Raw genomic sequence first — 576,716 nt, forward strand, 5'->3', positions numbered from 1 at the left:
CCGCCCTTCCCTAATCCGATGAGACCGATGACCTCACTGTCTGGTCTCCTCACCCAAACAACCCAACCGCATTGAAACTTAACAATTCTTGCAACACGAAGAGTGTTTAAAAAGTAAGCAGAAATTTATAATTTTGTGTGTTGTGTTAGTCCGATTTGCACTACTTCATCACTGTCTTCGTAAACATGTCTCAAAGCATGTGTACAATGTTATGCATATTGGGTATTTACTCTGTTGTCAGCTGTCAAAAAGGTTACATGTGTTGTGGTAGCATAAAATGGCTCTGAGAGCTATGGGACTTAACATCTTAGGTCATCAGTCCCCTAGAACTTAGAACTGCCTAAACCTAACTAACCTAAGGACATCACACACATCCATGCCTGAGGCAGGATTCGAACCTGTGACCGTAGCAGTCCCGCGGTTCCGGACTGCAGCGCCTATAACCGCACGACCACCGCGGCTGGCGTGGTAGCATCAACGAATATTTGTTTTGTATAAAAATAGATTAGAGAACCTGCATTAAATTTTGTTACAAGAATGGAATAAAGTGTATGAAATTTTTAGAAATGTTAAATATTGCTTTTGGTAAACCTGTTATGAGTAAACCAAGGGCATAAAAGTGTTACAAACATTTCAAAGCAGTCCTTAAAGGCCAGCGGTTTTACAGACATGGATGAGATTAAAAATGCACAGTTAAGAGACCTATAAACTATCCCGAAGAAACAGTTCGTAAAGTGTTTCAGGAATTGGGAAAAAGCACTGGCATAAGTGTACAGTATGTAATGAGGAATATTTTGATGAGGATAACATTGCTGTAGATTAACAAATAAAGTTATTACCAAAAAATAAAAATAAAAATGTGAATGCACCTCGTAGGTCAAGCTTTTTGCTTAGAAATCCAGAATCAGTGTACATGTTTTGAAGAAAATCTCAGCAGTGTTTGGAATACCTATCGGGCACATGTTTTAAGCAATTTGTCTTAGAATCAGGTGAATAGTGACCAAGACAGAGATTTAGTGTTCCATAAGCATCAAAGGCTTTACATGATTTTGAAACTGTGTGTAATAATGGTTTTCTCCCAAAATTATTAGTTTTATTTCGTGGCGATTCCAGTAAACCATGCGGCTTATTTTCACATTCTTTCCTTAAGCATCCTGTTACGCGATGCTGACGTTAGCATAAATTGCCGCCCATTGATTGGGACTGCTAATATTATTATAGTTATAGTTCTTTTTGGGTCGCCTCTTTAATACACGCTGTAATAAAATTACTACTCTGCAAATACCTCCTCTTCTTCGTATTGTACACATTTTCTTGCAATGCTAGATGATTATCCATCAACTTCGGTTATCGAAGCATATCAGTAAGTATACAAAGTTAACTGACTGACACTGGCAACTAAGATCCCATGAACAGAAACGACGTATATCGTCGCACGCTCATCTACACGGCTAGACAGGTAACAGGCAACAGATTTTGGGTGCCCCTGTAGGCCGGTGGCAGCGTTCTTCTGGGAAAGGCCACTTTCCCCACCAAAAGCATTGCTCACTCTTCAGTTTAAAGACAGACTAATAGTATGGTTCCGTGATTTTGAGCTGCTGGTTTGAAGGGAAAAAAAGAAGATGATATATTTTTAATGCCAAATTTCGTTAAGGAGTAAATACATGTGGAAGAAGTAGTTACCGTATTTACTCGAATCTAAGCCGCACTTTTTTTCCGATTTTTGTAATCCAAAAAACCGCCTGCGGCTTAGAATCTAGTGCAAAGCAAGCGGAATTCCTGAAAAATTTTGGTAGGTGCCGCTACAACTATAACTTCTGCTGTCGAATATATGTAGCGCTACACAGGTATGCTTTGTAGGCACAAAGATAAATACTTTCGCCAAAACCTCTGCGTCAGTAAATAAATTAAAAAAAAAAAAAAGGTGGAAGACGAGCTTTTTTTTTCTCCGCCCCGAGTTTCGACCACTGCATTTTCATACACTATCCAACGAAGTAAATACAAATTCCGTATTGTTCATCTTCGAATGTAGCAGAATTTCAACGTACTACGAAAATCCGACTGGCAAGACTGTTTAGGATGTTTGTCAATATGGCCAACTCTACGTTCTGAATTTTTTCCTACCAGTGAGAAGAGTTGGTTGCCAATAGGAACCTGATGAAATGTGAATCACATGCAGTATTCTCTTCACCATAAGAATAATCGAATATAAACATTTTGCCATGTATTCTTTCGCGTTTGCTGCTATCTCATTTAAATCCTGCCTAATAAACTACGAAACTAGAGTGAGACAACAGCAAACGCGGAAGAATATACGTATCGTGTCATGTTTATATTCGTATTATTCTTATGCCTAATGTGATACAGTCAGAAATGAAGTATGGCAACTGACCAGATTTTTAAATCTAAGATGACTAATTTCTGTGCAGAATTTGATGTACTACAGAAGCGGCCGCAAAGATTTTCAAACGGAGAAAAATTTTCGCCGAACTCTCGTTCAGAACATGTTCTGAAATACGCAGTCTATTATTTGGTTCTTGTTGATCATTATCAAAGAAAGCAGCAGTGTAAGTAACAACAAATAGCAATCTCTTGCCATTGTTTCGCTAATGAGACGATTCCCCTCTCTCTTTTTTTTTTTTTTTTTTAATTGTAAGCGGCGGTAGCGCGCACAAAAGCAAGCCGTGCCGCGAGCGGCGACAGGCTTGTAAACACGCACTGTCAGAAAGCGACAAACAATGCATGACAGTACAGTAATGCATTTTAAGCTTAGGATGACGTGAACACCTATAACAAAGAAAACGGCACTTATCAGATCAAAGCAAAATAAGCAATCGATTCAAACCAGACAGAGCACGTGAAAAAGGAATGGTACTCGCATAAATACGGACGGAGCGCCTGACGCATAGCAATGGCTACCTGGTAAAGCTTAACTGCTAAGCTTACGACTCGTACCAAACTACTGTCGCTGTATCGTCATTCATTCGACGTAAATTGTGTCTCATATTACAATGGACCAACTTTGTTTCGATTTGGAGGTGCGGCCTAAAAACTTTTCTCTCCCCTTGATTTTCGAGTCGCAAATTTCAGGTGCGGCTTAGATTCGGGATTTTTTTTTTCCCCTCTATTTCGAGTCTCATTTTTCAGGTGCGGCTTAGATTCGAGTGCGGCTTAGATTCGAGTAAATACGGTAGTATCCCCAGTTCCTTAAACATCCCTTTGCATGATGTTCTTGTCTTCACACAAGAAATAATTCATATTGCATGTTTCTGAGCTCAGAAAACTTTAGCTTAGCTTCATGAGCTGCACCAGAAAATAATCCCTTATGACATTATGGAATGAAAGCAAGCATAGTATGCTAGCTTTTTTTATTTTTATATCACCTATGTCTGACAACATCTGCGTAGCAAACAAAGATTTGTTTAGGCACTTCAGCAGTCCTGTTGTATGCTTCTCGTATTTAAATTTGTTATCAAGCTGTAATCCCAAGAACTTAACAGTGTCAACTCCTTCTATCTGCATGTTGTCATATTTGAGGCCTATATTAGCAAGAAACCCTTTGCAAGTTCTGAAGTGCATACAGTATGTTTTTTCAAGGTTTAGTGACAGGAATTGGCTAGGAACCATTTATTAACCTCCATGAAAATTTCATTAGCCGCCCCTTCTAGGCTATACTTGATTTATTATTTATTGCAATGTTTGTATCATCTGTGAACAAACCAAATTTGTCATCTTCAGCTCTGTGAGAATAATTCAGAATTTTTGCAGAGGTAATCCTAAAAAATCTCCAGAAACCCATGGTAAAAGAGGTAAATTTGAATTCCAGTTTCACAGTGCTTCGAAACTACCTTTCCCTTTTCTGAATTACTTTAAAATAGTAATATTGTTTGTGTCTGTAAAAGGACCATTATTTATTTTAGGAATTCCTGGCACTGTTTCCCTTACAAGGAGAGATCCTCAGTGGTGGGCCTGACTTTCTGAAACCACATATGCAGTTGTGTTTGTTAGGTTTTCAGGTATTACACCATAATGTGCGATCATTTGTCCTGATGGACCCTCTTTAGTGATTAATCATCAGAAGACAGTTTTCTGTGATCCAGTAGATGATGAAAGCTATGATAATGACATCGTTATTTGAAACCTCACTGGAGCACACTGGTTAACATTGGTTTGCTGCAGAATACTTGAACATATGCTCAGTTTGAATATGATAAATTTCCTTGAAAGGGAAAAGCTTCTGTCCACAAATCAGCACAGCTTTAGAAAGCATAGCTTGTGTGAAACTCAGCTTGCCCTTTTCTCATGTGTGAACCTGTGAATAACCACGGATAAAGGCCAACAGTCAGATCCCATATTCCTAGATTTCTGTACAGCATTTGACATGATGCCACAATTCCAACTGTTAATGAAGGTACAGGCATATGGAATAGGGTTCCAGGTATATGAGTGGCTAAAAGACTTCTTAAGTAACAGAACCCAGCCTATTGTCCTTGATGGCGAATGTTCATTAGAGACAAGAGTATCGTCAGGACTGCCCCAGGGAAGGGTGACAGGAGAGCTGTTATTTTCTGTATACATAAGTGATCTGATGGACAGAGTAAGCAGCAGTCTGCAACTGTTTGCTGCTGACGCTGTGGTGTATGTCAAGGTGTCATCATTGAGTGACTGTAGGAGGATACTAGGTGACATAGAAAAAATTTCTAAATGTAGAAAAATGTAAGTTACTGCAGGTAAATAGAGGAAACAAATCCAAAATGTTTGAATACAACAAACTTCCAACTCAGCTAAAAGAAATAAAAACATTATCTACATTCAAGGAAGCAATATTAAAATTCTTAATGACCAACTGGTATTATAGTGTAAATGAATATCTCCAGTAACCTTGTTGCAAGTAAGTGCATTCATTTATTATATGTTAATAGTACCATAAATCAAATGCTTGCCATAGCCTCAATGTTAATTTTTCTGAACAAAAGTGTTAAATCAATTATGTACTTGTAATGTTTTTCATGTAAAAGATCCTTCTCATACTTTTATATTATTACAGTAATCAAAGTTCTGTTGCCCAAACCGTTGTATTATGTAGGTAACTGTACACCCTTATCTTATTTTTGTTATACTATGTTCTTTGACGAAATCCATACAATGTACATTGTTGCTGGATGAATAAACTACTACTACTACTACTACTACTACTACTACTACTATTAGTAATGTGCTGCTTGACATGGACACATTGATTAAATGTTGTTGTTGTTGTGGTCTTCAGTCCTGAGACTGGTTTGATGCAGCTCTCCATGCTACTCTATCCTGTGCAAGCTTCTTCATCTCCCAGTACCTACTGCAACCTACATCCTTCTGAATCTGCTTGGTGTATTCATCTCTTGGTCTCCCTCTACGATTTTTACCCTCCACGCTACCCTCCAATACTAAATTGGTGATCCCTTGATGCCTCAGAACATGTCCTACCACCCGATCCCTTCTTCTAGTCAAGTTCTACCACAAACTTCTCTTCTCCCCAATCCTATTCAACACCTCCTCATTAGTTACGTGATCTACCCATCTAATCTTCAGCATTCTTCTGTAGCACCACATTTCGAAAGCTTCTATTCTCTTCTTGTCTAAACTATTTATCGACCATGTTTCACTTCCATACATGGCTACACTCCATACAAATACTTTCAGAAACGACTTCCTGACACTTAAATCTATACTCAATGTTAACAAATTTCTCTTCTTCAGAAACGCTTTCCTTCCCATTGCCAGTCTACATTTTATATCTTCTCTACTTCGACCATCATCAGTTATTTTGCTCCCCAAATAGCAAAACTCCTTTACTACCTTAAGTGTCTCATTTCCTAATCTAATTCCCTCAGCATCACCCAACTTAATTTGAGTACATTCCATTATCCTCGTTTTGCTTTTGTTGATGTTCATCGTATATCCTCCTTTCAAGACACTATCCATTCCGTTCAACTGCTCTTCCAAGTCCTTTGCTGTCTCTGACAGAATTACAATGTCATCTGTGAACCTCAAAGTTTTTATTTCTTCTCCATGGATTTTAATACCTACTCTGAATTTTCCTTTTGTTTCCTTCACTGCTTGCTCAATATACAGATTGAATAACATCGGGGAGACACTACAACCCTGTCTCATTCCCTTCCCAACCACTGCTTTCCTTTCATGCCCCTCGACTCTTATAACTGCCATCTGGTTTCTGTACAAATTGTAAATAGCCTTTTGCTCCCTGTATTTTACCCCTGCCACCTTCAGAATTTGAAAGAGAGTATTCCAGTCAACATTGTCAAAAGCTTTCTCTAAGTCTACAAATGCTAGAAACGTAGGTTTGCCTTTCCTTAATCTAGCTTCTAAGATAAGTCGTAGGGTCAGTATTGCCTCACGTGTTCCAATATTTCTACGGAATCCGAACTGATCTTCCCCGAGGTCGGCTTCTACTAGTTTTTCCATTCGTCTGTAAAGAATTCGTGTTAGTATTTTGCAGCTGTGACTTATTAAACTGATAGTTTGGTAATTTTCACATTTGTCAACACCTGCTTTCTTTGGGATTGGAATTATTATGTTCTTCTTGAAGTCTGAGGGTATTTCGCCTGTCTCATACATCTTGCTCACCAGATGGTAGAGTTTTGTCAGGACTGGCTCTCCCAAGGCCGTCAGTAGTTCTACTGGAATGTTGTCTACTCCCGGGGCCTTGTTTCAACTCAGGTCTTTCAGTGCTCTGTCAAACTCTTCACGCAGTATCATATCTCCCATTTCATCTTCATCTACATCCTCTTCCATTTCCATAATATTGTCCTCAAGTACATCTCCCTTGTATAGACCCTCTATATACTCCTTCCACCTTTCTGCTTTCCCTTCTTTGCTTAGAACTTGGTTTCCATCTGAGCTCTTTATGTTCATGCAGGTGGTTCCCTTATCTCCAAAGGTCTCTTTAATTTTCCTGTAGGCAGTATCTATCTTACCCCTAGTGAGATAAGCCTCTACATCCTTACATTTATCCCCTAGCCATCCCTGCTTAGCCATTTTGCACTTCCTGTCGATCTCATTTTTGAGACGTTTGTATTCCTTTTTGCCTGCTTCATTTACTGCATTTTTATACTTTCTCCTTTCATCAATTAAATTCAATATTTCTTCTGTTACCCAAGGATTTCTACTAGCCCTCGTCTTTTTACCTACTTGATCCTCTGCTGCCTTCACTACTTCATCCCTCAAAGCTACCCATTCTTCTTCTACTGTATTTCTTCCCCCCATTTCTGCCATTTGTTCCCTTACGCTCTCCCTGAAACTCTGTACAACCTCTGGTTCTTTCAGTTTATCCAGGTCCCATCTCCTTAAATTCCCACCTTTTTGCAATTTCTTCTGTTTTAATCTACAGTTCATAACCAATAGATTGTGGTCAGAGTCCACATCTGCCCCTGGAAATGTCTTACAATTTAAAACCTGGTTCCTAAATCTCTGTCTTACCATTATATAATCTATCTGAAATCTGTCAATATCTCCAGGGTTCTTCCATGTATACAACCTTCTTTTATGATTCTTGAACCAAGTGTTAGCTATGATTAAGTTGTGCTCTGTGCAAAATTCTACCAGGCGGCTTCCTCTTTCATTTCTTAGCCCCAATCCATATTCACCTACTACGTTTCCTTCTCTCCCTTTTCCTACTACCGAATTCCAGTCACCCATGACTATTAAATTTTCATCTCCCTTCACTATCTGAATAATCTCTTTTATTTCGTCATACATTTCTCCAATTTCTTCATCATCTGCAGAGCTAGTTGGCATATAAACTTTTACTACTGTAGTAGGCGTGGGCTTCGTGTCTATCTTGGCCACAATAATGCGTTCACTATGCTGTTTGTAGTAGCTTACTCGCATTCCTATTTTTTTATTCATTATTAAACCTACTCCTGCATTACCCCTATTTGACTTTGTATTTATAACCCTGTATTCACCTGATCAAACGTCCTGTTCCTCCTGCCACCGAACTTCACTAATTCCCACTATATCTAACTTTGACCTATCCATTTCCCTTTTTAAATTTTTTAACCTATCTGCCCGATTAAGGGATCTGACATTCCACGCTCCGATCCGTAGAACACCAGTTTTCTTTCTCCTGATAACAACGTCCTCTTGAGTAGTTCCCGCCCGGAGATCCGAATGGGGGACTATTTTACCTCCAGAATATTTTACCCAAGAGGACGCTATCATCATTAACCATACACTAAAGCTGCATGCCTTGGGAAAAATTACGGCTGTAGTTTCCCCTTGCTTTCAGCCGTTCGCAGTACCAGAACAGCAAGGCCATTTTGGTTAGTGTTACACGGCCAGATCAGTCAATCATCCAGACTGTTGCCCCTGCAACTACTGAAAAGGCTGCTGCCCCTCTTCAGGAGCCACGCGTTTGTCTGGCCTCTCAACAGATACCCCTTCGTTGTGGTTGCACCTACGGTACGGCTATCTGTATCACTGAAGCACGCAAGCCTCCCCACCAACGTCAAGGTCCATGGTTCATGGATTGATTAAATATTGAAGCATAATGTAGCAAAGATGAACCACACTTCCCTAAAATTCTCCCAATAAACTGAAGCTGATAATTTGCCTTCCCCATTTCATTCCTTCAGAGCATTTTAGCTAAGCCTGCTTCATCTGTAAAGGAGACTGCATATAGGATTTTAGTTTGACCCATTGTTGAGTACTATTTGAGATTTAGGGATCTATGCCAGGTCAGATTAAAGGAAGACATTCAAGCAATTCAGAGGTGGGTTGCTAGATTTGTTACCAATAGATTCAAACAACACAAAAATATTACAGATATGCTTTGGGAACTCAGATGGGAATCAATGGAGGGAAGGGGACATTCTTTTTGATGAACACTATTAAAAAAAATTTGGAGAACCGGCATTTGAGACTGTATTGTATTGTATTGTATTTTAACCGGGGACCTAGAAATGACGGAGAGGCTCCGTCCCCACCGCAGCCGCAGTGGTCCACAACCCCATGACGACTACCACAGTCCACTTCACCCGTCCGTCACCCCACACCGAACCCAGGGTTATTGTTCGGTTCGGCCCCCAGTGGACCCCCCAGGGAACGTCTCACACTAGACGAGTGTAGCCCCTATGTTTGTGTGGTAGAGTAATGGTGGTGTACGTGTATGTGGAGAACTTGTTTGCACAGCAATCGCTAACATAGTGTAACTGAGGTGGAATAAGGGGAACCAGCCCGCATTCACCGAGGCAGATGGAAAACCGCCTAAAAACCATCCACAGACTGGCCGGTTCACCGGACCTCGACACAAATCTGCCGGGTGGATTCGTTCCGGTGACCAGGTGCTCCTTCCCACCCAAAAATTTGAGACTGACAGGCAAACAATTCAAAATTAGGGCTCATGCGGAGGCACATAAACAGTCATTTTTACCTCACTCTGTTTGTGAATGGGACAGAAAAGGAAGTGACTAGTAGTGGTAAGTGTACCCTTTGCCATGCACTATATGGTGGCTTGTGGAACACATATGTAGATGTAGAACTTTAATAGACAGTAATCAAATTGCTGAGAAATGTTGACAGAAGGCTGATGTTGTCAGTGTTATGGGATAGGGAAACCTCTTCTAAAAGACTTGTGATTGGAAGTGTTGGATTGAGGAATGGGTTTGTCCGGGAAACTCGGATAAAATTCTTGGTGAAATCACTAAAGGTGACAGATGAAGTCTGCAAACTTTGAAAGTTGGTTTGTGAAATGTGATGATTCCAAATCTTTCACCAAAGCCACTCATTGTGATGTAAAAATGCACCATACCATAACAGCAGATAGACGAGACACCCACATGGTATGATACCAAAACAAGGATGTTGCAGCATTTGCAAAATAGGTGTGCTGCCTGCAATAACAGGATGAGGAAGCAGGCTCTGATCGCTTTAATTTAGAAACATAGACCTTTTAAAAAGACATAAGTAGTTAACAAAGCAGCTGATGAGAAAGGCAATACAGTTGTTCACTTGCCACTGTATAACTGTAATTTAAGTAGTGCTCTGGAATTGATATAGGCAAAAATGAAAATGATGTTATGGAGCACAATATTTCAGAGGACATGTCCAGTCATAATCTGTTTGAGACTGCCTGTGAATCCCTTCTGTTAGTAATTGCTGATGTCTAGGAAGGGAACTGCAGGAAGGTTCAACAACCAGTAGAGGTACAATGATGTCATCAAACTTGCAATAGACAAACTTATTATTGATACTGCTGAATCAGACAGTAGTGGCAATAAGTAGGAATTACGCACAGGTGAGGAATACAATGAGACTAATTGTGAATGATTCATATGTACCTACAAGTCAGCAATGGATTCGGTTAAGAATGATTTTGAAGTAATAGGTTTAACATCAGAAGAAGCACCAATGTTAGCACTGAATAGGGGATCATGGAGGAATTTTATAAGGGGGCTATGCTCCAGACTGAACGCTGAAAGGCATAATCAGTCTTAAATGACGATGATGATGATGATACAAGTCAGCAATATACATAAGTTAATAAATCTTTAAAATTTTATTCATTGTCTGTGAGAACTGTTATGGAAATAGTAGAAAAGTGTAATATGTAGCAATTGACAGAGGTTATGGGGTCCTGTAGATGGCACTGCCAGCATTGCCTGGAGCATATATTGATAAATGAGCACAAACCCAATGCCAGTACTGTGTGATGTAAGTGCAGCTTGTTGTCCAAGTACTGGCCCTCACCCCTCAGCAGCATGTGCTAGCTCAGTGAATAGAGTTTGTTTCCTCTGCTCCACATAATCTGTATCATTACAGTTGCTGTGATCTATATAACTTGTGAAGACTTGCTTGCTGTAGCTATTCAGATCCAAAATGACTCAACCCCCATATAGTTGTTAGAAACTCACTATACATTGTAAATAAGTCTGGTAACAATGCACGTTTTGTTTACTTAAAGCAAATTTTCACAGTCCTGAGATATTCAGTGTCCAGACCAACACTATTCAAGATGAGCACAAGTCCATCCAACACTCAGTGAAATTATCCTAAGTATTGAAAGTTGCAAATACATTCAGAGTCAACACTGAACAATCTGAGTTAGGGGTCCACCTCGGTATGAAATTATTCTATGTCCAGACCTGCTCTGCTCACAATAAATACAAGTTCATCCAGCACTCGACAAAATTATCCTAAGTGTTGACAGAAGCAAAAATATTTAAGTCCCTGCAGCTACCGATGCGAAAATCTTCTGTGCCTGCAAATTTATGTGGCTAAATCACTGCCCAGTGAAACACAGATCCTGCCCTTCCAACTGCATCCAGACAGATGTGCAAAGCAAAGACGGTGAACTCTTTATATCATTTCTGCAAATTTATGCATTCAGCAGGTAAGTGATTCCACAAGTTGGAAATGCCAATTAAAAATTATGCAGGGTGAACATTAATAAAACCAACAAACTGCAGGGACAGATTCTTGACTGTAAATGGAGGAAAAAGGTTTTTATGAACATGTGTCCAGAAATGCATCATTGACACATTAGATGGCATTAATGAATGAAAGCTCCTCTGACCACATGTTGTGCGTTCCTTGTGTTGCAGGCTGTGTGATTGATGGAGTGTACTGTAAGCAGCAGAATGGTCTGGTATTCATGTTGGGAACAAGCTGAGATGGAGCAGATGGAAACAGCTGAGAGGCAGAATCTGGTCCTCCAAATCTGGTGTGTATGCACCCTCTGCTGCCTCCCTGTACTTTGTCTGTCTGAAAGGACCCAAGACCATACAAACGTCCAAAAAGGGCTTGAAATCTTGTGTGATGTGGCTGGTGTCTGTGAGCCATGCTGCCTCTCGACATTTCCATCTGCTTGGCGATTCATAGCCACAATCTTGGCTTGTTCCCAACATGAATACAGGACAATTCTGCTGCTTACAGTATGCTACATTAATCAAACAAGCTGCAAGCTGCAACACACAAGGAACACATGGCATGTGGTCAGAGGACTTTCATTTATCAGTAGCATCTACTGTGGTGATGATGCTCCTCTAGACACATGTTCATAGGACCTTTTTTCCTCCATTTCCAGTCAGGGATCCATCCCTGAAGTTTGTCAGTTTTATTGTGGTTCAGTCTGTGTACAACAATAAGTTCTCAGTTAAATAATTTACCCACAATGTTAATTAGAGTAATTGCACATTTCAAATGATGAGAACAATATTCAGTTTAGTTGAATGTTCATCAAACAATTACAATATGCACATATATGGCATATTTGTTTCATAAGAAATGATCTGTTCTTTCCATTGCTGCTATCCAAACTGATGTATCTTTAATGGAATTTGGACAAAACTATTATAAATTCTAACACTTCAATTAAAATTAGTAATTATACATAGAGGACTTACTATCTAAAAGTTGTTTATGATGTGAGACTATGTTTACCAACACAAACTGCTTTGCTGTTCATGTAAGTGTTTTACATTATCAATTACACTGAATTTAACTAAACAAGTGATTCAGTCAACTTCATTGATTAATTAAGTATGTTAATTGCATATCAGTGGCTCACTTGATGTGTCTTGATGAGCAGTTTTGTGTACCAGGTCAATCTCTTTTACAGATAAACTATTACAATTGTTATTAAAGATATTCTGAAGATTTATTGCAGATAGCTTCTTGGGTAAATAAGCAATGAAGTATGCCATTTGCACAGTCAGTCAGATCTCTTTATTGTCTGTAGTGTTACAAGACTCCTTAGTTTTTCTTCATCTCCTTGTGAACAAACTATACATGAAACTTTAAAGGCCATTATTGGCAATCATATGATCCATGAACATTAGTGGGTACATAAGCTCAGTTTGGCTGACAAGTGCTAGATAACAGATATTTCTGATTTAAACAAAGTTTCGACAATGGTGAAGTCAGCATTCCTAAACACCAGGACACATAAATACAAGTACATTAAATGTTTGTATTATTGTGTGTAAAAGAGAGCAAGTGTGTCTCAATGGCAGAGACGAAAGGTTTGTCAGAGCTGGAAGCAGGATGGATATTGTTGTAAAAGGTTGAGCAGTCAATAGCAGATAATAAGGAGCTGCATGGGCAGTCAACAGATAACAACAAACAATTAACATTGCCTCAGATACAGCACCATGAGATGGATCTAGCTTCCACAGGATTTATCATTTGAAGATGTATGGTCATTCTTAGAGTACCCCGTAAAACAGTGGCAGTGGTGGGTAGTTGGACTCATAGTCAGTTGTGGGTAGCAAAATTGTGACTAGTGGGAGATAAAAAATATATGTGAGGTGTGCAGAGGCATTGAAGAATGCAGCAAGTTTTGGGCAGTTGGAGAAAGGGCTTTTGCAAAGGTATAAAAAATAGAAAAGTGTGAGGTATTTTCAGGATCAGTTATTGTGAAGAAGCATGTGTAAAATTTTGTGGATAGGACAAGGAAATGCAATGAACACATGTACAAGTCAGGGCAGAGTGATGCTGCAATTGGAGTTTTGTTGCGAGAAGCTGAGCAATGGGCACTCTATGCTTTTCTGAGGGAATTGCTATTAGATGTGTCAAAAAAGGTGCATGCAGGTGCACCAAAGGATCTGTATTCTGCTATTAGGTTAACAATGGAATACAAAGAAACTGACATATCAACAGTGATTTGACATAGATGTGGGATATTTTCTGCAAACATTAAATGTTACAGGTGTTGACAGAAGGGGCATTTACAGAGGCAGTGTCACCAGTCGCAGGGAAATAGAAATAATGGAAGGTATCAGAAACAGAAATGGACACAGGGGTGGATGAGGAAGCGGTAAAGAGCTGTTAAACTCAAGAAGGAACCTGGAGTCCATCTAAAGGCATTCCTGTTAAAATTAGATGTGAGTACACATGCAGAGGTGGAGTGTGCAGTAATAAGTGTGGTAAGAGGTACATAGTACAAGTTCTTGTTGGACACAGGACACTTGTGTCAGTTTCCAGTAGAGACTTAGTGGGTCAACGGTAATGGAACCTGCCGTGCTATAGGCTACATGGGGTGAGGGATAATGATGTGAGATCACTGGGGTGACAGCTATAGACTTTCACATAGGAGGTGTTGGATTTATATGGTATGTAGAGATGGTACCGGATGTAAGTGGATTTGCATTAACATTGAGCTAAAATTGGCCTTTGGTGCAAGGTACAGTAGAACTTGGTGGAATGACATTCCAGCTAGTGGCAGCTGTTGCCGGTGTTGAACTGTTGTGTGGGGTGTCTAGTGCCTTGCACAAACTGGTTGAACTGTGTAAAATTGCAAAAAGGCTTGATTTGCATGATTTTGTGCCAGATGGCAAAAGAAAGTCTCTTTGGGTGACTGTGGAACCACATCTACGGGGTGTTCAAAAAGTCTCTCCACAGTGCCGTATGATTGTAAGCCCCATGTGCCCTAGTGAATGTACTGAAGTGAAACTCGGTGAAATACAAGTTATTAATCTATTGAATATTCATTTTTATTTACACATTTTCACATTAAATGTTGAAAGTGTCCCCTCTGTTATTGAATATACAATTCAATTCATCTAATCATGTTTCCAAACACAAGCTGTAACATTTCTTCTGTAACAGAAGCAGTGAAAGTGGCTATTGCAGTTTTCAATTCATCAATGGATTTTGGATCGTGTTTATAGACAGTTGCTTTCGCTCCACCCCAGAAGAAAAAGTCAGTGGTGTTAGGTCAGGCGGTTGTGGAGACCAAAGTCCCTATGAAATTATGCGATCACTAAAAACATCAGCAAGCAGTGACATTGAAACATGAGCTGTATGCGCAGTTGCACCATCTTGTTGAAAATAACCATTCAGTATTTCACTTAGCACAAGTTCTCCTATGAATGGGTACAGAATATCACTTCAGTATCATTGTGCGTTTATTGTTTTGCTGAAAAATATGGGACCCACAATTTGACATTTGGAAATTGCAATCCAAACTCCTATTTTCATGGAATGAAGTGGTTCCTCATGAATACACAATGGATTTGCAGTACTCTACATACAAGAATTTTGTGAGTTCATGTACCTGGATAAATGAAACTATGTCTCATCAGTGAAAAACGTTTCATTAATAATATCCCTTCCATTTTGTTGAACAGAATTTTTGAACCATTGAAAATAATGCAGTCTCTTGCTATGATCAGTATTTTTCAGTTCTTGCACAATTGTCACTTTGTATGGGAAAAGTTCTAATTTTTTCCTTACAGCTGTGTGGGCCGTTCTGACACTAACATCAATTTCCTGGGCTAGTTTTCTTACTGACTTGTTCAGACTCATGGACATTTTATTGGAAATATCAAGTAGTTTATCCTCGGACAAAACGCTAGGATGACCACTTCTCGGTGCATCTGTCACTAAATCCATACTTCGAAATTTGTTAATCAAATCTCGCACAGTATCGCGATGTGGGAGTGTTGTCTCTGGGAAAACTGAATTAAATGTTTGATGAACTGAAACTGTGTATTTACCACCAGCTTTGAACACTTGTTCAACTATAAACACATGTTCTTCAATGGTTAGCATTTTAACAGTGACAAAAATGAAACAAACAAACAAAGGAACTAAACTTAAACATTCATGTCAACATGTAATGACACACACCAACAATACTACTGATGCTGGCTGAGATCAACAAAACAGTGGAATGTTGGGAGAGTCCACTTGAAGGGAAGTAACCCAGGCAGGCGAACAATCATACGGCACGAGCATCTAACAATCATATGGCACTGCGGAGAGACTTTTTCAACACCCCGTTCCTATGCTTACATTACGTGATGTGGAGCCTCTGGAGGGGAATTATATATTATATCTGGCAACTTGTTTTAGTAAGAAAAGTGTTGCATGCATACAAGAGAGGTGTGATGGGAGAGTGGTACCCATAAATATCTGAGGAATTGAAGTCAAGAAAGGGGATGTTGATAGTGATTCGATACATTAAGGATGAGGACAAGTTGTGCATGAGGATTGTGGACCACAAGCAACCGTGAGCTGCCATTAAGACAGCATTACATAGGAAAGGGGAGTATCTAAAGGGAATACATTGAGAGTGGATGGAAGAATCGCTGTCCAAATTTGAGGATATTATTATTTTTTTTTTTTTTTTTTTTTTTTTTTTTTTTTTTTTTTTTTTCACAGGATCAGTTTCCAGCAATGCCCATGATTCAACACCAAATACCAACATGGAACAAAGCACCATTGTACCAGAAACCATGTCACATTCCTAGGTGCTTGCAGTCAGTTATGGAAGATTTTATTAACCAGCAGTTAGTTGGTAGAATAATAGATGAAAGTAGTAGTCCATGGGATGCAGGAACTGTGGTGGTACCAAAAAAACTCTACAGATGGTTCTAGACAATACAGAGTCTGCTGTGATTACCATTACCAGAACAATAAAACCATAACAGATGCTTACCCCATCCTCAACTTACTGAGAACATCAATAATGTGGAATATCGTTGGTACTTTTCAACCTTGGATTTGAGGAGTGGTTACCATAAACTGGAAGTTGTTCCCGAAGACCAGCCAAAGGCAGCATTTTCAATATCATGAGAGCATTATCAATTCAAGAGAATGCTATCTGGATTGAAAAATGCTTCTGCAACATTTCAGAGGTTATTAAATAGTGTATTGAAAGGTTTGAAACCACACCAGTGTCTAATTTACTTGTAAAATATTATCATATGCTCTAAAGACATGGAGCAGCTTAAACAACATCTGACAGAAGTGTTTAAGAGACTAAGGGCTGTGTGTCTGATGTTGAACATAGAAAAGTGCCATTTTGCATTATAAGAGGTACAGCATCTAGAGCATGTAATTGATAAACATGGAATGAGGACAGAGACTGAAGCTACTACAAGCTGAACGAGAGTTCCCAGTCTCTAAGTTAATTAAGGAACTCCAGTTTTTTCTGAGGATCTCTAAGTACAAAAGAAAAATTCATGAAAGGGCTCATTGACATAGACTAAACAATCATGCAGTTGCTAAGGAAAGGTATGAAACTGCTATGAACAGAAGAGTGTCGGGGTGTATTTGAAGAATTAAAGAGAGTTTTGACATGAAGCCCAATCCTAATGTTTCCAGACTTTTGTAAGAAGTTTATCCTGTTATGAAACACATCTAATCATGCTTGGGGATGCATTTTAAATCAGGAGATTAACAGTGAAGAGCATTCGTAATCTGTCTACGGAGACAGTTAAGTGCAGCAGAGAAGGAGATATTGAGCCACATTTATGGTGTCACATATTTTAGGAGTTATCTTTTTAGTAAAAAACTTCAGGTAATGACTGACCACATTGCTTTGAAGTGGTTAATGGGACTGAAGGAACCATTTAGCTGGCTGACAATATGGGCCCTGAGACTTAACAAATTCAACTACTAACTGGTACACAAGCCAGTGAAGAAGTGTGGGAATGAGATGCATTAAGTAGGAAGGTAGCAGTTTTGAAAGTTGTGGGTCATGGTTTTGTGGAGTGGCAGGCAGCACAGAGCACTGACAATGACTGTAAACAGTACAGGATGTGATCACAGTTTCGCACATGTGATGGACTGTTGTGCAAGGCAACAAGACTATGACCATGGGCAGTAGTGCCAGTGAAGTTTAAAGAGGAGATTTTAAAGGAAACACACAATCATATGCTATCCAGTGATGGAGGATGCAGGGCAAGAAACCAGAGAGTGGTCAAGGGATACTGGTGAAGTGGAAGGAGAGCAGAAGTGGACCAATATGAGATGATTTACATACAGTGTGATCAAAGAGCTGACTTGAATCAAAAGAAACTATCTTCATACATCCTCTAGTACAACTGACTCCTTTTTAATGTGGAAGATTGTTCAGTTTCCACTCTGGCTACTTTTTTGTGCCTTCAGCCACATCACAGCAATACCACCTGGGGAAATGACTACACAGTTTGATTACACCACACAGCTTTCTTAATTCTGTTGTGCTTGGACTATGATTGTGTTGCATACAGATCATCAATACTATGCACCTTGGACTCCATATGTTATACTGGGATAAGGTTAGCAATGGCAGTGTTCCAAACATGCCCCATTAACAGCAGATGAATGGAGATTGGCATCCCATCATCACTAGGGGTCAGTTGTCTGATACCAACAGCTGCTTGTCAAGTAGGCACTAACAATGTGCTAGATGGCTTATTATCTATGGTAACCAACACTAACAAGAGGTGACAGTAAAATCAGCTCAGAGATGCTAAACAAGTAGGAGTGATATCCCATATTTTACGTAATGAAATTCAGCTATGACATCCCCAGGACTGCATAACTAGGTATCATAATCAGACACTTCCATTTCTGATCCATGCTGCAGTACCTAACAAAACTCAGTCCCAGCCATGTACAGGCAGTTGCTTGTTTCAGTAATTAACACCCTGCTCTCATAGGAAGCTAGACAAACGGGTCCAGGAAAAATGAACAATGAAAGAGTCGTTTGTGTGCTTGTGAATAACAACATGCACAAACAGGGACCTTTAATGAGCACAGATACCATTTTTATGGTAAAGTTAGTATGTATAACATGAATCTTGAAATACATGAGGAATAAGGAATACACAAATCTCCTGTTCTGTGAGTTTGGGATTGCAGTAAAGCACTGGACTGATGCATAAATCCAGGACCTACTGGATGAGCCTCACAACTCATGTGAGTGTCATAGATAATGACCAAAAGACCATGGAAAACACCACAAAGCAAATGTTAAATTAAAGAATTACCAATAAGTATATTTAAACTTCGAAATGCGGTTGTATGATTAATTGAGGAGGGGGGGGGGGGGGGGGAGGGAGACTGGGAGGCTGGAGAAATTGACACAAAATGCATTTAAATGATCTTCATTTTTATTAACCCATGACTGATTTTGAGGCTTCTACCCTCATCCTGAGGTAAACATGTTCACAATTAAGATATACAATAAACCAGTGGAATATATAATAAAATTAAATTACATGTTTTGTATGCACTAACAAGTTTATTGACCTTGAGGGAGAAGTTCGGGTCAGTTACACCAAACAATACTCCCATTTTGCAATAGTTCATTTATTCACCTCTTTACACAAGCAAGGCTTACACAGAACTGACGTGGCAGCACTGCACAAAGATAATGTTTAGCTTAGTTCAAAGATGATACTCTATCGATTCTGGTGTCGACCTCATCGGCGCCACATAGCCCCCCCCTGCAGTATGGAGTACTCTTGAGAGGCCGGGGGGGGGGGGGGAGGTGTGACTATGGTGTCGGCAGGGGTGATCCGCAGGAGCCGGGCCACGATCAGTTCGACAGGGTCGTCGAGGAGCTGTGTTGGTAGATGTTGTGAAGGAAGGTTCGGCCACTGAACCTGGAAGTCATTGAAGCCAGCAGGGCATCGTACTGGGTGTGCTGATGAGAAACCTCGACAGGGTGAGACAGACGTCGAAGGGACAGAGAAGGGCCCGGTGGCGAGAGCGTGATCATAGGTAAGCTTGACGTGGGGAGCATGTGATCGCTCAACGGAGTGCGTGAGACCGGAGTGGAGGGCGAGGTCAGAGAAGAGCTCGACGATTGGAGCTGGAAGTCACTCGACCAAGTATGTAAGTCCGACGTGGAGGGAGTGGCCGGAATGTTGTAAGCCACGACAGTGAGTGGCGTGGTTGTGGACTGAATGGGGGTAGAAGTGGGCTTGGCATGAGCAGTCTTAAGTATGTTGAGAGACTGTAACAGCTGAATCTTTTATCTGGATGTCATAGGTGTTGACTGAGCGCTGGGGAACTCGGTACGGGCCGGTATGTGGAGGTTGGAAGGGAGCATGGACAGCGTCATCTTGAAGCATGACGTACTCGCAATTGTCCAGAGATTTCGGGACGTGAACCTTAGGGCGGGAATGGCTGGCGGGCAGAGGGATGTGGGGGTTGTTGAAGTGGCGTCTGACGCGGTCCACGAGGGAAGGTAAGTCAGACTGAGGGAGAGAAGCAGAAGGGCTAACAAGTTCGCCAGGGAGAACAATGTTCTGACCGTATACAAACTCGGCTGTTGTGCCTTTGAGGTCTTCCTTATAGATCGCATGAATGTTGAGTAGCACAAGGGGAAGGGCCTCTGTCCATAGAGAGTCATGGCATCGAAGAGCCACCTTGAAAGTGCGGTGCCAGCGCTCAACTAGCCCGTTACTTTGCGAGTGATATGCTGTGGTATGGATGCGCCGGATGCCGCAAATGTTACAAATCTCGTTGAACAGGGTCAACTCAAATTTTCTGCCCTGGTCAGTCGTGATGATAGCTGGACATCCGAAACGCGATGAATATGCTGGAAACGCCCAGGAGGGATCGAAATGGCGCCGAGGGGTGGTGAAGTGTGCTTGTGTACTTAGCAGCGCTGGCACGCGACACAGGAGCGTGCTCATTGCTGGCAGTCCTTGTTGACATTTCTCCACACAAAGTGCTCCGCTATGAGGTGGGTGGATGCATTAACACCGGGGTGTGCTAAATTATGCAGTGCGTTGAAGACAGCTCGATCGAGTATTATTGGGATGAGGGGGCCCATACTGTCATCGCACCAGATCTCATCAGAAATGCCAGGGACAGTGGTGCAGATGAAGTGAAGAGGTAGAGTCTGAAATCAGGTTTTGCGTGTCCTTGTCGGCGGGTTGGAGGTTAGGCAGTTCAGAGAGGTCTAACAGTGAATGAACGGCGTCGACTCACGAAAGGAAATTGGTAACTATATTGTCAGCACCCTTCATGTGTCTGACATTGGTGGTGAACTGAGATATGAAGTCCATGTATATGAAGCAGCGAGGAGGTGGGTCAGCTGGCGGGTTTGTAATGGCTGCAGCCAGGGGTCTGTTAAAACATAGAAAGGGCATCCCTCAACGTCAGTTGATCACTTTGTACACTGCAAGCAACTCCCTGTCAATCGTGGAATATTTCTGTTGTGCATTGGTGAGCTTGCACTAGAAGAATTGCAGAGGCGAAGTTTGGCCGTCGACTGTCTGGCTAAGGACAGCGCCGATGTCAGTATCGCTCGAATCTATGGTGATGAAAAGCTGTGCATTGGGATGAGGATGCGCGATGGTGCAGGCCTCGGCAAGAGGCAGTGCAAGAGGCAGTCATAGCAGGGGTCCATGGAATGGGCTGACATCCAGAAGTCTTGGTGCCTGCCAAGGCGTCCGTCAGTGGAGCCTGAATCTCCGCAGCCCGAGGTAGATGTCGGCGATAAAAATTAACCATCCCCAGAAAGTGCCGGAGCTCTTTGAATGACGAAGGTCTTGGTAGATTTAGTATTGTTTGTACTTTCTCAGGGGGCGGTGAAATGCCATCAGCAGAGATCTGTAAACCAAGAAAAGTGACAGCGGGTTGATGTAGCTGCAATTTGTCCTGGTTCGTCTTGATACCTGATGCCATGAGAGTCTTCATAAGAGTTTTCACATGTCGAATGTTGTCCTTGACAGAGGAGCTGAACACAAGAATGCCATATGCAAAACAGAATTTTAGTTCGAATAGCACTTCGTTGATGAAGCGTTGCCAAGTCTGGGTTGCGTTTTTCAGACCGAAGGGCATGAATCAAAAGTGAAATAACCCGATCGGGGTGGTGATTGCTGTCTTCTCGATGTCTTCAGGAGCCGTGGGGATCTGGTGGTAGGCCCATTTGCAATCAATGACAGAGAATGTGGTCTCACCTGCGACGGAACTGGTAAAGCCGGCATCTACATCTACATCCATACTCCGCAAGCCACCTGACGGTGTGTGGCGGAGGGTACCCTGAGTACCTCTATCGGTTCTCCCTTCTATTCCAGTCTCATATTGTTCGTGGAAAGAAGGATTGTCGATATGCTTCTGTGTGGGCTCTAATCTCTCTGATTTTATCCTCATGGTCTCTTCGCGAGATATACGTAGGAGGGAGCAATATACTGCTTGACTCTTCGGTGAAGGTATGTTCTTGAAACTTTAACAAAAGCCCGTACCGAGCTACTGAGTGTCTCTCCTACAGAGTCTTCCACTGGAGTTTATCTGTCATCTCCGTAATGCTTTTGTGATTACTAAATGATCCTGTAACGAAGCATGCTGCTCTCCGTTGGATCTTCTCTATCTCTTCTATCAACCCTATCTGGTACGGATCCCACACTGCTGAGCAGTATTCAAGCAGTGGGTGAACAAGCGTACTGTAACCTACTTCCTTTGTTTTCGGATTGCACTTCCTTAGGATTCTTCCAATGAATCTCAGTCATCTGCTTTACTGACGATCAACTTTATATGATCATTCCATTTTAAATCACTACTAATGCATACTCCCAGATAATTTATGGAATTAACTGCTTCCAGTTGCTGACCTGCTATTTGTAGCTAAATGATAAGGGATCTATCTTTCTATGTATTCACAGCACATTACACTTGTCTACAGTGAGATTCAATTGCCATTACCTGCACCATGCGTCAATTCGCTGCAGATCCTCTTGCATTTCAGTACAATTTTCCATTGTTACAACCTCTCGATACACCACAGCATCATCTGCAAAAAGCCTCAGTGAACTTCCGATGTCATCTGCAAGGTCATTTATGTATACTGTGAATAGCAACGGTCCTATGACACTCCCCTACGGCGCACCTGAAATCACTCTTACTTTGGAAGACTTCTCTCCATTGAGAATGACATGCTGCGTTCTGTTATCTAGGAACTCCTCAATCCAATCACACAATTGGTCTGATAGTCCATATGCTCTTACTTTGTTCATTAAACAACTGTGGGGAACTGTATTGAATGCCTTGCGGAAGTCAAGAAACATAGTATCTGCCTGTGACCCCGTGCCTATGGCCCTCTGAGTCTCGTGGACGAATAGCGCAAGCTGGGTTTCACATGACCGTCTTTTCCGAAACCCATGCTGATTCCTACGGAGTAGATTTCTAGTCTCCAGAAAAGGCTTTGGCTATGTTTATGTTTGCTGCGAAGTTCCCTTTGCTTCCGCAGCAGTTTTCTGACTCGGTTGTTGTACCACGGTGGCTCTTTTCCATCACTTACGATCTTGCTTGGCACATACTCATCTAACGTATATTGTACGATGGTTTTGAACTTTGTCCACTGATCCTCAACACTATCTGTACTTGAGACAAAACTTTTGTGTTGAGCCGTCAGGTACTCTGTAATCTGCTTTTTGTCACTTTTGCTAAACAGAAAAATCTTCCTACCTTATTTAATATTTCTATTTACGGCTGAAACCATCGATGCCGCAACCGCTTTATGATCGCTGATTCCCTGTTCTGCGTTAACTGTTTCAAATATTTCGGGTCTGTTTGTCACTAGAAGGTCTAATATGTTATCGCCACGAGTCGGTTCTCTGTTTAACTGCTCAAGGTAGTTTTCAGATAAAGCACTTAAAAAAATTTCACTGGATTCTTTGTCCCTGCCACCCGTTATGAACTTTTGAGTCTCCCAGTCTATATCCGGCAAATTAAAATCTCCACCCAGAACTATAACATGGTGGGGAAATCTACTCGAAATATTTTCCAAATTATCCTTCAGGTGCTCAGCCACAACAGCTGCTGAGCCAGGGGGCCTATAGAGACGTCCAGTTACCATGTCTGAGCCTGCTTTAACCGTGACCTTCACCCAAATTATTTCACATTTCGGACCTCCGTCAATTTCCTTCGATACTATTGCACTTCTTATTGCTATAAACACGCTTCCCCCTTCACTGTCCAGCCTGTCTCTGCAGTATACATTCCAATCTGAGTTTAGGATTTCATTACTGTTTACGTCTGGTTTCAGCCAACTTTCTGTCCCTAGTACTATAAGGGCGTAGTGACCGTTTATTAATGAGAGCAGTTCTGGGACCTTTCTAAAGGTGCTTCTGCTGTTTACTATTAGCAGATTAATATTGTTATTCCCTGTTGCATTTTGCCTACTCCTACCTTGCCGCGTCTCAGGAGGCGTCTTGTCGGGCCTAGGGAGGGAATTCTCTAACCTAAAAAACGCCCATGTGCACTCCACACGTACTCCGCTACCCTTGTAGCCACTTCCGGCGTGTAGTGCACGCCTGACCTATTCAGGGAGACCCTACATTTCTCCACCCGATAGCGGAGGTCGAGAAATTTGCACCCCCAGATCTCCGCAGAATCGTCTGAGCCTCTGGTTTAAGCCTTCCACTCTGCTCCAAACCGGAGGACCGCGATCGGTTCTGGGAACAATACTACAAATAGTTAGCGCTGATTCCACCCCGCGAGCGAGGCTTTCCGCCTTCACCAATTCCGCCAACCGCCTGTACGAACTGGGGATGACCTCTGAACCCAGACGGCAGGAGTCATTGGTGCCAACATGAGCAACAATTTGCAGTCGGGTGCACCCAGTGCTCTCTATCACCGCCAGCAGGGCCTCCTCCACATCTCAGATGAGACACCCCGGCAAGCAGACAGAGTGAACACTGGCCTTCTTCCCCCCCCCCCCCCCCCCCCCCCCCGGCAAGCAGACAGAGTGAACACTGGCCTTCTTCCCCGACCTTTCCGCTATTCACCTAAGGGGCTCCATCACCTGCCTAACGTTGGAGCTCCCAATAACTAATAAACCCCTCCCCCCGTGTGCCTGCTTGGACCTTGCTGAAGGAGCAGCGACATGTCCACTCACAGGCAGAGCGGGCGATGCCACACGGCCAGCCTCCACATTTACCCTCCGCCTAGTGCGCCGTGAACGCCGCTGAACTCGCCACTCCCCTTGGGGAGAGGATGGCCCAACCACGCCCGGTACCCGCGAAGATGTCTCGACAGCAGGGACAGTGGGTGAAGCATGTAACACCTGGGGTGTACTATGCGACGCACCAGACTCCCCACTGCTGCTACACTCCGAGGCAGCAGCCTGAAGACGGCTGACCGTGGCCATCAACACACTCAGCTGTTCGCGAACAGTGGCCAGCTCCTCCTGCGTCCGTACACACCAGTCACACATCCTATCCATCCTAAGAAATCAATTTACTGGAGAGAGTTAATCAACTTTTAACTAGACTGCTAATTCACTAAAAGTGGCTGATTGTTGACTAAACTGTGATTGCTAGCCACTTCTTGTAGAAAACAATGATAATAGCACTACCTGTCTCTGGACTGTATTGAAAACAAACACTAGCACTACTGGCACTATGTTTGACTAAAGGAATGCTCTCTGACTGTATTCAAAACAAACACAAAATCTATGGAACACTGTTACTAGCACTCGACAATTAAAGCTTCCTAAAAGCAAAAACACGCGGATGAAGAAGTGACAAGTAAGAAAAATACAGTTAATACTTAAATTAAGGTAGCTCGCTGCACAGCAGACGTGAAGCAGACGGCAGTTATGATGACAATGTTGGGTACGGGTTAGATGTCCATAATTGTTTGTGCATTTAGTCGACAGTAGTCTCGGCACATGTGCCAGGAACCATCTTTCTTGGGTGTCATATGAATGGGCGTAGACCAGCTACTGGCAGAGGGTTCAATGACACCGGAGATTAGAAGTTCAGAAATCTGCTTTTTAAGGTCGGAGAGGCGCTCGGGACAAAGTCAATGTGGTTTACTGGAGATCGGGGGGCCTGGCGTGAGGAGAAGCTTGTGAACCGTGCCATTGGTGACGACGGAAATGTTGCTGGTGGCACGGGAGGCAGTTTGTTTATGATGTCTGGCGGGTGGGGCAGGCAAGGCATGGTCGTGGTGTTCGGAGCACTTAGCGGATCCGACGGGAGCCAAGGCGGCGAAGTGTCCTAGGAGTCAACGTGACAAGATGGCCGCTGGCCCGAAGCAGGGGCACTGTGGTTGGGTGAGCTCGGTAGAGCTCGTGAAGTGTTAGTGAGTCCATTGTCTGAGGGCATGGCCTGAGGCAGCATGGTTGCGGGTGAAACACTTGGCACGAGTGCACTGTTTGTGTTGTCAGTGGCAGTCACATGGCAGTGCGCAGGAGCCGAAGTTGCATTGTTTGAGGTGCTGTCCACAAGGGGTAGGGTAGGAGCTGTCAGTTCGGGTACATGTGACACTCGTCGTGCATGCACACTTGTGTCTGGCCAAGTGTCAAATGCTGCCGTGTTAGGAGGGTGTGGCCCTGCGGAACTGTCAGTACATGTTATGGCAGTCTTGATAGCACAGTTGCGAGGGGTAGCAGAAGGTAAACACGCGGAAGCTCGATTGCTGGGAATGCAAGCAGATTCGGCACACTTACTGACCTTGCTTTGTCCTTGCTGTAGTGTCTGTAATTCCTTTGCTACATCAGAGAGCTGGGGCTGTGTTTCGTGGAGCCAGAGGGAGAGCTTGAAGTTTTCCTTGCATAGGTGACAGACGTGTTCAAGCTCGACAAGGCACTTTTGCGTTGTTTCTTGTAACATCGTCGAAACCTGGCTGACTCGTCGAGTTTGTAATGGCTGAACACTTCATCCACAATTTTGAACCAGGTTGTAGTTCTGTTGGGATTAAACGACAGCAGCGTTGTAGAATGTTTGGAAGAACAGGTTGAGTGGAATTTGTCAGGGCACTGCCTGAAATAAGCTGTTGTTGCTGTAGTATTCCAGGAGAGTGTGCCTCCCGGGGATGTGGTGACGACGGCTGGTCGGGTGGCAGCGTGAAGGTGATGCATTGTGGTTGAGCGCAATCCGTCACGACGCGGAAGGCCAACGTGGGTGAGACACTGTAATGTGTCAATTGCGGTTGCGGAAGCTCAACGCGTTGTGGTTGTGTTCGGATTGACGTGTCACGGTAGACCGATGCGGATGAGGCACCGGGATGTGCCGAGAATGGTAGTGGAAGCTCGACTGGTGCCGGCTGTCCAGAAGTACAGTGTGGAAAATGGTGTCGAACATCGGACAGAATGTGTGAATGTTCACTGTTTGAAATCACTCCACTCCAAAAGGTGTGTGGATAAAGTGAATGTCGTAGCACAAAACACTGAGGTGTAGCAGTAGGATGGACATGGAGGTCACGCACAGATAACAAGTTATTGTTCCTGTTGCAGGCCGAGGTATCGAAGCAGGAAGGCATGTGCAGATGCTTAACCAAGACAGGTGCGAGTGTGGTCGGATGCTGAGGAGGTTGACCTGTGAACAAAGCAGTTCAGGCCACGTGGCAGGAATCCGCGTGGTACTGCACGGATTGCGGCGTGGTAAATTGTTGTCTGGCGGTGGTGCCGGCCCGAGTGGCTGTGTGGTTCTAGGCACTACGGTCTGGAACCGAGCGACCGCTATGGTCGCAGGTTCGAATCCTGCCTTGGGCATGGATGTGTGTGATGTCCTTAGGTTAGTTAGGTTTAGTTAGTTCTAAGTTCTAGGCGACTGATGACCTCAGAAGTTAAGTCGCATAGTGCTCAGAGCCATTTGAACCATCTGGCGATGGTAGGTTGTCCAGCGAAGCATTTGCAGAAATTGGCATTGGTCCCACACTCCACAGAGATCCATAAGAGGTAACTACACCATCGATGAGGGAAGGCACATGTGGTGGGAACAAAGGCGTCAGATAGCTGGAGTCATGCACACCCCTAACCTCACTTATTGTTGCAGGCTCGAAAACGTCCGGCGAAATCGGCATAATCGTTGAGAAAGAGGCATCGTGTTGCAGTCCTGGTGGGTGTACATTGCCTGCAACACGATGCATGTCGATCACAAAATCCGGTGTTAGGTGTTGGGCTGAAGTCATTGTTCGAATGCTGTCTCGAAGTAATACACGCGAACATAACCGATGCGGAGGCCGCGAACACAGTAAAACGGCGAAAATGGAAGACGTTACAACTCAGGTTCACCGGTGACTGGGAAGTTCGGGTGGGTTACACCAAACAATACTCCCATTTTGCAATAGTTCATTTATTCACCTCTTTACACAAGCAAGGCTTACAAAGAACTAACATGGTGGTTTCGCCCAAAGATAATCTTAGTTTAGTTCACAGACGATACTCAGATCGATGCTGGTGTCGACCTCATCAGCGCCACACAGCCCCCTCCCCCACCCCTCCCACAGTACAGAGTACTCTTAAGAGGCCGGGGGGCCTCTGGAAGCCGTTGAAATGCACCAGGCGTTGTACTGGGGGTGCTGGTCGTGCGGCTACAGGGAGGCCTGCGGTTTGCTGGTGGAACGCAGTGATGACGATGATGTCTCCGGTGGGCATGGCAAACGCACAAAGCATGTCCAGGTCGACGTCAGGTGAGAGGGGAACACATTTCACCAGGTGGCAGGGAATGGCGGAGGTTGTGTCATGAGCACCGGATGAAGGGAAACACACGACGAACAGTGTGTCATCGCATAGTATTATAGAGATGCCGTGGATTATGTCCGGGGGGACAGGCACAAACACCTCGTGCGAGGGCATGTTCAAGATGGTGGGGGGGTGGGGGTGGGGGGGGAAGGGCGTGAGAAACCTCGACAGAGTGAGGCAGGCGATGAGGGAGATATCGAAGGGACCGACGAAGGGCCCGGCGGTGAGGGTGTGATCATAGGCAAGCTCGATGTGGGGAGCATGTGATCACTCAACAGAGTGCGTGAGCCCGGAGTAGAGGGTGAGCTCGGAGAAGAGCTCGATGATTGGAGCTGGAAGTCATTCAACCGAGTGTGTAAGTCCGACGTGGAGGGAGTGGTCGGAGCGCTGTGAGACACAACAGTGAGTGGCGAAGTCGTGGCCTGAATGGGGGTAGAAGCGGGCTCGACATGAGCAGGCTTAAGTCTGGTGAGAGAGACTGTAACAGCTGAATCTTTCATCTAGATGTCATAGGTGTTGGCATGTCATAGGTGTTGGCTGAGCACCGGAGAACTCGGTACAGGCCAGTCAGTGTATGGAGGTTGGAGGGGACCACGGGCAGTGTCATCTCGGAGCATGACATATTCGCAATTGTCCAGAGATTTCAGGACGTGAACCTTAGGGCAGGAGTGGCTGGCGGGTGGAGGGATGTGGAGGTTGATGAAGTGGCATCTGACGTGGTCCACGAAGGCAGGTAAGTCAGACTGAGGGAGAGAAGCAGAAGGGCTCACAAGTTCGCCAGGGAGAACAATGTTCTGGCCGTATACGAACTCGGCTGTTGTGCCTATGAGGTCTTCCTTATAGATCGCACGAATGCCGAGTAGCACAAGGGGAAGGGCCTCTGTCCATAGAGAGCTGTGACATTGAAGAGCCGCCTTGAAAGTGCAGTGCCAGCACTCAACTAGCCCGTTACTTTGCGGGTGAGATGCTGTGATATGGATGCGCTGGATGCCGCAAATGTTACAAATCTCGTTGAACACGGCTGACTCAAATTGTCTGCCCTGGTCGGTCGTGATGATAGCTGGACATCTGAAACACGATACCCACGACTCGATGAAAACTTGAGCAACATTTTCTGCCTTGATATTGGGGAGGGAGGATAGCCTCGACCCAGCGAGTTGTTTGGTTGATAGACGAGAGAATATAATGAAATCCGTCAGAAGGTTGCATGTTCATATCACGTCGGGGTCACCAGTGAGGGAGAAATTCAGATTGGTTACACCAAACAACACTCCCATTTTGCAATAGTTCATTTATTCACCTCTTTACACAAGCAAGGCTTACACAGAACTGACATGGCGGCACTGCGCAAAGATAATGTTTAGCTTAGTTCAAAGACAATACTCATATCAATTCTGGTGTCGACCTCATCAGCGCTACAACCTCTTCCAGTCATCAACTAATCTATCTAGAAATTAGAATATGTAACTATTGTATTTTCGAATAATATTTTACAAATATGAGATATGCCAATAGATACCATTAGTGCAGTGATCTCATGTAACTTTTGAAGAAAAAAAAGTGTCTGGATACAAAGTTGTCAGGCATTTTGAACATTTACCATTCATTGCTGTTTTTCATATAACTGATTTACAATATGAAATGAAGCTTAAGTAGTGTATTAATACTGAGACCAAGACACATGGCTTCATCAGGAGACTGAAAGATTTGCTTACTAGCTCTTGACAGAATAATGAATGCTGTTTAAATTCACACAGTAATGGTCTTGTGTTTCAGGCAGAAGTTGTCAAAAAGTAAAATTACTGTCTAAGGAAAAGCTGTTATATTTCTTTTCATTTGGTGTAGCAAAATTTGCTCTGCAGATTACATTTGGCTTTGCTTGACTATCAAGCTGTTGTGCTATTATTTATCTGAATGTCAATGTACAGAAATAGGTTCCATGTAAAGACACACTGTACATAATCAGGAAAGTGATATGAAAAAAGAATAGTTACCATGTAAATACACAAAAAATTCTGAGAAATGCAATCAATTGCTATTCTCAGACCTATGGACACACAGAGAAGAAACAAGAAGGTACTTGGGAAAACAAATAAACCATAATTTCATTTAAAAAAGAAAACTGTCTTAATTCTATAAAGGACATTTTTTGCTTTAAGGTTAATGCTAATTGAAAATAAAATTTTACTAATTAACAATGAAAGCATAGAATCAGTTGGTGTATTTTTGTACGGACCAGTTGTAGACAATGATTGGATGGACAGCAAATCGCTTGGAGTAAGTATTGTAAACAAAACAGAATTTTTGAAACTAAACTTCCAATGTGTATGAAACAGAAAGTTTACAATTAATATGTATGACTAGTAGGACTTGATTTTCTAATGAGAAAACTGTTAAAAACTGAGGGCTGTGAAGCAATTGGCACTTACTTGTTGGGAATCCCTATAACATACAGGAAGACAGAAAATCAATAAGGAACTGACTGAAGTTGAAGATGTAATTAAGACTATAATGAAAATGAAATAAAGGTGGAAAAGACATGTAGCCATGCAAATGACAGGAAGACAAAGAAGTTCATTGCTAGATTCCAAGAGATATGAAAGACTGAGATGATGATGTAATGGAAGGTGGATGGATGAATTTAGAAAATACTCAGGATCAGCATTTACATGTGTCATTGAAGACTGTAATATGTGATAATTCTGGAAGAGACTTCTATTCTGCTGTGGAAGTCAAATGACTGATAGTAATGAACTAGAAGTAAAAGTCATTGTAACTTGGAGCATAGAATGACTTAGATCCATGTACCATTTGGTAAAACTGTTTGTCTGTGTCCAAATAAATGTGATAGTTATGGAATAACATAAATGTAACATAAATTTATCCACTTACAGTGCCATACCTGCCCAGCTGTCTTTCTAATTTTTGTAGCATCTTCCAGATGTCTGTTATGTTGTCATCCAGTCTTGGAGGCAGCTAAGGCATAGTGGCACATTCATTCATTGTTTTACCAGAAGCAGGATTAAAAGGATGAAAAAATGAGCATCACACCTATGTCAAACATGAAGGTGATAGTGAAAAGTTCTGAGTCATCCATGATAAAAACTATATACTTTATTTTAAAGCGCAAACACATACGAACTAAATAGGCCAACAAAATAATCTCTGTATCATTAACTACAAAACAATATAGTTTTTACTTTCGCCTCTTGAAAGTACACACCCTTTACCTTCAGAACACTTGTACAAGCTCTTGGCATTCTGGAGACAAGATTTTGTAGTGTTTTTGTATATGCTGCAATCCATCACATTTGTAATACATTCCGCAGATCTTCAACATTGAATGACCCTGGTTTTTGACCTCCCTGTGAAGTTCATCCTGTAACAGTTCATTGGGATTTGTCAGGTGACTGATGTGGCCATATCATACTCATCAGTTCCTCATATTTCCCTTTTCTGTTGACATACTCTCTGCAGAACAACCCCCCCCCCCCCCCCCCCCTCCCCCTATCAATAAGTCACTTGCCTGATAGATGGAGCAGCATTTTAAATCAGTATCCTGTGATATCCTTCCTTCTTTAGTGTTCTATTAACTCTCACTATATCATTGAATTTATCACGTGCAAAACATCTCTGCACATCATTGAATTTATCGCCTGCAAAACATCTCCACACATGACCACCCCTCCACCATGCTTCACCATTGATGTCATTAACTGACTCTTCATACATTCTCCATGAACTTGATGAGCAAACATTCAATTCCGAATAATTGAAACTTAGATTTGCCCACGAATAAACCGTGGACCACTGCTACATGCTCCAGTTTTTATGTTGCTGTGCCAAATGAAATCTTTTCACCTTATTTTGTTTGTGCAATAAAGGATTTTTGGCTGCTGTTCACCAATTTAAGCCTTGTTTATGCAAACGGCATTGCACTGTTGAGACAGAGCTGGAGCTGCCCACATAGGTGTATGTATAAGCAAGTTAGTGTCTACTTGGGTAAACTAAATGTAATTAGTGATAAACAGATTGGATTTAGGAAAGGTAAATCCACAACGGATGCAATGGACTCCCTCGTAAAATTAGTTCTAGATGTGTTTGAGGCTAGGGACTATGCAGAGGCTACATTTTGTGACCTGAGCAGAGCCTTTGACTGTGTAGAGCATGACACTGTGCTGAATAAGCTAGTTTACTATGGTTTTGATGACAACAGTATAAATATGTTCAGGTATTCTCTAGAGAACTATCAACAAGTTGTGTGCATTGGTAAGGAGAAATCAAATTTGGTTAATGTTAGGTATGGAGTGCCTCAAGGATCAGTGCTTGGACCTTTACTGTTTATTATAATGATTAATGACCTGCCCTTATTCATAAATTCTTCACACAATATTGCATGCTGATGACACAACTTTTCTACATGAAAGCTCTGATCTAGGTACACTGAAAACACTGACCGAAAATACCCTTGCCCAGTCCTCATTATAGTTCAAAGCTAATGGCTTCTTACTAAATGAAAACAAAACACATGAACCTTACTTTAGCCTCAAAGAGATTCCTAACTACCAAGAATTAGAAATTGTTAATTTGTTAGGTGTTACTATTGACAATAAATTGACATGGGGACCACACATTAAAAATATATTGGCTAGACTTTCAAGAGTTATTTATCTAATTAGAAATTTAAAAAGACATGTTCCCAATGACTATGTGAGATCAGCATATTTTGCCTTCTTCCAAAGCATCATCTCTTATGAAGTCTTATTGTGGGGCAGTAGCTGTCATGTAAACAACATTTTACTTTTACAGAAGAAAGTAATATGAATAATAATGGATTCTGATAAAACAGAACATTGTAAACCTCTGTTTATTAAACTGCAGTGTCTTACAGTAGTAAACTTATTCATCTACAATCTTATATTGTACATTAGAAACAATGTCTCTAATTTTGTGTTGAGAAGTGATATCATAGCCATAATACTAGAAACAGAACATCTGGAGACGTTCCATATCGTAGATTATCAAAATCACAGAACTGCAACCTAGTTCTTGGACTAAGGATGTTTAATAGATTAAGTGCTGACTTTAAAGAACTGCTTGTAACTATTTTTAAAGCTAAATTATGCAAGCTACTAGTGAATAATCTGTTTTACACCATTGATGACTTTTTTGAAGGTGAAAATACTGTATTCTAATGTGTACCTATTTTATGTAAACCAATTTACATTGATATAGTAGTTTATGTAGAAATATATGCTCTTGACTTTGTCTATTGCTGTAATCAGCTGAATGACAGTAAAATTATTATTATTACAGTATTTACTTCCTCGTGAATTTCAGATGCAGTACAGGTCTTCCAACATCTACTCTGCACACATATGAACTGATTTTCTCTTTATGATGTTACTCAGGGTCTTTCATATCATGAAATGTCTGGCACCAGTTCCTTGAGCTGCTGCAATGTCTACATCACTGTGGGTTGGGCTATGCCAACTTTTGTTGCTATTGTTCTATTAGAATAGGCTTTTTGATGCAGAGTTACAATTATAGCATGTTTTTCAATTCTAATCTGCCGCTACTGTTCCATGTACACAATGTACTGTAAACTAATGCAGACTGATTGCTACACAGACGGCTGAAGAAATGAGGACTATTCAGATTGAATCATCTTAGGCAAAGGCATATCAGTATTACTGTAGTTACTCATCAGAGCCTCTCTGTGTGAACAACCAGCCAGATACACAAAGAGTGCTTAGTCTTTACATGTTTATACTTGTATATTATCAGAATAAGGATATGACAGATTATTCAGAATGAAATCCATGTTTAACTACAAATCCATGGTTGTGATACGTGACCGAAAACTTTTCACTGGTAGTGCACATTTCAACAATAAATCTTCATGATTACCATGAGGAATCTAGATGACAAGAACTTTATCCATCCCACATAGATGTTAGCTTGCATACATTTCAACAATAAATCTTCTTTATCATAATCATGGAGAATCTAGATAATAAGAACTGTATCCAAATTCATTAGTGGTTCTACAAACTATTTTCAAGTGATACTTAGTGTAGAAACTACGCTGTAGATATATTAAAAAATACAAGATTTCACGTCCAGAAATTGAAATCACAAGAAATTTTGTATATTTATTTTTAATACTGAAAATATGCACTTGTTGATGAGTATTTGCAAAATAAAGTGAAAAATATGAATCTTTTGTATTCACAGTATATTAATTTAATATTTTACCAATCAGTGACTGTTTTCCCCCCATCAGTCTTCTGACTGGTTTAATGTGGCCTGGAATGAATTCCTGTCCTACACTAACCTTTTCATCTTGGAGGTGATGTCATCAAATATTTCTTCCTTACTTCACTGATTCTGCAGGGACCTCCTCAATATTTACCTTATCAGTATACCTAATTTTCAGTACTATATATAACACCACATGTGAAATGCTTTGATTCTCTTCTGCTCTGGTTTTACTACAGTCCATGATTCACTACGATACAATTCTGCACCCCAAATGTACATTCTCAGAAATTTCTTGCTCAATTTAAGTCCTAGGTTTGATATTAATAGACTTCTGTTGGCCAAGTATGCCCTTTTTGCCTGCACTAGTCTGCTTCTTATGTCCTCCTTGTTCATCTCTCATGGATTATTTGACTTCCAAAGTAGCAGAATTCCTTAACTTCATCTATTTCCTGATTGACAATGATGCTAAGTGTCTCGCTATTCTGATTTCTCCTACTTCTCATTACTTTTGTCTTTCTTTGGTTTTCTCTCAGTCCATATTCATTAGGCTGTTTGTTTATTTTATTCAACAGGTCCTGTTATTCTTCTTCACCTTCGCTGAGGACAGCAATATGATCAGTGAATCTTATCACTGGTATCTTTTCATCCTGAATTTCAGTCCCAGTCTTAAACCTTTCTTTTATTTCTGTCATTCCTCCTTCAAGATATAGATTGAGCCCTAGGGGGGAGAGACTGCGTCACTGTCTTACACTCTTTTCAATCTAAGCACTTTGTTCTTGTCTTCCAGTGTTATTGTTACCTCAAGGTTCTTGTACATATGGTAAATTTCTTGGCTCTCCCTATAGCTTACTCCTATTTTTCTCAGAATTTTGAACGTCTTGCACCATTTTACATTGTTGAACACTTTTTCCAGATTTTTCTTCAGAACTGCTTCCATAAGCAAGTGCAACTTCAGGACTGCCTCTCTGGTGCCTTTACCTTTCCTAAATCCAAACTGATCACCATCCAACAGATCTTAAGTTTTCCTTTCGATTTTTAGATATTTTATTCTTGTCAGCAACTTGGATGCATGAGCTGTTAAGCTGATTATGCAATAGTTCTAGCACTTAACAGCTCTTGGTGTCTTTGGAATTGTGTGGATGGTGTTTTTCCAAAGTCTGATGGTATGTTGCCAGTCTCATAAATTCTACATGCCATCTTGAACAGGCATTTGGTTGCAACTTCCCTCAATGATTTTAGAAATTCTGATGGAATGTTACTACACCATCTGCCTTATTTGATTTTCAGTCTTCCAAGGATCTTTTAAATTCTGACTAAAATACTGGATTTCCTATCTCTTCCATATTGCCTCCCAAATTCTTCTTCTATCATGTCATCAGACAATTTCTCCCTGTTATAGAGACCTTCAGTCTACTCTTTTCACGTACCTGCTTTCTTCTCTGCATCTAACATTAGAGTTCCACTACAGTCTTAATGTTACCATCCTAGCATTTAGATTCATGGAATGTTGTTTTAACTTGAGTCAATCCTTCCAACAAACGTTTGTTTTTCTGTTTCTGCACATTTTTACTGCTGCAATTTCCCCTTGGCTTTCTTTCACATCCTATTTATGTCATTCCTAAGCGATTTACATTGCTGTATTCCCGTCTGTCCCAGAAAATCTTTGTACTAGCTTCTTTCATTAATCAACTGAAGTTCTTCTTCAGTTATCTAAGGTTCCTTTGTAGTTACCTCCCTAATATCTAAGTTTGTCTTTTGAACATCTGTGATTGCCCTTTTTAGAGATTTTCACTCTTCAAATAACCTGCCTCTGTGTCAGAGGTTACCAAAACATGCTTGCATGGTGGTGCTTGACACAGGAGTAAGCCAAATCCTGGTGGTGGAAAACATTTTCACTGCTGCTATTTTGCTGGCAAGGGGGGAAGAAGTGGTGGTGTAAAGTTCCTGAGCACCAGACTTTTTAGCAATGTCCTGGTTTGAATACCAAACCTCTCCACAATGTGTCACGAAGTAAGGGCACATGAGTCTGTTAATGGTGATCCATCCGTAAAATGGGGACAATGAGCTTGGTGGCTCCCTTGCTGCCATTCGCGAGGAGTAGGCTATGTGCCGGCATCAGGTTTCATGGTCTCCTTCTCACATCATCATCCAACATGCACATTACACTCCACTCTACTCCACTCCACACACACACACACACACACACACACACACACACACACAATATTACAAATCAAATATTGTAATGGGGCATGTTACAAATAAATAGACAATACAAAAAAAGCTCCTCTTAAGTCTACCACCTGCTTTATCCACAACTGAACCTATGTGATCATTCCATTTCACATTCCTACAGAGTGTTGCACCCAGGTATTTGTATGAGTTGGTCAATTCCAGCAGTGACTCATTGATATTATAGTCATAGAACACTACGTTTTTCCATTTTGTGAACTGCACAGTTTTACATTTCTGAACATTTAAAGAAAGTTGACAATCTTTGAAGTCTTCTCAAGAGCTGACTGAATATTTATGTAGCTTCTTTCTGATAGTACTTCATTACAGACTACTGCATCACCTTCAAAAAGCCTGACTTTACTATTAATATTGTCTATAAGGTAATTAATGCACAACATGAGCAGCAAGGGTTCCAACACACTTCCCTAGTGTTCATGCAAAGTTGTTTCTACATCTGATGATAACTCTCCACCCAAGGTAACATGCTGGATCCTCCTTACTAAAAACTCCTCAGTCCAGACACAAATTCATTTGATACCCCATATGATCGAACTTTCGACAATAAGCATAGACATAGCACTGAGTCAAATGCTTTTCTGAAATCAAGAAATTCTGCATCAGCCTGACTGCCTTGATCCAAAGCTTTTACAGTATGTCATGTGAGAAAAGTGCAAGTTGGTTTCCACATGTTCGATATTTTTGGATCCCATGCTGGTAGGCGTTGAAGAGCCATTCTGTTCAAGATATCTACTATGACTGAAATTGGTATATTTTCTAAGATTCTATAACAAACTGATGTCGAGGATATTGGACAGTAATTTTGTGGATCACTTCTACTACGCTTCGTGTTGACGGGTGTGACCTGTGTCTGTTTCCAAGAACAGGGCATGGGTTTTTGTTCAAGGGATCTATGATAGATTACAGTTAGAAGAAGGTCTAACTCAGCTGCAAATTCAGTATAGTATCTGACAGGGCCCTGGGGCTTTGTTCAGTTTTAATGATTTCAGTTGTTTCTCAACAACACTGACACTAATATTTATTTCATTCATCTTTATAGTGGTATGAGGATTAAACAGGGAAATTCTCCTGGGTTTTCCTTTGTAAAGGAGCATTTGAAAATGGAGTTAAGCATTTCAGATATTGCTCTGCTATGCTCAATTTCAGTTCCTGTCTCATTCGCTAGGGACTGGCACTAGCTTTTGTGCCACTAACAGCCTTTACATACAACCTGAATTTCTTTGGTTTCTGTGAAAGATCATTTGACAATATTTTGCTACAGTAGTCACTGAAGGCATCACACATTGCTCTCTTGACAGCCAAACATGTTTCAATCACTGTGTCATGGTCACTGAAACCACTTTCAATGTGGACAGTCTTAAAAAGGTCAGGTTTGTTTGTTCCCATTAGATCCAATATGTTTCCATCATGAGTGATGTTCTAAACTATCTGTTCTAGGTAGTTTTCAGAGAAGGCATTTAGTAATGTTTCACAAGATGTCTTACCACGGCCACCTACAAAACTTATTTTCTCAGTTAATTGTTGAATGATTAAAGTCTCCACCAATGATTACAGTATGGTTGGGGAACTTACGTGCAAGTGAACTGAGGTGTTGTCTAAAGCTTATGACTATGTCAGGAGATGAGGCTGGTGGGCGATAATCTCATAGTATCCAAATGTCTGTCAGTTTTATTTAAGTACAGTGACTCTGTATGTGGGTGTGTGGTTTTTGTGTGTGTGTGTGTGTGTGTGTGTGTGTGTGTGTGTGTGTGTGTGTGTGGGTGGGTGGGTGGGGGGGGGGGAATGGGGGGGGGAGACTCCCTCACAACATTAAACGATGTACCATTAGAACTACAGTCTTCCACACCATGTGCATGCATATAGAAACATATGCATATAAAAAACACTAAAAAAACCATGATTCTTCAACATACATCAGAATGTTTTAAGATCACAGGGTAATCATAGCCATCATAAGTGTGACTGATGTAGGAAAACACAAGAAATTAATGCTTTTTAACAATAATGCTTTGTTTCTCACAGTGTGTATTACCAGTGTATAAAAATATACCATAAAATAATAGTGTTTCTTACAATTCACCAGAAATAGGTACTGTACAGGTTTCGAGGATGAATCGACCCACAATACGTCTATGGCAGTGTCTGAAGGTGGATTCACCAGCAGAAGGTCCAGAGTAGTGTTGGTGGAGCCCCCTTTGAGAAAACGATGAAAACACATAAAGAAAAATAGCCCAATTGCTCTAGTTGTTTACAGTTGTACAGGCAAATTTAGAATACATGACTAGAAGTGACATTATGATCACGTAAGCAGGAGGGTTGGCATCTTGGATCTTTAAAGATCAAGATAAAGGTAGCTTTAAAAGCAGGTTGCTCTGTAACATAGTGAATGAGTGAGGGTGTTCAGGAGGCATATTTGTGAGAATGTATCTGTGGTGAGTCAAACTGTTTCTTTTGTATGATATTTTTAGCCTACACAAAATGGAGATACAACCAAATACATCTTCTGAATCAGCATTGTTATGCAGTTCATTGTGTGATGAGTGGGAGACTAGGTTAGCTCACTTTAGATATAGAACATACAGTTCAAGGCTAGCATCTTCCAGAGGTTGGTCTTTAGCTATTAAGCAGTGTTTTGACAAATTAAGTGAAGCTGGATTCAGAGATAAAACCACATGTTTCCATTGTGGTGGAGGGTTGAAATATTGGGATGAAATGAACAACCCATGGGCTGAACATGCTGTGTGGTTTTCCAAGTGCTTGATTGTGCTTCTTAGGAAGGGTAAGGATTTTTCTGTCAGCATATAGATGTAAAAATTACTGCAAAGAATGCAGCTAATATTAAATCTTCACCAAATCTTCTGAAAGCAGTATAAGAACACCATGTGACTGTGAGAGCTTGCCTGCATAAAATCTGCTCCTGGGAAGATATGAGAGCACTGTTCCTTCCATGCAGACATATTGCTGCTTGCATTAAATGTGGACCTTCCCTTTCCTCATGTGCTGTGTGTCAGTGTCTGGTGTGTCCTTTTGTAGCTGCAGCAAGAGCTTTTTGATATAAGCAGTGAGGCTGTAAGAAATACTATTATTTTACGGTGTATTTTAACACACACTGCAAAAAATGAAGCATTATTGTTAAAAAGCATTAATTTCTTGTGTTTTCCAACATCAGTCACATTTAATTCTGCTCTTAATATGATAGCTTTACACTGTGATCTTAGCACATCCTGTTCTGTGTTGAAGAATCTTTTTTTTGTGTCAAAACATAGAACTGACAGACAATACCACTGTTCTGTCAACACACACAGCCTTCTGAGGGGTTAAAAATCATCATTTCATCCCTCTGCATAGTACTATTGTTAAGACCTGTCCTACACAGTTCCAAATGATACAGTGCTTTGTGGCATGTGCATCCTAAAAAGCTAGTAGCAACTAGATGACTATATTCTGTATTGGGGTGCACAGCATAGAGAAAAAGAAAATCTGATTCTGTCACCACACAAAACCATCCATAACATATAAGTTACAGAGTGCTGCCTACAGCCATGTGTCATACTGCTTTAGTAAAAAGCATTACACACAGCAGATGTAATTGGAAATGGCAGTAGATGCTGCTTGGTTTCTTAATATATGCACTATATGTTGAATGGAAGGATGATGTCACAATCAGAACTTTAATAGGGGAGGTCTATGCATTATAGAGACATTGTACCATTTCCCACAGTCAGGAGAAGGAGGCATATTTAAAGAAATGGGTATGGAGGCAGCAGCAACATAAGAAATTCATCTAAGGCATAACTAGTTCACATTGTAATGTACTATCAGCCTGTACTATTTCAATGAATACTACCTTATGGATTTGGATAAAAGACCAGATTTTTTTTTAACAGAATTGATGTGTGTGACTACCTAACCTCTGGCAGGAACATTTACATCTTCCTCTGCTAAAAAATAACATTGTTTTTCATAACTACAGAAATGGGCTGTTGAGTTTGATCCTGTCTAAATGTATTTATTGCTAGCAATGCAGAAGCACATTTCAAACATCAGTATGGGATGTACACAGTGCAGAAGACTGTATGTAGTTTTAATGGAACATTTGTTAATGATGGTAAGGAGTAACACATGCAGCATCACTGTACTTAAATAGCGCTGACAGACATTTGGAAACTGTTACACACATTTGATTCCATTCCTCCACTGGATGAATGGGTATTTTCTTCATAAGCAAATTACATCTCAAAATCAGGAGAGAGTATTTAACCCATAGAAGACTGTGGGACTATTTGTCATAAGTAAATTAAATTTCAAAAATTGTTATGGGACGTAAGTGCATGGACATGGTGTGGAAGACTGTAGTTTTAATGGAGCATTGGTTAATGCTGTGAGGGAGTGGCGCGCGCGCGCGCGCGCGCGCGCGCGCGCACACACACACACACACACACACACACACACACACACACACACACACACAGTGTCACTATACTTAAGTATAATGGACAGACATTTGGAAACTATGCAACATTGTTTCACAGATAAATGTTTCATTGATCTTAGAATGATTGAGTGACTGAAATCACAAACAGCAGAACTCCATCTCAATGCTGCCACTATCTTAAGCTAGACAGTGTCACAGATGTATTCACACTCCACTGTGACACATACCTCTTTCTGCAAACCATGTATGTTCATGACACTTTGGTGCTATAGAAATACACTCTATAATTACACTCAAAGTCTTAATTTTAACTTAGCAACAGCAAACACAATGAGTACTGATGCACTAACTGTCAAAGACTGAAATGTCAAGATAGATTGTGCTACACTTAGCCATCAACTGCCCCTCACTATTTGTCAGTTTGCCTTTCCCCACTCTATTTGACTGAGCCCCCTCCTTTATACCTCACTATATGGTCTCAATTTCCATTATAACTTTGAGTTTATTGTCAGCTGCTACCCTGACATTAACACACATAGACCTGTTTGTGGTTAAGTGATACATACTTTTGAACAGTAACATCAATTCGACAGCTTAGTACTACATAGTCACTGTCTACCAAACATGTGAGTCCACATGGTTGATCTGTGAGGCAAAAGCATCATATGGATGCTGCTAAGTTCAAATAGGTTGGCATACTCCATTTGAATATGTAACGGAAAAAAGTATCTGGGAAAGATGATGTATATTAGTGTGGAAATGTAAGGGTGGATTAGGATATGTATGGAAGTATATAGATCATCATTTTTACTTGATTAGTATGTGATAGTGGAAGGAAGGGTAATGGATAATACTAGTGTGATGTGCTTTCCACCATGCACCGTACAGTGGCTTGCGACGTATTTGTTTTAGATATAGGATGTTCGCAGGTGATGGAGTTTTCTGCAAGCAGGTGAGATGACCTGTGGTGGGACTGGCAGTTGACCTGAACATAACTAAACCTATTGCACATTAATAGGACTAGAAATCCCATACCCCATCATTGGAAGCATTAACTGCAGTAAAATGCTGAGCAGTAAACATCTGGGGTAAAAGAGCCCTGCCCACTGCTCTAGCTGAAATACAGTTTCACGCTCAGTCCATTCTCGAGTATCAAGTGAGAGGGGGAATGAACAATACTGTGGCTATACACTGAAGCTTTCACTTATTCTTACAGTAGCTCTGAACTGTGCATGGTTGTGTGAAGCAGCAATGTAACTGATTTAATGGACATTGTATGCTGGGAGCTCTGTGACGCTGTTATAATTACATAATGCCATACATCCAATTTGAAAAAAGACTATGTATCTCTCATAAAATGCCACTCATTCAATGAAGACCATTATGCCATTGTAAATCTAGCATAGTGAACAGAGGAATATAATGAAGGAGACATATCTGTAGGCAATAATTTGATATTGATGAGTTGCAGGTGTTATGCTTCTGAATTTCTTTGTGCAGTCCTTGTAAACTAAACATACAGCAGTAAGACTTTCCTGGTCATTAGATCTGCTGTAGCAATCATAGAGGAGAACAGGGTGTATACAGAGGCACACAGACAATCACTTTACTCGATCATTACAATTGTGAGTGGAATAGAAACGAAGAAATCAATAATACTGCTATGATATAGTCCACACCATGCACTGTACAATGGTTTGTAGAATATGCATTCAGATGTAGACTCAGGAGTCTGTCTATAGCAGATATGCAACACTGGTGGGCTATAGTGATTTGCAGAGGACTGAGGACTGTTTGGCATTAGATCTGAGTATAGAAAAATATGACCACTGAATTTAAAACAGCCAAAGAGACTTGCGACTTTTCTATTATGTCATTGGCTACAAATTGCTAGAAGCGCTACCAGTCACAAAAAATATCTGAATGTGAGCATCCACATCATGGTGAATTTCACCTTGAATGTTGGTGTGCTATTTTATTTCTCATTGTGATAAATCTCTACACAGCCAGTTATGGGTAGAGGGCTGGACAGCTTTCTAACTAATGGAACAGTGCTGTTGTGGTGTGACTGGATTTTGAGAGTGTTAGTAGGGCTCTGTGACCTGCTGGGGACATCTTCAGCCAGCCTTACTTATCAAAATCAGGTAGATGCAAATGCCATATATCAGAAGATTCGTGATAATATGGGGGTAAGCAGTACTCTGATAAAAGGGAGGCTGAGAGGTGATCTCTTTACTGCTAATTGTAACTATTGTGAGCAAACATATGTATTACTCACTCCCAAACACATTTCATGAAATGACTGTAACATGCCCCATCCTCACAGCTTTACTTCTGCCAGTATCTCGTCTCCTACCTTCCAAACTTTACAGAAGCTCTCCTGCAAAACCTCGCAGAACTAGCACTCCTGAACGAAAGGAAGTTTCATATCAGCACACACTCCACTGCAGAATGAAAATCTCATTCTTGTTCCTTCTTTTGTTTTCTCGATAATAGAAGACAACATTCTTCTGTGAGGTATGGGTGCCTATAAATTGACTGATATCTTAATAGGTAGACTAAGTTTGCATTGTTGACTCATAGATAAAATCCAATGAATAAAATTATGGTGTTGCTCTGCAGCTCAAAAATTTTAATAGGCTGTCAGGCATTCTTTATACATGCCAAAAAAAGAGCAAGTGAATGTACCAAGAAGCAACAAAAGTAGGTTATAATGCATATTTATTACGTTTTAAGTCTATTAAATGATGATTCTGTAATAAATGATGCTGGACAAACAGCCTGAAGCAGCATATAGCATCAAACTAAATAGACAGGATTTTTGATGACTTGTGGACAAAAAATGTTAAACATTGTCAATGCAGGGTTGACTTGTAATTTAGTGCTTGCTTTCAACTGTTATGTTATGAAATATGATTATGTTACTTTGGCTATTATTATCAATCCTGTGCTAAGGTGCAGTGGAATCAATAAAATGCAAAGCATTTTGTGAGTGACTGAGAAGACTGGATGGACAGTACACATTCTACTGTGACTTTTAACTGTCTGTAAATTGGTGGACTGACTTTTTAATAGGCGGACTAAATTTACATTGTTGACTCATGGATAAAATATGGTGAATAAAGTAATGGAAACACTCTGCAGCACAAAAATTCTCACCAACAGAAAGGCATTCTTCTGCACATGGTTCACAAATGGTCCTAATTGCAGATGAAGAAAAAACAAATATGCTTGGCAGCTCCTTGGAGTGAGACAATGTATATCTTATTGCTATGACAGTGGAACTGAAATGAAGGGAAAGGTATCTGCTATAATTGGAGAGTCATTTGATCACATTCTGTCAGCATGTTAGAAAATAAATACTAGAATTGTCAAATCGTAAATGAACACAAATTTTCATAAAACATTTGGAGTCATACACCTCTGGAAACATATACAAACTTTGTGCCTTGTAGGACTGATGTTGTATTTGGTGTAAATAGTATACCAATATGCTAATATTGTGTATGCTGTGTGTTACAGCAATGACATTGGCAGTAGAGGGGACTTAACAAAGCCTCCTGTACATGTCTTGCTATTGAGAAAAAATGTGTCTGCATGATGAGGTATTCATAAAGACTCACTTATGGAACTAGGAGACTCATTTCATTAAAATATTATTAGAATGTATGTGTGTAATTATAACTGAGGGCTGTACAGCAGCAACCTGCGAAGGCAGAGGCATGAAATATGTGAGTACTGGACCTGCAGTTTCGTGGCAAAAGTGTCCAGATTTTTAAAATTTACTTTATTTTTTTATCACACTACAAGCATCTAGGAGGAATAGAAATTCGCATATGCAGTCTGCTTGAATATATAATGCCAATGAAAAGGAGGTGCATTACTGGCTTTTTAAGTGAGATAGACTCTTCGCATGTAGAAGCTGACTGTAGCGCTGGACACATCGCCTCTCTTCCTCCTGGGCATTGGGCTGGTAAGTGAGATGGGGGGAGACAGAGAGCCCTACTGCCAGTCAGGACAGTGCAGACCTGTACTCTTATGTTTATCCATGTGTGCTGCCCAGTGAGCATCGGAGCTAGCCAGCCGCAACACTGCCGTGGAGAGGACTCTAGTTGGCAGCTGTAGCAATAGCAGAGCAGGCGGATGCACTTTGAGTACTTTGCGAGAGATTCTCTCACATATTTTCAGTTTTAGAAAACACACAATTCTTCTAATGAGTTTGGTTTACCCGAAATGTGGGTCTGCTGCACATTTCTTGTTGTGATGTGTCTTCCTGAAAAAAGTGACTATTTGCACATAATATAGACAAAATTTTTAAGGACTATAAACAATGTCATATGCTGATGTGCTCATAGGGTATGTGCTGTGATGTAAGCTCTGTATTAAAGTGTGTCTTCTTGAAAACATAGGCATTTGTGGAATACTCAGAGAAAATAGACAAAAAATTAACAATTTTCATAAAAATTATAAATAATGTCAGGTGTTGGGAGTGATAGTTATTAAACATTAAAGCCCTATATTTGACATGTGTTTTCTGAACATTGATAAAATAGCAGTGAAGCCCATCATCTTAAAAATGATTGATAAAATTATTCATGAAACCCATATTTACATGTGTCTTCTTAAAAAGTGGGGGAAACAGATAAAATAGCACCATAATATGCATCTTCCTAAGGAATTGGAAAAATTAGCCACAAAACTATAAACAGTGTCACATGTTGCAGAAAAGAGTATTTGGGCTTGAACATTCATGATACCTAGGCTAATATCGCTGGGTGCTATACTGTGCTGGAAGTTTGCAATATAACCTGAATTTACTGGTGCTGGTGCTGCTGCAGCTGCTTCAGTCATGTCCACATTAAGAATGCTAGTCTAGGGATGCTGGGAGGACAGTAAGGAGGGATGGGGGGCAGTGGTGGAGGCACGACCAATGGGAGCACAGTGGTGGCATGAAGACATCAATCTTTTTAATGTAAAGTTATCACTTGAACACCTGCATAAACATGAAACAAGGCCACCATATTGCCCATAAATTACAATAATTATTATGACAGTTATGTCCATTAATTATGTCATAAATCAACAAAACATGTGGCCAAGTGCGCAATTTGTTTACGTATCGGAGATAGGGCAACTGGGTAGTTTTCTTACATAAAGATAACAGTGGGCCCTTTGTTGTGAAGTGGCCGCACACCCATCGCTGTCGTCATGTTCTGAGATCTCTTGTCATTAAAGAAGAAAATGTTTCTTGCATAAAAACACAAGGTATGGAAAATATTGATCATGAATGTAGATGGAGATTACATAAGGGTCATTCCACGTCAATGGAGCCAATATTAAAAAGCGTCCCCATTCGACCGTCTCCAGATCTAATGATATTTGGTGTGGAGGTTCTATATGGTCTTTGATGGTTATATACCAAATTTAAGTTGAATTTTTAGGGGCTTTTAAAGAGAAGTTGCTCATCTTCGCATCACATACGAAGTTGCAAATGTGCCAAGTTTGCTAGACTTTTTTAAAAGTTCTAGCAAACATTTGGTCTTTTGCTTTAAGATACATAGAAAACTTTTTATAATTAATCACACCATGGAAAAAATCAGGAATTGAACCACATCTAAACAAAGATAAGAGCCTCTAAATTGGCTAAAAAATTCTGAGAGACAGGGTTTGACCAACCACTACTACTTTTCATATGAAGCAATTGCACCAAAACTTCAGAGGGTTATTCCTGCCTATGATGTCTACATATGGATCAAATTTAATTAACACTGGATGTCTAGGTGAAAAGATAAGCAATTGCAAATTTGGCGAAAATTTTCTACATGCAAATTTTAGGATATTTTTGAGGGGGCAATATCTCAACTGTGTCTTGTTAAATTCTTTTTATCTTGCTACAGCTGGAAAAAGCATGCTTTAAGCTTTCAAAGCTATATTGTTTAATTCTTGGATCTTGCATTTTGTTGAGTAAGAATACCTATCAAAAGTAGGGAAAATGGATTGTCAATAAATACAAGAAATTAATGCAATTTGAAGTTGTGAATCAAATAATTTGTAATTGTAGTGTCCTTTAATAGTATAAGATTTGCCTGTGGTTTGGGTAAATTAACTATGCTAATAGGGAGTGTTTTTACATTATTTTATGATATATAATGTAAATATAATAAAACCTCAGAAAATACTACGAAAATTATAAAATCTAGAAGATCATAATGGAATGCTATGTTGCTTTGAATGTTTCAACCCTACAGTGCATGGTGGTGAATATGTGCATTGGCACTCAGTTTCCATCAGCATCATAAAGCAGCAATAGTTTTTTAAGGCTCTATCCTTACAACAATGATACATTGTTGAATCAGCACTTTCAGTTGTTGCTTGCATTATTGGCAATTTTCACAGTGGCAGGCTTCCATGCGGTGTAATCTTTGGTGTTGACAGTTTACAATCTTAGTGTTGAGAACTATGTGTTTCAATAATCAATAATCATTGTTGTAGCTGAAGGTAAGCACTAAAACAATATTTCTGATAGCCTAATTTGTATATTTTGTATACAAACAAGACTGACTCTGCTATGCTTCAAATCAGGATAGTCATGAGCTTTCAAACTTGCTTGTTGTAAGTTAAGAAACTATTGTATAAAGTGAACCAAGAGGCCTTGACACGCTGCTATATTTGTGGATCAGATGGAGCTGATAATCACAAGTCATTACCATTCTATTATGGCAAAAGTTAACTACAATCAGTTAAGGAAATATCACCAAAGGACAAGGTGCATCTATGATGTAGGTCTGGGCTTGATTTTACAGAAGATACCCAAATTTGTTCATATCATAACACCTTGTTGGTGACAAAATTTCAATTCCTGCCGAAGACTTGCTGCAACCCATTTGGTAAAGAAAAACACGTAGCCGAGAAGGCTTTAAAACCATTAACCATTGCAATATCTGATAGGTTGAAGTTACTGACTTATGAAGTTTTTAAACCTTCTCAGAAAATTTGTACCAAATGTAGACATGAAGTGGCCCAAAACAACTCATCCCACCAGTATAAGCCAGAATCACCATCCACTGAAGACATGGATGTTGTTGATGCTTGCTTTACCGCTGATACTTCATTATCATCATTTGCAGCGTAACCATTAAAGCTTCAATGGATCAGCAAAAGGGATCCAATGGGATATATATAGTGCAAAGTTCTGAAAGCCCAAGGCAGTATTACTAATGTAATTGCGACAGCTGCTTTTGTGAGTGAAGTAGATATTGCTCAAACACAGATGGAAGAGTGCAAAAAATGTAAAGATATGGACATCTTAATTGAAGAACTTAAGACTATAAAAAGGATGTGTTGCAGCAAAAATAATGGGAAAAATATTCACAAGCATAAATGCCTACTCCTTTGTAACCTGAAAAAAAATGTTCATTGCTTATTGTAAGCAATATGAAAAGCCAACTGAGCTTCTCAGAATTTTGTGAGCTCAGGACGAAATGGTGTACTACGGTTGGTGCTAATGTACATGTAACTCATCAAAATGTCAAATTAATGTTGGCTTCAGCAACATCCATCCAAGATGACTACAAGGATTTGGTGAAAAAAACTGTATACAGTTTGGATTGAAAGTGTCTATGCTGCAATGTTGTGAGGAATGTCCAGGAAAAATGCAACTAGAGGCTCTTCTTGAAGACACTTTAAGAGACTATTACCCTGAAGAAACAATGGAATACAAACAGTGGGTTCATACTGACAGAGATACATTGGAGACATGCCAGAACTGTTTAAAATTTCATGGAGTCACAGATTTAGGAAATTACTGGTTTAAGAAGCCACCACTTTGTGTCAAAACACCAATGTTTATACCTGAAGCAGCTAATAAGAAATATTACAGAAAATGAATTAATTATATTGATGGATTTTCCTCAGTGTTATTCATTTATTGTTGAAGATGATGTGCAAGGGTTTCATTCAAGAATAGTCAGGCCACAATACATCAATTTGCTGTCTATTTTGGTAGCAAAGAACATCAGAGTATTAGCATTTGTATGATCAGAGACTGTCTCCGTCATGATACCATTGCTGTCCATGCCTTTCAAATAAAGTTAATAGCATAGTTAAAGACAAATATTGAAAACATTAAGAACATTTATTGCTTTGGTGATGCTTTAGATGCTTAGTATAAGAATTTGAAAAATTTCATCAATTTATATCTGCAAGAAAAGGATTTTGGCGTCACTGCTGAATAGAATTTTTTTGGAACAAGCCAAGGTAAATCGCTTTGTGATGGCAGTGAGGGAACAGCAAAAAGACTAGCAGCCTGTGCTAATAACCAAGTATTGACTTATGATTTGTTCAAATTCTGTAATGGTAGTATTCCAAGCATAAAGTTTTTTTATGTGCCAAAAGAAGTAATTGAAAAAATTCAGCCTGATCAAGAAACAAGGTTTTCCATAGGACATACAATATGTGGAACAAGAGCAAATCATCAGTTTAAGCCAATTAACTGTAATCAGCTCAGAGTAAGCAGAGTTTCCAAAGATGCTATGCAGCATTCACAGTTAATACATTCAAAGTAAATGAAGAAATTCCAGCAATCTCAATTGCAAGTTTATAACCAGGGCAGTATGTTGCATGTATGTACAACAATTTTTGGTTGGTTGTAAATGTGTGTGAAGTTTCACATGAAAAACGAGATGTCCTCATCAGCTTTATGCACACACATGGTTCTGCCTATTCCTTCCACTGGCCAACTACTAAACACACCTCCTGGATTCTTGAGCGACATATTTTCATGGCTTTTGAAGCACCATCAACATCATCATCAGGAAGACAACACAGTTATTCAAAATCTGTCTATGACAACCTTTTAGAACTGTTTAGTTAAAAGTGGAACTGACTAGTATTTTTGTTTTGCAACTTTGCTGTGTTTTGTATTATACTTGTTTTTATGTTAGTTTAATGTTTGAAACTGATTCATGTACTTCAATAAAAAAATTAATAATAGGACTTAATGAGCAAAATATTTCACTTTTCAATCTTCTCAAAGTGCTGCAATAATAAGTTTTGAAATATATTCTACTCATAAGAATGCAAGTTCCAGAAACTAAACAACATGGCTTTGAAAGCTTAAAGCATGCTCTTTCCGGCTGTGGCAAGAAAAAAAAAGAATTTAACAAGACACAGTTGAGATATTGGGCCCCCCAAAAATTTAATTCATATGTAGACATCATAGGTAGGAATAATGCTCTGAAGTTTTGGTGTGACTGATTCATACAAAAAGTAGCAGTTTTCAGTCAAAACTTGAATCTCAGAATAGTGCAATGAATTTTTTAGCAACTTTGGAGGCTTGTATCTATGTTTAGGTGTAGCTAAATCCTTAATTTTTGCCATTGCGTGATTCAACATAAAAGGTTGTCTATGTATACTAAAGCAAATGACCAAATGTTTGCTAGAACTATTAAAAAAGCCCAGCAAACTTCACGCATTTTCGCCTTCATATGTGATGTGAAGACAAGTAGCTTCTTTTTAAAAGCCCCTAAAAATTTAACCACTGAAGATACTGTGCTGAAATTTGGTATAGAACCATCAAAGACCATATAGAACCTCCACACCAAATTTCATTAGATTTGGAGATGTCTGAGTGGGGACCCCCCTGGTCCCCTTCACATGGAATGACCCATAAATCAGACTCCAACTTTGCTGAATATGTGCTGAAGGAAGGATACAGATACCAAGTCCACACAGAAGTACTACATGCAGCCAACAAAGGAAGAAAACTAAGCCTGTTAGAAGCACTTGAGGTAAACAAACATTTAGTTCTAAATCCCCAGCTGGTTCTAAAAGATCAATTACAGCTGAACACACCCCACTTTTAAGCTTCACATGATGTAGTCAACCAATCAAATACCCACAAATTGCCACAACGTCCCATACAGCTACACAAAATTAAAACACAATAGAATTGCGCTATTCATCCCTACAGTTGTGTCATCTGCTGCACTGTTGGAATTAGGCCGCGCAGGAGGGAGCTAGGAGAATGTTACCTTTGCTTGCAAGATGATCTCCTGCGAACCATGACTCATGATCCCAGCTGACACTCTACATGTAATAAACTGATGAGCCAAAATATTATGATCACTTTGAAACAAAGGTGACCTCCTTTTGGTTATATAATGAATATTGTTTTAGCAACTTGATGCTATTTAGAATAAAAACCTACCCTTCTTCTCCTCACAGATCAATTATTGCAGCAGCACACATACACTGATTTTCACTGAGGAAAAGAGCCAGCCAAAACTTCACTTCTACCATGTAATATCAAACAAACCCTTGAGAACAGTAAGTGGTGGTCTAACAGTGGTGAATAATGTTGCAACAATGCAGACTTAACTTTGGATGGTGACTACTTGAAGTCCAGCTGCACATTCTGTTCTCAACCTTTGGAACCTACCTGTCCTTATTTGTGATGCAGTTGTTTTTACTCTGCGCTCCCATATGTGCACCTTATTGAGCCTTCCATGAATACAACAACATGCTGAAAGGAGCCAGTACATCATTAAAGAAAGCACAAACTAATCTGGTAAAATCAAATATATTATTGAGGTCCTCTGTCCTTCAGTTAAGTTGGTGTATGTATGATTTAGTATTTATGCAAAGCTGACAGTAGCACTCATCAGAATTCAGGGAGCTTGCGGGACTGAAATTAATTCTGGGTGACAAAGCAATTTCACCCTATTGAACTAGCTATTCAAACTTTGCTGCTCTGCCATGTGGGGCTAAGACAAATCGCCAGAGTAGTTTTGGAATCTGCCGGCACATGATTTCTCCAAGCACAAAATACTCTAACCTCACAGTCACTATCAAATGGCATCAGAAACAATCAATAGCAACACTGAACCAGTACACAGCTAGGGAGTTAGCATTGTCCACCTTATGACGTTTGTTTGAGTGATGGTGTATGACGTGCTGTAAGCTTTGTTCAGTTAACGTATCTCCATCTATGTGTGTAGAAATTTTCACCAGCAAAAATATATGTAGTTTGAAACACCAATTAAAATCACTGTCTACATGGCTGTGCATATTCAGGCCTAATACACACTGAATGAACAAATACAAAGCTTATGATGTGTCTAAGGTGGACTGCCATCAGGCATAGGTTTGACCTCAGTCAAGCTCTCCACCCAATGGTCTCCGACTCCGACTCCTACTTTATTGATTTCTGTGACGTCAGAAAAGCCATTTTAACAATTATTTTCCTAGCAAAAATATCGTGTCCTACACATGTTCCTCCAGTGGAAACTCTTCTGGAACACTCTCTAGAATTCACTGACAGAAAAAAATCGCAACACACAAAAAAAAGGGGAATAATGAAACTCTGGGGGTTCATTTGTCTAGGTAACATATTTAAGTGACTGAACTGCAAGATCACAAGTTAATGAAAGCACAAGATAAGTCATTGCAAATGTGGAATGCTTGAACATTAATAACCAGTGTAGCCATCAGGATGTTGAATGCAAGCAAGCATATGTTCATGGTTTGTGTTGTATAGGGCCGAATGACAGTTTGTGAAATGGAGTTCCATGCCTGTAGCACTGGGTCGGTCAATACAGTGATGGTTAATGCTGTTTGTGGATGATGCTGGAGTTGTCAACCAATGATGTACCAATTGTGGTAGACTGAAGAGAGATCTGGTGATCGAGAAGGCCAAGGCAACATGTTGACACCCTGTAGAGCATATTTTGTTACAACAGTGGTATGTGGCCGAACGTTGGAAAATACCCCCTGGAATGGCGTTCATGAATAGCAACTCAACAATTCGAATCACCAGATTAACGTACAAACAAATTTGTAGTCAGGGTGCGTGGGATAGCCACGAGAGTGCTCCTGCTGTCATACGATACTGCACCCCAGGCAATAGCTCCAATGTGTCTAGCATGCAGACAGGTTGGTTGCAGGTCCTCAGCTGGCTTCCTTTTAACCAACACTCGGCCATCACTGGCTCCGAGGCAGACCAGCATTCATCAGAAAACACAACACATCTTCACGCTGGCCTTCAATAAGCTCTCGCTTGACGCCACTGAAGTCACAAATGGCGGTGGATTCGGGTCAGTGGAATGCACGCTACAGTGAACCTGGCTCGGAGCTGCCCTTGAAACAAACGATCTGTAACAGTTCGATGTGTCGCTGTGGTGCCAACTGCTGCTCAGATTGCTACTGCAGATGTACGATGTTCCAGAGCCATAAGCCAAACATAATAGTCTTGCCTCTCGGTAGTGCCATGGGGCTGTCCAGAGCCCTGTGTTCTTGCGGCCCTAAATTCTCGTGACCACCACTGCTAGCAGTCATCTACAGTAGTTACATCCCTGCCAAGTCTTTCTGCATTATCGCAGAAGGAACATCCAGCTTCTCATAACCTTATTACACGACCTCGTTCAAACACAGTGAGGTGTTGATAATGGCGTCTATGTCGTCTTAACGGCATTCTTGACTAACATCAGCTCACCACGTCCAGTCTGGAAGGTAACTAACGCTCACGTCTGTTACAGAATGTACACTCCTGGAAATTGAAATAAGAACACCGTGAATTCATTGTCCCAGGAAGGGGAAACTTTATTGACTCATTCCTGGGGTCAGATACATCACATGATCACACTGACAGAACCACAGGCACATAGACACAGGCAACAGAGCATGCACAATGTCGGCACTAGTACAGTGTATATCCACCTTTCGCAGCAATGCAGGCTGCTATTCTCCCATGGAGACGATCGTAGAGATGCTGGATGTAGTCCTGTGGAACGGCTTGCCATGCCATTTCCACCTGGCGCCTCAGTTGGACCAGCGTTCGTGCTGGACGTGCAGACCGCGTGAGACGACGCTTCATCCAGTCCCAAACATGCTCAATGGGGGACAGATCCGGAGATCTTGCTGGCCAGAGTAGTTGACTTACACCTTCTAGAGCACGTTGGGTGGCACGGGATACATGCGGACGTGCATTGTCCTGTTGGAACAGCAAGTTCCCTTGCCGGTCTAGGAATGGTAGAACGATGGGTTCGATGACGGTTTGGATGTACCGTGCACTATTCAGTGTCCCCTCGACGATCACCAGTGGTGTACGGCCAGTGTAGGAGATCGCTCCCCACACTATGATGCCGGGTGTTGGCCCTGTGTGCCTCGGTCGTATGCAGTCCTGATTGTGGCGCTCACCTGCACGGCGCCAAACACGCATACGACCATCATTGGCACCAAGGCAGAAGCGACTCTCATCGCTGAAGACGACACGTCTCCATTCGTCCCTCAATTCACGCCTGTCGCGACACCACTGGAGGCGGGCTGCACGATGTTGGGGCGTGAGCGGAAGACGGCCTAACGGTGTGCGGGACCGTAGCCCAGCTTCATGGAGACGGTTGCGAATGGTCCTCGCCGATACCCCAGAAGCAACAGTGTCCCTAATTTGCTGGGAAGTGGCGGTGCAGTCCCCTACGGCACTGCGTAGGATCCTACGGTCTTGGCGTGCATCCGTGCGTCGCTGCGGTCCGGTCCCAGGTCGACGGGCACGTGCACCTTCCGCCGACCACTGGCGACAACATCGATGTACTGTGGAGACCTCACGCCCCACGTGTTGAGCAATTCGGCGGTACGTCCACCCGGCCTCCCGCATGCCCACTATACGCCCTCGCTCAAAGTCCGTCAACTGCACATACGGTTCACGTCCACGCTGTCGCGGCATGCTACCAGTGTTAAAGACTGCGATGGAGCTCCGTATGCCACGGCAAACTGGCTGACACTGACGGCGGCGGTGCACAAATGCTGCGCAGCTAGCGCCATTCGACGGCCAACACCGCGGTTCCTGGTGTGTCCGCTGTGCCGTGCGTGTGATCATTGCTTGTACAGCCCTCTCGCAGTGTCCGGAGCAAGTATGGTGGGTCTGACACACCGGTGTCAATGTGTTCTTTTTTCCATTTCCAGGAGTGTATTTAAAGCAAACCTGATTTGCATCCTCACAGTGGCACTACTAGCGCCACTCTTACACGACTGTCTTGAAATTGGAACAGATATCATCTTTCAAATGTAGAAATATGCCAAAATTTTCGTTTATGTCGCACAATGCCTTCTTGGAGCTGCGATTTTTTTTGCGTCAGTGTAATTCTCACTTAACTCTTACTCTTATAAAACCTGTTTCTACCCATGATACGGCGTCTCTCTTTAAGGTTGTGCCTTTCATTTTCTTGCGCCGGCGTTCCGAAAACTTCCTGTCGACGCGCTCTGTAGCCCGCTATGATAACGTGGCGACTTTGGCCGTTCGGCCGCCCCACCAAAACGACAATTGCCACCTCGAGTATCCACGCACTACGCCGAATTATGATTTCAGAACGAGACTGAAATTGAAATCTCTCGTGATCTGTAACTCTTCACCAAACAATAACAATCTACAACTCTTACAATAACAATTCTTCACCAAATGCTCTTAAATAAACGACCGCACACACGCACCTGTTCCAACCCTTGTTCTTGTCACTCAATTCTTATGCTTACAGCAACAAGTATATCGGGTGCGAGGTCAGTTATTGTACGTATCCTTGCCACGCCCCAACTTGTGTAACATAGTGTTGGTCCACTTTTGCAACACAATGCAGTAGTGGTTCTATGTAACATGGATTTGATAAGTTCTTGGTAGATTTATGGAGCTATGTGGAACGAGATGTTTATTCACCACTCACACAACTCCTGTAAATTAATAGCCACTGTGACCTCAGAACTGGCACCCGATAACGTCCCGGATGTGTCCCTTGGATTCACATCACGCAAATTTAGTGTCATGCTCCTCAAACCACTGTAGTACGATTCCGGCATTTTGACGCGGACAGATTGTTGCTCTACCGGTACTGTTCTGTCACTATTTATTGGGTATCATATCTAGAGATCCTAATATCTCGCAATATTGCACACTACTTCCATCATTCTTTAATACACTATCCATCGACGGCACTGATTTACGTTTTCCCCACGAACCTGTGTATGCAACAAAAGGGCAGCCTGTATTATTCCCAAATTCTACTGGAGCTATATCGCTGCACTGTTCCTTGTCACCTACCGTGCGGCGTCTGTCTCGTGGTTCCGTGACCTATGACATTAAACTATGTACGAGAATTAGTTTTGGTTGTACAAGCGTGTTTCTATCACACTCCGTACAGAATGCTTTTTATATACGACGCTTTATTCAGTCTTCCTAAAGTGCTCAAGGCAGTTCGGTATTGAGTAACACCCACAGTATATAGAGTCGGGGTCATCACATAACGCAAAAAACATACATATGGCTTCGTCTGACTTTATTCGTACATAAGTCATACATGTAACTGTCTAAAGTTGAACAATTTAATTAACGATTTCGCTACTTATGGAAGGCCCCAATACGATCTTTTGCATCCTACATTCGATGCGTCTGGAGGCACCCTCTCCACTTGGAGATTGCCAGTCCACTGTTGGGTTAGGATATCGGACAACGATATATCTATACATCGGAATCAACTAGGTGATATTTGTCTAACCAATATATCGGTAATACCGATATTTTGTGGCGATATAATTAGATATTATTATTGTTGTTATTATTATAATCATCATCTGCCTCATATCTAAGAAAACTCAACTCTACTTTCATTTTGGTATTGAAATATTGTTAATGCGTCAGGATTGGCCAGGAGGGGAAAGCAGTAGGCACCCGATGAGGTGAAGAATAAAACATAGTTTAAACTGTATGATGTTTTAATGCCATAAAAGGAAAGGCAGTCCTGGAGAAGCCGCTGAGACTGAATGGGCAGCCGCCCAAGAGAGCAGGTGAGGAGGGCGTCTGATCGGTTTGGATGCTGCCAGCAGACGAGAGCGAACGGCGCGTCCTCTCCCGGGGCAGCTGGCCGCGGTTCCACCCCCACTTGACTCCACCTTCAAGCCTCCCTATTGGTCGGTCAGATCGTAAGACGCGCAGTTCGGTAGCGTTACCTCGTCAGCAACACGTGAGTTTAGCTGCTGCTGGTTCAACACTTGAGTTTCAGGGTGGCCCTATCCGGTTCTGGGCAACGTGACTGAGACGCTGCAACTTACCGCCAGGCAGAAGGCACTGACGAACATCAAGTGAAAAAATAAAAATAAAGCTTTATACTAATAAATCCATTCAGTATCGGCCCCCACTGTACAATATTTACAAGATAGGACCAGCATCTAAAATTTCTGCTTTTCTGTTTTTAGAGACATTTTGACTGATGTTATTTGTGTATTTTTGTAACCTCCTCTCACTCGAAATTATAGCTGGCAGAAATATTGGAAACGTGGAAACTAAAAAAAAAAAAGAAAGAGAGAATATATCTGGATGTAGAAGAAATTTCTCTAGAATTCTCAATATATTTGAATTCCACCCTCTGGATGGTTAGGAGATAAACCAACACAATCTGGAGGGAAATGTCTTAACACAGTCCTAGACTGTATCAGGTAGCTAACAATTATTTATCTGTTGTAGGGACTTCAGTTCCAGCAGAAAGATTATTTTCAAATGTTGGTAAAGTGATATCTGCTCAAAGAAGTAGGTAGAATACGAAAAAAAATTATTTTAAGTCCTTTGGAAAATAAGTTATGGAACTGATATTTTTTTTATTTATGTTATCTTTATTTTCAGAGTCATTTTTTTCTGTCTAATTTTTCATATGTTGTAATATAACTTCTTTATTCTTTTCCTAAGATTTCTCTATTTATATGAAAATAATGTATAATAAAATTTGATTTCCCGTATTTTTTATTAATTCATAGAACCCACTCCTCATAGGTTTAACAAACACGTGTTATCACAGCCAACCTGAATTCAAAAATAAATTTTTTGCACTGGTATATCGAAAAATAGATATTCTTCATTTGATTAATAGCCGTTGTCGGGAATTAGCATTGCAGTATTCGATTATACCGAATATAGCTATTTATCTTTTTATATCCTATCCACAATCCACTGACTCTTAACGTTGATGCGGTCATAACTTTGAACTGAACTTCGTGCATCTTTGTAAACTTTCGTGGGTAATCCATTTCACAATACGGTCCTCCTGCATAATTACTGGCTTGTATTTCTTATGGATTTACATGTGGGCTGGTATGTACGTGAGAGTGTGGTACTCTCAGATAGTACTCGCGGAATTGTTTACGCTAGGGGTGAATTTTTGCTGGTAGTTAGTTACTACCTGATAGTTCCTTGCGAGAACTTTCTGTAAGTGCCTGAGCGTCTGGCGAAAGCAGATGTTGAAAGCATTTAGACGCAGCACTGTGAGAGTTTGGGGGGGGGGGGGGGGGCGAAGAAACGCAAACGACCGTGTTCGTCTTGGATAAGAGAGCGGATTAGGCAGTGGGATGGTTTTGGAGCATGCAAGAATCTCATTGTAGTGCTTGTGGGCGGCCAATTGACAATCTACATACTATTATGCGTAAATCCATTAGTGTTAAAGACAGGTTGCTTGTGACACAAATATTTCTGGCATCAGCTGAGTTTATTCTCTTTAATAATTGGCAAAATAAAAATTACGACTAAAGAACATTATACCAATTTCATCTTGATACCCATAGATGTTCAAAATCCAAATAGAGCGGATATCTGACGTACATTTATTTGAACGTTTTTTGTTTGATCAGCCGGTCGGAGTGGCCGAGCGGTTCTAGGCGCCTCAGTCTGGAACCGCGCGACCGCTACGGTCGCAGATTCGAATCCTGCCTCGGGCATGGTAATGTGTGATGTCCTTAGGTTAGTTAGGTTTAAGTATTTCTAAGTTCTAGGGGACTGATGACCTCAGATGTTAAGTCCCAAATGGTTCAAACGGCTCTGAGCACTATGGGACTTAACATCTGAGGTCATCAGTCACCTAGAACTTAGAACTTCTTAAACCTAACTAACCTAAGGACATCACACACATCCATGCCCGAGACAGGATTCGAACCTGCGACCGTAGCGGTCGCGCGGTTCCAGACTGAAGCACCTAGAACCGCTTGGCCACTCCAGCCATCCCCGTTAAGTCCCATAGCGCTCAGAGCTATTTGAACCATTTTTTGAAATGTCAGCTCCTGATGGGATTGGGTTTCTTCTATTCCCTTCCGCCACTCATCAACAGTAACTAGACATAAAACAACTTGATTTATCACCTGAAGTCGTGGGATCATTGTGATTTTGATTTTATTGTAAATTTGGAAGTGTGGCCGACCGAATGGCCGCCGATACTGCAGGAAGCAATATGACTGTGCAGTACTCTCCGAGTTCTCTTAGCCCTCCCAACAGTGCTGCTACAGGTTTTCTCGTCTGAGAGCTAATGCGAGCATCTCTCGAGAAATGGAGGTTACCGTCTACACAAGCGGTCTAAACTCGCAGAGCGCGACTCTCTAACTATCTGAGATCTTGCCCCACTCTCGGTTATTGCCAGCGATCTGACTATCGACGCTGTTTACTCGTCATGTATTACTCGCAAAAGCTGACCGAGAGTGAAAAACTCTCTCGTGTATACCAAGCTTAACACTCCACTGGCAACGGTAATTCGTCCTATGAGCGACTTCTAAATGGTTCGTTTGTTGCTACTGAAGACGACTTGACCCAGAGCAACAACTTTTAATAAAAAACGGTCGAAAAAGAGCGTTTGTTTCTGATGGTAAAGTCAGAAGTCATCCTGAACGAAAATGACCATGCTGCCAGGAAAGGTATCAAGCACGAAGAGATGCAGGTTACTACGTAGTGTTGTTTACGTGGTCCACAGGTGTCACGGTGCCTTTGATTATCACCACAGATTCCATGGAAGCGCAGGTGAATGTCTTTCATAGCATAATCCTGCTCCACAGCCTGAGTCCGTGACATGATGCATGTTTCGAGAAGCCCTTCGTCTGTACAATGCCGCATCCGGACACGACCACCGACCTGGTATTACAAGAAATGTGATTAATCTAACCAGGCGACTAGTTTCCATTGACCCACTGTCCAGTCTCGATGATCCCGTGCCCAGTGCAATCGTAATTGACGTTGTCGATGGATCAACATGGGAACATGTAGCGGCCGTATGATGCGGAGCTGCTTGTTCAGAAATGTTTGCTGAATTGGTGTGCTACGAAACACTGTGTCATCAGGTCTGCTGCAAATCACCGCCCTTTTTGCCGTACAGAGTGCGTAGACCTCCGACCTCCATGTTCTGTGGTTGGGCGTGGACGCCGAACACCTTGTTGCCTACTCGTGGTTTCACCATCCTTCAATCACTTTCCATAGATACTCACGACTGTGGCACGCGAACAGCCACCCGGCATCGACATCAGAGATACTCGTTCTCAGAAGCCAGGTTATAACAATCTGCGCTTTGTCAGTTTCGCTTATGCCAGTGGATTTCCACATTTGGGGCTCTTGTTACCCACACCAATAACCACTTGTGTTTGCTCCTTAAGGCCATCAGGTGGCATTCAGCCTCGGTATGAGCAGTGGTCAAAATGTTTTGGATCGCCAGTTTCCACTTGTGATGTGATCCCTAAGCGACTAGTAACGCCCAGTCATCTGAAGCAATGGTTTAGTTATTTTGCTGTAAGTTCTGCTGCCTGCCGTCCGCTGTGGTCGATCGGTTCTAGGCGCTTCAGTCCGGTACCGCGCTGCTGCTACGGTCGCAGGTTCGAATGCTGCCTCGGGCATGGATGTGTGTGATGTCCTTACGTTAGTAAGGTTTAAGTAGTTGTAAGTCTAGGGGACTGATGTTAAGTCCCATAGTGCTTAGAGCCATTTGAACCATCTGAGCTGCTGCCTGGAACCTAAAGGACGAACAAATGTGCCTTCTTTCGAACACTGGCACCGAAGGCTCATCCTCATTTCCACAGGCTATTAATACGATCTCGCTGAAATACAGTAAATTTCACGAACTATCCTCTTCGAAGGGATCCTGACAAGTTTCTAGTGTCACAGGCCTGTAATGGCGTTCGAAACAACAGACAGCGCTTACTATGGTAAAATACAGCCATTATCAGCTCAAAATCAGTTCCAAGTTGGAAGCAGAACGGAAGTCCAGCTTAATGTACCAACTACCGCCCAATAAGCCTTGTGTCACCCACCATAAAAGTATTCGAGCTCATCATCGATAAAAGGATCCGACAAATTATCAGTAACTCCATCAATCAATGTGGATTCGTGAAGGGCTGTGGGACGACAGATGCTATCCATACAGCTCGCTTCTTATCGAAAACCACCGTGAGAAGTCAAAACATCTCCACTTTGCCTTTCTTGACTTAAAGAAGGCCTTTGACCGAGTGCGACACGAGTTAATCTGGCTTGCCCTGCGATAGCATGGAGTACCTGAAGATCTCGTTAGGTGGGTCAGACTGCTCTACCAGAACCCGAAGAGCCGGGTACAGTCAGCTGCCGGACTACCTGACGACTTCCCTTTTCCCGTGGGAGTTCATCAGGGATCACTTATCTCACCTCTCCTACATATCACTGTCATGGATACCGTCACAAGAAACGTGCAGAAAACCTCACCCTGGACGTTACTGTATGCTGATGATGTGCTACTGGCCAGTGAAGGTAAGATTGATCTACAACTTCAAGTCCAAGCCTGGAATGACCCCCTTGCAGATGTAGGACTACGGCTCAATGTGCTGAAAACATATTACCTTTCCTCAGATTTAAATGATTCTGTAACCATCAGAATCAGTGATGTTAACCTACCAAAAAAAAAAAAAAAAAATTGTGCAAATGGCTCTGAGCACCATGGGACTTAACTTTTGTGATCATCAGTCTCCTAGAACTCAGAACTACTTAAACCTAACTAACCTAAGGACATCACACACATCCATGCCCGAGGCAGGATTCGAACCTGCGACCGTAGCAGTCCCGCGGTTCCGGACTGCGCGCCTAGAACCACTAGACCACCGCGGCCGACTAAACTACCAACAGCAAGGACTTTTAAGTACCTGGGGTCGACAACTGCTGCCGATGGGAATCTCAGTGCAGAAATCTCCAAATGTCTTAGGAGTGCGTTTATCAAATCGCGTTCCGGTACTGGAGTACTATGCTACAAAAAAATTCCAAACAGGCTCAGATCGAAACTATACCGATCGGTAATCTGTCCAGCTGCACTGTACAGGGCTGAATGCTGGCCTTCAGCAAAGGAAGTAGAGCAAAGACTTGCTGTTATTGAGACGAAAGTGCTTAGGTGGACATCGGGACTAACATTGCATGACCACGTCACAAATAATGAAGTTCGCAGGCCATACGGTGTTGCACCAATACTAGACAAAATGAGAGACAGCCGCCTACGTTGGTACGGGCATGTCCTTAGAGCAGACGGGACAACAGTGGCAAAGACTAGTTTCAATCTAAATGTAAATAGGAAACGGCGGCCAGCAGGACGACCAAGGCAGGGATGGCTTGACACTTTGTATGAAGACCTCAAGATCTCAGGCCTTCACCATGACCAGGCACAAGATAGTAAGAAGTGGCGACAACGAGCTAAAACAACCGCCAGCACGCGGGACAAAAGCTAAGGAAGAAGAAGAAGAAGAAGAAGAAGAAGACGATTAGCTCAAAATCAGTATTTTTATGCTAATAACTCCATGGTTCCTTCTCAGTCACAGTCTGGTGTCTCGAATTGTCTTTACAGACCTCCATCATGGACATATTACGTTTCTACATCATGACTGCAAAGGGGCTCGTTATTTGTCTTTCACTGTTGTACTTCGAAAGTGGAATGGTGCTGAAACATGACCTTTCACTCTCGTACCATGACATTACTCTACTCCTTTTAACAGTAAAGTTTATTTCAGTCAAATTCTCATATAAATATTTTAATAGTTATTCTGGTTTAGGCTGACTAGTCGTTGTCAGTAGTTCATAACTAGCCTGGCCCGGTGGTCGTGTCAGAACATGCTAGCAGTCAATATTTCCGTGCTCCTCCTATAAGACAGCATTTTATGATGCAGCCATCTGCCAAGAAGTATTTATGGGCTATTAGTAACGAATAGCCATCCGAAACCATTAAAAATTTACACAAGCATTTGACTTTATTGCTAAATGTTATGTGCCCGTTGAGACGTTCAACAAATCATATGGCAAATATCTTTCACTGGAATGAAACATTCAATTATGGGATGCCATTATAACAGCAGGTATGATGTCATTCTGCAGTTTATGGCTGCCAATTCAACTAAGTACCTGGGTGTTAAAATTACTAACAACTTCAGTTGGAAAGACCACATAGATAATATTATGGGGAAGGCGAGCCAAAGGTTGCGTTTCATTGGCAGGACACTTAGAAGATGCAACAAGTCCACTAAAGAGACAGCTTACACTACTCTCGTTCGTTTTGTATTATCACGTAATAGGGGAGAGAGTGTGGCAGATATGATACGCGAGTTGGGATGGAAGTCATTAAAGCAAAGACGTTTTTCGTCGCGGCGAGATCTATTTACGAAATTTCAGTCACCAACTTTCTCTTCCGCATGCGAAAATATTTTGTTGAGCCCAACCTACATAGGTAGGAGTGATCATCAAAATAAAATAAGAGAAATCAGAGCTCGAACAGAAAGGTTTAGGTGTTCGTTTTTCCCGCGCGCTGTTCGGGACTGGAATGGTAGAGAGATAGTATGATTGTGGTTCGATGAACCCTCTGCCAAGCACTTAAATGTGAATTGCAGAGTAGTGATGTAGATGTAGATGTAGAGGGGAGGGGATATTGCGTGACAGAAGGCAACAAACTGTATAGTGTAGACATAAGCAAGAACTCTTACCTCTCAGTTCATTACCATCACGTTCAAACACTTAAATTCCTTGACAATTCTTGTTTAAGATAATGTCCATTCGATAAGCGGCGCAAATGTTATTAATACGTTCTCCGCCTCCACGAAACTTCAGCAGGAACATTCGCCGCTGCACGAGTGTGAATTCCAGAACTTTTTTCATACTACGTCCCACTGCAATCCAAGAACTAAAATAGGTAACCATAGAGTATACTTTTTTTTACGTGGTTGAATGCAGAAACTCTTACGAGATAACGCCAGACTTCAGCGACCAGGACGGGAAAATGCAAGAACCATTTACCGTGCCCCAGTACACTTTGATGGGATCCTATTGAGCACCAATACATATACATGAGATTTCAAACAACGCCGTTCGTACGCCACAGTGAGGTTTGATGGTGTCATTACTGGTCGCAATCCATATAAATGGCACGTTGTACTATCCTGTATATAACCGCAAACTATTCACAAGCCACATTGTTCCTTTTATGGATAGTAATTAAAGCAAGGAAAATGATGCAGCTTTACGTCAGAGGGGCTGGCGAGTGAATTCAAACTAACGTATACAAAACACGGAGTTTCATTCGTATATTAGAAGTAGTCTGTTACGACAGTACAGCTCTCTTTTTGTTTTCCTAGATGGCAGCTCACATACAGATTACACTGACCTGAATATTTGGCAGAGGTCTGTGTACGTTTTGGGAATGCTGGGGACTTAAGATGTTATATCTTTAAATGGGTGAAGTTTGTTACTGTAAGTCATGATCCGAGAATGCGGAGTTGCAGTCTATAACAAGGTTTCAGACTACGTATGGCAGCAGTCATTTGCCAGCCGACGCTCATGGTTCACACCGGACGATAGTTGCTTGTTATATTTTTTGCCGTCTTCTTCATTACTTTTATTGTTAGTGTTTCCACCTAACTATCACATCGGAAACCGTGGACCTAGGGATGTTTAGGAGTATGGAAATCTCGCGTACAGACGTGTGACACAAGTGACACCCAATCAGCCGGCCGAAGTGGCCGTGCGGTTAAAGGCGCTGCAGTCTGGAACCGCAAGACCGCTACGGTCGCAGGTTCGAATCCTGCCTCGGGCATGGATGTTTGTGATGTCCTTAGGTTAGTTAGGTTTAACTAGTTCTCAGTTCTAGGGGACTAATGACCTCAGCAGTTGAGTCCCATAGTGCTCAGAGCCATTTGAACCATTTGATTTGACACCCAATCACCTGACGACGTTCGAAGTCCGTGAGTTCCGCGGAGCGCCCCATTCTGCCCTCTCACGATGTCTAATGACCACTGAGATCGCTGATATGGAGTACCTGGCAGTAGACTAAGACAGTAAAACACAAATAATTGTCGCAGTTATTGATTTAGAACGTTTCGTTTGCACTCAGTGCATCGATGTATTACAAATAATTACACTCTAGCCTTTAAACCTAATTACAGAAACTCGAATAAGACTTATTAACATATAATGAGGATATTTCGGCCCTTGCCACCCACAACTTTATAGTCACTCACAGAACACATCAGCTAGTATCCTTCCTGGTAGTATAACTGAAATTTGGCAACAATGCAGAATATGTTTGGCAACTCTGTGACATACGAGATACTTCCTTGATGGCACAGAACTATCTTAGTAAATTCACTTGATATTATTGTGTCATTTCAATTGAATAATGTGAGGATTTTCTCTTGAGATGTTATATAAGGATATAAGATAATGCTTTTGAGTCCAAGAAAGTCGTTCCACACGGGAAATACAACTTCTTTCGTCTCGCGATTTATCTGTCATAGCGGCTACTGAGCCAATAAGTAAGTCCCCCATATCCCGCGTCGGCCGAAGTGGCCGTGCGGTTTAAGGCGCTGCAGTCTGGAACCGCGAGACCGCTACGGTCGCAGGTTCGAATCCTGCCTCGAGCATGGATGTGTGTGATGTCCTTAGGTTAGTTAGGTTTAACTAGTTCTAAGTTATAGGGGACTAATGACCTCAGAAGTTGAGTCCCATAGTGCTCAGAGCCATTTTGAACCCATATCCCGCACCTCTACGCTGGCTCTGAGGTACTGTGCCAGCCTACCAGCTACAACCTGCTTTCGTTCGCCTTTCGAGACTCGCTGAAACCCAGGTTTTTAATTCTTTTATAGCACAGCTACAAGCAGGCAGATAGAAACAGAATACGGGAGTCGTAAGACAATGCTCGAGCAAAAATTCGTCTTGCTACTCTCAGTACTCCATAGTGTCAGAGCGAAAACCTTATGGTACTGCAAAATTCATAATGATATTTTTGTTTTCTGCCGACATATTTTTCGTTGATGTGAATATATAATTTTATCTATGAACTGCCACATTTTCATAATACTTGAGTATGATACAGAACGTAAAGTAAATACATATCTTCTCGAAGTCAGAAGTCGATAACATCCTACTAATTCGTGTTAAAATAGTCTTACAGACACTTAATGCTTTATTAAGGTAGACTGCCGTCGTAATGTTTCTATAGTAAATTGAATTTAATTTGTATTAGCACAGTGAATATTTTAATTGCATTTCCCTTTAGTTTATTGAGCACAATAGTAATCATCAGAAAGAAGTTAATCAGCAACAGTATATTCTTTCACAATATCTAAAACGGTTTGACAATGCTAAAGTAATTTACAAATTCTATGCCTGTAGAAACCTACCGGTTCTAACTGTGTCATTAAACCAGTGTAGTTTGAGGAGCATTTTCATCTAGAAATGAGTTGCCTTGGCGGTTGACCGATCTGGAGCGGGAAAGGTAAAATTTTCCGAGGATGTGATCTGAGGAACCAATGCCTGAGAGATGACTTCCCTATCCATCTCCTGGATAGTTTTGTTTCTCAAATCAACAGAGTGCGCTATTTTGCAGTAGCACACGTGATGTAGTTTTGTCGGTCGATTTTCTTGCACTGCGACCGAAAGGTGTCTCAACTGTTGCCAAACAAATTCCAGCTGTGATGGACACATCCTTGGGGAAGAATTCGTAGTGCAAAACACACTTGTATAGCTATCAGATGGAAAATATGGGAGTTGGAACTGTAATAGTGGCAACTATCTATTTACAGCTCGTACGAAATATATACGTGTTTCAAAGTTTTACTGACCTTGAAAGTAGTCACCAGCATTGTGTATAACCCGTTGCCAAGGATGTAGCAGTTCATTTTTGGAACACAACCTACGACCAGCTTAGAGACAGAAGTGATGACGCTTTCTGCAGGACATGACCATCATTTTGCAGGACAACGCTCAAGCACAGTTACTGATTTGTTTGACTGATGGGGCTGCTAAATGCTATACCATCTACCGCACTCCCCTGACTTAAGCCCTCGAAAATTCAACTCGATTTCTAAACCGAAGGAAACACTTCATGGCATTCGATTCAGAACTGCTACAAATTCGTCGGGCAATAGACCGCGCCGCTCGAACTGTCAACACAACTGACACTGCTAAGAGTATCCTACGACTTCCACACCGCTGGCAACGTGTTATACACAATGCTGGTGACTACTCTGAAGGTCAGTAAAACTTTGAAACATGTATCTATTTTGTACCAGCAGTAAATAAATAGCTGCCAGTATTAAAGTTACAACCCTCTTATTATGTTCACACTACTCTTTTCCCGAGTTTAAGTCTTCTGGTAGGACTCAGCCTTTAATTTGTTCTTATGAAATTAACGATAAAGACATCATAACTCGTCGCCAGCAACAGTACTGCAAAGAAATGCTCACTGAGTGACCTGATGACTGCAATAGTGGTCACTCTGTTGATTTTTGTTGTTTAGAATTAGAGCGTGCAGTACTCCTACACCAGACATCTGAACCTTGCCTGTTGATGCAAATGTCGCATGATGGTTAAATGGTAATCCATCACTTATATCAGTAGTCGAGATTTCCTTAATGTGGAAAATCATTCATACCAGAGCAATATTTGTTAAAACAAGAATATATTTTCTTGGCGTATTTTTCGCAAAAGCACTCGCGCTACACACAATTCAAATCTTTTGAGGTGCCTCCTTTGCATTCACCCCTCTATTATAACAAAAGTAAATATTGTGTCACAGATGTTACACTTTTCTTCACTTGCGACCCAATTTTACAACACTTCACCGTAGTTCATGATTTTCAGGAATGTGCTCTCGAATCTTTAAGTGCAAGATGATAACTAGAACTTCAAATTCGAAAATGACAGCTGATATACGTACTGACAGCGTCGCCCGATTTCAGGCTGCGGGTGGCATCTGGCCGGTGGCCGGTAACCGCTGCAGCGCGAGGAAACGTTAGAGTGTAAGCTGTTCTGATCGCGACGCAGCCACGAGCTGTCCTGGGGAATTATTTCTGGAAGTATTTGTTATTACTGGTGGGTGCAACGTGAAGCACCCGATGTTAGATGTTCAATCGGACTTGTAACTTCAGACGAAAGCCGAAATATGGTAAAAAAAAAAAAAGTGATACAGTTGGACGCAAATACGCGACTATAAGTTTAGAAAGCACGAAGATTACCACTTTTTTTTATCGTTGTGTTTGGTCGTTGCGGACGTCACATGACATTCGGTCCACCTCGTTTGTTGATCCTTCCACTCAGTTTTTTTATTACAGAGGCCAACCAGCTCTCTGGCCGAACACGCTTTTTTTCTCATTTTATTCGCTTTTGTTCCTTGCATCTGCTCGGGACGGACGTCGTAAGACATCCGTTGAAGTTAGTTATTGATCGATTAACTCAGTTTTTTTTTATTACAGAGGGCAACTAACCCTCTGATTGAACACGCTGAGCTACCGTGCCGGCTTTCGATAACGTCTCGGAAGTAGCCAACACTTCCTCCTGACACATCCGCATCTTACACTGTTGCCAGACTGTGCAAATGCCGAACTTCGCGTTGTCAGGGGCGGTCGGTTTTCTTTGTCTCTCGGACTCGGACTTAAGTTACGTTGTGCAAGACGCGACAGTTGGCTGCGACTGCGACGCTGCCCCCTCCTCTTTGCCCACCCTGGCAGACGGCGACACGGCCGCAACACGACTGGAGTCGTCGCCGTTTCCCAAGCTCCGGTCGGCGGCGGCGGATTCAAATACATAAGAAAAATAAGAATTCCGATTTTCTTGCTGTAAAAAATACTGTATGTTAATGCAACAAAGTTACATCGGCTCCCAGAGTTAGTTTTTCGATACAGATTCTCCTTTTACTTTAAAAAATTGAAAAGTATCTCTTCCGGTTTTGCGTGTTTTTTTCGCTGTATATTACTTCTCAATCAATTGTGAGGAAAGTAAAAGGCACAAAAAATTGATGTTTATGTATCTTACAGTTTCACATCACAGCTTGATAATGAGGTGTCTATTTTTCCGATATTCGTCACAGTTATTCCGATACTTAATTTACAAGTAACCTACTGCATAAAATTTGAATTGTGTACAGTGAAAAATGTGGTCGCTGGCTACTTTACGTATGGTTCACGTTAGGTCATACATCGTTGCCGATGAAAAGAAGCTAACATATCGAAATTATTTTTTAAGTTGAGATCAGATTGATATCGATCTCCGTTTCCGAGATTTGGGCTCATATATCTCCGGGAGCGTCGCGACTAGCCGCCAGTTCTGTCGACGCGCGACGAGAATCGTGTGGTCATCACACGATAGAGAATGCATTTGTTTTGTTTCGCTGACACATTTGGACCTAATGAAACCATTTTATGTCATATTCCTCCGGTATGAGTTACTAATATTTCTCCATATGCTCTTGACAATTTCATTTAAAATGCCACGAAACGTAGGTTTCTTAAAGCCAAGTGATCAAGCAGAACCCATTTTCTTGGTTTTGCTGAGGCATCTGAACCTGTTCCAAGCTTTCTTTCTCGTTTATTTCTCTGATACGAGTCCCGAATATTCCTCCATCTGTTTTTGCACATTTCACCTAAAATTCCAATGAAAGATAAGTTTATTAACAATAAGCGCACGCTAGCTTCATTGCATTGTTTAAAGTTCTTGACAACAAGATAGGGTTACACCTTAAACATCTCTAGAATTTTGATTCTGAACGTCTACAGTATACACTGGCAGAAATGTGGAAGAAATAATGTCCATGCTTGTTCACAAAATTTCCCCAAATTATACTTGTCAGTTTCTCCCATGCAGAAACTTTTGGAACAAGCTAAGGCAACTTTCATAGCCGACTGAATCTTTATTCCCATCGAAATGAACTTCCATATTCTTGTATTCTGACAGCATACATCGTTATGGATGACAACATTTAATCTTGCCAAGCTGCACTCAAAAGATGACTCCAGGATTTACAAAAGACGAATTTCAATTGTGAACTGTGTCAGACCAGAAGGGCCTTGTAAAACAGTAGTGCACTTTTGGCATAAGTTTTTTGAGCACCATCTTCTACCAATGAATTGAAGTGAATGTGACAAATTACTTATTGCAGCATACTGTTTGCGCACTCTGTTGAGAAACGCCTTCCTCAAAAACTAACATCTATTGATTACAGAAAGCTGTACAATAATCTGGTGGTGGTTTTTCACAACTAGAAGGTATCATCAAGACACCAATCTACCGTTTACTTTCAAAGTGAAGGTATTGTAAAATGTAACTTTCTCGTTGTACTTTAGATTGTTCATTTTATAATGTATTTGCCGTTTTCAATTTTTATCATCACAAAAAAGAGTAATGCGAAAATTGACCTTCAAGTTCATTTTCATCATTCTAATTCTACATCTGCACGGATTATACTGATTTTCATAACAGGCCTGAAAAATTTGCATTAATGGGAAAATATTATATATTTCACTCACCTGCCAGTTTCAACTGTGCACCAATTTCTTCCCAAATTCTGTCTCTGAACATAGTGTCTCTATATTTAGGGTTCTTCAAATCGTAAAGGCAAGGCTGTTGCGAGACCAGCTCACAGAGCATCACATCCTGTGAGTGGCTCATTTCCGTTTTCCTTGACTGGCTCGACATCTTTCTGGCAGCCGTACGTCTTTGTGTCGTGCGACTTCCGTCGCAACACTGCTCACTGGTGCAGTGCTGCGACAGCTGCCGCAACAGTCGCGCGTCGCATCCCAAACTCGAACTGCGCATGCGCCAGCGGACAACTTCTGACGTCACATAGCGACCCGTCGCAGTCGCTAGTGTGCGTCGCGTCTTGGACTACGTACCTTTAAGTTACGTTGTGCAAGACGCGACAGTTGGCTGCGACTGCGACGCTGCCCCCTCCTCTTTTCCCACCCTGGCAGACGGCGACACGGCCGCAACACGACTGGAGTCGTCGCCGTTTCCCAAGCTCCGGACGACGGCGGCGGATTCAAATACATAAGAAAAATATGAATTCAGATTTTCTTGCTGTAAAAAATACTGTATGTTAATGCAACAAAGTTACATCGGCTCCCAGAGTTAGTTTTTCGATACAGATTCTCCTTTTACTTTAAAAAATTGAAAAGTATCTCTTCCGGTTTTGCGTGTTTTTTTCGCTGTATATTACTTCTCAATCAATTGTGAGGAAAGTAAAAGGCACAAAAAATTGATGTTTGCGTATCTTACAGTTTCACATCACAGCTTGATAATGAGGTGTGTATTTTTCCGATATTCGTCACAGTTATCCCGATACTTAATTTACAAGTAACCTACTGCATAAAATTTGAATTGTGTACAGTGAAAAATGTGGTCGCTGGCTACTTTACGTATGGTTCACGTTAGGTCATACATCGTTGCCGATGAAAAGAAGCTAACATATCGAAATTATTTTTTAAGTTGAGATCAGATTGATATCGATCTCCGTTTCCGAGATTTGGGCTCATATATCTCCGGGAGCGTCGCGACTAGCCGCCAGTTCTGTCGACGCGCAACGAGAATCGTGTGGTCATCACACGATAGAGAATGCATTTGTTTTGTTTCGCTGACACATTTGGACCTAATGAAACCATTTTATGTCATATTCCTCCGGTATGAGTTACTAATATTTCTCCATATGCTCTTGACAATTTCATTTAAAATGCCACGAAACGTAGGTTTCTTAAAGCCAAGTGATCAAGCAGAACGCATTTTCTTGGTTTTGCTGAGGCATCTGAACCTGTTCCAAGCTTTCTTTCTCGTTTATTTCTCTGATACGAGTCCCGAATATTCCTCCATCTGTTTTTGCACATTTCACCTAAAATTCCAATGAAAGATAAGTTTATTAACAATAAGCGCACGCTAGCTTCATTGCATTGTTTCAAGTTCTTGACAACAAGATAGGGTTACACCTTAAACATCCCTAGAATTTTGATTCTGAACGTCTACAGTATACACTGGCAGAAATGTGGAAGAAATAATGTCCATGCTTGTTCACAAAATTTCCCCAAATTATACTTGTCAGTTTCTCCCATGCAGAAACTTTTGGAACAAGCTAAGGCAACTTTCATAGCTGACTGAATCTTTATTCCCATCGAAATGAACTTCCATATTCTTGTATTCTGACAGCATACATCGTTATGAATGACATCAACATTTAATCTTGCCAAGCTGCACTCAAAAGATGACTCCAGGATTTACAAAAGACGAATTTCAATTGTGAACTGTGTCAGACCAGAAGGGCCTTTTAAAACAGTAGTGCACTTTTGGCACAAGTTTTTTGAGCACCATCTTCTACCAATGAATTGAAGTGAATGTGACAAATTACTTATTGCAGCATACTGTTTGCGCAATCTGTTGAGAAACGCCTTCCTCAAAAACGAACATCTATTGATTACAGAAAGCTGTACAACAATCTGGTGGTGGTTTTTCACAACTAGAAGGTATCATCAAGACACCAATCTACCGTTTACTTTCAAAGTGAAGGTATTGTAAAATGTAACTTTCTCGTTGTACTTTAGATTGTTCATTTTATAATGTATTTGCCGTTTTCAATTTTTATCGTCACAAAAAAGAGTAATGCGAAAATTGACCTTCAAGTTCATTTTCATCATTCTAATTCTACATCTGCATGGATTATACTGATTTTCATAACAGGCCTGAAAAATTTGCATTAATGGGAAAATATTATATATTTCACTCACCTGCCAGTTTCAACTGTGCACCAATTACTTCCCAAATTCTGTCTCTGAACATAGTGTCTCTATATTTAGGGTTCTTCAAATCGTAAAGGCAAGGCTGTTGCGAGACTAGCTCACAGAGCATCACATCCTGTGAGTGGCTCATTTCAGTTTTCCTTGACTGGCTCGACATCTTTCTCGCAGCCGTACGTCTTTGTGTCGTGCGACTTCCGTCGCAACACTGCTCACTGGTGCAGTGCTGCGACAGCTGCCGCAACAGTCGCGCGTCGCATCCCAAACTCGAACTGCGCATGCGCCAGCGGACAACTTCTGACGTCACGTAGCGACCCGTCGCAGTCGCTAGTGTGCGTCGCGCCTTGGACAACGTACCTTTAGTCTCTGTGGCGGCCGGCCAGCAGTCAGTTTTTATGTCTGTTTTTAGACAGAACATGAATACGGCAATCACCATGGACAGCCTGCTTTATCAAAGTGTCTCGTGAACACATTGTACAAAACACATGTTAGTCTGATTTATTTGATATTAACAAACTGGCCGTTCTTTACTATACTGTTTCCGAAATTTCTTCCAGTTTTACATTTTTTCGTTGCACTGCTATCCACTGTACTAACACTTTGGTGTTCCACAATGTTAGTATCTGAATTTGGTTCAGTATTTTGCTCCCTCTCACTCGGGATAGCTTTCGCACTACTTCATTCGCATTATCGTTTCGGTCAGGCTTTTCTTTACGGGCGCTATTAACAGTTGCTGAAGAAACAAAAAACGTCTAAGTCCTTGCATTTTTAACAAACAACTAAAACTTTCCTTAGCAGCTAATACATGGTTTCTGATTTCTATATGGACAAGTATTACCACCGAACACAACGTAACGATTATCGAAAACGTCAGCGATCTATACACAATGCACGCGGTATAATCCTGCGCCTGCGCAGTGTGCGGGAATACCCTGATCGCTGGAAATAATCGCGCGAAACTCGAAGCAGGCTGTCTGATTGAGTAGAGTACCTCATTCGAATAAAAAATTTCAGAGGGCTCAGGGTTTCTATTCATTAAGCAGTTGTTTCTAGTTGTTAATTATTATGTAATTTTTTTGTTCTCTTTTGTAAATATCACGGGACTATGTTCTGAAGGCATGCGTGCGTTAGCCCCTCCTAGTACGCATGCGCAGATTCACGGGTGATTACAACTTCCGCCCGCGGATGACGTGTCTACCAATTTTCTTAGTTTCACCACTAGATGGCTGTCGCACTGGACTGGTGCGTCTAAATCATTCGTAGACATGTTTACTGCGTACTTTGCAAAGAAGTAATTACAATCTATAAAACATTTTAGTAGCATATGACTGGCAGAAAAAATACAGTATCTTTTCCGATTTTTTAAAAGGTGAAACCGATAATGTCCATTTCTGTAATTTTTTTACTACCTCTCGGTAGCTCTGTAACGAAGGTGAGAAATCCGTAATAATTATAGAGAATCCGTAATAGCTGATAGCTATGTAGGCCGTTTGCAGAAGCAGATCTGAGCTCATGATGCCTCTCTGTATACCAACAAGACCTTTTGCAGTGGTGTTGGATAGATTCGACCTGGAATACATTGGAGTGGACTTGTCTTCATTGATGAGCCTCGCCTCGAATTGAGCACCGATGACCAGCGAAACGTGTCTGGAGACGCCCTGGACAGTGATAGCTGTGAGATACTAACCTGACTGTCGCCTGCCGTACCAGGAGTGATGGTCTGGGGTGCCACTTCATTTCATATCAGGACACCTTTGGTTGTCATCCGTGCCACCCTTACAGCGTAGAAGTACGTCGACGATATCCTACACCCCGTTTTGTTGTCCTTCATGGCAAGCCATCCTGAGCTTACATTTCAGCAAGATTTAATAACCGGCCGGGCACAGCGAGAGTTTCTACTGCTTGTCTTCGCTCTTGCCAAATACTACCTCGGCCAGCAAAGTGCCGACACTCTCCGCAACTGACAACATTTGGAGCATTATGGGCAGGGTCCTCCAACCAGCATGGGATTTTGACGATCTAACGCGTCAATGGGACAGAATTTGGCACAATATCTCTCCGGAGGCATCCAACGACTCTATCAATCAATGCCAAGCCGAATAACTGCTTGCATAAGGACCAGAGGTGGACCAGAGAGTTATTGAATTGTTCAATTTGTGAACCTCTTTCCCCTGAATAAATCGTCCAATTTTTCTGATATTATAATCATTTGTTTATCTGTACATGTACATCACATCTACCGAATTCTGCCCCATTCGGATAATTCCTTCATGGTGCGTCATTTTTTTGTCTTGTAGTGTGTACTGCTATATCAAAATTTCCTACTTTTACCTGGTGATCAGATCATGTTTGTGTTCGGTGTTTGTGTCAGTGTCAGTGTTCAGTGTCTATGATATCGACCACCAACTTATAATCACTATGTATAAGTTACTCACAGTTTGTTGATACCACTCCTTTATTGGGCTCCACTTCATTGGATGTGCCGCAACCTCAACACGCATGAAACTCCCCGCTCAGAAAATGACATACTGCCTATTAACTGCACCAGCGAAATTTGAATAGGCATTAAAGCAGCCTAACAGCAAATGTAACAGAACTTTTGGAGTCCAATCTGCAACATTTTCTAGAAATAGCTTTCATCCTCATCTACATTTTGGGTTATTTATGAGAAACCTGGATTCCTTACTCTGCTGTCTTTCAGACATCAGTAAGCAGTTAATAGTCTATGGTGACTTCAGTGTAGATTTTCTAAAGGATTCTGATAGACAAAATGATCTGGAAACCTTATTTGGTTCCTACAATTTGCACTCAGTAGTTAACTTTCCAACACAGATGGATAAAGACAATAGATCCCTAACTGATAAAGTTTTCTTTGATGAGACACAAAGCAAGAAAATAGCTGTTTAGCCAGTAACAAATGTTCTCTCTGATCATGATGCACAGTTTGTCAGGACAAATGACATAGTTCCTTACAGCGCAGATACACCTCAGTGGAAGTCAGTCGGAACCATTAATGACTACAGGGCAAATATTTTTAAGAGTAGTTTACAAGAAACAACCTGGGATCAAATTTATAAATAACCAAATACCAGTATAAAATTTAATCTATTCCATGATAAATTCATATCAGTATTTGAAAGTAGCTTTCGGCATAAACTAATCAGAAAGGACATTAAATAGCCACGTAAAAGACAGTGGATCATTAAGGGTATCTTATGCAAGGAAAAGGGAAATATATATTTTGGCAAGAAGAAGTAGAGACCCTGCAGTAGTTGTGCACTACAAAAACTACTCGAAATTACTAAGAAAGGTTATTAAAAATCAAGAATCATGCACATGTCAGAAATCAGTACATCTGAAACAGAGTTAAGGCAATATGGACTATAGTAAAGCAAGAGACAGGACAACCAACCACAGAAGAGGATAACATTGCTATTGAATTGAACGGAAGGGTTATAAATGACAAGTCAAAGGTAGCAAATATGTTTAATAATCATTTCTTACACTTAGTAGAAAGCATAGGGACTACCAGTTCAAGAGAAAGATGAGAACAATATGTTGAAGAAGTAACTCTTATAAAATTACATCATACGAATGTACCACCAACTTCTACTTCTGAAATTAAGAGGGTCATACATTCTCTCAAGAATAAAAGCTCTTTTGGTTTTGATGGTGTTTCAAATAGTATACTGAAGACTTGTTCCCATATAATAAGTCTGTTACTGTCCAAAATATGTAATGCATCACTAACTCAAGGTATTTTTTCAGACAGATTAAAATATGCCATCGTTACACCCCTCTTTAAGAAACGTGATAAGAGAGACGTCAGTAACTACCAATCTATTTCATTTCTGACATCATTTTCAAAATTTTTTGAAAAGGCGATGTATTCTAGAATAGTATCTCACTTTGGCGACAGTAATATCCTCAGCAAATCACAGTTTGGGTTTCAGAAGGGTTCTTCTACTGAGAATGCCATTTACATGTTCACACACGAGATATTACAAGCATTAAACAATAAAATAGCACCGGTAGGTATTTTATATGACCTATCCTAGACATTTGATTGTGTGACTCATAGTATGATGATGATGAGTCCCATACTTCTTTGCAGAGCGTAGGGGAGCGACGCGGGAGAACCGCGCCGCCTTACTAGGCAAGGTCCTAGTGAAGGTGGTTTGCCATTGCCTTCCTCCGACCGTAATGGGGATGAATGATAATGATGAAGACGGCACAATAACATCCAGTCATCTCGAGGTAGGAAAAATTCCTGAGCCCGCCGGGAATCGAACCCGGGACCCCATGCTTGGGAAGCGAGAACGCTACCGCGAGACCACGAGGGGTGGACAACTCATAGTATACTCCCAGATAAATTGAAGTGTTATGGGTTTGATGGTATAGCCAGCCAATGGATCATGTCATATCTAACCACAAGAATGCATAAAGTTGTACTTAGTAGTAATTCAACCAACAGAATCCAGAGACATAATTCTGACTAGAGAGAAATCACATATGGGCTTTCCCAATGCTCAATCTTAGGTCAACTATTGTTTCTTATATAAGTAAATGATCTACCATCTAATGTACAACATGCAGAATTAGTTCTTTTTGCAGATGACACCAGTATTGTAATCACTGCCACTATGCATACAGAAATGGAAGATATGGTGAACAAAGTTCTCAAAAGTATCATTGACTGGTTTTCTGCAAATGGTCTCACCCTGAATTTCACGAAGACATGTCATTCATTTATTCACTTCTAGAGGCACTGCACCAGTGATAAGTGTAACACATGGTGATGAAATAATACATAGTGTGGAAACTTCAAAATTCTTAGGTGTCCATATTGATGAGAATTTAAATTGAAAAAAAAAAAACACATTTTGGAACTCCTAAAACAGTTTAGTCCAGCCACATTTGCACTAAGAACCATAGAAAATTTTGGGGAGAGAGAAATCAGCAAGTTGACATATTTTGCTTATTTTAATTTTGTAATATCATATGGAATAATGTTCTGGGGTAACTGATCATTAAGAAAGAAGGTCTTCATTGCCCAAAAACTTGCTGTAAGAATAATATGTGGTGCTCACCCACGATCATCTTGTAGACATCTTTTTAAACAGCTGGGCATTCTGACTACTGCTTCACAGTATATTTTTCCCTCATGAAGTTTGTCGTAAATAATCCACTACAGTTCAAAAGGAACACTGAAGTTCAGTATTACAATACCAACAGAAAAAAGTGACATTCATTACTCAACATCAAGGTTGTCTGTAGTACAGAAAGGGGTGCACAATGATGCAACAAAATTTTTTGACCACTTTTTTTTTTGGTCGTCAGTCTACTGACTGGTTTGATGCGGCCCGCCATGAATTCCTTTCCTGTGACCACTTGTAACGCCGGAAATGCATATCCTCATATTTCCATCTATTGTACTATAATTTTTTTCCTTATTTTGTTACCTGAATATATGACGTTTCTGTGTCTTTGTATATTGTAATTATTTTACTATTTGTATATTTATGCATTTATGTTGGTTTGTTTTGTGAATATTATTTGTATTTATACGCTGGGTCTGGCCTAGGAAAAACTATGCTATCGAACGAATACATCGATAGGTCGTGTGGCGAACCAAAGTGTTTAGGATCTTTGGTAGTGTTAACTCTGTCGCGTGGAGCGCGGGCAGAGGGAGAGTCTGGCTGGGGTGGTGCAGTGGAGCAGGTGTGTTGTGTCAAGCTCCCGCGAGTTGCCGCGCTTTCGGGGTTTGGCAGCATGTAATTGCGCTCGACTTGCGATGATAGTTTCTGACATGGTGTCGCGGACGGGAAGCATTAGCTGGCGCACATCAAGAGCCCGTTTCGTCTGGTGACCGTGTCGAGAAGAAGGCGCGCCAACATCCAGCTTCTGCAACAGCGACGGCCGACAATGAGTGACTGTCGCCACCTTCTCGATCGGCGGCTTCAAACCCTCAATCAACCAACAAGGAAGACTGGAAGCACGTAACGTTTTAGAACTGTATGGCAGACCTCAGATTTTCAAACTTTTAAAATTGTTGCATCACAAAATTACAGCAACTTAGCATGAACGTTTGTTGCTCATTGTCCCAATTGCATTACCAAGCAGGGTCCCTTCCTTTTCCGGAATGAACCCGAGTGTCGTTGAAATTCAAACGCCAGCATCATTCGATTTCACTGCTTTAATTTCAAAGTTCAGTTAAGGTATTCATAGCTGGCTACAATATTTAGATTGCACAAGCACAAATTAAGAGTGCGAGTTTTGTTACCGTATTTTAGTTACCTGTGACTGCAGCTCAGCTTGGTACGTACTAAATTTTACTATTGTTAATTGTTCAGAATCATTTAATTCAAGTTCAAAGTTAAATCTCCTATTTCTAAATTGCGTAGATTCAAGTAGCTTTTGAAATGATTGTTGAGGTAGTCCAAGACTAACTGTATTTTACTGAATTTCGATGTGCTTCAGAAAGAAAGCTCACTATTAACTTCAGTCACTAAATTAACTTTCGATTTTCCGGTTTTATTAATTCTTTTGCTAAATTAAGTCAGAGTGTAGCGAAATTTATTACTTCTGACAAACTTTCAGTTTTCACACTACACGTGTCAACCTTCAGTTGCCACGCTTCTAGTGCTAATTATATGTGTAATAACCTTTCTTTTTTCAGTTACTATAGTAATTGTCCCTAGGACTGGCGACCGTAATTTCCCCCAAATCTCAAATATCTAATTACCGCTAGTTAATTGTTAACGTAACGGCCGCACATTTACTTTCTTTATTAACTTTACCCCTTTTCAAAATTAATTTCCAGCAGTTTCATTTGCATTTTTTCTTTCATTTAGATGTAACCCTTTCCTCCCTCTTTACCGACAAATTGACTTCGGTGACGATTGCTTTTTCCAAATTTCCATTATGTACACGCGGTTTAATTTTTCACTTTCATTAAGGTCGATAAGTGAGGGGGAGGTTACACGTGGCTACCTGGTGACAGGACAATCTTCAGATTTGAGGTTGTTCTGGACACGAATTTTGCATTGTGCAAATCTCGTAACAAAGTACTGGTTACGAAATGGTCGATACGTCAGCGAGAATATTAGTGTGAGGAATCCTAATTAGATTTGAGATTTGGCATTTATACTGAAAATTATTAAAATGAGTGAAGGCAACAATTGCCATAATTTGGTAGACTTGGATACGGAACAATCAGTCGAGCAGTGGGAAACGCGCACCGCGGTAATCATTGTTCAGGGGCAGGCGGCTAGCATGCAAGACGCGACCGCCGAAACGCAACAAAGAGCAGAAATGGAATTCCAAACTTTAGAAAATGTTTCGGAATCGGAAGTGAAAATCAAACCTGAATCCCTTGATGACGAATACGGGGGGGCAATTAAAGAGGAAGCCGCTATGGAAGTAAAACCGGTAGTTTCCGGGAATTTAACTGATTTATTGAATGTTTTGATTAATGAAATCAAGAGTCAATCGGCTCTGTCTGCCAAGCAAGAAGATCAGGCTGCCAAGCAAGAAGCTCAGGCTGCCAAGCAAGAAGCTCAGGCTGCCGAGCAAGAAGCTCAGTCTGAAAAAATTGAACGAAAGCTAGACAATCAGAACAAAGCTATTAATTTTGTTAACAACAATGTTGGAGTTGTTAACGCAAAAGTTGATAAAATCAAAGAAGATATTGTTGTGATTAATACTGAAATCGGTAATCTTAAACAGGAAATGATAGGCGTTCAGGCGGAAATTGCGAGCATAAATACTCGTTTTTATTCCGAAATTAGCAGAATCGAGAAAAGTGTAGGAGAAGCAGTTGCTCGGATCATCGAGAATAAGGTGACGGAACAAATTCAATTAGTGATAAAAGAGGATCAAAAGAAGGTGGAAACTTTAAAGGCTTTAGTATCCGAAGTAGATACCAAAGTGACGAAGCAGGCTAATACCTGCGAAGAGAAAAAAAGGGAAGTTGAAACGCTTGCGACAACCACTTGCCAAGTAATTACGAGGGTGTCGGAATTAAAAAGAAACTGTGCACATAGTTCGGAATTGTTGACGAAAGAGGAGCGGTTCGACCCCTTGAAAAATGGCGGTATACACCCGACGGATTTCATTAAAAATTGTGAAAGAGTTTTACCAAGATCATGGACTAATGAGAGAAAAATTAATGCGGTTATTGATGTGTTGGCTGGTGATGCCAAGCGTTGGGGCTTAAACCTCAACATTACGAACCTGACTTTTGACGAGTTTAAAAATTTGTTTCTGGCTGAATACTGGTCAGAGCAAAAGCAACAAAGTGTCTGGCGCGAATTTGTCGTATCGAGACCTTTCGATGCGAATTCGCGCGGCTCGATGAAGGAGTTTTGTGAGGGCTGGATCCGCAAGTTGGAATATTGGCGTGATCGCCGCACGGAATCCGAAATAGTCTGGGAACTCTACAAGAAGCTTCCAGATGATACAAAACGCTACATAGGAAGCAATTACAGGACAATAAATGATTTCCTGGAAAGAGTTGAGGACGAGGACAATTGGCGCAATAATCGCGATAGTGATAGAGGCCGTGGTAACAAAAACGGGTACCACAGCAACCACAACAATGATAGCTATGGGAATAATGCATACCGCAATCTTGGCAGCAATAACAATAGTGGTTCGGGCCGTAATGACAATCGGTACAATGCAAATAATAACAGGAATGTCGGAAACCAGTATCATACTAGCGTGATACGGGCTTCGCAGAATAGTAATAACGCCAGAGGGTGTGATCAGCCGCCTCAGCAGCATCCGGGGAGCGTATCTGCTGGGACGAGACAGGGAAACCATTAGCCGCGCCGGTGAGGGGCCGACCGGGCGTGGAGAAATTTTGGAGGCCCAATAACAAGAGAAAACCCAGGTTCGTCGTTATGAAAATTCCGTATGGAATAATCAACGGCGGGAGAGTGTGCCAGTGTTAAGAGGAAGGAGTGCGCCCACAAGTGGTAGATCAGTTGTAGAGACGGCAGTAGAAAATACATTCACTGTCAGTGAGAACAATTTAAGTAGTGTTCCAGAAAACGATTATAAAGTGGCAGCTGTAACACCCACAGCGGAAATGGAGATTGAGTTTAAGAATGATTCGCAATTGTTGAGAGAAGATCAGATGTCGGATAACACGTCCGTCATTGAGCGAGGGGATGCAGAGAGGGATGAGGTCTGGTTAAGGCAGTTCGGTCGCTTATACGACGAACTAAGAGATTATAGGGGCCTGTACGGGAGAAGTGTTTACGGGGAGCGCGGGCAGGATTTGCCGCGTCTCGTCCCGCAGGAAGATAGTGTTTGTGAAATAATAGAAAGTTCTGGCCCTAACCGGCAGACTTTACGAGAAATAGTTGATGTTAATGGGGAGCACGACCAAGATTCGTCGTGTTTCGTCCCGCAGGAGTTGGATGTTGAAGTAGTAACGGAAAGTTCTGGCCCTGACCGGCAGACTTTACCGAAAGTTGTAGTGTTAGAAGTGGCCGACCCATCCGACGCAAAACTCCAGTTTAAACATTGAGAAAGTATTGAGGAGAAAGATTACGAGAATTTTAGTGATAGCCGGACACGATTGGTAGAAAAGCACGTAGATTACAGCGTGTATGAGATTAGAGCTGACGTTATACGGTCAGACGGTGGCAATGTGGGTTGCGCAGATCCAGAGGAAGTAATTGCAGATGCTACTGGGCACATTCCTCCAGGTAGATTGGCGGATGAGATCAATCTGGCCAAATAGGAATCAACGAAGGTGACAATTAGTGAATTGATAGCAAAGCAACACTCACTAGTTGACGAGTTACAGGAAAAGATTTCGGTATTGGAGGCGAAGCTACAGACTAAGCCTCAGGACAAACGTGTTGAAATTAAAACTGTATGTGAACAGAGGCTGAAAAAGCCGCCAGATAAGCCGGATTTAGGATCAAAGCCAGATGGTTTTTTCTGGAGTGACCTGGATATAGACGAGGATTTACTGTGGGAAAATAAAGAAACAGATGAGGACAAGTGTAGACAGATAGTAGTGTCTGTTAATATGCACGGCCTAAAACTAAACGTGTTGATTGACACCGGTGCAGAATTGAGTGCTGTATCTGGGAAAATATTTGAGTTACTGAAAGACAGACCTGGTATCGTAGTTATGCCAGTAACAGGAGTGATAATTATCGGTGCTACTGGGAAGGCCAGTAAACCAGTCACAAAACAGATTTTTGTCAACTTCGAGATATGTGGGGCACGATTTGAACAAGAGTTTGTCGTCGTGCCAGACTTAACTACGGAGGTAATTATCGGGTTAGATTGGCTATTAAAGTATCGTGCAGTGATTAATTGCGAAAGCAAAACTTTGACATGTACGTCACAAGATAAAGCAATAGTAGTTAGTTTTGACGAGGCAGGAGACGGTGTGCATAGGCAATACCAGCCTATACACATTGTTAACTGGCCGGATGACATTGACATAGGAATGAATTTGAACTGCCGTAACGTGAGGAATCTGGGCATTGACAAAAGTGTAGAAAGAGAATTGGAAGAGATAATCTAATTCCCTCCACGGATTGACATTAGTATTGGTGTGAAAAAAGATCGTTTGCGAGAAGTAATGAAGCTAAAAGCATACGTCGTCATGACGCTAAAGTGCGTTTTGCTAAGTTTGCAATCGGAGACTTAATACTTGTAAAAGCTCATGAGAAATCGAGCGAGATAGACAATGAAATCTCTAAATTTGTTTATAATGGACCATATAAAGTCATTGGTATACCTCACACAAATAATTATTGCTTAGAGTATCCAAGCTCTGGAAAACTATTAGGTATACGGAACATTGTAGACTTGAATTTGTACCAACCTAGGACTGATTAATACCACAGAATGGGTAATTTGTACAGTATGTAAATATAGAGTGTAAGATTTAAACGATTTGCTAGATTGCCATGCTTTTGCCTGACCAAGAGGACATTAAAGAAGTTGTAATTAGTAAGTAATTAATTTTTACTAAAGGATTTAAGACAGAGTGATTATTAATCAATCGAAAAATCCAAGCTGCTCGTTTGAGTTTTCAGCTGAGTCACAGTAGATTAAGGAACGTAAATATGATTTTGTAACTAGCTGTAAGATTTCATGAATTGTGTGTTTTACTAGTCATTGCCGATGTACTTAGACGCTGTTTTAAGTTTCAGGCTAGTACATGCGTGTGATGATGGAGAGTGTTGAGTTATCCACTGTGATAGTCTTAATGGACTCCTTGAGATTACTCGGGAGTGAGTTTTTCCGAAAGAATTCAGTGAAACGGACGTTCTGGAGATGCCGTTACACAGGGCAAGTGAGATCAAGCGTGCCGTACAGGCCGGCGCAACAATACTGGCGAGGCGGAGCCGCTGTCGGCTCTTGTGCCGCTGTCGGCATTCTTTGTACTTGCGGGTACGGAAGGCGGAGTTGTTTTTCTTCCCGGACAGCTGATGTGAAAGAATTCTGCTGTCAATATTTATGTTTTTCGATCTGCTGTATATTATTTTCTTGTTTAGCGTTAAGTGGACTCTCATGACGAGAATATTAATTATGAAAAGGTTATATAAAATGTGTATTCTATGTAATTAATTATTAATTTGCGTATTTTGATATACCCGTTTTTTATGACACATGTACTCTGATTAATTTTGTAAATAGTATTCCATTTCTTGATACTGTTAGGAATTTTGACGATTTTAGAATAGCTACACCAATTTCTATGTTTTCTATGAATTTTAATATGTTGCCAACCTGTTTTCTTTTGTGTAAGATGACAGAGTGGAATAAGATTAGGAATGTCTCCACTCAATTATTATGGTCTAAAAATTGGTTTATGGTTAATCAGCCTAATGCTAAAATTTCTTGATGTTTTGAGTATGTGCATTTCCGCTGTTATTTTTTATTTTTATTTTTTTTTTTATTTGTATTTATACGCTGGGTCTGGCCTAGGGAAAACTATGCTATCGAACGAATACATCGATAGGTCGTGTGGCGAACCAAAGTGTTTAGGATCTTTGGTAGTGTTAACTCTGTCGCGTGGAGCGCGGGCAGAGGGAGAGTCTGGCTGGAGTGGTGCAGTGGAGCAGGTGTGTTGTGTCAAGCTCCCGCGAGTTGCCGCGCTTTCGGGGTTTGGCAGCATGTAATTGCGCTCGACTTGCGATGATAGTTCCTGACATGGTGTCGCGGACGGGAAGCATTAGCTGGCGCACATCAAGAGCCCGTTTCGTCTGGTGACCGTGTCGAGAAGAAGGCGCGCCAACATCCAGCTTCTGCAACAGCGACGGCCGACAATGAGTGACTGTCGCCACCTCCTCGATTGGCGGCTTCAAACCCTCAATCAACCAACAAGGAAGACTGGAAGCACGTAACGTTTTAGAACTGTATGGCAGACCTCAGATTTTCAAACTTTTAAAATTGTTGCATCACAAAATTACAGCAACTTAGCATGAACGTTTGTTGCTCATTGTCCCAATTGCATTACCAAGCAGGGTCCCTTCCTTTTCCGGAATGAACCCGAGTGTCGTTGAAATTCAAACGCCAGCATCATTTGATTTCACTGCTTTAATTTCAAAGTTCAGTTAAGGTATTCATAGCTGGCTACAATATTTAGATTGCACAAGCACAAATTAAGAGTGCGAGTTTTGTTACCGTATTTTAGTTACCTGTGACTGCAGCTCAGCTTGGTACGTACTAAATTTTACTATTGTTAATTGTTCAGAATCATTTAATTCAAGTTCAAAGTTAAATCTCTTATTTCTAAATTGCGTAGATTCAAGTAGCTTTTGAAATGATTGTTGAGGTAGTCCAAGACTAACCGTATTTTACTGAATTTCGATGTGCTTCAGAAAGAAAGCTCACTATTAACTTCAGTCACTAAATTAACTTTCGATTTTCCGGTTTTATTAATTCTTTTGCTAAATTAAGTCAGAGTGTAGCGAAATTTATTACTTCTGACAAACTTTCAGTTTTCACACTACACGTGTCAACCTTCAGTTGCCACGCTTCTAGTGCTAATTATATGTGTAATAACCTTTCTTTTTTCAGTTACTATAGTAATTGTCCCTAGGACTGGCGACCGTAATTTCCCCCAAATCTCAAATATCTAATTACCGCTAGTTAATTGTTAACGTAACGGCCGCACATTTACTTTCTTTATTAACTTTACCCCTTTTCAAAATTAATTTCCAGCAGTTTCATTTGCATTTTTCCTTTCATTTAGATGTGACCCTTTCCTCCCTCTTTACCGACAAATTGACTTCGGTGACGATTGCTTTTCCCAAATTTCCATTATGTACACGCGGTTTAATTTTTCACTGTCATAAGGTCGATAAGTGAGGGGGAGGTTACACACTTACCCAGTTAATTAAAATGTCTAACAGACAGCAAGGTAAAATATGAAAGTAAATTGAAATATTTTCTCCTTGACAACTCCTTCTATTCTGTAGAAGAATTTTTATGTTTGTAATGGGTAAAAGGTGGTCGGTAGGAATTGGTAACTCAGTCTGTATATCTTGTTTTCATTTCGGGGAAAAAATGAAAAAAAAATGTGGTGATGTTTAGAGTACCAATAGATGTTCAAATTAATTTGCAATATGAATGTAAAATGACTCATTCCACATTATGACGATTTATCGTGCGAAATGATCCATGGAACATGAAAGCAACTAACAAACTAATCTGTAGTGTTGAAAATAATCCCATGGGTGTAATGCACATAAGACATTTTACACCCCTGATTATGTTTGGATTGAAAAAATTTTATATATAATCAACATTGTGGTGTTTATCTTCCACTATATTTTTGACTGAGGTAGCAGCAAATTTTAATGGGACAAAGACAAGGAAGAAAAAAAAGGGTGACTTGAGTGGGACATTGCAAGGTGGCTGGGAATGATCGACACGTATTTGTTTAACACTAATTACACCCGATTTTTGTTTTATTATAAAGATTTATACACAACATGAGAGAGAACGACACACAAAATGACAGTAAGCGGTAAACTTCTGGTTTCCTTGATCATTGCACGAAGATAGAAGTTCTGTTGATTTATAATTCGTAGACAGGACTTGCTGGGAACACCTGAAACAAAAACAGAGAAACATAAGAACTTTTAAAAATTACAAGAAACAAGAAATGAATCATGAATATATGATTTTTTGCACGAACTAGATTCGAAGTTATAGTCTCACACAGACGGAGGCAGAACAAGCACCGTGAAATTTATCTACAGAAGAGACATAAGGCATGAAGCATGGTAAATGAAATGTAGAGTACTAACGTTTGTTGAAATTGAAGCATAATAAAGGCAAAACAAAAATTATGAAACTTAATGGACATTCAAAACAGTCATCATTGCAAAACTTCGAACCACTCTCCTATCTACTCACGGCCACTATTACACAATCAAATTTCTCTGACGAAGTTGCTTTGTCAAATATATTTGACGCAGTGTAGTAGTTGTCGAATGTTGCCTTTCGTTAAATTTATTTGATGAAATATAGCACGTCACATTAGATTCGATCAACGAAAGCGATCGTCTTCTGTTTGTTGCATGCGGTTTGCTTGCATAAACACACTGTGAAACCATTGTGTGTTGTGTACCGGTATATGGAGTGAAGAAGCACGTTCGTAATGCAAATAACGATTTCCAGACCTTATTGTGGTGCTGTAAATATGAAAAGGGGCTTTATAATATGGCATGAAATAAAATGTTTCACCTTTTTTTAAGAAGGGAGATGGAAATCCGCTCTCATTCTTCAATGCAAATTAGAATATTCTGCATGAAGAGATTTGTATAAGAAGTAAAACCAGGAAAGATGTAAGGCACGTCACCACTGATGTTTATTTGTTCACTGAAAAGGGAATTTAAGAACTGTTGTTTGTTACTGACAGAAAATTAGCACAGTACTATTTATTGACGATGCAGCGGTGGTAGGTGTAAGGGAGTAGGATTTAGTTTGGTGCTAAATGTAATGGAACACGTGCTAGCTGTAGGTTAAGATATGCACATAAAAAAGAAAGCGTCACAGGCGGACACGATAGGGGACTAAATATTGCAGTCAGGAAAGAGAAACTTGATATGAACATGCAAGTCATAGATACAAGGACCGGATCAGAAGGTATTTCATAAGACTAAATAACAGGTATGTCCAAGAACGTAAAAATCGTGCCTAGTTTTGAATGTATTGAAAAGAGTCTGAAATCCGTAAAGACCTGCTCTCATGTTTTAATCTCTTCTACCTTTTTCTCGCGTCTCTCTGTGGTTTTATTGTCCTATTTTTGTTTCTTGTAGTGTTTGTTGTCGTTCTGTCGTTTTTGTGGTTTTTCCTTCCTCTTGGTATTGTGCTGTACGTATCATCTGTTTTATTCTTTCCCTTGTTGAATTGTTTTAATAGGAACAGGGGACCAATGACCAAGCAGTTTGGTCCCTTTCCCCCTCTTTTAAACCTACCAACCAATCCGTAAAGAAATTTGCGGTACCAACTACCATCGGCGTAAGGCACCGGAAAGTACTTGGCAAGCACGCCGACGTACCCATAATCAATTCCTATTGAACCTGAATACGTCAGGTTACAATTCATTTCTCAAGTTGAAGGATTTTCGATGATAGTATAACATCTCAGTTAATGTGAAATACATACACTGCACTGCACTGCACTCAGACGTTATTATATGCTTACATTAGCAGCGAGATGGAAAATAATTTAATTAAATTTTGTATTCGTCCTGGAACTCGTTTAATGACTGGGAACTACGAAACAAACAGCATTAAAAATAACTATTTCTCAGTTTTCATCATGCGGTTCTTCTTTACTAGATGGCAGCCATTCTGAAGGAACTACGATAAAATAATTGATGACAGTGTAATACCCCTTTCTGCGCCATCTCAAAGATCTTTGTCAAAGAAATATGATGAACATTTGATCGAACTTCCTGGTCAAAGAAATCTGATAGTGTCTTAATCACTGTGCCCCTCGGACGATAGGGAGCATCGAAAGGGCCCGCGGACAGTATTGAGGTGGGTCAACTGGTATAGTGCATATAGAAGATAGGAAGCTGAAGTCGTTTCCTGGCCAGGGACGCGATTTTAACTTGTCGCACTTTGAACGTACTTGTAGAACCCCACAGTCAACTTGAAAAGCATTCTGCAATCGATAGGCAACCCAGGAACTGGAAACTGAAAACGGAAAATTGCAGATGATTTATACGTGCTCTATACTCTGATGAGTAGAGGCCGGATTATATGAACATAAAAAGCTCAAAATATGCATAAAATGCCTAGAATATGCCTGAAAAGTGTCGAAAAGTGCAATATCAAATAGTAAAAAGCATAGTAGTTACTGCGTGCGATATATCTCGAACTTGGACCTGTGTGTATCGATTGCTAGGGAGAGTGCTGCCCACGCGAAAAATCGGAACATTTAGAATGTGGATCTCGTGATCCGAATACTTTGCGGTAGAGGCTAGGCAGAGTCCTTCTTGAGCTTAGTTTTTAAAAAATTGCAAACAGAAGACGCACACTGTGTTTCAAATATTATTTTTTCCTTGCAATTGTTGTTAGTAACAAGAAATCGCGATGTGAGTTACTCGCCGCGAAACAGACGATATGCACAGGTCCAACTTCAAGATATATCGCACATATAATAGATGGGCACGCACGCGCGCACTCCGTAATATTTTATTCCAAAAAACAACATACAATCAGGAATTTCGTGAACTGCATTAAAGTTTCTTTAATATTATCAGCTTAAAGTAACATTTACAAATTATTTTACATTTTGCTACAAATGCAAATATAAACGATCAGGTACTGTTATAAATGTTAGGTAGTAGGATTGCATCTTCGATTACTCGAAACATTTTTATAAGTAGAAAAGTACTGTTCTATATCAACTGAGGTAACTGGACAGTATTTGAATTTGGGCGCTATGTTGTCACTTATTGTTTCTGACAAAAGTTCACTTGTTCCATTAATAAAACTATCAATTTGCGACAAGAGTTCACAACCTGGCTTACTGTTCAAATTGTTTTCAAACTTTTCTTTAAGTATTTTCGGTTATACCTCCGGCGATTAGGAGTTCTTTAGTGTAATTTTATTCTTTAACTGAATAGATTCATTCAACGCCAAGCCGCCCGGGGTGGCCTCACGGTTTGAGGGGGTCTGCCACGGTTCGCACGGCTCCCCCCGTCGGAGGTTCGAGTCCTCCTTCGGGTTCGGGCATGGGTGTGTGTGTGTGTGTGTGTGTGTGTTGTCAAAAAATGGTTCAAATGGCTCTGAGCACTATGGGGCTTAACTTCTGAGGTCAACTACTCAAACCTAACTAACCCAAGGACATCACACACATCCATGCACGAGGCAGGATTCGAACCTGCAACCGTACCGGTCGCGCGGTTCCAGACTGTAGCGCCTAGAACCGCTCGCCCACCCCGGCCGGCTGTGTGTTGTCCTTAGCGTAAGTTAGTTTAAGTTAGATTAAGCAGTGTGTAAGCCTAGGGACTCCGCTGCTAGTGGTCTCGCGGTAGCGTTCTCGCACGGGTTCGATTCCCGGCGGGGTCAGGGATTTTTCCTGCCTCGAGATGACTGGGTGTTGTTGTGTCGTCTTCATCATCATCATAATTCATCTGCATCACGGTCGGAGGAAGGCAATGGCAAACCACATACACTTGCCTAGTAAAGAGGTGCGGGTCTCCCGCATCGTTCCCCTACGCTCTTTAAAGGAGTATGGGACTTACCACAAATTTCAACGCCAAATATTGAGTTTCAAGCTTTTAATACTCGCAGATATATGGGACAAATAAATGCTAATCACAGCAATGTTCTTGTTAATACGGGAATCACTATATGGTTCCTTGAACTGGCAACTGCCAAAGCCTGTGCACTATCGAAATCGTTTACTACGGCTCTGATGGCCTCGAAATATTCTTTGTAAAACAACACAGCTTCGGCTCTCGTACCCCAACGAGCTACCACTGGTTCTGGAGGTAAAGGCATATTTAGTAGTTTTTCCTTGCGGGTCTTGATGCATGCAGGTGGCTTAAGAAATAGTTACTTTGTGGATGAAATCAGTTGACTTACATTCCCAAAAGTGGATCGCACTTCTTCAGCAAGGCGATGTTCTCCGTGAGCAAAGTACGTCGCATGAATCAAATTTGGAGAAAATGCTTGGAGGCCTTTTCCTGCTTTGATGATACACGGAGCAGCATTTGAGAGAAACACAAACACCCTTCCATCTGGGGGAGATTTTGAAAATATTTTTCTAATGTCCTCATACACAAATCTGGCGATGGTAGAAAGATTTGCCTTTTCAAGTTCTTTGCAGGTCACTAAATAGGAAGAAGAAGGCTCATGTTTTAATGCACCAACAATTAAATTTGCAATGTAACGGCCACAAGAGTCGGTGGTCTCGTCAATTGAAATCCAAATAATATTGTTCTTTAGTTCATTGCGTATTTCCTCGTGAAGTTATAGATAAATTGTCGGTATGTAATGTTTATGCAATGCTGATTTATCTGGTATACAGGGTGAAAAGTATTTAAACCGACAAACTCTGGGAGGTTGTAGAGGACATCAAAACAAATATTTTTCCCTAATGTCATTTTTTCCTATGGGGATTATTTAAACCGGTGGAGGCCCTATTACGCTCTTCAGTTGTTAGAGGGCGTATTGCGCTCATCAGTTATAGGCAACTGCTGTCCACCAGTGTAGTAGTGCGTTGTCTCTGTTTACTAATGGAGCGATACACCTGGAGCGAGTACACTGATATGGTTGGTGCGTACTACGTAGCGCACCGCAACGGACGAGCTGCACAGCGGGCTTATCAACAACAATATCCTAATCGCCGTATCACGGCGATCTTTGCTGCTGTGTACCAACGCCTGCGTGAGACCGGGTCATTTAGCAGATTACCTGGGCAGGGACGCCGTAGCACGGTAAGAACGCTGCAATTTGAGGAAGGTGTCTTGCAGCATGTGGAGCGGGATCCTTCAATCAGCACTCGTGCAATTGTGTGTAACATTGGGACGAATCAGACGAATGTAAGAACAGTCCTTCGAGAGCAGTTGTTACGCCCATTTAACTTACAGCGTGTCCACAACCTGGAACCAGTTGATTATCTACCCAGAGCACAGTTTTCGCAGTGGTACCTGGAACAGTGTGAAATGCATCCTACATTTCCATCTTCTGTGTTGTTTACCGATGAAGCAACGTTCGGGCGTGATGGAGTCTTCAACATGAACAATTCGCATGTTTGGAGTGAGGATAACCCATATGCCACAATTACTACCGCTCATAAAGTGCGGTTCTTCGTTTGTGTTGGTCGGTGTTGTTGGGGACTGTTTAATTGGGCCGTATCTGCTACCTAGGCCGTTAAATGGCAGGCACTATTACAATTTTCTCGCCAGAGCATTGCCAGAATTGCTGGAAGACGTCCCGCTCCCTACATGACAACGCATGGGGTTCCAACATGACCGGGCGCCGGCACATTTCAGTCGTCGTGTGCGTCGATTCCTGGACCGACGGTTCCCAGAAACGTGGATTGGCAGAGGTTCCTGTACCATGACCTGCTCGATCCCCAGATATGTCCCCTCTGGATTTTTATGTGTGGGGAGAGATGCGCAACCTTGTTTACGCAACTCCTGTTGCATCAGAAAAGGATCTGGTTGCCCGGATAGTAGCAGAAGCAGGAACAATTCAGGATACTCCTGGGGTTTTTGACCGTGTCAGACAGAACATGATCCGACGGAGTAACCTTTGTTTACGTGTCAATGGAGGCATTTTTGAAAATCTACTGTAATTGAAAGTGGGTTGTGTTAATGTGTTGTCTCTTGGTCATAAAAAAGGGAAAAGAGTTTTTTGGTTTAATTAATTTGCCGCCAGAGAAATCTTCCTCTACCGGTTTAAATACGCCTCATAGGAAAAAATGACATTAGGGAAAAATATTTGTTTTGATGTCCCCTACAACCTCCCAGAGTTTGTCGGTTTAAATACTTTTCACCCTGTATTTTGATTTAAGAAATATTTGCGAAGGAAACCTTTGAGGATAGGGTTTGTAAGTTTGTGAAGAGGATTATTACTTGCAATGAATGCTTCAAATTGTTTTGGTTACCTTTGGAGGTTAAATCCCTGCTACTGTTACTTGCCGCTGTCAAAAGTTGTTGTGGCCCTTTCTTTTGCGTTCCTGTGATATGAAGACTTGTCGTGACATGCTGATCTGTTTGAGACTTTTTTTTTTGTACGAAAAGCTTTTTCGCAAACTCGACAATATAAAACATTTCCGTCATACATAAATGTTCCAGGATGGTCAGCTACGCACGAAAGGACATTTCTATTTTCAGGCGGCATAGTGCACAACACGTCATGCACTACACGTAAACACATTAAACATTGTACAAATAGAAAGACAACTAAACTGACACAATGGACGTATGACTAACAACTTGCGTAATTTAATGTAATTGTTACAGGCTCGTGCGGTTTGACAGGGGCGGGGATTAAGCGGGGGTGCGGGCGGCAGGCCCATCGACCCTGCCGGCCTGTTCCTGCCCAGTAGCCGAGCGAGGTGGCGCAGTGGCTAGCACACTGGACTCGCATTCGGGAGGACGACGGCTCAATCCCGCATCTGGCCATCCTGATTTAGGTTTTCCGTGATTTCCCTAAATCGCTCCAGGCAAATGCCGGGATGGTTCCTTCGAAAGGACACGGCCGACTCCCTTTCCTAATCCGATGAGACCGATGACCTCGCTGTCAGGTCTCCGCCCCCAAAACAACCCCAACCCTGCTCAGTAACCAGTTCGCTATCGTGCAGCTTCCGGTTAGCGATCGCACGCAGTTGTAGATCGCAGTAGCATCAAAACGAGATCGGGCTAGAGGCCGCCCGTCTAGATTGTTAAAATACTGCAGAGAGCGAAAATATGCATCATCACTAATTTTCCGTTAAAATATGCAATAACCGGTGAAAAGGAGCAAAATATGCAAATACATGTGCAACATGCAAATGCATATAATCCGGTCTCTACTGGTGAGCCAAAACATTAAGACCAGTGGCTACTACGACATTGAATGCCACTGGTGGCGTTGCGGGCACATGACACTGTAGCGGAAGTATACAGGGTGGTCCATTGATAGTGACCGGGCCAAATATTTCACGAAATAAGCGTCAAATGAAAAAAACTACAAAGAACGAAACTCGTCTAGCTTGAAGGGGGAAACTTGATGGCGCTATGGTTGGCCCGCTAGATGGCGCTGCCATAGGTCAAACGGATATCAACGGCATTTTTTAAAATAGGAACCCTCACTTTTTATTACACATTCGTGTAGTACGTAAAGAAATATGAATGTTTTAGGACCAATTTTTTCGCTTTGTGATAGATGGCGCTGTAATAGTCACAAACGTATAAGTACATGGTAATACGTAACATTCCGCCAGTGTTGACGGTATTTGCTTCGTGGTACATTACCCGTGTTAAAATGGACCGTTTACCAATTGCGGAAAAGGTCGATATCGTGTTGATGTATGGCTATTGTAGTCAAGATGCCCAACGGGCGTGTGCTAGTATGCTGCTCGGTATCCTGAACGACATCATTGAAGTGTTCGGACCGTTCGCCGGATAGTTACGTTATTTCAAAAACAGGAAGTGTTCAGCCACATGTAAAACGTCAACTAAGACCTGCAACAAATGATGATGCCCAAGTAGGTGTTTTAGCGGCTGTCGCAGCTAATCCACATCAGTAGCAGACAAATTGTGCGAGAATCGGGAATCTCAAAAACGTCGGTGTTGAGAATGCTACATCAACATGAACCAGGAATTGCATGGCGACGGCTTTGAACGTCGTGTACAGTTCTGCCACTGGGCACAAGAGAAATTACGGGACGATGAGAGATTTTTTGCACGCGTTCTATTTTGCGACGAAGCGTCATTCACCAACAGCGGTAACGTAAACCTGCATAATATGCACCACTGGGCAACGGAAAATCCACGATGGCTGCGAGAAGTGGAACATCAGCGACCTTGGCGGGTTAATGTATTGTGCGGCATCATGGGAGGAAGGATAATTGGCCCCCATTTTGGTTGAAATGGCTCTGAGCACTATGGGACTTAACATCGGTGGTCATCAGTCCTATAGAACTTAAACTACTTAAACCTAACTAACCTAACGACATCACACACATCCATGCCCGAGGCAGGATTCGAACCGGCGACCGTAGCAGCCGCGCGGTTCCGGGCTGCGCGCCTAGAACCGCTAGACCACCGCGGCCGGCTAGGCCCCCATTTTATCGATGGCAATGTAAATGGTGCAATGTATGCTGATTTCCTACGTAATGTCCCACCGATGTTACTAGAAGATGTTTCACTGCATGACAGAATGGGGATGTACTTCCAACATGATGGATGTCCGGCACGTAGCTCGCGTGCGGTTGGAGCAGTATTGAATAGCATATTTCATGACAAGTGGATTGGTCGTCGAAGCACCATACCATGGTCCGCACGTTCACCGGATGTGACGTCCCCGGATTTCTTTCTGTGGGGAAAGTTGAAGGATATTTGCTATCGTGATTCACTGACGACGCCTGTCAACATGCGTCAGCGCGTTGTCAATGCATGTGCGAACATTACGGAAGGCGAACTACTGGCTATTGAGATGACTGTTGTTACACGTATTGCCAAATGCATTGAGGTTGACGGACGTAATTTTGAGCATTTATTGCATTAATGTGGTATTTACAGGTAATCACATTGTAACAGCATGCATTCTCAGAAATGATACGTTCACAAAGGTACATGTATCACATTGGAACAACCAAAGTAAAATGTTCAAACCTACCTAGGTTCTGTATTTTAATGAAAAAAACCTACCTCATACCAAGTGTCCGTCTAAAATTGTAAGCCATATGTTTGTGACTATTACAGCGCCATCTACCACAAAGCGAAAAAAGTAGTCCAACTAAAACATTCATATTTCTTTACGTACTACACGAAAATGTAGTAAAAATGGGGGTTGCTATTTTAAAAAAGCAGTTGATATCCGTTTGACCTATGGCAGCGCCATCTAGCGGGCCAACCATAGCGCCATCTGGTTTCCCCCTTCAAGCTAGATAAGTTTCGTTCTTTGTAGTTTTTTCGTTTGACGCTTATTTTGTGAGATATTTGGCCCGGTCACGATCAATGGACCACCCTGTATAAGCGGAGGAGAATCGAATGGGAAAGAACTCTAACGATGATGCGGTCTTTAAATGAGGGAAGTCACTGAAATAAACGACTCTGACAAGAGGCAAAAGTTTTAGGACATGGCACATGGGAACGAACATTTTGGAAACATTGAAACTGGTCGGCTGTTCGCTTGTTACTGTCTTGAACATCTATGGGAAGTGGTTGCAGGACGGTGAAATCGTAAGTAGGCGACTACAGGTGTTCGAGCACTACGCCTCATCTCATAACTTAGAGGTCGAAAGCTTGGCCGCTATGTAAAACAGGAAAGAAGGCCAACTGTGGCAGATCTGACGACAGACAACACTATTGGTGAAGACACAAGTGTTTTGTAGCTTACTGTTCAGAGGACATTATACAACAGACGACTCGTATGTGTTCCCGTGTTATCCAACGACATATTCTATTACGAATGCAGTGGTCACGGGGTTACCGACATTGGATTGTGGAGCAGTGAAAACGAGTCGCTTGGTCAGATGAACCACGTTTCTTTCTGTATCAACTTAGGTGTCGTACATGCACATGCCGTCATCCACGTGAACGACTGATCGAAACACGCACCGCGCGACGGACGTAGGCCGGTGAGGGCAGCATTATACTATGAGGGACATGCACATGGGATTTCTTGGGATCTGTAAAAGATGGTACCGTGGCAGCGGCGGCCCTCGTCAACATTGCTGGGGACCATGCCTCTCTATATGCTTATGTATTCCTCGGCGACGATGGCGTTTTCCAGCAGCATTACACTCCATGTCATAACGTCAGAATCGTGCTGTATTGGTCTGAGTATCATGTTACTGTATTGACCATTCATGTTACTGTATATAACACCAAATTCGCCTGCTCTGAACCCCGTGGAAACATACCACGGGCGCCAGCTCTGGGCCTACGAAATACGGCCCTTAATTTATTGGACTTGCACAACCAGTGCCTAGAAATCTAGTGCCAAAACCAACGGAAATATACCAATAACTTTTGGAATCCAAGCCACACAGAATGCTCCTGTATTGCGTTCAAAGGTTGAGCAACATGCCATTAAATAGGTGATTAAAATGTTTTGGCTCGTCATCGTAGTTATTTTCAGGTTAGATATGTCGATTAAAAATATTATTTCTGTTCTTCTTTTCAAATTAAAGCAAACAATCACAGGCATGACTGACTGATGTTTTATGACTCAGAAGTTCACAGAGATAGGTTGCTAGGATCAGACTATATCTTCTTTCTGCTGAACACAAATATATCAAGAGTCTCAAAAATATGCGCAAATAGTGACGATTAATTGGGCAACCAACGCCTGTAATGTACATAACATTCTGAGGATTTCGATAGGCTCAGGATTTATTTTACTCAGTACTGTTAGCTCCTGCTGGCAAAACTACGAAGCGAAGTTATAATTCAAGAGGCTGATATCTGCAGGTTAATTCTAATTTGTCTGAGATGTGTAATTTACTGCATAAATCCAGTGTTTCGTTTGCAAATCTGCACGCCGCCTGAGCAGTAGAGAAGTGTGGCCGACAGGGGCGTAGTGTTAAGTGGATTTTCGTCCATGCTGGATCGTGTCACCAACCAAAGAGGAAGAGAAGTTTTGGCCAATGAACTTACTAAAGTGTTTGCGTTGTTATCACCGAAAATCTGTGCTTCAAATTATTAATTAATTTAGTGCTTGCTACGGAAAGGAAGACCTGTAAGTTTGAACTGGTGGTGTTACTGTAAACAGAGGAAAACTCAGCGCCTATATCCAACTGAAAACACAAAGGAATGAAATCGAACAGTACGCAGCAGGAAGTGTATGTAGAGGGAAGACACACAATTGTTCTTTTACGACAAAGAATAACAAAATAAAGCATAGCTGCTGTTTGCAATGTGCTGTGGCACGCACATACCAAGGGAAATGACGACACAAAAAGAAATAGGTCATCTCAGAGGTACGTGTTTTGAAGGAAAACACCGAATCGTGAACAAGCTGAGCTTAAAACAAACATTTTTTTGACGTGTATGCTGATACCGAGGTCTTTTACTTTTCGTGTGTCAGGCCGAATATAGGAAGGACAGTATGGTTTTATTCATTCACGAACTGTATCTGGTAACCAAATTTGTCATCGTGAAAACGTAAACACTCATAATAAACTCCTATGTAACTATATTTATAGGCAGCATAATTTTTTAAGAATGAAGTGGTTTTTCAATACAAATAGAGACGAACAGTGGAGCAGTTATTTTCATTTTGTACTTAATAGCAATGTGAACTGCTTGTTAGAAGTGGACAGCCACTAACATCCACTTAAAAGACGAAATGAGAACATTTAGTTAGAATTAGCCAGATGAAGAAAAGATTTACAGGCCAAACGCATGATAAATCAGACTACAGAGAAACACATACCAAGTAAGATGGCAGAGATCTACCTTGATTTAATACTAGTATTCGGAAAATATTCCGAAACCAGAGATTGTTACTCTTTTTTGCAAAAGAAGAACTAGGGAAGTCAATGGAGAAAAATTAATGAGACATTGTGCGTGCATAAGGGTGACTGTGCTTCAAAATTTCAAGAATTTCCACAATCGGGTGCCGGCGAAATGTGTTGTGTTGTTGTGGTCTTCAGTTCAGAGACTGGTTTGATGCAGTTCTCCATGCTACTCGACCCTGTGCAAGCTTCTTCATCTCCAAGTACCTACTGCAACCTACATCCTTCTGAATCTGCTTCGTGTATTCATCTCTTGGTCTCTCTCTACGATTTTTACCCTCCACGCTGCCGTCCAGTACTAAATTGATGATCCCTTGATGCCTCAGAGCATGTCCTGTCAACCGATCCCTTCTTCTAGTCATGTTGTACCACAAACTCCTTCTCTCCCCAATTCTATTCAATAGCTCCTCATTAATTACGTGATCCACTCATCTAATCTTCAACATTCTTCTGTGACACCACATTTCGAAAGCTTCTATTCTCTTCTTGTCTAAACTATTTATCGTCCATGTTTCACTTCCATACAGGGCTACACTCCACACAAATACTTTCATAATAGACTTCCTGACACTCAAATCTACAATCGAAGTTAACAAATTTCTCTTCTTCAGAAACGCTTTCCATGCCATTGCCAGGCTACATTTTATATCCTCTCTACTTCGGCCATAATCAGTTATTTTTCTCCCCAAATAGCAAAAATCGACTATTACTTTAAGTGTCTCATTTTCTAATCTAATTCCCTCAGCATCACCTGATTTAATTCGACTAAATTTCATTATCCTCGTTTTGCTTTTGTTGATGTTCATCTTATATCCTCCTTTCAAGACACTGTCCATTCCGTTCAACTGCTTTTCCAAATCCTTTGATATCTCTGATAGAATTACGTCATCGGCCTATCTCAAAGTTTTTATTTCTTCTATATGGATTTTTATTTCTACTCCAAATTTTCCTTTGGTTCCTTTACTGCTTGCTCAATATACAGACTGAATAACATCGGGGATAGGCTACAACCCTGTTTCACTCCCTTCCCAACCACTGCTTCTTTTTCGTGTCCCCCGACTCGTATAACTGCCATCTGGTTTCAGAACAAATTGTAAAGTGCCTTTCGCTCCCTGCACTTCACCATTTTTCAGAAGTTGAAAGATAATATTTCAGTCAACATTGTCAAAAGCTTTATATAAGCCTACAAGTGCTAGAAACGTAGGTTTGCCTTTTCTTAACCTATCTTCTAAGATAAGTCGTAGGGTCACTATTGTCTCACGTGTCCCAACATTTCTACGGAATGCAAACTGCTCATCCCCGAGGTCGGCTTCTACCAGTTTTTCCATTCGACTGTAAAGAATTCGTGTTAGTATTTTGCAGCCGTGACTTATAAACTGAGAATTCGGTAATTTTCACACCTGTCAACACCTGCTTTCCTTGAGATTGGAATTATTATATTCTTCTTGAAGTCTGAGGGTGACATACATCTTGCTCACCAGGTGGAAGAGTTTTGTCATGGCTGGCTCTACCAAGGCTATCAGTAGTTCCAGTGAGCTCTGTCAAACTCTTCACGCAATATCATATCCCCCATTTCATCTTCATCTATGTCCTCTTCCATTTCCATAATGTTGCCCTGAAGCACATCGCCCTCGTATAAACCCTTTATATATTCCTTCCACCTTTCTGCTTTCCCTTCTTTGATTGGAACTGGTTTTCCATCTGAGCTCTTGATATTCATACAGGTGGTTTTCTTTTTTCTAGAGGTCTCTCTAATTTTCCTGTAGGCAATATCTACCTTACCCTTAGTGATATATAGATTTACATCCTTACATTTGTCCTCCAGCCATCCCCGCTTAAGCATTTTGCCCTTCCTGTCGATCTCATTTTTGAGACGTTTGTGCTCCTTTTTGCCTGTTTCATTTACTGCATTTTTATATTTTCTCCTTTCATCAATTAAATTCAATATGTCTTCTGTAACCCAAGGATTTCTACTAGCCTTCGTCTTTTTACCTACTTGATCCTCTACTGCCTTCACTATTTCGTCTCTCATAGCTACCCATTCTTCTTCTACTGTATTTATTTCCCTCATATTTGTCAGTTGTTCCCTAATGCTCTCTCTGAAACTCTCTACGACTTCTGGTTCTTTCAGTTTATCCAGGTCCCATCTCCTTAAATTCCCACCTTTTTGCAGTTTCTTCAGTTTTAATCTATAGCTCATAACCAACAGATTGTGATCAGTGTCCACATCTGTACCTGGAAATACCTTACAGTTTAAAACCTGGTTCCTAAATCTCTGTCTTACCATTGTGTGATCTATCTGATACCTTCCAGTGTCTCCAGGCGTCTTCCGCGTATATAAACTTCTTTCATGTTTCTTAACCAAGTGTTAGCTATGATAAAGCTATGCTCTGTGCAAAATTCTACCAGACGGCTTCCTCTTTCATTCCTTATCCCCATTCCATATTCACCCACTACTTTTCCTTCTCTTCCTTTTCCTACTATCGAATTCCAGTCCCCCATTACTCCCTTCAGTCTCCCTTCTATCTCTTCGTCATCTGCGGAGCTAGTTGGCATATAAACTTGTATTACTGTGGTAGGCGTGGGCTTCGTGTCCATCTTGGCTACAATACTGCGTTCACTATGCTGTTCGTAGTAGATCACCCGCGTTCGTATTTTTTTATTCATTATTAATCCTACCCCTGCATTACCCCTATTTTATTTTGAATTTATAACCCTGTATTCACCTGACCAAAAGTCTTGTTCCTCCTGTCTCCAAACTTCACTAATTCCTACTATATCTAACTTTAACCTATCTATTTTCCTTTTTAAATTTTCTAACCAATATGCCCGATTAAGGGATCTGACATTCCACGCTCCGATCCGTAAAACGCCAGCTTTCTTTCTCCTGATAACGACGTCCTTCCGAGTAGTCCCCGCCTGGTGATCCGAATGGGGGACTATTTTACCTCCTGAATATTTTACCCAAGAGGACGCCATCATCATTTAACCATACAATAAAGCTGCATGGCCTCGGGAAAAATTACGGCTGTAGTTTCCCCTTGATTTCAGCCGTTCGCAGTACCATCACAGCAAGGCCGTTTTGGTTAATGTTAAAAGGTCAGATCAGTCAATCATCCAGACTGTTGCTCCTGCAACTACTGAGAATGCTGATGCCTCTCTTCAGGAACCACACGTTGGTCTGGCCTCTCAACAGATACCCCTCCGTTGAGGCTGCACCTGCGGTACGGCTGTCTGTATCGCTGAGGCACGCAGGCCTCCCCATGAACGCAAGGTCTACTGGTGAAGTATCCATAAAAAAATCTGGTCCTGTGTTAAGCCGATGAAAGGACTCACCACTTCGAACCCGTCACTCCCGGACCACCTGGGGTTGAAACCGTAGACAGTAGAGAGATAACTTTGATATTAAATATTAGACTTCAATATGCATATATTCATGAAGATCATACTACCACACCACCATCTACCAGGTTCCTAGACTCACATATGAGTGATACTGAAATCATCCTCGTCACTGGAAAACGATTAAGGTTGTGCAAAATGGTAAAAACAGAAGGCTCTGACGGAATTCCTGTTAAAATGGGGGAACGATAAGGAATATTACTGTTTAACGTTCTGGTAACAGCAGTCATTAATGACAGAGCATAAGTTGAGATTGGGGAAGGCTGCTGCAAGAAATTGATCCTCGTTTTAAAACAACAGTTCCGGAATATGAGTCAATCGATTTAGGGAGACCATAGAAGTCGGATAGCTGGGCAATGTTAAGGCGTCACACTTGTGTGCTATGACATCACGGCCACATGCTGCCTATATGCAGGGGCAGGCAATAACATCCCAAACCAAGGTGGTGAGATCCAAGATAGCAGTGGTGAGAAATTAAAAATTTCAAGATTGCGCAACTAGCCCAGTTGTAGTAGCAGGAAATAAAAAAAATACGAGATGCTATAATGAGTTCAGTTGTGCTTTTCAACCCCTCTGACGCTACAATTCAAAAATATCCAAATGTCCTGAATTATTTATGGAAAAGTAAAGCTATTGACAATAATAGTATAACTTAAAGTATTTCCACATCTAAAATGTCTATATTATATGTCAAAAAATAAGTAAGCTTTGTTAGCAAAACACAACACACACACACACACACACACACACACACACACACACACACACACACACACACGCACACACAGTATATATCTTTGTTAGCACAAGATTGATATTGTTTTGCAAAGTAATCCAACTTTTATGATAGTTGCTGAATCTTATCCATTTTATCACCTTTCCGTTTTTGCTTACACATAATTACACTTCACTTACAAAAAATGTTTGCGTTTAACACTGTACCTAAAATTCTGCCTCGTCAATAACTTTTTTCTCTTCGTCTCACACACATAGACACGAAAGCCACAATGATTACTTTAAGTTATGAAATTAGAACTGTACATTTATAGTTCCATGTATGAAAATGTGAATGAGGTTCAGACATTGACAGCCTGAGCAGAAAATTATTTCTACTTTATACTCTTTACTCTTTCATTATTTTCCATGCAAGACGGTGCCATAAGATTCTAAGTTCGTCGAATGTTCAAGTGTGTGTTGTTCATAAAATGAAGTGTTCGAAAGTTGCTACTAAGGATGCAGTCGTCTATGGAATGAAACTTGCTCACACATGTCACTAATGATGTTAAAAACTGCAAGTGTACTATGCGGGAACTCCTTAAGCAGAAACTGATATTAAAATGTGCAAGGGCTCATACTTCTCAATCTACAGCCAAACACATTTTTAAGTCATTGGTATCTGAAGTTACACATTGTCTAGCGACGTTACATCTAAAATGTCTGTATTAATTATCAAAAATACGTAAAGATAACGCCAATACTGGTGCAACTTACTGGTTAGGGTGCACTTGGCACCTGCAACATGACTGTGGAACTGTCAAATATCGCAACATTATTTCCATATCTAAAATGTCTGTATTATTTGTGTTACCTTATCTACCTGAGGAATAGCAGAATTTTAATTCAGCAGACTATTAATTGCTTCCTAAACAGCTGTTACCATCTCTGTTTATCATTTCACACAGCTTCCACGTACACTATGTGATCAAAAATATCCGGACACCCCCAGAAACATACGTTTCTCATATTAGGTGCATTCTGCTGCCACCTACTGCCAGGTACTCCATGTCAGCGATATCAGTACTCATTAGACATCGTGAGAGAGCAGAATGGGGCGCTCCGTGGAACACACGGACTTCGAACGTGGTCAGGTGATTGGATGTCAGTTGTGTCATACGTCAAAACGCAAGATTTCCACACTCCTAAACATCACTACGGGACACTGTTTCCGATGTGATACTGAAGTGGAAACGTGAAGGGACACGTACAGCACAAAAGTGTACAGGCCGACCTTGTCTGTTGACTGACAGAGACCGCCGACAGTTGAAGAGGGTCGTAATGTGTAATAGGCAGACATCTATCCAGATCATCACACATGAATTCCAAACTTCATCAGGATCCACTGAAAATACTATGACAGTTAGGCGGGAGGAGAGAAAACTTTGATTTCATGGTAGAGCGGCTGCTCATAAGCCACTCATCACGCCTCGCTTGGTGTAAGGAGCGCAAACAATGGACGACTGAACAGTGGAAAATACACAATGTGGCGATCCGATGGAAGGGTTTGGGTATGGCGAATGTCCGGTGAACGTCATCTGCCAGCGTGCCAACAGTAAAATTCGGAGGCGGTGGTTTTATGGTGTGGTCGTGTTTTTCGCGGAGGTGGCTTGCACCCCTTGTTGTTTTGAGTGGCAAAATCTCAGCACAGACCTACATTGATGTTTTAAGCACATTCTTGCTTCCCACTGTTGAAGATCAATTCGGGGATGGCGATTGCATCTTTCAACACGATCGAGCACCTGTTCATAAGGCACGGCGTGTGGCGGAGTGGTTACACGACAATAACATCCCTCTAATGGACTGGCCTGCACAGAGTTCTGACCTCAATCCTACAGAACACCTTTGAGATGTTTTGGAATGCCGACTTCGTGCCAGGCCTCACCGACCGACATCGATACCTCTCGTCAGAGCAGCACTCCCTGAAGAATGGTCTACATTCCCCAAGAAACCATCCAGCACCTGATTGAACGCATGCCTGCGAGAGTGGAAGCCGTGATGAAGGCTAAGGGTTGGCCAACACTATGCTGAATTCCAGCATCTTCGATGGAGGTCGTCACGAACTTGTAAGTCATTTTCATCCAGATATCCAGTTACTTTCGATCACATAGTGTATTACCTTAAATGTTTCAGAATGATATTTTTTTATTTCCAGGTATTACCATTCTTTAACACATTACAATGTGAAGGCACCATGTGGGATTAATAGTCCACAGCGTAGTAAACTGACTGTAGAGGTTGTAGGAAGGAATTATCGGAAGAAATAAAATTAACGCACAATGGGTTTTTACTTTCATACAGTAAATCAGGTACAAGTCACATTTAATGTTTTTGCGTTTTCACACCACACATACACACTAAAACCATATAAATATATACGAGGTGTGCGAGAAAAGTACATCGGCGGAGTCGTTGTTGCCGGTCTTGGTAGCAGCGCTGAAAGGCATCAACTGGTAAGGCCTTTAGCATGTCAGTCGTACTCCTTTACATGTTATCAAGAATGAAACCCTTTTCAGACCTTTTTCAATTTCGGGAAAAGAAATAATATCTCAAGGACACAGATCAGGTGAGAAAGGAGACTGCAGAATAACAAGAATGCATTTTGAGATGAAAAATTCCGTAATGGAAGTGGCTGTGTGACATAGAGCGTTGTCACGATGCAGCATCAACTTGCCTGCCGTGTCCAGTCTCAGTCGAATCAAACTTCTCCTGAGTCTTTCAAGGACATCTTTCTAAAACACTTGTTGAGAGTTTTTCCTGGAGGAACAAATTCTATATGCGCGATGCCTCTACTGTCAAAAAGCAAATTAGCGTTGTTTTGATCTTTTATTTGCTCATTCGAGCTTTTCTCGGTCGAGGGGATGTCTCAATGTGTCACCCCTCATGTTGTCGCTTTGCCTCATGATCCTACTCAAAAATCCAGAGTTCATCACTTGTGATAACACGACTGAACCATTTGAGGTCATTGGCAGCTGAACGCACACGTTTCTTCGATTGTCCTTCTGCTCACTTCGGAAGTTTTTCGGCACCTTTTTTGCACAAACATTTTGCATTTCCAAATCGTTGGTCAAAATTTGATGTATTGTGAAAGTGTTTAGATCTTTACCGTTAAACGCCTGTCGGATCTCATTAAGAGAACACACACGTTCGACGTATTCGCCAATTTTTAAAGCTCCCTGAGCGAGGTTCATCTTCTATGTGTTCGACCTTCCGAAAATGATTTGTGCCAGCGAAACCTATTGTGCTCTTGATAAGGAATGTTCCAGATAGACCTGTTTCAACTTTACAAAGATCACACTCATGGATTCCCCAAGTTTAAAACAAAACTTGATTGCATAATGTTGCTCTAAATTACGTTTTCGTAATATGCAACAAATACATGACTTCAGTGATTGCGCATTCAGAAATCACGAAATGGCTGTACGGAGCTGAAATTAAGAATGAGCATCTTCAAGGGTTCACACCGGTCTACACAAGTAGGACAAAACAGTGTTGCCAGATCGCTTGCAGTGCTGTTATTTTAATTATTTTTCTCCCTCGTCTCGTATGTATTGCTCTTGTTTCATACAATACAATCAGTCAGACTTCATCATTTTTCAAATGGTAGTGACACCAAGCTAAGATACTCACTGTATCTCGAGCTACAAAACTTTTAACGTCTCGTGGTGAAAAACCTGACATATGTGGTTTAGCAAAGAAACTACATAACACTAGGATTGATTAAGATACTGTTTACTTGTATTAACATCTGAATTCAATACACAGCGGCAGTAATCAGCTATGGTTAGCTCTAACAGAAGACTGTTTCACTCCCTTTGCTTTGCACATTACATGTCCTGTTTCGGTCTTAGGTGTATAAATAGGACTGATGAATTCGTTAATAGGTTCACCATTGAACTCATCTTTCAATAATCGAAACTCCATTTTATTTACAAGTGGAACGTTATTCCTTTTATTTACAGGGAAACTTCACATATCAAACTATTTATGTACATTGCTCCTGATATATTTACAAATATTCGAAGTTTTAGTAAAATAAATGAAGCGATCAGTATCAGTGTAACAGAGTTTTATATGATTTGCTGAAAATTTGGTTAACATATATTCAATGTAAAAATCTGTAAGATGAGACTGTGATATATCTATGATTGCCATTCTTACCGCTACTGGCATATCAAACACTACACTAAATCTGTTTAACTCAGTACCACCTAAATTTAACTTAAATATAACGCTCCTTTTAAAATTAGATTTTACAATCGGTTCAGCTGCTTCATATCTACTTTCCCAGGATGTCACTAATAGGATGTCGCTAGTTTTATGTCTCTCATCTTTTGTACATTCTTTATAGTAAACATTTGTATACTTGAGTCCACAGCAGCTGCGACTTAGTTGAGGAAAGTCATTTTGCTGGGTAGGATGTGTTTTTTTTCAAATAATCACTTTATTTCATGCTTCAGATATTTTCTAATTTCTCTCCATTGGGCATTTTCAAACTGTCTCTGTTACTTCTGTCTCAGTGAAAAACAGCGATTGGATAACATGCTATATTCCACACATCCATTCAGGGAAAGTAACATCTGATGGCGTCCTTAATAAAGGTTTGTCATGGTAGGGGCAGTTAAAAGCACAAATTTCTTAGATGGGAGTTCTACATGCAAAAAGAAAAAAAGTGAAGTTTAGTTGTACGTTTTGTTCCAATAGATTCATAGTGAATAGATCATGGAGGAAAAGAAGAATACACAGTAAATGTCCACAAAGCAAAAGAAATGTGCTAATGTGCCTTCCACAGATCGCAAGTCAAATGGTCCTTTCAGGCTCTAGAATAACTCAAAAAATCATAAACATGTCTTCTTTTATGAGATAATAGAAAACTTTCTGCAAAACATGTAAATGTTCAATCAACTAAGTTTCACATAATAATTCTTAGGCTATACAGACACACTTAACCAAATACAAACATTGTTTTATGACACTTATTTAGAATGATCTCATTACTGTGCTGAATTTACACAAAAGCGAGAGTTAACTAATATCACGTTATGTGGTATTGTTAGTAATACATACACATCAGTTGGTTCTATTAAGAAATTCATCAATGGAATTTAAGGAGATGACCATCAATTAATGCTTAAATGGTCTATTCTGATACATAATACAGAGATTTTAGGCAGAGAAATAATGTTACACCAGTATTGTTCAAATCAACTGAATTTTGATAAATAATATAGGCATTTTAGAAGTGGAAATAACAATGGAGACTTAGTTAAGAGTCCCAAAGTCCAGATTACCTTCCTGAGAACTCAACTTTTAATGTGGCCTCTCAACTCAGATACCAGTGACGTAAAAATGTATTTTGCTTTAGACTGTGAAGTATATGCCCTTGTACATGTTAATGTCAGTTTCTCTTTGAGGAGTGTTTGCATAGTTCACTCGTAATTTTTAATGTCAGTAGCGTCATGCGTGAGCAAGTGGATTGAACTTTGATAGGACCTACTTCGGGGCACTTGATTTTATAAACTACACGGACTAAAATGATCGTTGAACATAGTATCTTACAGTAATGCTTTGCATGAAAAAGTAATAAAAAAGTAAATCGTAAAAGACAGTAAAATAGAAATAATTTTCTGATCAGCATGTCAATGTGTGAATCTCCTTCACATCTTCATACATGGAATTCTTCATGGCTTACTATACCCAATACTAACTCTGTGTGTGTGTGTGTGTGTGTGTGTGTGCTTGTGTGTGTGTGTGTGTGTGTGTGTGTGTGTGTGTGTGAGAGAGAGAGAGAGAGAGAGAGATAGAGAGAGAGAGATTGGGGGGGGGGGGGGGTAGGGAGAGGGAGGGAAATGAAAGGACGAAATGGAATTTTAGCCACAATGTCTCACATAAACGTTCTTTGGTGAACCATAAAAATAATCATTTATTAATGAATACGCCTGTATGTTTTTTCTGACGGAGCTTACATATTTTTGATAATGACACAAACATTTTAGACGTGGAAATACTGTAATTTACACCAGTATTGCCAAGATCTTTACGTATTTCTGATAAATAATTCAGTACATTCAAATACTTGTGAACATGGCGCCAATTTATACAATTCGGGTCAATCGGACACTTTCGAACTCTAATAGCACAGGGGTGGTAAAGTATATGTGGGGCTAGTTCCACCATCTTGAATTTCTTTCATTTTCTGCTCACATACTGGGCTCATAGACCAGGTATAACATAGACTGAGTGCACCCTATCTCTGCCGTGTTGCGGTTTCAAATTATCGAATTCACGTAATTCGCGACAGGAAGCCGAGTTTCTACCATTACGAGTTATGCGATGTGGAGTTGACAGTTACAGTTTTTCTCATTTACAACTGAAATTAAGTATTGATTGTAATATTACATTGCATTCCATAGACCATGAATACGAAATTTCGTAGCTTTGTGGAACGTGTCAGTTTAACATAAGATTTCTCCACACTACATAATTAACTTTTGTTCTTTTCTTTGTTTTACAGTTACTATTTCATATCTGAAATTTCGTGTATTGAATAGAAGGAGTTGTCATTCAGAAACTCTTTTTTATTTAATTTTTAAATTCTGGTTACCTGTTTGTCAGACTTATCATGTTGTTTGGTGAATGACCAAAGACTTTTGTGACAGCATAATTCAGCCCTTTCTGTGCGTCGGATTTAACCCAGAATAGTGAAGATAATTCTTTCTTCTAATGTTGTAACCATTTACTTCGTTATTATTTTTGAATTGCGATGGGCTATTAATAACAAATTTCATAAGTGAATATACGTATTGTGAAGATACTGTGTATATTCCTGGTTCTTTAAATAAATATCTGCAAGGTGATATTGGGTAGGCTGCAACTTTATTCTGATTACATTCTTTTGTGCAATAAATACTTTTTCTCTTAATGATGAATTACCTCAAAATATGATGCCACATGAAAGCAGCGAATGAAAATAGGTGTAGTGGGCTAATTTACTGATATGTCCGTCACCAAAATTTGCAACAACCCTAATAGCCATAACAATAAGACTGGCCTTATTCCTATTACGCATGTAATAGTGCAGTTAACCTAATTTCTCCGAAATTCCTAATATTAATGTTATGGTTATCGTTGTTACATGTGGCCATGTAAAATGTACTGACAGTTCAGTTTACAAGCAGCAGAATTACAGTCCTTCAGTGAACACCTGTTTACGTTGCTCTGTAAGTTTTTAGTTTACCGCTTCCACGGGAGTAAAGAAAAAAAGGAAATTTCTCAACAATACGTGTGAAATGTTTTGTTACGCTATTTTAGAAAATGAAATCCTTTTATATCCATAATGTCTGTTTTTTACGAAAGTAAACATCTATATTTTATCACTTTTGCGTAATCCACTTAGATACCGAAACAATATATATCTCTATATATTAGGAAACGTTGATTATAGAGAAAACTCCTGCAGGTAAATATTAACGTTTTCTCATCTTAAAATCTTTAGTCTTTCATCAAGTCTTACTTATAAGGACCAACATACGTTCTAACTTTCAATTCACGGATATATCTTTTATATGATTGTGAAATAATACACTTCTACAACTGAAATTTTTGTTGGATTGCCTAATCTTTAGGCTACAAAACTATACTTCTTTGAGTATATATGGAGTTCAGTACTTCTGTTTCTAGTACAAAGCGCAAAATGTGATCTTAAACAAAATTCCATGAAGGAGAACGTTCAGGAATGTAGAACGAGTCAAGATTTACAGTAACGAAAGACAAGCAAATTGTAGACCTTGAACTGTACCGGTATTAACATTAATCCAGCTATCATTGCACTGATTAGTATTATCCATGCCTATACTAACTAAATTTAACCAAGACTGTCCCTCTGGTTATTTTAAACAGTTGCTGATTATCTCCTACTGTCAGCTTGATATTTTCTCGATTACCTGTGTTTTTACCAAAAAAAATAGTTGCTTCCATCTGTAAATTACTATTTGACATGCAGGTTTACAAACAACACTCTTACCTGCTATGCAACCGACAGAAAGTTTTAGTTCTTTTAGATGTTTAGATAGTTTCTGAAAAGAGTGGCTAATTAAGCGATTTTTTTCGTTTGAATTGGCAGGAATTCCCCATGCAAAGTGAATACGAAGATTACTTTTTATCTCTTGTCTAGTGATTGTGTACATCACAGTTCACTTGAAACTTGTTTGTGTTGCCGCCAAGAAAAATCATTAGAGAGTACATATATTACGGAGTGTATGAAGAGTTCCACGGGGCTTAAGAAGCTTTCTGCACAGATTATGGTTACCTGCTTTACAGAATAATCTCACTGTTCAGTTCTGTGGAGAAACACTTGATTTATTTAAATACCCTGCCTCAGAGGGTAATTCATTATTAGGTAAAGAGCCTCTGTTTAACAGGATCATTATCAGTTTAATCGAAATGGATTTATTTCTTTAGGATCTGCAACAGTCTATGTGGTATGTGTTAGAGAACAAAGATTTATGTCTTTTCTGGTTAGTTGTCAAGGACAAATGGTTTCTGGTAACTGACTTTTACTCTTCCTGGCCTGGTGCCAAAAAGTTCAACAGATTCCTTGGGACAGCAATAAACACAACATAAAAATGAAAGAACTGTTGGTAATAACAAAAACACTTAATTTATGAATATTGGTGTCTTGGAAAAACGTCACTTAAACAGAACGTATATTCTTGTACTGTGGAAATTTATTACTATATCACTTAGCACAAATCTTTTAGAATCGACTTTATTTCATACAATGTTTGCTGCAGTAGAAGCACTATATGATGGGGGAAGAACAAAAGATAGTACTGCCATCTCAAAAATTAACATGGTAATACAGTTTTAAGGGACAGAAATTTAGAAATGGGTATTCTGAATGGCACACTGAAACAAATATAAGGCATTAACTTCTCACTTGACAGCAATAGAGTTAAAGAAAAATAAAGAAAAATACAGAGATGGTTTAGAGAGTGGCGTTCAAATTCACACAAACAAACACAGAAACTACAGCTCAGCTGCAGGTGACTTGTCTTCTGCAGCTGTAGGTGCCACCATATACGCACGTAATTCTATTCTCAAAACAATACAAAACCACTGATTATTAAACAAAACCATTTCTGTGTGTAAATGTGTAATCAGAGTATGGTGTAGTTTCACGCTGTGGAGTCTCACTTCACGATGTAGCCTCATTTTACAATACTCAACGAGTACAGCTTTTTCTCAGGTGATAAATGTGATTATCAAGGGGAGGACTGTTTGAAACATTCTTTATGTTCTGCAAAGTTGAGATAACTAATTTCTTCAAAGGTTTTTTTCATATTAAAAATGGGAATTTGCCTAATACTTTCTGGCTTATTTTGCACAGATAAACATGATGATTGGATATAATAAACAAGCCACCTTGTTTTTTTCTGTCCAAGATAACTGTACTACAAAATTTAGAACATGACGAAATTTGCCAAAAGTGGCACTCATATTTTTTGTAGTTTCCTAGCCTAATACAAAGTGTAAGAAACTAGATAAGATATGTAATCATAGTCGTTATTTATTAAAATGGCAGAGGGATTAGCGCTAGTGGATGTACCAATCTGAGTGTATACCAAAAATCTCTTGGAAGGTGCTTCAGATTGCTGGATTGATATTCTCCTCCTCCACGACTTATCACAGCACTGAAAAACACTTCCAGTAGGTCTTCATTGAGTTCATATGCCAGAACGAAAGTCCTTTGTGGTGCAAATCTGCTTCTGACAGCATCATACACAACTAAAGGTGGATATACACTATTAATTACACCTATAAAACATGTTATTGTTGAGTGAACCTGCCTCAAGAGATTCTTTTGAAACCAACTGGCAATCTTTTGCTTGCTTTACATACCATCATCACCATAAGTGGCAAAAGTTATAAAATATAAACGCTTATTTTGCGTAAAAACAGGTCGTTTTGAAAATAAATGGATTTCATTTCTCACAAAAGCGTAAAAAACGTTCCATACGTTTTTCTGACGAATCATCTAAAAATAATGTTGTCCACCAAACTAAAAATTTGTCTCTATCCTTGTGAATGTGGTGGACTAAAAGACTCGAAGCTAAAAAAAATAAAAGTGTTCTGTGAAGAACTGTAACTCTGTTGCTTGTAAACAGAACTGCCAGTATGTTTCACCTGGCCACAAGTAAAAACGATAACCATCGCATTAATATTATGAATTTCGGAGAAATTAGGTTATGTGCACTACCAAATGTGTCAGCAAGAAGCCAAATCGTTTAATTGTTATGCTATGAATGAGAAAAACTGTAACTGTTACCTCCACTCCAGATAGTGAGTAATAACAGCAACTCGTGGTAACTGCCCCAAGTCATGTGACTTAGATGCTGGTTGCAGTCGTCTGGTGCAGTCTATATTACTTGTGGTCTATGATTAGGTTAGTTCCGCCGTCTTAGATTTTGGAGTTTCCCACCACCACATCTTGGATTCCGGCTCCTTGGATTGGACATTATTACCCTTCTTCTGCATGTAGGCAACCTGTGCGTATGATATCATAACCAGAACGTGTGATGTCACAAACTGGCCCAGAAGCCTTGTAGCTAAACTACTCAAGGAAAACGTAAATCCAGCCAGAAGAAGATTTCAGTTACCGTCCTCATGAATGTGACTCCCGCGTCCTATCATTGTATCACCTTGTTAGATGAAATTCACGTCTTTTAAAAAATGAATACATCCTATCGTTAACCCTTTTTCTAGCTCATATCTAACTGGACTCTTTTGCACAGCAAATCGCCCCGAATGATACAAAGCCGTGTAAATTAAGAGATGCACAGAATTATACACCCGTACACATGTATCCTCAACGACCGTCTATTGCAGGATCCTAGAGAACATTCTTAGCTCGTACATTGACTTCCCGGTGGATAAGACGTTCCTCTGAAAGAATGCGTGATCGAGGTGATGCAATGGTTAAGGTACTGAACAAATCTCCTCCAGTCTTAAATCGTTAGTGGTTTCACTAAATCCCTTCGACAAACGTCAGGATGGCGATCCTGAAAATGACTTGAACGCTTTCTTTCCGTGTTCTCGTCCTATCCTCTGCTATGCTCCATCTTGTGACAGCATGTGTCACATGTTCTTTATGGCTTTTCAGTAACTGTTAATGGGAATTAACTGATCCATACCTTGGGCATGGAAAAGAAAAACCAGGGAGAAATTCCCTGTGCTTTAGGCAGGGGCAAAAGTGCCAAAATAAAAGGTGGACAGCGGGAAGTGGGTGCACACCAAGGCAGTACAAGTCAGTCAACCCATGGTTACCGTACTGTTTAGTCGAACCGAGTGCTGGCCATCAGTCACTAAACGTATTGTTGTGAGCTGCCAGTCTTTAACGTTGTTCAGTGATATGAGCTCGTCGAATGGTACTAGATATTGTGAAGGAGAAATGTTCCTGGATCAGAGTTCAAGCGACACCTTGGGTGGACGTTTCTGTGCGTCTGTGTTGCAAGAAGGAAAGCACTGAGTTCTATGATACTTCGGAAGATATTGCGCTAGGAAGAAGAACTCAGCTTTCGTTTAGGAAAGATAGTGCCATGTGCGAGCTATAAATGTAAAGAGGTTTAATGGTACCGATATTTACCCAACATTGTACTCGACTCAGCGTTGCACTCACAAAGTAACAATTAGACTTGTTAGTTTGTGGATCAGTGTTTAGCATTCTTTTCATAACGTCTGTGAGTACTATTTGAGGTCAACGTTGCAGCGACACTGTATTCCTTCCGACGTGCGTCTTTTCAGTGGAGCATTCGGCCCTGACTACGTTTTTATGGATGACAATGCGCGACAGCATCGAACTGCGCAGTTGGGTGAACTCTTGGTACGACAGTATATTTGGAGAATGGACAGGCCTCCCCCTTCTACCGACTTAAATTCAACCTAGCACGTGTGGGATGCGTTGGGTAGACGTATTCTACACTCATGCTCATAAATTAAGCATAATTTCAGAATGTGGTGTCACACAACGTTGCACTACACAGAACTGGCGATAATAGCATAGACACATAGGGAACAAACACGACACAGATCTGTAAATCGACGGTATTGGTGATAAGTTGAGAGAACCGTCCCGAAACACATGTGATACAAAACGCCATTGTTTCCTGCGATAGGATATGATCACCATGCACACGCGCACAGGCCACACAACGGGTTGGAATACTCTGGATCAGGTGGTCGAGAAGCTGCTGGGGTATAGCGTTCCATTCTTACACCAGTGCCTGTTGGAGCTCCTGAAGTGTCGTAGAGCTTTGAAGATGTGCAGCAATACGTTGACCGAGAGCATCCCAGACGTGCTCGATGGGGTTTAGGTCTGGAGAACAGGCATGTCACTCCATTCGCCTGATATCTTCTGTTTCAAGATACTCCTCCACAATGGCAGCTCGGTGGAGCCGTGCGTCACCATCCATCAGGAGGAAGGTGGGACCCACTGCACGCTTGAAAAGGGAAACATACTGGTGCAAAATGACGACCCGATACACCTGACCTGTTACAGTTCTTCCGTCAAAGACATGCAGGGGTGTACGTGCACAAATCATAATCCCACCCCACACCATCAAATCACGACCTCCATACAGGCCCTTTCAAGGACATTAAGGAGTTGGTATCTGGTTCCTGCTTCACGCATATGAGAACCCGCCTAGGATCACGGTTCAGACTACACCTGGACTCGTCCGTGAACATAACCTGGGACCACTGTTCGAATGACCATGTACTGTGTTCCAGATGCCAGGTTTTAGGGGTTCTCCTGTGACCAGGAGTCTGTGGAATATACCTTGCAGGTCTCTGGACGAATAAACCACGTCTGTTCAGTCGTCTGTTGACTGTGTGCCTGGAAACAACTGTTCCAGTGGCTCTAGTAAGGTCCAGAGCAAGGCTACCTGCAGTGCTCCGTGGCCGTCTGCAGGCACTGATGGTGCGATATCGGTCTTCTTGTGGTGTTGTACACTGTGGACGTTCCGTACTGTAGCGCCTGGACACGTTTCCTGTCTGCTGGAATCGTTGCCATAATCCTGAGATAAGACTTTGGGGCACACGTAGGGCCCGTGCTTCGACCTGCTGTCTTTGACCAGCCTCCAGTCGCCCCAGTATTCTACTCCTCATAACGTCATCAATATGTGTTCTTTGAACCATTTTCAACACACAGTCACCATCAGCACGTCTGAAAACGTCTGCTCACTTACTCGCTGCACCGTACTCTGACATGCACCAACACACATCTGGGTATGTGGGCTGCTGCCAGCGCCACCATCTACATCTCCATCTACATCCATACTTTTCAGCCACCTGACGGTGTGTGGCGGAGGGTACCTTGAGTACCTCTATCGGTTCTCCCTTCTATTCCAGTCTCGTATTGTTCGTGGAAAGAAGGATTGTCGGTATGCTTCTGTGTGGGCTCTAATCTCTCTGATTTTATCCTCATGGTCTCTTCGCGAGATATACGTAGGAGGGAGCAATATACTGCTTGACTCTTCGGTGAAGGTATGTTCTCGAAACTTTAACAAAAGCCCGTACTGAGCTACTGAGCGTCTCTCCTGCAGAGTCTTCCACTGGAGTTTATCTATCATCTCCGTAACGCTTTCGCGATTACTAAATGATCCTGTAACGAAGCGCGCTGCTCTCCGTTGGATCTTCTCTATCTCTTCTATCAACCCTATCTGGTACGGATCCCACACTGCTGAGCAGTATTCAAGCAGTGGGCGAACAAGCGTACTGTAACCTACTTCCTTTGTTTTCGGATTGCATTTCCTTAGGATTATTCCAATGAATCTCACTCTCGCATCTGCTTTACCGACGATCAACTTTATATGATCATTCAATTTTAAATCACTCCTAATGCGTACTCACAGATAATTTATGGAATTAACTGCTTCCAGTAGCTGACCTGCTATTTTGTAGGTAAATGATAAGGGATCTATCTTTCTATGTATTCGCAGCACATTACACTTGTCTACATTGAGATTCAATTGCCATTCCCTGCACCATGCGTCAATTCGCTGCAGATCCTCCTGCAGCTACAAGGGACAGAAAGTTGGCTGAAACCAGACGTAAACAGTAATGAAATCCTAAACTCAGATTGGAATGTATACCACAGAGATACGCTGGACAGTGAAGGGGGAGGCGTGTTTATAGCGATAAGAAGTGCAATAGTATCGAAGGAAATTGACGGAGGTCCGAAATGCGAATTAATTTGGGTGAAGGTCACGGTTAAAGCAGGCTCAGACATGGTAATTGGATGTCTCTATAGACCCCCCTGGCTCAGCAGTTGTTGTGGCTGAGCACCTGAAGGATAATTTGGAAAATATTTCGAGTAGATTTCCCCACCATGTTGTAGTTCTGGGTGGAGATTTTAATTTGCCGAATATAGACTGGGAGACTCAAACGTTCATAACGGGTGGCAGGGACAAAGAATCCAGTGAAAACTACCTTAAGCAGTTAAACAGAGAACCGACTCGTGGCGATAACATATTAGACCTTCTGGTGACAAACAGACCCGAAATATTTGAAACAGCTAACGCAGAACAGGGAATCAGCGATCATAAAGCGGTTACTGCATCGATAATTTCAGCCGTAAATAGAAATATTAAAAAAGGTAGGAAGATTTTTCTGTTTAGCAAAAGTGACAAAGCGCAGATTACAGAGTACCTGACGGCTCGAAACAAAAGTTTTGTCTCAAGTACAGATAGTGTTGAGGATCAGTGGACAAAGTTCGAAACCATCGTACAATATGCGTTAGATGACTATGTGCCAAGCAAGATCGTAAGTGATGGAAAAGAGCCACCGTGGTACAACAACCGCGTTAGAAAACTGTTGCAGAAGCAAAGGGAACTTCACAGCAAACATAAACATAGCCAAAGCCTTGCAGACAAACAAAAATTACGCGAAGCGAAATGTAGTGTGAGGAGGGATATGCGAGAGGCGTTCAATGAATTCGAAAGTAAAGTTCTATGTACTGACTTGGCAGAAAATCCTAAGAAATTTTGGTCTTATGTCAAAGCGGTAGGTGGATCAAAACAAAATGTCCAGACACTCTGTGACCAAAATGGTACTGAAACAGAGGATGACAGACTAAAGGCCGAGATACTAAATGTCTTTTTGCAAAGCTGTTTCACAGAGAAGACTGCACTGTAGTTCCTTCTCTAGATCGTCGCACAGATGACAAAATGGTAGATATCGAAACAGACGACAGAGGGAGAGAGAAACAATTAAAATCGCTCAAAAGAGGAAAGGCCGCTGGACCTGATGGGATACCAGTTCGATTTTACACAGAGCACACGAAGGAACTTGCTCCCCTTCTTGCAGCGGTGTACCGTAGGTCTCTAGAAGAGCGTAGCGTTCCAAAGGATTGGAAAAGGGCACAGGTCATCCCCGTTTTCAAGAAGGGACGTAGAACAGATGTGCAGAACTATAGACCTATATCTCTAACGTCGACCAGTTGTAGTATTTTGGAACACGTATTATGTGCGACGATAATGACTTTTCTGGAGACTAGAAATGTACTCTGTAGGTATCAGCACGGGTTTCGGAAAGACGGTCGTGTGAAACCCAGCTCGCGCTATTCGTCCACGAGACTCAGAGGGCCATAGACACGGGTTCACAGGTAGATGCCGCGTTTCTTGACTTCCGCAAGGCGTTCGCTACAGTTCCCCACAGTCGTTTAATGAACAAAGTAAGAGCGTATGGACTATCAGACCAATTGTGTGATTGATTGATTGATTGAAGAGTTCCTAGATAACAGAACGCAGCATGTCATTCTCAATGGAGAGAAGTCTTCCGAAGTAAGAGTGATTTCAGGTGTGCCGCAGGGGAGTGTGATAGGACCGTTTCTATTCACAATATATATAAATGACCTCGTGGATGACATCGGAAGTTCACTGAGGCTTTTTGCAGATAATGCTGTGGTGTATCGAGAGTCTGTAACAATGGAAAATTGACCGCAGGTCAAATGCACCGCTAGGTCATACCCCGATGTGATTTAAACCCGCAAACCGCCCTCCAGAACGTTGTTTCACAATGTATCAGCGTTATTATTAATTTATGAGCATGAGTGTAGCACTCCAAGTGCACCAACGACCACCAGCAGTTGGCAACTGCGCTGGTGGTGGAATGGAACGCCCTACCGCGAAAACTGCTTACTAGCCGTGTGGCCAGCACTGAAGCACGTTGCAGACCGCGCATTGCCGTCCGTCGTGACCACACATCCTACTAAGGACCATGTCCCGCCTTTTGTAACGTCCAGCAGACCATCATAAATCACAGTGACTTCTGCGTAGTTACTGTCTTTCAATAAAAGTGTAATTTGTGTTCTCTTATTTCGTTTTTCTTTCAGTTATCTTCTCTACTATATTGCAACAATTCTTCATATGTGTGGCCAAAATTTCATCGAGCTATGTTACTTGGCAGTGACACATCATGCGGAAGTTACTTTCATGCTTAAGTTTTGCCCGCCATTGTATAAGCAACTGAATTGGCACGTTACCTCTTGAGCATGGCCAATTTCCTACGTGCAGTAACACTGACGGTACTTCCTGATGTCTGTCGGAACACTATAATTAGTGATGGAGTGCCTCTGTCATTCCGAAGGTTCGATGAATTATGGCTTCTGCACACTACCGGCAAGGTAAAAAGTCTGGTTTATCGGTATCGAACACTATAAACAAAATCCAAACTTCAGCAGCTGAGCATTTCTGCATCTCCTGTAGCCCGTCGTAAATTAAACTGTGAACATTACTATCAAAATATGATGACAAAATATTGCACTAATATATGATCATAATTTTTATGATAATGTCGGAACCATAACGGTAAGTATCAATAGGAACGAAATATTCTATTTATCAATTAGCAGAGCATGCGTCTACTGTGTTGAAGATGGCTCGTGCTTCAAAATCTGTTACTTGGGAACGATCCATAACTGTGAAATTTGTAGTCAACAACCCAAAATAGCAAGTGCTACTGTAACACGATATTATAAATCCGTATGCCACTTCCACGTGAAGAAGATTGATATGTGATTACAACTTTTCCTGGACGCTCCGATTTCCACATTTTGCCTTCTTTAGTCAAATTGAGTAAACGTAGACCTTCGATAAGGAGGGTGTTTTTCGAACGCGATTTGACGGTTGCTTCAGCCCTAAACCTACAGACTTTGTCAAAATTACAGAACTAAACTAGAGTTGAAGGAAAGTAATGTATAATTGAGGAGAATGTATTAATGCTTATTTTCTGCACGCTTTGCCTGGAAAATAAAAACTGCTGCTACGATCAATAAATTTTGGTATCATCTTTAATGATAGAAATAAAGAGCAAGAAAACAGCAGTAGTTCTATAACTGTCAGACATGTCGTACGATTGGTTGGCTGATTTGAGGGAGGGTACCAACAGCAAGGTAATCGGTTCCGTCGGATTAGGGAAGGGTGGGGAACGTAGTCGGCCGTGCCATTTCAAAGGAACCATCCCGGCATTTGCCTGGAGCGATGTAGGTAAATCATGGAAAACCTAAATCAGGATGGTCGGAAGCAGGTTTGAACCATCGTTCAAATGGCTCTGAGCACTATGGGACTCAACTTCTGAGGTCATTAGTCCCCTAGAACTTAGAACTAGTTAAACCTAACTAACCTAAGGACATCACACACATCCATGCCCGAGGCAGGATTCGAACCTGCGACCGTAGCGGTCTCGCGGTTCCAGACTGCAGCGCCTAGAACCGCACGGCCACTTCGGCCGGCGAACCATCGTCCTCCCGAATGCGAGTCCAGTGTGCTAAACACTGCCTCACCTCGCTCAGTCATGTCGTAAGAAGTGAATCACAGTGACAGTACTATGTATGCACGTAAACGGATGTACGGGAACGACGTTGGAAATAGCCGATGAGAATAAAAATAACTATGTTGGTCGCACAGACTAAATAAAGGAAGCTTGTGAACGGTGCTACCATCCCATATGAATGCAATTCTCACATTTACAGTGCAGAATGCGTTATGGGGCGGCAGAGAAAAGATGAATCAAGTCTTGATGTGACAACTCAGATCTAAATATCGTTTAACTGTCATACGCATAGCAGCTGCACATCATTCGAGTCCACTGTTATTACCTGTGCACTCGGATTGGCGTTGCGAAGTCATAATATGAAATGTACTACCAGCTTTGTCTGGTCTGGCCGGGATGTAAAATTCGCCAAGTCTAATTTTAGAATATGAGCGTAATAATACAAAAGCCGCTTCAGTATGCGTGTACAGTATATTCTGCAATATCAGGAAAGTTGGAGTCGAATAATCTAACTCCATCATGAGCGGCGGCTATCTGATGGCAGCACGCGAGGCTCGGAAAGTTTCCAGAGGAGCTGCAAAGCTGGAAACTGGCGGTCTGACGTTAACCACGTTACTGACGGACTCAACAGCTGTGTGAAACATAGTCTGCAATAGTAGCTCGGATGATTTATGCGAGGACTTTCGTCGAACTGAAGAAGTTATGTAACCTATTTAAAAAATGAAATTCTATAACTCAGTCTGAACTTCTTTCATTGAGCCCAATAAAGCATACATATATATAGCAATGAACCAATTATGGCAGATGCTTTAATTAAGTTTTAAAAAGTGAAGGTAATTTTTAGGCAGCGTTATTAACATTTGAGACATTTTAGTGGCAGTTACACATGTCTGAGAGGAGCAGAAATGTGTCACTGATGATGTGAGCTGGTTTGTATTTCACAGTCTTCGCCGGCTGGGATGGCCGAGCGGTTCTAGGCGCTACAGTCTGGAACCGCGCGACCGCTACGGTCGCAGGTTCGAATCCTGCTTCGGGCATGGATGTGTGTAATGTCCTTAGTTTTAAATAGTTCTAAGTTCTAGGGGACTGATGACCTTAGAAGTTAAGTCCCATAGTGCTCAGAGCCATTTTTTTGACCGTCTTCTCTGCATTGACTGCCATATCTTTTATTTTTCCAGAGACGTTCTTTTAATTACAGTGTACAGTTGCAGTGCACAGTTTAAACTGGATATCGATCCAATGTCGTCATTATCTGTAGACCGACTACTATACCGCAGCTCTATTACTTCCACATCACACTCTCATAATTTCCTTGTTCTGTGGAAAAAGCACAAACAATGTGTCTACATCCTCATTTATTTTTGAGACACAAATATTAATGCTAGAGAAAAGTGTGAAATGAAATATCTTTCTGCACAAATGATAGTCAAAGGTTGAAGGTGTCGGCGGAAGAAAGTGCTAACCCATTACTGCGTATTCTAATCCTTGTTAAACTCAAAGAGGTGAACCTAAATACAATCATACAAAACAATTTATATCGAAGATAATTTCATCTAGCGGGACACGTTGAATTTTTTATATGTACAAAACCTTGTAGATGGCTAAATTAGATGTCTTTATTTATTACGACGTTCGTCTGCCATCATCAGATATCTAAGTTACGGCGAAAGAATAGTAAAGAGTGACTGGCCTTGGCTGTAACACACAAATCTCCACAAACTATGTCGATCTTTTTGTAAATATAAATAGAAGGGGAAACATGAATAATAAACTGTTAAAATACGAGGGTCGGAACTTAAATAGTGGCAACTATTTATTCACAACCGATACAAAAGAGTTACATTTTTGCGCCTGTTACTGTCCTTCAAAGTAGTCACCAGCTTTGTGTAGAACCTGTTGCCGTTGATGTGGAAGGCGTAGTATACCGTTAGCAGAACCTGTTCTGTTGAAGGTGCGAATGGAGCGGTCTACTGCCTGTCGAATCTCTGGAACAGTTCTGAAACGAATGCCACGAAGCCAAAACTGAAACACCAGTCCAACGAATGGCGTCGTTATGGGTCGCCGCGAAAGTAGAAAGTGCGTCAGAGCCGCAGTATGGTGAAAGTTATGGTGATTCTCGTGTACGACTGTGATGGTGTTATCCTAAGGCATTACGTTCCTCCACGGCAGACCTTCAATGTACAGTATTACTGTTCGTTTTTGGAGCGTCACCTGCGACCAGCTTTGCGAAAGAACGACACTTTCTGCGCAACCCACCCATCATTTTGCACGACAATGCGCGGGCGCATACAGCGCAAGCTGTGTCTGCTCTGTTCGGTGGATGGGACTGGGAAGTACTGTACCATCCACCACACTCCCCGGACCTAAGTCCTTGTGACTTTGATTTAATTCCGAAGACGAAGGGACCACTTCGTGGCATTCGCTTCAGAACTGTTCCAGAGGTTCGACAGGCAGTAGACCGCTCCATTCTCACCTTCAACAGAACAGGCTCTGCTAACGGTATACTACGTCTTCCACATCGCTGACAACGGGGTCTACACAACTAACAGGTGCAAACATGTAAATCTTTTGTATCGGTTGTGAATAAATAGTTGCCACTATTTAAGTTCCAACCCTCGTATCATTCTGCTTTTTAAATTTTTGGAGTCTTTCACTCTTTATGTTCACTTCAACATAAATGCAGACATCTGTTGATGACAGATGCTGCAACATCATAATAAAGACATTTTATTTAGCGATCTAGATGGTTTTATTCATGAGACACACTGACGGAAAAAAACGCAATACCAAAAAATAATTAATGTAGAGTAATGAAATTTCGGTAATGCATTTGTCTAGGTAACATATTTAAGTGATTAACATTGCAAGATCATAGGTTGTATTGTATTGTATTGTATGTTAACCGGGGACCTAGAAACGACGGAGAGGCTCCGTCCCTGCAGCAGCCGCAGTGCTCCACAACCCCACGACGAGTACCGCAGTCCACTTCACCCCTCCGCTGCCCCATACCGAACAGGGTTATTGTGCTGTTCGGCCACCGGTGGGCCCCCCCAGGGAATGTCTCATACCAGACGAGTGTAACCCCTATGTTTGGTGATAGAGTAATGGTGGTGTACGCGTACGTGGAGAACTTGTCTGCGCAGCAATCGCCGCCATAGTGTAACTGAGGCGGAATAAGGGGAACCAGCCCGCATTTGCCAAGGCAGATGGAAAACCGCCTAAAAACCCTCCACAGACTGGCCGGTTCACCGTACCTCGGCACAAATACGCCGGGCGGATTCGTGCCGGGGACCGGCGCTCCTTCCCGCCCGGAAAGCCGTGCGTTAGACCGCAAGGCCAACCGCGCGGGCTCAAGATGATAGGTTAATGTAATCGCGAGATAAATCATTGCAAATGTGAAATGCTGGTACATTAATAACCGATGTAGCCGCCAGAGTGTTGAATGAAAGGATGCAAACATGCATGCGTTTTATCGTACAGGTGCCGGATGTCAGTTTGCGGGATGGAGTTCCATGCCCTGTTGCACTTGGTGGGCCAGTAAAGGGACGATTAATGCTGGTTGTGGATAACGCTGGAATTGTCGTCCGATGATGTCCCATACCTGCTCACTTGGAGACAGATCTGGTGATCGAGCAGGCCGAGGCAACATGTCGATACTCTGCGGAACATGTTGGGTTACAACAACGGTACTTGGGCGAACGTTATTCTGTTGGAAAATACTTCCTGTAATACTGTTCCTGAGTGGCAGCGCAGCAGGTCGAATCACCAGAGTGACGTACAGTTTTTCAGTCAGGGTTCGTGATGTCACCACGAGAGTGCTTCTGCTGTCATACAAATTCGCACTCCAGACCAGTACTCCAGATGTAGGTCCAGTGTATCCAGTGTGTCTGGCCTCCTCCTAACATGGGCTTCACCTGGATCCGAGGCAGAACCAGCGTTCATTAGAAAACACAACAGACATACACCTTACCCTCCAACGAACTCTCGCTTGACATCACTGATGTCGACGACAGTGGTTTGGGGTCGGTGGAATGCACGCTACAGGGCATGTGGCTCGGAGCCGTCCATGACGTAATCGATTTTTGTAGCAGTTCGTTGTTTCAATGTGGTGCCAAATGCTGCTCAGATTGCTGCTGCAGGTGCAGTACGATGTGCCACAGCCATACGCCGAACACGACGGTCTTCCCTCTCGGTAGTGCCACGTGCCCGTGCGGAACCGAGTCTTCTTGCGACCGTACATTCCCGTGCACACGGCTTCTAGTAGTCATGTACAGCGGCCACATTCCTGCCAAGTCTTTCTGCAGTATCGCAGAAGAAACATCCAGCTTTTGTAGCCTTTTACACTGCCTCCTTCAAATCCAGTGAGGGTGTTCATAATTGTGTCTTTGTCGCCTTAAAGGCATTCTTTACTTAACGTCAGCTCACCGCGTCCAATCACAAAGGTAACCAACGCTCATAACCGTTACAGTGTGTATTAAAGGAAACCTGATTTCCATCCTCATAGTGGAGCTACTGGCGACACTCTTATGCGAAATTTGAATAGACATCATCATTCAGATGTGGAAAAACGCCTACCAACTTTTGTTTCTTTCGTCCAACTCCTTCTTGGTGTTGTGATTTTTTTCCGTCAGTTTATTCATAATGATATCGGACCCAAAGCGGAAATTTGTTTCCTTTATTAACAAGAGGATCTGTTGTTACTAACTTATGGTGAATGCAGATATACAACAGAAAATGTGATATCAAGTTCATCGTTACTAAATTGAATGTTAGCACTTCCGTCCGCCCATCCCGTCATTTACCGATACTCTGTAATATGCCTTGGAATTATTAAAGTGAAAGAAACGTCTTTTAATATTTGTTGATGTGAACGTAAGTGCGTAAAATTTTGAGTTATGCTGCAGAGTGAGGTAATTTTGCTTTTAACTTCCATATTATATTTCTCTTGTGATTAAAAATAGTGTGTGAAATGAAATTACTCGATCAGAGGGGTTGAAATCAATGTAGATGCAGTGTCGTAAGCTGAAATTAGTGCAGACTTTTCAGTACTTGTTGTTCTGTTTATTTCATCTGCGACGATGCCATTACTGTTTTCCATTGTCTTAAATGTCCGCCCCCGGCAACTGAGTGGTCAGCGCGACAGACTGTCAATCCTAAGGGTCCGGGTTCGATTCCCGGCTGGATCGGGGATTTTCTCCGCGCAGGGACTGGGTGTTGTGTTGTCCTAACCGGAGTCTCTGTATAATAGTTTCATGGACTACTGCAGAGACAGAACGGTCGTTTGGCAAATGGACAACCAGAAAGTGATTAAACGAATTACAAAAGGCTGTCCACAAGGGTCGATCTGCGGCCCCATCTTCTGGGACATAGTTATAGAACCGCTCCTACAGTTACTAGAGGAGCACATCTTGACAGATGGAGCTGTCGCTTATGCTGATGATCTATTCGTCGTAGTTTCAGCAAATAACCGTGCCCAGCTAGAAGAAAGAGCCAATGGAACACTTAGGACAATAACCCAATGATGCACAGATAATAAATTAAAGATAGCAGGAAACAAAACAACTTATACATTGCTAAAGGGTATCCTGCGCAGGAACCCAATAGTCAAAATCGGGGACACAAACACAAAAAGACTAGCAGTCACACGCTATCTAGGAGTATACATTGACGAACGATTGAACTTCCACGAACACATGCGAATATGCACAAACAAAGCAGAAAAGATACTACACAAACTGGCTAGGCTAAATTCGGAACAATACAGACTACCCCTGTCAGTGACACGAACATACCATTGCGCTCTCTTCGAGTCAGTACTATGCTTTGCTGCCAGTACGTGGGCCCACAGGTTAAATCTCTCAACCAACAGAACCATTGTACGTCGAGGCCAAAGAAGTGTTCTACTTCGACTAACAGGGGCATTCAACACAACATCAAATGACGCACTGTGTGTCGTCATGGGAATTTTCCCCATAGATATCACCATCAGGTACCGCGCAGCAATGTACTGGCTTAGGATGGGGAAAATAGACCAGGTTCAGTAGATCACTGGTGTACCGATTGAGACAACACGCCAACTCAGAGCATGGCGAGTGGATACCTGGCAGAGCGAGTGGGCCAACAGCGATAAGGGCCGCCGTGTATACAACTTCTTCCCTGACATCCGGGAAAGACTAAAACTAAAACATATTGATCCCAGCCGCGGTATGGTACATTTCATCACAGGACATGGCCCTTATCCCACGCACCTGTACCACGTGAGTCTGCAGCAGACTAATAGATGCACATGCGGGGAAGAAGGTTCCCCTGAACATACTGTCTTCTTCTGCGGACAACGCACGAACATAAGACACACAGTACACATAAATCGCCTGAACACACAGAACGAATTACATGCCATAATACGCGACCCGGAAAGGTGGACTGAACTCAACAAACTAACGGACGAAATCTCGAAGATCCAACAAATAGAATACTTGCGCAACAGACCCTACCGAAGGCAAGTCGGTCCAAACAGACGTCACGATGCCCAGGGGGACACAGATATGATTAGCACCACGAGTGATGAAGAAGAAACAGATACAGACCAGGGCACCAACACAGATATTGAAGCGTCCAGCGCGGATGATCCATAGTGTCAACCAAGTCAAATTCAAAGAACAGAGTGGAACAACCGACAAGAGGTGCACAAGTCACACACAATCCTAAAAACAGATTGCACCTTATATACAAATAGTTAACAGCATCTCCATGTCCAATAAGAGCTTAAAGCTAGGTACCTCTTCAAGGGACCTACGCCTTCCGTTAAGAGGCAGCGCACAGTCTGTATGGAAGGATCTTAATTGTGGTCCCTCTCTTTTGAGCCCAACCCGACGGATACCTATGGTAGATCGGGGAAAACCACCGCTCAGGCTGTGTTGCTGGCGGGGCCGAAAGGTGCTAACTGCCACACCACGTATCATTCTAAGTCTCATTGGCTCAGTGTGAACTGTTTGTACAACCAACCTACACAGCCTATACCTCAACCTCCACTATACTAAGAACTTCTCATCTGAAGCTTAAAATTGGGCACCTCTTCAAGGGACCTACGCCCCCCCTGGTAAGAGGCGGCGCACGTCCTGGATGGAAGGATCTTAATTGTGGTTCCTCTCTTTTGAGCCCAACCCGACGGATACCTATGGTAGATCGGGGAAAACACCGTTCAGGTCGTGTTGTCGGCGGGGCCGAGGGGTGCTTGCGCCTGATGTACTCTACTAGGAGCCTTGTAGGCTCAACACAAACCGTTAGCGTCATTACCTTATTACTTTTACCACGAGTACCCTTTCATCAGCAACTTTGAGCCAAGCACAAAATCAGTTACCTTTCTGTTGTATATCGTAAATAGTTTAGCAGGCTGGACATGGAGGTCTTAGTCTTAGTTTCTAGCTTTAACGTACCCTAATCTCTTCTAGTTAAGGTAGTTTTTAGGATGGTAGATGTTAAAGGCATGGTGAGCAACGGCCAGCGTCTTGAGGGTCATTCCAAGACCCGGGCCGCCGCCCACAACCAGGTGACGGGCAATATTATACCTATAACTTCTCCATTCAGTTCTCTTCCTTCCTTCTTTCTAAATATTTAATTTCGTTTTGTTTATTAATATCTTACTTGATTTTGTATTAGTTATAAGTTTTTCTAATGCTGCACAAAAAAAGATATCAAATGGATCCAAACAGAGCCCGCCTCCACGTGGCGGGACACGGGCAACGGTGTGAGTGGGGACGGGAGCCGGTGTGGTGTTGCTTTCAGTCACTCCGGACCCGGGACCCAGTCACAGCGGCTAAGTGGCAATATACGATCTACCTTAAGAAATTAGACGGTGGGTCATAAAATATAAGCAGCTAGTGAAAAAAAAAGTGTCCTAATCATCATAATTTCATACCCATCGACGCGCAAGTCGCCGATGTGGCGTCAAATCGAAAGACTTGCACCAGGCGAGCGGTCTACCCGATGGGAGGCTCTCGTCACACAACATTATTATTATTGTCTTAAATACAAAAACTCGTCATATGATACTAGAATTTATTTATTAGTTTGCATTAATTTCATATCAATGTATTGATTATACGTTATTTTTTCTTATAGTAGTTGTTTAACGTGCCTACCTTCGAGCTTGCTGTATTAAATTATTTCACCCGCTGTTGAAGTTCATCTACATTAGAGCACAGCACGTCGGAAGCAAAACTAAGGTGGTTCAGATAAGTCTAATTAACACGTATTCCTTTTTCATTTTACCAGTTTCTCTAGGACTGTTCGTAATAGTTTTGGTGAAATGGAATGTCTTTGCTTGAGTCCTCTTTACATTGCAAATTTCCCACTATTGTTATGTAGTCTATTGGAGGCCATAGCATTGATGTATATGTTCTGCAGTATACTAATGAAAGAGAATTCAGTGTTTTGTTTCTCAAAATCTGTTAGTGCGGATTGTTTTGAAACTGAGTCAAAAGCTTTCACTTAATCGGTGACTGCCACACTCAGCCGTAATTAATACCCATTGCCCTTCTAAAATTTTGTTCCTGTTTTATCAGCGGAAAATGACCCATATCCAGTTGGATACAAGATTGAAATACGCGTTTTGTGATTATTTTAATGAATGTCTTATGCATTGCGAAGAGGAGGCATAGACCTACAATCTTTTTTATGTGTTTCCTATCTGCTTTCTTATGAAGTACTTTTGGGGAATTTTCTGCTACGCAAGTTTCTTTTTGTGTTACTTTACCTCCAGCTTAAATCGCCTCTCTTGATACATCATCTTTCGTTTCTTCATAGCTAGACTGGATTCGTGGTCCTCACCTAGAATTACTGAGTAGCATTATTCTCGCTGTTATATTTCTAAGTCTCTGATTCAACTCTTGTAGTAAGCAGACTTATAAAGGAACCTTCTTATCACTTTGCAAGTTTCTTTCTGTTGCTAGTTACTATGCCGTCTGTCATGTTAGTTGCATGGAGTTATTTAGTTGTGCTTTGTTGCTGTGATGAGACCTGCGGGGCAGCGGTGAGTCACTGAGGAAAGAAAATTAATACTCAGCATCTACAAGAGGTTTGAAATGAATTCACTAGTTGTTATTACCTTTTTTAAATTGAGCATATCGTTATTCTCATTCTATAGGAGTACATTAAACGCAATTATTCATCGAAGTGAGCGTTTCAATTTAATAAAAGGTGCTGTGGTAATAAGAGCTTAAATCCAGAAAAATATTTTGCTACTTTTTTAAAATTAAGTTTCTACTATTTTATTCTGTTCAGTTATTAATGGATCTCGAAGACGGTGAAGCGATGAATTGATTTCTGTGCAGATTGGGGCTTAGAAGGGTTATATGAATTTGACTGCACATTATGTAATGGTGCATTGTGAGACATTCATAATAGCTCATTTATCGGTGCAAGCAAACATTTTGACTGTACAGATTCACGGGAGTATTTTTATTGGGAAATTTGCTCTCCCATGGACTGTTTTACAAAAACAATGTGCACTTATCTTTAACTGATTAATAACAACAAATCATTGTATCCTCTAATTACGTATATAAACAATGTAATTATGTTCAAAATGTTCAAATGTGCGTGAAATCTTATGGGACTTAACTGCTAAGGTCATCAGTCCCTAAACTTACACACTACTTATCCTAAATTATTCTAAGGACAGACACACACACACCCATGCCCTATGGAGGACTCGAAACTCTGCCGGGACCAAATGTAATTATAATTTATGCTCTTGGGTTTATAATTCTAATAACTACTCCTACTATACTTGTTTACGTTGGATACTCCATTTATATTTCTATTACATGTTACTTTGTATACGTACACAATCCAGAAGTTTCTTTCTCACACTGAAATTTAAGTGTGCTAAAGCTTCAAATCAAAACAAAAAAATTATCTGTATAAAAGAGTGATACAACTAACCTAGCTGCTACTACGGGGAGCCTTCGTATGAGGAATTAGTTGTACTGAATAGAAGATTTTGTCCTACTCAGCTATATGTAGTACAAGGATATGAACAATTTTCACAGGTTTTTTTTTATTGTTTACACCTTTCAGATATGCAAAGGGAGTGCTGAGTATGATCTCGCCGTACGACGGACAGATCACCACCATCAGCTTCAGGTGTCATTACTTTCTAGATCATTGGCAAAAAATCATTAGCTAGAAGTGTACACCACCGCAGTCTGTGTGTGTAGAAGAGGAGCTCCGCGACCAGGCCCTGAAGAGTACGTAATACTATTCGACCTCTGTGTAATCCTCTTGCTCGTGACGTCATTTGGTTGCTGTACGGTGGTACCGGGAGGCAGCATGCCTCTCTCCAAGTCATGGCCAGATTAGAACCTTGGAGCCTCTACTGTCTTCTCGTCTAAGTACGTACACCAGTCTCACTATGCTGTCAGTACATGTTAAAACTTGTGAATATTGTGAAATCAGACCGTCCAATGTCCAAGTGCTTCTTGTGACCCGTTGTCTCGAAAAATTCGTAATTGTGCCAATAAAAGCACACACAACAATGATAAGTTAAACAACGACATATTTAGCGCTACGTGGAAAATACGTTAGGTTTAAGTAGTTCTACGTTCTAGGAGACTGATGACCTCAGATGTCAAGTCCCATAGTGCCCAGAGCCATTTGAATCCGTGACATGACGCCTCAATCCGTACGGCCACTCCGCCCGGCCCAGAGTTCGTCTATTGAGTTCGTATATAGAAACTTCGCAGCCCATTCCAGGTCTGTTATTCTTACGGAACGTTTCTCGAGCAAAAACCTCATGGTTTTAGCCTGGTGAGCACAATGAGTGGACTGATAATGTTCTGGCTCTGGTCAAAATGAGGACCATGCACTGAAAACTGGGAGTTGAGCAGTTTGATGTAGTCCAGCTTAATCAATATTTCTGTTATATCACTACGCGAACATTTTTCCACATTGTTAAAACAACCAAGATATCCCAGAGACGCAATTCTCTCCGTAGTGGTGATTCTGAAACGAGTCTAGAAGAAACAATGTCGCCGTCCTGCAGCTTTATTTCTACCCACGAGTGGGTAAGCAGACGGTCTCATCGCTCTAGTCCTTCAGTTACGACTGTGGGAGCCCAGTAGGTTGGTATGTTTGCCATTGTATGTAAACAAGCAGAACTGTGTACCAAGATACGTATGCAAAATCAAACTGTCCATTCACAGAGAAACCATTTGGTATGGCCGAAGGTAACCGTGCCTTTTTGCCAGTTCTGCACATCGACGTTACACTCTATATTTAAATCGGCCAACACGGCAAGAACTGCTGTATACAACCTTTGCGAACTTTTTGAACGTCATTCTATACTCGCTACCCTTCGCTCTACGTTTGCTGTAATGTGCAAGTATTGTCTTCGACACGACAGGTGGGTAATTTTGCGTATGGTGAGCTTGTGTTTGGAGATGTACCATCTGCACCTGTATTACACAAGCTACCTTACGATGTGTTACGGGGACTACTTGTCGTACCGCTATCACTTCTATGTTGCATACACAATGGTGCGTGAGAAGAAAGATAGTCGATAAACCTCCGTAGGAACTCGAATTTCTCCGACTTTTTCGCCTTGGTCATTTCACGAGATGTACACTGAGCAGCGAGAACTTTATGACCACCGACCTACTATCTATATAAACCCGCCCAGGAGATAGCAGCCACACCTGGTGGGAAATAACAGCTAGTCAGACACACGCACAGTGCACATAGTATTAGCGAGCGTGCTGTCCGTGCGTGGAATGGGGAAGGCACGCGATCTATCTGTTTGACTTGAGGGCAGAAGTTGATGGCCCGGAGGCTCGTCACGAGCATTTTGAAAACTGCACGACTTGTCGGCTGCTCGAGGAGTGCTGTGGTGAGTGTGGCGAAACCGTGGTGAAACCACGTCCAGAGGCCGTGGGGTTGGGTGGCCACTCCTCATTACAGTTGTCGGACGTCATAGGCTGGGAAGACTGGTAAAACACGATAGGCGGCGAACGATGGCCGAGTTAATATGGGCCTTCGCAGCCGGCGACCGTATATGTGCCAATGTTAACACCACGACATCGTTAACTACGACTGAAATGGGCACATGGCCAACGGCACTGGACGTTAGCGCAGTGGCAGAGCGTTGCATGGTCTGATGAATCCCCATACCTTTTTCATCATGCCGATTGGAGGGCGCGAATCCGTCGTCTTCCAGGGGAACAGCTCCTTGACAACTGTACTGCGGGATGGAGGCAAGCTGGTGGCGTCTCCATTATGATCTGAGAAACATTCGCGTGGGCATTCATGGGTCCAGTCGGAAACGTGAAAGGCATCATGACGGCCAAAGACTATCGTACATTGGTTGCACATCACGTACATCCCTTCATGACGATCGTACTTCTCGACGGCAGTGGCATTTTTCAGCAAGATAATGCGCCATTTTACAAGACCAGGTGTGTGATGGAGTGGTTCGAGGAACACAGTGGCGAGTTCCAATTGATTAGATGCCCCCCCCCCCCAACTCGCCAGATCAGAACTCGATAGAACACATCTGGGATGTGATTGAATGTGGCGTCAGAGTTCATTGCACCCTCTCCGGAATTTACGAAAATTAGGTGACTTGTGTGTGCAGATGTGGTGCCAACTCCCTGAAGCGACCTACCAAGGCCTCATTGCTTCCATGCCAGGACGTGTCGCCGCTGTTATTCGTGCCAAAGATGGACATACGAACTATTAGGTAGATGGTTACAACGTTCTGGCTGACCAGCTTATGTGCAAAGAAGTAATATGTTGCACGACTATACTGGGAATACATGCTGTCGGAATTTCAATAGTAAACCTCTCCGTGATGCACAACGCTTCTCTTGTAGCGTCTGCCACAGGAGATTGTTGAGGATCTTCGTAAAGCTCTTACGCTTACTAAAGGGGAACTAGCGTCGAGATCTGACGCGCCTCGTTGGATTTCTCTATCTCTTCTATTAATCCCACCTAGTAAGATGATCAGTAGTCACGAATAAATAGAATGAGTGTTGTATTAGCCACTTATCTCGTGGGTGCATTACATTTCTTAAAGATCCCACGAATGGAGCTTAAACTGTATCTGTTTTTCTAAAATTTCTGCTAAGTGATCATCACACTCTGGACTATTAGTCACAGGTATTTTACGGTTGTTAGTGTTTCCAATTATTTATCACCTGTTGTGTGTTCCGACTGTAATGGACTTCTTCGCCTATTAATGTATAATACGTTACATTTATTTACGTTCAAAGCCAAATGGCAATCCCTGCATCAGTCGTCCATCCTCTGCAGGTCTTCCTGTATTTTGCTGCATTCTACTGGTGCTGCAGTCTTCCTGCAGAGAATGGCATTGTCTGCCTTGTCCCATGGATGAGGGAGTAATGGATATGAGCAAGCTAACATATCAAACGAGGAAGACACGCAATTAACTGCAGGCTTTTACACTGTGGAAAAAAAAATGCAGCAAGCTCATTCTACTAACAAGTGATGTGGCAGGTAGTTCGTCTTTGTAGAAGTGCTTGACAACTACTTCAGACCAAATAAAACGCACATATCAACAGTGTACTGTCGCACCAGTACGAAGTGTAGCCCCTCTGGCGGCAAGGCCAGCGTATATTATTACATGCAGATGATCATAGAGATGCAGGATGGCATCTTACGATAGATTGTCCCAAGCACCTAGTGCCATTATTTGCAGTTTGGCAGTGGTTCTGCCGGCTATGGAGGACAAGTAAGTTTCCACCTCACCATGTCCCATAATCGTTCAATTGGCGAGATATCTAGTGCTCTTTCTGGCCAGGGCGTTTGTTGTATTCCACGAAGAGTACATTGCGTAGCAGAAGCCGTATGTTGTCGTGCGTTGTCCTGCTGAAAAAGCACATCACGTTCCCGTCGAAGAATTGGCAGTAGCTCGGCGATGTTGCGGGAACTGATTACTTTAGCCTGAAGAAACACCAAATGTAAGCTAGTGTTTTAATTCACCATAAAGAATAGGATGGGGGCTGCGTGCTGTGGGCGCATGCACTCTATAACAGGCCGCTCACCAGGTCTACTCCGTACACGTGTACCCCCATCATTCACTTATTGACAGAAAATTCTTTACAGAAAACGTCAATGCGCCACTGCGATGTCCAAGTGACATTTTCACGATACCGGAGCAGCCGTGCTTGGCGGTGTCGAGGTGTCGGTGGCTGCCTGTCCAGAGGCACATGTAATCTCAGTCTTGCTGCAAGCAGGCGGTTTAAATGGTACTCGGTGAAACAGCAAGTGTAATATGTACCCGAATTACTTCCCTGAATGATGATCGGTCGGACTACGCTGATCGAACAAAGCGTCGATCTTGATGTCCGTTTGTACTGCGGGGGCGTCCAGAAGCTGCGCAACAGCTGTGCGAATTTTCCACCAGCCACTGCTGAAAGCAGCGGCAAGCCACAGACATATTGTGCACAACATTTACAGGTGTCCGTCGATGTGTCCATACGACCAGTTCCAAATGGCTGCAGTTGTTCAACGGGAATACGTACTCGTCGGCGGGGTATGGTTGTACACTCATGCTCATAATTGCAGAATGTGGTGCCACATAACGTGGCACTACATAAAACTGGAGCTAACAGCATAGGCACATAGGGAACACACACGACACAGATCTGTAAGTCCACGGTATTGGTGATAAGTTGAGAAAACCGTCCCGAAACACATGTGCTACAAACCGTCACTGTTCCCTGCGCATGTACCCCGACATCAATATGGGATATGATCACCATGTACACGTTCACAGGCCGCACAACGTGTTGGAATACTCTGGAGCAGGCGGTCAAGCAGATGCTGGGGTGTAGCCTCCCATTCTTTCACCAGTGCCTGTCGGCGCTCCTGAAGTGTCCTAGGTGCTTGAATACGTGCAGCGATACGCCGGACTAGAGCATCCCAGACGTACTCGATGGGGTTTAGGTCTGGAGAACAGACAGGCCACTCCATTCGCCTGATATCTTCTGTTTCAAGGTACTCCTCCACGATGGCAGCTCGGTGGGACCGTGCGTTATCATCCATCAGGAGGAAGGTGGGACCCACTGCATCCCTGAAAAGGCGGACATACTGGTGCAAAATGACGTCCCAATACACCTGACCTGTTACAGTTCCTCTGTCAAAGACATGCAGGGGTGTACGTGCACCAATCATAATCCCACCCCACACCATCAAACCACGACCTCCATACAGGTCCCTTTCAAGGATATTAAGGGGTTGGTATCTGGTCCCTGGTTCACGCCAGATGAAAACCCGGCGAGAATCATTGTTCAGACTATACCTGGACTCGTCCGTGAATATAACCTGAGTTCACTGTTCGAATGACCGTTTACTGTGTTCTTGACACCAGGCTTTACGGGTTCTCCTGTGACCAGGGGTAAGTGGAATGCACCTTGTAGGTCTTTGGACGAATAAACCATGTCTGTTCAGTCGTCTATAGACTGTGACCGTGGAGACAACTGTTCTAGTGGCTGTATTAAGGTCTCGAGCAAGGCTACCTGCAGTACTCCATGACCATCTGTGGGCACTGATGGTGAGATATCGGTCTTCGTGTGGTGTTGTACACTGTGGACGTCCCGTACTGTAGCGCCTGGAAACGTTTTCTGTCTGCTGGAATCGTTGCCACAATCTTGAGATCACACTTTGTGTCACACGGAAGGCCCGTGCTGTGTTTGACCAACCTCCAGTCGCCCTAGTATTCTACTCCTCATAACGTCACCAATATTTGTTTTTTGAGCCACTGTCAATACACAGTCACCATTAGCACATCTGAAAACGTCTGCACACTTACTCGCTGCATCGTACTCTGACCTGCACCAACACAACTCTGCGTATGTGGACTGCTGCCAGCGCCACCATGCGACGACCGCAGGTCAACTGCACCGCATGGTCATACCCCGATGTGATTTAAACCCGCAAACCGCCCACCAGAGCGTTGTTTCAGCGTTTATCAGCATTATCCTTAGTTTATGAGCATGATTGCACTATAGAATTAATGTTGCGATCGCTGTTCACCTCTAAGCTCAGGACAATTACTGTTTGCAGAGAAAAAAAAGAGGGCGCGCGGGCAAGTGCCCTGAGCGTTATCTAATCGTCGATGACAGTGACAAATGAACCACTAACACGACAACCTTTCAGTATACGAACATTATACCCTGGTGCCACTGAACACAGTTCTTGAGGATGTCGCATTTTTCTTTTCCTGCGGTGTACACTGTAAACAGTAACGACTCTGTAACATTTCCTTGAGGCAGTCTCGAAAATACTTTTACATCTGTCGATTTCATTCTATTAAGGGGACACGTTCAGGCCTGAATAAAAAGATGTCTGATTTCGGTGCGCGTCAAGTGGTTAAAATGCATGAGCTTTCGGCCAAGCACTCCCTGGCCATTGTTAGGTGGTATGACTGTTGATGGGCTGCTGATACACCCTTATAAGTTCTAGCGGACGGGTATGACGTCACTGGTGTTCAGGACACTGCCGTATAGGGGCATCGTAGGCTTCACGTTCGAGGCGCCCTCTTCAACTTCACGATCGCTAGATCCCACGCCGCGCTGAGCTGTAGCCCCCCTTCTCTATTAAGGTTGTTATCGGTGATTTTTATTTCGATGGCTTCTTCAATTACACAATCCTAGAAGCAATTAGTGCAAACCACAACAGAGGTTAGCTCATGTTCAGCTGCAGCAGATTTTTCTGGGTAGCATAGGCAATAAAAACTCTCACGCTTCGTCTTGCGTTGGTCTACCGTGGGAACTGTTTGTCCGACGGAAGGTTGGACACAGTCGCAAGGTGTGTTGTAGACCCCAGGTGCTATGAGGCCTGCTGCGTCTTTAACTGGTCTTTGTAAATACTGGATTTTTGACGGAAATCTGAAGGTCGATTTGTATTGTGTCTTTTCAGCAGGCAGAGTATCTTGCCCGCCATGGAGCGACAGAACGGTAAGAAGCAAATTTCTTTTCCTGCTTCATGGCGATGGTCTTACTGCTACGCTTGCGTGAGATAACTTCATTTATAAACTGCGCTGAGTTTAGAGATGAACAGTTATTGCAACGTTCATCCTAGGGTGCAACCATGCCACTCACACGAGTACCTACTCCTTACGTAAGAAGCTCAGCTCATGGTGCAGGTTATCAGTGATTAACATCGTTCTCGCTCGATGTGCCAATGTCTGTAACACAGTGAGCTTCTGCGCCGGGTGACAATGGCTGATGGCATGTAAGTACAGACAGACGTACATAGTTTTTCTGTAGACGCTGTGGCTAGGTCATCCACTTCATTTGCGGCGGACGAGGACGTCGAGGAAGGGCAGTGCATCGTCTGAGTGTGGCCAATGTGACATCGGACAAACAGTGCGCACTGTACGACAACCTAGGAAGTAGCCTTAGATGTTTAATAGTCGCTAGCCAGGGTGGCCGAGCGGTTCTACGCGCTACAGTCTGGAACCGCGCGACCGCTACGGTCGCAGGTTCGAATCCTGCCTCGCGCATGGATGTGTGTGATGTCCTTAAGTTGGTTAGGTTTAAGTAGTTCTGAGTTCTAGGGGACTGATGACCTCAGAAGTTAAGTCCCATAGTGCTCAGAGCCATTTGAACCATATTTTGTTTAATAGTCTACGCTACACTGCAAAATCAACTTTAGCTGAGCATGCTCTAGAAAACGGTCATCGGATCAGATTTTAAGAAAACTCTATCGTTACTCGCACAAACTGCTTCTGTGACTGTGTAATTAAGGAAGCCATCGAAATAAAAAAATCCCTGAGAACATCCATAATACAATACTGGCCACTAAAATTGCTACACCACGAAGATGACCGTCCACAGACGCGAAATTTAACCGACAGGAAGAAGATGCTGTGATATGCAAATGATTAGCTTTTCAGAGCATTCACACAAGGTTGGCGCCGGTGGCAACACTTACAGCGTCCTGACGTGAGGGAAGTTTCCAACTTATTTCTCATATACAAATAGCAGTTGACCGGCGTTGCCTGGTGTAACGTTGTTGTGATGCCTCGTGTAAGGAGGAGAAATGCGTACCATCACGTTTCCGACTTTGATAAAGGTCGGATTGTAGCCTATCGCGATTACGGTTTATCGTATCTACATCTACATTTATACTCCGCAAGCCACCCAACGGTGTATGGCGGAGGGCACTATAGGTGCCACTGTCATTACCTCTCTTTCGTGTTCCAGTCGCGTATGGTTCGCGGGAAGAACGACTGCCGGAAAGCCTCCTTGCGCGCTCGAATCTCTCTAATTTTACATTCGTGATCTCCTCGGGAGGTATAAGTAGGGGGAAGCAATTTATTCTATACCTCATCCAGAAACGAACCCTCTCGAAACCTGGACAGCAAGCTACACCGCAATGCAGAGCGCCTCTCTTGCAGAGTCTGCCACTTGAGTTTGCTAAACATCTCCATAACGCTATCAGTCTTACCAAATAACCCTGTGACGAAACGCGCCGCTCTTCCTTGGATCTTGTCTATCTCCTCCGTCAACCCGACCTAGTACGGATCCCACACTGATGAACAATATTCAAGTACAGGTCGGACGAGTGTTTTGTAAGCCACCTCCTTTGTTGATGGACGACATTTTCTAAGGACTCTCCCAATTAATCTCAACCTGGCACCTTCCTTGCCAACAATTAATTTTATATGTTCATTCCACTTCAAATCGTTCCGTACGCATACTCCCAGATATTTTACAGAAGTAACTGCTACCAGTGTTTGTTCTGATATCATATAATCATACAATAAAGGATCCTTCTTTCTATGTATTCGCAATACATTACATTTGTCTATGTTAAGGGTCAGTTGCCACTCCCTGCACCAAGTGCCTATCCGCTGCAGATCTTCCTGCATTTTGCTGCAATTTTCTAATGCTGCAACTTCTCTGTATACTACAGCATCATCCGTGAAAAGCAGCATGGAACTTTCGACACTATCTACTAGGTCATTTATATATATTGTGAAAAGCAATGGTCCCATAACACTCCCCTGTGGCACGCCAGAGGTTACTTTAACGTCTGTAGACGTCTCTCCATTGAGAACAACATGCTGTGTCCTGTTTGCTAAAAACTCTTCAATGCAGCCACACAGCTGGTCTGATATTCCGTAGGCTCTTACTTTGTTTATCAGGCAACAGTGCGGAACTGTAACGAACGCCTTTCGGAAGTCAAGGAAAATGGCATCTACCTGGGGGCCTGTATCTAACATTTTCTGGGTCTCATGAACAAATAAAGCAAGTTGGGCCTCACACGATCGCTGTTTCCGGAATTCATGTTGATTCCTACAGAGTAGATTGCGGGTTTCCAGAAATGACGTGATAAGCGAGCAAAAAACATGTTCTAAAATTCTACAACAGATCGATGTCAGAGATATAGGCCTATAGTTTTGCGGATCTGGTCGACGACCCTTCTGGAAAACTGGAACTACCTGTGCTCTTTTCCAATCTTTTGGAACCTTCCGTTCCTCTAGAGACTTGCGGTACACGGCTGTTAGAAGGGGGGCACGTTCTTTCGCGTACTCTGTGTGGAATCGAGCAGGTATCCCGTCAGGTCCAGTGGATTTTCCTCTGTTGAGTGATTTCAGTTGCTTTTCTATTCCTTGGGCACTTATTTCGATGTCAGCCATTTTTTCATTCGTGCGAGGATTTAGAGAAGGATCTGCAGTGCGGTCTTCCTCTGTGAAACAGCTTTGGAAAAAGGTGTTTAGTATTTCAGTGTAGCACGTTTCATCCTCTGTTTCAATGCCATTATCATCCCAGAGTGTCTGGATATGCTGTTTCGATCCACTTACTGATTTAACGTAAGACCAAAACTTCCTAGGATTTTCTGTCAACTCGGTACATAGAATTTTACTTTCGAATTCACTGAACGCTTCACGCATAGCTCTCCTCACGCTAACTTGGACATCGTTTAGCTTCTGTTTGTCTGAGAGGTTTCGGCTGCGTTTAAATTTGCAGTGAAACTCTCTTTGCTTTCGCAAACATTGCTGCTCGCGTTGGTCGAAATCCAATGACTGTTAGCACAATATGGAATCGGTGGGTTCAGGAGGGTAATACGGAACGACGCCATGCTGGATCCCAACGGCCTCGTATTACTAGCAGTCGAGATGATAGGCATCTTATCCGCATGGCAGTAACGGATCGTGCAGCCACGTCTCGATCCGTGTGCCAACAGATGGGGACGTTTGCAAGACAACAACCATCTGCACGAACAGTTCGACAACGTTTGCAGCAGCATTGACTATCAGCTCGGAGACCATGGCTGCGGTTACCCTTGACGCCATCTCACAGACAGGAGCGCCTGCGATGGTGTACTCAACGACGAATCTGGGTGCACGAATGGTAAAACGTCATTTTTTCGAATGAATCCAGGTTCTGTTTACAGCATCATTTTGGTCATATCCGCGTTTGGCGACATCGTGGTGAACGCACATTGGAAACGAGTATTCGTCATCGCCATACTGGCGTATCACCCTGTGTGAAGGTATGGGCTGCCATTGGTTACACGTCTCGGTCACCTCTTGTTCGCATTGACGGCACTTTGAACAGTGGACGCTACATTTCAGATGTGTTACGACCCGTGGCTCTACCCTTCATTTGGTCCCTGCGAAACCCTACATTTCAGCAGCATAATGCACGACCGCATGTTGCAGGTCCTGTACGGGCCTTTCTGGATACAGAAAATGTTCGACTGCTGCCCTGGGCAGCACATTCTCCAGATCTCTCACCAATTGGAAACGTCTGGTCAATGGTGGCCGAGCAAATGGCTCGTCACAATACGCCAGTCACTACTCTTGATGAACCATGGTATCGTGTTGAAGCTGCATGGGCAGCTGTACATGTAAACGCCATCCAAGCTCTGTTTGACTCAATGCCAAGGTGTATTAAGGCCGTTATTACGGCCAGAGGTTGTAGTTCTGGGTACTGATTTCTCAGGATCTATGCACCCAAATTGCGTGAAAATGTGATCACATTTTAGTTCTAGTATAATATATTTGTCCAATGAATACCCATTTATCATCTGCATTTCTTCTTGGTGTAGCAATTTTAATGGCCAGTAGTATAGAAAATGAGACCTGCAGGTCAGTGCGGCGTGGGATCCAGTGATTGTTCAGTTGAAGAGGGCGTATCGAACGCAAAACCAACTCAGGCCCATATACACTGCTGGAAAAAAAAATAATAATACGCCTTTTAGAGGTTTCCAATTCACTCAAGATTTATTGTTGCAACAGTGCATATAGAGTGCACGAAATGATTACATTTACAGATCAATAGCACAAGCGACTCTGAGGTACCAGGTATCGCGCCATGTTGAAGCGCCCAGATAGTACGCAGTGTAGCCTTCACTGGTGCAATTCAGGCGCTGTCTCCGGCATTCAGTCGATCGCACAGATGGCGAATACTGTCATGCGATACGTTAAGCCACGCCTGTTCGATCTGAACGCGTAGTTCTATAACAGATGGCGGCTGACGAGTCGCACGAGCCACTTCTCATCACTTCGTATCCCACACTTACGCAATTGGAGACAAGTCCGAAAACAATGCTGGCGAGGGAAGTTGCCGAGGGTCTTGCAGAACACGTTGAATGTCACGGCCAATGTGTGGGGGAGCATTATGCTGGTGGGACAACACATCACCTTCCTGTTGTAAGAACAGCAGAATAACGAGTCTAAAGCCGGCTGTTGTGGCCGAGCGGTTCTAGGCGCTTCAGTCCGGAACAGCGCTGTTGCTACGGTCGCAGGTTCGAATCTTGCCTCGGGCGTGGATGTGTGTGATGTCCTTGGGCTAGTTAGGTTTAAGTAGTTCTAAGCATAGGGGACTGATGACCTCAAATTTTAAGTCCCATAGTGCTTAGAGCCATTTCAACCATTTTGAACTTGCTGGTTAACGCCCCCTCTAGAAACACCAAAGGTGAACAGGCCCGCATCTCGTGGTCGTGCGGTAGCGTTCTCGCTTCCCACGCCCGGGTTCCCGGGTTCGATTCCCGGCGTGGTCAGGGATTTTCTCTGCCTCGTGATGGCTGGGTGTTGTGTTCTGTCCTTAGGTTAGTTAGGTTTACGTAGTTCTAAGTTCTAGGGGACTAATGACCATAGATGTTAAGTCCCATAGTGCTCAGAGCCATTTGAACCATTTTGAACGGGTGTTGTGGCTTATCGCATCCCAGACCATAGAGGTTGGGATGTGGCCAGTGTGTCTTGGACATTTCACTCTACGAAACAGTGCTCACCAGGTCTATGTCGTACATGCAAACGACCAGCGTTTACGTGCATGCCTTGCGTACAGAAAGAATCTGCTTTCATCGCCGAAGACCACGGCGTGCTCAACAAGTCTACATCATACAAGCAAACAATGATCACTTGCTTGCAGGCAGAATATGCTTTCCTCGCTGCAGACCACGGCGCACGATTCTATCTTCCAAGTGATCCTCTGACAGCACCAGTCGGGCTGTGCACGTCGATACTGTGGTGTGAGTGGAAGACGCGCTCGAAGTGTGCGTGCCCGTAGTCTCACAGTTAATAACTGGTTCACAACAGTTCGTGTTGACACGTTTGGGCTCACACGCCCTCTTATCTGTGTTGTGGTTGCTGTACTATCTGCCACTGCTTCCCTTACAATACGGCGATCCTGGCGGGCGACTGTGCTGCATGGACGTCCAGAATCTCGTCTACGGTCTTGAGAACTTTAGAGTGACCACTGATACCAACATCGTTTCACAGCTGACACAGCACATCCATCTTACGTGACAATTCTCCGAAAGGACCATTTCACCAATCGGAAGGCCAAAATTTGACTCCTTTCGAACTCAGTCAGTCGGCTATAGGAAGCATGAGTGTGTCTCCGTGGCACGATTACTTGCTTGCTTCACAGGTCTGCACCACACTGAGCCTTTTGGTTCTGAGCATTTCCTGTTAAAGGGTAGACACAGACAGCGCTCTGTTTGCTATACCATTACCCTATCTGTTGGCAGACGACGTTGAAATCTTAATCAGTACATCTACTATGTGCTGCGAATACATAGAAAGAAAGATCCCATACCATTTAGCTACAATATAGCAGGTCAACAACTGGAAGCAGTTAATTCCATAAATTATCTGGGAGTGCGCATTAGGAGTGATTTAAAATGGAATGATCATATAAAGTTGATCGTCGGTAAAGCAGATGCCAGACTGAGATTCATTGGAGGAATCCTAAGGAAATGCAATCCGAAAACAAAGGAAGTAGGTTACAGTATGCTTGTTCGCCCACTGCTTGAATACTGCTCAGCAGTGTGGGATCCGTACCAGATAGGGTTGATAGAAGAGATAGAGAAGATCCAACGGAGAGCAGCGCGCTTCGTTACAGGATCATTTAGTAATCGCGGAAGCGTTACGGAGATGATAGATAAACTCCAGTGGAAGACTCTGCAGGAGAGACGCTCAGTAACTAGGTATGGGCTTTTGTTGAAGGCCGGCCGGTGTGGCCGTGCGGTTAAAGGCGCTTCAGTCTGGAACCGCGGGACCGCTACGGTCGCAGGTTCGAATCCTGCCTCGGGCATGGATGTGTGTGATGTCCTTAGGTTAGTTAGGTTTAATTAGTTCTAAGTTCTAGGCGACTGATGACCTCAGAAGTTAAGCCGCATAGTGCTCAGAGCCATTTGAACCATTTTTTTTTTTTGAAGTTTCGAAAACACCGAGGAGTCAAGCAGTATATTGCTCCCTCCTACGTATATCTCGCGAAGAGGCCATGAGGATAAAATCAGAGAGATTAGAGCCCACATAGAGGCATACCGACAACCCTTCTTTCCACGAACAATACGAGACTGGAATAGAAGGGTGAACCGACAGAGGTACTCAAGGTACCCACCGCCACACACCGTCAGGTGGCTTGCGGAGTATGGATGTAGATGTAGATGTACTATCCCCCAGGTGACATATGCCATCATCGGATAAAAATCTACGTCGTCTTTCTAGGTATTCTAATTTTTTTCCTGGCGTGAGCATCAGTGACGTCACAGCAGGCAGTTAGAGGACGTAGGGAAGCACTAGCAACTCATCAACAGTCATTCCATTTGACAATGACCAAGGAGTGTCAAGTCGAAAGCTCGTCTCGTTTTAATCACTTGACGCGGCTAGAAGTCCGAGGACAATTATTCGATGATACTGTTGCGGGGCTTTGCATTCTTACTTTTTGTGTGTTGTCTATCCAGGAAGTCCGGTACTCGCTAAGTTCGTATTTTGTTCGCTAAGCTACTGTGCTGAACTCCAATAAATGCATTTCGGAAGTCAAGGAACACCGCATCAACTTTATCGTCGATGTCTACGGCGCTGTGTCATTCATAGACGAACATAACGAGATGTGTTTCACACGATCTCTGTTTCGTAATACAGCTACTCGTTTCTGATGGTCTTGCCTGTATGCCACCTGTATTGTGGCGCTAGGGTATGATATTACCTGCAGTGACGCAACGCTGGTGATGGTGCGGTTTCAGTGCAGGCAGCGGACGGCCAGCATCGCCAGCAGCGGAGACCCCAGCAGCAGCGCGGCGCCAGACGGCTGCGACTGGCGCCAGTCACCTGCGCAAAGACACACCACACCACTGCTGGCAGCGCCACACGTCGCCAACACGGGACAACTTGCAAAGTAAGTCAATGCACAATGTAAAAGTTGAAGTTGTGCAGGAAGGCTACAGTAAACATCCCACTCAATATCGCACAGTTTCTTCAGATTCTGTATTTCAGAGCCGAAATATTAAAAATCAGGTGTTTTGAATCATCCTTTTTGTATTAGATTATTAGATATAAATTAAGGCAGAACAATGTGAAAACAAGCGTTAATACGTTAATTGACGTATGAGTGGTTTCAAATGGAACCACTGTGCATGAAATGTCATTACTATTGGTGGCAAGATACAATGCTGTTCCTTTGTGGATAGGCATAGGGCTACTTGACAGAAAGTATCCATTTAATTCTGTGAGGTTCCTTCTTTGTGCTACAGTGTGCACAGTGTCTTGAGGCTCCATGTATTGGTAGATGCTTTTGCTGTGTTGTATGTTTCTCAACTGGAACAACAATTTTACATATTTTTTGCTAATGGTTCGAATGATGTACTTGGACGTCCAGGACTTTCTGATTATTCTGGAATACTATTTGTTGTTATAGCACACTGCCCTAAATCTAGATAATTGTCTTCAGCTAACACATCTGTCAATCTCTGAGTCGGCAAAAAAAAAAAAAAAAAAAAAAAAATCACTTCCAAAAGGCACCCGAAAATTTTCCTTTATTCTGCGAGAGTGCATCGTCTGAAACTGGAAATACAACAATGTGTCACAGCTAGTCATGTTGCCTTAGATCCGCAGTGGTTTCAAAAGGAACCACGATATTAACAACGAAAATAAATACATAAATTTAATTATCATCGCAATATACAGGATATAAAATTGAGCAGGACAGATTTTGCACCTAATCCATACACAAAACATGTGTTATAATGACGAATTGAATCATAATTTGAAAACAAAGACAATCGTGCAGCCATTGCCAAAATGGCTCCTACGTTTGCTCATCTAAATGCTAAGATTTGAAACATATGACGTAGTTCTAGCTCCAGCTGCTAGTGGGCAGCACATATTGGAGACATATACGGATGTAGCTACTGTGAATAATAAGAAACGAGCAAATCCTAGGTGGCTGTTTGATATTCACGAAACAACCCGAAAGATGATGAACACTGAAGCATGTTACTCACAATCAGTGCTACGTATACCAAGTATATCGGAAAAGAGACTTCACTTTCAGCATATAGTGTCCCACCGAAAGATGGCATATGTTGATGCTTTGAAAGTGCGTAGATTTCTCCAGTCTGTACGTAACTAATATTCTAATATACAGGGCGTTCGGAAATTCCCGTTACAAATTTCTCAGACTTGTAGAGAGGACAGAGCTCATAACATTTTATATAGGAAACTGTGTCTGGAAGCGTTTCGTTTCCGTTCTAGGACGGTTTAAATTCAGATACGAAACTCATATACTCTTGCTTGAGGAATTGGATTAGGCTTGACACCGTAAAATTATTAGGTAACAATCCGAAAGGAAACAAACGAAACATCCATTTATCACTTAAGCACAATTGTTTGTGTTAACCCTTAAACATTATGTATTTACATTATTCTAAAACAGAAAAGGACCCAGCGTACCATACGTACTGAACGTTATGTTTAAATGTTAATACAAACAAATGTGCTTAAATGATAAATGAATGTTTCCTTTTATATTGTTACCTAGTAATTTTACTGCGTCACACGTGATTCAATGCCTTAAGCAGAATTAGATGAGTTAAACAACTGAATTGAAACCATCGTAGAACGGAAATGGTACGTTTCTGGACATGGCTTCCTGATCAAAATGTTATGTACTCACTCCCCTCTACAAGTCCTAGAAGCCTGTAACGGGAATTTCCGAACACATGTAGCAACATTACCTGTTGTAACACCGTAATTGATACTGTAAATATTTGAATATTTGTACTGATTAATTCGGTTCAGTGTCAAGTATGTATTTTTCACTATATAATATCTTTGACCTATTGTAATGAAGTGGAAAGTTGTGTAAATGCTTTCGCTTTACTATTTAAATTCTTTGTATTAATTAGAGGAAAATGTTATATAATTATGTGGCTTTTGTGTTGACATGTTATGTACTTAAATATTAAGATTTTTTAAAAAGATATTTGTTTACAGATATGTACAAGCTGGTTCATACCTAGGGACTTGCAGTGAATAAAATGAAAAGCAACAGTATTTCCCATTTGTAACGGAAGTGAGTTGGCACGCGCCAAAAAGTGGTTGGAGCGGGCTAAAAGGTGGCTGTGGAGCTCAGTCTGGGCGCCAAGTGAGAGAGCCCAGTCAGTCGGCAGCTAGCCACTGGACAAGTCTGGTCTGAGCAGGAATATAATGAACTGCGCAAGTGCCGAGGGTGGCATCCAGTACCTGGATTAATACGGAAAGGCCTCGGATGTGTGCACGGCTATAAAATTGGGCTCTATTAATGGAAAAGGCTCTAATGTTGGAAATGTCGTCGCCGAGAAGAAGATAATAGAGCCAATTACATCCAGAGGAGAGACCAGTAGCCGTTATGCACTCGCCACCGATATTGCGCAATCACTTCGGCAGTTATAAGAGGTCAGTACATTTAAGTGTTGTTTAATTTGCAATAATCAGGCAAATTATGTGAAACTTGTGTCCGATCCTTGATTTGGTTTCTCTCACGATACCTCTTAGGATCCACTCCACATAAATACTGACATCCGACAATCGTCTGTTTTAAAAACTTATGAAAACGAATATTTGTTTATTTGCGTAATTCTGAATGCAAAAAGATATATAGAAATACTGTGGGTTTCATTGAAATCAAGGGAAGTTGTTAACATTGCATATCTGAAAACCTCCATAATGTTTGATTTGCTTTAATTCAAAATATTTGTTCTTCAAAGATTAACTGCATTTAATTCTGTCAGTGACAATTGCTGGTTGTGCTAATGGCAAAAAGAAGCACGTTGTTTTGAGGTTAGTTAGACTAAAATGCATTTAAAGTCGTACTTGAGAACCTGTATAAAAGATCACCGGCAGTAACTGTTTTAAAAGTCTTGCAAGGTGAGTGAAATTTGTGAAAGAGTAATACCTAAATTTGCATCTTACAAATGGTCTCAGAAAAGTGTGTTTAGTTTGCTTTATGGTATTGAACAGTTTAAGGGTCCCAAATTTTGAGTTACTTAAAATGAATAAACCTGCTTGAATAATGAATATAATAACTGCAGTTGAAATTAATTTTGAATTTTGTGTACTTTGTGTGATGAAAATTGGAAAGCCAGTTTGAGAGCCCCTACAAACAATTTTGTTTATTGAAGATAAAGTTATTGTAATTGCCCTTATCCATAAAAATAGAAACAATATTTGTTCTAGTTGAAAATGCACGATATTACTTCTTAATGAGTGTAAAAATCCTATTGCAAGTGACTTTTAATTATGTTTGCACTATTTGGAAAGTAACTGTTGGAATAGGACTAAGGCCATGTACATTTCTATGTAGTTTGATTTTTTACTTTCGTAACTTTTGGTGATCACATAATTCATATATAACAAAGTAATTACTATTGGGAAGAAATAAGCTGTTAACTGTTTCTGTGAGAACTTGCATATACTATTTATAACTGCTGGTGTTCACTGTATCACTTATCTGATTAGAGTAGAGTTTCATTGCATTTCTCTGGGGAAGAAGTAAAGCTAGCTTTCCTTTACCAAAATTCAATACAGATTCTTTAAAAGTACTGTTTATATTACTATGCCTAATTAGGCTGGCGACCGTATTTTATTTTATTTAGATAAACTTGCCTACTTAAGATATTTTCCAAATTTCAATCTTTAGTTTTCTGGTTTCTACTGTTATATTAAATTCAGGTTCGATAATCGAAATCCATTAGGTAACTCACGGTCAGTTTACTTAAATTCTCCCAGGGGGTAACATTTAGTACTGCAACGTAATGCCATATTTGGTAATACACGTTGTGTCAGCATAACAAACGGCTCAGTATAGTGTTGTATTTGGCTTTTCCCGTTATAGTACCATCTATTGAGCAGTAAGTGTTGTACTGTATCACTTTACATATTTTTTAAGAAACCGGTTCTGCAAAATTTAACGAACTGGAGTTTAGAGGTTTTCATTGCCTAACATCGATATGTAAACGAAAATCAATTGCTCGTTTCCAAGCTCACCCCGAAAAGCGTTGTGTATGCATTACATTTAAGTCGTTGTTCCACTGATTTGTATTTTGGATGAAGGACGTACAATACTCGTTCTACCATTCAGATCACAAAATAACTAGATTCGAACGGTATGATTTTTTTATTTTTAAGAACACAAATGTAAATCTGACTGTTGAATAACTTCCTCGTAATTTTTTTTTTCCGAGCACGTGCACCTCCTATAGGACAACTTCTCAAAGCCTCAGATGGTCTCTAAGACGCATATCCTAAGAGCTACCAGCTCTGTTTCGTCTTCGATGCTGTGGAAGTAATTTGGTCTAGTGCAAGCTCTCTGCTTCACATATTTTGAGAAGTGTTAGTATGGACAAAAATAAAAAAAGATGTCCAGTAAACATGTGCTCTGAAACGCACACCTTAAGAGCTATGAGCACTTCTTCATCTTCGCTACTGTGAAGCACATGTCTTCTATGGAGCAAGTGCGCATAGCTCTTGAGGTATGCGTTTCTAGAGCCCATGTTTACTAGTTTTTTTAAATTCTAGTGTGGTGTACCTTCAGCTGCATGCGTTGACGCCATTAATTATGATACACGATCTGTACCGAGGAGACTTTAAAGCCTAACACAGTTTCCTTTTCAGAATCCTCTAAGACAAGTTCTTCTGCGAAAGGGCATACTTTATAACGACGTCAGGGGTGAATCGTAGTCATACAGAGGCAAGATAATACTTTAGATAATTAGTCCTGTCTATGATACTCTGAATGAGCAACTGGAGAAAATTTATCAGACATTTACGAAAATGAGCAGCAAGGCGATTATAAGCTGATTCTTCAATAACAATGACTTGGCTGACTGTCAAATGGGTGTGTGTGCTTTAATATAATTGCCTGGTTAACGGTGTCATAAGACACCATCCTCAAATTCTGCCAATTTTTTTTTTTTGGCACCAAGAGGGGGGGGGGGGGGGGGGGCAATTTAAGGAAGACTGTTCGTGTTTTACACGGTTCTCTGGTAATTGGTAGTCCATCATGAAACGAACGGCGATAAATTCATGGGAGGTGTGTTTTCTTGCTGTTAACGACACCAGTTCTGCGTGTGCTATTCGTTTTGCCTGTCGCCGCTGTGTATGGTGTAGCCGCTGAAAAAAAAAAAACAACATAGGATAACTTAAGCTTTTGTTGTTACTGATGTCATATTTGGATCATTTGTGCTAAAGTATATTGAAAGAGACAGATAATGTGTAACATGTTTAGGAGCAGTTGAGTGATATTGTAGCCCAGAGATTTTTTTGTATACGCAAAACGAATTTGGTTTACAAACCTGAAGAAAGCTACTGTAGACATTGTTTTCGGATAGTACCGAAAGGGTAGATTATCGAACGGAAGAAAAAAAACTGTACCTTATTTCGGAGTGTTTATATGTAGAGGACTTAGCCTCAAAATAGCCGAGAGATCAGAGTGTCTTTCTGCTTGCACACAAGCGTTTGTGCGCGGCCCACGTGCCATTTGGAATGCGATCGAACGTTCCTGGTGTATTCCTGACGCGCGTGGTTTGCCAGTATCTATTCAAGAAGAGAAGGCCTTCGGTAGTAGGCGTTTGCGAGGGAGTGGTCAATTAACACGCTCACCGAAGATCAATAGGTTGAAGGCGAGACTCTGTGTGGTTAGCTGTCCATGCCCTACTCAATGATTCTCAGCATCCGGAACTTAGGACCAGAAAAAGAGGGGCTAAACATCGTTTTACTGGAAGTTAAATGTTTTACTTATGCTCGAAATATGTAGGTAGCTGAAATCCGTAAAGTTATTTTCGAACGAATTATGAATTGTCTGTTCTGCATGTAGAAAATGGAAAAGGATATTTTTATTGTCAAATTGATCTTAATCCAAAAGGAGCTTCCATCTAAAGTTAATTTCTAAAAGCAGACGAAGGACTAATTGAGATTAGGCAGTTGTCGATAGTTATTGAAGGCCACAATGGCAAAATATTTTACCTTTCAACTGATCCGTAAAAGTTACTTAAGTATTGCCAACTATTGTTAAGTGAGATATGCGGAAGGTTCAAGAGGGTACAGGCAAGGTCGACGGCGGAACTAATTAAAAACCAAAAAAATCTATTTCTGCAGAGAAGCCTGCGGGATTCAAATTTCTATTTTCATTTGAAGTGACATCCTAGTGCTGTTATTTTGATAATGGTTCCTATTTATTTGATAGGAATGGGATGGACAGTAATTGACTGATATTGGATTTACAAATTTCTAGTTTTGCGAGGTTCATCGTGTGCAGAGTCCCATGTAGATTTTGTTCTAATAGTTGCCTCTCCTATGTATTTTCAGTTTATCATCTTCTTTTATAGAGACGTTTCATACTTAATTGTGAATTAGATTGCTGAAGACAAATGTGAAATCCATAATTTAAAAGTAAAGAAAAATCGTAATAGGAAACGTTATATGAGCACCCAGTTGGCTCCGTTGGAAACGCAGTTTCAGCAAGGAGAGTCGTCAACGGTGATACCGACTCTGACTGTCTGAGAGCTCAGGATGCCATATTTTCACTTATCGTGGGTTTACTGCGGCTTGAGCTGTTTGTGCGGTGTTAGTAGACAGATTATAATCTTCAAAATAGGCATAATTATTTGCAAACATTAGCATCCACAAGGATAGAGGGGGCGAGCAAGAATCTGTGGTAGAATTTTTTTAATTTCAAAATTCTCACTTATTTCTAGAAATGATAGTCTGTGATTCTGCTCACTTGCATACAACAGGTAACTAAGTGGCTTTCGTGAATACAACATTGTTTGGTTATCAGATTGTTTACGGGCAGTTATACCGTCGTCTTGTCATGACAGCGGTTTAGGCGTTGTTTGAAATCTCAGGTGACATGAATATTTGCAGAACATAGCTAAAACAGAGTATCCGATGTTTTTTACGTCGCTTTCTTGTGCAGCCGTTAATGAGCTATAGACAGGAGCAGTTCCAACACCTAACACATGGCTGCAACATATCGGCCCGAAACCCATCCCCATTTCCTACAAGAACAGTCCGTCACTTGCCCACACTTTACCTCAACGCTAAGTTTGCGTTTGACCTGTAAAGGCTTCCTGAGACTTCATTCTGTTTTACACAGTAAAACGATCGAGCATAGTAGAGTGTGAAAACACCGTCACGCTATTAAAGTTGTATTCACCTAGACTTCATCCGCCACATACCATACAAGAACGCGATTTAATATTGCACTGTAATCCAATTCTGACCTATGTTGAAAGTTTCAGGTCTCTAGGTGATCGGGAAGTTTGTATAAAATCAATTGAAAAATTTGCACTGAACAGACAGGAGAAGACAGACAAGAAATTACCCTAATAAAGACGGACTAAAAGTGAAGAAACGCAGTAATAGAAAACTGTGAAAGCTAAGTTGAAAGCCAGAATTTGCAATGGCGGTTTATGGAAACCATCAAATTAATCCTATCCACGAGAAGTGAGTATTTTGTGCTGTGATATGCCATCAGTAATATCCAAACCATAACCCGCTCGTGTACGGTGATTCATGAAGCCCTAACTTCAAGACAAGGTGGCGAGCTTGAGCCAGATCCTATTCGTGTTCTGGATTGACAACCATAGGACTGCCCACTGGCTATCTGGATGTCCTTTTCACGTAGTTTCCAACCTTCGTTTAGGCAAATGCTGCGCTGCTCCTCAAATTACGCCTCAGAGGGTATGATACAAACCAAATACATTGCCACACCAACGAAGTTTACACGATTCATACACAGATGGTCCACAGGACCTAGCGTTACCTTGACGACTGTGGTGTCATGACGGATATATGGCACCAAAATTAAATAACAAAAAATTTGCCAAAACTTGTAAAAATGGACCCTGCACTAGGTGGGATAAACCGTTAGGAAAGAAAAAAATGTCGAACCACTAATGTTTCAGAGTATCTACTATCCTTCAAAGCCTTGTCGATGTTGTGTTATACACTACTGGCCATTAAAATTGCTACACCACGAAGATGACGTGCTACAGACGCGAAATTTAACCGACAGGAAGAAGATGCTGTTATATGCAAATGATTAGAATTTCAGAGCATTCACACAAGGTTGGCGCCGGTGGCGACACCTACAACGTGCAGACATGAGGAAAGTTTCCAACCGATTTCTCATACACAAACAACAGTTCACCGGCGTTGCCTGGTGAAACGTTGTTGTGATGCCTCGTGTAACTAGGAGAAATGCGTACCATCACGTTTCCGACTTTGATAAAGGTCGGATTGTAGCCTATCACGATTGCGGTTTATCGTATAGCGACATTGCTGCTCGCGTTGGTCGATATCCAATGACTGTTAGCAGAATATGGAATCGGTAGGTTCAGGAGGGTAATACGGAACGCTGTGCTGGGTGCCAACGGCCTCGTATCACTAGCAGTCGAGATGACAGGCATCTTATCCGCATGGCTATAACGGATCGTGCAGCCACGTCTCGATCCCTGAGTCAACAGATGGGGGCGTTTGCAAGACAACAACCATCTGCACGAACAGTTCGACGACGTTTGCAACAGCATGGACTATCAACTCAGAGACCATGGCTGCGGTTACCCTTGACGCTGCATCACAGACAGAAGCGCCTGCGATAGTGTACTCAACGACGATCCTGAGTGCACGAATAGCAAAACGTCATTTTTTCGGATAATCGACGTTCTGTTCATCTACATCTACATTTATACTCCGCAAGCCACCCAACGGTGTGTGGCGGAGGGCACTTTACGTGCCACTGTCATTACCTCCCTTTCCTGTTCCAGTCGCGTATGGTTCGCGGGAAGAACGACTGCCGGAAAGCCTCCGTGCGCGCTCGAATCTCTCTAATTTTACATTCGTGATCTCCTCGGGAGGTATAAGTAGGGGGAAGCAATTTATTCTATACCTCATCCAGAAACGCACCCTCTCGAAATCTGGACAGCAAGCTACACCGCAATGCAGAGCGCCTCTCTTGCAGAGTCTGCCACTTGAGTTTGCTAAACATCTCCGTAACGCTATCACGGTTACCAAATAACCCTGTGACGAAACGCGCCGCTCTTCTTTGGATCTTGTCTATCTCCTCCGTCAACCCGATCTGGTACGGATCCCACACTGATGAGCAATACTCAAGTATAGGTCGAACGAGTGTTTTGTAAGCCACCTCCTTTGTTGATGGACTACATTTTCTGAGGACTCTCCCAATGAATCTCAACGTGGTACCCGCCTTACCAACAATTAATTTTATATGATCATTCCACTTCAAATCGTTCCGCACGCATACTCCCAGATATTTTACAGAAGTAACTGCTACCAGTGTTTGTTCTGATATCATATAATCATACAATAAAGGATCCTTCTTTCTATGTATTCGCAATACATTACATTTGTCTATGTTAAGGGTCAGTTGCCACTCCCTGCACCAAGTGCCTATCCGCTGCAGATCTTCCTGCATTTTGCTGCAATTTTCTAATGCTGCAACTTCTCTGTATACTACAGCATCATCCGTGAAAAGCAGCATGGAACTTTCGACACTATCTACTAGGTCATTTATGTATATTGTGAAAAGCAATGGTCCCATAACACTCCCCTGTGGCACGCCAGAGGTTACTTTAACGTCTGTAGACGTCTATCCATTGATAACAACATGCTGTGTTCTGTTTGCTAAAAACTCTTCAATCGAGCCACACAGCTGGTCTGATATTCCGTAGGCTCTTACTTTGTTTATCAGGTGACAGTGCGGAACTGTGTCGAACGCCTTCCGGAAGTCAAGAAAAATAGCATCTACCTGGGAGCCTGTATCTAATATTTTCTGGGTCTCATGAACAAGTAAAGCGAGTTGGGTCTCACACGATCGCTTTTTTCGGAATCCGTGTTGATTCCTACATAGTAGATTCTGGGTTTCCAAAAACGACATGATACTCGAACAAAAAACATGTTCTAAAATTCTACAACAGATCGACGTCAGAGATATAGGTCTATAGTTTTGCGCATCTGCTCGATGACCGTTCTTGAAGACTGGGACTACCTGTGCTCTTTTCCAATCATTTGAAACCTTCCGTTCCTCTAGAGACTGGCGGTACGCGGCTGTTAGAAGGGGGGCAAGTTCTTTCGCGTACTCTGTGTAGAATCGAATTGGTATCCCGTCAGGTCCAGTGGACTTTCCTCTGTTGAATGATTCCAGTTGCTTTTCTATTCCCTGGACACGTATTTCGATGTCAGCCATTCTTTCGTTTGTGCGAGGATTTAGGGAAGGAACTGCAGTGCGGTCTTCCTCTGTGAAACAGCTTTGGAAAAAGGTGTTTAGTATTTCAGCTTTACGCGTGTCATCCTCTGTTTCAATGCCATCATCATCCCGGAGTGTCTGGATATGCTGTTTCGAGCCACTTACTGATTTAACGTATGACCAGAACTTCCTAGGATTTTCTGTCAAGTCGGTACATAGAATTTTACTTTCGAATTCACTGAACGCTTCACGCATAGCCCTCCTTACGCTAACTTTGACATCGTTTAGCTTCTGTTTGTCTGAGAGATTTTGGCTGCGTTTAAACTTGGAGTGAAGCTCTCTTTGCTTTCGCAGTAGTTTCCTAACTTTGTTGTTGTACCACGGTGGGTTTTTCCCGTCCCTCACAGTTTTACTCGGCACGTACCTGTCTAAAACGCATTTTACGATTGTCTTGAACTTTTTCCATAAACACTCAACATTGTCAGTGTCGGAACAGAAATTTTCGTTTTGATCTGTTAGGTAGTCTGAAATCTGCCTTCTATTACTCTTGCTAAACAGATAAACCTTCCTCCCTTTTTTTATATTCCTATTAACTTCCATATTCAGGGATGCTGCAACGGCCTTATGATCACTGATTCCCTGTTCTGCACATACAGAGTCGAAAAGTTCGGTTCTGTTTGTTATCAGTAGGTCCAAGATGTTATCTCCACGAGTCGGTTCTCTGTTTAATTGCTCGAGGTAATTTTCAGATAGTGCACTCAGTATAATGTCACTCAATGCTCTGTCCCTACCACCCGTCCTAAACATCTGAGTGTCCCAGTCTATATCTGGTAAATTGAAATCTCCACCTAAGACTATAACATGCTGAGAAAATTTATGTGAAATGTATTCCAAATTTTCTCTCAGTTGTTCTGCCACTAATGCTGCTGAGTCGGGAGGTCGGTAAAAGGAGCCAATTATTAACCTAGCTCGGTTGTTGAGTGTGACCTCCACCCATAATAATTCACAGGAACTATCCACTTCTACTTCACTACAGGATAAACTACTACTAACAGCGACGAACACTCCACCACCGGTTGCATGCAATCTATCCTTTGTAAACACCGTCTGTACCTTTGTAAAAATTTCGGCAGAATTTATCTCTGGCTTCAGCCAGCTTTCTGTACCTATAACGATTTCAGCTTCGGTGCTTTCTATCAGCGCTTGAAGTTCCGGTACTTTACCAACGCAGCTTCGACAGTTTACAATTACAATACCGATTGCTGCTTGGTCCCCGCATGTCCTGACTTTGCCCCGCACCCGTTGAGGCTGTTGCCCTTTCTGTACTTGCCCAAGGCCATGTAACCTAAAAAACCGACCAGCCCACGCCACACAACCCCTGCTACCCGTGTAGCCGCTTGTTGCGTGTAGTGGACTCCTGACCTATCCAGCGGAATCCGAAACTCCCCCACCCTATGGCGCAAGGATAATGCACGACCGCATGTTACAGATCCTGTACGGGCCTTTCTGGATACAGAAAATGTTCGACTGCTGCCCTGGCTAGCACGTTCACTAGACCTCTCACCAATTGAAAACTTCTGGTCAATGATGGCCGAGCAACTGGCTCGTCACAATACGTCAGTCGCTACTCTTGATGAACTGTGGTATCGTGTTGAAGCTGCATGGGCAGCTGTACATGTACACGCCATCCAAGCTCTGTTTGACTCAATGCCCAGGCATATCAAAGCCGTTATTACGGCCAGAGGTGGTTGTTCAGGGCAGTGATTTCTCAGGATCTATGCACCCAAATTGCGTGAAAATGTAATCACATGTCAGTTCTAGTATAATATATTTGTCCAATGAATAACCTTTTAGCATCTGCATTTCCTCGTGGTGTGGCAATTTAAATGGTTAGTAGTGTATGATGTCAGTACAAGAAAAAAGGAAAGGCACGTATTTACTATCAATGCCAATTGCCATACGATGATTTTAGCAGCATTCTTACACACGTTCTTAAAAGTTTTAATTTAGTGCATAACAGAGTATACTTCATAACTAATGCTTTATTTTTATCAAATGTGTTGGTGGCTAAGAGGCTTAGTGCCAGACTACCAACCAAATGATCTCGTGTTCCATCCTCATTCAACTCCTCCTTTTTCTCTCAGTTATCACTTCCTTCACGTATATTAGCCATCTGTTGATAGGAAAAAATATTTGGGCTTATGAGTACTTTAATATATCCAGTTTACAAATGCAACATTTTTTAAATTTACAAGCTGACTTTTTGTTGCGGTTTATTCACGTTCACAGTGAAAATTACACTACCCAATAATTAATGTGTTTTTGGATAAAAAATGGTTTATTCTTGTGTGTTTCTACCTGCTGAATTACAAGACCACCATTAAAATGGATGATTAGCTCTTGCTTTAGAGACACGATGACATTTCATTTTTTCCTGATGTAGATTTTTAATTTAAGGGTAATTGTGTTGGAATTGTGCCACTTGTTAAATGACGTTTTGCTGTACTGCCGCATACTTCAGGTTGTAAACATTATTACTCTTCCTGTGACTGAATTTCGTGTTGGTTATGTTATAATTAGTTCAGAATTTCTGATTTTATATTGCTTCTGAAGTGTAAAATTTGTTAAATCAAAGCCGGCCGGGGTGGCCAAGTGGTTAAAGGCACTACAGTCTGGAACCGCGTGACCGCTACGGCCGCCGGTTCGAATCCTGCCTCGGGCATGGATGTGTGTGCTGTCCTTAGGTTAGTTAGGTTCAAGTAGTTCTAAGTTCTAGGGGACTGATGACCTTAGAAGTTAAGTCCCATAGTGCTCAGAGCCATTTGAACCACTTTTGTTAAATCAAAATATCACGAAAAGACATAAAATCAGTGAATAATTTTTGTTGTATTTGTGGTAAAATAACATTTTCTTTAGAGAAACAGTCTGATGCCTGTTGTAAATACCGCATATCAGCATCATTTTGGTATTATCGTAGTGGACCAGGATAAGTCATGGATTTCGCATGCCTGTTGCAACTCTTGTTCAATTACACTATGAGGATGGGTGAAAAATAAAAATGGCTTAGCGGCAGCCTACAAATCATACAGATAACGCTATTTCCGCTTGACTCCATCTGTAAAGGTAGAATTGTCAGTGAAGAAAAGAGCAAAACAGTCTGTACCCTAATCTTCCATCTGCTATTCGTCCTTTTCCATCGCATATTTATGAGCTTGAAGTATAAAATGACAAAAGTGTGGAAGATGATAAAGCTAACAAATCTTACATTTTCTATGAGTCTGATTTTGACGAAACAGACCATAAACGGCACAGACTGAGTCAAGTGGAATTTGGTGATCTCATTTGAGATCTTGATCGGTCGAAGGAAAAGGCAGAATTTCTAGGATACAGACGACAATGTGATGTTAGGGTCTCGCAGACATCGTCATAGGGACCTGAGTCCATTTTTGAGGAGAAAAACAGTTTTTTTGTCTGATGAGACGATAATGACCTGATGAAATATTTGAATTTACATATGATACAATTGATTGTAGGCTATTCACAGACTCTTAGAAGCTTAGATGGATGGCTGTATAGCTTCGCAACGGAAATCATCTTACTTCTATTCCTGTCAGTCATGAAGTTCACATGAAGAAGAATTTTGCTAACAGGGCAGTCGTCCTCGAGTTAGTCAAATATGCTAAACACAAGTGCAAAATCTGTGGCGATCTAAGAGCCATCGCTGTACTCTTTGGAATGCAGCTGATGTAGACTATACGTATGCTACGGAATTCACTTGACGCAAGTCAAAGGGCAAAGATCATATAAAGCCACCACACGAATATATTGAAACTTCACCAACTGTGAGCTATTTTTCCGTCAATTTATAACTCTTAGAACGTAGATGCCTATAAAAAATGTCAAATCGACCGTGAATGTAGTTGCTATATGTAATTAAAATGTATCTTTTTCTCTTAATCCAGTAAAGTAAACAACATCCACCTGTTGTATATCACAGAAACTAAAGTTAACAAAAATTTTTTCTTTGTCATATACGTTTTTCTCAACCAAAATTGAATAAGATTTATCTCAAAAGTAAATGAAACCTAAAAAAAGTTTGTTTTGTTCAGCAGCGTTATTGGTACTGATAGTGAAGGGCAAGGAATATAAATCTAACAATGTCTACTTTGCTAGTTCGCGTAATACGGATAGTCACTTACACTGAAGCACCAAAGAAACTGCTATAGGCAGGCGTGTTCAAATACAGATATACGTAAACAGGCATAATACGGCGCTGCTGACGACAACGCCTATACAAGACGAGTACCTGGTGCAGTTGTTAGATCTGTTGCTGCTGCTACAATGGCATGTTATCAAGATTTAAGTGAGTTTGAACGTGGTGTTATAGTCTGCGCACGAGCGTAGGGACACAGCATCTCCGAGGTAGCCATGAAGGGGGGATTTTCCCTACGATCATTTCACGAGTGTACCATGAATATTAGGAATCCGGTAAAACATCAAAACTCCGATATCGCTGCGGCCGAAAAAAGATCCTTCAAGAACTGTGCCAACGACGACTGAAGAGACTCGTTCAACGTGATAGAAGAGCAAACCTTCCGCAAACTGCTGCGGATTTCAATGCTGGGCCATCAACAAGCTGTCAGCGTGCGAACCATTCAACGAAACATCATCGATATGGCTCTTCCCAGCCGAAGGCCCACTCGTGTGCCCTCGATGACACGAAGCTTTATGCCTCGCCTGGGCCCGTCAACACCGACATTGAACTGTTGATGAATAGAAACATGTCGCCTGGTCGGGCGAGTCTCGTTTAAAATTGAATTGAGCGGATGGACGTGTACGGGTATGGAGAAAACCTCATGAATCCATGGACCCTGCATATGAGCAGGGAACTGTTCAAGCTGGTGGAAGCTTTGTAATGGTGTGGGGCGTGTGGAGCTGGAGTGATATGGGATCCATGATATGTCGAGATACGACTCTGATAGGTGACACGTACGTAAGCATTCCTGTCTGATCACCTGTATCCGTTCGTGTCCATTGTGGATTTCGACTGACTTGGGCAATTCCATCAGGACAATGCGACACCCCAAATGACCAGAACTGCTTCAGAATGGCTCCAGGAACACTCTTCGGAGTTTAAACACTCCAGCTGGCCACCAAACTCCCCAGACATGAACATTATTGAGCATATCTGGGAAGCCTTGCAATGTGCTGTTCAGAAGAGATCTCCACTCCCTCCTACTCTTACAGGTTTATGGACAGCCCTGCAGGATTGATGGCTTCAATTTCCTCCAGCACTACTTCAGACATTAGTCGAGTCCACGCTACGTCGTATTACGGTACTTCTGCGTGCTGGCGGGTGACCTACACGATATTAGGCAGATGTACCAGTTTATCTGGCTCTTCAGTGTTTTTTCTCGGAGCTTTTTTTTCGAAAATCAGTTAGTGTAAAAATGTTCTTCTGACATATCATATTTTAGAGTCTGTCAATGTCAATGATTTTTAGAGAACGTTATTAGATTTGAAATAGTTCATTGAAAGTATATTATGTGGGGACAAAAAAAGGATTGGTGGAAGTTAAGGAATTCTACTACCTAGGCAGCAAGATAACCCATGATGGACGGAGCAAAGAGGACGTAAAAAGGAGACTGCACGGGGAAAAAGAAGATGCCCGGCCAAGAGAAGTCTACTAGTATCAAACGCAGGCCTTAATATGACGAAGAAATATCTGAGCATGTACGTATGGAACACAACATTGTATGGTAGTGAAACATGCACAATGGGAAAATTGGAAAAGAACGGAATCGAATTATTTGAGATGTGGTTCTACACAAGAAAATTAGATCGACCGATAACTTAGAGAATGAGGATCTGCTTCGCAAGATCGCCGAGGAAAGGAATACATGGAAAACACCGAAAAGAAGAAGCGACAGGATGATAGGACCTGTGTTAAGACATCACGGAATAACTTCCATAGCGCTTGAGGGAGCTGTAAAGGATAAAAACTGTAGAGGAAGACAGAGATCGGAATACATCCAGCAAATAACTGAGGTTACGGATGCTAGTCTGAGACGAAGAGGTTGGCACAGGAGTGGAATTCTTGGTGGGCCACATCAAAACAGTCAGGAGACCGATGAGGGAAGAAAACAAATGATGTTAGTAGAAGATGTGGCCAGAGCACTGCAGGAGAGGTCGAGCAATGGTTTGCAAGCATGAAATACATGGTGAACTGCTCGAACTTTGGATATGCCTGTGAGTACTATACATAAAATTCTGCGAAACATCCTGCCTTGATATCCACACAATTTACTCGTGTTCAGGAGTTGCTTCATGCGGAACTGCCAGTAAGACAAAGGTTTGATCTAGAATTTCTTGCTCACATGGAAGTTGTAATATGCTTATGTAGGAGGATTGGACGGCTGCGTGTAACTGGTATGAGGTGAACTGGTTTGTGTGGCTGGCCGTTAGTGGGCCAGGGGCTGAGTGCAAGGCATGGCTGATTCAGCTGAGACATCATGGCCAGCCCAACCACAGCGACCATTGCTAGCTGGCCCAGATGCGTGTACAACGGCTTGTCGGGAAGTGGGCAAATCCCGGTATGGGGAATTAAGACAGCAGTCGGATGCTTAAGAGGACAGACAATGCACTAGAAATGGCGGAGTGTCAGACAAGATGAAAGATGGCTTCTTGCAGCGCTTAGAGGTTCGACAATAAATCACAGTCAAATAATAAATCAAATCTGAAAACGTCTGCGATCTCCGAAAAATGAGGCACATCTTACGACACAACAATATTTTCGATTTCTTTACAACTACAGAAGTTTATGTTTTAGAGTGACTAAACATTTTACACTGAACCTCAGAATTAATAACTTTTAAACACTTTATGCGATTTCAACAAATGATATCATTGATCTATAGGCACCATCCCTGAAATCTACGTATCTATTATACATCTATTTTATTTCTTGATTTATTACGTTTTTTATGTCGTTTCGTTACGCAAATTTCTGTCAGATCGTCATATTCTCCACAGTAACATAGCATCAGATACGAATGCAGTACGTCGTGTTGTACTTGTTTACTTATTTAATTAATACGTTACTATTTTGCCAGATATTTATTTAACTATGGATTAAATTGCTAATACAAAATCACGGTAATTTAAAAAGTGATCAGTCGCACGTCTTAGCTAATATCACTATTTAAAAGAGAACCAAAAGTTACCTCTATTGACCAGACATAAATAATAGTTTAAACAATATTTAACGACGTTCTGTTGTCATCTAACTTGAATGCACTTGCGCGAGCATGCTGGATTATGTTTTTATGAACAAACCTTTATGTGTAATTATTGTGAACGATCTGAGTGAGACCAAATCTATACAACATTTCTTTATTTCAGTATTGTTGTATCATATTAGTTTAGTGTGGAAAGTTGTCGAGTTGAGTCAAATAATGTCTGTAGATAATAAGAACGATGTAATTTTGGTGAGGATGGCCTTGATGCAATGAAAAAGCAGGTAGTGGTGGAACTCCGATGGAGTCAAGTGGAGACAGACCTTTTTCGAGTGGTTCACTAGAGGGAATGATACTGGGCGCTTTTCGTTTAGATCTTGAAGACGACACTTCTACGTTTGTGCTTGAAGAAGGTAGGCCTGCCTGTGGTAACGAGTGGTATTTGATCGTGTAGGTAATAGATTCTGGGTGGGGACAACCGCTACAAGACTCTTTTTCCAATCACGCTACGGAAATGAAATCAGGTACTGGGAGTGCGCGGTTGGACTGATATGGGACACATGGTCCGTCTAGATACAACTCTGACAGGTGACACATACGTAAGCACCCTGTCTGATCACCTGCGCTCATTCATGTCCACTGGGCATTCCGATGGACTTGGGCAATTCCGTCAAGACAATGCGACACCCAACACGTCCAGAATTGCTACAGAGTGGCTGCAGGAACACTTTTCTCAGTTAAAACACTTGCGCTGGCCAGCATACTCCCCAGACATGAACATTAGTGAGAATATCTGGGATGCCTTGCAATGTGCTGTTCAGAAAAGATCTCCACATCCTCGTACTCTTACGGATTTATGGACAGCTCTGCAGGATTCATGATGACAGTTCTCTCCAGCACTACTTCAGGCATTAATCGAGCCCATGCCACGTTGTGTTGCGGCACTTCTCCTAGCTCGCAGGGGCCCTACACTATATTAGGCAGGTGTTCTAGTTTCTTTGGCTCTTCAGCGTGTATTTGTTAGAACCTGCAGTCATTTGCTTTCACCAAGTCCGATAACATTTCTGAATACAATTCTTCTGAAAGGAAACTTTATTTCTTTTTCACGGTCATTCAAAATACCAAGTGAATTATTGCCAAGATAACTGTGGGCCGTAGCTCCGTAGCCACATATTTCAGTTTTAAAGCAAATGAAATTTAACAGTATTATTGATAATTCTTGATGTTTTCTTTACTTTTCTTTATTCCACTAAGAATAAATCAGAGATATATCGTGGCCACAATTTTTTCATAACGTTAACAGTAAGCAGAGAATTTCAATAAATAATTTTACGCAATAGGCAATGCTTCTGATTACCAGTTTCTGAATTTAAAGTAAATTTTACTATAGCTATAGGAGGTAATGTTGTTCCGGTAGACCTGTAAGCATCTCTGGGTGTATTCTCTTCAAAGAACAGGGATCGAGAATAAAGGTGCTTGTGAATCCACACCACACGGTCACACACGGCGAATGGGATGGCTCTTCGTGAACAACATGCAGTTTATCGTAGCCCAATTTCGGTAGTTATGTGTGTTCACTGCACCTTGTAGTGTAAAATGTGCCTCGTCACTCCACAGAATATTGTCCGACCACATGCGTAGACTTCGATCGGTGTCAGAAACAAGCAGCTTTAGCATGTTGTCTGTTGATTATGAGGTCTCAGTTACTGCACCGTATGGATCTAATACTGGCACCAGTATAAAACAGGCAGCAAAGCTTTTCGTACTGTTGATTAGCGACGGATAATTCTCGTGATACTGCACGAGCAGTATCACTAACCGGGACATGTGTTCCATGGCCAGTTAAATACACTCCTGGAAATTGAAATAAGAACACCGTGAATTCATTGTCCCAGGAAGGGGAAACTTTATTGACACATTCCTGGGGTCAGATACATCACATGATCACACTGACAGAACCACAGGCACATAGACACAGGCAACAGAGCATGCACATTGTCGGCACTAGTACAGTGTATATCCACCTTTCGCAGCAATGCAGGCTGCTATTCTCCCATGGAGACGATCGTAGAGATGCTGGATGTAGTCCTGTGGAACGGCTTGCCATGCCATTTCCACCTGGCGCCTCAGTTGGACCAGCGTTCGTGCTGGACGTGCAGACCGCGTGAGACGACGCTTCATCCAGTCCCAAACATGCTCAATGGGGGACAGATCCGGAGATCTTGCTGGCCAGGGTAGTTGACTTACACCTTCTAGAGCACGTTGGGTGGCACGGGATACATGCGGACGTGCATTGTCCTGTTGGAACAGCAAGTTCCCTTGCCGGTCTAGGAATGGTAGAACGATGGGTTCGATGACGGTTTGGATGTACCGTGCACTATTCAGTGTCCCCTCGACACCAGTGGTGTACGGCCAGTGTAGGAGATCGCTCCTCACACCATGATGCCGGGTGTTGGCCCTGTGTGCCTCGGTCGTATGCAGTCCTGATTGTGGCGCTCACCTGCACGGCGCCAAACACGCATACGACCATCATTGGCACCAAGGCAGAAGCGACTCTCATCGCTGAAGACGACACGTCTCCATTCGTCCCTCCATTCACGCCTGTCGCGACACCACTGGAGGCGGGCTGCACGATGTTGGGGCGTGAGCGGAAGACGGCCTAACGGTGTGCGGGACCGTAGCTCAGCTTCATGGAGACGGTTGCGAATGGTCCTCGCCGATACCCCAGGAGCAACAGTGTCCCTAATTTGCTGGGAAGTGGCGGTGCGGTCCCCTACGGCACTGCGTAGGATCCTACGGTCTTGGCGTGCATCCGTGCGTCGCTGCGGTCCGGTCCCAGGTCGACGGGCACGCGCACCTTCCGCCGACCACTGGCGACAACATCGATGTACTGTGGAGACCTCACGCTCCACGTGTTGAGTAATTCGGCGGTACGTCCACCCGGCCTCCCGCATGCCCACTATACGCCCTCGCTCAAAGTCCGTCAACTGCACATACGGTTCACGTCCACGCTGTCGCGGCATGCTACCAGTGTTAAAGACTGCGATGGAGCTCCGTATGCCACGGCAAACTGGCTGACACTGACGGCGGCGGTGCACAAATGCTGCGCAGCTAGCGCCATTCGACGGCCAACACCGCGGTTCCTGGTGTGTCCGCTGTGCCGTGCGTGTGATCATTGCTTGTACAGCCCTCTCGCATTGTCCGGAGCAAGTATGGTGGGTCTGACACACCGGTGTCACTGTGTTCTTTTTTCCATTTCCAGGAGTGTACATTACTGGCCATAAAAAATGCTACACCAAGAAGAAATGCAGATGATAAATGGATATTCATTGGACAAATATATTATACTAGAACTGACATATGACTACATTTTCACGCAATTTGGGTGCATAGATCCTGAGAAATCAGTACCCAGAACAACCACCTCTGGCCGTAAGAATGGCCTTGATACGCCTGGGCATTGAATCAAACAGAGCTTGGATGGCGTGTACAGGTACAGCTGCCAATGCAGCTTCAACACGATACCACAGTTCATCAAGAGTAGTGACTGGCGTATTGTGACAAGCTAGTTGCTCGGCCACCATTGACCAGACGTTTTCAATTGGTGAGAGATCTGGAGAATGTGCTGGCCAGGGAAGCAGTCGAACATTTTCTGTATCCAGACAGGCCCGTACAGTACCTGCAACATGCGGTCGTGCATTATCCTGAAGAAATGTAGGGTTTCGCAGGGATGGAATGAAGGATATAGCCACGGGTCGTAACACATCTGAAGTGTAACGTCTGCTGTTCAAAGTGCCGTCAATGCGAACAAGAGGTGACCGAGACGTGTAACCAATGGCACCCTATACAATGATGCCGTGTGATACGCCAATATGGCGATGATGAATACACGCTTCGAATGTGCGTTCACGGCGATGTCGCCAAACACGGATGCGACCATCATGATGCTGTAAACATAACCTGGATTCATCCGAAGAAATGACGTTTTGCCGTTCGTGCACTTAGGTTCGTCGTTGAGTACACCATCCCAGGCGCTCCTGTCTGTGATGAAGCGTCAAGGGTAGCCGCAGCCATGGTCTCCGAGCTGATAGTCCATGCTGCTGCAAACATCATCGAACTGTTCGTGCAGATGGTTGTTGTCTTGCGAACGTCCCCATCTGTTGACTCAGGGATCGTGAGGTGGCTGCACGATCCGTACAGCCATGCGGATAAGAGGCCTGTCATCTCGACTGCTAGTGATACGAGTCCGTTGGGATCCAGTATGTCGTTCCGTATTACCCTCGTGAACCCACAGATTCCATATTCTGCTAACAGTCATTGGATCTCGACCAATGCGAGCAGCAATGTCGCGATACGATAAACCGAAATCGCGATAGGCTACAATCCGACCTTTATCATAGTCAGAAACGTGATGGTACGCATTTCTCCTAGTTACAAGAGGCATCACAACAACGTTTCACCAGGCAACGCCCGTCAACTGCTGGTTGTTTATGAGAAATCGGTTGGAAACTTTTCTCATGTCAGCACGTCTTAGGTGTCGCCACCGGTGCCAACCTTGTGTGAATGCTCTGAAAAGCTAATCATTTGCATATCACAGCATCTTCTTTCTGTCGGTTAAATTTCGCGTCTGTAGCACGTCATCTTCGTGGTGTAGTAATTTTAATAGCCAGTAGTGTAGCAACAACAACCTCGCCAATAACTTCCACCGCGATAGGAAGCCTTCTTCTTCCAGGTGGTACACCAAGCTCACCAGTGATTTCTAAATTCATTATCAGCTTATTTAAGCTATTTAATGACTTCGTGCTTCTCCTCAGACCTTTCAGTCAGCGATACCTTGTCAGTGCAACATTGTAACTCGTACAGCGCCAAATTTGCATCTGTTGGCCACAAGTGTAGCGATGAGGGTTGCCCAGGAAGTAAAGCATCGCTTTTTTTTCATAAAATTTTTTTATTGAACATAATGAGGATTCCACACACGAAAGAATGATGTTTTATCTACGCACCCCATTTTACACGTAATTTCTATCCTGTTGTATCGCCTTCCTCCAGCGCGAAACAAGGGCGTGTATGCCCTGTCGGTACCAACCCTTGTCCCGGTGGCTCAGCCAACGCCTCACTGTGTGAATCACCTGCTCATCGTCTTCAAAATGTCTTCCACGAGTGGCATCCATTAATGGCCCAAACAAGTGGAAGTCGGAGGGGGCTGGGTCAGGGCTGTCAGGTATGACAACCGTGGATGCTCTCCCCGACCGCTGCAAACCGTAGAGCTCCGCCGAACCGCCTTCTGATGACCTCACCTTCCGTGCCCAGCGATTAACTGTACTTTTGTCGACAGCAGATTCTCCATAGACTTTGTACAAGCATTTGTGAATATTCCCCACAGTTTATTTTTCAGCAATGAGAAATTAAATGGCGGCACTTTGCTTGTAACGTACATCACCTACAGACATCAGTTTGAAAATGTCCTGCAGCTACACTATCTGTCGGAAGTAACGTAATCTTGGCGCACTCACTCACGAGACTTCAAATAATAAATACGTAACGTTTCGCGTTCGTTGCATTGTTTCTCAGAAAAAAATGCAGTGCATTACTTTCTGGGCAGCCCTCATAATTAGTTTCCTGCGTAAATCGATTCCGCATTAACGCATTACAATATCTACCAAATTCCGCTACTATACGATAGTGCAACCCACACTGGGCCTCAGTGAATAGCTGCACTTTAATTAAAACCAGCCGGTAATGATACCTGTGCGCCCAGCCAGCCGAGTGCGTTAACGCGCCGCTTCCTTGCTTCGGGGAGGCGAACCTGCCCCCGGATCGAATCCGCCTCACGGATTAACGACTGGGTCTGGTGTGCCGGCCAACGTGAGTGTGGTTTTTAGTAGGTTTCTGACATTGATCTGGGTAAATTCCTGGCTAATACTCCCTTCCCGCCTCAGATACACGCTACCCAAACATTTAGAAAACGTTATCACATTTGAATGTGAGATTTATTCTAGACGCACCAGATTGGGTATACGAATTCCGTCTCGAGGCGAGTGGTGGCGTCAGGAAGGGCATTCGACTAACAGCTGTCACTGACATTGCTAAGAACCTTTTAACAACGTCAACTCCGTAGAGGAACTGGAAAAGGCAAGAAAGAAAAGAAGAAGAAGAGCAATAAACGTTACCTGTAAAAGGCACTAGGAGCCCATTCCCTGGCCGAGAAAACGCAGATATTGAATAGTCTGCCAGGCAATTGTAGCCTGTTTTCGGCGGTTAACTAGAGAACAGTAACCGTTTTGAGAGTGGCTCGTGTACAAAAGTGAACTATCGATCACAGACAGTAGATTAAAGCGCTGCCCACGTGGTAGTCCGAGTGCAGCTGAACATTCTTGGTGCCTTCCTGATGCTCACGGTTTTCCATTGACAATTGAAGAAGAGAGCTGTAACAGGTATTTGCCATGCAGTCCCCACGTGACAAATGAATTAAAGATTAACAGGCGCCGGCCGGGGTGACCGAGCGGTTCTAGGCGTTTCATTCTGGAACCGCGCGACCGCTACCGTCGCAGGTTCGAATCCTGCCTCGGCATGGTTGTGTGTGATGTCCTTAGGTTAGTTAGGTTTAAGTAGTTCTGAGTTCTAGGGGACTGATGAACTCAGATGTTAAGTCCCATAGTGCTCAGAGCCATTTGAACCAATTTGACTAACAGACAGTGAACACTATGCTATCATGTGTGTCTGTCTATATTGTAATTCACATAAAGAATAATGAATATTACTGAATGTAATTACATAGGGGACGCAAAAGACTCTAAATACACAAGCAATTGTTCTAAAATTGACATGGGGAGTAACCCAGCTTTTACCTTCAGCTTGCTGTGGTGGGTATGCAGGATGTTTCAGAAAGACATACAGAGTTTTTGTGGAATTATTATAATGAAACGTAGTCGAATTATAATAGGTGATGGTGAGGAAATTAGAAAAGGAAATGAGCCATAAAATTAGTAGATCAGCTTTGTTGTTTGGATGAAAGTCAGTGACGATATCTGAAGTAGAGGGTACGTAAAATACAGACTGACAATAGCACGAATAACATTTATGAAGAAGGGAGTTTTATTTAATTCACGTTGCATCTTGTGAACTCTGCGGCCATTAATGATAGTTGGAAACGAAGCAATCAACCACAAATACTTGTTAAAATATTTTATTTCAGTGCAGCAACTATTTTGGGGCTACCATGCCCATCTTCAGATGCCTTGTGATGCAGTGTAGACAAAAAAATGAAGTATAAAGCACATGTGTTACGTTCAACACTGACATTAAGAATTTTATGACGTGTGGTTAATAGCTCATATAAATTTAAATGTTACGAAGTGTTTCCTGAATGTATGTCTGGAGTATAGCACTGTACTGGAGTGAAACGTTCAGACAAGAAACTTTTCAGACGAAGTCCTACAGGAGAATGCTGAAGTGTAGATGGGTAGATCGGATAACTAATGAGGCGGAACTGAATAGACTTTGCGATAATTTTTCATGTGACACAACTTGATTAAAAGAAGCTATCTTTTAGTAGAACACACCCTGAAACATCAGGAAATCGTTAATTTGGTAACTGGGGAAATGTAACGGATAAAAATTGTAGAGGGAGATCAAGATTTGAACACTGTAGGCAGCTTACAAGGGATCTAAGATGCAGCAGTTATGCAGATGTTTTCATAGGATGGACTAACATGGTAAGCTCCATCAAACCATCTTTGAGATGTAGATCACAACAACAACAGGACGTATATAGATAATAATTTTGAGCGAATGAGTGAGGGATTTCCTATGTGTAATAAGGGTAATATCAAAACGTTATTGTACCGTCTATTTGTTAGATATCTGTTGTTCCAGAGTTGAGTATTTGACAGTTTAGCTTAATTAATTTTTGATTATATGCACATCCCCTCAAACCAAGTCTGTATATGTGATTCTTATCCCTGAAGACAAATATAAGTCTTGATTCAGTTTTACCGCATTGAGACCAACTGATGTTTTAGAATTTGACTGTAGCTGAAAGCGTTTTTCAATCGTGTGCTTGTACGTAATAAAATCACTGTTTTGGAGTGAATAAGATACTGTGTACCGTAAGTGTTATACAACGATAATCCATTTACAGAGTGTTCGGAAACTCCCGTTAAAAACTTCTAGTAGTTGTAAAGGGGACTGAGTAGACAATGTTTTGAATTGGAACCCATGTCCGGAAACGTATCGTTTCTGTGCTAGAGCCGTTTGGAAACATGTTTGCTAGGTAGGTATGCAACAGTGTAGTCATGGTGGGAGGGCTTACGTCGGATTGGCTGATGTCAGTTGGCGTCTGTCCTACCTCTGACCTTGTTCGAACCTCATTCGCGTGTATGCGGATGTTACAGCAATATGGTTGAGTGCATATCTGCAGGATACACCGACATAATCCTTCGCAATGCCGAAGCTCACGATAATCGAAGAGCTGCTCGTCGGCTTTACGAAGCTCGTTATCCACTACTTATGACTCCGCCCTATACCATTTCTGCCACAATTACGCAACGATTTCGAGAAAGGGGTACTATCACTGTCATCGGGCGTGACTGTGGTGCTCCAAGGAAACGACGTCGAACACCCGAAGTGGAAGGGGCCGTACTGTATCACGTTGAAGCGAATCCGTTAACGAGTGCGCGAGCAATTTCTTTGGTTATTAATGAATAGAATTGTAAAACAAATGATATACCGGATCACGTCTAATAAATTACCTGTAAAAGGCATCACGTTACCAATATGTTTTGAAATGGTTGTAGCTCGGAAACGGTAGGTTTCCGGACATGGGTTCCTATTCAAAGTGTCATGTACTCAGTACCCTCTGCAAGTCCTAGATGATTGTTACAGGAATTTCCGAACATCCTGTTGTTGTTGTGGTCTTCAGTCCAGATACTGGTTTGATGCAGCTCTCCATGCTACTCTATCTTGTGTCAGCCTCTTCATATCCGAATAACTACTGCAACCTACATCCTTTTGACTCTGCTTACTGTATTCATCTCTTGCTCTCCCTCTACGATTTTTACCCTCCAAGCTTCCTTCCAATATTAAATTGGCGATCCCTTGATGCCTCAGAACGTGTCCTACCAACCGATCCCTTCTTCTACTCAAGTTACACCACATATTTCTCTTCTCCCCCATTCTCTTCAGTATCTGCTCATTAGTTACGTGATCTACCCATCTAATCTTCAGCATTCTTCTACAGCACCACATTTCGAAAGCTTCTATTTTCTTGTTGTCCAAACTGTTTATCGTCCATGTTTCTCTTCCATACATGGCTACACTCCGTACAAATACTTCCGGAAAAGATTTTCTGACACTTAAATATATACTCGATCTTAACAAATTTCTCTTCTTCAGAAACGCATTCCTTGCTATAGCCAGTCTACATTTTATATCTTCTCTACTTCGACAATCATCAGTTATTTTGCTTCACAAATAGAAAAACTCATTTAGTACTTTAAGTGTTTTATTTGATAATCTAATTCCCTCTGCGTCACCTGATTTTATTCGACTACATTCCATTATCCTCGTTTTCCTTTTGTCCTCCTTTCAAGACACTGTCCAATCCATCCAGCTGCTCTTCCAAGTCCTTTGATGTCTCTGACAGAATTACAATGTCGTCGGCAAACCTCAAAGTTTTTATTTCTTCTCCATTAATTTTAATTCCTACTCCAAGTTTTTCTTTTGTTTCCTTTACTGATTTCTCAATATACAAATTGAATAACCTCGGGAATAGGCTACAGCCCTGTCTCACTCCCTTCTCAGCCACTGTTTCCCTTTCGTGCCCCTCGACTCTAATAACTGCCATATGGTTTCTGTAAAAAATATAAATAGTCTTTCGCTACCTGCATTTTACGCCGCCACATTCAGAATTTGAAAGAGAGTATTCCAGTCAACATTGTCAAAAGCTTTCTCTAAGTTTACAAACGCTATAAACGTAGGTTTGCCTTTCCTTAACCTATCTTCTAAGATAAGTCGTAGGGTCAATATTGCCTCCAGTGTTCAAACATTTCTAAGGAATCCAAACTGATCTTCCCCGAGGTCGGCTTCTACCAGTTTTTCCATTCGTCTGTAAAGAATTCGTGTCAGTATTTTGCAACCGTGACTTATTAAACTGATATTCGGTAATTTGTATATCTGTCAACACCTACTTTCTTTGGTAGTTGAATTATTATATTCTTCTTGAAGTCTGAGGGTATTTCGCCGGTCTCATACATCTCGCTCACCTGATGGAAGAGTTATGTCATGTCAGGTAGTCCCAGTCTTCAAGAAGGCTCGTCGAGCAGATGCGCAAAACTATAGACCTATATCTCCGACGTCGATCTGTTGTAGAATTTTAGAACATGTTTTTTGCTCGAGTATCATGTCGTTTTTGGAAACCCAGAATCTACTATGTAGGAATCAACATGGATTCCGGAAACAGCGATCGTGTGAGACCCAACTCGCTTTATTTGTTCATGAGATCCAGAAAATATTAGACATAGGCTCCCAGGTAGATGCTATTTTTCTTGACTTCCGGAAGGCGTTCGATACAGTTCCGCACTGTCGCCTGATAAACAAAGTAAGAGCCTACGGAATATCAGACCAGTGTGTGGCTGGATTGAAGAGTTTTTAGCAAACAGAACACAGCATGTTGTTATCAACGGAGAGACGTCTACAGACGTTAAAGTAACCTCTGGCGTGCCACAGGGGGGTGTTATGGGACGATTGCTTTTCACAATATATATAAATGACCTAGTAGATAGTGTCGAAAGTTCCATGCGGCTTTTCGCGGATGATGCTGTAGTATACAGAGGAGTTGCAGCATTAGAAAATTGTAGCGAAATGCAGGAAGATCTGCAGCGGATAGGCACTTGGTGCAGGGAGTGGCAACTGACCCTTAACATAGACAAATGTAATGTATTGCGAATACATAGAAAGAAGGATCCTTTATTGTATGATTATATGATAGCGAAACAAACACTGGTAGCAGTTACTTCTGTAAAATATCTGGGAGTATGCGTGCGGAATGATTTGAAGTGGAATGATCACATAAAATTAATTGTTGGTAAGGCGGGTACCAGGTTGAGATTAATTGGGAGAGTCCTTAGAAAATGTAGTCCATCAACAAAGGAGGTGACTTACAAAACACTCGTTCGACCTATACTTGAGTATTGCTCATCAGTGTGGGATCCGTACCAGATCGGGTTGACGGAGGAGATAGAGAAGATCCAAAGAAGAGCGGCGCGTTTCGTCACAGGGTTATTTGGTAACCGTGATAGTGTTACGGAGATGTTTAACAAACTCAAGTGGCAGACTCTGCAAGAGAGGCGCTCTGCATCGCGGTGTAGCTTGCTCGCCAGGTTTCGAGAGCGTGCGTTTCTGGATGAGGTATAGAATAAATTGCTTCCCCCTACTTATACCTCCCGAGGAGATCACGAATGTAAAATTAGAGAGATTAGAGCGCGCACGGAGGCTTTCAGACAGTCATTCTTCCCGCGAACCATACGCGACTGGAACAGGAAAGGGAGGTAATGACAGTGGCACGTTAAGTGCCCTCCGCCACACACCGTTGGGTGGCTTGCGGAGTATAAATGTAGATGTAGACGTAGTTCTAATGGAAAGTTTCCTACTCCCGGCGCCTTGTGACTTAGCGTCGCGGGTGGCCTATGCCACAAGTCGCAGGAGCTACATCGGCGAACGTCACCATTGCAATTCCGAGCGGATGCCTAGCCGGCAGACAGCAGTGCTGTCGCTAGAGGACGGCGCCGTTAGCGCGGAGCTACTCACTTCTGCAGGGTCAAATGCGTGAAAATAGGTCTCACTTTAACCTGGCGCTTCAATAGACTTAGGCCGGTGCGAGATAATGGCGAGGTAGTTCTGCACGGACGTACTCTCTGTGCCGTTAACGCCGACTGCTGCCGCCGCTCTTCAAGCAGAACTTCTCCTGGAGTCATTCCGCGACTTGTTATCCGACGTCAGCCAACATACCGGAAATCTTCTACTGTGTTGCGGTGTGTATCAGCCAGCTGTCGTCTTCGAACTACGTCGGAAACATGCCTCTACAGCGTGGACCTCCTGGACTTGGTATTTGGCTCGTCATAAATGCTTTCTGTGTAACAAGACATTCTGTTCCTTGTGAACCGTTATATTGCCTTTAGAGGATGTGATTCAGTTTTCCGTGGCTAAAAGCCACTTCAGCGACAAAAACTTAATTGTGAACCGCTATTTTGTTGCGTAATTACACTCCGAAGAAGGAGAACTGAAGCTTAGGTTCATTTTAATAAGCATAATTTTCATTGTCTTCCTGGACCTTTTATCTGCGCCACCACCGCTTTGGCCATTTCAATGCGTAGACTGTAAGGAGAAAGAACCAGACAGGTCAGTTTGGGGTGCCAGGTGAAAGAAGCATGCACGTCAGTGGTGACTATTCCGGCTACGACAGGGCAGAGCAAACAGAATTCTAATGCAAACGCTTCACCATTCCTCCTCCAACACCCTACAAATTTTGTGATTCTGCTGATGGTCAACATCCAAAATTCACTCTCTTCTCTTTCATTCATTACGTAATTCTCTATCAAATTAATGGCCTGAAGAAAATAAAAATTACATTCCCTGTGCACGGTCGTGGAAACCCCTAAGGTTGTCAAGGAAATGGTAGAAGCATCCGGATGTAAGCCATCTCTTTTGACTGTGGTCAATGTTAATCAAGAATTGGAAAACATTGTTGGACACAAAGCACGTTGCAAAATGCCCTTTCAAAACTCAGTCTGTCGAGATAATATTACATGAATCCAACCACTGCCGCAAGCTGAAACATCAAAGGACTTATCATAGAGGAGTACAAACTGGTATCATAAGGACATCATGACAACGTCAGCCAATGGATGGGTTGTTTGTAGTGCCCATACCAGCTTATATTGGTATGTTTAGCTTCATAATTCCTTACTTGTCTATTGCACAATAACTTTGCAACTAACTTCTGTTCGCTGTATTCTAACGCAAAGAATTCAATTATTTATTCAAGATCTTCCAGTTTACAGGCTAAAATATAAAGATCTGAAAACCCTGATTAAGTTTTTTCACCCTGATATTGCGAAGTTTATTGACCAGCTCCACAACTAAATATACATGATATGACTACTATCGCTGTGTTATCACAACCTGAAATTCGTTTGGTGGTGATAATTATGGAATTATTGCGTCTCTTTCGCTTTATTTACTTGTCTCTTTCCCCTTAGAGAGGAAATTATTCATTCTGTGAACACTCGAGATGCCATTAATGCTATTTCAGCATTCGATGAAGCCAACATGTTTAATTTTTGTCATAAAAAGTATTGTATGTTCCTATATATTGATATAATTACAGTTGAAATATTAAATACGCTTTTTCTCGAGTTTCATAAAATTTGCCTGAGCTGATTCTTTCCCCTAGCCTTTCGCATTAGTATGCCTTTGACACATCAACTACGAAACAAGCCTTTGGAAATTTATGAATTAGAATTAAAAAAAACACGATAATTTAATGATTGGTAACACTATAATGTCTGAAGTTGTGTAAGTGGGTAACCTACGTTGTTTAAGAAGCCCAGAATATGTTTTTATCATTAAAATTCTCGTGAATATGTATCCCCAAAATGCTCAGATTGCTCATTAATTATCAGATCTGCGCTGCGCAATAGCCAAACTTTCTCATTAGTGTTGGACCATTTGTTGTGCTGAGTGAATAAACAGTTATATTTAATTAAGAGGAAGATTGTTAACAGAAAGACGGTTGAAATAAGTTATTTCCAATTTATTCACGTGTTTTATATGTGTTGGGATTGTGTAGAACATTCACATCATCTGCAGAAACGATTAATTCCACTTGTAGTTCATTAAATAGATCATTAACGTTTGTGCAAAATAATAATGGACCTAATTCTGAACCTTGTGGACCTACATTAATTTATTTCCACCAAATAAATGTTTGCTATCTCGGCAATATAGGAAATCGGCGTGTGAAGTGCAGTATCATGCAAACGCGCGGGGCTCGGTGCAGTACCTGCAGCTGCGGCGATGGTGGACTCTGAGGAGGCGGCGACGCGCTTCCGCTTGTCCAGGCTGCTGTCGCCGCCTGTGGGAGCTGCGCGGCCGGCGTCTGGGGCACGGCTGGCGTCCGGCAGCGCCGCAGACAGAGCCGGCGCCGTCGGTTTCTCTGCAAGACCAACATGCGTGAAACGCATAGCCTTACTGTTACCATTCAGATTCACGTGATAACATATCGACAAATGGAAGGTCTATAGAGAAGCACATAGATGAGTAATCATAAATATATATCCAGTGTTGCTACAGACATCTACATTGATGTGTAAGGAGATACTGAGAATCAAGTCTATCCACATATATGCTCTGCAAACTACAACAAAATGCGTAGCGTGTAGTACTTCTCAGTGCATCACACGCCGTAATTCAAAATTCAAAATGATATACGAACGAAATGAAGCACTGACCCCATATAACTTAAATTATCTTGATGTGCTAGTAGATCATCCAGCATTGGGCGATTATTTTTTATATCTCCTCTTTCCCACCCCCTACTCACCAGTAGGAGTGCATTGTCACTGGGACTGTCACTTACCAGACAAGGACACAGAGGCCCTTAGTATATGATACTAATATGAGCTGTTATGAATTATTTCGTCATTCCCACCTTTCACGACTACCCCCGCTTGTGGGTGAGAGATCTGTCTCACGCTCGACTATTTTTCCAGATAGTAAGGGATAAGTTTAGTTAGTTTGCTCGAAATTTTATGTGTGTTTCATAGTTACACTTGCGTATCAGTTTCTTCCTCCCATACTACCACTCTCTCGTCAGAAGCGCTTTGGTTGTCATAACCCCATGGTCTTTTTTTCTGAGTAAGTCAATGTGTTATACATGTGACTGACTTTGTTCCCAGTGATCCAGTACTACGCGTTGCATGTCATCCCTGAGCTTCCAATGGACTTAGGGTAGTAGTCGAAGACACCATGATAGTTATGGATTCCTTGAGCAGTCTGTCTGCGTACCTTCATGCCTGATGTCTTCCCCGACGACGATATCATCTTCCAGCAGAATAAGTGCCTCTAACGCAACGTCATAAATGTGATACAGCAGTATGAGGACCAGGGACGATTTCAAGCCAAAGTGACACAAAGCACTACTTGTGGTGCCAAGCTACAAGATTTCTATACAGGAAGTATTACAAGTAGTAGTGGCCACCTGGCGCACTAAGCTGAGAGGGGCGCTAAGTGTAAGATTTGTACACAGTGCCTACCACAGTCAGTAGCGAAAACTAACACGGATGAAAGTGTACAAGGAAAAAGGAGATTGCTCATAAGCCGACTGTGTGGAAGAATGTTTTCAAACCGGCCCTGTTGATGAACATGATAGCGGACTCACGTTGATGTCTTGGCCACCAAATTCCTCTGATCAGAACCTGATGGAACACATCCGAGGTACTGCGCATTGCGTGACTTGTACGGAAACCCATCAAGGAATTGTCGAATCCATGCTGTATTGCATTCCGAAGGTGGACTTGCACCGAAAATATTGCGGAAATGTAAAGTGCTTTTGCCGTGCGGTTTTCGCAGAGTGGATTGGTAGTCAGGGGCTGTTTTAATACATCCTGATAGATTAAGTCTGCGTGGGGAGATCAATCGATAAGAGTATTGCTTACGGGCAATAAGGTTCTGGGATCGAGTCGCGGCCTGGCAAACTTTTAATCTACTTAGTTTTAGAAGCATAGCCATAGTTTTTACGCTATATGGCCCACAGCTTTTGGGAAGAAGCTGCGTATGATTCTATCTTCTCTAGTCTAGGCCGTACATTTTTGACTAGTGTTTCCGAAGAAATAGGGCATCTAATGTTCAGGAGGTGTCCTCAAAATGTAAATGATAAATTGAGGAAGTTACACAAAGAATAATAAATTTCATTACCCTTTTATAACGTGCGAATGAGAGTCCACACATGTCTGAATAGCCGATCTATTACTATATTCTCCGTAATTGCCACTGAAGTTGAGGAAACTGCTAATCTGCACCATCTTACCCATACCCCCTACCAGAAACAATTAGCTCAGGCGTTTAAAGGTACGGCCCTGATGCCTGGAAGAGAGGTAACCATACCGGTTAAACTGCGCAACTGATTGCCATCCTCATAACGTAGAAACATTAGACGTACAGTGCTGTTTCACTAAGAATGTAGTGAAGGAATGCAAACTCGAAAATCATATTGGCAACTCTTATGAATTGCAACCATGGGCAAAAGTTGATGTGTAGGCCTGTTGCTGATTACAAAAAACTGTGTGCAATGATTCATCCTGAGGTCCATCTGCCAAAGTCTATGAAGCTGATTTTATGCGACGCAGTTGGTGAAGCGATAGTAACAGCGGTTCCAAGAAGGAAGTGCATGCTTTTAATGTAACGCAAGACGCGGACAACAAGCAAAAACTAAGAGCTCAATACTGACCAACGGGTGATGTGAGCCTGTGTGACGGTGAGCCACGTAGAAACGTAGTCAGCTTGAACCATCCCTCAGTGTATATAATTATCAAAAACATACTTAATATTGCAACACTGTGGCCCAACTGGCTCACACCTGACTAAAAGGCCCACAAAAAATGGAAGCTGGCTGCAGCGTGTGACGTTGCAAGTCTGGAGTAAGTCGACAATTTGATGAAATTTTGTAACATGTATTTCTTATTAAGCACAAAATCTTTTTAATATATGAAAAGACAAAGTAAGACGTAAGGGCGCAACCGTGCATTGAGCAGAATGTGTCTAGCTATCTGGTCAGTAGTTTTGAGTGAGTATACTCGAATGCAGTTACTGTTGAAGGATTCTACAAGATATATCTGGAAAGTTCGGTGAATAGCCTTAGAAAATAAAGAAAACAAGAGTTACAAACAAAATACCTTTACTGGCCTCCAAAGTAATGACTACTAGCTACAATACACTTCTAACATCGGTTGCAATGCTGTTGGAAACTGTAAGCAAACTCTTCTTGTGGAATTGCTCGAAGCATCGTGGTCAGGCGTCGCTGGATATCCACAACGTCTACTAATGTTTGTCAGGAATAGTGCTCAAATGTCTTCGCTTATCTCCAACTCTTTCGCTCTCATTCTGAAAGACAGCCCCTGATCATTCGCAAGTATCCGTTGCCATAGTGTCACTGCAAAATGGCGCGCGTTAACGTGAAGTTTTGCTTCAGATTAGGGAAAAGGCGACGGAGACTCACGGAATGTTAGGACAAGTGCGCGGTGTTGAAGTGGTGAGTAAGAAGTGTATATTGAGTGGTTTGAACGCTTTAAGGACGGAAAGGACGGTGTCGAGGATGAGGTGCGTTCGGTTCAACTCGCAAAATCGCAGCCAACATTAAACGAGTGCGACGGATGCTCGCGGATAATCCGCATCTGTCTTTATGAATGAGAGCAGAAGAGTTGAAGTTAAGCAGAGACAGTGAAAGTACTATTCTTCACGAACATTCGCAGACGTTGCGGATATCCAACAACGTGTGACCAAGTTGCTTCGAGCGATTCCACAAGAAGTATTTGCTGCCAGTTTCCAACGGCACTACGATCAGTGTCAGAAGGGAATTGTAGCTAAAGGTGATTACTTTGAAGGTCAGTAAAGCTATTTTATTTATAATACTTGTTTCCTTTGTTTTATGAGACCGTTCATCGAACTTTTCAGACGCACCTTGTATTAATGCCTCTTGAATACAGGTGCCGTTGTTTAGTCCAGACCTTTCTTGTATTAACAAATATTCATGTAGCTGGCTATTCTTTAAGAGGAAACTGTTTAGATTTTGAGTGCCATTAAAACACCATCAAATTTGGTATCCGTTATACACACTCATGCGTTCGGAACGATGAGCCAAACTAACATCCTTATGGTTCAAGCTATGCCGGTCCCATGGTCATAAATTGCGATGCTGGACTGTAACGGAAGAAACCGTAAAACGGTGAACTATGGGAAGTTATCTTCTGTCAAGCATCTTACAGCGGTTTGTTTAGTGTACGTGTACATGTAGTTGTAGATGAGTACAGTGCAAACAGAACTTGCAAAACTGAATTTTTCAAATCTGTAAATACTTCCGTTTCAAGCGGTGAAGGAGGTAGATGTTTTCGAACATCCCTCACCCCGTTAGGCGAACAATAAGCGTTTCTGATCCGAAATGTAACTGGAAACGAGAGTAACATTCACTAAATCTTACGATAGCCTGTGATACGGAAGCGTCTGATTGGTACCCGTAAAATGTTTTTTCCTTGTTTCTGTTGGAGAGAGAGGACTTAGACCAGACTGAAGGACATGCTTCAATGCCAGTCGGAAATCAAAGATACCGGCACAACTAAAAAAATACCATTGGTCCTGTTGGTAACAGGAGAGTCAGCAAGGCATCAGCTACAGTTGGCACTAATTTCTTCTTCGGCAGCGAACGCGTGAAATAACACCCTTGCAGTTCTGACAAACAGTCAGCTACTTGTAATTACTTCCCGCGTCGAAATGGACACGTAGAAGTCGCATTTTCATTTCCACGAAAGATGCAGTCTGTCGTCTGTACACAGGTCGCGCAGTTTTACGAATAGTGATTTAAAAGCTCATGGCGCCTAACATATTAGGTTTGCATCCTCGAATAGTGGTGTTCAAACTGCTGTCCAGCCAACTTGATTTACATTTTATGTAGTTTTCATAATTAAACTTCTTCGAAGTATTTTCCGTTCTGTTTCTCAATGGAAACCAGAGTTCAGAATTTTCAGTTAAGTAACATAGGCTCAAGTCATAGGAAAATGCTAAAAAATTTCATTCTATTCTGTTACCTTGTAAAATTAACCGAATGGTGTTGATACATGATGCCAAAAATAGCTGAAGCTTGGAACAGTGGACATTGGCTCCAAGGTCGTAATCCAGACTTAATCTGTGCTAGCGAAGGAATAAAATTGCTCAACAGTGTAAGGAGAGCGCAGCGCCCCTGTGCCTTTAACACAGAACAGGCCCATTGTACAATTAACCCCACGAGAAACAGTATTCAAGGAGATGGCAAAAGCGATGATTCAAAGCGAAATACATATCTTAAGAGCTATTGCGACTTCTTCATTTTCGATAGTGTGAAACAAATGTCTCTTTTCTCTCCATATTTTTCGAGGAGATGGTGCGGACCAAAACAAAGAAAAACTGTCAAGCACACAAGAGTTCTAAAATGCACATCGTAAGAGCTATGACTACTTGTTCTGTAGAAGAAATGTGTTTCTCAGTAGCGAAGGTGAACAACTGTTCACAGCTCTTAAGTTTTGCACTTTAGAGCCTACATTTACTGAAAATTTTTTTCTTGTTTCACCCCCTACTATCATCTCTCGAACTATGGGAAGAGAAGATGAAAAAGTGCTCGTAGCTCTGAAGACACGCATTTCAGAGCCTATGTTTGCTATATTTTTTTTACTTCGAATGATCTTTCCTGTCATATCCCTGAATATTGGCCATTCACCCTGTGACGCTCAGTAAGCCAGGTGTTTTTTAACTTTACTCTCCATGGCTACATATTTCCATATGTGAACTAATTTGAAGGTAGGTGGTTTTGTTTAATTCGCTATGTACTTCGAACATACTCGAGCACAAATTTGACCACGAAATGCGCGCGGGAGTGCGTGGCACTGACAGGAGCTTTAGCAGACAGCGAACCAAAAACGTTGGTGCTCTGTCCTTAAATATCTAGGCGTATGTGGAATGACCATATAAAACATAGGAAAAGAAGATGAGAGACTAATATTCACAGGAAATGTAATTTATCTCACAAAGAAGTGGCTTACAAGGTACTTATTCGTCCGATTCTTGAGTATTGTTCATTAGACTGGGGCCGTTGGCGAGTAGGTCTGATAGAAGAGTTAGAGAAGATCCAACATAGAACAGCGCGTCCGTCACGGGATCGCTTAGTCCGTGGGAGGGCTTTACAGAGATGCCCAACAAACACCAGCGGCAGGCGTTTCAAGAGAGGTGTTGTTCAACACGGACAGGTTTACTATTGAAAGAGTCAGGAAGAGTCGGACAACATATTAGTTCCTCCCACATACGTCTCGGAAAATGACCACAATAATAAAATTCGAAAAAGTAGAGCTACTACAGAGGGTTACCGACAGTAATTCTTCCCATTTGCCATTCGCAAATGCAACATGGGAGGGGGAATCATTTAGTGGAACCTGAAATATCCTTCGCAACACACCGTCAGGTGGCTGCGGAATATTGACGCAGATGTAAATGTAGGTGAAGAGTTCGACGTGTCCAAAATAAGGCTTGCTAACTGACCCCATATGTTACCGTTAATGAAGTATTGCTAAACGGATAAACCAGTGGTCGCGTGAGCGAAAATAGAACACAAATGTACAAGAGACTAGTAATCTCATAGCTGTCATCACATTTTAAAAAAACAAAAAAAAGCTAGGGCTAAAGAAAGTATAAATCGGCAGTTTTAGACTATATGAGAGCAGATCAGGTTCATTGCTTCAAAAGCAAGACAGTGGGTCTTTGAATTTCTAAGTAAATTATTACAGGCTAAGAAAACGGCAAATGTGTCGAGAATGTTTCGAATAATTGTCCTTCTAAAGTCAAGCACAGATACATCAGATTTTAAAAGCTACAACCGGTATCAGTAGTTTGTGACATGTGTAAGATATACGAGAGGATTGTTCTTGAGTGTATGACACAGAAAGTAGAAGATCATCTTACGCCGAAACAGCCACGTCTCAAATGTGAAAGATACTGCTAATTCTCAGCCCGTACATGGCGGACGACTTCGAGTGACAATATTACCACAGAATGGTACTTAACAACCTCTGCAGTTCCTCATGAGGAAAGATCAAGGGAAATACCTTCCTAAATGTATCGTCCTTTTGACTACCCTGTTAAGCATATTCACGAAGCCCCAAGTCCTCTTAAACAGACGGCTTCAGCTAGCTACAGACCTTACGTTAGAAATTCCGTGCAATGATTTTCAGACCACTTAAAGACACAGATAACTGCATTTCTTGATATTCAGATACGCTGATGAGTCAAAACATTATGACCATCGTCCACCGCAAGACTGAATGCCGCCTATTGGCGTTGCGTGCGGGTGATGCGGTAAGGAAAGTAGAAGAACTTTCAATATGTAATGCAACACTTTTTTCTCGACTAATTTCGGCTGAAAAAATTCAGAATTTATTGTGAGATATCGTGGAATATTCTCGCTTTATCCCCTGTAGTCTCATGAAGTTCCGATAGGTGGTGGCGCTATACGTAGCCTTCAAAATGAGATCTGCAACGGAAGTGCGTTCCAGTCAAAGAGCTTTCATTGCTTTGGTGGAGAACCAGAGAGTCTCAGGTATTCGTAGGTGCTTGCAGAATGTCTACGGCGACCTGACAGTGAGCAAAAGCACGGTGAGTTGTTGGGCGGGGCATCTCTCATCATCGCAACAAAGTCGAGCAAACCTGTCGGATGTCTCGCGTGCCGGCCGAACGCACACAACTACGAGTTCTGCAGTTTAGAACGTCTGGACAGTCTCATTCGAAATTAGATTTAGATTAATACCTCCAGCTGCTGACGGGCGTTGATATATACCAACGGGGACAGGTGAAAATGTGTGCCCCTACCGGGACTCGAACCCGGGATCTCCTGCTTACATGGCAGACGCTCCATCCATCTGAGCCACCGAGGGCACAGAGGACAGTGCGACTGCAGGGACTATCCCGTGCATGCCTCCCGCGAGACCCACATTCTCACCTTGTATGTCCACACACTACCTTCGTAGTGTCCCACTCCAACACATTCATTACTCGGGGAAGACATTCTTTCCAAGTCCCGTAAGAGTTCGGGAAATATGTGTGCATCCGCACAGAAGAAGAAGGTCATGGCCGGTATTGCCAGAACTATATACTTTTATGAATATGGTGTCTGTTCTTTCGGACATGTCCGAAAGAACAGACACCATATTCATATAAGTCTCATTCGAGGTGATCGACAGATCACAATCAAACTCCTCACTGTACAACTGGACATCTCTGTTGGTAGTGCTGACACTCGTCCACCAGTTGGAGTACTCAAATGTGTATGCGCGCTGGGTTCTTCGCCGCGTAGCATAAGACCATAAAGAGCTCCCGTCTGTTCCGCCCAAAGAACGATACACTCCACGGGAAGCAGTATGTGGATGATGACGAGTTTATTGATGCAGCAAGTCTTTGGCTCCAACGTAGACAAGTAGAGTGGTACCCTATGGGTACACAGTCCTCCCAGTAAGGTTGGTTAACGCCGTCGCATTGAACGGAGATTATGTTGAACAATAGGATTTCGTAGCCAAAAAATCGGAGAATAACATGGTGTATTGGGATAATGAATAAAATCAGCCTTCTTTCAGAAAAGAAATGTGCTGCGTTATTTATTGAACACCCCTCGTACATAAGCGAAGCAGAAATGAATGGGGAATCATTCTAGCAAAGATACAGAATGCACATGGGGAAATCCGCTGACATAAGCGACGTTGGTTCAAATGGCTCTAAGCACTATGGGACTTAACATCTGAGGTCATCAGTACCCTAGACTTAGAAACTACTTAAACCCAACTAACCTAAGGACATCACACACATCCATGCCCGAGGCAAGATTTGAACCTGCCACCGCAGCAGCAGCACGGTTCGGGACTGAAGCGCCTAGAACCGCTCGGTCACAGAGGTCGGCTAAGCCACGTTAACAAAGAACTGATTGTTATGACCTGGCATCTGGAAATGAGCATCTCAGCTGTTCGTGTGCTACTGTAGTGAGCGTTTATGGAAAGTGGTTGAAGAATGGCGAAAAAAACGAGGAGACATGCCGTCGTAACTGCCGTTTGCGTATCTGCTGTGCAGCGAGCTACGTTAATTTAAGTATTAACTGTATTTTTCTTACTTGTCACTTCTACTTCCGTGTGTTTTTGCTTTTAGGAAGCTTTAATTGTCGAGTGCTAGTAATAGTGTTCCATAGATTTCGTGGTTGTTTTGAATACAGTCAGAGAGAGTTCCTTTAGTCAGACGTAGTGCCAGTAGTGTTAGTGTTGGTTTTCTACAAGAAGTGTCTAGTAATCACAGTTTAGTCAACTATCAGCCGCCTTTTGTTAATTAGCGGTCTAGTTAAAAGTTGATTAACTCTCTACAGTACATTGATTTCTTAGGATGGATAGGATGTGTGACTGCTGTGTACGGACGCAGGAGGAGCTGGCCACTGTTCGCGAAAAGCTGAACGTGTTGATGGCCGCGATCAGCCGTCTTCAGGCTGCTGCCTCGGAGTGTAGCGGCAGTGGGGAGTGTGGTGCGTCGCATGGTACACCCCAGGTGTTACATGCTTCACCCACAGTCCCTGCTGTCGAGACATCTTCGCGGGTACCGGGCGCGGTTGGGCCACCCTCTCCCCAAGGGGAGTGGCGGGTTCAGCGGCGTTCGCGGCGCACGAGGCGGAGGGTCAATGTGGAGGCTGGCCGTGTGGCATCACCCGCTCTGCCTGTGGGTGGACATGTGGCCGCTCCTTCAGCAAGGTCCGAGCAGGCATACGGGGGGAGGGGTTTATTAGTTATTGTGAGCTCCAACGTTAGGCGGGCGATGGAGCCCCTTAGGGAAATAGCGGAAAGATCGGGGAAGAAGGCCAGTGTTCACTCTGTCTGGTTGCCGGGGGGTCTCATCCGAGGCGTGGAGGAGCCCCGACAGCGGCGATAGAGAGCACTGGGTGGACCAGACTGCAAATTGTTGCTCATGTCGGCACCAATGACTCCTGCGGTCTGGGTTCAGAGGTCATCCTCAGTTCGTACAGGCGGTTGGCGGAGTTGGTGAAGGCGGAAAGGTGGAATCTGAGCTAACTATTTGTAGTATCGTTCCCAGAACCAATCGCAGTACTCTGGTTTGGAGCCGAGTGGAAGGCTTAAACCAGAGGCTCAGACGATTCTGCGGAGATCTGGGTGCAAATTTCTCGACCTCCGCTATCGGGTGGAGAAATGTAGGGTCCCCCTGAATAGGTCAGGCGTGCACTACACGCAGGAAGTGGTTACAAGGGTAGCGGAATACGTGTGGAGTGCACATGTGGGTTTTTTAGGTTAGAGAATCTCCTCCCTAGGCCCGACAAGACGCCTCCTGAGACGCGGCAAGGTAGGTTCAAATGGTTCAAATGGCTCTGAGCACTATGGGACTCAACTGCTGAGGTCATTAGTCCCCCAGAACTTAGAACTAGTTAAACCTAACTAACCTAAGGACATCACAAACATCCATGGCCGAGGCAGGATTCGAACCTGTGACCGTAGCGGTCTTGCGGTTCCAGACTGCAGCGCCTTTAACCGCACGGCCACTTCGGCCGGCGGCAAGGTAGGAGTAGGCAAAATGCAACAGGGAATAACAATATTAATGTGTTAATAGTAAACTGCAGAAGCTTCTATAGAAAGGTCCCAGAACTGCTCTCATTTATAAACGGTCACAATGCCCACATAGTACTAGGGACAGAAAGTTGACTGAAACCAGACGTAAACAGTAATGAAATCCTAAACTCAGATTGGAATGTATACCGCAGAGACAGGCTGGACAGTGAAGGGAGAGGCGTGTTTATAGCGATAAGAAGTGCAATAGTATCGAAGGAAATTGACGGAGATCCGAAATGCGAAATAATTTGTGTGAAGGTCACGGTTAAAGCAGGCTCAGATATGGTAATTGGTTGTCTCTATAGGCCCCCTGGCTCAGCAGCTGTTGTGACTGAGCACCTGAAGGATAATTTGGAAAATATTTCGAGTAGATTTCCCCACCATGTTGTAGTTCTGGGTGGAGATCTTAATTTACCGGATATAGACTGGGAGACTCAAACGTTCATAACGGGTGGCAGGGACAAAGAATCCAGTGAAATTTTTTAAAGTGCTTTATCTGAAAACTACCTTGAGCAGTTAAACAGAGAACCGACTCGTGGCGAAAACATATTAGACCTTCTGGTGACAAACAGACCCGAACTATTTGAAACAGTTAACGCAGAACAGGGAATCAGCGATCATAAAGCGGTTACTGCATCGATGATTTCAGCCGTAAATAGAAATATTAAAAAAGGTAGGAAGATTTTTCTGTTTAGCAAAAGTGACAAAAAGCAGATTTCAGAGTACCTGACGGCCCAACAAAAAAATTTTGTTTAAGTACAGATAGTGTTGAGGATCAGTGGACAAAGTTCAAAACCATCGTACAATATGCGTTAGATGAGTATGTGCCAAGCAATATCGTAAGAGATGGAAAAGAGCCACCGTGGTACAACAACCGAGTTAGAAAACTGCTGCGGAAGCAAAGGGAACTTAACAGCAAACATAAACATAGCCAACGCCTTGCAGACAAACTAAAATTACGCGAAGCGAAATGTAATGTGAGGAGGGCCATGCGAGAGGCGTTCAATGAATTCGAAAGTAATGTTCTATGTACTGACTTGGCAGAAAATCCTAAGAAATTTTGGTCTTATGTCAAAGCAGTAGGTGGATCAAAACAAAATGTCCAGAGACTCTGTGACCAAAATGGTACTGAAACAGAGGATGACAGACTAAAGGACGAAATATTAAATGTCTTTCTCCAAAGCTGTTTCACAGAGGAAGACAGCACTGTAGTTCCTTCTCTAGATTGTCGCACAGGTGACAAAATGGTAGATGTCGAAATAGACGACAGAGGGATAGAGAAACAATCAAAATCGCTCAATAGAGGAAAGGCCGCTGGACCTGATGGGATACCAGTTCGATTTTACACAGAGTACGCGAAGGAACTTGCCCCCCTTCTAGCAGCAGTGTACCGTAGGTCTCTAGAAGAGCGAAGCGTTCCAAAGGATTGGAAAAGAGCACAGGTCATCCCCGTTTTCAAGAAGGGACGTCGAACAAATGTGCAGAACTATGGACCTATATCTCTAACGTCGATCAGTTGTAGAATTTTGGAACAAGTATTATGTTCGAGTATAATGACTTCTCTGGAGACTAGAAATCTACTCTGTAGGAATCAGCATGGGTTTCGAAAAAGACGGTCGTGTGAAACCCAGCTCGCGCTATTCGTCCACGAGACTCAGAGGGCCATAGATACGGGTTCACAGGTAGATGCCGTGTTTCTTGACTTCCGCAAGGCGTTCGATACAGTTCCCCACAGTCATTTAATGAACAAAGTAAGAGCATATGGACTATCAGACCAATTGTGTGATTGGATTGAGGAGTTCCTAGATAACAGAACGCAGCATGTCATTCTCAATGGAGAGAAGTCTTCCGAAGTAAGAGTGATTTCAGGTGTGCCGCAGGGGAGTGTCATAGGACCGTTGCTATTCACAATATGCATAAATGACCTCGTGGATGACATCGGAAGTTCACTGAGGCTTTTTGCGGATGATACTGTGGTGTATCGAGAGGTTGTAACGATGGAAAATTGTACTGAAATGCAGGAGGGTCTGCAGCGAATTGACGCATGGTGCAGGGAATGGCAATTGAATCTCAATGTAGACAAGTGTAATGTGCTGAGAATACATAGAAAGACAGATCCCTCATCATTTAGCTACAAAATAGCAGGTCAGCAACTGGAAGTAGTTAATTCCATAAATTATCTGGGAGTACGCATTAGGAGTGATTTAAAATGGAATGATCATATAAAGTTGATCGTCGGTAAAGCAGATGCCAGACTGAGATCCATTGGAAGAATCCTAACGAAAGGAAGTAGCTTACAGTACGCTTGTTGTCCCACTTCTTGAATACTGCTCAGAAGTGTGGGATCCGTACCAGATAGGGTTGATAGGAGAGATAGAGAAGATCCAACGGAAAGCAGCGCGCTTCGTTACAGGATCATTTAGTAAACGCGAAAGCGTTACGGAGATGATAGATAAACTACAGTGGAAGACTGCAGGAGAGACGCTCAGTAGCTCGGTACGGGCTTTCGTTGAAGTTTCGAGAACATAACTTCACCGAGGAGTCAAGTAGTATATTGCTCCCTCCTACGTATATCTCTCGAAGAGACCAAGTGGATAAAATCAGAGAGATTAGAGCCCACACAGAGGTACACCGACAATCCTTCTTTCCACGAACAATACGAGACTCGAATAGAAGGGAGAACCGATAGAGGTACTCAAGGTACCCTCCACCACACACCGTCAAGTGGCTTGCGGAGTATGGATGTAGATGTAGATGTAGACAACAAGGTGTTGGACGGCTGCGCTTTATGCCGGAAAGTGGAGGTAGGAGGCTGCTGTAAAGACGGATAGGCGGCGATCCGTGGCAGCTCTGACGACAGAATATAGCGCTGGTGTAAGAGCAAGTGTTTCGAAACACATCGCTCACCGCACATCGTTGAACACGGGCGTCGCAGCAGATTACCCCTTCGTGTTCCTACGTTGACCGATCGACATCGTTAGTTACGATTGCAGCGGACACGTGATCATCGAGAGTGCACCGTGCATCAAGCCACACGTGTCGCCCACTCGGATGAATCATGTTTCTTGTCACACCAGGTCGATGGCCGTGCCCGGAGACGCCGACATCCCGCGAACAGCTGCTAGAAACATGCATGCGCCACGGACGCAGCCTTTGTGTGCCAATGGGGACATTCACCTGGCCTTCATCTGATCTGAAGTCGTATGACTCCCCACACCATGACGCCAGCAGTAGCCACGCTGGGCCTCTCTAAAACACTGGAAGAATGAGACCTTTCCTCCGGTGTTGGTGTACTCACCCGCGTTCGTCAACTGGGGTAATGCAGAGCACAATGCGACGCCATTAATCAGGAGTCCGCGCTTCCTGGACGGATGTTGTAGGGAGTCATTACTTGTCCTCAGATGGCAGGCGCTTATGTGAAGGGATTACGATGTGTTTGGTGCTCAGTGTGGTGCTCCTCAGTTCCGCTGTTCAGACGCGGTCGATGGGAACATTGATATCAAATATGACTGCCCTCATGTTCCCACTCAGTCAGTCCACCTTTGGGTAACTGTCGCGTCCGCGGCAAAAATCCGGATGTTGCACGATTCGATCAGGTGGCCAAATGGAGAATGAAGATGAGGCTTCTTTGAAAACGGGGCAGCTCATTATCCTTTAGACTCATCATCTGTTGCTGTTAACGTCCCTTATATACACCACCAGGCCTGATCAACATCACAAAATATGAACAGTAATGTACTCAGGTTGTCGTTCTATCACTCACAGAGAATTGAAAATTTAATCATTTACATACCCACCGATGGTGTACGAATATACACGTACGAAGCTACTTTGACATCCAACCATCTCACCTGCGTGCTCATATTGCTTCAGGACCTTCTGAATATGGCCAGTAGCCGAAACATCAGGAAATTAATTAAATGTTTACTGTCAAGACAAACACACAACGAAATTACACTGAAGCGCCAAAGAAACTGGGATAGACATGCGTATACAAACACAGAGAAGTGTAAACAGGCAGAATATGGCGCTGCGGTTGGCAACGCCTATGTAAGACATCAAGTGTCTGGCGCAGTTGTTACATCGGTTACTGCTGCTACAATGGCAGGTTATCATGATTTAAAGGAGTTTGAACGTGAACGGCGCACGAGCGATGGGACACAATATCTCCGAGGGGGGGGGGGGGGGGGGAGTTATGTGGGGATTTTCCCGTACGACCATTTCACGAGTGTACCATGAATATCAGGAATCTGGTAAAACATGAAATCTCCGACATCTCTGCCGGAAAGAGATCCTGCAAGAAGGGGACCGACGACGACTGAAGAGAATCGTTCAGGATGACAGAAGTGCAACAACCCTTCCGCAGATCGCTGCAGGTTTCAATGTTGGGCCATTGAAAAGCGTCAGCATATGAACCGTTCAACGAAACATCATACATAAGGGCTTTCGGAGACGAAGGCCCCCGCGTGTACTCTTGATGACAACACGACACAAAGCTTTACGCCTCGTCTGGGTCCGTCAATACCGACAGTAGATTTTTGATGACTGGAAACATGGCGCCTAGTCAGACGACTCTCGTTTCAAATTGCATCGAGCGGATGGACGTGTACGGGTATGGATACAATCGCATGAATCCATGGACCCTGCATGGCAGCAGAGGACTGTTCAAGCTGGTGGAATTTCCATAATGGTGCGGGGCGTGTGCAGTAGCAGGGATATGGGACCGCTGATACATCTAGATATAACTCTGACAAGTGACACGTACGTAAGCATTCTTTCTTATTACATGCATCCATTGATGTCCAGTATGCATTCCGACGGGAATTTACAGCAGGACAATGCAACACCCTACAAGTCCAGTGTTGCTACAGAGTCGCTCCAGGGAACACGTCCGCTGGCCACCAAACTCCCCAGACATGAATACTATCGAGCATGTTTGGGATGCCTTACAACGTGCCATTCAGAAGAGATATCCTCTCCCCCTCATAGTCTTACGGATTTATGGACGGTCCTGGAGGATTCGTGGTGTACTTCACACATTAGTCGAGTCCATGCCACGTCGTGTTGCGGCAGTTCTAAATCGTCGCGGGGGAGTTGCAGGATATTAGGCAGGTGTACTAGTTTCTTTGGCTCTTCAGTGTATATACAGCAGTAAAAATTAGTACGCTCTTTTAGAGATTTCCAATTCACTCAAGACTTATTGAACCAACAGTGCATATGGACAACATGAATCGATTACATTTAAAGATCAACATAGCACAAGCGGTTCTGAGGTACCAGGTATCGGCCCATGCTAAGACATCCATATTAGTACAGGATGTAGCCTCCATGGGCGGCAATCCAAAAATGGTTCAAATGGCTCTGAGCACTATGGGACTTAACTTCTGAGGCCATCAGTCCCCTAGAACTTAGTTAGAACTACTTAAACCTAACTAACCTAAGGACATCACACACATCCATGCCCGAGGCAGGATTCGAACCTGCGACCGTAGCGGTCGCGCGGTTCCAGACTGTAGCGCCTAGAACCGCTCGGCCACTACGGCCGGCACGGTAATCCAGGCGCTGACTCTGGCATTCAGTCAATCGTACAAATGGCGAATACTGCTCTGGCATACGTTATGCCACGCTTACTCGACTTGTTCACATAATTCTGTAAGAGTTGTTGGCTGACTAGTCGCACGAGTCACTTCTCGTCCCGCCATATTCCACATGTGCTCAACTGGAGACAAGTCTGGAGTTCGCGCCGGCCAGGAAAGTTGCTGAACGTCTTGCAGAGCACATTGAGTTTTACGAGCATTGCGTGGGCGAGCTTTATCTTGTTGGAACAACACATCCCCTTCCTCTTGCAAGATTGAGAAAAGAACGTGTCTATTAACATTCTCCACGTACCAGCTCTGGTTAGCGTTCGCTCCAGAAACAGGAAGGGTGAGCGAGAGTTTTAGCTTATCTCACCACAGACCAGTAGGCCAAGGTTTGTGCCTATGCGTCTTGGACGAATGCTCTCCACGAGACGGGGCTCAACAAGTCTGCGTTGTACGCGTAAACAATGATCACTTGCGTGCACGCAGAGTCTGCTTTCCTCGCTGAAGACCACGGCGCGCCATTCTATCTTCCAAGTGACGGCACCAGTTGACCAGAGCATTTCGATGCTGCGGTGTGAGTTTAAGACGGCCGAGAAGTGTGCGTGCCCATAGTCCCGCTGCTAATTACCGGTTAGCAATACTTGGTATTGACACGTCTGGGCTCACGAGCCCTCTTATCTGTTTTGTGATAGCTGTACGAACTGCCACTGCTGTCCTTAGAGTACGACAATCCCGGAGGGCGTCTGTGCTGTCTGGACGTCCAGAGCCTCGCCTGCTGATGTGCGATGTTCACGTGACCAGCGTCGTTGCACAACTTACACAGCACGTCCAATTTGTGTGGCCATTCTCCGAAAGGACCATCCCGCCTCTCGAAAGGCCACTGTTTGACCACTTTCAAACTAGAATGAGATTTTCACTCTGAAGCAGAGAGTGCGCTGAATGAAACTTCCTGACAGATTAAAACTGTGTGCCGGACTGAACTCGAACTCGGGACCTTTCCCTTTAGCGGGCAACTGCTCTACCAACTGAGCTACCCAAGCACGACTCATGACCTGTCGTCACAGCTTCAATTCTGCTAGTACCTCGTCTCTTACCTTCCAAACTTCACAGAAGCTCTTCTGCGAACCTTGCAGAACTTGCACTCCTTGAAGAAAGGATATTGAGGAGACATGGCTTAGCCACAGCCTAGGGGATGTTTCCAGAATGAGTTTTTCACTCGGCAGCAGAGTGTGCGCTGATATTCTGACAGATTAAAACTGTGTGCCGGACCGAACTCGAACTCGGGACCTTTTCCTTTTGCGGGCAAGTGCTCTACCAACTGAGCTACCGAAGCACGACTCACGACCTGTCCTCACAGCGTCAATTCTTCCAGGAGTGCTAGTTCTGCAAGGTTCGCAGAAGAGCTTCTGTGAAGTTTGGAAGGTAGGAGACGAGATACTGACAGAATTGAAGCTGTGAGGACTGGTCGTGAGTCGTGCTTGGGTAGCTCAGTTGGTAGAGCACTTGCCCGCGAAAGGCAAAGGTCCCGAGTTCGACTCTCGGTCCGGCACACAGTTTTAATCTGTCCAAACTACCTCGCTGGCCTGTGGGAAGCACGAATGCGTCTCCGTGGCAGGGCTGCCAGCTTGCTTCACAAGTTTCCACTACATTGATCCTTCTGGCTGTGAGCACTCCGTATTAAGGCTCTGAGCACCATGGGACTTAACATCTGAAGTCATTAGTCGCCTAGAACTTAGACCTACTTAAACCTAACTGACCTAAGGACATCACACAAACCTATGCCCGAGGCAGGATTCGAACCTGCGACCGTAGCAGTCGCGCGGTTCCAGACTGAAGCGCCTAGCACCGCTTGGCCACCGCGGCCGGCTCTGTATTAAGGGTCTGGATCAAATGACGCTTTGGTAGCTATGCCACTACGCTATCTGTTGGCGGAAGACGTTGAAACCTTTATCAGTACGTTCACTATCCCCCAGGTGGCATATGTCGTCATCAGATGAAAATCGACCTCGTCATTCCCCGTTGTATTAATCTTTTTTACGGCAGTGTGTATCTAGGACTGTGAGCACAGCATCTAATTTTGCGTTATGCAGTTTATTTTCAGGATTTAATATTTCGTCATTGTCGACATCATTACTGACGAATGGATAAATGCTGAATAGAAAATCTTATCTGACCTTTTCAGACAAATAATTCCCAGCGTTCGTTACAGTGGCTTACTCCTGTACTTTTTATTTTTTCTTCTTTTGTACGAATTTAACTTAAAGAGTAATAAATCTCGTTGATCATCATTCAGGATTTATACTCGTCGATTCAAAGAAATATCGACATCTTTCAGGATGGTAAACGCGGGTTTGCGGCATATAAGGCGATGTCTTCTACATTTTGTGCATCCCCTGAACGCCACGACATTAGAGAGAGCTCGACTTCGTAGGTGGATATTTTTGCGGGCCGCTCTTATGGACCCAGGCGATGAGGTCTATGTTAAGGCCTGGTGCTCTCAGGACAAGTTAGCGGAGACACAGCAGCATGTGCTAAGTAGCTGGGAGCAGCGACGCAACTTCCGCAACTGGCGGAAGACAATGTTTTCCGGCGAGCAGCGGGGGAGCGCGCGTGTAGCACAACAGAGGGGCGGCGCTGCGAAACACGGCGGGCGGCGACAGATATACGGCGGCACTTAGCCCTGGAATTGGTCTCCCCCCGCGCACGCGACGCCCGTAATTACCTTAATGAAACGGCTGATTTATAAAGCCGCGCGAATTAATTCCGCGCAGCGCCGCGCCGCTCGACCAGGGCACGCCCGCTCTCCTAATCGCCGGCCAGCGGGAGCTTCTTCCTTCCGGACTTTCTCCTTCATTCCGTGTCGCTTTTACTTTTCCTTTCCCAGCAAAGCCAGGACCAGGCAAAGAGAAGCCATCTGCATCCCACAGAACGTGGACACCGCATGCCTTACGTGGCTGTGGTTGTGCCCCATCTGTATTGTAGTCATTAGTGACCCAACATATATTGTCAGCGCTGTTGAGGTCTGCTTAGGAATTTTCCGTGTGGTATGAAATAACCCCAGAGAGTCTGTTAAATCTACAATGCTGGTCATAAAACGTCCCACATTACGAAGAATAGAAGATAAGAATACATGATTAAATTTGTAGGTGATTTGGGGGTTCACAAGCCGCGAAATTTAATACACATAGCTGCCTGCCACTTCTGGGAGCAACAACAGCTGGAAATCGAGTCGAACTGAGATTGGATGAGAGATAGGAATATGTTATTCCATGTTGTTCCATCTCTATGCCTGAGTTCATCAGGTGTAGAAGGAAGGGCGTTCAATAAGTAATACATTTTTATCCAAAGGCAGGTTTGTTTTATTCAAGATTCTAATACACCATATTATTGCCCACTCTTTTGGCTACAAAATCCTATTTTTCAACATAATCTACCCTCAATTTGTTGGCGAAAATGTATGTTAAAATCTGGTGGTAGACAGAAAACATCTTCCGAAATTATACTAAATGCTTTCTCTGAGAATTACTTCGAACAATTAGTTCATGAGCCCATACGAATTGTAAATGGTTGCGAAATCGCACTTGACCTCTTATCCACAAATAATCATGACGGGTACAGGGATTAGTGAACACAAGGTCATTGTTGCGAGGCTCAAAACCATATCAATCAAAACCACTAAAAATAAACGCAAAATACATCTATTTCAAACAATAGATAAAAATTCGCTTGATGCCTTCCTAAGAGAGAGTCTCCATTCCTTCCAAGCTAATTATGTAAGTGTAGATCAGATATGGCTCAAATTCAGAGATACAGTATCGACAGCAATGGATAGATTCATATCGCATAAGTTAATGAGAGACAGGATTGATCCACCATGGTACACAAAACATGTCAGAACACTGTTGCAGAAGCAACGAAAAAAGCATACCAAATTCAGAAGAAGGCCAAATCCCCAAGACTGGCTAAGTTTCACGGAAGCTCGAAATTTAGTGCGGACATCAATGCGAGTTGCTTTTAATAGTTTCCACAATGAAATATTGTCTCAAATATGGTAGAAAGCCCAAAGAGATTCTGGTCGTATGTAAAGTACACCAGTGGCAAAAAATAGTGGCGGTTCTAGGTGCTGCAGTCTGGAACCGCGCGACCGCCACGGTCGCAGGATCGAATCCTGCCTCGGGCTTGGATGTGTGTGATGTCCTTAGGTTAGTTAGGTTTAAGTAGTTCTAAGTTATAGGGGACTGATGATCTCAGAAGTTAAGTCCCATAGTGCTCAGAGCCATTTGAACCATTTTTGAAGAACAGTCTAATGAAGTTTTGTGAGCTCCTCTCAGTGCAAATACTTGTGTGAGGCCTCAAGTTGTCATGGAGAAGAAGAAGTTCATTTGCATTTTTGTGGTGACAATGACAGTGAACTTTTTCTTCAGTTTCCTGAGGGCAACATTAAACCTTCAGAGCTGATCGTTGCACCATGAGGGAGGGCATCAAATAGAATAATCCCTTCAGACTCCCAGAAGGCCTTCGCCATTACTTCATCGGCTGAGGATGTCGCTTTGAACATTTTCTTTCGAGGAGAGGTCGTTCCACGCCACTCCATGGATTGCCGTCTTGTTTCCGGTTCGAAGTGATGAACCTATGTCTCATCGACTGTGGAGATGTTCCACAAAAGAACTGTCACGATCATCCTTGTAACGCACAAGAAATTCCGCACAGAGGGACCACCGCTGCTCCTTATGGTCTTCCATTAGGCGTCAGGGAACCCAGTGGTTACACACCTTTGAGTGCTCTACGACGGTTGGGCGAGTGTGTCAGCACTACCAACAGATACGTCCAGTTGTGCCGAGAGGTTTTTGATTGTGATTCGTCGGTCACCTCCAAAGAGAGAGTCCATATGTCCCAACATTGCAGGAGCGACTGCTGTGTGCAGCCGGACGGCACAAAGTAGGTCGGACAGGTTCGCGCGACCTCATTGCGATGATGAGAGATGCCTCGCCCAACGAATCACCTTGTTTTTGTTTACTGCCATGTCTTTATAGACATTATACAAGTGTCTATTAATGTCTGCAATGCTTTGGTCTTCCGCCGAAAGAAACTCAGTGACTGCTCTCTGTTTGGAAGGCACCTCCACTACAGATCTCATTCTGAAGGCTACGTATTGCGCGGCCACGAATCGGTGCTTTATGAAACTATGTCTCGCCACGAATTCCACATTTTTTCAACCGAAACTGGCCGAGAAAAAAATGTGTTGCATTACTTATTGACCGCCCTTCGTAGATGGTGAGTATACCTTTGCTGTCCCTCGGCAACTCATGATGAGATGTTTTCAACAAGTGAGAGATGTACAGAGTGTACTGACCACTGTATCGATGTAGATTAGGATAATACAGGCAGTATGCTTTCTTGCGTTATCTAATTACCGGCTACGCCATCCATAGATGCTTGTGATGTGTACCCAATGACAAACCATACTGTCACACAACGTCTTAGACACATACGACGATGACGAATGCAATGCGTCAACGATGCAGTTCTCCTCAGAGCCTTCGTATTCGAATATGACCATCGTCATGCTGTACGCAGAACAAAGATTCACCTGAAAAGAAGATGTGTTAGCACTCCTGAATTAAGTGTTGTCGCTGGGTGCGACGTTGTCGGAGTGGCTCTCATTGCTGCCACGTCGAAGGAAGCTGCAATGATGGTCGCAATGATGTCACTGCGTGGAGTTTCGTACATCGTCACAGTGTTGATATGGTTACGTGTCTTACTGTAAACAAGCCCATTTCCTGACGCAAGGTGCGCGATGTGCCTGTACTATCGCGCATGGCCAAGCGAGCAATATGTCTGTCCTGTCGGGCGCTATTTGCGTGGGACTAGTGAGATCCTGCATAGCTTTGAGGAAGACCCTACTGAATCAGTCGAGTTCAGATTCACATGACAATCGTATCGTAGCATGTTGACCAACGTAATTAGCAATACTGCGTGGCGACAAACTAAACATTTTCACAATGAACCTTTGAATTAACAACTTTTAAACGCTTCATACACTTTCAACAAACGATATCTCAGATGACAGCATTTCACGATAGCTGTCATCCAACAAAACCACTTGTTGTGGATTGCCAATAGGGCCAACCCACTAATGTAAGAGGAAACCGAAGGCACGCGTTTTAGCTCACGCAGGCTGGCGTGAGGTCTGGAACAGGACAAGGAAGTTAGACTAGAAAAAAAGGATGTAGCTGGTGGAATACTTAACTTTAATCCATTAATTCTGAACGTAGCTTTTGTCTGTACATTCTTTACAATATCAATAGCAACAGATAATGGCGCCTTGCTAGGTCGTAGCAAATGACGTAGCTGAAGGCTATGCTAACTATCGTCTCGGCAAATGAGAGCGTATTTTGTCAGTGAACCATCGCTAGCAAAGTCGGTTGTACAACCGGGGCGAGTGCTAGGAAGTCTCTCTAGACCTGCCGTGTGGCGGCGCTCGGTCTGCAATCTCTGATAGTGGCGACACGCGGGTCCGACGTATACTAACGGACCGCGGCCGATTTAAAGGCTACCACCTAGCAAGTGTGGTGTCTGGCGGTGACACCACACCACTCATCTGTGTCTGTTTTATCTATTGACTTACGACGTCTTCTACATCTTTTTTAACACGCAAATGTTTGTCTTCTTCGGATTAAGACTGCAACAATAACACTTCAACGCAGAAGGGCAACTGCTTTCCCGCCTTTATTTCATTACTAGATGACCCTAAACACTACTTACATACAGTTCATGAACGCATGTTCCGAAGAAGAGAAGGGAATTTCAGGTGTACCGTTCCATCGTTGAAGGGACAATTAGAGATAAGAAACAAGTTCCAGTCGTCCATAATGCATACCTTAATCAATACGCCGTCTTACTGGATCGGATAACGTACGCTACCTGACACGGAATGTCTGTACTCGTGGAGGAAGAGCATTTAATATGAAAACTGGATGAGTGGAAGAGTGTTCGATAGTCTCAGAATTGTTTTATAAACGTAATTTCAAATGGAAACTCGTAAATTGTCTAGAGACCTTACTATACAAATGCATGACAAGCACTTTTTACATTAATGGTGTCGGTATATTAACACTGAGAATTCCTTCGATTCTGTCGCTAAAAGTAGCACAGATCATGGCGTAGTCTGTTTCTACAAACACGAAACGGAGATTTGGTACATATAAAATGACCAAAATACCAAGAAACTACTGTTTATATCATTATACAAGGTGTTTCACTATTATGTGCTAACCTACTGAACAGATCCCATGTTAAAAATAAATAGGGAGAAATGTTCGCAATGCACGATCGTAAGTGAGTTTTGGTGGAGCTAGGTACCCAGAAATGTGGTGGATACAAATGTTTTATTCAACGATAAATTAGAAACCGAGTACGATAAATCGACGAAAAGTGGCATACAGGCAAAAATTCATAGACAAGTTACCACTAACGTTGAATTACGTAAGCCACATCCCTTCATCTATTAAACAGGCTTCCACACCTCGAAATTCCTTAGAATTCTCCAGCATTAGACTTGAAGCAAGCTGATACTAGATATTACCAAGTTTCAAGCAAAGAGCGTTAAACCAATTGCCTTGTTAGTAAGTGCTTATCGTCACCGTTAATGCAGGAATCATTTTTTTTGAATGGAAAGCGAACTGTTAGTTAGGTAGCCCGGCTATGATTTCTCATAATTTACATGTTCCATGCAAGAATAGATAGTAAACTTGTTGAAATATAATTAATACGCACGGAGACCTAACAAGAGGTAGGGAGCATAGTGCAGTGATAAATTCTGTCACAGACTGGCCTTCTATTTCGTTCTTGCTTATTTCAGTCACAGTTATTCCCTCCCCGTAATAGTGTAATTTGAATTCGCACCATCACTTTCGATCCGACTACGTTCGCATGTACAAATGTTAGAAAATGTTTCCAACGCTGACGTGCACCTTCTGTGACAGCTGCTGTATAAAGAGAGTGCCGGCCGGTGTGGCCGAGCGGTTTTGGGCGCTTCAGTGTGGAAACGCGCGACCGCTACGGCCGCAGGTTCGAATCCTGCCTCGGGCGTGGATGTGTGTGATGTCGTTAGGTTAGTTAGGTTTAAGTAGTTCTAAGTTCTAGGGGACTGATGACCTCAGATGTTAAGTCCCGTAGCGCTCAGAGCCATTTTTTTTTATAAAGAGAGTATACAAGGTGTGCTTGAAAACTCCGGTGAATGGTCTGCCCTTTAAAGTAATCAACATTACCTACAATACACTTCTGATATCGGTTGTAAAGCTATTGAAATTGTCAGTAAACCGTTCTTGTGGAGTCGCTCGAAGCAGTGTGGTAACGGTTTGTTGGATATCCTCATCGTTACAGGAGATGAGGTATGGTACCACCAATACGATCCGGAGACTAAGCGGTAGTCAATAACATGGTGTTCGTCTTCCCCGCCTCCCAGAGAGAGCCGCCTGACAAAATTCAAGATTAAGGCGACATTGACCACCTTTTTCGAAGGGAAGGGTTTGATTCCTCATGAATTTCTGCCCGAGGAAGACGGGAAAGACGATGAACATCATGTCACTGGCTTTTGGTTGGTTTCCGGATCGTAATGGTGACACCGGGCCTCGTGTCCTGTAATGATACTGATAATCAACAACGCGTGACCACTGTGCTTCGAGCGATTTCACAAGGAGCTTTTGCTGACAGTTACCAACATCTTTACAGCCTACGTCCGAAGTATTTTATAGCTAATTGTGGTTACTCTGAAGGCCAATGAAGATATTTTGCTTGTAACTGTTGTTTCCTTTATTTTCTGAGACCATTCACCGAACTTCTCAGACGCATCTTGTACTCTTGTACTCATATAAAGGCACTGTCTCACGAGGCTGCATAGCAGAATTTCTATCATTATAGGAACGCCTCTGTGCTTATGGATAACTCATAACTTAAGATCTTAAAGGGGAATTTGATCAATGCTGTTCTCTGAGAAGTGGCACTGGTAACCAGTTCATCAAACAGTGCCGGCCGCTGTAGCCGAGCGGTTCTAGGCGCTTCAGTCCAGAACCGTGCTGCTGCTACGGCCGCAGGTTCGAATCCTGCCTCAGGCATGGATCTGTGTGATGTCCTTAGGTTAGTTAGGATTGAGAGGTTCTAAGCCTAGGGGACTGACGACCTCAGATGTTAAGTCCCATAGTGCTTTGAGCCATTTTGAACCATCAAACGGTATAGTTAAAGTACAGTCTACTAAATACATTCACAGCGCTCTCTAGTGCGAAAGCTGTTACCGACTGACAGCTGGCGCGACGCCAGCGCTCCAAGCGGTGAGAAAGCAAACAGTCACATGCGTCGCAAGGATAATGTTTGTTTCCAGTTAGTTTCTACTTAATTAGAGGAATATTTGCTATATGTTTATGTTCCATGCCTTAGTAAATTACCAAGAGACATGAATTATAGTGAAATATATATAAAATCAGCCAAATGACCATGATTCAACGACATAAGCTACAACTCATTCATGAAGAAATACGAATATGTCTTTATTTGCAGCTTATTCCTCTGAAGTCAAGAGAATATTATTGCTCTCATGCTGTTAATAAGAGAGTCTGGTCACGGTGTGTGACAGTGGCCGAGTGTGGCGAGCAAAAATCCGTGAAATATTGAGGAATAAATACTCTTAGGAAAAGCTATATTCTGTGTGACTTACAGTTTTTGCCGTACATGTGAAAATGCATTTATTGTTACACTCGTCCGGTATAATACGATGCTTGCTCGGTTTCGTCATTCAGACTTTAATAACGGCATGTAATATCAAATAGATCAGCACGTTTTCGTCAATCACATTTTACCGACGGTCAACAGAGACACAAGGAAAAAAATCCCGGTAGACTCAACGATAAAAATACTCGTAACTAACAAATGAATAATCGAACGCTGGACTACAGTGATTTCGGATCAACATTTCGCTTATTCTTCGTGAATATAATTCTTTTCATAATTTAACGCCTTTTCGTCAATAATTTCGCTAAAACCTAATGAAATAAAGTAACTTTCATTCCTTTCCTGATTCATTTTGAATACCATTATGTTAAGATAATATTACTAAACTAATATTGGCTCCTTGGTGTCAGGCCCGGTTAAATACTTGTGCTTAACGTAATGTTAATACCAGTATGGATGGAACAGGGTGAGGATTGTATAAGCGAGTATACAGGGTGTTTTCGTAAGAGCGTGTAAAAATGTAACAGGACATAGAGACTGCTCCACTGAACAATTTGAGGTAGGGAACGTGGAGTCGGAGAAGCCTGCTTAAGGAGATATGGGAGTAAACTTGTCTACCGCTTTGTCTAGCATTACTGTTTTCCAGCATATTTACAACTAACAGACATACACGTTTACACGCAATGTGCTCTTTATTTACATGTACATTCTGAATGTCCTACAAGGAAACGAGGAGTACGAGCCTGATTACTATTTCCTGGTCGTTGGATTGGTAGAGAAGTTCCTATTTCGTGCCCTGCGAGGTCACCTGACGTGAATGCCCCGTGATTATTTCCTATGAAGATGTCTAAAGTTACTTGTGTATGAAACCCCAGTGGGTACGGAGATGGAATTAGTTGCCTGAATTGTAGCTGCGTGCCGGCCGCTGAGGCCGAGCGGTTCTAGGCGCTTCAGTCTGGAACCGCGCGACCGCTACGGTCGCAGGTTCGAATCCTAAGCCGGCACGGTAGCTCAGCGTGTTCGGTCAGAGAGCTGGCTGGCCACTGTAATAAAAAAAAACTGAGTAAAAAGATCAACAACGAACTTCAATGGATGTCATGTTACGTCCGCTACGGCGAAATACAACGAACCATAACTAACAAAATACAAAAAACAAAAAAAAAAAAAAAACCTGCGCCTGGCATGGGTGTGTGTAATGTCCTTAGGTTAGTTAGGTTTAAGTAGTTCTAAGTTATAGGGGACTGATGACCTCAGATGTTAAGTCCCATAGTGCTCAGAGTCATTTGAACCATTTTCTTGTAGCAGCGTGTGATGTGATTCGAAACACACCAGGGATACTTGTCACGGTGCGTTAGAATCTTTTTCGCCGGCGTCATACTTGCGTTGAGGTTGATGCCCGTCAGTTTCAGCACATTTTGTAAGACACAGTACAAATGGTAAGTTCATTGGGTCAATGGTGGTACTTGCGGTTAACTGTAACTAATGAAAACAAAAAAGTACACAGTATTGTGATCTCACTTCCATTATGTCCTAAAGCTGGCTTCTCCGACACCAGTTTCCCTACTCGAATTGTTCAGTGGAGCACCCTCTATGTCTCATTAAATTTTTACACGCTCTTACGGAAACACCATGTATACACTAATACGGTAAAGTTCGAAAGTCATGGAGAATATAGCTTTTTCTGAGAGAACTAAGTGTTCCACAAAGCTCATTGTATGGAGATATCTGACAACCAAAACCACCCTCTTCCATCCACCACGGTATCGATGAAACACGTTGAGGACTCTATTATCTTTACCTACATTACATCGTGAATGAAGCAATAAAAACAATCTGACATAGCCAGAAATGTTCGTAAGTCATGTATTATTTAGTTTTATTTAAGAGTATTTATTGCTCCTTATTTCGCGGATTATTCATGATGTTCTAACTGAGATATATGTCTCTATGCATCTCATTTCTAGGATGGTACGCCTGTCTTCTCCCATGCCACGTATTGTGACCTGGGCAACGTCAGGTTTCTCAGCTAGTCTTGTTATAAATGCGAATGAGATCTTTGGTCGATATCGCCAAGGAAATGAGTGGGCTAGGAATGATGGCACTTCAAAAATTCCGCAGTCGCTCATCCATAGACACTTTCTGCTAAAGACGATCCCAGCAGCTGCTGACAGAGTTTTTAGAATGGGGGCCACTAGCAATGGAATAAAACTAGAAAAAAAATTGCAGCAACCTTGTTTGGAGTCGTCCCATTAAGAATCTCAGGGTAATCTACTTCAACGTGGTTCAGCTGGGTTTTGAACCCTGTTCTTCGTCAGAAGGATTGTAGCACTCTAACTAACGTGCCACTTAAGTCGCTACGACAGGCCTGTGATATTAATGATACACACTTCCTTAGTTATTTTCCGGCAGGAATCCATTATGCACGAGCGAGCAGCGCCGTGGAGACCCCTATAGGCTACCACATTAAACGGCAATGTACAATAGATATGCACTTTTAGTATCCATGCGTTAAGTTAAAATTTACCTCAACTTTCTATATTCATTCATGTAAAAGAAGTATTCTTGTGAAATCTTGTGGGGACTTTTTGAAACACTTTGCGTATTCTTATGTTATGAGTACCATAATTTTAGATTCAGATTAATACTGTTAATTCTTTTAAATAATATATCATTTGTGAAGACTTACTTTGATAAACAAAATGTACAACGGTACAGTACGTGCGAGCGGCCGGCGTTTTCAGTACCCCGAAATTGAGACGAACTCCGGTTCATTCGATAATTGTTAAGTTTTTTATCAGTTCTGCGATACAGGTAGACGATCTGTAGAGTTCATGCAGTAATGATTGTAGCTTTAGAGTTCTTTTCTCGTCGTAGGTAACGCGAAAATGAATGCTAACATTCGAAAACGAGCACTAAATAAATTATATTGTGCAAATGAGAGTCTGTACTACACTTCATTGCCATTTGCCATGTGAACTTTCTTATTTGATTGCTACTGAAGTTCAGGTTGAACAATTAATATTGGACCACCATACCAAAGACACTTAAAAACAGCGACAAGGAGATCAGCAACATGTGGCCACACATATCATCCACAGCCATCTTCTCGTTTTTCTGCACAGAGATTATGGGGCCAGACGGCTGTGTAACAGGTTGGTATGCTGTGGCACATGTTAGGCGCATGCTAATGGCATTGCATAAACTGGCTGACAAGCATGTGAGGAAGCAAACAAAGGATTGATAGCTTCTGCAATCGCATTGATAACAGTTTAGTATTTTCTTGATACGGCTTAGGGGAACCAAAACGCTAAAACCTAAATCTGGAATGCCATTCGGGGATTTTTAAATGTTTTTTTTTCCCACTACCATCAACTACAGTTTTGCTCTATCAGGCTCGCTCTTCGGTAAAATCATGGCGATGCTGGTATTCTAACAAGAGGAATATGCTATTGAAATTACCCTGAATGGTTGAGTGCGCGTTGTTGAACATGGGCCTCCCCAGCAGACGGCCTCAATGTGTTTCCAAGTTGACCCAGGGGCAGTGTTACGTTGTACGCAGACATTCACCTGGGCTTTCATGGGTCCTGTGGTAGTAATCGAAGGCAATATGGCAGCTGTGGACTATGTGAATATCGCGGCAGACCACATGCAGCCCTTTGAGCTTGATGTGTTTCGCGACGACATGGCGTCTGCCAGCGGGATCGCTGTCTGTGTCACAAGGCAACGACCGTGCTATGGCGGTTTGAGGAGCATGATAATGAATTATCGTTGATGTCTTGGCCGAAGAGCTAGGCTTGTCTTAACCCGATGAAACACATCTGGAAGGCTATAGGGCATCAGCTCTGCATCCACAGGTCACAGTCGTAAATTACTGGAAATGCGCAGATATCTGGTGCCATATATGTCCGGAACCTTACAAAAGACTTTTTGAATGCATACCACGCAGAATCGCTGTTGTGCTGCGTTTAAAAGGTGAAACAAGACACTGTTATTCAGGTGAACAAAATGTTTTGTTTCGTCAGTGTAACTTAGGAAAAAAGGTATCAACCCGAAGGATGGTTTGAATATCACAGAGCTTCAATAGTTAATTGCCTATAGGTGTGGGCTGCCATTCCCTTCCTCCGAGCCTTTAACTGACTTATGCAGCCAGTTATTCAGGAACTTGCAATTTAGCGTGGACTCCGAACCAAGCAACTCGTTTACATTATCAAATACTGTCAGAGGTGACAGCAGTGATAAGTAACGAATAAAAATCGTAGACTAACCAGAGATCGATATCGTGACCTTCACTCTATCACTAACCCACTTACTTATTCTACTGACCAACCATTTCAAATTCGAAAAAACAACCTATCATTCGCGACACAGGTTATGTGAGTGTCCTGAAAAGACGTTAGCTCTGCTCACACGCTCCAGGATATTCGTCTATTGAGTTAATAGCTGTTCTAATCTAGTATTGGTAAATTAACAGTTACTAACATTGCACCAAACTCCGTTAATTCCCATGTGGTATCTAACACTACGTATTGTTCTCAAGTCAGATGTTATTAAAACCAGACACTGCTTGTGCACTGCTGAAACAAAATTTAAAGTGTAATTGGTTTCTTGCGACTATTCGCCAGGGTAAAAGTTAATGTAAAATGAAACTGTTAAAAGGAGCTTCATACGTGGATTGTCTCAACCCTGTAGGCCTACAGTTATACATATAGTAGATGACTCTAAACCAGGTATTTGGCGATAAGGAACCAATCGTCGTAAATGAATGTATTAGGCGATACGAGGACTGTACTGACGTTTGTGTCACTACCTTAAAAAATAATACACAGTCATCTATGATGTGTCATCGTGGATAACTGCCCATGGGTTTGCCTGATTTCGTCGTTGTATGACAGCAAAAGAGAAACCGAAGAGGAGCAGATTGCTGGAATCCTGGTCGTCTGTCTCACTATGCAACAGGCAACGGGAGTACTTGGGAGAGCTTGGAAAAACTTTGTGCGGCGTTGTAACGCAGTCTCGAGAATGCGGCGCTCATTTTGGACAACCACTGTGAGTTTCAGTTTTCGTTACGAGGTACAAGTTGTTCACGTCGATAAAAAAAGTATATGATCCATTTTTGGCTATTACTTCCTGACATCAGAATACTCAGCTCAGGTTCCTCTAAAATCTGCACACTGCTGAGCGTACAGGTTTGAGCCACCCTATTTATAAGTCAAAGCTTTTATTTGCGTCATTGGAGTTTCAATGCTTCCTTTGATATATCACTCGTAGAGTCCTCGCAGAGAGTTTAGAAAACGAACATAATTGTACATCAATGGTGTGCTTTCGGGTGTTCAGTCGAGTTGTTGATTCCATTTTCATGCACCAGTGTCTGCTACGTTTATGTACCAAGCAGTCTGCCTGGACTCCAGGCGGCGAGTGGACATAACAGCACAGCTCGCATCACTTTAAGTGAATTATCAAAGATTGTGCACAAAAGTGGAATCAACAACTCGACAGAACGCCATTAATCAAACACGCAGAGAAATCTCGTGAGATCGTTTAAATGTGCGTTCTGGAGAGAACACTCAGTAATATTTTGATGTATTTACAATGGTTGCTCTTTCTTCGGTACAGGCTGTATGAATTGAGAAATCACCAAACGGGAGCAAATATTTCTGGTGAATGTAAAGTCTGAACTTGAAGATGGAATACTGCTAAAGTCACATATTCTGAGGGCACCGAATATAATTTGCAATTCTTTTAGGTCATAATATCGTACAGCTTTCAGTGCTTACCCTCTTTGGCTGACCCGCTACGGACTTCGGTAGCTTTCGGCGAGGACGATGCTCGAGGAATTTCTGCAAGATGAGAAAAGTTAGAACAATTAAAAAGTACTTCCACCTGCTTCACACCTACTGTAAGTACACAGTGAAAGACAATTACTTTCTCAAAAAGATCCTCAGAGAATATAATTAATAAAGCTTCATACAGTCTGTCTTATTTGTATACAGCTTTTTGCTGGAAGCAGCAAAACAGAGAAAATGTCATGAACATCAAAGTGAGACAAAAACACTTCATTTTCGATGGTATCTATCTGATATAATTGTTTGCTATGTGCATGATAAATCCTAAGGGTCATACCTTTTGCCTTCTCAAAGGGAAAGGACACTTATCATATGTTGCATTAAATGAAACGCACCAGAATTCATAGAAATTGGTACCGAATACAGGAGTGCAGCTATAGTTGAGGTTTACTAACTTTCTTTTGAGAATGAAATCGATAAACAGAAGAATAGACTACAATTCCAAACAGACAAACTGGGAACAAGATGACAACCGAAAATTGCTATCATAGTGTTGCCGGAAGGAAGATGTGATGAGTTGTTTACCTTAAATTCGAAAGATTTGATTAAGAAAATAAATATTTGCTCTCATATACTGCTGTCGAACTCAGGAACTTGAATTCTTTTTGGGATAACTATGAAAATAAACGCAGCCGCAAAGGAAGAGAAAGGAAGTACGACATGTTGTATATATAATGCTACCGTAGGAATTTAAAAGTAGGTAAACGAATTCAAGGAAGCTAACTACGTAAACAGTTGCATAAGTGAGATAACTTTGATGAAAGAACGGGATTTTTTAACGCCTGTCAGTTTTACTAAACACGTTTCTTGTAACCATTTTGAGCGGTTCAAACAAATGTGAAATCCATTTATGTTGTAGGGCATAAGAAAAAATGTGACATACAGCGAAGAAAGATCAGAGGATCTCCTATTATTAATAATTAATTTGAAGTGCAAGGTGTAACAATCGATCATTTCTGAACGTAAAAGAGAATTTATTTCAATGTTATTGTGGTTGAACGAGTTCGCTGGAATAAGAGGTTCTTATGTGTTAGTTGGCGCCACCACACAGAAACCTTTGAAATGGTTGAAGAAAATTATGGAATATAAAATGCTGTTGTTTGCTGTGTGCCAGCTGATGACTTGTGGCCGAATATGGAACAAGATTTCGGCACAGAACTTGGCAGTGTTTAGACACATACCGCACAAGGTTTTACTCAGATTCATGACCGTCAATGAAACTTTTATCAATCATGTCGTTCATAACAACCTAAAGAATATGAAAAGGATAGAAATGTGCACCAGAGAAGGTAGAAACCGTGTTGCCGTATTGTGCACTTGAAAAGAGGTCTCTGTCTTTATGCGATTAACAGAACATCATTCTGAGAGATTACAGTATTTACATATAAGCAGAACTGTAATTCGGTTCCATTGTTGATTGAAATTGAGAAGATTTTCATTAAATGAGGAAATGATTGCTCCTATAACGCAATGTTTTGTCTGACAAGACCGGCATGTAAATATGTACACCGCAGGCACCACGAGATATGTGTGATGGGTACAGTTCATATGAAGCGATATCATTTTCGCAACGTCCTAGTTTTCAGATGGGCTTATAAAATTACCAGCACAGTCATTAGCAAATAATTCCTAAAGATAGAAAGATATTGACTGAGTATTCTGGTGTGTCGTGAAAGTATCCATAACTGGGAAATGGGAGAAGGAGAAGAGAGCAAAATTTTTGTGCACTATAGTAACTGGAAACAGAGAGATGAGGTGTCGTGGTCAAACATCTAGTAACTGTCCTGCTGGAGGAAATAATGTGTCGTAAAATTATTACAAACTGCAGTTTTTGGAAGTATATTTAGTTATTGGTTATGGTTATTTAGCCTGGTCAGACCAAAGACCTGAGGCCCTCTCTTAGTTTGAACCAGCAACTATATAGTTCAAAAAACAATATATTGTTTATCAGATTTCCCAATATGTATGAACAGTTGTGGCTCAGTGACGTACAGTTCTGAAATACTGTAAGAACAATTATAAATACCAACGCAAATAACAGCTCTGATTAATACAAATAATAGAAGACATTCATAGTAACAGTAATATTAATAACAGTAATATTAATTAGGTGTAACACTTATGAAGGTATGATTAGTGTAATGAGAAACAAGAGAGATAATGAATGAGCAAAAGACTGAAACGGCAGTGGCAGTAACCATTAAGTAGTATAAAGCGGACTGTTGCAATGGAGGGCTGTATAGACAAGATGGAGGGAAATTGGAAAGGGGGGGAGGGGAATTACACTGGGCTGAGCTACAGACAAGTATGTGGAAGAGAAAATTTATAATAAGACGTGGACCGTTAACTGTCTTTTGAAGCTAGAAGAGAATGTAGCTTCCCTGAGGTTTTGATGAAGATCGTCGTATCAAAGACGGTTTCCTGACATAGAAAAAGATTTAAAGGACGTGGCTGTGTTGTATGGTGGTATAAACATGATTTCGCTTGAGTAGGCGTTAGAGCAAACAGATGGTTTGGTGGTCTTTATCTTGACCAGCACGTAGTCGTGATAATTATTCGTAGAGAGGAGTGATATAATCGAAAAAACGAAAGTCAGAAATACTCGAATATCGCACACAAGTGCTTCTCTCCTGTTCTATTCAGCGTCAGATCTCATATGATACTTCTTAAAAAATAACATTGCCATTATGAAGAACTTGGATTGCTTGTGATTGTAAGAGTTCCTTTCTAAGCTCAAAAGAATATACTTTTTTATGATTCTTTAGGGCATGGGGAGACGTAGGCATTATCTGTATTTTCCTGCTCAATCCTTTCTAGCTGAAGGTCCAGTAGTATTCCCCAGTTCCTTTCAGCGAAAGTAAAAGATATTTCTGTACAGTTTGGGATTTAGGGCCTAAGTGATTCTCTGAATTGAGTGTAATAAGTCTATTGGAGCGAATAAAGTTGGTTACATTTTAGGATGACTAAATTTCAAACCTACGTTCTGTCCCTTCTGTGATAGAGCTAAGGAGTTAGTGCTCGCTTGCAAGATTGCTGTCCATAGGTTTGTTGGGCTTGCACTAAGGTATAACTGAACGGCGTCAGTATATAAGTAAAAGTTACAAATGGAGAAAACAGTTAATACATCTTTTTTTAAGAAACAAAAACAGTCCAGGTAGCAATAACTTATTTTTTTCTGGTAACAGGTTTCGGCCTATATGGCCATCTTCAGTTCAGAGGATCAGATGAAGTGAGAAGCCGGCACACGAACTAATGTCAGTACCATCTGGTACCTGTCACCAGCTGCAGTACCAGCTGGTACTCACAGCAGCTCCATTTACCGGTTGCCCACGTCATTTGACCCTCTGGCATCAAGGTGGTTGTATAGGCCGAAACCAATTACAGAATTAGAAATAAATGATCCGTTTCGATCTGGACTGTTTTTCTCTGTGAAAAGTGTAGTTTACGATCGCTGTGGTATCTGAATTGCGTCAAAATTTACTAGTTAACATATCATTTACACATACTGCAAAAAAGTAATGAAACCAGTACTGATCCTGCCACTACATATCTCCACTGTTCATATCATTACACATTCCTGGCGGGATGTAAGGTAACATTACAGTTTGTCCATTGCATGTGTCATAGAAGGCTCATACGAAAGGGGAAATGCATTAGCTCTGTATAGGACGAGCCGAAGGATCACATGAAGCCAGTGGGAACACTAATGCCAAAGGAAAAAAACAAGTAATCTAACCCAAAGTGTGTGGTTTGAGTGGTACTGTGACGTCAGTGTGCAGACTGACCGTAGAGCCGGATGGAGCCCTCGGTCTCGCCGAGCGAATTCTTGGAGATGCAGCGGTAGTTGCCGAAGTCCGGAGCGGCGACGTCGCGCACGGTGAGTCGCATGTGGGAGCGGTAGGCGTCCTCGCGGGACTCGGTGACGTACTTGCCGGTGGGCAGCAGCATCACGCTGTCGTACACCCAGTAGCTGATGGCGCGCGGGTACGCCTCGGCGTGGCAGTCCAGCGTGACGTCGGTGCCCGCCGGTGCGCCCACCAGCTGGTTCGGCACCCAGATCATCGGCGAGACTGCGGCAGCACACAACGCCGCTCTGCAGGCATCGCTTCTGAACACCAGGCGGTAGACTCAATGCATGTCAGACCCCAATATTCAACCTAGATTTATCACAAACTTAGTAGAAAATACTGTTTTCATGGGAAGCTACAGAAATAAGTGCTGTATTGCGATGTGCCGTGGATAGCTCAGTGCTGTCTCCTGATCACACAGCGTTGATTTTTTTTGTTCGTAAAATAAGCGAAAGAAGCGTAAATAGCGAACCTCCGTTGCCCATTACTCTGGATTGATTCTGAAATTGTTACTGCCAAGGCATGCGTTATACTTATGCACGTGAATTATGTAAAATTTGAAATTTCTTTACACACTACTGGCTATTAAAATTGCTACACCAAGAAGAAATGCAGATGATAAACGGCTATTCATTGGACAAATGTATTATACTAGAACTGACATGTGATTACATTTTCTCGCAACTTGGGTGCATAGATCCTGAGAAATCAATACCCAGAACAACCACCTCTGGCCGTAATAACGGCCTTGATACGCCTGGGCATTGTGTCAAACAGAGCTTGGATACCGTGTACAGGTACAGCTGCCAATGCAGCTTCAACACGATACCACAGTTCATCAAGACTAGTGACTGGCGTATTGTGACGAGCCAGTTGCTCGGCCATCATTGACCAGACGTTTTCAATTGGTGAGAGATCTGGAGAATGTGCTAGCTAGGGCAGCAGTCGAACATTTTCTGTATCCAGAAAGGCCCGTACAGGACCTGCAACATCCGCTCGTACATTATCCTGCTGAAATGTAGAGTTTCGCAGGGATCGAATGAAGGGTAGGGCCACGGGTCGTAAAACATCTTAAATGTAACGTTCACTGTTCAAAGTGCCGTCAATGCGAACAAGAGGTGACCAAGACGTGTAACCAATGGCACCCCATACCATCACGCCGGGTGATACGAAAGTATGGCGATGATGAATACAACTTCCAATGTGCGTTCACCGCGATGTCGCCAAACACGGATGCGACCATCATGATGCTGTAACCAGAACCTAGATTCGTGCAAAAAAATGACGTTTTGCCATTCGTGCACCCAGGTTCGTCGTTGAGTACATAATCGTAGCCGCTCCTGTCTGTGATGCAGCGTCAAGGGTAACTGCAGCCGTGATCTCCGAGTTGATTGTCCATCCTGCTGGAAACGTCATCGAACTGTTCGTGCAGATGGTTGTTGTCCTGCAAACGTCCCCATCTGTTGACTCAGGGATCGAGACGTGGCTGCACGATCTGTTACAGCCATGCGGATAAGATGCCCGTCATCTCGACTGCTAGTGATACGAGTCCGTTGGGATCCAGCACGGCGTTCCGTATTACCCTCCTGAACCCACCGATTCCATGTTCTGCTAACAGTCATTGGACGTCGACTAACGTCCGCAGCTCGTGGTCGTGCGGTAGCGTTCTCGCTTCCCACGCCCGGGTTCCCGGGTTCGATTCCCGGCGGGGTCAGGGATTTTCTCTGCCTCGTGGTGACTGGGTATTGTGTGATGTCCTTAGGTTAGTTAGGTTTAAGTAGTTCTAAGTTCTAGGGGATTGATGACCATAGACGTTAAGCCCCATAGTGCTCAGAGCCACGTCGACTAACGCGAGCAGCAATGTCGCGATACGATAAACCGCAATCGCGATAGGCTACAATCCAACCTTTATCAAAATCGGAAACGTGATGGTACGCATTTTTCCTATTACAAGAGGCATCACAACAACGTTTCACCGGGCAACGCCAGTCAACTGCTGTTTGTGTATGAGAAATCGGTTGGAAACTTTCCTCATGTGAGCACGTTGTAGGAGTCGTGAGTGCTCTGAAAAGCTAATCATTTGCATATCACAGCACCTTCTTCCTGTCGGTTAAATTTTGCGTCTGTAGTACGTCATCTTCATGGTGTAGCGATTTTAATGGCCAGTAGTGCAGTTAAGCTTCTGTCATCAAACGTTTTTCAGTTAGCAATACAAATCACAGTAACCAATCACACTTGTTAATCTTAGCACTATGCATTTGAAAGAGTTACTGAGTCTGCACCAGAATGCATTGGCCGGTGCAAAGTCACCAATTTTCATCAGAAGGGCTGGGCGGGTTCATTCATTTGTTCCGAAAGAGAGGCTGACATTGTTAGTACTCTTTCTTCCCAATTGGTGAACTGCGATAACAGCAGCAAGGTGCGCGCCCTGCAATTTTGAGGAAAGTATTCGTTAAAACATTTCATTTTGCTTTACTAAAAGGTTTAAATGTCAGCTTCAAGATGACTTGCCCATCATTTTGATAATGCTCATAGTTGCTGTGATTTTTGAATTTAAGTAAGACCGTTCGCAAAATTCGAAAAAGACTGCAATGAAAAACAGTGCTTGGTATGATTTTGCATTTGGTGCATACTACATAATATGTTGTGACATATGAAATTTAGCACACATACTGAATTTTTCTTTAGACTTGAGATGGCCTCTGTCTGTCTCCAATTTCGAGAACATTTATCTAATCTAGCAAACTCATTTACGATTGAACAGCCCAATGATAAACCCAGAATCGAATATCCATTACATTCCTCGTATCTCTTAAACGGTTTGAGATATCAAGAAGTAGCACATGTATTTTTCCATTTGATTATTATGCAAAACTTTATTATCTTCCCCCATTATTCCCATAACTACAGGCTTTTTCGATGAAACAATGTAAATTTTAAGAGCCGTCGATAGCTGGTGAAACAGGAAATGCTGCGGATTTTGAACAAGTGAGGGTATTACACACTTATTTTTGTAACAAGGGTGTCCTTTTTCATAAGTTATTGCCCTCAGTTCCTCACTTAATACACTAAATAAACCACTGTTTCAGAATTCTCTTGCAGTTGCGTCTGCACAGCATGTTAGTGAGGTAACATTGTGTAAACTGTGCTGTCTTTTGGCAAAAGACCAAATGTTGTCTTGGCAACAAGAGAAATGTAGGCTTTACTCAAAATTCGCTACTCAAGACGCTTCTTTGAAAATTACAAATGATTAACAAGTCAGGCGAAAATAAATCTCTGCTTGTGTTGCATTTTCAGCAGAATTCCTTTTAGATACTAACTGAAGTAGAAGTGCGCAGTAGATCATTTTGGATGGCCACCATGCAAGTATGGGCATGGACAGGCTGCACTTAGTATATACAAAAAATATGAGAGTGGGTGTCAATTGAGAACGGTGCTTCTCCTCCAGCACTCGACATTTCCCATACTTGCCCTGTCGACTGCTCATCTAGCAGCTAGGTTATTCCGCACACCGTACTTCCAGCATCATGCGGATTGTTTTAAATTAAAAAACATGGAGAGTCTGTATGTAAACCTAACGGACAACTTGTGGTACAGTCTTACTGTCTACCTTTGGACATAAGTGGTCATTGTGTCTGAACGCTGTACGGGAGACCCACGTTGAGATCTCGGTTCTGCCAGAGCTATTTCCTTGATTGGAGGACTGGAGCGATCTGCATTCTCTCTCGTGACGTCAATCGAGGAGGTGCTTCAGTGAGAGGTAACACCCCATGGGAAACTCAAAACGGACGGGTGAGAGGAGTCTAACCCCATATACCTCCATACTACATCCCAATGACACCAGTTGCAGAGGATAACGTGGCGGCAGGTCGGTAGTAAATGGTCCATTAGGGCCCGGACGTAGAAGTGATATATACGGTATGAAAGGCGTCTACTTTGGCGCGAAAATCTTTAATACAGGGTGTGTTACGACACACACCTATTAGTCTAAAATGCCTTTAGTCACCTGTCTGACCGTTAGCGCGGTGCATCTCTGGGTATAAACTGCAACGTGTATCTTCACGGGACGAGAAAGGTTTGTCGGATTCCAGCCAGTTAGAATGCGCTTTTGAAAGCCATGTGGTCACAGCGTAGAGCGACGCTGCCGATCATGCAGCCGTGACAACTTCGGTGGCGTGCCGACGTATAAACGCTTTGTCTTGTCCTCTAAAGATGGGTGCATTCAACAGACTTTGTTCTAGGTTATGGTGAGATCGTTTCTGGCTTCGCACAGTTGTGCTCTATTTACGTGATTGTAAATTAGATGTCCTTTCAGGTGATGGAGAATTAAATTTCTTTTAGCGATATATTTTGCAGGCGTATTTGTTGTGGAATCATTAGGTCATTGATCACAATTTCCACTTCTTTTATAACACTTGAGAGCCAGTACCCAATTTCAAAGTCAGTCACTTACCGTTCCAATTGTCTTACCTGTGAGGAACCTCCTGTTGTGCAATGTATTTTCTTTTCTAAATTTGACGTTTACTAGAAATTACCAGATAGCAGAGGCTTCCTTAAGCAGAGCTGCAGAATACAATGGCAACGAAAGGGGAGCTGGTTCCCACGAAGGTAGTAGAGACGAATGGACCATATCATATGGCGCGGAGGGAATCACAGGAGTGGGGAAAAGTTCGTGACCCTTGAGAGCGAATCTTGCTTCGCAACCGATCCGTAGGGGAACTAAAATTATTCTGGCGTGAAACTTCAAATTTTCTTTATTAAATATAAGTGCATTTTTGACATAGCAAATACTAGGAGGAGCGTATGGGTTATCGGGGCTTTATTACCATAATATTGCTACATTGTAAACCGATTAATTCAGTAGACGAATCAATAATGTTAAACTACTGAAGATGTAGAAACTATTAGGAAATTGTACGATATTAGCAAGAGATTTCGGATGCGCACCAATTTTGCCAGTCGGCGATAGGAGATTCTCAGAACCTGTTGTTATGTGACAGCCAGTCTTACCATACTCACGAATTTTGTTGCCTTTTTGATTGAAATAGTTTCGAAGTGTTACTGTTTTACGATGTTCGCTCAAAAACGCATCGTAACGACACCCCGGAACTTATTTCAAGTTAATTAACTATCCACAGGTAGCCTGCTTGCCTCTTCTGAAGAATCCAGTGCACTACAAGAACTGCTTCGAGGGACTACTTCTATGAGCGATTCACAGAACACACGTAGAAAGAAATCTTACATGTCGATTCATTAATATAATCCGCGAAAGGTTCAGCATAAGTAGCGCAGTCTCGGTTGGGAACGCATTACCAGATATGTACGTCACCGATACAACCTTCTACGTAATCGTGGCTGAAGTGAGAAACTTTTATGTCGGCTTAATACAGGGAAAGGGTTTTGCATCTATCACACAAAAGTCAATGCTTCAGAAATTATTAACATTTTGTAATTTTCTTGTCTGTCATATCCGGTGAAGATGTAAAGCACGTTGTCTATTGAATTGTATTTATACATGAAACATGTTATCGTACGTATGAAATTTGATCATTATATTGCATTTGAGTTCAGTAAGAATTTTACGAAATTAATATACTACTTCTTGCTCTTTGTTCAAACTCTATATGTGTTCACTCAAGAACTACACTCTAGAAACGTTCCCCATTCATATTAATTGTATTTAAAGTTGAGGTGAATGAGCCTGGGTTAAGCAACGTTCGCACTTACATAATGTAAGAGTTTTCAGCTGTATCCGTAAGTTTAGTCGCTGTCGAACTTCGAAACACGTGCCGGTGAAAATGAAGTCATCGAGATAATTTCTGCTACCATACAAGCTCAGGTTCTTCAGGTTACTAGATAGTGTAACATACAGATGGTAAAAAGATTTGTCTTGCACAATTTGTATTTATAAGATACAGTTTCTTTACATACACAGTCAGTAAACGCATGAGGTCTAATTTCAGGTTTATCTTGATTACCTGTAGTTAAGCCCCTTCCTTCTGTCGTGTTTTGTTAAAGTTTCTCCCACTCAGCAACTTTAGTCATCGCAGATCGCGTTTCCTTATATTTGCGAGTCAGATTTAATATAAATCGGTAAAATTTCAGGGCTTAAAAATGGTCATAATCTGATATGAACACCTAGTTAGAGTTAAATAAAGGAGAGCATGCTTTCAAATACCCATGTATCTTTCAGTGTTAGTTTGTAGACTGTGTGTAATACAAACACAACTGAAAGACCCTTGCACATGTTGCCCAGAGAAGTCTTACGTGAAAATCATCATGTCTTGTTAATTTAAATAAACCCGTCTGATGATGGAGAATAAATTTCAGAAACGCTTAGTGGGAAGATCAGTAAATGAGAGTGGTTATAGTTATTTGTATTTGCAATTGAGATCCGTAACAACCATGACTAGGTTTAACGTAAAATTTAGTTTTGAACCTTTTTTCGCTTGTATCATCATGGTTCACAGACTCTACCAAGGATCAGCCTTTGCTCACGATAAGTACGGGCCCTCCTGTAATTGTGCACTATTTCTGATTACATACCGTTATGTCAGTTCCAGTTGAGTACTGATGAGTACGCCATTTGTTCTTTGGTCTTAGAAACTCTGTTCCACATGCTACTCCTCTTTGACTGCGTACGTAAGACAGACTGACAAACAACGTGAAGTATCCAGAAAACATGATCATATGCCAGAGTAACTTTTACATAATTGACGATTACACAAATAGTTGCAACTCCCTGGACAGGTCGAACAGCCACCAGAATGCGTTAGTGCTGGTCGTGTTTAGTGTTGTTATCAGGCCTGGTAGGGGATTTAAGGGGCGCGAACAGCGTCAGATGCTGACTGATAACTGTGAAGGGTATGGAAATGTTGCGTACACCTTCGAGACAGCGTTATCAGCACTTAACAGATTTTGAAAGGGGCCTCACTGTGGATCTCCATTTGACTGGTGGGTTGAATAGTGCAGTGAGAGCAGGCATATTCGTCAACGAGGCTCCGATCGACCACGTCTCATCACCACAAAAGAGGTTCGACATATTGTGCTCCAAGCACACCGTAACCCATTCACATCTGCGTCAGCCATACGAGAACAAGGAATTGATTCTCTGCGGCATTCTGTGTCTTGCCGCACCATTGGTCGAAGGATAGCACGAGCTGGGATAGGGAATTATCATCTCGTGCGTAGGCTGCTGTTAAAACCACAACACAAAATGTTGCACTGAAATCCTGTGTCCTCATATATTACTTCTTATATGACAGCAGAGTGATGCCATTTTTCAACAGGGCAATGCTGTTCACACATGACATGAGTCTCCATGAACTGTCTGCGCGAGCTGACGTACTCCCGCGGCCAGCAAGAGCCTCAGACCTATCCTCGATAGAACAATGTGAGATCAGCTCGGATGTCAACTCCGTCCTAGCGCCAGTATCGGGGATATGAAGGACCAGTTACCACAGTTGTGGGCTAGCTTTCCTCAGGAGAAGACGCAACGGCCTTAAGTGAAACAAGGTGTAATACTGTCAGTCGTGCGTCTGTATTTGTTATTTATTGAATTACGGTCGTTTCCGGTGGTTCACTCCACCGTCATCAGATTCCCTCGTGGCAAGTGATGGTCATATAACCAACGGTTATAAATTCCATAAAGGATCGAAACATAGGCGTCCGCTAACCTGCTCATGTGTGGTGCATCTAGCACCGACCATCAACCTACCATACGCACCACACATAAATGGGTTTGCTGATGGTAATATTTTAGATCCTGTTATGATGTTCTTTACCGTTGGTTATATGACCACCATTTGCCATAGAGGCGCCTGATGACGGTGGAATGGACACCTAATCTGGTCGCATTTAAATAAATAGTAAGTACAGAGAACAGCTACCGGTGTTATATAGTTGTTTCACATGTAATTGCCAGCTGCTATCGAGTCATCCGTTTGAAGACGGATGTACGGCCTCATGACTGTTTTCCCACCCGAATCAGTGCATGTATCCGGTCAGAGGGGATCCAACGTCATACTGGTAAATCGGCAGATACTGCCAAGTTGTTTATAAGTCTGACTGGCTTTTGTAATCACCGATATCAAATAATGTACACTCTCAATCCGTGAAGTTTCAGTTCGTTTTCTACTTCCCCTTCGACTATTTCAATGTTTTTGATTGTTAACGCGGCACCCAGATTCGTTTCAGACGTTGATGAGGACCCCTCCCCCCATCTCTGTCATCATCTATATGCCTACATTCGGAAGGCCGTACGAAGAATTTTCAGTATTCTTTATGAATAATTATTTACTGGCAGTTACTTAATTCAGAGGCCTTTCTGTAACCTGATGGCTCTCGTCATAAGTTCATAAGTAAATTACTCTAATTGAAGACACTTTGACGGAAATTGTGGGAAAAGCAAGCACGATAAAATATGAGGACGATACTGGATTCAAATACAGCATCTCCATCCATCTGTCTTCGTTTAACCTTTCCATTGGTCCCCTAGATATTTTCGGGCGAGTGCTGGAATCGTTACTTCAACAAGAGTTCGAGTTCCAATTGTGATTTGTTGTTCAACTGTTTCAAACTATATTTCATTCTGTCGCACACTTCAATTCGGAAACAGCCATAAGAGAGACAACCAGTGTGGGAGCCAATCCGGATTTTCATTGAGCAGTTAGTGTCAGAAATCTATGAGGTATACTTTCCAGGGAATTAAATTGGTATATTCGCATTCTCTATGGTAGTAGTAATGCTACCTTGGGGAAATTATGTTCCAAGACATGTGAGTACGAAGAGGTGCAATTTGGATTGGAATCAAGTTCGTGCGCAGTAGGGTTCGGATCTCCATTCTGCCTCTCATATTCCGTCTGCTGCGAGTTTCCCAAATCACTTGTATAAAAACACTTGGGGATTTTCCCTCCCTGACTTCTCTCTTTCACTACCTCAGCTTATGCTTCGCCTCTAATGACCACAACCTTAACCAAACGTTCACTGCAACCTCTCGTCTGATATTCTGACATACCGTCTTAATGATAGCTTGTCATCAGTACAGCTTATCGAACAGAATTCCCAATGTTTCTATGATTATCTCGAAAGAAGGATGGGAAAATGGCCGCTTGGAATGGTACTACAAGGCCACAGACTCTTTTTTGCCCACTGTCTTTTTTTGTCTTTGCGTAGTTGACAAATTTAAAACAGCCTATTTCTTTTTTTAATGCTTCGGTAAAAAGAAATGCAATCTTCACAATTTTTCTCTGTGTTATCCATGAACTTTTAGGAACAAATAGGACCGGGTCGTGTATTTCACTGGCAGAGGTACCAGAACGATTGTAGCTTATAACTTTCGAGCCGGTCGTTTCCTGATCAAGATCCCTTACCTCAAATTGATACATTTACCCTTCTCCATCATCCCTGAAAGTTTGTGACATCATTACCGTATCAGCCTTGTAATAGTGTATTGAAGCACTAAACAAGACCAAAAAGATAATTTCAAAGAAGTACGTAAGCATAAATATCAGTGTAAAAATATGAACGGCTAATGAAGAGTACGTGCTTAGTAACCTAAATTCTTGTAATATTTAAATGAGTTTACTGTGTGTACAAAAGGGTCCATTGAGTTACAAAAAATAAGTATTTCGTGGTCTTTCATCTTATACAAGTACATCTAAATTTTTATCTATATTGTGGGAGAAACTGTAAACTGTGAGAAACTTTTATAGTTTCAAGTAACAGATGTTCAAGTCCTAATACAAACTGATCATTGACCTCGATAAAAGATTTTCTGATTATGTTAACATACCAAAAGACTTCTTATGGGTGACAGAGCTAACTAATTTTTTCACATTTCCTTCTGATTTTCATTTTCCCCCACTTTTTCTCTTCTTACCAACTGACGGTAGGGAACCTCATCCTCAGGGAGTTAATTACTACAATCGCTTCAGGTTAGTTAAGACCCGCGATATTACCGCTGGATAGTTCCGTTAATTGTGCTGTGTATTCTTCCGCACGACCTCTTAGAGCAAACAAAAAATCGCAACGTGACGCAGTTCTCAACAATACCGAGGTCCCTCTAGCAGCTGACGCCGTTGCTTAGCGTCAGTTTGAGACGAGTCGATTGGCAAGCAACACGAACATTTCCGTCCCATTCAGCAAAGTCTTACGAAAACAGTGAAAGGCAGAAAGTGTACGGACTAATGACAGCAGCCAGAAGGTAAACCTTCAACACACATCGGAGCAATGGCAATCCATGGCATCCAAAAGAACAGGAGTCAACTCGACTTCACATCTCTGCGGACGAACAACGTAAATTATCACAGGCATGTATGTTTAATTATATGGAGACCTTCAACAATGCAATTATATTCAGCCCAATATGAGTTTGTAAAGCCAGTCAGCCAGATTGTTTATGGCATTTCGTCTGAGGCTGTTTGTGTTGGAAGTGTAAGGATTTTCTAAATCTTGTAATTACAGGAAATGGGACTACTACGAAATATACGTTCTCATACGAAGTTTCCTTGCTAAGTGCTCTCTGCATTCGCTAGTGTAAATATTATTTAACGCATGAAGTGTGTCAACATTGCATCTTGAAACACATTTTTGATGTGCACATATCATAAGAAATAATACGTTCTTTAAGAACTTATAAAAGATTATAGACGGATTTTAAGTACTGAGCTGTATTTTTCTGAGTAAACTGAGTTGCCTTTTAAATCTTAGGCGTCTCATTGAAGGAATGAAATACAATTTGAAATTGTTGTTTCTGCTTACGTATGATATGTGAGCTTTATATCGTCTGTGTGCTAGTGCGGTTCGTATCCTCAGTCCCAGGCAGTGCATCCACATTTTCTTGGCCTGTCGCCTCCATAATGACAAATAGGTAGAGGCCACTAGAATCCGACCTCTAAAACACATTCATTCACATCGCTCCCAATTTTGGCGAGCAAAGGCAATAGGTCTCACACTGTAGTAATTTCGGCGATAAGTAATTTATTTCGGTACGTGTAATTTGTGATGAGCTTTTGCGCTATTGTGTAATCCATAATATGATATATTCAGGTAGTTCCGTCGACGATGAGTTCATTAAGGACCCCATACACCAGCCTACATCGCTGGCAATCTCGTGAGTAATATGGCCTGCAATTTGTCACTCTCTTCGAGCCTGTCACAAACGATCGGCTTACCAAGCTGTGTTCAAACAATATTTCGAAAGTCGGTATGTGGGGAAGATCTGTTATTTAAAATTATCTCCTAGCAAAATGGAGTATGTAGACTACTACCCGCAAGAAAACAGGAGTTGAAATTTATTAAACTTGTTTTGGAACGTTTTTATTGTTCAAACGTAAATTATTTATCACTTACATAAAAACCTCTTGAAAGTGTGCACAATTTTGGGAATATCTTATATCAGTTCGTTATTAACCATTAAGGAAATTTCCTCATTTTCCTCATTCCTTTTTCCAGCCTCATTTTCCACTATGACTGAAATAGATCTGATGTTGCTGCCGAAGGAATTTATTTTTTTCTGGAAAATGTATACAGTATTCGAGAAGACAGCCGTCCGAATCTCCAGCTAACCAAATGGATTTAGATATCTCGTAATATCCCTAAACCGGTTAAGGTGAAAGCCGGGATGATTCCTTTGAAAGGGCACAACCAATTTCCTTCCTATCCTTCCATAATCCGTGCTTGTGCTCTGGCTCTAATAACCCCGTCACCGACGCGAACTTTAGCAATAACGTTTCTTTCTTCTTTGAAAATACATAAACAGTAATTCTGCGATGATTTTTCAGAGAATCTTACAATTCAGTTTGTGAAGTGATTTAACCTTCCAAACATTGAAGTCCCTTGGAGCTGATTATGTATGATATTCTGATTTCATTTCTAGTCTGCGATTTAGGACCGTTGAATCTATTCCACAGGTTAATTTTTTAGGGCAACGCTTTTCAAAGTTCCAGTCTGCATTTTGTAAGTACAACTTGAAGTCCTTAATTCCGTCATAGCATTGGCTGCAACTTTTGCTTACTTCAAATTTCTTTCGTGCTGTAATCTAATCAATTTATTTACGACTCCTAATATACATCTGCACCTTCATCTATGCTCCAACAACCACCTCGCGGTATGTGTCGGAGGATACATTATGTACCACCGTCACTTCTGCCTTTTCCTGTTCCAATCGCCAATGGTTCGCGAGGAGAACGATAATTATCAGCCTCCGTGTAAGCTCGAATCTCTCTGGTTTTATCATCATAATCTTTACATGACATACGCAGGAGAATGCAACATATTGGTTGACTCTTCTTGGAACGTACACTCTCGGAACGTTAACAGTAGACCCACCGTGACGCAGGACGCCTTCTTCTAGCGTCTGCCACTCGAGTTGGCTGAGCATCTCTGTTAACACTTTCGCGCTTTTTAAATGAACCCGTAACGAAACATATTGCTCTACAGCATGTGGACTACACTTCGTAGGATTCTTCCAAGGAATATCAGTCTGCCACATGCCTTTCCCCTGCTATTAATTTTATGGGCCGTTCAACTTTAAATCGCTCCTCACGCACACTTCGAGATATTTTATAGATGCGACTGCTTGCAGTGGTTGTTCTGCATTTGTGTTATCATACAATAATGGACCTTTCTGCCTATTTATGCGCATTACATTCAGCTGCATGCACTGTGCGTTTCATCTTACGACCTTCGGACTATTTATCTGCCGTTCCATTCTCGAACAGAGAGCGAGGAAGAACTAACACTTACCTCTTTCCATGCAAGATCCTGTTTCTCTTATTTTATTACGATGGTGATTCGTCGCTGTGTAAATGGGCGTTAACAAAATGTTTTCGCATTTCGAGGAAAAACTTAGCGGATGAAGAGTCGTGAAAAGATCTCGCGACTACGAAAAACGCTTTTGTTTTAATGATTCCCACCACGACTCGCGTTTCGTATCCGTGACACTCTCTCCCTTATTTCGTGATAATACCAAACGTGTTGCCCTTCTTTGAACTTTTTCGATGTCCTCGGTCAATACTACCTGATACGGGTACAATAACATGCAGCAGTACTTCAGGAGCAAACCTAACGTAAGCAGTCTCTGCAGGAGACCCGTTCCATTTTCTAAGGGTTCTGCCAATAAAACGCAATCTTTGGTTCGCTTTATCCACAGCATTCTTTATGTGATCGATACTTTTTATAATATTCGTAAGTTTAATTCCTAAGTATTTAGTTGAATCGACAATCTTTAGATTTGTGTGAATTATTGTGCAACCGAAATATTAACGATTCCTTTTTGTACTCATTTGGATGACCACATTTTTCGTTAGTAAGTGTCAATTACGACCTTTAGATTCAAACAGGTGTTTTTGCTGTGATCTTCAGTCCGAAGACTGGTTTGATGCATTTCTGTATGCTACTCCATTCCATAGAAGCCTCTTCATCTTCGAATAACTTCTGCAACCTACATCCTTCTGAATCTGTATTCACCTTTTGTCTCCCTTTACGATTTTTGTCCCCCCCCCCCTTCCCAATACTTACCTCCAAAACTGGTGATCCCTGATGTGTCAGAATGTGTCCTATCAGCAGATCCATTCACCTAGTCAGGTTGTACCACAAATTTCTTTTCTCCCCGCTTCTGTTCAGTACCTCCTCATCAGTTAGGCGATCTACCTATCTAAACTGCAGCATTCTTCTGTAGCACCTCATTTCAAAAATCTTTATTCTTTTCTAAACTGTTTATCGTCCATGTTTCACTTCGTGCATGGCTACACTCGATACAAATACTTTCAGAAAAGACTTACTAATACTTAATTTATATTTGATGTTAACAAATTTCTTTAGAAAATCTTTTCTTGAATTGCCGGTCTACATTTTATACAGATGTTTTGTCTTTATACAGATATCTTGTCTAAATCATTTCACAGTTGATTTTGATCTTCTAACGAGTTTACTAAGTGATAAATTACAATTTCTTCTGCAAACAGTTTAAGAGGACTGCTCGTTTATACAGATTATGAACAACATAGGGCCTATAACGTTTCATGGGGGGAACACAAGATACCAATTTTGTCTTACTCAATGACTTTCCACCACTTACTACGAACTGTGACCTTCCTGATAGGAAATCACGAATCCAAACGCAAAACTAGGACGGTACGTCATAGGCACGGCATGCAATTCGATTAGAAGTCGCGGTATCAAAAGCCTTTTCGAAATCTAGAAATATGGCGTCATTGTGAATGAGACTCATTACTTCGTGTGAATACGGATCTTGGTGGGTTTACAAGAACTACATTTTCCGAATCGGTGCAATCTATCAACAGATCGTTGTTTTCTTGGAGGCAATTCATAATGTTCGAATGCAGTATATGTTCCAAACATTCGGCTTTCTCTCTGTCATCCTCCGTTTCGTTGCCCTCATGGTAACACAGTCTCTGGATGGATGGTTTCCATTCGTTTACTGATTTAACATGAGATCAAAACTTCTCCATATTTCTGTCAAGTTGGTGGATAGAATTTCGTTTTTGAATTCATTGAACACTTCACACACAACTCTTCTTAAGCTGAGTTTGGCTTCGTTCAGATTTGGTTGTCTGTGATGCTGTGGCTACATCTAAATCTGTTTTCGTAGCAGCTTTAAAATATGGCTGTTGAACCACGGTGGACCTTCCCATTCCTCACAACTTTGCTCGGCACATACATGTCTAAGGTTTATTATGTAGTACTACTGAACTTTGTACATAGATGTTCAACCATGTCAGTGCTGGAGACGTACTTTTTGAATCGACTGTTCAGGTAATCTGAAATCTGTTTGACTCGAAAAGCTAGGTCCCGTTTGTCACCAAGGAACCGAATATGTTATTTTCACGGGTTGGTTCTCTGATTAACTGCTCAAGATAATCTTTGCGTAAGACATTTAGAACAATTTCACAAGCAGACTGAGCTCTGACCCGGATAAAGGGGGTAAATCATTCGCATATCTCTACCTATAAAGGATTTTCAGATTTAACCATGTTTTAATATAGTAAATGACCACTTGACAGATCAATTTTACTGTTTATCACTTTTCATTTTTCTGTCAATTTTTTTGTTGATGTTTTTTCTTTTTGGCGCCAGGGGCATTGTCCCAGCCTAGTTACGCCTCTGTTTCAATCCCAAACCTCCATAGTGCCTCGTAGTGTACACAATCAGCAACGTCATACAGTATACCTGTGGCTCAATGTAGAAAATACTTGATGTTTCACTATATTTTGACGGCCTTATTCTGAACGACAGGATGGAAATTTAATACTAAAGCAGCCTCTCTGAATTTATGCTAACTATTTATTATTTATGACAATGATGTAAGCTGAAGAAATGAATTAAAATTTGTCCTACGACCAGGACTTGAACCCAGGTCTCCTACTTACAATAGAGATATGCTAGCCATTACACCAACGTAGCAGAATAGGTAACACACCTGCACGGCCGCGGCACAAATTTTAATTCATTTCTTCAGCTTCCATTATCATCATAGATAAAGTTGAAGACTAATATGTCTCAAAGAAAATTTGATTGTATCTCATGTATTTGTTACTTGATGAGATTCATTTTACGTGTTTCTAGACAGGCCGCTTTTTTAACATATTTTTATTCCTTTCATCTCTCAAAGATGTGACATGTTATGAGAGAGTGTTATGAAGCATTAGATGAGATTCACGGCTACTCTCACAGTGTCAGAACCATACATTGTCTAGAGCTTACGGCAACGTGGAGACATAAAATATTTTCTTCACATTTATCTTATACCACTTGTCTGTAGTAAACTTAAGTCTAGGAAACACTGAACGAAAGTAATAGCGCTACTATGAATAATGCAATATGTGTCCATTTGTGCTGAATCATAGAATGGAATTCAAGATACAAGTATTTTATTTAAAATATCTACAATTAGTATTAGAGAGTGGTAAGGAATAGCTATGTATATATAGCATTTCTGAAATAAGCCGTGTGTATGTAAATCGTCGACGATAGCCTTTAGCGTGCATCGGTGCTAATTAAGATGTGATGACACGTATTAGATTCTTCTGAAAGAGCAGACTAGCCTGGGAAAGGATTTCTGTGGATATTTGCTGGCTAGTAATGACCATATAAAGCCAATCGGGCCTGCGTCAATGAAAGAGCTGCGTTTTTACGCTTGCACTGTCAAACAACAACAGAATCGATCTCTGCAATGATTGAAGATGAAATCTGTGTGCTGTAGCATTACCATCCAGCAATTACATGTCCATTTTCTGTTCTCGACATAATGGTTTACGTGTTTCTCAGAATCGATGTCCTTGATTCCATGAAAGCTAACAATCATAAACCAATCACTAATTGTCTAATACCTTCCCTGTGAACTTCTCAGTTTCTCGCGGTCTCTGTTAGATTACGAAGTATGTGTTGTTCTAACTTCGTTTTACTTGCTTAGAAGTCGAGAGCTTTGAGCATGATAGATCTATTCCGAAGTTACGATGCTCTGGGGAAGGGTCTCTTATACACAACTCTGGATCGTGATGACTAGTTGAACTTTTCATGGAAATTGACACCAAGAGAAGTCTGTGACAACTGATATTGCCTATTCCGCGAATAAGTAGATTGTAGACTGATACGTAACTGAAAATTGTAAAAGTTTTATTCCGTACTAGCTGAGAACGTGCTGAGTGAAGGTCAAAGACACCACATGATCTCGTTTGGGATACTTGACAAATTCAGTGCATAAATCCCAACGTTCTGCTAGTCCGCAAATCTAATGAACATTTCTCACTGATTTTAAACAATAAAACGCAGTTTAACTACCTTTTTTTTCCTATGCTGCTTCTAATATCGTCAACCGATTATCAACAGTGCTGACTCTGAACAACCCTTCTCACCCGCCTTATTTTTCATTCTTGGATCATTTCTAAAGCATAAGGGCTGTGTTATGTCTATGAATGGTTAATAATTAATAGGCCTGATTCCCCTTACAGTCAGTGCTGAGTTTACGGCTTTATTTTTCATATTTTGGTGTAAGAATGTCGAAATGACTTTGAATATATTCGTAACTACTTCCATTACGAACTTGCCTAGGGAAGCAACGCGCTAGACCCATTGTGTTTACATCCAGATTTACAAAAATAGATCTCAAGTTTGTATACAGTACTTGGATGAGGATACATCATACTGTCTGTTTTCTTTCCTATTCCATTCGAATACTGAATGTGGGCAAAACGATTTTCTATTTGGCTTCTTATGTGCCCCAGTGTTTGCTATTTTACTGTGATGATCGCTAAGTGAAATATTGTATAATGGTATATAACGAAACTAGCCTCCTCGGAACTTCCACATATTAACAGAAACGTTCGACTCCTTATAAATTTTGGCCAGACTTAGGTTAATTTTCTTATTTAAATTATGTATTTCTCGTCCACAGATATTTATGAACATATCTGGGTCACAAAAAAGCTATTTTTGTGGTAATATTTTTTATTGTTCACGTCGATCCATTTCGTAATATCGATCTTGTGCCATAAAAATAAGTAATCACAACTGTCAATTTAAATGATCGAGGAACAAATTTACAGCAAGTATAATACTGTATATTTCAATTTTTATGTAAACAAAATTTCTGTCTTCATATACAATTTTTCTATTTTTACCATCATTAATGAAATTAGTTCTTTAAAATAATAGGAAATTTTTATTTTCCATATTGTCAAAACTTACAACTTTTTTTATTAACCATTAAGGGTATAAATCTTCTCTTAAATAATTATTTTCAGAGAAGAAGATATAAATTAATCCTGAAAAACAACATCAATTGAAGACAGTCATGTTGGTGTTAATTTGAACTGTATCCTGTTCTAGAAGGTACTGAAAGTTGGACTCGTAATGTATAACGTATTTTTGGCGCCAAGTGCGACATGTTTGCATCAGATAGGTCCAGAGTTCGATAAGATTGGTTCAGAGCGGGTTTAGCATCTATCGAGTTTGGTACATACTGTTTTCTGATCGACTATGCCGTTTATATGGCTCGCAAAAGTTGCACAATGTATATTTGAAAAGTGTTAAAAATGTGATGGTAAATTGTGTTACAAGAAAAAGAAGGAAATGGTTAAAAGCAAAATAACGTAACTTGTCATTTTAAAGATCCTGGATAAACTCCTGTAAATGGGTTAAACAGGAACAAAGGGAACAGCCCTGACCCTGAGACCAACGTTTCAAGATAAGTACTACTTATCAGCAAATATAATGCATTTGAACTTATTATAAATTTTAACGTTGTTTAAACTATGAGTTATTACAACATAATAATTGCGCTTCGTAATATATGAACTATAAGTAAGGAAGTGCGTTGTAGGTGGCAGCACAACGCTCGCACAATCTTTTGCACTCACAGTTTCTCTAACTTTACGTGGTTTCGGGAGAATGATGTTACCTTTCCTCCAATGATTCCCATTTGTGGTCCCCGAGCATTCCTGCTATATGGAGTATGGAGTATACTTGTCGTATGAAATATATCGACCTGTTACGATACTAACAGCGCGTCTCTGATATCGTTCTGCATCTGTTGTGACACCTATTTGGTAAGGACCGCAAACAGTGGAACAGTACCCAAGGGCTGGTCACACTAGCATCTTGTATTGACCTGCTTTACAGATGCACTACATTTTCCAGAACCCTTCCAACAAATCTAAGTCTTCCATACGCGTTCTCTAATACTTATTTAACGTGATCGTCCCATATCATACGCCGCAGTGTCCTTACTTCTACGAACAGTTGTGGTATTAATTTGCCTGTGATGTGGTCTCAGTTACGTTTTAAGATTTTGGCGTTACTCTGGACGCTGCCGGGCGCCGTACTTACACTCGACGTCGACGATGATCCTCTTGCTGACGGAGGGCGGCACGCCGTTGGTGGCGATGCACAGGTAGGCGCCCATCTCGGTGCGCGAGATGCGGGTCAGGTTCAGATGCTCGCCGTCCAGCACGCCCACTGCAACACGCGGTCTCGCAGATCAAGAGAGGCACCAGGTTTAGCTGTGATAAGGTCTCCAGGATAGTCGTACACGGGCGCTGCAGGATGCAGTTTTCTGGCTTTCAGTGTTGTTTATCGAGACTGAGCAGCGTACGTTACATTGTAGTGGGAGTGAACTTGTAACCGTTTGAATATTACTTACGCTGAGCTCTCATCAGTAAATTACGTATCTCCTCATGCGCGGAAAAATGCAAATGCGTTCAAATGTACAAAGAACGAAATCTCTGCAAGCGCCAACAATCACAACCGGGTAAAGCGGAAGAGACTATTGAAAATATATCGCCACCCGGAGCAACTACTGTTGGCGAATATTTAGTACTCGAAATTGTTCTTATCAACACATATTATATATACACTGAAGCGCCGAAGGAACTAGTACAGGCATGCCCATTCAAAACAGGCAGGATACGCCGCTGCAGTAGCCAACGCCTATATAAGACAAGTGTCTGGCGCAGTTGTTACATCGGTTACTGCTGCTACAATGGCAGGTTATCAAGGTTTAAGTGAGTTTGAACGTGGTGTTATAGCTGGCTCACGAGCAATGGGACACAGCATCTCCGAAATAACGATGACTTGAGGATTTTACAGTACGACTATTTCACGAATATACCGTGAATATCAGAAATCTGGTAAAACATCAAATCTCCGACATCGCTGCGACCAGAAAAAGATCCTGCAAAAACGCTACCAACAACGACTGAAGAGAATCCTTCAACGTCACGGAAGTGCAACCCTTCCGCAAATTGCTGTAGATTTCAGTGCTGGCCCATCAACAAGTGCCAGCGTGCGAACCATTTAACGAAACGTCATCGATATGGGCTGTCAGAGCCGAAGGCCCACCAGTGCACCCTTAATGACTGCACGACACAAAACTTTAAGCCTCGCCAGGGCCAGTCAATACCGAAATTGGAGTTTTGATGACTGGAAACATGGTGCCTGGTCAGACGACTCTCGTTTCAAATTGTATCGAGCGGATGGACGTGTACGGGTATGGATACAATCGCATGAATCCATGGACCCTGCATGTCAGCAGGGGACTGTTCAAGCTGGTGGAGGTTCCATAATGGTGTGGGACTGTGCAGTTGGAGGAATATGGGACCGCTGATACATCTAGATACGACTCTGACAAGTGACACGTACATAAGCAGTCTTTCTGATTACCTGCATCCATTCATATCCAGTGTGCAATCCGACGGACTTGGGCAATTCCAGCAGGACAATGCGACATCCCACATGTCCAATATTGCTGCAGAGCGGCTCCAGGGACACTCTTTTGACCTTAAACACGTCCGCTGGCCACCAAACTCCCCAGTCATGAATATTATCGAGCATATTCGGGATGCCTTACTATGCTGTTCAGAAGAGATCTCCACCCCCTCATAGTCTTACGGATTTATGGACGGTCCTGGAGGATTAGTGGTGTACTTAACACATTAGTCGAGTCCATGTCACGTCGTGTTGCAGCACTTCTGAATGCTCGCGGGAGCGCTACAGGATATTAGGCAGGTGTACCAGTTTCTTTAGCTCTTCAGTGTATATACTGCTGGTAAACATTAGTACGCTCTTTTAGAGATTTCGAATTCACTCAAGATTTATTTTAGCAACAGTGCATGTGGACTACATTAAACGATTACATTTATAGATCAACACAGCACAAGTGGTTCTGAGGTACCAGGTATCGGCCCATGCTAAGACATCCATATTAGTACAGGATGTAGCCTCCATGGGCGGCAACCCAGGCGCTGACTCTGGCATTCAGTCAATCGTACAGATGGCGAATACTGCCCTGGCATAAGTTAGACCACGCCTACTCGACTTGTTCACGTAATTCTATAAAAGTTGTTGGTTGGCTAATCCCACGAGTCACTCAGTCACATTGGAATGTTGATGGTTGGAAATATGTTGCTTGGTCGGACGAGTCTCGTTTCAAATTGAATCGAGCAGATGGACGTGTACGGGTTTGAAGACAACCTCATGACTGCATGGATCCTGCATGTCAGCAGGGGACTGTTCGAGCTGGTAGAAACTCTGTAATGGTGTGGGGCGTGTGTAGTTGCAGTGATATGGGACCCGTGTTACGTCTAGATACGCCTCTGTTAGGTGACGCGAACGTAAGCATCCTGTCATGTCCATTGTGCATTCCGACGACCTCGGGCAATTCCAGCACAACAATGTGACTCCCCACACGTCCATAATTGCTACAGAGTGGCTCCAAGAACACTCGTTTGACTTTAAACACTTCCGCTGGCCACCAGACTCCCCAGACATGAACATTACTGAGCATATCTGACATGCATTGCATCGTGCTGTTCAGAGAGATCTCCAACCCCTCGTACTCTCACTGATTAATGGACAACCCTACAGGATTCATGGTTTTAATTCCCTCCACATCTACTTCAGACATTAGTCGAGCCCATGACAGGTAGTGTTGCAGCACTTCTGCATGCTTGCGGGGGCCCTACACGATATTAGGTAGGTATACCAATTTCTTTGGCTCTTCAGTGTAGATGACATCGGTAATATAACGACCTGAATGGAAAAGTCACGCCGGAGGACAAAAGTTCACCGTGCTACAGCAAGTATCATACAAAACAATGTTCTCTACTCTCCTACGGTTTTTGAGTGAAACACTAATAATAATTCACCGTGGCCATGGCTATTAATTCATTTTTCATTGAAAAGCTAAAATAAAAATGCTCAATTCTTAGCAGCCCTGGTGTGACGTTAAACATTCAGAGTCTCTTCTTCCACAGACAGCCATCATGCTGCTTCATAGCAGCAACAGTAGCAGCTGTAACACTCAACTGCCTAATTAGTCGCTGGTTTCAAACGCAAAATTCACCCAGCAAATGCGACAGTATGGAAGAAGTGGTTTCACGCGTTCGTTCTCTTATCACGTCAACAGTACGATTTCTATTTACACTGCTATTTAGACTATCCATCCAGAGTCCTCCACAAGTCCAAGGACAAGGGAAAGAAAATGTCGGCACATTATGTACATGTGACTCATTAAGGGCGACATAACTAGGCGACAAGAGGTGTAGAAATTCACAACCGAAATAGAATTGAAATTAAGTAGCATATAAATATTTTTGTGTCTTTTTACTGTTACTAAAAATTTGGCAGTTCGACATACTGAAGCACTTACTAACAATTGCTGGTCTTTGCATCAGACACCCTACGTTCTATTGCCTCATAGCCTCGAGTACATGAAACCAGGATGATTCGGTATTTGCAAACTTTCGAAAAGCGTTGGATTCCTTACCACATTGATACCTTCCAAAGACAGTTTGTTACGTATTAGACTTTGTTTAGATTTGCGAATGGATTGAAAATTACCTAACGCGTAGAACGAACCACATTATCCTGGATGAAAATTTGGTATGTCCGAGGGGGACATAAAAGCACAGTTGCAGCTCTTGTTATACATTAACACCTCACCGGAAAGTATAAGGTGCAGTGTCTGCAGTTATCTATGAGGAAAATCTATCCAACAAGAAAGTTTAGTAATCAGTTACAGCACAAGAAAATATCTGTCACATACAAGGGCTGGCAACTAGCTGTTAATGTAGAGAAATGTAATGTTGTGTTCTTAACGAAATGTAATAACTTGGTACTTTTTGCCTACAAAATTTATGAATCATATCCAGAATCAGGCAGGGCACACAAACACACTCCGAAAAAAAAAAACAAAAACAGTCCGGATTCCAGACCGACGAACAAATACCCTAGACTAGGTGTCGAGAGAGGTGGCGTGGTGGTTACATCACTAGCCTCGTATTTGGGCGAGCATCGATTCAAAACACTGTCCCGTCATCCGGGTTTACACTCCGAGATAAAACAAAAACGACGCACTACGAAGGAATTATTCGCATGAGACGGAAATGTGTTGATGTGCTGTACATGTACGGACAAATAAATTATTACAATTTCAGAGAAATTTGATGATTTATTCTTTACACAGAGCTTTACAAATTGAGCAACTCAAAACACGTTGGTCCATCTCTGGCCTTATGCAGCCAGTTATGCAGCTTGGCACTGATTGATAGAATTGTGGGATGTCCTTCTGAGAAATTATCGAGCCAAATTCTGTCCAATTGGCGCGTTCGCTCGTCAAAATTCCGAGCTGTTTAGAGGGCCCTGCCCAAAATGCTCCAAACATTCTCAATTGGGGAGAGATCCTGCGACTTTGCTGGCCAAAGTAGGGTTTGACAAGTACGAAGACGAGCAGTGGAAACTCTCGCCATGTGCGGGTGGGCATTATGTTGCTGAAGCGTAAGCCCAGGTTGGCTTGTCATGAAGGGCAACACAACAGGGTGTAGAACACCATTGACGTACCGCTGTGCTGTAAGAGTGCCGCGGATAAGAACCAAAGGAATTCTGCTAAGAAAATAAATGGCACCCCAGACCATCACTCCTGGTCGTTGGTCCGTATGGCGGGTGACAGTCAGGCTAGCATCCCACCACTGCCCGAGGATTCTCGAGACATGTCTTCGCTGGTCATCAGGGTTCAGTTCGAATAAGATTCCAAGCTGAAGATTTATCTGAAGACGCCCCAGACAGCGTGGGATATCAACTTAAATGTCTGACTGTTCTCGGGTCTCCAGCCGGGTGCAGTCGTTTTCAAACCACGATATTTCAACAGCGTTCCTTGCCGTCATCTTCAGGTGATACCTGTAGACTGAACGTCTCCGCTGAATCTCCACCCCTTTATACTCTGATCGTTACCCATCCCTTCCCCCGCGTCCTGCCGCACGCGGTGCTGCGTGGAATGGTGTTGGTGAGGGGCGTGCTGCTGACTGCTGGATGCGAACTGTGGACCATCAGATGTCCTGTGGCCTTCGTCGGGCGCGGAAGTCGCTTTGGGTCGGCGCTGTGCTTTTACTTGGCTGAGTGCTGGGTCCCAGACTTTGCTGAGGTTGAACCCGGCGTCTCTGTTGATCAGCCCATCAGCTACACGTATTTCAATCGCCTCCTTCAGAACACAGTCCCAAAAAGACGAGGCCTGCCGTAAAACTTCCGTTTTCGCTTACTCCATAGTACCTCCAGTATCCATGTAATGTTCCGCAACCGCAGATTTTGTAGTCTGCTTCAGTTCAGTGTGCCTTCTGTGTTCCTGGCATCTTGTCCGTAGAGTTTGCCCGATGTAACCCTTACCGCATTTATACGGAATACGGTAAACACCCAGTTTGCCGAGCCCCAGGTCATCTTTTACTGTACCTAGCAGAGCACACGTTTTCGGAGGTGGACGGAAGACACATTTGATGCTAAACCGAGCCAGAATTCTGCTAATTTTGTTGGATATTTGCCAGCGTAAGGCAGGTACGCCACTGTCTTCTCATTCTCTTCGTTCTCTCTCTGCTGGGCTTGTGCATTCTGCCTGAAAGCACGTCGAATTTGACTCTCGTCATATCCGTTCTTCTTGAAAACCTCGTTAAGATGGTTAAGTTGTCCTTGTAGGCTTTCCTCATCCGATATTGTGCAGGCCCTGTGTACCAGTGTTCGCAGTACACCTTCACGCTGTGGAGGATGATGGCAGCTAGTAGCTTGGAGATACAGATCAGTGTGGGTTTCTTTCCTGTATACATTTTATCCCAAGGTGCCATCCGCTTTGCACTTGACTAGGACCCAGAAACGCGAGTTCACCATTCTCTTCCACCTCCATGGTAAATTTGATGTTAGGATGCAGAGAATTCAGATGATGGAGAAATTCTTGAAGTTTTTCTCTTCCATGTGGCCATATCACAAATGTATCATCAACATATCTCCACGCTACCAGCTGCCATCATCCTTCACAGCGTGAAGGTGTACTGCGAACACTGGTACATAGGGACCGCGAAATATCGGAAGAAAAAAGCCTTCAAGGAGAACTTAACCATCTTAAGGACGTTTTCAAGTAGAACGGATATAACGAGAGTCAAATTCGACGTGCTTTCAGGCAGAATGCACAAGCCCAGCAGAGAGAGAACGAAGAGAATGAGAAGACAGTGGCGTACCTGCCTTACGCTGGCAAATATCCAACAAAATTAGCAGAATTCTGGCTCGGTTTAGCATCAAATGTGTCTTCCGTCCACCTCCGAAAACGCGTGCTCTGCTAGGTACAGTAAAAGATGACCTGGGGCTCGGCAAACTGGGTGTTTACCGTATTCCGTATAAATGCGGTAAGGGTTACATCGGGCAAACTCTACGGACAAGATGCCAGGAACACAGAAGGCACACTGAACTGAAGCAGACTACAAAATCTGCGGTTGCGGAACATTACATGGATACTGGAGGTACTATGGAGTAAGCGAAAACGGAAGTTTTACGGCAGGCCTCGTCTTTTTGGGACTGTGTTCTGAAGGAGGCGATTGAAATACGTGTAGCTGATGGGCTGATCAACAGAGACGCCGGGTTCAACCTCAGCAAAGTCTGGGATCCAGCACTCAGCCAAGTAAAAGCACAGCGCCGACCCAAAGCGACTTCCGCGCCCGACGAAGGCCACAGGACATCTGATGGTCCACAGTTCGCATCCAGCAGCCAGCAGCACGCCCCTCACCAACACCATTCCACGCAGCGCCGCGTGCGGCAGGACGCTGGGGAAGGGATGGGGAACGATCAGAGTATAAAGGGGAGGAGATTCAGCGGAGACGTTCAGTCTGCAGGTATCACCTGAAGATGACGGCAAGGAACGCTGTCGAAATTTCGTGGTTTGAAAACGACTGCACGCGGCTGGAGACCCGAGAACAGTATAAACAGTTAATTCGCCGGGAAAGTCTAAGATCACACAACTTAAATGTCGCCCACCATATCGTCCGACAACCAAGGTCATTTCATAGCAGAACCTCTTTGGTTGTTATCTGAGCCATCCTTACAGCACAGCGGTACGCCGGCGATATTCTAAGCCCCGTTTTGTTGCCCTTCATGGCAAGCAATCCTGGGCTACATTTCAGCAAGATAATGCCCACCTGCACACGGCGAGAGTTCCTATTACTTGTCATTGTGCCTGCCAAAACTTAGGTCGCCCGTCTGTCCGCTATTAAGAACGCTGGGAGTATCACGGGCAGGGCGTACCAACCAGCTCGGGATTTTGACGATATAATGCATTCAGTGGGACAGAATTCGGCACGATATCCCTCAGGAGGAATTCCAACAAGTCTATCAGTCAAAGCTAAGCCGAATAACTGCTTGCATAAGGGGCGAAGGTGGACCAGAGCGTTATTGACTTGCTCAATTTATGAAGCTCTTTGTCTCGAATAAATCACACAATTTTTCTGAAACTGTGACCATTTGTTTCACTGTACATGTACATCATATCTTCCGATTTCTGTCTCACTGGATAATTCCTTCGTGGTGGATCTTTTTTTTTTTTGAGTCTATTTGGCAGAAACAGCGCGTAGAAGTATGAATTGGATCCATCACAAACATCTGGAAGTAATATAGTGTAGAGTTATGAAGTGGAACGACCACATAGACGCAGCTGCAGGTAAAAATGGCAGGATACTAGGAAACAGTGCAAATGAGATTCTATACAAAACACTTGTAGGGGATGTACTTTAATAATCCCCAACTGTTTGGAACCTGTGTCAGTTCGGATTAACAAGTGACGTACAATGTGCACAAGGAAGGACGGTGGGAAAGGTTCGATGACTGGCGACTGAAAATAACAGAAATGTCGAAAAATCTTCAGTGGCGGAGAGTAGAAGAAAGGTGCCGTGTGTCTCACGATAAACTGCTCTTAAAAGTTCAAGAACATCTTTCAGACCCGAAATTACGAATTTTCTTCAATAAACTACATGTCTATCCCGTAGAAGTCGTGCAGATGAAATTAGGTATGTGAAGTTCGTCAACCATAAGTGAGTCTTGGAGGCGTATACAGTGAAAGCTGTGTGTAGAAGAAATGAGTGTAGAAGATCGACCTTAGTACCGACCTTCGCGGTTCACCAGTATTGACGTTGCGGTGTGAAGAGATCGGGCTCTGGACACCACACGGAATGTTCTTTTTGTAGGTATGTGCGGAGGAGATGGATGTGTGACACAGACTGTCTGTGATTACCCTTGTGTAGGTGGACTGTCGTCACATGAAGGATGTTCTCATTTCTCTTCAACTGCCCTTGGATCATCCTTTTTAGCTGCAGGAAATAATTTTTTTACAACGTTGTCTGACATGATAGTTTCTACAGCTTATACTATGTCACTATGCAAATCTCTTAAGTTCTTTCCAGTTCCACTCTATACTGCTCATTATCTACCAGGCGTAAGAATATTTACACTCTCACGATATTTTATGTACTGAATACCAGTACCAAATTACTTTCTCGTAATATACTGGAAATGAAGCCAAAAATCTATGATCATTATCTGAAACTGTTGTTTATATTCATATTCAGCAGACAACCGATCAAGCCTGAACTGACAACTTTGTCTGTTGATTTAAGTCTGTCGTAAATTCCGCCATATAACGAAGCGCAACCCTCAGTTAACTTTTAGCCGTCCGTCGACAACAATGCCATTTGTCTAGAATATCCGTTTGCTTTTCATGTGGACAACCCTTGGATTTTTTTGTAGAAGAACGTGTAACTAATTTTCCCTATAGTGTTTTAGTGAAGCAAGAAAACGCTAAACTGCAACAGTGTGGGCGGTATTTGAGTCAAGCCCTTGCCAAAATCAATATTTATCATTTCGCCATTTTGGTAACGTTGTTTCCCCGTCTTTGTCTCTCCGGTGTGAATGTGATCATCACTAGGTGATGCATACCAGGTAGTATTCTTTTTCTTACTTCCCTATTTGGCTGAGACGTAATAAAAGTAGATGCTTCTAGATGCCGCCCCCCCTCCCCGTTACATGTAGGAATTAGCTCCGCACAGCAAGGTAATAATAAGACGAAACATTAGAATTACTTCTGGCGCTGCCAAACTCTGACAGACTCAACATTATAGTTAAGACGGATCACCCGTCACTAAATTTTGCATGAGCGTGTAGCAAGCGTGCTTTAAATGTAACACCGAGTAAACGGCAGCAAATTTGGAAACCACACACGAGCTGCCTGCCTGCAATACCAATGTGTGACGAGACCGATGTATGGATTAGAACATTTTTTCCAAAAAAATTAAACTGATTATTACCCTATTTTAAATTCCTTTGAATTTTTCTATCTACTCTTGACTTTGCTGGACGACTAAAGTCGTGTGGCATGAACGGTTCGGAGACACCGAAAGACAGATTCAGCCGCCTATTTCGAAAATATTCCTATCCTCCCCACCTGCATTCACATTTCCTTCGCGAGACGTGAGAGCAATGCATGTAAGTATATCTGTTAAGCATAAATGACTATAATGGTGTGTAGTCTATTGTAGTGTAGTGTAGTTCGTGTTGGAGATAATGAGAGAAGGGAGAGGGTGAAACCGCCTACTCCTCGCGAAGAACACCAAAGGAGCCAACGAGCTTAACGTCCAATGCGAAGGACGGATCACCATCATCAGTAACGCATGCTCTCACTTCGTGAGACACTGCGGAGAGGTTTGAAATGTAATCCAGGACACTGACGCAAAGACTGGTTATTAGGGACATTACTGTTCATTCTCCGTAGAGGTAAAGAGGAACCTGTCAACACCACGCGGCGCACCCGGGCGGTCATCCTTCCACGTACTGACCTCGCCCGATGATGCTTAACTTCGGTGATCTGCCGGGAACCGGTGTATTAATCCCGGCATGAGTGAATTCGTATCGATAAAACTGCAGCGCTGCGAATGTTGAGTCAAGCTGACAGCCCAAGAGGAACACGAAATGTCTCTACGGAGGATTTAGAGAATTTTCTGGGGAAATTTACAGCACTCTGCAGTGGAGTCTCATATCAGCATGATTTATGTACATTCATGCCTTTTCAGACCTACTTACAGCCATTGCTGTACAACAATACTCACCTAAAACTGCAAATATTTTCCTCTAAATTTCTTTCGATCTGAATCATAAGCCCATACAGAAAGCTCTCCATTATATGGATTAAGGCGGATCCGATACTGGACGGAAAACTGAAAAGCTCGGATAAACCAAAAGCATCATCTGCAAAAAGCGTGATTTTACTATTAATATTGTCTGCAAGGTCATTAATATACAACATGAACAGCAAGAGTTACAACACACTTCCCTGGGGCACACCCGAAGTTACTTCTACATCTGACAATGACTCTCCAGCCAAGACATCATCCTGTGTCCTCCCTACCAAGAAATCCTCAATCCAATCACAACTTTCACTTGATACTCCATACTTTTGACAATAAGCGTAGGTGCGTTACTGAATCAAATGCTTTTCAGGAATCAAAACACACTGCATCTACCTGGTTGCCTTGATCCAAAGTTTTCAGTTTGTCATGTGATACAAGTGCGACTTGTATTTCACATGATCGGTGTTTTCGAAGTACATGCTGGTTGTGATTAAGGAGGTCATTCACTTCTAGATACCTCACTATGTTTGAACTCAGGATATGTCTAAGATTCTACAACAAATGGATATCAAGGATATTGGCCGGTAGTTTTATGGATAAATTCTACTACCCTTCTTGTGGACGGCTGTGAACCGTGCCTTTCTCCAAGAACTGGGCATGGTTTTAAGCATTTCACTTTTTCCTTTGCTGACCTCAATTTCAGTTCCTGTGTCATTAGCTAGAGACTGGACACTAACTTTGGTGCCACTAAGAGCATTTACGTACGACCAGAATTTATTTGGATTTCGTGGAGTGTCATTTGACAGTGTTCTGTTACAGTGGTCATTGAAGGCATCATGGATTGCTCTCTTGACAGTCAAACATGTTTCATTCAGCATTTCTCTATCTATAGCCCTACGCTTTGTTTTATACTTATTATGCAGTAATCTTCGTTTCCTTAGAAGTTTCTTTTCAGTTACTATATACCATGGAGGTTCCCTCCCATTATGAACCGTTTCATTCAGAATCTCTGTATATAGCCCTACACATTGTTTTACAGCTATTATGCAGTAAACTTCGTTTCCTTAGAAGTTCTTTACAGTGACTGTATACCGTGGATGTTCCCTCCAATTACGAACTCTTGTACTGGGTACATATCTATCCAGTGCGTGGTCAACTATTTTTTAAAAATTGAGACAGAGTTCCTCTACATGCTCCTGACCTGCGTTGAAAGTTTCAAGTACTTCATTGAGATATGACACTACTGATTTTTTTATCTAGTTTACTGAACATACATATCTTTCTGCTTCTTTTAGTTGTCCTTTGTACTTTGGTAATCATTGTTGCCACACCGCGTCATGGTCACTCAAACCAGTTTCGATGTGGACATCCTCAAAGAGATCAAGTCTATTTGTTGCTATTAGATTTAATTCATTTCCATCATGAGTGGGGTTCCTAAGTATCTGTTCTAGGTGCGAAGGTTGCTCAGAAAGTAACGCACCGCACTTTCTCCTTCAACAATGCTTTGTTGAAAGTAACAAGATTTACGCACACAAAAGAGCGATGTTTTATCTACACACTCTATTTTCCCACGTACTCTCCATCCCATCATGAGTGGAGTTCCTAACTATCTGTTCTAGGTGCGGGGGTTGCCCAGAAAGCAACGCACCCCATTTTTTCTTCCACAATGCTTTATTGAAAATAACGAGAATTAGAAACACAAAAGAATGATGTTTTATCTACACAACCTATTTTCCCACGTACTCTCAATCACGTTCTTTGGCCTTCCTCCGGCGCGAAACAAGGGTGTGTATGCCCTGTCGGTACTAAACCTTGTCTTGGTGGCGGAGCTGGAGCTTCACTATGTGAATCACCTCCTCATCGACCTCAAAATGTCTTCCACTTGTGGCATCCTTTAATGGCCGAAACAAGTGGAAGTCCGAGGGGACTAAGTCAGGGCTGTAGGGTGGATGGGGTAACACTGCCCAACCCTGTTTTGCAATGTCTTCAGGAGTCCTCATACTGGTGTGGGGCCGAGCGTTGTCGTGTTGCAGCAAAACATCTCCTGGGTTGCTGTGGCGCTGAAGTCGCCTGAAGCGCGCCTTGAGTTTTCTTAATGTGTTGACATATCCTTCTGAAATAATGGTACACACATGAATGAGAATCATACCTTCACAGTCCCAGAACTCGGTGATCAGGGCCTCACCAGCGGAAGCAGTAGCTTTGAATTTTTTCTTCTGTGGGGAGTGGGAATGGCGCCATTACATCGACTGTCGTTTTGTTTCGGGCTCTAAACGGTGAACCCAGGTTTCATCATCTGTCACAATCCGGCACAAGAAGGCCTCCCTCTCAGCTTCAAAACTTTGCAACAAATCAAGACAAATGTTTTTTCTGTGCGATTTGTGATCCACAGTTAGACATCTTGCACACACTTTTAAATGTCCAACAGTGCGGATCATTGGAACTGCATTTCCTTTGCTGATTGACAGATGCAGCGCCAACTGCCGAGTCGTAATGCGTCTGTCCTCGCGAATGACATCAGCTAGCTGCAACATGTTAGATGTGACAGCCGTGGATGATCTTCCCGACCGCTGCAAATCGTGGAGCTCCGCCGAACCGCCTTCAGATGACCTCACCCTCTGTGCCCAGCGTCTAACGGTACTTCTGTCGACAGCAGATGCTCCATAGACTTTGCACAAGCGTTTGTGAATGTCCTTCGCAGTTTCTTTCTCTGGAGTGAGAAAACCAATGACGGCACGTTGCTTATAACGTACATCACCCTCAGACGCCGTTATGAAACTGTTCTGCAGCTACGCTATCTGTCGGAAGGGGCATAAATTTCGTGCGCTCACTCAGGAGGCATTAAATAATACATACGTAACGTTTCGTATTCGTAGTGTTGTTTTCGGCTGAGAAAAAAATGCGGTGCATTACTCTCTGGGCAGCCCTCGTAGTTTTCAGGGAAGGCATTTAGTATAAAGTTTCACAGGATGTCTCATCACGCCAACCACTAACAAAACTGTAGTTTTCCCAATTAATTGTCGGATGATTAAAGTCTCCACCGATGGTTACAGCGTGATTGGGGAGCTTAGTACAAGTTAACTGATATTTTCTGTAAAGTTTTCGGTTCATCAGCAGATGAGTCTGGTGTGCGATAGAAGGATCTAATTATCATTTTATGCCCGCCCCATCTCACATGCAGCTTCAATTTCTACCTTGATGGATTTGAGTTCTTGTCTGCTGCGACAAATACAGCACCTCCATTTCCCATTTGCGCAATCTTTTTGGTATTCACTTAAATTTTCCCCCAAAATCTCACGGCTGTCAATTTCAAGCTTGAACCCTCTTTCTGTACCTAGTATTATGTGAGCTTCACTGCTTTTCATGAGCTCTTCAAACTCTGGCACTTTGTTGCAAATGCTTCAGCAGTTTACCATTAGGATTTTAATGCTCTCACTTGTGAGAGGCATTTCTTTAGGTTTTACACTGATACTTCTGGGTTTCCTACAGCTACCGTTATGTGGGCTGGATGGAGAGTAGCCTGATATAAAAAAACCCTTGTGTGCACCTCACTCACGGTCAGTTATTGGAGTAGTGGCTTCTGATGGGTTGTGCATATCCGATCTATGTAGTTGGACCATACAGTTCTCAACCCTTTGGTACAAATCCAGGAAATCATAGCCTAGCTTGTCACAGAACCTTTGAAGTCTCAGGATCAGTCCTTCCACTTGACTCAGAACCAAAGGGCTACGATCAGTTCTGGGCACTATGCTGCAAACTGTGAGCTTCGTTGAAACTGCGTGCGCAAGCCTGGTCTTCTCACCCTTTACAGCCAGTAGCTGGAATGATCCAAGAATGACTGCAGAGCCCAGACGATTGTTTCTGTACCCATGTACCACCACAATAAAATAAAACAGTGAATGAGAAGTTGTATTAATACTTTTGTAACTACGACTAGCTGGTAAAACTTACATAAAAATGACAAACCCAGATCAGAAAAGGAGTTATGTGTGACTGGCAAAGCACACACTGGAGAGGAAGCGGAACAAATTCTCCCGTGAATTAATCCCTTTTACGACGCAACCTGACTTTGTTTACATTAATCCTCTGTGAGGCCCAACTCTGTTCGGTTGGAATCAACAATACCACAAACTATTGTTCACCTGAGAACAGGGAGCTGTGAATATCATTTACCACCCTACGCCGGTGCAACAATACCTTACCCGTTTACCTTGATTCAGGGGGCAGTAGAAAACGGTGCAGTGTGGGCGAGGAGCGGTGTGCTGGGACAGCTGTACAGGTAATGTTCTCACATAAAAATTTGCAAGCTATGCGGTCTGGTGTTCTCACTGTCAGAAATCGGAAAACTTCCATATCAGATCCCTGAAAACCCGGCAGATTTCATTGTGAGGTGCACCCATTCGCTCTTCTGGGCAGAACAATTTGACTCACAGGCACGACGGTGTGTGGCAGAATTGTCAAACGCCAGATGGCCGATTCAGGACGAATAAGTTCACCCTCGTGACTCGTGACACGCAATACATCCGAGATGATTTGCAGTCCCACTGTTGGTACAGTTGGGAGCTGCCACTGGCTCTTTGTCCACCACACGTCTGACTCACTAGGGAAAGACCTGAAGTTCTTCACCAGGAAGGACCAGAAAGCGAAGCAGGCAAAGCAACACAACCACTATCCACCAGGCCTCGGTACAGGAGCCGAATTAGCGAAAACGAAACTGCCCCCACATCGCATAAACCAATCGAACTATCCTCTACTCATTGAATCTCCCCTCTTGACTATTCTGTTGGCCTGGAAGCCAATCCAGTCACACCACCAAGATTCTTGGGGGAGAAAGTCTCCACTTTGCATAACCTTAGAAGAACCAATCAGTGACTACAAATCTCTCTTGTCTGAAAAAAGAAGATTTTACACTAAGGAGGCATTATTCTCAAGGTAAGCATGGCCGTATTAGGCCAAAACACATTTGTCTAGACGGGACAACAGTCCCTCATTTACGGAGAGATGCAATCTTTTTGAGCCGACCATTCCCAGTTTCTGAAAGAAGATTGTTAAGTTTCCCAGACAGTCGTGCCTGTGGAATATATGTTTTTGACGCTCACTGGAAGAACTTGGTGACTTCCTGGTATCGGGGGGAGGGGTTACAGTCTTGCCTCTACTAAACATGTACAGCACCAGCTCTGTCCGTATGGTTCCAGCTTCTAACTTCACAATGCACAGAGTTTTATATCCTTCCCACCAGTTGCACAAAAGCTCAGTTTACAGTAGCCTCTCTTAAATGGCTTCCTCCAGCTAATTTCCTCCAACTGGCCCTCAAAGACAGACTGCCACCTGGCCCAGATAAAATGTTTTGCGAATCGGCGCCCTTCTGTCTGATGCTAAGCGGAAGGAGGAGAAAGCTTCAGCCACAAGTCCCTCTGCAGGTAGCATCCACTGAGCGCTGCTTCTCAGAATTACTCGCACAGCCTGGTCGCTGTACTCATTTATGGCTCTGAAGTCATCTCTCTCCCTGTTCTCCATCACCTCCACTACTGCCCCTTGGTTACAAATTCTCACCAGGTTACAAATGCAGGTATAAGAACGTTCTGCTCACAATTTCTCCACGTAAAAAGTCATAAACCACACATAGCGAATGTATTACAGTGGAACATCGAGATCATAACCTAAAATATGAACGTTAATCTGACTGACAGTGTTGTTAAAGTGAGAGAGTGGTGCGCCACCTCTCAACGCAAAGTACTGTTGCAAACTAAAGGAGAGATAAGCAATTGTCATAAATACAAATAAAGATAGATGAATATTTAATTGAATGTGAAAAAATGACTACATGATATGAAACAAAATTTGTAATATTTTCCTCATATATATATATATAAAGTAACTGATTTATTTGTAATTTGAATGTACTGTAAGAAAATTTTTGGTAAAGTATATGACATATGAAGAATTAGATAAAAACGAGGTTCCCAAATAGCTGACACACATTAGTCAAATAGTATATTAGAAAGTAATACATAAATTTGCCAACAATTGAATAGCCAAAATAAAGATTTTTGACTCTTTGGCCATGAAAGAAAATGAATGCACCTTTCCACAATGGATAAAAAACGTAAAATGTATAAATTAATAAGAAGACAAAATTTTGTACTGTGTGCTATGTACATGAATTTCACAGCCCACACTAGGGGGCAGGTGTAATGGCACTCGTTAAGTGTTTCCGAAGAGGTATGATGATGATGATGATGATGATGTCCCATACTCCGAGGAGCGTAGGGGACGATGCGGGAGACCCGCACCGCTGACTAGGCAAAGTTCTAGCGGAGGTGGTTTGCCATTGCCTTCCTCCGACCGTAATGGCGATGAATGATGATGATGAAGACGACACAAGACCCAGTCATCTCGAGGCAGGGAAAATTCCTGACCCTGCCGAGAATCGAACCAGGGGCCCCGTGTTCGGGAAGCGAGAACGCTACCCCAAGACCATGAGCTGCGAACCCAAAGAGTAAGATAAAAAAGAAAGCTATGTGCTGCAGCAGAGATGCTGTGAGATGACAGAAATGTGAGTACCACTTTTTTTAAGTCGGAAAAAGGAGCGAAGTCTGTCGTGTGTCGTGAGAAGAGAGGAGGCGAACATTTTATCGTTCTTCCTATTTTAACAGTTTTGTTAGTAATATTGGATTTTGGGTTAATACACACATCAAAAATGTTTTGCATCACCTCGATTCCGAGAGTTCCGGAACCTGTACAGACAATTGGAATAGAGATCAACATACACATCATTTTCGTCCTTTTTATTGCTCATGAAAACCACACATTGCGTGTTGTACCACCATAAAGCGAGACCTTCAGAGGTGGTGGTCCAGGTTGCTGTACACACCGGTACGTCTGATACCCAGTAGCACGTCCTCTTGCATTGATACATGCCTGTATTTGTTGTGGCATACTACCCACCAGTTCATCGAGGCACTGTTGGTCCAGATTGTCCCACTCCTCAACGGCGATTCGGCGTAGATCCCCCAGAGTGGTTGGTGAGTCGCGTCGTCCATAAACAGCCCTTTTCAATCTATCGTTGGCATGTTCGATAGGGTTCATGTCTGGAAAACATGGTACTGAAGGAAGTCATTCACAAGATGTACACGATGGGGGCGTGAATTGTCGTCCATGGAGACGAATCCCTCGCTAATACGCTGCCGATATGGTTGCACTATCGGTCGGAGGATGGAATTCACGTATCGCACAGCCGCTACGGCGCCTTCTATGACCAGCAGCGGCGTACATCGGCCCCACATAATGCCACCCCGAAACAGCAGGGAACCTCCACATTGCTGCACTCGCTGGACAGTGTGTCTAACGCGTTCAGCTTGACCGGGCTGCCTCCAAACACGTCTGGTTGAAGGCATATGCGACTATCATCGGTGAAGAGAACGTTATGCCAATCCTGAGTGGTACATTCGGCATGTTTCCAGAATGAGATTTTCATTCTGCAGCGGAGTGTGCGCTGATATGAAACTTCCTGGCAGATTAAAACTGTGTGCCGGACCGAGACTCGAACTCGGGACCTTTGCCTTTCGCGGGCAAGTGCTCTACCAGGAGAGCTTCTGTAAAGTTTGGAAGGTAGGAGACGAAGTACTGGCAGAAGTAAAGCTGTGAGGACGGGGCGTGAGTCGTGCTTGGGTAGCTCAGTTGTTAGAACACTTGCCCGCGAAAGACAAAGGTCCGACACAAAGTTTCAATCTGCCAGGAAGTTTCATTCGGCATGTTGTGGGACCCATCTGTAACTTGTCGGGGTTGCAAAGATTGACCTCGCCATGGACGCCGGGAGTGAAGTTATGCACCATGCAGCCTATTGCGCACAGTTTCAGTCGTAACACGACGTCCTGTAGCTGCACGAAAAGTATTATTCAACATGGTGGTGTTGCTGTCAGGGATACTCCGGGCCATAATCCGTACGTAGCGATCATCCACTGCAGTACTAGCCCTTGGGCGGCCCGAGCGAGGCATGTCATCGACAGTTCCTGTCTCTCCGTATCTCCTCCATGCCCGAACAACATCGCCTTGGCTCACTACGAGACGCCTGGACACTGCCCTTATTGAGAGCCCTTCCTGGCAGAAGGTAACAAGGCGGACGCGAACTAACCGTGGTATTGACCGTCTAGGCATGGTTGAACTACAGACAACACGAGCCGTGTACCCCCTTCCTGGGGGAATGACTAGAACTGATCGGCTGTTGGACCCCTCCGTCTAATAGGCGCTGCTCATGCACAGTAGTTTACATGTGTGGGCGGGTTTAGTGACATCTCTGAACAGTCAAAGGGACTGTGTCTGTGATACAATATCCACAGCCAACGTCTACCTTCAGGAGTTCCTGGAACCAGGGTGATGCAAAACGTTTTTTGATGTGTGTATAAATAACGTGAAGTAAGTTACAACGTGTGCTGACGTAAATTTTTGCCAGAACAGCAAGCGGCAAAGAGGTTGCGAGAAGATCGATAGTAGGCGCAAGCAACGCACCTATCAGGAGAGAAGACAAAGACAAACTTGCAAGAAACTTGGCGCCAACGCGCTCTCGACCGCCAGTATTTAGATCGCCGCCGCAGACCAGAGGGTCAGTTAGTCATCCAGTTAGTCAACGAGCCGAGTCATTAGTCGCAGCCCAGTGGGATCGCAATTCATAGTTAGCTCAGCCTCTAGCTCAGAATTAGTCAGTACCTAGCGTCCAGAACAGTGTGCATAGTGGGACGTGTACTTCACCAGCAGTGAGGCTAACGTGGACTATTACAGAGGAGCTCGTACCACAACACGTCGGTTATCTAAAGTTAATTCACTTCTTGTTCTTATGAATAAAGAACCCTGTTAATACACGCATGCAGTTTGCAGTATAGAAGAGGATACCGGCCACCAAACAACATCCTCTCCTTGCTTCCCATGGTACAAGCATTCAGTGACTACGGAACGTCACAAAACAACGCCTGTCTATTTATTTCACAAAAAGTTCACCTCGCCGTATCGAAATATGTGCTTCTTTCATTAGGAGCCACCGTCAACAGTTAGTAATTTCTACGGCGGATGTATTCGAGAGGACCATCGCAACAGAAAGAAGAGGTGAAGTTTCCCATTGAGAAGAAAATACAACTAAGGACATTTATTATTAAATTTCGTAGAAAATATTATTTCAGATATGTTTGATGGTGTGTGTTCGGCAGCCCGCCGTAAAAGCATTTAATTAACTTCCATTTATGACTTCGCAGTTAAAAGTGATAAAACATTTCCAATTTAAAAGCTCTAATCCATTATCCAGCCAGCAGTAAATAACAGAATAGAGTACAGGTTCTACACAATGTAAACGGGGAAAGAAAATTAAGTGATGAGTAAAAGATGGAAGCGCGAAGCAAAAGAAAGGTGATTTATAAAAGATCAAACAGTGTATGTAAATACAGATGAGATATTTAACAAGCAGTAAAGCGTCAAGTTATCCGTTCCGTGTTTTTCCTCCATGACTCATAAAGATCAGACTGCGTTCCGAAGCTTCGGAGTTCGATGCACTCATTGTTTTCTTTCTCTGAGGATAGCCTACAACCGGCCGGTGTGGCCGAGCGGTTCTAGGCGCTTCAGTCTGGAACCGTGCGACAGCTACGGTTGCAAGTTCGAATCCTGCCTCGGGCATGGATGTGTGTGATGTCCTTAGGTTAGTTAGGTTTAAGTAGTTCTAAGTTCTAGGGGACTGATGACCTCAGATGTTAAGTCCCATAGTGCTCAGAGCCATTTGAACTATTTGATAGCCTTCACCAAACGAAATATTTGAGTTGCGCCGTACTTCTGAGTTCCAGATTAAACTTTTCATTCAATCTTACATGGCTGTTTGAAGTGGTTCGCCATTTGGGGGAAACGAGGGGAGTATTACCCACAAAGGACCACAAGCAGCAGAGCGATGTCTTGTTCAAATTAAATTCGGCTGGTGCTCGAATTACGAAAGAATTCTGCAAGAAACGGTATTATCACCTATATAAACGTCATACAAAAGCCATTTTAGTTTTCCGTCTTTATTTCATCTAGATTTGCTGTCTTCCGCCTTTAAGTACGAGCTAGAGAATGCTCTTGCTTCTGATTCCATGAGAGAAATAGATAATCAATAGTGCCTCCGTTGCTGAATGCTGCATACAGACGGAGATAAAAATGTTGTAGATTTGCGATTAATATGCAAAATATTCAACATGAATTAGTAAACTGCATGTATACATCACGGACCGTGGAAGCGGAATATTGCCAGGCAAGGTCGTCTGCATGATGACAGGTTATCAGCCTTCCTGATAGGGCGTTAGCGCCGGGCGTGGATGCATAAATATGGATAACTCTCGCTCGCTTAGATAAATATGACCGGAGAGAAGATGGGGAAGGCGTTGCGGTGCACCCATTAAAAAGTGTTGTTCACTACATGGACAAATCGGCTGCAACGGCGAGATATTTTTATTAGGAATGGAGAAAATTCACAGAGATACATCTATTTTACATTCATACGTGAGTAATTGCTCTCTTCTACTCGACAGCCAACTAGAACGCATTGTTGCGTTCATTAAGTACACAGGACTAAGGACAGTGAAGATTCACATACTTGTATACCCGGTAATTACATGCAGTGTATGCACATGCGCGTTACCCTGCGCTTTCTTCCACCACCTACTTCTGAATACCAGTTCCCAATCCATAAAACTGACAGACGCTAGGCTTTAACTGAACGTCAATATCAAGGTGATTAGAGATTAAGGACTAGCCCGGGTTAGAATAAGGGAGGAAGATGACTCTGCAGTTGTTATGTGGACCTAGTGGTTTAGGGAATGTTGTGTCCTGCCTACTTATCGAATATGGAGTGCCTATGAAACCTGTTTCTCGGATCGCTAGACAATTCAAGCAAATCGTATTAATGAAGTTGTGCGACTAGATTCGTGATTTCCTGTCAGGAAGATCGCAGTTCGTAGTAATAGACGGCAAATCATCGAGTAAAACTGAAGTGATATCAGGTGTTTCCCAGGGAAGCGTCCTGGGACCTCTGCTGTTTCTTCCACCACCTACCTCTGAATTCCAGTTCCCAATCCATATAAATGACCTGGGTGACAATCTGAGCAGTTCTCTTAGGTTGTTCGCAGATGATGCTGTGATTTACCGTCTAGTAAGGTCATCCGAAGACCAGTATCAGTTGCAAAGCGATTTAGAAAAGATTGCTGTATGGTGTGGCAGGTGGCAGTTGACGCTAAATAACGAAAAGTGTGAGGTGATCCACATGAGTTCCAAAAGAAATCCGTTGGAATTCGATTACTCGATAAATAGTACAATTCTCAAGGCTGTCAATTCAACTAAGTACCTGGGTGTTAAAATTACGAACAACTTCAGTTGGAAAGACCACATAGATAATATTGTGAGGAAGTGGAATGGTAGAGAGATAGTATGATTATGGTTCGATGAACCCTCTGCCAAGCACTTAAATGTGAATTGCAGAGTAGTCATGTAGATGTAGATATTACAAAAGGAAATGATTACAGTACTTAACTTTGTGAGATAGAGACGTGGCGTGAGCAAAGAGCGACAGACAAACAAGAAATCCCTTCAATATATACAATTCGTAATACGAGAGAAGTAATACAGTTCCTAAGTCGCCGCTATGCAAGTGCCTATTCTTATGCCGTTGTCGAAGTCGGCGAACTGGCCGCGGCCAGGCGGCGCGGCGAGTGTGTTCTCTTGGTCCAGAGGGCGCTGATGTCTCGGTGTCGTCCTAGAGAGGGGTCGGTCAGCGTGCTGTTGGCTGACGTCTTCTTCACAGCCCCCTCAGCTTTACCGTTCCCGCCTGGCGTGTCGGCGCTTGACGTTACGCCTGAACAGGGAGCGCATGCACAGCGTACTTCAGCATGGCCATAAGGCTGATTTGAACCACACTGCTCTCAAATTCGAATCCGTATCTTAACCACTGCGCCATATATTGCGCTGTCCGAGTTTGGTTATACGTTTTATGTGACAGCAAAGTGAAAATTATCTGCGTGGCGATGAAAGATCTTGTAACTACACAAAAATAACAACGTGGTACTATTTAATTACATTTCACTCTATATATAGTTTTTCCGTCCTGCTACAGCTGTTTTACTGTGTCCGCTATACACACATGTACACCTCTCATAACCTCTTCATTGGAAGCAAAACAAATGTCACAGTTTTTTCTGCACTTGGGAATACGTGAAAGTCACAAAGTGCCTAAACTGATGAGTTGGGTGTCACTCTTCAGCAATTTATGTTTAAAATCTCCCAGTTTTCCCACTAGCGAAGCACCTTTGCGGGCAGGTGCAGTGTTTTGTCTCACCTATCTTTTTACGCAGTTGGTCTGAGACACCTGCGTAATATTCGTTAGTTACTATTTTACCATTTCAAGGTAATAAGTTAGGAAAATTCCTTTAGAATATCAGAAGTCATTAGTCTTAACCTCTCAGTATGCAAATTGATTTTCTCATTTTTGATTCCTAAATCGTTCCTAGTGTGATTTGCCCCATAAAATTATTTGGTTTTATCTTAAAACAGTGACAGATTTCTGATACATTTGTTTTATTACTTGCGTTTGGCCTACATTCAACAAATGAGGCACTCATCTTGCAGAGGTTTTTCATAGTTAATGTTATGATGTGGCATGTACCCTACTATTTTCTTTCCTGGCGTATGTCGGCGACAGTTATTTTGTATACGTTCAGTCGTCGATCGTGTAGTACGAGGGCTGTTTGTTTTTCATGGTCCGATAGGTCGATAATGGAAAACACAGTGAAAATAAAAAAAAATTATTTTATTTGTAAGATTTAGCTGAACCTTCCAGCTACTTCTTCACATAGTCGCCGATACGACCTAGACATTCGTCGTACCAATTTTCCAATACGCTCGTCATAGGCGACAGACGTTGGCCATTTCCATAAATTCTCTGCGTTGGTCTGCAGCTCGTTGCCTGTGACGAAATGCTTTCCTCATAGCCGGTGTTTCATACGAGCAAAGAGATAAAAATCAGGGCGAGACAAGTGCCATAGAAAACGCTGGAGAAGAGTCTTTGTTACAGCTGCAGTGTGCGACCGAGCATTCACATGAAGGACAATGCCTGATGGCAACATTCCTCTTTACTTGTTCTGAACTGACCTTCGTAGAAGATTTTCTAGAATCACCTGAGCCGCTCGCTAAACAAGATCATGGATTGGCACTCTCTTCCTTCCCTGAGCGCCTGCATTATGAACATACACTACTGGCCATTAAAATTGCTACACCAAGAAGAAATACAGATGATAAACAGGTATTCAGTGGAAAAATATATTATACTAAAACTGACATGTCATTACATTTTCACGCAATTTCGGTGCATAGATCCTGAGAAATCAGTACCCAGAACCACCACCTCTGGCCGTAATAACGGCCTTGATACGCCTGGGCGTTGAGTCAAACAGAGCTTGGATGGCGTGTACAGGTACAGCTGCCCATGCAGCTTCAACACGATACCACAGTTCATCAAGCGAAGTGACTGGCATATTGTGACGAGCCAGTTGCTCGGCCACCATTCACCAGGCGTGTTCAATTGGTGAGAGATCCGGAGAATCTGTTGGCCAGGGCAGCAGTCGAACATTTTCTATATCCAGAAAGGCCCGTACAGGACCTGCAACATGCGGTCGTGCATTATCCTGCTGAAATGTAGGGTTTCGCAGGGATCGAATGAAGGTAGAGCCACGGGTCGTAACACATCTGAAATGTAACGCCCACCGTTCAAAGTGCCGTCAATGCGAACAAGAGGTGAGCGAGACGTGTAACCGATGGCATTCCATACCATCACGCCGGGTGATACGCCTGTATGTCGATGACGAATACACGCTTCCAATGTGCGTTCACCGCTATGTCGCCAAACACGGATGCGAACATCATGATGCTGTAAACAGAACCTGGATTCATCCGAAAAATGACGTTTCGCCATTCGTGCACCCAGGTTCGTCGTTGAGGACACCATCACAGGCGCTACTGTCTGTGATTCAGCGTCAAGGGTAACCGCAACCATGGTCTCCGAGCTGATAGTCTATTCTACTGCAAACGTCGTCGAACTGTTCGTGCAGATGGTTGTTGTCTTGCAAACGTCCCCATCTGTTGACTCAGGGATCAAGACGTGGCTGCACGATCCGTTACATCCATGCGGATAAGATGCCTGTCGTCTCGACTGCTAGTGATACGAGGCCGTTGGGATCCAGCACGGCGTTCCATATTACCCTCCTGAACCCACCGATTCCATATTCTGCTAACAGTCATTGTATCTCGACCAACGCGAGGAGCAATGTCGCGATACGATAAACCGCAATCGCGATAGGCTACAATCCGACCTTTATCAGAGTCGGAAACGTGATGGTACGCATTTCTCCGCCTTACACGAGGCATCAGAACAACGTTTCACCAGGAACCGCCGGTCAAGTGCTGTTTGTGTATGAGAAATCGGTTGGAAACTTTCCTCATGTCAGCACGTTGTAGGTGTCGCCACTGGCGCCAACCTTGTGTGAATGCTCTGAAAAGCGAATAATTTGCATATCACAGCATCTTCTCCCTATCGGTTAAATTTCGCGTCTGTAGCACGTCAGCTTCGTGATGTAGCAATTTTAATGGCCAGTAGTTATGTACGCCCTGTTCAAAGTTCCTCCACTACTGCTACAATTTGCTGTCATCCATGACAGCTACGTTATGTGGGCTGCGTGGAAATCAGGCGGGAACCCTCAGCAAGAAGAAATCGAATGACAGCACACACTTCATACTTGGCGGAGACTCTGCTCAAATGAAATGGTTCAAACGGCTCTGAGCACTATGGAATTTACAATCTGAGGTCATCAGTCCCCTAGACTTAGAAACTACTTAAACCTAACTAACCTAAGGACATCAGACACATCCATGCCCGAGGCAGGATTCGAACCTGCGACCGTAGGAGCAGCGCGGTTCCGGACTGAAGTGACTAGAACCACTCGGCCACAAAGGCCGCCGAGACTCTGCTGTTCTAGGTATCTTTACGTGCTCTCTCTGTACACATAAACGCAAAGGGGAACATGATGCGATCGACATTCATACTAGAGACATTGTGCAATGCATATATGTGCAAAGCTTCATCCGATATTTACTGTGGTTTTAATTTCGCGACCGATCGGACATAGAAAAGAACCCTTATACCATATCTTTTATTTTTTTGTTTTTTACAATGTTTTTTTATTTCTGTTTCTAGTTTTGGAACCTCTTTGATATGGAAGATCTTCAAGGTTACGGTATATTGAACAGGTTTTCAATTTAAACATCTATTTATTTCATTATTGTACTGAATAAACAAACTCGCAATTTTTCACCAGCTATGTATGGATATTTGTTTGCGACATAACGTCGAAAATGAAGAATTTTGTGATGTTACAGTACTCTATTTATTCAATTGACGAGGCACAGAAAATATGACCACCTTACGAAAAAAATGGTTCAAATGGCTCTGAGCACTATGGGCCTTAACATCTGAGGTCATGAGTCCCCTAGAACTTAGAGCTACTTAAACCTAACTAACCTAAGGACATCACACACATCCATGCCCGAGGCAGGATTTGAACCTGCGACCGTAGCGGTCGCGCGGTTCCAGACTGTAGCGCCTAGAACCACTCGGCCACCTCGGCCGGCACCACCTTACGAAAACTGTATAAACAAGAGTATTGTGCGAGAGCCTGTGAGGACCCCTTCCTAGGTGTGCGAGTGACTCTGCCAGTGGTCTCGAAGGTGCAAGGAGAGTCCTACACTCATAACGGGAGAGAGTCAGCGGAGTAAACCACAGGAAACATTCGTATTCGACCGTTATTGTAGAGAGAAGTGTAGCAAGGTGAGAACGGATAGCAACTAAACGTTAAGTGGTTGCAATGAAGAATACAGTATGGAGGTGAAGGGTGGCTACGATGTCAGGATTGGAAATGGCGGAGTGTTGACGTAGAATAGCAGGCCGTGAAAGGCCCATAGAGAAGCAACTGTAGAAATTAGTTCTTTATTTCGCGCAGATACACTAGCATTGCATCGTCACGGGGAGGCGATTGTGCCCCCACCATATGGAAAGGGGGTGGTGGCCAGCAGGATAACAGCTAGCGACCGGCCAGCCAGCTGCACTTTTGCATCCAGTTTTGCTGACGCCTGCGCACGGTGCGTGGCACTTGACTGTTGCGTGAGCCACAACACTGAATGTCAGTAGTGCATGAATGCGAACAGGAATCTTGCAGAGGTAGCCAACTCTGCGGTGAATGACCACCGAGTCGCCACGCTTGCAGGATGGAGATGCGCCCACCGCGCTGAGTGAAGGTGACTGTCGTACATGGGACACGGCTTACTGACCCCTGAGCAGAAGTTCAGTTGGTGTCAGAGTGAGCCAGGCAGACCCGCCACACTGGTTACTAAGTCCACATGGCGGACTTGGTGCAGGAATCCGGTACTGGGATGAAGGCCTGAACACATGACTGCTGCTCTCAGCTCCATGTGCTCTCCTTGTCTGGCATGTCCTCTGTGTCCTGGTGAATACAGTCCTGCAGAGACTGTAATGTAGGTGAGGAAAGAGGCGGACCTGGAAATAAATTTTCTGACTCAACATCATGTCCAAGTTAGTCTTCAGTTATTGGAAACAGACAGGAGCGCCTGTGATGGTGTCCTCAACGACGAACCTGGGTGCACGAATGGCGAAACGTCATTTTTCGGATGAATCCAGGTTCTGTTTACAGCATCATGATGTTCGCATCCGTGTTTGGCGACATAGCGGTGAACGCACATTGGTAGCGTGTAGTCGTCATCGACATACAGGCGTATCACCCGGCGTGATGGTATGGAATGCCATCGGTTACACGTCTCGCTCACCTCTTGTTCGCATTGACGGCACTTTGAACGGTGGACGTTACATTTCAGATGTGTTACGACCCGTGGCTCTACCTTCATTCGATCCCTTACATTTCAGCAGGATAATGCACGACCGCATGTTGCAGGTCCTGTACGTGCCTTTCTGGATATAGAAAATGTTCGACTGCTGCCCTGGCCAACAGATTCTCCGGATCTCTCACCAATTGAACACGCCTGGTGAATGGTGGCCGAGCAACTGGCTCGTCACAATATGCCAGGTTCTGTTTACAGCATCATGATGTTCGCATCCGTGTTTGGCGACATAGCGGTGAACGCACATTGGTAGCGTGTAGTCGTCATCGACATACAGGCGTATCACCCGGCGTGATGGTATGGAATGCCATCGGTTACACGTCTCGCTCACCTCTTGTTCGCATTGACGGCACTTTGAACGGTGGACGTTACATTTCAGATGTGTTACGACCCGTGGCTCTACCTTCATTCGATCCCTTACATTTCAGCAGGATAATGCACGACCGCATGTTGCAGGTCCTGTACGTGCCTTTCTGGATATAGAAAATGTTCGACTGCTGCCCTGGCCAACAGATTCTCCGGATCTCTCACCAATTGAACACGCCTGGTGAATGGTGGCCGAGCAACTGGCTCGTCACAATATGCCAGTCACTTCGCTTGATGAACTGTGGTATCGTGTTGAAGCTGTATGGGCAGCTGTACCTGTACACGCCATCCAAGCTCTGTTTGACTCAACGCCCAGGCGTATCAAGGCCGTTATTATGGCCAGAGGTGGTGGTTCTGGGTACTGATTTCTCAGGATCTATGCACCGAAATTGCGTGAAAATGTAATGACATGTCAGTTTTAGTATAATATATTTGCCTGTGCAGAGCTGTCACGAGGTGCCTCTATTGTGTTGGGAAATCCAGTTAAATCTTGTACAAATACGTTAAGACGTAATTCGCATGGTATAGTGAAAACTAGCTGCGCAGATAATGAAGATATTGATGAACTGTATGATGAGATAAAAGAAATTATTCAGATACTGAAGGGAGACGAAAATTTAATAGTGATGGGTGACTGGAATTCGATAGTAGGAAAAGGACGAGAAGGATATGTAGAAGTGAATATGGAATGGGGGTAAGAAATGAAAGAGGAAGCCGCCTGGTAGAACTTTTCACAGAGCATAACTTAATCATAGCTAATACTTGGTTCAAGAATCGTAAAAGAAGGTTGTATACATCGAAGAATCGTGGAGATACTAGAAGGTATCAGATAGATTATATCATGGTAAGACAGAGATTTAGGAACCAGGTTTTAATTGTAAGACATTTCCAGGGGCAGATGTGGATTCTGATCACAATCTATTGGTTATGAACTGCAAAACAGTGGGAATTTAAGGAGATGGGACATGGATAAACTGTCAGAATCAGAGGTTGCAGAGAGTTACAGGGAGGGTATTAGCGAACGATTGACAGAAATGGTGGAAATCAATACAGCAGAAGAAGAATGGGTAGCTTTGAGGGATGAAATAGTGAAGGCAGCAGAGGAACAAGTAGGTAAAAAAACGACGGCTAGTAGAAATCATCAGGTAACAGAAGATATATTGAATTTAATTGATGAAAGGAGAAAATATAGAAATGCAGTAAACGCAGCAGGCGAAAAGGAATACAAACGTCTCAAAAATGAGATAGAAAGGAGTGCAAAATGGCTAAGTAGGGATGGCTAGAGGTCCAATGTAAGGATTAAGAGGCATATCTCACTAGCGGTAAGATAGATACTGCCTACTGGAAAATTAAACAGATTTTTGGAGAAAAGAGAACCACTTATATGAATATCAAGAGCTCAGATGGAAACCCAGTTCTAAGCAAAGAAGGGAAAGCGGAAAGATGGAAGGAATATGTAGAGGGTCTATACAACGGCGATGTACTTGAGGACAATATTATGGAAATGGAAGAGGATGTAGATGAAGATGAAATGGGAGATATGATACTGTGTGAAGAGTTTGACAGAGCACTGAAAGACCTGAGTCGAAACAAGGCCTCGGGAGTAGACAACGTTCCATTAGAATTACTGATAGCCTAGGGAGAGCCACTCCTGACAAAGCTCTACCATCTGGCGAGCAAGACGTCTGAGACAGGCGGAATACCCACAGACTTCAAGAAGAATATAATAATTCCAATCCCAAAGAAAGCAGGTGTTGACAGATGTGAAAATTACCGAACTATCAGTTTAATAATTCACAGCTGCAAAATACTAACGCGAATTCTTTACAGACGAATGGAAAAACTGGTAGAAGCCGACCTCGGAGAAGATCAGTTTAGATTCCGTAGAAATGTTGGCACACGTGAGGCAATACTGACCTTAGACTTATCTTAGAAGGTAGATTAAGGAAAGGCAAACCTACGTTTCTAGCATTTGTAGACTTAGAGAAAGCTTTTGACAATGTTGACTGGAATACTCTCTTTCAAATTCTGAAGGTGGCAGGGGTCAAATACAGGAAGCGAAAGGGTAATTACAGTTTGTCCAGAAACCAGATGGCAGGTATAAGAGCCGAAGGGCATGAAAGGGAAGCAGTGGTTGGGATGGGAGTGAGACAGAGTTGTATGTTATTCAATCTGTATATTGCGTAAGCAGTAACGGAAACAAAAGAAAAATTCGGAGTAGGAATTAAAATTCATGGAGAAGATATAAAAGCTTTGACGTTCGCCGATGACGTTGTAATTCTGTAAGAGACAGAAAAGGACCTGGAAGAGCAGTTGAACGGAATGGACAGTGTCTTGAAAGGAGGATATAAAAGCAAAACGAGGATAATGGAATGTAGTCGAATTAAGTCGGGTGATGCTGAGGGAATTAGATTAGGAAATGAAACACTTAAAGTAGTACAGGAGTTTCGCTATCTGGGGAGCAAAATAACTGATGATGGTCGAAGTAGAGAGGATATGAAATGTAGACTGGCAATGGCAAGGAAAGCGTTTCTAAAGGAGAAAAATTTGTTAACATCGAGTATAGAGTAAAGTGCAGGGAAGGCGTTTCTGAAAGTATTTGTATGGAGTGTAGCCGTGTATGGAAGTGAAACATGGACGATAAATAGTTTGGACAAGAAGGGAATAGTAGCTTTCGAAATGTGGTGCTACAGAAGAATGCTGAAGATTAGATGGGTAGATAACGCAACTAATGAAGAGATACTGAATAGAATTGGGGTGAAGAGAAATTTGTGGCACAACTTGATTAGAAGAAGGGATCGGTTGGTAGGACACGTTCTGAGGCATCAAGGGATCACCGATTTAGTACTGGAGGGCAACGTGGAGGGTAAAAATCGTAGAGAGAGACCAAGAGATGAATACACTAAGCAGATTCAGAAGGATGTAGGTTGCAGTAGGTACTGGGAGATGAAGAAGCTTGAACAGGATAGAGTAGCATCGAGAGGTGCATCACACCAGTCTCAGGACTGAAGACCACAACAACAACAAAAACAGTGCCAGAGACCAGCAGAAAGTAGCTTTGGGTGAGCAGGGCTACCAATAAGTTTAACTTTACGAGGGTAACTAAGTGTGATTACCACTAGAGTGAGGAAAATAAGTGGAACTACCTGTGTAAGTAGTTTGATTCGTTGAACCATATGTGGTTCATGTGTGACGATCGCTTTGGGTGTGTGTTTTCTAGGAAAGCATAAGACAAACTGTCGTCTCAGGGAGAAAGTTCCGAAACTTGTCCCAAGGCGAAAGTTTGAAAAAATGCCTGGATAGACAAACGAGATGCCGAGAATAATAGTTCAATGGAAACAGACATGTATTGTTAAAGTTATTATGTTAAGGGTACTTGATTCAGAGAGAAAGAGTTCTACCATTGTTAGCTTTTAAGTATGGAAGGGAGATATCGATGCTACGTTTGCATAAGCTTGGCAAGATTCCAAGTAGCTGAAAATGTTTTCTAGTAATTAGGGTAATGAGCAGGGCATGGGGCCATGAGAGAAGTTGTAAGATTAGGTACCACGAGGAGAGATTCATAGGTAATTATAGCCATAGTGAGTGTATGTAGATTACTGTAACACGAATCTGTCAAAAAAAACGCGAAAATTGTTCAGTTCGTTGATGAAAGAGGTCACGGTGGATTTGTGTTCTACTGATCACCTCGGACTATTAGCTGTTTTCATATATTTCCACTTCTTCTTCCCGTCATCTTTTGCACTGACCTTCTAAAATCTTCTCACTTGCGGATTCTTCTCTCTTCTTAGACGTCTTCAGCACTTGTGAGACCTCTTCTGCAATGATTTGCTAAAATAACATGTTATTCCCGAGATAAAGTAATCTGAGGCAACAATGATGCTTAAAAAGTCTCCTAGAATGTTTCTATTTTCGAATCTCCACCTGGGTAAAATAACAAGGTTCTCCGTCTCATTAAACTGTCTCTGATTTCTTCCAAACTTCTTCTCCTTTCTCCATTACTGAAACCGATTCCACAGCTTAATTACATTTGCCGTAAAATTACTCCGCACTCACGTCCTGATCGTTTTAATGCTGCCAAGTCCCGTCTTGAACATATTCGCACACCAACTGTCACTTCCTCTATTTCAGATTTTTGTTACACAGACAAAGATATTTCCTATCAGGCCGAAGATTCAGAACTACACAGACAGTATACATATGTGCACTGAAAATAATATCACAAGTCAAATAACGTTGCTAACATACCAATTTCTCATTACAAGTTAAAACAGAAAAAACAAAAAACAAACTAAATTAGGAAGAAAGAAAAAATATTTCTATACACTGTTTGACGAAACGAGCGCTGTCATTGGGGAGATACAGAGGAAAGCGAGTGTGCCGGGACTTACCCAAGTTCACTGCTAGTAGCGCCACGTCGCCACAACGCAACAGTGTGTAGCACACAAGTATTGCACTTTAATTTAAGAATGGAATTAAAAGTTAAAGTTGATTTTCCAAACTTTTTTAGCATGTACTTTAGTATATTAATTTGTAAACTGTCGCGTTTCAGAATGATCAGGTCAATATTTTTCCCTAAATACATCTTTTCAAGAAAAAAATAAGTGGCGCTAAATAATCAAGCTAGAAACCCAAAAACTGGTCATAATGTGCAGATGTATGTCAAAATTAACTGGTACAATTATCAACGTGATTAAACTAATATTTTGGTCAGAATCTGCGTTTTTAAGGTAGATTGAAGGCGCTAAATATTAGACTTAGAAATATGAAAAATTGTATGAAGCTTCAGTTCAACATAAAAACATTAATTATGTGACCTCATTGAGCTACCTCTAGCAGTTTTGTAGTAGATTAAGTATCTGTTATATTAATGCTAGAAAGTTTTGTTTACAGCTCGTGATGAAACCTATTAAATAACACAGCTATAAAAGTTTCAAGGCCTGGATGTAAACAATAACCAACAGAAGGTCTCTTAAACTTGTAGTTCAGAGGTCAGGTTCTACTGTCAGTTCCGTTCTAAAAATTCTAGATGGCAAAGTTTGAATGCAGGCGAGCTAAAACTTTTTCTGTGATTTCAACCAAGTTAACTGCGTGCATACAAAAATTACGAAAATTCTAAATTAATACACAACAGTGCTAAAAATATTATGTGTCCGAGAAAGTGGCCTTTTAGAGGCTGCTATCGTGGACATAGAGCAGATGACAGCAGGTGTTCCCTTGGCCGTCCGCTGCGCCACATATGTAAATACAGCCCGAGAGGCAAGACTAGGCTTCACTTCGCATGCAGTCCCTGTACGATCCGCGTCAGTCAAACGCCGGAGTGTGCGGTGCCTCGGATGACGTCAGAGACAGCCTGTTACTAAACGCATATTTTCAGTAATAATAGAAAGTGAACTCGCAAGTACTGTACACCGTTCTGGATCGTTTAGCTTTCGCAGAAGTAACTGTTAGTCTGCCACCTGTAATGTTAACAATCTGCGTGGCAAGTGGTGACAGTTATTTTCCATTTCTGTGGCGAGCAATTATTTTGATTATCAGAAGTCAGGGCGAAAGACAATCTAAGAGGAACTTACCATAGAAGCCGCCTCCGAATTGCTCATATTGCTATTTAGGATAGAGAGATTTAATGTGAGTATTAACATAATGAATCTTACAATGCAGAGCGTTTGAAACTTTAGCAAAAATATCTATCAATTAGAACTCAAAATCTTCATTTATAATCATGGTGCTGATCCCGCAGAGCAAATAGAGAATAGAAACATTTCTTTCAGTGGGTTGGACAAGAATATAGACTTGTAGACTGGGAGCTATGGTCAGTATGTTCTCCCTCGCTTTCTGGGTGACCACAAAAATAGATTCCAGATTCTCGTAAAAGACGGCGAACAATATTCCAATATTTACAGCAATTCAACAATATTCTAATATTTGAAAAATTTTCTCCTATTACTTATGACTGATTGTAATTACACATAAGTAATTATTTTCTCGCCGACCCACAAGTATTTACAATTCATCCTTATAAAATATGAAGTTAGTTAGGCTGTTGTTTATCCATCAAAGCGACCAAAAACATGTTTGTTACAGTATCAAGCGAAATTTATGACGGGAGTGACGATTTCTTGGTAGGGAAGACGCAACTCGTTCTCTTGGATGGAGTATGATCGGGAAATGTAGAAGTAACTTCAGGTGTGCCACTGGGAAGTGTTTTGGGACCCTTACTGTTCATGTTGTAGATTTGTGGCCTTGCAGACAATGTTAATAGTAATGTCAGACTTTTCATAGATGATGCTGTTATCTGTAATTAAATACTGAGATACTGCCTGAAGCTCTTGATAAGATGTCAAAATGGTACAAAGACTGGCAACTTGCCTTAAATTTCCAGAAATTTAAATCTATGCGCTTCAGAAAGCGGAAAATGTGGTATTCTCCGATTAAAATATCAACGAGTTACAATGGGAATCATTCAATTCATAGAAATACATGGGTGTAACAATTTCGAGGGATATAAAGTGGGACTGTCACATGGACTTAAACTTCAGTTCATTTGTAAAATACCATGGAAGTACAATCAGTCTACAAAGGAGATTGCTTACAATACACTCGTGCGTTGCATCCTAGACTACCGTTAAAGTGTGCGGGACCCGTCTTAAATAGGACTACCAAGGGATACTGAACGTATACAAAGGAGGACAGCACGAATATTCGCATGTTTGTTTTAATCATGGGACCGTGTCACTGCGATACTGAGGAAAACTAAAGTGATAGATCCTTGAAGATAAAAAGTATAAAATTTAAAGAACCAACATCAAGTGATCAGTCTAGGAATATACTACAGCCCCCTGCGTATCGCTACCCTAGGTATCGTGAAGGCAAGATTAGACCATTATAGCAAGCACAGAGGCGTTTAAGCAATCATTCTTGCCGTGATTCATACGTAAATGGAGCGGGAAGAAGCCCTAATATCTGGTATGATAGGTACTACGCTCTACCACGCAACTCACAGTGATTCGCAGAGTGTGAATGAAAATGTACGAAAGCAGCCAATGCACAGGTGTATCGTTGCTCATGGGAGGTAACATGTCACAGAGCTTATCGCCACCACTGGACATTCGAAGCATCCAGAAAAGGTGTCTGGATGGATGAACGACGATGCTATATTGTGCCCATGGATGGCAAGGTAGGATTACATCTAAAGCCACATGAGGTGATGCGTCTCGCTTGCCAACAGGGCACCGTTCACGCATGTGGTGGTGGTATTATGGCGTGCGGAACGTATACACTGGCTCAAATATGACTTTGATGTGTCCGCCATCGTCTCTCACCGATCGAGAAGCATATTCTCAGATCATATGTAATACCCCGCCAGCGAAATGTGCTTTCAGTACCAAAAAGCACATCTCTCTCGTTCCGAAACTGCACCAGGATGTTTTGAGGAACACTTCATCGATATGAGAGTGTTTTTCTCCCTCCCCTAACCCTCCACCCCTATCCCCTCACCCCTATCTGCCATACGTTTCTCCCTGACTCCTCCTTAGGTCACCTTAGTTTGGTTCTATTAAGCCCAACTGGGACATGTGGAGTGAAACGTGCGTGCTTTCCACTAATATACGATGCGTTTTCTTCAGCTGAGTTATGAAGGCAGTTGAGTGGTCATTTATAAGCGTGGATCTTCAACGTTCTCGTTCAGTAAAGGACACTTTCACTTGCATACATTCGGATTTCTTCTCGTCCGATTCACGCATAGACAGCGATTAAAAGACAACGTGACAGATGTTAGCACAGTGTTGTCGTCACAGTATCTATTGGAGAAATGCATAGGTCTGAAAAATGTTGTGAATTTAATTGTGAAAAGTGGTTCACGGAGTTTTCAAACAAGTTTTTTTGCGAGACGTTAGCTATCATTCTTGGGTGTACGCAAATTGATGTTTTTCGGTATTAGGTTGTACGCGTATTTTGCGAGCAATCTATTTTGTAGGAAAATTTCAGTTTCTAGCTATCGTAACAAGAAATCTAACCTTTCATTTGCATATTAACAACTAACACCTAGTTGATCGTTCTAGTGAGCGAAGTGGCGCATTAATTATGATATTGCACTCATGTTCAGGAGGAAGTGGGTTAAATTGTTGTTTGATGATCCAGATTTAGATTTTCGAGATTCCCTTAAATCACTTCAGGTGCAAGCAATAATAATTCCTTAGCAATAGTCATGTTTCTTTCCCGAGTCCTGATCTTTTAGAACTTTTGCTCTACTCTAATGAGCGTTTCATCTTCGTCTTTGTTGACTGGACGTTAAACTATAACCTTCCTTTCATTTGTGGGACATTAATTCTGCAGCCATAGTCTTAGTTTCAAGAAGTGCATAACTTTACATTTTGCAACATTAGGTTGTAACTGCTAACCTCTGTATCAGCTTGATATATCGTCCATATCTTATGACTGGATATTACCAGCATTTTTATTGAATAAAATTTCCTCATAGATAACTCTGAGAAAATGTGAGATTACAATCAGCTCTCGCGTTAAATCGGCAATGAATGGATGTTTCAAATAGGTTCATTTCATTTACCGTAACTATACCTTCTACACAAAAAAAATGAAAGTTGGGGTAAATTTTTACTCGCACATAGGATTAGAAAGTACTTATTTTCAAAAAGAACCAACCGATTTTACACGAGTATATATTTTACATGTGTAATGGAGTCGACAATGCTGGACAATGAAGACACCAACGGGGAAAGGGATGTTAGAGTAGACTTCTCAGTGTGGCCTGTCGGAGCCCCTAACCCCAGGCCTGCGGGTTCTCTACTGGGCAACAGATGCAAATCCAGCCGCACTCACTTTTGAACTGGTTGATTTATTTCTCTTGTACGGTATACGTCGGAGACTCAACGCACACGTCGAAAAGTCGGCGGATGGGCGTTGAACCCTCCGTTCTTGGCGGTGGTGCGGTGGTCAGCAACCGCTATAAACAAACCAGAGGGGCTAGTAGTAGTGCGTGCTTTCCAGGCAGACACGCAGTTCGCCAGACGCTGAGTCAGTGATGACCACGCAGTCCTGCCTAATGGCGGCCGAGTGATGTTGCTGAACGGACTGGCTTTGGCTCGCAGCGGCGCGGAGTGGCCGCGCGGTTTGAGGCATCATGTCACGGATTGCGAGGCCCCTCTCGCCGGAGATTCGAGTCCTCCCTCGGGCATAGGTATCTGTGTTGTTCTTAGCATAAGTTCGCTTAAGTTAGTATAAGTAGTGTGTAAGTCTAGGGATCAATGACCTCAACAGTTTGGTCCATTAGGAATTCACACACATTTGAACATTTTTTGGCTTGCAGTGAAGGTGGAGTTATCCAGGGAGTGAACTATGGTCCACCGTCCTGTTTGTGGCTAGTGAATGTCGGTGATAAGCACGTCAATGGCTAGACCAGACATAGGCTGATCCTCGACCCATTGAAGATAATGACATATCGTATGGTGGGTGGTACAATAGGATGATGGACATTGAAAACTGCATCAGCAGAAAACGATAGAGTGACGATTCTTCTCTGAGATACACGGCAGTCGCGTGTGCCATAGCAATCGCCAACCTGATGCCCTTCGCCAGCTGGGCTACCAGTGCTATCACGTGCCAAGCTCAGGCGAGTTGACATACAGATGCCCCAGGCACCACATAGTCCCTCTCTTGCAACATTGCAGGTGTATCCTGGATTTCAGTAGCATTGCTGGTTGCCGACTGGGTGGTCGTACCGACATATTGAGGCCGATCATGATGGCGAACTTCTGCACCTACTAACTGCAATCAGTGTGATTATGGCAGCAGTGGCTTGCGACGGCAAGTGACATCATGCATGCATGCGCCTAAAACACTGGGGTACTTTAGGACCAAAATTTTCATTTACCTATCAGAAATGTTGTCCACCTCCGTAGCTGAGCCGTCAATGTAGATGGCGGTGGATCTCGGTTCGATTTGTGGCACAGACACAAGTTTTTCCTTGGTGGGAGGAGTGGAATGGGATGCACTCAGCCTTGTGAAGCCATTTGAGAAATTACGTGATTGAGTGGTAGTGGCTCCAAGGTCTAAGCGTCGACAATGTCCAGGACCGCATTGTGATAACCCCTTGACCCTTCATTACGCATCTGTATGATGCCACATGGTATGGGATGACACGGTGGTTGGCCGACATTACATAGTCTTCAGGGCCTGATTGCGAAGTTTCGTTTTCATCAGAAATATTGTTGTGCTATTCAATAAAGGGACGACTAACATCCAGAGTGTAGTCTGTTTATCAGCATTTCTACTTGATACAAAATGGGTAATGGCAGCCACATGAACCGGCAGCTTACAACTGGTGCAGAGGTAGACTTATATATGGTCCAGTCACATTAACGTGACTACCGCGTGGGCTCGACTTGAACGTGCAACGACAGGTGGTATCACTAGCAGTGTATGGGGTACACGAGAAACAGTACAGCCAGTCTTGTAGTGGGGAAATGGGGCAATTTATCTGACGTCCAAAAGCACATGATCATTGCCTTTCGAACCAAGAACGGAAGCATTTCCTTAACGGCTAAGTTTGTAAACTGTTCGCATGCCGCCATGGTTAAAGTATACTGTGCATGTCAAAATGGCACTATTCAAAAGCAACGTCTAGGCAACCGTGTGCACAATGGGCCATAGGTCACATGGGTGAACGGCGGCTGCGTAGATGTGTACAGGCAAACAAACGTGCAACTGTTGACCATCTGATCGCCCAGATGGACTAAAGGGCTGTCAACAGTGTCTACTCAATGTCCTGTCAGCGAACGTTGCTGCGTAAGGGCCTTTGCAGTAAATACCTGGTTCATGCATTCATGTTGACTGCTGTTGATCGGAATTTACACACCAGTATCGCAACTGGGCGTCCACTGAGTGATGACAGTTAGCCTACTCAAATGGATCACGTTTTAGGCTTCGTAAGAATGGAACAACTGAAAGGAAACACCCTGAAACAGTTCTTGCGAGGGTCCAAGACGGAGATGGGAGCGTTATGTTCCAGGGAATGTTTTCGTGGCATTCTCCGGGTGATCTCGTCACTCTGGAAGGTACAATGGATAAACGCAAGTACGCATCTATCCTTGGAGATCATACAGTTCGCTTTCCCTCGTCTTGACGCCATCTACCAGCAGGATAATGCAAATGTACCACACAGCTCACAGTGTAGCTATGCGGTTCGAAAAGCACCAAGATTAATTTACCTTGCTGCACTGACCATTAAACGGCCTGGACTTAAACCCAATGGGGAATCTATGGAACGACCTCGACTGGACTGTTCGCTCCAGGGATCGTTAACCTAGACACCTAGCGCAACTGACAACGACAGTGGAGTTGGCATCGCTCCACATCCCTGTCGGTGACTCCCAGAACTTCACTGACTCTCTTCCTGCACGTCTTCCAGCGGTCTGCGTTGCAAAAGTGATTACTCAGGCGTTTTTGACTGGACAGTGTAGTTTCGATGAGTAAGTTAATGATCATCATGCAGAAGATATACTCTAGTAAGATCAGACGAATGTTATTGAAACACGGTACTGGAACTACAAAATGTTTCTACAAAACATATGAAATTACTTGTGCATCTGTGGACGACTCCCCATCTAGCACGATTCGTTCAGTTTCAGACCTGGCTATTCTCCAATTTCGAGTCAAATTCTGGCACTCAGGATTTCTCCCAGCCACAGGATTCGAATTAACCTCTGGGTGGACCACCGCCACATCTCTACTGCTTCGCGAACTCGGCGCTCGGTGCGCACAGTGTTCATCGATACGTATTGTTAATTAAGCTTCCACACGCGGTACAACTGAGCGCAGAAGATCAAACGTCTGGCACGACGGACTACGGATGAAAGACGTAATTTGTTTGAGTGGGCTGCCTGCGGTAACGAGAGGTGCCGCCACAACGGGAGAGGCGGAACTCGCTACAGGGGGAATTTTCGCCGGCGCCGGCAACGCCGCAGAAAGGGCCGGCGCAGCCCTCAACGGCGCAGCGCAGGGCCGTCGGCGGCCCTGGCCCTATATTGGCGGCGCACATGGCCGGCACGGCCACCGCGCCAGCAGTATATTGCCCCGCGGCTGCCGTACTCTTCCGCCTTCTCTTCCCTTCCCTTCCCCTCCCCCACAGCAGGCAACCACTCTGCCCGCTCTATTTCACACAGGTCGGCCGCACTCGTTCCGCGATTCCGGCGAGTTTCATTAAGAGAGCCCAAACGTTTTAAACTACTTGCAAGCGGGATTCAGAGAAAATCCTTTCGCTCGCACGCGAGCGTCTACATTGCGCCCAACTTGGACCTTTTTATTGGTGGTGTGCTCCTGTAGTCTCTTGTGCTACACACAGTTCGCAAAGGGAACAGAAGAGAGCGTAAGGAACTGCTTTGTGGATGGGCCATGTGCGCGCTTTGGGCATCTCTCCTGTATAATTTCGGTTTGAAAAAGAAAAAAATGCATGAAAAACGATGTTTTAACTCATACTGTATCTTCTGTATGCAAAAGTACAGATTTTTGCATTCATTGCTTCAAAATTGTAGTCTCTGGTGCATTGTGTTTCTTGAAACCCATCGGGATTTTTCAGGTCAGGCAGTCTTACATATCATGCTATCTACTTTCTTTCATAGTATTAAAAAAAATGGCTCTGAGCACTATGGGACTTAACTTCTGAGATCATCAGTCCCCTAGAACTTAGAACTACTTAAACCTAACTAAGCTAAGGACATCACACACATCGATGCCCGAGGCAGGATTCGAACCTGCGACCGCAGCGGTCGCGCGGCTCCAGACTGTAGCGCCTAGAACCGCTCGGCCACCCCGGCCGGCTTTCGTAGTATTCGCAGTATTCGTCCAGTCGCATAGGGCGCCCTGTTTACATAAACTGGTAGCTTTATCTTGTTTTAACCTTTTGGCTGGATACCTTTATTATCGCTGCAGTCGTCAGTTAACTGAAGCAGACGCGTGCGCGATCTGTTTGTGATAAGTGTGAACTTTGTTCTGTGTGTTATCGTATTCTAATCGTTTGTAGGGTTATAAACTACCATAAGCTACCGTACGCTATCATAAGATAGTGTAGACTACGGTATATTTCCAGTATCTTTGGCCAGTTAAGGTCCTATCTCCATTACCTGTCAATTAGGTGTGGTGCATACCTATCGGGCGTTACCTCATAACTATCTCTTTCTTCACGTATTCTATCAGTATCTTCCTAGATTCCCCTAAAACCTGGAAGCAGTGAACAATCTAGTCACTGAGTGAGGATACATAAAGGACCAAGTAACCTACGCCGCATTTTTGTGCTACATAGTTATCCAGCTGTCTGTTACTGAAGAATAATTAGTATTCACAGCAAAAGTGAAAGTGTTAAGATTTAATTCAGGGTTTCTTCAAAAATTTTTGATTTGCAACTTGAAACAGACGGGTGTTGTAGTAAAAATAAAGGAAACAATACAGGTTTATCATATAGTGTTAAAAAAAGGAAATCTCCTCAACAAAAAGGTAACATAAAAAACCGCAAAGCAACAATATATCAAACATTGCTCCAATAGTTCGCCGAACATATATGACATGTGATTCTTCAGTTTCTCCCGATGTATTTCTCGTTCGAACAGTCCACGGGTATACTGCCGGTTCATAGTGTCCAACGGGCACAATATTTCGGCGATCAGACATGTCGCCATCGTCAGGTGCGCTGACGAACTGAGCGCCCGCCCGCCCTCAGGAGCTCAGTTCGTCAGCGCACCTGACTATGGCGACATGTCTGATGGCCAAAATATTGTGCCCGTTTGACACTATGGACCGGAAGTATACCCGTCGACTGTTCGATTGTATAAGACATGTTTCGTTTATTAATAAATAAGTTTCATATTTATCAATAATAGCAGGAAACACTTGCCTTTGATCATGATGAAGAATATTCTATTTAGTTCAAAATAACAACAATAATTATATATATTTTTATGCTTCTGCATGTATATCGTACTTGCGTCAAAAGTAATTGCGTTGGTTACGTAAAAGCGCAGAATTTAATCGATCAAATAACTTTTATTACTTACAGACTGCAATTTATACTCTGTAAGGATGTAAAATACACATTGCAAAAACACTGAATGATGTGCTGTTCTAATTAAGTGCAAAAGAAACAAACAAACAAATAAAAAAGAAAAAGGAGTTGCCGGTTCCCAGTTTCTCTCTTACACATTCATTTATGTTTCTTTCTCCACCAATGCAACCAGTACTACTGCGACACAAAATCTTATTATTGACTGGTTTCGATTTAGTTAGTAAATACCTTTGAAGTGTAGACATAGGATCTGAGCGAGAGAAGGCAACTCGCATTAGTTCTGAGAGAGGATAAGTGAAGCAACTGAAGCATAGTTTCTTACAAAATGAAGCTGAAAACCACTGGCAAACTATGTTTATCGATTACCAGAGATACTAACTGCTGTGACGCGCCTACCACGCAGCGCCAGCGGCGGAATGTCTGCTGGCCACAGTATTCAAACGCCCACGGCTCTGCTCGTACCGTGGCAGGGCCAGCAGAGGGTGCCTCCGGCGGTCGCGCCGACGCCGCAATCGTCGCACAGCTAGAATCGGCGCGTGCAGAGCGGCACTATGTTCTGATTCCGCGGCCCAGTTCTGCAGCCGTTCAAAACGCAGTAATACTCCGCGAAACGAGGTTTTTAATTCTCGCTGAAGCAGCAGAAAGCCGTGACATCGCCTCCCCGGAGCTGACGGTCACCACCAGAGCCGCCGCCACTGCGGCTAACGTCGTCCAGTCCACCGTTCACAGCCGCTTTTCTCACCATGACGTCGCGCTGCAGGGTTCCGGACACTACCAGCTAGGCAGCTCTGGACTAGGACATCATTTCGGGACTGTAGTGAGGAAATTTCACTTGACATCACCCCCATGAACCATGGACCTTGCCGTTGGTGGGGAGGCTTGCGTGCCTCAGCGATACAGATAGCCGTACCGTAGGTGCAACCACAACGGAGGGGTATCTGTTGAGAGGCCAGACAAACGTGTGGTTCCTGAAGAGGGGCAGCAGCCTTTTCAGTAGTTGCAGGGGCAACAGTCTGGATAATTGATTGATCTGGCCTTGTAACACTAGCCAAAACAACCTTGCTGTGCTGGTACTGAGAACGGCTGAAAGCAAGGGGAAACTACAGCCGTAATTTTTACCGAGGGCATGCAGATTTACTATATGGTTAAATGATGATGGCGTCCTCTTGGGTAAAATATTCCGAAGGTAAAACAGTCCCCCATTCGGATCTCCGGGCGGGGACTACTCAAGAGGACGTCGTTATCAGGAGAATGAAAACTGGCGTTCTACGGATCGGAGCGTGGAATGTCAGATCCATTAATCGGGCAGGTAGGTTAGAAAATATAATAAGGGAAATGGATAAGTTGAAGTTAGATATAGTGGGAATTAGTGGAGTTCGGTGACAGGAGGAACAAGACTTTTGGTCAGGTGAATACAGGGTTATAAATACAAAATCAAATAGGGGTAATGCAGGAGTAGGTTTAATAATGAATAAAAAAATAGGAATGCGGGTAAGCTACTACCAACAGCAAACAGCATAGTGAACGATTTATTGTGTCCAAGATAGACACGAAGCCCACGCCTACTATAGTAGTACAAGTTTATATGCCAACTAGCTCTGCAGATGATGAAGAAATTGATGAAATGTATGATGAGATAAAAGAAATTATTCAGGTAGTGAAGGGAGACGAAAATTTAATAGTCATGGGTGACTGGAATTCGGGAGTAGGAAAAGGGAGAGAAGGAAACATAGTGGGTGAATATGGATTGGGGGTAAGAAATGAAAGAGGAAGCCGTCTGGTAGAATTTTGCCAAGAGCATAGTTAATCATAGCTAACACTTGGTTCAAGAATCATAAAAGAAGGCTGTATACATGGAAGAATCCTGGCGATACTAGAAGGTATCAGATAGATTATATAATGGTAAGACAGAGATTTAGGAACCAGGTTTTAAACTGTAAGACATTTCTAGGGGCAGATGTGGACTCTGACCACAATCTATTGGTTATGAACTGTAGATTAAAACTGAAGAAACCGGAAGAAGGTGGGAATTTAAGGAGATGGGACCCGGATAAACTGATAGAGCCAGATGTTGTACTGAGTTTCAGGGAGAGCATAAGGGAACAATTGACAGGAATGGGGGAAAGAAATACAGTAGAAGAAGAATGGGTAGCTTTAAGAGATGAAGTAGTGAAGGCTGCAGAGGACCTAGTAGGTAAAAAGACGAGGGCTAGTTGAAATCCTTGGGTAACAGAAGAAATACTGAATTTAATTGATGAAAGGACAAAATATAGAAATGCAGTAAATGAAGCAGGCAAAAAGGAATACAAACGTCTCAAAAACAAGATCGACAGGAAGTGCAAAATGGCTAAGCAGGGATGGCTAGAGGACAAATGTAAGGATGTAGATACTGCCTACAGGAAAATTAAAGAGACCTTTGGAGAAAAGAGAACCACTTGTATGAATATCAACAGCTCAGACGGAAACCCAGTTATAAGCAAAAAAGGGAAAGCAGAAAGGTGGAAGGAATATATAAAGGGTCTATACAAGGGCGATGTATTTGAGGACAATATTATGGAAATAGAAGAGGATGTAGATGAAGGTGAAATGGGAGATACGATACTGCGTGAAGAGTTTGACAGAGTCGTGAAAGACCTGAGTCGAAACAAGGCCCCGGGAGTAGACAACATTCCATTGGAACTGCTGGCGGCCTTGGGAGAGCCAGTCCTGACAAAACTCTACCATCTGATGGGCAAGATGTATGAACAGGCGAAATACCCTCAGACTTCAAGAAGAATATAATAATTCCAATCCCAAAGAAAGCAGGTGTAGACAGATGTGAAAATTACCAAACTATCAGTTTAATAAGTCACGGCTGCAAAATACTAACAAGAATTATTTACAGACGAATGGAAAACTGGTAGAAGCTAACCTTGGGGAAGATCAGTTTGGATTCCGCAGAAATATTGGAACACGTGAGGCAATACTGACCCTACGGCTTATCTTAGAAGCTAGATTAAGGAAAGGCAAACCTACGTTTCTAGCATTTGTAGACTTAGAGAAAACTTTTGACAATGTTGACTGGAATACTCTCTTTCAAATTCTGAAGGTGGCAGGGGTAAAATACAGGGAGCGAAAGGCTATTTACAATTTGTATAGAAACCAAATGGCACTTATAAGAGTTGAGGGGCGTGAAAGGGAAGCAGTGGTTGGGAAGGGAGTGAGACAGGGTTGTAGCCTCTCCCCGATGTTATTCAATCTGTATATTGAGCAAGCAGTGAAGGAAACAAAAGAAAAATTCGGAGTAGGTATTTAAGTCCATGGAGAAGAAATAAAAACTTTGAGGTTCGCCGATGACATTGGTAAGTCCGTCAGAGACAGCAAAGTACAGAATGGATAGTGTCTCGAAGGGAGGATATAAGATGAACATCAACAAAAGCAAAACGAGGATAATGGAATGTAATCGAATTAAGTCGGGTGATGTTGAAGGTATTAGATTAGGAAATGAGACACTTAAAGTAGTAAAGGAGTTTTGCTATTTGGGGAGCAAACTAACTGATGATGGTCGAAGTAGAGAGGATACAAAATGTAGACTGGCAATGGGAAGGAAAGCGTTTCTGAAGAAGAGAAATTTGTTAACATTGAGTATAAATTTAAGTGGCAGGATGTCGTTTCTGAAAGTATTTGTATGGAGTGTAGCCATGTATGGAAGTGAAACGTGGACGGTAAATAGTTTGGACAAGAAGAGACTAGAAGCTTTCGAAATGTGGTGCTACAGAAAAATGCTGAAGATTTGATGGGTAGATCACTTAACTAATGACGAGGTATTGAATAGAATTGGGGAGAAGAGGAGCTTGTGGCACAACTTGACTAGAAGAGGGGATCGGTTGGTAGGACATGTTCTGAGGCATCAAGGGATCACCAATTTAGTATTGGAGGGCACCGTGGAGGGTAAAAATCGTAGAGGGAGAACAAGAGATGAATACACCAAGCAGATTCAGAAGGCTGTAAGTTGCAGTAAGTACTGGGAGATGAAGAAGCTTGCACAGGATAGAGTAGCATGGAGAGCTGCATCAAACCAGTCTCAGGACTGAAGACCACAACAACAACAACACATAGTCCAGGAACGACTTAATTATTGGCAGTAGCAAGATAACCTTTTAAGCCATCTAAGAATTAGCGAAGAAGCGTTTGTTTATTTGGTGTTTAATGTGGAAGACTCTCCAAGTACATTTAAGTTTGTAACACCACTTTAGATTGTGCGTAATTGGTACGGTGTAATTAATTGTCTGTAACTAGGTAGTATTTATTCTTTACGCGTTAAGTTCTTTGAATTACTGGAGGGAAATGGAACATTATGATGTATAATTTGTTTACCTTCATAGTGTGCTTAAATAATGGAATTTTATGAAATATGTATGTTTGTAAAAACAAAATTGTATGTAGAAAACTGGTCCATACTTAGGGAAATTATATGATGTAACTTAAAAGTTGTTGGGTACCCCTCCCCCACGGAAGGGGCTTGGCGCACAAGAAAAGGTGGAAGCGGCGGTCAATCTCGGCGGCAAGTGAGAGAGCAGTTTAGGCAGTCAGTGGCCAGCAGTCGCATAGTTAACACCTCAGGTGCCAAGTGAGGCGTTCTGAAACCAAATCTATAATGGAATGGCATCAGGCGTGGTTCCGGCTGTAAAAAGGGTGCTCTCGTATTTGGGAATGCTCTAAAGATGATGACCACGCCGCCAGGAAGAGTTAAATAGAGATTAAAAGCGCCAGAAGCAGACCTGATAGACACCACGTGCTTGCCACCAGTATTGCGCAACTGCTTCAACAATTTTGGAAAACAGATATGTATGTCAGTATGAACCAGTGTGCTGGTGTGTGGTTTTGCAATAATAATCAGTGTTGCAGAATACGTATTTAAACTTTGAACTACCCTCTTCGTGATACCAAGTAGGGTCCTTAATATATAATATTTAACTGATGAAAAGTTTTAATTTTCTATGAACTGCTTTAATTTGAAAGTGTCAAAGTTTTAGTACTAATGAACATAAAGGTGGTGTGTTGAAATCACTTGCTTCACAAGTGGTGTTACGAGGCACTTAAATTTGATCCTATTTGATACTTAACTTGGACTGTGCGGTTGGTCCCGGCGGAGGTTCGAGTCCTCCCTCGGGCATGGGTGTGTGTTTGTCCTTAGGATAATTTAGGTTAAGTAGTGTGTAAGCTTAGGGACTGATGACCTTAGCAATTAAGTCCCATAAGATTTCACACACATTTGAACTTTTTTTTTTGAAACTTAACTTGAACTTGAATTTATTTCCAAAGCTTAATAAGAATATTGCTAGCGTAAATTGTTTTAAAGCATTGAGGGCTAAATAATCTTAAGTGGAGTTGTAGTTCAGCATTTATGTGATGCAAAGGTTTTTGAAATGTGAGCATAGTTACTTATAAAGAAAGCGACGGTTTAAGGGCCCCCGCTTTAATCTTTACCAGCAAGGGAAAGTCAGTTTGAATCTGGGTTTTTCAAATGAATCTGAAACATTGCCACTGTGGAATGAATATGAAATATGTTATTTCATTGTCATATTATTACATTTGTGATGATGTGTATATGTATGTTAGTTAAACATGAACGCTTGGGAACATTTTTTGTGCTGAATTAGTCAAAGGTTGAAGTGATGATTGTAGTTAACAGGAGTAAAGTTTCTTTTACATTTCTGTATTGTTAACCTGTGCTGTTGATAACTACTGCTACCAACTGTGTAGTTCGTATGGTCATTATAGGTGTTCATTGCACTATACTAAGAAAGAATTAATGGAAGCTCCTTTTTCAAGAGAATAATGTTTGCACATTATTATGCCTAATTAGGCTGGCGACCTTTTTTGTTTCATTTATGTAGATTTTCTCTATTGTCATTATTTTCTAAATTATAGTCTTTCTGCTTTCCGCTAATTGCCACCCTTACGAAATTCAGGTTCGATTCCCTCTATCCGTTAGGTTAAAGCACGGTCAAACAGTAAAATTCCTTCCAGAGGGTAACGCTTACTCCATTTTAAGGTCATATTTGGCATTATACATTCAGCGGTAGCGTTATAAATTGTTTGTTCAAATATCAGAATTGTGTGAATAAACAATTAGTCAATTCAGTCGGGCGTGTGTGTCTTCTGTTGTGCATAAAACTAACGATATCACTTTATCATAAGTATCTACTATTTACAACGTAATTAACTCAGAGAATATAATCTGTATGGGATATGTGCATATCATTTTGGTCACGTCATATCTCTGCGGATATTCTCGACATTCACAAGTTTAGTAGTTTTTGACATAGGGTGATAACACGAGAGAACTGAAGGTACAATGCTACTGGAAATTTGTAGTTCTCATCTGACATGCTCGGCTTAACGGAGAATAGTGACGAACGGAGAATTACACTGATGTGCAAAACGTAAGGAAGAAAGTAACTTTCGCATCGTCTGTCAGTGCCAAGTAACATCTATTAATGAAACTTGGACCATACTTCGAAAGGAAGCTACGGTATAATGGTCCAGTCACTGAGCTCTTGGCACCACTATAAACGTTGCCGCCGATATGCAGGTGTCAACACAATGTCCAGGTGTTCAAGCAAAGAGATGGTAACTCAAAGAAATACGCAAAGAGGCGAATGGAAATGACACTCTTATTCAAAGACAATTACACTAAAGTCTCCGCGATTTATGATGGTCTCTCGTACCTTACATAATGCAACATGAGGTTCTTAATGAGGCGTGTGGTCACCACGGACAGTAATACAGTACATGCTCTGCAAAGTCCAAGCTCTCCCCATGGCTGATAAGGAGATGTTGTGGAAGGGCGCTCCATTCAGCCGCCAGAGCGCTTCACAACTGCTCGATGGTCGTTGGTGCATGGCGACGTGCTGAAATCTGCGTCTAAGTCTACCTGATTAGTCTGCTATTCACAATAAAGTGCCTGGCAGAGTGTTCAATGAACCACCTCCAAGCTGTCTCTCTACTGTTCTACTCTCGAACGGCGCGCGGGAAAAACGACCACTTAATTTTTTCCGTGCGAGCCCTGATTTCTCTTATTTTATCATGATGATCATTTCTCCCTATGTAGGTGGGTGCCAACAGAATGTTTTCGCAATAGGAGGAGAAAACTGGTGACTGAAATTTCACGAGAAGATCCCGTCGCAACGAAAAACGCCTTTGTTTTAATGATTGCCACTGCAATTCACGTATCATGTCTGTGGCACTATCTCCCCTATTTCGCAATAACACAAAACGAGCTGGCCTCCTTTGTACTTTACGATGTCATCCGTCAGTCCCACTTGATGCGGATCCCACAACGCACAGCAATACTCCAGCATAGGGCGGACAAGCGTGGTGTAAGCAGTCTCTTTGGTAGGCATGTTACACCTTCTAAGAGTTCTGCCAAAGAATCGCAGTCTTTGGTTTGCTCTACCCACAACATTATCTATGTCATCGTTCCAATTTAGGTTATTTTTAGTTGTAATCCCCAATTTACAGCCTTCATATTTGCGTGACTTATCGCGTAATCGAAATTTAGCGGATTTCTTTTATTACTCATATGAATAACTTCACACTTTTCTTTATTCAGGGTAAATTGCCATTTTCCGCACCATACAGATGTGTTATCTAAGTCATTTTGCAATTCGTTTTGGTCATCTGATGACTTTACAAGACGGTAAATAACAGTATCATCTGCAACCAATCTAAGACGGCTACTCAGATTGTCACCTATGTCGTTAATATAGATCAGGAACAAAAGAGGGCCTGTAACATTTCCTTGGGCAGCGCCGGATATTATTTATGTTTTACTCGATGCCTTTCCTTCTATTTCTGCGAACTGTGACCTTTCTGACAGGAAATCGCGAGTCCAGTCGCACAACTGGGGCGATATTCCATAGTCACGGAGTTTGGTTAGAAGACGCTTGTGAGGAACGGTGTCGAAAGCTTTCTGGAAATCTAAAAATATGGAATCAGTTTCACATCCCCTGTTGATAGCACTTATTACTTCACGAGTATAAGGAGCTAGTTGTGTTTCGCAAGAACTATATTTTCTGAATCCGTGCTGACTATGTGTTAATAAATCGTGTTCTTCGAGATACTTCATAATGTTCGAATACTGTATATGTTCCAAAACCCCACTGCATATCGACGTTAGCGATATGGGCCTGTGATTCAGCCGATTTCCCTTTTTGGATATTGGTGTGACTTGAGCAATTTCAGCCCTTGATACGGATATTTCTGTGAGCGAGTGGTTGTATATAGGAGTAATTGCTAAATATGGAGCTATTGTATCTGCATACCCTGAGAGGAACCTGACTGGTACACAATATGGACCGGAGGCCTTGGCTTTATGAAGTGATTTAAGCTGCTTTGCTACACTGAGGATATCTACTTCTATGTTTTTTATCTTAGCAGTTGTTCTTGATTGGAATTCAGGAATATTTACTTCGTCTTCTTTGGTGAAGGAGTTTCGGTAAACCGTTTTTAATAACTCTGCTTTAGTGGCACTGTCGCCAGTGACTTAAACGTTGTTATCGCGCACTGAGGGTATTGATCGCATCTTGCCACTGGAATGCTTTATGTATGACCAGAATCTCTTTCCATTTTCTGCCAGCTTTCGACACAGAGTTTCGTTGTGGAATTTATTAAAAGCATCTCGCATTGAAGTACGCGCTGTAATTCGAACTTCTGCAAAACTTTGCCAATCTTGGGGATTTTGCGTTCTTTTAAATCTGGCATGCTGTTTTTGCTGCTTCTGCAACAGTGATCTGACCCGTTTTGTGAGCCATGGGGGATCAGTACCATCACTTATTAATTTATGTGGTATATATCTCTCAATTTCTGTCGATAATATCTCTTTGAAATGATTCTACAACTTTTCTACGCTTACATGATCCGATGGGAAGGAGTGAAGACTGTCTCTTAAAAAGGCGTTAAGAGCTTTTTTATCAGATTTTTTTTGATGGTTGTAGGTGTTACAGTATTCAGCCTAGCAGCAACTGCCTTGTGGTCGATAATCCCTGTATTCGTCACGATACTCACTATTAGGCCAGGATTATTTGTTACTAAGTGGTGAAGTATGCTTTCGCAACCGTTTACGCTTCGAATGGGCTCATGAACTAATTGTTCAAAATAATTTTCTGAAAAAGCATTCAGTACAATTTCGGATGACGTTTTATGCCGGCCGCCGGCTTTAAACGTATAATTTTTCCAGCATATCGAGGGTGGATTAAAGTCGCCACCGCCTATAATTGTATGAGCGGGGTACTTATTTGGAATGAGACTGAAGTTTACTTTGAACTGTTCAGCAGCTATATCTTCTGAGTCGGGGGATCGGTAAAACGATCCAATTAATAGCTTAGCCCGATTGTCAGGCATAACCTCTACCCATACAATTTCGCAGGAACTATCTACTTCAATTTCACTACGAGGCAAACTACTTCTGACAGCAATAAATACTCCACCACCAACTGTATTTAATCTATCCTTTCTGTAATACGTCTTCCTACAGCATCTCACACGTGCTCGATGGGATTTAAGTCGGGGGAGCGGGCAGGGCAGTCCATTCTCCCAATATACTCCTCTTTCAAGAACTTCTCCGCTTGCGCTGTTCGATGCTATCGCGCATTGTGATCCTTAAAAATGAAGTCAGGGCCGAATGCATCCCTCAAAAGACGAACATAGGGAAGGGGTACAGTATCACTATAATGTTGACAGGCGAGTGTATTGTGCTCAAGGAATTGGAGGTTAGTACGCCCATGCAACGTTATGTCTCTCCACACCATAACACCTGGTCCACCAAAACGGCCATGTTCAACAATGCTGGACGTACATTCAAATGGTGAGTGGTGGGAACACGTAACGCACCCATGAACCTTGTCGAACGTAGTCGTTTTGGTGGCCCAGGCGTTATAGTGTCGGAGGGGGGCATAATGTTACAAAAGAGTGAGCGACCCATTCCTTGATGGTCCAGTCACTATGCTCTTGGCACCACCGCAAACGGTCCCGCTAATATGCGGGTGTCAATGGAATACAACTTACAGGTCGTCAGGCAGAAAGACCACCTCCATGCAGTAGCCACGCCACTGCGCAGCGTGACATTGCGTGCCTTGCAGTGGTTGTGGTTGTAACTGTATCGGCTTCTTGACGTGGATTTCTTCTTGCCTGTTGCACAATGTAGCGGTCGTCTACTGCTATAGTTCACCGGGGTCGACCATCTCTTCTCCTTCGGGCAGCCATAGCTATGACCCAGACGGCTCCCAATGCACGTGAAACAATGCTGTGAGCAATATGAAAATCCTGGACTTCTCTCCACACTTCGTCCTGCTTCCAGTTTCCCAGTATTTCTTCCCCGTATGACGACATCCAAATATTGTCTCCGGACCACGTTGTAATGACAGTGCACCGTAACTGCTCGCTGATTGAGACATACTGTTTTTCCCGTTACTTCAACTGATTCGTGTTGCGAGGCCGGCTCCATAAGGTGCTACGATCATGCTGACCTCACGTCATGCGACGTCCGGCTTTCTGTGCACGGCTGGGAGGCCTCTGGCAACATGCTCCCACACTTTCATTCATTTACACCGTGTTGTTAATGTGTTACGTTACGCTACGTATCTCGTCCTTAAGTTTTGGAGAACAGATTTGTTTTAAGATTTCACGATAATTTGCTCCGAATACACTTGCCACCAGCCAGTGGCTTTCCTGATGTTGGATTGACGCGTTTGTCTGTGTGGCAGGGTAGCACGCGATTTCGTTTAGCACAATATATTTTTTTTCTTTTTTTGTGAGTGGTCGGAGCAGTTGCCTCTTCCTCGCCCCTCACTGGATGTGCTCGCCCCTTGCTGGATATGCGTATCGTCTGTGCGCTCCTTTACAAACGTAACACGACGCTACTCACTGCCCACACCGATTATAGTGACCTACACTAAAGACACATTACTGGAAACCTCCGTAAAAGTATCAACTATGAAGGATTGCACCAGATCGTGAGCCACGTGCAAAAATAATTTGTTTCACTCATCAGCAACAAAAATATACCAATATGCACTACACACACATATAAAAGTTATGTACACGAATCACATAAACTTAGGGCACAAAAACCCTTTACAAAAATAAAGGTGTCTCTTACTTGGTTGAACATATCTCTGGAAGCTCCCAGCCGACAATATAACTGACATTTTTTAGAATTTACCTTCATCACATAATTAATGATCTACTTCCCATAAAATGTCGCTCCACGTCGGTCTACATCACACGCATTTTTCCAAGATCTTATTTTCATTGCGGATGACTGACTACATACTTGTGTAAAATTGAAACTAGTATATAAATAACACAATTTAAGACTGCATGAGAACTGATTTCATTTGCTTAGCCGTATAGTTTAAGGCAAATAACATCTACAGGGCTCTGAGGCTACCGCCGAAACGAGTGTAAATTTTAACGTATATGCCGTTCCTTTCTGTGGTGTCTCGTGAAGTCGTCTAGCGGCAGCTACGCTTATCGTCGAGTGTTTTTGGCGCAGGGCTCACGTGTCTAGTTTAGACAGCGAAAATACTGAAGCACTTCACGGTAAACGGTGGGACGCCGTAACTGTCTACAGTAGAGATAGGGTCGAGTAATGTACTGTATATTTTCTCAACATTTACTGGTCTTTGGAAAATATGTTTCTTTATTTTCACTGTCTGGAGTGTAAAAGCATCTGCCTTGTATGCTTACTGAGAGTCAGAAATTAATCGTGCACAGCTCTTTGGATCAACTGTTCCTCACTTTCTAGTGTTGTTCATGTTGGCATCTGATGAATGTTTGGCTACATTTATCCTTGCTGTATGAATATTTAGCTGTCCATTTGTTTTCGAGGCAGGGGTAGAATAAGCAAATCAGACGGGACTTGGCCTAAACATAAGAACGAAACGACTAAAAACTGCCACCTAATAGGGGAGAGTACCGTATAAACTGTCGTCCCTTCGATATGCACAGTTTATCAGGGACTGTCAGACTGTTTCAGAATGCGAGCCGGTCTCAATGGGTGTCTTCTGAATCGGTAATATTAGAGTTTTGCAAACGAAGTCAGCTTCGGTGATGGTTTAAGGCTATTGGCTATTACTAGTTTTTTTTTATGTGGCCTCTAGTCATCTAAAACACACGGTTGCAAATTACAGTGAATTGTATGAAAGAATTCATAAATCCATATTTACACATTTATCAGCTGAAGCTGTCACAATTTTGTCCACCATAAATTGATAATAAATACATTTAGAATAAATTAGACAGCTGTGGTTTGTGGGATTGAAGGGACCAGACTGCTACGGTCATCGGTCACACAGCTGTGGTTTATCAGTTCTCTCCATAACGGAACTTACACCACAAGTAAGACAAAAATGGAAAACACATAACTTTTAAACCAATAGATTTTTTCCCAATAGTCTTTAGGTAATTGACGATCAGTTTATGAAGTCTAATATTTTTGATAAACAAAAGAAAAGAAACTGATCGAGACAGATGATATCCCATACTCGGCAATGTCTTCAAAAAGTCCAACCTTCCACAGTCAAATTTGGCACACGAAAGCAAGATGTGATTTACATCATCTTCCGAGTCAGAATCACACTCACACGCAAGGCAAAATTGTAAATGTTGATTCGACGTAGGTGGAGAGGAAAAGTGGCGTCGGTGAAGCGGTGTCGAATGATGATGAATATTGTTGATCGGTCCTAATGTGTCCTCTTAAACCACGGCTTTGCATGTATTAGAGGGCACAATAACCACCTTTCGTTTATTGGGATGCGTTCCACATCTCTTTCCACTGATGTTTGCTGTGGCTCTTGATCTCACTTAAGGAGTCCGTATACGGCAATTTCAGATCAAGGACAATGCCTATAGAGGTGGCTTGCTTCCATAATACGTCAGCTCCCTTATTATGGCGGATGACAGCGTGGGAATGCACTCACAGCAAATTGATGGTCTGCTGCCTCCGTATTCTGTGAACATAATCTAAAATCACGTTCAACATTTAACGATTGATTGTTTTATTGCATATCTGGTGTTGAATATTCCTGAGCATGTCCTAGTAGTCAGACACGATTAATATCTTTGAAAAGTGAGTCGAAGATACGTATTCGAGTGCTTCTAAACTTACCTCTGTCTCCATCGTAAAAATAGGAGTGCTTTAAGGCAGTTTGAAGGCTTTCTGGACCCGGAACTGAGGGAGTAGAAAAGCACATCTCTTACACCGACCTTGTGGAATTTTGGAGGCATCAATATAAATACATACATAACAAGACCACCGAGCTGCCACGAGACGACTAAAGCTACAATTGAAAGTAACACTGTCCGAGCTGGTTATATGGGAGTAATAGACTGGTATCTGGCAGTTCACTGTGTCGACATCCTTTCCAAATAAAGGCAATGCGAAAAACATCGAATAGAAGGTATGGTAGGAGACCAATTATCAAAGCTGGTACAAACGGCCGGAAGTTTATTTCTTCTATGGGAAGCAGTCCATTATCGGTATATGCAGTCTCAACTTTTATAGCCACAACGTCCAATGAAGGCCATGCCATAAATATAAAATTTCTCTCGCAACATTTGGCTTCTGGTGCTCAAGGGAACCTCTCCTGCCTCTTCTGAAAGAGCATATGTAGGCGTCGACGCTTGGCTCCAAGGCAGGTAGAAATAGCTCTGTGCTGAAGAGCATCTAATTTGGAGAGAAAAACCTTAGGTGCATTGTGATACAGTAGACAGCCGTCATTTAGTTGGGATCGTAAAGTACCTCGGTACATGGTAAGTAAGGTACTCTGACACGCTCCCCACTACACACGACTAAGTGAGCAAGCAACATTTAAACCTTCTTCACAGTTAGTAGCAACAGTTAGAATGTGAGGCGTCCAGCTTAACCGAAAATCAAATATCATCTTAGGAATCGAGCATTAGATTATGTCAGGAAAGTGTACTTCCACACGTGGCATGACCATCAATGCAACTAACGTTCGATTTGTGAAAAGGGACTGTCACCGATTTCTCAGTCGAAACCTCCAGGCAGTTTGTAGATTTTCATTCATCGATATGCGCTATGGTAGTGAGTAATGCCGTTTTGACCTGAAGGTACGACTCGGTAATGGAATAAATACGTACATCGTCCGCATACTGCAATATTTTAGTTGGGGGAGGGATCGTGCGTTCTAACTCACAAATATACAGAGTGCACAAGGGGGCTTAAAATTGCACCCTGTGGCAAACCCTGAGAGACTGGAAAAGGTCCAAGCAAGCTGCCTATGAAATGGCCGTAGGTCGTTTTTTGAGCGACCAGGGTACTGAAAACATAATCCATCCTCGAAGAAATTCCGAGTTGTCAGCTTGTCCAAGAGAATCGGTACATGCACATGAACATAAGATCCCTTAACGTCAAGAAATGTGGCGACGATTGTTTCGTTTGAAAGGCAGACGTAATATCCATAGCAAATGAATACATATTGTCCATAATTACTTCGTCTTTTCTGAATCCGTATTGACTCCGAGGCATCAGAATACTATTTTCAGGGCATTATTCCAGTCTCCATGTTACTATTCGCACCAGAGTTTTTGCAACACGTGACGACAATACGATCGGTCGGTAGTTAGAGGCCATATTTGGATCTTTCCCGCTTTTCAGAACTATAATTATGAATTGAGTCGCTCATGTTGCCATGAAGTCCCGTTTCATCCAGTACGGATTAAAAATGTGCAAGAGCAAATCTTTCGCTTCAACGAACATGTTCGCAAGCATAGAGTACTGAATAAAAGCAATACCAGGACAGCCCTCACATGATGATTTCAAGGTTTCATTGATTTCAAAGATGTCGGTCATAGTCAACAGGAGACGGATGGATTAGGAGAGAGATCGTGGGAGGAGTGAGCGTATCGATAAACTCCTCTGACCAGACAGTGATGGTAGGAAGAGGGGAAGGCCATCAGATGTTTCTAAAACCCTTTGTTTTCTGCCAGAGGCTTGAAATTCTTGTTGCTTCATTGGGTGAAGAGCAAAATTTAATCCAACTGCCCTTTTTTAAGGAATTTGTTAACACCTGTATTTACTTTTGGCAGCTCCAAGAATGTGTCCAAGGCAGAATTCTGGCGAAAGGTTTTCAAAGCAAGTTGGCGTTTTGCAACTTCGCAAGTGCATTCAGAATTCTACCAAGGAGGGGAACGTTGCTTATTTTTATTAGGAATTCTGACCTTTGCTGCGAATTCCATAGCATTGGCTAGAGTCTGGTACGCATCTTTTTCCCATATGTCAAGTTACATGTTTTCGAGTGTCCATCGTACTGTGACCTTATGTGTGTCCCAACCGGCTACTGCAATTTTCTGTTTGGTATTAGCGAAATGTATTTGTGCAGTATCAGCGTTTATATTAATGTGGAACTCTGTTGAGAGTTGATCGAATGCCACGGAATATGTTACAATGTGTCAATTAGAATGTTCAATAAAACAGGACGTACAAGTAGTTACATCTATTGCAGAACGTCTAGGAGCTCCCTCATTGACGTCACTAGGTTATTATCTTCAATAACATTCATCAAAGCCCTGCCGTTTCTGTCTTTATGTCTCCTCCCACGCTAGATGATGGGCATTCAAATCTCCATCTACTACAAAGGGAGGCCGAATATGGCTTATCAAGTGTCCCCAGTCGTCTTCAACAATACTATGGTGGGGAACTTTATACACGAGAAAACTGTAATTATTTTTTGAACAGATTGTACCCCTACACCGACTAATTCGATGTATTTGTTTCTTACATTGAGTGGGTATGGTTCATTCAGCAGCGAACGTTTTACCAATATTCCAACGCCGCCTTTCGCATCAAGACAATGAAAGATGAAAAGTCCTTTGAACCCACCTTTCTTCCACTTTACTTATTCAGTCGAGCACACACATACAGTTAGGGTCCTTCCATTAGCTTAGGAAGCCTATATGTCAATGAAACTATTAGAGAGTAGACAATGGTTGTAATACAGAATTCAGTGGTAGCTTTGTGCATGAAGTTATCAGAGGTGATGGAACTGAACGCTTGATTTGACGGAGAACTCCCGATACCATGGTAGCACGCTCTCGGCCACGCAACCGACAACTGTTAGACAACGCGGGAGATCGTACCTGGGCCTCACCGCATTGGTGAAGAGCGTAGCCGACTCGAGCCGCACAGTCCTGAGGCGACGTGCCATACCGACGCAGCGCCTGCCGCTGACAGCAGTAGACGGCGAACGATGACGAATAATGGTGAGACGATTCATCCCCTCCTCCTTCCCCTTAATAACTGTCCACGCCAAGTCAAATGGGCCCTGAGATTTGTAATTTTGTTTTGGTTTGTGTAAACAGCAAGAAAATGAATACATTTGTTTCATGTTTTGATCATATAAGCGATCTTTTACATTCATACATGAACCCCTTAACTATGAACCATTTGTGTTCGATTTCATTTCATTACTGAGATCAAGCAATTGTTGACTCCTAATGTGGGGTAGCCTCATTAGTCATCTACTCATCATTTCATGTCCGACAGCACAGAGAAGAATTCAGAGTACAATACAAAAAATGTCTCTGAGCACTATGGCACTTAACATCTGAGGTCATCAGTCCCCTAGAACTTAGAACTACTTAAACCTAACTAACCTAAGGACATCACACACATCCATGCCCGAGGCAGGATTGGAACCTGCGACTGTAGCGGTCGCGCGGTTCCAGACTGAAGCGCCTGGAACCGCTCGGCCACTCCGGCCGGCAGTACACTACAATATTCTCGTAGACATGCTGACAGTGATTGAATATTTCAACCATGCTGAATTCGTTACTGTACAAAGATTTGTTTGCAGCTGTTGAACTTCGAGATTTTGTTGCAGTTTTAGTAATTTAATGCATAGCTCCAAGCCTTTAGTTCAGATTCGTTGCTAACTGTGAATACCCTGCTTGCACTGAAAACTTAATCACTTATGCTAACTTGTATCTATATTTTGTTCAGTAAGAAGTTATGTCAGACCACCATTCAAATAAATCGATATGTGATTTGAATAAATAGCTAATCAAAGATTTATCCTTCGGCTCAAGCGCATGTAATTATCCTACACGATCTTATTCTCAATCTTTTTTTTCAATAATCACAATTCATACATTTAATTTTTTAGTTATATCACCACTAGCGGACAAACCTGGCGTTTCTCTGTTATTTGTATATAGCTGTGTGTCCACGCCTATATCTCGCAGTGTGTGGCCTTGTGATTGATGGTTATGGCGTCATATATCCTGATCTGTGTCCAACAATGATATAATTTTGTGTATCTGGATACTGTATGCAAAATGCTTTGCGAATGGAGGTAGTAGCTACGAAGTAATACACTGAAGCACCAAAGAAACTGGTATAGGCATCCGTATTCAAATGCAGGGATATGTAAACACGTAGAATACGGCACTGTAATCGGCTAGGTATATAACACAACAAGTGTCTGGTGCAGTTGTTAGATCGGTTACTGGCGCTTCAATGGCATGTTATCAAGATTTAAGTGAGTTTGAACGTGGTAGTATAGCCGGCGCACGAGCGATGGGACACAGTATCTCCGATGTAGTGATGAACTGGGGATTTTCCCGTACGACCATTTTACGAGTGTACCGTGAATATCAGGAATCCGGTAAAACATCAAATCTCCGACATCGCTGCGACCGAAAAAGATCCTGAAAGAACGGGACCAACGACGCAAGTGCAACATTTCCGCAAATTTCTGCAGATTTCAATGCTGGGACATCAACAAGTATCAGGATGCGAACCATTTAACGAAGCATCATCGATATGGGCTTTCGGAGCCGAAGGCCCACTCGTGTACCCTTGATGACTGCACGACACAAAGCTTTACACCTCGCCTGTGCCTGTCAACATCGACATTGGACTGCTGATGACTGGAAACATGTTCCCTGAGATTAGTTGGGTCCATGCCACGTCGTGTTGCGGTACTTCTGTGTGCTTGCGGGCGCCCTACGCGATATTAGGCAGATGTTCCAGTTTCTTTGGTTCTTTAGTGTACAATTAAACGTCATGAATGATGCAGCAGTTTTGCACGCATCTCATTGTTTATCACGTCATATTGCCTGAACTATGCGTCGTACAACAATATAGTTTTGCACTTACATTCAGAATTATATGTGAATACTGTTTGTAAAATGTGTCGGGAATACATTCAATAGTAAAGAAGTAACGATTTATAATGACATGCCTCATGCGATACTTTTACTGCATGAACAAAGGAATGGTAAGGATAAATATTCTTCCTTTCAAAATTTTGTAGGGATTGACAGCGAGAAATTTCGTAAATGTTTGAAATTATGTGCAGAGTTTGTTTGCAAGTCGCTAAGTGCTTTCATTCTCAAATACTGGATGAATAAAGTCTGGGGATTCATGTGTCACGGGCTACGCTTCTTTTTCACTACCCACCGCCTTAAGAGGTAGGTGGTTTTTACCTCCATAGCTATTATCATTTGACAGTAAGGTATAAGCATGAGTATACTAAGCTTGGTTGAAATTGGTCCAGAAGTTTCGAAGGAGATACGGAACTTACATACACCACTGGAAAACTGCTCCTATTAGCGCACAAAAAATGCGAATATTCCTCTTTATTAAAAAGAGGACGACTGAAAAGTTATGTACTAGCCGCCTCATTCTATCTTCTTCAGCACCATAAAATTTTTCCCAAAAATTTGGGCATGCGCATGTAATCGCTCTTTTTTTTAAAAAATGCAGCTCATCTCAAGCTCCCACAAATTCCTCTAATTGTAACTCACTTGCACTCAATAGTCGATTGCTGTAATTCGGTCATTCCCATCTACTGCCCTTTCTCATTCACTCATTCAGCCCAACTCACTGTCATTATCACTTTGTGTCTCTCTGTCACTGTCTCCTGTGTCGCAATCCCATTCGTCCTGTCCTGCTGCTACAGTCTTCTCTCTCTCTCACTGTCTCCCTGTTCTTTCTTACAGCTAATATCTCATTCCTTCTTCTCTACTGTAGCAGTCACTTCACACTGTCTCTCTCTCTCTGCTTTGTTGTCATTGTCATATTGTCTGTTTCTCGTTATCACTGGTTCTCACCCACTTCCACTTTCTCTTCTCTTTATTCCTCCCTGTCCCCCCACCCCTCCGCCGGCACTGTCTCCATCACTCTTTTCAGCACTTTTCTGGCGCTGTCAACCATGTTGCACTGCTATTGTGTACCTCTCTTTCTCTAACACTGTCATTGTCTCCTTCTCTCTTTCTATGACACAACCACCGTCTACTATCTTTCAGTATTTACGACTGTTCTGTCTCTTTGCCACTGCCACTGTCTTCTCCACTCTCAGCATAAAAATGCGCGAATATGTTCGCATACCAAAATTTTTGAAGAAATTTTTAACTGTGTTAAGGAAGGTAAAATGAGGCAGCTGGAACTCGCTTTTCAGTAACAGGCGTTTAAATAAATACGAACAAAAATTCAAATGGCTCTGAGCACTATGGGACTTAACTTGAGGTCATCAGTCCCCTAGAACTTAGAACTACTTAAATCTAACTAACCTAAGGACATCACAAACATCCGTGCCCGAGGCAGGATTCGAAACTGCGACCGTAGCGTCGCGCGGTACCAGAATGAAGTGCCTAGAACCGCTCGGCCACAGCCGCCGGCAAACAGGAACATATTCACCTTCTTTTTGTGCTCCAATAGGAGCATTTTTCCGCTGGTTACCTTCTTTTCACTGCTTCAGCAGGGCATGTAAATCATATGAAAATAAATTCATTGGTCAGAAAAATACAGATAGTTTACTTATGTGAAATTAAATAACACAAAACTAGTTTCACACGTCAAACTGGATTTCACGTACAAAAAAATTTTGCATGTGCTTTAGGACTACAAAATAGGGTTCCCAGATGATAACGGAGACACTTTACAGCATATTTCTACATCTTACGTCATTTTATAAACTACGTTGTCGCCTCACCATGGATTTTACGTGTGCATATTTTACATGTACAAGTATGGTAACTTTGGTTCTCTGTATCTAGGAAACGGATAAAGAAATGAAGAAAATTTTGAAGCTTGTTAGCGATATCGTAAGAAGTTACAGCCATTTGCTGCGCACTGCTGACCCGGAATCAGACTTTGCGTTTTGGTACCCAAAAAATAAGATTTTGGTAGGTTTCTCGATAACGGATAAAGATTTTTGATAACAGAGAGGTGGTTCTCCTAGATAAACGCCTAGAGAATATACCGTTAAAATTTCAACAATTTTCTGCGGTTATTTATTATTCAGACGTCGCCTCAAACCGGATTTTACGCGTAGAAGTATGTTAGCTTTGAACCTCTGTATCTTCGTAACGAATAAAGGTATCATTAAAACTTTCAAGGTTGTTTGAGATCGGGATCTTAGGAATATATCGTAGACATATTCAGCCATTTTCTGCCCATAGCCATCATGGAATCCTGGGATGAGGTTTAGTCCGCTGGTGACGGCGAAAATGAAGCAAGAAGAAGAAAAGGGTGGAGTTTTCCCGGAACGGCTCATGAACTAATGGTGCCTCCACAAGCATCAAAAGCAGAAAGAACCAACCGATTTACTCCTTTTGTCTAAGCAGGATGACGTGTGTAATACTTATACGTTGACCCTGTACTGTAGGATAGTGACCCAAACACATCATTTTGGGTATACAAATAAGTATACAAATCGTCCCTACCCCATGGGATATCCAAAAACAGTTGCTCGACCTATTTATTGCCAACAGAACCCGAGGTATGAGCACTGGAAAATCTTGTTTTATGTGCGGCGTTTTGGAGCATACACTGACGGAAAAGAATTGCAACACCAAGAAACGAAAGCTGCAACATATTCGAAAGTTGAGAGGCATGTTTCTACATCTGAAGGATGAAGTCTATTCAAGTATCATGCGAGACGCATAAGAGTGGCACTATAAGTGCCATTATAAGGATGCAAACCATTTTTGCTTTGAACACACGCTGTAACGGTCGCGAACGTTATTTGCCTTTGAGATTGGGCATGGTGAGCTACCGTTAGTCAAGAACGCCATTAAAAACATTCAATGAGTTTCGAAGACGTGTACTAGGGCTACGAGAAGATGGATGTACTTTCTGCGACACAGCAGAAAGACTTGGCAGGAATGTAGCCGCTGTACATGATTGCCGGCAGCGGTGGTCACAAGAATTTACAGTCGGCCTCGGGGCACCACTGAGAGGGATACCCTCGTGAACGGCGTATGGCTCTGGTGCAGCGTACTGTACCTGCAGCAGCAATCTGAGCAGCAGGTGAAACCAGTCACACAACGAACTATTGCAAGTTGGCTACCTCAAGGACATCTCCGAGACAGCCGTCATGTAGCGAGTACACCGCTGGCCACAAACCACCGTCATTTGCACCTTCAGTGGTGTCGAGCGAGAGCTCTTTGGAGATTAGGGTGGAGATCTGTTGCATTTTCTGTTCTAAGCTAACTCTGCCTTGGTGCCAGTGATGGCCACATGATGGTGCTGGTTAGAAGAAGACCAGCTGAGGACATGCAACCATCGTGTCTGCGTACTAGAACCACTGGACTTACACTGGGAGTTACGGTCTGGGGTGCGATTTCGTATGACAGCAGGCTATCCCATGTACTCTGACTGAAAAATTCAGCGTCAGTCTGGTAATTCGGCCTGTTGTCATTCATGAACAGCATTCCAGGTGGTGTTTTCCAACAGGATAACGCTTGCCCAAATACCGCTTTTGTAACCCAACGTGCTCTACAGAGTGTCGAAATGTTGCCTTGGCCTGCTCGATCACCAGATCTGTCTCCAATCGAGCACATATGGGACATCATCGAACGACAACTCCAGCATCATCCACAAACACCAACAATATTCCCTGTATCGACCGACCAAGCGCAGCAAGCTTCGAACTCCTTCCCACAAACTGACTTCCGGCACCAGTACTACACAATGCACTCACGTTTGCAATCTTGGATTCAACATTCTGTCGGTTACACCGGTTATTAATGTACCCACATTCCTCATTACAAAGGGTTCTCTCGCGCTTACATGAATTTACATCTACATCTACATCTACATTTATACTCCGCAAGCCACCCAACGGTGTGTGGCGGAGGGCACTTTACCTCCCTTTCCTGTTCCAGCCACGTATGGTTCGCGGGAAGAACGACTGCCGGAAAGCCTCCGTGCGCGCTCGAATCTCTCTAATTTTACATTCGTGATCTCCTCGGGAGGTATAAGTAGGGGGAAGCAATATATTCGATACCTCATCCAGAAACGCACCCTCTCGAAACCTGGACAGCAAGCTACACAGCGATTCAGAACGCCTGTGATCTTGCATTGTTAATCCCTTAATTACGTTACTAGGAAATGTATTCCAGAAATTTCATTGGTCTACATTAATTATTTGTTGTTGTTGAGATATTTACATGCCGATACACACACACACATACACACTCATTTCTGTAATAAGTATAGATTTATAACTGTTAATTAAGGTGCTTCATTATCGATCCATGCTTCTATAAGGGCTTTAAACAACAGTACTTGGCCAAACCCCTTTTGCTTGGATAGCCATGCTATAACCTAAGGTCGTATACACCGCCAGCCCTATAGTGGCTAGGTTGCAACGAAATTACTGTTACCTATGCTCCGGTGAAGATGCACTATGACAACATTTACATTCCAGTTTTAGAACAGCGAACATTGAAAAGGATCTCATCCCGCTTCTTTGTGAGAAATTAAGTATCTCATTTTTAATCTCAGTCTAAACAAGAGATACATATTACTTACTGAAGAGCTCTGTGCCTTCGCGGACAATGAATCTGTTCCGGCTAAAACAATACAAACAAGTCAGTTACTTTCAAAAAAGATTAAATTTCTTGGAATTGGTCGTTAGGAACGGAAAAGCAGCTTCGCTAAAGTTCGGAGTCCTGGGACGTTCAGTCGTATATGTGAAGCCTCTTCCACATACATCGTGAAGCCATCGCCCTACCGAGAAAATAGATACGACTACGTCCAGTGGAGGTCAAATGTGCAAAAAGGTGCAAAAGAGATGACAGGAATGAAGGGAAATTGTTTCATGCATCCCCTTGTGCAGTGAATGGAAAAATCTGATGATTTGAGCAACTTTGACGGAGGGCAGACTGTGATGACCAACAAATGGAACAAGTATCGCCGAAGGGTATAGGCTTGTCGGATGCTTTTATTAGATGCTCTCATAAGTATTAGTCGAAGGCTGGTGAATGGCGGAGGAATCACTAATGGATGATATGGTGTGACGTAAGTTTACATCTCATCAGAAAGGTGGACGTCGAAGAACAAGATGTCATGTGAAAAGCTGTAGATGGCTACATGCGGTGTAACAGACAGTGGAGTGTACAACGCTAGGCGAAGCACAAGGGCTTAGAATCACATCACTGACTGCACACTAAGGCCAATGGGCCTCAAAGGCAAACGATCTGTCAAGAGTGCATAACGTTTATGCAGTGGACGTAGTGTCGTGTTCAAAAATGTTCAGATGTGTGTGAAATCTTATGGGACTTAACTGCTAAGGTCATCATTCCCTAAGCTTACACACTACTTAACCTAAATTATCCTAAGGACAAATACACACACCCATGCCCGAGGGAGGACTCGAACCTCCGCAGGAACCAGCCGCACAGTCCATGACTGCAGCACCTGAGACCACTCGGCTAATCTCGCGCGGCGTAGTGTCGTGTTACATTGGGAATGAGTTGCCTAGCCACATGAACGATGTTTCTTGCGCGTCAGATCTCTCCCACTATCTGTATACGCCGTCGTCTAGGAGAACATCTAACGACATATACAGGGTGTTACAAAAAGGTACGGCCAAACTTTCAGGAAACATTCCACACACACAAATAAAGAAAAGATGTTATGTAGACATGTGTCCGGAAACGCTTAATTTCCATGTTAGAGCTCATTTTAGTTTCGTCAGTATGTACTGTACTTCCTCGATTCACCGCCAGTTGACCCAATTGAGGGAAGGTAATGTTGACTTCGGTGCTTGTGTTGACATGCGACTCATTGCTCTACAGTACTAGCATCAAGCACATCAGTACGTAGCATCAACAGGTTAGTGTTCATCACGAACGTGGTTTTGCAGTCAGTGCAGTGTTTACAAATGCGGAGTTGGCAGATGCCCATTTGATGTATGGATTAGCACGGGGCAATAGTCGTGGCGCGGTACTTCTGTATCGAGACGGATTTCCAGAACTAAGATGTCCCGACAGGCAGACGTTCGAAGCAATTGATCGGTGTCTTACGGAGCACGGAATATTCCAGCCTATGACTCGCGACTGGGGAAGACCTAGAACGACGAGGACACCTGCAATGGACGAGTCAATTCTTCGTGCAGTTGACGATAACCCTAATGTCAGCGTCAGAGAAGTTGCTGCTGTACAAGGTAACGTTGACCACGTCACTGTATGGAGAGTGCTACGGGAGAACCAATTGTTTCCGTACCATGTACAGCGTGTGCAGGCACTATCAGCAGCTGATTGGCCTTCACGGGTACACTTCTGCGAATGGTTCATCCAACAATGTGTCAATCCTCATTTCAGTGCAAATGTTCTCTTTACGGATGACGCTTCATTCCAACGTGATCAAATTGTAAATTTTCCTAATCAACATGTGTGGGCTGACGAGAATCCGCACGCAATTGTGCAATCACGTCATCAACACAGATTTTCTGTGAACGTTTGGACTGGCATTGTTGGTGATGTCTTGACTGGGCCCCATGTTCTTCCACCTACGCTCAATGGAGCACGTTATCATGATTTCATACGGGATACTCTACCTGTGCTGCTAGAACATGTGCCTTTACAAGTACGACACAACATGTGGTTCATGCACGATGGAGCTCCTGCACATTTCAGTCGAAGTGTTCGTACGCTTCTCAGCAATAGATTCGGTGACCGATGGATTGGTAGAGGCGGACCAATCCCATGGCCTCCACGCTCTCCTGACCTCAACTTTCTTGACTTTCATTTATGGGGGCATTTGAAAGCTCTTGTCTACGCAACCCCGGTACCAAATGTAGAGACTCTTCGTGCTCGTATTGTGGACGGCTGTGATACGATACGCCATTCTCCAGGGCTGCATCAGCGCATCAGGGATTCCATGCGACGGAGGGTGGATGCATGTATTCTCGCTAACGGAGGACATTTTGAACATTTCCTGTAACAAAGTGTTTGAAGTCACGCTGGTACGTTCTGTTGCTGTGTGTTTCCATTCCATGATTAATGTGATTTGAAGAGAAGCAATAAAATGAGCTCTAACATGGAAAGTAAGCGTTTCCGGACACATGCCACATCACATATTTTCTTTCTTTGTTTGTGAGGAATGTTTCCTGAAAGTTTGGCCGTACGTTTTTGTAACACCCTGTATATCGTGAAATCTACACCGTCCAATATTGACATCGATGGTCGGAGATGTAATTGTTAACCTGTATAGTAGATTTATGCAACCCTCTCTGTGACCTACATAAGGCTCCATGAAAGCCTTGAACTTACCAAATAATAGCTAATGTCGTTCCCCTAACCGACATGGTGCTTGCTTTCCGGAAGGACTACACAGCGAACATGTGGCATGCACAGCGTATGGATTATTCAAGTAATCTTTGCCTTCAACTTCAGAGTTATAGCAAGGTATGGAAAAAAATGGCATGCGGCCAACCACCAGTCAAATTTCTTTTCGTAACTAAAGAAATTGCATAGTTTACCAGTGAAAATTTGGTGTCGTTTGTAGTAAGTCATGTACAAAGATTTCTTCTTACGGGGCAGATGCAACTTTATAGGTCCATTCTGTAAAATGAAGAAAGTGCACAATAGTTGCTTAATCAACAATTTTTATTGTATACACTACCGGTTTCGGAACACTTAAAATTCCATCATCTGATGTAACCTGTAATAATGGAAATACTGTTACACGACAGTGCAAGGAGAGACTCAATTCTGAAATGTCAGGTAAGGAACGATGCGGCAAAAAATTTCTAAGATGAATACAAATAAATTAAAAGAGAGAACAGGGCGTTACAAACAAAATCACTTAACCATCCGGTCATCCTCACCCCAGTGTTGCTTGCAATGGAACCAGAAATTCCATGTCAGAAGGATAAAAGGGAACTAGAAAAATCCTAGAAGATATACATCACGACCGGACATCAAAAATCACTAGAATCTTGAAACATTTAAAATGTAATAAAAAGGGGAATAGAATGTTTTCATTCTTACAGTTTACACCAGACGATGAAACTGTAAGTGTATCAATGTAAAACTGCTGACTAAGCAACTGTTGTGCGGTTTCTTTATTTTACAAAACACGTCATTTCTCAATATTTCTTCTTGTGTGTGTCTTACTCATGAGCGTAAGCACTTACCCTTTTTGTGGCTGTCTCTAGCGATGCGAAGGTCGTCCTCGCGACTTATCATGACTCATGGTCTATGGGAATTCTTTCTCCTTGCACGTGAGCCTCAGCATTCAACCTTGTTCCCGCGAACCACAATGATACATATTTCCTTGTGACCCTACATTATATTAGGGACAGAGAAGCCATTTGCCTGGCAGCTGAAGACAAGTATTCGTCTTTGTAGCGGTTCTCAGTGGCTACAGACAGACCAACAGAGCAACTCCACACATGTCTGTAAGTACGAGAAGTCTCTGTCTTGCTGCTGAGCATCAGCTCTTACCCTTGTAAAAGCGTCCTAGGGTGATAAGGAGGTTCACTGTAATGATACCACATGGTTTTGAGTATGGGTAAAATCTGTCCTAGAGGTTAGCATTAGCACTTACCCTTCTTGCTGACAGACGGGCAATCTAGATGGAATTCTAATTATGATCTTTGAGACATCGAAACTTTTCTCATCACAGTTCAACATGGGTTTCCAGGTATTCTGTCCCGCATTGTCTCACAATCCTGGTTGTGGGAAAGATCTTACCTTGCATATATCACTCTTGTGGAGGTCTATTGTCATGAACGTATTGTCATAGTGCCACAACATAGTATCGAATGTAGGGGACCAACTACTTTGTAAGTAAATTTCATGTCATCCTTGTTGAGGAAATACTGCAAATGCTCGATGACGCGGCAAGATTGCTGATGGTAAGAGGTGGCACACCAATTCCTCACCTTAACAACATTGTCACTCAGATTAACATTCATGTTTTAGGTCTTGATCTTGGTGCCCCTTGTACTACATTTGATGTATGTGGTTTATGACTTTTTACATGAGGAAAATGTGGGCAGAGTATTCTTATAACTGCATGTGTAACCTGTGCAGAGGGATGCAGAACAGGGAGAGAGATGGATTGGGGATCATAAATGCAATAGTGTAGTGAGCAGGCTGTGTGAGTGATTCTCAGAAGCAGCGCTCAGTGGATAGTATCTGCAGAGAGACACCTGGCCATAGCACTGTCCTCATTCCACGTAGGATCCTTATAGTCAGACAGGAGCGAGCCGGTTTGCAAAACATTTTACCTGGGCCAGGCTGCAGTCAATCGCGAAGGCAGCCATTTAGCACAAAGAGGGTGGAGGAAGCCATCTAGGAGAGAGTTCCGTAAACTGATCTCTTGTGCAAACGGTGGGAAGGTCATAAAACTCTGTGCATTTTCATGTTAGAAGCTGGGACGATACAGACAGAGCCGCTGGTGCACATGTTTAGTGGAAAAAAGACTGTAATCTCCTGATGCCAGGAATTCGTCAGGTTCTTTCAGCGAGAAGCAGAAACATATATTTCGTGGGCATGTCTGTCTGGGAAGTTTAACACCTTCTTTCAGAAATTGGGAATGGGCGGCACAGAAAAGAAATTAGATCTCTCTGTAGTCTGGGTAGATGTTTTTTGTCAAAACATGACCATGCTTACCGTGAGAACGACGTCTCCCAAGTCCAAAATATTCTTTTTTTCAGACAAGAGAGATTTGGAGTTGCTGATTGGGTTCTCTCAGGTTATGCAAAGTGAAAGCTTGCTCCCCCAGTGTGGGAGTCCTGGTGCTGTGTTTGGATTGCCTACCAGGCCAAAAGAACAGTCAAGAAGAGAGATTCAATGAGTAGAGTAGAGTTTGATTCATTGTGCAATGTGGGGCAGTTTCATGTTTGCTAATTCGGCTTCCGCACAGAGGGCTGATGGACACTGGTTGTGTTTCTTTGCCGTCTTTGTCTTCTGGTCGTGTTCTGATCGAGAACTTCTGGTCTTTCCGTAGTGGGTGAGACACGTAGTCTGTATCTTATGGTAGACTAAGAGCCAGTGGCAGTTTCCAACTGTACCATCAATGGAACTGCACATCATCTCGGACTTATTGTGTCATGAGGGTGGACTTATTCGACATGAGTTAGCCATCTGACGTTTGGCAATTCCAGCATGCATTGTCATGCGTGTGAGTCAAATTGCTTTGGCCAGAGCAGCGAATGGGTGCACTTCGCACTGAAATCTACCGCAATATCAGAGCTCTGATAGGGAAAATTCCCGCGTTCTGATAATCATAGCGCCAAACCGCTTAGTTTGCAAATTTTCGCGGATGCATCAGAACACTACAGCTGCCGCAGCACGCAGTTTTCTGCTACCGCCTGAATCAAGGTGAAAGGGTAAAGTATTGCTGCACAAGCGAAGCGTTGTTAAATGATATGCACAGCTACCTGTTCTCAGTTGAACCATAGTTTGCGCTATAATTGATTCCATTTAAATAGAGTTGGACCTCACAATGGACTCGTGTAAACAAAGTCAGACTGCGTTGTAAAAGGGACTAATTTAGGGGAGAATTTGTATAGCTCCCCCCTTCCCCCCAAATGTATGCTTTGCCAATCAAACACCATTCCTTTTCTGATTTGTGTTTGTCATTTGTGAATGCTTTATCATCTAGCTGTAGTTACAAAAGGCTTAATAAAACTTGTCAGTATTTTGTAAACTTAACTGCACCACTGTTCTCATTCACACTCCTTGAGCTATTCACTGTATTTATTTTATTGTGGTGGTCCGTGGGTAAACCAGCAATTTAAAGTTCAGTCTTATTAAATTAGTTAATTTGATTATTAATTTGAGTTCTGAAAGTGACCGGAAACATAGGCAACAAAAGTGTCAAGAGTAAATCACTAATTCATTTGCATAAAATTGAGTAGCTCACGATTTGAAGGTTATTGAGAAGATAGTAAAAATAATAACATCACTCAGATATATATTTATGATTAAAGCAAGCGACGGCTTGCAGTGGATACAGATGAATTCATAGATACAGAATGACAACGACCGCCACAAACTGATTTGTGCTGACTGCTGTCAACGTAACTAACAGACAAAACTGTGTTTCCAGAATGAGATTTTCACTCTGCAGCGGAGTGTGTTTACTGTCTCTACACCTATGAACGAAAAAGCGTAAAGCCGAGTTAACGGTTGAAACTTCCTGGCAGATTAAAACTGTGTGCCGGACTCACGCCCCGTCCTCACAGCTTTACTTCTGCCAGTACCTCGTCTCCTACCTTCCAAACTTTACAGAAGCTCTCCTGCGAACCTTGCGGAACTAGCACTCCTGAAAGAAAGGATATTGCGGGGACATGGCTTAGCCACAGCCTAGGGGATGTTTCCAGAATGAGATTTTCACTCTGGAGCGGAGTGTGTGCTGATATGAAACTTCCTGGCAGATTAAAGCTGTGAGGACGGGGCGTGAGTCGTGCTTGGATAGCTCAGTTGGTAGAGCACTTGCCCGCGAAAGGCAAAGGTCCCGAGTTCGAGTCTCGGCCCGGCACACAGTTTTAATCTGCCACGAAGTTTCATATCAGCGCACACTCCGCTGCAGAGTGAAAATCTCGTTCTCGAGTCAACGGTTGCTGAGATGTGTGTAACTGAATCTGAAAATGTCGCCTTTATTGACACGTAAGATCATTAAACTATTGCCAACTGTTAGCTAAATTTGACAGCGGTCCAGAAGCAGTCAATACTCGTCATCATCGTTCGATACCTATTGATTTGATTACTCTGATCGACCACCGAGCCGTAACTCTTCTTAGAGCTAGCAGATAGTATGCTGGTCGGTTATCCGTCCTTGAAACGTGGCATAATGATGAAATTGTGGAAGCTGTCTGCGTCAGAGGTAAGTGTTACTACTTGCCTTTCGCGTGGCAGTCTACTTTGATCCGCAGGCCCAGCCATCGGTGGTATGAGATCTTTGGCACAGGGAGGCTGTGGAATCAGGCAGCGAGTGCCAGAACTCACCCTTCTTGCGGCGGTCTATGGTGATGGGCAGGCCGTCTTCGCGGCGCCACATGATCTTGGGCGTGGGGAAGCCCTCCGCCCTGCAGGTGAGCGTCAGGTTCTGGTGCTCGCGGACCGCCACCGTCGACAGCGTGGACTCTTCGTCAACGATGGTAGGTGGCACTGTGGAAGAACGGCTCAGTTGTCTCTTACGTTCGTGATTGCACGCAGTGTGTAATATTTGCGGAAGCATTCTGTTTAGAGATAATTTTGCCTTGGTTCATTCTGAAGCCTTTACAAATATCAAAAAGTGACTGAGAGTGTAAAATTAGAATGAAACAAGTATGTAGTAGGAGTCAAGGAAAGAACAAAAATCGGGGAGATAGAAAAACTAGAGATGAAAATACTGAGAAATACTTACGGGACAATTCAGAAATAGGGGATATGTATAAAGAGATTGATAAAAGAACTACACGAACAGGAAGAGAGGATTGCAAACAATACCAACAAAGAAAAGAGCATAGTTTTACGGACACATACATAGGATGAACGACTACAGACTGACCATGAAGTCACTTGCTACAGAGGCGACTAATCCACTGAAAACCAACTGGATAATAAAGAAAACCATGACTGATCTCAAGAAGCTAAATGTCTCCACAGAAAATACAAGAGACAGAAAAAATACAGAAAGAAGCAGAAAACAGAAACTGGGGCAAACGTTCAAAAAATGTGTGTGTGTGAATTAGTAAGGGACCAAACTACTTAGGTCATCGGTCCCTAGACTTACACTAACTTATGCTAAGAACAACACACCAGTCCGTGACATGACGCTTCGACTCCGAGCGGCCGCAAACGTTCAAACAGTAAAAAAAGGGAAAGAACTGGGCAGAAGAGAGAAAGAAGAAACAGGGTGAATATATGAGAGGTTTTTGGGAAGAAAGGAGAAAGACAAAATATTGATTGTGCTTTGGCGCTCTCCTTAAGGGGGAATTACGAGTAGCAGTAGTATTAATAATAATAATAACAATAATAATAATAGCCGGCCGAAGTGGCCGTGCGGTTAAAGGCGCTGCAGTCTGGAACCGCAAGACCGCTACGGTCGCAGGTTCGAATCCTGTCTCGGGCATGGATGTTTGTGATGTCCTTAGGTTAGTTAGGTTTAACTAGTTCTAAGTTCTAGGGGACTAATGACCTCAGCAGTTGAGTCCCATAGTGCTCAGAGCCATTTGAACCAATAATAATAGTCTAGTAGAATCCAGCATCTGAGGGCTCCATCATAAATTACTTTAAATTAAAATAAAAAAGAATATAGTGCACATGGATTGAAGAAGTTCGACATCTTAAGGAACATGAGGGTAAATTCAAATGAAACAAACAAGGAATGAAAACAGAAGGAATAGAGATGGCACAAACTGGGCACTAGGTCTGGGAAAGGCATGTGGTGGTGTCAAGGGCGCAATTCTCAAGGAGCTGAAGTACACTTTTGGAGAAATAGATGTTCGAGAGAAAAATAAAAGATCAAAGTGGTCAAAATAATAGACGTATTTAACGGACAGAAGTATTCATCTGTATAGAAGAAGGAATTCAACAGCTATTTAGAATAAAGGAAAATATTTATTGTGGCAACGCAAAAACAGAAGTGTATGAAGAAAAGGGACATTTCCATATCCGATATCTGTTACCGTAAGTATAATAAGATATATGAAAGTAAACAATCGGAAAGACAGGTATGAGAATTTTAAAGAATTAGACAGTAAAAGCTGAGTATCACGAAGTATTGTAACTCTTGAGAAAAGTCTGAGCCGCTTCTTACGCGGAAAATTTGTGCCGTTCCTTATGTAGACAACACTCAGATTTCTGACTGCGTTGATATTCTTCCTACACTTCATTGCAACAGCTTCCTATGTCATGAATCTGTTGCTCTGAAGTTTTCATGTGACAAATACATCGTACTCTGCTGAAAATTTTTCCTTGTTTGCATACACTCAGTAAAATGTGAGTTTCCGTCTTCCAGTTAATGTCCACTCGTCTCCCTAAAACGTAAGTTACTTAAGAGGGCAATGACCTTATTGCAGAAGAAGTGTTGACTAGTTTCAGCGGTCGAAGGGGACGTATGAGGAGAGAACTACAGGTAAGAGATGCATGACTGATGGTACTGACCAATTAATTAATTTCATTCATGAGATTTGGTACCATTTTAAGACGTCATGTGCAACAGTAAGAGGTGTACGTGCAATGAAGAAATGGAAGCTAATAGAAGGTAACAGGCATTGAACGTTGGCCAAGTAAGCAATGAAGTAAAGTAACTGTAGAACACTCTAGAAATGGGACAGCGCTCGTAATTCACGGGCAGATTAGGAAGTCTACCGCCTGGTAAGACAGCGTAAGTATTTTTTTTTTACCCGAAGCCAGTTTGCTGGCTGGATTTTGGCCACGGATGAGCTGCTAACTACCAAGAGGTGCAAATGACGCAGTGCCGCTCCACATAATTATAATATTTCTAGCAGGGTTTTAATCAGTGAGGACGTGATGTAGGACTGCCTACTATCCTGGCACAAAGAGGTCACCATTCGAGCGAAAAATCGAAAAAGGCGTATAAATAATGAAAATTACAATGTAATCAGAGCTGTCAAATGTAAGGCAATTAAACATAGAAAATATTAATGAGTATATTTAGTTTCTGTATCTCCTAATTAATAAGTTACCGTACATCTAATTAATCACAGTAATTAGAAATGATAGAGGTTAACACAGTGTCTAACGAAAGGCCTCCATAGATGCGTAGGATGATTTGCCCGTAAGTTCTCTAATCCTAAATTGTTAGGCAAAAGAGACTAATGATGGCAATACCTAATTATAAAGTGTAACTGTGATCAGCAAAAGTAATTAGAACATAAAAAGACATCATGTGATTGATTTTCACATACACTATGAATATGTAATACATTTAGGAAAAATACATGTTTTAGTATTAATTTAAAAAAATGGTAGGTTCGGAAAAACAGAATGAGAAACTGTTGATCTGATTATTCTGAATTACAGTGGCTGAGAAGATAATACGAAATCATGTCCATACATTAAGAGTGCGCTATTAATTATTGCTAATAATTTAATATTAGAAATTCTTTATTCAGCAATAATTTTTTGCAAATGCGAACGTAAAATCACACCAATTGTATCAATCGCACTTTTTTACAGCGCACTTCTGAAGTCGAAACTGCGAATCTTATGAGCTTTATTTTAAGAAATATGTTTGTACTTTGTGGAGAGTTTTGTTGGTTATCGATTATCTGTAAAGTGGATAGCCGTTTTTTTCTATACAGGGTGGTCAAAAACACTCTGAAAAGCTTGTAAGGGTGTTGCAGGGTATGTTGTGCTGAGAAATAGTTGTTAAGAAAGAAATTCGAGACGTTGCGCCGTTTCCGTGTTAATTAGCATCAAAGTTAGCCAATGAGGCCGTTGCGGGAGCAAATTCATGCGTGCCGCCAGAGACGGTGTCGCCAAACGTGTTCCTCGTTTGGTTTCCTAAAAACAAACAAGATAGCGACCCAGAAACTGGGCATGGGGCGATAGACAGGAGCGATCCCGAGTCAAAGTCTGAGCAGTCCCATGTGCTATCACCTACGTTATGAGAACAACTGACAACAATAGTATCTGGGGGTTGGGGGATTACATGAATTTTCACACACAACGGCCTGGTTGCCTAAGCTCAGTGCTAATTAACCTGGAAACGGCGAAACGTCTCGAATTTGTTTCTTCACAGTTATTTCTCAGCCCACCTACTCTACAATACGCTTACAAACTTCTCAGACTGTTTTTGACGACCCCATGTAAGGAGAAGCGTACATAGCTCTAGCGTCTTTCGAGTAAGAGGTTTTGATAAGTACGTACCACGTTGCCTAGGCAATAAAGCAGTAGTGATTTAGAAATTTCTTGGTGCTATATATTAGAACAGTCTTTAGTTTTCCGCTACTTTGGATTTTACAATCAGCTAACAGAATTTGTTAACATGTTACCAATACACTATCTATAAGTAGCTGTATATTTACCAATTAGAACTGGAGTTTCTGTGAACTAAGTGTGGGCAACCTCGCACAATAGACAGTTTACCTTTCTTGAAAGGCACACGTTATTTCGATGGAGACTGTGCGGCTGGTCCCGGGGGAGGTTCGAGTCCTCCCTCGGGCATGGGTGTGTGTGTTTGTTCTTAGGATAATTTAGGTTAAGTAGTGTGTAAGCTTAGGGACTGATGACCTTAGCAGTTCAGTCCCATAAGGTTTCACACACACATTTCGATGGAGAAAAGCGACTGACATATGATAAACTTTTGTTTATTTATTTTAGATACAATCACGGAGCATGTTAACAATTATTACCGAATTTTGGTATTCAGTTTGCTATCTTTATATAACGCTTGCCGTGTACAGTTTGTTCACCATTTATCGCCTATGACGCGTGGGATTTGAACTTGGTAATTACTATTAGCAAAAAATCAATGTTGGTTCATATCTCATTTTAAAGCAATTTTGTGACATGGAGAGTTAATTCACCTCACTGCAGTTCTTTTACGTTTATGAGTCCATCTTCAGAGTGAGGCGTAGTGCCGTATACCGATTCTGCCTTGGAGGCGGCCGGCCGCAGTGGCCGAGCGGTTAAAAGCGCTACAGTCTGGAACCGCACGACCGCTACGGCGGAGGTTCGAATCCTGCCTCGGGCATGGATGTGTGTGATGTCCTTGTTAGTTAGGTTTAAGTAGTTCTAAGTTCTAGGGGACTTATGACCACAGCAGTTGAGTCCCATAGTGCTCAGAGCCATTTGAACCATTTTGAACCTTGGAGGCGGTTAAGTGGGAGATGTATCTCAGAGCTGGATAGTGACAGATGGTGACGCGAGACTGGACGCGCACGTAGTTATGTATCAGCCGATAGATGACAATATTGGATAGGGGACTGATTTAGTATCGATAGTGCCCACTAGAGTGCACTAGAGTAATAGAATGTTTTTCATAAACTGTTCTAGTATTTATTTTTATGAAGTGTTATTATGTCTTTTGTGTATGTAAAATGTTACAAATGTGTTATAGCAGTATGAGTGATGCATGAGTGTGTTTTAAGGTTAGTATGAAGATAATTGTTTAACGAGTTATGTAGTAGGATTTAGTGTGGGAACATTTCGAAGAAGTATGGATAAGGACAAAGGGGATGTTTGTAGAATAGATTTGTAAAGTTAGTTTATGGTGAAGGGAAAGTTAATTCAGGTATAAATAACAATAGTAAATAACTTTATGCATGAGCAAAACTTCAGCATATTAGATAATTACGTCGGTAAAAAGTGCAGTCGTTAGGTTCACTATTTTGCGATTGGTTATTGATGAAAAGCGCGGATTGACGCGGGAGAGTGTTGTTTTGCTATTGGCTGTTGAGTAAACTGACCAATGGTAAAGCAATATTCTTCGCGCGCCTTTCTCTGCTGGTAGAGAAGACTTAGAGTATTATAGAGAGGAGTAGAAGCCTAGCCATGAAACAGTTCGGACATGTGTAGTAGTAGTTCCGATGGAAACGGTAAATTGCCCGATCTAGCAGTGCTTCATACATCAAAAGTGTGGTAAAGTGACGGCATAATTATTCTGATGGGCGTGTAGAAACTTCGGAACTTTTAAGTGAATTTTGTGACGAGAAAAGACATATATTCCGCGTGGAGTATTGCGCTGGTCGGTGGCTAAAAACTGTGACTGCATTTGGTACCGACAGACTTAATATTTGGCGAGCATTCTCAACCAAAAACAATACGTATTTTTGTAGCTATTACGTTTTCGGAAAATGCAACACCATAAACTTGCTAACGTGAGTGAAAGGGATTGTAAGTGACTGTGTTAAGACTATCAAGGGCTTGGCAGTGATACATGTTCACCTAAGTTTCAGAATATATTAATTGAGGACAAAATTTCCAACCTTTCATTTCGTGTGAAAACTTTCTCCCGAAACGTAGATTAGTGACTTTAATTGCACCCTGGTTCACATCGAAGTACAGTAGGTTTCGCTCGGCTTTCCTACTGATGATCTGCTGAGACAATGTTCACAGGTAGGTGCAGGTCCGTCGTAAAAGGGACGGAAAGAACCGCGCCACCGCAGGATATCTCATTCACCTGTGGATAATGTTTACCTTGGAGGTATTTCGCAATAGCGGCATTTCCATAGTGTTAAAAGTGTCCACAAATAGCTGGGAGAACTCTATCAAGACTTTAGTTTGATTGCACTTCAAATTCAATAGGCTTAAGTCTCTCTGAACAGCTGTGGAACAGCCACGCTGGCTGTCTGAATCGTCTTGTTGCTGCTACGAGATGTACCGTAGGAAATGTGACCTTAGGTACGCAGTTCAGTCAGCGCCTACATGATTATCTTTCACCTCGTCCAACTGCTGCACGCAACAAACGGTGGTCATTGTTTAAAATAGTCTGACGACAGTGAGCCCACACGAGAAATGCTCCTAGCTTGCAAGGCGCGCGCATGAGTATGAGGGCCCTCGCGGGCTGCCGCTGCTTACCTACGACCTCGAGGAAGCCGACCTGGCTGATCATGGGGTTGGTGTTGACCTGGCACATGTAGGAGCCGCGGTCCTCCTGCTGCGCGTCGCTCACGTGCAGCAGCCACGTCTTCTGGTTGTCGTGCGACACGCTGAAGCGCGGCACGCGCGCGATCACGTGCCGGTGGATCGTCAGGATCATCTGCCGGTCCATGTGGATCCACGCCACCTGCAGTACAAGCAAACACATTGCCATTCATCACGACTCACCGCTAGCTTGAAGAGTTTGCTAAGTTAAATATTTTCCATTATTACAAATAAAAAAAAGGTAATCGAATGGCAGTGTCGGCTGACAGATCACTGCCTCCTAATTGGAGAGCTTTCTCTTACTACATAGACAACGCCACTTTCCTTCACGGCTTGTAAGAATCGTTTATTAATTTTACCTGTTGAGTGGCCGTGACTGCGATGGATGCGTGTACAAAATGTTTAAAAATAGTTTAATGTATTGCTACAAGATATCGCACTAGTCAAAACGAGAACTCACTCCGTCTTCAGGCCACGAGTGGCCTACCGGGACCATCCGACTGCCGTGTCATTCTCGGTGGAGGATGCGGATAAGAGGGGCATAGGGTCAGCACACCGCTCTTCCGGTCGTAAGATGGTATTCTTGACCGAAGCCCCTACTATTCGGTCGAGTAGCTTCTCAATTGGCATCACGAGGCTGAGTGCACCCCGAAAAATGTTAACATCGCATGGCGGCCTGGATGGACACCCATCCAAGTGCCGACCACGCCCGACAGCGCTTAACTTCGATGATCTCGCGGCAACCGGTGTATCCACTGCGGCAAGGCCGGCGCCCAGTCAAAACGAGAAGAAAAGTTTTTTGTAACACACTATACAGTGTGGTGTCACGTTTGTGTTGTAGGAGGACGAAAGAAGGGACAGAAGTTAGTCATGTACGGCGTTGAAATCGTGGGATGTGTAGCTAAGGATCGATCTTTGCCACTCTCAGGATTCATAACCGGTAGGTCCTCTCTCAAGATTGTCACAACGTCTTTCTTTCAGCATACAAATCAAATCCATTTACATTTGTTTCCAAAACTGCACTGACGAACTGTGGACGCGAGTGCCATAGACTCAAAGTACACACATCGAAAAAAGTTTTGCATCAGCCCGGTTCCCAGAGCTCCTGAAGATAAACGTAGACTGTGGATATTGCAATACAGATACAGTTCCTTTTACTGTTGAGAGGCCGGTCGGAGTGGCCGAGTGGTTCTAGGCGCTTCAGTCTGGAACCGCGCGATCGCTACGGCCGCAGATTCGAATCCTGCCTCGGGCATGGATGTGTGTGATGTCCTTAGGTTAGTTAGGTTTAAGTAGTTCTAAGTTCTGGGGGACTGATGACCTCAGCTATTAAGTCCCATAGTGGAGGAGGAGGAGGAGATTAGCGTTTAACGTCCCATCGGCAACGAGGTCATTAGAGACGGAGCACAAGCTCGGGTTAGGGAAGGATGGGGAAGGAAATCGGCCGTGCCCTTTCAAAGGAACCATCCCGGCATTTGCCTGAAGTGATATAGGGAAATCACGGAAAACCTAAATCAGGATGACCAGACGCGGGATTGAACCGTCGTCCTTCCGAATGCGAGTCCAGTGTGCTAACCACTGCGCCACCTCGCTCGGTTAAGTCCCATAGTGCTCAGAGCCATTTGAATCATTTTGAACTGTTCAGAGATGTCACTAAACCCACGCATGAGCAACGCCTATTAGACGGAGGGGGTCCGACAGCAGATCAGTTCCTGTCACTCCACCAGGAAGGAGGTACACGGCTCGTGTTGTCTGTAGTTCAACCACGCCTAGACGGTCAATACCGCAGTTCGATCGCATCCGCATTGTTACTTCGTGCCAGGAAGGGCTCCCAACAAGGGAAGTGTCCTGGCGTCTCGGAGTGAAACAAAGCGATCTTGTTCGGACATGGAGGAGATACTGAGAGACAGGAACTGTCGATGACATGCCTCGCTCAGGCCGCCCAAGGTCTACTACTGCAGTGGATGACGGCTACCTACGTATTATGGCTCGGAGGAACCCTGACAGCAACGTCACCATGTCGAATAATGCTTTTCGTGCAGCCGCAGTCGTGTTAAGACTCAAAGTGTGCGCTATAGGTTGCATGATGCGCAACTTCACTCACGACATCCATGGCGAGGTCCATCTTAGCAACCACGACACCATGCAGCGCGGTAAAGATGGGCCCAACAACATGCCGAATGTGCCGCTCAGGATTGGCATCACGTTCTCTTCACCGATGAGTGTCGCATGTACCTTCAACCAGACAGTCGTGGAGGCAACCCGGTCAGGTTGAACGCCTTACACTGTCCAGCGCGTGTATCAAGATGGAGGTTCCCTGCTCTTTTGGGGTCGCATTATGTGGGGCCGATGTACGCCGCTGGTAATCATGGAAGGCACCTTAATGGCTGTACGATACGTGGATGCTATTCTCCGACCGATTGTACAACCATATCGGCACCATATTGGCGAGTCATTTGTCTTCATGGACGACAATTCCCATCGTGCACATCTTGTGAATGACTTCTTTCAGGATAACCTCATAGCTCGAGTTGAGTCTAAGCATGTTCTCCAGACATGAACCCTATAGAACATACCTGGTATTGATTGAAAAGGGCTGTTTATGGACGACATGACCCAACAACCACTCTGAGGGATCTTCGCCGAATCATCATTGAGGAGTATGACAATCTGGACCAACAGTGCCTTGACGAACTTGTGGATAGTATGCCACGACGAATACAGGCATGCATCGATGCAAGAGGACGTGCTACTAGGTATTAGAGGTACCAGTGTGTACAGCAATCTGGACCACCACCTCTGAAGGTTTCGCTGTATAGTGGTAAAACATGCAGTGTATTGTTTTCATGAGCAATAAAAAGGGCAGAAATGAGGCTTATGTTGATCTCTATTGCAATTTTCTGTACAGGTTCGGGAACTTTGGAGCTAAGGTGATGCAAAACTCTTTTTTTTTTTTTTTGATGTGTGTAGACCCGAATATGTGTAGTGACGTTTACATATTCAATAAAGTGTGTGCACGCTGTGTTTATAACCAATTTATGTTTTTTTCATATAGTTCAATAATTGTCACCCTGTATGTGGAAACACACACTACTGAACATCCGACACATGCGTGTATGTGTTATATTAAGTCCATGGACTAACTTCAGTAATGAAGACTAGTCAAGTTTGATCGTCACGTCAGTGTACTGTATCTTTGAAAAACAAATGAAATAGCCAAAAGTCACTAAACATACTTTTGGGAACCAACTATAAATGCAGATTGTAAAAGCATATTTTTATCACCAAGCTGAATTAATTATAAACAAGTTAACAATCATTAGAGATGATTGTGAGAAACGTAAGTTGAATTATCTTTGATGATTTGTTTCTAACTTAGTGTACCGTTCGTATGAATATTCTGGATAATGTCATGCCACTTGAAACGTCAATTTTTATTTTATTTTCCGTGCTATCGCACAATTTCCGCCTTAGACCATTTTCAATAGCCCTTGTAAAGATTTTTTAAAAAATATCCTCTACCCGTGCAACTATGTAGACTAGAAATATCTATGACACGTGTACCTATCATTGTAAATAAAAGTGTAACGTTGGCTTAAGTTCTTTGTACCAATACCTTCGCTGAACCATTTACCATAAACCTGTGTTCAGTCATAATCTGTACGAGTGTGATTACGCATTGTAGCGTCGTGACGCGCTACCATATTAGAGTTACTAGTTGTACAGTTTTAAAGTCTACATACAGTATCTTCACTCAGAAGCACCAGCTTGAATGTGTCCTTCATATAGAAATCATTCGGGAGACAAGTATGACAATATTTTCCATAGCAGATTTTTTTTCATAAAGCAACTGCAGTTATGGACTGTGCGGCTGGTTCCGGCGGAGGTTCGAGTCCTCCCTCGGGCATGTGTGTGTGTGTGTGTGTGTGTGTGTGTGTGTGTGTGTGTGTGTGTGTGTGTGTATATTTGTCCTTAGGATAATTTAGGTCAAGTAGTGTGTGAGCTTAAGGAATGAGGACCTTAGCAGTTAAGTCTCATAAGATTTCATAAAGCAACAGCTAAGAAATGGCTCTGGTAAGTTATGGTATCAATTTTAATTTCTATTCTATTCAATCACTGCTTTCAACTTTAACTAGTAAGTGATGTACAGGAGAACTAATATTGCTTTTTTTTTTTTACAAAAAAAGAAGCTTTTGAACAGATTACTTCTCCACTAGACTCTTCAATAAACGTGGAGAAACATGTGATTCCAATCGAAGTAGCTCTTATGAAATTTCCTACTGGTATACATAAAAACGCATTCTTTTCAACCATTCGATTACGTATTTTTAAAGTTTTCCATGGTTTTGGTGTCGATGTTTTCGGAGGTTCAACAACTAGCATTGTTTCTTCAGTGACGGAGAATGAATCTCCGGTGGCCATATTAAAGGAAACAGACCGACATTTTATTGACGTGATTTACAGCAACTCCGGAAAACATAAATCGGGCCGGTCTGACGGAGGTATGGATTCCGGCCTTCCAGCCAGTGTCTTAGCTTGCGCGCCACCAGGCGAAACCTGCAGCATTTGCCACACCAGAGGGTCGTTTTTCTATTTTTTCTCTAAGCGTGAACATCTTTTAGGAGACCAGCAGCATTTTTTCTTTTTACAAGCTATTCATATAATTGTTGCAATATATTAATTTTGAAAGTATCCAGCGTTAATTTCTGGTCCTTGATTAGTTACCTTTATTTTGATGATCGATAAATTTTCGTTAATGTTTTATCAACAGCTTCTGATTTACATGTATTCTGACTTGATGTAGAACGTCTCTTTGTACAAGGCGTCTAGGAAACGCTGTAGAGAGTGGAACCTGAATTACAGTTTGAACACTAATTTATGTCCAGAGTCGAATATCTTCTCCGTTGCAGCAAAAAACATGTAAGACTGTGTTTCACTCCGCCTTTCTGCTGGGTGAAAAAGCTAGAGTAATTTATTGTGCCTCTAGTAACGGTTACGCTTATAACCAACAGACTAATGAGATGCCATTGCTCATTTATATGTGCTGTTGCAGTTATAACAAGTCGCTGATCAGCAGTGGAAGAAGATACACAATGAATGATTAACTCGTGAATGCTGATCGTATGTAACTTAACATCAATAAGCTCACGGGACAAGTATTAGTCACTCAGTGCAACGACCATGCGCCACCTTAGTGGGAGGGCCTGTATTCCCGTATGGTACCACTCTACTGGTCGACGTCCGAGCCAACTTCTTGCTGCATCAAGAACGTCTCCATCATTCACGTACTGCTTCCCGTGGAGTGCATCCTTCATCGGGCCAAACAGATGAAAGTCGGAAGGTGAAACATCCGGGCTGTAGGGTGGATGAGGAAGAGGAGTCCAGTGAAGTTTTGCGAACTCCTTTCCGATGTGCAGTCTTGTGTGAGCCCTGGCGATGTAATGGAGGAAGAGAAGTTCGTTTGCATTTTTGCATTTTTGTGGCGATGAACTCGCTAAAAATATTTCTTCAGTTTCCTGAGGGTAGGACAGTACACTTCAGAGTTGACCGTTGCACCATGAGCATGGGGGGGGGGGGGGGGGAGAAGACATCAAACAGGACCCTTCTGAGTCCCAGAAGAACGTCGCCGTGACATTATCGACTGAGGGTGCAGCTTTGAACTTTTTCTTCGGAGGAGAAGTAGTGTGACTCCACTCCATGGATTGCGTTTTGTTCCCGCTTCGAAGTTACGGCGTTCAACAAAATACTGTCACTATCAGCCTCGTAACGAGCAAGCAATTTTGAACAGATGGTCCTTCGTTGGTGTTTACGGTCTTCTGTTAGGCGGTGAGGAACACAGCGGTTATAAACCTTTGAGTACCCCAACTGATGGGCGAGAGTGTCAGCACTACCAACAGAGACGTCCAGTTGGGCAGCGAGATGTTTGATTGATGTTTGTCGATCACCTCGAATGAGAGTGTCCGCACGTTCCAACATTTCAAGAGTCACAGCTGCGTGTGGCCGGCCGGCACCTGAGAGATCGGAAAGGTTTGCGTAACATTGTTGCGATGATGGCAGACGCCTCGCCCAACGACTCACCGTGCTTTTGTTCAGTTTTAGGTTTCCGTAGACATTCTGGGAGCGCCTATGAATATATTCGAGGCTCTTGTTTTCCGCCAAAAGGAACTCAGTGGCAGCTTTCAACGCACCTCTGATACAGACGCCATTTTGAAAACTACAAGTAGCGCCGCCACCTATCGGAACTTCAGAAAATTATAAGAGCAGAAGCGGGAATATTCCACCATGTCCCACAACAAATTCTGAAGTTTTTCAACCGAAATTGTCCGAAGAAAAAAATTTGATGTATTCGTTACCGAATGTGCCTCGTCGCTTAACATTAATAAGTTCACGGGACAAATATTAGCCGTTCCCTTAAAAGGGCGCACTGATTGCTTTGTTCCTAAGACACAGCTCCTGAAGAGATCCTAACTGACAGGGGTCGCAGGAGAGTGCCACGTCTTCTCAGAGGCAGCAGGTCTTTAATCAGACAGCTGCTGTCAGCGCGTACAGGTCCGTCTCAAACAGTTTCTGAGCTAACATTGCGAAGCGCGCTGCATGCAGTGGAGTCGAATGCCTCACATAATGCCAATGTCCACAGTTGAACATAAAGCTGCAATTATTTGCTGAGCCTAAGGACACAGGAATTGGAAAGTAGCCGACCGGAGGCCTGCAGGGTCGACTGGTGAGTCACGATTGTGGCTTTCTTGAAATGACGCAAAGTGTCGAGGGCACAGATGGCCAAATGAGGTATTTAACGAGCAGCATGTGGAGCTGTAGTTCAAGGGCGGAGGTGGTTTTGCACAGTAATGTTTTTCACACCATGATTTGGGCTCACTGATTGGGTTTACCATGAAGATGAACCAGGATGACATCGGAGCTTTTCGCGACAGCATCCTGATACAAAATTTTGTCGGTGGCCAGACCGCATCATAACTGAGATAAAACTCAAGCTGTGGAAGATGATCACAATATTACTCGTCAGGAGATGGCTGACTGCTTCCTTCACTGAGGCGTTTATGATTTTCTTATTTATAGGTTGTGGACTACATGTTTTTAATCTGGTCTCACGGAATGCATACAGTGCAACAGTTCTTGGACAACATGAATCCAATACATCCGAAGATTAGGTTTACTATGGAAGTAGAAACGGAAATTGGATGAACGACTGGGTCATTCTGTGTACAAAAAGTTGACACATAATAGATACGAGGGTTCGCAACTATTTATTCACAACCGATACAAAAGATTACATATTTGCACCTGTTACTGTCCTTCGGAGTAGTCACCAGCGTTGTGCAGAACTCAATGCTAACGATGTGAAAGGCGTAGTATACCGTTAGCACAGACTGTTCTGTTGACGGTGCGAGTAGAGCGGTCTAAAGTTATGGTGAATCTCGTGTCGACTGTGATGGTGTTATCCTAACGCATTACGTTCCTCCACGGCAGATCGACAATGCACAGTATTACTGTTCTTTATTGGAGCATCAAGTGCGACCAGCTTTGCGAAAGAAGCGGCCACAATTTCTGCGCAACCCACCCATCATTTTGCACGACAATGCGCGGGCGCATACAGTGCAAGCTGTGGCTGCTCTGTTCGGTGGATGAGACTGGGAAGTACTGTACCATCCGCCATACTCCACGGACTTAAGTCCTTGTGGCTTTGATTTGATTCCGAAGATGAAGGAACCACTTCGTGGCATTCCCTTCAGAGCTGTTCCAGAGATTCGAAAGGCAGTACACTGCTCCATTCGCATCATCAACAGAACAGGCTCTGCTAACGGTATACTACGCCTTCCACATCGCTGGCAACGGGTTCTACACAACGCTGGTGACTCCTTTGAAGGACAGTAACAGGTGCAAACACGTATCTCTTTTGTATCGGTTGTGAATAAATAGTTGCCGCTATTTAAGATCAAATCCTCGTATTTATTTAAATGAGCACAGTTTTCATTATCCAGCTGAGAATCATTTTGTTCTGAGCACTTTATTATACAGAGTGCAGGCAATTTCGTATCATGATCATCTGGCATCTGAATCAGAACACCATAAGAGTGTATTAAGGAAAATCATTACAAATCCCATCAAATTAAAGATGCATTCGCTGACGAGCGTAGGCGCAAACCGATCCAACCAACTCAAGAAGAAACCTCACAGCATTCCTTCGATTCAGCGTAGTTTCCTGTAGCAAGATCGGACCCGTATTTGGTAGATATGGTATTATGAGGTTGCTGCCTAAGTTCTTATCGTTATTGTTTTGTATGTTGGTATGCCGGTTGCTTTAGGTTTATTTGTCGATCGTCATTTTTTTATTTTTAGTTCTCATTTCATCATTTGGAGACAGTGAATGAAGCTGTTTCTGCTGAAAATGGAGTGCCAATGGAGAAATCGGAAAATTTCGATTGATTCTTCTGTTTGACTTCAGTGGTGGGGTTACAGCAGTGGAGGCAGCCAGAAACATTGTACCGTCCATGGGGACAACGCCATTGGAAAGAGCACAGCATGAAAGTGGTTTTCTTGTTTTAACGACGATCATTTTGACGTTAGTGACTCTCCACGTTCAGGAAGACCTTCGGGATTTGATGAAGATCGTTTAAACGCATTAATCTACGTATGTCCACGTCAGTGTACTCCACAACTGGGAAATGTGATGGACTGCGATTATTCCACCAACGTGCGACATTTGCAAGCAATGGAGAAGGTGTACGGATATCGCATGCTCCAAGCCAAAATCACAAAAATCAGCGGGTGGTCATATGTCTATCCTGATTGCTCGTCATCAGTTGGCTCGTGAACAACACCCACCGCTCCTATCCTGTATCGTCTGTGGTGACGAGAAATTGTGTCTTTGTGCTAACATTCGCAAAAGAAAGAAATGGTTGAGCCGAAACATAGCAGCAACTCCCCGTACAAAGACCTGCACGCATCCGCAAAAGATAATGTTATGGATCTGGTGGAACAGTGACGGTGTGGTGTACTACAAATTGCTTCCCCTAGGTGTAACCATCGCTGCTGACATTTACTGTCAACAAGTGAACAGCTGAGACGTCTTGCAGACGCAGTCCAAGAACGACGAGCAGGGAAACTGCGTGAAGAGATGGTACTCCACGATAGCGCCCGTTCGGGTTCTGCTCCAGTGACAAAAAACGCTACACTGGAGATGGGTTGGGAAGTCAATCCGCACGCACCTTGTTCACCTGATCTTGCGTCGTCAGATTTTCACTTTTTCCGCTCGCTGTCGAGCATGCTTCAAAGAACTTCCGGATGAAAATTTGTGTCGAACATGGCTCGACGGGTTCTTTGCCTCAAAACCACTTGATTTCTGCAATCGCGTAACTGAAATGTTGCCCCAGCGTTGGCAGACTTTTGTAAACATAGGACAAGAATACATTATTGATGACTGAAGTCTCTGTTACGTGTATGCATTGTGGGAAAAACGCCGGCCGGTGTGGCCTAGCGGTTCTAGGCGCTTCAGTCTGGAACCGCGCGACCGCTACGGTCGCAGGTTCGAATCCTGCCTTGGGTATGGATGTGTGTGATGTCCTTAGGTTAGTTAGGTTTAAGTAGTTCTAAGTTCTAGGGGACTGATGACCTCAGATGTTAAGTCCCATAGTGCTCCGAACCATTTGAACCATTTGTGGGAAAAACGCTACGAATTTATACACCAACCCAATAGAAACGCATTCCTACCATTGTGGAAAATTAGTGACTTGCTGCTTTCAGAAAAAAATGGTTCAAATGGCTCTGAGCTCTATGGGACTTAACATCTGAGATCATCAGTCCCATAGAACTTAGAACTACTTAAACCTAACTAACCTAAGGACGTCACACACATCCATGCCCGAGGCAGGATTCGAACCTGCGACCGTAACGGTCTCGCTGTTCCAGACTGTAGCGCCTAGAAACGCTCGGTCACCCCGGCCGGCGCTTCCAGAAAAAGACAACCTGGATCCGCGAGCACCTGAAGTCTACAAGTGCCACGTGAACGGGGCGAACATTACGCGGGGCAGGCAATCCGCACCGTAGCCGAGCGCTGCGGTCAACATTGACGGCAGATGTAGAATAGAAACAGCGAAAAGTAGGAAATAGTGGAGCGCAGTCTTTCCGGAGGGCATAAGATTAACACCGAGAATACGAAAATTCTCTACCACTCATCGACTTGCTGGAATTCTGTGTTAAAGCAGGAGGTAGAAATTCGCAATTATCTTTACAATTTTATCAGAAATAAAGGTTACAATCTCAACGGGACCTGGAGAAAAGCACTTCAGTCGGATCGTCTTCGAAGAAATAAAACCAAAAAATGTAGTTCTGAGGGGAATCGATGACTCTGGTGATGGTCTCTGATCACCTTCCGCCATACAAAAAATGGTTCAAATGGCTCTGAGCACTATGGGACTCAACATCTGAGGTCATCAGTCCCCTAGACTTAGAACTACTTAAACCTAAGGACATCACATACAGCCATGCCCGAGGCAGGATTTGAACCTGCGACCGTAGCAGCAGCGCGGTTCCGGACTGGAGCGCCTAGAACCGTTCGGCCACTGCGGCCGTCTCCGCCACACAATCACGGCCAAGTGGGGGAGGGGACATACTACCTCACTGCTGATTTGTACATGCGAATCCTGCACTGCAGGTGACATCACCTGGCTTATAGAAGTTAGAACACAAGGTGACATCGTCCGACCAATGACAAGCTTGAACGCCGCTGTAGAGAGGGCACATTCTGCTCCCGGCAGATAATCATCCCCTGACGAAGAACGTGGTGCTTCTCTTAGAAAGCTCGAATTTAACTCGACTCGGCCTGAACACCGAGGAAATGCTATACATGAACCACCGTGTTTATTTACATGTTCTCGGCAACCAATTGCCGCCCTGTTTTTCTGTACCTTCATGAAGAGTATGCTGTAGACACGGCTTTCAAGATGACAACATACTTGTTCACAGGGCTGGATGTATTCGTTCCTAGTTTGACGAATACTCTGGCGCCCTGTCTCACTTCGGCTGTCCCTGTAAATCATCCTATCTTAATCCTGTAGGAAATGTCTGGGACTACCTGGAAAATGGGTGAGTCTTATCAATCAACACCACTGTAATTTTGTAGCTTTACATTATCTGATCATCAATGAGCGGCTTATGCTGCATATGCATTATCAAGGGTAGATTCGCTGTTGCACGCTATTTGCGTGATGTCTGCTGCAGACGCCTGTTCTTTTTGTCTGTTGTGTTTATATTACAATTACTGTTGTTATTATTACTTACGAATAAATCCATTAGGACTACGAAAAGAGATTAGAGGAGGGTATTTTCCTTCCTTTGTACCCCTATTTCTTTCGTCCTCTTCCAGTGAGATTCCTTTCTCTCTTCAGACGATGTTGTCCCAGTCTTCTTCGTCGATTTTTGTTCTTCATCTAACCATCTGTGAATTCTAGAATTGAAGTTTACACAGTTTTGGACATATTCTGGAGTAACTTCTTTCAGTTCCAAACCAGTTTAGATCTCGCCAACCCGTTTCATTCTGTCCGCTTTGACTTTGCTCCTCTTAAACTGCATTTCCTACTGTCATGTAAATGCATGTATCTATTTTGATTTCCTGATAGCTTCGAAGTTGGTATTGTTCATCTGCCAGTTTTCTTAATATTTTGTATTCTTTTTTCTCAGTATTTACAATGTCTGTTTTTCTCTTCAAAATTAGTGTTTATGATCTATAAACGCAGTCTGGTTAAATTTGTGTACTTTAATGTTCTAGTTTTATGTGCCTGGAGAAATATTTCGTGCTGTAGACATTTTACGCGGTTTGCACATTGAGGCATATAATTTCGTTTGCTTTCGCTTCAAAGCGTACATTTTATGCGGTGTGCAGAATTTGACATCTAATTTCGTTTGATTTCGTTTCAGTGCCATATGTCGAAATGATTTCAAAGAGATATTTAAATTGTGGACCTTGTTTAATTTTGCCGTATTTTGTCCCGGTGAAATGTGGTGCTTATTTGGTGTAGGGCACGTACTCTGTCTTTTCAAAAGATACAAAACGCCGACTTTTTCTGCAGTTTTTTACATTAAAATAATTGTAGATGTTGCTTTCTCTATATGTCCATTGCAACTGCTACAACCTATTGCTGGCTGGTTCCTGCATCGCAGTCGTTTCCTGTCCAACATCTTTATCGAAAATACACTCCTGGAAATGGAAAAAAGAACACATTGACACCGGTGTGTCAGACCCACCATACTTGCTCCGGACACTGCGAGAGGGCTGTACAAGCAATGATCACACGCACGGCACAGCGGACACACCAGGAACCGCGGTGTTGGCCGTCGAATGGCGCTAGCTGCGCAGCATTTGTGCACCGCCGCCGTCAGTGTCAGCCAGTTTGCCGTGGCATACGGAGCTCCATCGCAGTCTTTAACACTGGTAGCATGCCGCGACAGCGTGGACGTGAACCGTATGTGCAGTTGACGGACTTTGAGCGAGGGCGTATAGTGGGCATGAGGGAGGCCGGGTGGACGTACCGCCGAATTGCTCAACACGTGGGGCGTGAGGTCTCCACAGTACAACGATGTTGTCGCCAGTGGTCGGCGGAAGGTGCACGTGCCCGTCGACCTGGGACCGGACTGCAGCGACGCACGGATGCACACCAAGACCGTAGGATCCTACGCAGTGCCGTAGGGGACCGCACCGCCACTTCCCAGCAAATTAGGGACACTGTTGCTCCTGGGGTATCGGCGAGGACCATTCGCAACCGTCTCCATGAAGCTGGGCTACGGTCCCGCACACCGTTAGGCCGTCTTCCGCTCACGCCCCAACATCGTGCAGCCCGCCTCCAGTGGTGTCGCGACAGGCGTGAATGGAGGGACGAATGGAGACGTGTCGTCTTCAGCGATGAGATTCGCTTCTGCCTTGGTGCCAATGATGGTCGTATGCGTGTTTGGCGCCGTGCAGGTGAGCGCCACAATCAGGACTGCATACGACCGAGGCACACAGGACCAACACCCGGCATCATGGTGTGGGGAGCGATCTCCTACACTGGCCGTACACCACTGGTGATCGTCGAGGGGACACTGAATAGTGCACGGTACATCCAAACCGTCATCGAACCCATCGTTCTACCATTCCTAGACCGGCAAGGGAACTTGCTGTTCCAACAGGACAATGCACGTCCGCATGTATCCCGTGCCACCCAACGTGCTCTAGAAGGTGTAAGTCAACTACCCTGGCCAGCAAGATCTCCGGATCTGTCCCCCATTGAGCATGTTTGGGACTGGATGAAGCGTCGTCTCACGCGGTCTGCACGTCCAGCACGAACGCTGGTCCAACTGAGGCGCCAGGTGGAAATGGCATGGCAAGCCGTTCCACAGGACTACATCCAGCATCTCTACGATCGTCTCCATGGGAGAATAGCAGCCTGCATTGCTGCGAAAGGTGGATATACACTGTACTAGTGCCGACATTGTGCATGCTCTGTTGCCTGTGTCTATGTGCCTGTGGTTCTGTCAGTGTGATCATGTGATGTATCTGACCCCAGGAATGTGTCAATAAAGTTTCCCTTTCCTGGGACAATGAATTCACGGTGTTCTTATTTCAATTTCCAGGAATGTATATTTATCAGCTATTTCAATTTCTGTTATTTCTTCTAAGATGATATCCTGGAATCTGTTTGCAGGTCTTAGATTGTTGAATATAATTCTACATTGCTATTGGCATACACTCGTCTTTCAGTGTGTTGAACAGCGTTCAGATACTGCTTGTTAGCGTGTGATTGAGACACTCTGCCGTAGTTATTCACAGCCGCAGTTCGCTTCAATACAGCCATGTGCATTGCATGTTTAACGTTGGAGATTTTAATTTGCAAAGTAAAGTTTTTATATGGAATGAAGCACGGAAACAGTGCCGCAGGAAAGACCAGCATTAAAATTACCAGCTTACACGTTACATAATTAATTAGACGTGACGCAGAACAGAGAAACAAACTAAGAGAAAACTTGCTGGCAGATTAAAAATGTGTACCGGACTGACATTAGAACTCGAGATGTATGAATTTTATGAATAAGTGCTCTATTGGCCGAGCTGTTTAAGCACGACTCACGACCCGCTCTCATAACTTTACTTTCTTCAATAAGTAAAGCTGTGAAGAGGGTCGTGAGTCGTGCTTGGGTAGCTCGGTCGTTAGAGCACTTTCCCTCGAGAGGCAACGGTCCTGTGTTCGAGCCTCAATTCGGCATATAGTTTTAATCTGCAAGGACGCTTCATATCAGCTCACATTTCTCTGCAGAGTGAAAAAAAAGATTCTGCAAAATATGAGAGTTTAGATTCGATGCAGTAATTATCTGATTAGAATACATGGAACTGGATAATTATGTAGACGAAAAAGAAATTTACGATAGAATTTATCTAGTTAGAAAGCACAACACAAATGGAAAACCCTTTCTTTGACAACAAGAATTTTTCATTGTGGAATGTGTCATTTGAAATTCAGAGCTGATTTTAGATCTTTCGTATAGGAATTGATAGACCACAAATGGTTGTAAATACACTGGACAAGAACAAGGTAGCACTTTTTCGAAATTCCGTAATTGTTCCCCATTGCGATACATAAGACTGAAATAAGTACATCTTCATCTACATATACATACACACTCCGCAAGCCACCGTACGGTGCGTGGCGGAGGGTACCCTGTGCCACAACTAATCATTTCCTTTCCTGTTCCACTCGCAGACAGAGCGAGGGAAAAGCGACTGTCTGTATGCCTCCGTATGAACAATAATTTCTCGCATCTTATCTTCGTGGTCCCTTCGCGAAATACGTGTTGGCCGCATCAGCATCTCTCCGCAGTCAGCTCCTCAGTAGTGTTCTTCGAAATGAACGTTTTCTTCCCTCCAGGGATTCCCACTTGATCTCCAGAAGCATATTCGTAACACTTGCATGCTGATCGAACCTACAAATCTGAATTGCTTCGATGTCTTCTTTCAGTCCGACCTGGTGCGGATCCCAAACACTCGAGCAGTACTCAAGAATGGGTCGAAGTAGAATCCTATATGCGGTCTCCTTTGCAGGTGAACCACACTTTCCTATAAATCTTCCAATAAACAGAAGTCGACCATTCGCCTTCCCTACCACAGTTCTCACACGCTCGTTCCATTTTGTATTGCTTCGCAATTTTATGCCCAGATATTTAAACGACGTGACTGTGTTAAGTAGGTCACTACTAATACTGTATCCTAACATTAAGGATTTGTTTTTCCTACTCATCCACATTAACTTACATTTTTCTACATTAAGAGCCAGCTGACATTCTTCACACCAACTAGAAATTTTGTCTATGTCAGCTTGTATCAACCTACAGCCCATTGTCTTCGGCACCTTCCTGTGCACCACAGCATCAACAGCGAACAACCGGAGACAGTTGCCCACCCGATCTGCCAGATAATTTATGTGTAGAGAAAATACCAACTGTTCTATCACACTTCCCTGGGGCGCTCCTGATGTTACCCCTGTCTACCATGAACACTTGCCGTCGAGGGCAACATACTGGGTTCTATTACTTAAGAAGTCTTCGCGTCAGCCACATATCTGGGAGCCTGTTCCGTAGGCCCTTACCTTCCTTAACTGTTTTCAGTGGGGTACCGTGTCGAAAGCTTTTATGAAATGTAGAAATAAGTAATCAGACTTTTGCCCTTCATCTGTAGCTCGCAGTATGTCATGTGAAAAAAGAGCAAGCTAGGTTTCGCACGAGCGGTGCTTTCTAAAGCCTTGCTGATTCGTGGACATGTGTTTTTGAAACTCAGAATATGCTCTAGAATTCTGCAGCAAACCGATGTTATGGATACTGATCTCTAATTTTGGGGCTCCGTTCTTTTACCCTTCTTATATACAGGAGTCACTTGCGCTTTTTCACCAGTCTTTCAGCACTTTGCGCTGGTCGAGAGATTCACGATAAACGCAAACTAAGTAAGGTGCAAATTACGTCAAGTATTCTTTGTAAAACCCAATTGAGATTCCATCTGTGTCTGACGACTTATTTGCTTTCAACTCTTTCAGTTGTTTCTCTACACCAGGGTGCTTATTGCTCCGTCATCCATATGGGACTCTGTGCAATGATCAAACGACAGTACGTTTGAAAGATTTTTTAATCGTTGAATTTAAAACTTCGGCCTTCTTTTGGTATGTTCTACTGCCAAACCAGGCTGATCAAAGAGCGACTGAAGGAAGCCTTAGACTCGCTCGGCGATTTTACGTAAGACCAGAATTTTTTTCGGTTTCTCCATCAGATCTTTAGCCAAGGTATGACGGTGGTAGCTGTTGTATGCTTCACGCATAGATCTTTTCACAGACGCACGAATTTCTACTAATCTTTGCCTGTCGTCATTTCCGCGTCCTCTTTTGAACCGAGAGTGTAACACCCTTTGCTTCCTAAGGATTTTCCGAATTTAGTTATTAAGCCACGGTGGGTCCATACCGTCCTTAATCGACTTACTAGGCACAAACTTGTTCAGAACTTGATTTCCAATCTGTTTAAACTTCGCTAATAATTCCTCTATGGCCATAATTCTAAAACTAAATGATTGCAGTTCATTGTCTAAGTGAGATGCTAATAACTGCTTATCTGCTCTTTGTAGCAGAAAGTCTCTCATAGCCCTCTTGACTGATTTATTAAACTTTTATAACCATAGTCGCAATGATGACATCGTGATCACTCAATCCCGTCTCTATGATGACGTCATCGACAAGGTCCGACCTGTTTGTATCTGCAAGGTCCAAGGTACTTCCACTGCATGTTAGCTGCCAAACTAGAAGCTTAAGACAGTTTTCGGAAAATGTGTTCAAAAGTACTTCACAAGACTGTCTGTCTGTACCCCCCTGCGATGAATCCATACACGTCCCAGTCTATACTTGGTAGATCCAATTTACCATCAGCTAGTATTGCATAATCTGGGTATTTTTGCACAATTGTCTATAGACTTCCTTTGAACGTCTGAAGAACTGTTGCAGCGGAATCGGGTGGTCGGCAAGAACATACAGCCATTAACTTGGTTTCACCTAGACCTGTTAAGCGCGACCAGATAACTTGACTATCACACTCAATTTCCACAGAGACAATATTTTTGTGGACTGTAATGAACACTCCCCATCATAAGGCGTCTAACCCGTCTTTCCGGTAAACGTTCGAAGACTACCTAAATATCTCAGAGCTTTTTACTTCGGCTTTTAGCCAGCTCTCAGTCAGTGAGGTTGAGAACTTTCCTGGAGGGCAGTAAATTCGGGAACTTTGTAACGAATACTTCGACAATTTTCTGAAAATTTTTACACTCGAGCTGTCATTACTCTGAACCCGGTCTGATTTCCCTATATGCGTATCCGCCGAGGAGTGTTCAAGAGAGTATCTCAAACAACCACCTAGCCTAAAAAAAACCCAAGGTGGTTAGAACCTTCCTCTGCAACAGTGCAAAAGCGAGGTGCCCTGTGACGTCGCCCTCGGGCTCGGCCTTGCTTCGGACAGTAAGGTGCGAAAAAAATGTCACAATTCAGAAGTTCCTGTGAGGTGTAAGGCAGGTTGATGATGTCACATTAGCACCAAACTTCATCATAATTCTGCCAAACGCCATCGATGTCGTCTCACGCGATGGGAAGATCTTTATGTCCCTTCTTACCCACATTTGACGTCTTCTTTTGACGTATATGGGTGGCCGAGGAAAACGTTTCAACCACACCGGCGGTCAGAATCGACACGAACAGCCCTGAGAACATGGCATAAAAGGCGTCAGTGAAAGCACCCCTTCCCTTGGGGCGTTGATTCCCACATATTTTGCTGTCGAAAATGACAGTTCTTAATGCATAAACAACAGGACTACGTTCGTGACAACTTTCGACACTGCTGACACCCTCTGGACAATTCAATCCTACACTAAAAATATCGTGGAGCTACAACCATATTTAACGAGGTCTGACCGCTTTGGAGGGGAGTGCGACCGAAAGTTTTGCTCTGGTATACATGGTGGATCCTCTAGGGACCGCTCAAAATCATTCTACTTCATTTGAACGTGATCTGATGCAGAAAAAGGTGTTTATGCTTTTTCAGCCTTCCCATTTCGCACCCTCTTGTGGCGTGAACGGAGGGTTGCAACATTGACATGTGTGTGAGTAAAACGGCAAAGAGTCTCTCTAAGACGCCCCATTTCGGCAACACCCTTGGTGCTACCCGTGAATCTTTTTTGAGGGGGTTACAAATGTACCTCTGAGGGACTCCGACACCAATTCAGCTGAGCGGTGCCTCGCGGCTGCTCTAGTGCCTGAAGGCAGGCAACCCTTTCGACACTCCTTAGGTGGCGTCGTCAACCCACCTCACACATCACATGAAATTCTCTGAGCTGTAGCCCTTTTTAAAAAAATGTGTCGACACCTCGCTGTATGAAGTGTCGCCGAGCCCGAGGGTGACGTCGCAGGGTGCCACGCTTTTGCACCATTACAGAGCAAGGTTGCAGGCATCTTTGAACTAAATTTCAATCTTATGTATCGCAACAGGTGACAATTACGGAGCTTCAAAAAAAGGGATACTCTTTTGTGCAGTGTGTATGATTTGTTAAACAGGATTTCTGAATGGTAAAAGGGAAAAGTTGAGAACAGAATCAACATCTGTAGTCTTGTTTATGAGCTAAAAAAAGATAGTTTTTCTTACGAAATACATTATATCTGTGTAAGTATGGTTTTACAGGAACACGGAGAGTGTCATAGACATTTCTGGATAAGGTACCTATTTTTAAGCTCATGGAAACCCCTAACGATTTTTTTTTTTTTTTTTGCTATCTAAAACTTCAGCAAATGCTTTCACAAAGGCTGCACAGACGAATATAGCTGCAGTTTCGCTGAGAAATGCCTACATGTGCATTCACCTTTCACGTTTTTAAAATAAGTCACTAATTTGTAAAATACCACTTCACTTATTCCTCTATTGTAATGTCAGATGCAAGTATAATATTTTCTGATATTTCAATCTGCTGTTATATTCATTGAAATGGTAGATGAGTAGACCTTGTTTGTGGATTAAATTACTGGAAGCGTATGGCAACCAGTTCCCTTCTGGAATATTACTTCTCTTCATCTGGCTTCAATCAATTACATCGCTTCATTGTGCATTCCAATTACGTTCAGATACCCTGTGAATTCGGTGTGCTCAATTTCCATACGTATAAAATGGAAAAGTGTATATTCTCTAAACTGTTACAAAGCAACAAGTACAAAAAACACGTAAGCACTCGTAAAATTATTTCAAAACTAATGCGAAAACTAAGAGACAGAAGCATTTGTGAAAATAATTAGAAAACATTTAACTATCATTTCGTTGAGAAATTGCAAATAATATTTTGTAAATAGACTTATGTCTATTCTACTCAAGGCCGACAAAGAAATATGGAACTAGCAATATAACTGACGACCTGATGATAATGCACTGAAACAGATCAGAGTGCAACAGAAAAATGAATGAAAAGATGTATTGCTCATGGGTGTGTTACATGTGCCTAATATTCCCTGAAGGCAGTCGTGAAGGATGTTGTGATTAACACACACACACACACACAACTCTACAGATAGAAAACTCCGATTCGAGCACCGCAGCGCTACGATCTGCTCAGTGTACATAAATTAATAAGATGTGACGGTTATGGATCCCAAAGACAGTTCAGTTACTCCGGTCAATATAAGAACATCGGACATAAAATCAGTCAGCCACAGGAGACATGGCGCTAATACCGTCCAACATCACCTCTAGCCTTGATAATGGACTCAATTCGGTTAGGAAGAGAGATTACAAGTTTATTCAGGAACGCCATAGCCTCATAAAATATCTCATTGATGTATACAGCCTGTCTCACTGCTGTTTCAGAGGGTTCCAGTTATTTTATTTGGCATTGAGGTCGAATGATTAGGTGCAGTAAGTCGCATGAATGTTCATCATCTAGAAACGTATTGGTACAGCCCTGTTACCACAGTTGTTGCCCTCCTTGAAGGCGAAAGTGTGCATGGTGTAACATTACACGTATGAGGTTAGGTGTATGTGATTGTGTGCCTGAACGCTATCCAGCTGCCCCAGGGCCCAAAGTGGTTAGCGTGGCCCACCTAGCCAAACTTAACAGTAATGATCAGCTCAGGTACAAAGACAAGGACTTGGCGAGAAATAGGCAAAATGCAGTACAGGGAATTTGGATGGCAGTTGCTGACATGGGGTGTGCAGTAGATGCACCAAAAAAGGCGGGGTTTAAGGCAGTCTGTTACATGGGTACTTACGGCTATTAGGAATTCTATAATAAATCACAGTTACATAGAAAAAGAAATCTGAATACATCCGCGATCTCAGAAAAATGTGGCGCATCCAAAGTGAAACAATAATACACGTATTTTCAATGTCTTAAAATCTATAAAAGTTAATAATTTTCACTAACTAAATAGTTTGGCAATGAACTTCAGAATGAGCAATTTTTAAACACTTCATGCGATTTCCGTAAACGATACCTCAGACGATAGCATTCCACTATCCCTTTCATACTCGATAGCCATTCATCCCCATCCAATTTATTTATTGGTTTATTGTGTACTTACATCTTTTTCACTGTGCAAATGTCTGTCAGAACATCGCCTCCTTCACAATAAAACAGCAAGTGAATGCAACTTGAATATCTCATACCTTGCAATACTTGTTCAGTTATTTAAAGAAGTTGTTACTATTTTGCCAATCACTTTATTTAAATGTTGATTGCAACTGATGTTAAAAACCTTGGTAATTTGAAAATGGTCAGTTGCATGTGTTAACTGACATCTCCATTGAAATGGGGGCCAAAAGACACTTCTATCAAGCATACATAAATAATTATTTAAGGAATATTTAATGGAAATTTGTTGTCGTTTAATGTGAGTGCACTTGCGTAAGAATGCTGGCTTATTTATTTGTGAACAAACCATTATTTATATTTATTGTAAGTGACCTGAGGGTGGCAGAATGTTTATAACATTTCTTTAATTTAAATGTGGCTGTAATACTTTAGTGTAGCGCCGAAAGTGGTCAAGTTGAGTGAAAATCATCTCACTAGAACGTAAGAACGATATATTTCTGGTAAGGATGGCCTTAAGCCAATGAAGGGTAGACAGTGGCTGTACACTATTGGTATCAAGTGAAGACAGACACCTTTTGAATGATGTGCTCAAGAGAGCGTTTCTGGGCACTTTGAGTTGAGATCTGGTGGAAGCGCAGACTTATATGCGGTAATATCGATTATTTGATTGTGTGGGTGACTGAATCTGAGTGGTGGTCCGCTTGCATTACGGAATTGAGACTAGACAGAGAATAAGTTCTGACTCATTATCTTTCTTGTGTAAATCGTCATGATGAACACTGAATTATTTTGAGCTGGCGGATATTTCGTGTACTGAGATCACAGAAATGGAATTAGATTATCGCTCAGCTCTCATTACAGTGTAGCCTGGGAATTTTGCTACCATTCTCGTAATGCTCTCAACGCAGCTATATTGAATTTCATAAGGTTACTTTTCTCTCGGTCTTACAACTGATTATCCTAGGACCAGTTTCCATTTGTTTAAAAATAGTTTCTTGAATAAACATTAAATAACATAATTCTCTGCTTTTATCTACATCAATAATAGTCTTGAGAATAGAACACTTTTTATTACTTATTCATTTATCTTTTATTTAATACTGATGATTATTTTGTTGATTTGCAGTTCCTTCCGATGCATGGACTATTTGGCTGCTGGATCACAGCTACAGGTTATTATTTGCAGCGAGTTAGCTGCTGGGTATGAAAGCAGAGTGCGGCTCGAGCCTACAAGATTATTGAGCTGTTATTGTAAACAGAGCTGTTTATAGTGCAGTTACCTAAGGTGCAAAAAACATCAGGTGATGTCGTAATTGGTTTTCTGGTATGGGATGCTGGTTAGAGAGAATCAGCTACTCAGAGAATATCCGCTAGGTAATGTCGCAACATCGTAGTCGCCAACATACAGAAATAGTGACATTACTTGGTCACCGAGAATTTTGAAGTAAACATCCTTGTTCATATTCATCTTAACGTAAACGAGTGGACACAAGTCATGGTACAAAAAACACATCCAAAACATCGCAATATTTCCTATGGCCTCAAATACGCTCTCCGCACGCTGTGTGTTAAGCACCTCATTGGGCCGCGGTGCCTTACACTTGATCGTGCTTCCATCATAAATTTCGAGTAGGAATCGTGAATGCAAGACAACAGAAATTAGGACGCGTATCGTACTACAGTCACTTTCCCCGTATTCCAGTAGAGAGTAGTACAGTAAAGGGAGAGGCTCAAAGTGGTCTAAATTACCCTCCGTTATGCACTTCTCAGTAACTTGAAAAATATACTGCTGTATGTCCTAAGAGTTCTTGGTTATTGTGCTGAGTCTCATAAGAAAAAACAGTGAGACAGGATGTCGCGGCTTTTGAATTCATGGAAATCGTATTTGAAACTTATTCATCATATCCAAAAGGTTACTTGAGAAGAGGGAAAGACCTAATAAAATCTTATTAACTGGTGCATACTCATTGAATAATTGTTTCCAAAACATTTGTACGTAACTCCATGCACTAAATAACATTGAGAATCACTTAGCACCATAAGCACTCTTTGTCTAACCAGTATTAAACACAAATTCATTTCCAACTTACTAGAGAGATGTGCTAGCCATTACACCTCTGTAGCAGTACAGGTAACGCAGCTGCACGGAATACTCTAGTCCAGTGCCCTCCCTAGTTGATGATTTAAGAAGGGGAGAATAGGCTGAAGGCGTGAACTGAAGTTTGTGTCAGAGACAAATTTATCTTTTCGCCCGTCGACTCTCATCAGTTATTTCTATCTTATCTCGCAGTTAATAAACATAAATCACTTCAGAAAATCACATAAAGTATCTGTTACGTTCATTCTCCAATCATAATACTGAGAGAGATGGTAAACGATTTAGGTAAGTAAACAGAGAGGACGTGGTAAAATTCTCTTCTTTTTCCATTTTATCTTAGATAACCCTTGGCTTCTCAGCATCGTCAGGTGGGAATGCCACGGCAAATTTTCTCAAGGGCTATTCTTTTCAAAACGAGCTTCTACTTCACCTGTGACGGTCTCTACAACAACGGGACGCTAGACCTTGTCCTTCTGCTCAGGTGCCAACCACAGATGTGGCTCTCATATCGCTAGGCATTTTGCGACAATTTTGAGCTCTTCCCACTATCACCCTGCCTTCCTCCATCGGAAACGAGCGGAGGAAGCTCGGGCAAAATCCTACCCTTCTCAGAATCGTGAGTGCTACAATGCCGCCTTTACTATGAGGGAGCTGGAGCATGATCTAAGTTCATCCCGATCCTCCTCCCCAGGGCCAGATGCTGTCCACATTCAGATGTTGCAGACCTTTCTCTTGCGGGCAAGAACTTTCTGCTTAATACCTACAACCGCACCTGGGTAGAGGGCACATTTCCTGGAGGTTGGCGTGACTCCATCGTCATACCCATACCCAAGCCCGGTAAGGACAAAAACCTTCCTTAAAGCTACCGCTCCATCTCTCTCACTACCTGTGTTTGCAAGGTGATGGCATGTAAGATTCATGCGCGCCTGGTATGGTGTCTTTAGTTTCGCAATTTACTGACTGCACAGTGTGGATTTCGAGCGCGACATTCTGTAGTTGACCATTCCGTCACTTTGTCCACCCATGTCATGAATGGTTTTCTGCGGAAATCCCAGACCGTAGCCGTGTTTTCCGTTTTGGAGAAGGCCTAAGATACCTGCTGGAGAACTGGTATCCTCCGTACTCTTTACACGTGGTGCTTCCGTGATCGCCTGCCCTGTTTCCTTCGGGAATTTTTAAAAGACCGAGTTTTCAGTATACGTGTGGCTTCTGCCTTGTCGGACACCTTTATCCAGGAAACTGGTGCACTTTAGGGTTCCGTCTTGAGCGTTATCCTCTTTGCTATTACCACTAATCCTATTATGGCTAGTCTCCCGCCGGGCATCTCCGGCTCCTTTTTTGTTGACGATTTTCCACCTATTAAAGTTCTCCACTGACCTTTCTCACTGAGCGGCGTCTTCAGCTATCTCTTGATCGTCTGTACTCATGGAGTATCGACAATGGCTTTCGTTTTTCCACTGATAAAACCGTCTGTATGAATTCCTGTTGGCGTAATTGGTTACTATCAACTTTACATCTTTGGCCTGTTGCTCTACCGTTCATTGAAACTACGAAATTCCTGGGGTGCATGCTAGACAGGAAATTCTCTTGGACCTCCCATGTGTCTTACCTGGCAGCCGGCTGTACGCGGTCCCTCAATGTCCTATGTGTCCTCAGAGGTACTTCCTGGGGTGCAGATTGAGCCACCCTCCTCCGTTTGTACCATTCCCTTATCCGTTCGACACTCGACTACGGGTACTTTGTTTATTCATCGGCACGTCCGTCCCTCTTACGCTGTCCCAACACTATCCTCCATTGTGGCATCCGTTTGGCCACCGCCGCCTTATACACTAGCCGGGTTGAGAGTCTGCATGCTGAAGCTGCTGAACTACCACTGTCCTCCCGCCGTGACTTTGTCCTCAGCAGGTATGCATGCCTTTTGTCTGCCACGCGTGGATACCCATTCCTATGCCTCGTTCTTCGATGATTCCTTTGATCGCCAGCATGGGGCGCGTCCCTCTTTTCTATTACCTTCTGGTGTCCGCGTTCGGCACTTGCTTCGGCAGCTTAATTTCACACTACCTGAAACTTTCCCAGTGGGTGTGAACCCTTCACCACTTTGGCTTCTTGAAGCGGCCCGTGTTAACCTTAGCCTTCATTAGCTTCCTAAGGACACTAATGCAGCCTCGCTCTATCGTCTTCAGTTTCAAGACCCTCGTATGGAACTCCGTGATAGTACCTTTGTGTACACTGATGGCTCTCGGACTGACCATGGTGTCGTGTGTGTTTCCGTCACTGGCGCCCACGTCTTTCGATATCGGCTTCCGGCAGTCTGCTCCCTATTTACAGCCGAGCTCTTCGCCCTGTATCAGGCCACGAAGTACATCCGGCGACAAAGACTTTTCAATTGTGTCCTCTTCTCAGACTCACTCAGCTCCCTTCAAAGCCTATGTGTGCTGTACACCTCCAGTCCCTTAGTGCAACGGGTCCAGGAAAGCTGTCACTTGCTCACTCTTGGTGGAGCCAGTGGAATGTTTATGTGGGTTCCTGGTCATGTCGGTCTGCCAGGAACGAAGCTGCTGACGCTGCTGCCAAGGTTGCAGTCCTCGTACCTCAGCCTGCTAGTTCCTATATTCCCTCCAATGGGCTTTGTGTTGCCGTCTGTCAGGGGGCAGTGTACCTTACGTGTCGGCATTGGTCCTCCCTTCATGGGAACAAGCTCCGGCGTATTAAATCTCTCCCAGCGGCCTGGACGACCTCCTCTCGGCCCTCCCACCGCGAGGAGGTCATTTTATCTAGGCTGCGTATTGGGCACTGCATTTTCGGCCATCGTCACTTGATAAGTGGCACTCCCCCACCACTTTGTACACATTGCGTCCAAGTTTTAACTGTCCGTCACTTCGTGACGGAATGCCCGTTATTTAACCGTTTACCTTCCCACTTGGATTTGCCGTCTAAGTTACCGGCCGTTTTAGCGAATGACGCGCGGGCTGTCGACCGCGTTTTACTTTTTGTCCGTCAAAGCAATACGGCGAAGGCCATTTAATTCTTGGTTTTGGACCTCCGTTTCTGTATGGTGCCTTTTGTAGCCCTTTCCCCACGTTCCTATTTTTAGCTGTCGTCTCTTATATCAATTGGGATTGACGTATAGTCGTTTTTTAACTTCTGTGTGTTTTCGTGTTCTATAGTTTTGACTTGGGCACGTATGACCGCAGTTGTTTTTGCGCTCTAAAACAAAACAAAACAAACCAATATCGCTAGGGTAGATGCGAATCGGCAGAGTTTGTTCTTCTTGCTCGAAAATTTGGCAAATTGCTTAATGCTGGGCTCACTGTCACCGTACATTGGGCTATGGTCGCTGGGGACTACACTGTCTTATGGAAAGTTTCGGACATCCATATGTAATGCGGAATTGACCATTAGACGACACGGGAGACTGGCCCAGCAGTGTAAAAGGATGCGGGGACTAACACCAACAAAGCAACAGGGGCCTTCGATCGTCTATGACACAACGGAATGCTGCGTCCCCGACGGACTCATACGTCTCATACACACATACCTCACAAACTGATGCTTCCACGCTGATGTTCAGGGCAAACAGTCAACATAACACCGTATACAAGCGGGAGTATCCCAAGGCAGCATCCTGGGGCCACTCTTGTCTAACTTGTACATAAATGACTTTCCAGCTACACAAAATATGACGGTAGCCGTCCACGCGGATGACATGGCAATCCTAGATCAAGATTGGAAACCGTCAAACATTAATTCACTATTATAGACAACACTCGGAACTTCTGAGACTTGAATTTGGATAGACCAGAAACTTACATGTGGGAACCACACTGAATACGTAACCAACCGAGCAAAAGCGAGTTTCAAACAGTTTTACCCCATGCTAAACAGGCAAGGTACTCTGAAGAGGAGGGTGTCGAGGTCCATGTACACCACACTAATTAGACCACTGATGACGTGTGCAGCTCCAGTTTGGGGACACGCAGCTTCAACATGCCTGCGCCGCCTGCTGATCATACAGAACGAAGTGCTACATATCATATGCAACGCTCCATCATCCGCACTCATCGCGGACCTTCAGAGAGAATACCGCCTTGAGACTGTGCCGGAGGTATTCAAAAAACTTGCCACACGCCTGTACAAAAAACGAGACACTCGAACAACGCTTTAATCCTTAACCTGGGTAAGAACGATTACAACCGTAGGTGGAAACACAACTGCCCGAAAACACTACTACTTAGGGTCAATTAACCACCTATAGATAATACCAACACACAAACGTGACAAATACTGGTGAACCCCTGCAGCACAGCAAAATTATCTTGCACCGCCAGGTATAAAACAACCGACCAACCACCAACGCAGGAAAGCCCTATTGCACACTAAACGGAAGGAAATCGAACCAAAACCATTACACAGTGATCGATTTATGACCACCAAGCCCTTACACAGTGATCGATTTATGACCAATCGACCACTTATATAACAGTCTTGGCATGTTATAGGTACAGACGCTGCAGCTGGCCCAGGAGACCTCGCAGGTGCCCAGTGTAGCGGTACCCCTCCTCGAAAGGACTGGCACACTTTATGACGACATAAAGCTATGATAACAGTACTGAGCATTGTGCGATACCAAAAACAAGCAACCACGTCATCCTTGCATGATCTGTCGCCGATAGCAAGAAACCGGTACTGCTCTTACTACCAGGCCAGACTATGCCAGAAGTTTTTCTCCCTTGACACTTTTTTCCTCTGCCTTTGGAACGACTACCCTTCACTCGCTTTTCGTCCACTATCTATCTCCTAGACGCGAGCGTCTTAGTGGGTAATCCTACCCAGACGCACGAATAACATCACGGCCCCACATCCCGTGAAGTCTTCGGTTACACTCATGCTCATAAATTAAGGATAATTGCAGAATGTGGTGCCACACAATTTGGCACTACACAAAACTGGCGCTAATACCATTGACACATAGGGAACACACGCGACACAGATCTATAAGTCCACGGTATTGCTGATAAGTTGAGAAAACCGTCCTGGAACACATGTGCTACAAATCGCCACTGTTTCCTGCGCATGTACCCGACATCAATATAGGATATGATCACCATGCACACGTACACAGGCCGCACAACGGGTTGGCATACTCTGGAACAGGTGGTAGAGCAGCTGCTGGGGTATAGCCTCCCATTCTTGCACCAGTGCCTGTCGGAGCTCCTGAAGTGTCCTAGAGGTTTGAAGACGTGCAGCGATACGTCGACCGAGAGCATTCCAGAGGTGTTCGATGGGATTTAGGTCTGGAGAACAGGCAGACCACTCCATTCGCCTGATATCTTCTGTTTCAAGGTACTGCTCCACAATGGCAGCTCGGTGGGGCCGTGCGCTTTCATCCATCAGGGGGAATGTGGGATCCACTGCACCCCTGAAAAGGCGGAAATACTGCTGCCAAATGACGTCCCGATACACCTGACCTGTTACAGTTCATCTTTCAAAGACATGCAGGGGTGTACATGGACCAATCATAATCCCATCCCACACCATCAAACCACGACCTCCATACAGGTCCCTTTCAATTACATTAAGGGGTTGGTATCTGGTTCCTGGTTCACGCAAGATGAAAACCCGGTGAGAATCACTGTTCAGACTATACCTGGACTCATCCGTAAACATAACGTGAGACCACTGTTCCAATGACCATGTACTGTGTTCTTGACACCAGGCTTTACGGACCCTCCTGTGACCAGGGGTCAGTGGAATGCACCTTGCAGGTCTCCAGACGAATAAACCATGTCTGTTCAGTCATCTGTAGACTGAGTGTCTGGAGACAACTGTTCCAGTGGCTGCGGTAAGGTCCCAAGCAAGGCTACCTGCAGTACTCCGTGGTCGTCTGAGGGCACTGCTGGAGAGATACCGGTCTTCTTGTGGTGTCGTACACTGTGGACGTCCCGTACTGTAGAGCCTGGACATGTTTCCAGTCTGTTGGAATCGTTGCCATAATCTTGAGATTACACTTTGTGTCACACGAAGGGCCCGTGCTACAACCTGCTGTCTTTGACCAGCGTCCAGTCTCCCGAGTATTCTGACCCTCATGACGCCATCAATATGTGTTTTTAAGCCATTTTCAACATACAGTCACCATTAGCACGTCTGAAAACGTCTGCACACTTACTCGCTGCACCGTACTCTGACCTGGACCAACACACCTCTGCGTATGTGGACTGCTGCCAGAGCCACCGTGCGACGACCGCAGGTCAAATGCACCGCATGGTCATACCCTGAAGTGATTTAAACCCGTAAACCGCCCACTAGAGCGTTGTTTCATCATGTATCAGCATTATTCTTAATTTATGAGCATGAGTGTAGTAACTAACAAATGCGGAAGTGACAGTAGATCTTTTGCGATGGACACCACTTCGGTGTGGGCGTAGAGAGGCTCCACCCTATTAAAAAATCGTGATATCAGGAGAGAAGCAATACTACAATACATCAGTTAGGAGAGTTCGTTGATTTCGAAACTGGACTAGTCATAGGCTCTCATCTAGGTGACAGATCCATCAGGGACGTTTCAATCTTTCTAAGGCTACGCAGGATTACTGTTGTTGATGTGATCATGACGTGGAAACACGACAGAACAACTACAGCTAAACCAACACAAGGCAGATCTCATGCACTGACGCAATGGAGCATTGCGGAGGTTGGTTGTAAAAAATCGCATAATATCAACGAAAAGAATCGTTCGTGAGTTCCAAAGTGTTACCAGAAGTCCAGCTAGGACAATATCTGTGCTTAAGGAGTTAAAATGAACGGGGTAAAATGGTTGAGGAACTCCCCACAACCATCCATTTCTGTAGTCAATGCTAAGCGACGCTTGAGTTGACGTAAAAGGCGACGGTACTGGACAGTGAAAACGAGTGATTTGGAGCGATGAATCACGCGATATCCCGTGGCATGCCCACGGAAACGTCTCGTTAGGTGAATGCCTGGGGAAAGCTATCTGCCATCGAGTGCAACAGTGCAATAGTGAAGTACGGAGGAGGTGGTGTTATGGTGTGGGGATGTTTTTCGCGCTTAGCGTACGGTGTGGTTCCCTTATTGCGCTTAAGGAAACGTTAAATGCGGAAGGATATGAATACATTTCACAACATTGTGTACTCCGCACAGTAGAGGAACAGTTCGGAGACTATGAATATTTGTCTCAGCATGACAGTGCGCTCTGTCGTAAAGCAGCATCTGTGAGGCAATCGTTTGTGGGCAGTAACATTCCTGAAATGGACTGGTTTGGTTGCAGTCCCGATCAGAACCCAGTGGAGAAACTTTGGGATGTTCGAAGCAGATGAAATGAACTAAAATTTATGCTGCGGCCAGGACTCGAACCCGGGTGTTCTTGCTTGCTAGGCAGAAATGATAACCATTACAGCAGCTCAGTACGATGGTCAACATTGCTGCATGAACTACCTAAGCTGAGTGCCCTCCGCAACACAAACTTCAATTCATTTTTCCCTTGCATATTGTACTACTGCCAGGGCTCTCCGATAGTGGCAAGCACCCCAGCATTGGACGTAATGGGACGTCCTTGTACCACTGATGATCTTATAGATCTTATAATTAAATGTTTCCCTGAGAAATTTAAGTCTCTTTTTATTATCTATGATAATGATCGAGGCAGACGAAATGAATTAAAATTTATGCTGCGGCCCCGGATTCGAGTCCCGGCCGCAAAATAAATTTTAATTCATTTCGTCTGCGTCGATCATTATCGTAGATAATAAAAAGAGACTTAAATGTCTCAAGGAAACATTTAATTATAAGACTTTGAGATGTGTTAGAGTGTTAGAAAGTCGACTTCCCTCCGAACAGTAGCGTCCATCAGTACCTTATCTGGTTTCGGTTCTTGAGGAAGAATGGGCTGCCATTCCTGCACAGACACTCAGACTCCTCATTGGATGTGTTTATCAGACAGTGCAAGTTACCGAATCATACGTCGCCGACGTGAATGTCAGTGTCTATGTTTCCACACTTATTGAAAATCGAGCGACACTACCAATATACCAATATACCTGGTTAGTGCTCAAAAGTTTCAGAAAGCAGGAAGTAGAAAATTATAAAAATGAATAGAGTGTTTGAAATGGATTCAGATTTTATATAATGCCAAAGGAACTCACGAGGTATGTTACAACAATGCAGTGAGGTAAAAGGTAGCTTCAAGGAAATGAAGTTATTTGGATCTGTGTACCGGATTAATGGTTGTTATTCTGGCACAGCTACATGTGGTTGAGGACTGAGCTGTTTTTTTGCATTTAGCGGGGGTAACGCTCTGGGGTTTTCCCAGTCCATCTCGGAGGTCATCACCTAAACATAAAATTAACATAGACCATTTAATTGCTGCAACAGAAAATTTAACATTATTTCTCCAGTTCGGAGGAAATGTTACGCCTAGTGTGTTCTCAGTACTGCAACATCCAACTGTCGCACTGATTCATTAAAGCTTAAGAATGGCTCGGATTTTAACTGTTGTGAACAAGGAGTTTTCGAAATTCGACACATTTGTTCCGTATGCGACTTTTATAACACGACCACTTGGTGCGTATTACTTTACGACGATGCTGCTGCCTCTCTCAAGGTTCATTAATTTCGGGACATATATTCCAGTGACTGATAATTTAAGGAAACGGATAATGACGGATTCGATTCAGACCACTTATTTTTAGCACATCACGAACTTGACTGTTTATTACTGAAACACTAGTCGTAGTAAACACTTTTACATAAGCACAGTTTGGTAATATTCCGCATGCCACCATACAACATCGATCTTTTTACAGCGAAAGTATAAAGTGAACAAACGCGACGCGGATAATCATATTCCAAACGAATTAGAAATTTCACCTGAACAGTGCCGGCCCACGTATCGTCTCAACCCAGCCGCTAGGTTCGTACCCTCAGACTGTATCCCGCTAGGTAGCCACGCGAAGTGCTAGCACCCAGCAACAACTATCAGACACTGTTCAAAACATATCAGCGGGAAACTATTACTTTGGATTTCTGCCTCGGCTAAACAAGAGGTAGTTGCAACATAGTCACCGCGATGAGGCTGATGCATAATTTACTCTCGAATGTTACACATAATGACAAATATCTCGACACATGACGCTCTAGAATCCTCGCAACTTCCCTCAGTTCTTGTTTCTACGACGATGTCAGTACTTTCGCAGCTGAGAGAAGTATCTATTAGAAAAAACAGATTTTTGTGGCGTCCGTAATTTTCTGTGGAGGGACAGAAGGGATAGCAGCACTGTAACTTTCTACATACAGGAAGTTTGCTTGACCGCAGGTAATGCGTTCTTTGCCATATTTTTCAGTTTCCCAACTGGGAAAAAGCTATCGGATATACTTTGTGATTTAAGTAAAGGTGAAAACTCAAATTTCAGGTGGTGATCTCTGTCAGGAGAAAAAACGAAAAAGTTTATAACGAGGCATGTCTGGAAACAGACATCGAGATTGCGACGCAGTAATTAGTTACGGTTACACTATGTTACACATTACATGGTATTAATTTCTTCTACGTTACAAAAGGCGTCTGTAGTGGGCGCCACGGGATGCAGTGCAAGTGCTCACGCTTCGCTTGATGTACTAGCTCACTCTTTCGCATGCCGGCCGAAGTGGCCGTGCGGTTAAAGGCGCTGCAGTCTGGAACCGCAAGACCGCTACGGTCGCAGGTTCGAATCCTGCCTCGGGCATGGATGTTTGTGATGTCCTTAGGTTAGTTAGGTTTAATTAGTTCTAAGTTCTAGGGGACTAATGACCTCAGCAGTTGAGTCCCATAGTGCTCAGAGCCATTTGAACTCTTTCGCATGTTCCTGGTTGCAGCCGAATAACACCTCAGGCTACAAGAACGCGCTGTTCAGCGGTGTGTACGTAAGCTACAAGAGCAGTATACACAGCACTTCTGCGATGCCCCGGAAAGCAAATCTCAAAGGGGTATGAATCCGGTGATCGAATTGGCCAGTAATAAGGACTTTCTGGTTCTATCCGTTTCCTCGGGAATATGTGTTGAGGGAGTCTATGAACAATGAGACGGAAATGTCCTGACGATTCATCCCGCAATAGACACATTCTCCAGCAAAGGAGGCAGAGTTTTCTGTAGGAATTCCACATACGTGTATCCATTAATTGGTGGTGATAAAACATGTGGTTCTAGTAGGACTTTATCAATAATCCCTGCTCAACCATTTAGAGTAATCCATTGCTGATATTACGATTCAACCATTCCCCAAGGATTCTCTGCATCCTACCGATGACGGTTGTGTAGGTTTGTGATGCCATCTCTATGAAAAGTCGCTTCATTGGTGAAGGTTATCATAATGATGATGGACTGTTGCAATAACCAGCGGCAAAACTTTTCTGGTTGAGGAATATCCGCTGCCGATGATCCCCGAACACGTTGTGGGTGATAGGGATATTTTCGGTTTTCACGCAACATACACAACACCGTCCTTTGGGTTACTGCACATTGGCGGATCAGGTGCTCGGGGCTTCTATTGCGGTTGGTCTCAATATCGCATAGAATCCAGAGCTTATGTAGGAATATCCCAGACTGCTAAGTTTGTTCATCTCTCTGAAAACACCCATGCTCTCACAAACACCGAAAAATAGACGAAGAGATTTTGTGACTCAGGTGGGTAGGTGGCTCTCGACCGTTTCCTCATTCTTGACCGAAGAAGAATACCATCTTTGCTTGCCGCCGGAATGAATAACGGACCATTCGATTTAGGTGAAATCACACAAACTGTAATGCAGGGAATAATGTTGTTCATCAGTGCCAGCTACGTACCTCCATACGCATTAATTAAATAAAAATACTTAATACTATGCAATGATTGCTTTATTGCATTCTAACCATCCGTTTTCAGACATTTTTCTGTATGAACTTTTTTTGTCAGGAATTAGCTCCTGAATATTCGGTAAGTTGTTTTGATAGCAAATACTACGTACATGATTTCTTAATCGCTACTCTATTTTTCAAGAGATCCAGCCGAAGAGTACTTTTTTCATATAAGCAAGTGAAAAAATTCAGAAACAAGGAGTGAATTTTCCTTTCACTTTATCATTCTGTTAACGAACTTTGTGTACAAATGGTGGTAGTACTAAGGGATCCATAGAATGCGCTTAATACTACGTGCAGTCAGAGAACACTATAGTATTCTCGCTAATTATGAAGTAGCAGGATTTCTGTTCTTGAGCGTAGTCGTAAGGCACGCAGTCCTTAGCGTCGATTCTCCTTGCTGAAAAGAACGCTTGAGACGGGTTTTACATTTTTATGGTGGGAAATCTTACCTTATGAAACAATTTGTTCGTTGACTTTATCACCAAAGATTTCACGATAAGAAGAAATAATATCACTGCCGAGGACAACTCTTCGGAATTCAGTTGTGTTTTTCTTGTAACACTCTAACGACATTCCGTTGTAGTTCCAAGAACTCAGAAATATAAGCGTTAATAATTACTGTCTGTTCTTAGAGATCATATGCCTCTATACAGCATGAAATTATTTTCGGAAATATTGTGTGTCAGTAATCACAGAATTTGCGAACTAAGAAAATTATAAAAGATATAAGTGGGAAAAACCCCAATATAAATACTCTAGAATATCTCATTTAGAATTAAGCTCAGGAATCTGCCTTCTCCTGCAGAGATCGTTTACAATAACGCTGGGTGCGACAGTATGACATTAATATGAAGCGCGGGCTTTACACTCATGGCATACATGAGTCACATTTTGAACACGCAGAAAACATAGAAGACATAAAACTAAAAAGTAACATTAAAGCAATAATTAAAGGTTTTATCATGTTCGTCTATTTAACACATATAAAATAAAACCATTTAATGAAAAGAGAAGCGCAGTAAAGAAACCTCAAAAATTACAAAATTTTCAGTAACTGCAATTAAAAGACAATTATTTAATCTCCACAGCTAAATGTAACAACAGCAATTACATTTCGCACCGAACGTAGATGTGGTCTGCAGAGAGTGAAATTTGAGAGCGACATCACATTCCAACTGATTGTGAGTTTAGCTGAAAGAACGCACGCAGATGACCTCTGGGGCTGTTCTCAAATAAAAGGGCGTGTGACAGGTTTGCGCACTGAAAAAAATGCCTGCGGATTTCTATGATTGCAGAATGTCGAGTATAGCTGTCAGTACAGTTATAAATCCGCAACAAGTTAAATGGCACTTCAGTTCTCATTTTACTTTAATAGTGTGAAAGGAGTGACATCTATGACTGCGAATTCGAGAAGAAAGGGTAAATGCGAAAGTCGCAACCACGCATGTCAAAAAAATTGTAGGTGTCTCTGAGTTCCACTGTATTATGCCCGAAATTTCCTCTGTAAGAACATTTTTATCTTTAAAATCATCTTCTTTGCACTTTGAAATGCTTGCAGACCGTACAACATATTTCTGAGCTTTCGATGTTTACATTTTCAAAGCATGTAACCCAAAGTTTAGTTTTTGCATTTGCAGAAACCTGGCTTTATATGATTTTCTGTTTCTGAGATGCAGTATTAATTTTGGTAGTAATAAGTCTTCTACTCATAGAGCGATTTCTTAGAACAATACCGTTATATATAGTTAGATATTTTGTGGTGGTGCCCCTTCTTGCGGTTTTGTAGGTGATTTTAACAGAGAACCTTACCGTTACATCTTGGAGTCTGGTATTAGTCGAAGGTATTTCAGCATGTAGCGGTGCTTGACCCTTTCCGTCACGAATTATTTTTTTCACGAGAAAAAAGTCATGGCTTTGCTAGCCAGTTCTTCGAATTATATTATGATTTTTCAGATGTATAGAATATTCCGAGGTGCCCCCCCCCCCCCGCCCCAACCAAGGGGTGGTACAACGCGTCTCCAAATGAGGACATTTTGGTCAAGTGGGTGCAGTATAAGCCGAAAAGTCAAAGTAATTTATTTGTATTTTACTTCACCGAAATACATAAATTACACAAATGAAGTATTTCCATAACGATATCAAGTCACGATATCCATTGTTTTATGGCACTATGCGATAATTTCGTTTATTTGTGTAATAACGGAAATGGATAGATTGACGCTAGATATGTTGGGGAGTACTAGTATTTGGTCATTAACTTTCAAGGTCATTACATGATCATTGTCACGGATGGTTTCATCAGTGACCTCGAACACACGAAGACATCAATCAATAAAATCAATGAAACAATCAATAAAATAAACAAATAAATATAAATTAAATTAAAAACATGTACGATGATAGAAATAACCAAGCTGTGTTAGTGCGTGTGAGTGTGTGTGTGTGTGTGTGTGTGTGTGTGTGTGTGTGTGTGTGTGTGGTGTTAGAATTGTGAAAAGCGCAGACAACGTTTTTCATCCAGCAGCCACTATGACTTACGACACAAAGGAATTACAGACATTGGCTGCGAATGGGCATTGATGTAAATCAATTAGGAAATTTGAAAATTTGTGCCAGACTGGGATGCGAGGGTAATGGGCAAGGGGCTTTACATTTGTAGTGTGTGATTAAGTTGTGAATCTAGGTCCGATGGGAAGCATGCATGTGTAGTCTGTGGAGCTCCAACAACCAAGGTGTCCAGGTGGCTCAGAGGTCAGAGCATCTGCTTACTAAATAGGAGACCCAGGTTCGAATCCTTGTCCGGCGCAAATCTTCAACTTTTCCTATTGATTTACATAAAAGCCCACTCACAGCCAATGTCTGTAATTCCTTTGTGTCTTCATTCGTAGTGGCTGCTGGATCAAAATGGTCTCTGTTCTTTCGGACATGTCTGAAAGAGCAGACATTATATATATAGGCTCGAACACTTACGGGAAGTGCCGCGAATACTGAGGGTAATGGAGAAACGGCACTATATTCGTAGTGTATGGATAAGTTTAAAATCTGGGTCTGACAGGAGGCGTGCTAGGGTAGTCTGCACAGTTGCGATGACCACTGTGTCTGGATGGCTCAGTGGTTAGAGCACATGTCCCGCAAGCAGGCTATCCAAGTTCGAATACGAGTCCGGCACAAGTTTTCAACATTCCCCTTTGATTTACACCAGCCAAAGTCTGTACTTCCTTTGCGTCTTAAAACCCATGTTCTTGTCTCTGCACATCTTCAGCCAATCGCAGTGGAATATTCCTTATTTCTATCTGATTGTAGCGCAGTATTAAAATACAAGATTGTGGAAATAGCCCAGTTGTGTGAATGGGGAATTTAAAAACCCTCTCTCCACTCTTGCTTATCTCTGATCAATCATAGCACAGTATGAAACATCCACGATATGGACACAGACCAGTAGTGTGCTTTATAAACCCTTCCTCTTCTCTGTGCAACCAATCAGAGTGTAGTATTAAAACGATGCACCAGATATGCAGTATGATATTGCTTAACTCTTAGATTAAAGTCAAAGATTTTCACTTTTTCCATGAAAGTCGCACACCTCTAACCTAATATTAAAGGGAAGCCAAGATCAAAGATAAGCATTAGCCGCTGAACTTACATAACTCCGGTGTAATATTAAAATGACTCCAGGGTCGAAGCCAATCATAGTGCAGTATTTAAAATCCAAGATGATAGAAACAGACAGGTTGTGTACTTTATACTCCCTTCCTCTTCTTTTTTCAACCAATAAGACAGCGTAGCATTTAAATGCTGCGCTAGTCAGGTAGTAAAAAAATACGTAACTCTCAGTTTAAAGTCAAAGATATTCATTACTTTCGTAAAAGTGACATACCTTTGATTTAATACGATAGTGAAGCATCAAAGTAATGCATTATTTACCTACACATACATGACTACGACGCCAATTTCAAAGACATACTTTGTGCATGCAGACATACATCTTTGTATTTAAAATGTCAAATACAGTGATCTCTAGTAAACATTTCTTCCTCTTTCTCTTTCTGTCTCTCTCTTTCTCTCTTGCTCTCACCCACCCAAGCACACACACACATATGTACACAAACACCCCCCCCCCCCACACACACATACACACGCACGCACCTCTGTACTTTATGTCACATGCTGTAGTGAAATGTAGAAATATGTGATGTGTCTATACTTTTACGTCAAAAATTATGTAATTATAACGAATTGAAGATCAGAGATACGAATTACGTACAAAGAATAGTGTGTTCACACTCTGATATCTTCGTATTGCATTTATCAAATTCTGTACTTCTTGCAAAATGTGATCTCTCTGCATTTCATATAACAAAATATTTACTCATTAAAAACAGGTAATCTCTCTCACGCAAAGTGGCCGCTCTATCTCTCTCTCACGTACATACACAAATGGGTCTTCTCGTACAAAAGTAATCATTTCTCCTTTCACTTACATTTGTCTCAGTATTTGGCTCATCAAACACACAACTTATTCCATCTTTCAGTGCACTTCACAAAATACCTCAACCTGTGTTCGCAAAAATACTATATTACAGAGGGTCATTGCATATCTTCAGTTGCTGCTGCAAGGCTGAGTTAGGGGTTCAGTGTAGAGAGAGGTGGAGACATCTCTGCACGTCTCACACATCCTGATAAGAAGCAGTCCAGCTAAGAGACAGACGCAGTCACTAACGCTGTATGGAAACAAACTACAGAGTGAGAAGGAAGGAAAACTTAAACAGAAAAATTCTTTACATATGGAATTTACTATAAAGCTAATTGTTTTTTCATACAATGTTTTTAAATACCTTGCAGTATAAGAGTAATTACAATGGATGACTGAATTTCCAAAGAAAAAGTATTTACCTTTTTATAATGTTGACGTATGTTTTAAGTATTTACATATTACAGTAAAAACTAATCAGGTTTTTACATTATATACAGTTATTATATTTTGAAGTATTTACAGTTTTATTATTTCACATATAATTTTTTCAACTATTTACACTGTATACAATCACCCTTTTTCAAATTTTTACATTATTTACAATTATCACCATTTTTAATGCAGTAGTGCCACCACATCAGTATATTTACCTCTTCTGGAAGTATAATATATCGTTTGTCACCCTGAGCGATAAAGAGAGTTTAAGTTGTGTAATAATCGAAACAAAATGCTGCTCCGAGTGAATGACAAACTGCTCAGTCGTTTTCACTCCCGAATCCAGGATGCACTGCTTGGAAGCGTCAATGGTGAGCTTATTTGCAGACGACGGTTTTACACTTTTTGCTCTGCACAGGATGCGTCTAGATTCGGCCGTAATGGCATACATTTCTGCGCGTTAGCCCACGAATACTGCAATAGGCTCCCCATTCAGATCGCCTTTCATTTAAAAAGAACCATTTCTTTATTCAACAGGGGAATATAGTACTGGTTATTCGTTGGGAATGTTGAAGTATCGAACCCCGTATGCTCGTCACTCCTGTTATCCTCGCAGATACTGGGAGGTTTGATGTGGTATATGATGCTATCAGTGTCTGCGTAGCGCAATTTTAACCAATTTGATGGTAATTTGTTCAGTCTATACCATAACAGAAATCGAAAGCAGCATTTTCGAAAGATCTAAAATACCAGTTGGAATAGAGATTCCAATTGTTATTGGTTTATCAAGGACTACATTTAGTGTGCTAAATTCAATGGCGACAAGATTTTAACTAAAAATAACGCTGCTTTGGAAATTGGGTTTTGCAATTAACGCAGTCGCACGAAACCTATCCTCCCATGACGTTGCAGGTCTAATGCCTCACATCTTCTGCACATTTTGCATGGTTTTCCCGAATATGGTATTCATGAGTTTGCGGAAATTATTCTCAAACGTATTCCGTGCATTCGTGCAGTTTTGTACATTAGTCTCAATATATGCCTCCATGCATGGAGTTTACCTACACGATAAGATTCGATGAATCTTTTTCAAAAGTGATTCATTTTTCAAATACAGTTTCAAATTTCTGCAATAAATGGCATAATTTGTTTTATTTTCGTTGAATGCCAAAAGCAGCTTTTTGTTGTTGTTGCGGAGATACGAATAAATCTGAAAGTAAATCGCGAACAGTTTTGGGAAGTTCAAGATCTACTTCCGGTACTTACCTTGTGTTTGTATCGGCTGATACATTTTCCGTATCGAAACTTTTGAGGCTGTCTGAAGGAAGCCATTCAATATTAGATACGTAGATGCTCCAACATCGCCCAGCCATATAAGCTGTATTATCATAAACAGACCTAATTTGTTGTTAGCAATTGCAGGTCTTCAAGAACAATGAACAGTTCCCCATCTGATGCCTCGTTCAACAAACTGGAGTAGTTTGACACCGGTAATTAGCTTAAACTCCTCTTTCGTAATTTTCAGCAGAGCATCCCGTGACCAATCAGATTAGGTAATATAATGCGCTGAATTCAGTTCATATGTCTTAAGGTAAAGGTCGCAAATGTTTCAGAAGCCGTCGGCAAGGAGCGGAACATCAGTTTTTAATCCAAATCGGAGTATTATTCAAGTGTTTTGCACATGAATGTGCTCCATATACATTACACGCTCTTTGGTACTCACATTCTGTTATCGTTTAGCCTCTTAATAGATTTTAAAACTTTTTGATTGAGGGCCGTCGATCTTCTAAAAGAATTGATTCATTACTTGTATATTCATATGGGAAAATTCCCTTCTGGTTATCTAAACTGAAATCTCGATTATCGGGAAAATGTGCCCTCATTATCTTGACTTATTCTGATTATAAGTAAGATGCACGTTTTTGAAGGGAATAGGTCAGAAAATTGACTGGACCAATAAATCTGAAATTTGTGTTGCATCTCTTCTACTGATGCATTACTGGAAAACTTTTTGTGAAAGGATTGTATTTTTCCGTACTCGATAGAAGAATACAAACAAGACCTGGATTTAATTAATTTCTTCAACACAATGTGTTGTCTTTTGTTCAGATAGATTTTTGATCAAGAAATGACCCTTGTAATCACTAAGACTGTGGAACCTCATGGGCACAGTATAGTGATATCTACAATCCACATTGCAGCTGGGGTCTGGTGCAACTCGGTATGCACCTGTAAAATAACAGTGATCTCAGTGCTTCTCTCCGTCATCCTCAAAGGGCGTCTTGCAAATGTGACAGACTTCTGCAGAGCAAAGCGCATATTGTCTGTTTATTTGGTACTAAAAAGGCAATTAAAGTCTCAGCGATTGCATAGAGCTGAGAAGTAAATCATTACATGCAGTAGCTGTCTCTATACAATTTAAATCTGGAATATTCCTAGTTATTGGGCGAGACTGTATAAGCTGTGGCGTTGTACGTGATCGGAATACAAATCAGAGTCTGTACTACGACTGCAACCAGCAACTGGTTCCAGTATGCAGTTCATATGAGCACAAATCACGAAAGACAGATTCAGTTTATTACCAAATTTTGTAAATTTCACAAACTCGGTTTTGCATGTAAGCATTGTACTGGTGACAGTTTTAAACTGCACACAGTCAACTGAGTGTGCATCTAACAATTCTTGGGAATGAAAATAACAAAGACAGCGTTTATGTATTGCACGTGAATGCTGACGATTGATTATGCTGGTTCGTGCGAGCCTCGACAAGTTTTTTATTTAATAGAAATGACAAACATCTGTATTATCAGCAGTCTGCAACATTAATAGATTCAAGTGTCTCTCACCTCGGTACTTTGTAAAATACAATGATACAACTTGGAATTCTTTGTCTACCCTCTTATCTTGTACAGTCATCCAGCCATAATTTGAATTCTGTATATGTTTAGAGACAGGTCGTCATTCTGTTTTTTGGAAACACGAACATGTTTGAGCTCTGCAAGATACAGTAAGATGACAAAGTTTAATTTATTTTCATATGGAAAATATTTAGTTACACGTTCTGCATGCTTACTCACAGAATATAATACTACCAGAATTGACCACCTGCAGCATACATTGTCATATGACTGGACGTTTATTGCTGCCTGTTTTTCTGCTATTAACTTAGGAAATTTAGAGTGCACTCCTGCATTAAAACCCTTATTTCACTAACATCTATATACAGTTTAATTATTTCTCCCACTGCCCTGCCACAATTGCGAGCTTGGAAAGTTTCCAGTCTTTTCAAAAGTTGTTCTGTGCCATTGGTTGAGTATAATTTACTGACGCCAGCAGACAGCAATACAGACGCGTTCTTTGTATGGAGGTACATTTGTTTCTCTTGACCTCTCTTTGGCATAGAGGGGAACAATTAACCTTAATACGTTCATTAATTCCACAAACTTTGAAATGTGAAGACAGGCTACAAGAAATGTCTAGCTCCTTAAGTCCAAACCTATTTTCTGTAACACCAGTACATTTTCGTCTTCTGAATACAGACTCGGCATCAAGCCATTTGAGTTCATTATCTAATTTACACTCCTGGAAATTGAAATAAGAACACCGTGAATTCATTGTCCCAGGAAGGGGAAACTTTATTGACACATTCCTGGGGTCAGATACATCACATGATCACACTGACAGAACCACAGGCACATAGACACAGGCAACAGAGCATGCACAATGTCGGCACTAGTACAGTGTATATCCACCTTTTGCAGCAATGCAGGCTGCTATTCTCCCATGGAGACGATCGTAGAGATGCTGGATGTAGTCCTGTGGAACGGCTTGCCATGCCATTTCCACCTGGCGCCTCAGTTGGACCAGCGTTCGTGCTGGACGTGCAGACCGCGTGAGACGACGCTTCATCCAGTCCCAAACATGCTCAATGGGGGACAGATCCGGAGATCTTGCTGGCCAGGGTAGTTGACTTACACCTTCTAGAGCACGTTGGGTGGCACGGGGTACATGCGGACGTGCATTGTCCTGTTGGAACAGCAAGTTCTCTTGCTGGTCTAGGAATGGTAGAACGATGGGTTCGATGATGGTTTGGATGTACCGTGCACTATTCAGTGTCCCCTCGACGATCACCAGTGGTGTACGGCCAGTGTAGGAGATCGCTCCCCACACCATGATGCCGGGTGTTGGCCCTGTGTGCCTCGGTCGTATGCAGTCCTGATTGTGGCGCTCACCTGCACGGCGCCAAACACGCATACGACCATCATTGGCACCAAGGCAGAAGCGACTCTCATCGCTGAAGACGACACGTCTCCATTCGTCCCTCCATTCACGCCTGTCGCGACACCACTGGAGGCGGGCTGCACGATGTTGGGGCGTGAGCGGAAGACGGCCTAACGGTGTGCGGGACCGTAGCCCAGCTTCATGGAGACGGTTGCGAATGATCCTCGCCGATACCCCAGGAGCAACAGTGTCCCTAATTTGCTGGGAAGTGGCGGTGCGGCCCCTACGGCACTGCGTAGGATCCTACGGTCTTGGCGTGCATCCGTGCGTCGCTGCGGTCCGGTCCCAGGTCGACGGGCACGTGCACCTTCCGCCGACCACTGGCGACAACATCGATGTACTGTGGAGACCTCACACCCCACGTGTTGAGCAATTCGGCGGTACGTCCACCCGGCCTCCCGCATGCCCACTATACGCCCTCGCTCAAAGTCCGTCAACTGCACATACGGTTCACGTCCACGCTGTCGCGGCATGCTACCAGTGTTAAAGACTGCGATGGAGCTCCGTATGCCACGGCAAACTGGCTGACAATGACGGCGGCGGTGCACAAATGCTGCGCAGCTAGCGCCATTCGACGGCCAACACCGCGGTTCCTGGTGTGTCCGCTGTGCCGTGCGTGTGATCGTTGCTTGTACAGCCCTCTCGCAGTGTCCGGAGCAAGTATGGTGGGTCTGACACACCGGTGTCAATGTGTTCTTTTTTCCATTTCCAGGAGTGTATTTTGCTGCTGGTTCAGCCATTATATTATTATTATTATTATTATTGTTGTTGTTGTTATTATTAGGTTAGTCGATGAAAGTTCTGCCAAATGAGGTAATGGATTTCTTCTGCAGATTCTTGCTGCTTCCACTGCTGCTGCTTCTTGCATATTTCCTAGCTGCGTGATCAGAATGCTGCTCAGTAAGGAAAACCATAGAGTCTGTAACATCAAATGAGAAAATGTTTGTCGTGTCCATGTCTTCCTGGATACGACAAAATGTTTAAATAATAGTGTGCATAAGAAGAAGAATACACTACTGGCCATTAAAATTGCTACACCACGAAGACGACGTGCTACAGACGCGAAATTTAACCGACAGGGAGAAGATACTGTGATATGCAAATGATTTGCTTTTCAGAGCATTCACACAAGGTTGGCGCCGGTGGCGACACCTACAGTGTGCTGACATGAGGAAAGTTTCCAACCGATTTTTCATACAAACAGCAGTTGACCGGCGTTGCCTGGTGAAAGGTTGTTGTGATGCCTCGTGTAAGGAGGAGAAGTGCGTACCATCACGTTTCCGACTTTGATAAAGGTCGGATTGTAGCCTATCTCGATTGCGGTTGATAGTATCGCGACATTACTGCTCGCGTTGGTCGAGATCCAATGACTATTATCAGAATATGACATTTACCCTTGACGCTGCATCACAAACAGGAGCGCCTGCGATGGTGTACAACAACGAACCTGGGTGCACGAATGGCAAAACGTCATTTTCTAGGATGAATCCACGTTCTGTTTACAGCATCATGATGGTCGCATCCGTGTTTGGCGACATCGTGGTGACCACACATTGGTAGCGAGTATTCGTCATCTCCATACTGGCGTATCACCCGGCGTGTTGGTATGGGGTGCCACTGGTTACATATCTCGATCACCTCTTATTCACATTGACGGCACTTTGAACAGTGGACGTTGCATTTCAGATGTGTTACGACCCGTGGCTCTACCCTTCATTCGATTCCTGCGAAACCCTACATTTCAGCAGGATAATGCACGACCGCATGTTGCAGGTCCTGTACGGGCCTTTCTGGATACAGAAAATGTTCGACTGCTGCCCTGGCCAGCACATTCTCCAGATCTCTCATCAATTGAAAACGTCTGGTCAATGGTGGCCGAGCAGTCACTACTCTTGATGAACTGTGGTATCGTGTTGAAGTTCATGGGCAGCGGCGCCTGTACACGCCATCCAAACTCTGTTTAACTCAATGCCCAGACGTATCAAGGCCGTTATTACGGCCAGAGGTGGTTGTTCTGGGTACTGATTTCTCAGGATCTATGCACCCAAATTTCGTGGAAATGTAATCACATGTCAGTTCTAGTATAATATATTTGTCCAATGAATACCCATTTATCATCTGCGTTTCTTCTTGGTGTCGCAATTTTAATGGCCAGTAGTGTACTTGCATTTTTTCTAGAATTTCCGACACCCAGCTACTTTTGTGCAGAAACTCCGCTACTTCCTGCAGATTTTTGTTCCCAGCTGCTCTAACACCAAGAGCTCAAAAGATGTGTACAGGTCTGAAGATGAAGCAGAGATACCTTCAGTTAGTTGCTATTTCTGCTTTTTATACGCTCCAAAAAATTCCAATATTCTCAGAGAATCTCCCTGCTGCTGAGTGAGCATTCTTATCTCGTGTACTTAGTCAGAACAACAGATTCAGTAACAGTATATGAGAAAAAAAAACATTTATTCATAGACGTGACAATCAAAATTTTTATGTGACAAACTGCATAAGCAGAAGAAAGTACATACATTCTTTTGGACGAATTTCCAACTCTGTTCTCTCCCTCAGCTTCCGGCTGATCCAGGAATGTTGACAGTTGGCTTGAAAAAATATGAATGATTTCTGGGAGTCGATGCTGTGCTTTTTATACCCTCGTCTCCTTGCTGAGTCCGTTGAGATTTCTTATATCACGTGATGATTCAAAGATTGCGTAGCATATTCCCAGGAAATGCAAGTTGTCCACAAACACTAAGAGCGAGGAAACCGATAGATGTAAACAAGCTGAGACTTATCTTTTACAAGACAACAGAAAGCGAGCTGCGACTTATTCCCACAGGTATGCTATGGGCTTATCGCACTCATCTTCTCCCAGCTGTAAGCCCATATAAGGAAAGGAGACATTGTACACAAAGAAAAATAATAGGTGGTGAACCAGTTATGAAACGTCAATATTTATTCGTATTATTATGATAGATTCTCCGTTAACGCCTTCATAATTATTCAGTGCAGCAGGGTGATTGGTTGATTTGCGGGGCGACCAGACAACGAGGTCATCGGGCCCATCGGATTAAGGAAGAATGGGAAAGGAAGCCGGCCATCCCAACATTTTGCCTGATGCGATTTAGGGAAATCATGGAAAACTTAAATCAGAATGGCCGGACGCGGGTTTGAACCGTAGTCCTCCCAAAACGAGCCCACTGTGCTAACCACTACGCTACCTTACTCGGTGGTGCAGCAGGTTCCAGACTTCCTTACATCAGACAAATCTGGGGAAGTACTTTGAATCTAACCCAGATCCTTCTGAACTGAAAGCAGTGATGTTAACCATTCAGAAACAGAGGTGGTCAATTTTATTGTGTATCTAAGAATATGATAAACCGTCTCTCTCACTCTGCCGTGCTTACTTTAATAAGGAAACGACCTTATAGTATGAATGCAAGGTTGTAATGAGTGAACAAGACAACAGTTTCTTACACTGTGAGTTGACACTGATAAATCTCAGTGCACGTTAGGTCGACATTATAGAAAGAACCAGTCCTATTAGAGGAAGAGGTTTATTTTTACCTTTATTTTTAGCTTGACAGAATATAACATGTAACGAATAACAATATCTCCCTCTGAGGGAGCTGAAGTACGAATGCTCACCAATATTAACAATATAAGCAGCTTGTGTATGACCACAAAATAGTTTAACAATAGTTTGCATTTTTCATGTATGATGGTTTACAAAAAAAGGTAGAATCTCTTGTCCTAGATTTTTTAAAGTCATAATAGTCTTTAAAAGATTGAGAGTTCAGAGACATGAAGGTAGGATTATTTGAAACAAGAGTGAACATAATTTTTTTTAGGGAGTGTACAACCATTCTAGAGTTGCCATGAAAAAGATTGTGGCGCGCACACACGCACACACACACACACACACACACACACACACACACACACACACACACACACTTTCATATTTATATATGTACTGTATGTATGTGGACACAATTTTGTGTAATAGGGGTTAGGCGTAAGGCATTAGTTGTTAGACATTAGCAATTAGGTACTGGGTGTTATCTGTCTGGTACTGGCCATTAGACATTAACTGTTAGGAATAGTCCTTCGATATTAGGCGTTAGGCACTAGCCATTAGCCATTAGGTGTTAGCTGTTAGTTGTTAAATGTTAGGCATTAAGTATTGAACATTAGGTATCAGGCATTAGATGTGTGTGTGTGTGTGTGTGTGTGTGTGTGTGTGTGTGTGTGTGTGTGTGTGCATGAGACTTTGCATGAGGGATCACTATTTTTTATAGTATTTTTGGATGAAGGATCACAGAAAGATCATATTTTGTAATGAGTGCAATTTGAAATACAGAGATTTGCGTGTTTGGGTGACAGACAAAGAAAGAACAGAGAATGAATGATTACTAAAGAAACATCTGGCATATTAACACTCGCAATACTGAGTGGGGTGGGGTGTGGGTAATTTATGCCCACCTGAAAATACCATAATCTAATCAGTTACTTTATCTTTTAAAATAAAAAAGTATTTATTGTTTTTAATGAATTATTCTATCAGATTTCCCAATTTTTATTTTTTTTCAGTTAAAGTTAACCCAAAAATTTAAGTCTTAGAATTTTATATCACATTCTTGATGAATGTTACAGTCAATACTTTCGGGTTCAGGATCTCACTTACACATCATTATCTCCTTAAATAGTATGTTATCAGCAAAACAAAACACAATTAACGAAATCTGCATTATTAAAACTTTTTTCAGTGGGCATTAAATAGCCCTGCCCTCCGCCTTTGGTAGCACACATTACTGAAAGTGTGCCGATAGATATAAGGATATTAAAAAATATTTTCTGGTTCTGGACCATACTTACACATTACTATATCTTTAAAAAGTATGTTGTTGATGTAAGTCAATAACAAAATTAATAAAACGTTTTATTGATTTTTCAATTTTTCTTCAGGTGGACATAAATCCCCCCCCTTGCAATGCATGTTATAGAAAATGCGTTGATACTGCTAGAGTTAAATGCAGAAATGTGTGTGTAAGTATATAATGCATAGCTTCGAAATTTTGATATTATGACCGAGTTATGTAAGTGTAGGTAAATAATGAATTACTTTGATCTTGGCTTCACTTCCATATTAAATCAGAGGTATGAGACTTTCACTGAAACAGTGAACATCATTGACTTTAAACTGATTTTTTACTGCAATCTGGTGCATCATTTTAATACTTCAGTGACTGATTGATTGGAAAGGGGAGGGGTGTAAAGCCACTACTGGCGTGCTTCCTTCTTGGTTTTTAATAATGCACTATGACTGGGTGGACATAATGAGGGAGGAGAGGGGGAGGGAAGAAGGCTCTGAATTTTCCATTACTGCAGTTGGGCTATTTCTACGATCTAGGATTACTTGACATGTTAAATACAGAGATACAGTATGTATGTGTGTACATATATAGTGCATATTTTTGACCTTTGAGTGATATTTATACTACACCAGAGTTATGCCTGTGTAGCTAAATAGTGCATAACTTTCATCTTGGCTTCACTTTAATATTAAGTCAGATGTATACGACTTTCATGGTCATAGTGGATACCTTTGACTGTAACCTTATGGTTAAGTAACTTTTCATATTTATCTGGTACAGAATTTTAAAACTATGATTCGATTGGTAGAAAAGAGGTGAGGGACAAGTTATAAAGCACACTGTTGGTCTGTGTCCATTATCTTGGATGTTTGATACTGCACTATGATTGGATGTAGATGAGGATTACTGTACTTTGATTGATTGGAGAGAGTGGAAGGGGAAGTCATTTTCTAAAATTTTGCACTAACACAATTGGACTATCACAGCAATCTTATAGTTTTTAAATTTTATTTTTATGCTTTTTATTTATTTCATTGATTGATAACATCATGATTTCAAGATGTCATGCATTACTTTCATGATAATGTGATGACCTTAAAGATCAATGTTCACGTTACAGGGTCAAGGGGGCACCAAAATTGACCCACAGTCACCATATAATAACTACCTTGTTGATTAGTCAAGTTCGATGAAAACAGGGCTATAAACACAAAACCAAAAAGAAAAAATGTAAGAGCAAGTCTAAAATAATGAATAAAAAATAAGAATGGAAGGATGCTATTATGATTAGAACAGTGAACGCAATATCGTAGCCAGGATAGAGCAAAAGTTAAAACACAGTAGCACAAGTTTACATGTCAAGTAGCTCTACAAATGATGAACAGATTGAAGGAATATATGAGGAGGTAAAATCATTCAGATAGATAAGGAAGAGGAAAGCTTAGTTGTGATGGGTAAATGGAATTCGGTAGCAGGAAGAGGAAGAGAAGGAAAAACAATAAGAGAATTTGGACTAGTGGAAAGGAATGAATGAGTAAGCTACAGAGTACAATTTGATCATTGCTGATTCTTGGTTTAAGAATCATAAAATTGGGCTGAAACGTGGAAGAGACCTGGAGACATTGGAAAGCTTTAGACTAATTATATAACAGAAGACAGAAATTCTGGAGTAAGATTTTAAACTTTAAAACATTTACAGGGATAGATGTTGAGTGACACCATGATATATTGGTTATGAACTGTAGGTTAAAAGTGAATAAATTGCAAAAAATTGCGAAATTAAAATCTTGGGACCTGGATAATATGAAAGAACCGTAGGTTCTTGGGGGTTTCAAGGGGAGCAATAAGCAGGCTTTGAGAGATAAAACGGTGATGGCAGTAGAGGGTCAAACAGGAAAAACGACAAGGTCTAGTGGACATCGTTGGAATCACAGAAGATATTTGATTTAATTGATGAAAGGGGAAAATATGAAAATGCAGCAAATGAAGCAGGAGGAAAGGAATACAAAAGTCCGAAAAATAAAACTGAAAGAAAGTGCGAAACGGCAAAGCAGGAATGGCTGGCAGACAAATATAAGTTTATAGAAGCACGTAAAAATGGGGGAATTATAGATACCGTCTACAGGAAAATTAAAGAGCCCTTAGGAGAAAAGAGAAGCAATTGCACGAATATCGAGAACTGAGAAGGAAAATCAGTACTTAGCGAAGACGGTAAATCTGAAGGGTAAAAGGAATTTATAGAAGGGCTATGCAAGGGAAATGAACTTCAACGCAGTGTGATAGAAAGGGAAGAAGAAATAGAAGAAGATCTGACAGGAGATATGATACTGCGAGAATAATTTGGCAGAGTGTAAGAGCTAAGCCGAAACTAGTCTCCCGGAGTAGACGACATCTCCTCAGGACTGCTGGTATCCTTGTGAGAGACAGACATGACTCGACTGTTCCATTTGGTGTGCAAGATAAATGAGACGAGGGTCCCTTAGACTTTAAGAAGAATGTAGCAGCTCCAGTTTCAAAGAACTATCAGTTTAATAAGTCATGGCTAAAAAATAATGAGAAATTATTTACAGATGAATGGAAAAATTGATAGATGCTCACCTCGAGGAAAATCAGTTTGGGAACACGCAAGGTAGTACTGACCCTACGGCTTATATTAAGAGCTAGATTAAAGAATAGCATTTGTAACTTAGGAGAAAGTTTTTGACAACGTTGACTGGAATACACTCTTTAAATTTCTTAAGGCAGCAGGCTTAAAATACAGAATGCAAAAGGTTATTTATATCTTATACAGAATACAGACGACGATTATAAGCCTTGAAACGCGTGGAAAGGGAGCAATGGCTGAGAAGGAGTAACGTAGCAAATTATTACGAGTTGTCATGTTGCATTAAAATTGTAGCCTGCTGTGGAGCCGGAAGGAGAGCAGATTTTGGTTCTCACGTTGGCACACTTGACGCTGGCTACTGGGCTGAGCGGGCCGTCTACTTGTCTAACGCTGTGTGCAATACGTTACACATACACTCTGTGAATATGAAGAAGTACTATTAAATATTAATCGATTTTCATACTTAGTATATTATATGGATAACACAACAACACAGTGAAAATTTCAAACCAATAAGTTCGGTACTTTCGGAGATATAAATTTTTACCTAAAATACGCAGTGCTGGCATTGTGAAAGAGAGTTAGGGACTGTAATGTATTCATATATAGTATCAATTGAAACTACAACCAATAGGATAGGTTGCTATAATATAATTTTCAGGAATTATCTTTAGTTTCAGTACCAAAGACTTCTGAAGTAATTGAAAGTACTTTGGAAGATTTTTCATCGTGTTTTTGTTGTGTGAGTGTTTTGGAGAGACCGAGAGAGTGAATGGAGGACACACGTAAATAGAGAATGTGGTGTTTTATTAAAACTAGGAAAATGTATGTGTGAGAAAGGTTCTGTGCAGTTGGCGAATTTGTGATGTATGCACGAGTGAGATTGATTTTGTAAATGTAGTCAGAACGGGCGTTGAGAAATAAATTTATTAATAATTTATTTTGTGGAAAGGAATTGTATTTTATCACTAAATTTTATTTAGTTTCGGAATTACGAAATTTCTAGTCTAAATTACTTGTGGTAAACTGATAGGCTGACTTTAGAAATAACGTGAGTATAGAAGTGCTCGAGATCACCTGATTGGCTGCTTAACATGCCAGCCAATAGGAATTCAGCAGGTAACATTTCATGTTTCACATAAACTCCGAGTACGCTGTTTCGTGCAGATTACGAGACATTATGGCGATCACTTCTCTACAAGAACACTACTGAACGACTGAATGTGTTAACTAGCAAGTAGTCATAGATCAGTGACTGTTTAGGGCGTTCAAAATATCGGGTCGGACTAAATATCTTCTGGCTGCTTTCGAGTGAGAACCCGTAAGAGAGACAAACAGTAACATTGAATAATTGATGTCAGCATATTAAATACGGACTTCATAGCCGTTTTCTGTGTTTTAGAGATAATGAACCAACTAAAAGGAAATTTTAAACATTTCTTCAAACAAGTCATGCAAGAATCCCGAACGTTCGAGTTAAACTAATTTTCAGCTGCTGTCCATGGACTGGAGTAACGTGGCCTTTGTGTGGTAGTTATTTAGTCGAACTTTCTTCAATGCTGCTTTTGCCGGCTAAATCGGTATCTACCATCGCAGAGTGAAGGGGAAGACACAGCGCCGCTGCAAAGGGAGTGAGACAGAGTTCTACGCCGGTCGCTGTGGCCGAGCGGTTCTAGGTGCTTCAGTCCAGAGCCGCATTGCTGCCGCGGTCGCAGGTTTGAATCCTGCCTCGAGCATGGATGTGTGTCATGTTCTTAGGTTAGTTAGGTTTAAGTATTTCTAAGTCTAGGGGACTGATGACCTCAAATGTTAAGTCCCATAGCGCTTAGAGCCATTTGAACCATTTTTTGAGACAGAGTTGTAGCTTATCCCAGTGTTTTTCAATCTGTGTACTGAGTAAGATGTGAAGGAAAGCAGAAATTTGGAAAGGGAATTGAAGTTCAGGGAGAAGAAATAAAAACTTCAAAGTTAGCCGATGATATTGTTATTCTATCAAAGAGAGCAAAGACTTGTAAGTGCAGTTTAATGGAAAAGACCGTCGCATGAAAAGATGATATGCGATGAACATTAACAAAAGCAGAACAAGGGTAATGGAGTGAAGTCTAATTACAACATGCAGTGCTGAAGGGGTTAGATTAGGATATGAGACACCAAAAGTCGCTCACCAGTATTGCTATTTGGGAAGTAAAATAACGTATGATGGCCGAAGTAGAGAGGATATAAAAGATAGAATGCCGATAGCAAGAAAACGAAACGAGAAATTTGTTAACATCAATTACAGATTTAGTGCTAGCAATTCTCAATTCTTTTCTGAAGATCTTTGTCTGACAAGAAGAGAATGGAAACTTTTGGAACGTAGTGTTACAGAATACTGCTGAAGTTTAGGTGGTTGTATCACGTAACTAATTCTGAGGTACTGAGTAGAATTGGGGAGGGGGGAGGGCGGGAAGAAGTTTGTGGTATGACTTGTTTAGAAGAAGGGATCAGTTGATAGGACACTCTTCGGACTGAAGACCACAACAACAGAAACTGAGCTATCTTATCCCTTAATTCTTGTTCCGTTAGTCGTCTGTTTTCCTTTTACATTTTTGGTCATGAATTATTTGGCAACAATTTTGGCGTTCCTTTCCCTTCTATAACTGAGGACTGTGATATGTCACTACATTGAAAGCGAAGTTGTCATAAAGGGCTGTAATGTCCACTTTCCGAAAGCAGAGAGACTGTTGGCGGCAGCCTTGAGAGAGGATGTATCCCTGAGTACGGATCTTGTGATTCATTAAGCCACGAAACGCGGTGACAATGGTTCTCACAATGAGATTTGAACCTGTATAATTAAGGACGTATTAAGTTACTTCTACCCCGCGATCAGATCATCAGTGATAAATTTGTATCTAAATATCCAGCCCAGTACCGATATGAGCTTTTAATTTGTTTGTAATTCATGTACGACGTCTATGATTAACTACTCATCAAATGGTTCAAATGGCTCTGAGCACTATGGGACTTAACATCTGAGATCACCAGGCCCCAAGAACTTAGAACTACTTAAACTTAACTAACCTAAGGACACCACACACATCCATGCCCGAGGCAGGATTCGGTTGGTTGGTTGGTTATGGGGGAAGGAGACCAGACAGCGAGGTCATCGGTCTCATCGGATTAGGGAAGGACGGGGAAGGAAGTCGGCCGTGCCCTTTGAAAGGAACCATCCCGGCATTTGCCTGGAGCGATTTAGGGAAATCACGGAAAACCTAAATCAGGATGGCCGGACGCGGGATTGAACCGTCGTCCTCCCGAATGCGAGTCCAGTGTCTAACCACTGCGCTACCTCGCTCGGTGCAGGATTCGAATCTGCGACCGTAGCGGTCGCGCGGTTCCAGACTGAAGCGCCTAGAACCGCTTGCCAAAACGGCTGGCACATGGAAATGTGTATGTAAGCACGTACCATAAATTCATGATTATTATTTCACATTATTCTGTCCATTTTTCCTCTTCATTCCCACAGCTACCCTTATCCCAACCACTACACTTATCCCAAATACTATCATTATTTAAGAGCATAAAACTGTGAAATTTTTGCAGCGGTCTCCTGTTTATATTAAAAGTAGATTAAGCCACAAAACTAGATGAAAGGTGCTTTGACTGTCGCCTTTCAGGAGTATTTGCGTAATACACTCAAACTAACAAACCGGCTGATGTCAAATAGTGCACCACGCCTCAAAATTCCTTTGTTGTTTTCCTTTATTCTGTCCTGGCGGGGATACCAAATACTCGGAGCGTACTCAAGAAATGAGAATTGTCACGCAAGTGTTCGGTGCGCGGTCTTCTTACAGGCGTGCTACACATTCTCAGAAGTGTCGCGATACACCGTAGTGCTGTTCCCCTTCCCTACATCTGACTTTACGAACTCGCCGCATTTCACGTAGCCTTTTTGGCGCTAGTGAAGTACGAGATACAATTATACGAGGAGAAGGCTCGCGTTCCGGGAGCCTAACTAGCGCCACCGTTTGTGTACGCGATTATCGGCACCAGTGTGTCGCGGGTTGCCGGTTGCGGCGGTGGCTTTGCCAGGGGCAGACACAGAGCCAGGGCAAACAGGGCCAGCGCTGGCGCACACCTGCGCCGCAGTGTTCGTGCCCTCTGCTTCTGCGTCTGTTCTACCGCGGACTCAGGATGACAGCCGCTATTTGCCACGGCCGGCATTACAAACGCTACCTATGCACGTTTGCTGTACCTATGTCTAGCTTTGTTTCTACGAGTATATGCATCTTGTCACTATGTCTAGGTGAGTCAGTCCGAATTGGAAAATCGTACGCAAGACTAACTGTTGTCAGAAATTTAATGTGTTATTAATGGTATAGCATGCATCAGCTGCATTCCAATACATACACTGGTGAGATATTACCGATAATGCGACCGAACGTCGCCCAGTGGTGCTGCAGACACGTGACATGGTAAGAAGGGCAGAGAGAAATGGGAGCTCATTCCTGCAACAATATGGGCTGCTAAGCGGAAATCCACTGACATAAACTATTTTGGCAAGGCACAGATTCAAATGAAACTATATGGTTCCAGAGACCTTAGAGAACTTTTCAAGTCACAGGCATCTATGATGTATATACGAGGTGGGACAATGAAGTAATGAGACTGATTTTCTTTGCAATATGTGGCAACCCTGCAGGCTTGCGTAAGCACAATATCTTTGACCTTGGCCTATAAGCTGCTTCTAGTCCAAGCAGCACATCGATGCAACTGCTCAGTCGTGAGTTGTACTGTAATAAGTTAACATGTGTTTGTGTCTCTCGTCATGGAAGTGGAACCGCATAATATTGCGTTAAATTGGGTGAAAACGCGACGACAATTTACGGTAAGCCTCAGAAGGCTTTTGGAGAGGAGGTTATCTCAAGAGGTCAAGTTTTTCGTTGGCATAAAATGTTTAGTGAAGGCAGAACGAATGTTGAAGATGAAGGCCGCAGTGGACGACCATCAACCTCACGGGCGGATGTCATCTTGGCCAGGGTGCGTGAACTCGTACGATTTGATCGAAGATTATCCGTGAAATGATTGCAGAAGAATTGAACATCAATCGAGAAATGGAACCGGAAAGATTTGTGCAAAAATTTTCCCCAAAAATCTCACACCACAACAGCGAGAAACACGGAAAAATGTGGCAACCGATCTGTTAGAGCAAATGGAAATCAATCCAGAATTGTTGAACTGTGTTATCACTGGTGATGAAAGTTGTTTTTTTTTCAGTACGATCCAGAGACAAAACGCCAAAGTTCGCAATGGTGCTCAAAGCGATCACCCAGACCAAAAAAAGCTCGCATATGAAAGTCAAAAGTGAAATGCACGCCTGTGTGCTTCTTTGATTCCAAGGGAATTGTTCATAAAGAGTGGGTGCCTCCTGGACAAACTGTCAACCAATATACCTACAAAGAAATTTTAGAAAGACTCCTGAAAGAGTTCTTCGTGTCCATGCCAACATTGCTGATAATTGGATTCTGCATCACGATAATGCGCCATCCCATACTGCTCTGTCAGTACAGCAATTTTTAACCTCAAAACAAATTTCAGTACTACCACAGCCACCTTACTCACCAGATACCGCTCCGAGCGACTTTTTTCTATTTTCATGAGTCAAAAACGGCGGTCAAAGGACACCATTTTCAATCAACACAAGATGTCCAAAAAGCTGTGACGAGGGTCTTTGATATTGCAGAAGATGAGTTCCAGAAATGTTACCATCAATGGCAGAAGCGCTGGAAAAAATGTGTGCAATCAGAAGGGAACTACTTTGAAGGAGACAACAATAAACTTGACTAAAACGGTAAGCAACATTTTTTTTCACATCAGTCTCATTATTTTATTGTAGCACCTCGTGTGAAGACTGAAGCGAAGAACGAAAATTTTTGCCAAGGCCTAGTTGCAACTTAGGTCTCGTGCTCGCTAGGATGATGCGCTGACTACGACGTCAACGTGCCACAGTGGGTTTGCACAAATCGGCCTACCACAGCACGCCTTACTCCTCAAACCATGGGTAGGCAACAAGGTACCAAAGATATCAAATGTTGATTCCTCGTCAGAGAATGTGGCTGTCGGTGCATTAGTCACTCTAAAAAGTAAGATAGGCGGCGATCTATCAAAGAGCTAACTACAGAGTGCAATGCTGGTACAAACCTGAGTATTTCGAAACACACCATTCAGCACACATTGTTGAACACTGGAGCCCTGAAGCAGACAATCTCTACGTGTTTTCATGTTGACACAATGGCGTGGTCTATTAATGTTGCAGCGGGCAATAAATTATCGAGATTAGGCTGTGAATAAGAGGAAACGAGTCGATTGGTCGGATGAATCGCGTTTCTTGCTACACCAGGTCGATGGTACAGTGTGGATACGGCTGCTCGAAACAGGCATCGCGCCCTAGACGCACGCCACTGGGGGAAAGTGTTATTGCATGGGAAACGTCCACTTGGGCTTCCGTGGGGCCCGTGATAGCAATCGAAGTAATCATGGGAGCTGTGGATTACGTATAAGTTATTGCAGACCACCGTCATCCCTTCATGCTTAATGAAATGCGGCGAGCGTAAAAAGTCACTTGCACGGATGCAGAAAAGCCGACTGTGCTTCACTGGGAGAGTTCTGAGAGTGTGTAGCCCACCTATTACGAGAACGTGTACAGAGTACTTCCGTGGCACATTCTTGGATACATCGAAGGAATTCTGAGGTGTGGTGCAAGATTTGGCACCAGCCGGTTCATTTACACTGTAGTGCCAAAGAAACTGGTAAAGGCATGCGTATTCGAAGACAGAGATATGTAAACCTGCAGAATACGGCGCTGCGGTCGGCAACGCCTATATAAGACAACGAGTGTCTGGCGCAGTTGTTAGATCGGTTGATGCTGCTACAATGGCAGGTTATCAAGATTTAAGTGAGTTTGAACGTGTTGTTAAAGTCGGCGCACGAGCGATGGCATACAGCATCTCCGCGGTAGCAATGAAGTGGGAATTTTACCCGTACGGCCACTTCATGAATGTACCGTCAATATAAGGAATCCGTAAAACATCAAATCTCCCACATCGCCGCGGCCGGGAAAAGATTTTGCAAGAACAGGATCGACGACAATTGAAGAGAATTGTCCAGCGTGACACAAGTGCAACCCATCAGCAAATTGTTGCAGATTTCAGTGCTGGACCATCAATCAAGTGTCAGTGTACGAACCATTCAACGGAACATCATCGATATGGGCTCTTGTACCCTTGATGACTGCGCGGCAAAAAAAGCTTTACGCCTCGCCTGGACCCGTCAACACCGGCATTGAACTGTTGATGTTGCCTGGTCGGACGAGTCTCGTTTCAAAATGTTCAAGTTAGTGGAGTTGGAGCAGTTGGAGTGATATGGCACCCCTAATATGTCTCGATGCGTTTCTGACAGGTGACACGTACGGGAGCATCCTGTCTGATCACATGCATCCATTCCTGTCCACTGTACATTCCGACGAACTTGGGAAATTGTAGCAGGACAATGTGACACCCCAAACGCCCAGAATTGCTACAGAGTGGCTCCAGGAGCACTCTCCTGAGTTAAAACACTATCGCTGGCCACCAGACTCCCCAGACATAAACATTAATGAGCATACCTGGGACGCCTTGCAACATACTGTTCAGAAGAGATCTCCACCCCCTCGTACTCTTACTGATTTATGGACAGTCCTGCAGGATTCATGGTGTCAATTTCTTCCAACACTACTTCAGACATTAGTCGAGTCCATGCCACGCCGTGTTGATCCACTTCCTTGTGCTCGCGGGGCCCTACACGATATTAGGCAGGTGTACCAGTTTCTTTGGCTTTTCAGTATAGTTTGAGTGTGTTACGGAAATGCTCTTGAAAGGCGACAGTCAGTGCACCTGCCATCATTTTTGTGGCTTGATCCGCTCTTCATATAATTTTGTGGATATTTCAGTCACTGCAGAGTGTTTTCTTTCTCCCTGCGTTATCTCACATTTTTGCATGAGAGGGAAAAACGTGACAGCTTCCAGCAGGAAAACTGTCCATGTCATACGGCCAGAATCGCTCCACAGAGGGTAGAGGAGCACGGTAGTGAATCCACATTGAAGTCCTGGCTGTCAAATTTGCCTGAGATGTACCTGATGGAAAACGTCTGGGACATTATCGGCTGTCAGCTCCATGTACTCAAACACTGGCCCATCATTTGTGTGATTTGTGTGGAGAGAGCTTGTGGCACATATCTCTGGAAACCTACCAACGACTTGTTTTATCCAAGCCAGGTAGAATCATTGCTGTATTTCGTTCCAGAGGTGTTTCAATACGATATCACATAGGTAATCATAATGTTCTGGCCCATCAGTCTATGTGTACCTGTCAGTATTGCAGCACATTCATAAGTTTGTAGAGAGTGATATCTGAATGGTCATAAAAACTGTAAGAAGTGATCCAGGACTGGATGTGAACAAATAACTTGTATTAAAATTTTGAAATTTGGAAATTTATGGTAAGGTCTTAATGGGACCAAACTGGTGAGCTCATCGGTCCCTAAGCTTACACACTATATAATCTAACTAAAACTAACTTACGCTAAGGACGACACTCACACCATACCGGAGGGAGGACTCGAACCTCCGACGCGGGAAGCCGATTAAAATTTTGACTAACAATAAATGTTCAGTTATCAATTCGAATAAATTGATAGCCTAATATAGGGGTCCATTTCCAGGTTTCTACAGTTGCCAGGAGAGAGCTGGGCGCGATGCAGTTATGAAGACCTAACTACGCTCTAGAAACCATCATTGAGAATAAAACATTTATTAACCAGCAAGACGGGATTGTCTCCCAAAGTGCTGCGCCACAGCCAGGGCTGCAGAGCAGCGGCTTCACCGGCAGAAGAAGGCTGGTATGTATTCGACTCGTGGTTCCGCGAGTGCAGCGAAGTGTCGGGTGGCGGCAGTAATGTCACAAAGCGGCTGTCGATCCTTAGATGCTGGTGCCATCCAGCTCTGTGTATCGATCTCAAAACTGCTCTCACTGACATCGAAGATTTGCACTCGGGAGTCGCTGCCCCAGGCCCAATTACTCCCTGTCTCGCATGGGTCAGCTCTCAGCACGCGTGTAGGAGACAGCAGCTGACAGCTTCGATGTCGCCATCAGGTATGGGATGAGCAGTAGCAGTGGTCCTCCCTCTAGAAGGTGGATAATAACCAGGGCCCTGGTCAGCACATGAAGCCTGCAGCTGCTCTGCAGGGTGATGGCCGTCTCCTCGACCCATCAGAGTTGCCTCGGAAAGTTACTCCGCAGCTGGCAGCAGCAGCGTCGTTTCAGTCGGACTGTGACTCCATAGAAGATCAAAGACAGCTAGGCATGCCAAGGGGCGACCTCCATAGCCTCCTCTCTTACTGGATACCTTCAACTGGCGCAAGGGCTGAGATTACGCATTGGGCAGTCAGTAGTCCGCACTCAGCAATCAGACATTTGTTAAGCAGGGTGGGGCACTTACGTGAGTTCTGTGGCGGTGGGGATGGCAGTACCCTTATGTGTCCTGGTTTTTCCCCGCTGTCAGCTCTCCTAGTAACTTTAGACTTTCGCAACTTCACTTTCAGAGGCTCTTTTCTGCTGGCTTGGCACCTGGATACTTATTGTTGCGTTGTACCTAGGCCTCCGTGCGATACTCTGCTTGTCAATTACATGACGGTGTCTCTAGGCTTCCGTGTTGTCATTGTGCTCCGCGTGCACACTTGGGCGCTTGGTCGTTTCCCCGTGCTGCAACTAACTCAGCGTTTTCCCCTAGCTCTCCATCTATTGGTCATTGACATAGACAGTTCGATTTCCGGCCGCCCGGAGTGGCCGCGCGGTTTAAGGTTAAAAAAAAAATGGTTCAGATGGCTCTGAGCACTATGGGACTTAACATCTGTGGTCATCAGTCCCCTAGAACTTAGAAGTACTTAAACCTAACTAACCTAAGGACATCACACACACCCATGCCCGAGGCAGGATTCGAACCCCCCACCGTAGCGGCCGCGCAGTTCTAGACTGAAGCGCCTAGAACCGCTCGGCCACTCCGGCCGGCGCGGTTTAAGGCGCCATGTCGCGGACTGCGCTGCCTCTCCCGCCGGAGGTTCGTGTCCTTCCTGGGGCAGGGATGTGTGTGTTGTTCTTAGCATAACTCAGTTTAAGTTAGTTTAAGTAGTGTGTAAGGCTAGTGGCCGATGGCCTCAGCAGTTTGATCCCTTAGGAATTCACAGAGACATACACATACACACACACATACACACACACAGACACACACAACTCGATTTCCGGAAGCTGCCAATGCAGAGATTGGACGAATTTTTAATGTCCGTTGGGGATACTATCCTGGAGCGTAACACTAATTTAACAGTATTTGAAAGGATTGAAACGACTATCCATATTAGAAAGTTTGTGAGGAAATCAAGAACTATATTACTTCTTGCTGTTCAGATGTCATTAATGACTGCTGCGTTGAGGAGTATTCTATACGTTTCTGTTAACAGAGAAGTGGCGTGAGGGCTCCTAAGAAACGTGCCTTCGCATCCGCCCGGTTTAATTTGTTGTGTCTACCAACCTCAGAATGCAGACTTGATCCCACTGCTCCTATAGAGAGAAACAAAGGTGCCATATCCTGCTACTCGGCAGTCCTGTCGGCATCGGGACACGGTAGACGGGATGACATCGTACGCCACTGCTCAACGACGGTGGTAACAAAAAACACGAATCTGATTTGATTATCTCTCAATTGAACTCATTCAGCTCATGTTATCTCAATCTCGGATGACGTACGTTCTGCAGACATTGCTTTCTGTGGACACTGTACTGGTGACCAGTCTTCGGTGTTCCGAAGTGGTAGGAGTCCCTTCAAGCGTTCGTCGGTATTAAATCGGAATGGTTTCCTGCTTATCACGCTCGCGCTTCTCTGCGCGCTGCGTCATATCCGAACCCGTACCGACAGAATCCCCATGAGATCATACTGCCACCTGTTACCAGCTTACCTGTCCATCATAATTCTGTCTGCGCATCTCTCACTTCAACACACCTTCGAATTCTCTTCGCAACAAGACGTATAGCTCTTGTAAGCTTATCTTGGAGTTCTTTCATGAGGACAACTCTATTCATAATCAAAAAGATCAATTCGTCTCTTGTATTTACTTTTTCTGAAACTAAAGCATTAGCGTTAGCATTTTTGCCGATCCCGATCCATTTTATGTGGAATGTTAGGAGGAGGAGATTAGTGTTTAACGTCCCGTCGACAGCGAGGTCATTAGAGACGGAGCACAAGCTCGGATTAGGGAAAGATGGGGAAGGAAATCGGCCGTGCCATTTCAAAGGAACCATCCCGGAATTTGCCTGAAGCGATTTAGGGAAATCACGGGAAATCTAAATCAGGATGGCCAGACGCGGGTTTGAACCGTCGTCCTCCCGAATGCGAGTCCAGTGTGCTAACCACTGCGCCACCTCGCTCGGTCTGTGGAATGTTAGATTTAAATTATGTGTTACCTGGAGACTAGAATGCGCAGGATCCCGTTATTCTGGAAGAACAAACCGATCCTTGCACCTCTTCCAGTTAATTCTGGAAGCACATTTTCGATAAAGTCTAGGTAACGATTTCCTGCAAGACGATGCGATGACACAACAGTTCCAACCAATCGATTGTCTATTATACTACACCACGTATCTACAGAGAAGTGTTCTTTAAAATGGAGGCTTGTGGATTTCGTTAGACAATCGATGTGAGTTACGAATGTTATTGATACCGTCAATAGTGAAAGTGGCTCCATCACTAAACAGTGCTAATGGGATTACATGACAGTTGGCAATTAGCCAACGACAAAATTCCAGCCGTCTACGTTCATCTACTTCTCGAAGGTGTTGAGTCCGCTGTCAATGATACGGATAGAGGTACACGTGATGTCTGCCATATTCTTGCATTTGGTATACCGATACGTGTAGGAATTCTCCGTCCGCTTGTTGAAGAATTTCTTGTACAAACTGAATAATGTATTCTACTTCATTCACACTCTGTTATTTTGATCGTTCAGATGAAACATGACTGATGGGCACTACACCCATCTAATGCAGTTTACTAAAACAACGCGTAAACACCCCTCAATCAGGTACTCTGCGGTTAGGAAAATGTGTACCGCGTTGTCTACAAGCAGCAGCAGCAATAACAACAACAATAGCAGCATAAGCGTCTCCACTGCAAAACTCGTACATGTAAACAATGTCGGCGTTCTCAGCATTTGTAAATTCGTGCGACACCTTAAACGATACAATAGAATCGGCCAAAAAATCTCAATGACAGCTGAGCCGTGGCTGGCTCGCGTTCATGCTGTTTGTTCATTGGCATTTTGTCACAATCGAGTGGCGTCTTATTTATCCCTGGGTTACTACCATAACGAGTTACTGACTTGCCTCTGTCAGTGGCGGCAGCAGCAGCGCTTATCGATACTAGTACTGCTGTACCATCTTTGTTGTCACAGCTGTATTTCCGTGTGGTGGTGTGTGTGGCAGTCGGTCGGTCAGGACAGAGCAGCGAGGAAGTCTCCGCTCTGCGAGGTCAGGCCAGGACCGCTGGCGGCGTACACGTGCGGTCGGATTGTGAGGCGCTAGCTGCGAAAGCTACAAAGTTCGTTGCCCACCGAACCTGGCACTGAAGTTGAGTGATCAGTTAACCTGTTATGAAACCTCAACTGCTGTGACATCTCTTCATTCATTACCAGTTGTTGCTTCCTGTGCCGTTCCGGCTAGCAGCAACATATGGTGTGTTGGAATCGGCGACATTTAGCAGCTGTCTTCCTACATCGTATTTAACTATTAAATTGGTTGTTACTTATCAGTGAAGTGCACCAGCGGTATTTTCTGCCTTGTGGCCGTTAACGCCCCAGTTACCTGCCCTGGTAGTTAACGTAGTTTTCTAGCAGTGTGTTTTTCTTTGCCGTGTTGATGCTGTCCAGCACAGCGTGTAGTTCGATAGCCTTTCAGTTGTTTGTTCATATTTTTTCTTAAGAGTGGATATTGTGCCTTGGCTGCTATCTTCATCCTTGGCTGATATTTTCCATTGTCGTACCGTTGGTCTGGCGGAAGGGAACTGATTAGGTTGTTGGCAGTCCTTCAGCCGTCTCTGGGTCGGGATGCCATCCGATTAATTAACCTTCCTCTTGGCTGCCTGTCTCACCTCACCTTACGTTAGAGCTACCTCCTCAGGCCGACCCTCGGAATACTTCGGAGCACAACTGTTCTGTTGGTTTCAGATTGTGATTTTCATTTCAGTGTGATGTACTTGCAAGGCCTTCAGCCATCTATTAATTTAGTTTGTTTTAATTTTAAAATAAGGCCTTCAGCTGACTTAAATTAAAATTTGAAGATTGATTGGTTTAAAAACTAAATTATGAAACTTCGTTCTATCTGAAATTCTTGTTATCCAGGCACTAAGCCCTGAGTTGTTCAATGTCCAGTGTGTGGCCTTCAGCCGAGCTTTTACATGAACTACTTTTAAGATAAGGCCTTCAGCCGACTTAAATTGAAGTTTGATTTGTTTAATAACTAAAATTTTGAAAGTCTCTTCTATCTGCAACTCCTGTTATCCAGGTCCTAAGTCCTGAGTTGTTCAATGTCCAGTGTGTGACTTTCATCCGAGCTTTTACGTGAAATATTTTAAGATAAGACCTTCAGCCGTCTTAAATTAAAATTTTGAAAATTGATTTGTTTAAAACTATTTTTTTTAATTTGTTCTATCTGAAATTCTTGTTATTCAGGCCCTAAGCCGTGAGTTTTTCAATGTCTTGTGTGTGGAACTCAGCCGAGTATTTACGTGAAATTTTTTTTTTAAGTAAGGCCTTCAGCCGCATGTATTCTTTAAAGTAATTTTATAACTTGTGTGCAGGCCTTCGGCCATATTGTTTTAATTTGATTCTTTAGCGCAATGTGTAATTAAGTGCTTCTTAGGAAAATAAAAGTTTGTGTGTTTTGTGCAACTAACAGTAACTGATTACGGGCCCCCTCCACAACCATAACCTGATCTATCCTGCGAAACCAGATTTCGACAGCTGAAAAATTCAGTTATGTAAACTGAGGCACAACCTCACAATTTGAACTTCAAAATAAATATGCCAATTGATAGATAAATCCATATCAGCTGGAGGACCAACAAGCAAAGTCAAAACTTATCTCTGTAACCAACTGCATCATTGTAATGAATAAAAGAAAAATGGGCACATATTATGCGAAACGTCTTTATTCGAATTAGTCCATAGTAAAAAACTAAAAAACTAAATTCCGTCCGGACAGGCCTCGGAAGGCCCAATGGCAACGAGTGACTGCCCCATCATCCTCAGCCGATAGGCGGATACGGAGGGGAATGTGGTCAGCAGACTGCTCTCCCGGCAGTTGTCAGCTTTCGTGACCGGATCCGCTACTTCTGTCAAGTAGCTCCTCAAGTGGCCTCACAAGGGCTGAGAGCAGTCCGCTTTCCAAAGCTCTCGGCAGACCCGGATTGTCACCCAGCCGAGTACTAGCCAACCCAACAGCGCGTAACATCTGTTATCTGAAGTGAACCGGTGCTACCACTGCGGCAAGGCGGTTGGCATTACTCTATACTAGAACCACGTAATATAAACACTATTCTTCCTCCAAAACCCGTGTCTACTGACAGTGCTGCAGTATAGATTTAGGTTGGTTGCCAAGTGACTGGAAACTTGCTTTAAATATTTATAAACGTTAAACTGTCTACTTAATAAGACACAAAAACGTGGTATCATAATTATCATCTTTTATGCGTATTAGGCTTTGCCTCTTTAACGCCCACTTGCAAAGATTCGTCCAAGTTCTTCCATGTGGATTTTAGTCTCCCTATGTTGATTGATTCATTTTAACAGGAGAGCTAAAACAGGTTAGGTGTGACCCGCCACTGCCCGCACCGAAACTAGGTTTACTGTGCGGTGTTGCTCCCTGTATATCTAGTAAATCCAACCAGTGCCCTTAAATAGTGCAAGGAGTCTCCTACCAGTTTTTTGTTGGACACAATTTCTTCTGGTCTAGTTGTCCCGAAGATTCTGTATCTTTTACGGTCCAATGCCATACATTCAAAGATTAGGTGTGATGCAGTTTCTTCACCCCCATCACAGATCCTACATTTAGGGTCCTCTTCCATTATACCCATTATGTGCAGGTGTTTTTTGAAGTTCCCATGGTCGGTCATCAGTCCAGTCACGAGTCTGATCTCTTTCCTGTTCAATCCCAGGATTACAGAGCTTCTTTTAAAACATGGCTTGGCCATCATTACCTTACCATGTTTTTGTTTATGGACCTTGGTCCAATATCCTACGTGCTGTTTCCTAAGCCAGTTCCGTAGTTCTAATTTGATCATAGCCTTGGTGATTGTCAAGACAGGTTCTGGTCCAATAGATACGAGTTGTTGCCCCCATCCTAGCAAATCCATCGGCTTGTTCATTGCCACAGATCCCTGAGCGGCCAGGAACCCACACTAGGTACACCCTATTGCTTCCCCCTAGCTCCACCAGAGCCCTGTGGCAATCTGCAACAATTTTAGATCTTGATTCAGGAGCTGCCAATGATTTCAGGGCTGCCTGGCTTTCTGGATAGATGTAGATGCTACGGTCATTGTAGCACCTACTCATATTCTCCTCCACACATGCCCTGATTGGAGTAATTTCGGCTTGGAATACAGAGGCCAGTTTCCCTAGAGAGATGCTGCTCTCCAGTCTTGGCGGAGCCCCGTAAAACTCTGCCCCAACGCCTTGATCTGTTTTTGACCCATTGGTGAACCGAACGATGTCCCCCATACGGTGTCGAACTGTTTTCTCCCACTGCTCCCTACTTTCAATTATTATGTTGTAAGGCTTGTTGAAGCAGTTGGGAGTTATTATATGGTCGTCAGGCATTTCCACAGCCATACCTAGATTTACCTCACTCACTATGTTAGTGTGTGATTCTGGATATCCAAATGAGACCTAGTTTTGGCCAGTTTTAAGCCTGTATGCCCTACGTTACTTCGTGCTGTTTGTTTAGATTTGTAAAGTATTTTTGCCAGTCTATCATTCTTCCTGCTAGTGACGTGCTTTTTCCATTTCCTTCTGTATTCTGCTCTTGTTTCATTCGTAGACATCGCTGCTCTTATTTCTGTATTTCGCTTTCGATCTTGTTTCATGTATTATGGTACATACCTGAGAAATCTCATTTCCACATCCTGGAGTTTTTGTGTATTATTTTAGCTAGTAAAAAGAAACCCTTATAGGTCACTTCGTCGTCCGTCTGTCTGTCTGACCTTCGGTTCAAAAAAAAAAAAAAAAAAGGGTATGAAGTCTTATGGGACTTAACTGCTAAGGTCATCAGTCCCTAAGCTTACACACTACTTAACCTAAATTATCCAAAGGACAAACACACACACCCATGCCCGAGGGAGGACTCGAATCTCCGCCGGGACCAGCCGCACAGTCCATGACTGCAGCGCCTTGGACCGCTCGGCTAATCCTGCGCGGCACCCACTGTTCAAAATCCTTTTCTCAGAAACGGGTAGATGTATCAAGTTGAAATCTATGTCACATTCTATGGTTCAAATGTTCAAATGTGTGTGGATTCGTAAGGTCATCGGTCCCTAGTCTTACACACTATTTAAAGTAACCTAACGCTAAGGACAACATTCACACCCACGGCCGAGGGAGGGCTCGAATCTCCGGCGCGAGGGGCCGCACGATTAGCGACATGGCGCCTCTAAGCGCGCGGCCACTCCGCGCGGCACATTCTATGGTCTTGGCGATAAAAAAACGTTAGGTTCTGAGTCAATGCAATCAAAAGACCGCTCATTTATGTCACAATTTTTGATACTCGCAAACTCGCTCATAAAAGCCTGTAGCATACTTCCCGTTGGTCCAGAACCATGAAATTTGAGAAGAAGACAGGTTTCACAGTTCAAGTAAAGGGGAAAAAATCAAGAAAATACTAACTTGAATTGTATCTCACGAAAATTTTTTGTTTCCTTTCTCATTTGTTATCCGACTTCAGACTTGACATTAAAACAATCTCGAAAGTATTGGAATCTGTCAGACTGATACATTGCGGGTATCAATGACGATAACAGGCAAAAATCGTCGAGATCCGACATTCCCGGAATGGATAGACCGCCTATATACATAAGTAAGTTGGTACGGGTCCCACTCGCAACTGGCCGTTTTTTTTTTTTTTTTGCTATTATCCAGGTTTTCCTCCGATACATCATAAGTAGGAGTGAGAGTGTTTTGTGCCTTTACCCTTACGTACCTTGTAAGGCTCATCTAGTAGCAGGGGAGAATGTTGTAACTTGGTACCCTTTCTAGACGTTCGGCTCTAATATGCTCTTTTAATATATTTTCTCATTTCATTTTTAAGTAATGACATTCAAGCTTTGTGTGCTGCTGTCTTTTATTGAATACAAAAATGCACATAGTGCCTTAGAATATGTCCTGTATGTTTAGTACGACGAAACTCCGGTATCGACGGTACCTCGCTCGATCACACGCGGCTTGCCTCGTGCCGCTCGCACCTTGTTCTCGCCTGGGTTCGCTGGCTTCCTGCGGGCGGTGCTACAGGGGCCAACACAGGACGCCGTCCTCGTTTCTACTCATTGCAGGGAAATGCAGGATGCTGCACACTTTGCTCCATCCTCTGATCTTCGAAGACACGCAGCGAGACAACTATATGCTGGCATGAAGCTATTGATGTTGCGTGACTGATGCTGTTAGCAAGTGATAAACATTATTGAACAGAGTCAGTGACTGACTGTATGAGAAGCTGTGTGGAACGGACACCCAAGAAATATAAGTTATTTATGACATACATTGAACAACACGTAAATATAAGTACTAATGCTTAAAAAATTGGTTCAAATGGCTCTGAGCACTATTGGACTTAACTTCTGAGGTCATCAGTCCCCTAGAACTTAGAACTACTTAAACCTAACTAACCTAAGGACATCACACACATCCATGCCCGAGGCAGGATTCAAACCTGCGACCGCAGCGGTCGCGCGGTTCCAGACTGTAGCGCCTAGAACCGCTCGGCCACTCTGGAGGCTACTAATGTTTGACGTTCCGTTGGTCTTGCAGCTTAGTATATGTCATTACAAGACATAACGAAAATTAAATCTCCAAAACTAGCTGCAGTAAGGTAATATTTTTACAACGAGGTGTATCAAAAAGAGTCTTCCGATTTAAAAGAAAAAGAAACCTCATAACTATTATGATATTTGAGGTATGTGCGTAAACAACGTACTGTTGCAAAGAGCAAACTCTCGAGTTTTGCATGGCTCCCGCAGCAGTGTGCGCCCACTTCAGTTCTAGTAAAAATGGTGTCGGGACAACAGAAAGCTTTTGGTGTTCTATGTTTTGCACAGTGCTGGTCAGTAATAACTGTTTAGCGTGGCTTTCGTACTAGGTATCGCGTGGATCCGCCTACATAACAGAGAATTTGACGATAGCATGAACACCATGAGGGCGACTCTCCAAATTTAATGTGTTTTGTGCAGATTCACGGGAAAAGGTGTATCGTCCATTCTTTCTTTGCCCAGAACACTGTTACAGGAAGCACACATCTCGATATGCTTGAGAACTTTCGTTTCCAACCTTTGGAGACTGATCGAACGACTTCATTCACCAACAGGATGGGGGCACGGCCACACTGGCATCTGGAAGTGCGGGAATATTTAAATCAAAGGATTACTAAACGATGGGTCGGTCGCACTGGACCAGATAATTCAGCCTTACGTTACTGGCCTCCAAGATCACGGAACCTGACTGTGTGTGATTATTTCTTGTGGGGGTTTAAAAAAGACTGTTTTTGTGCCTCCGTTAGCAACAACAATGAATGAACTGAGACATCGCGTAACAGCAGCTGTGAAAGCTGTAGCTCAAGACATTCTCGCTGTCATGTGGGAACAATCTGAATACCGCATTGACATATGCCGTGCATCTCAAGGGGGCATACTGAACACTTATGAAAAGGTATGCATAGAAACTTTTTGAATTTCCCGTTCATCAATAAACAAAATTCATCGTGTATGTTTATTAGTTTCAGAAATTTAGATGTGCCAGATCGGATGATTCTTTTTGATACGCCCTGTATTTTACACGGCAGGCCTCTTTCGGCTGATTGCCTTCAATTGGCCTGCGAAAATAACATTGGCAAAATTATTTCTGCGTAAGTCGTGGCATATTTATGTTTACGTTTGCATTGGTACTTCAGTCTAGTTGGAAGTGACGACGATATTGTGTGTATAGTAATTTTTTTCTTTCAAGTAACGGTAAGTATAATATTTTTATAGTTACGAAACAAAAAAATACGTTTTTGACATATTTTGACAGTTCAGTATCTTGACACTTCTTTATTAAGGTGCTGTATTCAATTCACTGTGGGAAATACTTAATATAATCGCCTACTATTACAGGTACGTAGATGACACTTTAATGCAGATTGATGGAAACAATGCACACATCAGTAATATCCATCAGGCACTCCTAAAACACAAAAACATGCCTTCTTCCACTCAATGATTGACAGAATAATCAATTCACCTCCAGAACAACCAGCTATACAAAAAGAACTGGAAACCTTCTTTTACGTAGCCTACAAAAATGATTTTGATACAGATATAGGAACAAAATTATACAAAAAACACACACAACCGGAACGAATCACGATACATAACGACATATGTCTTGCTAGAGAAAGCTTAACATAATATAGTGCAACACACATACCAGCAATTTACCTAGGACGCATATCAAATAAGATAAATGCACCATTTAAATCCACTCGCATACATCTGGCTTTCCTTACAAATAACAATCTTATAACGAAATTACGTTCAACCACAACCAAAATCTCAGAAAACGGCACTTCTGAAATATAAAAAAATCACCTCTGACGATTGTAACAATTTATATATTAGCCAAACCGGACGAAATTTTAACACCGGATATACAGAACACACTAGAAACAATGATACTCAGCTGTGAGGCTTCAATTTACAACTGAAAACAGCAGAAAGCCGAGAAAACTGAAACTGCGTTAGAAATATTACACAGAATACCGAAATGACTTACTATGAACATTCTAGAAGAACTGGAAATACATATTCGTACAAGAAAATATCCACACGAATTCAAAATGAACACAAAGATATTAAACATAAAAACTATCTTATTGACACAAAAGAATACAATAAGAGATAGTAGTATGGAAAACAAAGTATACACAGACAGTAGATAAAGTTCAAAGGAAAATAAAAACAGAGAAATATACCATTATTGCTGGTAAGCTGTACATACTTTGTAAACATACAGCATCGTAATAAAGAAATGTCAAAATACTTAACTGTCAAAATATCTGTCAGAAACGTATTTTCTACGTTTGGTAGCTACAAAACTATTATACTTACCATGACTTGACAGAAAAAAAATTTACTGTAGATGGAATATGATCATCACTTTCATCTAGACGTAAGACCAATGCAAAAATAAGCATAAAACAACCCGAATTTGGGTACAGATAATCATATCAATGTTATTTTCGCACCCATATAATAAGGCGACCGGCCGAAACAGGCCCGTCGTGTAAAATATTTAAAATATTACCTTACTGCAGTTAGTTTTGGAGTTTTCATTTTCATTAAGTCTCACACTGATTTTTAATCCGTTACTGAATGTCTGTAGCGTTCTACACTAATCCGTATTACCCAAGGGCGCAACAAAATTCATCATAGAGAAAGATCAATATGTAACGTTCGAATTCTCTCGCATGTTGATATAGCATCGTTTGACGTCTGCGAGACATACAGGCAATTATTTTTCTAGTTCCTGAATGACGCAACCAGCCCAAGATACTTTTTAAAATGCTTTATTTTAGTGTTATTACCGGTTTCGGGCTTCTTCAGATGACTTTTTTCAGTTATATAGATGTTCTGATCAACAGCATTGCGTCTAATCATGTACTGCACAAGATAGTTTGAATATTTACTGCCATTTTATGAGTTGTTTCATTAACAAAAACACGCTAAAGTGCTTGCATTTATTTAGATATAATGTGAAATAGTTGCATTCACTTACGTAATTTCCAGTACATGGCGATTTCTTTTTTTGTGCTATCTGTGGTTTTTCAGGTCGACGTACACGTCGTTGAACTGCGAAAAGCACACATATTGTAAATAAACTACTGTGATGCAGTGCATAATATTCTTAATAACAGTGTTGAGCGTCATATATGTGCTATAAACTTTTATTTTTGTTTACATTGCAAAGATTATCCGTTAAGGAAAGATACAAAGATCTGAAAAATCTGATTAGCTTCTTGTAGGTTTTAATGTTGTGTTCTGATTGAAAGGACTTGACTGACTTTGGTTGCGAGGTTTTATACCTGACAAAGAATGCTAAAAACTTGTTCCTCACCTCACTATACTTTCTGCACTGAAATAATATATGGTTCGTAACTCCCTGAGTATTATCACCACTATCACAGGCTGGTGTTTGGTTTATAATCAGTCGACATAAATGCTCTGGAAATGTCCCATGATTGTGCCTTATGTTGCTTGTCGGGATCCACAAACGTATTCAAAACAAGGTCATTTAGATATTCGTGATTGTACTTGCGCATAGTCGCCTCCTTTGTGTAGCGAGCTCAGCGTCCATTCTTCCTGCCAGGATTGGAATGCCCTTTTCCGAATAAATTAGTTCATATTCCGTATAGTGAAGCTTTATGTCTAGTGGTTTCCCGTTGCTCGCAGCCTGATCTGCTTTTTCATTGCCCGCGATTCCACAATAGGCTTTCACACACATAAAGGCAATTTGTTTGTCTTCTGAGGCATTCATAATACCACTAACGAACTTGGAGTAGGTGCTTATTGGTGGTTTTTGAGATTTTTATATTTGATGTTCATTGAAGTACACTTTACGAGTCTGATAATACTGCATGGGATGTGTATTTCTCATACGTACAGCACTGTATCGCCTTCAATACTGTGATTGTTTCGGCCAGATAGATAGAAGTAGTTGCTGGTAACTTATATTTTTGGCCTATCTGTAGTTGTGGACTAAATACAAGTATAACACAGCCTGTGTTGTCCTCTCCCGCAGTCTTTGACCCATCTGTGTACATGTGGATTGCGCATTGTCTTGTTTCCTACATTTGTCTTTGCAGTACTGTAATTATATCCAAGAAATCAGACTTTACCTCTACCATTTCGAAAGAGATGAGATCCCTGATTACGAAATAATCATATTAGTAAATAGCCCACTGTATACTTGTGGCAGTGTCTTTGCACTCATCTCCCAAATCATTATATGCCGAAATTAAAAGCCTTTCTGCCCCAATTTCCTGGAGAAGGACGGTACAGTCGTAAAATCTGATGAATTGGATGCTGTGATCATGATAATTGCTCTACTATGTATAGTTACGTGGGCATCTTCTTCCTTACATGGAAGGGCATCTCTTGCGCTTCCACTAGGAGTGCATTTATTGGTTTGAATTTCATTACTTCTAAGCAAGTGCGCATACAGCGGTACTGAAATATATCCCACTTCTCTAACATTTAGCACGTCGTGTTTTGTAGTATATACATCTATAATATAATCTGGATCTAATGAGGGAGCGATACAGGAGCAGCAGCGCTGAAAGATGCGCTCCCCACCACATTGTAGTAAGTGATTGAATAACGTTAAGCATTTGGTCCCTGGTTTCGGTCAGGTTATTAATATGTGCCGTCAAAGGAACTTTGCTGTTCAGTGTTATTCCTAAGAGCAAAATAAGTGCTTTAACTTTTATTACTTTATCACTTACATGTATTAAACAAATTTTTGGTATATAACAATTCCTAGTGAATATGACTACCGAAGATTTCTCCGGTGCCATCATCAGGCCATTTCCACAAATACACCGGCTTACACTATGAGATAAAAAATATCCGGACACCCCCAGAAACATAAGTTTTTCATATTAGATGCATTGTGCTGCCACTTACTGCCAGGTACTCCATGTCAGCTACCGCAGTAGTCATTAAACATCATGAGAGAGCAGAATGAGGCGCTCTGCGGAACTCACGGACTTCAAACATAGTCCGGTGATTGTGTTTCACTTGTGTCATACGTCTGTACGCGAGATTTCCACACTCCTAAACATCCGTAGGTCCATTGTTACGGATGTGATAGTGAAGTGGAAACGTGAAGGAACACTTGCAGCGCAAAAGCGTACAGGCCGACTTCGTCTGTTGACTGACAGAGACCGCCGACAGTTGAAGAGGGTCGTAATGTGTAATAGGCAGACATCTATCCAGACCATCACACAGGAATTCCAAATTGCATCAGGATCCACTGCAAGTACTATGACAGTTAGGTGGGAGGTGAGAGAACTTAGATTTCATGGTCGAGCGGCTGCTCTTAAGCGACATATCACGTCGGTAAATGCCAAACGACGCCTCGCTCGGTGTAAGGAGCGTAAGCATTGTACGATTCAACAGTGGAAAAACGTTGTGTGGAGTGATGAAACACGATACACAATGTGGCGATCCGATGGCAGGCTGTGGGTATGGCGAATGCCCGGCTCACTTCATCTGCCAGCGTTTGTAGTGCCAACAGTAAAATTCGGAGGCGGTGGTGTTATGATGTGGTCGTGTTTTTTATGGAGGGGCTTTGCACCTCTTGTTGTTTTGTGTGGTATTATCACAGAACAGTCCTACACTGATGTTTTAAGCACCTTCTTGCTTCCCACTGTTGTAGAGCAATTCGGGGAAGGCGATTGCATCTTTGTACACAATCGAGCACCTGTTCATAATGCACGGCCTGTGGCGGAGAGGTTACAAGACAATAACATCCCTGTAATGGACTGGCCTGCACAGTGTCCTGACTTGCATCCTATAAATCACCTTTGGGATGTTTTGTAACGCCAGCTTCGTGCCAGGCCTCACCGACCGACATCGATACCTCTCCTCAGTGCAGCACTCCGTGAAGAAAGGGCTGCCATTCTCCAAGAAATCTTTCAGCACCTGATTAAACGTATGCCTGCGAGAGTGGAAGCTGCCATAAAGGCTAAGGGTGGGCCAACACATTACTGAATTCTAGCGTTACCGATGGAGGGCGCCACGAACGTGTAAATCATTTTCATCCAGGTGTCTGGATTCTTTTGATCACATAGTATACGTTCTTTATCGATGGCGTAAGATGTCATCTACAAGCTGTGTAACTCTAGCTGGTTGAGCTATTGCCCTTTCCACTTCATAGGTATATATTGTAAATAGTAGTGGGCTGAGTACCTTTCCTTGTAGTATGCCATTGTCCAACAAATGCATGCAAATGAATCCAGCATACTTTCTAACATATAAAGTTCTTTCACAAATTAATGACGACATACCTTCTACAAACTGAGGTGGATGGTTCAAACGGCTCTAAGCACTATGGGACTTAACATCTGAGGCCATCAGTCCCCTAGACTTAGAACTACTTAAACCTAACTAACCTAAGGACATCACACACATCCATGTCCGAGGCAGGATTCGAAGCTGCGACCGTAGCAGCAGCGCGGTTCCGGACTAAAGCGCCTAGAACCGCTCGGCCACAAGGGCCGGCAAACTGAGTTGGAGTTCCTAAAAGTAGTAACTTATGTGATAGTAAATTGTCTGAATATTATCATATGGTTTTGCAATATTCGATAATAGTGCTGCTGTATATTTGCTCTCACGAAAGCCAGATAACACAGACGAAATTAATATTGCCCATGCAGCTATTGCCTTCACCAAACCTGAAATCTTATCCAGCTAGTAAGGATGTAGATTGTAGTCACCATTCCAATAGTCTTTTGATTAGTTTTTCCAGTATTTTAGCAATATGTGACGACAGTGCAATCGGTCTGTAAGAAGTGGCTAATAATGGACCTTTCACTCTTCTAAATACGGGGGCTATGATCTGTGTCTTCCATTCTGAGATCAATTCCTGATGGATCCAAATCCCAATATAAATTTGAAGAAGTAATTCTACAGCACTGTAAGGCACGTCTTGTATAATGGAAGCGTTAGGGTTCTCTCTGATGACTGATGTCATCGCATCAGTACTGAACTATGTAGTTAGCACATTTTGAACTGCAGGAATTTCCCTTTGTCTCCTGATTAACGTTTTGCAAACACTTGGTGGGGCAATGAGATCGCAGAATTTTTCTATTCACTCATATTATGTATACTGAGTGTATATTATGTATACTGCAGGGGTGATATTCCTAAATCTTTTGACCTTGTGCCATATCTCTGACGATTTAGTATTCGTGATCAAACTATTGCAATATTTTACCCAACTACTCTTCTAGATGGATATCAGCATTTTCTTGGTTCCAGCTACCGTTTGTTTTCAGAGTAAAAAGCTGTTCACGTTAGCTTGCTTAACATATTCACATAACGCTGCCCTTCTGTCTTGTATCACTTTAGTGCAGTCTTCATTCCACCACGGATTACGCAGTCGTCCTGCTCTTTTTGATAAAGATCGTTTTGAGTTTTATTCATTTGCTACATGATGTATGTTGTTCTGTAGTTGCATATAGGCCCTGTATGGAGAATGGTTTTCGTTTTTTGATTTTACCTCTAATACAAGAATTTGGTGATGTTTATACCAATCCGCTTTGTTAATGTTCCAAGTCAATTTGTCGGCAATATGTGCTAGGTTGTTTTTCTCGCACTGATCCCATGACATCTTGCAGAAACCACCATGGTGTTATTTTGTTCATACAGGGAGAAGCTAATGTTATATCCCTGCAGTTGGTCTCATCCAAGGTCTTTAATTTAATATTACAGATCCATCATTTTATACGACCATGGATCATCAATGCAAGACATTACCAACTCCCCTGCCTTCTCATTCACATGGCACCCCTCATGCTGTGTGGTGGGCATTGGAGTCCGCATAGATTAGGAAGGGTTTTGGTATATACTGCAACATTGTGTAGTTGTGCTGTTCGAAATTCCTACATTTTTGGGGACGATATACAGATGCAAATGAGAATCGACATTTGCTATTATTTACATCTTCTGCTATTCCTCGAAAGTCAAGATTAGGTAGTGGCATGGTACTTGGTTTACAGTTGAGTTTTGTACTAATCAACCCATCCTGTTGATTCGATCTTATTACTTGATGTTCTCGATATCTAATAGACATGTTTTAATTAATCCAGGCTTCACATATAACAGCGATAGAGTATTCATTAGTATAAAGTTCGTGCATGAACGACTCTGTATTAGCATTTAAGGATCTGGCATTCCATTGGAGAACTTTAATATCCGTTGTTCTGCTTACTGAGTAGAGCGTACGTATGGCCTATTCCTGCCCTGATCCATATTTAGTTTTTTAATACTATTGAAGCAACCGTATTATAAGATTTGTTATTCCAGTCACGAGCTGTTCGATTATTCTTATCCACCCCTGCCGATATAAGTGCCTGTTGTGGTTAGGAGTATATGGTCGGGGTGCATATGGATTCTCTTTAATAGGAGATATTGATAATTATTATTTGCAAAAAGAGGACTTGGAGTTGGCGTACTCTTTATTTATTTTGGCCTACTACGGTGAACAGTTGTCGTGAATCTGTGCTGAATACTTTGCATGGAGAGGGGGGACACTCTTTCTCCAATTCCGATTTACACCTACCAAGATTCCCTGCCGCAGCAGCATAAGGTCTTTGGTTTACATATTCTCCAGTTTCCTTAAAGGATACGTTCTACGTAACTGACGATTTCTTAATCTCTAGTTGTTTGACATGTATTGGGCAAGACTTATCTCTCGATGTATGGTTCCCTTCATGGTGGACGCAGAACATCGTTTCACTTGTGCGCTGAGCTGTCTCATGGTTTCCTCCACATTGATTGCATCGAGTCTGTGACTGACATTGGTTACTAAGATGGTCATACCGAAGGCATTTAAAAGACTGCTTGCTAGGGGTTTGTATGGTCTAATAATATACTTTATGCCATATATTGTTACATATTCTGGTAGGCACTGCGATGCGGATGTGACCACACACGTTTATCGGGGTATGTAGTTCGTCGTTTCTAAGTTACTTCTTCTCTTGATCAATTTGCGTACGTGGGTGACTGTAATTGTAGATTGAATAACGTCCTTTGGCTCTAACTCTGTTAATTCTGGATCAATGTATTCTGTGGTTTGGTGCGTATGCTACCACTGTTAATGATGCATCACTGTGATATCTATTATCTTTGTTTTGATCATATATTAGCCGTAAATTTGTTTGCCAAGGATTTTCCCTTGGTTTATTAATTTTTTCTTGCGTAAGTTGTGTGCTAAATGAGTTATTACCCAGTTCCCCTGCGAGGAAGGGGAAACGATCTTTCAAATTAAAATTTTTAGACTACCTGTGTTGCGTGTTTCGAATTATTTACCTCCTTTGTTATTCGTTGCTGGTGTTGTTGAATGGTAACTGCTCATCTCTTCTCTTTTGATTCTTCCTTCTGCTTCAATGTGCGGTTTGCTGCAAAGCTCTTCGTTTGCCCGATATCCATACTCATGCTCAGGAGCGCTTCCTCTCCCTGTAATTCCCGACTGTGTAACTCCACGTCGGGAAGAGGGGAGAAAGGCCTCCTCCCTCCCCGAATGGGCCACTGTCCACATTTATTGTACCAGTACTTGTTTTGATTATGCACAGTTATGGACCTGATTCATTTATTTGACACCCTCGACTTGTATGTCTCATTATAACATTTTTCTGCTTTTTGCACAAAAAATTGGAAAATTAACTATTGCAATCCCATTTTAGATATAATTTATTTCCTACTGAGCAAGGATGTAAACATAGCATAGATGACGCGTGGGATGTACGAATGCAACATGTTAATAACAGACAAGTCTTTGCTCTCTAAGAGTAAACGTATTACTAATGGACTACAGGACAAGTTGTTTTCATCATTTCATTTTTTTATGTAACTGTCTGCGGAAATTTTGAGGAAATATTTTAAAGCCAACTACCTGCAAACTATAAATTAGACATATGTATATACATCTTTATATATACGGAAACGTGCAATTCAACAATAGATCGATCGGGAAAACCGTATGGATTACATCAAAACCATTATCTGCTGGAACTTAGTAGGCGAATACAATCATTCCACATTATACCTAAATAAATGCAAGCACTTTTTCGAGTTTTTATTAAAAACGACTTATAAAGTGGCACTAAATATTCAAATATTCTTGTGCCTTGCAGGAGCAGACGACATGTTTGCTGTTAATCAAGACATCTATGCAAATGAAAATACTAGCCATCTCAGGACTGGCATGGTGAACTGAATCTGGTTATGGCTTACTTTTCTGATTCTGCCTCCTTTCATGTTCCTTCATCAGCTGAGCTTGGCACAACACTGACATTTCAGTTCACTCAAAGTAGGGTGCTGCCTCTATGTGCACGTCATCTCTCAGTAGATAGAATCAGTTATTGTTGGTACACTTCTCTCTCTACACATGCAAGCTTGGACTGGTTTTGCACATTCTTCAGCGTTGTTCTGGTTTTCATAAACGTTAGTGTACTGTACGACGGCGTACCAAATATGAATCGGAATTTAAATATGGAGATTATGCTGGTGGCCGGAAATTGGTGTGACTTTGACAGCATCTTGGTGGGGATGCTTGGAATAGTACTGTGCTGCCGCAGTTAGCATAATACGACAGCTAGAGCCAGGCCAGCACGTTCGAGCAAAAGGTGTATAAGTCTGTTGCGCAGCGGATAATCATCAGGTTTCTCGCGAAAGAAGACAACAAGCCTGCGGACATTTTGAGGGCGTTCCATGCACAATAGAAACCGTCTCCAGAATCAGGCACAAAACATTTGCGGCATGGCAGATACGTGTGGAAAACGTTCTCACCCAAGACGACCACTGACAGCCTCCACATTTTTACCGTATAGGACCGTATTCCAGGCGATTGGCGCATAAACCTTTCCGCAATGTTTTTTGCTGTAAGACTAAACTATGGAATTGCTCAAGCCAAGCTACCCTCACTGGTTATTCTTCTGCACGACAATCCAAAGCTGCACTCTGTTCTTTTAACGAGGAAAAACTAGAGGAAATTCATTGGGAAGCTCTGAAACATCCTCCTTACAGTCCAGATTCATCACTCGTCAACAACTTGGACTGCTGAAAGAATAAGAGAAATCAGAGCTCACACGGAAAGATTTAAGTGTTCGTCTTTCGCTGGCACTGTTCGACAGAGGAATGGTAGAGAAATAGGTTGAATGTGGTTATAGGTTGAATGTGGTTCGATGAACCCTCTGCTAGGCACTTGATTGTGAATTGAAGATTTACGTATATGTAAACACCGGTTTGCTGTCAACGTAGATATGGAGGAGTTCGTAATCAAATGGCTGTGCACACCTTCCTCTTCTTTCTTCGAGGATGGCATCAAAAAGTTGTCAATTCGATGGGAAAAATGCATATCAATGTCAGAAGACATCATCATCATCATCATCATCATCATTTAAGACTGATTATGCCTTTCAGCGTTCAGTCTGGAGCATAGCCCCCCTTATAAAATTTCTCCATGATCCCCTATTCAGTGCTAACATTGGTGCCTCTTCTGATGTTAAACCTATTACTTCAAAATCATTCTTAACCGAATCCAGGTACCTTCTCCTTGGTCTGCCCCGACTCCTCCTACCCTCTACTGCTGAACCCATGAGTCTCTTGGGTAACCTTGCTTCTCCCATGCGTGTAACATGACCCCACCATCTAAGCCTGTTCGCCCTGACTGCTACATCTATAGAGTTCATTCCCAGTTTTTCTTTGATTTCCTCATTGTGGACACCCTCCTGCCATTGTTCCCATCTACTAGTACCTGCAATCATCCTAGCTACTTTCATATCCGTAACCTCAACCTTATTGATAAGGTAACCTGAATCCACCCAGCTTTCGCTCCCATACAACAAAGTTGGTCGAAAGATTGAACGGTGCACAGATAACTTAGTCTTGGTACTGACTTCCTTCTTGCAGAAGAGAGTAGATCGTAGCTGAGCGCTCACTGCATTAGCCTTGCTACACCTCGCTTCCAGTTCTTTCACTATGTTGCCATCCTGTGAGAATATGCATCCTAAGTACTTGAAACCGTCCACCTGTTCTAACTTCGTTCCTCCTATTTGGCACTCAATCCGTTTATATTTCTTTCCCACTGACATTACTTTCGTTTTGGAGATGCTAATCTTCATACCATAGTCCTTACATTTCTGATCTACCTCTGAAATATTACTCTGCAAACTTTCAATCGAATCTGCCATCACAACTAAGTCATCCGCATATGCAAGACTGCTTATTTTGTGTTCACATATCTTAATCTCACCCAGCCAATCTATTGTTTTCAACATATGATCCATAAATAATACGAACAACAGTGGAGACAGGTTGCACCCTTGTCTTACCCCTGAAACTATTCTGAACCATGAACTCAGTTTACCGTCAACTCTAACTGCTGCCTGACTATCCATGTAAAGACCTTTAATTGCTTGCAAAAGTTTGCCTCCTATTCCATAATCTCGTAGAACAGACAATAACTTCCTCCTAGGAACCCGGTCATATGCCTTTTCTAGATCTATAAAGCCTAGATACAATTCCCTGTTCCACTCATAACACTTCTCCATTATTTGTCGTAAGCTAAAGATCTGGTCCTGACAACCTCTAAGAGGCCTAAACCCACACTGATTTTCATCCAATTGCTCCTCAACTAATACTCGCACTTTCCTTTCAACAATACCTGAGAAGATTTTACCCACAACGCTGATTAAAGAGATACCTCTGTAGTTGTTACAATCTTTTCTGTTTCCATGTTTAAAGATTGGTGTGATTACTGCTTTTGTCCAGTCTGATGGAACCTGTCCCGACTCCCAGGCCATTTCAATTATCCTGTGTAGCCATTTAAGACCTGACATTCCACTGTACTTGATGAGTTCCGACTTAATTTCATCCACCCCAGGTGCTTTATTGCACTGCAATCTATTGACCATTTTCTCCACTTCCTCAAACGTGATCCTATTTCCATCATCATTCCTATCCCATTTTACCTCGAAATCTGAAACATTACTGATCGTATTTTCACCTACATTGAGCAACTCTTCAAAATATTCCCTCCATCTGCCCAAGGCATCCACAGGATTCACCAGCAGTTTTCCTGACCTGTCCAAAATACTTGTCATTTCCTTCTTACCTCCCTTTCGAAGACTGCTAATTACACTCCAGAATGGTTTTCCAGCAGCTTGACCCAATGTCTCCAACCTGTTTCCAAAGTCTTCCCAAGATTTCTTCTTGGATGCTGCAATTATCTGTTTGGCTTTGTTTCTTTCTTCAACATAACTTTCTCTGTCTACCTGAGTTCTAGTATGTAGCCATTTTTTATATGCCTTCTTTTTCCTTTTACAGGCTGCCTTGACTGTGTCATTCCACCAAGCTGTTTGCTTCCTCCTACTATGCAGAAAAATGAAGTGGACGTATTTTCGTTTTGGTTGATTCAATAAAGATCATGAAAAATAATTCCCAGTCATATTTGATCTCCTCTCGTAGCAGTAATGCTTATTCTACACCTACCTTGAACAGGTAATTTATATTCTTCGTAACTGGTACAGTGCTCAGGTTCTTCACTACACATGTGATTACGTTACTGCTGACATAGCTAGTCTCCTACTTCCAGAACCATACCGGATGACCTCAAACTCCAACAAAATGGGGGAGTTCGTTCAGGAACACTTTCTGAGTACTTTGGTGTAAGGGACCTGTTTCTGCTGTGAATCATTATAGGGCAATAATCTGCATCTATATCTACATGAATACTTCCCAGTTCACAAAGATGTGCATAGCAGAGGGTACATCGAAGCAGCTTCAAGCAATTTTCCTATTGGTCCTTTCTCTAACAGCGTGTGGGAAAAACGAACACTGAAATCTTCGCGAACTGCGATTTTTCTTGTTTTGTTACAATGATCATTTCTTTCTATGTAGATGCGTACCAACAAAATATTTCCGCATTCAGAGGAGAAAGTTAGTGATTGAAACTCCGCGAAAATATCCCGCCGCAATGAAAATCACCTTTGTTTTTATGATTCCCAGCCCAACTCGACTATCTTATCCGTGGCACTTTTCCCGTACTACGTGAAGATACAAAATGAATTGCCTTTCTTTGAACCTGTTGAGTGTTCACCGTCAATCCTGTCTGATGCAAATCCCATACCGCGTAGAAATACTCCAGAAGAGGAGAGACAAGCTTGGTGTATGCAGTCTCTTTCGCAGACCCTCTGCTTCTTCTAAGTGTTCTGTCAATACGTCGCAGTCTTTGATTAGCTTCCCCCAACATTAACTATGTGGTCGTTCCAACTCAAGTTATTTGTAATTGTAATCCCTAAGTATTTAGCTGAATCCACAGGGTTAGCTTTGTGTAATTAGTGTGTAACTGAAATTTAGCGGATTTTTTTCAATACTCGTGTGCATGGCCTCACATTCGTCCTTATTCACAGTCACTTTCCACTTGTCGCACCATACAGATATCGCGTTTGAATCATTTTGCAATTGATTTTGATTTTACTAGACAGTAAATGACAGCATCATCTGCAAAAAATCTAAGAGAGCTGCTATGACTATGTCCTAGATGTCACTTTGCGTCCATTACTACGAACTGTCACCTTTCTGACCGGAAATCATGAGTCCAGTCGCGCAATCAGATCGATACTCCATAGACACGCAAGCTGATTAGTAGTCTCTTATGAAGGATGGTGTCAAAAGCCTTCTGGAAATCTAGACATTTGGAATCAACTTGAGGTCCACTGTTGAAAGCACTCATTACATCATGTGAATAAAGAGCTAGTCGCTTTTCACAAGAGCAATATTCTCCGGATCTAGGCTATTTGTCAATAAATCGTTTTCGTCGACGTACTTAACAATGTTTGAGCACCTATGCAACTTTCTGTCTTTAGGTACGGATCCTTCATCGAGCGATAATATAATATAAAGTACATATGGAGTGCACGTGCAACTCACTTTACTATTGAAAACCGTTAGTAATCAATCCAAAATATACCTGCTCGGCAAAATACAAACTGCAGTTATGCAGTAGCTCTTACACGCTACTATAAAATTATGAAAATAGAGTTCCCTTTTAATTATGTTGTCGATAGCGTTTAATATTACCACATCTTAACATCTGCCACTGAGATGACAAAGAAGACTTTCAGAGCTTCGTTCAGTCCAGTGCTCATCTGGAAGAGCGCTCGTAATTGCACGAGGAATACCAGCGAGGAATAGTCGCGTGTCTGGGTAACTAATTAGGAGCGAGGGTTAGCGGTCGATACGGATTCTCGCGAAGTGCACTCTCATTTAAGTTGTTCATTTCATTAATTCTCTGATTCCTGTGTAGCACGTAATTCGCTAGCTGGGTTTGCAGAGGCCCTGTGAAAGCTGCGTTGTGTGGAGATTAGAGCTACTCACCGCGCGATCTTAATTCCTAACGTAAGTTCCACACAAATATCGTCACGAAACTGAGGAAACCATCTGGTCAGAGCACTAGAAGATACATTGCTTATAATCTTTGTGATTATTTTCGTTCAGAATTTTGTATTGACGAAAGAAAAGTTTCAATGGAACTGAGCTGATGGTAAACTTGGTGTGACTTACTAGCTTCATTGACAGGTTATGGATTTGGTCCGTCAGATGCATATCACGACGGGGCAGATGATGGCAGCTATTATCGGAGAGTCCTTCCGTACATTTATTTCCTAGGAAAGTACGCTGACTTGTTTTCTCCAGCAACAAATGAGAAAAGTAGTGATGCTCAAATGTGGTCGCTGCTCACAATTATCTCAAAGCTAGACGTACGAACACAGATCAAGTGAGCTATTAAGCACACGACGTTTGGGAAAGCTTTTAGTGCAGGCGAGATTTAAAGGTTGTGATGTTCAGGAATTCGGCAAAAGACCATGCTGTCCAACATAATTACCAACCTATTAAACATTCCAGAATGTCTCACTAAGAATTTATGAAACGTCCCCTTAGAAAAATTGTACAAGACTGTACTTAAACTGACACACAATATTTTTAGCGCAACGCAATCTGACTTTCAAAAATCCCTACAAAAGAATGGCCCTGACTAACATTAACATATACGTTTCACAAATCACTTACCTCACTTACCTTACTCGAACTACTGCAATACAGCGAGCACCACTACTGCCAGCTAAATAAAAGATTCAAACTACGGAAGGCACTAACTACTGATAGGCATAGTTACTAAATGAAAGATTTTAATAGAGAATAAACAATGTATTTACCTTAATAGTGTTGAAAAATCATAATATACATAGCAGTTCATGACATCCAGTCTTACAAATTTCAAAACTCCGCCATTTCTCTCCCCACATCCACCACTGCTGGCGGCTCACCTCCAACTGCGCAACTCTACGCGCTGTTCACATCCAGCTGCCCAACACTACAATGGCAGACAACAATGCAAACTAGCCACAGACTGCACACAGCAAAGTCAGTGATTTTCATATAGAGCGCTACGTGGCGTTACCAATATAAAAACCTAAACAACCTACTTACAAATTGTGTCAACAATTACACCCTGAGGCAGGATCAATTCGGTTTCAGGGATCACCACCCAACAATACAGATGACACCGGTAGAGACAAAGCAATATGGACTTTGTGCTTTAGACATCGAGGAGACCGTCGACCGTCTCTGACAAAATAATCTCATCCGTAAGTAGACGGACGCTGGTTTCCGCGGTTGTGCTCCTATGCGTCATTCACTCTCCGACATTAAACGGTGTATCGGCTGGAGCGCCCCAAGGAATAATACTAGATTCCATCCTGTTTTACCTCTGCATTAATCTACATGACATATCCTAGCGGTTTTTGATTCATAACATGGTCGTAGTCATTTAGCTGACGAGCGGCTACCTTAGAAAGGGGTTGGAAGCCGCCAAACATTAATACACAACTATAGACTGCACTCAGAATTGTCGAGCTTTGGTTGGAGAAATGGAGTGTTAGAGTAAACTTAGGTGGCACGAGGCAGCTCTGCTCACACGCAAACGGCGACAGCTGCACAAACACAGTAACTCAAGCAAATAACGCCACAAGCACGACCAATGAGCTTCCATGTTCAAGTGAAATACCTCGATCTTCGAGTGGATTGGAAATTAACTTGGAAGGACAACACAGACGTCATCACCAACAGCGAAAAATCACGGCTCAAACAGCTCTACCTGATGTCCAACCGGCAGAGTCCGCTGGCCAGAAGGATGAACGTGTTGACGTAACTAGACTCCTGAAAAAGCATGCAGCTCCAGTCTGAGGATAAGCAGCTCCAACAAATCCGCGTCCCTTTCACTCCCTAAAGAACCACACACCATAAGCAATGGTTCATTCCTATTGATGAAGCCTTGACGTGCAGCTTTAATTGCATATCAGGCCTCTCGCAGAAGAATCGCTCTACATTTGCATTCCGCAAGCCCGCTTAAGAGGAGGCGGAGGGTATTTTGGGTACCTGTATCGTTCACCTCTGTTTCAGCACCGTCAGAGAATGGTGCGCGGGAAGAGACATTGTCACTAAGCATTCGTATGAGCTCGCACTTTCATGATTTTCTCGTCGATGGTCTTTTCGCAAGATGTATGTGGAAATAACAATTTGTTGTCAGGGTTACACGTCAGTAGTAGGATAAACAGTTTCGGTCTACTCGCCCACCTTCAGACCTACGATTATGACAAAGTGCTCTGTTGCAGTAGACATGTTTACCGCGATTTCTCTAAATCGCTGGAGGCAAATGTCGTTGCGATGCCTTTGAAGGAGACGGCCCACATTCTTCCCCAATCCGATCATGTGCTCGACCTCGAATGAGCGGACCCTAACCTCCAATATTCCTACCTTCCTTTTTCAAGAATGGTTGAAGACGGTTTAGTGAACTACTTCTTTCGTGGGGAAGTTTCAGGATTCATTCAGTGAACGTCAGTTTTAAAACTTGTTTTTCGTGGTCGTTCTACGTAGGTTGCTCTGGTCATATACTCCTATTTTTTTGCTGTAGTAACTGTTTTCCGTGACTGATTACGTTTCGCACAATTGACAAACAGTGGTGACTCGAGAAACTCGTTACACGATCGTCCATGAACTCGAGACATTCATACAATCCGTTCATTGCTAAGCCCGGAGAACTATACTACATCCATAGATCTAGCAAACCCTGGTAGCTGTAGCACGACACCACAGACAACACGGCAGCTGATTGTTGTGCTTTAGAAAATTTACCTGGTTGTTCCAGCTATGCCCTAGTGCAGCAGGAGAAAGCTGATAACGAGTAACTACTACGGCAAATTATACAGAAAGGTTAATTTTATTAAACCACTTAATTTATTTGATAACGCCTTTGGCATATTACAGGAACGAGTCACGTGCCGATGACCCAGGGATATCGTTGGTGTCTAGTAACAGCTGTTAACAACTCAGGCACTAACAGTACCATGATTCCTTGCATGAAGTTTAACAGTCAACAAGCAAAGTCTCTAAACTGCTCTCCTACGAGCTGAGACTGTCAAAGATTGTTTTTATTTCTGCCACGACTTTCCTCTGCCATAAACACTACACTGAGGTGACAAAAGTCATGGGGCGCGTCCTGACATCGTGTCGGATCTCCTTTTGCCCGACGTAGTGCAGCAACTCGACGTGGCATGCACTCAACAAGTCGTTGGAAGTCTCCTACAGAAATACTGAGCCATGCTGCCCCTATGCCATCCATAAGCGCGAAAGTGTTGCCAATGTAGGCTTCTGTGCATGAATTGAACTCCCACTTACGTCCCATAAATGTTCGATGGGACTCATGTCGGGCGATCTGGGTGACCAACTTATTCGCTTGAATTGGCCAGAATATTCTTCAAATTAATCGCAAACAGTTGTGGCCCGGTGACATGTCACATTGTCATCCATAAAAATTCCATGACTGATTGGGAACGATGTGCATGAATGGCCGAACATGGTTTACTCCACTCAATGATAGGTTCAGTTGGACCAGAGGACCCATTCCTAGCAAATTCGACCCACACCATTATGGAGTCACCACCAGCTTGCACAGGGCCTTGTTGAAAATCTGGTTCCATGGCTTCGTGAGGTCTGCGTCACACTCTAAGCCTACCGTCATCTCTTACCAACTGAAATCGGGACTGATCTGACGGGGCCACTGTTTTCCACTCGTGTAGGGTCCAACCGATATGGTCACGAGCCTGGGAGAGGCGCTGCAGATTATGTCGTGCCGTTAGCAAATGCACTCACGTCGGTTGTCTACTACCATAGCCCATTAACGCCAGATTTCGTCGCACTGTCCTAACGGATATATTCGTCGTACGTCCCACATTTATTTCTACGGTTATTTCACGCAGTGTTATTTGTCTGTTAGCACTGACAATATTACGCAAACGCCGTTAGTTTCGGTCGTTAAGTGAAGGCCATCGGGCGCCATGTTGTCAGTGGTGAGAGGTGATGCCCGAATTGTGGTATTCCCTGCGCACTCTTGACACGGTGGGCCTCGGAGTATTGAATTCCCTAACGATTTCCGAAATGGAATGGCCCATGCTCCTAGCTCCAAGTCTCTTAATTCCGATCGTGCGCCCAAAATCACGTCGAAATATTTTCACGTGTGTCACCTGCGTACAAATGACAGCTCCGCTAGTGGACCCCCATTTATACGTTGAGTACACGATACTTCCGCCATCTGTATACATGCTTATCGCTATTCCATGACTTTTGTTCCTCAGTGTATTCCTAAAAAAGTGTGCACAGTTGTAAGGACAACATTGGAAACACACATCCTACGACTCCCTAAGACGTGAACCAAGCAGTTTCCGCGATAATGAGAGGAGTAAGTTTTATGAGAGACCATATATATTTGCGAGAATGGAGGGGCTCTATTTTTAATGAAAATAAAATGGAAATTTATAGACAGGCGTTACATACACGTGTACCGTGAGGTGCAATTTTGGGGAACTTATTGTCATGGTATGGTCATAGCTCACTCGTTTTGTTCTCCAGAATATGCACACAAGGCCTGTGAGGCAATATCTTATGTTGAAAAATATACTGATTACGTGCCCACTGCACTGCATTGCACCAGGTGTCGGACATACCGAAATAAACACCGTGGTGCCATACGGGAGAAACGCTCAGGTACCGCACGATATGACACGCTGCAGAAAGCATCTTTCATATGACATCCGTGGAAAGACTCTTTTGATACGGAGAGGAACAGTAATGCAAACATAAACGATACGAAGGAAAATGTACAGTTTCCAGGATGTTGTTAGAAACGCAGTATGAAGATGTAAACAGTGAGTACGCCAACAGCCTGTTCAGACGCCACGATAGGAAAAGCGTGTACTTCGGCAAAGTTCGTAAATATGGTAAACAGAAACTCAGAGCACTCGCTAGTCTCTGTCAATTCATCTGCTTGTAAACAACGATTAAGAGCGATTCTCAGGCTGCGTAGCGGCAGACGGACGGCGGAGGTAGCGCCTGAGAAACGGAAACACCGCAGCGCGATTCAGCTTCGTGACCTGAAAGGGGAGGGTGGGTATTCAACTCACACGCACGGTTAGAACAAGTTTTCATGTTGTTGTGATGTGCAATAGCTTATAAACACACAGGGTTGCACATCAGTCTATTCTGAAACTTAAAATTAAAAATTTAAAAAAATTGTGTAGATATCGTACATTATAAAACATTGATATGCGATGACTAGCTTCAGCTGACTAAGCAACTATCTTGAAATTGAGAACAAGCGAAGAACAGAAAACTGCCTCAAGTTGGATTTTATGAACTGAACTTCGAACTTATGAAAGGCTGAAAGTGAGGAAGTAAATAAAAGTAATAAGGTATCACTCATAATAAAATAAATGTCAGCATATAGCTTATTTAAAAGCTGGATGGTCTATGTATCCGGGAGCTGTCTGAGGGAACGGAAATGGCCGTGTCATAACGATCGACTATAGAGGATGTATCAAAAGGTAAGATCACTTCTTGATCAGATGATTGAGATATTATTTGCAACAAACATTTTGATAGAATTTTTCCGTGTTCGTAACCGTTTTGGAGTTACATATGTACCTTCAAAACGGGGAATTTCTCTTTCCTCTGAATGCCAATCTCAGCTAATGCATTTTTCATGTTAAAGTTTTACTTTATTCATCTAATTCCTTTCATAATTAAATTAATGCCTGTCATTGTCCTTGGTTTGTCTTAGTCCTATCGGAGCGGATGCTCGAAATGTCCCCCTCTCGTACGGCGCATGATCTCTTGCTGCAGGTTGCGAAATCCCTGATGACCTATCGCGACTGCCGCCCTGTGAACCTTTGCAATGAGCTCGTCTTTGCTTGGTATCTTTGATCTGTACGCTTCCTTTTTGAGGAGAGTGCAGAGAAAAAAATCAAGTGGTGTCAGATCTGGGGACCGTGCTGACCAAGGAACCTGAGTGCTCTTTCCAACCCACGTAGCTGGAAAATGATCTTCCAACCATTGTCGTACTCGTACTCGGAAACGTGCTGGAGCACCATCTAGCTGGTACCATAGGTGTTGTCTTGTCTTCAGGGGCATATCATCCAGTACTGTTGTAAGCGCACCTTCTAAGAAGGGCAGGTTATCAACATCCCCCATTATATCCTCCAGTGTGAATGAGCTAAACAGTGTACCACCGAGGGTACCAGCCCATACGTTAACATTGACTCTCGTTTGGAATGGTGCGGAACGAATTACACGAGGATTCTCGTCAGCGCAGATGTGTAATTTGTGTCTGTTCGTAACATCATTCCTTGTGATGCCTGACTCGTCAGTCCATTAGAAGTGGTTCACGAAATCTGTTTGGTCATTAATCATCTCTATTAATCACTAACAGTCTGCGAGACGATGTCCACGATCTTGTGGCTTTAATTCTTGCACAGGGTTCAGATGGTGGGTATGAAGATCTTGCCGATGAAGTACTCGCCAGACATGTGAATGAGGGAGTCCAACACGTCTCTCAAGGGGCCTTGTACTGATAGATGGCCGTGTTTCTACAATATCAGGTCTTTCTTCTTCACTACTTAGAACATGTCCTGGTCGACCAACGTGTAGCATTCCTGTGTCCCCCAAGCGCTGGTGAAGTGCTTTTATACCCGTCTCCTGGGATGGTGTCATTGCGGAAACCTCTCTCGGTATTCTCTTTCAGCAGCGGCTGCATTACAATAACAGAAACCGTAAGCAAAGTCATGTCCCGGTATTCCTCGTTAGTAAACAATGTGGATGTTCATACGCGGACTTCAGCTTTTGCAACTGATCGCGTCGGCCATCTCGTTGAGGCGCACACAGTACTAAACCAAGTAACACAATATCAGTAACATTGAATGATGTACTTAGCTTCAGAACCATACGCAAATTGTAGCTACAGAAACTCACACAATCGCTAATAATGTGTGTCGTTCTATATGGTATGTAGACACACCATCTGCCAAACACTCCCTTTTCGTGTAGGGGGACGAAAATGGAAAAATTTTCTTCACAATTTATGTTGCAAATAAGGTCTTCTATCATCTTCTCAAGGATTGACCATACCTTCTCACATGCCCTGTATATAAATTAACAGTATTACATCAAAGAGGTAATGTGTGAAACATACCACGTCCTTTTTAGTATTGAAATTAATTTTCGACTATGCGTTTCCTGTCCGCAGCTCGTGGTCGTGCGTTCTCGCTTCCCACGCCCGGGTTCCCGGGTTCGATTCCCGGCTGGGTCAGGGATTTTCTCTGCCTCGTGATGACTGGGTGTTGTGTGATGTCCTTAGGTTAGTTAGGTTTAAGTAGTTCTAAGTTCTAGGGGACTGATGACCATAGATGTTAAGTCCCATAGTGCTCAGAGCCATTTGAGCCACTATGCGTTTTCAATTTTCTGCCCAGATTTGAGAAACCACTTCACGTTTCCTAAAGGCTGACTAACTAAATTATTAGTCGTATCTGACATTGACAGAATAGGAGAAAGATATTAAATGCATTGCAATACGCTATATGCTGACATATGTTTTATTATAAACGGTACTTTATTGCTTTTATTTATCTCCTCACTTTAAGACTTTTATAAGTTGGAAGTTTAGTTCATAAAACCTAACTTATGCCAATTTACTGTTCTTTACTTGTTCTTAAGTCTGAAGCTAATAATCACATTTTAATTAGTTATCACATTTTTATGTTTCATAATATACTCGACATAGTCAACTATAACAAATCCTTTAAGAAAAATTAATTTTTATTTATTTATTTGTGTACAAGAGTTCTATGATTGCTCTGTTGATAAGTTCCACATCATAATGTTTATCGTGAATTTGAAATACGAAGGAAGTAACCAAGTAAGTAACTAACTGTATGAGCATATTTGAACTTTTTGTGTACTGTATTTTCTGAGGCGGATATTGGGGCCAAACTAGCATATGCCTAAACGAGCGTGGGAAACCGCCTAAAACCCCAGTCAGGCTGACCTGTGCTCCAGCCGCAGCCGATTGTCTGATGCGCGGATTCCATCCTGGGCTTGCTCTCCTTTCTGTCTGGCAACCTATCGCACTGTGCGATAAGTTGTCCAAGCAGGTGTTCATGTGACCTCAGAAAAACGATTTAAGATCCACAGTTTACTGTATTCTGATCACAGTGTATTCCAGAGACGAGTGCATAATTTTGAATCTGATGGCCTTAGCAGCCCATTATAAAAACGATCATTGTCAACATTTACTGAAACAATAGCTCTCACGTTATAAGTAGAGAGAGACAGATAGAGAGAGAGAGAGAGAGAGAGTGAGAGAGGTGTTGTGAACCCAGAAACTCAGCGGTAGCTGAAAAACGGTCAGAATACGGACCTTGATTTCCTAGCAAAAGAGCCGTATTAATGGAATCGATAGTCAGATATTTTTAACGGCTAAACGCTAGAGAAATTGTGATCGTGACGACGGCTTACGGCTGCCGGTGACATGGCTGTCTGCCATCAGTGATACGAGGGTGCAGACACATACGAAATAATGCGCCACTCACTCAGCGTCCTGCAACTCGTAGGTGACAGGCGGCCGCTTCCACAAACCGCGACAAAGTCATTCAACAACCAAGCATCAGTATTCATGGCCATAAAATGGGGAAATATTGTCCTGATACGTATGTGTTTGGAATGTATCTTGTAGATGAGGTGCAGTTATATCCTGAAACCCCGGGAATGTTTATGGATAAATCTGTATGTAGTTATTACTTAGAAGCTCGGCCCTGCAGTTACCGCCCCATGTTTGCTTAGTATCGTCGCTAGGAGGAAAGCTAACAAGTTTCGGATTCCTCTCGTATGTTTTTGGATAGGGTCCGCCTTTAGCAAAACACAATTTTGATTTTCAACCCCCACATGTTTCACTGCAGTTGCAGCATCTTCAGTGGGCTTTTATTTTATGGCTGTTAAAGATAAAGAATGTTCTCTACTGTTTGTATAAATGTAACTATTAGTTTTAAGGTCGTAATTACAGATATTTGAAAAAACACATAAAATTATGAATTCATACCTTTTAACCACGTGGTGCGGTTTTTCTAGTGTATTGTGTTTCTACAGTGACTCTTTTGTTTCACAGTTTGTCATCTGCAGCCACTTACACCTTATAGTAGACAAATTGTTTAAGCCAAAAATACGATTTGAAAATTATTTTTTCTAAGCCTGAAATTAATTAATTCTATGTGTGTGTGTGTGTGTGTGTGTGTGTGTCTATTTACGTTATGTTTCACTTACGTTTTATTTTTCCTCACCTTCATCACTGTCAAGCACTATATATTGAGCTGTCACTGTCACTGCCACTGTTTCACTGTTTAACAGCTGTAAAAACAGACATGGCGGACAGTGGAACAGTTGAAGGTGTAAAAACAAGATCGCTAACGGTGGAACAGTTGAAGGTATTCCTGATGGTTGTTCCGAATCTTTCAGAGGTGTCTGTGCATTTGTGTGTGTGTGTGTGTGTGTGTGTGTGTGTGTGCGTGCTCTCTGTTTGTCCTTTCGGATTTGTGTATGGTTTTTGTAGTCGTCCACTCAGTTCTTTCGGCCACTCGCCGTTTTCTTGGAAACCGACTCGTGGCACTTCCACATCCGGATAGTTTGCCGCTAAGTTTGTGATCTGATTTTCATTTTGTACGTGGAAATGCAATTAGAGGTGGCCTATGTGTACGAGATGATACACTTCCGGAAAAAAATTAGTACACGTGGAAAGACGATGCCAATTTTGATCCGATGATGGCATATTCCACCTGGTATGTAGTAGGTGTACTGATAATGGTTTCAACGTCGTCCGCCAACACACAGCGTAGCGGCATAACAACCAGAGCGCCATCTGTCTCTACCCTTTAATAGGGAATGCTCACAGCAAGAAGGCTCAGTGTGATGAAAAATGTGAAGCAAGCAGCAACAAGCCATAGAGACGAATTCTTGTTTCCTGCAGCCAACTGAGCAAGTTTGAGGGGGTTCAAATTGTGGCCTTCCGAGTTGCGGGATGGTTCTTTCGGAGAAGTGCCATACAAGCTGGATGTGCTGTGTCAACTGTGCAGCGATGCTGGTATCAGTGGTCACGTTGACATTCTCACACCTGAAGACGAGGTTCTGGCGTTCATGCAATACTGACGCCCGCCACGATTGTCGTATTGTAAGGGCAGCAGTGACAGATCGTACAGCTACCACAGCACAGATAAGAGGGCTTGCGAGTCCAGGCGTGTCATTACGAACTATTCCGAACCGGTTATTAGCAGTGGTACTAAGGGCACGCACACCTCGAGTATGGCTTCCACTCACACCGCAACATTGAAATTCACGGCTCGACTGGTGCCGTTAGAGGATCACTTGGAACGTGGAACGGCGGGCCGTGATCTTCAGCGAGGAAAGCAGATTCTGCCAACACGCAGGTGGTGGTTGTTTGCGTGTGCCACATAGACTTGTTGAGCGCCATCTCGAAGAGATCCTTCGTTCGAGACACATTGGCCCACCCTTGGTTTTACGGTCTGCAGTGCGATAAGCGACAACTCTCGTTCGCTTTGGGTGTTTCAGGCCCGTTCTTTTGCCGTTCTTGCAACAGGAATGTACGTGTAAGCTAGCCCACACACTGCCCCTGAAACTCAACGTGCCCTGCAAGATATACACCAAGTTCCCTGGCCAGAATCTGGACTTGTCTCCAATCGAGCACCTGTTCAATGGTTCAAATGGCTCTGAGCACTATGGGACTTAACATCCGAGGTCATCAATCCTCTAGAACTTAGAACTACTTAAACCTAACTAACCTAAGGAATACACACAAATCCATGCCTGAGGCAGGATTCGAACCTGCGACTGTAGCGGTCGCACGGTTCCAGACTGAAGCGCCTAGAACCGCTCGGCCATACCGCCCGGCCGAGCACCTGTGGGATACGATGTGACGAGAAGTGACACGCGCGACTCGTCAACTAACAACTCTCATTCTCACAGAACTACGTGAACAGGTCGTATCCCAGGACTTATTCACCATCTGTACGATCGACTGGATGCCAGGGTCTGCGCCTGAATTGCCGACTGTGTAGGCTACATCACGTACTAATATGCGAGTTTTAGCATGGGTTGATACCTGGTACAACAGAACCACCTGTGCTACTTATCTATAAATGTAATCATTTCATGTAGTCCGTAGGCACTGTTGTAACAATGAATCTTGAGTGAAAGGGAAACCTGTACTATTTTTTTTCCGGCAGTATATTTTGATGCTTGTGCGGAGTTGGATCGAACGCCGTGACTGAGTATCACAGAAGCAGGGCAGTTTTCCGCTGGAGACTGGAAGAAAGCAGTATTGAGCGCCTAGGGGCCAGAGTTATTCAGGCGAGCGCAGCCTCACCTCGGCGAGGGCAGCTGAGTTCCTTCGGCACTGCGCCGTCATCTCGGCGTGTTTGTTTCTGCGGCTGGCGGGGCGGGGCGCGGCGGTCATCTCGGCGGCCAATAACATGGTAATGAAGGCCGGCCTTTGATGTGCACAGCAGCGCGCGACAGCCGCAATCTCGCGAGACGGGCCAGGCCGAGGCGAGGGCAGGCCGCGCCCAGGAGGGGACAAAAGGAGCCGCGACCTGGCTGACCGGAGTCTTCGGCGCTTGATTGCGAACCTCGGGCCTCTGCGGCGCCTCCACGTCTGTTTGTCGATCGGGTGTTCTCTCTCGTCATCAATGTCCACCCCCATTTCTATTAACACCTCCCACCAGTCGCAGCCAGTTCACTGAGTGGGTTACCTCACGTGTTAACACGTTTCAGCACTACGCCCGTACGCCATACGGACGCGTATATGTCGGCCGTGTGGATGGCACCCATGACCGGTAAGGACCCAACTTTTCCATCCACTGAAATTTGTTTTCTCTCACATTACACGACGGATGGCTGTATAACAGAAGTAGTAGTCCATATTTCATATTTTGTACGCTGGGTGTAGGAGTAGGCGATTTAGAAATGTGCCTTTGGTAAACATGATGTAGGCCGACCAGGAGTTTTTCGTAGGAAATGTAATATGGTTGAGTTTTGTATTGCGATAAGTTTTCGCTAGTGGTCGTTTTCGAGTTATTCAGGCAAAATGCACAAAAGTGACCTTCAAACGCATGCCCACTCCCACACTCAGCCCCCACCGGTCAAGATTTCTAGAATGTTGTTCATGGCACTCCCTTCTATCACATGTACCAAAATTAGCAACTTAACAGATTATTTCCCCTCATTTGACCTCTTGTCGTCTTAATTGACTGACTTTATTACGGCACCGGCTTAGTCGAGCACTTACAAACTGTAAAGTAGATTTTTGTGTAGATTTCACATGACAGCTGTGTCAAATTTAACAGCATAAAATAAAAAATTATATATTTGTATTTGTCAGGCCTTCTGACTACGAAACTGCTGAGCTTGTAAGGGTTAAGTTTGGATCGAATTGGCAATATAATTAGTTTTAGCGTAACGTTTACAGAACTCGTTTTTTCTTTCGTTAAACTCACGCGCACGTTTTAATCAGTAATGTTAACGAAATAGCCGACAGTGCAGGTGGCGTAATAGCTCAATCAATAGAAACCAACAAACGTCAAATATCGGAAATAGTTCGTGTAGTCTGCAATTTTTGTAGAGTGTTAGGAGGGAGTGCCACGAACGGCATACTATAAATCTTGACTGGCGAGGGATGAGTGTGGGAGGTGGCGTAATAGCTCAGTTAACAGAGACCAGGAAATGTCCAATATCGGAAATAGTTCGTGTAGTCTGCAATTTTTGTACAGTGTTAGGAGGGAGTGCCACGAACAACATACTAGAAATCTTGACTGGCGAGGAATGAGTGTGGGAGTGAATTTGGGTTTGAAGGACACTTTTGTACGTTTTCCTTGTATAACTCTAAAACGGTGGCCTCCAGCGAAAACGCATCCGAGTTCAAAATTTAACTACATTAAATTTCCCACAGAAAGGTCCCATTCATTGTTTATGTAGGACTAACAGTTTGCGAGTAGCGAGGGAGAGAATATGAAAATTTCTCGCGTTGTTTTCGAAGGCCAGGCATAACATTGCGGCTTGTATAAAACGACATCGGTAGGAGCAGCTGAATACATGTGAACACGATGGTTATGGCGTCATACGTTGTACACCAGCCTCAGTTTGGGTTATTGACGTTATAGAAGTATCAGTTTTGGACGTTTATGTCTGAGCCCGTCACAGATATCACACGTGGATAATTGACGAATGAATGTTTTGGATGAGTAAGAATGTTTGGAATAAATGTTTTAGATTTGTAGCAGATCTCTCCTGAAACAGTGTCAATTTTTAAGTCATTGCCGATAGTTGTGTTTCCAACAACCCACGGAGCAATTCGTATTATTCGCAGTATCTTATTTCGGACAACTTCAAGTTTGTTGAGATTCAGAGATGCTGCATGTCTCCATAAAGGGCAGGCAAGCAACATAGCTAGTTGTATTATTGACTTATAAAGTAAGAGACTGTTTTTCTTATTTAGCGATGACATTCTGTTTATTCAAGGCAACTAATACACTTTTGCCGTGTTCACTATATCAATTACATGTTTTTTAAAGGTAAGAAATTTGTCTAAGTGAACGCCAAGATACACTGATAGGAAAAAATCTCAACGCCAAAAAATAATTAATGTAGAGTAATGGATTTCGGGAGTACATTTATGTAGGGAATTATTTATGTGATTAACATTGCAAGATAAGAGGTTAATGCAAGGGTGAGATACGCCACTACAAATCTGGAATGCTGGTATATTAACAACCAGTGTAACCGCCAATATGTTGAATATAAGCATGCAACAGTGCATGCATTGTGTTGTAGAACTGCCGGATGTGAATTTGTGGGATGGAGTTCCATGCCTGTTGCACTTGATCTGCCAACACAGGGACGGTTAATACTGTTAGTGGATGACGCTGGAGCTAACGTCCGATGATGTCCCATACGTGCTCGATTGGCGAAAGATCTGCTGATCGAACAGGCCAAGCCATCACGGCGGCATTCTGTAGAGCATGTTGGATTAGAACAGTGGTATGTGGTGGAGCGTTATCCTGTTGGAAAACATACCCTGGAATGCTGTTCATGGACAGGAGCACAAAAGTAGAATCACCAGACTGACATGTCCGCCCCAGTAGCTGAGTGGTCAGCGTGACGGATTGCCGTCCTCTGGGCCCGGGTTCGATTCCCGGCTGGGTCGGAGATTTTCTCCGCTCAGGGACTGGGTGTTGTGTTGTGTTCATCATCATTTCATCCCCATCCGGCGTGCAGGTCGCCCAATGTGGCGCCGAATGTACTAAGACCTGCGATATGGCGGCCGGACCTGCCCCGCGAGGGGCCTCCCGGCCAATGACGCCAAACGCTCATTTCCATTTTACCAGACTGACATACAAATTTACAGTCAGGGCGCGTGGGATAACCACTGGAGAGCTTCTGCTCTCATACGAAATCTCACCGCCGACAATAACTCCGCGTCTAGGTCCAGTGTGTTTAGCACACAGACAGCTTGGTTACAGGGTCTCAGCTGGCCTCCTCCTAACGAGCACACGGCCATCACTGCCACCGAGCCAGAACCAGCTTTCATCAGAAAACACAATTGTCGTACACCCTGCCCTCCTATGAGCTCTCGCTTGACATAACTGAAGTTGCAAATGGCGGTGGTTTGGTGTCAGTGGAAAGCACTCTACAGGGCGCCTGACTTGGAGCTGTCCCTGAAGTTCATTGTGTCTCTGTGGTGCTAATCGCTACTCAAATTGCTGCTGCAGATGCAGTACAATGCGCCAGAGCCATATGAATGAGATGTTAGCGGCAAGAAATCAATGCCTTCTCTGCGCTACAACATTGGAGATACTATCGAAGACAGTGCTCATGAAGCAGAGTTACTAAACACAGCCTTTCGAAATGCCTTCACAAAATAAGAGGAAGTAAATATTCCAGAATTCGAATCGAGAACAGCTGCCAACATGAGTAAAGTAGAAGTAAATATCCTCGGAGTAGTGAAGCAACTTAAATCACTTAATAAAAGCAAATCTTCTGGTCCAGACTATATACCAATTAGGTTCCTTTCGGAGTATGCTGATGCATTAGCTTACTTAACAACCATATACAACCGTTCGCTCGGCGGAAGATCCGTAACCAAAGACTGGAAATTTGCACAGGTCACACCAATATTCAAGAACGGTAGCAGGATTAATCCACTAAATTACAGGCCCATATCGTCAACGTCGATATGCAGCAGCATTTTGGAACATACATTGTGTTCCTCGAAGAATAGGGTCTATTGACACATAGTCAACATGGGTTTAGAAAACATCGCTCCTGTGAAACACAACTAGATCTTTATTCACATGAAGTGTTGAGTGCTATTGACAAGGGATTTGAGATCGATTTCGTATTTCTGGATTTCCGGAAGGCGTTTGACACTGTACCACACAATAGGCTCGTAGCGAAATTGCGTGCTTATGGAATATCATCTTAGTTATGTGACTGGATTTGTGATTTCCTGTCAGAGAGGTCACAGTTCGTACTAATTAATGGAAAGTCATCGAGTGAACCAGAAGTGATTTCTGGCGTTCCCCAAGGTAGTGTTATAGGCCCTTTGGTGCTCCTTGTCTATATACACGATTTGGGAGACAATCTGAGCAGCCGTCTTCGGTTGTTTGTAGATGACGCTGTCGTTTATCGACTAATAAAGTCATCAGAAGATCAAAACAAACCGCAATACGAAAAGAAAAGATATCTGAATGGTGCGAAAAGTGGCAGTTGACACTAAATAACGAGAAGTGTGAGATCATCCACATGAGTGCTAAAAGGAACTCATTAAACTTCGATTACACGATAAATCAGTCTAACCTAAAAGCCGTAAATTCAACTAAATACCTAGGTATTACGAGCAACTTAAATTGGAACATATAGAAAATGTTGTGGGGAAGGGTAACCAAAGGCTGCGTTTCATTGGCAGGACACTTAGAAAATGTAACAGATCTACTAAGGAGACTTCCTACACTACGCTTGTCCGTCCTCTATTAGAATATTGCTGCACAGTGTGGGATCCTTACCAGATAGGAGTGACGGAGTACATAGAAAAAGTTCAAAGAAAGGCAGCAAGGTTTGTATTATAGCTAAATATGGGAGAGAGTGTCACAGAAATGATACAGGATTTGGGCTGGACATCATTAAAAGAAAGGCGTTTTTCGTTGCGACGGAATCTTCTCACGAAATTCCAATCACCAACTTTTCCCTCCGAATGCGGAAATATTTTGTTGACACCGACCTACATAGGGAGGAACAATCGCCACGATAAAATAAGGGAAATCAGAGCGTGTACGGAAAGATATACGTGTTCATCCTTTCCGCGCCCTGTACGAGATTGGAATAATAGAGAATTGTGAAGGTGGTTCGATGAACCCTCTGCCAGGCACTTAAATGTGATTTGCAGAGTATCCATGTAGATGTAGATGTAGATATGCTATCGTGTTCCCTCTCGGTGGTGCCACGTGGCCTTCGGAGCACGGTCTTCTTGCGAATGTACAGTCTTGTGACCACCACTTCCAGGTATCATATAGAGTAACTATATTTCTGCTAAGTATTTCTTCAATATCGCAGAAAGAGCACCCAGCTTCTCGTAGCCCTGTTACACGACCTCGTCCAAACTCACTGAGGTGTCGATAATGACATCTTTGTCGCCTTAAAGCCATCCCTGACTAACATGAGCTCACCACTTCCAATCTCAAAAGTAACCAACGCTCACGACCGTCACAGCATGTATTTAAAGCAAACATAATTCGTTTTCTGATAGTGGTGCCAAGAGCGCCGCTCTTATGTGACTGGCGCAAATCTGGATAGACGTCACCTTCCGCCTTCCAACTTTCATTTATGTGGCACAACTGCTTCTTGCCGTTGCGATATTTTTTCAGTCAGAGTATTTGGCGAAGTCAGTCCAAGGAATGCTGTCACTGAATAACAAGAGTGGCGCATGTAAACTCTGTCTTTTTCTTGTATAAAACGTAACTTGACTTTTGCCCATATTTACTTAGACCTGCAAATCCGTAAACCATTTATCAAACAGTAATAGAACCCATTGGAGTTTGTCATGGACGTTCAGTACGTTGCTGTCTGTATAATACGTCGCAGTATCATATATGTTGACTGGTTGCACGTGTCATATGCCAGATAAATATATTTTCTACAATGTTGCTCACTAAACGGAACCTTGTAGACGCACACTAATTACCATCATTTAATATAGCTCTACAAAGAAATGTCCAAACAAATACGTCACTGAAGCACGGGTAAACATTACCTTCAAATAAAGCTTACTGGTTTTTCCAACTACTTTTCTCTTTAGCACGAGAGTATTAACCTGATTCAAATCGACTTATGTTCAGGGTACGTGCAAATTAGTCAAGTATGGGCTGTTTCACGAGCGCTTTCATTTTGTATTACTGTTGTTCCAAACTTAATTCGAAAGCTGTATTTTGGTACTAACTGCAGAGTTAGACAGTTTAGTAAATAAAAAAATATAATGTTTTTTTTATTTGCTGCCTTTTAATTGTTTCTTTCGATTGATTTTATTGGGTAGTCTCTGAGTTACTCTAATAACAATCTAAAACCCATGAAAGCTACAATTAGAAGTCAAAGTAATTAACGTCTGAATAAAAGTTGAATTTTTGGAAAAGTATTAATTACATTATTTTAATAGTTGCAACAAAGTTTATTAAGTACATTCTAAATATCTTCTGTAATGAAAATGCAGATTTTCGAGGAAAAATCCCTTCTCAACTAGGTTTAACCCAGAAGCAAATATTTCCAGATGAACGAATTTCAGTGCCAAGAATTTACTTTGCAAGTCTGAAAAGATCAAATTCTATTCTGTTATACTTATGATACAATTTAAGCAGTTTATCACTCACATAAAAAATATTTGAATCACTCCACGTAGGCTAATGAAGCATATATAAGATAAACAGCATTTCTCCTTCTCTCGTTTTCCTAGGTTAGTGAGGCCGGCAGTAGTGGCCGAGCGGTTCTAGGCGCTACATTCTGGAACCGCGCGACCGCTGCGGTCGCAGGTTCGAATCCTGCCTCGGGTATGGATGTGTGTGATGTCACTAGGTTAGTTAGGTTTAAGTAGTTCTACTTCCTAGGGGACTGATGACCTCAGAAGTTAAGTCCCATAGTGCTCGGAGCCATCTGTACCATTTTCCTAGGCAAGTGAGTAAACCTGTTGTATGTATCCTCCCCTTCTTTTCGTCGCAAGGCAAAGTAGCAACAGGAACAACACACACACACACACACACACACACACACACACACACACACTGTAAGAGAGATACATTCACACAAATGAAGTTCAAAGTTCGTAAAAGACATTTGACATATAGCCACATCTACAACAGAAAGCACAACAGAGCAACGACCCATCACACACCACACGCCTGTAACAAACAAGAGACGATATGCCACTATAAACGATAATTCTCCACAGTGCCAACATAGAATGTGAACTGTATCAAGAATCAGTACCTCTTAATTTAGAACTCTTAAACTATAAAGAATAGCCAGTCGCAATTATAGCTTTTTGAGCAAAGCCTTGCAGTGATCCACAATAGCCTTTAAAATTTTATTAAAGAAAATCATATATGGAAGTTACGATATTAAGAATGAGTGATCTGAAGAGACACAGTTTGACGATCAATACTTAAATATTGATCGAACGAGGGTTTTTAGAGATACCTCATTCGTATGTTGATTGTATTTCTTTTGGGTCCACCAATGAAGGAGTATTGTATCTTCTATTTCTGTGACTAGTCTCATGCGGCCGTTCCACTTGAAATGGCTGGTTAGACATATTTATAGAATTTTAATGTACGTGACTGATTGTTAGACAATCGTGCAATCATGCTACAACAGATTACATGCTACAATAGGTTACACTTGTTGAGGGTGAACTGCCAATTCCTATATCAAGTATCCAGCTCTGCAGGTCTTCCTGCAGTTAGCTACTGTTCCCTAGCGTTGCGACTTCTCTATATACGAACAAGAACAGCATCAGCCGCCAAGAGTCTCATTGACTTTCGATTTTCTCCACTGACTCAGTTACATATTTTGTAAACAGTAACGATCCTGTAACAGTCTCTTCGGATACATCTGATATTTTTTAACTATGTCTGAAGATTTCTCATAGGTAAGAATTATATGTTATGCTCTATTTGCTAGCATCTCTTCAGAGTAGCCCCACAGCTGGTCTGATATTCCATGGGCTCGTATTTTGCTCATTAGGCGACACTGCACAACACATCGAACATCTCCTTGAAGTCAAGGAACACGGCGTCGACCCAAGTATCTACTGCCTCGTGGGTCTCACTCATGAACAGAACGAATTTGTTCTCACACGACGACTGTATGTTGATAGCTACCGAGGAGATATTTGGTCTCCACAAATGTCACAGTAAGTGTATGAAAAGTTAAGCAGCATAACATGTGTTTAAAAATTCTACAACAAAGTCACGTTGACGTTATAGGCGACTGTTCGACAATTTTCTTGGAAACATGAACGACTTCCACATTTTTTCAGTTGCTTGGAGCGTCAAAATAGCATTGAACAAAAAAATGGCATATCCCTAATAGCTGAAGAACACTCCACCCACTTCCTTTACTTAGACTGGGACAGCAGATTCCTAATCTTCATTTGTGGTTAAAATGACTTAAATAGAGATGCAGAGAAATTTTGCAAGTCAGAATCATCCTCACTTCAGCGAAAACTTTTTTTTTTTGGTTAGAGACGAGAGAAAAGAAAGACAAACGAGAAATCGACAAATTATTCTGAAATATAATTGTTCGGTGAGTGGTTACGTGGTCACACGATTACAATGTAACTGATTACACGAGGACGTACAGAAAAGTAATGCATCTGAAATTTACATGTAAAAACTCCTAAAGCTTTTTAAATGAAACGAACGTTATTAACATTCTACAACTTCACGTCTACGTATTTATTTCGCAACATAATCGCCCTGGCGACGAATACATTTCTCCCAACGAGAGACCACTTTGTTGATACCGTTACTGTACAACGTTTGACTCTGTTGACGGAGCCACAAGCTCACCTCTGCTTGCACCGCGCTTCATCACTATCAAAGTGAAGTCCTCGAACCTATTTTTTAATTTTTGGAAACAGATGAAAGTCGTATGAGTTCAAGTCGGAACTATGTGGAGGATTATCGACGACAGTGAACCCAAGGTGTCGGATTGTCGCAGCGCTCGTGTGTAGCCTAGCGTTTTCATGCTCAAGGAGAGGGCGCTCCATGTGTGGACGCTTTTCGAATTCGAAACTCGATTACAGCATGCTGTTTCTCACGCACCGACATAGTTAAGTTACACACTCCATGTTACACGCTACTATTCGGAGCTCTCTAGGGGCATAGAGCTGCACGTATGTGAACATGAAGGATGGAAATGTAGTATGTTAATAACGTCTGTTTTAATTAAAAAGTTTTAAGAGTTCTGAAATTAAAAAAAAAATTGGAGAAATTACATTCCAGCATGTCCTCGTACTGGAACTGTTCGAAGAACTTTTAAGTCCCAGTAAGCTATCCTTTTTTTTAATTACAGACCTTGGCAAAGTAATTACAAGATTGAACAGAATTTCTGTCTATGTGTTTTGCAAACGAAACTGCCTTTTCTGCTGCTAGTTACTTAATCTATCCCATGCGCGTTTCGCCTTCTCCTTTTCTAAGGCATCGTCAGTGGGATCTATAACGATACAGTTTTGTTAGTTTTAGGTTATTTCTACCGTTGAATGTCCAGATGCTGTAGAATAAATTGCGGAAGGTCGTAGCCTTAACTGATAGTTGGAAGTGAATATTGATATTAACTGCCACATTTTTGGAACTCCGAAGTTCGCCGAGGCAACAGTTTCCAGTGGTATTACGCTGGTAGTGCTTGCGAGCCTGAGGTGTTTGCAAAACTAACTGACACATCTCACGTATTTTTCATTTCCACGATAAACTACAACTCCGCAAACAATGTACGTATAACGGTTTAGAGCTAACTGCATGAATAATCTCCCACAACTCACGTTAAACTTCTGCGTTATATGCTCGATAACAGTGCAGATGTATACTCCATAGACGAGCAAATATAAACATAAATGTTTTATATGCCTCGTAATGGAATTAACTCCGGAGTGCAACGCATCAACGAAATGAACCTGCCCATAGTTGCCGGCATGCAACCGTAACGACCACAGATAAACTTCATTTTCCGAAATGAACGCTCTGTTCCTTTCTAATATCGGGAAAGACCCTATATTTTTAACGATACATACGAACAATACCACGTTCGAGCTGCTAATCTCGTTTAATACATCGAAACACAGTGAATATCCCTGAAGTATTAAAAAGAAAAAAAAACCTACTGTCAGCTATTTTATCACTACAGATCGATCAGCTGAAGCAGAAATTAGTATATTTTCAAGTATGAGAACCTGGTGCAAATGCAGGGTGGAGCTCATCAGAAGGACTTAAATATGAAAAATGTTACATTAAGATTAATTGCTGAACATAACATGAAGATACGTTAGAAGGATTGCGAAGAGATTTTGCCTGAAGAAAATGGTCTCAAGTAAGGACGTGAAGAGGTCTGAGATTTGAATAAAATTTCCATAGTCGAAAACAAAACGCCTGCGCATCTGGTTGGGGTCATTACATCGTGTTGTAGGTGTGGCTCTCTGATCTGATCTTGGTGGTGGAAGAATTTAACAGGCAAGTGGTGGGTTAAACTAAACTGACTAAACTCCGTCCGAACAGGTCTCGGAAAGCCCAACTGTACCGACCGACCGCTGTGTCATTCTCAGCCGATAGGCGTCACTGGAAGCAGATATGGAGGGGCATGGGGTCAGCACACCGCTCTCCCGGCCGTTGTAGGCTTTCCTCACCCTGAAGCCGCTACTTTTCAGTGAAGTACTCCTCAACTGGCCTCACAAGAACTGAGTACACCCCACTTGCCAACAGCGCTTGGAAGACGTGGATGGTCATCCATCCAGGTGCTAGCCAAGCGAGACAGCACTTCGGTGATCTGACGGGAACTGATGTTACCACTGCGGCAAAGTCGTTAGCTAAGTGGCGGATAGGGCTCAGTTTATAGAACCTGACCGTCAGATTGCGTACAAAATCAAACCTCGTCTCAGTGTATACACGAGTGGGAAGATAAAGCAGTGTTTGAGAGGAATAGGCTCCTGTTACCGGTTCACAAATTCTCGTCGATAAGAACATAAATACTGTAGCACTATATTAAACAGTTAAAGCGCTCACACCACGATCAGGTCATAGATACGTACAGAGAATTCATTAATTGATCGAAGAGAGTTCCAACAGCACAGCCGGCCGCTGTGGACGAGCGGTTCAAGGTGCTTCAGCCCGGAACCGCGCTGCTGCTACGGTCGCAGGTTCGAATCCTGCCTCGGGCATGGATGTGTGTGACGTCCATAGGTTAGTTAGGTTTAAGTAGTTCTAAATCTAGGGGACTGATGACCTCAGATTTTAATTCCCATAGTGCTTAGAGCCATTTGAATCATCCAACAGCACACATGTCTACTGAGTCCGATCTTTCATAGCAATAAGATGTATTTCATACTATATTATCGGTAATTGAGTCTATCGTTTCTATAAAGAAGTCGAACGTTGTGCACATGCATAAGTATATTATTCTTATCGCTTCGAGGTAATAGCGCGCTGATGTAGAGCTGGAAACACTTGCAACACATAATTATCGAGTAAAGTTAAAGATCAAAAGATAAAAGTGTGTTTTACACAGATGAAGCAAGTAGTTGGCGACAGGTAAAAAACGTATATTTTATTGGTAACAAAAGAGCATTCCGTTAAGGTGTGAAAAGGGGAACTAGCCTTCATTTTAGGAGTTTAAGCATTCTTCCAGTAATTAATGTAGGTTACAAAAAATTAGGTACTTATCTAAATGACGACAGTAGTATGTTGCGTGCAATGTACAAAATCAAATGGCTCTGAGCACTATGGGACTTAACATCTGAGGTCATCAGTCCCCCAGAACTTAGAACTACTTAAACCTAACTAACCTAAGAACATCACACACATCCATGCCTGAGGCAGGATTCGAACCTGCGACCGTAGCGGTGGCGCGGTTCCAGACTGAAGCGCCTAGAACCGCTCGGCCACATCTGCCGGCTGCAATGTACAGAACGATGGGATATGTACCAGGTGAAACGAAATTATTCGTGAAACGCATACAGTGAATAATACTGGGATCTCAATCAGTCAACAAAACTGAATGCAACAGCACAGCAGGACTTGCGAGTGACGAAAGAAACTGTCAAAGACAACGATGGAAACGAAACAGAAATGTAACGAAGACTTGTTAAAATAGTTGTGATAGTAGTATGGCAACTGAGAGGCCTGGTTTCCTACCGTCTTTCGCTAACAGTCACCAAAATTAGTACAAACTAAGGCTTCGATCTTGAAATTGGTCTGTTCTTTCGGTCCTTTTATTTCCTCCGATTCTATTTTGCTTTTAGTAAATCGCAACATTTATATTCGCAACATTTTACGCGAGTCTGCTGCATTAATCGATATAAGCATAGCAATAATCTCTTTGCGTGATCACTGAAACAACTTTACATCTTTTGGTAGTAAGTTTATTTTTCGACGTATGGGAACCGTTTGCGGGTTGCAAACTATGAGCTGGTCCTTGTCTGAAAGAGTATTCACCATTCGCTCTATGTTCTGTTGCGGGTTGAGCTGGATGTTAGTTTCTGGTGCTGTGTTTGGAGGAGATCTGTGCTGTGAAAGGGTGACTGCCTTTGTCTGGTGTACGTTCATGCTGTTGAGAAGATTCTACAATGAACAAAAAATCAGGAGCGACGATTTCAATTTACTTGCAGTGGTGAAGATTAGTTAAAGTGGTGAGGTTATATTGGCATTACTTGCACTACTAAAGTGGAGGCTCAGAGGTTGCTCATATTTCGTTGTATGAAAGTTGATTATATCGTTGTAGGTTACCTGTTCACTTCTTCGTGCTCTAAATTCACCTCCCTGAAATATAAGATAGTTTTTGCTTTGTGAAGACCGTGAAATGAGAACATATTCTGACTGCATACGCTGAATCTGAATCTTACACTTATAGGTGTAAGTACGTAAACTGCACCTTTCACAAAGCCCCACAAGAAAAAATCGCAGGCTGAGAGATCAGGACACCTCAGTGGCAAGGAGTGAAGTGTTAAGTCTTCATTTCCCAGGCAATCTAGCCATCGTAGAGGTAGAAATTTATTCAGGATAAGTCAGACATTCAGATGCTAATGAGGCGAAACTCCATCCAGTTGGAGAATGTGATGTCCTCAGTCTTCATTCATTTGAGGAACAATCCAATTTTGCAGCATTCTGAGATACGTTCCTCCAGTAACCGTACTGTCATTATGGAAGATTGGTCCACAAGGCTCTGTCAACAATACGGCACAAAATACTTTAACTTTGCCGTTCTCCCACTCGTGTTCCAGTGTTAAATGGGGATTTTGTAGCCCCCATATCCAAAAGTTGTGCCTGTTGATTTAAGCATATAGGTGAAACGGAGCTGCATTATTAAAAATTACGCGAAGCAGAAACAGGTCATATTCTTCCACACGGTCACAAAATTCTCCGCGCCTTACCTTATTTTTTGCGCGAAGAGCTTGCACCGGTTGCAGATGGTATGGTTTGTACACTAAGTGGGCCTCAATCCCAGCCAGACAGTTGTTTGTGATAGTCAAAGATCCCTACTCGTTCAACGGGTTAATTTCATTCGGCTACATTAAAAGCTCACTCGAATGCACTCTAGGTGCTACTCGGAAAGACACGGTCGGCCTGGGCTTTTATCTTTGTACAGAGAGCCAGTTTCGATAAATTGTTTATTCCAACGATCAGTGCTATTCCTCGTTGGACGTTCAACGTTAAACTAACGCCGAAATATACGCTGTACCGTAGTCGCAGACTTGCTTTTACTGAACTCTCAATGTAGCCATCTCGCTTATAATTGACGCAGCATTGGTATTCGAAACTTTACAACATCCTCTTTCAAATACAGCTGACAGAAATAAAGTATTATGTAAAGTACGAGAAATATAACCAACTGAAATTGCAACATCTTGTATGTTGTGGGCTCGCCTCACGACCCATGAACATTCTGATGCACAGACCATCACATACTGAATTGCAGTCAAGAGACACTGGTAATAAGTAGTTCTCCTTTGCTTTCTATCAGGTTATGGGTGCTGATAAGGTACGTTGACGATTGCTGTTTATCACATAGCCTGTGGAGTAATCTCGCATGCTTCTCTCTCTCTCTTTCCAAGCATTCATTCCGACTGGCGGGATCTGCTGTTATGGTTAACCGGATTCGGCATGTTACTTTTAAGGAGTGGCTGGATGCCCTTTCGACACTCCATACCCGTCCAGGACGGAATTTGTGTACCCCAACAGTCTGCATCGAGCACAATCTGTGGAATAGCGCGAACGTGTTTGAAGTGTCTGCGAGTCGTGTAACTGAGGCGGAACGTGAGGAACAGCCCGGTATTCACCTAGCAGGATGTGGAAAACCGCCTAAAAACCACATCCAGGCTGGCCAGCACACTAGTCTCGTCATTAGTCGGCTGGGCGGATTCGATCTGGGGCCGGCGCGCCTACCCGAATCCAGGAAGCAGCGCGGTAGTGCTCTCGGCTACCCTGGCGGGTGCTCTCGCACGCTACTATATTACGTAAAAATGTTACTCAGAAATAGGGGCCTGATTTTTATGTGCTAAAAATCAAGGGCTTTTCTTTTTAAAAATACTTGAAATATATTATAAAAAATTAGAAACATTTAATTGTAATTCAGTTTATTTACGTGAATATGAACAGTATGCACTACTCACGAATGAAATGTATACTATGCCTGATTGATGAAAAATTATGTACACAGTGAGACAGTGAGATTCGTCCTTAAGTTGCCCATCACAAATCACTGATGATTATCCCGACATACTGCTTTACGTTGTGAAAATGAGTGCTGTACGTCACAAGATGCCAGTCTGGCAAACTTATAGCAAGGCACTCACATCGATTTCCTCTTCTTGACGGTAATCTAAAACATTTCAAATTTTGCACATAGTTTGATATCCACTATTGCTTTCAAACACACATCTGAATTTACTTTGCAAGATGTGTGTTGTCGATCCTCTAAGTTTTCTTTCACCGTCATAAACATGCTAAACTATTTCTGATAGATGGACCCTCCATTTTCAAGTGTGTCAGTTGTGCTGCTTAAGAGACATAAATTAGCAGACACATACGCCAAGTTGTTTTTTAACAGTGTGTTACTACTTATTAAAGGATTCCAACTGACGTTACATTATGTTTGTTCAGTACATAAATTAACGAGTCAAAACCATCAGAATATCCAGCGTAATACTGGACTGCAGAGAGCCAAGTTCCCCACCGCCTTATTACTGCGGCTGGTGGCAGTGGTGCGTTGGGATTTTTTGCCTTAAATACATGAATTCTCTTGGCGACTTAATGAACACTCTTTTAGAAATCAGTTTATCCATATCAGCATATGATGCTCTAATTTTTTCAAATAGTCTATGTAAACCAAGCGCAATGCATGTAACGTGATCTTTTCGGATAACTAACGACGAGGGCTGCCGCTGCCTTCTTCCTAAATGCTGCAGCACCTGTTATTAATAGTAAAACATTGCCAAACTTCACACAAAATTTGAATAACTTCGCTAAATAATCTTGCAACCGTTGCATGATTCTCAACAGTCATTTCTTGGAATGTTAGCAGAAAACCTGTCTTCGAAACCAATTCATCGTTTTTAAATACCCCAGCAACCACATTCCCAACTCTTCTGCCAGTAGAGTCTGGCGTTTCATCTAATACAACCCAGATCTCATTCTGACACACGCAACGAATTTGTTTCAGAGTTTATTGGTTACACTTTGGAAGATTCTATTTCCTCAATGTTAATTCTTCAGGAGTGTAAAGATTTGGATTTTGGGGAGAAACTTCCTTATCACAAATTATTTACCTTAGAAAGAGGTGTGTAGGCTGACACAAATGACTTATACAACTCTTCACAATAAACTGAAAATTTATCAAGTCTTGCAGAAGAATCTGGAACTCCATCACTAATTAGACATTGCTTTTCCCTGGAACATACTACTACAGACGATAACCTGTTATTGCTTTTACTTTAGGCGTATTAGTACTGTCTGCATTTCAAATGTTTAAATGTGTGTGAATTCCTAAGGGACCAAACTGCTGAGGTCATCGGTCCATAGACTTACACTCTACTTAAACTAACCTATGCTAAGAACAACACACACACCTGTGCCCGAGGGAGGATTCGAACCTCTGGCGGGAGGGGCCGTCTGCATTTCACAGCACCAGAATCTAACTACGAGGGTGTGCTGAAATGCACTTAGATTTATGTTAAAATTCTTATTGTTGTGATCCTCAGACCGAAAAATGGTTTGACGCAGTTCTACATGCTATTCTATCTTGTGCAAACCTCTTCATCTCCGATAAACTACTGCAACCTACTTCCTTCTGAACCTGTTCATTGTATTCATTCCTTGGACTCCCTGTATGGGTTTTACACCACAAACTCCCCTCCAGTACAAAACTAGTGATCGCTCGATGTCTCAGAATGTGTCCTACCAACCAATTCCTCCTTGTAGTCAGGGTGCACCACAAATTTCTTTGCTCCCCAGTTCTATTCGGCACCACTTCATTAGTTACGTGATCTACGCACCTAATCCTCAGAATTCTTCTGTAACAGCAAACTTCAAAAGCTTTGCTGGACCTGACAGAATTCCAATGTCATCGGCAGACCTCAAAGTTTTTTTCTTCTTGAACCGTAATTCCTACTCCCAGTTTTTCTTTGGTTTCCTTTATTGCAGACTGAATACCATCGGAGATGGGCCTCAACCCTGTGGCACTCGCTTCTAAACCACTGCTTCTCTTTCATGGCCCTCGACTCTTATAACTGCCGTCTGCTTTCTGTACAAATTGTAGATAGCCTTTCGCTCCATGTTTTTTATCCCTGATACCTTCAGAATTTCAAAGAGGGTATTCCAATCAGCTCTGTCCAAATCTTTCTCTAAGTCTACTAATGCTATAAACGTTTGCCTTTCCTTAGCCTGTTTTCTAAGTCGTATAGTCGGTAGTGCCTCACGTGTTCGTACATTTCTTCGAAATCCATACTGATCTTCTACGAGGTTGGCTTCTGCCAGTTTTTTCATATTTCTTTGAAAGAATTCGTGTCAGTGTTTTGCAACCATGATTAATTAAACTGACAGTTCGGTAATATTCACACATATCAGCACCTGCTTTCTTTGGAATTGGAATTGTTATATTCTGCTTGAACTCTGAAGGTATTTCGCCTGTCTCATAAATCTTGCTCTCCAGATGGAAGTGTTTTGTCATGGCTGGCTCTCCTAGGGCTATCAGTAGTTCTGACGGAATGTCGTTTACTCCCGGGAGATTTTATCGACTTAAGACTTCCATTGTTCTATCAAATCCTATATCTCTCATCTCATCTTCATCTACGTCCTCTTCCGGTTCTATAATATTGCCTTCAAGTTAATGTCCCTTGTATAGAACCCCTATAACATCCTTCCTCCGTTCATCTTTCCCTTTTTTTTTTAGGACTGATTTTCCATCTGTGATCATGATGTTCATACAGCTGTTTCTCTTTTCTCTAAAGGCTTCTTCAATTTTCCTGTTACGAGTATCTATCTGCCTCTAGTGAAATATGTATCGAAATCCTTACGTATCTCCCCTAACCAATCCTGCTCACCCACTTTGCACTTCCTGTAAACCACATTTTTTGGAGTTTTGTATTCCTTTTCGCCCGCTTCATTTGATTCATTTTTTAAATTTTTTATCATTTCATCAATTAAATTCAATATCTCTGTTTCCTTCTCTATTTCATCTTTTAAAGCCACCCGTTTGTCCTCTACTGTATGATCAGAATAAGTAAAGAGAGAAATGTCTGAGTAAGTTCAGTTTTGCTCAGCTGTTTGAAAGTCTAATAACGTAAGAGGTTTACCAGAACAGTAATTCATAAAATTTTTCTAAGGGGATGTTTCACCCTTTCCCCTGCTCTAGTCAATTGTAGCAATTTTGTCAGTTTTAATCTACAGTCCATAAGCAATAAATTGTGGTCAGAGTTCACATCTGCTCTTGGAAATTGCTTACAATTTAAAATCTGTTTCCGAAATCTCTGTCTTATCATTAGGTAATCAGATGCTTCCAGGTCTCTTCCAAATATACAACCTTCTTTCACGGTTCTTAAACAAAGTGTTAGAAATGATTAAATTGTGCTCTGCAAAATTCTACCAGACGGCTTCCTCTTCCATTCCGTTTCACTTCGTCCATATTCATCTACTACTTTTTCCTTCTCTTTATGTTTCTACTATCGAATTCCAGTTCCCAGTCACAATTAAATTTTCGTCTCCCTTATCTATCTGAATAATGTATTTTATCTCATGAAACATTTCTTCAATATCTTCATCACATGCGGATTTAGCTAGCATATAAACTTGTACTACTGTGGTGGGTGTGGGCATTATTAAACGTACTCCCATATTACCTCTATTTAATTTTGTATTTATAACGCTGTATTCACTAAACGTACTCCTGTATTACCTCTATTGGATTTTGTATTTATAACCCTACAGGAGGGTATAAAATGAACATCAACAAAACCAAAACGAGGATAATGGAATGTAGTCGAATTAAGTCGGGTGATGCTGAGGGAATTAGATTAGGAAATGAGACACTTAAAGTAGCAAAGGAGTTTTGCTATTTGGGGAGCAAAATAACTGATGATGGTCGAAGTAGAGAGGATATAAAATGTAGACTGGCAATGTCAAGGAAAGCGTTTCTGAAGAAGATAAATTTGTTAACATCGAGTATTGATTTAAGTGTCATTAAGTCGTTTCTGAAAGTATTTGTATGGAGTGTAGCCATGTATGGAAGTGAAACATGGACGATAAATAGTCTGGACAAGAAGAGAATAGAAGCTTTTGAAATGTGGTGCTACAGGAGAATGGTGAAGATTATATGGGTAGATCACATAACTAATGAGGAGGTATTGAATAGAATTGGGGAGAAGAGGAGTTTGTATCACAACTTGACTAGAAGAAGGGATCGGTTGGTAGGACATGTTCTGAGGCATCAACGGATCGCCAATTTAGTACTGGAGGGCAGCGTCGAGGGTAAAAATCGTAGAGGGAGACCATGAGATGAATACACTAAGCAGATTCAGAAGGATGTAGTCTGCAGTAGGTACTGGGAGATGAAGAAGCTTGCACAGGATAGAGTAGCATGGAGAGCTGCATCAAACCCGCCTCAGGACTGAAGACCACAACAACAACAACAAAACCTGTATTCACCTGGCCAGAAGTCATGTTCGTCCTGCCACCGAACTTCTCTAATTCCAGCTATATATAACTTCAGCCTACCCATTTCCCTTTTTAAATTTTTAACCTACCTGCCTGATTAAGGGATCTAACGTTCCACGCTCCGATCCGTAGAACGCCAGTTTTGTTTCTCCTCATGACGATATCGCCCTCAGTAGACAGCGCCCGGACATGCGAATGGGAGACTATATTACCTCCGGAATATTTTACTCAATAGGATGCCATCATCACTTAACCATGCATTAGCGCTACTTGCTCTGGGGAAAAGTTACGGCTGTAGTTTTCCATTGCTTTTACCCGTTCGTAGTACCGGTACAATGATGGCGTTTGAATTGATGATTCAAGACCAGATCAGTCAATCATCCAGACAGTTGTCGCTGCAACTACTCATAAGGCTTCTACCCCTTTTCAGGAACCACACGTTTGTCTGGCCCCTCAACGGGTACCTATCCGTATTGGTAGCACCAACGGTGCAGCTATCCATATCATTGAGGTCTGCAAGCCTCCCCACCAACGAACGGCAAGACCCACGGTTCATGGATGGGGAGATGGGAGGTGAAAACTCTTAAAAACTTTTAAATGAAACAGACGTGTTAACAATTTTAAAAATTTTCACGTAAAAAATTCGGCGCGCTACTTTTCAGCACGCCCTCGTACATGTGAGTTGGGAGGTGTGTGAGACAGGTGGAGCAGTGTGGTTATGGACAAGGGAATCTCCGGCTTTTATGGCGAGTACGGTCGATCGGATGATAAACACACAGCTCAAGCTGATGTACAGAGTTTTTCTGATATTGTGATCAATGGGGGTAGATTTTCCCGCGATGTCATATTAAAGTCACAGCTTGGGTTGCTACCTATAACCCATCCAAATTTAGCTCTTTCTGATTATTAATTACGGAGAAATTTACAATTTAGCCAACACAAAAATCGCGGATTTTACCCTACAAAATGGGGAAAGCCTTACAGTGTGAGTCTTTGCTACATTTGAGATAAACATGGATAAAAACGGATGACTGCATAATAAAAACACTTTAAATACCTCTTGTAAGGTTGTTGTATAGATCCTAATGAATATTCATTTTAGACAGTGGCATTGTACCTTTAGGCGAGATAATCTCACGCAGCGTGTCTTGCCTTTTGTGGGGGTTACCATCGAGAATTGTCCTCATACCTTTGATGCTGGGGGATTTACCCCGAAACACGGGGGGTTTTGCCCCGTTTCCGCATTTTCTGACAAATCCCCCACTGTTGATTGTTGATTTAGGTGACCAACTGGAACAGTTATTTCCACGCGAAAGTGAGGCTTACGTAATAGTATCAACAAGGAAATCGCTGACTCTTCTTTTCAAACCCTACTTTATATAATGTTGAAGTAAAATATCAGGAAAGTTCCATGTAAGTAGTGAAAAACAGATTTGCCTCATTTTATTCACCTCTAGAGCTACCTGTCGGGATGAAATTTCATGAACAGTAACTTACAATAAGACAAACCTGCCCATGTGCTCAATCAGTTCAAAAACTCGGCGTGGATTTTCCCCCATGGGAGCTTTACCCCCGCGTACCTAGGGCAGCGGATATTTGTATTGAGATTAAATAGTTCAGAAGTTCTTCTTCGTTTAAGTAACACAAAACAGAAATAAACTGAAAGATCTAGCATATTGGTAAAAAACGTAAATATTTTTTGATAATAACTGAAAAACAGGAATTTGTGTGATTGCAGGAAAATGTTTTGCACAAAAAATTATTGTTTAATTTAAGATCAGTTTTTATGGAATCATTATTCACAGTATTCAAATAGTAGCTATGCAAGCCCGCTTTTCTTAGTTGTGTCGTGTTATGAAAGTACTTGTGTGTATGTGTGTGTATGTTTGTGTGTGTGTGTGTGTGTGTGTGTGTGTGTGTGTGTGTGTGTGTGTGTGTGTGTGCGCGCGCTTGCTTGGACCTTTCAGGACTTAATTATCACTGTTTATGGGAGTAATGATTGCTTTTTGTCAGCATACACGTCTTTCAAAATTTCAAACTGTGCTGATAGCGATTTACAAGTAGAGTTATCAGTTATGATTGTATAATTTACAAACTCACGATTTATTAATATTACCTCATCTGGGAACTCATCTGACTACAGTAGGAGTTCCACTATGCAATGCGTTAATACTTATTCATGTTTAATACCGATAGCGAGCACTCGTTATAACTGTGGTATTTCGCCTGCTCACGTAGTAAGTGTGACACGAAAACATTCCTATCCTAAATGTTTAGGATAAATGGGGCCAATGGTTGCACTTCGGTCATACGTAAGCATCATAAGTATTTGTAAAGTTATACAAGAAAGGCCAACCGAAGTTTCCTATACGATTGTGAAACTTAGACACTTACTAAAAGAGAAGCTTCATGAGCGTCTTTCGCTGAAATATTTCTTCGAATTCTGGTGGGGTCTTATAGAAAAGATAAATAATGAAGACATAGGAAAAAAAAATTAAATTTGTCCTGTGTATCGTACGAAGGGTTTACGATCTAGCTTGTACATCTCCAGGTCGGCACCCTGTGAAAGCTTGGAGATATCAACCTGTGCCAGGAAATACAATAAAGCAAAGGAAACGGTAGACTTCGGAACAAGCTATTAAGTCTAATGCTTCGAATGGTGTTATGTAGGCAGAGGAGTTTCAGTAGTACGTAATTTCTAAAGTGTTCCCTTCATTTCTATTGTCTTTATTTACCTGTATTTTCTCCGCGTAGTTAGCCTGTTTTCTTTAGGTAATGCTGCAGTCATTTACTGATAACCCTTCTTGTTTTTCTCAGTCCTTCTTTCCTCCCTTTCTTCCTTCCTTTAACTAAGGTTAAAATAAACATAAACGTAAATACAGACGCCGCCAAAAGATCATCCAAAAACAAAAAGCATACAACTCAAGCGTCATTTCCTGTGGCGGCGCGTGAACCCAAGAACCTGAAATAGCAAACTAACATATGAATCCCCAGGAGCTGAGTTCCTTATTGTATAATTAAGTTTATAACTAAAGACAAAACGGTTCTTAGTTGCCAGCCCGGTGGGCGTTTCTCACGCAGAAACCAGCAGACCACGTACCTTACGGCCTGAATCGTAGTGGAAGACACGATATCTTACTTCCTGCATGGCGTATAGGGCCCAAAATATTTCACGTAAGGTCGCTAAAACCTAATGCAAAATGCCCTGGCATTTCAACAACTATTCCGATTGTGAATCGTCAAATGCCACAAAACAACGACGAAAGGTATTTGTGAGTGAGAGAACGCTCTTACGTCTACATATACACTCCTGGAAATGGAAAAAAGAACACATTGACACCGGTGTGTCAGACCCACCATACTTGCTCCGGACACTGCGAGAGGGCTGTACAAGCAATGATCACACGCACGGCACAGCGGACACACCAGGAACCGCGGTGTTGGCCGTCGAATGGCGCTAGCTGCGCAGCACTTGTGCACCGCCGCCGTCAGTGTCAGCCAGTTTGCCGTGGCATACGGAGCTCCATCGCAGTCTTTAACACTGGTAGCATGCCGCGACAGCGTGGACGTGAACCGTATGTGCAGTTGACGGACTTTGAGCGAGGGCGTATAGTGGGCATGCGGGAGGCCGGGTGGACGTACCGCCGAATTGCTCAACACGTGGGGCGTGAGGTCTCCACAGTACATCAGTGTTGTCGCCAGTGGTCGGCGGAAGGTGCACGTGCCCGTCGACCTGGGACAGGACCGCAGCGACGCACGGATGCACGCCAAGACCGTAGGATCCTACGCAGTGCCGTAGGGGACCGCACCGCCACTTCCCAGCAAATTAGGGACACTGTTGCTCCTGGGGTATCGGCGAGGACTATTCGCAACCGTCTCCATGAAGCTGGGATACGGTCCCGCACACCGTTAGGCCGTCTTCCGCTCACGCCCCAACATCGTGCAGCCCGCCTCCAGTGGTGTCGCGACAGGCGTGAATGGAGGGACGAATGGAGATGTGTCGTCTTCAGCGATGAGAGTCGCTTCTGCCTTGGTGCCAATGATGGTCGTATGCGTGTTTGGCGCCGTGCAGGTGAGCGCCACAATCAGGACTGCATACGACCGAGGCACACAGGGCCAACACCCGGCATCATGGTGTGGGGAGCGATCTCCTACACTGGCCGTACACCACTGGTGATCGTCGATGGGACACTGAATAGTGCACGGTACATCCAAACCGTCATCGAACCCATCGTTCTACCATTCCTAGACCGGCAAGGGAACTTGCTGTTCCAACAGGACAATGCACGTCCGCATGTATCCCGTGCCACCCAACGTGCTCTAGAAGGTGTAAGTCAACTACCCTGGCCAGCAATATCTCCGGATCTGTCCCCCATTGAGCATGTTTGGGACTGGATGTAGCGTCGTCTCACGCGGTCTGCACGTCCAGCACGAACGCTGGTCCAACTGAGGCGCCAGGTGGAAATGGCATGGCAAGTCGTTCCACAGGACTACATCCAGCATCTCTACGATCGTCTCCATGGGAGAATAGCAGCCTGCATTGCTGCGAAAGGTGGATATACACTGTACTAGCGCTGACATTGTGCATGCTCTGTTGCCTGTGTCTATGTGCCCGTGGTTCTGTCAGTGTGATCATGTGATGTATCTGACCCCAGGAATGTGTCAATAAAGTTTCCCCTTCCTGGGACAATGAATGCACGGTGTTCTCATTTCAATTTCCAGGAGTGTATATATATCCGTCAAGTAACTATACATTGTGTGGCGGAGGATACTTTGAATAGACGTCAGCGATTTTCTGTTCTATTTTGTTTGTCTACTAAGTGAGGAGAAAACGTGTATATATCGCTGTACGCGCCCTAATCGCCTGAGTTTTATTGTCATACTCATGATCACAGTGGTACCAGCGGAATAAGTTCACAGTCTTTCGTGAATATACACTACCGGAAATGTAGTACACACTTTTAGAGTTTTGTAATTCACTCAAGCTTTACTGTTGCAAGAAACGATTACATTTACAGATCAGTAGCACAAGTGGTTCTGAGGTACCAAGTATGACCCATGTTGAAGCAGTTATGTTAGTATGCGATGTAGCCCCCACGGGGGAGATGCAGGCGCTGACTCTGACATCAGACAGATCGTAGAGATGGCGAATACTGTCCTGGAATACTTTAAGCCACGCCTGCTCGACCTCTTCACTTAGTTGTTTAAGAGATGTTGGTTGACGAATCGCGCGAGTTACTTCTCGTCCCATCGTATCCCATACATGCTCGATTGGAGACAAGTCTGCAGATCGCGTTGGCCAGGGAAGTTGCTACATGACTTGCGGAGCACGTTGAGTTTCACTAGCAGTGTGTGGGCGAGCATTATCCTGCTGGGATAACACATCACCATTACAGTATTCTGCAAGTACCGAGGGCTGGTTAACGTCCTCTCCAGAAACACCAAAGGTAAATGGAAGTTGTAGCTTATCGCACCTCAGACCATAAGGTATAGGATGGGGCGAGTGTGTCTTGGACGAATTCATTCTACTAGACGGCGCTTACCAGGTATATGTTGTATGCACAAACAACCATCACTTGCATGCAGGCAGAATCTGCTTTCATCGCTAAAGAGCGCGGCTCGCCGTTCCATTTTCCAAGTGATCTGCTGACAGCACCAGACGAGCCGCGCACGTCGATGCTGTGGCGTAAGTGGAGGACTGGTTAGACGTGTGCTTGCCCGTAGTCCGACTGCTAATAACCGGGTCGTTAAAGTTCCTGTTGACATGTGTGGGCTCACAAGCCCTCCTATCTGTGCTGTGATGCGATCTGCCACTAGCCGGCCGCTGTGGCCGAGCTGTTCTAGGCGCTTCAGTCCGGAACCGCGCTGCTGCTACGGTCGCAGGTTCGAATCCTGCCTCGGGCTCAAATGTGTCTGATGTCCTTAGGTAAGTTAGGTTTAAGAAGTTTTAAGTCTCGGGGACCGATGACCTCAGATGTTAAGTCCCATAGTGCTTAGAGCCATTTGAACCATTTTTTTGATCTGCCACTGCTGCCATTACCATACGACGATCCTGGCTGGCGTCTGTGCTGGATGGACGTCCAGAACCTCATCTCCAGGTGTGAGAACGTTCACGTGAGCACTGATCCAGCAGCGTTGCATAACTGACGCAGCAGGTCCAACTTGTGAATAGGTTTTGGGAAAGGACCATTGTGCCACTAGAAGACCAAAATTTGGCCCCTTTCCGACTCGTTCATTTGGCTGTAGGAAACACGAGTGCGTCTCCTTGCATGGTTGCCTGCTTGCTTCACACGTTTGCACCACCTTGTGCCTTCTGGTGGTGAGCATTCACCATAAACAGAGTGGACACAGATGTCGCTCTGGTAGCCATTCCGCTGCTCTATCTGTTGGCAAGTGACTTTGAAACCATTATCAGTACATCTGCTATCCCCCAGGTGGCATATGCTGTCCTTGCCTCAAAACTGACATCGTTTTTCCAGGTGTACTAACTTTTTTCATCTGTGTAGTTTCGCTAAATTTATCCAAGACAGATTCTCAAAAACAGCATAGACTTCTTCCAATGATTCTGTGTTCCTTTTTCGTGGGCTGTAACGACTAATTACAGTCCCAGAGTGTAGTCTCTAAATTCTTTCAGTGTCTGTTGTCATGCCTATCTGACAAGGATTCCAAGCGCTGGAACAATAATCTAGATTTGTTCACATTAGTGTCGATTCATATCGCTTCTTAATATGATGGCAAGTGACTTAGTAAAGCTATTTCTTCGCTGTGCGATTGGTTGACAGCAGTCACTCAACAATTAAAGGCCTTAACTGTTGTTCTTTTGCACTAGCTGTGTTGGTTCAGTGAAAAGCTCTGTTCGAAGTGATTTCAGAGCATTTTATTATGAGTGTCCTATCGTCCATGTGCAACAAGGAACAAATGAGGGGAGTCTTTCATTTATTGTACTCTCGAGGTGACAACAGCTACGGAGATTGTTCAATGAATGTAGCTGCATTATGTCTACAGCTGTCTTAGTGAAGCAGAAATTTACATGTGGATAAATCACTTAGAAGTAGACAGGTATCTGTCTACGACGATAAGCGTTTGGGTACACCATCCACTTGAAAAATGGACTGGAATACTGAGACAGCTGACTGAATGCTTCGTGATGATAGCATTACTAGTGGCGATGATATTGCGCAATGATATGAAGAGTCAACACTATTCAGCATTTGCTAGCGTCCATGAATCTCTACATTATCGCGAAGTTTGGGCTCTTTGACTACCACGTCAACTGACAAACACAAACAGGAACGTTTGGGAATGTCGAAATCGCATTTAAGGCGTTCTAAATAGGAAGGAGAAGACTTTCTGAGTCACATGGTAACTGTTTATGACACTCGGGTCCATCACTACGAACCAAAGAGTAAGCGGCAATGTATGGTGTGAAAACATATCAAGTTAAACTTAAAAATCCAAACTTCTGCAGGGAAGTCGACCGTAACGGAGTTTTGGTATTTAAAGGTACAGTGTTGATTCATTATACTCCTAAAAGTCAACCAGTGAATACTGACAACTGTGAGCTACTGTGAGGTCTGAAGCCCAAAATCAAACTGAAGAGTAGAGGCTTTCAAAAGGTCCGATTTTGCTTTAGGTTAATGTCCGTCCTCATACATTTGGAAAACCATTCAGTGCACTGAAAACCTTTATTTTGAGGAGCTGCTGGAGTATGTATCCTACAGACATTGAAACTAACTGTTTATTTTTTTTATTGGCAAAGACAAATCAAACTTAACCTATTAATTTATTACCCACAGTATACAAGCCCAACGTAATCTGACTGCTATACATTGACAACATTATTTCCAATAATTAACACAAAAGAATGGCCCTGAATTGCAAGAAATTCTAACAATAATACAAATCCAAAAAATATGAAATTAGAAGTATGAAACTACCTCCAACTCTGTTAATTGCCTAAACTCTTTTCAATCACGAATCCCGATAGTGGAAACCTCATCCTTTTTCATAAGTTACTTACCTCACAGAAAATTTTCATAACACGGACAACAGCAATTACAGCAAATAGCAACAACAGCCAGCTAAATAAAAAGATTCTAACTACTGCAGACTCTAACTACTAGAAGGCATATGGTTCGCAAAAAGAAAGAGCAAACAATGTATTCAGAAAATTTTACCTTATTCATGTGACATCCAGTTCCAAAAATTATAAGTTATCAATAATTCCACTACCGAAACGTTATCAACAACATACATCCATTATCATACCTTTCCTTGCATCTTTTCTTATAAGAAATTTCATCTCACTTTACATTGCGTGTCCTACCAACACAGAGCATCCACTAAGAAAAAACATGTCCATACACTTCTCTATCGACTCGCTAACTGCTAGTCCGTCCAACCACAGAATCTCTTGCCGAGGGCTCAGAGCGCTGTCAGCAGTATTAACACAGTCTGTGGCGTTGCCGACGTACAAACAGGCTACTTACAACATGACCAAGCTCCAAGTGATTTTCACCTGTTTAGTGTGATGGAGAAGCACTCGCGTAAGTCCAAGTTTTCGTCGTATGACGAGTTTTGGAGACTGTGCAAGAATGAATATGTACTATGCTACAAAATTTCTTCCAGGATGGAATTATGAAGCTTGTCGAGAGATTGAGCGATTGCATACAGAGTGAGAGATATTATCTAATGAAACAATGTTATTTGAAATACACTTTTCCCAATAAAAATTTTGTTTTAAAACAATTATTTTTACTTTTTGACTTGCCATCGTATTATACATCAAATACATAAATCACGTGACGTGCTCCTAGTGCTCGACACTAATAATGTAATCGAACAGTATCGTGGTGTTCTCATTGTTATCGGCGTTAGAGTTAAGTCAGCGAAAGAAAATTAGGTGAAAATGTCCGGGTAGTCTACTATGTAAACATAAGCTCAAAGAAGTTATTTTGTGCTGTGTCATATGAGCGGAACAGGAAATTCTGGAGATGTTGACTAGAAATCAGTTTCATGATTAATCAAATATTCCGGCCTATTATGCCGTAGTCGAATGGATTTTACATTAAAACCCAACATTTCCTCCCCATGTGCGGAGAACATTTTCAAGGGGAATCGTAGCTTCTTTGAGTGTCCGATTCACACCATGGTTCACTACTGACTGCAGCAAAATTCCGTATGCGCGTGTTCCTGCACAGTGGCGTGACGTCACATGCAATGCGTACTCGAGAGAATTGGCTGTTATCAGTTCCCTGCATCTGCTGCTGCTATCACCCCATTTTGAAAGAGTGGTATACAGCTTCATCAGGACTGGGATCCAGATGTCATTCAGTTTCACGCCATCCTCCTTCTTATTGAAATTCCAGGGGTGTTTAACAATCTCTATGGCGTACCCGCTTGTGGTTGCTAGTATCTGAGACTTATCGAAATGAATGTGATAGTTTCCTGGCTGCAAAGCAAGTTCCGCAACAGCTGATCTACCATTATCCCCCCTACTACAGTTGCCCTTATGCTCTTACAGTCGTTTTTCGGCCGTTCTTCCTGTATTACCGACGCGCACGACCCCACAATTAAATGGTATTATATAAATGCCTGCTTTTTGCAAGGATTTACGAGCATCCTTGGCGAATTTTAAGTGATTCTGTATCTTCCGGGTGGGTTTGTAGATTACCACGATGTTCAGATTTACTCGTCCGCTAAGGTAAAAAGAGCGTTGAGACTGCCGCGAAAAATTCATTGCGATGCACAAGTGCATTAAGGGCGTTACTGCGCATAGGAAAAAATGTTGAAAAAAGAAATAAAACGTATAGGACAGTGTGCAGAGATTTACATAGATTCTGCCCATATACGTTTCATGCGTTAGTATGATTAGGAACTCACATGTGTATTCCATGAAGTGTTAACATAGCCGGCCGCGGTGGCCGAGCGGTTCTAGGTGCTATAGTCTGGAACCGCGCGACCGCTACGGTCGCAGGTTCGAATCCTGCCTTGGGCATGGATGTGTGTGACGTCCTTAGGTTAATTAGGTTTAAGTAGTTCTAAGTTCTAGGGGACTGATGACCTCAGCAGTTAAGTCCCATAGTGCTCAGAGCCATTTGAACCATTTATTTGCTAACGCACTTCGTGGAGAAAACACCCTCGGACGTGCTTTCACATTGCGTTGCCACTGATTCATAAGGCGCGCTGTATGAAGTTGTGTGGTTAACATTGTGAAACATCCTGTAGTTGCTTGTTGTGACGTATTGGCGTAGACAGACTGGGAAACCGCTTACTCAGTGTTCACTTTGCTGTCCTATGGAGGAGGGAACTGCGTGACTATAACCCTTCTCTCACACATCTATTCTTCTCCATCCCCTTGTCCTCCACCCCGTTAATTCCATCCCCCCGCCCCCACCCCTCCAATAATCTTGATAGGGCTTTACTGCACTTAGCCGTGGTACACACATTTCATATTTGTTCTTAATCCACCTGATTTGACAATAAATGTTAACTTTATGCCATTGGAATACTATTTTCAAGAATCAGCGATTTTTTCATCCCCTGCAACACGTAAACAATAAGACGTAGAAAAAAATGACTAAGACTACTTTGTAGGAAATTTAATGTAGCTTAACTTTTTACTTGAAACAGTTTCGCTCTAGAAGCCACTGTTTTCGAGTTATTCAAGGAAAAACATGGAAAGTGATTTTGAAGGCCCCCTCCGCATCGCCTCCTCACACAAACACCCCAAGGGACACATCGCACCGATCAGGGTTTTCAGTATGTTATTCATGGCATTCCCTCCTAGCACTGTACCAAAATTTGTGAGTACATGAATTTTTCCCCTATTCGACCTGTTTTGTTTGGTCTTCGTTGACTGGGCTATTACTTGGCAATGTTTGTATGTGAAATAATAATTAGGTACTGACATGAGTTATCGAAAGCCCTCTGTCATTTCCTTTTTTATAGCACGAATGTTGAGAGGCAAGCTTTGTACCTCAGCGAGCGCTACTTGAGTTAATGCCTGTGGCGCGACTGTTCACGGGCAGGACTCGTATCAGGCAGCTAATAGTACCCGGGCGCACGGAGACCGAGCGCCGCCTGCGGCCCGGCTAGCGATGTCTGTTAACTATGGAAATGGAGAGGAGGACTGCGCGGCGGTGTGTTTGCGGGTAAACTCGGTAGCGAACTGTTTAGAAGTGCGGCGCCCGCGGCAGCTGTTGCAGGGGTGGGGCGGCTCGCCCGCCAAACGCCGTGCCGGCGCCAGCCAGATCACGGCAGGGGCGGCTGCGCCAGCCCGCTATTCACCGGACGGAAACAGCGGCCGGCGGACAGTTCGCCACTGCGTGCATCGCCGCGCCGAGCCGGCCAACTCAGGCAGTAACTTTAAAGCGAGCCTTATTCGCCCTCGGTCTGAAACTCGTGGCGATTGCGAAACGAGAGAGCCTGCCGCTACAATTTCGGCCTTGCCCTAATACGCAATTCTAAAGCCGAAGCGGATATTAGGTGACCTAGTCTCATACGTACAATAAGGGTTCCTGCATTATCTACAGAGTGATCACAGAGTCCCATTACCTGCTATGTATTACACATAACCAGAAGTTCCCATACATTTTGTCACTGCGTACCACTTGACATTTTTAGAAATTTGGAAATACCACTAGAGCTTGAAGGTTGAGCAGCGGCTGCTGCAGAGGGGAACAGGGCGGAGGGAACATTTTTCGCCATTTTGTTCTAAGCTAAAGACATACATACAATTTTTGCGTCGTGCCGATCAATTACTATGTACGGTATAAATCGGAACACAAAATTAAGTAATTTTTCGCGGAAGCTTAAATACCGCTCCATGGTTAACTTAAAACACAGTCACAAATAAGCCACGCAACCAAGTTATACTTCACGTTATAATTATAGAAGTCAGGAATCAGTTCGTTGTAGTACGCACACACCGGTTCCAGACGCAAACTTTCTTCGTTTTACGATGATATTTTACGTGACACCCAACAAAGCAGCAATAACAACAATAAACCGTGCACAGCGTAATGATTACTCCAGCGCCATACATTGGCATATCGCGTAAGTCAGCAGCAGTAGCAAAGCGGAACGAAAACTTTCGATTAACCACCGACAAGAGCCGAAGAAAATATCGCCAACGCGAAAACAAGGCGCATCATTACCGAGTAAGGCAGCTACATCTAATGGAGGTAGGAGGGGAGGGGGTACAATCCGATCTTCATGTGTCCTGCGTACATCGGAAACAAACATTCTGCGGTAAATCCATTTTCTTTAAAGTGCTATTTTTGTCATTTAAAAAATAATAATTTTAACTCTACCAGTGCTTGTTTTGTTTACTGGTATGGGTATCACGTGAAATATCTTTACGTACCACCAGCGTCTGAGAACACCTGACGGAGATATTAATGAATTATTGTTTCCGATTGCTGCAGGTGCTGATATGCATCTAAATAATGACTGATGAGTCAACTTACACCATGGAAGTGCTGATCGTAATAAGCATTTTGGCTCACGAATAACCCCATACAGGAAAATCAATGAGAGATATTCAATATGATTTCACTGCAAGGTTTCAGAAACCTTTCCCAACGACGCCAACAATTTTACCTTCTATATCTACATCTACATTTACATGGATACTTTGCAAATCACATTGAAGTACCTGGCAGAGGGTTCATCGAACCACCTTCACAATTGTCTGTTATTCCAATCTCGTATAGCGCGCGAAAAAAACGAACACCTATATCTTTCCGTACGAGCTCTTATTTCCCTTATTTTATCGTGGTGACCTTTTCTCCCTATGTACGTCGGTGTCAACAAAATATTTTAGCATTCGGAGGAGAAAGTTGGTGATTGGAATTTCGAGAGAAGATTCTGTCGCAACGAAGAACGCCTTTTTTTAATGAGGTCCAGCCCAAATCCTGTATCATTTCAGTGACACTCCCTATCATATTTCGCGATAATACAAAATGTGCTGCCCTTCTTTGAACCTTTCCGATGCACTCTGTCAGTCCTATCTAGTAAGGATCCCACACCGCGCAGCAGTATTCTAAAAGAGGACGGACAAGCGTAGTGTAGGCAGTCTCCTTAGTAGATCTGTCACATTTTCTAAGTGTCCTGCCAATAAAACGCAGTCTTTGGTTAGCCTTCCTCACAATCTTTTTTATGTGTTCCTTCCTATTTAAGTTGTTCGCAATTGTAATTCCAAGGTATTTAATTGAATTCACAGCCTTTAGATTTGACTGATTTATCGTGAAACTGAACTTTAACCTTGGAAGAAAAAGCTCAGAACGAGAACCAAAACGACTGGAAACGTGTGTGGAGGTTTCAGCTTCTGTCCAATCTTCGCCAAAAATGTCCCTTCGTAAGCGGTCACTGAAATTCGGAGATCGATATTCGACATGGTAAAAACACATGAAGAATGATTTGAAGTTAAAGGCATTTAAACCTTAATTTGTAATTAATGAGATGCTAAAATATCGTGAGGCTTCCTTCAAGGGGGCATTATGTCGCAGTGCCCAAGCGAGGAGCATTTATTTCAGGAGTAAAGAGAAGCCACATTTTTTGTGAAGAACTTGAACACCACCCACCAAATGGCATGATCTGAACTTCAATGTCTGCAACTCATTTGGTAGGTCCACATTTCTTTGGCACTCCATCATATTGCGTATCTCATCATGTTACGAGGTTGGTTTATTCCACATGTGCTACGTCGGTGACTGCTGGGAATTGTGTGTGGTTCCATCAGGGTGGAGCACCAGCCTATCACTTATTGCCGTCACACAATATCTCAACGAGCTATGTTCTTACAAACAGATTGGCCGTGGTTCTATTCATTTCCTCCCACCTTCGGAGTGGCCGGTCTAAAGTTCTACCTGTCGTCTTGGGCAAGGCATTATGATGTTTCATTAAACAGAAAGTTGCTACTACACGTTATGAGACATTTAACCAACATAAGTATGCTGTGTGATTTGCATTTACTACTGACACAACACCAATGTTAGGAGATTTTCACATCGTACATGGAGGAAACTCATACTCTAATCAGACCGATGGTGTGCACTCTGAAATAAATAATAAAGAGTAATGACACTATGGAAAAGTTGTCTTCTGTCATGATCCCACGGTAATACACTGCGATTATCTACGAATATGTTGACACTTGATAGGGGGTAATGGGACTTCGTGATCAGTCTGCACAACTGTATTTTGCAAATAAAAATAAAGAGTATGGCAGAGAGAGTTTTTCATTGTTGTATGCTGAGGTATCTTCCTGAACCCACTGCCAGTAGACGTAGAACACTGTCGGCGGTGAGTGTCATCTAAGCAGCAGTTGAAGTGTTCCACACTAGCAGGATCTTCCCCCAACTTTAAAACTTAGCTGTGGGCGTATCCGTATGCTCGATGGGCCTGCTTGGATTCCTTGTCTCGACAAACACATTATTTGTTTACAACTTTCACACTGTGCAATAAAGCGCTCTTTTTTTCACACTACAAGGAACTCTTACCAAGAACGTCCGCCTCTAAAAGCATTCCTGCATAATATTGAGTACATCCACATCTACATCAATACTCCGCAGACCACCTGACGATGAGTTTCGGAGGGTACTTCTGGTCCCACTGGTGGCTTTTGGAAGAATGATTGACGATAAACCACTGCATTAGGTCCAGTCTCTCGAATTTTCTCGTTGTGGTCGTATTGTGGAAATAATATGTTGAGCAACTCTACCCGGAACGTGGTCTCTGAATTTCAGCAGTAAACCACCGCGTGATACACAACGCCTCTCTTACAGCATCTGCCATAGGAGTTTGTTGAGCGTATCTGTAGCGCTCTGACGTCGACTAAACGACCCTTTGACGAAATGTACTGCCCTTTGTTGAAACTTCTTTATCTCATCTATTAGTCCTACCTGGTAAGGGTGCCATAGTGACGAACAGTGCTCAATAATCGTTCGAACAAATGTTCTACAAGCTACTTCTTTCGTGGATGAGTTACACTGCCTTCAGATTCCTCCTATGAAACTTAGTCTAACAGCTGCTTTTCCTACTATTTGTTTTACGGTGTCATTCCATTTATGGTCACTCCAGATGGTTACTCCTAGATATTTTACAATGGATACTGTTTCCAGCAATTTGTCATCAGTCGTGTAGTTGTACAGCAGCGGATTTCTTCCCCTTTCTATGGGCAATATGTTCCATTCACTTACGTTCAGGGTCTACTGCCAGTCCCTCTATCATTCATGAATCCTCGGCGGGTCTTTCTGAAAATCCCTACAGCATTCTGGAGTTGCTACCTTCTTCAAAATGTTTGGTAACATTTTTGGAAAACAGCAATCTTGTAAGCCATATAAAATTAAGCTATATAAAATTAATTAAAACCCGGTCTAGATCGGGATGGTTTTAGCCTAGTCGTAAGCCATCTTCAGAATTGCATCATCAGCAGCATTTGACGATGTATAGAACAGTAAGCCTCAGTCGATGAAACTTCTGAACTCAAACTGAGCAGTTTCAGCGACTGAGGTTTAGTGACCCACGCTTTTAAACCGAACTAAAAAGTATAACTTAACTACTCCTAGTGACATACAGTTGCCTAGTTCCCTACGGAGAGTCCAGAAAATTTTTGATTGTGTATTTTTAACGGCTATGAAAATACTTATAATATAATAAAAAGTGGGGTGCATGCCGTACACAAGTGATGTTCGAATACTTCATGTTCTTACTATTATCTATTGCACACCCCTCCTCCTTCCACGTTTTTGGTTTTAAGTCTTACACAACCACAAATTTTCAAGACCATCTGTACGGTTCTATGGGGAAATTATCTTAGTTCCACTTAAAAATGAAGAATACTAAAAATTCATTTCAATTTAAATAATTATTTTTCTTTCCTCCAGTGTATTTCGTCGAATTGGAATGGATTTTGAATGATTGTCTTGGAACATTACCAAACTACGTTGTCGGAGACTGCGAGAAAGACCTTTGCCATCCGATGGTAGCGCACTATGTGAGTAGTATCATGAAACAGCGCCAACAGGGGCCAGTGTCTAAGACAGAGCAAGTCGAAGATTTGCAAGCGGAAACTTCAAGCTCTTCACAGAGAAACCTACACACGAAAGATAATTTTTTGTGAAAATAGCTCCTGATGGACATGTAGGAAAGGAACCAATGGATAGAAAAGGAAATCGTAATGTTAAACATTAAGTAATTTTCTGTGTCACATTGAAGTTCAATCTGAAAGCATTTTTTTCTTACTTAAAACAGTGTAATGGAATGTTCTTTCTTCTATAGTAACTACTAAGTACGAAATTACAAAGAATTTTAGACATTCTTTTCCATACGAATTCGTCGCAGTACAATTTCGGCTGTGAGGAATAATTCACGAATCCGATCACTTCGAAGAACTGTTAAGATTTTATCTCGTTTCAGCAGACACGCAGTAGCTTTCATTGTATTACTGTTGCCAATAAACATGTTAGCTATAGGACTTTTGTTGTGTATCTAGCATCTGAGTAACACGAATTTTAAAAATTTTGTGAAGTGTCAGCATTCCTACCTAAAGTGTTGGGAAGCGGAAGTTTGTGGGCACTGAGTGGGTGGCTCGGCCACTGTTTCTTTGTTTTAGTAGTCGTCCATCCATATAACAGGCAGTGTGTCATTAAGAAGTCTCTCCAAACGCTCGAAGAATTTTACACACTCGAACATATATTTGTGCAAATACATCCAGACATTATGAATAAACTCTAATTCGTATTCCTGAGGAACCATCACACCAATTTCGTTTGTGAGTACAGCCATCGTTCAAATCACTCATTTCAGAACGACTAAAAGTGTCATATCTGGTCCTTCCAACTATGAAGAAAGAAATGTGATTATTAACTTGAAATGTCAGATTTACGAATCTCTCAAAATATTTATATCTTGCCAGCAATATGAATACAAATTTCTAGAAGAGCTTTTTCAAAAACGTAAATGAACATCACAGAGGAAACGAGAATTAAGTCCAACTTTGTCGCACTTATTCAGTACTTCGTTCTTGCAAGTTAAAATTTGTTTATTAAAGTGCACAATGATTTAGAGAGGAAAGAGGTCTCTCAGAGAAATGTTTTCTGTTTAAATGTATGTGTACAGTGAACACAGGAGGGAAGTTCAGTACCTGCTGCGGAAAATATCGCCCTGCTTCATACTAACAGTTCCCTTCAATTTTTAATTTTTAATCAGCCAACCTGGAGTTAATTAAAGAGACAACTGTTTTATACTCCAGGTCTATTCTAACCTGAAACCATATCCTCATTTTCATTGTGTTTGTTATTGCTTTTGGGCAATGTATTTTTCAGTGCAGTGTTATTATTTGTGTCTTGATGACTGGTGGCAGATTTTCCTTTCATTTCTTTGTTCCTGCAAGATGCTCCACCACAGGAGTTTGTACCTGACCGAAGAAGATGTTGACACATCTACATGAACAAATCATGTTAAAGAACGTAACTCACAAGGAAGGTTAAAATATGAAAATAAGATGTTCCAGGCGCAGTCCCATATTCAGGGTAAGCTTTGCAGCTGCAGGCGGAAGTGTTTGGACAATATTAAGACTCCAGGAAGAGAATTAAAGATTTTAATACTTCCGCTCCCTCAAAGCAAAATGCTCCGACTCTTAACTACCACTAGAGTGATCTATTGCGACTTTCAATATGTTAAACAATTTCAACGTTTCCCAATATGGAATAAAATCTAGCCGTTTCCTGTTTTCGTGAACATTTGAAAACTCAAATGAATAAAATGTTTTGTTGTACACCTAATTTGATATTAGTATTGTGGCCTTGATTGAGCACTACTAAGAGTATTTTCTTTGTTTTTATTACGTACGTTGTGCAGACAGAGCGATATTACAGCTGTGTTTTCAGATCTATTTGATTCGATTAAGTGAGGCATTTGTATTAAGATGTGGTTGTCTGGTACTCATAGTTTTTAAGGAAATGTAAAAAAAATGCTCTAATCTGATTGTAAAAAACTAATATATTCATGAACTTGTGTTCCAAGCTGTGGGAGGAAGAGCGATTATGCATGACGGAAACGACAAGGACACCTTGGGACTCTGGAATGAAACTGCTGCTTGATCCAGGTCAACAGTGGAGGCCGCTGGCGATCAGCCGATGATAATGAAGATTCCATACGTATCCAATGAGAAAGTGCAGAGTATTTATCCACGTGAGAGTATGCAACTGGTCGATAGGAAAGGATTGCCATGAGTTGTGTATGTTGTATAATTGTACACGTGTTAACTGTGTTTTTTAATTAATACTTCTTAAGGCTGCGTCCTCAGGTGACAATGTAAACAGTGGGGAGCTAAATACGCAGGGGGATGCTGCCGGAGACCTGTCTGGAGAGTATTGAAATGTTGACAAATAGTGACAACAGATCAAAAGACCTACCAATGATAAAGTCATAAATGCAGAAGACCAAAGCAGCAATCGATGCGATTCAGAGATAAGAACGTAGGCGTTCGAAATTTTCAACCTTTAAATCAAATAGTAATGTGGCCCTAGTCATCTTTCCAGAATAGTTTCAGGGAGCCGGCGGTGATTTGTTTTTTTTATGGGCATTAGTTCGTGGTTCAGGGAGGGGGGGGGGGGTGGGGTGTTGCCATCATACTGGTTAAACATACCTCATTGATATGCATCTCTGTCCAAATGAAACACAATAAACTGAATACGTTTCCTACAACTCCCACAACCTTCCTCTTGAGCAAACTGGATTCCGTCCAGAACGGAGCTGCGCTGATCAAGTCTTATCTTTAACAAAGTTTGCTGAAGCAGGATACCAAACGAGGCAGAAAACATGAGTTGCTTTCGTCACTCTAAGTGCAGCATATGACAGTTTGGAGGCATGGACTGCTTTATAAATTATTACAACCTGTCCCATGGAAACGGACATCAAAACTAACTTACAACATGTTCACTGGGAGGATATTTACTTTAACTACAGAAAAAGACACTAGCTGCCCAAAAGTATTGAATAATGGTTTACCACAGGGATCCGTCCTTGCTCCTCTGCTGTTTAATTTATATATATCTGATATCCCTCCAACACAGTCCAGAAAGTTTGGCTTTGCAGACGACTAGGCGATAGCTACCCAACACAAGACTTGTGAAAGAACTGAAGAAATCCGAAATTCTGATCTATGTATCTTAAGCCACTATTTCCGCAAATGGACGCTACAACGAAACTCAAGTAAAACAGAAGTTTCATGTTTTCATCTGTCCAACAGCTTTGCACACAGAGCCCTCGATGTCTATTTTGAAAGAGACAAACTTCATTATAAAATGCACCCAAAATACCTTGGGATCATGTTGGATACGACACTTCCTTTTAAGGATCACTTGACACGAACATCTGCTAAGTTCAAAACCAGATACAACATTCTTCATAAACTCTGCGGCTCTCGATGGGGATTGTCAGGAGACACTCCTTGGGTACCAGCATTTGGTTTAGTATACTCAATAGAAGACTACAATGCGCCTGCCTGGCTTAATAGTTCACATGTAAAAAAGACACACGTACAACTTAACGACGCCATGCGCACTGTTAGTGGCTCAATACGACCTACTCCCACATACTGACTACCTATACTGAGCCACATTCCACTTCCTGATACTAGACTAAAGATACGAGAAGGTTGCTAATAACACCGACCTTCCAGTAATGGACGACGTATTCCCTGCGAAGCGAAAAAGACTAAGATCAAGACATCTTTCATCACAGTCAGGATTACCGTGGTAACTGAATTCAATAACATCGATGAATGGAAACGCTGCTGGTAATAAAACTGTTGCCTACAATGCCTGAAGCTGCCTTGCGTCCAGAAGAAACACTGTGGACTCGACCAGCCCCGGGGAATTTGGACTATCTTGAACAGCATCCGAACGGGCCATGGACGATGTGCAGACGCTCTCTACAAGTGGGGGCAAATCTTCACCACCATCGTGTGACTGTGGTGCGGAGCGACAGACAGTTGCTCATGTCCCGCATGTGCCTGCAAGGGTCCTTTCGAAGATTTCCTCATAGCTATGAGTGATGTTATAAAATATATAAAAGACCTTGATATTCATGTATATCTATTGTTATTTGTGTTATTTTACGCTAGACAGCTGTGCTTAAATGTTGACATGTAGTAGTTTTATAACCTTTGTATACGTATTGCCATAGGAAAAATGAATAAGTAATTATTTTTTAAATGTACAGAACTCCTCTCAGAAACCGAAGTTAAGTTGCATTATAACTCTTGCAGCTGTGTGGGTCAAATCGGGGTGTCTTCTTTAGTCGTCAGGATTGGCCAGACACAGCAGCAATATTTGCGCTGCTGCCAAAAACGGATGCTCCACGTTATAAATGAACTGCACCTTTTATTTTTTTTTTACTCCTCTAGCGACGAGCTACCGTACTGTGACACGTGCATGTATGGACTGTGGACATACACTTGGGAAGAATTAAAAAAATTAATTACTTATGTTGACTTTTTTGGGGTGATACTTTAAACTACTACTCTTATACTTGTGATCGTTTTTGCTGCAATATGATTACGATACCACTCTCTACGTGGACATCTTCAGAGAGGCCAGGCGAGTTTCTCTTCGGCAAATTTAATACTCTTTTGGCCAGCGGATTAATTTTCTTTTCTTTGTCTACTTCTGTGATTATGTCCGCTTTCACCACATGTATGGGATAGTCCTAAATATCTAAGTGTTATCAACGTCTGATATTAGCCGATTTACAGAAATGCATCGTACTCTGATACATTTTTTGCTAATATTTCTGGAGGAAATTACAAGAATAAAAAATAATGCCTTTGTTTGGAGTAGTTCTTGAAGAATTTGGATACCTTTGCAGTTGTGTCCATCCTGACTCAACGGCCAGCAGATCCATAAAATGCGCATTACATACACAGCGAGAAACATCTACCGCATGCTATTTTTATTATTAGGGTAAGATGAAATCGGCAATCCATTCGCAAAGCTATTGATGCACCCTTAATAGTGTCATATCTACATATAGTTGTATTGTATTGTGTTGTATGTTAACTGGAGGCCTAGAAACGACGGAGAGGCTCCGTCCTCGCCGCAGCCGCAGTGGCCCACAACCCCACGACGACTACCGCAGTCCACTTCACCCCTCCACCGCCCCACACCGAACCACCCAGTGCCCCCCCCCCTCCCCTCGCCCCCCATGGAACGTTTCACACGGGACGAGTGTTAGAGTAATGGTGGTGTACTCGTACGTGGAGAACTTGTTTGCTCAGCAATCGCCGACATAATGTAGCTGAGGCGGAATAAGGGGAACCAGCCCGCATTCGCCAAGCAGATGGAAAACCGCCCAAAGACCATCCACAGACTGACCGGCTCACCATACCTCGACACAAGTCCGCCGGGCGGATTGGTGCCAGGGACCAGGCGCTCCTTCCCAATCTGGAAAGCCATGCGTTAGACCGCACGGCTAACCGGGCGGGTCCATATATAATTACAGAAATATTCTACAAACGACACCAGTTTAATTTGCTGGCTGAGAAAACTTTTCTTTTTATCTGTTGTTTCAACATTCTTCTGAATGTGTATAACAATAATGTTAATTAGCATTAATATCCGAAAAACCCGTCTCCGCAATTGACAGGAGTGATACACCCAAGGGACCTGGCGCTCGACCCGTGAGTACAGCATTCGTATCCTGATGGCTCCAGAAAGTTTCGTCATTAGTGCTTTGATGGCAAAGAAACGAGAGGCAATGGTGTACAATTTACAATTAGTAAACTCTAGACCAAAGTCCTTGGTTAAAAGCCACGCCTGTCCTTGATTCCTCACAGAGGCAGGACGTATGAGACTTATGGTCGGCGCATCAGATGCGAAATATCACGCCAGAAAGTTGCCTTGGAGCTATTGGAATCGCGATGGCTCTGTACTGGCACCGGCCTCATCTTGGCTTTTCCTTTAATTTCATGCATATTTGTAACTGTCTTCACCAGATTAGTTTGGCCACCGACAGTATGGTAACGGGAAGCGAACCTCCTGCCACAGACAACAGTTGCTGCATTAAGATGACGCATGTGAGGACCGCAACTGTCTGGTCACAGGGAAACGTTAGATTGGAACACAAAAAACTGTTGGCAACGCAGTGGGTAACAAATGATCATTTATTAAAGTAATGGGTAGACAGATAAGTACTCAACTTCAGAGGAAGAATGGTCTTCTGCGAACTATTTGGCGAATGAGGGAAGTAGTCCTTGATTTCAGCGGTTTCTGTGGCTCATAACTATTGGTAGATGGATCGACTATTTGTAAGTCGTGTGGTGGAAGCATAATGTGGTTCCTGTTACGTGCGCCTTTTCTGAGGCGACTGATGGTAACTACGATATTGGAATGCCTGTGTTGTTCAGAAATACGGTGCTGTATTCCTACGGACATGCGTGAATGTCCAGATGAACAGGCACTAATGCTACTACAGCCGTTATTATACGCATGAAATATATTCGTTCGTGTAAGCGGAAAATTCGGGTTCGAGTCGAGGTCCAGCACAAATTTTTCTTGTCGTCACTGCAGTATACAGACAATTGTTATTATTATTCGCAACTGCGAATACATATCACGTTGTCGTAACTACGTGGCGCCACTCTGGGCACTATCCAGATGTGTGGCACCCTCTATCGCTATGTACCGTGTCAGACAGCGGACACAGCAATAACTAATGCCAAAACACTCCACTGCGCATTCACACGTCACAGCCTTTCGCAGCACGAACGCTCGACACTTTATTATACTTGAAAAAGGAATGCAGTGCTGGTTGACTTCCTCTGGGACCTTGTCGAGAACAGGAATGAGGGGCTCCTATATTGTTGCTACTGATCAATGCTAATTTAGTACAGTTAATGATATAGAAATAAATAACGTCACACATACGCACGCCTTTGGCGAAGGTAAATACAGCGATAATTTTACATTCCTCTTCCTTAAGTGACCTCCGTCGCAGGAAAGTACCCCTGATGGGCAGTGCTCTAATCACTTTCAAATAATTATGACCTTGAATATTTATGATGGTAATATGGAGCCGCAGGTAATTTGCCTCCTCAGATTCATGAAATCGCATTTGTTGTCCACAAAAGACCCTGACTGCGTGGAAATATCTGTGCTCAGTAGGCCACGAGATGGAACTCTGATTCTGTCTATTGCAGTGACAAGGCACTTGGAATTTATGCATTTAAAATTATAAAATTTTAACAAGAAGAATAAAAGCATTGTAATAAAACTGAATAGTTCTCATTGGTATTTAAAATAGAAGTGATTGGTGAAAACTTGCTTCTTTCTCCGTCAGTCCAACCCTATTCAAAATTGAATGATGTCCAGTGGGAAACGAACCATTTGCTTGACAGGTGGAGTTGAGTGACACTGTTATTTTAACATTTCGGCCGAATGCCGGCCCGGCCTACCTTGTAGTCGCCCAGGTTGTCGACGACGCAGGGCAGCGAGATGTCGCGGCCGAGCGCCACCGTCGCGTTGGGGATGGGCTCCACGAAGCGCGGCATCGGCGCCTCCGCCACCGCTGCAACACACGCACACCGCCTCTCTGTTAGCCTGGCCAAATTATGATCTGACCTGGGCGAATTTACTTCATTGGCGATTAAAGTAATATTTAATTCAACAAACATTACCTTTTAACATATCAAAAATCAGACAAAATCGTATCCTGGAAAAGCACCTAAAAGTCATGTTCAAAATGACAGCAATTTTTCAAAATTGTTCTATTGTTAAATGTTATCTTACGCGTTATTTTGAGGAACATTCCCTTCCTTCAGGTAAAGTTTGCTAAAAATGGCTACTGCTAGACAATTTATTGTATTAGCAAAAAAAAAAAAAATGGAAAATGGTTAAAGAGGCAGTCATTTTCTAGCGCAGAAGTGTGCTGATGGTACACACGTGGCCAGCAATTTCTGTCGAAGCGATGTCTTCACAAGCGCTGGAAACAGATTGCGTGTCACGCCGAAAATCACGCACTCATAAGAACAGCTTTGATATATGGAAAAAACAACAATCGCAATCAAAGTGTCCGTTTAGCTGAAGCAGCAATCGAAGTGTCCGTTTAGCTGAAAGATTTTTTGGTCTCAACTGACTGCTTGTTTTGTGGATCTGTTGTGGATTTTTCTTCACAATACAAACCGAAATGAGATCAAGTTACTACGAAGGTACGTATTTAATGAAACCATTAAAAATACTGTGAGAAACGCTGCGATGAATGGTCTTATATGATAAAGTACGTCAAGAATATTTTCTGTGAGATCTCCGTGCTGCCGACTGCACATGTTGTGCAAACATTCGTAGTTGTAAACATTTTCCTCAATAATATGCACATATCGAACAGTTATCAAAGAGACAGAAACAAGGACGACCAGTCAATGAAGAACATGAAGCAGTTTTACTAAAGACATGTACTTTCCTTGAATCTAGTGACGAGGAACAAATTATATATATATGCTATTACTTGTTGTGGATCTCATCTGAGAAATGGCAGAGTACCTGCAAGAAAGTGAAAATATTTTGAAATGTTTCCTAAATTAAAATCTTCCAAAAAAACTTCTGGTAGCAGCATTAGCTGTTAATAATTCCTTTATTATAGTATCATTCACGACCGATTTCGCTATGATTTAATCACATCCTCAGATTTATGCATATACGAAAAATATAATAACACTTAGAAAGAATAATAATGGCAAAAACTAAGAAAATTAAACTTGATAGATAGGTGAACAAATACTCACGTAACTAATTTACCATTACTGTACTTCCTAATTCCCATTATATTTTTCATAGATGTATACACTTGAGGGAGTCACTAAATCATAGCGAAACCGGTCGTGTACGATCATGGAGTAAAGGAATTATGATGCGGCTATCAAAGGTTTTTTTACAAGATTTTAATACTTTTTTAAATTTCTAAAAATATATCCCCTGTGTATCTAAGCTTTGGATGCCCAAATGGTAAAGTAGTATGTTGAAAGGAATTGACCGAAAAGCATTTGGTAGAAGCCACGTGGAAAGAAAGCATGAGAAACATTACTGTGAAAGTGTTGTAACATCTGGTGAAAGTACAAAAGTTGACACTATAACCTTAAAAAAGATTGCTGATCAAATTCTTAGATCTTATGACGCAAATTTAAAAGACTGTGATCCTGAATATAATAAACAAAGCATTGGCGGCCTTGCTGAATACTCATCAGTAGCACGCAACTGTAGCGAAGAGACTTCTAACTTCTCAAGATTCTCTCTAAAATGTTGTGTACTTCCTCATGGGTAGCGTATTATAATGAACCAAGATTTAAAGGAAACTTCTAGAGATAACAAAAATTTACGGTACCAGCTTCTTTTTCAGTAATAATTTAATTAAATTTTAGCCACAAATTACGTGATTCATGTTTTCCAAACTTTTACGTTATTCATCAGTGCATTTGACAAAATTTCGCGTCTTTTCAAGTTGGTGCAGAACATAATAATTATTTTGCACATTGCTGTGAATTAAACTAGCGCTAAGAAAATTAGCACGTATTTCAGATAATTGACACTTGATGAACAGATATATTTGTTCAGGAAAATTAGTTATGCATTCAAAATATAATTGTTATCATGTACCAGAAACAAGCTTAATACGTACAATTACTCGTCAGGAGAAGCCAAATATTCAATGTCTTAAGTTCGTGGCATATTACGAAATCTTAAAACTTATTTTTATTTTATCTAATGCAAACAATGCTTCTAAATTTATCCTTGCATTTTTGTAAAAAAATATAGCTTCCCTTAAATTAGTCGCTGTTGAAGAAACAGGAAATGTTAAAATACAGTAATCTGAATCATTATCGTTTCTCGAACATCCTAGAAGGAATTGTTCCAAGATACAGAACAAATTGCACGCCACAATCGGCAGTCGTTGTACGATGGTTGCTGAGGCAACATCTACCACCTAAGTTATGCGAGAAGCGCTTTTTATTTGTCTCTTTTAGTTCTTTGGAAACATGTATTTGAGAAGATTTCTTCTAGTGTTTAGGTATGTGATTTTATGAACTGACATTAAGGTGAGAAAGCTCGTTTTAATATGTAAAGAATTCTCGTTTTTAAGTTCTGGAATGGTAATAAGAATAAAATTCGTGAAATAAATCAGCAAATCATCTGATAGAAGAAAAGCTTCATCAAAACCTAGACCCATCCAACATTCCTAGACATCAAAGAAATCAAGAGTATACAGACGGTACGACAGTATTCTTTCCTAATAACGTTATTATGAAGTGTTAGTAATTCTATCTTTCTGATAGTATCAGAAATATACTTTAGAAGCAACGTCTATTGCTAAAAAGGTACATGTTACTAACAGCATATTTTCAAAAGTGTTTGTACTGAAATAAAGCATAGGAAAGAGTACATTATATTATCCATTCAAATTTGAATTGTTTCCAGCCGACACCTGTGATATTCTGTGCCAAATGACACTATCCAGCTTGTCGAGTATCGTACCTGTTGGGAAGTCATAGATAAAATCAAACTGGGTGGTGGCTGATAACCGTAAGGTTCGTTGACGTTGTGGGAATGTATGTGGTCCAGCATAAACTATGCCCACTGGTTTACGAGTGGGTATGATTTAAATTTTACCTCGCCGAACAGATACTTTTCCGTCCCACAGGTAAGTACAACACAACAAGATGATAAGAGCGGTGCCTTTTGTACTCACCTGATAGCAGTGCGCTAATTTGCTCATAAATACAGTCCTATTTGTACTTTCAGCCCCTGCTCTAGTATAGTGTAACGAAACTTTACTCAGGGTCGGGTTATGGACAGGAATAATGTTCGTACACAGAATTTAAGGGCGATCTGAGGTATTGTCCGATCAAACAAGGTAATATATTTGCGTATTGATACTTAAAATGTTACTGATATTTCAAGTGACTTTGATGCAGTTCGTGCACGCTACAAGGTTGCGTTGTCAACACGCGCATGTAGATTATGAAACGTTCTTGACCGCCTGGTTGGTCTGAGAAACATGAAAGTGCCAAAACAAAATTCATATCAGTTAAAAATTGTTACCAGATAAAACACAGTTAGTTAAGTCCCATAAGATTTCACACACATCATCATCAAAACACAGTTATTCATTTCTCTTCTGTGATGCGGTCTATTCTTGCTGTTGACTCGGACTGAAGACATATTAAGATATTAATTAACACACTGTTCTCACTTATCATTCGGGACCTTGGACGCAAGCGGTATAAACGAACTCTCATCAAAGTTAGTTTCAATTGTTTGACCAAATGCAAGGCGGAATATACCCCTACGGCGCGCTAACGAGACGACACACTACGTGACATTCTTTCTCTTCTGTTCAACGTAGATCAGAGACAAAACAAATTTTCATTAATTGTTTTTGTCGTGTTGAAGACATAATATAATTTTTATCTGGTGCAAACTGCCGGCATACGGAGAGACGCAGCCAATTTCACAGATTTTTCGCACTCAAGTTGCCACGTAATTGTGACTTATTTAATTTCATAATTACAAAAAAGGTCTTTCACACAAATACGTCGATCGAAATATTGTAGCATTTCTGCAACCTCATTATGGAAATCTGCAAAATGTACCTACGGAAAGCAATGTGGATGTCTCGGACAGTTTTATATGTAAAAGGATTTGTCACTAAAACGGGAATGACCTTAGATGTCAGTCAGTTGCCTCTGCACTTCCACAGGGGCGCTTTCAACTGAAATGGCAAACGTTCTCGAGAAGAGATGTAAGATTGACAGTGTCTTCAAAACCTTTATAGAACTGTCCTTATAATTTTTGCTAGGCCACAATGAGTTCTTCAAACTTCGCGCTTCCTTTAACGCCAATGAGCTTCGGGAACTAGACAGTGTTCTCGGAATGTGTCCCTTCTATAACGCGATTTTATTTTGAAATTAATCCGCAGTAAATCAGAAGGAAGTTGTTTCCCAACTTTCATTGTCTCACTGTGGACAGCGTGCAGTCAAGGCCACTTAAAATGCGATGTCTGCGATCCATTCCGGATGTTCTAGTTTTCGTCCCTGCACTCTTTTTTCCGTCATAAATTTAACAATAGCGAGTTTTAAATTGAAAAATCGTCCCAGGAAAGCCCTTTGTCTTAACCAACATGCTTTGTAGTAATATATAAACCCTCCATACCTTTTCTTCGGTTCCATCTACTGTTACTAGCAATAATGGAATAATTTGTTCGATTTCATAAATTTCACTGTCCACTCTACCAATTTCTTCATGTGCTACATGGCTGCAAATTTAGCACAAAGTATTTCTTGACTTACTGAGCAATGGATCCAGTTTGTCGATCGTTGTAATGTTTTCGATCTTTCACTGTCAACTAAATCTTTAAATTCTTTCTGCATGGTATCGTAATATAGTTTCATAGTAAATTTAAGGTATCCGTCGCTTATGCGACAGCATAATAGGTACTGAGAATTTTCACCCTTCTGTCACTCCCTATCATTTTGAAAGGCTTGTCACGGTACGTCACTGCACTACCTCTTTTTGTGCAAACATTCGTTGGTCGTGTGAACGTACTTTATACAACGAACAAACAGCGAAGGGAAAACCGCGCTGACACTACGATTCTGCCGAACTGAAGAGTGTCGTGCCGACCGAAAAGTGCCATACAGCAGTATTAAGTGGAACGTCGCGCTGATCCGATTACTTCCGCGAAGGAACGAGCAAAGCTGAGACAGGCCGAGCCGTGGCCCGCGTAAAGTTTGACCCTGATTTACAGAACGAAACAGAGGAGTTATTGTGTTTCGATGTACCCGTTAATGTACTGTTAATGAAGTTGTCAGGTTTGCTGCTGTATCCGCGCAAACTGTCCAGTGTGTCCACAAAGAATGATGTATCATTCTTTGTCTTCTAACACAGCGCAAGAACAGTGGTCACAAAAAGACCATAAGCGGCAATGACCGGAGACCAGCATGATGCCTTGTCAGTGACAGTCGGTTTCAAACTCCACAAGAATTGCTGGAGTTGTGTTCTTTGTAACAATGCTCACAGCAGCACCCTAGGCTGCACTACTTCAGTGGGTGGTATGGTTCGATGAGTTGCGATTTTGCTTTTTTTTTTTTCATATGTCGCAACGCATTAAGTGGACCGACGACACTGTGGGCGCTTAACCCACCGTGTGTGGAGAGTGTGGTTCAAGCCGGAGAAGGTTCCATCATGTTTTGAGTGGTGTTTGAGGTATCATGAATTCTGCCCACTCATTCATGCTACTGTGAACATGAACCTGGATCATTATTTAATATTCCTGGTGAAAAAGTGTCGCTCTTTCTTATAGATATTCATAACAAGAGCAATGTGGGCACTCCTGTCTTTCAAGATAACAGCCCTGTTCATTTGCTCACCACACTGAAGCCTTTATCTAGGCTGCACACTATGTCACGTGCTATCTGCGTGATGTTGCCTGAGGGTGACAATTTTTTGTTCGGTGTGCTTATACTGAAGAGGGCATGGTGATCTTGGAAGCTTATACTGAAGCTGATATTGAAGAGGAAATGAGGAACTTGGGAGTTTTTAAAAGAATCAGATCAACCGTATAAGTATAAAAAGATAAACTGTATCACATATTAAGCATGTACACAATCTGACCAACAGTGGCACAGAAGTGTTTGATAGTAAATAGACAGCAGTCCACCAAATAGTTATTGCGTAAGAAAGTGATCCGATTATCGTTTTTATAAATGAAGACAGACATAGTACGAAGGGAAACTGCGTGGCATATTAAAACTGTGTGTCAAACCGGGACTCAAACTCGGGACTTCCTCCGTTCGTGGACAACCATTCTACTGAGTTACCTAAGCACGACTCACGACCTGTTCTCACAGCTTTACTTCTGCCAGGATCTCATCTCCTACCTTCCAGTCTTGACATAAGTTCTCCTGGGAAACTTCTGTGAACTCTGGGTAGCTCAGTTGGTAGAGCATATACACGCGAAAGGCATATTTCTCAGGTTTGACATCTGGGACGCTAAACACTGACCTTCTTCAGTGTAATTCATAGTAAGCCTACACACTCCAGAGTATTACTGCTGCCGGCAGTGCTGAAAGCTTTCTGTTATGATGAGAAAAATCGAAAGCACATTTTTACGTTCTTGTGCAGCGGGTAACAGAGGTTTAGAGCCGGTAGACTATTGATGCGAACCTGGATCTCGAAACGCTAAAAAGTCAGGTCACACAGTAACACAGTACCATGACAGAGCAGGATCAGAAACAAACGCAGATGTACCGGTAGCTTTCTGAGACCGTTATGCAACTAAGAGCTCACCGGTGTGTTCACAACAACCGATCCAGTAATCTTCCTCCTGAAGTTCTCAGGTACAGAACTGAGTGACATCTTTTCGCAGAAAAGGATCTACAACATCAGTAGCAAATTGATGGTTACATCTAATTTTGAGAGGCAGATTGAGAGAGGGGGACACAATTCAGACAAAAAAGCCAACGAGCGAAGAAAGCCATTCCGGATACTAAAGAAAAAAGTATAACTAGTGATGTCCGAGGCCCTAACAAGCTCCTTGGGTCAAGTGGGTCAGGACGCCCACAAGAAGAATTTGCCGTCATATAAATATCACAGGGAAGTGTAGGAAAACATCGACAGGAAAAGTAGGAGAAGCTTACTTACGAGCAACAGCAGCAGAGGAGAAAGTGCAAGAAAATTCAGCTGTACGCATGGCACACTGATGTCTGTACTCGATTCTCAAAAATCTTTTGCAATCGTCCGTAGTCTAGGCATGGACGTCACAGAAGCTCTATTGACACCACCCAAACGGAGCAGTTTTTCCTGTGCCTCTTTTCATACACGTGCCGGCGTGCCTGGTTCAGGAAACAACACAATGACGTGCAAGTCATATACGTTGCAAAGCCGCTGTGTGAAACTAAATTGGTGTGCGATTTTATGAAAAGGCAATCACTTCTTTGCTTTAGACTTACGTACTATGCATTGTTGCATTGTTCGTGATTTGTTTGGTTTTCTAGCGGACGGTCAAGCTTGTTTGGCGTTTATAGCTACATACACACCCAGACTGCTGAACTGCGCTATATAATACACGTTGTACTGCCAGATTTGATTGTAATATATTTAAAAGTTTCTGTGTCAAATATACATAAACTGTTTTAACATTCCAAAATATTTGCGTATTCGGCCGCCATGAACGTCCGTTGCATTTTATGTGTATTATTAATTTAATGTAACCCGACTTACGTGTATTATCAGCTCAAGGAAAGCTTGCGTTACCCGTATATGCATGGCATTTTTCTATGTGTACCAATGTAGCACTTTATGCTCGATGAAAACGAGGAAGGACACTAGATCAGCAGGATATTGTAACAGATACAGGAGAGAACGGCGATAATTATGGAACACTAGCTTAGCGCCCACTACTAACTCGCGTATTTGTTCACATATTGCAAATTCATATAAACTTTTCATGCCATAGAAACATGGTCTTTTCCGAATGCACTTCTGATGAAAAAGCGATTCTGGTAGCAGGAGTCTGAGACCTTTGAGTTCTTGTGATTTTTTCCATAAAATTTTTAACCCCTAACACATATATCTTCAGAAATATATACTAGTTTTTACAGATTTAGCTTTAAATATGTTTAAATATAAGTAAATATTTGCATTAAAAATATCATTCCCTATTTCTTTACATTAGGGGTTGAATTTCCAGAAAACATTGAAACACGTATTTTTTTATTTCCAAACGAGAAGCCAAATACAAATGTTCAGAGATTTCGTTTCAAACATTAATGAAATATTTCCTTGAAAACTTTCATGCTCTATTTTATCTTCTTAGGAGTTGAATTTCCAAAAACCTTGAAACACGATTTTTTTTTAATTTCGAAGCGAGAAATCAAATACCAATTTTCATAGATGTAACTATAAAAATACTTTATTAGCTCTTAAATAGTGACTTATTTTTTAAGAAACTTTCACCCATTATCTCCCTCTATAGGCGATAAATTCCCAAAAATGCTGAAACACTTATTTCTTTATTTCTGACCTAGAAACCAAATAACAATTTTCGTAGTTGTAGCCTCAAAATTGCGTTAATAGCGACATATTGAAAAAAAAACCTTTCATCCCCTATTTCATCCCGTCAGGCGTAGAATTTCTAGAACCCCTTCTCAAACGGCGCCTACAGCACAAGATCAACACCCTCTCCAAATTTGAAGTTTGTATCCTTAGCGGTTTTGGCTAGAGTCAGTCAGTCAATTAATCGGTCAGTCAGGACATTTCCTTTTATGTATAGAGACTTATAACAGATTATGAAACAACACGAAAGAAGTGATAGTATTTTGTGATTTTTGAGCACACTCGTACTGCAGCAGCGTTTTATAATGGTCAGAAACTTGTATTTCAACATCGATTATTGCCAGAATGCCGCAACCAACACGTAACAATAATTAATTACGCCATAAGAGAGTTGAAATAAACGTTTCCCAGTTATATTTAAAAGGGAGGAAGAGAGATTAGAATCTTATCACCTGATGACGACGAAATCATTTGAGAGGAATTACGTACGGTATAATCACATTTTGAGATGTGAGCTGAATAGTGTTGTCACATTCAGTATCCTGACGTACATGGCGTGTTAACTCGTAAAGTGAACGCTGCACTTGGTGCTATATGATAAGACAGTCTGCGACAGTTACGAAAATCTCAAGTACGTGCCAGCATGTAATCGTTTCAGGGATGCTGACATCCGCCGACACAATAATTAACTAATATCTAGTTTCAATAAGCATTCTTTCTTAAGAGCGGAAACCAGAGAAAGTAGTGACGTTGAACACTGGGGTCGGGACCGAACTCAACATTCTGACTCATCCCAAAGATATTCCTTTGGGTTCAGGTCGGACCTCAGGGCAGGCCAGCCCATTTCAGAATCGCTATTGTCCACAAACCACTCTCTCATACCCTGAAGCGACAAAGAAACTGGTATAGGCTTGCGTGTTCAACTACAGAGATGTGTAAACAGGCAGAATACGGCACTGCGGTCGGCAACGCCTGTATAAGACAACAAGTGTCTGGCGCAACTGTTAGACCGCTACTGCTGCAACAGTGGCAGCTTATCAAGATTTAAGTGAGTTTGAACGTGGTATTTAAGTCAGCGCACGAGCGATGGGACACAGCATCTCCGAGGTAGCGATGAAGTGGGGATTTTCCCGTACGACCATTTCACGAGAGTGCCGTGAATATAAGGAATCCGGTAAAACATCAGATCTCCGACATCGCTGCGGCTGGAAAAAGATCCTGCAGGAACGGGTCCAACGACTACTAAAGAGATTCGTTCAAAGTGACAGAAGTGCAATCCTTCCGCAAATTGCTGCAGATTTCATTGCTGGGCCGTCAACAAATGTCAGCGTGCGAACCATACAACGAAACCTCATCGATATGGGCTTTCGGAGCCGAAGGCCCACTCGTACACCATTGATGGCTGCACGACACAAAGTTTTAAGCCTCGCCTGGGCCCATCAACACCGCCGTTGGACTGTTGATGATTGAAAACATGGTGCCTGGTCGGAAGAACGTCGTTTCAAATAGTATTGAACGGATGGACGTATACGGGCATGGGGACAGCTTCATGAATCCATGGACCCTGCGTGACAGCAGGGGACTATTGAAGCTGGTGGAGACTGTAATGGTGTGGAGCGTGTGCAGTTGGAGTGATATGGGACAACTGATACGTCTAGATACGACTCTGAAAGGTGACACGTACGTAAGCATCCCGTCTGATCACCTGCATCCATTCATGTCCATTGTGCGTTGTGACGGACTTGGGCAGTTCCAGCAGGACAATGCGACACCCCATACGTCCAGAATTGCTGCAGAGTGGCTCCAGAAACATGGTCGAAGGGCATACTACACTGACACCTTGGAATGGAATAATAAATGGATTCAGATTCAGAGTCCGTTTTGCAAGACCATCTAAGAGATTGCTAAGGACGAATGACCGTTCCAGGTGCTTTGACAGTAAAAGAAATGAAAAGAGTTTATCAGGAACAACTACATAAAATGAGTGTTGAACACGGGATCAGCATTCTAATGTGCATCAAAGATTAAACGTCTAGGAAACGTCAGTCAGAAAGTCTCACTGGGACGGTCAAATAACATCTTTTGTTGTAGAATCCCCATGAGGAAGATGACAGTATGACAGCGAAGGGGAACGATACGACAGAACATCTGCTGCGTATCTTCCTCCTAGCAGACCGCAACAAAGGTGACGACAGGGAACGGACTATTGTGACGTGGGAAGCATACACTCTCTTGGTGACTGGATTGGCCCTTTTTTTGCGTGACTGTAGTACATATTTAGAGGTAATCAGTGTTGCTCCAGCAAAACGTGCTTCTCAGATGTTTTGCAGAAATCGAGGTTGAATGTTTTGTGAGCTGGTGAATTGCACTCGAGAGCGCCACCCATCGAACAGCGGCGCTACTCCACCGGCTATGTCGTCAGATCACAAATCTGCTCAGTACCGCTTTCGAGTCCTTTTTTCTGATCTTCCACCGAACACTCATATGATCAGTATTCAATTGTCATTGAAGGTTCTACTATAGCCTCCATTTCAGAAACACACTAAAGAGATCTTTACCGTGCGTAATAACTAACGAGCGTCCTTAGTTCTTATCACTGCTGGTATCGAAATGAAGCGGTCTGCAAAACAGCAGCTGGGAATGCAGGAAACCACTAATCATACCACGAAAATGGGACAGAAATGCTTTCTACTGATGCTCCAAAAGCAATACCAATATTGTGCACATTATTAGAAGCAGGTACCGTCCGGTACCAGCGGAAAAATGTTCCTATCGGAACACAAAAAAGGTGCATGTGCTCCTATTCAAAAGTCTGCCTGAAATGTGTGGTACCACTTGCCGCATTCTACATTCCTCAACACCTTTAAAAATTTTCCCAAATATTTTGGCACGCGAACAAATTCGCGCTCTTTTCAACGTGCGGCTCGCTGTCACTCCAGCAAGCTCACCTGTCACTCGCTCATACGCTCTAGCCCATCGCTGTAGGTCGCTTATATCCATCCACTCCCAGTTGCCCATTCTCAGTCACTCATCTAGCCCAACTCATTGTCATAATCTCCTTGTGTCTCCCTGACTCTCAGTGTCTCCCGTCTCATAGCCACAATCTCCTTCGATCTGTCCTACTGCTACTGTCATCTCTCACTGTCACTGTCTCCCTCTTGCTCTCTCATACTGCTACTGTATTATTCGTTCCTTCTCACTGTCACTATCTCTCTCCTACTCGTTATCATTGTCTTAGAGTCTGTCTTTCATTATCACTGGCTCTCACTCACTTCCACTTTTTCCTTCTCTTTATCCCTCTCCTGTTGGCACTGTCTCCATCACTCTTTTCCTTGCATTGTTCTGTCACTGTCAACTACGTTCCGCTGCCACTATGTCCCTCTCTATCTCTCCCACTGCCATTGTGTCCTTCGCTCTTCGTATGCCACCACAACTATTATCCTCCAGTATTTATTAATTTTACGTCTCTTTCTCATAGCCACTGTCCGTTTCTCCCTCAGCACAATCGGTTTCATAGCTCATGCCTTCAAATTGCTGACAGTAATAATATACAGAAGAATTTGATAAGATTAGCTGATGACCCTGCTATCCTCAGTGAAAGTGAAGAAGAGTTACAGGATGCTGAGAAACAGGGAGAAGTTTTACAACACTCTACAAAGAACACAAGGAAATCCTTCGACTCATAATTTTAAATAAATCCAGTTTTGCAGCACATATTCCTCATCCTGAGCAATCGGTTGATGACAACAATTAAAATCTTTCTGTACTACACATTGCTAGGAAATGTCACAGATGGTTTCCCTGAGCAATTAGAACCTTAGATTCAAAAGTAAAATCAGTTTAAAAATCTTTAACGAATAAACTGTATCAATTCAAACGTTTTTCTTCAAGAATTTCCAAGACACCCCAGCACCAAAACACAAAAAGGGACAATAATAAGACATATTCATCCTGCTGCATAAATTATATTCTCCTAGTCATGTAACGACTACGGCATTCTGTAAGTCATTCACTCTTTAATTGCATGGTAAATTTCCCACTATTTGTTTATCTTTTGTATAACTTTTATTTCATTACATGTATTTTGCCAATATAAGAAAGCACTTACAGCTAGCAAGGTTCACTGAAATATATTATTTGTACATGTAATATTTATGCTGTAGTACAATGCACCTTAGGTCAAATGTCATACTGCAGCGAAGTGTTATATCTTCAATATTCATATTCTTTGAAATAACATTTAGTGTTTACCTTCTGTGAATAAGTGTGAAACTAAGTGCAGCTATACAGTAAGTACATTTGTCTGCATTATCTGACAATGTACATTAAGTGAATGGATTTGCTATGGATTTCACGATGCAGTGCACTGGAAGTACCTAAAACATTACAATCTTTCCGTTTCATAAACCTTTCGCTACCGACAACTAAATTTCCACCATTTTCGCCAGCACTACAACCACAGTATCTACCTACACTTGGTCCACGATATAGTGTTCCTGTAACACCTCTATGTGATGGTGAACCTGGAATGGCTGGAAAACTACTTAGCGGTACAGTAAGTCTTATCTAAAATCCAGAAAAGCTTCCATAAAAAACGTCAATTTAAATCACAGTTGCAGTTCGTCACCCATAATGGACATATTGAAAGAACAGGAATACCAGTCTATTGAGTACAGAATATGGACTGAGAGTAAATCGAAGAAAATCAACAGTAATGAGAAGTAACAGAAATGAGAACAGAGAGAAGCTGAACATCAGAATGGGGGTCAACAAGTAGACAAAGTTAATAAATTCTCCTACCTAGGCAGCAAAAAAATCCTTGATGGACGGAGTGAGGAGGAGATAAAGAGCAGTGTAGTATTAGTGAAAAGGGCATTCCTGGCCAGCAGAAGTTGACTAGTATCATACATAGGTGTTAATTTGAAGAAGAAATTTCTGAGAATGTACGTTAGAAGCACAAATTTGTGTAGTAGTGAAACATGGACTGTGGGAAACCCAGAACAGAAGAGAACAGAGGTAGTTGAGATGTGGCGCTACAGAAGAATGTTGAAAATTAGATGAAGTGATAAGGTAAGAAATGAGGAGGCTCTGCGCAGAATCGGCGAGGTAAGGACTTTATGGGGAACACTGACAAGAAGAAGGGGAAGGATGATAGGGCATCTGTTTAAAGATATGGTAGTAACCTCCATGTCACTAGAGGGTGACCTAGAGGGTAAAAACTGCAAAGGAAGACAGAGATTGGAATACATCCCGCAAGTAATTTAGGATGTAGGTTGTAAGTGCTAGTCTGAAATGAAGAGTACGGGACAGGAGAGAAATTTCCGGCGGACCGCATCAAACCAGTGGGAAAACTGACGACTGAAACAGTGACATGTTCGGAGGCCAAAATATTTGGAGAAATTTTTAAATGTGCCGACGATGGTAGGAGGAGGCATCTGGTACCCCACTTCTAGGCGCTTCAGTCTGGAACCGCGCGACCGCTACGGTCGCAGGTTCGAATCCTGCCTCGGGCATGGATGTGTGTGATGTCCTTAGGTTAGTTAGGTTTAAGTAATTCTAAGTTCTAGGGGACTGATGACCTCAGCTGTTAAGTCCCATAGTGCTCAGAGCCATTTGAACGATTTTTTTCGAGGTATGGGCCCCGGAAGAATCTCGTTTATATGCGCGGCATTTTGGATAATATTAGGTAGTGCATACCTCTGACCGATGAACCCATTGCGACGTGCACTTAAAGGTATCGATAAATAAATGTTCATTTCATCATGTTTCTTATTATATCTTGTCTCAAACGTACTACTATGATCATCATTGTTATTGTTACTCTTTCCCGAAGAAAGAAGGTTCATTAAAACTGAACAAGTGTTTGATGCAAGGCAGGAAAATATAATATTAATGACGAGACTCGAATGCAGTGCTGGCAGACGTCTAGTCTGTTACATTAACTGGCTGCGCTAACGACGCTACTTAGCGGATAGTACTCTCGTACGGTGTTCAATGGGCAGTATAGAGAACAGGGTGGTCGTAGAAAAGTTAAAGGCAAGTTTATAAAAGTGAGCATGTACAATGTGCTTAGAAAAAAGATGTCATTGCTAACTTACAAGACTCCCTGATGAACGGTGATTGATTGAATTAGAACAAATATTTGAATCTTACAGTGAATGCTCGATAGTAAATGCAAAGTGTAATTCAGTATCGGTATGTAGAATAGACGTAAATGTAAACAAAAATTACGCTGTAGAATCCGTACGGCAAGAGAAGATCCCTGACAGCTGCCGCGGTCGGAGGTTAGAGTCCTCCCTCGGGCATGGTTGTGTGTATTGTCCTCAGCGTAAGTTAGTTCCAGTTAAATTACGTAGTTTGTAAGCTTAGGGACTGATAACCTCGGCAATCTGGTCCCATAAGATCTTACCAAAAATTTCCAATTTCCTGACAGGTGGCAACGGTGTTGCTAGCGTTCAACCGCGAAGTGCTATCGGCAGTTACAACACTCAGATGTTATTATAGGAATGTAAACAAAATCACTTAGCGTTACTGGTCGTTGCAGACGTGCGAAGGAACTTTTGAAGATCTTCGCTTACCGTAGGACTACGGCCGTAACTTTTCACTCATTTCTTTCTCATATCCCAGTTCTCAAACAAATGTCAATGCAAAGCACAGAGAAAGTAATTCACAGTAGAATAAAAAATATCTGCACATTGAATTCCTGTTATTCCATCATTGTATATCTCTTAGTCGTCTTTGAAACATATATTTTGTTCAGGTATAGTTTACTAAATCAGTTGTACAGACATGTAGAAGATGATGTACTTAACCGCAGACAACTATATTGTCAAACTGTACTGAAATAATTTTTCAGTGAGATATGATTTGCATTAGCCTCTACCCTACACAATAAACAAGTAAAACGATACCTGTCTACTAGATAACTACTTTACTTAGAAAACAGCAGATCGAGCTTATGTGAGGATAGTACAGAGGCTAAAAACGTAAAGTTCTCTTACGGACCGCAAAGTAATTAAAGCATACATTTATTATGATGGTACAAATCGCCATTCATATTGATTTCCATAACAGTATTTGCGGTTAGACGGTGAATTCAGATTTTTAAGAATTTTCGCAGGTATTGAAACAATATATCTCTCACCGTTGTTAAAAACTAAAGCTGCAAAACTTTATTTTTACTTTCTTTCTTCTGAACTGGCCAAGAGAAGAATTGGTTCCTCAATAAAATTATTATTGACTCAACAAACGACTACTGCGATACAAAAACGGGACTGATCGAATTACTGTAGAGCTCTTGACTGTCATTTATCGTTTGTGACTAATTACTGGCCTTGAACTGTCTCGTTATGAAGTGGCATTTTAAAGCATGTTAAAATTATTTGACGACGTATTGACTTAATATTTCCAAACAGATTAACATAATATTGGCGTAATAAGTTACACTATTTTCAGCAACGCGAGGTACAGACGTTGCATTAGATATATTCTCTGAAAAAAGCGTATCTTTGACAGAGCTTCGTATTTCTGACGCGGCGTAACTGCATCTGCTTCATTTATGATGATGTATGTAGCAATATCACGGAAGCAATATTACGTATTTTGAAAACATTACATTTAATGGCTGACGTTAGATGAAGCCGAGAGAGCAGTGCGCTGGAAATGTGCAATTTGCGCGGAGTGGCTGCATTGCGGCGGATTTGCATTTGGGTAGTACCATTGCCGCAATTTACAATTGCCGGCACTGCCAATTGCCACTGTATGCATGTGTAGTTATAGAAAAAGTGCATATGAAAATAGGAAAAAGTATATCCCAAAAAGCCTGACTGGATAAGGATGGGTAAAAGAAAGGCTGTAGGAGGTGTGTAAGAAAATGACGAGGCTGATTTTTTATCTACCAAGGCGTTTTTTTTTTCAAACAACAAAATTTTCCTCTTCAGATTAGGTCCCTTCGGCAGCTACACACCGCCGGAATCGTTGTTGCCGGTGTTGGTAGCAGCGCTGAAAATCTTCAACTTGTAAGGCCTTTAACATGTCCATTACATTCCTTTGAATGTTCTCCAGAGTGCCAAAACGAGGTCTTTTAAAGACATTTTCAATTCCGGGAAAAGAAAAAGTCAGAAGGGCTTACATCAGGTGAGTAGTGGGCTGTGGATCAACAGGAATAATTTTTGAAGCCAAATATTATGTGATAAAAGTGGCCGTGCGACATAAGGCGTTGACATGTTGCGGCATCCACTTGTCTACAGTATCTGGTGCACTCGATTCACCCGCTTCCTGAGCATTTCAATGACATGTTTGTAAAACACTTGGTTGACGGTTTGTCCTAGAGGAACAAATTCTTGATACACGATAACTCTACTGCCAAAAAGCAAATCAGCTTTGTTTTGGTCTTTGATTTTCTCATTCGAGCTTTTTTCAGTCGAGTGTTACACTCTTTCACCGCCTTGTCTCAGGATCGTATTCAGAAATCCAGGGTCCATCACCCGTGGTAACACAATTGAACCATTCGTGATTATTGGCAATTCTCTCATGAAGATCAACGCACACGTTTCTTCACTTGTCCTTCTGCTCATTTGTGAGGTTTTTCGGCACCATTTTGGCCAAAAACCTTTCCCAAGCGCAAAAATTCGCACAACATTTGATGCATGTTGAAAATGTTTACCAGGTCACCCATCATTCTTATTGTTAAACGTCGGTCTGATCTTACAAGAGCACTCATACATTCGACGTTTTCGTCGTTTTTTGAAGTTGAAGCTCTCCCTGAACGAGGTTCATCTTCAATGTGTTCTCGGCCTTCCAAAAATGATTTGTGTAAGTGAAACACTTGTGCTCCTCATAAGGAACGTTCGACATAGGCTTATTTCAACATTTGAAAGGTCGCGCTTCCGAATTCACTATGTTTAACACAAAACTTGTTGGCATAACGTTGCTCTACATTCCGCGGTTCCATTTTCGTAAGACAGAAAAAGTACAACTTCACTGATGACACTCTCAAAAATCTCGTGATGGTTGGTATGGAGCTGAAACTCGCACTGAGCACCTGGACAGAATGAACACATCGCTCTACACAAGAAAACAACACAGCTTTGCAATATCGCTCGCAGTGTTGTCACTCTCATTACTTTTATAACACATCTCGTGTTCTTCATAACGTGACCACTGGTTTCTATCAGACGTGGAAACCAGTGCATATTCGTTTCCTAGCTTTAAATTAGACCAAACATACAGAAAACTTTTTTTCAGTTATCGTGAGGATTTGAAATGAATGAACAGTGATCGTGCAAGTAAGGAATGTCTGGCATGTTTGCTTATATAAAACGAGTGAAATGATAGTTTGGCGTCTCACTGAGTAAACGTCACATTACACTTCCAAAGGTCAGGACTCAAACCTTATGTAGTCTTTGGATCTTTTACGTCGCTTATTGTTTCCTTCATCTCTGGAAAAGATTTTTTTAACGTGAAAAATGCCAAGTTGCAACAAGATTCGGAGTCCATATTAAACTCCGAAGTCTGACGAAGACAAGGGCATACCATCTACACAGGCACTGTAGTACATAAACCAATCTTCAGGATGAGGAATATTATGCTTATTTACGAGTATTAGATTTCGTTTGACTGCTGTCAGCCTTTACATCATCTAATGAGCATCTGCAGGACGTCCTACGAATCACACTTCTTTTTCTAAAGATAAGATCTATGCGTGTAGCACTGCTACTTCCACGAACGCTCTTTAAGAGAGAGAGAGAGATTTCTGATAAGTGTAGAGAATAGTAACTGCGGTCTCACATTTACTTACCTACTGTATGGTACGCGTCCTGGAAGTTACTTTTCCTGTCCCTTCTCTCCTACCTCCCCCCCCCCCCCCATCCTTCTCTCAATATACCTATTTTCATTTCCGCTTTGAAAGTGATACAGTTGCCTACTATTGTAATAATAGCAACAAATACATGCAATATGTAATAATAATAAATCTATAAAATCGTGTTGTCTGTCTGTTTTCAACATGCTAATCTCCAAAACCACCAGATGAATGTTCATGGCGTCTCCACAGGTAACTTGAGCATAGTTTGCGGCACCGTCTAGACTTTACATCATGGAAAAAAAGATACTGTGATTTAAAGTTTTACTAAACCTTTTTTGTCAGCCTTTCTGACATCAGCCTCCAAACCTACGAGAGGGATTTTTGTGGGGTTCTCACTGGTATCTTCTGTGTAGCTACTGGTACATTATAGGCTACATTTAATCAAAATCTGTTCATGAAAAAAGATATTCATACATATTATAAAAAATGTATGTGTGCTCCGCATGTCGTCCGAAACCACTGGACCGATTTCAATCAAACGTAGTACAGATGTCACTATCTGGAAAGAAACACTATGGAGGTATGAACCAACTAACTATCAAAGAGGTAAGGATGGGAGTGGAAAAGAAGGTTAGCCCAGGACTTGTGCGTACCCAGATTTTATTCATCCAATATTTGACAACTAGAACACTTATTTACTTGCAACAAACTTTACACATAATTTGAAACCTTTACGAAAAGTTTTCTCGTTGACACTCCCCATATAATGATGAAAAGAAGAAATTTATCCGTTACTATGTTTTCGCTGTTCATTTTCGCATCCTGCATGACGTTTCAGTTTATTATTACTAACCCGCAGAACCGATTTTAATGACATTTGTTAAAGTGATAGTTTGAACCTTGAGGAAGGACATAGGCTACTTTAGAAAGTGTGTAGTACAAGAAATTTATTGATTTGAAAAATATTACGCGAATTATGGAGAAATATTTACTTCTTGAAGAAGCTGTTTACTCTTGGGCTTTTGAAATTTATCATATTTGTGTAAATACTTTTCTTTGTCGATATGTTCAGAGTAATGAATACAATGCTGACACAGTCTTCATATACACGTTACATAACGTATAGCTACATCCAGTATTTGAGAAGGAGACGACTTTGTGACTTACAACAAACTTTACACATAATTTCAAACTTCCACTAAAATTTTTCTCGCTTTCAACCCCCACAAAATTATGAAAAAACGTTTCTATCTTACTACATTTTCTCTGTTCATGCAGTAAAACTACCTGACGTTGTAGTTTATTACTTCTTTACTACTATCTGTACTAGCGACACATGTTGGAGACAGTATTCACATATACCACTGAATGTACCTGCAGAATTATATCATTGTATGACGCAGTGTGCGTTGGGACAGCTTAGAAGGGGGAGAGTGGGGAGCACATCACGAGCTATGCTCACCCAAACAGGCAGACAAGTGAGGGCAGCTGATATTATTGCATGTACATTAGATTACTTACTCACCATCACTCATCATAACAACATTTATGATGTGTGCACACGGCTGCGGGTAGCAGCTAGTATTTAATACAATGATAACACTCTGTTTGCTTCAGTGCTTCGTACGTCGCTTTAGCATGACGGTCAACAAATTGAAATTCAGCGATCAACATAATTTGAAAACCGTTACCCCAAAAATTTGAGAATTACAATTGTTAAGCAGTTGATTTAACAATTATAATATCAAAAACGTCTCACAATATTCGCAACGTTCTAAATTAAACAATATACACTGAAGAGGCAAAGAAACTGGCACATCTGCCTAATATCGTGTACGGCCCCCGCGAGCACGCAGAAGTGACGCAACAAGACGTGGCATGGACTCGACTGATGTCTGAAGTAGTGCTGGAGGTAACTGACACCGTGAATCCTGCAGGGCTGTCTATAAATCCGTAAGAGTACGAAGGGTGTGGAGCTCTCTTCCAAACAGCACGTTGCAAGGCAACCCAGATATTCTCAATAATGTTCATGTTTGGGGAGTTTGGTGGTTTCCTTGGAAATTTGTGGTAAGTTCCTATGGGACCAAACTTCTGAGGTCATCAGTCCCTAGGCTTACACACTACTTAATCTAACTTAAAATATCTTACGATAAGGACAAACACACACACCCATGCCCGAGGACTCGAGCCTCCGACGGGGGAGCCGCGCGAAACGTGCCAAGGCGCCTTAGACCGCACAACTACCCTGCGCGACTGTTTAGTGGCCAGCGGAAGTGTTTAAACTCAGAAGAACGTTCCTGGAGCTATTCTGTAGCAGTACTGCACGTGTGGGGTGCCGCACGGTCCTAATGGAATTGCCCAAGTCCGTTGGAATACATAATGAACATGAATGGATGCAGGTGATCAGACAGGATGCTTACGTATGTCTCACCTGTCAGAGTTGCATCTACACGTATCAGGAGTCCCATATCACTCCAATTACACACGCCCCGCACCGTTGCTGAACATCCACCATCTTGAACAGTTCTCTGCTGACATGCAGCGTCTATGGATTCACGAGGTTATCTTCATATCCGTACACATGCATCCGATCGATACCATTTGAAACGAGACTCGTCCGTCCAGGCGACGTGTTTCCAGTCATCAACAGTCCAATATCGATGTTGATGGGCCAAGGCGAGGCCTAAAACTTTGTGTCGTGCAGTCATCAAGGGTATACGAATGGGCCTTCGACTCGGAAACCCCATGTCGATGAGTTTTGTTGAATGGTTGAGTGGTTGAAATCTGAAGCAATTTGCGGAAGTATGCACTTCTGTGACATTGAACGATTCTCTTTAGACGTCGTTGGGCGCGTTCTTGGAGGATCTTTTTCCAGCCGCATCGATGTCGGAGATTTGATGTTTTACCTGATTCCTGATATTCACGATACACTCGTGAAATGGTCGTACGGGAAAATCCTCACTGCTTCGCTACCTCTGAGATACTATACCCAATCGCTCGTACGCCGACTGTAACACCACTTTCAAACTCACTGAAATCTTGATAATCTGCCATTCTAGCAGCACTAATCGATCTAATAACGGTGCCAGACACTTATTATCTTATAAAGGCGTTCCCGACCGCAGCGCCACAATCTTCCTGTTTACATGCCTCTGTATTTGAATACGCTTGCCTATACCAGTTCCTTTGGCGCTTCAGTGTAAAATCGAAATGTGGTCTCAACATGATGTTACTGGCAACTGTTATTGTGAATACAGGTCCGCAGACAATAACTATGCGAGAGTAAATGGGACGAATGCCGTTTCTTTCCACCTACATTCAGGGTTGTCAGTATTTGTGTTGTTTTTTGTTCGCAGAGAGTATTTCTTTTTCTGTCTTTCTTATTCAATTTCTTGTGGAGTCATGTAACGTGTCGTACGTGTCGCTGGCACCAGGTACGTCAGACTGTGAACGGGTGCCTTTACTTCTACTTCTACATCTACATTTACATCTACATCTACATCCATACTCCGCAAGCCACCTGACGGTGTGTGGCGGAGGGTACCTTGAGTACCTCTATCGGTTCTCTCTTCTATTCCAGTCTCGTATTGTTCGTGGAAAGGAGGATCGTCGGTATGCCTCTGTGTGGGCTCTAATCTCTCTGATTTTATCCTCATGGTCTCTTCGCGAGATATACGTAGGAGTGAGCAATATGCTGCTTGACTCCTCGGTGAAGGTGTGTTCTCGAAACTTCAACAAAAGCCCGTACCGAGCTACTGAGCGTCTCTCCTGCAGAGTCTTCCACTGGAGTATATCTATAATCTCCGTAACGCTTTCGCGATAACTAAATGATCCTGTAACGAAGCGCGCTGCTCTCCGTTGGATCTTCCCTATCTCTACTATCAACCCTATCTGGTACGGATCCCACACTGCTGAGCAGTATTCAAGCAGTGGGCGAACAAGTGTACTGTAACCTACTTCCTTTGTTTTTGGATTGCATTTCTTTTGGATTCTGCCAATGAATCTCAGTCTGGCATCTGCCTTACCGACGATCAACTTTATATGATCATTCCATTTTAAATCACTCCCAATGCGTACTCCCAGATAATTTATGGAATTAACTGCTTCCAGTTGCTGACCTGCTATATTGTAGCTAAATGATATGGGAACTTTCTTTCTATGTATTCGCAGTACATTACACTTGTCTACATTGAGATTCAATTGCCATTTCCTACACCATGCGTGAATTCGCTGCAGATCCTCCTGTATTTCAGTACAATTTTCCATTGTTACAACCTCTCGATATACCACAGCACCATCCGCAAAAAGCCTCAGTGAACTTCCGATTTCATCCACAAGGTCATTTATGTATATTGTGAATAGCAACGGTCCTACGACACTCCCTTGCGGCACACCCGAAATCACTCTTACTTCGGAAGACTTCTCTCCATTGAGAATGACATGCTGCGTTCTGTTATCTAGGAACTCTTCAATCCAATCACACAATTGGTCTCATAGTCCATATGCTCTTACTTTGTTCATCAAACGACTATGTGGAATTGTATCGAACGCCTTGCGGAAGTCAAGAAACACGGCATATACCTGGGAACCCTTGTCTGTGGCCCTCTGAGTCTCGTGGACGAATAGCGCGAGCTGGGTTTCACACGATCGTCTTTTTCGAAACCCATGCTGATTCCTACAGAGTAGATTTCTAGTTTCTAGAAAAGTTATTATACTCGAACATAATACGTGTTCCAAAATTCTACAACTCATCGACGTTAGAGACATAGGTCTATAGTTCTGCACATCTGTTCGACGTCCCTTCTTGAAAACGGGGATGACCTGTGCCCTTTTCCAATGCTTTGGAACGCTACGCTTTTCTAGAGACCTACGGTACACCGCTGCAAGAAGGGGGGCAAGTTACTTCGCGTACTCTGTGTGAAATCGAACTGGTATCTCATCAGGTCCAGCGGCCTTTCCTCTGTTGAGCGATTTTAATTGTTTCTCTAGAACGTTTCCCCAGAACGTTCTCTGCAGTCTTATCTACGTGGGCAGGCGCTCCGCTAAACAAATGAAAATCGTCCTGTCTTGTGATTGTGTAGCATTCCTTGCAATCTTCGAATCTCTTAGTTTTAATGCTACATTAGTTTCCTAAAATTAGCCGCAAAATTTGAAATTGATATATGCAAAAATACAAACACTAATTATGAAATGTTCTTTAGTTGGTGGAGCGTGAGAGGGGGTCACGGCACTCTCCTCCCTCTTCGGATCTCTGCCTTATCAATGCTCAGTCCGCGGTGTCATGGTCACAGAATCATCCCACTACGGTTAACTGATGTCATTCAGTATTGATAGCAAAACAGATGGGACAGGTGTTCAATATCAATGACATTTCCTTTGAATGGTCTGTTGCTGGTATATGTATAAATAGACGAGTGGGAGAGGATGAAATGTGGTAGTCTGCCTAGTTTCTGGAATGGCGCAGAGGCGAACATCTGCGTAAACTAGCGGCCGCAAGACAGCGCCACACCCACCGCCAAACAGGAGCGATGGTGACGTGGGTACCGCCCCTGCGGCACCACCCCTCGACAGCTGCCACTGTTTATGGCCAGTCTCACTTCTCTCCGTGGCCAGGAATTGCTTCCACGCTCTGCCCAATAACTAACCTCGCTCTCTGTTATAGCAGTTGGCGCTATATCGAATTTCGGCAGCATCTTTTATTTCAGTTATTTCAGGACAGAAACAGTAGAAGCCCTGGAACTTACTGAAATATCGTTTTATGGGCTTTTTAGTAGCCGTGTTCTGCCACACTAGAGGTCTCAGGTTCTCTCAATCTCATGTAGCGTACAAGTTCCACACTTCATCTTCGTCATCATTCAGCCCACATCTTCGTAGCGTGAACACTATTTTACTAAATGTGGCGCTACTGCCAGTTTCTCAATTTCCCACCCAATTTTGTAAGTTCTTACTATAGGTGTGCTTCTAAAACATGGAATAATGTTCCATTGCACACTTCAGATGGAAATTCCAATCCACAGATACAGACAGACCTACTGAGAACGCAAATCCTAATACCCAACCGGAGCTCTTCAAATCCGATATCCTAAGGGAGATCTCGAGTGCCCCAGGGAAAAGTCTGTCTGCTAACGTTCACATTACACGTTAATTTCTCAGTGTATAGTACCATTTCCAAAATCAGAATTTTCGCGGATCATACATTTATCCATGTAAGGTTTTACCTGGCGTAAACTGTAGCAATATCTACGTGGATATGGAAATACCCTGAAGCGCCAAAGAAACTGGTAGAGGCAAGCGTATTCAGGTACAGAGAAATGTAAACAAGTAGAATACCGCGCTGCACTCGGCAGCGTCTGTATGAGACAACAAGTGTCTGGCGCAGTTGTTAGATCGGTTACCGTTGCTACAACGGCAGATTATCAAGATTTGAGTTAGAACCTGTTGTTACATTCGGCGCACGAGCGATGAGACACAGCATCTCCGAGGTAGCGATGAAGTGGAGCCGTGCGACCATTTCACGAGTGCACCGTGAATATTAGGAATATGGTAAAACATCAAACCTCCGACGTCGCTGCGGCCGGAGAAAGATCCTGCAAGAACGAGACCTACTACGACTAAAGACAATCGTTCAACTTAACAGAAGTACAACCCTTCCGCAAAATGCTGCAGATCTCAATGCTGGGCCATAAACAAGTGTCAGCGCGCGAACCATTCAACGGAACATCATCGATACGGGCTTCCGGAGCCGAAGGCCCACTTGTGTACCCTTGATGACTGCACGACACAAAGCTTTATGCCTCGCCTGAGCCAATCAACACCGACATTGTACTGTTGATGACTGGAAACATGCTGCCTGGTCAGATGAGTCTTGTTTCATATTGTATCAAGCGGATGGACTCGTACGGGTATGGAGACAACCTCATGAATTCGTGGACTCTGCATGTCAGCAGGGGACTATTCAAGCTGGTTGAGGCTCTGTAATGGTGTGGGGCGTGTACAGTTGGAGTGATCTGGGACCCCTGATACGTCTAGATACGTCTCTGACAATGAGACGTACATAAGCATCCTGTCTGATCACGTGCATCTAGTCATGTCCATTGTGCATTCCGACGGACGTGGACAATTCCAGCAGGACAATACGACACCTCGAACGTCCATAATTGCTGCAGAGTGGCTCCAGAAACACTATTCTGCGATTAAACACTTCCGCTGGCCACCAAATTTCCCAAACTTGAACATTATTGGACATCTCTGGGATGCCTTGCAACGTGCTGTACAGAGGAGATCTCCACCTCCTTCTACGCTTAAGGATTTATGGACAGCCCTGCAGGATTCATGGTGTCAGTTCCCTCCGGCACTACTTCAGACATTAGTCGAGTCCATGCCACGTCGTGTTGCGACACTTCTGTGTGCTCGCGAGAGCCCTACACGACATTAGACAGGTGTAACAGTTTTCGATCTCGTACAAAGACTTCCAACTAGATTTTAAACATGGTAGCTTTTGAGCCCACGATGAATGGCCGAACTGTAATCCACTGTGTCATGCAAATACTGAGGAGACATGAACTGAAAAGAGTGCAAAGAATCAGGTGGGGATCAAGAGGAAGGCTGGGTTCGATGTATTGGTAGGAAATTGTAATTCTATAGTTAGTCTACGAAACAAATCGCATGCAATACTCTTCTACGTCACATACTAGAATTATTCTCACGTATGTGGGACCCGTATCAGATGGGACAGTCTGGAGACATCGAACGTATGCAAAGAGGAGCGACGCGAATGGTCAGCGGTTTGTTTTACTGGCGAGAGAGTGTAAACAGACATGCTGAGATAACTGGCACGTGCTCGAAAAAAATGACTGGATATTCCCCGAAAATTTGCTCGAAAATTCCACGAATCGGGTTCCGAAGCATACGTATACTGCAACCCCGTTCGCGGAATTGTTCTTCGAATACCAATAAGTAAGATTTTCCAGCATCTCTGTTACACTTTCTCGTCCGCAAGAAAGCCTGTGATCATTGGCGCCGTTCTTAATGTACAAGTATATTATCAGTCGATATGGATTCGTCCGAAATCATTTACGTCCGTGACTGAATGTGCAGAGGACGAAACTGTAGAGGCAGCTGCCGAGCCGCGCCGGATTAGCCGAGCGGTCTTAGGCACTGCAGTCATGGATTGTGCGGCTGGTCCCGGCGGAGGTTCGAGTCCTCCCTCGGGCATGGGTGTGTGTGTTTGTCTTTAGGATAATTTAGGTTAATTAGTGTGTAAGCTTAGGGACTGATGACCTTAGCAGTTAAGTCCCATAAGATTTCACACACATTTGAACATTTTGAGCAGCTGCGGAACATAGCGATTCTTCGGAGAGGGCAGCTCTGCTAAGGTCTAATAAATGATATACACCCATTGTAGTGACTTCTATGCCTTTGGCAACAGCCAGATCGAGACTATGCGGGGCACAGGCGAATATACGGGTACCGTGTAAGAAACACTGCAGTGTACGACTACCTTCCTATTTCTTGGGCGTAAACACGACGACGAAAGTCTTCAGTTCGTTTTGTTGGCTAACACAGCCCTTGTATGAATGACCCTATCAACAATACAAGCTGAGTACTTCTATTTCTTGTGCTGCCACGAGGGATTTCATCAATTAACGGGTCGCCGGAGCCAGTCGCTGTGACCGAACGGTTCTAGGGGCTTCAGTCTGGAACCTCGCTGCTGCTAAGGTCGCAGGTTCGAATCTTGCCTCGGGCATGGATGTGTGTGATATCCTTAGGTTAGTTAGGTGTAAGTAGTTCTACGTCTACGGGACTAATGACCTCAGATGTTAAGTCCCATAGTCCTCGGAGCCATTTGCATCGTCAGAAGACAGTGCTAACATTCAGGCTAGTGAGCCATTTCAACTACCAGAAAGTATTTGTTGGATGTAAACATTGTTCTGCCTTTCAATGTTCTTGTCTTTGGATGAAAACGATGCTATACCACTGTGTCAACACGGCAGTGACGTGGAAAACTTGTAATGGAGTAAAGAGGTGGCTGTATGGCATGGTTGATGATGACAAGAATGATTAATTTTTTATAACAGATACATATCCTGATTACGCATCAGGTAATTCATCATGTGCTGAAAATACGGTAAGTGAGGCTTAGTACTACATTGCCACCAGTCTAACCTTGAAACGTTTGTTGAAATTTTGCGGAATTAATTAATGTTAGAAGTGTATAAATGTAATGTAGTGTGTATAAATGACCGACTGTAAGGTTGTTACAGTCACTGGTTCGTTTTACTTTGTAACTATAGAAAATCTTATACTAAACGTACTTGTGGGTTAGCATTGTTTTGGCCGTTAAGTTAAACATAGTAGGTTAGTACTGTTTTGGGCATATTTTATTATTCTACAAATGTATGTATTTAATTTTGGCAAGAAGCAGAGTCTACATTTACTAAAACGGAAGCAGAAAGAAGGTAATAGTGCCAATGAAACTTAAACACCAAGTGAATGCAGGATTTTCAACTGTTTCACTACAAGAAAGGAGTAGAGGGCCAATTCGTACCTCCTTAGAGTAATCAGGAAAATGTGATGGGCCAGATCCCAAATTTAAAAAAAAGGTTACGTACTGTAACACTTATTTTCGACCTATTTTGTATCTGTATCGATGTTTCTATGTAAATCTGTAGTGTTGCTTATATAGAATGTTGTATCTATTATGGAAATTCTTTGACTATGTAAAATATTTCAGTTATGTGAATTTTTGAACGATGTTGTTTAAATTATGCTTGTGAATTTAAATAACTACTGAAATTACTCTTATAAAATGTGCTGTAAATGACTTGGTCCATAGTTAGAGGACATAGTGTTGAATGTAAATGATGTGGGGAAGCCCAACAACTACAAAAGTAGCCTGGCAGAGTGGAAAAGTTCTGGTTGGCGCGCAAGTGACAACTTGTCCTCTGTGACGGGTAAAGAGTCGGGGCTGAGCAGTACTGTGGTTAACACCTCGCTATCAGTAGCAGATCATTGTGGTTCATATTCCTGGTGTTTTGAGGCCAGAAGAACTTAAGGGGAGTATTTATGGGTCTCGGATGCTGTATTTGGTGATACCATTATCATGGCATGGTTTTTGGCCCTATAAAAATGTAATTCCGACGCCATCAGTATTGGCATGACTGCATCGTCGCCAGGTTAACAGCCACTGCAGATTGCGCCACCAGTGCCACCAGCCTTCCGCTAAATTGTTTATATTTGGCACTCTGTAAATGGACCAGGTATTTGTGAAATTTGGTTGATTTTAATAATAATCGTGCTGTTGCTAAAAACTCTATCTTACACCAGTCATTATTCTAAATCACAAACGTGGACAGGAATCCTATCCCAGTGAATTTAATTCCGAGTGTCCTAATTTATTATGAGAAAGTGGTTGAATTTGAATTTAATGTTGTATTGTCATTTGCAAAGCCAATTATATTTTTGAGTATGTCAAAAGACTGCTTATCAAAGTACATTTGTTATTTAAAGGGTTATAGTTTGTTGTGCTTTACTTAATTAATAATTAATGATAAGAATAGCTACCATTTCTTATACATACTGATGTTGTTTTGTTAATAGGCATGGTTCTTCAAACCATGAAAGTTTAAGGGTCTTCGTGTGCTAGGCTAGTTAGTTAATCAAGCAATGCAAAGGCTCCTTCAAAGCCAGTGTAGTAAGATTTGCATTCTGTTTAGCTGCTTCAAACCGAGTTAAAGAAATAACTACGAGTATTTCCTGTATTGTCTATTCCAATGCAAGTTGGTTAATGCACAGGCATAGAGACCCTGTATTAAGCAATGAAGTTATAGATTACGAGCATTAGCAGACCCCCTGATTTAGATTCAGAATCATTTCAAGCTTTTCCGTGTTCAGTATTGCTACTAGTTTCTTGTGTGTCGGTAATTGGTTTTATAAACTGTTACACCTAGTTCATTTAAGGTACGTGTTTTTGAGAGGTATATGTCATTGTTTACTATCTCATTGGCCATTTGTTTGTTAGTAGCCCATTTATCTGCAAGGTTAAGTTACTGTGTGGTAGTATGAACAGATATAAGGAAAGAGTATGTGTCAAGGTTAGCCCTAGCACTGCCTTCTGCTTTATCATTTTGCTTGACACAAGAATGCCTAATCAGGCTGGCGACCTGTTTTAATATGTAGTGTTACAGCTTGCTTTTGTGCTGGGGGAACGTCTGTTCCTGCCCCACGGTTTACTGTTGGTAGTATTTTGCTGGAATGTTTCGTAAACGAGTCCCAGCTTGATTGCTCTGTTTCCATTAGGTTATCTCACGGTCACAATTACTTAAAAATTCCTCGCAGAGGTATAACGTTAGCATCGATTCCGTTTAAGGTGGTCTGTGGTATCGTTACAATACCACCTATAAATCGTTACTATTTTGAAAGTCTTCAAGTGAATAATGAAGAAAATAAATATCCAAAATTGTTTTATTAGTGTTGTGACACATAACAAATACTTACATAGTTTCTTCCAAAGTGTTTGACACACATTGAATTTTAGTTTAATTTAAGGAGAAGTTTTACTCCTCTAGATTACTATTTTCTAATGTAAAAAGAAATGAACACAAAAGTGTAGAAACGCCTGTTGCATTAATTCAGCCACTACAGGAAACGTTCGTTGTTACTTAGTATTGTAATAGTTATTTTTCTTATGTTTAGCATCATTTGTATACTAGTCTCTGATGTAAGATTGTAAAAGTTACATATGTACTCTAAAAACTTTCTGAGTACGTTTTGATGGCGACGGTATTAACTCAAAATAGCAGGAACGATGTCACGAGTAAACAATTTTTTAGTAGTTATTAACGATTTTCTTATCCATGTGGCAGACTACATAGCTTAAAAGATAGCTAAACATTTCGCAGAAAAAGTTGCAAATATATCGTTTGTGTTTTTAGACTTAGAAATTTAACCCAACATATAATATCCAATAACTCAAAACTTTACTCTTGTTGATTAGCACTTTCTTTTACCGACCCCCTCAATTATAAAACAGGACGATTACAAAGCGATTTTCTTGAAGGACGTGTCAAATATTGTGAAATAATCTAGGAGCTTACGATGTAGCCATTATGGTTTCCATGGTTCTCTTTCGTTGAAAAACAATACGGTAACGGTTTTGTTCATTTTTATACCTGTGAATTGTTGTGTCTATGACACTTGGTCATGGAACATGTCCTTAGATCGCTGGAGGCATTTGAAAGATAAAGGTCTCTCAGCAGCAACAGGAATTTCCAAGTGCGTCTAACGCAAAACCATTAGTTCATTAATAAAAGAACCACGATTTAGACATTCTTTTTACAGCATACACAGTGAGTTTATTTTCAAGGGAGACGCAAAGTTATAATTATCAAACTGAATTTTTTAGTTTTCCAAACCGTCCATTCACGTAACATGCAGGGAACAATATCCACTGAGTGTAATACGCCTTCTTTTACATTCGTAGATTATAATTTCTTAAAATGAAATGAAGGTTCTGAAATATCCACATGAAAATAAGCTAGTTAACTGAAAAATTCAATGTAAATTCGAATTTAATAAGGAGAGTATTTCTGAAAAAGAGAAGCTTGTTATCATGGAATAGAAATTTAAACGTTATGAAATATTTTCTCAATCAGTGTCAGAGCGATCACAGTTTATGAAACGGGATGCAGTGGACATCTGGAGTTGGGGAACTCGCTAAATGCTATTGGTCACAGCGACACATAAAGCTCCACGTCTTCTTTGTGACAAACAACACAGAAACTGGACAGTAACTCGTTGTAGTCATGTAATGAATCGGACGATTCTTGATTTTGCCTCTTTTCGAATTATACAAAATATCGGTGCACTAATGGCACAATGAGGTATTTAACCCGTAGTTTGAGGAGGGTGTAGCTCAGGTCGGAGATGATCGTATGATGTTTGGCAGGTGCTTTTGTACCATGGCTTCAGCCCACTCACCCAGGTTACCATGAACATGAAGCAGGATGTTTATTTCAACATTGTCGGTGACGAAGTGTGGCCCTTTATGCGACATGTTCATGATGAGTAAGCTGTAGACACTCTTGTCTTCCAAAATGACAACAGTCATGTTCACAGCACTGCATGCGTACGTTCCTGGTTTGACGAACACTTGTATACGCCATCCCAGCTCCACTGGCCCACTAAACAATCTGATCTTAATCTCATATAAAATGTCTGGGACTATTTGGAGGAGCGGGCGAAACGCAGCAGTGAATATTCTCACAATTTCGAACGCCGTGGCGTGTAATTTCGTTATATTTGTTTATTCTGGTGTACTAAGCCTTCTGTTATCTGTTTGTTAAATGTTAATGTTTGTCCATATTACTGAATCTAGCTGTATTTACAAGTGGAATCTGACTGTAAAAAACTTCATTTAGAGATTCTGAAACGTGCAAACAAGTGTGACATTCTGAAGTCTTTGTCTTGAAAAGGTGTCTTCTGCGTCTGTAACGAACTATTTTACATTTCGTTCAATGAAAGTCATCATTCGTTACCTTAACATAAGGTTGGGCTGCAATGGTGTGCATCGGTCCTTTCTTGAGGTAAATTTGTAGCAAAATCATTTATTGAAATAAGGGAGATCTACAGTCATTCCTTGTGCATTATCACTTATTATTTGCTCTGTTATATGACGACACCAACTGATACTATACTCTTTTTATTACCTATAGCACCAAGTGATTTCATTAAATTATGTTTTGTCAAAAATGAACTTGTTCGAGTATTTTTATATTCAGTGTTCAGTACCATCTTCCGCCGTCAGTCTTCTGTGTCAGACCTATTAATTAACTTGCAATTTCTGCATGTAAATCGACCTCATCCACCAACGTTCACTCTCTACATCCTGCACCCGTCTGTTCCCTAATCAGGTTCGTCCCCAACTGATGTTAGTCCCTAACTCTCCGTGCTTGGCGTCACTCTTTACGTGTATTTCTTCTCGGCTGACGCCATAGGATATCATCCGTTCGTCATATGTGACGGAGTCCATTCATTAAAACATATGGCTTCACATGATTTAACGGTGAATGCAACACTGTTTCAATAATTTCGTTTTATGACAGGTGCTTAGTTCTAGTCAAATTGCTGCTTACAACTGGGTTAGAGTTCTGGCTTAATTTACATACATGAAGTTTAATTGTTTGTCACTGAATGAAATTTAAGTTGACATCGGAGGTTTCCACATATATAGTCATCTTACAAGAGGCTCCAGCTGTCTACATCATAACTGCAGAAAATTGTGGATTCTCTTCCTCGCCGAATTAAGCCCATTATCAAGGTTTCAGACGATAAACTTGCACAGTATGGGCGAGATCAGAAAGTTCTAATTAACGTTACGTTGAGATGGAGCTGTAACTATAAGTTAAAAATGAATGTATAATAAGAAATCTTTTTTTTTGTTAAGAGATGTATGAATACACGACAGAGAAAACAAGGCGAAAAAGCAACATTTTGCTGTGGAATTTATTGATTCATGATTATGAAGCAACGATAGAAGTACAAGCAAATTAAGAGTGTGTGCTAAAAAGTAATGCCTCCGAATTTTTATATGAAAGCTCTCAATGCTTTTTAGATAAAACAAACGTTATTAACATTCTACATCTTTATTCTTCATGTCTACATATTTATTTCTCAACATAGTTACCCTGGCGACGAACAAATTTCTCCCAACTACAGACTAGTTTATTAATATCGTCACTGTAGAATGTTAGTTTGGTGACGGAGCAAAAATATCACCTGTGCTTGTGCCGCTCCACCACTATCAAGGCGATGCTCTCGAATGTGTTATTTAAGTTTTTCAAACAAATGAAAATCTGTTGGGGCCACATGTGGACTGTACGGAGGATGATCGATGACAGCGAACCCAGGACATGGGGTTGTTGCAGATGTCTCAGCGCTCGTGTGGTCTGGCATTGTCATACTGAAGGAGTAGGTGCTCCACGTGTAGACGAACCCTTCAATTACGAAACTATTACAGTACGCTGTTTCTCACGCGCTGTCAGAGGTGCGTTACACACTGCCACGTTAGACGCTACAATTCGTAGCTCTCTAGCGGCAGATGGCTTCAGATATCTAGACATGAAGAATACAGATGTAGAATGTTGATAACTTTTGTTTCATTTGAAAAGCTTTAAGAGTTTTTACATAAAAAATTCGGGATCATTACTTTTCAGCACGCCCTTGTAATGTGAGTCTTTGATATACCTTACATATTTTTGCTGTTTCTTTGGGACCCAAGAAAAATTGTTGTCCAGATCTGTTGTGGCTCGAAGGGAGTGGGAACCTTTCCTTTCTTTTGTGAACAAAAGCTAAAATGGTTCATGAATTATAAAATATAATTTGGAAGACTTTTTTTATTATTACTACTATTTCGATCATTCCTAATTTCCAAGACTTCGTTGGGTGTTAGATGCATGGGTGTTACATGCATTATTGCATATGTCAGAGATCGGGATCTCGTATCAGGCCTTAACTTGTGAGGAGAAGGAAGATCAACGAGCAGGCCAAGCACAAGATGATAAAACTGGAACAGATTTATCTTAGAGTAAACGCGGAAATGCACAACACGGCGTATCAGAAGAGAATAATACAAAAATGAAATCATTACATAAAGACAAAAGCCAGCCTAACAAGATGTTTTAGGAAATCCAATAATGTTTCTGTACTGTAACTGTTGTCTGGAATCTCATATCGAATTGTATTCTACGTGAGGCGCCGAACTGTTTAAAACACAGAACGTACATTCTCTAGATACTACCGAGCAACGCATCCAATGAAATGACTGAACCTTCTACCAATGGACGCAATGCACAACAGGCACTTTCCCATCCCCAGCTGAATGCTTATAGCCGCATGCTTACACATAAATTGAGGGCATATACCCCGTGGGGATAGTAATGGGAAGGACACAACGGCAGGTGGGGCGCCAGTACTATCTACTGCAACCTGCTCCACATATAAGATAGTGGTTTAAGAAGTGGATATATTCCACACAAGCACATGCTCCCAACATGGAAACTTCGTCAGTCATCTCCACAACATAGGTGTTATGAACTCTCAAACTTGTGTGTGCGAGTCAATATCAATAGGCAGAATAAATTAGCTGTTCTTTTCGTGTGAGCTGTATCTGTACCAGCATGTGAACGCGTGCAACAGAAAAAGGATTCTGACACAATCAATTCTCATAGCATCTTCTCATAAGAAAATATTACAACAACGGTATCAGCTTACACGTATTACTGAGTGTGTTTCAATTGCCAACCTTGGGCGAGCTCGTGCGAGATAATTTGGCACCTGCACAGAAACGCATTCTTGATCGCAGCACTGGACGAGTCCACCCCTCTGTTACAAAGGGATGGCCACGCGAGTTTGCTGCCGCCTGCTGAGCTGTCAACTTCGTCCATAATGGACGAAACAGTCTCTGTCCATTTCAGCATGGCCGGTAGCCATCTTGTGACACTGCGGGATGGCGGCGTGTGCATGCCAGATGCTCTGAAATCTTTCTAAAAGGATACTAAAGAAACTATATTGTAAAAAACGTTTGATTCACTCGTTTGATTAAAGAAACTATATCGTAAAAAACGTTTGATTCATTCGTATGCCATAGACTTTTTCGTCAGCTTCATGATGAATGCTTATCATTTAGTTAAAGGTCATAGATATTCTGACACTTCAACATTAAGTTAACTACTGCACGAAACACAAATAGCTTGCAAAGAAAAATATAAAGTCTGCGTTTGGTTCATGTTAGGTGACACATCTGACGCATACAAAATGTAACTAACGTATTGACTTCTTTGTTAAACTTGAAAATAGATGTACACTGAAGAACCAAAGAACCTGATACATCTGCCTAATATCGTGCAGCGCCCCCGCGAGCACGCAGACGTGCCGCAACACGACGTAGCATGGACTCGACTAACGTCTGAAGTAGTGATGGAAGGAACTGACACTATGAATACTGCAGGGCTGTCCATAAATCTGTAAGAGTACGACGGGGTGGAGATCTCTTCTGAACACCACGTTGCAAGGCATCCAAGATATGCTCAATAATGTTCATGTCTGGGGTGATTGGTAGGCAGCGGAAGCGTATAAACTCAGAAGAGTGTTCCTGGAGGCGCCCTGTAGCAATTCTGCACGTGTGGGGTGTCGCTCTGTCCTACTGGAATTGCCAAAGTCCTTTGCAATACACAATGGACATGAATGGATGCAGGTGATCAGACAGGATGCTTACGTACGTTTCACCTGTCACAGTCGTATCTACACGTATGAGGAGTCCCATATCACTCCAACTGCACACGCCCCACACCATTACAGAGTCTCCAACAGCTTGAACAGTCTCCTGCTGACATGCAGGATCCATCGATTCATGAGGTTGTCTCTGTACCTGTACACGTCCGCTCGATACAATTTGAAACGAGACTCGTCCGACCAGGTAACATGTCTCCAGTCATCAACAGTACAATTTCAGTGTTGACGGACGCAGAGGAGGCGTAAAGATTTTTGTCGTGCAGTCATTAAGGGTACTCGAGTGGGCCTTCGGCTCCGAAAGACCATATCGATGATGTTTCATTGAATGGTTATCGCGTTGACACTTGTTGATGGCCCAGCACTGAAAACTGCAGCATTTTACGGAAGGGTTGCACTTGAACGATTCTCTTCAGTCGCCGTTGGGCCCGTTCTTGCAGGATCTTTTTCCGGCCGCATCGATGTGGGAGATTTGATATTTTACCCGATTCCTGATATTCGCGATACACTCGTGAATTGATCGTACGGGAAAATTCCCAGTTCATCGCTACATCGGAGATGCTGTGTCCCATCACTCTTGCGCCGAATATAACACAACGTTCAAACTCACTGAAATCTTGATAACCTGCCATCGTAGCAGCAGTAACCGATCTAACAACTGCGCCAGACCCTTTCAGTCTTATATAGGCGTTGGCGACCGCAGCACCGTATTCGGCCCCTTCACATACCTTTGTATCTGAATAAGCATGCCTTTGGCGCTTCACTGTATATCGATCTTCAATATCGGGAAAATAAGTTGTGCGTAGCGCACTTACTTCTAATCATATGCACAGACTATAGAGTGAAGTATTCATACTAGCCCTCATATCTCAAACGATTCGAGTTATCAAAATGAGTTTTTCGCAAATGATAGTACGAAAAGCGAAGAGTATTTTTCCATATAGTTAGTATGCAAAAATTTCTCATCTATCGCGATAGATGAGCACCTACAGAATTTTTCAGTTAAATAATGTAAATATTTTATGGGCGAACAATAGTTGATGAAATGAGGAAGCGAAGAAATTATACGTTTATTTTTACATCGAATATGAGTTTTTTTCATAAGATATTGACTGACTTTTCCTACGTTTGAAAGACGAAAGGGGACATTCTCTAACGTCTCAACGGTTAAAATGGCGGATGAAACATCTTTCACCAAACAAGAAGCCCTAAGTGGAAACTGGCGCGAAGATCCAGACTATCGGTACGGTGCAGTCAGCATATAATTCAAAAAATCTCCAGAGGACCGGCTACAAAAGGCATCTGTTCTCCACGTCAGTGTCGGTCTTTCTTACGCTGGCAGCAGCTTCCCCTATGCTTGGCAATAGGCTTTATGACAAGCCGGCCATAAAACCACTGTCACGTCCATGTGGAAATGCTGTCCCAAGGACTCGGATCATGGTAAGGGCACTCCCCGAAAGCGACGCGCGTTGGCAGGGCCCAGTCAGCGTGGCAAGTATGTAAGGGTCACCGTCGCAAGAGCGGCGACGCCTAAACAAGCGAGCTCACACATTCTCTCTCGCGTCACTCAGCGTCGGGACTATGACAGGAAGATGCAGCGAACTAGCTAAGGCTCTCGAAAAGACGCGCATCGGCATCTGCGCAGTGCAAGGAACAATGTGGAGTGGACAAAAGCCGTATGACATAGGACGTACAGTGGAACCCGCAGAACAACTAACGGTGTCGCCATTGTCAAATTCTATGGCCCTGTCTGAGGTGCAGCCGCACGATGATCGCCTTATGAATATTGCTGAGAGACGGAAGTCCCCTTCTTGAGTGCCTCTGCCCTTCAAATAGGCCTGAGTGCAGAAACCAAAGATGCCTTTGGGTACCACTTGAGAAGAACAGGCAGCTGAAATCCCAGCAGAGGACTACGTCATCGTCGCTGGTGACCCGAATGGACATGTCGGACAAAGAAAAGAAGACCATGACGCCCATGGCGGACGTGAATATGACCAGGGGAACGACGACCGCCAGCGAATCCATGGTTATGCAGAAACTCAAGAGCTTATCATCACGAGCACTTAATTCAAAAAGCGTAAAACTCACCTAATTACGTGTTATAATGTATCAAACGCAACTCATGTTGATTATGTTCTAGTAAGACGTCGGAATCTCAGAGATGAGCAAACACAAAATTTGTTCCATGTGAAAGTGTCGCAGTGCACCACTGACCTGTTAGCTTAAATAAAGCAACCAAGATCTGGGTACTCTGCCAGAAATGGACCATCAAGAATCAGATGTTAGCGCTTCAATGAGGAGGATGCTGACATTATGACAGAAATTACAGTGCCACCAGTTGGCACAGTCTAAGACAACTGGTGTAAATTTAAGATCTCTGTTCATGAAGCACGCTCTATTCTCGGAGCAACGAAACCAAAGCTATGGAGGATCAACAAAGATACATGGCTTTGGAATGACGATGTTAAGGTTGCAATACGCAAGAAGCAAAATTGTACTATGAGTTTCCTGCACACAAACGCTGTCCCATTGGAGTGCCTACAAACAAGCCCGTAGAGAGGCCAAGAAGGTCATTGCACTAACAAAAGTAGACAAGTATTCAGATGTCTACACGAAACTAGACACGCACGAAGGAGAACATGAAATTTATCGACTAGTTAAATCAAAACATCGGAAAATGGAAGACATCCAACACTTTTACAGCATCAGCGATGAAACGGGTTGCTACTCGTGGACCAGAAGAAAGCAAGGGAACATTGACAGGGCTACATGAGAGAATTTCGACCGAGGAATTTCCCCATTCACCAATATCAACCAAGTCAGCTGTTGATGAACCAGTCAAGGAAATGAACATTGCCGAAGTAGAGGCAGCTTTGAAGGAGATGAAGAGAGGGGAAGCCACTGGTCCCAATGATCTTCGCCGGCCGGAGTGGCCGTGCGGTTCTAGGCGCTACAGACTGGAACCGCGTGACCGCTACGGTCGCAGGTTCGAATCCTGCCTCGGGCATGGATGTGTGTGATGTCCTTAGGTTAATTAGGTTTAAGTAGTTCCAAGTTCTAGGGGACTTATGACCGCAGCTGTTGAGTCCCATAGTGCTCAGAGCCATTTGAACCATTTGAACCAATGATCTTCCAGCAGAGTTATGATGTTTTGAGCACTCGAATGCATCAGGTTGGCTAACAGATCTTTTCAACCAGAATATCAGAGAAGGTGGAATACCATCAGACCAGTAGCGGAGCATCGCTGTACCAGTCTTCAAAAAGAGAGCAAGCTCTGCTGTAATTACCACCCGGTAAGATTACTGAGCCATAGGATGAAGATCCTTGAACGCATCTTTGACATGAGGATTCTCAAGGTAGCTCACAACACAAGGAAGCGAGCCAGATTTGTGAAAAATTGTGGCACAAATGACACAATCCATACTGTACCGCTACTGACTGGAAAATACCATGAAAAGAACAACCCACTGCACCTTGCTTTTGTAGACCTCGAAAAGGCTTTCGAGAAAGTGCCTCCTGCCCTAATCTGGTTAGCGCTTCGAGACATGGCATTCCAGAGTACCTCATTAACTGGGTATGGCTTCTGTATCTAGAACCGAGGAGCGACTTTCACATCACATTAAGAGTCCACCAAGTTTCGGCCTTATCTCCACTGCTGTTTATTTTTGTCATGGTCACATCAGAGCTGCACATTCCACTGCCATTCTCTGTTTCCCAGCATCAAACACAAGAGTGGAACGACCGACTTGCTCGATAACGCCTTGGGTTCAACAAAAACAAAACTGAGTACATGACATCAGATCCGCAAGATGGGTCCATCAACGTTGACGGAGAATATCTACTAACAGTAGAAAAATTTAAGCTTCTCGGTTCTACAATCTCTAGCGATGGCCAGCTTACAGACGAGGTCAACGCAAGGACACAGGAAGCTTGGACGAAGAGGCGAACAGGTATCACCTGCTATCTTCGGCTTAAGAATCATCTGAAGTCAAATACCTACCGGACTGTCATCCGACATGTTACTCTTTATAGCACCTAGTGTAGTCCAGCTACAAAAGAGGCAGAACGACGACTTTGGAGCATGGAAACAAAGATGCTTACATGGACAGGTGGCATCACTCGAGTGGATTACGTTTCGAACGACACTATCAAGAAACGTTTCAGGGTCGCAACGATCCAGAAGAAATCCAAGAAGGCCGTCTACGATGGTTTGGATATGTGCTGTACTCAGAGGAAGATACCACTGAAAACTCAGCATACACAGTGAACACAGTGAAAGTCATTGGAAAGAGACCCAAGGGACAGCCTAGACAGCGATGGGCCGACATTCTGCACACTGATCTAAATTCTATATATCTTCATCGAGACATGCACAACGATCGAACAAAACGGAGACAGAGAACCAGTGAGCGGACACTGCCACCAGGCGGGACAAACGCTGAAGAAAAAGAAGAGGACTGATCTGATTTCTCCTCAATTGTTTGTTTATTAACAGGGTGTTCTGTCACAATTGCATTGAATTAGCTTGTTTGTCAGGTGAAGTTGTGTAAACCCCACTGCTTTCTGGGAAAAGAAGCTAATTTTAACGTGGCAACAAGAGAAAGAAAAAAATTTACGAGTCAGACGAAAATAAATCGCTCCTTCTGTTGCAATTTCCTGTAACCCTTTGTGTTTTTAATAATAAACGACTGATCTGTCAAATTATTGGTCGTACTGGCATAACCTATTAATACGATCGTTTGAGCTTACAAGTTCTGCTTGTGAGTGACCTTCAGCTATTGAACTGCATCTGCCGCGCGGGATTAGCCGAGAGGTCTTGGGCGCTGCAGTCATGGACTGTGCGTCTGGTCCTGGCGGAGGTTCGAGTCCTCCATCGGGCATGAGTATGTGTGTTTGTTCTTAGGATAATTTAGGTTAAGTAGTGTGTAAGCTTAGGGACTGATGGCCTTAGCAGTTAAGTCCCATAAGATTTCACACACATTTGAATATTTGAATTGCATCTGCAGCGGTCTGCAGTGGAAACCACACCAATAAGGTGGTCTGTTCCCCTACCAAGCCATCTCTCCAGGTATCGGTCAAGTCATTTCGTGTGCACTCTGTCTGCAGCTCGTGGTCTAGTGGCTAGCGTTGCTGCCTCTGGATCACGGAGTCCCGGGTTCGATTACCGGCCGAGTTGGGGATTTTCTCTGCCCGGAGCTGGGTGTTTATGTTGTCATCACCATTTCATCGTCATCATTCGTAACAGTGGCTAGACTGGTCTGCGAAAACAGAATCGGACTGTGTAAAAATTGGGAATTTGTATGGGCGCTGATGACCGTGCAGTTGAGCGCCCCCCAAACCAAACATCATCGCGTTCACTCTGCCGTCCTATGGTCAGACGATAGTGCTATATCAAGGTTTTACATAATCCTTACCTTAGGGAAGGTATCGTGTAACTAGTGGATTATGTCGCAATATCACTTCTTACTGAATTAGTGTATCTGTGCTATTCTACAGCTTTTTTACTCAATAATTGAAAAATAAATTTAAGTGTTACCTGTTATTATGATGCATAGTTACGATTTGTTAGCAGCAAACTTTTTCTCTGATTTTACACTGTATTGAAACCGCAACACCACGAAGACAGATTACAAGAAATGTCATGTACCGTGGGTCTGGAAGTGGATTTGTAGACAACTAGACAAGTGTTCACACGGACAATTCGACAACGTCTGGAGCACCACCGGCTGTCGGCAAAGCGACCACTGTTGTGGCTTCTCTCGGCCCTCGTCTAGAATGGTGTGCCCAACGACAACACTGGACACTGAAGTGGCGCCACATCTTCTGAGAGGAGTCCCGATTCTGCGCATCCGTGTGTGGAGGCTCCGAGTAAAACGTACGTAGTCGACTACGGTCCCCATCGTCTCAGGACCCCAGTACCTGGTGTAACGGTGTAGGGTGCCATTGGGTTCACAAGGCGATTACTTCTGGCTAGCATGACCAGTAATTCGGGCAGCAGGAGATAAATTCCAAATGTGTTAGGGCTCGCGGCTGTCCACTGTCTTCGAGGCACCTGTGACTTTGAATTCGAACAAACTATTGCTGTCCGTATGTTGGTCTTCTTGTCCTGTCGTACCCCGATAAAGATGACTTTCAACTATTGCGTTAAACAAAACGTTCTGCAGGGGTCTAATCCACTGGGTTTCCGAAATGGGCGTGGCACCACTCTGCAACCACTAAGGTTGACGAACTTCTGGTTAGAGTTGGAGCAGCACGGGTGACGTACCCGTGTCTGTCATCCAAGCTCCGTTCGACTCGATGCTCAGCTATGTCAGAGCCATCGTTCCTACCTGAGATGGCAGCTTTGAATATTAAATATCGCATGCTGTATTGCCCCAAATCACGTATAAATTTTATCATGCATTTTCTTACTGTACTTTATACGCACAATAAGAAAAATTTCATTATTTATTATCCTTACAGATGGCGCAAGTCTAGTGGCTAACGATGTAATACACTTACACAAATTTGTTTTAATGATTAGAAACCCCGCTTATGTAGTGTGGTGTTAGCTGCATGGTTTTTACACCAAATGCCAATAAAATAAAATAAAAAATGAGTAATCAGTAACATAGATTCCTTCCACTTAATTCACGCTATAAAATAAACTACCGCTCTCATGGCATGTGCATGAGCATATTCGTTCTTGTTAGACGATACACTACAGAAATTTCTTCCTAACAATTGAGATTTCTGTAATCGTCAGTTATCACGATTTAGCTTTCACTTGTGCCAACTATCAAGTATCTATGTAGCAATTATCAGACTTTCACATTGTGACTGACATCGGGAAATGTTGGTGCTGTAGAATAATTAATGAGTGAGTAGGTTATTTTAATATAATTCACGCAGAGTTAATTTTACCTGTTTCCAGCTTTAAGAATGAACTTTAGAGAAAATTTCTCCAAATGCGGAAATACAGCCGATTTTAGTATCAGTCCTTAAACTTAAGACTCTCAGAGTTTTTACAGCAGAGCGAATGAAGCAACGTATTCCAGTAGCTAAGTCAACAATAACTTTAGGTTTTCAGAAGGAACTAGGGCCAGTCGCCATCTGTGATCTTTCAATGTTTATTATACCGTGTCCGGTTTCAAGACGCCTAGCGGTTCATCAACAGAGGGTAAAATACCTTTTAGTGGTTGTTTGTAGCTTTGTGGGGGTCGATGTGTTGCTGCGACAGCACAAGAAAAACGAGACGAGAAGGTACTGAAAGTGATGATCTATCAGGAATTATTTACAGTGTAAGTTCGACTTGAAGACTTTACTTACGGTTATTATCAACCAAGCGCTTAGTCCCCGTGCACACGTTGCAATGGAAAAGATAATTTACATTTACCAATTACGTTTATTACACAAGAATGAATTATTTTCCAGGTACTCGTCAACCTCCAGCTATTTCTATGCTTTTGATCGATGTCTACTTTCTTAACATTTATAAATTATTTCCGACACTATACTTGTATTCATTGGTGATGCAATGCAGAGACTACGTAACTAAGCCATTACAGTATACAAAGATATTTTAACAGTTCATTGCCTCTGAATGATCTTGTGGAATGCAGCCACTTGATTTTTCGAATAACAAGATCTGGAACATGCAATTTTACGTTAAAATGGCCTATTTAAAAAATGATGATAACTGTTTGTTGGCGAAAATAATTAATAGCAGATCCGAATAACCTCTGGATCAATTTCACCATCTCAATGAACTCTTTCGATGGCTTACCTGCCGCTAGTCAGGCGCAATACTCGCTACCTTTCTACGGTCGGCCGCTAATACGTCACTGTCCAGTTGATTTATCGGGTACCGAAGCAGACTGGAGTGGTCACGGAGAAACAGTAGCTGACTAATGGTGATGGTGGCGTTCGGTACAGGTAACAGTGCAGGTACTTTGAGCGATCATACTCCTCGGTCGGAAACGGAGGGGGTACAAGCACTGAAAGACAAAAAAAAAATGACTACACCAAAAAGTAATTAAGTAGACTAACGAAATTTCGGAAATACATTTGTCTAGGTGATATATTTAAGCAACTGATATTGGAAGATCACAGGTTCATGTAAGCGCGAGATAAGCCATTGCAGACGTGAAATGCTGCTACGTTAATAGCCGGTGTAACCGACAGAATGTTGAATCCAAGCATGGTTTTACACGTGCCGAATGCCAGTGTGTGGGATCGAGTTCCATGACTTTTGCACCTGGTCCGGTTAATGCTGTTTGTGGATGACGCTGGAGCTGTCGTCTGATGATGTTCCATATAATCTCGTTTGGAGACAGATCTGGTGATCGAGCAGGCCGGGGCAGCACGTCGACACTCTCTAGAGGTTGTTGAGTTACAAGGGCGGTTTGTGGGGGGCCCGTTACCCTGTTGGAAAACACCCCCTGGAAAGCTGTTCATTAATGCCAGCAGAACTGGTCGAATCAGAACTGAAAATCGCACCCCAGACCATAACTTCAGGTGTAGGTTCAGTGGGTCTAGCAAGCAGACATGTTGTTTGCAGGACCTCAGCTGGACTACCTATAATCATCACACGACCATCACTGGCACCGAACGAAAACCATGTTTCATCTGAAAATACAACAGACCTCCACTCTGCTCTCCAATGAGCTCTCGCTTGACACCAATGAAAGCGCAAATGGTGGTTAGGGGGTCAGTGGAATGCACGCTACAGGTCATCTGGCTCAGAGCTGTCTTTGAAGTAACCGATTTGTAACAGTACTTTGTGTCACTGTGGTGACAACTGCTGCTCAAATTGCTGCTGTATATGCAATACTATACGCCAGAGCCATACACCGGACCTTCGATATACTGCTAAATAAGTGGCTATTTTTGTTAACCATCACGTCATGAGTTAATAGGATATTGTGTCTTGAGAACTGTTAAAGCTACTGTGGCTAGTATATAGGTGAAACGTTGTTTGCAAGAATTTCGAAAAATTCTTGACAGATTTACTTCCGATTTTTCACAGTAGTCTAATAAAGATTTGGATGGACGTAGGCTGTCTATTTTTCTAATATCCATAATACATATAAATGGAATAAATCTATAATAATAAATATAATAATAATAAAAACTCCGATGTACCGGTCCCAAGCCCGGGGCCTCATTGTGCAAGTGATGAGGAAGGAGGAGGGGGAGGAGTAACAACCTCGTTTAAAAAACCAGAGTTCACCTGGCCCGGGTGATAGTACTCTGTCAGCGCCCCTTTGCTAGGGTTACAGCGAAGACCTCAACGGTAGTGAAGGCGGAGAGAACGAATCTCGGTACGGTGGAACTAGCGGAAGAGGCACATAATACAATAAATCCACCTTGCGTCTGACTTGTAACAAGCGGCACTGCGGTCGGCGTCTGTTCACCAGAGGTGCGGCCGTAATACAAATTCTGGAACTAACCACTCCAGTCTTAACCACTGAGCTTTTATGAGCTCAACCCTTTGATTCTAAGTACTATTATGGAGCGTTTTAGTAATTACAAAATTACCCCAGGTGGTAACAAATCCTCCGCCATCAGTGGCGCAACTAGTCTATCGGATTCTGGGGAGACTAGGCTGAAACGCTATATCCCAAACCAGAGGAAATCGAAGTCTTTTGACCGACTCATGCCCAAGGTCGAAACATTTTTTGGAACTATCAATATTAACTCTCTCTTGACACCAGGAAAACTCTATAAATTAGAAGACACACTAAAAGAACAAAATATCAAAATTTTAGCCCTGCAAGAAACAAGGTTGCCTGATGAGAATACCATGGATTTTTGAAACTACCGATTGTTTAAAAGTAAAACAGACAAAAGAATTCTTAAAAACACTCCGCATCTGGGTGTCGCATTCGCAATTTCGCAAGACATTCTTGGCTCCGTAATCGAAGTAAATCCAGTAAACAACAGACTAATGACAATTTCCATGAAATGTGCAAATAAAATGTACTGTTTAATTAACGCACACATGCCTATCAACCAGGAGAATAAAACAAATCCAGAAAAAGTAAATAAGTCATGGGAAGTGTTAGAGAATACAGTCTCCAAAATTCCTCAAAATTATGTAAAGATTTTAATGGGTGATTTTAATGCACAGTTAGGGAAAGAGAGAAAATTTAGAAAAACGGTCGGTGAATTCCCTGCACATAAATGGACCAATCAAAATGGAAAGAGGCTGGTAGAATTTTGCAGAAATTTCAATCTCAAAATTATGTCAAGTCATTTTAAGAAAAAACCTTCAAAACAAAAGACATGGCGATCACCTAACAAGGACATAGGTGAATTCCAAATTGACCATATTGCAATCTCGTATCCATGTCACAAAGAAATTTTAAATGTTCAAGTTCGTAAAGGCGCCAATATTGACTCAGACCATTACTTAACCCGTGTGAAACTAAAGCTAAAACCCCAAAATTTCAACAAAAGGACACCATTAATCCCCAAATTTGACACCAGTAAAATCCAACCATCATTATTAGCAGACGAATTTGACAAAACAAGTGCACAAAATTGGGAACAACTCAAACACAAGATTATCAAAACAGCTCAAGATCAAATTCCTTTACGAAAACACAAGAAACATGCTTGGTGGAATGAAAACTGTGATCATGCAATCAAAGCCAGACAAGAGACATTTAAAGCATGGAATAGCAACAAGACAGAAGACACATATGATACATTCCTGACAACTAGAAAAGACACTTCAAAACTAATTAGACAAACAAAAAGACAATATGAGAATAGTCAACTCTTAGAAATTGAAGAAGATTTTCAGAAATACAATACCAGAAATTTTTATAAAACTTTTAAAACCAAAATAAAGGGGTACCAACCCCAGAATCTTTGCTTCAAGAAGGAAAATGGACAGTTGGCTCTTAACAACCAAGAAAATTTCAAAGAACTTTCTAAACATTTTAAGAATCTTCTAAATTGCCCCGAGCCCACAGAAAGATTTCCACCAAAAATTCCCCAACAATGCAATCCAGTTTCACTTGCACCAAATGAAGAGGAAATCATTAAAGAAATTCATAGGTTGAAAACCAATAAAGCATCTGGTGAAGATGGAATTGTTGCAGAACTTTTAAAGGCAGCTGGTCCAAAAACCGTTAAAGAAATTACTTCAATCATGCAAAACATTTGGCAAACTGAAAAAATTCGTGACGAATGGAAAACCGCCTTGATTCACCCACTTCATAAGAAGGGAGACAAAACTGATGTTAATAATTACAGAGGAATTTCTCTTCTTCCAGTCACATACAAAATCCTCTCTCAATGTCTTCTGAACGGAGCACAACAACAACTTGAATGGAAAATTGGCGAATATCAAGCAGGTTTCAGGCCAAATAGATCTTGCCCAGAACAGATTTTAGTCCTCAAACTAATTCTCAGACATCAAAAAATTTACAATAAAAAACTAGTTTGTACCTTTGTAGATTTTAGAAAGGCTTATGACTCAGTGGATCGTGAATCTCTTTTCCAAATTGTGAAAGAACAAGGCCTGGATCCTAAAACCATGGCAATTATCAGAGACACGCTAACTGATACAAAATCAAAAGTAAAGTTCAGAGGAGAAATTTCAGAATCCTTTGAAACAAAAACAGGCGTGAGGCAAGATGATGGACTCTCTCCGTTGCTATTTAACTGCGTTCTAGAAAAAGTAATACAAGAGTGGCGCGAACGAAAATTGGAGTTCAAAATTGACCAACCAGTGAAATTAGGACGAACAAATATTCGAATAGACTGTTTGGCCTTTGCAGACGACTTGGTTATTCTAACGCAGGACATCCAAATTGCTCAGAAACAAATAGAAATTCTTAAAGAAACAGCAGAAAGAGTAGGTCTCCAAATCTCATTTGAAAAAACACAGTATATGACTAGCAACAAACTGGCACTCAAACTTTTGGAAACTAAGTATGGAAAAATCAAAAGAGTTTCGCAATTCAAATATTTAGGTGAAACAATCTCAGAGACTGGTCTAGAAAAAATTGGAAATGAAATTCGTTGTCAAAAGATGGAGACAGCTTTTAGACTTACAAAAGACATCTACAACAAAAAATGTCTCTCGAGGTACTCTAAATTGAGACATTACAACACGGTCATAAAACCAGAGTGCCTTTATGGGGCTGAAACGCTAATTTTAAACAGAAAAAAGGACATTCAAGAAATCCAAAAAAGAGAAAGAAAAGTAATCAGAAAAATTCTAGGTCCAAAATATACTGAAGAAGGAACATACAGGCTAAGAGCAAATAGTGAAATTCAACAATACACCAGCATATATTCGGATATGAAAAAACGCAGATTAAAATTTTATGGGCATATTAAAAGAATGGATGCTACCAGACTAACTAAACAGGTAGTGGAATTCTACGAAAATCGAAGTAAAGCTAAATTTGAGACAATAAAATGGATTGCTGCTATAAAAGAGGACATGAAAGAGGCAGATATAAAACAAGATGAAATTCAAGACAGAAAATTATTTAGGCAAAAAATTCATGACTGGGTAGTTGGTCAAGCTGAAAAACCAAAGAAAACTGGAACCACATGGTCTGATGAAAGGAAAAGAGCTCATTCCGAGAGAATGAAAACAATTTGGGCAGAGAGAAAGTCTAAAAGAAAATAACTGAATGCCCCGTGATTGTACTTCGCGTGGTCCAGTAGGGCCCAAACGTGAATAATAATAATAATATAATAATAATAAATCTATAATATATATAAATGGGAAATATATGTTTTGTGCAAAAATTTGAAGGAAATGGGTCAATTGCTTTTAAAGATATTAGCTAACTACGTTTCCCGTATGTATGTAAGGAAATTTGGTCATAATTTGAAGGAAATCGGCAGGAACTTTTAGAGATTTCTGCTAACAACCTTTCCCCAATATATACTGGTGTCCAAAATTAAAGCAACAAAACATTATTTCCCCGTCTTGTGTCTAATTCACGATGCAATCATACACACTGTCAACATATGTCCGTATTATCGTGTCCTGCGCGTAAGATCGACAACCACGCCAACGATGACATCAGGACATCTGTCAAACGGAATAGGATTTGCCGGGTAGTCCCACATCCATATTCGCTGTGTACACAGTCACAGACGGTGCACTATTGCACGGAGAAGATATCTACCAGGCTCTCTGCGGTGGAGGGCCATGGAAGCAGGACAGTCGCGAACTGATGTGGTCCGATGGCTTAATGTGAATCGTTCTGTTGTTTTACGGTTATGGCGACAGCTCGAAACTGTATCCCGAAGGCCAGGGCGGGGACGACCACGTGTAACATTTGAAAGAGAGAACCGTTATTTGGTTGTAAGGGCACGGCAGTACCACCTTAGTACTGCACGGCAACTGGCACCTGACCTCGCAGGATCCAAAGGACGTGTTTTAGCGACGCGGACGGTGTCCAAAAGGCTTTGGCAGAGTGGCCTTTACTGCCAGAGACCTGCTGTATGTGTACTTCTGACGCGTCTTCACAGAAGGGAACGCCCAGTGTGGAGCCGTCAACGTGCCACCTGGTCGCTCGAACAGTGGGCCAGTGTTCTTTTCACGGGTGAGTCACGATTTGGTCTGGACAGTGATTCTCGACGGATTCGCATTTGGAGGGAAAGTGGAACACAGTTTCGGGTCCAACCATAGTGGAAAGAGACTGATATCGAGGATGATCCCTAATGGAGTGGGCGGGGATTATGTTGACCACACGAACACCTTTTCACGAAACTGTACGGTTAAATCGACAAGGTAAAACTGGGGTCAGGTATCATGACGAGATATTCGGACGCACTGTGCGGTTGCTGCTAGTTGCCGTGGACCCAGACTTTCTACTGCTGGACGATAATGCTCGACCTCATAGAGCACGCGTGGTAGACGTTTTCCTGGAAACGGATGATATTCCACGCATGCCATGGCCTGCTCGCTCTCTCTCTCGTTTTGAATCCTGTAGAGCACGTCCCGGATGTGATAGGGACACGGGTTGCATTATACTAGGATCCACAAACCACTCTCCAGAACTTGGCGAGCAGCACTGCAGAAAGAATAGGCGTTATTGCTTCAGTATGAGATTGACGACATTACGAGTATTAACAGCATGCCCCATCGTTTCTCAGGCCTATATTGCTGCCAGAGGTTGTCACACCCCATACTGAGCGTATTAACCAGTTGTCGGAATGTGTGTGTAAATTCGTCAAGTTGGAAAAAACGAAAAAACTTTTTGTCTAAATTTATACATGTTGCGATTGTTTACGTTCTGTATTCTTTGTATTATTTCTACTTTAGTACCACCTGAAATAAACGCAGCCTTGGAAAATTTCGGTTTGTTGCTTTGATTTTGGGCACCAGTGTATATACCATATATATACACCCATCCGAGTGCTTGTATGAGCATCGTGTAAAAATCTGAAGTAAATCAGTCAAGAACTTTTGGATCATTTTCATTTTCTCGGGCCTTTGTCCCGCTTCAACCCCGGGTCGGCCATGTTACTATGGATTTGGCAATTTTAGTGTCAGAGGGTGTCCGGATGCCCTTCCTGTTGGCACTCCGTACCCCTCGGGACGGAATTAGTGTACCCCAGCTGTCTGCGTCTAGTGTCAGCCATGGAATACTGCTAATTTTTTTCAAGTGTCTGTGAGTCGTGTAACTGAGGTGAGACATGGGGACCAGCTCGTTATTCACCTTTTAGGATGTGGAAAACCGCCTAAAAACCAAATCCAGCTGGCCAGAACAGGGTCCTCGTCGTTAGTCCGCAGGGCGGATTCGCTCTGGGACCAGCGTGCCCACCCGAGTCCAGGAGGCAGCGCCTTAGCGCCCTTGGCTAACCTGGTGGGTCAGTTAGTGAAACTGTACAGTTAAATCGGCAAGGTTAAACTGCTGTCAAGTATCGGAACCACTGTGCGGTTGCTGCGAGTTGCTGTGGACCCAGAGTTTATACTGCTGGACGATATTGCTCGATCTCATAGAGCACGCATGGTAGACGTTTTCCTGGAAACGGAAGTTATTCCATGCATTGCGTTGGATGATTTTGGTAACAATGTTAAACAACGCCTTATCTTCGTATAGTTGTATAGATTTATAGGCTGTAGATAACCGCCTAGTAGTTATAAAGGTGTTTGAGATTACGCTGATACAATAGCTCCCTACTTAGCAATCATATACAACCGCTCGCTCACCGATAGATCTGTACCTACAGATTGGAAAATAGCGCAGGTCGCACCAGTGTTTAAGAAGGGTAGTAGGAGTAATCCATCGAACTACAGACCTATATCATTGACGTCGGTTTGCAGTAGGGTTTTGGAGCATATACTGTATTCAAACATTATGAATCACCTCGAAGGGAATGATCTATTGATACGTAATCAGCATGGTTTCAGAAAACATCGTTCTTGTGCAACGCACGAAGTAATGGCCGCTATCGACAGGGGATCTCAAGTTGAGTCCGTATTTCTAGATTTCCGGAAAGCTTTTGACACCGTTCCTCACAAGCGACTTCTAATCAAGCTGCGGGCCTATAGGGTATCGTCTCAGTTGTGCGACTGGATTCGTGATTTCCTGTCAGTAAGGTCGCAGTTCGTAGTAATAGACGGCAAATCATCGAGTAAAACTGAAGTGATATCAGGTGTTCCCCAGGGAAGCGTCCTGGGACCTCTGCTGTTCCTGATTTATATAAATGACCTGGGTGACAAACTGAGCAGTTCTCTTAGGTTGTTCGCAGATGATGCTGTAACTTACCGTCTAGTAAGGTCATCCGAAGACCAGTATCAGTTGCAAAGCGATTTAGAAAAGATTGCTGCATGGTGTGGCAGGTGGCAGTTGACGCTAAATAACGAAAAGTGTGAGGTGATCCACATGAGTTCCAAAAGAAATCCGTTGGAATTCGATTACTCGATAAATAGTACAATTCTCAAGGCTGTCAATTCAACTAAGTAGCTGGGTGTTAAAATTACGAACAACTTCAGTTGGAAAGACCACATAGATAATATTGTGGGGAAGGCGAACCAAAGGTTGCGTTTCATTGGCAGGACACTTAGAAGATGCAACAAGTCCACTAAAGAGACAGCTTACTCTACACTCGTTCGTTCTCTGTTAGAATATTGCTGCGCGGTGTGGGATCCTTACCAGGTGGGATTGACGGAGGACATCGAAAGGGTGCAAAAAAGGGCAGCTCGTTTTGTATTGTCACGTAATAGGGGAGAGAGTGTGGCAGATATGATACGTGAGTTGGGATGGTAGTCATTTAAGCAAAGACGTTTTTCGTCGCGGCGAGATCTATGTATTTACGAAATTTCAGTCACTAACTTTCTCTTCCGAATGCGAAAATATTTTGTTGAGCCCAACCAACATAGGTAGGAATGATCATCAAAATAAAATAAGAGAAATCAGAGCTCGAACAAAAGGTTTAGGTGTTCGTTTTTCCCGCGCGCTGTTCGGGAGTGGAATGGTAGAGAGATAGTATGATTGTGGTTCGATGAACCCTCTGCCAAGCACTTAAATGTGAATTGCAGAGTAATCATGTAGATGTGGATGTAGATCCATACAGAAATCTCGATCGCCTTGCTCACTCTGAAGTACTCGGCTATGCTCACTTCAGCAGCTGTATGGAGTACTACAGAGAGCTTGTTTCTGAATACTCTGGAAGCTCGGGGACGTATCAGCAGGCGACTGAGTCACTTTGAGTTCCAACGTGTTAACTTTCCGTGTGAAGTGCAAACGAAGATGCTAGTGAGGGGTGATAATAAAGTGGTTCAGTGGAGCATGCTACAGAACAAAGCACTGAGAAGAAATCAATGGACGTCGTCTAATCGTGATAGTAATAACTTTGTTCCTCAGCTCTTCGTTTTAAAGAATGTTTGCATCACCGCTCTCGCAGGGGCAGATAACGCAATTAGTGGCGCGCGTGGGTATCCATACGGCTGGTGTTCCCGTAACCGAATTTCCACGCGCCCATCGATCGTAATATAACAAAGCTAATGGAGCTAATTGCAGACGTGTGCGTGTGTGCGTGTGTGTGTGTGTGTGTGTGTGTGGCGCCTAGCCGCGGTAATCCTGCGGCCGTCAGCGGGGAGCGGGCGGGCCAGCCGGCGGATCGCCAAACCGCGCCAGCTGCGGGCGGCCCAGACCCCGCGTCTGCACAGCTGGTACTGCACACTGTGCGCTGTCCTTTCACGAGCGGCTGCGCTGCTGCCTGAGATTACCGTTATCAGAAAATAAAAGTAAACTACTGGCCATTAAAATTGCTACACTAAGAAGAAATGCAGCTGATGAACGGGAATTCGTTGGACAAATATATTATACTAGAACTGACATGTGATTGCATTTTCACGCAATTTGGGTGCATAGATCCTGAGAAATGAGTACCCAGAACAACCACCTCTGGCCGTAATAACGGCCTTGATACGCCTGGGCGTTGAATCAAACAGAGCTTGGATGGCGTGTACAGGTACAGCTGCCCATGCAGCTTCCACACGATACCACAGTTCATCAAGAGTAGTGACTGGCGTATTGTAAAGAGCCAGATGCTCGGGCACTATTGACCAGACGTTTACAGTTGGTGAGAGATCTGGAGAATGTACTGGCCAGGACAGCAGTCTGTATCCAGAAAGGCCCGTACAGAACCTGCAACGTGCGGTCGTGCATTATCCTGCTGAAATGTAGGGTTTCGCAGGGATCGTTGAGTATACCATCGCAGGCGCTCCTGTCTGTGATGCAGCGTCAAGGGTAACCACAGTCATGGTCTGCCAGCTGATAGTCCATGCTGCTGTAAACGTCGTCGAACTGTTCGTGCAGATGGTTGTTGTCTCGCAAACGTCCCCATCTGTTGACTCAGGGATGGAGATGTGGCTGCAGGATCCGTTACAGCCATGCTGATAAGATGCCTGTCATCTCGACTGCTAGTGATACGCGGCCGTTGGGATCCAGCACGGCGTTCCGTATTACCCTCCTGAACCCACCGATTCCATATTCTGCTAACAGTCATTGGATCTCGACCAACGCGAGCAGCAATGTCGCTATACGATAAACTGCTATCGCGATAGGCTACAATTCGACCTTTATCAAAGTCGGAAACGTGATGGTACGCATTTATCCTCCTTACAGGAGGCATCACAACAACGTTTCACCAGGCAACGCCGGTGAACTGCTGTTTGTGTATGAGAGATCCGTTGGAAACTTTCCTCATGTCAGCACATTATAGGTGTCGCCACCGGCGCCAACCTTGTGTGAATGCACTGAAAAGCTAATCATTTGCATATCACAGTATCTTCTTCCTGTCGGTTAAATTTCGCGTCTGTAGCACGTCATCTTCGTGGTGTAGCATTTTTAATGGCCAGTAGTGTATATATGCGGACTGAAGTGACAGATGAAAATTTGTACTAAGACCAGGATTGGAACCCGTGATTCCTGCTCACTAAGCAGATGCGCTAACCAGTACGACAACCTGGCACACTTGCTTAGCCTCACCCGCCGCGAGGGATTAGCCGAGCTGTCTAAGGCGCTGCAGTCATGGACTGTGCGGCTGGTCCCGGCGGAGGTTCGAGTCCTCCCTCGGGCATGGGCGTGTGTGTGTTTGTCCTTAGGATAATTTACGTTAATTAGTGTGTAAGCATAGGGACTGATGACCTTAGCAGTTAAGTCCCATGAGATTTCACACACATTTGAACATTTGAACTCCTCACCCCACTTGGTATTCCCCATAAACTCTAGCAACATCTCAGAGGCTCTGCAACCGTATTGGAACAGCACTTCAGCACCGAATGACGTGTGGGATGCTGCCTGAAACCTACGCATAAATGTTTTGAATTAAATGGAACTGTTTGGTTCCAGAGACTTTTTCAAGTTTCAGAAATCTACAATGTATATACGCAGACTGACGCAACGAACGAAAGTTTGTACCATGGCCAAAATTCGAGCCTGAGCCTCTTGTACATTAGGTAGATACGCTAACTACTATGCCATACTGCCACAGCAGCTTAGCACAGCCGGCCGAGGTGGCTGAGCGGCCCTAGGCGCTACAATCCGGAGCCGCGCGACCGCTCAGGTCGCAGGTTCGAATCCTGCCTCGGGCATGGATGTGTGTGATATCCTTAGGTTAGTTAGGTTTAAGTAGTTCTAAGTTCTAGGGGACTGATGATAACAGAAGTCCTGTAATGCTCAGAGCCATTTGAACCAAGCTTAGCACAACTGCAGTTACTACCGTAGCATACCTCTCCATATTGCGCCAGAATGTTTAAGAATGTGGGTTCTTTTTTCTAATGGAACGATGTAGTTTCAGAGACCTTTTCAGTCTTAAACATGTTTGAAGACTTCTGAATGAGTAAAAATACATTCCTGTTCATGTGTATAGAATTAGCGTATGTTTCACCACCAACCATCGATTATGCGCGAGAGCCTTTGCTGCTACAGGACATAGTAAGTATAACAATTTACAGTTTAGTCAGCTACGCAGGATATAGGGTTGATGTCAAGCGATTCGATTTTGCTGTTTCAATAAGCATAACAGCATTTATGTATCTCGTTTAATGTATTAACCGTAACATTTCATTCTCTTTTGTTAAATAAAGGAAAAGTATAACTTACTGGCCAGTCCAATACTGCTACGTGGCCAACATTAAACAGTACTGATAAGTCAGTTTAGGAAAACTGAATCTATGAACGAATGCAGTCGTTGTGATGCCAAGACAAGTTGACACGAAACTAACCTGAACACGTTACATTTTTCCTACTCCCCTTCGGGATCGTTCACATTTTTTGCCAGAGAGTGTATTATGGAGACGCTTGCCAGCGAAGGAGTGCCCATTGCAGTGTGATGTTTTGACGTAGGAAGCAGCCAAAATGTCTTGAGTGACAGCAGCTTAACTTACTTCCGATGACGTAGTCTAGATCGACAAGCCGTTTCAAAGCTTCAGCAGCGAACCAGCAGTGTGTATGTCGCTCTACAGACCATTACGATCTTGTGTGCAAGATGGCGGTCATTCCCTGTTGTGATCACTTTGCATCTTCAGTGCAGTCATCTTCTATCCACTGGCACCACTATGCTTCATTGGCGTTGCAGTAAGCCATATTTGCGTCGAGGTATCGTGATAGGAGAAACTCACTTCCTGTTGATATTGCGTCCGACGTCGAAGAGGCAAACTGGTACTTCTTGCGACGTTTCCATTTAATTACTGAATTTGTGGAAAGCTTTCCTAATCATACGAAAGAGGGCTCTGATGTGTATAGTGCTAGTGTTCTTTCTGCAATGTTAACAGTTCGTTCTTGAAATACTACTCTACATCTCTTCCGAGGTTAGACTCATTCCGACCATTCATTCTGGCTGTTGTGAGTTTTGGAAGCCGTTAGTGCATGAACAAGTAACAAGTCAAATCGAAGCGCATTGTGTAACGGCGAGTATATGCTACCAGCCTAAAGTTTAAAGTCGACAATGAAGCAGCTATCAACAACTGTACAAGGCATACTAAGTGAAGAAATTACTAGTGTGAATTTTAGTAGTTTATTCCCATGCAGTAATACCCACTAAGCTATAATCGTGTCAATTTTATTGGAATAACACCAATTTCAGTATCTGTAAGATATTACGTAAGGTACCTATTAGATTTTCTCGCTATTCAGGATTTATAATTTGAAGAATACAGTGCAATCCGAAAAAAATAAATTACGACTACAGCATTCCATAAACAGCGAATCGTCAGTCAGTTCTTCGAGCTCAGAAGAATTTTCTGCTAATCGATAACATAATCCACATTAATTTCATTTCTGTGTACGCGTTAGGCTTCTGTCAAGCCAAACAGCTGCATTAAAAATTAAACAAAGCCTTCAATAAAGGCACGTGTGATTGAAATTTTAAATTGACTAGTGTGCCCAATTTAATACTGGCTGCGAGAGAGATGACCATTTCCAGGCAGGTAAATTACTTCTGTCTGCGCAGTAGCTTGCGCGGTGGCATTTGACAAACGTTGTCGAAATGTGTGCGAATTCTTTACAACATTTACGCCTACAGAATATTGAACATGTTCATTACTTTGTGGTGAAAATATTTTAATCGCATTGACAGCACTCTGAAAGAGGGCATCGTACTGGGAACCCGAGTGTTCGTATTCCGGTTTCAAATACGCTAGTCCTCGACGTTTATTTACCGTTGTTTGTGAATGTGAAATTACGCTGTTAGTAATCCACAAAAAATTGCGAAGTCGACCGGAAGTGGCAAAATGTGTGAATACAGTGGACTGCTGAAAATAACGCGAACGTATGAAAAGGAGGGAACGTCGGACTTCGGCTTGTTAAGATCGAGATTGTTAGACACGGAGCGGGAGCTGAATTGAAGAAGAATAAGGGAAGCCGGCGACCGTCGTACTTTTAGGGAACGATCCCAGCATCTGCTTGCATTGACTGACTTCCACTGCGCAAGACTTCCCTTCTAGCCAAAACACACTACCTTGTTCATTCACCGTAACTATATATGTATTAAAATCTTTATTGGTTTAAGTACACACATTCAAGCAGTCCAAAAACATTCAAGGAAGACTGGATTTTAAAGGCACAGTAACAACCACGAGAGGTTAGTACGTGAGTTTTCTGTAAGTCATGGTGAACGATTTGAAGCATGTTGATTCACGATTATATATCTAAATAAAAGAATGGTACTGAATATAAGTGTAGCATTATTTCTTCATCTTTCCTGATTTATGTACATGGTGATGTGAGGAAGGTGGTTCACTACTAGTGCGTATGGCTACATTGCGTAGTCCGGTGGCCACTGTTCGCCATGTACCACCATTTTTTTCTCTGTTCACGCAATGTTGTCATACCAACATGCCCCGTACAGAGTTACATGTCATGAAATGAGAAACACATTTATCAGGGGACGTATTATCCTGCCCTGCTTTAACTTAGAACGTAAGAGTTTAACGACCTGATAACATCGAGAACATTAGAGAGGAAGCACTAGCTCAGGCCTGGCGAAGATTTGCGCTTTAGGAGCGCACTCATGCTCCCTAAGAGCATTCGTGTCTTCTCAGTGCTCCAGCTCCCCCCAACCACTGTCTTAGTCTGGGAATGGGTATGAGTGGGATGGCTAAATGCTGAAGGCTGCATATGGGGGAAACATTGGAATAAATGTTTCCAGCGCAGTGTGACTGCTTCTGAGAGGCGAATATCGCACATTTTTATAAGCAGGATTTTATCACTACTGTTTAGTTTCAACTTTGTATTCAGAATGAGATCTTCACTCTGCAGCGGAGTGTGCGCTGATATGAAACCATGGCAGATTAAAACTGTGTGCCGGACCGAGACTCCAACTCGGGACCTTTGCCTTTCTCGAGCAAGTGCTCTACCGTCTGAGCTACCCAAGCACGACTCACTCCCCCACCTCACAGCTTCAATGCTGCCAGTACCTCGTCTCCTACCTTCCAAATTTCGCAGAAGCTCTTCTACACACCTGGCAGAACAAGCACTCCTGGAAAAAAGGATATTACAGAGACATGGCTTAGCCACAGCTTAGGGGATGTATCCAGGCGATGTTGCCCGCGAAAGGCAAAGGTCCCGAGTTCGAGTCTCGGTCCGGCACACAGTTTTAATCTGCCAGGCAGTTTCATATCAGCATACACTTCGCTGCAGAGTGAAAATCTCATTCCAGTCTGCCCTTTGTCAATGTCACTTATGTCGGTGGAGATCCCCATCGTCTTTTCTAGGCTGATATACTTCCCTTGCCGCATCCCTTGTTTCAAGTGCCGCCAGGTGGTATTTTAGGGGGTAGACCAGGGTACGAATTTTGCTTACACCCTAATTTTTTATTGGACTGAAAGTTCCTTACTGAGTCTATTTTTAAGATTCATTCCTGTAAAGCGTGCCATCAATGTTAACATATGTTAAAGCCACAATTTACCGCATGGCGATGTGAAGCATCCGATCGCTCGAATGGAACCAATGTAATACTACGATAATTACCGACGGAATATGGATCCTGTTAGTATCAGATAGTATCAACTGAAATACTAATCTCAAAAAGATTTCTCTTCGTAACATAATTCGTTTATGGTAAACTGTCAGAAAGCACGTACCTGTTCTGCGTCTGCTTGTCATATCACTTGTTTTTTGTACAAAGTAATGGATGGGTGCTTGGAAATGACAAACAATCGTATTTATAAGAATACAAAATGTTCGGAAAGTAATTCCAATCGTGCAAAAAACGTTTCGATTGGTAAACGAAAGGCAGTTAATTGGTATGATTTCGTCAAATTGAGAGTGTTTCGACAACGGCGAAAAAAGGCCATATGTACGGTGCTGGCAAAAGCATCGCCCATTAAAGGTTTGTTCAATTTCGGTGTAGCTGAAATTTTAAACGCTTGTTTTTTCAAAGCATCATTTTTCAAGTTTATCGGAAGATCATGAAATATGCACGCAATTACATTATACTTTTTTGTAACTTGTGAGTCGGCGTTTTATCTACTTACAGACGGAGAAGGAAATAAAAATTATTCTCTCCTGAGAAATTGCTCCGGACATAACGAGAATAGATTATTTGTATTCATCTTAGCAAATGACTTTTGACAGAGTTGCTCTGTTGTAGACAACTTAAATGAATTGAGATACGACGCAAGTATCAAGCGACGAGACTCAGACTCGATCCACTGGACACTACGACAGCTGAATTCGTTCAGCAACTATCTCAGTTCGATTTTCAAGCAGTGGAAAAGCCAGGGTGGAATAATGACAATACTCACTATGCAGCGCAGGTACTGAGTCGCAGATGAGCACAACAAAAAGGACTGTCAAAGAAAGCTTTCGGCCAAACAGAGCTTCATCAGAATTAGACAGCATACATCACACACTCAAGCAAACGCAACACACACACACATGAACGCAGTCTCTTGGCAGCCATAGACTGTAGTCATGTGTGTATGAGTTGCATGCGCGGGTGTGTGTGTATGTATGTTGTCTAATTCTGATGAAGGTCTGTTTGGCCGAAAGCTTTCTTTGACAGTCTTTTTGTTGTGCCTGTCTGTGATTCAGCACTTACTCCACATGGTGAAGAGCAACTACCCTTTTCATAAAATTGCCATTTCTGTTTTCGTGTTTTCTCTATGTCAGCTCAGAAGACTGTCGGGATGTGGCCTTAATTAGGCTACAAACTCCTCCTTTACTTACACTTGCCAACTGAAATTGTATCCCTCGATATCGACTTATCATTCTCTGACCTTTTGCTGTTGTACATTCCAATAACATCACTATAAACACTAAATTTTTTTTGCCTTTTGTTTTTCCTCTGTATACGTTTCTAACGTCCAGTCAACATCAACATGAAGATGGTTACAGCAGATGGATGTGAAACCGCAAGAATCTCTGTCATTAGCTTTAGATGTTAAGCTGTTAGTTCTCCTGCCGGTAATTAGAGGGGTGCCGTTTGGACGAGAGCCCGGGATGTTACCTTGAACAAGACGATTACTAATAAGGCAGTGCATTGCTGAAAGTAATCTCCGAGATGAAATTAAACTTTAGCTATTTTTATCTACATACACTGATGGAAAAAAATCGCAACAACAAGAAGGAGCTGTGAGACATAAAGTTGGTAGGTGTGTTTCTACATTTATCTATTCAGATTTCGCGCCAGGCGCATAAGAACGCTATATGAGGAAGCTAACCAGGTTTACTTTAAATACACGCTGTAACGGTCGTGAGCGTTGGTTACTTTCGAGAATGGTGAGTTGATGTTAGTCGAGAATGCCTCTAACACTACCAAGATGCCATTATCAACAAATCACTGAGTTTGAACGAGGTCGTATAATAGGGCTATGACTAGTTGTATGTTCCTTCTGCGATACTGCAGAAAAACGTGGCGTGAATGAAGTCGCTGCATATGATTGCTGGCGGCGGTAGTAACGAGAATGTACGGTCGCAAGAAGACTGGGATCCGGACGTCGACATGGCACTATCGAGAGGGAAGACCGTCATGTTCGACGTATGGCTCTGGCGCATCGTACTGCATCTGCAGCAGCAATCTGAGCAGTAGTTGACACAACAGCGACACAACAAACTGTTATAAATCGGTTACTTCAAGGACAGCTCTGAGCCAGACGCCCTGTAGCGTACATTCCACTGGCGCCTAATCACCGCCATCTGCGATTTCAGTGGTGTCATCCGAGAGCCCATTGGATAGCAGGGTGAGGTCAGTTCTGTTTTCTGATTATAGCTGGTTCTGCCTCTGTACCACTGATGGTGTGTTCTTTAGAACGCCAAGTGAGCACCTGCAACCACCCTGTCTGCGTGGTAGACACACTGGAGTTATGGTCTGTTGCGCGATTTTGAATGATAGTAGGAGCACTCTCGTAGTGTCTCACGCACCCTGACTGCAAATTTGTATGTCGCTCTGGTGAATCGACTTGTTTTGCTGCCATTAATGAACAGCCTTCCAGGGGGTGTTTTCCAACAGGATACCGGTCCAGAATGAGATTTTCACTCTGCAGCGGAGTGTGCGCTGATATGAAACTACCTGGCAGATTAAAACTGTGTGCCGGACCGAGACTTGAACTCGGGACCTTCTTAGCCTTTCGCGGGAAAGTGCTCTGCCATCTGAGATGGCAAATGTCCGGACTTCGAGTCTCGATCCAGCACACAGTTTTAAACTGCCAGGAAGTCTTCAGGATACCGGTCGCCAACATACCGCCCTTGTAACGTAATAACCTTTAGAGTGTGTTGACATGTTGCCATGGCCTGCTCGACCACCAGATGTGTCTCCAGTGGAGCACATATGAGACATCATCGGACGTCAGGTATAGCCATCCACAAACAGCATAAAATATCCCTGCATTGACCGACGAAGTGCAACAAGCGTGGAACTCTATCCCACAAACTACATCAGGAAACGGTATAACAACACAATACATGCACATTTACATAACACATTCAACATTATGTCGATTAAGCCGGCTGTTAATGTACTAGCATTTCACATTTGCAGTGGCCTATCTCGCGGTTACATTAACCTGTGATCTTGCAATGTTAATCACTTACGTATATTACCTGGAAAAATATATTCCCGAAGTTTGGTTACTCTACATTGATTGTTTTTTGGTGTTGCGATTTTCTTTTTCCGTCAGCCTATATTTCTGATGGACGCAACACGGAAAGGGCCACAACTGCTGGAGCATATCCGAAAAAAGCGCACTTTCATTTTCTTTTCTTTACGTCTCTGACGCGAAAGGAAGTCGAAATGAAACTGTACGAGCTACACACTGGTATCGGCTAAGTTAACGTAGATACACATTTTCAACGGCTCAAAACGTATGGATCCAAAGTTACGTCCCACTTATCCCGATTACAAGGAATTAGGCAGGCCGCATTGTAATATATGCACTAATTACCCCGTGCGCTCAGAGCTCGCCCTCACTATTCATCACGGGCTTATCGGGAGACGCGCCCCGCGTAATCTCGCCAGTGCGCGCACCTCCTAGACAGAGTTTCCTGCAGAAAAATTCGTCACGGGGCGCTTCCTCTTTGGCGTATCGCGAAAATCTCTCATCGCTCGCGGACGCACTTATCATCCGGTATCGGGCGGGGCACGGCAATAAATGTCCGCGTAGCCGCAGAAATACTGCTCTCAGTTTATCTCGTTTTACATTTCAAACATACTGTTTGCGTGTGGGACTATCAGTGCGTGCGGCGTCCCGATTTATGGCAGCCGAATCTGATCAAATTTTCGGCAGGAAACTTTTGTTCGTAGACCTATTTTTCCTCGTTTTGGTCATCAAGAGCTACAGTTTCCCAGTACGGGAACCGATAAAAGGATTTTTATGAGTATCATTCGTACGCAGGGCCCGCTTGCATGATATATGGCGATCACCCGCAGGAGCACGCAATGCTAAAAGAGTGGCAGAGATGTGGGCGCGATTTCGACACCGTGCCAAGAAAAGATGAACAGCAGCGGCCGTTTTACACGGAAATTGGTATACTTTATTCATTCTGCGTCCGAGAAATAGAGATGTTTTAAGTGATGTGTAGACGGGTTATTTGAATTTCGCATCACATAGTTACAAAATGACTTGCTTGCTTCGGCAATTGCTAAGGAAGTACACTTACTTCTGCATTCTGCAAACCGCCATACAGCGTGCGGCGGAGGGTGAATAGGTACCAGTATCAATTACCTCATTTTTATTCCATTCAAGAATGGTGTTGGCCGCGCGGGATTAGCCGAGCGGTTTAGGGCGCTGCATTCATGGACTGTGCGGCTGGTCCCGGCGGAGGTTCGAGTCCTCCCTCGGGCATGGGTGTGTGTGTTTGTCCTTAGGATAAATTAGGTTAAGTAGTGTGTAAGCGTAGGGACTGATGACCTTAGCAGTTAATCCCATAAGATTTCACACACACACAACGGTGTGCAAAAATAAAGATTGCTCCGTATCTAGTTCTGGGATTGTAGTTATAATGCAAGATAAAAACTGGATGAAGTAATACGTTCTGCGAGTCAAATGGGAACGACGGCTCCCGAAGTTTTGTTCTTAAATCTTTACGCGGCGTAGTGGCGTTAGGTGGGTGTTTCCGCGACTGTCTCGTGGTGGGGGGTGGGGGGAAAGATCCGTAACGGAGTGCGCTGTAGTTTTTAAAAGACGATCCACTTCTTCGCATAATCGATTTAAAATGTAACAGAAACGTTATCAGTTCTAACGGGTTTTATCGACCATGCATTTCTGTCATTTTACAGTTCCGTGCTGACTATTTTTGTACCTATCATGGCACTAGCGTGACGATCGAAGTAAGAAGTATGTTATGACCGCGTATTCGATTAAGAGCTTCCGGGAGACAGAACCAAATGTTTCTCACATATGTGTCCTATCGTTTGTGTTGACTACGTTCAGCTTTCGTTTATCGGTGAGGATTTCCTCTTTAATAAATAAGTAAATAAATAAATCTTCTGTACTTTCTCTCTGCTTTCTTGTCACATTTTTCATCCTGATGTTGGATTATAATGATTCCTTGTCAGTCCTCACTCGGCGGCCACGGTGGCCGAGAGGGTCTAGGCGCTTCAGTCCGGAACCGCGCGACTGCTATGGTCGCAGGTTCGAATCCTGCCTCGGGCATGGATGTGTGTGATGTCGTTAGGTTAGTTAGGTTTAAGTAGTTCTAAGTTCTAGGGGACTGATGACCTCAGATGTTAAGTCCCATAGTGCTCAGAGCCATTTGAACCATTTTTTTGAATCCTCACTCTTTTCACAAGACAGGTTCATATAGAACTTCACTTACAATGTTTCTGAACAGGTTGCCCGTACTATCTAGCCCACACTTAAATATTTACTGTTGGCAGCTCAGATAGTTTAAATGTTTCTTTGTTGCTCTTTTTAAAGCAGAAATATCTTCCTTTCTTACCTTTTGATTAAACACTAGTGGTCAATCACGCTATAAAAGACTTGTGAATTGTGATTGCTGGTTTCTACCGCTAAATTAACTGAATCGAAAAAGTCTGACGTGATTGCTGCCATCTGATAAAATACGCCACCCTGATGAATGGGTTGCCTCAGAAAATGTTATAAATACAATTTAATAACAACCTTTATACCTACATAACTACTGTTTTAAAGACGTGTCTCTTCCACACTGTGAGGCCGAGCGGTTCTAGGTCCTACAGTCTGGACCTCCGCGGCCGCTACGGTCGCAGGTTCGAATCCTGCTTCGGGTATGGATGTGTGTGATGTCCTTAGGTTAGTTAGGTTTAAGTAGTTCTCAGTTCTAGATGACTGATGACCTCAGAAGTTAAGTCCCATAGTGCTCAGAGCCATTTGAACCATTTTCTTTCGTACTGTAGCTGACAGGCTTAAATTTTATGTCAAGATCGAAATATTGGCACACGATATTTTTGTATGAAATATCGCGTCACTTCGATAAAAGATGTGGGTGGGCGATAGAAACATCCGAATACAATTTTGTCCTACGTTTGACGCTTAACTTCAACCAGTTTATTTCGCATTTTCAGTTACATTGCATTACGTTCACTATAGTAAATAATGCCCCAATGTAGGCGTCCAGCATATCTCTCTGCTACGTATTCCACTCTGGATTTAAGGTGTTACTGCTGTGTACCCCTGGGTGCAGCCAGTTTTTTCCAGCAAGCTCCTGCGCGTTATAACCGTTAATGGTAATCGAAGGAAACTTCGAAAACCAATATCGCTAAAATGCATTTTGTTGGGTAACCGGTTTAGACAGAGCTATGTTGTCATCATCGAATCTGCACAAGGCTGAATAAAAGTTTTTGCAGTCATGGCGCTACTACTTGTTGAACTGTCTTGTTAATAACATAAAACACCTTATGCTTTTGAATTTTTACAACATATTACCCGTCAGTGTTACAAGTCGCTTCACACTGCATACGCACTTCCCGCTACCATAAAGACCACTAGTGTGAAGCGCAAATACAGTGTGAGCCGATTTGTAATACTGTCTTGTTGCAACTGTTTTAGCATCTCTAGTGAAATCAGTGTGGCCTGGGATCACCATCGCTGTCATGCGTCTCTGACCAGGAGTTGAATGTGGGTAATGGTCTCACCCCACGGCTATTTCCCCTTAACAAAGGTGATTGACTGTTGACTGTTTGTGATAAGACGGCTGAGCGAATCTATAATCGAGACCACAAGAAATCCCGACCAGCAGTTGAGACAATGTTTGGTGTGACAAAAACAAAGTTCCCCTGTTTAAGTTTTGGACTCAGACTAATTATAAATCGTACGGCAGTTATTACAGTTGAGCATTTGTGTTGCACAACATTGCCGCCAATCCAGCGGATGAGGAGTCAGTGTCAGTATGAACGCCATATCTTCTTTTATATCTAGTTATTTATGTTATTTTCTGCTTCTTTGATACTGTTGCAGACATAGCTTCGCAAATGATATTAGGAACTATCTTTTATACACCAAATGCGTCTCAAAACGTTAATCAGTGCGTATTAAAATTATTCAAAGCACAACATATAACTTCAGGATGAAAATCTGTCTACGAAGAAATTCCAGTAGCACCAGAAAATGGAGCAAACAGGAGTCACAATGCAATGAGTGCAAAACTTATTCATAATGTGTTTACAAAAAAACATTTTCAAACTAGGACTGTTTTTTCATTTCTTTTAGTTCCAGTTCCTTAATTTCTTTATCTGTTTTCAGTATTTCCATTTTTATTTCATGTTACGCAAAGAGGCACTATACTTTTATTTTACGTTAACGCTGCCACGCGGAGTGGCCTCGCGGTTTGAGGCGCCATGTCGCGGATTGCACGGCCCCTCCCGCTGGAGGTTCGAGTCATCCCTCGGGTATGGGTGCGTGTGTTGTTCTTAGCATAAGTTAGTTTAACTAGTGTGTAAGTCCAGGGACCGATGACCTCAGCAGTTTGGTCCCTTAGGAATTCACACACATCTGAACATTTATGTTCACGCTCGAGGCATTCTAATATTATTTTGTGAATTAGGTATTTTACATAGAAAACAATTTGACTTTCTTTTGTTTTTCGGACGCGGTTTTGACTCTTGTCACGGGGTCCTGGCTTGCATGTTGCGCATCTACCCGAAATTAAAGATTTTTTTAGTTTAATATTAGTGATGTTATGGTGTCACAGTTAAGTTCGTACATTATTTTAATACAGTATCGTTCTTACCAGCTCAACGTAAACATTTTCTCATTCATTATCATTTACATTGTCGTTGTCGTCAACGAGAACAAAATTTTCATTTGAAGCTACAGTCGTCTCCGCGTTTACTGACGTGAAAGAACTGCAACTTTCAATGTTATGTGAATCTGTATAGAAACAAGAACGTAACGAATAATGTTATAAAATACGTTTTACGAAGCATATTTGCTTCAAAATTTTATGCAAGCGTATTAAAATGTTTAAAAACCGTCGCATTTAACTTCGGCATGAAAATCTGCATCGTCATCGTAAGGATAGCAATAGGAAAAAATTGTGGCTTCAGGGCTGCAGTTAGCTTCTGTCCACTTTTCGCAACAACAGACTTGACGAAATTATCGACTGCAGTTTTATGCATTTCAGTCCCGAAAACTTTGGACAATGTTTTTGCTCCAGTTTATACAACGCATGCAATTAAACACAGATGAAATGTAGTAACTCTAAAGCGTATCTTAAAATTATACCCTAGGAAGCGCGAATGCTTTCTTTGTCCTTTTCTTACCGTTTTCGAAACACATTTTCGAACTCTTCTAGCCACGATTTGTCTCCATATTCTGCGAATTAAAGTCAACAGCAACTTCTGTTCTCGCCATTGCCTTGTTGGTTGTACTAACTATCTTTATTTTGGGATTCTATTATGTCTTTATATTGGACCAGTACAATCTCCTGCAGCAAATCTTCTTCGTGTTGGGAGAAATTTCCCCTTTGCGTTGGGAGAAGTTTCTCCTTTCTCTGTTTTCTTCCCTCCATCTCTATGAAGCGACACCTTCGATAACAGATATTGGGTATCTACTACGTACGATTAATATCTGCGGTCGAAATGCAATAATCTTGCCGATAGCTGATTTTAGCCATATTGCCAAGCTGGCATGTTTCATGCCAACGCAGATCAACACTGAGTCTTCTTCGGTGGATCCAAGTTTAGCGTTATGCAATACAGAGGAGTCCAGAATAGAGTTTAAGTCCTGAACTACCGTCAACAATGATCTCCAGTCAGCGATGTTTATACAGTCCGGCCTAAGAATAGCGCCATCAAGTCAAGAAGGGCCTGGGTGTTTTCTAAGGGAATGTCTATCCTCGTAGTTTGTGTGACAGTCGACAAAGCTTCAACAGTCGTTATTGGAGGACCGAAACAAACAACTGCCAGTCAGCTACATCCCAGACGCGTTCGCACGGTGGCAGGTCTGATCAGTCCCCTGCCCTGTCAGCAGTGCTACCCGTTATTCCTCGAGCAAAACTTGTACACTCCTTGCACATGTAACAGGATTACACCCACTGAAATCTTGGTGTATAGTTGCATTTAGGAGTAGTACTACCGCAAGCTTGTAACCAATAACGGCCCAAGACGATACATTAGGCACTGTCCGCAATACCATTCAACAATGGACAGTGTAAAGTCTCTCGTTCACGACGAGAACTTTAGAGATGAAAGGAGGACAAGAGCAGATAAGAACATCGATCGTGTCCTCTTCGCAGGAATCGATCCGACAGTCTTTCTGGGTGTTGCAGTACTCAAGAACGTTGATGTAATTTTCTGATAATCGTCGGGTTTAACTCTGACTAACAGCTCTCTAATTCGTACCGCTGGGCACAATATTTCAAGAAAATTGTTTGAATTTCACAGGTGCATGGCACTTTCTCAGAACCTTCTAACAAATCTCTCGGAGATTGATCTTCAACAATACTAATTTTACATGATAGTGCCATTTCAGATTGGTTCTTAGTGTTGCCCCTAAATGCATATAAGATGAGACGCGCGCAAGACGTTCGCCACTAATCTTGCAAATAAATGTAAATGCCGTGTGTCTAGGGCCTCCTGTTTTTGGAGTTGACGCTACTTCGGCGACTTGCGTGTCGATGGGAATGAAATAATGATGTTAAGGACAACACAACACCCAGTCCCTGAGCGGAGAAAATCTCCGACCCAGCCGGAAGCCGAACCCAGGCCATTAGGTATGACATCCCGGCGCGCGGACCACTCAGCTACCAGGAGCGGACACTAATCTGGTAATCAGATACTATACGTTTCGTTGTCTTTGTTATAGGCATTATGCTACATTTATATAATTTTTAAAGATGTCTGCCATACATTACAGCATACTGTAATGCCTTAGGATCGATCAAAGATGATACTTCCCTGTAACCAACAAGCATCGAGACTGCTGAACAATCTCACAGTGCTATTGATCCTGTCTGATATATAGTTCATCTATAATGAAATACAGTACTGGCCATTAAAATTGCTACACCAAGAAGAAATACAGATGATAAACGGGTATTCATTGGACAAATATACTAGAACTGACATGTGATTACATTCTCACGCAAAAAGGGGGGTTCATAGATCCTGAGAAATCAGTATCCAGAACAACCACCTCTGGCGGTAATAACGGCCTTGATACGCGTGGGCATTGAGTCAAACAGAGCTTGGATGGCGTGTACAGGTACAGCTGCCCATGCAGCTTCAACACGATACCACAGTTCATCAAGAGTAGTGACTGGCGTTTTGTGACGTGCCAGTTGCTCGGCCACCATTGACCAGACGTTTTCAATTGGTGAGAGATCCGGGGAATGTGCTGACCAGGGCAGCAGTCGAACATTTTCTGTATCCAGAGAGGCCCGTACAGGACCTGCAACATGCGGTCGTGCATTATCCTGCTGAAATGTAGGGTTTCGCAGGGATCGAATGAAGGGTAGAGCCACGGGTAGTAACACATGTGAAACGTAGCGTCCACTGTTCGAAGTGCCGTCAATGCAAACAAGAGGTGACCGAGACGTGTAACCAATGGCACCTCATACCATCTCACCGGGTGATACGCCAGTATGGCCATGACGAATACACGCTTGCAATGTGCGTTCACCGCGATGTCGCCAAACACGGATGCTCCCAACATGGTGCTGTAAACAGAACCTGGATTCATCCGAAAAAATGACGTTTCGCCATTCGTGCACCCAGGTTTGTCGTTGAGTACACCATCGCAGGCGCTCCTGTCTGTGAAGCAGCGTCAAGGGTAACCGCAGTCATGGTCTGCCACTTGATAGTCCATGCTGCTGCAAAGGTCGTAGAACTGTTCGTGCAGATGGTTGTTGTTTTGCAAACGTCCCCATCTGTTGACTCAGGGATCGAGATGTGGCTGCACGATCCGTTACAGCCATGCGGATAAGATGCCTGTCATCTCGACTGCTTGTGATACGAGGCCGTTGGGATCCAGCACGGCGTTCCGTATTACCCTCCTGAACCCACCGATTCCATATTCTGCTAACAGTCATTGGATCTCGACCGACGCGAGCAGCAAATGTCGTTATAAGATAAACTGCAATCGGATCTTTATCAAAGTCGGAAACGTGATGGTACGCATTTCTCCTCCTTACACACAGGGCATCACAACAACGTTTCACCAGGCAATGTCGGTGAACTGCTGTTAGTGTATGAGAAATCGGTTGGAAACTTTCCTCATGTCAGCACATTGTAGGTGTCACCACCGGCGCCAACCTTGTGTGAATGCTCTGAAAAGCTAATCATTTGCATATCACAGCATCTTCTTCCTGTCGGTTAAATTTAGCGTCTGTAGCATATCATCTTCGTGGTGTAGCAATTTTAATGGCCTGTAGTGTATTATGCTTCCTTGCGACATATTCGTTGTATGTTTTGCGTCTGACGCACATTAGCCAGCGGCCAAAATTAAATCGGTTCCGAACTAACGCATTAGAACATCTACCAAGTTTCGCTGCCATACGATAATTACTGCCCACACTGGACCTCTACGACTGGCTACACTTTAATTATAACAACCCGGTACATTACTAACAATAGTGCCAATCAGATATTTGCGAAATATCACCAAGTGATAGCATCTTGGTTTGTACTGGACGGCATGGTAAAGTGTCGAATACCTTTCGAAAATCGAGGAAGGCGAAATTTATCTGATCAGTTGCAGCTGTTGTCTGAAAGTATCGTGTATGGATAAAGCAAGCTGTATTTTACAGGACTGAATCCGTGCTCGTTGTTTGAGAGAGTCAGTGATGCAACAAACCGCGTGATTTGCTCGCGCGCCATACGTAGGGAAGAGCGTGTGAATTCTGTCAGAAGACAGGGGTGAGACTTCGCGCGACGTTTCGGCATCACCCACGCGAAACAAAGAAACGTTTCGATGCCTTCTTTAGCTACTAGGAGATCCCCCGTATTCGACACGTAAGTTTTTGGGACTTTGGTTTTTCTGTACAGCTGATTTGCGGTTGGTAGCCACTGGAGCACGTTGGGGGCGCAGGGAAGAGGCAGCGCGGCGGCGCCACTGACGCGAAGTGCGAGTCGCTGGGGATTTTCATCAGCGTCCAGGGCGCCGGGGCTGGGCTGGTGGAGACGGCGCGGCTCATCCCGGCTGGTAATGCCTTCGCCGATATCCGGCCGCATTGTTCCGGGGCGCGCGCGCGCTTTGTCTGGGCACAATGCGCGACACCGGATACTGGATACTGCTCCAGTTTACAAATATCGCGGCGCGGCGGGGCGCGGGGTCGATAGCTGGCGCGACCCCGTTATCCGCGACACAGGCGTTCCTGTGAAATTCCGCGCCGCGTCAAACGGCCGCGCTCAGATAACGCGGGGCCACGGCGGCCAGATAGCGGAGGCTGCTCTGCGGCTCCTCGGTGTCTGCTAATCACGGCGGCGCTGACCGCGCCCGCACCACCCGCGTCACAGGGTCGCCCGGCCCGCACACCTGCAGGTTTTCCCGAGTACCTCTTCCGTGGGTTGCTGAACAAATTGCGTGAATGGAGAAACGTAGTTTCAGGTAGGTACGGTTGGGCGTTACAAACTACAGTCCGAATAAAATTACATGGTAGTTGACACTTCACGATATGTAGCCGGTTTCCTTCAATCAGAGCGCTCGGCGGCGCGCCCGAACGGTTCGACGTTGCCAAGCTGCCACAAGAATTAGTTCACTTCCAATTCCTTGTCCGGTTTTTTTTCTTGATATGTATGGATCCTACAAACACCGACACCCACCCACCCGCACACAAACACCTGTCCCCCCTCCCCACACACACACAACGCTGTTAACGAAACACCCACGTTTCATACACAGCACTAATCAAACACTACTCGACCCTTCGGCAGAAGATGCTATTCAGCGTCATTTATACAGTTATTATATCCACAGAAATAGACTTAGAGTAGATAAACTTTGCGTGACATTGCGTTAAGCCGAATATTTAACTGAACGAGGTGGCGCTGTGGTTAGCACACTGGACTCGCATTCAGGAGGACAACGATTCAACCCCGCATCCGACTATCCTGATTTAGGTTTTCCGTGATCTCCCTAAATGTCGTCAGGCAAATGTGATAGACGGTAAACTATCGTGTAGAACAGAAGTGATATCTGACGTACCGCAAGGTAGTGTCAAAAAAATAGTTCAAATGGCTCTGAGCATCATGCAACTTAACTTCTGAGGTCGTTAATTGCCTACAACTTAGAACTAATTAAACCTAACTAACCTAAGGACATCACACACATCCATGCCCGAGCCAGGATTCGAACCTGCGACCGTAGTGGCCGCCTGGTTCCAGAATGTACCGCCTAGAACCGCACTGTCTCTCCGGCCGGCAAGGTAGTGTCATAGGCCCTCTACTGTTCCTGATTTATATAAATGATCAGCCGGCCGTTGTGGCCGAGCGGTTCTAGGCGCTTCAGTCCGGAACTGTGCGACTGCTACGGTCGCAGGTTGGAATCCTACCTCGGGCATGGATGTGTGTGATGTCCTTAGCTTAGTTAGGTTTAAGTAGTTCCAAGTTCTAAGGGACTGATGACCTCAGATGTTAAGTCCCATATTTCTCAGAGCCATTTGAACCACTTATAAATGATCTAGGTGATAATCTGAGCAGCCCTCTTAGACTGTTTGCAGATGACGCTGTAATTTACCGTCTAGTAAAATCATCAGACGATCAATTCCAATTACAAAATGATCTAGAGAGAATTTATGTATGGTGTGGAAAGTGGCAATTACCACTAAACAAAGAAAAGTGAGAGGTCATCCACATGGGTAGTAAAAGAAATCCGATAAATTTTGGGTATACGATAAATCGCACATATCTAACTGCTGTCAATTCGACTAAATACCTAGGAATTACAATTACGAACAGCTTAAATTGGAAAGACCACACATAATATTGTGGGGAAGGCGAAACAGACTGCGCTTTGTTGGCAGAACACTTAGAAGATGCAACAAACCCATTCAAGAGACAGCCTACATTACACTTGTCTGTCCTCTGTTGGAATATTGCTGCTCGGTATGGGATCCTTACCAGGTAGGATTGACGGAGGACATCGAAAAAGTGCAAAGAAGGGGAGCTCATTTCGTGTTATCGCGCAATAGGGTCGATAGTGTCACTGATATGATTCGCCAGTTGGGGTGGCAGTTGTGGTATCGATAGCTACGATGCCACGGCGTAGGTGCATGTTCTTAGGTTGGCACTACGACAGACACCGACGACAGCGCTCTCTAGACCTGTACGGCTTCTGTACGCAAAGTTAAGTAAAAGAGTTATAACTTATACGCAGTACCGCAGTACTTCCTTCTCCTGCTCCTACTCGCTTCCTACATTCGGCCTACCCTTCAGTTTAGAGGAGCAGACCCACGCGCCGCCTTCCAGGCGGGATACAAAAGCAGTCACTGAAACAAAGGCGATTTTCTTTGCGGCGAAATCTATTCACGAAATTTCAATCACCAACTTTCTCTTCCGAATGCGTAAATATTTTGTTGACACCCTCCTACGTAGGGAAAAATGATCATCATAATAAAATAAGAGAAATCAGAGCTCGAACGGAAAGATTTAGGTGTTCCTTTTTCCCACGCGTCATTCGAGAGTGGAATAGTAGAGAAGTAGTATGAAAATGGTTCGATGAACTCTCTGCCAGGCACTTAAGTGTAAGTTGCAGAGTAACCATGTAGACGTAGACATGTAGATGAAATGCGGGGGTGGCTCCTTTGAAAGAACACGGTCGCCTTCCTTCCCCATCTTTCCCTATTCCGATGGGACCGATGGCCTAGTTGTTTCATCCCTCCCCCAGATCAGCCAACCAACGAACCAACCGAATATTTGAAGGCTTTCAATTAATAGCTGCTGCTGGTACACTAGAGTTGTACTTACAAGTCTTTTGCAATGTAACGGCATAGCTTAGTGGTTATCGTATAAAGCTGACGTATAGGAGGTAGAATGTTAGCATCTCGTCGAATGTAGCGGAATTACTTATTTTTCTAAATCTAATCAAAAGACTTTTATTATCATTTTCATTCAGTTACTTTTTAAAGTTCTTTTTTTCTGATACTTCATTTCCATCATCGCATTGACTGCTTTATTTAGACTTATTTTTCTTCAGACTAATTGGTTGTGCGGTACCGTTCTCGCTTCCCAAGCCCGGGTTCCCGGGTTCGATTCCCGGCGGGGTCAGGGATTTTCTCTGCCTCGTGATGACTGGGTGTTGTGTGATGTCCTTAGGTTAGTTAGGTTTAAGTAGTTCTAAGTTCTAGGGGCTGATGGCCATAGCTGTTAAGTCCCACAGTGCTCAGAGCCACAAGGCAAAGGCTCATCAGACTATTATTTTTCTACATATATGTGGTGTACTGACACCATACATGCTATCACAGAGGTTAGCTAGGGCACATTATCTGCACTTTCTCACTAGTGTGTTGTCTACCTTAATGGAGGCTGTGCGAACATCTGAAGCAGACATTTCAGGACCACTTTGTACGTCGGAAGAGGGGGGGGGGGGGGGGGGGGCGGCACACCTTGGTTCGTTCCCCAGCATCAATCCCCTAGACTGTCGGTTATGGGGACGCTTGAAGGTATTGGACTGCGCCACACCAATCAGCGATGTGCGTACACTACAGTGTGGTGTCTTCAGTGCCTGCCAGCAGCTACGACGACAAGCGGTTGTACTTCAAAAGGTGCGTCATTCCTAACACTGAACGGCAGATGGATGCTTTGTCATGAATGGACGCCATGTTGAACTACTATAAACACATGTTTATCGCAGAAAGTATGCATATCCGGACCCATGTTTATTGTATTTATTTTTCTTGTTTCGAAGGGTACTGCCACCTCTCAAAGCCTTCGACATTTTTTTTTTTTGAACGCCCGATACGTATAAATAAGGCAAGATGGCTAAATACATCTTCAGTGCGGATACACACCATGCTCAAACTCTTATGGAAATCGGCGAAATTCTGCGAGCAATGACGATAATGGGCAATGGGAACTACATTGTGTGATATAAGTTGAGAATGTGAGTCTGACGGGGCATGCTAATGTAGTCCATACAGTTGCAATGAGCACTGTGTCCGGATGGATTAGTAGTCAGGCCATCCGTCTAGTAAGCAGGAGAGCCGAGTTCGAATCCAAATTCTGCACAAATTTTCAACTTTCCCCATCGATTTCAGTCAATGTCCGCTTGTAGCAATGTGTGTAATTTCTTTGCGTCCTGATTCTTTTTTGCTTAAAACCTGCTTGTGTCGTCTACAATCTGCAACCAAGTGCCAACCAGGACTGCTCATCGGTTGGTAACGCGACATCGCCCATAACCAGTGTAAGGATAGTTTCAGTTACCCACTGACAGCGAGAAATTACATTTTGCTTTTACCGCCAAGACTGAAATATTGCTGCGGAAAATGGCTGTGAAAACAAATATATTATGAAATTTTTCTGTCTTGAGTTTGCCCTCAGGGGTTAGCCTACAATTCTGTGAACAAAGACATCGCGACTTCAGTTCTGACGCAGATCGTTGATCGCTGTTTTCTCGGACGCATTGCACATCACGAGGTTGTATTTAGGTTAGGTCATGGGGTTAAATGCAGAACTACAAAACTCGTCATCTGCCGCAGTTCAGTCATTGGTCACTTGAAATCAGCTGCCAACAATCTCCCATTTTCTTTCGCGGCGGCCGCTTCCAACATCGTTCCGCGTCACACATTAACAACACTTCTGAAGTGACCCGGCAGCGGATGTGGCAACACTGTAGTGGTAAGTGACAGACGTCACCTATAAAGTAAGTTTAGTCGGTCTATAGAGCCGTAGCTTACGAGTCATAGGAGTTCGCCCGGAGTTTATGCGGAGATGGGGTGTGTCGAGATCCTGCGGCCTCCGGGACATTTCTGGTAGAATTTTCCTTTCACATTCGTTAGCTTCGCCAACTCACAATCAAACTGAAGCATTAGAACCCAACCTTGGCCTCGGAAAAATCTACAGATCAGTCCGTCAACGGAAGCGGATTTTTTTCTTTTCACATTCTCGATCAAACTTTCACTTTCCAAATTAACCAATACCTGGGTCAGAATAACAAAGTGATTGGCAATGAAGAACAGTTGACCATGGAAGGGGGAATGTTGTCGGTTCGCCGGTGCGTGCGCGCGCCGTATGGCTATAGCAGCAGCACCTGTGCGGCCCTGTACTATCTTCCAACACTCCCTGTTAACACAAGAAGTATTGAGTTCGCGAGACAAGATCGTCACATAACTGTAGCTTAAAAATTATACTCCTCTGCATAAAAGGCCTTCTTCCTATTATTTGCACATCTCAACAAAAGCAACCAGACGCGCATTGTCTTCTAATATCAGAACGAATTGTATAGAGTCGCCGTACTCGATATGAAAGAAATGCTCAAATGGATATGATCCTTCATATAGATACAATAATTAGCAACAGTAAAATAATACAAGCTGTAGTGTGTATGTATGATGGGCGATCAAAAATGTTTCCGTTCCAAGGCCGTACAGTCCAGAATCGGTATGCCGCTGAGGAAAAATCTCCGTGAGGATTGGAACAAGCATCTCATCGGCACAAGTTGAAGACACCTACTTGGTAGAACACCGTGTCCTGCTGCGTGAAAAAATCGGTAGCTGCCAGCGGCGCACCCTCGTCCGACAGGATTCGTCGACTCTTCATGGCCTTTTCTAAGGGACCGAAGGCGTGATAATCTCATGGACTATAGGACTATAGGACGGGAGCTTGAGTTCAAATGGCTCTAAGCACTATGAGACTTAACATCTGAGGTCATCAGTCCCCTAGAACTTAGAACTACTTAAACCTAACTAACCTAAGGACAGCACACATATCCATGCCCGGGGCAGGATTCGAGCCTGCGATCGTAGCAGTAGTGCGGTTCCAGACTGAAGTCCCTAGAACCGCTCGGCCACAGCGGGCGGCGGTGCTTGAGTGTCTGCAACTTGAGTTGGCGTATCTGCTACCTCATGACATTTGCGATATGGGGAGCAGCGGCAGTCCTTAGCGCACCATTTCACTGCGGTGCTTTTCGACAGACATGCTGCCCCATACCTGTTCTTCATCCTGCGATGGATGTCTACCGACGTTTCTCCTTCGGCAGCCAAGAAAACAATCAACAGATCGTTGGTTCTGTTTGGACACATTTCGTAATAACGTCGTCATAGTTCACGTTTCCACATTTACCGCACGTGCGCCGGAAAGACACGAATGCCACAAAAATCCCTTGCCTTCACGTCACTGCTTGTATACGAGCCTCTAAGTCGCATTACGTTGCATATACGCTGCAGCAACGCCCTAAAACGGAAACTTTTTGATTGCCCGTTATAGTTCGTTATCCTTGGGCAGAGGGGTATTCCTTCATAACAAAATTAGATTTCTTATGGGAGGCCGAGACACACAACACCTTCAAACGGTTAAAATGTCTGTTGAAAATCCAGAACCACACTTCTCTCCATTATAATTTTGCTCCCATTAACTTTTTATTGGTACCTGAAACGGAGAGCTGTGACAACTGTTAACAAAGAAGTGTTACTTCCACTGAATAATTCTGCCTCGCAAAAGAGTAAACACAGTTTATTCACGGTTGGATGTTTTGGAGACGGAGGAGATTAGTGTTTAACGTCCCGTCGACAACGAGGTCATTAGAGACGGAGGTTGTTTTCTTCTCTCGTAACGTCGGTATATGTAGCGACGAACAGCATTGTGTTGGAAAGAGTCCAAGTTCGTTACTCGTTGTTTTATCTGCTTCTTTCTATCAGGTGTCTGTATCTGAGATCAACCAGCCCCTTCCTTTTTTGCGCAATATTTTTCCTTACAAATTTTCACGACAATGTTTTTATATAGCTACCTTAGTTATAAGCAGCTGATTCGCACCACAGTCTCTCTTCTCTCCTCCTCGAAATATTCCCGCGTGGGAAAACTCACGTGCCTGACCACGCAAAATGTGAGTTGAGCAGGTCGCTAAATATTCCGTTTAGCACCACACATATCTGCACACTTCCGCCACAAGCTCCAGTTATTCTGAAGCGCAAAACAAACTCGCCGCACAGAGGAAGAAAGCGGACAACGAAAACAGATCAAAACTGTTAGCTTACTGGGAGCATCACTTGCAACTGTCTACTAACAGTACCGGACAGATTTGACAACGGTTAATGGAACAGAAGTCGTGACAACGCGCTTTTTCTCACTGGCTGTTGCTATGGAAGTACCCTTGTAAACGGCTAGAGGTCAACCACTTTCTCGTTCTCATAAGAGTATAGACCTCAGGCTGAGTTAAAGATCAGTCTGTCACCACAACCAGGTTCCTTTTATTTCGCATTCGTTGGCTTCGCCAACTCAAAACCACACAGCCTGCAAAAAACCGCGTATTCGGAATGTCATTCTGCATAACCGTTCCACTCCGGGACATAGGCCTCGATCAATTGCCGGGTAACACAGATGACTTCAAGAAAGCAGTGCCGATTTCAAAATGTTTATTGACATTTCCTCTACAAACTGGATTTTTTTCGACCGGAAATGTCGAAGAGCGAAGGCGGAAGTGCCGTCAGTACGAAACAAAATTTCAATATAGACCTCCACGCGCGGTATGTTACAGGTCAGCCGGCTCTTCTGAAATCAAAACTGAGTTAAGGTAAGCAAAGTGTATAAGATTCTTCAGGAGTTGTACCTCACTTAAGTTATTTGGACCATAGGAAACAAAATGGCGGCCTTTTGAAAAAATAGGCTTTTTTTCATCGATTTTTCGACTTCATCGGCCAAGTAAAAATATTTATAGTCGATGGATCGGAATAAAAGTGGCACACCTCCTAGACAATTTAGTTAGCTTCGTCGGAAACAAAGAATCATGCCAATCGGTTCTGTAGATTTGAAGTTACCATACCGCGCGATAAAGAAACGTCATTTCGAGAAAAACGCGTTTGAAATTTTGACTACATATAAATGCAATATTATGCTACATACGTTCAATCTGCTTTTCTGGGTCCATAAACTAGTCCTTCCTCTTCCTCACAGAGGGCATTCTGCTCGATCTGGGCCATCCTGCGCTGCTCCAGAGTCGCCCGTACGGCCGGTGACAAGCGGTTTACGGCTGCTTGAATGCGATGGTCGTCCGAATGCTTGGCGAACTGCGTCGAATAGAGTCCCAGGGTGACGTCTGTCGTTGTCATGGTCTTCAGAATTGCTGAATACCCTTCGCTGAAGCTGCTCACTGCCAGGAAAGTCGCAATCTCCACAGTCTTCGCACCAGAATGCAAATGCTTGGGGGATAACTTCGAAACACGCACGTTCAAACTTTCATTTGAATTTTCTGTGTTTCCTCCCGAGCACCGGTACAATAAATCGTCCTCCGACAGAAAAAAAACTGGTGAGTGAAAAAAGCCCAATTCAGGAAGGTGTATTTTTTTGTTCAGCCGCAAATAACAAATATTTCCGTTCCGTATTCGGAAAAACCGTTTCAGGGGTGGATCCAAAAATGCAATTTAAAAAAAAAATCGATTTTTTGAACCAAGTGATAGTAAACCTCCCCTTAACAACGGTGATCGAGGACATATTTGTGAACGTTTAATGTGTCTCGAACTCAAACGCGAGAAGCACAGAAACGTGTCGGTGCCAGCATCATCGGTGACATCACCTCCTGCTCCCGCCGGAACTTCGCGCTGTCGGAGACCGCAGCGCCTGCCACGCCAGCTGCCAGTGCCCGTGACACCGCACCTGTTCCAGTCCGTACTGCCTCACATTGCCGCTGCTGCCTGGTAGGTGCAAATATTGGCTTCCTGTTATCATCTTCCTGGTCCTAAAATGGAGCCCTCAGAGAAAACAAAATTGGTCAAGCAGAGAGGTGTAGCAAATGCCGCTCTCGCGCGCTTTGCGAGCTTTGTGCAGTCTGCAGACATCGAAATGCTGGACTCAAAATTAAGTCGATTCACTCGGATTCAGACTAATTTTGAGTCGTCTCAAACATGGCTGGAAACTGAAGACGAATCAGCAGATCATAGTGAGGACAGGCAGAATTCGAGGATTTGTGGGACGTCGTTGAATCCACTATCAAGGGTTCAATGAAGAGGTACACCCAGCTTTCGCGGCCTTGGGGTTCGAATCCGTCAGGCAGTGTCACTTCTTTGAAACTATCCGTTATTAATTTGTCAAATTCTGAAGGCAACTATCTTAAGTGGTCATCATAGGGGACACATTTTTGAGTCGCATTATGAGTAACAATTCAATTGATGACATTCAAAAACTTAATTACCTTAATTCATCTTTGCGAAATGAAGCTGAAGACCTATTCAAACATATACCTGCCACAGCAGGAAACCTAGCGATAGCCTGGGGACTTAATATGCAGCGGTATAATAATCCAAAAATAATTGCAGTCATACATGCTAAGGCTTTGTTGGCCTTACCCACAGTCGGCCACGGCGCAGCAAGCGATTATAGGCAACTAATTAATCACATATGTAGCCCTTTGAAGACCTTAGAAGCTCTCAAATCTTATGTTCCACTTCATGAAGTTATTCTTTCGGAAGAGATTCTGTCTAGTATGCGACCCACGGCTCGTCATGAGTGGGAAGTAAAGATGTCTGGGTCGACATTCACCACGTTAAATCAACTGATGGATGTTTTGGAAACAAAATGTCAGGCCTTTGAGTTGATCAGATTCAGGGATAACACCTCAAGGGACCCACAAGGAAATGCCAATAATTCAAATCAAAAGAGACATGTGAGGAGGGCTCATCTCGCTAATGCCGATACTGAGGAGTCATGTAATTTTTGTAGTGAACCTCTCCCTATCACCAAATGCAAGGGGTTTCAATCACTAAATGTCGATGAGTGGCGGGCATATGTGACAAAAAATAAGCTTTGTTTTTTGTGCATCCGCTCTGGTCATTTCTCGACTAAATACAAGATTTCTCCTTGTCTAAGATCTGTAAAGGAAGGCACAACACACTGCTCCACAAGCCTGCTGAACCAAGGAATGGGCAGAATAGTAAACCAGGAGGCCATTGTTTGGCCCATCAAGCTACGAACGGGAAAGCAAACATCCATTGTAATATTTTGTTAGCAACTGCTGTTGTCAATATTAAGGACAGCATGGGTAGACAGCAGGTTTGCAGAGTTCTGCTAGACAGTGCGTGTCAGCTATCCTTTTTATCTAAGGGCATGGCAGAGAAATTAAAACTGTAACGAAGTAAATATTCGTTTCCTATGAAAGGCATAAATAATGCCTTTGCAGCCTCAGTGTCTTACACCTGTAATGTTGAACTGTCGTCTAGGCTCAATGACTTTCATGTTAGAACCACTTGTGCTATCGTAGACCACATCACCAGTGACCTACCAGCGAGCAAGGTAGACACGAGGTCCTGGAGTGACACGTGTAATCTTCCGCTCGCTGATCCAGAATTCAACAAGCCTGCCACAGTAGATTTAATTCTTGGTGGTGAGGTTTTCTTTGATGTTGTTTGTAAGGAAAGGCTGGTGAAAAAATGGTTCAAATGGCTCTGAGCACTATGGGACTTAACGTCTGAGGTCATCAGTCCCCTAGACGTAGAACTACTTAAACCTAACTAACCTAAGAACATCACGCTCATCCATGCCCGAGACAGGATTCGAACCTGTGGCCGTAGCAGCATCGAGGTTCCGGACTGAAGCGCCTAGAACCATTAGGCCACAGCAGCAGCAAAGGCTAGTAAAACCAAGCCATCCTTCACTGGTCGAAACAAAATTTGGCTGGATTTTGTCTGGTAGGATGCCTTCAGCTGCATGCAACATGCCTCGTTCTACAGTGACCTCATGCTTTGTTGGAAGTGACAGTTTAGATGCCAAACTGCAAATTTTTTTGGGCATTAGAGGAAGTGTTTACGAAAACGACGAGTAGGCAGGTACAATATGTGAGGATCACTTTCAGTGCCACACGGCACGAGACGAAGAAGGGAAATTTGTAGTACGACTACCAGTGAAACCTTACTGTAAACCCTTAGGTGAAACATAACAACAAGCCTCTCGGAGACGGGCGCATCTTGAGAGGAGATTTAAAAGGCAACCGAATCTGCAGGAGGAATATGCTGCATTCATGCATGAATATGTCGAACTGGGACACAAGGAGATATCTAATTCTCAAGGTATTATTGGTCCAAGGTGTTACGTTTCACATCATGCTGTCTTCAAAGAATGCAGCTCCACTACTAACTTGAAGGTAGTGCAAAGTCCTGTCTACAATAGCATCAATATGTGACTCACTGGGGCTTCTAGGTCCAGCAGTCATAAGATGTAAATTGTTCTTGCAGTGCTTGTGGCAACTAAGCCGTAATTGGGATGAAATTCTTCCATCCAACCTCACTTATGAATTGAATGCTGTTTGTGTGCAACTACCTTCCCTAAATGGTATTTTGATGAACTGGGATATCATTCCTTGCCCCCAGTATGTTAAATTAGAAATTCGTGGGTTTTGTGATGCTTCACAATTGGCATATGGTGCGTGTGTATAAGTCAGAGGTGTTCTTCCCAATAACAGTGTGTTGGTATTATTGGCTGCAGCCAAATTTCGGGCTGCCCCTGTAAAACGACAGCCTCTTCCACGACTAGAATTATGTTGTGAGCTGCTTCTTGCTCGACTCATTCACAAGGTGGCAAATGCCTTAGACATCATAGATAGTGGCGACATTCATTTGTGGATGGACTCCACAATAGTTCCCTGTTGGCTGCAGCGTAGTCCTGGTCACTGGAAAAACTTTTTTGCCAACAGAGTCTCTGAAATCCAGGAACTGAGTTCAGTTGCCAACTGGAGACATGTCAAATCAGAGGATAATCCTGCTGACCACTTATCACGTGGTATTAATCCAGCTGCTTTGAGTTCACTTGTTCAGTGGTGGTCTGGCCTGTCATGCCTACCCACTTGCGACAACGACTGCAACACCTGCATTCCACTTAGTGTAGAAGATGCACCCAACAGAAGGTGTACACAAGTATCCTCGGTGTCGGTCATTAGACTTTATGATGAACTGCTGAGTAAATATTCATCATTCAAGAAAACTTACAGAGTTTTGGCCTATGCACTGAGTTTTGCCAATAATACTAAGTTTCAGCAATCAGACAGGATAACTGGGCCACTCACTCCACAGGAATGCCAAAACGCTATCAAAAGGGCATTTGGCGCAGCTCAACATAGTGAATATGGTAATGAGATCGGTCTGTTGAAGGCCAGTTCCCCTATTCCACGTAAGAGCAAATTAAGGGATTTGCACTCATTTGTTGATGCCGAAGGTATTTTACGAGTGGGAGGGAGATTAATGAATGCTCGTGTACCATATGATGAGCGCCATCCTATCATCATACCGCCTAATCATTATTTGACAACAATTCTCATAATAGATGAACAAGGAAATCTGTTGCACACCGAGTCACAACTTTTGTTGGCTATGCTGCGTAGGAGGTTTTGGATCTCCAGTGGGCGTAACACAGTCAAAGGAGTTATCAGGAAATGATTAAAATGCTTTAGGCGTAAGTCCAAGACAGCAGTTCAACTCGTGGGTCAGCGACGTGCAGATAGAGTAAACCAGTCTCGTCCATTGCAGCACGGCGGAGTATATTACTCAGGCCCTATTGCTGTAAAGCATGGTGGAAGACGGAGTAAGGTTACCACCAAGGCTTATATTGCTATATTCATTTGCTTGGCAACCTAGGTCATCCACTTAGAATTAGTTAGTGACTTAGTAACAAGTTCAGTTTTGGTCGCCCTCAGGAGATTCATTGCAAGTAGAAGGAAACCTTCTTACATGTACAGTGACAATGGCACCACACTTGTATGTGCAAATAATGAGCTTAAACGTTTTTTTTCTAATGATGCTACTGTTGAAGGTGTGGTGAATTTTAAGACCTCAGAGGGAATCAGTTGGAGGTTGACTCAACCTTGTGCCCCTCACTTTGGTGGACTCTCGGAGGCAGGAGTCAAATGCATTAAATCGCATCTCAAACGCGTCATCGGCAATGTGGTACTGACATCTGAAGAGTTGAGCAATGTGTTAATTCAGATACAAGCATACTTGAATTCAAGGCCATTGTGTCTTCTCTCTGATGACTTAGATTCTCCTTCTGCTCTCACTCCTAGTCATTTCCTAATCGGACAGCCCCTGTGTGCTCGTTCTGAACCCTCTGTCCTTGAGGTTCCTGCCAACTGGTGGTTGAATCCGTTCTTTTGGAAGAAGTGGTCCACAGAATACATACACGACCTGCAGCAACTCAGGAAATGGGCATCAGAAGCAGAATGGCAACCCCAGATCGGCGATCATGTGCTGGTCAAGGAGGATAACGTGACTGGCTTGGTGTGGAGGCTGGGTGTCATTGACCAGCCGTTTCCCAATCCTGATAAGTGTGTGCATGTTGTGATGGTGAAAACTGCTAATGGGCAGATTAAGAGGCCTATAGCAAAAATTTGTCCCCTGCCTAAGCAGTGAATCGGTCAAGTGTTCCCTAAGATCTGTGTAGTGGTACAGGATACAGGCCCACTGCCAAATTGCCATTTACTGGAACAACCTCCTAATTTATAAGATCAGCTTGAGAAACTGTAGATGTTCTTGCGGACTAACTGCTCTTAGTATTGATTTTCATGTTTTTATGCAGTATGATAGTAATACTTTATTGTTTTGTGTCCTACATTTTAGTACCCATCGTGTTTCACATGCAGTGTGACAGTGGCGTTTGGTGCTGTGGACATCCCAAATGTTAGTGTATTCATGTCTTATGTGCATTGATATTGTGTCTAGTTATATTTTTATTGTTTTCCTTGTTTCGATTTTGTTGTTTGTTGAAATTATGGTTATTTGTAAAATGAGAAAACTCATTTTAGAGTGGGAGTATGTTTGGACTATGCAACTCACTCCAGCTGCCATCTAGCGGCAGCTTCCGAACTGGACAGTTCAGACTGTCCGGTATAGTCTGCTCCCTGTCGGAAGACCTTGCAGCCTACGTGCGGGAGTGGATCTCCCAGGTCCTTTGTGCTCGCAGGTTAGATTATACGCCGTTGTAACGGCCTAGGCAGGTAGTTTCGAGACCCCGTAGCGGACGGCCGTGTATGTCTCCCAGCTAAGCAAAGAGCCGCGGTTGGCGCGCTGCCTGTGCACGTTGTAAAGTTCATTCTAATAAACACTTAAACCATATAATTTGTTCCGTCCACTTATTGTGAGTGGAAATAAGGGGAGGACAGTGAGTCCTCTCGCACTATACACTCAAACCACGATGTACCACCACGGGAGGAAGAACCCGTGCATACACTGGTCTTTACTCATGAGCCGTGGGAAGAAGGCGGCAACACTATGGATTCCAAGATGCCGTGTCAGAATGTCATGACATGATACAACTGAAATGTTACATTCCACTGTAATCTCTCGGACAGTTGGTCTCCGATTGGCAAGCACAATTTCGTTGACGTTTCTGACATGAGCGTCGTCAGTAGATGTCGCAAGGCGTCCAGAACGAGGGTCATCTTTAACTTCCGTCCAGCCATTTTTAAACCGCGTGAACCATTCATAACACCGAGTACGGCTTAAGCACTCATCACTGTAGGCTTCCTGCATCATTTGGTGTGTCTCTGCAAAGGTTTTCTTGAGTTACGCGCAAATATTAATGCAGACGCGTTGCTCCTCTAACTCTTCCCTCTCGATATTCGGAAACTGTGTGACACAACTTTCAATATAGCACTGAGCAATAACTACCAGACACACAACAGTGAAACTTCCGGCAACTACAGATTAAACACAGGAGAGTTCAGGGATGCCAGTCGCATTTCGTTCGAGCACACCATTGGCGCGAAATTACGAATGTTCCGGAATTTTTTGAACAGACCTCGTGTTCCTGTGTGGACTTCCATCCTTGAACTATACTGAGTTTAGTTCATGTTAAGTAAACAAATAAGTCTTTCAGAGACTTATATCTGATGCCTCTAAAACTTCTTTCCCAAGAAGCGCATATTATGACGATGTGTTTAAATAGATGTTGGGAATGGCAGTTGACTGTATTAGATTTTCTGAGTCATGTAATATTTTGCATCCCGGCCCGACGATCTTAAAAGACCGTCAGAACGCATGGACCTAGAGGGCATCCACTAGGCGGCGCTCCTAGAATTTTTGGGAACGCTGCTGTCGCCGCCTCGGCGCTACCCCCTTGCCGCGACCCCCGCGCCAGCGTACTGGCTTTCGTGGCCGCACTGTAACAGCGCAAGGCCCAGAGGTCAGTCGCATTGTTCATTGCACTCACTGTTGTTTGGTTCCTGATATTGCTCCATCTATGCTCTCGATGTGGCTCACTCTCCAGACTTGTCATTCTTCCATGTTGTCTTCGTTGTCCATTCATCATTGTTGTTGTCTTTCCGTGGTTTTTGGGCGATTCACTGTCGACGCCCTCGGTCAGTCAGCCAGTGTGTCCTGGTCGTGTCAGATTCCGGTTACTATATAGAAATCAGTTCAAAATCTTTATATTTTCGAAAAAAATTTTTTACAGGCAAATGTATCCGCAGTTGCTAATATGAACAGCCATCAGCTGTGTGAAGGATTGGCAAGAATGAGAATATGTGCCGGATCAGAACTAGAAACCAGGTTTCCCGCTTTACGCTAGCTGTCACCTTAAGCGCTTTGGCTATCCGTGCACGACACACGGTCAGACCCAAAAGTCCTTATGCTGTCGTTCTTGAGTCACAGCTGAAACGCCCGCTAAAACCGCTGCGCAGAAAAGGTAATAGGATTGTGGAAAGGGCCAAGGGTTGAGGTCAGTTTGGTCAGTTTCTGCTTCTAATTGTCATTTGTTGTAATTTAGCAACTCTTTCACGGCTGAAGACCTCCAACAAAAAATCTTAACAAGATAAAAAATCCAATTAAGTAGCAATAAGATAATTAAAAAAAACAACATACGCAAAGTGCAATACAAATGGCTGAGGGCCACAATTAATTTCCAAAATTTTAGAATATATTACCATAGACCTTTCAAGGCAGAAGGCCACAGTGTTAAAGCTTGAAAGAAAAATTTAAAAATAATTTTGCAAAATTTTAAGAAAACAAACAAATAACCAAAAGCCTAAAGTTTAAAAATGCCTACAACAGATAATTAAACACCGGTGCCACTCAGAAGACCTCCAGGGTGGTCGGTCTGCCCTTGTTCACTTAGATGAGGCAGGTGGTGAGCCCAACTATACTTGATCCGTCGGAACCCAACCAGGAGATAGCCATGGACCGATCGACTCAACGACTTGCTTCCCATCAATCAGTACATGAGAACTCAAACACAAAATTTCAGCAATACAAACACTCGGTGTTGCTCACAGGAAAACCTCCCAAACAGCGAACCACTGAAACGAACCACACAACATGAATGCACGTAGCTTGGGTAGTTGAAACCACTACTCAACCTTGACGTCCTGGGCCGGTGAACCACCAAGCTCGTAGCGATCGGACAGTTCCACACACGCTCCGACACTGCGCAGGCGCTGCCAACGGACCCAGCCGAGTGCACCGCGCGGAAATGACTTCCCTCGTTCGCAACAACCGACCGACTGCCTGCTGGTCCGTCCGCGACTGCTGCTCCGTCGCTACTGCACTACTGGTGCGTCCCTCACTCACTTCCAGACACACGACGGCGGAAATACTGGCTCGGACCCAACCGTGCAGAGGAAACACACCCAGTGGCTAAGCGACATCCCCGCACCAGGAAAGAAGCGACCCAAGTTCCACAAGATGCTGACTGACAGGGCCCAGAAGCACTCGGAGAACCAATTACGCGTCGTCCAATGAGACGACCGACCTCTCAGAGGCAGTACGCCGACAACATTTAAAATCACTTGTCAAAGGAAATAATACGAACTACACACACAACCTAACAAACACTTCCACGAAGACCTAAACGATATGCGACAGTAACTAAACACACACGAAGACAAATCAGGAATCGATGCCCACACACACACACACACACACACACACACACAGAGCCGACTCACCATCGGCGAGCCCAAACGCGTCGTCCGGTAGAATGACCGACCGACGATCCACCAAGACCGTGGCCCAGCTCAAGCGATGCGTGGCGGCAATGGTCGGGCGAGCCATGTCGACGCAGACCTCACTGCTGCTCCAACCCGACTGCAATAGTGCCGCATTGCGACTCCTCGACTGGCAGGTTACGACTGCGCTCCAACCGATTGCCAGACCCGAACTAGCGACTCGAACTGCCAATCAGAACTCGCTATCCGAACTGCGACCAACTAACCTCCGACAGACAACGATCGGGAAATAATAGCAGTCAAGCAAAGATACTACGAGAGGGAACTTAGCTAGCGTGGCTCACGGTCAGGCAAAGCAGCAACTCAGTGACAGTAGTAATTTAAATTAACGTAGTGAGATGGAAGTACGTTAAAAACAGGGTGTAAAATACATGCTGGCGGGAACACGAACCACCCACGGCTCAACAACCTGTGCTGGTACACACATGATGTAATTCCTATACAGGGGAGAACATTTTAATCGAAAGTCACTGCCCGGTTTCGGCAGATAAGTACGACATTTCAGTGCCTGCGTTGTTAAGAACGAAGTGATGTTCCTTCGGACATGAATGCGCGTCCGGAAGAACATTGCATCGTTCTTTTTAATAACGCAGGCACTGAAATATGGCAATTATTCTAAAATTAGGAGCCATCGTCCTGTAAATAACAGTAGACGCAAGTTGCTTACATTTTCAAAATAAATGCAGTTTCCTGTGTAGTTATGTGACTTTTCCTTACTAGTTTTCTCTCATGAATATTTGTTTTTCTGTGCAGTATTTTACCGAGCGAGGTGGCGCAGTGGTTAGCACACTGGGCTCGCATTCGGGAGGACGACGGTTCAATCCCATCTCCAGCAATCCTGATTTAAGTTTTCCGTGATTTCCCTAAATCGTTTCAGGCAAATGCTGGGATGGTTCCTTCCAAAGGGCACGGCCGATTTCCTCCCCCATCCTTCCCTAACCCGAGCTAGCGCTCCGTCTCAAATGACCTCGTTGTCGACGGGACGTTAAACAACACTAACTTAACTTAACTGTGCAGTATTTTATAAAAATTGTGTTTTTGAGGTTATATCAAGCTTCAAGTCTGCACGTGTCACTAACCCTCTGGAATAAAACAAATAATCTCTTCGAAGGTAAGTTGTGTTTAATGTAATACTGTTGACGAATTATTCAAGATATTATTAAACATACTGAGGACACCATGTCCACAGAAATGAAGAATTTGCTTATGAATATTTATTGTTTTTATTACCCCCTTCTCTGTCGTTCTATATCGTAATGTGATTTACGAGAAACACACAAAACACGACGGTTTACACGTTTCCAGCAAAACTACATGCAGGAATCCGCAGCAAAAACTTTCAGCACCGCGACGACTGTTTCTGCGACTGGTACTCAGGCTATGACGTCACAAGACGCAGTCGCGAGCATCCTCTCGCGTAGTGCTCGGTGTCAGCACTACATGAAGTAGGATGTCAAAGATCTCAGTATCGAAAAAAATGAAAATTTGTTATAAATTTTATGTTAAAAACAACATTAAAAATTCCGTAAAACAGCTAAAAGCTTTCGCTCTATGTAACTTTTCTATTTCTATTTGCTACTGGGAAAGCAGCGTAGGAATTAACGTTCAGGGAAAAGAAATATAAACTTTGAGGTTTGTCAATAGCATTGTAATTCTGTCAGAGACAGCGAAGGACTTGGAAAAGTAGTTGAATGGAATAGACAGTATCTTGAAAGGAAGATATAACATGAACCTAACAAAAGCAAATCGAAGACAATGCAATGTAGTTGAATTAAATTACGTGATGCTGAGGGAATTAGACAAGGAAACGAGACCCTTAAACTAATAGTTGAGATTTGTTATTTGGGCAGGATAGTAATTCATGATGGTCAAACTGGAGACGATATAAAATGTAGACAGTCAATGGCAAGAAAAGTGTTACTGAAGAAGAGAAAGATAGGAAGTTTTTTCTGAAAGTATTTGTGTGGTGTGTAGCCATGAATAGAAGTGAAATGTGGACGGTAAACAGTTTAGAGAATAGAAGCTTTTGAAATGGGGTGCTACAGATTGGTAGACACGTTACTAATGAGGAGGTACTGTATAGAATTGGGGAGAAAAAAATTGTGGCACAATCTGACTAGAAGAAGGGATCGGTTGATAGGAGACATTCTGAGACATCAAGGGATCACAAATTTAATATTGGAGGAAAGTGTGTGTGTGTGGGGAGGGGGGGGGGAGGGGGGGGGGTAAAAATTGCAGAAGGAGACCAAGAGATGAATACGGTAAGCAGATTCAGAAGACTGTAAGTAGCGAAGTAGCGGTAGTTATTCGGAGATGAAGAGGCTTGCGCAGGATAGAGTAGATGGAGAGCTGCATCAAACCAGTCTTCAGACTTCAACAAGAACAATTTACTATTAGCAAGTAATATTACCACGAAGTTCTTCGGCATGGTGCAAAAGGAGAATTTTATAGTACGTGGAGGACATACTGCGTTTCAAAACCCAACATAGGTCGTTTAGCTAGAGAATACAGTGCCTGTTCGTCAAATAACGTAAGTGCACCGGCAGTTAAAACATTGTGATTATAATTAGTCGTAATGTCCTGTCGGGAGGGTGACTTACTTTGCCGCAGAAATACGTTGGTTTCAGGAAGGTAATTGGTAGTACGAGTGGAAGTCATGGAGTTTTAATTAGCTCTTCGAAAAAATAAAAGTTACGTAAACTGGTTTTTGTCTGTTTGCAGTTTCATATCTGGATTGCTAGTATACAGTGAAATTATGGTTCAAATGGTTCTGAGCATTATGGGACTTAACATCTGAGGTCATCAGTCCCATAGAACTTAGAACTACTTAAACCTAACTAACCTAAGGACATCACACACATCCATGACCGAGGCAGGACTCGAACCTGCGACCGTAGCAGTCGCGCAGCTCCGGACTGAAGCGCCTAGAACCGCTCGGCCACCGGGGCCGGCAGTGAAATTATGATAATCTAGAATGCCTTCTTAACGTTTGTGGAGCTACAGAAAATCTTCGACAGCGTTAGGTTGAATAACAATTCTTAAATGCTTCAGGATAGAGTACAGAGCTAGGCGAAAAATCTACAACATGTACATAACCCAAGTAAGAGTGATTAAAGTGGAAGGGCAAGAAAGGCTATTTCGTGTTGACAAGGATGTAAGACACAGTTTCAGTTTATCACCAATGTTGCTCAACACGTACGCCAAGCGAGCAGGGAAGGAAAGTTTCCAAAGAGGAGTAAAAGCGCAATGGTAAGAGATACCAGCGTCAAGGTCTGCAGACCATGTGGTCTCCCTGGTCGAGGTTAAGGCAGACTGAAAAGATCTTTTGAAAAGATGGACAACAACCTAACGTTACATGCACTATGGTTGTTAGGTAAAAAGAGCAAAGACGATGGCGAGGAAGAGCAGTAAACACTAAATTAACGACTTGCTCAGCATCAAAATTGGAAACAGCACATTAGTGACAGAATTCTCGTATCTAGTAAGTAACATTACTTAGGATGATCGAAACCAGAAAGATGTCAGTGTAGACTGGTACAGGCGAAGAAAGCTTTCTTCATCAAAAGAGGTCTACTGGTATTAGATTTTGGTATGAAACTGGGAAATATGTTGCTACAGGCGTACAGCCAGAGCACAGTATTATACGTAAGTGGAAGGTGGATCATCTGAAATTCGGAGGAGAAGAAATTGGAAGCATCTGAAATATAGCGCAACCGAAGAATGTTAAAAAGTAAATGGACAGATACAGTATGAAATGAAATGAGTAAGAAACAATAGTTGAAGATACTAACTTACCGAAGACTCTCACCAGAAGAAGCGACTTGTTAGGGGACGTCTGCTGCAGCATCCAGGAATAATTATTAAGTATGTAAAATGAAGGTGGAGGGGGAGAAAAGAAAGGGAAGGAGCTATTGAATTCAGCTGCAACAGGACTTCATGCGGAATCTGGTGGCGACGAGTGAAGGTGTCTTCAGGATTGGGATTCGAACCCAGGATCTCTTGCTTTCTAAAGCAGTTGTGTTAACCACTGTACCACGCGCACACACTGTTTATCACAACTGCCTGGACCTTCTCGGACCTCCTTTTGGCCGATCTACATTCCCACCCACCGCCACCTATCAGCAGTACCCATCCATGTGTTCCACGCTCTCGACTTCGAGATTCCCGCAGGGGGTCGAAAGTAGCTGTGCATCCACACTGAAGGTGGTGGATTCATTGCCCACCAAGGTGGATGAATTGTATGAATGCATAGTGTCTGTTCCTTCAGACATATCTTCAAGAACAGACACTACGCATTCATATAATATAACAAGAATAGTTAATGTGGCACTAGAGGTTAAAGCTGTAGGGGCAGAGAGAACATAGAATGTACACAGAAAAAATTTTGCAGGTAGTAGTTACGTAGAGGTAAGGTGGCGGGCAGCATCGTATCACTAAAATGAGTTAAGGACAATAAAACGATCGAGAACGACAGCTAAACTGAATTTTAAGTATTTTAAAAAGCGCTAGTAATATGGGTTAGGGTGTTTGTAACATTAGGCATAGATATAGCTGTAACCGATGGGATTTTCTATCTTGTTTAAAATTAGATTTAATTTTTTTTCGAGTGCAGTAAGTAAGCGAATATTTCCAAGAACATAAGTCGAAGGAAGAAGTAATTTATTTTATCAGCTGGTCGTTTGTGGATATTCTTCTTTTAGCTGTCAAGACAATTTTATTCTAAACAAGGCTTACTTTAATTCTGAATAACACGTAAGAGTAGCGTGTATTCCGGAGCAGTTCTCGAATGCGTATCCCATTGTATCCCGGAAGTGTGTTATTAACAAAAAATATTTACTAGGATTCTGGGAATAAAATATTGCACTTCTCATCTGCAGATAATTTGACTATTTTCAGAACCATTCTGAAATAGACACTGAAACCGTTCATAATAGTCATTAATCGTTCCAACAAAATAGCAAACAATTGAGAAATGACAATTTTAAGTACTATGCCAATGAAGGAGCAGGTACTACCAGATAACAAACGAACTTCTTATCAGTGATGTCAATGGAAGACTAAAATGTGAAACAAGAATTCCAGTCAAGTACCTGTTCGCGACTCTTAACGCTGGACAGGAAAATTACGACAGCCTCATGCAGTCGTGTGCCCACTTTGTACCCACCACGGAGCGCAGTGTCTGCCCATCCTCCTCGTCCGTACCTGACGCAGATTCGTGTGTTCCATCTGAGTGGCAAACCCCTTAATTCCTTTAACTATATTCCAAAGTGAGAGAGCTAAGGTTTCCAGCGTTACGGCTAAACTGAATGATTAAATGAAATAAAGTTGAAAGCCGCACTTTCAATTTTCTTGCGTTTATTTTAAGCATTTTCGAAGGGAGCTATATGATGAGGTGACAAAAGGCGTGGAATACCTCTTAATACCGTGTCTGGGCCCACTGCCCGGTGTAGTGCAGCAATTCGACTTGGCACGGACTCAACTAGTCGTTGCGAGTCCCCTGCACAAACACTGAGCCATGCTGCCACTATAGGCTCCCATAACTGCAAAAGTGTTGCTGGTGCAAAGTTTTTTGGACGAACTGGTATCTTGATTATGTCCCATGAATGTGCGTTGGATTCATGTTGGGCAATCTGTGTGATTAAATCATTCGCTCTAACTGTCCAGAATACTCTTCAAACCAATCACGAACAATGGCGGCCAGGTGATATGGTGTATTATCATCCATAAAAATTACATCGTTCTTTGGGACCATGAAGTCAGTGAATGGCTGCAAATGGTCTCCAAGTACAAGAACATAACCGTTTCCAGTAAATGATAGGTTCAACTGTAGCAAAGGACCCAGTCTAATCCATGTAAACACAGCCTACACCATTACGGAGCCACCACCAACTTGCACAGTGCCTTGTTGACAGTTTGGGTCCATGGCTTCGTGGGGTGCGCCTCACTCGAACCCTACTATCAGCTCTTACCAATTGAAATAGGGTCTCATCTGACCAGGCCAATGGATATGGCCATGAGTCCAGGAGTGGTGATGTAGGCGATGTCGTGCCGCTAGCAAAGCCACTCAACGTCGGTCGTCTGCTGCCACAGCCCATTAACGCCAAATTTCGCCGCGCTGTCCTAACTGATACGTTCATCGTACGTCCCACATTGATTTCTGTGGCTATTTCACGTGGCCGAGCTTATGTGTTAGCACTGGCAGTTCTACGAAAACGTTCTCGGTCGTTAAGTGAAGTCGTCGGCCACTGCGTTGTCCGTGGTGAGAGGTAATGCCTGATAATTTGGTATCTTCGGTATCCTCTTGACACTGCGGAATCCCCTAACGATTTTCAGAATGGAATGTATCATGCGTATAGCTCCAATCACCATTCCGCGTTCATATTGTTTATTCCCGTCGTGCGGCGATAATTACGTCGGAAACCTTTTCACATGAATCACCTGTGCTTTTATATCTTGTGTAGGCGATACTACAGCCATCTTTATTAGTTCATATTGCTATACAATGACTTTTGTCGCTTCATAGTAATGGGATCGTGGGCTTTAGTGCCTTAAGCTATGTACTTAACTGTGATGCTCTTGCCTAACTCCCTCGGACGGTCTGAGAAGTTTTGATGAGGGTATAAATAGGTAAATAGCGGATAGCCGAGGAACATGTGAAGCATATTAAGTGGCTGTAAATCAGACTTACCAACACTCTACACGTACACTTATTGCATTCAAGACAAATGTCACACCCACGTAAGCAAAACACTAAATACAAAGTCATGAAAATAAAAAAGTGGCACAGATCTGGAATGTGAGTGTTAAAAAGGCATCAGTACGAATAATTAATCTTACAATTTGGCCTAAGCTTGGACCAAAACCTACAGTTCATATGGCATTCTCTCTTGACCTGACAAATTAAGCACAAAAAAATAAAGTGGCGTGACATGAATAGGAGAGTCCTCAAACAATGAAATAGTTGATTCACGTGAGCATCTTCATCTCTTTGATTGTGTGAGCCTCCTTCTTTGCATTTTCCTGTTTCTTTACGGGGTCGGCATCGTTGTATCAGTTTAGTGTCAGATGCCTTTCCAGACACTACTATTCCCCCCACCTCCCCACCCACCCTCCCCCATACCCCTACCCCTGGGATGGAATCTGTGTGCTTCATCTGTCTACGTCGAGAGTAAATCTTACGTTGAAATCTGAGAACGTGTCCTAAATGTTTACGTAGGGTGCATCTGAGGCGCGGCGTGGGTAACAGCCTGTATTTAGTTAGTCGGGTGTGGAAACCGCCTAAAAATCTCATCCAGGCTGGTCAAATCAACAGTCCTCGTTACTAATTCGGTGCACGGATTAAATACGGGACAGGCTTGTCTCCCAGAATTCCGGAAGCGTCACGTGGACGCGTTCAGCTGTTAGGCTGTTTCTTGAACTGCCTGATCATTCAGAAATTAACACGCTAGTATATGTAACACGTCAACACGTCGTGGTTTCGCTTAAACATATTTTACAGAAAGCTGCCTCTGAATAAATATTAGTTGGCCATACGACTGACTGGAAACAACAAAATGAAGAAGGTGGGTCAGCAGTGCTCACGACACTTCTGAATCCATTGCACTATGCATCCCTGTATGTCAGGTAATGTAGACTCATCCACCTCTAGATGACATCGCACATTCCTGCTGCAGCCTAGACTCTGCTTGACTCTTGCTTCAAAGGACATTGCCCTCCAGCGCACCATCTCTAAGTTGCAAGAAACTTGTACAAACTTTTCTCATACCATTTTGGAAATGACTGCAATAAGTGGGCGACGATGAAATGGAGGAAGATAAAACAGATTCCTTTCAAAAATTCTGCTAGAACGCGGTCTTGCCAAAGCAAGAGTAATTCCCTTTGTTACTTATGTTTCTGGTATGTTGTATAGATATGAGTTTGATATTTATCATGGGGCTGTCCTTGATATCTACTGTATTCTGTTCTAATATGATTGCGGACGAATTGGAAATTTGGTTTATCTAGGTATCCTGTTCGTGATTCACGGTGGGCAGGCACGGGTGGGTGTATGGAAGAGGCTTCCAGACGTCTACGTTTTACATTGTACTAATACGCTTAGGCGTATAAAATACATTCAACTGTCACCTAGCCAGTCTGACTGATAAACGAACTTTTCTATTTAATTTCGAATTTTGATTTTAATGGTCTAATCCAATGTCCAAGTAGGGCCCATAATTCATTGTGACCTTTGTGATGAGTAGGATCGCACCGTCAACAAAGGTTGTTTTTTCCTAAGGAACGTGCTGACAACATGCCCACTAGGCACCAGTGTGGGTAGCCAATAGGGTACGTGCGAGAGAAATCACATGTTGACCACTGGCCGCTGCCTGGAGCGCCTGATCCGTGATGGACGCTCTCTCCAGCACCGTCTTCAGCTATCAACGACATGAATTCCCTCCAACGCACCTTTTTTCTCGGATTTTGTTCAGACGTCTACATTCCCGCTCTCCTAACCAGACCCCCACTGCACCTGTACAGAAACAAATGCGCAAATTCTCTTTGTTATCAACATCATCTTTTCAGGACCTCTGTAATTTTCAACGTTGTGCTGCGCTTAATTCACTGTTAACGCACGATCAAGTCAAAAATAAAACTTACACGCATCAAATATTATAATATCGTTGCCGTTAGGTGAATTTTACCCTTTTATCACGTGTTAAATCCATTTTACAATACTGCAACGAGTCGTGGATTACTGTTTGTGTGCATGTATGCATTGGCACACCATCTACGTTAAAAATGGAGCAGTAGTTTCTACTATAATGTAATACGGGATGTTGAAAAAGTCTCTCCGCAGTGCCGTATGATTGTTAGCCTCACGTGCCGTATGATTGTTAGACTGCCAGGGTTACTTCCCTTTAAGTGGACTCCCCCAACATTCTGCTGTTTCGTTTATCTCAGCCAGCGTCAGTAGTATCGTTGGTGTGTGTCGTTACGTGTTGACGTGAACGTTTAAGTTTAGTTCCTTTGTTCGTCTGTTTCGTTTTTGTCACTGTTAAAAGGCTAACCATTGAAAAAGTGTGTTTTTAGTCGAGCAAGTGTTCAAAGCTGGCGGTAAATACACGGTTTCAGTTCGCCAAACATTTAATTCGGTTTTCCCGGAGACAACACTCCCACATACTGTTCAAACATGGTTCAAATGGCTCTGAGCGCTATGGGACGTAACATCTGAGGTCATCAGTCCCCTAGAACTTAAAATTACTTAAACCTAACTAACCTAAGGACATCACACACATCCATGCCCTGCCCTAACCTGCGACCCTAGCGGTCGCGCGGTTCCAGACTGAAGCGCCTAGAACCACTCCACATACTGTGCGAGATTTGACTAACAACTTTCGAAGTACGGTTTCAGTGACAGATGCACCGAGAAGTGGTCGTCCTAGCGTTTTGTCTGAGGATAAACTACTCGATATTTCCCATAAAAGTCAGTGATTCCGAACAAGTCAGTAAGAAAACTCGCCCAGCAAATCGATGTTAGTATCGGAACTTTTCCCATACAAAGTGACAGTCGTGCAAGAACTGAAAGATACTAATCATGGTAAGAGTCTGCATTATTGTCACTGGTTCAGAAATTTCGTTCAACAAAATGGAAGGGATATTCTGATTGAAACGTTTTTCACTGATGAGGCGTGGTTTCATTTATCCGGTTACACGAACTCGCAAAATTCTCATATGTGAAGCACTGCAAATCCATTGTGTATTCATGAGAAACCACTTCATTCTGTGTACGCTTTAAACATTTAATGTGAAAATTTGCAAGTAAAAATGAATATTCAATAAATTAATGTGCGGCTAACAATCATACGGCACTGCGGAGAGACATTTGAACATCCCGTATAATGGATATTAGTGTATTGACAGATTAAAAACCGAAACAATGGACGATCACAATAAAACAACATAATGAAAAGCGATCAATAATTAAAAAGGAAAGGAAAGGAAGTTTATTTAAATCCCTTAACTATCTCTTTCGTAAACTGACTTCCCCTTTGTGATTGGTAGATGTTTCCCAGAAGAGCATCCACGTTAATTAGGGATTCTAAGATAACGCATTTACGTCTTTTTCGTACAATTCATATATCTTACTAGCACTGTTTCTGCCTCGCCAGAACTCGAGTCAGTCCTGCCAGTCATCACTATTCCTATGTTACTAACACTACACACTAGCTTTCCTTGCAGTTGTTAATATATAAGGGGCAATCAAAAGAAAACTAGACAGATGGGGAAAAGTAAGTAGTTTGGTAATTGAACATTCTCGGAAGATTGTCGCACACACTCCGCTGTAGAGTGAAAAATTCGTTTTGGAAACTGATTATTATTTCAAAAGTAGTCGTCATAGCTGTTAATACATTTATCCCTCTGTGAGACAAGGCGGTCAGTGCCTTCACGAAAAATGTTTGCGGTTGCCTACGGAACCATGATTGTACCAAGACGTGCACCTCTTCGCCCGTAGCAAATCGGTGGCCACGAATGTCTTTCTTCATGGCTCCAGAAATATGGAAATCGCATGGGACATGTGGGGACTGTATAGAGGTTGTGTGTGGACCTCCTAGCAAAAAATTTGCAGCGTAATCGGTCATTTCTGGGAAAGTCATGACCTTTATACTGTCACTACAAGGGCCCGCTGCTCTTTGACTTTCTGGAACACATCTCCATAATTAAAGCACATCTGTACCCTGACGCTTTGTAAAAATTGAAGCGCGCCATCAAGTCCAAATGTCCAAGAATGCTGATGGACGGCATCAGTCTGTTGGAGGATAACGCCCGTCCACGTGTTGCCATGGTTGTTTCAAGTACGCTGCAGAAGTCTCGCTGGGAAGTCCTTACACATTCTCCAAGCAATCCCTATCTCTCCCAGTGTGACATACATACATTAGTAGCCCTGAAGACATTCGTGCACGTCGATTTGCTTCGGACTAAGAGATGCACGCCTGGATATGGTCATGGTCCCTTTGTCAACAGCAAACATTTTTCCATGTAGTCGCTGACCGTCTTGTTTCACAGTGGAACAAATGTGTTAACAGTTATGGCAATTACTTTTGAAATAATAAACAGTTTACTTACTGTTTTCAAACCGTATCGTTTTCATTTGACTATCCCTTATACGTAGGAAAATTTTCTTTTAGATGCCTCAAATTTGAAGTTTCTCCGCCACGAGTGAAAAATCTCGCACAATTCCGACCGATGGCAGAACCGTAGTGAATCATCAACATGGCGTCCACTCAAGACGCTCATTACAAGCAACATGCTCTAATTGAATCCTTGGTAACGTAGAAAGAAACAGTGGCGAAAATCCATAAACGTTTGTTAGTACTGCATGGTAAAGATGCAGTTGTTAAGAGTATTTCTGGGCAATGGGTAAAGAGAGATAAAGCGACAGAGAATCCAGAAACTTGGCTCCAAAGGCTGGTCCATGTTCGGGACGATCTTTCCCAACCATTGCTGCCGACAAGGTGAATTGCGCTTAAGCCACTATTTTTGCAGAACTGCGCATCACAAATATAATTGGCTCTGCAGCTATCGGTGAGCATTCGAAGTTTGTGTTCAGTTAGTGATGCTCTCGGATGTTCAAAGGTGTGCTCAAGAGGCGTTGCAAGGATGCTCACAACAGACCACAAGACTCAAAGGAAAGCAATTTCATGTGAAGTGTTTAAGCAGTCTGAAGCCAATGATGAGTATTTTCTATCACGGAGCGTTACAGGTAACGAAATATGTGTGCATGGCTTTGAGCCATCAACAAAAAGGCAATTAGTGGAGTGGCACCATCCGCAAACACCAAAAAATAAAAAAAATTCAAGGCACTGGTAGTGTCATGATGACAGTCTTTTGGGATAGTGATGGTGTCGTTCTGTAGGTGTGTTGCCAAAAACTATTAATTCAGAGGCATATGTGGAGACTGAACAGACTCAAGAACCGTTTCCGATATGTTGGGTCTGACAGGAATCAAAGAGAGATCTTGCTCCTACTCCACAATGCAGAGCCACACAAAAGCCTCAGAACTTGGGTATAGTACGAGTGAGACTGCTTAGAATAATGAGTCTTCCGTCCAAGACGCAGGGGACCGATCGACTGCCATGTCATTCTCCGCCGGTGGGTCTCAGTGGATGCTGATATAGAGGGGCATGTGGTCAGCACACCGCTTTCCCGGCCGTTGTCAGTTTCCGTGACTAGAGCCGCTACTTCTCTGTCAAGTAGCTCCTCAATTGGCCTCACAGAGGCTGAGTGCAACCCAGTTGCCAACAGCGCTCGGCAGACCCGTACGATCACTAATCACAAGCCGGCCGGTGTGGCCGTGCGGTTCTAGGCGCTTCAGTCTGGAACCGCGTGACCGCTACGGTCGCAGGTTCGAATCCTGCCTTGGGCATGGATGTGTGTGATGTCTTTAGGTTAGTTAGGTTTAAGTAGTTCTAAGCTCTAGGGGACTGATGACCACAGATGTTAAGTCTCATAGTGCTCAGAGCCATTTGAACCATTTTGAACCAATCACAGTGTTAGCCAACCCCGACAATGCTTAACTTCGGTGATCTGACGGGGACCCGTGTTACAACTGCGGCAAGGGCGTTGGCATGTACATGTAAAAATGGTGTTGACTGGTGTTGTCACCAGATTCTGTTCTTAAGAATAAATATGTCCAGAGAAGACAATTGTGGCACCTTATTTACTGAACGACCTTCTCACCTATAAAACTTTCGCCGCCGACCAGTAAAGCGCAGATGTGAAAACTAACAGTGGTGAGTGAATCTGTGCGGCGCACAAAAAGTTTAGTCTCGGACGGCCTGTCTGGCAGGCGTGGAACTGGTAACGCGGCGCTGGCTGTGCACAGCTTATAACGCCGGCTGGGCCTTTGTGCGGCGCGTCAGTCGGACAGAAAATGCTCTCCATTTATTTCTACTTTTAGGATCCCTCTGAAGTGAAGTGGCGGGCCCTTACCATCGGGGAGCCGACAGCCTAACGAGCCGTAGCGTAGCGGCGTCGGTGTAATGAAGCTATTTGGAGCGCGGGGCCGCCTGGCTGCTGCAGACCTGTGGATCGCCTGCCCGCGGTAGCGCCGCGCCGATGTTGATGCAAATCCAATAGCTTTTCCGATACATTACTCAGCCCGCGGCTTCCTGCCGCGCCGCAACGAGAATTCCTCGGCGCTCTGTTGCGGTTTGGAGCGGGGTCAAAACGGCGTGGGGCGAGGATTAGACGGGAGAATGGCGGAGCGCTCACCTCACTTTTAAATGCTGTTAAGGAAGACTGCTGCCTGGTAATGAATGGTGTTAGGCATGTTTCCTTATACTAACAGTGCTTTTATTCGGGATTCCCTCTGTACTCCTTAGACGGCGTAGTCCCACTAAATAATAATAATAATAATAGTAATAATTGCAGCCCCGTGCATTTGTCTCGAGCCCAGTCACTTTACATTACGACTGCGTGTCCGAGAGTGGAGTCAGGAAGCAGAGTTAAGAAATGAAAAAAAAACCTCTGCAAGACTCGAAGTGTTTTGCTGTGACTTAACAGTGATTTGAAATAATAGAGAAATAGTAGAGAATACTAGAGTTCGAGAAAGTAGGTCCGTTGAAAACACAATTGTTTCCTGGAAACTTTCTGTCAGCGCCTGCTCTTCGCGTCGCCGAACACTGTGCACATCGTCTGCTGTGGCTAGCCGGTGGTTTCCTTTAGAGTGCCCGGGACAGATAAGCTAGATTATATTCCAGGGCTCCTCACCTACTCCGGCATTTTGGTCAGTAGCCATTGCCAGTACTGGGAACAGATTCGGGCATGAGGCTGCTGGCAGTAAACGCTGCCGGGTTTGCACAGTCTGGCTAACGGCATCAAATCTGATCTGCGATGTCATAATGCCGGAAGATTTGTGTTGTGTTACAAAATGTTTGAAAATTACATTCGGTATACTTGGCACTTTCCATAGTTCGTTGTAGTATTCCAATTACGACATCGCAAATTCGTACAAGATTCGTTGTTTCACTTCACCGAGTGGTATAGTCCATGTTATGCAGATCTATAGCCGTAAAGTGCCGCCCCTAACCCCTCTTGCAAGAAGAAGTATCAACTGATCTACTGCATAAGTTTGGCGATCTTGGAGGTAAGAGACGTCATTAAATCTTGAACTGACATCCCAAAAATTCTCACATCGTTTCCTTTGCCTTTCAGGTTTCAGTTCCACACCACCATTTTGAAAGCAACTGTCCGGCAGGCATGATAAAATGCTCAAGTTAGTGGAATTAAGGATTACAATCTTTCAACATTCGAAGTGACTATCAATGTGATTGTCCTTCAGTTCTAAAAAGTAAGGTTCGATAGCCCACTACGGCGAAAATGCACTCCGAGCCACAGTGTCATGAAGGGAATTTGATGCCAGCCCGGAATGGACAGTTGTATTTGTACTAGGTCTTGAGTTAGACGAAAACTATGCACAACACTTTGTGAGGAGGTCTGATTGGATTGTTCAAAGGGTGCCGTTCAGCAAGCATACGCGATATCTTGTTGTAAGTCTGATCATTCACATGTTATGCTATCTTTCTAATATCTTGTTAGCAGCATAATGTTTACATGGAAGCTTCACCGTGGCGCAACCTTCGCAAATGTTACTGACGCTTCCCTTTGATTCATCAGTGCAGCGAAGTGTGAACAATATAAGAAAGAAAGAAACTAATATTACACGCAAATCACAGTCAGCATGAAATCCTTTGCTTTATTTGCCAAACACAGTGTGACTCTTTAGTCGTCTATTTGCTGGACATGTACGTCGTTAGCAATATGCTTAGGACGATAGGAAAAAAGACTCTAAGAAGAAACTGAAACGATTTTCAAACTGAATGCTTACTATAGCATTGGCCGATACTGGGACGAAGTCATTACTGACCTGATGAGCAGGTAAATGACAATGAAAAGACAACATTGTTAACTGGTTAACACTATGGAGGACACGGAATCTTTCGAAGGCTTACTCCGGTAGGTATCCCATGATTTGGACAGGCTGTGTTATGACACTCCTCTTCAAACATTTAACTTGTGGGTTCCAGTTTTACACTCCTGTCTCCTCCGACATAGCTCGCGCATCCAACACGGTATTTCATCAAGCGGCAACGTCTGTGGTGCAAAGTTCGGTGCTGGGACTGCCTCCCTATACTCTTTTCACATCGAAAACAAATTGACCCACAGCGCCGATCCGACTCATCGCATAACCTCCTTCGCCCTGACGTGACTCCTAGCCGTCAGCGCAGACTGAAACGAAGCCACTAAACTAAAACTTGCTCACCAGTACCGTACATAAGCAGGTTTGTGCGTTACCTGAGCGTCATTTTGGGAAAAATAGCTTGTGACGCCCCGTGTATACCAATAAAATAACACAAGTGTCTGCAGTAGTTCTTAATCACCCTAATAAACTGTATCAACAAGCAGCAGAGTAGAAAATTATGAGCGAGAAGCAAAGGACGTTCGTTGATCATGAAATAACTGACGACGTATGTGTAGTCAGATAGACGACGTGTGCACTGTAACCTGAGTTAAGGTCACTAACATGGCTCTACTGTATAAAGTCAAGATAAAAGAACATTTAGACACATGTCCTCAGCAATAAAATAGGAAACACAGCAGAAACAGGGGAAATACATTATCTTCAATACGGAGAGTTGTAATAAGAGACATACTTACTACATAGATTAGCCTACTTTTCCTATGGGCTCATTCCGTTTCGAGTCACCTACCAATTCATCCAGAAGACACGATAAGAGGAACAACTTTATAGTTGCAACTGAAGCCGTTGGAATAGGAGATTTTTTTCACGTGGGTGATTAACTTTTTTTAAATTTTGTACAGCATAGGTATTTTCAATTGTTGTTATTAAACCGATTAAACAGGAGCTCCACTTGCATAACGAATTTAGTGCACATAAAAAACCATTTTGTGCAACATGAGCCGCTATTTAATCAATTTGGTAACTTAGTTCTCTAGTATGAGGTGCCTGTCTTGAATTATCTTGTTTAACCTCATGGTGTGAATGACGAAGACTCAGTACACGTTGCATTCAACCTAAATGTCTTTCCAAGGATATAGAATTTTAGAGATACACTATGCAACACAATAATTATTGTCTGCAATCTACTTTACAGACCAAGTTGATCAGATACGATGATAAGTATGTAATATTCAACAGTTTCACAGGGGTTCTATTGTCATAGGTTAATTTTCGTCGTTTAATTAAGTTCTATGCAGATACATGCCTATATCCCTGACCTCGATGTATTAGAATCAATGGATTAAATGTCGTTTTCCTTTTATATGAATTTATTTAGAGTCCTACATATTTTTCTCTCCTTCTTCTGTCTCCATGCATGTAACAACGTCTTATTTAGGTCTTTAAGCTAATTGCGAACAATAATCTTATTTTTGAACTAAAATGACTTACCATTTATTGAGTACGTATCTTAAATGTCACTAATTGTCTGTGCTAGTTTGTTATACGTTTCAGCAATCTAATATCACCGGGAACCGAAAGTTTGGTGATGCAACGATTACGCGGCATCAGGCGGTATCACTATGCATATTTGCATTCTGTTCTTAAAACCTGCAGTCTAAATAGCTTTTTTTTTGATTATTCATGATGTTCACTGCGACATATTTCATGGCACTGTGGTACATTTTAACACTGTCAACCATCACCGAACTCATACAAGAAATGTATTCGCAGCTGCGAATACGAACAGCCATCAGTTGTATACAACAGTAAAAATGTTTGCCGCACTGAGACTCGAACCCGGATTTTCGGCTTTATGCTAGCGGTTGCCCTGATCGCTTTGGTTATCCGAGCACAACAAGCGGCCACGCACAAAATTCCGTACTTCGTCGCTTCTACATCACAACCTGTACTCACACACACATTATGTAATTCCGGTACAGGGGAGGACATCTTAATTGAAAGTTGCTGCCCGGTATCGGCAGATAAATACGATATTGCGGTGTCTGGGTTGTTAAGAAAAGCGATCCAATGTTCCTTAGGACATGCGCGCATCTCTGAAGGAACGTTGCATCTTTCTTTTTAACAACACAGGCACTGAAACATCACTCAATTTATCGGTTTCCTGCAGCGATCTCTGTGCCTTGTTTCATCACAACTGAAAGAATAATAGTAATACGCGCAGAGTCATATACAGTGGGTGCTTCTTCAAATCATATCTTAATTCAAAACTAAACATCATTTTCACTCCCGCTGCAACTCTTTTCCCACATCCGCACGATAATACTATTAGGCACAATACCACGATTGTAAAGAGTGCTGCCAAAAGACGCTTCGTCAAGCAGGCGTAATGATTGTTCAAACAGGAACACTGGCTTACTTATTTATGAAAGAACCTTCATTTCTAATTTATTGTGCTTGCTGTGATGGTGACTGAATGTTTATAATGTTTCTGTATTTAAATATTGTTGTTATATATTACTTAAGTCCAGGAAGTGGTCACGTTGAGTCGAACCAAGTATGTAGAACTTAAAAACGGTGTATTTTTTATGGGGACGGCCTTTAGCCAGTGGAAGAAAAAAATGGCTCTGAGCACTATGGGACTTAACATCTATGGCCATCAGTCCCCTAGAACTTAGAACTACTTAAACCTAACTAACCTAAGGACATCACACAACACCCAGCCATCACGAGGCAGAGAAAATCCCTGACCCCGCCGGGAATCGAACCCGGGAACCCGGGCGTGCCAGTGGAAGACTATGGAAGTCAAGTGGAGACTGTGCCTTTTCGAGTGAAGAGCTCAATACAGCGATCCTGAAATTTTATGTTTTTGCTTGAAGGAGGTAGATCCACCTGTGGTAAGAGTGATATTCGACTGTGTAGGTGATTGATTTTGGATGAAGAACGACCGCTGCCGTACTTTACCTTTTGAAGGAACTTTATATTTTGAGAGGTCTGAAGGTAGCCCAGTGTAGAACTCTAACATTTTTCGCTTGTGTTACGGAATTGAGGGTAGACAAGACTATGAATTTTTACTAGTTGTCTCACGTATGTTAATTTGTGAATCATATTGTTGAAATTCTGAAGGTAGCAGAAGTAAAATACAGTGAGCGAAAGGCTATGTACAACTTGTACAGAAAATAAATGTCAGTTATAAGAGTTCAGGGTCATGAAAGGAAGGCAGTGTGAGCCAGGGTTGCAGCCTATCCCTGATGTTATTCAGTATGTACACTCTTTGACATAAAACTCGAACGGCGGCCGGCCGCTGCAGAGGCTAAGTCGACTCCGATCGCGACATGGGAAAAATAAACTGACCAACTCGCTAATTCTCTAAGTCCGCCTATCTGCACAATCTGGCAACACTGTAGCATGCGGTACTTTCCTGGAGGAAGTCTTGTCCCATGGAAGCGAAAACATAGACTGCTTACGCACATCGTCAAGCGATAGCAAGTGTTCTTTCTGTCTACACTGGCTGTGGATCGAAACCAGCTGGTGCCAAATATTTTTATAGCCTCCTCTGTTTGAATTCTGAAGACGTGAATTTAATGGTAGCGCAGATTCAATCTATTTCACTTTCTGACACACAGATAACAAAATTTTATCCAGTAACCATTTTGCGGCAGATTTCTCGCAGACTGTCCTACTCTGGACTCCGTATGCGGCAAAGCTCCGGGATCCACTTGCTGGCTACCAGCAGCGGCCGTGGCGACAGCAGCGGCGCTGCACTCCCGCGTTCTTTATCGAAAGCGCCTGCTACCGCTCATCGCCTTTGATAATTTAAAACGCTTTATTATTATTAACTGTTGCTCCACAGAAAATGTCTACAATTTCCATTCACGCTCGAAAGCAAGGACTGAGCATAGCCCGAAATTAATTTTATAGACCTGGACGAAATTAAACCACCTCACTACATTCGAAGAATCTATAAATGCTTCATACCTCGTTTCTTTTTCTTTCAAAGTCAGTTATTTGTGCAACTTGTGGGCAATATTCTGATGTTTTCGTCAAGGCAGAGTGAGCGTCTGTAGTGTAAAGTGTATTACAGTTTTTGTTACATTCCTTGTGGTAAGTCTATGCGATTAGCTGTGCCAATACCTTGCAATTCATGCTCTGTAGCAGTGCAGGAACACTGCACATTTGGACTTCCATGTATGGCTTCATGAAATATTTAACGTTGATAGGAAGTGATAGTTAAGGTCATCAGAGTTAAAGCAAAAAAAGTTATCGTTTTTGACGTTTCAGAGAACGGAAAGGAATTGCTAACGCCGGTGTCAAAAAACCACTACAGTTAAATGCTATTGCAAAAATTTAGAGGAGAGGAAGTATATTAATCAACATGTTCACTTCATAAACAGCATCCACGACATATTAGACCTATATGACGAACAAAGCTCAAACTAATATCGTTGACAGTAGGTTTGAATCTTTTCAGAAACTAGTTTGCAGGGAAGCACCTTGGCAGTTGCAAAGCAGTCATCCGTGATATTAACATAATTTAGTGATTCGAAATTGTACGAAGATTTGTGTATAAAGGCGTTCTTCAGCTTTTGTATAATGAATTTTTAGTAGCAGTTTGCAACTCCATTAATTAAAATGGGAAATAAAAGGTTGTGTTCTGCAGCTTTCATCAAGATTGGAACTGCCACCTCATATAACACTAGTATCGCAATACGTAAGAGAACCATTGAGCTAGCCGGCCAGTGTGGCCGTGCGGTTAAAAGCGCGTCAGTCGGGAACAGCGTGACCGCTGCGGTCGCAGGTTCGAATCCTGCCTCGGGCATGGATGTGTGTGATGTCCTTAGGTTAGTTAGATTTAATTAGTTCTAAGTTCTAGGCGACTGATGACCTCAGAAGTAAAGTCGCATAGTGCTCAGAGCCATCTGAACCACTGAGCTACCGACACACTGCCGGCAAGAGGCGGACTATAGTCACTGAGATATTGACTGAGCCTCAAAATGCAACATTAAAAACACAAACAGGTGTTACTTATGCTAAGAACGCCATTCTTGGAGTGCAGAAATTAAATATAGTTTCTAAGTGCCTCATCTTACAGTGGATTATATCGTATGAGTCTTCGATGTGAAAAACGAATACCAAGTGAATTTTACGAGGTAATGCCGGGCTACACCCGGAAGTAAATGCACTATCACGGTGTTGACAAATACGTACTACGACGCTGCCAATTCTCAGCTCTCTTATGAGGCAGCTCTTCAGCGAAATGCTTGTCGTGATTGTCCGATACGGTTCTTCAGACGGGAGACGCGCGCGACGTTTGGTTTTTACGCGGCGTTCCCCCCCGGATAGTTTCTGACGTCGCCTTGTGGGCCATGTATACATTTGACGCATTCAATAACCATTAATACAGAATGATACAAGTTTCAGCTTCCGGTGGGGAAGAAGACTGTTGACGCCGACATTATATCATTTCAAAGTAGAGAAATCAAAACGGATGATTCAGAATTTCTCATTCAGCAAAAACCATGTGAAATAACTTTCCGTAACGTTCATAATCATCTCAAAATACAGATGAAGTAAAAATACATCGAAAGCTTGTTTGAATTGAATATAATGTAAGATATCAAACATTTCGCACCTCGATGTCGAATGTGTCCACGTGCAATCTTTTGCAGCATAGGTATAGAATGTCACGATTACCACGAGAATGAAGAAATATATTGGAAGGGATGGAACCAAGAAGAGACACAGTCAACAAATATTCGATTCTTCATGGCATTGATTTCATTTGAGATTTAAGAAGAGGTAAAGCAGGTTATTACTTTCGTTAACACGAAAGATATGCAGCACATATGGATAATGACGAAGTCTGCGTCTTCATACGTTTCCTCCTTGAGATCTGTATGCTCTATAACATACTAAGTAGCCTGATCATTCTTTCCATATGTTACCCTCTTCTCTGGCACCTACACGATCAATAGATTCCAGATGCATGTCTCTGAATGAAAGTAATTGTTCGAACCCTTCCTGCGTTGTTTCTTGTGCTTTTTTGCTTGGAATTCATGAAGCAGACAGCCCCCCCCCCCCTTTCTCGTGGGTTAGGTCTCAAAACTAAACCGTTTTTTATCCACTGGCATAATTCATTCAGGCAGTATCAGTAAAAGACTATCAAACAAAGCCTCCCATTTAGAGTTGCAACAATCTGACCAGCATCTGACCCAAGGGTAATTCACGGTCATGGTCCGAAATTAGCAGCTCTCTGCTACTGTGGCAACGTCCGTACTACATCTTCGATCCCGCAGCAGCAGTTTATCTGATAACGATGTCTTAAATCATCCGGAGTAATTGCAGAGTTGTGCCAGCATATCTGTCCTCCCATTGTCAACTTTATGTATCTCTCTGCCGGCCGCGGTGGTCTAGCGGTTCTAGGCGCTCAGTCCGGAACCGCGCGACTGCTACGGTCGCAGGTTGGAATCCTGCCTCGGGCATGGATGTGTGTGATGCCCTTAGGTTGGTTAGGTTTAAGCAGTTCTAAGTTCTAGGGGACTGATGACCACAGATGTTAAGTCCCATAGTGCTCAGAGCCATTTGAACCATTTTGAACCAATCACAGTGTTAGCCAACCCCGACAATGCTTAACTTCGGTGATCTGACGGGGACCCGTGTTACAACTGCGGCAAGGCCGTTGGCATGTACATGTAAAAATGGTGCGTTTCTGGATGAGGTATCGAATATATTGCTTTCCCCTACTTATACCTCCCGAGGAGATCACGAATGTAAAATTAGAGAGATTCGAGCGCGCATGGAGGCTTTCAGACAGTCGTTCTTCCCGCGAACCATACGCGACTGGAACAGAAAAGAGAGGTAATGACAGTGTCACGTAAAGTGCCCTCCGCCACGCACCGTTTGGTATAAATGTAGATGTAGATACAGATATATCTGTCCTCTCATTGTCAACTTTATGAATCTCACTTCTCCTGTAGCGTTGATCACGAGGTGCCGAAGTAAAGGATTGTATTCTGCATGACGTAACATTCAGTATTCCCTTCTTCCATAGTCACTCTTCATGTGCATCGATACCAAATAGGGATGTGAAAACTCTTGCGAGTGAGAGAAAGACAATAATAATTGTAATAAGAACAAGCAAATAATTAGTGAAGTTCATTGCAATGCAGAACGAGAATGGTTGTGAAAATAAAGATCTATAAAAATTGGTTGATCGTTGAGTTGGCACAATGCAAATATCTTCTTAGCATTTTATTGGTTCAAAAATGGTTCTGAGCACTATGGGAGTTAACATCTAAGGCCATCAGTCCCCTAGAACTTAGAACTACTTAAACCTAACTAACCTAGGGACATCACACACATGCATGCCCGAGGCAGGATTCGAACCTGCGACCGTTGCGGTCGCGCGGTTCCAGAGTGAAGCGCCTAGAACCGCTCGGCCACACCGGCCGGCTAGCATTTTGTTACTGAATTTAATTGTGGATGTTTGCAGAAAAAAAGGAAAATTCGGTACTTTTCGCTAGAGTAATATAATGTGAACCAGCTACTACCTTTTCCTTAGAAAACGACTCAAGGAGGTCCCCATGTAGCTACCAAAGCATTGCTGCATTCTGTTCCCTGACATTTCTTTGATGACGTTTAATGCAGATAGTTCCGATTACGAAATACAAAACGTATTGCAGGTTAGTTCCTAGGATCGTAATATTAAATTTGCGATGTAGATGGCACACGAACGTGACGACTATCCAAATTACTCGTCAATGTAAAAAGACAATATTATGGGAACTGTACATTGTTCCACGGCACCAATGCTGAAAGAGAGTGAATGACCACAGGCGTGCCCAACACTTTCAAATGGTCTGCCAAGTACCAAAGACAGTAGCAATATGAAGAAAGCATTGGACAGATCAGAAAAGCCTCACTTCTACCCACCGCCTGTTTCTGTCAGCCCTAGTTGAGCTGCGCTGCCAGACGCCAACCCGATAGCACATTACACCGCTGAAATCTACGAATGAATTGTGTACTTATACTGATCAGCTTCAGTGAAATTTTGTATAAACCACTAGAATAACGGGTGTTATTATGGATATTAGTTCAACACATCGAAATCGTTTGCTGGATTCACAATGAAAAATGTGATGTGAGACTACTGAAGAAGAAAGGAAACAATGGAAAAATGCGCTGATGTGCATTGTCTTACGTTTTTATATTCATAGCTGCCATAGTTAATACATCAATAATAACCTCGTTTATTGCTTCAGTAACTGTTAACGTCTTGTTCGACACCGAGATGATGTAAACAACACAAATTCGTGTCACTGACAGTTAATTCCAGGCTCTTCAGGGACTTAGTCTTGTTTTGTTGTTGATGTAAATTGTTATTCGCGAAGAATACGACTGTCGCAAATCCTGAGAGGTTTCCAGAACACATATGAAACGGATTGTTAACAATAGTCTCTTAGTTGTGACCTTTTGAATAGCAGTTGCCGTGCGAGGTGGCCGCGCGGCCTGGGGCGCCGTGTCACAGATTTCGCGGCAGCTTCTGCCGGAGGTTCTAGTCCTCCCCCGAGCATGGATGTGTGTGTTGTCCTTAGAATAAGTTAGTTAATGTAAGTAGTTTCTACGTCTAGGGGCTGATGACCCTAGCAGTTTCGTCCCTTAGGCATTAGAACTTAAAAGAAGAGCAGTAGCGGAAGGAATTGATAAGATAAAGCTTTTGCAGAGAAACTGGAACCAATGAAAAAAATAGCAATAGTTACGTAAACTGAGTACTTTATTGTAGCTGTGCCTCGTTCTCACAGTAGTAAATACTGCCCTTAGCATAATCGTAGCTGACTTATACAGCTCGCAACGTGAAACATGAGAGTACGGCCACCTCTTGCATGAAGCGACCATTTTGAACTGAAATACGTTTTCTAACTCAAAACTACGCCTTCTGTGGTAATTATTCACAATATTTGATCGACACGACAAGAAAATATGAAATGGATGTAGCAGATAAAACACAGTCCTACAGCCGCAAATCATTCTCATACCAACAAAGTTGCCAAACAACGCGTACGACGTTGTGAGTTCTTGACTACGTTAGTGGCAAGAAGATTCCGTTTTCTTAGCAGGAATTCTTCACGAACGGATGGGGATACAACGAAATACGAATGACAGATATGGCTGTATGCCTACGTGTCTAAAGAGAGCAGAAAACCTAATTGTTAACCCTTTGAGTAATATACTCACGTCTGTGACTCATATCATGGTTAAAGCCCATTTATTACCGCTGTTCATGCTTACCGACTGTTACCTACATCATCAAATAACAGCAGGAAAGGAGAGAAATACTTTCGGAGTAGACGCCTTGATATTTGAATTAATTTTCGAATGTAGCAGGTTTTCTTTTTCAACAAAGCTATTGCTTCTATTTCCAGACAACATTTCATATCCTTCTTGCTTCTGCTGCAGCAGTTATGTTGCTGTCCACATGGGAAACCACGCCTACGACTACCATCGTCTCATTTCCTCTGTATAGCCTTACTTAATTTTACTACTGCTAATTACCCTTTTATTAAAGGCTATACACCAAGGAAAGAGAAATAACATCTACATGTAATGTTTACCGTGATGGTATCAGGAAATTGTGCTTATAAATGCGCTCAGAACAGCTGATCAAGCCTTTCAGTTTGCAGCACACTCCAGACCGAATGAAAGAAAATAATATTAAGACGAGCAAGTTGACCATAGGCAGCGTGGGGAGGGTTTGATGTAGTGCCGTGATGCTAGACCAGTTTCTGTCGAATTTAGTTCCTGATAGACCAAAATGTGACCTTGATACAAAAGCATCAGTGTACTCACTTGGGAACTACTTCCAACGTTTAATTGATAGAATACCTGGTCACGTTAGGTAGCGTTTCGCTTAATTTCAGTCCATTCCTTGATGACACACTGAAATGTTTTCGAACTTTTCTCATTGATTCCTACCTTAGAGATTTCTTAAAGCGTTATATCGTGTGTTAGTCACACTGTAAGTTAGACAACCATAAAGCTCTGACTTGATGTAGAGCATCAAATCATTTGAGCAATGATTCGAAAATACAAAAGACCACTTCTGAAGATGGGCCTGCTGGCAGCAAGTCCTGGAATACAATACTGTGGGCAGTAACAATGCCCATGTTTTACGTCACAAGATGCAGAAGTGATTTATATGCTTTTCGAAAAACTCATTTTATGAATGCTTTCGAGTCTGGTAGTGCATGGGAAGAGTGCTTTCGTGATGATAAAAAGTAGGGTAAAGCAGATTTCACTAGTTCCGTTGCATTTGAGAATGAGAGTCAGCTTTGGGTAGTCGAGTAATATGATGGTCAAGACCGACTGCTATTTCTACATCACAGTGGCTGCCGCAGCGTTCCTGTTTCGTCAACACAAAGACCACGTGACTGGGCACACTGCTCATCTCGTCATGCTGCGAGTGGCAGTGTCAAGAGGGCGCAGTGTTTCTTCAACATGTTACTCAAGTAATAAGTCAAATGCATTACATGAATATTATAAGTGGGACAAAAACGTTAATTTACCTTTTCTTGCTTATTTGTGGTCTGACTAAAATGAACAACAGCATCTTTTAATATCTTGCCTACTGATTATCGTTCCTTTCTTAATAGTGATTCTTGACAAAGCTCTTTAGCGAAGTTTATATTTTTGTGTGTCAGATAACAGAAAAAAGATATTATTTTATTTCGTCAGTCTTCGTTTCTCCACTGAAAAGTAAATGGTGCTCTTTATAAAACGCATGGTAACGTCACAAGGGCGACAGTCGCAATGCAGTCGCATTGGAATCGAGGGAGTAGGGTGCGTGTGGTTGCAGTGATTGAGCATGGCAACTACTCGGCATCAGAAGCTGGAGAAAAGTGTGGAGGGCCGGCAAGAACAACTAGACGCTGGTGGAAAGAATACCAGCAAAGGGGCTATAACGAGTGGAAAAGAGGAAGTGGCCGAGGGGCCGTGCTAAATACCCATAATATTGTCTTTTTATATTGACGAGTAATCTGGATAGTCTTCACATTGCAAATTTAATATTACGATCCTAGGAACTAACCTGCAATACGTTTTGTATTTCATAATCAGAACTATCAGCATTAAACGTCATCAGAGCAATGTCAGGGAACAGAATGCAGCAAAGCCTTGGTAGCTACTTGGGGACCTGCTTGAGTCGTTTTGTAAGGAAAGGGTAGTTGCTGGTTCACATTATATTACACTAGCGAGAAATACCGAATTTTCCTTTTTCTCTGCAAACATCCAGAACTAAATTCAGTAATAAAATGCTAAGAACATATTTGCATTTTGCCAACTCAACGATCAACCTATTTTTATAGATTTTTATTTTCACAACCATTCTCGTTCTGCATTGCAATAAACTTCACTCATTATTTGCTTGTTCTTATTACGATTATTACTGTCATTCTCTCACTCGCAAGAGTTTCCACATCCCTATTTGGTATCGATGCACATGAAGAGTGACTATGGAAGAAGGGAATACTGAATGTTAAGTCATGCAGAATACACTCCTTTACTTCGGCACCTCGTGATCAACGCTACAGGAGAAGTGAGATTCATAAAGTTGACAATGAGAGGACAGATACATCTGTATCTACATCTACGTTTATACCAAACGGTGCGTGGCGGAGGGCACTTTACGTGCCACTGTCATTACCTCCCTTTTCTGTTCCAGTCGCGTATGGTTCGCGGGAAGAACGACTGTCTGAAAGCCTCCATGCGCGCTCGAATCTCTCTAATTTTACATTCGTGATCTCCTCGGGAGGTATAAGTAGGGGAAAGCAATATATTCGATACCTCACCCAGAAACGCACCCTCTCGAAACCTGGACAGCAAGCTACACCGCGATGCAGAGCGCCTCTCTTGCAGAGTCTGCCACTTGAGTTTGCTAAACATCTCCGTAACGCTATCACGGTTACCAAATAACCCTGTGACGAAACGCGCCGCTCTTCTTTGGATCTTCTCTATCTCCTCCGTCAACGCGATCTGGTACGGATCCCACACTGATGAGCAATACTCAAGTATAGGTCGAACGAGTGTTTTGTAAGCCACCTCCTTTGTTGATGGACTACATTTTCTAAGGACTCTCCCAATTAATCTCAACCTGGTACCCGCCTTATCAACAATTAATTTTATATGATCATTCCACTTCAAATCGTTCCGCACGCATACTCCCAGATATTTTACGGAAGTAACTGCTACCAGTGTTTGTTCCGCTATCATATAATCATACAATAAAGGATCCTTCTTTCTATGTATTCGCAATACATTACATTTGTCTATGTTAAGGGTCAGTTGCCACTCCCTGCACCAAGTTCCTATCCGCTGCAGATCTTCCTGCATTTCACTACAATTTTCTAATGCTGCAACTTCTCTGTATACTACAGCATCATCCGCGAAAAGCCGCATGGAACTTCCGACACTATCTACTAGGTCATTTATATATATTGTGAAAATCAATGCTCCCATAACACTCCCCTGTGGCACGCCAGAGGTTACTTTAACGTCTGTAAACGTCCCTCCATTGATAACAACATGCTGTGTTCTGTTTGCTAAAAACTCTTCAATCCAGCCACACAGCCGGTCTGATATTCCGTAGGCTCTTACTTTGTTTATCAGGCGACAGTGCGGAACTGTATCGAACGCCTACCGGCAGTTAAGGAAAATAGCATCTACCTGGGAGCCTGTATCTAATATTTTCTGGGTCTCATGAACAAATAAAGCGAGTTGGGTCTCACACGATCGTTGTTTCCGGAATCCGTGTTGATTCCTACATAGTAGATTCTGGGTTTCCAAAAACGACATGATACTCGAGCAAAAAACATGTTCTAAAATTCTACAACAGATCGACGTTAGAGATATAGGTCTATAGTTTTGCGCGTCTGCTCGACTACCCTTCTTGAAGACTGGGACTACCTGTGCTCTTTTCCAATCTTTAGGAACCTTCCGATCCTCTAGAGACTTGCGGTACACGGCTGTCAGAAGGGGGGCAAGTTCTTTCGCGTACTCTGTGTAGAAACGAATTGGTATCCCATCAGGTCCAGTGGACTTTCCTCTGTTGAGTGATTCCAGTTGCTTTCTATACGCTGGCACAACTCTGCAACTACTCCTGTTGATTTAACACATTGTTACCAGCTAAACTGGTGCTCTGCGGGATGAAAAATGTAGTACGGACTTTGCCACAGTGGCAGAGAGCTGCTAATTTCGGACCATGACGGTGAATTACCCTTGGGTCAGATGCTGGTCAGATTGTTGCTACTCTAAATGGAAGGCTTTGTTTGATAGTCTTGTGCTAATTCTGTCTGAATAAATTATGCCACTGGATAAAAAATGGTTTAGTTTTGAGACCTAACCCACGACAAGGCGGCGGGGGGGGGGGGGGGGGTCTGCTTCATGAATTCCAAGCAAAAAAGCACAAGAAACAACGCAGGAGGGGTTCGAACAATTACTTCCATTCAGAGACATGCATCTGGAATCTATTGATCGTGTAGGTGCCAGAGAAGAGGGCAACATATGGAAAGGATGATCAGGCTACTTAGTATATAATAGAGCATACAGATCTCAAGGAGGAAACGTATGAAGACGCAGACTTCATCTTTATCCATATGTGCGGCATATCTTTCGTGTTAACGAAAGTAATAGCCTGCTTTACTTCTTCTTAAATCTCAAATGAAATCAATGCCATGAAGAATCGAATATTTGTTGACTGTGTCTCTTCTTGGTTCCATCCCAATATATTTCTTCATTCTCGTGGTAATCGTGACATTCTATACCTATGCTGCAAAAGACTGCACGTGGACACACTCGACATCGAGGTGCGAAATGTTTAATATCTTACATTATATTCAATTCAAACAAGCTTTCGATGTATTTTTACTTCATCTGTATTTTGAGATGATTATGAACGTTACGGAAAGTTATTTCACGTGGTTTATGCTGAATGAGAAATTCTGAATCATCCGTTTTGATTTCTCTACTTTGAAATGATATAACGTCGGCGTCAACAGTCTTCTTCCCCGCCGGAAGCTGAAACTTGTATCATTCTGTATTAATGGTTATTGAATGCGTCAAATGTATACATGGCCCACAAGGCGACGTCAGAAACTATCAGGGGAGAACGCCGCGTAAAAACCAAACGTCGCGCGCGTCTCCCGTCTGAAGAACCGTATCGGACAATCACGACAAGCATTTCGCTGAAGAGCGGCCTCATAAGAGAGCTGAGAATTGGCAGCGTCGTAGTACGTATTTGTCAACACCGTGATAGTGCATTTACTTCCGGGTGCAGCCCGGCATTACCTCGCAAAATTCACTTGGTATTCGTTTTTCACATCGAAGACTCATACGATATAATCCACTGTAAGATGAGATACTTAGAAACTATATTTAATTTCTGGACTCCAATAACGGCGTTCTTAGCATAAGTAACACCTGTTTGTGTTTTTAATGTTGCATTTTGAGGCTCAGTCAATATATCAGTGACTATAGGCCGCCTCTTGCCGGCAGTGTGTCGTTAGCTCAATGGTTCTCTTACGTATTGCGATACTAGTGTTATATGAGGTGGCAGTTCCAATCTTGATGAAAGCTGCAGAACACAACCTTTTATTTCCCATTTTAATTAATGGAGTTGCAAACTGCTACTAAAAATTCGTTATACAAAAGCTGAAGAACGCCTTTATACACAAATCTTCGTGCAATTTCGAATCAGTAAATTATGTTAATATCACGGATGACTGCTTTGCAACTGCCAAGGTGCTTCCCTGTAAACTAGTTTCTGAAAAGATTCAAACCTACTGTCAACGATATTAGTTTGAGCTTTGTTCGTCATATAGGTCTAATATGTCGTGGATGCTGTTTATGAAGTGAACATGTTGATTAATATACTTCCTCTCCTCTAAATTTTTGCAATAGCATTTAACTGTAGTGGTTTTTTGACACCGGCGTTAGCAATTCCTTTCCGTTCTCTGAAACGTCAAAAACTTCTTCTGGTTTAACTCTGATGTCCTTAACTATCACTTCCTATCAACGTTAAATATTTCATGAAGCCATACATGGAAGTCCAAATGTGCAGTGTTCCTGCACTGCTACAGAGCATGAATTGCAAGGTATTGGCACAGCTAATCGCATAGACTTACCACAAGGAATGTAACAAAAACTGTAATACACTTTACACTACAGACGCTCACTCTGCCTTGACGAAAACATCAGAATATTGCCCATAAGTTGCACAAATAACTGACTTTGAAAGAAAAAGAAACGAGGTATGAAGCATTTATAGATTCTTCGAATGTAGTGAGGCGGTTTAATTTCGTCCAAGTCTATAAAATTAATTTCGGGCTATGCTTAGTTCTTGCTTTCGAACGTGAATGGAAATCGTAGACATTTACTGTGGAGCAACAGTTAATAATAATAAAGCGTTTTAAATTATCAAAGGCGATGAGCGGTAGCAGGCGCTTTCGATAAAGAACGCGGGAGTGCAGCGCCGCTGCTGTCGCCACGGCCGCTGCTGGTAGCCAGCAAATGGATCCCGGAGCTTTGTCGCATACGGAGTCCAGAGTAGGACAGTCTGCGAGAAATCTGCCGCAAAATGGTTACTGGATAAAATTTTGTTATCTGTGTGTCAGAAAGTGAAATAGATTGAATCTGCGCTACCATTAAATTCACGTCTTCAGCATTCAGACAGAAGAGACTATAAAAATCTTTTGCGCTAGCTGGTATAGATCTACAGACATTGTAGACAAAAACAACGCATGCTACCGCTAGATCGCGGGGGTATACTGTCTACGGTTTCTCTAGTATGGGACAAGACTTCCTCCAGGAAGTGCCTTAGTCCACAGTATTGCCAGATTGTGCAGATAGGCGGACTCAGGCGAGTTGGTCAGTTTATTTGTCCCATGTTTTATTTGTCCCAGGTTTTATGTCAAAGAGTGTACACTGAACAAGCAGTAAAGGAAGCCGAAGGAAAATTTGGAGTAGGAATTAAAGTTCATGGAGAAGAAATGAAAACCTTGATGTTTGCCGATGACATTGTAATTACGTCAGATATAGCAAAGGAGTTTGTAGAGCAGTTTAACGGAACGGACAGTGTTTTGAAAGGAGGATGTTATATCAACATCAACAAAATCATTGCAAGGACAATTCAATGTTGTCAAATCAAATCAGATGTTGCTGAGGCAATCAGATTAGAAAACGAGGCACTTAAAGTGGTAGACGATTTCTTCTATTTAGGAACAAAGTAACTGATGATGGGCGAAGAGAGAGGGTATAAAATGGAGATTGGCGATGGTATGAAAGGAATTTCTGAAAGAGAGAAATCTGTTAACATCGAGTATAGGTGTAAGTGTCAGGAAGTATTTTTTGAACGTTTTTGTCTGGAGTGTATCCAAGCATGGAAATGAAACATGGGCGATAAACAATTTAGATGAAAAAGGCAACACAAGCTTTCGTAACGTGGTGCTACAGAAGAATGCTGAAGATTAGATGGTCGACCACGTAGCTACTGACGAAGTATCGAACGGCATTGGGGAGATAAGAAATTTGTGGCACAACTTGACCAAAAGAAGGGATCGCTTTATAGGTTTCACACATGTGCGGCTCGAACTTATGACTACACCGTGCATACCCCAGTTATCTAAGGTGCGAGCAACATCCGGTAAAGCCGATACTGGTTTATTCGCATGGGATGCTGTTTAGAAGAGCAGCTACTGAGTAGGAAACCGTCGGTTAGCATTGCAAGGCGTGACTCAGGATTCACCTTCAAAGCTGTAGCTCTGCCGCTGTCTCTCGTACGTCCCAAACTTCACAGAACGTGATCAGTAGAACACTACCAAACTTGTATTTTTAAACGATACACGAGCAAGTAACGTGATGACACTTCGTCGAATAGTTCAATCTACGTATCATTGAAAGTTAGTACAAGAGGAAAACCTCGATACCAGGATGACATATTGCGTATCAAAAAGTCTGATGTACTGTGATGATGCAGTTATCTAGTAACTGATTTAATTTTTCGCTCACGTATATGTGGTGCATCATAATTAATAGTGAAAACTTACGTGGGCGTAAGTATACTATAATGCAATAAAAACCGTTCTAGCAAAGTACTGGTCGTGCGTGTGTGTAGTTACAAGTCGCCAAAAATTTCAGTATCAAATGTTATCGTAGTCAATGTAAAAGTATTAAAAACGTAGTCCCCTATTCGGATCTCCAGGCGGGGATACTCAGGAGACGTCGTAATCAGAAGAAACAAAACTGGCGTTCTACGGATCGGAGCGTGGAATGTCAGATCCGTCAATCGGACAGGTAGGTTACAAAATTTAAAAAAGGAAATAGATAGGTTAAAGTTAGATATAGTGGGAATTAGTGAAGTTCGGTGGCCGGAGGAACAGGACCTCAATGTATTGGATATGAATTGTAGATCAAAATTCAAGAAACTGCAAAAAGGTAGGAATTTAACGAGATTGGACCTGGATAAAATGAAAGAACAAAAGGTTGTAGAGAATTTCAGAGGGAGCGTTAGTAAACGATTGGCAAGAACAGGGGACAGTACTAGAGTAGAGGAAGAATGGGTAGCTTTGAGAGACGAAATACTGAAGACAGCAGAGGATCAAACAGGTAAAAAGACAAGGGCTAGTAGAAACCCTTGGGTAACACAAGAGATATTGAATTTAACTGATGAAATAAGGAAATATAAAAATGCAGTAAATGAGCAGGCGAAAAGGAATACACATGTCTATAACATGAATTGACTGAAAGTCATAAATGGCTAAGCAGGAATGGCTAGAGGACAAATGTAAAGTTGCAGAAGCATATATTCCTGGGAGTAAGATACATGCCGCCAACAGTAAAATTGAAGAGACCTTTGGAGAAAAGAGAACTACCTGTATGAATATCAACAACTCAGATGGAAAACCAGTCCTAAGCAAACAAGGGAAAGCAGAAAATCGGAAAGAGTGTCTAGAGGGTCTGTACAAGGGCGATGTACTTGAGGGAAATATTATGGAAATGGAAGAAGGCGTAGATGAAGATGATATGGGAGATATGCTCCTGGGTGAAGAATTTGACAGAGCTGAAAAGTCGAAACAAGGCCTCAGGAGTAGACAACATCCAATTAGAACTTCTGATAGCCTTGGGAGAGGAGGCCATGAAAAAAATTCTTCCATCTGGTGAGCAAGATGTATGAGACAGGGGAAATACCCACAGGCATCATGAAGACTATAATAATTCCAATTCCAAAGAAACCAGGTGCTGAGAGGCGTGAAAATTACAGAACTATCAGCTTAATAAGTCACGGTTGCAAAATACTAGCTCAAATTCTAAACTGACGAATGGAAAAAGCTGGTAGAAGCCGGCCTCCGGGAAGATCAGTTTGGATTCTGCAGATATGTAGGAAAACGCTAGCCAATTCTAACCCTACGACTAATCTTAGAAGAGAGGTTAAGGAAATGGAAGCCTACTTTTATAGCATTTCTGGACTTAGAAAAAGCTTTTGACAATGTTGACTGGAATACTCTATTTCAAATTTTGAAAATTGCAGGGGTAAAACACAATGAACGAGAGGCTATTTTCAATTTGTACAGAAACCAGATGGCGGTTATAAGAGCCGAGGGGTTCGAAAGGCAAGCAGTGGTTGAGGAGGGAGTGAATCAAGGTTGTGGCCTATCCTCAATGTTATTCAATCTGTATATTGAGGAAGCAGTAATGGAAGCGAAAGAAAAATCTGGAGCAGGAATTAAAATCCAGGGAGAAGAAATAATAAACCTTGAGGTTGCCGATGACAATGTAATTTTATCAGAGACAGCAAAGGACTTGGAAGAGCAGCTGAACGGAATGTACAGTGTCTTGAAAGAAGGATATAAGATGAACACCAACAAAAGCAAAACGAGGATAACGGAATGTATTCGGATTAAATCAGGTCCAAATGGTTCAAATGGCTCTAAGTACTATTGGACTTAACATCTGAAGTCATCAGTCCCGTAGACTTAGAACTACTTAAACCTAACTAACCTAAGAACGTAACACACATCCATGCCCGAAGCAGGATTCGAACCTGCGACCATAGCAGCAGCGCGGTTCTGGACGGACGAATGTGGTTCGCGTTTTAAAGTTTTGTGAACTGTCCCACGTTTTTACAAAATTTTGGGGAGATGTTTTTAATGTGTCAACAGGGTGGCTGATTCACCCAAGTTTTTTTGTGAGTGGTCAGCCAGTCACATTTCCCTGTGCTGTTCTTTTAGCTGGTTCAAATGGTTCAAATGGCTCTGAGCACTATGGGACTTAAGGGGGGTAGGACGTCAAACGGGACGACTTGGAGCAGGAGAGACACCACAGGAATTTTTAATTTCTGATGTCTATATTTTTAAAAATAAATTCATAAAACTTTGTTAGAATGACCAGAAAGGATTCAGGATTTACACTTATAGTGGTGGAAGTTCAAAAATATAAGAAAATAATTTATTTTTTTTACATTTGCATTTCACCTTTTTTTCACTTACCGTTGGCTGCATTTGTTGTGTAAGTAGGCTGTTTAGGTTTTCTTATTGGTAACGCCACGTAGCGTTCTGTATGAAAATCACTGGCTGTGCTGTGTGCAGTCTGTGGCTAGTTTGCATTGTTGTCTGCCATTGTAGTGTTGGGCAGCTGAATGTTAACAGCGCGTAGCGTTGCTCAGTTGGAGGTGAGCCGCCAGCAGTGGTGGATGTGGGGAAGTGAGATGGCGGATTTTTGAGAATGGATAATCTGGAGGTGTGTCCATCAGAAACAGTAGATTTGTAAGAATGGATATCAGGAACTGCTATATATATTATGACTATTAAGGTAAATACATTTTTTGTTCTCTATTAAAATCTTTCATTTGCTAACTACGCCTATCAGTAGTTAGTGTCTTCCGGAGTTTGAATCTTTTATTTAGCTGGCAGTAGTGGCGCTCGCTGTTTTGCAGTAGTTCAAGTAACGAAGATTTTTGTGAGGTAAGTGATTTGTGAAACGTATAGGTTAATGTTAGTCAGGGCCATTCTTTTGTAGGGATTACTGAAAGTCAGAATGCGTTACGCCAAAAATATTGTGTGTCAGTTTAAGCACAGTCTTGTATAATTTTTCTAAGGGGACGTTACATATGTCGACCCTTAGCCGAGGATACCTCACTGGATCTGCTGATTTTTTCTTGTACTTTCTGTAGTTAGTGTAGCTTTTGTTTATTGCTAGCGTGTAATTGTAGAGAGAATCTCCTTTGTCGTTGCAGTTTTCATTGTTGTACAGTAAAACAGTTGTGGTATGCATGTAGATTTGCACCAAGTATTTCGCAGCTGCGCTTGCAATTAACTAGATATTATTTTCAATGCTATGTTAATGTGTTTTCTTATTTTGCTCTTCAAATTGTGTTTTTCTGTGTTGTCGTGTGAAATATTGTGACAATAATGGCGTGTGAAAAACTTAACACTAGGCTCCAAAGTAAACTGAGAAATAATAGTGACGACGAGCGTAGCTTATCAGCGCCGCCGAGTAATGAATTAACTAATGTTCAAAGTAGTAATTTGGTAATTGTGCATAGGGAAATGGAGCGGGTTGCAAATACTGGTGTAGGCAGTGAAACAGTTAGTGAACAGGGAAGCATTATCGATCGATCGGTCGGCAACAGCTCGCCTCAGGAATCCGAAATGACAGGACACAATCTTGCAAATACTGTTGATTCAGGTTTTACGTCCTCACCGTTTTCTCAAATAAGTCAAGACACATTTTCTGCTTGTCAAAATGTGAATGTTACCGGTGCAAATGCACTGCCGAAAAGCATAGAGGAACAGATTCCAGACACTAATACATTATTATTGCAATTAATGCAACAAAATCAGAGACAAACACACCAAAAGCTTCAAAAGTTAGACACAATGGAATAAAAGCTTCAAAAGTTAGACTCAGTGGAACATGCGCTTGAACAAACACGTGAAGATATAACTACTGAGTTACATAAAATCGAATCGAAATGTCAAAAAGTCTGTAATGACGTAAAAACACAAATTTGTGAGCATTTCCAACCTATTTTTTCGTGGCATGAAAATACTTTACAGAATCACGAATTAGCCATAAAAGAACTGCAAACTATTGTTCATGAAAATCATGAGACCTTGCAAGCTAAAATTGACTCAGTTGCATCTACCGATTCGGTTACGCAACTTGCAAAAACTCAGGAAAACGTGAAGGACACAGTAGATACGATTTCAACACAAATGGACACTCTGAAATTTGGTTCAGAAAAACACACTGAGGAAATAAGTACACTATCGGAGAAAGTAGCCGAACTTTCGGATCAGTTCACTAACTTACCTGCAAAGGTAGATGATGCTCTGAATGACACAAGACCTGTAGCCATCACTGACACAGAAGAGTATGAACAAATTAAGAAATTGAAACAAAATCAGAATCAAATTAACACGCAACACAAAAGAGAAATCCGGGAAGTACAAGATCAGTTGGCACAAGTAATACAAAAATTACATATTTCAGAGGACACTCGCGCTCCTAAACGGGAAGAGGGACTTAGAAATACGGAAAAGCCACAAAATAATAACACAGGGCATTTCGGAAATTATGAAAGAAGTTGCCAAGGTGCGCCGAATTTTGAGATGGAACCGCCGACACGACGTAACAGTGACCGATATGCGACCCGCCGACACGATGATTTTGACTATAAGCTGTTCATTACTACACGTAAATTCAAAACATTTAAGAATTCTGGCAACGACATTCATCCACAAGCGTGGCTCCATCAATTCTCTCATTGTTTTCCTCCTAACTGGCCATTGCAGCACAGATTAGAATTTATGTGTGGCTACTTAGAGAATGAACCAGCTGTAAGAATGCGATCGGTCATTCACGATTGTCACAGTGAAGGGGAATTTTATCATGCCTTCATCTCAGCATATTGGTCTCAAGCTACACAAGACCGAGTAAAACATAGCATCATAAGATGAAACATTTCGAACAATCTGAATTTTCCAGTCTTGTGAAATATTTTGAAGACATGTTGCACAAGAATCAGTACCTGTCAAACCCATACAGCCCCTCAGAACTCATCCGCATTTGCTTAATCAAACTACCTGAACATTTACGACATATTATTTTGGCAGGACGTTGCAAAGACGACATTGAAGCTTGTCAGGGAATCTTACAAGAATTAGAATTTGACACTGACAATCGCGGAACGCGAAAACAGAAGCACAACAATTACAGGTCACATCTGTCACAATTCCACAATGACAGAAATAATAACTGGACACGACAAGGCTATTTTTACAATGTAAATCATGACCAAAACAGACACCACCCATATGACAACCATTGGCAGAGTAGTAATAATTACAGAGAAAGATCGCATTTCCGTAGTAATGAATGTGACAGAGATAACCATAGAAACAGACAATATGGGAACCAAAATAATTATTATCAAGGGAGACAGAATAACTTCAGATGCAATGGTCCACCACGCAGTTACGATTCCGGGAGAAATTCTCCACCACATGATCGACCAACAAGAAACTATGTAAACTACCGGCAAAGCGACAGACCTGAATTCCATCAGAACTGGCGAGCTTCAAACAGGGTAGGGCCTTCTCGTCAAGGTGAATTTGTAGAAGTTAGGTCTCCTAATCCCAATAACGATGCACGCCATCAAAGAGATAGCAGACAATGACTCGCACCGCAGGCAGCCACGTGCGCCGGCTGGCTCAGAGAAAAATAACATAGACGCTAACCTTAAGAAAAATTTGAGCATTCTTTACCGATGTACCATATACTGCATGATAATTGCGTTCAAGTTGATATTCTGCATACTAGGAAGAGTAAAGGTTTACACCACATTTCACATGTAAAACCGTTTCTTGAGAGACAATCTGCTTTTTAACTTAGTCTTTGCCATAAAATTTTTCACTTCACGCTACTAGTACAATTTGTCACACGGAGAAACTGTTAGCATGCAACAATGTTTTGAAGTTAACTATCCAGTCTAGAACCTAGGGAGCATTTTTAAACAGAAATTACGAATGCATTGTTACAGTCAACAGTCGACACAGTGTTGTTATTTGTACATTCTTGCTTGTTGGTTGCACGATTACGTAATGACTATCAGGCTTACATACTTAGAACATATACTGGCATTGCTAATGAGATTTTAATGAAACATTTTGGTTTACTTGAAAATACATTCTGGATTTAAAGTACTTTCTGTGAGATACCAGATGACACAGTGGTTAGTTTATGTGACAGCTACACGATTTTATCACGACGCTACTAATGAGTGACCATTTACAATGTTGCTTTTGTGGTGTTTCTGTTTTATATCTGCACAGTTTTTCTGAATTCTTCTGGAAAGTAAAACATGTTTTAGTAGTAACTTTTGTGTTATAGCTACAATGAGACAGCCTTTTTCGTAGCACAACAATACGTTACATTATAGTACTTTCTTGATCACGGTAAGGTACGTAATAATTACGATATCTATATGCAAAGCATTTCACTTTCGTTTATGATGAGGTAAGTACATTGACTTCAGCAGAACTTTGCTTACAGAGGACGATAACTACGACACTTCCACAGAATTATCTTACAGCAAGACGCACATTGAGCGCTACAGGACACGCATTTGAGAGATTAATTTTGTACTTAAACCATTTATTTTTCAAGATTTTTGAATTACAAAAGAAAGTTTTCCGTGATACATTTCATTCCATTGCTGTAATCTGTAACACCTGAGGGTATAATTACATTAATCCTCAGGGGTACTCGCTTACTTTGTGTACTATGTGTCTGGCAAACACAAGGAGCCCTAGCTAATATGGTATTTGCTTATACAACTTTACACATCGGTACCATATTTCTCTAACACAGAATTACACAGCTGTCTGACCATTTAACTGAGAGACAATGGAATCATGATTTTTAAAGTATGTTGAGGTAGATGACACTATTGAAATGAGCAGAGAATTGTTTTTAGGTTTTGAAATTATTGGAGGAAGCTACGACGATTTTGGGATTTGACTGAGGTGTTATGATGTTATTACTACGACGACGATGTGTATTATGCTGTTGAGATATGTTTATGATCAATAAGATGATGCTACTGTATATGAGGAATATGATTATGCTACGTATTTCTTATGATGAAATATTGAAGAAGTGTCGACGAATATTTATATGTATAATAAGGTAAGGAATAATGAGTAGTGGTTAGGGACTCTGATTTGTGGAAAAGGATGTTGGAAACCAAGAATCGTACTTTAAGAATTATGAAATGTGTGTACATGTGTGAATGTATTACAATGCTGTCGAAAATTTTTTGGACACTGTTATATTTATAGGATTTTATTTTCTACACATTTGTAACGCAAATTCTCAACCTGTGAAAATATTTTTATATGAGACTGTCACTGTAGCGGAAACTGCTGTCGTAAATATTTCAGTAAGAAAGATAAGTGACCTTGACGTAATGCATTTTGGGCGCCCAGCTGAGAGATAGTCGTCTGACAAAAGAAAGCCAATAGGTGGAGAAAAAAAGAGGCCATTATCCTCTCTATTGTCATTCCTTTGTAGAAAGCATCGGAAATACGACACGCTCATTACTTGGAAAGATACTTACATCTGCACACCTGATTATGACAAGCATCTTTCTACGAGAGTTGAGAGAATTTCTACTAACTTATGAAGTGTCACATGACTATTGAATGGTATTTTTATGCTTTGTAAATAGTTGCTTATTTCATTTGATATCTGTTTTCCAGCTGTGTTGCAGCGTTGGTTTTATAAAATAAAATTAAATGCATTTGCTAATGTGAACACTTTCTGTCAACTGATCTATTAAATAATTATTTTACGATCCACATTCTTCGAAAAAGGAGCTCTTGGAATGGAAAAAACAATAAGATGGGACTAATAACAGTAACTGCATATATAACTTTCTTTTCAAGTACTTGGTAATTTGTTGTAGAATTAGTTTTTGTGGTGCACCACTTTAATTACATAGACATTAAGATGTGAATATACATTTCCCTTATCTGCATTGTTGTCTTTAGTGTAATATTTTTTCTGCTTGAGCTTTGTCATGTTTAGATATAAGTTATTGCATTTGCTGCTGCTGTTTGCCAGGCATAGTGCTACTGAATTTTAATTTGTGTTCCTCTGCTAAGCCAGTTTACTACTGATTTATTTTTCTTGTTTGCTGCACATTGCCTTATATTAGTTGTAATATTGCAATTGCTTTGCTAATTTCTGTAATGCTGCTTGCTTTGCAAATCTACATTTTTTGTCATTGCTGTTTGTGTTAATTGTTTTGTGCTGTTGCATTGCCTCGTTCCTTAGTTTAGCATCTGAGCTCAGTAGATTTATGTTAGTTTAAGATGGGGTAGGCTGTATGAGAGAACGAGTTGTTATGAATTGGAAGAAATGGATTGAGAAGCTATAAGAAAATGGTTTGGCCAAAAAAAAAGTATTTTGAAAGAGAATATGAACAAAAATGTAGGGTTTAGGGACAACAGGTTTAGGTAGGATTTTCTTGGAAATAAATGAGGTAAGATAATGGAAAATAAATAATGAGGTAAGAAATATGTGAACATATAAATACAGAAAGCATGCTTGGATAGGATTTTTTTGGTGGAAACAAATGTTGAAATAAGAGGAAAGATCTACAGAATGAAGTTTTGGGTTGGACTGCACTACCAAATGTCACACTGAAAACAAACCCTGTCCTGTACCTTTGTGTTATTATGCTATGTGAATTTGTGTTTTTTCCTTTCTTTATGTGTTTAGCTAATAAGATTTGCGTTGTAGAATTTTTCTGATGTTTAGACATTATTTATTCTGTTCTGCTTTAATGCTCATGTGTGAAGTTGATGTTTCGAAAGTTATTCTGATCTTTTATGTATGTACTCATGTCATAATTCCTGTAACACTGATGTATATGTTATTTCGATTCTTTTGTAAAGCCTGTACTACAAATGTTATCTGTATTGTTTTGTACCTTTGTAATTGTATTCTTATGTTATAAAATTGTAATTGACACCAGTTCATCATATTATTAACTTGTAAGTTCCATTTCACTGCACGCGTTTCTGTAGGTCATAGTACGAGTATATGGACAATATGTGAGAAGTAGGGACTGTTAGTGTTTGCACGTGTGTTGATAATACAGCAAGGGACTGGTTAACAGCTTTGCTGGTTCTAAGGACATGCCAAAAAATTTGTGAGTGCACAAGTGGTGGTTTATGGACTTGCTATATTGTCCACAAGACCCTTCGATGGTGATTGTGCAACTGCACAGTCGCAACAGATGGCTGCTGGCCGTCTCTACCAGGACTACAGTGGGTCTGCATCTTTGATGGCCCACCAATTTCTACAAGGACTGCAGTGGGTCTGCATCTTTGATGACCTACCAATACCATTATTTCTACAAGGACAGCAGTGGGTCTGCACCTCTGGTGGCCCACCAATACCGTAATCTCTACCAGGACTACAGTGGGTCTGCTCTGTGATGACCTACCTACCAATATTCTTCAAGAGTCAGCACTGTCTTGCCGTTGGAAGGACAACACTACTTCTTCAAAACAGCTTGGAAATCCATTACTTCCGTGTGCGTTTTCTTTTACTGCTCAGACTTTGAGAAAAAAACTGCAATTTTACTGTGATGAATGATCAGGACTGTCTTTATGGACTGTGAGAAAATTT

General features: G+C 42.6%; 1 protein-coding gene across 1 annotated transcript; it reads right to left on the reverse strand.

Moving 5' to 3' along the window:
• Positions 1–176,864: 176,864 nt before the first annotated feature.
• LOC124768767 (lachesin-like) lies at positions 176,865–447,545 on the reverse strand. Its single transcript, XM_047249158.1, has 8 exons — positions 447,536–447,545; positions 447,314–447,426; positions 309,471–309,678; positions 302,946–303,107; positions 231,189–231,317; positions 212,277–212,561; positions 208,423–208,485; positions 176,865–177,118 (listed from the first exon to the last, which is right to left on the reverse strand). The coding sequence occupies exons 1-8, from the start codon at positions 447,543–447,545 to the stop codon at positions 176,865–176,867; spliced, it is 1,224 nt and encodes a 407-aa protein (XP_047105114.1).
• Between the last annotated feature and the right edge of the window lie 129,171 nt (positions 447,546–576,716).

Source organism: Schistocerca piceifrons, chromosome 1, assembly GCF_021461385.2.
Source record: "Schistocerca piceifrons isolate TAMUIC-IGC-003096 chromosome 1, iqSchPice1.1, whole genome shotgun sequence".
Taxonomy (NCBI): Eukaryota; Metazoa; Arthropoda; class Insecta; order Orthoptera; family Acrididae; genus Schistocerca; species Schistocerca piceifrons.

Excerpts from the sequence above, each read along its gene's own strand:
- LOC124768767 (XM_047249158.1), bottom strand. Across the intron at positions 309,679-447,313 it reads ACAACCTGGGCGACTACAAG|GTGGCGTGGATCCACATGGA; the intron begins GTAGGCCGGGCC and ends CTTGTACTGCAG. Across the intron at positions 212,562-231,188 it reads GATCATCGTCGACGTCGAGT|TCTCGCCGATGATCTGGGTG; the intron begins GTAAGTACGGCG and ends GTGCTGCCGCAG.